The sequence below is a fragment of the Cygnus atratus genome, chromosome 15 (assembly GCF_013377495.2).
Source record: "Cygnus atratus isolate AKBS03 ecotype Queensland, Australia chromosome 15, CAtr_DNAZoo_HiC_assembly, whole genome shotgun sequence".
In the NCBI taxonomy this organism is placed as follows: domain Eukaryota; kingdom Metazoa; phylum Chordata; class Aves; order Anseriformes; family Anatidae; genus Cygnus; species Cygnus atratus.
The window spans coordinates 12,305,642-12,836,770 of NC_066376.1; the positions used below are offsets into that span (position 1 = coordinate 12,305,642).

At 57.7% G+C, this 531,129-nt stretch overlaps 28 protein-coding genes and 1 long non-coding RNA gene across 40 annotated transcripts; 17 read left to right on the top strand and 12 right to left on the bottom strand.

The window, feature by feature from the left end:
• Positions 1 to 9,155: 9,155 nt before the first annotated feature.
• Positions 9,156 to 21,500, bottom strand: SBK1 (SH3 domain binding kinase 1). 3 transcript variants are annotated; one of them, XM_035549113.2, is made up of 4 exons: positions 21,383 to 21,500; positions 10,888 to 11,085; positions 10,556 to 10,758; positions 9,156 to 9,954 (listed from the first exon to the last, which is right to left on the bottom strand). In XM_035549113.2, exons 2-4 carry the CDS (start codon positions 11,081 to 11,083, stop codon positions 9,166 to 9,168), a joined length of 1,188 nt encoding a protein of 395 aa, XP_035405006.1. In that variant the 5' UTR covers positions 11,084 to 11,085; positions 21,383 to 21,500; the 3' UTR covers positions 9,156 to 9,165. The 3 variants fall into 3 exon arrangements, with proteins under 3 accessions (XP_035405006.1, XP_035405005.1, XP_035405004.1); XM_035549112.2 differs by having other exon boundaries at positions 10,888 to 11,090; positions 21,383 to 21,409; XM_035549111.2 differs by lacking the exon at positions 21,383 to 21,500 and adding an exon at positions 17,058 to 17,167 and having other exon boundaries at positions 10,888 to 11,090.
• Positions 21,501 to 27,952: 6,452 nt separating this feature from the next.
• Positions 27,953 to 83,042, top strand: XPO6 (exportin 6). 3 transcript variants are annotated; one of them, XM_035549115.2, is made up of 24 exons: positions 27,953 to 28,104; positions 43,393 to 43,483; positions 45,171 to 45,283; positions 47,873 to 48,070; positions 50,554 to 50,713; positions 51,118 to 51,195; positions 56,407 to 56,860; positions 60,323 to 60,449; positions 61,248 to 61,357; positions 63,733 to 63,841; positions 64,627 to 64,716; positions 66,933 to 67,002; positions 68,269 to 68,428; positions 69,205 to 69,297; positions 71,520 to 71,664; positions 72,346 to 72,492; positions 73,277 to 73,466; positions 74,624 to 74,779; positions 76,054 to 76,168; positions 76,654 to 76,825; positions 77,269 to 77,430; positions 79,894 to 79,992; positions 81,155 to 81,385; positions 82,321 to 83,042. In XM_035549115.2, exons 1-24 carry the CDS (start codon positions 28,102 to 28,104, stop codon positions 82,420 to 82,422), a joined length of 3,375 nt encoding a protein of 1,124 aa, XP_035405008.1. In that variant the 5' UTR covers positions 27,953 to 28,101; the 3' UTR covers positions 82,423 to 83,042. The 3 variants fall into 3 exon arrangements, with proteins under 3 accessions (XP_035405008.1, XP_035405007.1, XP_050569793.1); XM_035549114.2 differs by having other exon boundaries at positions 27,954 to 28,104; positions 64,624 to 64,716; XM_050713836.1 differs by lacking the exon at positions 27,953 to 28,104 and adding an exon at positions 37,981 to 38,091 and having other exon boundaries at positions 64,624 to 64,716.
• Positions 83,043 to 85,272: 2,230 nt separating this feature from the next.
• Positions 85,273 to 86,891, top strand: LOC118249335 (nucleoside diphosphate kinase, mitochondrial-like). Its single transcript, XM_035549143.1, has 5 exons — positions 85,273 to 85,384; positions 86,122 to 86,252; positions 86,354 to 86,455; positions 86,528 to 86,640; positions 86,712 to 86,891. The coding sequence occupies exons 1-5, from the start codon at positions 85,291 to 85,293 to the stop codon at positions 86,830 to 86,832; spliced, it is 561 nt and encodes a 186-aa protein (XP_035405036.1). The 5' UTR covers positions 85,273 to 85,290; the 3' UTR covers positions 86,833 to 86,891.
• Positions 86,892 to 87,597: 706 nt separating this feature from the next.
• On the top strand, positions 87,598 to 93,512 carry DECR2 (2,4-dienoyl-CoA reductase 2). 2 transcript variants are annotated; one of them, XM_035549136.2, is made up of 9 exons: positions 87,598 to 87,754; positions 87,841 to 87,909; positions 88,397 to 88,448; positions 90,087 to 90,222; positions 90,599 to 90,723; positions 91,203 to 91,296; positions 91,596 to 91,700; positions 91,877 to 92,094; positions 92,969 to 93,512. In XM_035549136.2, the coding sequence occupies exons 1-8, from the start codon at positions 87,654 to 87,656 to the stop codon at positions 92,092 to 92,094; spliced, it is 900 nt and encodes a 299-aa protein (XP_035405029.1). In that variant the 5' UTR covers positions 87,598 to 87,653; the 3' UTR covers positions 92,969 to 93,512. The 2 variants fall into 2 exon arrangements, with proteins under 2 accessions (XP_035405029.1, XP_035405027.1); XM_035549134.2 differs by having other exon boundaries at positions 91,877 to 92,065.
• Positions 93,513 to 94,191: 679 nt separating this feature from the next.
• Positions 94,192 to 167,089, top strand: RAB11FIP3 (RAB11 family interacting protein 3). Of its 3 annotated transcripts, XM_035549118.2 has the most exons (16): positions 94,199 to 94,506; positions 113,346 to 113,439; positions 128,776 to 128,867; positions 142,125 to 142,312; positions 145,418 to 145,591; positions 149,540 to 149,674; positions 153,094 to 153,129; positions 155,819 to 155,912; positions 157,436 to 157,539; positions 158,904 to 159,044; positions 160,225 to 160,306; positions 162,194 to 162,331; positions 163,098 to 163,253; positions 163,725 to 163,865; positions 164,751 to 164,860; positions 164,965 to 167,089. In XM_035549118.2, the coding sequence occupies exons 1-16, from the start codon at positions 94,207 to 94,209 to the stop codon at positions 164,996 to 164,998; spliced, it is 2,019 nt and encodes a 672-aa protein (XP_035405011.2). In that variant the 5' UTR covers positions 94,199 to 94,206; the 3' UTR covers positions 164,999 to 167,089. The 3 variants fall into 3 exon arrangements, with proteins under 3 accessions (XP_035405010.1, XP_035405011.2, XP_035405012.1); XM_035549117.2 differs by having other exon boundaries at positions 94,192 to 94,506; positions 164,751 to 167,089; XM_035549119.2 differs by lacking the exon at positions 149,540 to 149,674 and having other exon boundaries at positions 94,212 to 94,506; positions 164,751 to 167,089.
• Positions 167,090 to 169,948: 2,859 nt separating this feature from the next.
• On the top strand, positions 169,949 to 180,165 carry SEPTIN12 (septin 12). Its single transcript, XM_035549120.1, has 11 exons — positions 169,949 to 170,003; positions 172,137 to 173,105; positions 178,091 to 178,276; positions 178,553 to 178,681; positions 178,779 to 178,860; positions 178,950 to 179,087; positions 179,173 to 179,290; positions 179,375 to 179,470; positions 179,556 to 179,652; positions 179,830 to 179,881; positions 180,021 to 180,165. Exons 1-11 carry the CDS (start codon positions 169,949 to 169,951, stop codon positions 180,163 to 180,165), a joined length of 2,067 nt encoding a protein of 688 aa, XP_035405013.1.
• A 1,048-nt stretch (positions 180,166 to 181,213) lies between these two features.
• MYADM (myeloid associated differentiation marker) lies at positions 181,214 to 182,080 on the top strand. The gene has a single exon (XM_035548998.1). It carries the CDS (start codon positions 181,214 to 181,216, stop codon positions 182,078 to 182,080), a length of 867 nt encoding a protein of 288 aa, XP_035404891.1.
• Positions 182,081 to 185,009: 2,929 nt separating this feature from the next.
• Positions 185,010 to 189,205, top strand: LOC118249329 (cytoplasmic phosphatidylinositol transfer protein 1-like). The gene is made up of 9 exons (XM_050713905.1): positions 185,010 to 185,118; positions 185,854 to 186,002; positions 187,263 to 187,351; positions 187,478 to 187,485; positions 187,595 to 187,666; positions 187,794 to 187,889; positions 187,975 to 188,130; positions 188,193 to 188,256; positions 188,940 to 189,205. The coding sequence occupies exons 1-9, from the start codon at positions 185,071 to 185,073 to the stop codon at positions 189,203 to 189,205; spliced, it is 948 nt and encodes a 315-aa protein (XP_050569862.1). The 5' UTR covers positions 185,010 to 185,070.
• Positions 189,206 to 189,995: 790 nt separating this feature from the next.
• MSS51 (MSS51 mitochondrial translational activator) lies at positions 189,996 to 192,356 on the bottom strand. The gene is made up of 6 exons (XM_035549127.1): positions 192,178 to 192,356; positions 191,766 to 191,921; positions 191,495 to 191,619; positions 190,735 to 191,298; positions 190,308 to 190,401; positions 189,996 to 190,206 (listed from the first exon to the last, which is right to left on the bottom strand). Exons 1-6 carry the CDS (start codon positions 192,354 to 192,356, stop codon positions 189,996 to 189,998), a joined length of 1,329 nt encoding a protein of 442 aa, XP_035405020.1.
• Positions 192,357 to 193,739: 1,383 nt separating this feature from the next.
• Positions 193,740 to 217,129, top strand: CFAP70 (cilia and flagella associated protein 70). The gene is made up of 29 exons (XM_035548999.2): positions 193,740 to 193,838; positions 194,199 to 194,342; positions 196,392 to 196,578; positions 196,941 to 197,039; positions 197,302 to 197,381; positions 198,405 to 198,581; positions 198,915 to 199,097; positions 199,564 to 199,655; positions 200,799 to 200,898; positions 201,852 to 201,986; positions 203,549 to 203,716; positions 203,953 to 204,036; positions 204,526 to 204,617; positions 207,301 to 207,361; positions 208,420 to 208,611; positions 209,243 to 209,374; positions 210,040 to 210,165; positions 210,694 to 210,827; positions 210,920 to 211,035; positions 211,194 to 211,376; positions 212,312 to 212,442; positions 212,572 to 212,642; positions 213,104 to 213,239; positions 213,918 to 214,061; positions 214,779 to 214,940; positions 215,354 to 215,443; positions 216,455 to 216,556; positions 216,851 to 216,898; positions 217,049 to 217,129. The coding sequence occupies exons 2-29, from the start codon at positions 194,217 to 194,219 to the stop codon at positions 217,127 to 217,129; spliced, it is 3,432 nt and encodes a 1,143-aa protein (XP_035404892.1). The 5' UTR covers positions 193,740 to 193,838; positions 194,199 to 194,216.
• Positions 217,130 to 217,389: 260 nt separating this feature from the next.
• On the top strand, positions 217,390 to 248,905 carry WDR90 (WD repeat domain 90). Its single transcript, XM_035549000.2, has 43 exons — positions 217,390 to 217,447; positions 217,918 to 218,009; positions 218,100 to 218,276; positions 218,838 to 218,976; positions 219,715 to 219,885; positions 220,871 to 220,994; positions 221,784 to 221,851; positions 222,466 to 222,575; positions 223,464 to 223,691; positions 224,280 to 224,342; positions 224,666 to 224,734; positions 225,288 to 225,398; positions 225,508 to 225,653; positions 225,951 to 226,008; positions 227,481 to 227,599; positions 227,807 to 227,968; positions 228,614 to 228,729; positions 229,881 to 229,997; positions 230,542 to 230,777; positions 231,241 to 231,380; positions 231,937 to 232,067; positions 233,297 to 233,427; positions 233,925 to 234,086; positions 234,724 to 234,852; positions 235,414 to 235,547; positions 235,627 to 235,664; positions 236,159 to 236,278; positions 236,702 to 236,884; positions 237,757 to 237,857; positions 238,800 to 238,902; positions 239,381 to 239,502; positions 239,862 to 240,021; positions 241,501 to 241,691; positions 241,966 to 242,134; positions 242,464 to 242,575; positions 243,135 to 243,306; positions 244,069 to 244,191; positions 244,390 to 244,570; positions 244,697 to 244,827; positions 245,837 to 245,980; positions 247,169 to 247,288; positions 247,931 to 248,015; positions 248,535 to 248,905. Exons 1-43 carry the CDS (start codon positions 217,435 to 217,437, stop codon positions 248,690 to 248,692), a joined length of 5,559 nt encoding a protein of 1,852 aa, XP_035404893.1. The 5' UTR covers positions 217,390 to 217,434; the 3' UTR covers positions 248,693 to 248,905.
• An 88-nt stretch (positions 248,906 to 248,993) lies between these two features.
• Positions 248,994 to 261,625, top strand: RHOT2 (ras homolog family member T2). The gene is made up of 19 exons (XM_035549121.2): positions 248,994 to 249,112; positions 249,427 to 249,485; positions 250,314 to 250,395; positions 250,521 to 250,564; positions 251,673 to 251,726; positions 252,049 to 252,101; positions 252,637 to 252,745; positions 253,202 to 253,303; positions 253,792 to 253,890; positions 254,005 to 254,113; positions 254,395 to 254,515; positions 255,337 to 255,421; positions 256,801 to 256,946; positions 257,045 to 257,145; positions 257,216 to 257,346; positions 257,741 to 257,821; positions 258,016 to 258,138; positions 258,397 to 258,599; positions 259,965 to 261,625. The coding sequence occupies exons 1-19, from the start codon at positions 249,076 to 249,078 to the stop codon at positions 260,080 to 260,082; spliced, it is 1,857 nt and encodes a 618-aa protein (XP_035405014.1). The 5' UTR covers positions 248,994 to 249,075; the 3' UTR covers positions 260,083 to 261,625.
• Positions 261,626 to 263,808: 2,183 nt separating this feature from the next.
• On the top strand, positions 263,809 to 268,280 carry RHBDL1 (rhomboid like 1). 3 transcript variants are annotated; one of them, XM_035549130.1, is made up of 8 exons: positions 263,809 to 263,847; positions 265,861 to 266,022; positions 266,196 to 266,420; positions 266,653 to 266,801; positions 266,903 to 267,015; positions 267,135 to 267,235; positions 267,882 to 267,942; positions 268,009 to 268,280. In XM_035549130.1, exons 1-8 carry the CDS (start codon positions 263,809 to 263,811, stop codon positions 268,278 to 268,280), a joined length of 1,122 nt encoding a protein of 373 aa, XP_035405023.1. The 3 variants fall into 3 exon arrangements, with proteins under 3 accessions (XP_035405023.1, XP_035405024.1, XP_035405025.1); XM_035549131.1 differs by having other exon boundaries at positions 265,864 to 266,022; XM_035549132.1 differs by lacking the exon at positions 266,196 to 266,420.
• A 1,063-nt stretch (positions 268,281 to 269,343) lies between these two features.
• Positions 269,344 to 272,888, top strand: STUB1 (STIP1 homology and U-box containing protein 1; the record flags this gene model as incomplete). The annotated part of the gene is made up of 7 exons (XM_035549146.1): positions 269,344 to 269,481; positions 269,786 to 269,984; positions 270,078 to 270,243; positions 270,517 to 270,607; positions 271,214 to 271,270; positions 271,567 to 271,683; positions 271,857 to 272,888. Coding segments are annotated over 7 exons (894 nt in total), but the record flags the coding sequence as incomplete, so codon positions are not given.
• On the bottom strand, positions 272,673 to 275,629 carry JMJD8 (jumonji domain containing 8). The gene is given in 10 exon segments (XM_035549140.2): positions 272,673 to 273,501; positions 273,648 to 273,782; positions 273,866 to 273,880; positions 273,882 to 273,934; positions 274,032 to 274,151; positions 274,248 to 274,316; positions 274,450 to 274,546; positions 274,635 to 274,683; positions 275,366 to 275,449; positions 275,529 to 275,629. Coding segments are annotated over 10 exon segments (792 nt in total). The 5' UTR covers positions 275,618 to 275,629; the 3' UTR covers positions 272,673 to 273,420.
• Positions 275,630 to 275,860: 231 nt separating this feature from the next.
• On the bottom strand, positions 275,861 to 281,705 carry WDR24 (WD repeat domain 24). The gene is made up of 9 exons (XM_035549116.2): positions 281,024 to 281,705; positions 280,583 to 280,760; positions 279,148 to 279,823; positions 278,714 to 278,829; positions 277,539 to 277,660; positions 277,233 to 277,337; positions 276,786 to 277,123; positions 276,396 to 276,580; positions 275,861 to 276,228 (listed from the first exon to the last, which is right to left on the bottom strand). The coding sequence occupies exons 1-9, from the start codon at positions 281,571 to 281,573 to the stop codon at positions 276,060 to 276,062; spliced, it is 2,439 nt and encodes an 812-aa protein (XP_035405009.1). The 5' UTR covers positions 281,574 to 281,705; the 3' UTR covers positions 275,861 to 276,059.
• Positions 281,706 to 284,091: 2,386 nt separating this feature from the next.
• Positions 284,092 to 287,142, bottom strand: FBXL16 (F-box and leucine rich repeat protein 16). Its single transcript, XM_050713913.1, has 5 exons — positions 286,438 to 287,142; positions 285,300 to 285,808; positions 285,125 to 285,209; positions 284,440 to 284,503; positions 284,092 to 284,240 (listed from the first exon to the last, which is right to left on the bottom strand). The coding sequence occupies exons 1-5, from the start codon at positions 287,140 to 287,142 to the stop codon at positions 284,092 to 284,094; spliced, it is 1,512 nt and encodes a 503-aa protein (XP_050569870.1).
• Positions 287,143 to 301,012: 13,870 nt separating this feature from the next.
• METRN (meteorin, glial cell differentiation regulator) lies at positions 301,013 to 303,329 on the top strand. Its single transcript, XM_035549137.1, has 4 exons — positions 301,013 to 301,098; positions 301,967 to 302,397; positions 302,616 to 302,675; positions 303,013 to 303,329. Exons 1-4 carry the CDS (start codon positions 301,013 to 301,015, stop codon positions 303,327 to 303,329), a joined length of 894 nt encoding a protein of 297 aa, XP_035405030.1.
• A 4,636-nt stretch (positions 303,330 to 307,965) lies between these two features.
• On the top strand, positions 307,966 to 310,266 carry ANTKMT (adenine nucleotide translocase lysine methyltransferase). Of its 2 annotated transcripts, XM_035549141.2 has the most exons (5): positions 307,966 to 308,157; positions 308,245 to 308,349; positions 308,620 to 308,760; positions 309,144 to 309,194; positions 309,752 to 310,266. In XM_035549141.2, the coding sequence occupies exons 1-5, from the start codon at positions 307,996 to 307,998 to the stop codon at positions 309,938 to 309,940; spliced, it is 648 nt and encodes a 215-aa protein (XP_035405034.1). In that variant the 5' UTR covers positions 307,966 to 307,995; the 3' UTR covers positions 309,941 to 310,266. The 2 variants fall into 2 exon arrangements, with proteins under 2 accessions (XP_035405034.1, XP_035405035.1); XM_035549142.2 differs by lacking the exon at positions 308,245 to 308,349 and having other exon boundaries at positions 307,974 to 308,157.
• A 717-nt stretch (positions 310,267 to 310,983) lies between these two features.
• CCDC78 (coiled-coil domain containing 78) lies at positions 310,984 to 323,838 on the bottom strand. Its single transcript, XM_035549123.1, has 15 exons — positions 323,761 to 323,838; positions 323,394 to 323,525; positions 322,780 to 322,866; positions 322,383 to 322,562; positions 318,998 to 319,171; positions 318,859 to 318,909; positions 318,119 to 318,207; positions 317,648 to 317,726; positions 317,085 to 317,210; positions 315,879 to 316,081; positions 315,076 to 315,247; positions 314,578 to 314,621; positions 312,831 to 312,897; positions 311,841 to 311,941; positions 310,984 to 311,110 (listed from the first exon to the last, which is right to left on the bottom strand). The coding sequence occupies exons 1-15, from the start codon at positions 323,836 to 323,838 to the stop codon at positions 310,984 to 310,986; spliced, it is 1,710 nt and encodes a 569-aa protein (XP_035405016.1).
• Positions 323,839 to 328,721: 4,883 nt separating this feature from the next.
• Positions 328,722 to 331,140, top strand: IGFALS (insulin like growth factor binding protein acid labile subunit). The gene is given in 5 exon segments (XM_035549122.1): positions 328,722 to 328,737; positions 329,331 to 329,414; positions 329,417 to 330,381; positions 330,383 to 331,016; positions 331,019 to 331,140. Coding segments are annotated over 5 exon segments (1,821 nt in total).
• Positions 331,141 to 332,668: 1,528 nt separating this feature from the next.
• Positions 332,669 to 337,120, bottom strand: NUBP2 (NUBP iron-sulfur cluster assembly factor 2, cytosolic). The gene is given in 10 exon segments (XM_035549138.2): positions 332,669 to 333,220; positions 333,537 to 333,649; positions 334,228 to 334,297; positions 334,593 to 334,703; positions 334,975 to 335,016; positions 335,019 to 335,131; positions 335,299 to 335,325; positions 335,328 to 335,496; positions 336,190 to 336,308; positions 337,041 to 337,120. Coding segments are annotated over 10 exon segments (834 nt in total). The 5' UTR covers positions 337,072 to 337,120; the 3' UTR covers positions 332,669 to 333,181.
• Positions 336,478 to 343,787, top strand: SPSB3 (splA/ryanodine receptor domain and SOCS box containing 3). 2 transcript variants are annotated; one of them, XM_035549129.2, is made up of 7 exons: positions 336,478 to 336,681; positions 337,996 to 338,144; positions 340,029 to 340,206; positions 341,000 to 341,187; positions 341,846 to 341,948; positions 342,481 to 342,606; positions 342,771 to 343,787. In XM_035549129.2, exons 1-7 carry the CDS (start codon positions 336,633 to 336,635, stop codon positions 343,112 to 343,114), a joined length of 1,137 nt encoding a protein of 378 aa, XP_035405022.1. In that variant the 5' UTR covers positions 336,478 to 336,632; the 3' UTR covers positions 343,115 to 343,787. The 2 variants fall into 2 exon arrangements, with proteins under 2 accessions (XP_035405022.1, XP_035405021.1); XM_035549128.2 differs by lacking the exon at positions 336,478 to 336,681 and adding an exon at positions 337,355 to 337,459.
• A 1,810-nt stretch (positions 343,788 to 345,597) lies between these two features.
• On the bottom strand, positions 345,598 to 351,581 carry EME2 (essential meiotic structure-specific endonuclease subunit 2). Its single transcript, XM_035549147.1, is given in 8 exon segments — positions 345,598 to 345,905; positions 345,907 to 345,935; positions 347,081 to 347,270; positions 347,688 to 347,803; positions 348,506 to 348,611; positions 349,591 to 349,712; positions 350,470 to 350,562; positions 351,543 to 351,581. Coding segments are annotated over 8 exon segments (819 nt in total). The 5' UTR covers positions 351,567 to 351,581; the 3' UTR covers positions 345,598 to 345,766.
• A 1,170-nt stretch (positions 351,582 to 352,751) lies between these two features.
• Positions 352,752 to 355,969, top strand: NME3 (NME/NM23 nucleoside diphosphate kinase 3). Its single transcript, XM_035549145.1, has 5 exons — positions 352,752 to 352,874; positions 353,267 to 353,397; positions 353,489 to 353,590; positions 353,817 to 353,929; positions 354,787 to 355,969. Exons 1-5 carry the CDS (start codon positions 352,829 to 352,831, stop codon positions 354,902 to 354,904), a joined length of 510 nt encoding a protein of 169 aa, XP_035405038.1. The 5' UTR covers positions 352,752 to 352,828; the 3' UTR covers positions 354,905 to 355,969.
• A 3,012-nt stretch (positions 355,970 to 358,981) lies between these two features.
• Positions 358,982 to 360,206, bottom strand: TBC1D24 (TBC1 domain family member 24). The gene has a single exon (XM_035549148.2). It carries the CDS (start codon positions 360,168 to 360,170, stop codon positions 359,208 to 359,210), a length of 963 nt encoding a protein of 320 aa, XP_035405041.1. The 5' UTR covers positions 360,171 to 360,206; the 3' UTR covers positions 358,982 to 359,207.
• A 13,067-nt stretch (positions 360,207 to 373,273) lies between these two features.
• Positions 373,274 to 373,944, bottom strand: LOC118249340 (uncharacterized). Its single transcript, XR_004779016.1, has 2 exons — positions 373,839 to 373,944; positions 373,274 to 373,464 (listed from the first exon to the last, which is right to left on the bottom strand). It is a non-coding gene; the product is annotated as an uncharacterized LOC118249340 (long non-coding RNA).
• Positions 373,945 to 446,831: 72,887 nt separating this feature from the next.
• Positions 446,832 to 467,537, bottom strand: NTN3 (netrin 3). The gene is made up of 6 exons (XM_035548864.2): positions 466,571 to 467,537; positions 459,796 to 459,984; positions 453,528 to 453,677; positions 452,776 to 452,829; positions 447,277 to 447,351; positions 446,832 to 447,160 (listed from the first exon to the last, which is right to left on the bottom strand). The coding sequence occupies exons 1-6, from the start codon at positions 467,535 to 467,537 to the stop codon at positions 446,832 to 446,834; spliced, it is 1,764 nt and encodes a 587-aa protein (XP_035404757.1).
• A 26,049-nt stretch (positions 467,538 to 493,586) lies between these two features.
• On the bottom strand, positions 493,587 to 497,158 carry LOC118249125 (noggin-2-like). The gene has a single exon (XM_035548802.2). It carries the CDS (start codon positions 496,547 to 496,549, stop codon positions 495,899 to 495,901), a length of 651 nt encoding a protein of 216 aa, XP_035404695.1. The 5' UTR covers positions 496,550 to 497,158; the 3' UTR covers positions 493,587 to 495,898.
• Between the last annotated feature and the right edge of the window lie 33,971 nt (positions 497,159 to 531,129).

Consider the following 531,129-nt stretch of genomic DNA (forward strand, 5'->3'; position numbering starts at 1 on the left):
GGCGCTCTCTCAGGCACCTGGGGACTCCCATCTTCCTCAGGCCCAAGAGACAAGACTCCATGTTCTGCTGCTACTGTGGTCTTTGAACCAAAGATAAAACCACGGTAAGTAACGTGGAAATAGGTGGAGGGAAGGTTGGATCCCTGGAGAGCTGAGTACACCAGGTAGAGCCATTAAATAAAAAGCTCTCTCTGCTCTGGCAGCCCTGTTACCAGCCATCTCTGCCCAGCCCCAGCTCATTGCCCACCCGTGGGTGCTCAGCCCTGCCCCGTGTTTCTCGCGCCCCAGCAAACGCTGATCTAGTGCTACGCCTCCTCTGCCGAGTCCTTTCGCTGAGCTCTCTGGCAAGGTGGCCGGCTTTAACGCGAAGACTGTCAGTCTTCTGGGGACCTTCTGGGCAAATTCAGCTCCTTTGGGGAAGACTTCTCAGCCCAGCAGGCCTCTTGTTCCCATCTGCCCCATTGAGGCAGACTTAACAAATGCACGTGCATCTCGTGCAGACGTCGCAGTCGTGGCACCAACAGTCCCTGTGTCACCTCCAGGTGGTGTTAATGCGGCGTGGCGTGCAGCTGGCTGGCCAGCCACCTCTGGCTGCTGGTGGCAGGGTGAGCCCGTCCCACGCAGAGCCTTTCCCTCCACAAGAGCCTGGTGCAAGTCCTCCTCCCAGCCATCACTCACACAGATTGTGAGACAGAACACCTCTGAGATCTCTGTCCCCTTCCAAACCAGGCTGGAAGTGTCCAGTAAGTTCAAAAGTAGTTTGAGGTCTGGCGCTGCATGCTCTGCTTCCCCAGGCTGGTGATATCCCTGCCCCAGCCCTTCCCCTTCTCTAAGCTACGTTTACACAGCGATAAGAGATTGTACTGGCAGCTGGAGGCGGGGAGGCAAGGACAGGTTGCCTACCCCGACCTCACGCAGCAGTTGGTGTCAGGACTGCGAGTACCCTGCAAGCCTCTGCTCCCCAGCGCCGTTCTGCCTGGACAGAGACTGCTCGGGCTTTGTGGCGGCACTGCGTGTTTGCTGAAGAGAAGCTCAAGAAATCACGTGCCCTGAGCCCCCGGGGCTCAGCATGACCAAAAAGCCTGCTCTGCTCCTGCAGCTAAGTAGGCCATTTTCCTGCACTCCAGGCACACTTCTGTCGTGCTTATTAGCCACGTACAGCCTTGAAACAAATGAAAATTAAAAGGATCCACCCCCAGCACTTGGGGAATTCGATCTGAAAAAAAACTGTGAGAAATGGGATCACGGGGAGCTGCACAGCCCCTTTCCCTGACCCTGGGGGACTCACACGTCAGGAGGTGATGCTCCTGTGACCAGCAGCAGTCAGCCCAGGGAGGCCATGTCCCGTCTGGAGACGCCCCTGGCCCAGTCGGCTGTCACACCAGCACGTGGGACTGCAACAGCATTAGGCCACGTAATAAACCAGGGCCTGGCACAACAATCACCCAGTACCTCACCCCCTTCCAGAGCGCCCCACCATGGAGGCTTGCTCTTTGTGAGCCCCCATCTGCAGACACCCCAGGACAGTGCCTCAGTTTCCCACCCATGGCACTGTCCCATCCCCCAGACACACCAGCCACATCGCAGAAATGGGGCAGCACCTGGGGATTTTTGAGAGACGCTGCAGCCCTGTCTTCAATCCCAATTTTAAAGCCCAGCTAATTAGTCTCGGTGTAACAAACTAGCACGCCCTGCACAGAGCAGGGGAAAGCATCATCCTCTGATATTTCCAAAATGCCAGGATTCCATAAATAACCTCACCAGCCTTTCCTCCCAGAGCTCCCCACTACTCTCCGGAGAGCTGACAGCCCGGAGCACCGTGGGCCCTGCAGGAATCAATCCCGTCGTCCTGCCATCAGCTCCGGCAAACGGAGCCGCAGCTCGCCCGGTGTTTTCCTGCAAACTGCCACAAGGCAGCCAGGATTAACTAATCAGCACTGAGGAGCAAATTAATGACTGCTAGAACTAGGAGAAAGGCAGATTTGATCTGAGATTGCCAGCTTTGCAGCTGGCTCCTACTTGCAAACAATTCATTTAGATTATGAAAGCAAGAAATTGAGTACAAAACCCCCTAGATTGTTTGCTTCCTAGAGAAAGAAAAGAAAAGAAATGGAATTTAGATTAAAAATTATGCAGAATAGTATTAATTCCCCACCCTCTCGTGCCTCCCCTCTTGCTGGAAAACCAGAGCTAATCAGAATTTAGCATTGTTCTGCTGCCAGTGTCAGAGCTGCCTCAATGGAGGAGAGAGAAAATACAGTAGGTGGCAGTTGGTGTTAACTCCTTAGGGGCCTGCGATGAGGAAGATGGGAACACAGCTCCCTGTGCCCATCTCCCCTTTCCCCAGCGTGCCCCATCCCTGTCGTCACCTCCCCGCGATACGTGGGTGCCTCGGGGTATGGAGCAGCTCCACACCCCCCAGCACCATCGGGTGCCCGCGCGCTGTCTCCTTCCGTCGTGCTTATTCGTCCCGAGAAGCCGATGTCCCCAGACTGAGCTCGGTTTGTGACGGTGGCTTTTGGTGATACCGGCAAAGGGACGGGGCTGCGCAGTGGGTGCGCGCACCCGCGAACAACAGCGAGCTGCACGCCGAGGGCTCGGGAGCTCTCGTGGGAGCCCTTTGCTGCAGCACAGAGCAAGTCGGCATGCTGAGGGGAGCGGAGGTGCTGGGCGTGTGTCCGCCAGGGTGGGCGCAGGCAGCAGAGAGCCACGCTCGTGTCACGGGTTTCTAGCTTGTGGCATCCCCCTCAGCCCCGAGCCGAGGCGGCCATGTCTCCACGCTGACCCCTTCTCAGCCACCACGTGCAGGTTTGGCAGCTGCTCGGGGGCTTTGCAAAGTGACCAAACTGATTCTTCTGCCCCCCAAAGTAAAATGACAAGGAAGAACCCAAATTAAAATGAGTAACCTCAGAACAAAGCTTGCAGACGTTTCACTTGGGTGTCCCCTCTCCATCCTACTTCAGCTGAACAAAGCAGGATTGAAAACATGTGACACCTGGAACTGAGGCAACCCCCTAAAACAAACGTGTGGATTCGATTTGGGCCAGAATGACTTCCTTTTATTTAACATTTACTTTTATTCACCCAAATAGTTTCTGCTCCAGCCCTGTGCACGTGAGCCCTGCAGAGCACCCGGCAGGTCTCCCATCACTGCTCAGACAGCGTGCGGGGACTTGCTGCCCTCCCCATGGGTGGCATCAGCACAGCTGAGCAATTGGGCACCGGTCTCAGCTCCGGAGGCCCACAACCAGCTCCGGAGGTGGGCTGGGGGCTGCTGTGCGGCCGTGCCAGGGCTCTGCTGCTTGCAGCAGCATCTCGCTATTTTAGGTTGCCCTTGCTACTGGCTTCACATTCCATTATCAGCAGATGTGGCCCCGGAGGCGTGCTGGGCATGACACTGCCTTCGCTTGCTGCCTGCATCCTCCCTTCTGCTGCGGCTGCTCCTGCGGGCAGCAGAGGAAAGACGGGGACCTGTGCGGCACTGGGGGCGGCACAGCCACAGCCCTGCTCCCCCCACGGCCTTGGGGCCGGGTGCTGGGGTGAACTGGAGGTTTAAGCCTCCCCCGGTGAATCACAGCCATGGGATTTATGGGGCAGAACGGGGAGGCAGGCAGAGCCCGTGGGTCAACCCGTGGGCTCCTGCGGCTGCAGACCCCCTGCCCTGCCCTACTTGGCTCTGCAGCGAGGGGAGGCCTGGGCTGGTCCCTGCGTGCGTGGTGTGACAGCGGCAGCGTGTCCTGCTCAGGCTGTGCTGCGGGGAGCGTGTTTGTCCCCGTCCCCATCCCAGGGTGGGACCAGCACCACCACACCGGGCAGGCAGTGTCCCCTCTTGATCTCCTCTGCCCGGGGCCTGTTGCAGCGGGAGCTGCTGATTAATTGGCACTTGGCAATTCCCCGTGGCCAAGGGGCTGGAGGAGCACAAAGGGCGATTTGTCTGCAAGGCTGCAAGCTTTGATAAAGCAGGGCCGGGGATGACTCAGATGTGGGTAATTAAAGTGTTTGAAGCAGCGGATGGCTCGGGCAGAAATACCAGCTCCAGGCTCTTTCAACTGCTGGAACTGGGTCACGCAGGAGCCTGGCGCTGGCGTGGCCGCGAGCCAACGGCACCGCCGGTTGCCCTTGTGCCGGAGGGCGGCCGGCTTGTCCCTGCCCTGGGGCTGTGCCGGCTGCTCTGCGGGCAGCGGGCGGGTCTGGGGGTTCTGCACCCCAACGGTGTGCCTGACGTCGGCCTTGTTCCAGCGGGAGCCTCCTGGGACTGAGACCCCGGGGGATGGCGGGCTCTTGCCTCTAGCAAGATCAGCAAGTTTCCATCGCTGCCAGTCGTGATCCTCCCGTGGCCCCAAGGGGCCTGCATGCAGCCGGTGCATGCTGGAGCCCGGAGCCCTCCTCCCCTGGGAGCCCTCGTCCCCTGTGAAGCACAGCGTGAGGTCACTGGGGAGCTCCCGGCCGCTCAGCTACCGCTGCCTTCTGCGGGGGCGCAGCCGCCCTCGTGTCTCACCTGCAGCCTTTAATCCTGACGTTTCCTTCCCGTGCGGTACCTTCAGGGCTACAAGACAGCCAACAGCCATCTTACGCATGTTGCAGACATGTTCGGGGTGCCTTTAAACCCCCAGGGTGTTACAGAGGGCTTAGAGCCGGGCTCCGCTAGCCGTCGATTCACTGTTTATTAAAGCCCCCATTAATCTCCTATTAACGCTCTTCGAACGCGACCTTTCTGGAGGTGCCGCAGCAGCCGAGGCGTGGGGCTTAGCTTCTCCCAGCCCGGCGCCGCCGACGCCAGCGAGGGTTTCACTCGGGTCGCGGCCGTGCCGAGCACTTCGACGCCGTGCCGTGGCCGCCAAGGTGAGAGCCGCCCACGGGGCTCTGGGCGGCCGGGGGCAGCGGCAGCCCCCCGCTGCCTCCTCCTGCCCCAAGACCCATGTCTGCGGGACAGAGCCCACCAACAGCCCCGTGCCTGCATCTGCCATCCTCGCCCCATCTCCCGCCGAGGCCGGGCTGCAGCAGTCGCCATGGCAACGCGGGAGGCCTGCGGAGCCTGGAGCGAGGCGTTCAGGCAGGGGAGGGTGCGGTGCCGGGGGTGCTCCCTCGTCCCTGGGCCTCGTCATTGCACCCCAAAATCCTGGTCAGCTCCCCCATCCCCAAAGCTGACAAACCACCCGTTTTTCAGTCCAAAAATGCTGGCCTTTGTACCTTTTAGTGGAAAAATGTTAAAACCTGTGTCGATGTAACCACGTCAGAGATGCCAACAGCCTCCTGCCCTCCTCTGTCCCGCGCCAAAATCCTCCCCACAGACTGAGGCTGGAGGGAACGCGGTCAGAGCCTGGCAGTTTGGGGATGCCTGGGGGGCTGCTACCACTGGGGACGGGATGGGATGGGATGGGATGGGGTGGGATGGGATGGGATGGGATGGGATGGGATGGGGTGGGATGGGATGGGGACGGGGGTGCGGATGGGAATGGGGATGAGGTGGGGATGGGATGGGACGGGATGGGTTGGGGATGCAGCTCTCCCCTCCCTTTTCCTTTGTCCCAGTGTGACTCCATGTGTCACATGGGGTCACCTCTCCCCACCTGCCATGAGCTGTGGCCCTCCTGGAACACCCCAAACATCCCACGTGGCAGGGGCTGGATTTTTGCCCACCTCGGGACAGGTTTCCTTGCTTGGCTCAGGCAGCTTGTCCCCGCCAGGGCCCTCTGCAGCCATCAGGCTTTGGGTGACATTCGCCCATCACCTCCTGACGGCTGGAAGCGCTGAGCAGCGCGGAGCAGGACGGGCAGCATGGCTCCGAGATGTCCCCCAGCGCCGGGGCAGGGGCACCGGAGCCACCACGCACCGGGGACTCATCAATAACCCGTGGGGGGGGGCTCAAATCCACACCATCGTGAGTCCCGTTTCCTCCCAGCACCCAGCTCCTCGGCTCACTGCCGACACTATTTTTGGAACCTATCAGCCATGAGGAGCGCGGTTAATGAATAAGCTCGCCACGCCGGCCTCGCGTCTCCCCGACGTCTCCGAACGGCTCCAGCAGCGCCTCCCCGGGCTCGCGGTGCCCCATCCCCGGTGGTGCTGCAGTGGTGGGGACGGATCCTGCGCAACGGCAGCCCCCGAGCAGCGTCCGCGTGAATCAGCCGGGAGCTGAGGTGGCGGCGTGGTAGCAAAATATTTCCTTTTAAAGGGCTTGTTTGGGGTTCTGTTTTTTTGGCTTGCTGCAGAGCCTCACGCCGACTTGGCGTTGATCAGTTGTGCTCCAAATGAGCAGATCATTCACAGTTATTTTTACTCGCAACCTCCAGTATTTCAGGTGGGCCTGCAGCGGCTCACTTCGTATCCCCACGCAAAAACTGGCCAAATTAGGTTCCAGGAATGGATGAGGTGAGAGGAGGGCAGCCTTCGCTGGGTGCCTGGGGCAGGAGCCTCCAGAAGGCTGCAAGGTGCTGGTGTGGCAGGGCCAGGTCCGTGTGGCCCTGCTGCTGGCAGCAGGCTCGCTATGAGCCCGCCCGTATTTTTCTCGTCCATCACCTGGGGACTGCCCCAGGCCGGCAGCCTCGGGGAGCTTTGGCACCAGGAGTGGGGGGGCTTCCCCTGGCCCCGTTCCACCCAGGGGTTGCTCCGAGAGGCCAGGAGCAGACCCGAGGGGCTGTGGCAGCGCCCGGCCACCCGCAGCCCCCATCCTCACAGCACCGGGCTAAAATTATCCGCCTGGCTTGGCATTAACCAAACGGCTCAGCCCAACGGAACCCGAGCGGGCCCCTGCGGGGACATCAAACCGCAGCTTTGCCTTTTCTGTCTGTGATAGGGAGGGGAGGGTCCTTTCAGCCACAGCCTGGTGACAAAGACATTGATTTCCTAGACCTTTCGGTGTGGCCAAATCTATATTTTTAGCTGGAGGAAAAAAAAAAAAAAAAAGAACAAATCACGTGTCCAAGAAATGCTTTCCCTGCCCTGATGCGAAGCAGGCTGGAAGCAGGAGATGAAAGCCTTCACCGCCGGAGCCAGCAGATGTGCAGGGCTCGCCGCCTGCTCCCCGTGTCCCCAGCGCGGGCGCTGTGCCACCAGCCTGTCCCCTGCGCCCCTGGCCCCTCCAGGTGCCAGCCCTGCTCCCGAGGGGCCGGGTGCCCGCGCGTCCCCCCAGTGTCCCTATGGCCGTTCACCTTTCGGGGGGCGCTGCCTTCGTCTCCCCTTCCCTGCCACCTCCTCCTCCTCGCTCTCCCCCACCCTGTTCTCATTTCCCCAAGAAGACTTTAATGAAATCTGCCCTTAATTAAATCCACATTCATTTGCATAATTACCAGGAAATTGAAATTAGCCTGCCGACGTGGCTGGAATACGTTTGGCTGCGAGGCGGCCGTGCCCGCTCGGCAGCTGCCCCCGTCCCTGCTCCCAGCCCCACCCCCAGGGGGACCACGCTGTCCCTGCCATCACTTTGGCTTTATTTAAAAAAAAAAAAAGAAAGTCTTCGCCATTCAGAATGTTGTTGTTTTTTTGGTTTTTTTTTGCTTTTATAACTATATATTTTGTCATTTTTTATGTTTTTAGTTGCTTTTTTTTTTTTTTTTCCTTTTCAACAGTGACAAACTGAGGTAACGTCTGTGACACTACAGCCTCTCCTACGGGAAGAAGGTCCGAAACCCGACAGCCGAGGGAAGTCGAAATTAAAAACCTGACAAACCGACCGAGGTGACGACCCGGTGCCCGCCCCGCGAGGGACGCCCCGGGGAGCCCTGGGTTCCTTACCTACATTATTGCACGAAAGATCGAGGACATCGAGGGACCTAAGGCAAAAAGGAGAAAAAAAACCGTGCCTAACATCTCTAAATCTGTGCGATGCTACTTCTAAAACCGGACCTGGGCCCCTGCGGGCGGGCAGGGCGGGGGGGGACGGGGGCAGCGGCACCGATGGCAGGCTGTGGCGGGGGCACAGGGGGAACGTGGTGGGACCCCCGCCTGCCTGGCGGCTGCTGTGTAAACTGCTGCTGCTTCGGGGTAGCGTGATAGCCCTTTGTGCGGTAGTTCGGGGTCCAGAGGGGATGGGGGTGCTGGGGGCCCCTCAGGGTGCCCCCCTCCCCCCCCCCCCCGCCCCCGTGTCCATGGGTCCTGCAGCAGCAAGAGCAAAGCCCTGCTGGGGGGGGGGGGGGCAGTGGGGGCAGGGGGGGATCATCTGCCCCCGTGTCCTCGGCGTGAAGGGGCCACCGTGGCTCCTGCCACCGCCCTGCCTCACTGCGGGCAGACCCCGGCGTGCTGGGGACAGGGTGGCAGCAAGGAGGGGTGACGGGGACCCTATGGAGGACCCTGGGGAGGTGGCTCGAAGGTGTGTGTCTGCTGCCGCCCCCTCAGCTCCCTCCTGGCCATGCAGGAGCCACCAGGCCAGCCCCGGAGATGTGCCACCGCATTCCTAGTCCCTGGGTAGGAAAAGGCTGCAAAGCCCCCCAGAGCATCGCGGATCCTGGCCCTTTGTCCACCTCCCCCCCAGCCCACACACCCCCCCAGCCGCAGCTCCCCAGCCCCAGCAGGGAGGGGACCGGTCCCTCCGGCCATCGCCACCCCGCGCCGGGGCAGGGAGGACAGGGTGACACACAGTGACACTTGCTACATCAATGGCTGCCGGCGCACGGCGGCGGGTGCGCAGCACCTCCTGCGGCATGGAGCCAGCCGGGGGGGGCCTCCTCCATCACCGGCCTCCTCGCCGCCTCCCGGTCCCCCCGGCCGGGCAGGGACCGGTGTGAGGTGTCAGCTCGCCACCCCAAAGGCCTCCTCCATGGCGTGGGGTCATTGGCCTTCCTGGGGCCGGGCATGGTGGGGGTCCCAGCACAGCCCCCCGTCTCGTTATTATTATTATTATTATTGGGGGACCCCTCCCCATGCCACTGCAGGGGGGTCCTGGAGGGGGCAGCGCAGCTGCTGGGCAGGGGACGGTGGCACCGGCGTCCTCCCCAGCTCCTGCCACCCGGGTGGGACAGCGGGGCCAGCATCCTCAGCGCTACCGAGCGCAACCAGTTTTGTCCTTTTCCTCTTGTTTTTTTCTTTTTGTTGTTGGTTTCGTTTTTGTTTTTTTGCTTCGGGAGGAACGGCTCCCGGTCCTGCTGCCGCCACCGCCAGCAGCCCCTTGCCCGTCCTGTCCCCGGGCTGGAGCCGCTGGGAAAGGAGCCGTGCGCCGCCCCGGCGCCCTCAGACGCAGATCTCTATTGCTGTGGCCAGGACCATCTGCCCTTTGCCTTTGTCCTGCCGTCCGTCTGTCCTGCTGGCCGGCCCGGGCGATGCCGCGCTCGGCTCGGGGCCGGTGAGCCGGGGCCCGCTGCCGTCGGTCAGGATGGTCCTCTTGAGCGGCGCGGGCGTGCAGGAGCCGGCCGCCTCATGGCGGTGCGCCCCGGCCGGCAGCTTGTCCCCGGCGTGCTTGCGGGAGCGGTAGGAGGGCCGGCGGCGCACCTCGGCCATCAGGTCGTACTTGATGAAGTAGAAGACCTCCTTGACGGGGCAGCGCTTCTCCGGGTCGAGGGCCAGCAGGCGCTGGAACATGCGCAGCGCGCTGTCCGTGAAGCGCCGCCACTGCGAGGGCAGCCCCGCCAGCCGCCCCTTCTGCCACCGCACAAACTCCTCGAAGAAGGTGTCGGAGGCAGCCGCCGCCTCCCAGGGGAAGTTGCCGGTGAGGACGCAGAAGATGAGCACCCCGAAGGCCCAGACGTCGATGCTGGTGTCCACGGCGAAGCCCTCGGCCCGGCCAGCTTGGCACACCTCGGGCGCCGTGTAGGGGATGGTGCCGCTGATGCGCTTGACCCGGCAGCCCACCTTGCGGGTCATGCCGAAGTCAGCCAGTTTGACGCGGCGGCAGTCGCGGTCGAAGAGCAGCACATTCTCCGGCTTGATGTCCCGGTGCACCAGGCTCTTGCTGTGCATGTAGTCCAGCGCCAGGCCCAGCTGCTGCACGCAGCGCTTCACCATGTCCTCGGGGAGCCCCACCTGCGGGTGCGGGACATGGTCACCCCCTGCCACCCCATCCAGCCCGACCGTAGACCCCCTGGTGCCAGCTGCTGCTCCGTTTGCTCTGCAACCAGGGTTTTACTCAGGGTACTCTCGGTGTCTCCCATCTCGCTCCGCAGGGCTTCTCCACTTTTTGCTTCCCTTTCTCCACCCTTCCTCCTCTTTCCCTGCCCCTTCTGCTCCAGGGGAAGGAGGGATGCCCAAAGCAGGACCAAGCCAGTGGGGGCCCCAGGCCACCATTTATGGGACCCAGGCCACCCAGGGTATGGGTGATGAGTCTGGCGATGGGTCCCAGGACACCCAGGGGAAAGGTTATGAGTCCCAGGACACCCAGGGGATGGGCGACGGGCCCCTGCTTTTAGGTGCTGCACTACTTAGGTGTTGGCACTCTGCTGCCAGCGGGACTGCCCCAGGTGGAGATGCCTGGTCCCCACATGTGGGGCTCCAAACAGCTCCACAGGCACCAGGAGCCCCACCTTGCACCCTAGCAAAGTGTGAGTCGGGTCGGTGGCTTTGCCCAGCATCCTGGGGACACCGAGCCCTCGCGTCCCCCACTCCAGCGCCCCTCTACGGCTCCCACCTGCGGGGGGATGATGTCGAAGAGGTCCCCGCCCGGGGCGTACTCCTGAGCAAAGACGTAGCAGTCCTCAGTCTCGAAGACCACGTCAAAGACCTTGATGATGAAGGGGCTGGAGGAGAGCGTGTTGGTGATGCTGAACTCCCGCAGGAAGTTCTTCAGCTTCGTCTTGCTCTTGTTGACAAACTTCAGGGCCATCTTGGTGCCTGCGACGGGCAGAGGGCTGGCTGAGCGCGGGGCATGGCCATCATGGGTGCATGCCCAGGTACCGCGCTCCCGAGCTCAGCCGCACATGGGTGCTTCCCCGTGCTCGCTGCCCACCCCGCTCCCCTCACCTGTGCTTTTGTGGGACACCAGGTCCACCTTGCCGTAGGTGCCCTTGCCGAGCTCGCGGATGAGGTCGTAGTGCTTGTTGATGTCGGTGCCCGAGAGGGTGCGGATGGCCAGGGACTGCATGTCTTCTGTGATGAGCGGCACCCCGCAGCAGGCCAGCTTGCGCGACGGCTCCTGCTCAATCGACCCGGCACTCATGGCTGTGCTGCAAGGCAGAGGCATGTCACGGCTTTGGCCCGCGAGGACGGTGGGAGCCAGCCCTGTCCCCTAACCCTGCTCTGCCCACGCAGAGCATCCCTCGAGAGCCCAGCACACCTGGGGCTGCCCCAGGACCCCAAAAAGCACCCGCAACCAGCAGAGCCTCCACACGGCGCAACAGGAGCTGAGCTCCCACTCACCACCAGGCTGCAGCCAAACCACCCTCTGAGCATCTTCAGCGAGCGCTGCCCTCCTTCATCCCCAAAATCACAAACCCGGTGCCGGCTCCCCGACCGGCCCTGGGGGAGCGCGGCGACAGCGCCCGGCTGCCGGCTCGCCCCGGCCCGCGGACGCTGGGCACCCTGGGACAGTCGCAGAGAGGGGACCTCGGCGGATGGAGCTGGCTGCGTTTTGTTTTGTAGCAGATTGACAAAAATCATGGGATAGCAGCTGAGCGGGCGCGGGTATATATTTAGATTTTTAATGCGGCAAAAAAAAAAAAAAAAAAAAAAAAAACACTCAAAATTAATTCTAGCGCCTCCGGGACAAGCGGCATCCCTGGGTCCCAGGACCAGGGCTGAGCCTTGTGCCATGGCCCCACAGAGGCTGTGGGGGAGCAACGGAGCTGACGGAGTGGAGGTGGATGAAGGGTATCAAGGAGCAAACCTGGGTAGGGAGAGGGGAGCGGAGACGCACGGGGACGGTCCTGGCCCAGCCCTGCCCGATGCATGGGGACCAACTTGTCCGCCGAGGCTGAACCCGATCTCCAAACTTGCTCTTGTTTCTTTAAACTATGGCCGTGCTGCCTCTCATCCCAGTTTTTCTTTTTTTTTCTTTCCTGGGAAGTTGGGCAAAAAATAGAAAAGGAACTTAAACATCATGATGTTCCAAAAATGTAACGGCTTGACTCATAAGATCTCCAAAGCAGCTCATCTCCATAGTGCTTTATTGGCCTTGTGGAAGAGGAGCACCATCTCAGTGTCTGGTTGCTGGAGGTGGAGGTGGGTTAGTGCAGAAGCTAAATGGATGCAGCAGGACTAAAAACAGCTCGCAATATCCTACAAGAAGAATTATGTCTGCGCTTGAATTTACAGTCCTGCTTGTCAATGTCTGTTAATTAACCTGTGTTGAAATACAATTATTCAAGTCAGCAAAGTTTTTTTTTTATTTAAAAAAAAAAAAGCCTGTGGGATAGGAGATGAAGGACTGCCTATTGCTGAGCAGCTCTCCCAGTCAAGGACTGCTTGCTTCTCCTTAATCTGGGTTTCGGTCCCCTCCTGCCTGATGGGTTTTTGAGGCTGTGCTGCAGAAAGCTCCCTCCTGACCTGCAACAGAGACGTGGCCCTCAGAAACGGGTGTCCCCAGGGAGGGACGCGTCCCTGAGGAAGGGGTGTCCCTGGGGATGGGGCTGCTGCTTGCAACGCTCCCAGCTCGGCCGCTGTCCTCCCCGAAGTGCCAGCAGGTTGGAAGGGAACACAGAGCCACTGCCATTCCCGGGAAAATCCAGCAGCGGCGGCGGCCGAAACACCAACACGCCCGGGGAAAAAAAAAAAAAAAAAAAAAGGAAACGCAGAAGTTTTCATTAAAAATTGAAATGCTTTGAAAACATGCTGGTTTCTATGTAAACAGCAAAGGCAGCAGCGAGGACAGGGACGAGGACGCTTCCATCTGGCTCTGCGCAGTCACGAGGACCGTGGGTCACCCGTCCCTGGGCTGAATTTTGGGGTGCTGCTGGGGAAGGAGCTCTGCCCCGCGGGGGGAACGCCGGCATCCTGCCGTGCCCGAGCAGACACCACCACGGCACGAGACCAGGGGTGACACCCAAGGGGCAGCAAAGCCACCGCTGGGTGCCACCAGTCCCCACTGCCCGCCGCAGGCAGCTTGCGCCGTCATCTGCGTGTCCTGAACCGTTTCTCCTACTATTCAGACTAAAATTGTTCTGTGTTTAAGCTTGAGAACCATTTATCTCATTGAGCGAGGAGGATAATCCACCCACTGCTTCCTCGCTCCATGGCATGTATTTATAGGCAGGCGCTCGTCTCCCGGCGGCAGCTGTCTCTCCTCTTCTCTCCTCTCCTCTCCCTGAGCCTCCCCTGCTCCGCGGTCCCCAGCACCCGCACCCGGTCCCCATCGCCCGCCGGGTCCCCGGTGCCACCCGCTGCAGGCGCGAGGCTGCACGAGCCGCTCGGCCGTGTGCCGAGCCCTGGGCGCATCGGCTCTGCCAATAAGTAATTGGCAACTCATTAAGAGCTCATTGAGAGGAGCAGGAGCAGGGAGAGGCGGCTGCCGGAGCGGTGGCTGCTTGGAAATGGAGAGGAAGGGATAAAAAAAAGCCCTCCGGCCACATCGGAGAGAGACAGGTCAGAAAACCAGCCCGGCTTTAAACAGAGGAGCAGGGTTTGGTGCTGGGGGTTTGGGAAGAAGCCCACGGGGCAGGGCTCGGGGCTCTGCAGGACACACATTTCCCTTTTAGTAAGGAATGCAAAGCGCCTGGCAGCAGGCAGGCGTCCCCGCGTCCCAGCTGGAGGAAACTGAGGCACAAAGCAAGGAAGCGACTTCCCACGGCCACACAATGCGCCAGGGGCCAGGATTGGCCCCGGGTGTCCCGGTTCTGCTCCCACGGTGAGCGGGGTCCCCCTGGCACCAAGCAGGCACCGGCCCTCGCTCCCCATCCAGGTGTGGGGATGGGGGGACCAGGGCTGTGACACAGCCCCGGGGCGGGATGAGGTCTCCCCTCCTGGCCCGCATCCTGCGAGGAGCTCTGCACGCTGCTCTGCACCCGTTTAAGCACCAGGAGCCCTTCCTGGGCCCATTTTGGGGGGAAGGATGCTACGGGATGAGCTGGCGGCTGACCCACCGCGTGCCGCACCGTGACTTTGCTGGAGGAGTCACTGCAGGACACTCGGGGACGATTCGCACAGCACATCTGGATGCTCGCCCTGCAGCTCAGCCTCAGGCATCGAGGGCAAGCTGAGAAAACCGGGTCCCTACCGGCAGCGAGGAGCAAGGGGACAGCAGAGCTCACCTGTGCCCGGCGCAGCCCCACCAGGGCCGTCCCACCTACCGACGTCCCCACGTCCCGCACCGCCCTGGCAATGCCCACGCCGCAGCCGGCTGCAGCCGGGGCCGAGCCGCAGGCTCTCGGCGTGCCGCTCCATTTCCAGCCTCCGCCGCCTCTCGGCTCTGTTCTCATCTGACCCCATTACGGGAACATGTCAGCTCCTCGCGGCTCGTCGGGGCCGTGGGGACCGGCGCCAGGCAGAGCAGCGTTATTAGCTGCGTTTCCCATGGGCATCAGGACACCGGCATCCGGGGACACCGGCAAGGGCACCTTTGCCTAACGAGGCCGACGTCTCCGCGGGAGGGCATTGTGCAGGGGAGGGCATTGCGCAGAGCTCAGGGTGTTTTTGCCAGGGTCAGTGGTGTTGCAGGGCAAGACCCACCTGGGTGCAGCCAGAAGGCCATGAAAACATCCATGTCCCACCTAGTGACCCCGCTCCGGTCCCTCCTTGTTCCTGCGCAGGGAACGGGGGGAATTGCTGCCGTTTTGGGGTTTCTGAAACCCCAAAAGCTGGCCCAAAAGGCAGCAGGCAGCAGCTGGGCGTGGCCGCCCAACACCAGCACACGCACAAGTGATGCCACGGCCATAAGTGCGCACGGGGAGAGGGCGCCTTCGCCGGGACCCACAATGGGGCTGCCCAAAGCTGCAGCATTTTGGGAGCTGCCCAGCATCCCGCAACCCGGGAGGCACAACCAGCACCCAGAGGGCAATGGACGGGACAACAGCTCCTTGTCCTCTTGTTTCTCACGGAGCGAGACCTGACCCCTCGCAGCGGTGACCTGAAGCGCTTTGGAAAGCACTGGGAGGTGCTCAAGCGCCACATGCCATAAGCCTCAGCCAGTGCCACATTGCCCTGATCTCCACCAAAGCAACGGTGACATCCCAAGTTCCTGGGTCCGTGACACTTCTCTGCACGATGGCACCGTGTCCCCAGCTGGCCGGATTTCCTCACACCTCCATTCCCAGGCTGGGGCAGAGTGCCCGGCAGCAGCCCTGAAACAGGGATCGGCTTCGGCAGAGCCGATGAGCACCCCGCAGCGTGCACGATCGTGGCACGCGGGAGCTGCCTTCCTCCTCCCGGTGGAGACATCTCAGCTGTGGGGCAGGGGCAGGCCCCGCTTTGCCCATCGGCAGCACCCCTGCAGCGGGAGCCATCTCCCACCCCAGACCACAATGAGCTCCTTCAGCCCTTGGTCCCAGTGAGGTTGCACAGGCGGCCTCGAGAAATTTTGGGTAGAGCACATCGCCAACAGCCCCGCTCTGTCCGACAGCGCCTGCAGCCCTCCCGAGGGACCGGCAGCGCCCCGGGGAGCCTCGGTGCCCCCCACGCTGCAATCCTGGAGCTTCCGGGAGGATTTTTCCCTGCCCTTGTCACCCAGCTCAGCACTTGACACAGCACCGCTTCCGTACAGCGCGGCCCGACGACAGGACCTTGGCTGCCTTTCAGCGCGCTGGCTTCCCAGGATTTTTCCTGCTGAAGGGGATTGCTTTGTTAGGACCTCAGCTCCTTCTGCCTCCGGCTCCTCCCGCCTTCTCCCAGACTTGCCGCTGGCACCGGGGATTTATGATTACTTCATTGTTTGATTGGTTTCATCAGCCTGTCAGCATCTCCCTCCCAAAACTCTTCCACCAGTGCCGGCAGCACCGCGCCTTCGGGATCTGCAAAGACAAACGCCGCGAGCGGCACCTGCCTGGTCCCCGCGGGGCTGGGCCGGCCACGGCCTCGTCCCTTCCCACCCTCAGGGGCAGTGTCCCTGCCACCTCGGTGCCAAAACCAGCGCCACGGCCGCTCCAGAGGGGCTGCGTCCCCACGGAGGGGCTGCGTCCCCGTGCTGGACCCTCACAGGCCGGTGCCGCCCGTGGCCCAGTCACCCCAGCGCCCCGGGTGCCACCGCTAGGGACAAGTCCCCGCTGAGGTGGGGTCACCAAACCCCTCGGCTGCGCCCCGAAATGGCCCAGCCCTTCGGGGAAGGGCAGAGCGAGGCCGTTGGAGCCGCAGCGAGCCGGGATGCTGCCGGTTGGCGGGCTCGGCACCGCCGGTCGAGGCTTCGCCTCCCGGCACCCGGCACCGGGCACCCAACGCTCGCCGGCCCCAGGGTGGGTGGCGGTGGGGTGCGCTCCCCTCGCCCACCGCTGCCAGGGCGATGCTGTGGGGGCTCGGGGCTGCCCCCGGTGCCCTTGCCCACTGCTCACCGCCGTCCCCGCACCGCTGTGGGGTCGCTGCCCCCAGCCGCTCCCCCAGCCCCGCTCTCAGCACGGTGCCGCCGCATCGCCCCCAGCCTCCCGAATCGCCCCTCGTGTCCTCGAGCTGTCCCCGCGTGTCGCCGGGCGGCGAGGACGGAGCCCCCCCGACCCCCCCGGTCCCCCCTCGCCCTCCCCACGCCTCCCCAGCCCCTCTCGGCCACAAAACTCCGCTCAAGTCGGGCTCACGCCGCTTCCGTCTCCGGCCCCGGCAGCCGCAGGGCTGGGGCCGCACCGGGCGGGGGCTGCGGCGCAGGTGGCGGCGGGGACCGGGCGGGGACCGGGGGGCTCCGGGGGGGGGCCGGTGCGGGGCTGTGGGGTGCGACCCCCGGCACGGGCTGGGAGCGGGGGGGCTGTCCCCGACCCCCCCAAACACACACACACACAGCCGGGGGGGAGCGGGGGGGCAGCGCCTGGCCCGCGGGTTTCTTTTGATTTTTTTTTTTTTTTCATAATTATCCCTTTTATCGGGATCCTCTCGAAATGGCGCTTCCCCAACCCCCCCCCCCCCCCCCCCCCCCCCTTTCCCCTTCCCCTTCCCCTCCACATCGCCGTGCAGACAAAAGGGCCGCTCCGCCGCCCGCACAAAGGCGAGCACCGCCGCTCCTCCCTTTCCCCTCCGCCGCACCGGGGCCGGCCCCGAACCGCACCGGGGCCAGCGCGGAGCCTTACCGGGGCCCGAACCCCGCCGTCCTCGGCGGCACACGCAGCCTCCGCCCTCAGCCCCCCGCGCGGGGCCGCGCCGCCGGGCTCATCCCGCCGCTGCCGGCGGGAGCGGGAGCGGAACCGGAGCCGGGAGCGGCGCCCCCCCCACCCCCCGCTCTCCGCCGGAGCCCCCCCCCCCGGCAGGGCAGCGCCGCCGCCGCCCCGCCCCCGGCCCCGCCTCCGCGATCCACGCGGGGAGCGCGGCACGAGTGGGGGCGCGCCCCCCGCCCACGCGTGTCCCGCTCCCCCCCCAAAATCCCCCGGCCGTGTCCCGTCGCCGCCGGGCACCGGGCTGGGGATCCCGGCGTGGGTGAGCCCGCATCGGTCCGGTGCCCCCGGGCTGGGTGCTGAGGGTGGGAGAAGCGTTTTGGGGGAGAAAACGGCCGGAACGGGCAACGCTGCGGGAGATGGGGCGGCACGGCGGGGACCTCGGGGACCCCGGGGACGGGTGGCAGGACGGGGACCCCACGCTGGGTGGAAGGGGCCTCGCCGGTGCCACTGCGCGAACGGGACCCGCGCTCGCCCAAAGCGCCGTGGCCTCCCGCCCTCCGCACCCAGCTGCCCCCCCCGGGGCTGTCCCCCGCGTCCCCTCCCGGTGCCACCCCAGCTGCAGCCGCTCCCCGGGTTCGGAGCTGCACCTCGGATCCCTGCGGCTGCCCCTGTTTATAGCTGCGGGCTGTTTCTAGGTCAGACACGGGGAGCGGTGCCGGAGAGCAGTGCCAGGGGAACCTGCGTGGGGACAGTGGCCGGGGACCCAGGACACGTCGCCCGCCCCAGGTGACATCGGGGGACCAGCACCCGTGGACGGGGAGCGCTGCGGGTGCTGCTGTTTGCAGCCCCTTTGGGCACAGCGGGTTTGGGTGAGCGCACGGCGTGTCCTGCAGTGAGCCGTGGGGAAAGTGCCCGCTCCGTGGGGCTCCGTGGGGCTCCGTGGGGCTCCGTGGGGCTCCGTGGGGCTGGGCGGCCCCTGCCCATCGGACGCTGGGTGTGCAGCTGCAGACCGCGCCCCAGCACGTGGCAGGCCGGCGGTCACGCACAGATGGAATAATAATAGCAATAACAGTAACACCGGCTACTGTTTGCATAAAGCTCACGGTCTTCAAAGCATTTAAAGAATATTAATAACTAATTATGATCAGCGAGATGGAAGGAGCCGGATCCAACACGTTTGTCACCCAGCACAGTCCCAGACCGTGCCAAAGCCCCAAGTGCACCCGGGATTTCCGCCAGCGGCTCCGGGGGGGACGTCCCAGCTTGTGCCGGGGGATGCACGCGGGCAGAGCGGGCAGCGGGGAAGTGACCCAGAAAAGGCAAAAGGCGAATTGCGGCTCCCCAGGAATGGCTTCCCACATCGCCACGAGCACCACGAGGGTTCGGAGAGCCAAGGACGAGCTGGGGACACGCAGGTCCCTGCTGGAGCTGCTGTTCGGATCGCAGCTGTGTGCGTGCCACAGAGCGGCGGACCAGCTCGGGGACACGTCCCCGAATTTGGGGTAAGCAGCTGTGAACGCACCCCACTGCTTGAGAAAGGCTGGGTTTTGAGCATCTCCCCCCTGCAAGCCAAGAGAGAAGTATTGCAGAAGCAGAAAGCCCGAGATATTTCTAAAATCCCGGTCCCCTCCAAACTCAGCGAGGTCGCTCATCCCCTCGCCACCTCTCGGTGCCGCGAGCCGTGAGCAGCTCAGCCAAAAACGAAGGCGCTGCCGCCGCGAGCAGTGCTGCCGGAGGGCAGAGCTGGTGGCCACAGCCGGCGGGCACGGAGCCGCTGTCACGGAGCCGCTGTCACACCTTGGTGCCAGAGCTGAAACCTGCCTGGAGCTGATGGCGGGGATGCTGGGAAGGAGCAGGCGGGAGGGAAGGAGGGAGGCAGGGAGGGAGACAGCCGCGCAGGAGCGGAGCACGCCGGGAGCCGCAGCGGGAGCAGCCGGGGATGCGCTCGGCCCCCGGGGAGGTGCCTCCCCTCCCGGCTGCTTTTGGAGATTTTTTCCCCCATCGAGCTCCCAGACCTGCTCTGCCCTCGTGGGAGCTGCCAAGCCTTCGCTCCGCCTCTCGCTCGGCGACCTTCGCTGCCCGCGGGTCATCGTCATAGCGTGTGGCCGCTGCTGCTCGCCCACCCGGGGGTACACGACCCACGGGGGGCAATGGGGTTCCAAGGGGAAGTGGGGCCGATGGGAGCCGGTGATCCCTCCGTGCGATGCTCCCCTGTGCCCAGACCAGATTCCCGGCTGCTGCTCCCAAGGTCAGGGAGGAGACGCAGCCCAGGGCACCGCAGGGCGCAGGCTGCGGCTCTGGTGGGGAAGGGCCGAGCCGCTGCCGGCGGCCGTCAGAGCGCTGCCTCCCCTCCCGCAGCCCCCCAGGCTCCGTCCCCTGCTCCTGGGGGACAGGGGAGCAGGGGAGGCCCCAAGCCGGCCGGGCAGGGGGCCCAGCCTCCTGCCTGCTGCCTCCCTCGGCACAGGCTGGGTGCCCGAGGCCGCAGGAGCCGCTTGCAGGCAGCTCGGGAGTAGCGTTAACTCTGGAGCGTAATGATGGCTGTTGAGTTACTGGTTTGAGAAGAAACATAACGGCTTTCTTTTGGGGGTGTTTCTTCTGAAACGAAGCAGAAGGGGTTTCTTTGGGGGTGCAAGGGGGTCACGGCACCGTGCTGCTCCCCCTGGTCTGGGTGCAGAGCCGCAGGCAGCGTCTGCAGCGTTTCCCATCCCGTTCACATCCAGGGCCAGTTCAAAGCCAGCAGCGGGAGCGAGATGGGGGCGTGGGGACAGCCCGGCCCGGCCCGGCCCGGCCCGGCGCTCCCGCCGCCTCCGCTCGCAGCCCGTTCTGCTGGCACCATCTAGCGAGGGCGAGGGGACCGGCAGCAGCCGCCAGCACCAGGTGCGGGTGGCCCGGTGGCCCGGTGGCCCGGTGGCCCGGTGGCCCGGTGGCGGAGCAGGGCGCAGGCGGTGCCAGCACCTCTCCCTGTCCCCTGTCCCCCAGCCCGCTCGGGGATGTCACCTCCCTGCGCCATCCCGGCTCCGGGTGCGGGCGGCGCAGCGGGACAGGAGCCAGGGGTGCTCGGGGACCAACGCGGGGCCCCGCCGCCAGCCCCGGTGCCCCGCGTCACCGCGTCGCCCCAGCCCCTGGACCACGACTCACGGAGATCGAGGCTCCAAAAAAAAACCAACAAAATGTGCTTTACCCACCAAAATACATCCTACAGCTTCCGGCGTGCTGGCAGGAAGGACGGACACCTTGCGGTGCGCCCAGGCTGCCACGTGCCCACCGGGGACAAGCCACAGCCCGGCTCACAGCCATGCCTGGCCCCTGGGACCCGGACCTGGACCCTGGCGGGTGCTCCTGCCACGGCAGGAGGAACGGCCAGGGGTGGACGGAGGGGGCTTTGCCCCGGGGACGGTGGCACGGGACAGCAGCCGGCGGTGGCCCGGTGCCACAGAGGAGCAGCTGGGCACGGCATGTGCCGGCGTTCACACCTCGCGTCCCCGCCGGCTGCCCGGCTAATTCAGGCGCCGTGCGTTTGCCTTGGCTGCCGCTCAGCAACGCGGGTGGGAGAGGTTTCGGGGCCAGAAAACAGCGGGGAGGGAGGGAGCCGAGTGCTGGTGCCGCTGCAGAGAGGCCTTTGCGAGCTGGCGCTCGTGGCCCTCCTCGGGGACCATCACCTGCCCCCGCAGTCCCTGGGAGCAGGGTCCAGCCCCACTGAGAGGAGAGGGTGCAGGCAGGATGGTGCCAGGATGCCCTGTGTGCAGGGATGCCCTATGTGCAGGGCAGCCGGCTGTCCCGCAGCTGGAGGTGGCCGAGCAGGAGCTGCCACACGGCTGCACGGGGACGAGTCCTGGGAGCACGTCAGTGCCACCCCCAAATCCAAGCCAGCCCGCTGCCCCCAGGGCTCCCCAGGCTGCCGGGGCACCCCTGCAGCAGGACACAGCCTCCGGCTCCTCCAGAGCTGCTGCGACCCGTTGGGATGCGGCAGGAGGTGCACCCCAGCCAGCAGTCCCACTCCCGTGGGCACAGCACGGCACGGCACAGCACGGCACGGCATGGCACGGCACCAGGGAGGGACACACACACACCTCCAGCATCTTGGAGAGCTGCTGCCAGGGAAGCACATGCTGGATGTGCGCACGTGCTGGGCACGCAGCCTCTCCTGGCACGGCATGGCACGGAGCCGAGCCCCGGACCCCTCCAGCCGTGTCTGCACCAGGGCAGGCTCTGGCACAGGCTCTGCAGGTGGCTTTCCGCTGGCCACCGTCCCCAACCCGCCTCGGTGCCGTGTCCCCCCGCGGCATCCCCGTGGCACTGACCTGTGCAGGTGCAGGGGCTGCAGCTCCTCTTTCTGGAAGCAGACGAAGCAGAAGGAATCCATCGCGCGAACGCACCCGGGCGAGGGGGAATCCAGGCCGGGCAGCGCCGGAGAAGCGTTGGCATCTTCCTCGCCCTCACCTGTGCCATCGGTGGGGACTCACGTTCACCTGGCCAGGGCCATGGTGTCGGGGAGCCCCTCACACCGCTGGGCCGAGCGCTGGGGCCGGCCGCTCACCGCATGGGGAGGCAGCGCCGGGCCGGGCCGTGTCCCTCGTCACCCTCGCGCCGGAGCCAGCAGTGCCCGATGCCATCCCGGCACCCATCGCACACCAGTGCTCAGGGGCTGTGTGCGGGGACCTGGGGTGGCATCGCCCTGGCTGAGGGGTCCGGCAGGGCAGGATGAGGCCCCGGCCGAGCCCTCGCGGCACTTCAGAGGCCGGAGGACGCGGCCGCCCCACTCCGGCACCCAGCGCCCATGTGGCACCCAGGCGGCGGGCACAGCCCCGGTGCCCGTGGCCCCGCCACCGCCGCGTCCCCGCGGCAGCGTCCCCGGCGCAGGACTCGTGGCAGGCAGGCGGCCGGGCCAGGTGCCCCGCGTGCCCGCGGAGGAAAGTTGTGCCGGCGGCGAGCCGCGGCTCCGCGGGGCCGGTCTCACCGGCAGAGCCGCCGCTCGCTCTGGCAGCTCAGGCAGCGTGCGGGTATTAATAGCTCCAGAGCCATGCGGCGAGGCTGGGAATTAACTCCTCGGCTGCCGCCGCCGCCGGCCCTGCCCGGGCTCCGTGCTGGTGCCGTGGGGTTTGCCAGCACCGCGGCTGAGACCTGGCAAACTCAGCGCTGTGCTGGTGGTGCGAGGCAGGGCAGCCGTGGTGGTGTCCGGGAGCACCAGGCCCTCGTCCCAGCCCATGTCCCACCCCCTGGGGCGAAAGCAGAGGCCAGGTCCCTGCGGGAGGACGTGGGGAGGCTTCCCCAGCCTGGCCATCGGCTTCGTCATCTCTCGCCGTGAATTATTCAGTGCGCCGCTCCGGCTGCAGCGCATCTGCCCCAGCCACTCCCACCCTAATGGCAAAAATCGATGGATTTTAAAGTCTCATGGACAGAAAGCTCCTGGCCCTGCCACCGAGGGCTGTGCTGCGGGCAGGCTGCTCCTGTTCCGCATGGCATCGGTGCCGGGGACTGTCCTCGGTGCAAACCTCCCCAGGACCAAACCCGGAGGGCGATTCATCCCTAACTCACAGCCGTCACCTTTGTCACCATGGAGGGACAGTTCCTGCAGGGCACGGCGTGCCCCAGCCCTGCCTGGGTGCAGGCGCCAGCATCCCGCAGGCATCGGGAGCCCCTCTCCACCCCGCGGGGTGCAGCGGGTGCCTCCTCCGCTGCCATTCCCCCAGGGCCCTGGCACCCACCCAGGCACCCACTCACCAGCTTGCTGCACAGAGCGACGAAAATGTTAAAATTTAATGTCTCGGCTAATGGGCTGAGCAGCGGAGAGGAGAAATGTGGAAAAAAAAGGGCCGCTCTCCCAAGGAAGGGAAGAGGAGAGCGTGTCCAGCCCTGGGGAGCCCCTAATGGCTTCTGGAGGGGCCGCGTGGTGCTGGGCTGATGGGACCCCTCTCTTTTATTAAAAACCATTAGCTCCTCGCAGCCCCCGTGGAGATGTGGGATGGAGCAGCCGGGCGCTGCTCTGCCTGGATCCAGGCTCCACCGTGGATGTCTCTGGCTGGGACCCAGCACGTGGAGCCCCGGCTGTGCTGTCCCCTGCACGTCCCCTCCCCAAAAGACGGGAGGCTGAGGACAGGGAGAGGTGCAGAAGGGCCGATCCGGATGTCTCTCTGCATTGTCTGGCTGGGCTTTTGAGGCCTAGGAAGAAAAGCAGGGGCAGGCACTGAAATTTGTGTAGGTTTAAAAAAAAAAAAAAAGCCACAGCCCCCAACTTTCTTCCAAGTCCATCCTTCGGCTGGAATAGAAGTGGCGCCTCTTATCACAGAGCAGCAAGGTGGAGGTGAAATAGCGTCACCTCTTCCAGACACCAGCCAAGGAGAACACGGCAGACAAAGCTCAATTCTTCCATGTATCCGCAAGCAGCTGTGGCTGGCACTGCACCCTGTGCCCTCACGAAGCCCCTGCTTCAGCAAATCCAACCCCTGGCCATGGAAACAAAACATTTGGGTCCGTGGGAAGGCGTAATGGTGCCTGCCTGCCACTGGCAGCCCAATACCTGCTGTCCCCTCTGTATCTTGTGGCAAGCACAGCAGCAGAAGAAAGCCGGGGAGGAGGCAGTGGCACACGAAATGATGGCCCTGCAAAGCCCAGCTGGAGCAGGGCCTTGCCTGCAAACCCCCCCCACGCCTGCTTGTCTGACCTCCCGTCATGTCTCAAACCCTTGAGCTTGTTTGGTCCCAGCCCCAGGAAGAAATTCCTAGGGATGTAACCTGCAAATAGCCCCAGGGGCTTTCCAGTGAGAGGAAACCCTCCGGCCTCGGGGCATCCTGGCTGTTTTGGAGGCGAGTGTCTTCTTTTCGGAGGGTCTTCTGGAGGAGGAGGAACCCGCGGTGGGGAGCACACCTTCCCCCAGAGCAGTGGGCTGTGGGTTTTAATTAATTACGCACGACCGTACTTTGAGGTTGTGGGCATGGGTATTTGCACTCAGAGCCTTTACCTGCCGTACATTTTAGAGCTTGCTAAATGAACAAACTGCTTATTGCCAAGCAGCTTACTGAGCAAAGGGACTGGTTGGGGTTCCCTACACAAAACTTTCCCTCGCGTTTCAAAGTTGCTCTATTGTACTTATAAAATACAGCTTCACCCTTTCAATGAAATTATCTTGGGTGGATGTGCAGGAAGACGCTCATTTACGCATCGCATTCAGAATGAGTTACAGCTCAGTTTGTGGTAGGAGCAATAAAACGGCAATAAGATGGAAACAGATACCCGGCTGGATTTGAAGAGAGGCGTAGACAGCTGCTGGATTGGAATTAGACTCAGACTCAGCCTGGAGGCAAAACCCAAACTCTGCAAAACTGGAATAAAGCAATTAACTGCAATGAATATTTGAGTGTGTGATTGAACAGGCTGGAACGAAGACTGGAGCTGTGCAGGATGCTTTGACAAAAGGGCTTCAAATCAAGTTCTAGTGCATTTCTGTGTATGTTTACAATAAAGATAACCGAGGGATAAACCATACAGTGAAGAACAATTTTCACAAATTCTGTTACCTTGGCCTCCCGAGGTAGCCATTTGGCTCCATGGTGTTTCCCTTTCTTCTGGTTTGTTTTTGTGGTTTTTTTTAGACATAAAGTTAGAAAAGTTTGATGGCTTTTCCCAACTTGGGCTGACTGGGACATAGTCGGAGCCTTACTGTCTCCCTCTTTAGGAAACAGAAGATGAAAAAGCCCCAAATTGAAACATAAGGGCTGCAGACAGCCAGTGGTTTCCCCGGCCAGGGCAGTGCAAGACCTTTTATTTCCACAGCTATTGAAGGCATGAGGATATTTTGTTGTTCTTGGAGCAGATGTTGCTAGAACAGGGACAAAAGCTTCTGGAGCTCAGAGCACACTGTCAGCCCCAAATCCTGTACTAAAATGTGCTGCATGCCCTTTGGATTTTTCAGGGGAAACAGGAACACAGGACAAAAGCTCCCTGTAAGGATCCAGCATTTTGGCACCTTGACAGAAGGCTAAAGCCGGCAGCTCTCGCCTCTGGGGCCTTCTGCCTCCAGCAAGAGCTGGCAAAAACTGTGCCAGGAGCAGAAGCCCAGCTCCAGCCTCCCAGGCTTTCCTCCAGCACTGGCAGAGCAGCTACACGCTCCTCCTCTCTGCTTTCTGGGTCCTGCTCCGTGCCCAGCTCAGTTTTCTTCTTTCTCTCAGTGCCCACCAGCTTGTTCAGTGCCATCCGTGTGCCAAACCCCTCCCACTTCTGGAGTCTCTTTTGTTAGGCAGAACAAAACCCAATGCTCCTGAAAATGCAGTGCGGGGAGAAGCAACTTCCACAGCATCAGGAGGCAAGGTGCAAGCGGAGTGGCGACGGCAGCGGCTTTGCATCAGGCAGGACGCTCGCCCCGGTGTGAAAGGTGCATGCTGGAGCACATGTCAACAAACAACGTGCTAAAATAACAAACCACGATCATGAGATTATCCTTTTAATGGCCTCCATGGATACCTGTCCCCTGCCAGTGCAGCTGTGGTGGCCCAAAGTGACGATCAGTGGAGTAAGAGGCTCCAGCCTCCGTGAACACGCGCGCAGGCACGTTGCTGGGCTCGGCCTCACCTTTCAGAGACGCTGGAGAGGCTTTGGAGACAGCGCAGTGCCTGGCACATAACAGCAACCAGAGTGATCTCCAGAGCAGCCCGACAATGTCAAAGCTGCAAATCTGTGTGATGAGATTTCACCCTGGGGCACGGACACGTGCTGCACATCTCGGTCTGGGAAGAGCTGCAGCACCTGGACCTCAGGCGAGGTTAGGGCTCAGGTCTCCAGCCCTTTATGCACGAGGGATTCACCCGCATTTAATGAGCCCTGCCACACAGGGCCCTGCGGTTTAAAGACAAGAATGGGGTTTCCACCAACAGGGAACGGCACGGGAATGCCCAGGATGAGGGGCTGCAGGGTCAGCGCGCTGCTGAAAGGCAGCCACAATTAGAAGCACGGAAGTGGAAGAAATTGGACAGTGGAAAAAACACGGACTATTCAACCATAATCTTCTTGCTAAGCCTTGCAGCTAGTTACACTCCCCTTGAGGGTTTATTTCTCTCCCTCTCCTGTTGTGTTTAATCCTCTAATGTAACTGCAAGCATTTGCAATATCCTCATATGTATACAGCCCCCCTCTAAAGCCTATTAAGCCACCGGTTTCAGCGATCTCTTGTAACGGGAAATGCCACAGGAGACTTTGGGAACCATAAGTGTTTTGATCTGTATTAACTTCGCTGTTTTTAGGCTCTGATTGGTCCTGGCTTCATTTTGAAAGGCAGTAATGAAGGGCTGAATTTCCTGTTTTAATCGTGCCCCTCTTCTCGGTCTCCCCATTGTGTCTTCTCTCCCAGCCCCTTCAGTCATTAGAAAACAGAGGGCGTCAAAGCGGATTGAACTAAACCCGCAGGGTTGGGATTGGTCTCTGATACCAGGCAACTGTTTGCGATTGCTGCTGATTAGGACCTGCGGTGTGAGGATTTTCCTTCCTTGTTCATTATTTAATTAGTTACACAGGCACGAAGCCAGTAAATGCAGATAGTGTTCTTGTATGCGTGTGCCTCCCTTGCAAGGTCCTTCGCTGAAGGCTCTCAGGGGAAGCAGCCACCTGGGGTGGCGACAGGGCCCCTGTACCCGGTGAAGAGCAGGATTGCTCTTCAAGAGCAGGGTGTGGGAGCGTCTGAGGTGTTTGGGCACCGGAGGCAGGTCTCCACCATGACCTCCCGGGCCCGTGCCGCTGTGGTTATCGCACGGACCAGGCGGCCGGCAGCGGGTGTCTGTGTGCCCCACGCTGTGCCACAGGCGTGAGAAACGCTCTGTAGCCAGTAACACAGGCTCAGGCGAGGATCTCAGTGAAGTAGCATTTTTATTCGCGATTGCAATGGTGGGCGTCCCAAAAGCAGGAGCGCGCCTACTAGTTCCATAACACAGTTTATATACTTGTGGGTTTTTTTTTCCTCAACGACCGGGACTCTCCCCTTTCCCCATTGACTGGGTAATCCAGGTTCACAATCTACCCGCTGCTTCACAGACAACACGTGGCTTTCAGTTGCCGGCCTGTTATAAGCCAAATTTCTTTTGACTTTTTTACTCTTTGAGGCGGTAATGTTTCTTACACCATGATTTCCGCCTAATTGCTCTAAGGGTTCTGGTGGCCTGCATTTTACAAGGTCTCTGTTAAGCTTTCTCATCACTGCAGGCACATCTCAGTACCGCATTCCTTCCCTCTAACCAACGTAACTCTGTGCAAAAACGACATTTTTATTCCCACAGCGGGCAGGGGAGCGCCCTTGTAAGAAGGCTCAGTGCCGGGGGAGAGGTGACTGCCGCGGGCAGCGCGGAGCTGGGGGTCACTGAGGCCCCGCACACGCGGAGAGGGGCGCCGGGGACAGCGGCGGGGCCCCGGGGGCGCGGGGCTAGGCCCGAGCCTGCCCCCCCCCCGTTGCCTAGCAACGCCCGTACCCTACGGCAGCCGGCCCCGCCCTTCGCGAGGGGGCGTGTCCCGGGGAGGCCACGCCCACCGCGCCATCGCCCCCGCCCCCTCCTGACACGCGCGAGCACAGCCCCTTCCTGCCGTGCGGGCAGAGCCCCTCGCGCATGCGCAGCCTCTCGGGGGGCGGGGCGACCCCCCCTCCGCTCCCCCCAGCTCCCTCCCCGCGCCGCGAGGCGCCGCGCCCTCCTCCAAGATGGCGGCGGCGGCGGCGTGCGCGGCGGCGGCGTGCGCAGGCGCGGCTCGACCTCCTCCTCGCTTCCTATTGGCCGGCGGGGGCCGGCGGCCGCTTCCGGTGGGCGGGGCGGGGCGGGCAGGGCCGGGCCGCCTCCCGGTGCGCGGCGGGACGCGCCTGGAGCAGCCCCGGGGCCGCCGCCAGCCCCGCGCCCCGCGCAGCCCGGCCCCGCTCGGGCCGTCCCTCCGGCCGCCCTGCCCGGCGCTGGGGGAGGCCGGGGGGGCCGCGGCCGCTGCATGGCCGCCGCCCGTGACATGAGCGCAGCGCGGCGCCCGGCCTAGAGCCGCCCCGCGGGAGCCACCGGCAGCCATGGTGAGTGCGGGGCGGGCGGCGGGGCCCAGCGGCGCTGCGGGGCCGGGCCGGGGCCTGCCCGCTCCGTGCGCGCCCGGGGGAGGTGGGGAAGGCCGGGGGGGGGGGGGTGGTGGTCCCGGTAGCCCCGGGGCCGCTGCTGCCGCTGCGGGCTCGCCCTGCCCTCCGCCGCCGGACCCTGCCCGGTGCCCGTCCCGCTCCGCCGTCCGCCCAACCGAGCCCGCCGCGGTCTGCACCCCCCCCCCCCCCCCCCCGCCTTTTTTCCCCCCCTTTCTCCCCGCCCAGACCCCGGGCAAGGAGCGTTCGGTCCCTGGGAGCCCCTGCGGGGTGCCGGGGGGGAGCCTGCCCGCGGGGGGTGTGCGGCGGTGCTCAGCACCCCCGGGGCCGTGTTAAGGAGCGGCTGTTTCTCTTACTATTTTACCTATTTTTGTGTTATTTTTCCCTCGTCCTGCCCGGAGGGAGACCTGAGAGCGCGGCGCCTGTTGGGCTGGCAGAGGGGAGCCGCAGGTGCCCAGTAAGCAGAGAGCTGCCTCCGGCCCTGCCGCACCGCAGAGTCCCACCGGGCGAAGGCAGCAGGCACCGAGCTGGTTTTCAACCCCTTCTATTTTCAGCTCTCAGATGCTGCAGGCTCGGCCTCCTCAGCCCCTTTTTGTCAGGAAGTCGGTTTGTAGCTGTAAATTTGTCACCCGCCGTGCCGGCCTGCTCAGGACGGGCTCCTGGCTTGGCTGCCAGGTGCCACTCACGGTTCTCGGGGCAGCTTTCGCTGGAGCTACGGCAAAGGGCCGCGTTCACCAGGTGGGCTCTTTACCTGTGAGGACTCCTGCTTCAGGAGGATGAGTAGCTACCATGGCTGGATTTTGAGGGTTTGGTAGGCCCGTGCTGTGTGACAAGCTGTGGCTGTGCTTGTGGAACAAGGTTACTGCGTTCTGTGCTTCAGGGGGCACACCAGTAACTGCAGCTGGCAAAAGGACTGATTAGTTCTTCCTTTTCCTTCCTCTAGCCGTATGCTTCTAGCCTGATGTATGCCGGATCCCCCCTTGTTTTCTTTTTTTTTTTTTTTTTTTTCTTCCTTGAACATCAAATATTTGGTTCGGTCACAAGCCGAGTACTGGGTGTGGAGGTGAGAAGCAGGCAGGGGGCTGTAGTGCAGACCTGGCTGTTGTAACGCTTCGTGTGACTGCGGTGCGGGGTTTTCCTTCTGTTCTGATTGCCTTGGAGCTTGCAGATGGGCCTGTTCTGCTGCCGGCGTACCCTCCTTCCTGGAAACAGTGGGGAAAGCGTGAAGATGAGCTCCTGCGAGGCGCACTGGGAGCAACTACAGCGTAATTAATCTGCGCTGTCAAAATACAGGCTTGTGGGAGCGGGCTTCGTTAGCTGGACTGGGTTAAAACGGAAGGGTTTAAGCGGGAGGGGCGGTGGCGAGTTAGGGCCTGGTCACCTGGGCAGGAGTGAGGAGAACAACCAGGGCGGTGCGAGGGGCATCAAGGGCACGAGGGGGAACCGCAGCGGGCTCTGGAGCTCCTGGTGTAAACAGGTGCCGGTTCGGCGTGCTCCACTTCCACCCATGGCTCAGAAATGTTACGCCACCACTGAGAAGCTATTTAGTCTGGCAGGAAGCTCGAATCAGTCTTTTGCTTTGTGAGGTATCAGTTCTTACAGAACGGCTCGGCTGGCGTCAGGCTTTGTGGTCGTGGTACCGAAGCTGGTGCCGTGCCAGGCTGCTAATGCGCGCTGCATCTCTGCTAAATGGGTCTCGTGCAGCTGCCAGGCGGTGGCTTTCTGGGGAAAAGGTGTGCGTCAGCCTTGGTGGCGTCGTGACGTCCTTGTAGGGAAAGAGAAGGGTGTAAAATTTGGGCATCTCAAAGGGATTTCTTTGGAGTGAGTTGAGTCCGTGGGCTCTAAACACAGAATAACTAGCTCCAAAAAGTATTGGTGTGCTTCCCAGTTGAGTTTTAGGTTTCCTCTAGGTGATACTAAAGAATATTCAAAATAAATATTTGTGGAACTAGTCATCAACACGCTCGTGTTTTGCATCCCAAGAAGCCATGCATTTGTTTCATCTCTGATTCTTTCGCCCTTTTTCTGCTCCCACTACCCAAGGGGTTCAGCTGTGAAGCTCAGAGATCAGCGGTGATCACCAGAGCCCAGCAGCCACCCGGCAAGTGCCTTCTTACCTCCCCTGGGGGGCTGTGAGGCAGGCACTTACCTCCTACAGAATGTACTCTTTGTTTTGCTGGGACTTGTACTGTGCCAGCAGCTAGAAGAATATCTTAGGAATAGGGTTTCCTTCCCAGAAAGGCCGTTTTGCTAGCCGTTGGGCTTTAAAATGGCACGGGAAGCCACTGGTGCTAGCTACGAAGCCGGGCGCTCGTCTTTCCTGTTGTCACTAGGCCTCACAAGTGTGTAGCGAAACGGGAAGCGTACACCACGAGTAGCAGCAGCGGACCCAAAACAGCCCGTGTCCCTGTTCTGCGTGAGGCAAACATAACTCGCAAAGATGGAAGGAGGCAGTGGGCGTGGGTAGCTCGGATCTTTCGAAGTTTTTCACGGCAGCATCCTAGCTTTTCTTTCATAGCCCCCGTTACCAGCTTGCATTTTTTTTTTTTAGCAGTAAGCGCTGTCACTTTCTTATGCTCAGAGCTTCCTTTGAAGAACCCACGGTGGTTTAAGCCTCCCATATGCTAGGGAGTCGAGTACGCCTGGATCGCAGAATATCCAGGCAGGGTGCTGGTGAGCTGTAGGTTATTCTGGCGCTCGTGGTTACCAAGGAGCTTGCTGCTGAATTATCAAACCAGCCCACGCTTTCTGCGCGCGGCTGAGCTGGTGGCCCGGGGGCTGACTGAACCGGGCCCGTGTCGGTGGCCCTGCTGCCTGGAGCTGGAGCTTGGGCTGCTGCTGCCTGACCGGGAAGCTGGCGAACCCCGGGGACACCTTCCAGGAGGAGAACCCGGTAAGGCCGCGCAGCCCCAGCGCTGCGGCAGGCAGGAAGCGCTCGTGCTTGACGAGGTCGCCTCCGTGCCGCGGGGAGGCCTGCGAGATGGAGCGGAGATGGAGTGGGGCCTCCCCGCCCCCCGCAGCGCCCGCTCCCGTGCCGCCGCCACCGGCATCAGCGCCGGGCCGCTGGTGTGGCAGCCTGAGGTCCTGTCCGCCTCCTGATATCCCCTCAAAGTGTGTAGCTGAAAAAGAAAAGTAAATCTTTTTAAAAAGCGTTCTGACTCACTGCGCTGTGCGGAGAAATGAGAATAGGAACTGGTAAGTCCTCGCCTCAGCTCTAACATCTGGCTTCCTTTTCTGGCCTGCAAGTCACGTCGCTTTTTCTGCCCCTCCGGAGTATTATCCCCATTTTATTAAATCCTGAAGCGAGAGCTAAGACTTAATGCCTGCGAACCGTCTCAAGTATTTATTATCTCTGCAGCGAAGCCTCCGTGGCTGCAGGAGGTAGCACGGCGCGCTGCGGGGCCGGATGGCACGGCCCTGTGCTGCAACGCTGGCGTTGGGCGCTGCAGTCTGCCGGCAGTGCTCGGGCATCGTTGGCAAACCTGGGTTTAACTCAGCTCTGGCAGAGTTAAAAGAAAGAGGAGTCAGAACTGAGTTTGTAGTGGGAGGGCTGGTCTCGAGTGCGGCTGGTAAGGGGGCTTCCCCCTTGGTGAAGGCTTGGTCTCGGTAGGACGGTTACGTGTCACACCCTTCAGTATCCGCAAGTGGTGCGTGACGTACGCCGTGTTTCGAAGACCTGGGTAGCTCTGCGGCCTCCAGCGAGGCTAAAAGGTATTTAGGCAACGTTGTTGAGCCTCGAGATCCACCAAGCTGTCTTGAAAAGCCTCCTGCTGGGTGATGCTCGTGGCAATCTGCTGGGAGAGGGGCGGTGGCCGCTGGGATTATTTTAGCGCAGAGCGCTGGGACGGGGCGTGTGCTCAGCGCAGTTCCGTGCCGCAAAGAGCCTGCTCGGTGTGCGGGTACCTGAAAGCTCCTAGGAGTTTGTGCTCGGTCGGATTAGTTTAACGCCCATTGTTAGGTGGTGCCTTTTAGATCGGGAAGAAGGATCTGCTATTGTAGTGTGCAAAATAGAGGGGGGGGGGGAAATGACAAGTAGCTTTTATACCTGATACCTGGCTGGTAGTACGGTGTGTCCTCAAAGCCCTCTGAACCATTGGCCTGTGTCAGTCAGCAGGTATCCCCTGGTAGTACCTATATTTGTATTTGGGTCGCTGCTGCCTTGGCCTTCTCTGCGTCCCAGGTGTTCCCGTGGCAGTCTTCTACTTCTGTGAGAGAAACGAGGCCCTTGCCAGCTTTATTTTATCAAAGTGGAATATCATCTGTAGAGGCGAAGCATGCGGCATCTGCCTCCCGTTCCGTGAAGGTCTGCTCATTCCAACGCAAGCACAAATATTAATAGTGTGGTAGAGGAAAAAACAACTAACGTTTTTCCATACAGATTGTCTTGCACGCGAGCACCTAAAGCTTAGGAGAGGTGTTTCTGCTGTGAAGCAGGGCTTTTTCCAGCCCTCCCCCTGATACACGCGCATTTTACAGCTTTCTTTAACAGTTTATGGTTCCTATTTAGAGACAGGAGAGAGAACTTTCACTGTACCTAAATGTTTCCGACTCTTTTAGCAACACTGCAAATTCTTTAATCCCCCATCTTCCCTGATCCCTCTCCCGGGGGAACCATGCCCAGAATTACGTTTCTCTTACAATTTTCCAACGCGCTGCATTCGTGCTCCAAATCATCTTTTATTTGTTTCAGCATCTCCAAGTTTTGTAGCTGGGTCTGCAAGCCTGCGTCTATTTTTAGCAGTTTGATTTAATGTTTTATTACGGCTCTAATTGCAGCATGAATTTCTTTTGGAGAGGGATTGTCGTATTTCCTTTTTTTCCCCTGTGTTTTGGGAAAAGGAGCCAGGATGCCAAAGTCAGCGCTGAAGGCAGGGGACATTGCCTTCTAGATGAGTTTTTTTTTTTTTTTTTTTTTCCTTATGGGAGATAATTTTGTCTGAAAATTCTGTGTAGTGCTTGGTTGATACTGTCCTGCTTCGATGGGTCAAAAAGAGTTGTGGTAATTCTGGTCCTTTTCCTATGGGCTGAGGGCTGAAGTTCGCCTGCATGGTTGGTTTTCCGCAGGTGGTAGCTGGTGTCCGAGAACAGCGGTTGAAGTCAGGGTCTGGAAGGGCTTCTGGAAGGGCAGCTGCTCTGCAGCGCCAGACTTGTGCTGTTGTCCCCCTCCACGTGCCGGTGTCCGGTATGGGGGGGGGGAAGATTGAATTATCCCCTGCTTCTTGGGTTTCTCTGTGCAAACGTGAAGCAAGGAAAGAGGAAGACGATGCAATCCGTAGCCTACGATCTCTACTGTGCAAGCACTGGGCAGGTGCTCGGCAGCAAGGACAGCTGGGACACCAGGAGAAATAGTTTGCCCTCGATGGGGAAAAGGTGCAGGAGGAAGAGGCTGCTTTGCAGCAGCTTGCTGCAGAGTTTTGGCTGCTGCTTCTTGCTTCCCGCTGGCTCTCAAAGCGAGCCAGGTCGTGCTGACCCGAGCCTGTGTGTCTCAACCCCCCCCCCGCCCCCGTCCTCGAGGGGCACAACCTTGAGAACTTCCCTGGAGGCTTTTTGCAGCGGATCCCCAGAGAGACATGAGGGTGAGGAGCCGGCTGCTGTTGTGAAATACCCCGAAGTGCAGAAGCATTACTGATAGCAACATCTTGTTTTTCTTTAAGTGGACGAGATGTTTTGTCTGAATGTGCTGTTCTTTGGAAACATTAAAACAACGTCTTGCAGAGTTATTCCCATAGTAAGCATTATCCACATTAGTTTCATAAATGCTCTTAAATGCCCAACACAAGTTTTAATGCTCTTGCCAGGAATTAAATTTGCAGTACTGCGGGTTTTTCTTTTCTTCAGGGGGGTCTTATAAAACATTGTGTCTTTGTGCACTGTAACCACCTCCCTGGAAATCAGGTTTGGCTGCTGTAGTATTGGGCAAGGTATAATCCTTGTCCCAAGCTTTCTGTAGCATAAACCTTGCTTTGATGTCCCTTTGTCTGTGTTGGGAGAGTTTTTCACCAAGGTAAGGGGATTTTTGAGCGCAGTCAAAATCTCAGCAGGGGGTTGCCTTTATGTAGATTGAGCTGCCTATGAATAGGAGTGCCATTTTAAGAAATATGCTGAATAATCGTTGTCTTCTTACATTCACTTTCTTCTTTGCTTGTTGTAGTACTTTCAATTTCCCTCTCTGCAGACGTGCATGCTTCCAGAGACTCCTGAAGTTAGGACTGCAAACGGCTGCAGTTCAGAGCGTTTGCCCACTATTACTGAGTTGTCTGCAGCTTGGGATAAATAAGGGTTTGCATTCGCAGTCCTGCCGGCAGTAAAGTATTTGAGAAGTGTTTTGGAAAATCTGTTAATGCTTCTTGGACAGCTTAGTGCTGATATGCAGGCCTGCCAGGTTTACTGCTCCTATCATATCTTAACTCTTCTCCAGTCTCCTCCTCCCTGGTCAAAGGAGCTACCACATTTGAGTGAGTCACAAGGAAGAAAGCTTTTTACCATTAAGTATCAAATACCCATCTGTAAGAGCATTAATAGTGCTCTTTGTAGGAAGACTCAGTTAGAACTTGACAATTGGTGCTTGTTTTAAGCTGACTTCAACTCAAAAGGCTGCGCTTTGTGGTATCTTTTGTAAGTTCATCTTCCGTGCTGCTGCTCAGCTGTTTGTCACGGCCCATTTGGGCGAGAAGGTGCGTGCAGTTTCCTTAACACTGCAGGTTTTGATTTCTTCCTGGCATGCTCTACCGCCCCAATATACTTCTGTCCAAAATAGCGTAGCCTTGGGGGCTGTTCCCTGCCTGCCTTGTTAAAACCCAGCTTACTTCAGATAAAATGCCAGGGGATCTCCAAACGAGCGTTGCCTCAAAATGCGAAAGCCGGTCGCGTTTGGCTGGGCAGCCCTGCGGGGCTGTTTGCTCAGGCCTGGATTCCCCTCTGCGGAGAAGAGGGAAGTGACCTGCACCCCGTGGCCATCGCCTCGAGCGGTCCCACACGAACGTGGCCCCACAAGGCCGGGCAGGGCCGTCCTGTCCTCTTGTGGCATGGCGGGCTGGCACGGGGAGCCTGGCCGAGGGCGGGCCCTACTGATGCCGTCGCGAGCCTGTGCCCTGCAGGTGTGAGGTGCTGGGCTTCAGTGGGGGGGGGTTAAGTTGCTGGTGTACACTGGGAGACAACCAGCGAGAACCCGAGCACCGTGTGGTGCTCCAGCAGCCATAAAGCAGCGTGTGGCCGGCCTCGTGCAGCCTGGAAGGTACGCGGCGACGCCGGGCCTCGTTCCTCTGGCAGCGCCCGAAGCAGAGGCGCTCCTCAGTGAGGGCTTGAGAAGCGGTGGGCAGCAGCTGAGAGCTGTGCGAGCACGGTGTCCTCTGAGGGAAACGTAACAGCTGTGCTGGATTGTTGGACTTCAGTCATGAGTCCAAAAAGTGCCTGTGTGTGCTGTCTGGGCCCTGGTGCTGTGGCAGTGTGCTGGAGAATGTGGGTCGTAGTACTGTGCTTTGGATGCTTCTACACTTCTCATCTGCGTATTATTATTTTAACGACTACTAGGCTGGGGAAATAACGCGTTGCCAAGTCTTTTCCAGCAGCTAAACCACAGTAAATCAAGTGGTAAGTCATCGCCACGTGACCAGCCCGTCTTCCCCGGGCCTGCAGGTTCAGCCACTGCTGCTCGTGTGCTCGTCCTCAGCGAGAGTGGGGCTTGTGATGGATGATGCCACGGCTAAATCCGACTATGCTTTTGCCAGGTTGCTGTGATTATTTTATTCATCTGGTAGGTTTCTAAAAGAATTTGTAGGCGTTGAATTTTAATGCTTTATGGTTGCTGCGTTTCCATGTGTTATTGAGCACCTTTTGTGAAGAGCAGAGCGAATGCTAACTGCTTGTTGGAGGACGCGCTTCTCCGGGGTTGACTCTCACCATTAAGAGTTCCCAGTTTAGAAGGGATCTGATTTGGACACTTGAGCCCGTTAATCAAAGTTCAGCCTTAAAACCTGAAGCCTGGTTAACTGAACCTGCCTGTACAAGAAGATTTAAGAAATATGATCCCGTAGGTATTCTAAAAGGTGCCTGATTACTTGTGTACCAGGCAGTGTTTACAGGTAAGACGATCTCTTCATCCTGTTCGAGAAATCAGCTTATCACTGCTGCCTTTCCGTAACCTGCTCTACGCAGCTGTGTTCAGCCTATGATCATTTTTAGTCCCCAGCTGATGTTTACAGTGATTCCTGAAGTGTAATCTGGCATTTCTCAACTGATGAGCTGCAGAGGCAGCTGTCGTGCAGGACATCAGCTCCATCACAGCAGAGGGACTGCGTGTAGTGTGGCGCATTTGCTGCCTTGCTTCGTTCCTCTGTTGATTGCCTTTAGGTAGAACAGTAATTCATGACATCTATGGTAGATCTTTGGCTTAAATTGTGGTATAAGAGAAATGAGTTTGCAAAATCAGCATCTCATCAGTGAACTGCTAGACTGGCGGCTCCTGAAACGAGTGAGCCAGATGACCGGGTTGTATTCTGCAGCCGGAAAATCTCTCGAAATGGCACCAGGAGCCTGAACTGTTCTCAAAGCGCAGAGTGAAGCTAAGCCTAGTTTCTGTTCATTAAACCACAAAAACATGTCTGAAATGCAACAAGGAAATTGAGAGTAAAGACAGCACCGTTGATATCATCAGCAACGTACTGCAGGGGAGCACGTACGTGATGGGCTGTGCGCTGTTTTCTCTTTGAAGACTTCAGGGTGAGCCTTGTAATGCTGTTACGGAGAGCCTTGGAATGTGTGTGAAAACCCAGACTTGTAAAGCTCTTAGCTGGAAATGATTAAAAACAGCAAGTATTGAAGTAATGCAGAGCTCTGCCTCTGTGTAGCATGCTTTCAGCCTTTCTAGAAGATGTGTTGGGTATCATACGGCTTTTTTTAAGCACTCCATAATTCTGATTTTCGTTGCTAAAAATAATACTGTGCTTCGCTTCTTTCATGAGGTTCACTGCGTGGAGCGCCTCGAAGCTCCTCTGAGGGATCGCTGCAGCAGTGACAATGTCTGCGCTTTGCTGACGGCAGCAGAAGGAAGGCTTTTGTGAACCACACCAGCAGGCTTGAAGTGACCCGCCATCTTCTGAGGCTGTAATTAGTAACTGTAGGTGTTCGTTGTCATGTTAGGTTAGGGTTTGGACAGGGAGGGATTCCAAAAGACACCCCAATAATTAAGGTCAGTGTGTAAATCACTACGTTAGGACACGTGCACATGTGTTTGAAGTGTATAATTACATTCCACAGCTTCCACTGTGTGCTTAAAAGTGATTTACAATGCTAAATAATACGTATAAAGGGAAGAAAAACCAGCTATAGTGTTTGTGTGTGTGTGTGTATGTATGTGTGTATGTATATATATACATAACTGTACTAGTAAGTAACTGCACCAAGTTGGAAGCAGAAGGTTCCCAGGTGGAAGAGGATGGGGCAGGCTCACTTAGAGGCAGCAACGGCAGGGAATTAATGAATTTTGTTATACCAGCAGTTGCCGTTGTGGTGTGTCTGTGTGTTTCCTTTTAACCTTACCCACTGGCTTACTGGTGGCACGATGGAAATTCCTGCTGGGAACACTTCAAACCGGGGGTAGGTTTTTTATATATGCTCTCCTGCAGTTCCTCCTCTCCTGGACGAGCCGGTACCAGCACAAGAGGCAGACGTAGCTGATGCTCCTTTTAGCCACGCTGCCTAAAACATGCTAAGATCCAAACCTCGATAAGCAGCAGGAGGCTGAGCTGTGGTGGGCTGTGTCTCGTACTGCTGGTGGTAGGAAGGGGGTATAAAAGCAGGTTCAAAACCATAGGAAGTGAGGGTTGTGCTGGTAGAAGATGTACGTTTTCTGTCTGCGTGGCGTTGGGAGGCTTTCTGGGCTGGCAGGTGTTAGGCAGTGTGGAAGTGCTTTGCTGGCATCCTTCAACATCGCAGGTATCGGAGGGAACAGGAGTGGGCTCCGGAATTCAAAACCTGAGGGGGTGCAGCAGTGGCAAAGGGCAGCTCCGTGCTGGGAGAGCTCCCGTCTTCGGCGTAGAGCGGGGCTCACACCCACTGCCTGCCCCTCCGCGAGGCTGCTTCGGCACTCAGCCCGCGTGCGGCAAAATCCCCCCCTCAGCATTCAAGGAGGCTGGTCCAGTGCTGCCCGAAGGACGGCTGGAGTCACCTTTGTAATGTTGCAGCTGCAATTAACATCTTAGCAAACGACCAAAACCCTTGTAGAGGGATTACCTTAATTTTGGTTTAGTGATATCCATTTCCAAATGCATTAAAAAAACAACAACCCTCTTTGCAACCCTCTGCCTGCGATGCTGTATTTAGAGCATAATTTGTATGATCGATTCTCTGCCGAGCTGTTAATAGCAGCCATTAAAAGGTTAACAGCTTGGGTTTTTATGGCAAAGCATTAGAGAAGAGCTTTCCTCTACCAGAAATAACCGCTTTCCTTTTTAAAAGCATTTATTTATGAAAGTAAAATGTGACAGTCGGGCATGGCCGCTGAAGCTGATGTTTTGGAGCTGTCTGAAGCATATGACTGTCCTGCTTCGTAGGTTCAGTCTTTAGAGAATGTAAAATGCAAAAAAAAAAAAAAAAAAAAAAGGCAAATCTACTCTAAATGAAAGCTCTTCTGGGGAAAAAATTAAATAGCTTTATAAGCGCTTTCCTATTTTCCAGAATGATCTCTTGTAAGAGGGGGAATGTCTCTGGTTTCACACAAACTAAAATGAGTGTTGTATCTTCTGTTAAAGCAAATGCACACTGTCTGAATTGCAATCCCAAACCAATTCCTCTGTCTGGCACCAGCTCTTGTTAATGCAGCCCCAAATATTTATGATCTATGTGCTGTCCTGTTTGTTTTCTCCCGCTTACCCTCCAGAGTTGGGACGAGTAACTCGTCCTGCCCGACCGCTCGAGGCACAGGCTGGGCTGCGCGGGAGCCCCGTTCTGGGCAGCGAGGTGCGAGGGCTTTGCTCCTTTAGAGCCTTACGGGGTGCAGTGACCTGGAGCTGGAACAGTTGAAAAGCGTTGTAAGTAGGCAGCTGCTAATAATTTTTTTTCCGTAAGAGAAATCAGTTAATGGCTCTTCCATCTTCAAGCGTAATTTTGCAATAGCTCTGAAGTCAGCTGGTTTTGTTGCACCTTTTTCTTTTTTGGTTTGCTGGACAGAGAATGTCTCTAAATGTGCAAGCACTGATAGCAAACCTCGTAATTTCTGCCCAAAGAGGAAGCTGCGTTCTCAGCTGTGAATCTCTCCTTTTTCTGGTGGTATGAGACGGCTATTAAAGGTTGGAGCTGATAGATAAACGGGATGAGTAAGCAGCTACACACCTCTGGCTCGATAAGCTATTGAAACACCCTTAACAAACGTGGCGAGACCGAAACGGGGATGGGACAGGCGCGGAGTGCCAGTGGCCTGGGTGTGTGAGCTCCCAGCCTGATCTCGGTCAGACGGGGCAGTTCCTCCGAGGGTGGACGATTTCTAGGGTCGAAGGATGGATCATGGCCATCTGTGGCCATCTAGCGTGAGGTGCACTTGCTTTCTTTCATGTGTCACCACCTCGGTCGCCCAGCTGGGCTGTGGCCGATGGCACCGCTGCTGGCCGGAGCGTTGGCTGAAGGCGGCAGCGGCGATGCTGCACGCAGCAGTCTGACCGTCCCCGCTGGTCGGAGCGCCGAGGGAGTTGGAAGCAGGGGAGCGACCGTGGATGGTGACCTGTGAAACCCGACCGTGGCTGCTTATAGTGAATTGAGAACTTTTTCATGGTAAAAAAAAAAAAAAAAAGCTCACAAGGCTGGCTGTGCAAACAGGAGTTAGAGAAATGCGTGGGGTTTTTCTCAGGTGGTTGACAGAGGAGAGCAAATGGCATTTAACTAGCCTGCAGACACCAGCAGGCCTTGGTGGGGAATGGGGGGAATTAAATCTTAGGAACACAAGTAGGAAGTCGTTCTGCTTTAATAGCTGAATATTTTGTAGTGCCTCACGCAGGTGATGCATACAGCCAGCTCTTGCCCGGAAACCCTGTAGCAAATTTTGCTAGTGACGGTCCAGACTTAGCAGCTTTCCTTGAAAACACTTAATTTTAAAAATTTTATATGACCCAAATGGCTGAATTTCAGACCAAACAGCAGCTGAGCTGAGTGCTGATGGCTCTGACTGCCGGCGGGGTTTGATCTCACCCTGACTGTCCCATCTCGTGCAGTCATCGACGTGTCTCTTTGCTGCTCAGGACCAGGAGCCTTCGGCACTTCTCCCCCAGATCCTGGTGTGCCTTCCTGCTCCTTTGTCCTTCAATGCAGAGTAAACACCGAGTCCTAGGAGAAAGCAAACTGTGTTACTGCGTGAGTGATAACACCGAGGTGCAGCCTACAAGCAGGTCTCCTGCTGTGCTCTCGCTGGATGATCTGCTTCTGGGCGCCTGGCGGGGACGGTACCTTGCCTCTGCAGCTCCGCAGCAGCGTGTCCTCTTTCTCAGGACGACCTGGTTATCGCAGCCTTCGCTTTAAAAGGCAGATAACTACCGCCTGCCCCAGGAATGGTTAACGTGGGGGGTGCCCAAAAAGCATCAACAAGAGCAGAGCGCTGCTCTCTGCCTTTTAAGCTGGGCCAACAGCTAGAGCAGGGTGCCCAGCAGCAGGCACCTGGGGAACCAGGCGGGCTTTGCTGTTTGCAGAGCCTGGTGTGGGCCGGGCTCTGATTGCCTCGGATGATTTGTGCTGCTCCACCTTCCTTTGGCAAAACCTCTAGAACAGCCGGGAGAAGTCAAATAGGAGAGTAAAACGGTCTGGGAGGTCACACTGCTGCTTTCTGCCCGAGCTGGCTTCTGGCCAGCCTGGGCTTCTTGCATGAAATCCTGTTTGGAGAGGCTGGCTGCGTGACTTTACCTCTGCCTGTGCCTTGCCAAAAGGGAAAGTTAGGTGGTGCAGCTCTCAGCTTGGGCAAAACCCTCCAGAGCAAGCATTTATCCAGGAACGGAGCACGCCGCCTTGGTAGCTGGTGGCCAGATGCACGACGGCTCCATCCGTAGCTGAGGCACGCTTCTGGCAAACCACCCGTGGTGCTAGCCTTGTGCTGTTTCCTTTTTGCTTCTGATGCTTTGAATATTGTGATGGTGCTGTTCCTACAGAAGACGAAGTGTGTTCCTGGGAGCAGGCTCAGCCCTCTTCAAAACCTCCGTGCAGAGGTAGTTTGGAGGCAGCGGGGGATCTGTCAGATGCCCAATGTTTATGGGAAGCCTGCAACTCCTGAAAGTAGGAAATAGATCTTGAATCTTGGCCCTGAAAAAAAAGTAGCTTTATCTCAACTACTCTTCCGAAAGATGGATTGAATTAACGGTGCTAAACCCATCAAGCCCTAACATCCCTGTGTGCGGAGCTGACGCCTCTCGGCGAATTGAGGCGGTCTGGGTCGCCGGAGGGAGGGGGCAGAGAGCAGTCCTCCCGCAGAGGAGTTTCACTGCATCAGATTGACATGGCCAAAGGCTTTTTGGGTGTTAGGCATCTGGAACCGCTGGCGAGATTTGGTCTGTGTTGAACAGCAAAGAAGCGAACTACGGGGATTTGCTGAAACGCTGGGTTTACGTGGCCCGATCTAGTTGGGAGCGAGTAGGTTAGGAAGGGATTTGCAACGACATGAAACATCCAGGAAAGAAATGCATGGAAAAGGCAGCGTGGCTGCATCCTAATGTCATGGGAACGGGTCAAGCGGGAGTTCTTAAAATCAAGCTCTTAGCGCGGTGCCGCTGTTATCTGGGCAGCGGGGGCTGGCGGAAGGGAGCTGCTCAGCGCCTGCGAGGGCCAGCTGCAAGGTGAAGCTTGGGCTGCCAGTGACTGCTCGCAGAGCCTGCGGATAAATGGATCAAGGAAGTGATAATGGGTGCTTGATCTTGCTTAAGTTGACAAAGTGGCTTTGATTTGACTGTAGGCTATTTTCAGCCAATTGCCCGCTAACAGAATACTTTTTTTTTTTTCTAAAACAGTCTTCGCTCTCTAGAGCGCGGATTTAACAGGAGAAAGGGGTGGGGAGGCCCAAAGAGGCTGACATTCAGCATTCCTTTACTAGGTAATAGGAAAAGCAGCGTCCCACAGAGCATCCACTTCAGTTGGTTGGAGGCAGAGCTGAGGTTGCGGGCCCCTGCTGGTGTCCTGGCTTGCTGGTGCCTGGGAGAGGAGAGGAGAGGAGATGCCCCTGCTGCGGTGCTCCCTGCGCTGCTCCCTGGGGATGGGAGCTGGCAGCGGCTCAGCGTGCCTGCAAGTGGCCTCGCTTGCCCGGCTCTCCCCAGCTTGGCTCTGCGCAGAAGACCGCCAGTCATCTTTTTTGTTTGTTTTCACTTGTAGAGGCAGAACTTTCAGTTTTCTTTACCGGTTTACGTTGCTTCAGTGCAGTGGAAGGCTGCGTTTATTACTGATAGCGTGAGCTGCAAGCCTTAGAGGAATGACGAACAGCGCGGTCTGTGCTGTAGCTGCGCTCTTTTCTAAGCCTGTCCATTGCCAGGGAAGTGGAGTGCAGATAGAGAGGCTAACCTCGGCGTGGAGGTGGTACTAGGATAAAATCACCTCAACTCCAGAGAGCCACAAAACTCCAGCAACCCTGCAACTGCTGTGTACTAATGCCCTTTTTTTAGGGCTTGTACATACTGAGCTATAACTGGATATTTCCGATGGTAAAAACTAAATTTGGGGGTGGAGGAATGTTGTGCTTTAATTAAACCTCTGAATACTTGTGCATCGCTTTTCGAAGTGCTGGAAATTCCTGAAGCTTTCAAGCTGCTGCTTCTTCCATGGCACCTCTGGTGTTGCAGGTGGCAGCGTGGCACCGAGTCGAAAGTAAGAACAGGCTCAGGCTGAAAGCGTCTTAACTCAAATTTGCTGCCTTTGGGAGAATTATTCGACAAGGATGAGCTAACTTGTAACTACTGAGCCCCACCACGGAGAAGGAAACTTCCCATATCGGTTTCGTTAGTTAATGAGCTGGCCGAAGACCCCTTTAAAGTCACATCCAAAGCTTTCGCTTGGACAGATCTTGTTAAATCTTGGTGCTACGTGGCTCTCGCTGCAATGAGCAGTTTAAATTCCAGACAGTTTTGCCTTCTTCCTGGTTAGTTTTTGAGTATTTCTGGGTCGTGCCTGATGTCGACCTCCAAGTGCTGCCTTCCGCAGAAATCTTCTGCGCACAAAATGGAGCGCCGTTCGAAGTGGGAATTTGCTTTAACTCCTTTCTTTACGTGTTGTCCCCAGGCATCTGAAGAGGCCTCGCTACGGGCTTTGGAGAGTTTAATGACAGAGTTTTTCCACAACTGCACAACGAATGAGCGGAAACGTGAGATAGGTGAGTGCAAGCTGCTTTTAGGGGGTGGTCCTGTGTGCTTTCTGCTGCCTGCAGACCTCAGCAGAGGACGCTGGGTGGTTGTTAAACACAGCAGACGAAAGTGCTCTGTCTGGTACAGAACTGGCATCTTAGCCTCTCCTGCTTAGGTACGAACACGATAGTTTGGGTCTTGGAGTTGCTGTGGCAAGTCCCACAGATAATTAATACATCAGTAACTGTCTGCTCCTGTAAGCATGGAGGTGCGGCTCCTTTTTCCAAGTGGTGACTTGGCTAGGACAGGAGAAAGATGTTAGTTTTTCTCTGCCTGCACATTGTTAGACTGCTTGTCTCGGAAAATGTCTACCTTCTGCCTAGAGATGGAGCATGGATTTCAGATCTGTACTGCCCTAAGAAGGGAAAGCAGAAGAATGTCCTAATTAATGTGAAATGACAAGTGGGAATAAACAGTGAGGTTTCATTTTGGTTAGTGTTATTAAATATGTCCTTCTGAAAACCAGCAGAGATCTTACAGGTGCTCTAGATTAGCTTCTTGCAGCTGTATTTAATGGGCATAAGTAGGCTGTTTGCTTTTCTTCTCAAGTTTCTGCCATTTCTGTAACTTCAGTGCCAAGTCTGTGATTAGCATGAAAGATTTCTTCCAGAAGTCTGGAAGAATAAAGAATAAGCCACTAGCAAAGTGTTTTTTTTCTGTTGTGGTGATCACCTGCAGTGCTAGAATGAATCTGTCGTGCCTTTTCATTTAGCCCAAATGTAGGTGTATAGCAAATACCCTTGCTGTGTTCCCAGCAGCACAAGGGATGAGTCGAAAAGGAGGTCAGACCTGTGTGCAGCACTGATAACTGGGATTCGTGGAGTAGTTTTTCATTCCCCTTGTTTTTTCAGGGGCTTCTTGGGTGTAGGCTGTATTCCTTGGGAGCTTGTTGTGTTTATTAAAGCAAAGCCTCATCTTACAATTTTTTTTTTTGCTCTCCCTAAAATTTTTCTTGCTTAGAAGCTGAAATGCCAGAGCTGTGGAAAAGGTTAAAAAAAAAAAAAAAAAATTCAGCATCCCCCTGCTCTCCTGGTCAAATTGCAGGGAAGGAACCCGCTGGTTAAGGCTTACGCTTGGTTAGCCTGGAGAGCACAGCCCTTGCAGCTTTTCCTTTTGCCACGTTTGGTGTGTAGTCGCTTGACTTGAGATTACCACCAAATCCTGCATCTGAGTGTTCAGAGTTTAAAATGAGTTCAGAGTTTTAAATGTTTTTTACGCTGACTTGCAAAAAAAAAAAAAAATCAATGTGTCTCAGAGCAATTGCATTCAAATGAGCCTTTTCCAATGCTGTGTGTGTTCTGAAATACTTGCAGTCTTTCACAGTGACCTGGTATTCCAACATTTGGCTCTTATACTTAGAATAGTAGTGCTTGCAATTTATTTTTTGCGTAGCTTGTCTTAATATTCAGCTATTAGTCTGGTGGAGTACTTATTTCAAACTACACAATTTTTGACACACCTATTTTGTTTTCATTAAAGCCTATTGTTAGGTTGTTTTTAGTGCTTTTGAGTGTGATTTTTTTTTTTCCCTCCCCTGGTTGTTTGAGTTGCTCTGAATATGGGGTTTCTTCTATGCTCGGTGTGCTATATATAGGTGGTTATGAATCTGTTTACAGATTGAGCTTTAATGTATTTTTAATATTTTATTTTTTTCAGAGGAGCTTTTAAATAATTTTGCCCAGCAGATAGGAGCCTGGAGATTCTGCCTCTATTTCCTGTCAAGTACAAGAAATGACTACGTGATGATGTACAGTTTGACCGTGTTTGAGGTAAAATGTATATTGTTGCCTGCATAGTGCATTTTCCATGTTCTGATGCAGTTTTATATGGCAATCGATTTTATTTGAAAATGTTTGTCTAAAAAGGCAATCCTAATAAGTACAGTGATAAAGCTCGCTTTTATTGCTCTCTCCTAAAGAGGTTATTTGATGGCAGGCTTAGGGTAGGAGAATATGAATCTTTGTACACAAATTGAAGAATTAACTTCCTGGCATCTCTAAGTACAAATTGCCTGCAGTTTCAGAGGCTGCTTGAGTTTTCTGCACAAAGCTTTTAAGAGTGCTATTGCTTTTATACTCTTTTTACGGTCAGAAATATGTGTATGATTACCTCCTACTGGCTGCTGCAAACTGTAATGCTAAGAGGGAAAACAAAGTTTCTTTTATTTTTGACATCTATTTTTCCGACGTTCTTTTTTGAATTGCATCCCACAAGCTTATGTGCTAGTTGTAGAGGGAAGGTCGCTCTTAGAAGACCACATCCCACTTGTTACCTACTTTTAAAGGGAACAAAGTTAACGGCTAAAAGCCTGAATATTGATTTGTATAGCTACTAAAGAAACAAAATTATTCTGTGAAAGCTTTATCAGCTGATTTCTCAGCGAGCCGTGCAGTGTCTTTCCATGCTGATGTTCTGGGGCTTGGTCAATGTCATGCCTCAATTTGGTCCTTTTTTTTTTTGCCTCTGCACTCTGTTCTGGGCTGGATCAGCAGTCCGAGCCTCACTCTGAACTCAAGGAGTGTTTATAGCCTTTGCACTGGGCCACTTTATGGATACAGCAAACAACTCTGTTCTTAAAAGTTGTTTTGACAAATGACGTCTCCATGTTGTTGTTGACTTCTTGACTCAAAAAGCTCTATTTATTTATCTGGCGCTGCAAAGGGAGGGAGCCTGAAGTGGGTCTGCAAACTTAATCTGCAATGGCCTAAGACCATCGGGCGACCCTGCCTCTCATAAAGGGGTGTTCGTGACAGAAATGATATGGGAGTCGTTCCCTGCTCTGGGGATGGATGTTAAACCGCAGCAGCCTGCAATAATTAAATCGGTTTTCATGAAGAGGAAAACATTTGATTACTGAGCCTCTGGTGCTCTAGGGGAGAGGCAGAGGGGGGGAAAGTAATACCCAGAACTAATAATTGTGCCCAGAACTAAGCAGAACAAAGGAATCACTGTGCGTGTGTAAACTGAGGGAAGTGAGTTCACAGCTCAGCTGAGAGATTAGGATCTCTCAACTGAGAAGCTGGAATTTCCAAAGTTAACTACTGTGGCACTGCGTTCGGCTAGTCCTCGGTCAGTCTGTGTCTGAGCCTTCATCATAGTCTTCAGGTCTGTGCTGAATGTCAATAAACCCATGTTTACGAACACAAGGCTCATCCCCAAAACTTCTGGAGAACGCTGTATTTTGAAGAATGTCTAGAAAGTCCACAGCAGATCTGGAATAAAAACTTCCTGGCCCCCTTCTGGGTGAATTGTTCCTGCTTGTTTTTGGAAAAGAGAATGTCTTCCCCAGAATGTTTCCCAGGTGGAGAAAGCTGCCGTTTTCAGGCCAGCTGAGTGGACAAATTCTGTGGGCAGTAAGGGATGGATATTAATGCTGAAACATCTTCCAGTTTTATGGGCACTGCAGAAATTCTCGTTCTGGACTGGCAGTGAGGAACTCTCATTTGGTTGGGTCACTGCTGGCTTTTAAGCAATATTTCTGCATCTTCTGTAGGGGAGGAGAGAGTAACCTCTGAGACACTTTGTGTATATGCCATGCACAAGCCATATACGTATACACACTCATACACGTGCCCCTCTACGCTGTGAACTGGTACCTCCGTACAGTACCTCTATTCTGTGAATTAAATCTGCTTTGACCACAACTACAGCCTTCTATTTCCTACAGCAAACCACCGCACAGTATTTCCTGGTGTTGGATTTTCCAGGCTATATGCCTGCAAATGGCTGCAGACATCACCCCTGTAGCAGGCCTCCTACATAAGTTATCCTTTGAGGTTCAGCTACTAGTACTCCAGAGTCCCTAAATAGGATTGTAGCGTGGCAGGAAAGCAATTTGCAACTCTGCCTTCTTATGGATTTTGCCCGGTTTTTAAGTGGCCTAAAAGCTTTCTGGTAATGTGATGCCCCGTCTCTGCAAAGTCCGTCGCTCGAGAGGCGACCTTCCAGCTTAGCTTCGTCAGACCTGCGTGGCACCAGAGACATCTAAAGCCAAACCTGCCTCCCTTCTTTTTTTTTTTTGTTCTGCCTCATACGAGGCTGTGCTTTGCCCTTTGAAAGGGCAGATGTAGCTGTCCAGGGTTAAAAGATGTAGGCATGCCGGCTGGTGCTGCTTGACCCTGAAGCGGTTAAAATGGTGATGTGCCAGTTGCTGTCACCTGTCAGGTAGTATAAGTTGTTTAAGAAAGTTATATCTGAAAAGCTACTGATGAAATGTGTTAAGATGGTTTTCCTTCAGGCACTACACCTGATATCGTTAAGGTTTTCCTACTCAGACACCTGACTACTTAATTTCAGTGAAGCATGCAATATCAGCATGTTTCAGGTGGGCTCACTGTGGAGGTCTGTTTCTTTTCCAGAACCTGATCAATAAGATGTGGCTTGGGGTCCCATCTCAAGACAAAATGGAGATCCGCAGCTGCCTGCCCAAGCTCCTGCTAGCTCACCACAAAACTCTGCCTTACTTCATCAGGAACAAGCTCTGCAAAGTCATCGTGGATATTGGCCGACAGGACTGGCCGATGTTCTACCATGACTTCTTCACTAACATCTTGCAGGTAAGAAGCTTCTAAAGGTAAAACTTTTCATTCACAGAGGGCCATAATTTGTTTCCTTGAATAGTGACTTCCCTTGAAGATTAAATACTTGCATGAAAAACAAGGTTCCTTCTCTGATTCCTTTTCCTTTAATTTTCAAGTGGCCCATAGCTTCCTACTTATTATACATCTTTCTAGTGTAACGTTGAAAGTGAAGTTTCTGAATGTAGCTGTAAGAGCTTTTTTTTTACTTAATTCTGTTAACCAAGTTACCCTGAAAAGCTTTGCCACCTCATCATGTAGAGTCACTAACTGCATGCTGCTGGGGTGTTTGAGAGCAGAGAAGGTGTGTTTGAGGGCCCTGGCTGAGACGCTGCCACTAGCTTGAACGTTGTTTGTTTGACATGCAGCTCCTTCACAGTGAAGCCTGGGTCAGACTAACAGCTCACTGCTGCTGGAGCCCAGCCAGACTGCTGCTACCCTCCTCTTTTGGTTTGAGTGCTGCTTCCAGTTCTTCCCAAATCCTTCGTAATTGGCTTAGAGGCTGAGTGTAAACTGAGGTGCTGCTCCATGTTTTTCTGCTGATATAATTACATGATTTGAATGCAGCTATGCCCACAGACAAACCACAAGGCAATTACTGAAATAAATCAAGGTCCCAAAGTGTCAGGAGTTTTTGCTAAGACAAATGGATCTAGTATTAACTGCAAAATTTAAAAAAAAAATGCAGACTTGACAAACCGAGCTTGTTAACTTACTGGAGTAATCTCTTTTCAAATAGCTCTCTGTAATCACGTAGTGCAGCATACTGCAATTTTTTCCTGAATTGTCAGTCTGACAATAAGTACTTTACGACAACTGTCTACATTTACAGTTTTGGCCTTGATTTCATCTGGATTTGCAATTGAAATGCTTTCTGAGCTTCCGTTTGCTTTTCTAGCCATTTGGAGGCTATCTTAGGTGCTTGCAAGCCCACTTCGGGTATCAATTTTTCTTTAAGCCTCTCCTTGTAGACTCAGCTTCTGAGGGAAGTGTTCCTATAAATTAATTTCTGTATCAGAGGCCTTCCAAAAATGTTCAGAGAAATTGGAAGAGAAGCACTAGTACTCAACTTCAGGATCCCAAAATAGTGAAGAGCAAAAGCAAAACACTCTGCTCCTGTGTTAGATAGACTTGAGAGTTGCACAAGTCCTTTCTTCTTCTGAGATCATTTGAAGCAATTATTAGATTCTTTAGCAGTAAATTGGTATCACAATCCTCTAAGTAGTTTCTAAAAGTTTTATTGAGCCTTTAGGGAAATGGAGAAGAAAAGTAACTTGGTCTATTGTGCTATCATTATGCAGAAACAGTAATTCTAATGCTGCTGCTTTAGAGGTACAAAATTTAACATTACTGAAGTGCCAGTGCCTGGTTTTGCTAGACTTCCTGGCTTTGTCGGAAAATATTATGAGAGGAGATGTTAAGTCGTCTTTTAATTCACTAACAAGTTGTATGTTTAACTTTCTTTAGCTGTCTGCTCCTGTACCATCATGCTTCCTTTCTGAAGGCCAGAGTCGTGTACATCTAGACTAAGAGCTTATAGATGGCTTTTTTTCCCCAGCATATTTCACCAAACTGTGTAGCCTGAGCAATGTTAAGTCAGTTTGTCTCTGGTCTGGTGGGCCAGTGAGATGAAGTCAGCTTGCATTGTTCAATTTATGACTTCAAGGATTACTTGCAATAATTGTGATTGGCTTTAGATTTTTTTTCTTCCAGAGGGAGTAGTGCATAAATCATTTGGATGTTTCAGGTCAAGAGAACAGCAGTGTCTTTCAGCTGAAAATAAAACTTTGTCCCACTTGAGCGTGTCTGTAATGTCCCAGTGCCTAATGAAGGCAAAAAGCACTGCTTTCTCTAGTCCTATTCCTGTGCGTCCTGTACATGGTGGAAATCATTCTTTTTAGGGTAAATGTGATTTCCAGAATGAGGTGTGGTGCAAATGCAAGGAGAGGTTACATCCCTTACCTGCGTTCTGTTGCCATCCAGTACTGGCTGCATTTGTCTGTCTGCAATTGGAAAGAACATTTTTTTAGGGGGGTGAGGGGGAACTGTTTGGCTGATGGTGCAGGCTCCCGGTCTGAGCGTGGCTTCAGCAGCAGCCCTGTTACGTGGTGAACTCACGGGTGCTGAGGCAATTCTGAGAAGTGATGATGTCAGCAGAAGGCCGTAAACAAGAGGAACAAACTGTTACTGGTAAACATGCTAGAACAGAGAATGTGTGCAATGACATTATGAAAGCTCTCTCGAAACCCCAAGGATTCCCATGGTGCTTGAACTGTTGCAACATAGATTAATGTCTCAGGAAATCCAATACTTGCAGTCCTCTTCCCTCAACATGCAGTGCTGCAAACTGGGGGAACTGATACTCGCTTGTAAACTGCTAATACAATTACTTATCTCCTTTCTGTGATCTGATAGTTCTGCAGAATGTTATCACATATTGCATTCGTGCCTTTTCCTCTCAGTTAATTCAGTCTCCTGTGACCACTCCTCTGGGACTGATAATGTTGAAAACAACTTCAGAAGAACTGGCGTGTCCGCGAGAAGATCTTAGCGTAGCCCGGAAAGAAGAGTTACGCAAGCTGCTCCTGGACCAGGTGCAAACAGTGCTTGGGCTCCTCACAGGTACGAGTCAGTGGGCTTGCAGCCCTGAAACAAGTGTCTTCCTTCACCGTCCCTATGATGCTAGCAGGCTTGCATGTCCACGGTGCAGTGAGGCAAGGTGTGGGCGATGTAGTGACCACTCCTGCTGTTCAAACGCTCAACTCTACTGTTGGGTGACTGGGTCAGATTACTGTGAAAGGAGCTTGTGTAGCAAAGTAGGTATATAGCTGCATACATTCTCCTCTTTATAAAGGGATTGAAATTGTCTTTTCTTAGTGACCCTGAAAAAGTTAATGAGTTCTTGTACAGAATGTTCCTTGTTAGAGCACTCAAGATGTGTTTTAGCGGAGCTCTCTGTCTCCAGTATGTTTGTTAGATCAATCTGTCTTTTAGCAGTCTGTTCTGAAAAATGTCTCTTTGGCCAGGTATTTTGGAGAGCATATGGGACAAACACAGTGTTACTGCTGCCACTCCACCACCATCCCCAACTTCAGGAGAAAGTGGTAAGGACAGCTGAAGCTGAGTACTTCTCTTTAAGCTACATAATATTATTTCCAAGCGCTTTAACTTGCAATATCGAGTATAGATTCCTTCCCTTACTGTCTAACCTTTTCCTAAACTTGTTCTTAGTCCAACAAACTTCTGGTCAGAAAGGCAAGCTTCACCTGAAGAAGCAATTTCCACTGCAGGGGATGTCCCACTTGAAAATGGTGCCTCATTCAAGACAGCACTGTTCTCAGATGGCAAAAAGCTTTCTGAAGTGTCAATTCAAAATGCTGTAACATCAGTGAGTTGGCGTTGTGTGGTGTTTCCACATGGATAGGCAGCTAAACTCCACCACACTGCTCTTTCATTCCCCCTCTTCAAAGGAAGAAGGGGAGAAAATGCAATGGAAAAGCGTTCAAGGGTTGAGATGAGGACGGGGAGTTAGCTCACCAGTTACCGTCCTGGGCAAGAGAGACTCAGTGTAGGGAGATTAACATTTTGTATTGCTTATTACTAACAGACTAGAGTAGTGAGAAACTAAAACTGCTGGATTCCACTCACAGCAGCCACCCTTGTTACTCCCTGGTACCACAGCCCTGTCCCGTAAACCCGATGCACATTTGTTATCTGTGATTTTCAGCTCGAAGTATATCAAAAGGCGGAGTAGAGCAAAACTGAAGCTCTAAATTAAAACAGAAGTGTCTAGAACTTTGGGCATATATGTGTTGGGAAACTTTTTCTTCCTACTCATCTTAGACTTTTGGATGGCTGTTTATCTATACTCATTTAAATTCGTATTAATTACCTTTGAAAAAAGAGTATGTTTCTGTATCCCTGTACTCAGAGCACATTTCATTCATCCTGTTACGGCTGTACCAGGGATAGCTGTAGGTGCAGAGGGTCTCCCCAGGTGTGAAGACAGTCTGGATGAGTACCGGTTTCTGTGGTGCCTCTGTTACATTCAGCTCACCCAAGAATTGTGCAGCAGCATGTGGTGTTTTTAGTCCTTCTCGGAATACAAAGTAGGAAAAAATACCATGATTCAGTTAAATCATTTTTCTTTAAAAACTCTGATCTTGGCTTTGTCTGCTTTTAACAAAGAAAAAGAAAGGCTTATGGTCTGGAAACCGGTAATGTCTGGTTGTGCATAAGGAGAAGATGAAACACTTGGGGATCTCTAGGGTCACACTGATACCAAATTATGTGTATTCTGTTACGAGGTGTTAAGGTACCTTGTTTTGTCTTTAAATCTGTCTGCAGGACCTTAAGTAGTTAACTGAAAGTTGTTGATTGCTTCGTTGTGCCAGATTGTACTAGTTAGCTTCAGACAGCTGTCCCTGTTAAGTGTTGGTTAATGTTAGTGTTTGGTTTGTTAATGTTTTGTTAGTGTTAAAATTTTCACATTTAAATCCAAGTTGAACCAGAATTTCAAGTGCTTCTTTTCCTTAGAGCTTTAAGACATTTTGATATTTACATAAAAAATACAAAAACTTAAAAGCAAGGTGATATTGCTTTACGTTTAGGGGGGGAATTCTGCTGTAGTTAGCAAAAGATAGAAAAAAATAATATTAACAGGAAAAAAAACCACACTGAACCTGGCATATCACTTGGCAAGAGTGAGCGTGCTGCTTGGAGCGAGCAGGAGTGCCAGCTTCACCCACCCTGCCAGCAAGTGCCCCAGTGCTGCGGTGCTGTGGCATTGAGTAAGATCGGTGTCTTCCAAGGTAAAAAGCTGATTCATGTTACCATAACACAGTTGGCAGCAAGTGACTCAGTGGCTGATAATGGTGCTGTATTTGTACAAAACAGCTTGAATCGCTTAGTGAGCCCTTGTGCGTTCCTGCAGAAGGCTGTTTGATACAGTCATGTTCAAGGCCGTGCCTGCAGAACCAAGTACTGCAGCAAAATCACGGGAAGAAATTCAGCACAAGCCTGTTTGAAATGTCCTCTTGGTTCCTCGGTGAATTGCTGGATGTTGCTGGTGCCAAGACAGTTTTTCATCCAGTTGTGCTCTTATCTCATGGGGACTTTAGATCATAATTCTCTACGTGGGAATTGTGATGCAGTTATTTCTGGGTCTTCCCTCTTTTATGAGAATGAACAAACTCATGCGGTGTGTTTTCAAGATTTTTAACTGTTGGGGTTGCTAATAAGGAGAACGCAGGGTTTTAAAGCCAGACACAAACCAGTAGCAGTGAGTGGCGGTTGTGGCATTGCACGTTTACTGATCTATTTGCAGATAGAAATAAAATACAGGTTTCGGAGATGAACTGCAGGGCAAATGTGGGTTTGGTGACACCTTGCCATGAAATTCTGCACTGTATGAATTAATTGCTTTTCTCCCCTAAAAATTCGTGAAATCAACGCTGACCAAATCTTCTTACATGCATGTTGGTTACGTTTGAGTCACATTTATGTGAAGTATTCTGTTTACTGGTGACGCTTAAATTTTTTTTGTTTCCTCCATAGCTTAGATAAGGCCACCTTCCTTTTCTTATGTTCAGGAGAAATTAAAGGTATTCCAAAAAGTAAAATAAGCTTCAGAAGTCCGTATAAATGTTTAATATCTTCTGTCAGAGCCAGAATCTCTTCAGGAACTTAAAAACTGTGCTTCCCTGTGCAACAAAGGAAGCAAAGTGAAATGGTTACTCACAAGTCTTGCATAGTTTTTAACTAGCACTAAAACCATATTAAACTCATTTCTTGTACCATTGAAGCAAGGAACTGTGTTCTATGTTGGGAAACATTTGGGCTATTGGATCAGTAGAGAACGTACTCAGCAATAATCTCCCATCCTCCAAATGTCTTTGAGTGATTTATCTCTTTACTTGATGAATCCCTTCCTTGGGCATTTCACTCGTGTATGGTAAACAAATGAGTAGCACAAATGTTGCTTCTGCAAAGCTAGCACGATCCCAACCCCTCTCCCTTGAGGTTTTTTCTCCTTGTGCATGAATGCAGTTGTAAATGTATATCACCTGTTTGCACAGGTACAAAATATACCTTAAATTACACTTCTGAGCTTCAGTGATAAAACTGGGTGCAAAATACTCAGACCAATTGCTTTGAATTAAAGGCTCCTAATTTGCAGTCTGTGGCTGGTGTATTGACAGCTCAGAATCTTTGATTCTCGTGGAAGAAGGCCTTTTGGAAGAAGCATGTCTGCTTCTATAAACATGATAAAAGCAGCTCGTGTGCTGCAGCACACGTCTAGGTGTGAGTGCTGCGATGGCAGCTGTCATAATACTAAGGATAAGTGCAGGGTTATCTAATTCATCTGAAGTAGCATGATGCCTCAAATTTCTGGAGTGGAGGAGAAAAAAATGATAAAGTATGGCAGGGAGTTATGAATTTAGTGGTGTAGGACATCTATCTTGATGAGAAGTGGCAACTTAAGAGAAGCCTGTTCATCGTGCATGCTTCTGAGTACTTTGGAAATAGCTCAGTAAATCATACCTGCTGTGTTCGTCCTGCAGGGGCGTTGGGTCACTTCACTTTCAAAAAAGTTACCTGGATTTTTGGGGGAGGACTTTAAATTGAGTAATGTAGCAAGTGCCTGTGGTTTTCTAAAGGTGAAGAGATTATTTGCACTCAAGGCAGAGAAGGGCATGGAGTGACCTGGGGAAAAGAAATAGGTTTCCAGCATGTGGTCTGTGGAAGCCTGTGAGTTAGTTAGGGCAGTCTAGCTGGCATTGTGTGCATTTTCATAAAGCTTTCAACGCAGCTTCTCACTAAAAGCTTTTGTGAAAGCAAAGGCATACTGGGCATACGGGGAGTCCCTGCGACGATTAATTGGGCAGAAGGTAGGAGACGAAAGGTAAGTGGAAATGCTCAGCCCTCGCAGTGAGGGGGGAGGTCACCGGTGGGGTCCTGCTTGGGACTGTGCACATGAACGTACTTGAGAGACCTGCCAAAAAGGCTGGGTGAAGAGACGAGGAGGCTTGCTGGCAACACTGAGTGGTCAGAAGGGTGAAAAGGAGGTACGACTGGCAGGGAGATCTTGCGTGACTCTGGGCTAACAAAGTGAAACGCGATGCAGGGGAGCGTAACCTGCATTTGGCAGGGAGAGCAATACTCATCTCAGGCCGAGTTGTGGGCTCCAAGCTCACCTTCAGCATACAGGATTAACTTCTGAGTGTTGCACGAGATCATTTTACGAGAACTTCAGACCAATAGCAGTCAAAAACTGCTGTGGTGCTGTGTGGAACTAAGGCTCACCCACATCTTCAACAGCAGGTGCAGTTCTGGTCTTCTGTATCAAGGGGGTAAAACAGAAATGAAGGCTTTGTGGAACAGCAATAAAGGTGATAGTGAATTTCTTCTGTATAAGAAAGGTACAGTCTCAAATTGAGAGTGAGGAGCTGGGACAGAAGATACTGAGTGAAAAGGAGATGAATGGAAAAATTATTTTTCCCTGTTTGGTATAGGAAGTAGAGTTGATAGGCTTCAAACAAAAGCCATCTTTAACCTATATATAGTTAGGCAGTGAAACTGTTGTAACAGGATGCTACGTATATGAAGTGTTGGTGGCTTCAGCTGGAGCCTGGCTAAATCCATGGGAGACAAGTCCTCGGAGGCTGTGCAGAATTCTTCAAACCCCACCTGGCTCAGGAAACCTTTGCACTGCAAGTGGCCAGAGGCTGACGAATCTCACGTGTGCTTGCCATGGGTCTTTGGTCACTCCGGGAACAGGCAGGTCCTGTTCTCAGTAAGCAGGTTTCTGGTCTCACTCGGTACATCTGCTCTTATATAATCCACGAGCTGTCATATGCAAGCAGCAGCAACTCTGCCAAGTTTCAATATAATATGGATGTGCCAGAGAACTAATGCAAGCTTACATCAAGGATGCTCAAGCTTTTGAAGGAAATAACTTTTGTAAGAAATCCCTAAAATACACACCCTGGCATTACTATTATCTCTTCCGAAACGCTGCACGTGTGCTTCTCAGTAAAGCTAAAGGACAGTACAGAGCTGCCACTTGAGCTTGTTTGTTCAAAATAGTCCCTCTCAGCAACTCCTCTGACCTGACATGTGAGATCTGTGCAAAAACTGAGGAAAATTCTAGAATACAAAAATCACTAGTTCATCTTGGACAAATCTTTGTACACTGACTTGCTGTGTGCCAGAGGCTCTGATGGCTTTGGATTTATAGCTACGGCTTGCAGTCGCACCATTTGAAGCTATCGCCTCGATGTATAATGGAGAGATGTGCTCTTTTTTTTCCTTAGGTGACCTGTTAAGTAGCCTGTTGCAGAGTCCCAGTGCAGCCAAATTATTGAACCAGCCAATCCCCATCCTTGACACGGAAAGTGAATATATTTGTTCCCTGGCACTGGAGTGCCTGGCACACCTCTTCAGCTGGATCCCTTTGTCTACCAGTATCACCCCGTCACTCCTCACCACCATTTTCCACTTTGCTCGCTTTGGCTGCGACACTCGCGTTAGGAAGATGTCTTCTGTCAATGGCAGCAGCCAGAACTCGGTGTTGGGACAGGAGCGTGGCCGACTTGGCGTCTTGGCTATGTCTTGCATCAATGAACTGATGTCTAAGAACTGCGTACCTATGGAATTTGAGGAGTATTTGTTACGGATGTTCCAGCAGACTTTCTACCTCCTGCAGAAGATTACCAAGGAGAATAATGCCCATACAGTGAAGAGCCGACTAGAGGAACTGGATGAAAGGTAAGAGAAACCATACAGCTAAGTAGCTGTGCTAGGGCCTCTTGCTTTCTAAAGGACAGTCTTTATTAATTTGCGGTCATGCATGGTGTGTCTAATCACCTTTTTTTCAGAGTTCTGTGCTGGTGGAGACAGGCAGAAAGGTAGGTGCCCACAGGTAAGGTTCTGGTAAGGGGCTAAGTTTGCTAAGTGACCGTGGTGGCACAGGTTTGTATTCTTTCCTGTCCTCTTCCTCCCCTTTCCCCGTTCGTTACTGTTTGACTGCAGGTCTGAGGTGGCACAAGAGCTGAACCTGCCCTTCATTCAGTTGTAACAGAACAACAGAAGAGGCACAGTGAGGTAAAGGCATTGCAGTATTCCCTTTGCTGGTCGGTATCTGCCTTCTCTGTCTTAAACTCAACCATACAAAGAGTGGGTAGATATTCTGCGAGTCATGACTTGAAAGAAAAAAGAAATAGTTTCATACCCTTCATTGAGATGTGACAACTTTTGATTACTCTTTTTTTGTTTGTTTGTTTGTTTTGTATTTAAACAACACTGAAAGACAGCTTGGGGAACTCCATTCACAGCAGTGGTGAATGGCTCCACCACGGAGGCTGTCTTGCGTGCTTGGCTGGAGGCAGCAGGGGAAGTGGCAGCATCTCGGGAGGCTGCGTGTTCTGGTTGTTCTCCAGAAAGTCACTGCCGTGCTCCTTGCCTGAAACAGCTTGACTCTTTCGTAGCGGATATTCCTACTTGTAGGAGAGAGAGTGAGATTTGTCTTGCTGTTGTGTTGAGTGGTTGAATCCACGTGTTGACAGGGTGGTGAACGAGGTGATGACTCGATGCTGCCTTTCACTGCCGGCCTGCTGTGCGAGCGCTTGCGATGGGAAGACAGGCAGACGGGTGCTAATGTTGACAGATATGTTGTAAATGTGAATGTGCTCGGTATCTTGCTGTGGATGCACAATGATGGAAATAAATTTCTGGTGCTGCTGGACAAAGATGCAGCAGAAAGATTTTTGAGCTTTTTTTTTTCACCTTGATAGTCACTCAGGTGTAAAAGAATTTGGAATCAACTGTGGGTCTTTTTGTAGACATGACTTGCATGTTTCTTCTGTAAAAACGTTTTCCATATCTTCAAATACACTGGCAACTCTGGGATAATAAATGTAGATTAGTTGTGACTTCTGTTTAACAGTGAATTCCGCTTGCTCGCTTCTTGACTTACTGTGACTTCAGTATTGCTCGCTTCCTAAAAATAATGTCTTATATGGTGGAAATGTGCTACCTTTGCATATGGGATATGTGCACAGAGAGCAAGGGGTCGCACTCTGGATTTCACAAAAGCTGTCCTGTAAACCTGCAATAAATGAAATGCCCTCTGTAACTCCTTTTTCTTCTATGGAAATATCAGTAAGCTGCCTTCAGTGACCAAACTGTGGAAGAGATGTAGCTGTGTTGGCTTTTACTGAGATCATATTGCTGTCCCATTATCTTCTGCTGCTTATGCGTGTTATCCAGAGATCTCTGATATCTCTACTTACAAGAATCCTCCTCACTCGTTGCTAAGGTCTGAAATACGGAAGTAACTAAGATGTTCTGGGGAGACTGCTTGGAAAAATCTAGCTGACTTTGGCAGGAATGGAGCTCTCTGTGCTCACTCTGTCCTCACTGTGGAAATGGCTTTGCCTTGTATAGGAGGATGTTCCTAGTTTTACATCCAAAACTAAAGAACTTATCGCATGAATGCATCTTCTTGAGATGGACTAACAAAGTCCTAAACAAAACTGGTGCTGGTTCAAGTGCCCTACTTCAGCAGATCGCCGTCTTCAGAGCTTCCCTGCCATAGGTCTGTTTTTCCCCAGCCTCCTGTAGCAGCAATTCCTTTTGTCTTGTTATGAAATCAGTGTGGTTTTGAATAGATTCTACTGCTGAATAGAAGAAGATTAAGCTTGAACTGTCTTTTGCTTTATTTGTGTTGGCTTCAACTTGAAAATGTGAAAATATTGGAAATGGGAACGGAAGATGTCCGGTCTGGATAGAAGCAGTGGCTTAGAGGTTGCAGTATGGGCTTTGGGGTGTGCAGAGCTAGGTGCCAAGTAGGAATGTCACTGGTCTCAGGTCAGAACCTCTTCAGAAAATAAAAATGAAAAAAATGAAGGAAATGTTTGGGTCTGGATACTTATTTTTTGCTCTTTTATTTTTGATGCCTTTGGTCAGTGGTCAGGCATGTTTAGTGATGATTCTTGTCGAGCAGGCAGTGCCAAATAAAAAGTTCGTGTAATCTTTTTGCATATTCAAAGCATCGTATGGTTTTTATAGGCTTATAATAACTAACAGCGTTGCAGCTCTGTTAGCTGGCAGTGCTTCCAGACTTGAATTGCTTGTGGTTAGAGCGTTTGTCTTCAAACCAGCATTTGCAGAAGGGGAGAGCAAGGCAGTACAGTAAAACAAATCTGCTCAACTGTGTCTGAAACTGTGCTAAACCTAACTTGCTGTTTCTTTTAAAAGAAAAACTTGAAGTGCTCTTATGCTTCAGAACTCTTAAGGTATGGGAAGGACAAATTACTCTGCCCACAGCCTTGTCACTGGATCACTGGAGCTCTTGCTGTTTGTATATCACGTTGCGATGCATTGGTCCTGTGTACAGATAGAGCGCTTTGTTCTTCTGTGTTTAGATCAATGTGAAGATGATTTTTAACCTTGAGGAAGCTTGTGTTGTGCACGGCATGTTTTTATTCCATGACAGCTTACCCCATTGTGGTCTTTGTAATTTTTCCCCAGTGGTACACAAGAACCCTCTGTGCTTGCACCGAGGTCATGCTCTTGCTGGACTCCTGAAATTTTGGTAGCAGGCTTCTTTTTGGATCTTCATTTTGTATGGTCCCATGCTCTGGAGGAAGATTTGTCTTTATTGTCTAGTTCAGTCACAAAAGCCTGGGCTCAGCTGAGAAACTTCAGGATAATAGTTGGTCATCTGCACCGCATAAGAAGCAGTCCTTTCCAGCTCTAAACTATGTGGCTCTCCCACTACCTCATGTGAATTTTTAACACGTGTATTGTTAACTTGTGCATTAACTTCTTGCTTTTAGCTGAATTCCTCAGTGGTACAGTTTATATGACTAATCCTGTATACATCAGTATGATCAGTCTTGCTATCGTGTACTTATTTCTCTAGGGTGGGGGGGATTGTGTTTATTTGCAGGCCTGACTAAACTCAATTATATTTATCTGAATATTAAAGTTGCTTTTGACTAGACTGTCTTTTCTGCTGTTTCAGGTATTAATGGAAGGAAGGGTTGCCCATCCTGTAGGTAATTGTTGCAGGGCTTTATATTTTAATTGTTCTACTGGCTGTTAATTGTAACTTTCTTTTTTTTAATGAAAGGTTTTTGAGTGAATTTATCATTGTTTCAATGAAATTGCTTTTTCTTGTGGCATCCTTCAGGTTTTCTTAATTGTGTTTTCTTCTGTCCCTTGTAGCTACATTGAGAAGTTTACGGACTTTCTTCGTCTCTTTGTGAGTGTCCATCTACGAAGAATTGAATCCTACTCCCAGTTTCCCGTGGTTGAGTTTCTGGCACTGTTGTTCAAATACACTTTTCATCAGGTACAGCCTTGTGACATTGTTTTTCCTTGGTCTGTTCTTCATGTCCTGTTGTTTTGTACAGCAGGGGTAGCTTGTTTACCTCAGTGGAGCTGATACCTAAAGCTAGCCCAGAAAAAAACAAAAAACAATTGACATCTTACTGGCACTTACTTCCCCAGTGTTGCTGGGGACTTGGAAATGTCTTAATGTGCTCCTGGATTTAGCTGGAGACAGTATTCACATGTAGTTACCTTGTAAGAACAACTTGTCTGTTGTTTAACTTTTTTCTACCTTTTTTTTTTTTTGCTAGCCCATGAAATAGAGAATGTTGTCTGGAAAAAATCTGTCTGGCTTGTTTTGTGTTTGGGGATGTTTTTCTTTCTCCTGAATCTGCTGCTTTTACTGTATCTGAAGCATTCCTTGTATTTTACAATTTTGCAGTTTAAAACAAACTGGCTTTTGATACGCGTTACATTGCTGTAGAAGCTGTCATAATGCAGTTCAGTCCTATTCACCATCATATGTGAATAATGACAGGAAGCAGATTTATAAAATGCTAGAAGTTGATGTAGCAAGCCGTGAGATGGGCTCACGCTGAGACAGCCCTTGTCATCACTGGGTTCCCACCTTGTGCCAAAGCTCTTGCTCGTCTTTTGACATCTTGAGGCTGCAAGTCTCTTCAGTGACCTCCTAGAAACTTTTCGGTACAGCAAGAAGTTATTCCCATGGATTGAAGTGCATGCTAACTAGCATTTGCATTGTGTGAAATTGAAATTGCCATAGTCTGAGAGATTCATTATGAAATGTGGTGTATTTCAGCCTACCCATGAAGGTTATTTTTCTTGCTTGGACATTTGGACGCTCTTCTTGGACTATTTGACTAGCAAAATTAAAAGTCGTCTGGCAGACAAAGAAGCAGTACTCAATAGGTAAGTAAATGGGAAGGTAGTTGGGATTTGACAGCTGCAGAGGGTCTTGTGGTCACTATAGAAATACTGAGAAACAAGCTATTGTTTACTGCAGCTGTGTCTAGAGCCCTTTTTTCTAAAAATCACTGAACGTAAGTTTAAACTGGAGTGCTTACCACATGTTCATTGAACAGAATTCAAGCTGAGCAAATTAAGGCAAGAAAAAAGGTCACAGAAATATTGCATGTGAACCTAGCAGCCAGAGGAAGAAAGCTTTGGAGTCTAAAATAGAACTGGAACATATTTTTAGAATATTTTAGAGCACATTTTAGCTCATACTAGAGGAGGAGGCTACAGAGTAAGTTGTGTAGTAAGGGTTCACACACCGCTTGTACAACTAACTAATGACTTACGAAATTTTTAGGTTTAATTGGGGTTTTAAAATCTGTTTAAATGGAGGATGTGTTTGAGAAATAGTGGTGGTGCTGTGTTTGAAAGTTCTGCTTGCTTACCTCTATAGCTAATGACGTGTATGAATTGCAACAGTGGTTGGCAGCACTTCCTTGGTAGGTGCTGTCTCCTGAAATAGTTGGCTCTCTGCTTTTATCAAGAGTCCTTTTGCTCCCCCCAAAAATACCTGGTGAATATACTGGATCTTGTTCAAATTTGTTAGGCTTAAAAGCCCCATGGCTTGTGCCATATTGCTCTTAGCCAATTGCAGAAGGAAGCTGTTTTCCCCTGGAGCGTACTAAATATAAGTAAGTGGTTAGTTACTGAAAGACAGCCTGGTGTCATAACCACAAAGAACAAATGTGGAACTAGCTTACACCAGACAGCTCTCTTCCCTTCAGCATGGGAACGGAGTATTTTTAATTTCTCAGGTAGTAGGTATTTGCATTTGAACTTTGTTACAATTTGTTCCTAATTTGCTGCTGTCTGCCTGATGCTGTTGAACTCTGCCTTGGCATTCTGCTCCCCTTCATCTGGCTAATGTGTGTGTAATGCATGTTCTCTGTACGTCAGGCATTTTGTTATGGAGAGAACTGAAAGAAACCATGGTTGTCTCTCTTGGAGATATTTCACTCAAAAGAGCGGCAAATAAACAAGAACCGCATATAAGTGTTTGAAGCTTGTAGTGCTGTTTTGTCAGAACTACCTGTTTTTAATAGCAACTTTATATAGCTACGACTTCCTCCGTGCTTTAAGACATGTAAATGCCTCAGTTTGATAATATGGGTGTGGTTACACCACAGGAGCACAGATGAAATTTCCTGTTCCGTGGCTTATAAACTCTGCATTTAGTACACGTTGCAGTTCTGCTACTGCAACTTCTACTACTGGGATAAATTGCCCAACCGTGAGTCATGTCATCTGGCTACAGAAAAGATGTTAATTCAGCCACCTTGCACAGAAAGCTTTCAGCTGCTTAGCTGGTGGTGCAGCTGATGAGTCCGACACTTGGATTGCATCATTCCTTGCATCTTTGTTAGTAGATGTTAATGTCTAGTTTTCCAACCTGATCTCACTTAGAAAAGGGCATGACTGGTCCTTGCATAGGACAAGCCGTGTTTTGAGGAAGGTGGCTTAAGAAAAGAGAAAAGAACACGCAGAACAAAATCCCAAATCCCCAGACTTTAGCGGTGCCAGCAGAAATGGTTGCGTGGTCAGGTGACTGCTAGCTTAGCAGCTTGGTATTATTTTTGTGATCAATGGAGGAAGGAGTATCTTCTGCACTCCATACCTGTTGCATAGTACCTGGGATGAAAGGATGTCTTTCAGTGACACATTTTTAGTGTTATAGTAGAAGTGGAAAAAGTGCTGGCTTTGTTTTAGAGGGCAAGGGCCTGAATTCATTGGCCAACAACGTATGGGAAGAAGATAGCAGAAGAAAGAGCCTCAGGGGATGTCCCCTTCTGTAGGCGAACAGCAATTCTATCCCCCTTTATCTGTTCCTTATTCACTGCCCAGGAAGTATAGCACCAGACATGCTCCTGAGGAGCAGATTGAGCAGTAAGAGGGTGCTGGTGCCTCCTGTTCACATACAGCTGCCGTTCCTCCTGGAAGACCACTCCTGCTACCTTTCCTGTTTTGTACTCCTGGGCTGCTGCTTTAGCCAATGGTTATCCATTTCCCTCTCAGATAATGGGATATCAGATATTACCATAGGCTTTTTCCTTGCAGGTAGCTTGTGACCTAAAGTGACATGTTACTCTTAATCCAAAGCTCTATTTGATGTTGTGTGTATAAGCCCGTAAAGCTGTGCTGCAGGCTCTTTGCAGTGGCTCACGTTAAACTGTCATCTGATTTACATCTCTCCTTTGCTGGAAGGGCTGTGAGCACAGCAGTCCCTGCAGAATTGCTTTATCACACTCCTTTTGTCTTCTCCGTGGTCATAGGTACGAAGATGCCTTGGTTCTGTTGCTGACGGAGGTGTTGAATCGAATCCAGTTCAGGTATAACCAGGCACAGCTGGAGGAGCTGGATGATGAGACGCTGGATGATGATGTAAGGAGCAGAGTTGAACAAGGACAGCTGCACGTTCAGATATTAACTGCTGCACTCATTACACCTGGAACATCTTTCCCAAAGCTTGAGTTCTGGAGTACAGGCTAGATGCCTGCTGCTTCACTCAGTTCTGCGTGGGTTTTGAGGTTTAAAGAACCATGAAATGCATTTATCAAAAAATACTTCTAAGTTCCACTGAAAGGATATGACCTTTGTTTTTAACTTTGTTCTTATGGGGAAAAATACAGGTATCTGTTCTGTTTATCAGAGGCATTAGGTGTCTGTGTCTGGTTGCTTTGGAATGTAAATGCAGAAATATTTTTCAAGACAGAAGCTTTAAGCTGTATATACTAGTGCTTTCATTTGAGCATATTTCTCTGAAGTCAGTAAATATCATCTCAATCCATACTGATAACAGTAAAAGTAAAGTGCAGTAGGTGGCTGAAGTGTCAGAGACTGGAGCATTAGAGAGCCACGTGGTGCTACGTAACAGATGCCAGTCATCTGTGCAGTAACTGTGCTTCAGGACTGAAAGCTTGTGGCTTGTCACCCCAGGGAAATAGAGGCATGCAGGCCCAGAGAGAGGGTCAGTAAAACTGTTCCCAGTCAGGTGTCTGGCACCATGTGAGACTCAGGAGCAGTATCTCTTCGGCAGCCGGGTGTCTGCAAAAGCCAGGCTCTGGAAAGGAGTTAGGCTGGGGCTCAGTGCTTGGGACCAGCTGCAAAAGGCCGCCTGTTTCCCTCAGGAAGTGCTGTACTTACCTTGTTGTTTCTTCCCATAGCAGCAGACTGAGTGGCAGCGGTACTTGCGCCAGAGCTTGGAAGTGGTTGCAAAAGTCATGGAGCTCTTGCCAACCCATGCCTTCTCCACACTAGTAAGTAGCTATGCAGACCAAAAGTACAACGTGAAATGAGCACCAACTGCTGGAATTTGTTGCAAGCTGTTTCACAGAGGCCAGGGTGCCAAAAGAAGTAGGGAGATTTGCTTTTAGAAGTGAAAGCTTGGCAAAGGAGAGACCAGAAATCAAAATAAAAAATTGTTTTTTGGCTTTGTTGAATTTCTTGGTGTGGTGTTGTGAAGATACTTCACAGTGAGCATCTGAGTCCTACTTGCTGGACACCAAGCTTTATGGAAATGCCCATCTCTTCAAGTGTAAATAATTCATTGCTGTTTATCTTGGTCTTTATATTAGGAGACAGCGTTGTGAATTGGACAGATATGTGTCATTAGGATTTTAAGGAGAGCAAAATCTTTGTTTAAATGAAAGGCTAGATACAAATGCTGAAAACAGTGCCTTGGACGGAGGGGAATTACATCTGATAAACACAGATAAGTGCTTCTTTCCAGCTAGTGTCACTGCTGTTGCTGGAACAAGTTGCCTTATTTTGTAGTGTTAAAGGGTTTTTGAGGAGGAGACTTGAAGGCTGTGAGCCAGTGGAGTCCAAAATTCAGAGTTGGTCTTTACTCTGGACGAGAAAAAAGGCAGGTATATGCAGTGGGAACTCAAAGCAAGTCTATTAACCCCACTGGAAATAACGCATGCCTAGATTTCTGAGCCATGTCGTCAAGAAGCAAAGAACATTGAACTGCTACAGAGGCAGAAGGTGCCTGACCTGAATTAAGCACCAGAAGCACATTATTAGAAACTCCAAAGTAGTGAGCAAAATAGTTATCATGCGAATGTCAAGTTCCTCTGCAGCGTGGTGGCATGGCATGAGTTAGCAAGGGGCAGACAAACAGAACAGCTGTTTCAGTGAGCATACGGGTCATACGGTGAAGAGCATGTGGCTTCCCTCAAAGTAACACATTAGCATGAGTAAGATGATCTGTTCTTTTTAAATATTTCTCCTCCTGCAATTATATACAGGCACTCAACTGTTAAATAGGCACAGTATGTTAGAAATGTGACAGTGAATGCTTGAGCCCTATGTTCATTCTCATACGCTGCATGGTCTGGGAGATGTTCAAGAAGTTTTGCATGCCTTTCACAATAGTCTCTGCAGTGATGTTGAATGCAGTGGCTGGTCATCAGGAGCAAATAACTGAAAGTACAGCAGCTGCTGTTATTCTTTCCCATGCTGAGCAATGAAGGGCTGTAGTTCTTTGTGCTGATGGGCAAGTGAACTTTCATAAATCCAAACTCTTCGAATGTGGCGACTTTGCCAATAGAAAATGAGTAAAATTATGCCAGAGTGAAAGGTTGGAAACTGTTTTTCAGGTGAGATGTCTACAAGGAAAAGGTTACCATGCAATCTTGTATGCATGCAAATGCGTTCAAGCACAAGGCAAATAATCCCCTAACACGTACCACTGAAGTACCTTGGGTACTGAACATTGGTCAGAAAGCTTCCTAGTCTACGTACAACATGTTCCCCAGGGTAGCATAACCTGTTACTCAGCTGAAGTATCAGTAGGAACAGGCATGTTTGCTGTCAGTCCTGAGTGATGGAGTTAGGATAACGCTCTGTGTTCCCAGATCGGGACGCATGACGACTGTGTTGTTTGTTCCCTTGGCTGTTTTCCCTCTGGGACTTCAGCTGTTCTTGGTGCAGTCTGCAGCTTGCCAGCAGAGTGGCTGCAGTATTTCCCCTCTGTGCTCTGTTAGAGGCACAGAACTCAGCTTCTTCAGTTGAGTGTTTTGGTAGCTGCATTTTGAGAACCTGATGCTTATGGGTTAGGTGGGTGCAGTGCAAGTTTCCAGTGCTTCAGGCTCTGCCTTTCTTTGCTTGTGTACCCCTGTTCTGTTTGGTCTGGGTTATACATCCATCTGCACATTCGTACTGATGGCATGCTGTGCCATGCCAACCCTAACGTGTCAGACCTCTAGCTTGTGAGGCTGGTTGCTGGTATTTGTGGGAAAAGGAGAGCTACCACAGGGAAGTGCCTTCAGGGTGCTTTTCATGTCATCGTTTTCATGACACCTATAGAGACGTAAGCTGCAGAATCAGCCCAGAAAACATGCCTTTCCTCCTTCCAAATGTCTCTTTGAAGGTGTTAGGGAGAAATAGGAAAAATGTTCTCTAACAGACTAATAGTAGAGTGTTAACTGACTGCCATGCCCCCAAATCATGCTCGTTTTTCCTCTTCTAGTTTCCAGTTCTGCAGGATAACTTGGAAGTGTATCTGGGACTCCAGCAGTTTGTGGTCACTTCAGGAACAGGTAACCACCGCCATCCAGCAAAAAGTCCTCACTCTTTGAGTAGCTGACTGCAAAAACACTATAGACCTGCTTTAGTATTGCTTCCTCTTTGCTTTGTTGAGGATCTGAAATTCTTACCCCAATACACATGGTGTGTGATGGCTTAGTAGTCAAACTCCAATAGCAAACAAAAATCTAATAATACGATTTTGTATTGGTATGGTTCTTCCCCTGCTCCGATACTGGAAGATACCTTGGGTGTTGAGAGCAGCTATGCAGCAGACCCCCAACCACCACCCCCCCCCCCCCCCCCCCCCCCCCCCAAAAAAAAAAAAAGTAATTCCAATTTGAAGAACACTTAAGACATCCTAGGTTTAGTAGTAATGCAGAGGGTTTTTAATGTTGTAGCAATGATCTGTGTTAGCTGTCAGAAGTAACTCAGAGGCAACTGGACATTCAGAACTGGGTGACAGTGTGCTGTTGGTACATAAATGGCAAGCCTGTTGCTGAAATTGTAAACAATATGAGATTAGATATGGTCTGTAGAAAGAAACAGATTTTCTTTGAAACACCTTGTTGCAGAATATATTTACTTTTTTAGTAAAAGGTCCGGGATGTTTGGAGACCAGGTGTACGTGGTTGAGCAGTAGGACAATTGCATAGGCAGTAAGACAGGCATATCTACTTATCTGCATGTTTCTTGTTATCTGACAGATGTGAAGGTATATAACCACATTTCAAATTAGAAGCAAATGCGCTCTTTCTCCAAATGTGCTTCCAGTGCTGGAACATCTATTTCAGTCTAGCCAGCAGAGGGAGTCTGGGTAATGACTTTCACAGAACTGGGATTGCTTTTTTGGTGTTGACATATAGCCAAAAAGGTTGCTGTTTATACAGATTGTAATACCAAATAGAATAAAATAATTGTGTAAAAGGCTGAAATTGTTGGTAACATCATTTTCAGCCCTTAAAGAGAAACTTGAATTTGGCAGTCAGAACAGCTGAACTTGTCTTACCCAACTATTTCAGTCGCTTGGACTGTGCTCAGTTTTGAACTGTGACCCACTGCCGAGTTAATTTAAGAAGAATGCTTGCAATGTAATTAGAATAAACTTAGCATTTCCTGTAGCTTTGTAATTAGGTTTCCCATCCCAAAGAGCTGTACTTATTAGTCACAAAGTTAACATGCACTTTGAAGTATGAGTTTTCAGACTGCTATTAGCACAAGTGAATGTGTACACGTGTGTCTTTTGGATTTGCTTCTAGTAAACCAAAATGTCATTTCAGGTCACAGGCTGAACATCACTGCAGAGAATGATTGCCGTCGTTTGCACTGCTCCTTGAGGGATCTGAGCTCCTTGCTGCAGGCTGTTGGTCGATTAGCAGAATACTTCATTGGGGATGTGTTTGCTGCCAGGTTCAATGATGCTCTTACAGTGGTGGAGAGGTAGGTATAGGAGGGGGGGATTGCTGTCCCTTCATCAGTACAAGGAACAATCATCACCACTGCAGTGAGCGTAAAAGCCAAGGTTTCTTTCTACCTCCCCTTGTCATGATTAAATTGAGATACAAAGGACTCGATGACTAGTACCTGAAGCGTTAGGTTCATCAGTGCTGAGTTTCTCAGATGGCTTTTTAACCCTTCACCAGAGAAATAACTAGTAGCGAGGAATAAATAAAATCAGTTACTGGAAAGGTTGAAGTACTTGTTTTCCAGCATCTGCATTTGTGATGCACTGTTGATTCTGGTGGCGCTAAGGGCTATGGTTTAGCGATGGGACTTGGTAGGTCAGACTGATGGTTGGCCTTGATGATCTTGAAGGTCTTTTTCAACCTAGATGATTCTATGATTACTTGAGAGTTATCTCTGAGAGCTAAATCTTCTAAACTGAAATTTCCTTTCTGAAAAGATCTCTAAAAACTGGAAAGTGGGCATTATTTGATCCTTACCCTCAAAGAAACTTAGTTAGTGCATAGTTTCAAATTACAGAATTTCAGAGCCACTGCCTTTGTCATTTCACGTCCACACAGTAACATCATACTTGTTCCATCTTATCACAAACAAGGAAATGGGTTCTAAATTACTTTCTACTGAATGGCCTAAATCTAATCTATATAATATCTAAATATTGACACAGGCTTGTCAAGAGCCGCATTCAGATAAGGCATGCGTGTATCCGTCTTGCAGTCTTTTTGTTTTACCATTTATGTATTCACTTGCAGGTTGGTAAAAGTAACGCTATATGGATCCCAGATTAAACTGTACAACATTGAAACTGCAGTACCATCTGTATTGAAACCTGACCTTATTGATGTGTGAGTATGAGATACGCACTATGTGTGATTATATACAAATTTGGTACCTATGTGGGATGGAGGAAGCTTCGGATCTCTTAGATCTGGTGCTCTAATTACTAGTTTGGCAAATGTTCTGAAAATTGTAAATGTTAGCTAACCACAAGAGCGCTTGCTGGCAACAGCCTTGACCTTTACCAGTATTTTGGACCACTGTTTCCTCAAATTGATGTAGTTAGATTATTTAAAGAAAAATGTTTGTGATCAGATGTAAAAATGCCCATTGCACTAGCTCTAAAAGCAAACCATTATTCTGCTGTGTACTAATGGCTATAAAAGCTCGGCTCTTTTGCAGTAAAATTAGATGGTCAAGTAAGTGTTACAATGGTGGTATTTTAAGAAATTGATCCATTTTAAGAAAGGAGTGATACGTAGTTTGAGGCTTATGGATTTTATTTTTTGCTACCAAAGTCAAATCGATGACCCAGGTAAAGATGGCTTTTTTGAGTGCAAGGTTTTGAATCCTTGGCTTCCAAAACAAATGTGTGCCTTCCAGTGATGCAGGCCGTTTCTGAAACAAATGAATACCTTTGATTCAGAAGTTGACATTGTGTGAAATCTTGATGCCGCTGGTAGTAGGACATCACTCTAATGTCCTTTTGGAGACCTTTCATTGTTAATGGTTGTGTTGTACAAACCTGTTACCTGCCAGCTGGCATTTTGTGAGCAGTATTTAAGGTTGTGCTTTTAAACATGTCAAGTGCTTGTTCTTCCTTCTGACTGTATGTATAGGACCTTCCTGAAAACCCACAGTAGACTGGATTGCTCCTATTAATTCGAGTTACTAGAACTGAGTTTTATGCAGATAATGTTCCTTTACTGGTGTCTTCTCTTTCTGGTTTAAAGTAGCTCTGGAGGCTTTTTTTGTGATGTGTTAGTTAGGGGGTTTCGTCCTTTCCTCTTGGGTCTAATGTCCTTGAAGAAAATTGAGATCCATTTTCTAATGTGAGGCTAAAAAAAGGTACATTGTCATATATTTGGAGGACACCTGTCTGATCCCCCAAGCACCATCCTGACTCAAAAAAAAAAAAAAAAAAAAGTGAAATGGCACTCTATACTTCATAATTATACTTTTGGTAATTATAGTCAGCCTACCAAATGATGATTGATAATTTGACCTTATCAGTTTATACTGTTGCTTTAATACTACTGCTCAGTGGACAAGTCCAGTTATAGCACACCTTTAAATATGCCTTGAATGTACGGGGTCCAGGACAAAGAAAAATTTAACGTAACTAACAATCTCAAGGAATGCATCTGTTCTCATGTAGTGGAAGAATGGGAAAGAGACAAATTACACTAAGGCTGGGGGGCATGGGAGGGGAAGAAAGATGTAAAGGAAAAAGAGCTGATTCGCGAATAAAAGCCTTCACCCTGCTATTAAAAGTAAAATTGTGAAAATACTTCCCTATTTTTGCCCACTGTGCATAAACCCACTGGACTTGCTGACAAACCGGTGTGTTCAGGAGGTGGCTGATGCAGACCTGGAAGCTGCCTGCCAGAGATGACTGAGGTCTTAAATGTAGCCACTCCGGTGGGGACGTGTACACATGGGAGGATCTTTGTTTTTGGAGGGAATATCAGCATTCATAGACTCTTTCAGTAAAGTCTGCAGCACAGGGATTGTTGCGTAGGGCACTTGTAATTGGGCAGTGTGTTACATAGACTGGCGACCATGTGTGACGAGATGCCCAGAGATTTCTAAAGGTAATTGCATTGTCCCCTCTTCCTACTAATCAAGTGGGCACGTGGAATAAATCTTGTGCTGCAAGGTTAGGGAATATGGGAAGTGCTTGCAGGAGTACCTGGGACTAGGTTGTCATGGCACTTGTCGTTCTGCAGCCTCCACCGGCGTGAATTTGTGATTGCTTTCCCTTCTGTGCCCATTGCTGCATGGGGCTGGGAAGTCTGCAGAATCAAACACTGCTATATATTGCTGTTAAATTTAGTAAGAGATGGGGACCTTCTGAATCTAAACAGGTTGCAAATCTCTTCAGGTGGTTAAATATGATGGGAAAGAGTTCTGAAAATAAATAAGGATACCATTCTGCAGTCCTAACCTAATGCTCACTGGCACAACAATCCTCCCAAGCCAGTGTAATACAGCTTCAGGCAGGACAAGCGGCTGTCCCGCTTGTGTGCGTGTTGCACGTGTCTCTGACCCTTGTTCTCCTCCCCCATAGCCACGCGCAGTCCCTGGCAGCGCTGCAGGCCTACTCGCATTGGCTAGCACAGTTCTACAGCGAAGTTCACCGGCAGAACCCAGAGCAGTTCATCTCTCTCGTCTCCACCGCTCTGGAGGCAATCACACCCCTCATCAGCTCTAAGGTCAGTGCTGTGCTGAGGGCTGGGGCTGGGCGGCCACGTGGAGCAGGAGGCTCTCAAGCCATGGTGTGGTTCGTTCAGGTGTTGAGCAGCCTGCTCTGGACCACGCTGTGGCTCCATGCGAATCTGTGTGAGAGCTGATGTGCCTGCCAGAGCCACAGCAAATGTCTCGTGCAAGGCTGAGAATACGAACAACGCTGACTAATAGCACCATGGGGCAGGGCAAGCTAATACAAGAGTAAGCAACTTACAGGCATATGAAGTCAGATTCATAATTTTATAGCTTGAAAGCAGGGAAGTATTTTTTCCGCAGTATTAAGAGGAATGACCTGTGTTCTGACTGGTAAATAAATAGAACAGAACGGTTCTGTGATCCTGCTTAGAAGGGACCTACAGAAATTGTGAAGTCCAACTGCCCGATCACTTCAGGGCTAACTAATTGTTAAAGCATGTTATTAAGGACGTTATCCAAATGCCTCTTCAACACTGACGGGCATGGAGCATCAACCACCTTTCTAGGAAGGCTGTTCCAGTGTTTGACCACCTTCACAATAAAGGAATATGTAAACTATTTTGCTTGCAAGACCTGGTAACGGCAACTCAGTGTGCTGTCACCTGCGCCACGCCGCATGGCTCTGTGTGGCGGTGTTACTGGGCAGCCTGACCACGTGCCCCCTCTTGCAGGTGCAGGAGAAGCTGCTGCTGTCTGCGTGCCACCTGCTAGTCTCTTTAGCCACCACAGTGCGACCAGTGTTCTTGATCAGCATCCCTGCAGTACAGAAAGTGTTCAACAGGATCACAGACACTTCTGCTCAGCGGCTTCCTGATAAGGTGATTTTTGTCTGGAGTGTGAAGAAATGTAGTAGGTGTCCTTGGGATGCTCTGTCTCAGTTCCTATTGTGAAGTATAACCTACAGTGGGGAGGGAGGGAAGGAGAGGGTAGGGGACAGCAGTTCTGTGTGTTGTGTATATCCAGGAATCAGTGACAGTTTGTCAACAGTTATCTATTTCAAGCAACAGCATAAGGAAAAAACAAACACAGTTGCAACTCTTAGATCTTGTTCCTTTCTCGTTTGCCGAGACAGTCCCTGACTGCATTGCCTTTACATACTGGCATGTTGATTCTGACGTATGGAAAGGGTTTTCTGTGAAACTTGTTAGCATTCCCCATATCTCACTCCAAATTACTATTTGTGTTACAGAAGTACCGAAAAGCGCCAGTAGAGGTTGGGTTACTATTGTATTGTGCAATAGCATGGAGGTATGAAGTGCCGTGTAAGTGTGCACACTTGCTGTGAAAACCAGACAGAGCAATGAAAGTGGCATCATCTTTGTTTTAGATGTCTAAAGAATAGAGACGTCCTGTTGTACAGGAGGCTGGACAGAGCTGGGAGCAGGTTCCATCTCTTAGGACATGGAGCTTTGCTTCTCTTGCACAGCTGCGAGTTTTCACTTGGGCTCAACTTTTGCTGTTGAACTCTTTCCTCAAATAGTGAGCATTGCTGGATGCCTTGGACAACTGTAAAATGTCAGTCTGGGGTTGTGCTCTAGTAAAATAAAGTGGGTAGCAAACGCTAAAATCTTTTCTCTTTGCTTAATGCCTCATTGCTTTTAGGCCCAGGTGTTGGTGTGCAGAGCGCTGTCAAACGTGTTGTTGCTGCCCTGGCCAAATCTTCCAGAGAGCGAACAGCAGTGGGCAGTTCGCTCCACCAACCATGCCAGCCTAATCTCTGCCCTCACAAGGGAATACCGCCAGTTAAAATCCAACGCTATCTTGCCACAGAGGAAAGTGCAGATGGAGGACAGTAAGTACAAAGCTCCTTAGCATGTGTTGTCCTCTTACAGATACAGTGCAAACTGCTGATGGGAGTCATTAAGCTGTTTTTTTGATAATTATTTTAGCTGAGAAACTGTTTAGAGGAGGACAGGAAAGGAGCAATTAGTTTCTTCCTCATAAGAGACACTTCCCTGTGTGTATAAAGGACACTTTCACCCCTGGTTGCCAGTAAACTATTCCATCAAAGTGCTGTCTTCCTCAGTTGTTCTGGCAAAATGGGATCAAGTTTATAATAAAAACTTGAATAGTAATGATTGTGTTGGGAATACTGAACCACCTAATGGTGGGACTACCATACTATTGTACTAGAAACATTGATTGGAGGCAGTGTTAATGAAGATTATGGTTATAAAACTTAAAGGGGATAATAAGAATTTCATCTAGACTTAGGGAAGTCCTGTAGAGGTGTATATATGTAGGAGGAGAGCCCTGAAATGATGCAGTTCAGGGACCTTTTGAAGCTATTCTGTCAGTTTTGAGACTGGTTTTGGGTATGTCTTGTCTTTCTTTTTTTTAAGAATCACTTGTTTATAAGTATTCTGTCACAGCTTCTGACAAACCTGACGTGCTGGTAAGCTCTGTGCAGGAAGGGAGGAAGCGTGGGAGGGGGTTGTTTGAGCCTGACAAAAGAATATCAGCCGAGTGTTCACGTGGTTTTGAACTGATCCTATTCAGTTCTCCCAATGTTTGGGTTAGTTTGTACAGTGATTTTGTCCAACGACTCCAATCATTACTTTCAGAAATGGAAATCTGCAGGGTATTTTCCTACCAGAATGTGCTTCTAATTTCTTGGGCAGTTTATACTGGGTTGAAAATAATATTTAGAGCTCCCTTCAGTCTCTGCACCTTGTACTCATTTTGTACTCGAGCAATGGATGCATCTGTAGGGCAGTAAGCCTGTATAATTTAAGAAAGCAAGTTGCCACAGGTACTTAACTGAACCCGTTTAAACATTTAAAACGTGAACGTGCATTGGGAATGTCTTTGACTCCAACCTGAGCTTGGTGTATATGCTGCCTTATGTGGTGTTCTAGGTACTGTGTGTGTGTGAACTTGATTTCTCTTCATTTTTTGCCTCTGAGTAGTTTTGACATATCAGGAAGTATCACTTCTCTGATTTTGCAGCCAAAGTGATCATCCATCAGACACTCAGCGTGTTAGAAGATATTGTGGAAAGTATCTCTGGAGAATCCACCAAGTCTCGACAGATCTGTTATCAGTCGCTGCAAGAATCCGTGCAGGTCTCACTAGCCCTCTTCCCAGCTTTCATTCATCAGTCAGGTATAACCATAGGACGGGCTTTAATGCTGTGAGTAGCTTTATGACCTACCGATAACATCCAAAGTCCATCAGCCTAGATCTTGGTGTTCATGTGAAGTGTGTGGGCTTGCTGTGCCTAAGTGTAACGTGAGTCTTCACTGCTGGGTGGGCTGGGCTGATTCAGAACAGGAAAGGGAGATCTTCTGTCATCCAGAACAGAGTCGTGAAGGCTTGTAACACTCCACAGAAGGTGGAGATGCCCTGTGTTGCGTTCAGCAGCGAACAGGAATGGAGCTATTCATGAGCACCCAAAAAAAAGAGCTTTAAAATACTCTGTCTGGCTATCTTTGTCACTTATTTTCTGTCCGGAAGCTTGAAGACGACGGAGTAGCTTTCATCAAACTCGATCATTGTAAAGAAAAGGCGGAGATGTAACCAGAACTGCGGCTTGGCCATCTTGTGGCCAGCTACTTATGTTTTGTACCACATCAACGTAGCCTCTATGCCCAGGACTACAGGAGCTTTATGAAGAGCCAAGCGCTCCAGAAAAACTTTTGGAGTTAGGTGGGATTTTCTCAGTGAAGCAGGCCTGTGGGGAGGCAAAACAAAGAAATAGAGGATCCAAGACAGCACGCTGCTGTGACTCGAGTGAATTGCTGTCTTCAGTTGCATGAGGCTGCTAGCCTGTTCTGTCTTGGCTGTAAAAGGCTGTATAAAGTAGGACATGAGCAGTTACAGCTTACCTTGGCTATTCAGTAGAGCATGTCGGGACTGATAGAGAATTTGCTGCAGTGCTGACCAGCCGACTGCACCACCGTGAAAATTATTTCTGAAGTCAGAAGGATATTGTCAGTTCCGGGGGTGGGGTGGGGGAGAGGATTCTGTCTCCTGGCCACCCCAAGCTGTATAGCTGTTTTGGATTTCCTCGTATTTCCTGTTAACCCTGTCCACGCAGTGAACAACTGGAGGTCAGCCCAGGCCATTGCAAGAGCTTTCTCCAAGCAGTCTGTGTAGGCAGACCGGACGAAGGGCCCTTGCTGATACTACTGTATTTGTTCTGAGTTGTTTGGTGCTGGCTGTACTTGTCCCTGATGGTCTTCAGAAGCGTACGATCAATCTTTAAGCTCTGTAGTAGTACCAGCTATTGGTTTCAGTTTCTAATAGCGACACTGCCGCTGTATTTCCAAGAATAAATGGGGTTCCCTGTACAGGAGGAGGGAGATCTCACATAAGACTGCTTGATGTACTTGAATGTTGCCATAACACATTCATTTGGCTCTCCTGTTCTATCTTAGATGTGACGGATGAGATGCTGAGCTTCTTCCTCACTTTGTTTCAAGGACTGAGGGTGCAGATGGGAGTGCCTTTCACTGAGCAGATCATACAGACCTTCCTAAATATGTTCACCAGGTATTGTCACATGTTGGTCACTTTTCCTTTACTCTCAGGATGATTTATCTTGAGCAGCCTAACAAAACAGGTCCTTGTCCCAAAAGAGTATAGTGTTTCCTCTGTGTCCAGAGCTAAAGCTGAGGGAAATGCTTCCAAGCCTGAAGTGACCCAGTCCATGCACATTGAGCACACAGGCATCATGCGATTTCAACTTTCCCACAGACTTTCTAATCTTGGAAGTTTGTGATACTGAACTGGACTCAGGCATTACCTGTTAGCTCCTACCTAACATCTGTGTGCGCCCCAGTTGTCTCTAAAGCTTCCCTTGGGGAAGGGTGTCGATCAATCCTTGGTCAAGACCTAGCTCCCGTCTGTGGCTTAATGTACTTGGTCCGTATTAGTTGAGCAAGGTTAGAGGCACTATCTGCTTTCTTTTAAATTGGATAAGCATGCAGATCTCAGGGCATGTTCCTGTACAACAACCTCTTTTTTTGTTGTTTTAGAGAGCAGTTGGCAGAGAGCATCCTCCATGAGGGCAGCACTGGCTGTCGGGTGGTGGAGAAGTTTCTGAAAATCCTGCAAGTGGTGGTACAAGAGCCGGGCCAAGTGTTCAAGCCGTTTCTACCCAGCGTCATCTCACTGTGCATGGAGCAGGTCTACCCCATCATTGCGGAGGTAGGACTCTTCTCACCAGGTGAAGGAAGAAGGGGAAGGGAAGGCATTGCTGGGGGTGTGGGAGCAGTGAAGTTTTTTTGATTTCCAAGAGCTGAAATGTCAGTCCCTATGCAGGGAGAGTTGGGTGACTAGACAGTAGGAATTGGAACCAGCGTGGGTGGAGGATTTTGTCAGGAGTTGTTAAAGGCAATAAAATTACAGACGTGCTCAAAGCAGGAGGTAAAACTCAAAACTGAATGATGTGTTCCTTGCATGATCCAACAGTTGCTGAGGTTGATGCCTTCCTTAGAAGGAAATACTTTGCTCTGGTACCTTGGCTGCAAAGCACGACCCTGAGTGGCCACAAGACAGGGTGCTGTTAGCAGTGGGACCCAGGGGATAAATGGGATTCCAGCACAGGAGCCTGCTGAGGTTTAGAGTTGCTTGTTTTTCTTTCCTCCTAGCGCTCATCTCCTGATGTGAAAGCAGAGTTGTTCGAGCTGCTTTTCCGGGTCCTCCACCATAACTGGCGGTACTTCTTCAAATCTAGTGTTTTGGCCAGTGTCCAAAGGGGAGTAGCAGAGGAGCAGATGGAGAACGAAGCACAGTTCAGTGCCATTATGCAGGTAACTCTGTCGCTCATGTCTAAGCTCCTATTCTGTAATGCAGTGTGTGCTGCTTGCGGCAGCGCATTAAACATGTGGCTGATTGGGATTAGACGAAGCCCTGTTTGAGATTAGACAAAGTCTTGCGTGAGGTCTTGTGTAGGACCGCTAAAAATCAGAGTAGAGCTGTCTTGCTGATCTGCTCATGGGACACAGTGCCTCAGTTAACATTTCTTCCTCACTTCTGCTAATTCCTTTCCATGCCTACATCCTTTGTCTGGACCTAAAATATTACTGGTGCTGACCCATTTACTTCTTTTACAAGTCTTATAGTTAGTATTAGGACAAATTACTGGTGCAGGAAAGTTTTCTTGAGACCAAGATGTCCTCTAGTTTTATATGGAATCATAGAATGGTTTGGGTTGGAAGGGGGCCCTTAAAGACCACCACCTGCCATAAGCAGGGACATCTTTCACCAGATCAGGTTGCTCAAAGCCCCATTCAACCTGACTCTGAATAGCCCCCCACAATGGGGCAACCACAGCTTCTCTGAGTAACCTGTCTTGGTGTCTCACCACCCTCATCATGAAAAATGTCTTCCTTATATCTAGTCTAAATCGACCTCCTTTCAATTTAAAACCACTGCCCCTTGTCCTGTCAGTACAGGCCCTAGTAAAAAGTCTTTCTCCATCTTTCTAATAAGCCCCCTTCATATATTGAAATATATAAACATGAACGTATATATGTTCATATATGAACTTGTTCTGTATTGTTCCATTGAATCTGGTAGGGAAGGGTCATTGGGTAATCCTGTAATCTATGGCCTGAGGAATAGGGCAGGCAGAGGCAGTATGCCAGCACATGTTCAGTGAGCACCAGTTGTCTCAGGCTGGGGGATAAAAAAAGATCAGCCTTCTAATCGGTCTGTTACAGACCACCTGGTATGGAGCCCTTCACCTCCAGCTTGCGTCAATGCAAACAGAAGCACACTTGCACCATGCTCTGGAAGCTCAGAGCAGAGCTTGCTAGTCAGAGGGCAGCGAGTGACAGAGCGGATGGCCACGTGCTTGGGCTTCAGGAGGGAGGGCTCTTTGCAGAGCCTGTCCTGGAGCGCTTGTGGAGGCTCAGTCCCTTCTGATGTACACGTGAAGAGGGAGCTCTTGCGCTATGACATGAACTACATTGGTATTTCTCTCTGGGCTTCCCTTATTTTAGCACCTTTGTGAATGAGGCCTGAGCTGGTCCCCGTGCAGGGCTGCCCAAGCATCTTTTCCTCCTGTAGTGGTGTGACACTTCCAAACTTACCCCAATGTCTTGGCTTGTTGTTTTTTTTTCTTTTTTTGGGGGGTGTGTGTGCGTATGGGGAGGCATTTACATGGTAATTTCGATACGGAAGTACTGGGCTAGTTTTACTACTTGGCTGCTGTTGTTTTGATGCCACACTTCAATGTTCTGTAAATGCAAGAACAGCCAGCATTTTGTTTCAGATGTTACTGGGTACTATTGTGCTGCTTTCCACAGGAGATCTAAGTTCAGATCTAGCTCAGTCTTGAAAGGATTTGAAAGGGTCGTTTTTGTCCATCTAATAATAAATGGCTAATATCATAGAATCATTCAGGTTGGAAAAGACCTCTAAGATCATCCAGTCCAACTTTAACCTCGTACTAAAGTCCACCACTAAACCGTGGTACTAAGTTCTAAATCTGCACATTTCTTGAAGACCTCCAGGGATGGTGACTCAACCACTTCCCTGGGCAGCCTGTTCCAATGCTGCACAACTCTTTCAGTAAAGAAATGTCTCCTAATATCAAGTCTAAACCTCCCCTGGTGCAACTTGAGGCCATTTCCACTCCTCTTATCACTTGATGAATGAACACCAGTAAGAAGGAACACTCTTCTGTCCCGGATGTCTTGGAGTAGCAACTACTAAAATTCTCCTGCCTACCTCTGCTCATCTCTAGTGTTTCAAAGGAGCTTGGGGTGTTTAAGATTTTTATCCCAGAGTCTATGCAGGCCTACCAGACACTTCATTGGGGTCCAGCAGACTTTGTTCCTAGGCTCTTCCTGTTTCTGTAATGCCCAGGTCAGCCTCCCAGCTCCCATCTCTAACATCTTTCTAACTTAGTGCAGTAACATGTTCAACACATCTGCCGGTCACCTTGGCCTCTAGGCTTAGACTGAGAGCAAAACCAGTGAGTCTGTTAGGGCTTTGTGCGTGCTCACCGTGGTACCCGTGGGGTTTCTTTCCCTGGGACATCCTACCAGAAGATCCCCTCCCACCCACCTGTGGGTACAGCCGACCACCTTGCATAAGCAGCAGAAGCCCTGGTCATTGGCATGTGTCTCAAACATTGACATGGTGTTTCCAGAGGAGATCTGGAAATGGGTTCTGTGTGATGTTGGGGTGAAAGCGTTGTTCTGCCTGGCAGGTTTGATATTCGTTATGGTATCAGTCCCGTCACTTCAATTCTACTTTGTTCATAGGCATTTGGCCAGTCCTTCCTGCAACCTGACATTCACCTATTCAAGCAGAATCTCTTCTACTTGGAGACGCTGAACACCAAGCAGAAGCTGTACCACAAGGTAGGTCTGAGTTGACCAGTGCATGCTCGGGCACCTGGCAATGGGCAGGTGCCGTTCTGAGACTTGCTCAGTAGGGAATTGAATCACAGCGAAGGAAGCTGTGCTAGGCAAGGTGCGGTTAAAGGCTAGGGCCTTCCAGTCCAAGGGGGCTGGAAGCTGCTTTGTGGTAGTGGGAAACTGTCTTTCAAACAATTTACAAGCTGACAGTCAGGATCTGGGGGCTTGTTTACTGCATCTTTTGCTGTGATTATGATGAGGATGTTGCTGGTCAGAGTGGCACTGCCACCTCCCTGATACTGCTGCGCTGGGCACAGGAGGAATCCCAATGCTTGCTAGTCAAAGCAAGCCTTGTGACCCTGAGAGAAAGCAAAGAACACACGCAGCGATGGGGCGATTTGTCTGAGGAAGTAAAATTGGTGGATCAAGTAGGTCATCGCTGAGGCAGTGGCAGAGTCTCCCCATCGTTCTTGTCTGGGTCAGCAGCAGGGTGTTCAGCACTTGCAGTTGGGTCACCGCAAGGTGGTTGTCCATTGCTGTCAAGTAGGATCCAGCCTCCAGACCCTCTAATTTAGGCTTGTTAGCGGCTGTCATGAAGAACTGGAGTTGCAGTCCAGGGTCTAGCCCTTCTGGTTAACCTGTGAAGGCAGAGCTTTCAGGTTTGCCTCAGTGGTCACAACTCAAGGACAGTCCATCATGTTAACAGCTGCCTGTTGCAGACTTTCAGGCAGCTAGCCAGATTCCCTAGGAACTCTGGCTGCTTTCAGGAGCACTGGGCAGGGCTAACGTTGGCAGGGATTTAAATGGGATTTGATGCAGTTTCCTAAAATGCCAATGTTTAAAACTTGAACTAGATGTGAGGTAAGCATGGCCAAATTGACGGTTAATTTCGAAGCAGATATTCATCTAGTTTGCCAGAAGCACAAATGGCTACAACATAGCTCAGACTGGAAAATGATCTCTGTGCTCACAAGAGCTTGCAGACCTCACCGGTAGCTCAGAAGCTGCTGGTGTTGAAGTGACCCGGTGCAGCCATGCTCGCGTGCCTGGTCTGACCTCTGAAGTTAGTGCTTCTGAAGCGATGTGCTGCTGCTCTGGTGCCTGTAGTGGGAGGAAGGTTGCTGGTGTGAAGTTCCCTAACTGTGTCCCTCCTCTTGGTGTGCAGAAGATCTTCCGGACAACCATGCTGTTCCAGTTTGTGAACGTGCTCCTTCAGGTGCTTGTCCACAAGTCGCACGACCTGTTGCAGGAGGAGATCGGCATTGCCACCTATAATATGGCCTCAGTGGACTTTGATGGCTTCTACTCAGCCTTTCTCCCAGAGTTCCTGGCCAGTTGTGATGGTGTGGACTCGAACCAGAAAAACGTGCTGGGAAGGAATTTCAAAATGGACCGGGTAAGAAGTGAAGGTGCTGCAGAAGAGTGCAAGTATTCCTGGGATGGGCAGTGTTCTTCTTGTTGAGCGTGCTGGTAGACAGCCATAGGCTTCTCCGAGCAGTGGTTTGAGGCAGTACCACTTTTGCTGCAAACGCTTCCATAGTCAGCAATGCCTAGCCTAGGATCTTTCACTGTGGGTAGCGAAGTTGCCATCTCATCTCTTGGACTGCCTTATTCTGTGGGAATTGGGGAATATGTTCCCTAGGGGGAGTAGACTGACATTTGCTAGAGTGGGACCTTCAGATCCTTGCCAAAATCTTGCCGCAGCTGCTAGCCAGATGTTTGAGGGTTACAAGTGAAGAGACAGTGGTGTAGCTGCAATTGAGGGAGGCTGTGAGTTCCCTTTAGAACATCACGGCACCACAGCCAGCTCATGGTTTCAATCTGCTGAAGCTTGGTTGTCTGCTTGCTTCTTCTCCCGTGGGAGATGGTGGGGATTCGAGACCAGGTTTAAGGGTAGGAGAGGAGCTGTGAGAGGATTGTTGAACTTCCAGTAGGCGATTGCTCTTCAGGAAAACCAGCCCTTGTCAGGGGGTTGTGGGACACAGGAACCTTGGCAGGAGCGCACAGAACAGTTGCCGCTGCAGATGGCCGTGTCGTGACTGTTCGTGTTGTGCCTGAGTGCACAGTGAGGAGCCCGTGCCACGAAGAGAGCCTGGTTCTCTGCAGTCAGCTCTCTGGAGCAACCCTGGAGCAGTCTCTGTTCCCTGTACGTAGGTTGCAGAAACTCAGGTTTCCTGGGCTCAGACACTGGAGGAAATAGTCTGTTAATCTCATGTATGAAAATACACGTGGGTGTTTGGCCCTCCCAGTGCCTTTCTGTTCTCTGCTGTCTTACAGTGCTTGTAGGTACTGTTGTTGTTGCAGTACAACGTGCTGTTTGATCTCTTCCAGGATCTGCCATCGTTTACCCAGAATGTGCACAGACTGGTGAATGACCTGCGCTACTACAGACTCTGCAATGACAGTTTGCCCCCTGGAACTGTGAAACTATAGTTACTGCACTGGACTCGTGTTTTGATCACTGTAGGGAACGGATCCATGTTTCGTTTTGCCACCACCTTCTCTCCTCCCTGGTTTTGTCAGTACTGCAGGACGCGGTGTCTTGCAGGTGGGCACATCTTCTTGGATTCATGCACCACGCTTCCTTCTTCCCTCCCAGCCCAAAGGCCCCCAGCTGGAGTCAGCACTGTCTGCAGGATGTGTCTTAACGCCCAACCGCAGGGCATCTCAGCTGTATGGAGAGTCCTCTCGCCCGGGTTTTGTTCGACTAACGTAGCACTTTGTTGCGTCTGGAGATATCTGTGGAGTTGTCTTGAGAGATCTTGTGCGTATCAATCATGAGGCAGAAGCGCCAAAGACTACTTCAGACATTCGTACCTTCGTGTCATTCCACCTTCCTGCCCCTGCCCAGCTCTCGGAGGAGGAGACTTGTGATGTTGGGACTGTTTTGGCACTTCTGTCACTCCCTTTGTTTTTTAAATTGCCTTGAAAACCTCCCTGCTGTTTGTGGGGATTAGAGACATTTTGTTTTTTTTAAACGTTTTCTCATCATTCCATTGTGATACTAAAACAACATGCTTAATGGAAATAAAGTGCTTACTTTGTTGTTTTAAGTAACTTCTAATTTATTTTAGTTTCCACGCAGGCCTGCCACCAAGCCGTTTTGCAGCAAGGCGTGTTTCATGCTGCAGGCAGGGATCTGCAGTGGAGCCAGAGGACAGGCAGCAGATGCCTGCACTGCCCATCCTGCCTGCTTCGCAGAAATGCCTCATGCAAGCTCCGTGCACAGTCTGTTCTGCGAGCGGTCTAGCTGCTCTTGAGAGGTGCAGTGCTGAACTGGTGCAGAGCAGCGTGACCTTTCTCCACTCCCGTTTTACCTACTGCCGATGTTCCCTGTTTTCTGTTATCTGTTGTGGTGATCTGTCTATTCCCTTCGGCAGTCCGTTGTCCATGTTGATCAAGAGCTGCCCGCAGGAAGAAAACCTAATGCCAGCAGGGTTGCGTTGCAGGACGCCTGAGCTGAATGCCAGCCCCTGGCCAGTGACCTGACGCTGGCACTGGAGCATAAGGCTAAAATCCCAGTCCCCGTTCAAACTGGACTGGATTTTGTGGGGCTCGTGAAGTCTCTGATCATGCAGCTGGGAGCCATTTGTTCCTGCAGTTCTCTCATCAGGTAGCTAGAGCAGAGCATTAAAATGGTTTTACTCCTCTGCTGTATTTTCTTTGCAGCTCCAAGGGCAGGTTCAGCAAGGGCCGCGTGGTGGGAATAGCTCCTGTCCTTGGGCAAGCCTGGAGCGAGCAGTCGTTCAGATTAGTGTGCGTTCTCCCCAAAATGTTCACAGACGTGGACAGGAAGTGAGATGGCTGCGTGTGGGCAGCTGGAAGGTCTCGGGGGGGAGATGAAGCATAGGGAGCGCTCGCTCCACAGTTCCTTTAGTTTTGTTAAAAGCATTTTGCAATGCACACGTTCACTGTTGGGAGATGATGTTTGGATAACCTGTGTACAGTTGGAGCCATGCGTCCAGGCTGCCTGCACTGGGACTGGTTTGTCTGTGGGCTTTGTACCCTGCAGTGAGCGGCTGGAAAGATGCAGGTGAACCAGAGCCCCACCTGCTTGGGGACGTGTGCCCCCAGGCCCTGTACCTGGGGGCTGTGAACTGTCTGTGGAGGTCCTCAAGGGGGTGTGAAGAGCAGCCCGGTGAGGTTAACGTGAGGACTGCAGTCCTGCTACAGTGCCAGAGAGGTCTCCTGCCTCCTCTCACTGCTACTGAAAGTCCTCTCGTGGAGAAATGGGGGGAGGGCATGGCTGTGGATTCTGTCTGTCCTGCTGGAGCTGTCTGGGTTCAGGTGTTCCTGCAGTCCGTGTAGGTCCCTGCTGCAAGCTGGGGCTGGGGTGGGAAGGGGCAGCCGGGGCTTCACTCTACTCCCAGCACGGTGCTCTGGGCTGGTGATTCTTTCTTGCAAAACCTTTGGTTGATCGTGGCTGTTTGCTGACAGAGGGTGAAAGTGCGTGTTTTTCCCTGGCTGGGCAACTGATCAAGGGCAGCAGCTGGAAGGGGGCCAAAGCCCAGGTTGGAACCTGCGAGCCCCTGTACTAAAAATTGATTCTCCTTTGCTGGTCACCTTAAGTGCTTAGTCTAACTGCCACCCAGGTCCATAGACAAAGACAAAAATGCCCCCCACCTTGTCTCTAGCAGTGCGCTGGGGTTGAAGTCCCTGGGCTCTTCCCCAGGGTGGGGGCAGTGAGAGGTGGATCCCCTGTCCCCCAGCTCCACTACAGCTGGCCCTGGCTCACCTAGGTGCTGAGGAGCTGCTGCTGTCCCCGTGTGTCCCAAAGGCAGCGAGCTGTGGGGTTGGCATCCACGTGCAATGTCTCGTTGCCCCCGTTCCCCAGGGTGAGGAGCAGGAGGACACCAACGCACTCGGCCTTGCACTGGGCTGCGTGGGGTGGCAGGGGAGCACCTGGCCCTGGGTGTTGGGCACTCACTGAGTAAATATCACTGTGTGTATCTGCGTTAACCTTACCCAAAGCATCTCCTTCCTCTGTACCATCACCAGGTGGGTGCCGGGGAGCAGACTTCCCCCCAAAAAACCCCTCTTTGCGGGGGTGGCAGCAGCTTCTGGTCACCAAAGGGGCTGTTGGGCAAGCGCTGGCCATTGCCCTGTTTGCCTGGGGGGAAGCCCTGCCCCATCCCATGGCAGCTTTGCTGAGCCCGGGCTGGGCCCCTGTCAGGGGAGTGCTCCCTGCGGCCGCGGCGGCTGCTTTAAGGGGAGGGCCGGGAGGGCCGAGCCGGCCCCGGCCGGGCGTTTAAAGCCTCCACCCGGGCGGCCGAGGCCAACTCCGAGCCGCCCGCCCCGGCCATGGGCTCCCTGGGGCGCTGCCTGGCCCGGGGCCTGCTGCGGGGGCAGCCCGGCCTCGGCCGCCCCCTCGGGCCGCCCCGCCGCTACGGCTCCGGTGAGACCCGGCCCCGTCCTTCCCTCCGTCCCTTCCCCACCCTGCCCCCGGGGACCCTGTCCCCAGCCCCGTCCCGCCCCCACGGCCCCGCTGCCCGTCCCCTCCCGGTGCCCCCGGGTTGGTGCTGGGGGCTCCTGACCCCGACCCCTGGGAGCTGAGGCCGGGGCCGGCGGTGGCTCCCCCGGTGCCACCCCGGGGTTCGGTGTCCCCAGGGCCAGGTCGGGGCTGTCCTGCTCTGCCCTGGGGGGACAGGCACGGAGCGTCCCCCCCTAGCCCCGGGGCTGGCGCTGGAACGCTCTTGCTTGGATTCGCATCCCCTTTCCTGGCTCCTGCCTCGCTGCACCGGGGTGCTCGGTGCCCCTGGGGACTCGTGCCCTCCTCGCTCTGCTCCTGCCTGCGCCTTCCCCTGCTGCGTGGCTCCGGCAGGGGCTGAGGGTGACAGTGACAGCTGTGCCAGGCCCTGCCACCAGCCGAAACCAGGGCGAGCCCATCCCACGCTGGGATCAAGCGCTGCTGGACACGTCCCCTGCGCTCGTCACGGCATCGCTGCGCCTCCCTTGGGCCCGCGGCCGCATCCAGCCAGCGGGGGCCCAGGCACAGCTGGTGGGGGGGACATCGCGGAGCCCGCGGTGACAGGGATGGGAAAGGGGATGGTGCTGGGGACGGAGACGCGGACAGGGCTGGGTTTGCAGGAGCAGCAGGGTGGCCGTGGTCCAGTGTCCCCATGCCCCCCGTAGCCCCCCCGGAGCTGCGGGAGCAGACACTGGTGCTGGTGAAGCCGGACGCGGTGCAGCGGCGGCTGGTGGGCGACGTCATCCGGCGCTTCGAGCGGCGCGGGTTCAAGCTGGTGGCCATGAAGCTGCTCCAGGTACCCGTCCCTACGCTGCAGCCCCCCGGGGGACCCCACGCCACGGGGATGAACGTGGGCACCCACCGGCTGTCCCCGCCGTCACCCCACGGTGCCGTCAGGCGGACCGGGGCCTCCTGGACAAGCATTACCAGCAGCTGCGGCAGAAGCCCTTCTACCCCGCGCTCCTCTCCTACATGACCTCGGGGCCGCTGGTGGCCATGGTGAGCAGCCAGCCCTCGCCCCCCCCTTGGCCTCTCCGGGGCTGTGGTGCTCAGGCGTCCCCTGTCCCGCAGGTGTGGGAGGGCTACAACGTGGTCCGGTCCTCGCGGGCCATGGTGGGGGACACCAACTCGGCACAGGCGGCGGCGGGGACCATCCGAGGGGACTTCAGCATGCACGTCAGCAGGTAGGGGGTGCGTGGGGACAGGGATGGCGTGGGACCCCCGCGGCCACGTCCCCGTCCCCATCCCTGTGCAGGAACGTGGTGCATGCCAGCGACTCGGTGGAGACGGCGCTGCAGGAGATCGGCTTCTGGTTCCAGCGGGACGAGCTGGTGGCGTGGGAGAGCAGCGACCGGGACTACACCTACGGGCCCTAGGGACATCCAGCCAGGACGCAGCCCCCCTCTCCCCAGCCCATTAAAACCCAGTGCCTCCAGTGTGGCTCTGCGCTTGTCAATCGATGGCCATTATGGGGCACTGGGATGGCACAGGGAAGCTCTGGGGGGCACCAGAATGACACCACGACGTGCTGAATGTCACTGGGGTGGCACTGGGGTGGCACTGGAAGTCACTGGGTGTTAGTGGGAAGCTCTGGAAGGCGCTGAGATGTTCCCAAGAATTGCTGGGTGTCTTTGGTGGCAACGGGTGGTACTGAGACGTTACTGGGAGGCATCGGGATGTCACTGGAGTGCAATGACACGGCACTGGGACGTCTTTGGCGGTCACTGGGACAGTGCCGGGGAGGCTCTGGTGGACACCAGGGTGTCAGCGAGACATACTGGGGGTCCCTGGGGGGTCCCCGGGGACAGCATGACGCTCGGCGGGGCACTGGGACTGACTGGAGGGGACTGGGAGGGCGGGAGCGAGGGCTCTGAGGGGCACTGGGATGGCACTGGGAGGGGCCAGGCCGTCACTGGGAGCGCTGGGACAGGGGCACTGGGAGCACTGGGCGGCGCTGTGGGACCCCGCTCCAGCCCCGCTCCGTTGCCAAGCGGCGCCCGCAGGCGCATGCGCCGGGGCTGCGATAGGCGGGCGGTGGCACGGCGAGAACTACAGCTCCCGGCATGCCCCGCGGGGAGCCGCCTCCACCACAGCCCCGCGCGGAACTACAACTCCCAGCGGGCCGCGCGGCGGCGGGGACTACAACTCCCGGCGGGCCGCGGGGTGGGGGGGCAGAGAGGGTCCGTGAGGGGCAGCCATGGCGCAGGGCGCCGCCGCCGCCTCCCGGCCGCCGGGGGACGTGGAGGCCGACGAGTGCCTGCGGGAGTACCGGCACCTCTTCAGCCCCGACATCCTGGCGTGAGTGAGCGCCCGGCGGGGCGGGGGCGGCCCCGGGGCACGGCTCTGACTCCCCCCCCCCCCCGCTCCGTGTTCCCCCCCCGCAGGGGCCAGGTGGCCTTCGTCACCGGCGGCGGCTCCGGCATCGGCTTCCGCATCGCCGAGATCTTCATGAGGTGAGGGCGCTGCGGGCACCCGCCCCCTGCCCCCCCGTGTGTCCCCCTCCACCCCCCGTGTGTCCCCTCCCCCCCCGTGTCCCCCTGCCGCCCCCCCCGTGTGTCCCCTCCCCCCCGTGTGTCCCCTGCCCCCCCCAGTGTGTCCCCTGCCCCCCCCAGTGTGTCCCCTGCCCCCCCCGTGTGTCCCCCCCCCCCGCGTGTGTCCCCTGCCCCCCCCCGTGTGTCCCCTGCCGCCCCCCAGTGTGTCCCCTCCCCCCCCCGTGTGTCCCCCGCCCCCCCCGCCCCGTGTCCCCCGTCCCCCCCACCCCGTGTGTCCCCTGCCGCCCCCCCGTGTGTCCCCCTCCACCCCCCGTGTGTCCCCTGCCCCCCCCCCCGTGTGTCCCCTGCCGCCCCCCAGTGTGTCCCCTCCACCCCCCGTGTGTCCCCTGCCCCCCCCCCCCCGTGTGTCCCCCGCCCCCCCCCCAGCCACCTCTCCCTTCTGTTCCAGGCACGGCTGCCGCACCGTCATCGCGAGCAGGAGCCTGCAGCGGGTCTCGGAGGTGAGCCCAGGGAGAGCCGCGGACGCCTGGAGACCCCCCTGCTGCCTGCCCTGCGCGGAGCTGGGGGCAGCCCGGGGGGGAAGGGGCCTGTCCCTGCTGCCCCGTCCTCGTCCCTCAGCTCCCAGCGCCCCAGCGGGCAGCAGCCGTGGGATGGTGCGGGTTGGGGGGGGGCTGCAGCCCCCGTGCCTGGCGGTAGGGCTCAGTTAGTCACAGGAATTGTTCCCTTCCCCTGCTGGCCTTGGGAGGTGCTGTTCTCGGCGCCTGGCAGAACAGACCCCTGAAAGCCTCGTGCAACAGCTCCGGCGCTCTGACGGAGTGTTTCCTTTCTATAGTTGAGCTCCAGAGCCTGGGGTTACGTCTCCTCGTCTCAATGAGACGGAAAGAAACAAATTGCAGCGAAGGTTTGTTGGGAGCTGGCAGAGCCCGAGGTCAAACTTCAAACTCAGCCTCGAGTATGACAAGCCCCCCCTGTCCGGGAGCTACGTGGGCTGAGAGGGGCTCCCTGAGCCCCAAAAGCTCGCTTATTTTGTGCATTGAGGCAAAGCGGAGGCTGCAAGGATTGGAGAATCTGTGTTAGGCTGTAGCTACCCCGTACGTGGCTGGGTGGGACAAACACCCACCCGTGTGTCTGACCCTGGGCTGGAATTTGGCTGGCTGCAGTTCCTGTTCCTCCCCACTGGCTTCTGAGCTGTCTCGGGCGGGCAGCAGCCGAGGGAGAGCTGTGCAGTAGCTACGTGTTTCACTGAAATACAGCAAAGATCAAAGTCAGTACTTGGGAGTGAGCTGGTGTGACCCAGCTGCCTCCTGGAGGTGGCGAGTGCTGTCGTCTCGCATCCCCCTCGTGCTCACGTGCCAGAAAGCAAGCTGCAGAACTCGGGAGCTTTTTAGTCCTGAGGGAATGGAGCGCCCAGGGACTGCTTTCCCAGGGTCTTGACCCGTGGCGTATGTGCTTGGCAGCCGGGGCTCTGAACTTCTCGGAGAACAGCGCGACGAGGCTGCGGGCACGCAGAACGTTGCTGGGCGTTGCGCGGGGCCCCGGCCGAGTTTTCCGCCGCGCTCGACGTCCTGGGCTGCTGGGGAGAGGCGTGCCCCTAGCAGGAGGGGTTCCAGGCGGCTGCTGGGTGGCAGAGCTGCCCCTTGTGCCTCGCAGGCAAAGCCCCTGGTTAGCGTTCGCCCTTTCACCTCCTGATGTTTTGGATCTAAAGGTTGCTTTTGTCAGAACCTCGCTGGGGTCCGACCTTTGTACTCGCCCTGCAGAGACCTCGCTCGGGACGTGCTGCGCGCGATCGCCGGGGAGGTGGCTGGGCTTAGCGAGCCGCGGCCGCGGGGCCCACGTGGGACAAAACGTGCAGGAGCTTCCTCCGGCTCCCCCAGGTTCCCTGGCCGCACTTGGGCAGGGCTCTCCCCTGCCCCAGGGTTGTTTCATTTTGTTCTAAACGCACAAAGGCCGTGCTGGCTGATGAGGGGCAGCCTTTCTAGGAGGGGCTGTGGCGTGCGTCCGTGCGGGCAGTGCCTGTGTTTGCTGCGTGGCGGCAGGGCCGTGGCTCCCGCCAGCCTTCTTGCCGGCTGTGAGGTCTGGGTCTGGCCCTCGCTGAAGAGCAGAGTCCCGGAAAGAATCGCGCTTCTCCCTTCTTCCAGGCCTCAAAAAAGCTGGTGGCAGCCACGGGGCAGCAATGCCTGCCTCTGTCCGTAGATGTCAGGCAGCCTCAAACCATCGTGGCCGCAGTGGAGGAGGCGCTGAGAGAGTTCAAGCGCATCGACATCCTGGTTAACGGTGAGCTGCCGGCGCGGGGAGGGGGAGGCCGGCACAGGCCGCGCTGTGAGGGCGCTCTGCGCGTGGGCTGCGTGTGCCGCGTCCGCCTTCTGCTCCGCTCTGGGAGCCGCTGGGCAGGCGCCGGTGCAAGACCCTGAGAGCAGCACGGCGGGGATGCTCCCAGAGGAAGCAAGGACCCGTCCGTACGCAGCCCTGCACGGGTCATCCCTGCGCCCCCAGTGCCACGAGCGATTTACCCCCCGATCAGGGCTGTTTCCCCATCCCCTCCAACCCGCCCACGCAGCGCTGCTCGCTGTCCCCCCCCCCCCCCCAGAAGTCCCTGACCTGCCTGACGGCTCCTGGCCCCGTGCTGACTGAGCCCCCGGCATGTTCTCAGGTGCTGCGGGAAACTTCCTGTGCCCAGCCAGCGCCCTCTCCTTCAACGCCTTCAAGACCGTGATGGATATCGACACCCTGGGCACCTTCAACACCTCCAAAGTTCTCTTCGAGAAATATTTCCGGGTAAGCGGCTTCTGGTAAGCAGGAGGTTAGCGTTGCACAAACCGCGCTCGTGGGACGTTCAGGGAAGCGTACCGGGCTCTGTACGCACAGCGCTGTGTGCCCGGGGCTGCGCCGTCAGCCTGTGCCACCTGCCCTGCTCGGATCCCCTTCCCTTTTGGGGACCGCAGCCCCGCCGCGGGAAGCGGGAGCCGTGCTCCCAGTCCTGCCAGTCCCCGGCCACGGGGCTTTGACTTGCGTAGCACCTTCCTGCGCTCTGCCACCTGCCCGGGAAGAAGTAAACTGCCGCCCCTCTGCTTTCCCCTGGCTGTCACCTGCGCCTCCTGCCTCTCTGGAAGGCTCCTGCTCGGTGAGGCCAGGGGATGTGTTAGCAGCTCGGAGGTGGCCGTGCCCGCAGGTCACCTCCCTCCGAGCCCACCGTGCTCCTGCACGACCCCTCGTGCTGCTCCCTGTCTAACGCCACGTCTTGTTTCCCTCCCCAGGACCACGGTGGGGTCATCGTTAACATCACGGCGACTCTGGGCTACCGAGGGCAGGCTCTCCAGGTGCATTCTGGCACCGCTAAGGCTGCTATAGGTACCTGAAGGCTCCTCGCTGGGGCTCTGCAGGCTGGCTGGGGCCAGTAAGGAAGCTGCTTCTCCCTGGATATTGGGATGGGAAAATCTCGGGGGGGGAGGCGAACAAGAAGCGGTGTGGGTGCTGCGCGGTGCTGACGTGCTTGGGTTTGGGGTGAGGCTCTTCTCTCACCTGGGCAGGTTCTTCCCGGGCCCTTTGCTCTTGGCCGGTCTCCTTGGCTTTTTGCCCCCCGCCGACAGTTGCTGGAACGGCTTCGCTCTCCGTGTCTCATTCCTCTTGTACTCTCTGCCCCTTTGCAGACGCCATGACCCGTCACCTTGCCGTGGAGTGGGGTCCCAACAATATCCGAGTGAACAGCCTGGCGCCAGGCCCCATCACGGGCACCGAGGGCTTCCGGCGCCTGGGTAAGGCCCCGGGGCTGCTGCCTCTGCCCTGGCATCTGCCTGCGAGGGGACCGCCACGGAGCACCGGTGCCACGCAGCTCGCGGGGTTTGGGGCGCTGCTGCTGGGCTGCCGGATTGAGTGGTGGTGGGGCGAGAGGTCCCGTGCTTGCAGCTGACTCCTTTCTTCCATCGTTCAGGTGGGAAATTTGCCGAGGAAGCAAGCCAGTTCGACGCGATCCCCCTTCACCGCGCGGGGAACAAGACGGAGATCGCCCACAGCACGCTGTACCTGGCGAGCCCCCTCTCCTCCTACGTGACAGGCACTACCCTGGTGGTGGACGGCGGGAGCTGGCTGACCTCTGCCAACAACTTCCCCGCCTTGCTGGGTATTGCTCCATCCTCTGCTAAACTCTAGGTGACGTGCCTTTCCCCCTCTGTGGGATTAGAGCAGGGCTCCTGTCGCAAACCCTGTGGCCCCGTGGCGTAGAGGCACGGCTGCCGTACCTGCGGGCGTCGCGCTGCCTTCTTCACCTGCCTTGGTCCCGTTGTGCCGCGCTCTGCCCCTGCTCAGGCTGCTGCCGTGCGGGCCACGTGTGCTGCGGCAAGCTGCGGGGGTGCTGGGCTCTAGCAACCGGCTCCGAGCGCTCCCCTGCGCCCAGGCCCTGCTCGGGCGAGCGAAGAAGGATGGGGCCTGGGCTGAGCTGTGGGGTGGGCAGCTGGGATCCCTGCTGAGGCCCCCCGGGAGGCAGCAGGAGCCCTGTGCCGTGCTGCCGTGGGCGCAGGAGGGGTGTCACGGGGTTGGCCGCAGCGCTGCCAGGGCGGAGGAGCGGAGCCGCAGCAGCACCAGGACTCCAGGAGATGCCACGTGGCGTGCCAGGCCCGGTGCTGCGAGATGCCGCGCAGCGTGAGGAGCGTGGGGGAGGGCAGAACTCGCTGGTTTTTTCTCCTCTGAGCCCCTGTGGGTGACGGGGTCTCTCTTCTTCCTGCTGGGGGACGCTCGTCTGGGCGCCTCCAAGTGTCCCACGAAGCAGGACAGCGCTCCGCTTCAGTGCCCCGCCAGCAGGCTCGGGTCCTGGCAGCCTCTGCGTCCCCTTTCTTCCTTGCTCGAATTACTGCGGCGTGGCTCGCGTTGGGGCTCAGTCGCCCGCGGGACTCGTTTTGGCCACGTGCGCCTGCAGAGCTGGGGACCGGGGCCGGGGCTTTTTGGGAGGGGGCTCTCCTTTCGCACCCGCCGCCTCCTGCTGCCCTCGGGCAGCGCCGTGCGTACCGACCTCCCGGCTCTCTTACAGATTTCTGGGCTGCGGGAGCAAACCAAAATCAGTGACGGACAGCCTGGGACGGACCGACGGACAGAGACCTGACCGAGCGCCACGGCCCTGGGACGTCTCGGGTCCCAGCGGTGCCTGGGGGAGGGAGCACCGAGGGCGCTGCGGGCGTTGCGAGCGCAGTCGCGGGTGCGGGCTCTGATGGTCGCTGCCCAGCCCGCGGCTCCCCGCAGTTGCTCTCCTGATGTCCGGCCTCTCCCTGCCCTCTCGGCCCCGGAGCTGCGCCGCGCCACGGCCGGGGAGCAGCTCCGGGGCTGGCTTGGGGAGTGCCGCGCGGTTCCCCGCTGCTGCTGCTGCCGCCGCCTCCGCTCCCCAGCTCGTGCTGCGGGGGGAACGGGCTCGGCCTCGGCGCTCCTGGTGGCGCAGCCGGGAGAGAAGCCCCTTGCCCGCGGGGCCGAGGTGCCAGCGGGTTTCGGCTCGCCCCGAGCCCCCCGAGGGCTGTCCCAGAGCCGGGCTGCGAGCGGTTCGCTCCTTCCCCCGGGCCCCCAATAAAGAAGTTCCCCGCGGAGCCCTGCCTTGTCCTCTGTGCGCCGGGGCTGGAGGCAGCGGGTGGCCCCGGGGGACGCCCCGCTCCCCGGCAGGGGTTTGGGGTTTGGGGTTTGGGGGGTTTGTAACCCAAATCCTTTCTCCCTGCCCTAGGTTTGTCCCAGCTCTCTCCAGCTGCCGGTCGGTGCTCGCGCTCCTGCTCCCGACGCCCGTCCCGGGGAGCTGGGCGAGGGTTTTGGGGCGGAAAAGGGCCGCTTTGGGGCCGAGGCGTCGTGCTGCGGCCCCACGTGCGCGCGGCCCCTTTAAGGCCGGCCCCGAGCCGGGGCGGGCGGGGACGCGACACTGGCGGGTGACGTCACCGCCCGGCCCGCTGCGGCGGCAGCGCTCGGATAAATCCCGCGGTTCTCCGCCGCCTGCCCCGGCTGCGGCGGCGCGGGCGGGCGGGCGGGCGGCGGCGGCGGCGGGGGGGCGGGCTCCCGGCGCACGGAGCCGGGGCGGGGCCGGGCCGGGCCGTACCGAGCGGGGCCGCCCCGGGGAGGGCGGGCGGGGTCGGCGCCGCCTCGCACAAAGCCGGGAGCGGGCGGAGCCGCCGGCAGCGCGGAGCTCCCGGCCGCGATGTGAGGGGCGATGGCCGCGGGGCATGGCCGCGCCGCGGGGAGCCGCCGGGCAGGGGCAGGCAGCAGCCGGGCGGCGGCGGCGGGGGCCGCGGGGTGACCATGGAGCCGCAGCCGCCGCCGGGGGACCGGGGCCGCCCCGGGCTGCGGTGGGACGAGACGGAACCGGGAGCGGAACCGGAGCCGGAGCCGGAGCTAGAACCGGAGCCGGGAGCAGCCCCCTGGGCACCTGAGCCGGCCGCGGGGGCGCCGCCGTGGGCAGCCCCGGTGCAGAGCCCGGGGGGCAGCCCCGAGGCCGAGCCGCGCCTCCGCCCCGTCTTCGACGCCCTCGACCGCGACGGCGACGGCTTCGTGCGGGTGGAGGAGTTCGTCCAGTTCGCCACGGCCTACGGGGCCGAGCAGGTGAGGCCGGGGTGCTCCTGAGGCCGGGGGGGGGGGGGGCTCCCCGAGGCCGGGCCTGGCCCCAGCGGCGCGGGGTCCCCCCCCGAAATGGCGGCCGCCTGCCGGGCCTCGGCCTGCCTTCACGCCTCGCTCGAGGCCCCGCGGGGTGCGGGGTTCCCCCGGAGGGCGGCCGCCGCCGGTCCTCGAGGAGCTCCGGGTGGGAGCGAAGGCAGCGCCCGCCTCGCTGGCGTCCCGCTGGAGGACGACGTCCGGCCTCGGCGGGCACGGAGAGGACCGGGAGAAGCCGGCGGCCCCGCTGGGCACCCAGTGCTGCAGGGAGCCGGCACCTCCCGTCCTCATCCCGCAGGAATAAACCACCCGGGGCCGGCCCTCGGCACCTCCGGCGTGCCAGGCCCTGCGAGATCCTGCGTGGGTGCCGTGCTGGGCGCAGGGCTGCTCGCTTATCGTAGGCCTGACGATCCTCAGTACGTTGTATTTTTTTCTTTTCCTTCTTTCTGCTGCTTTGCAGCACGGTGAGCCGGCGTTCCCTTGCAGCAGATCAGCCGCGGTGTAATTTGAGGCTGCCTGGTATGACCCAAAATGGAGAGAGCTCCCGCAGCTCGCCAGGGGATGGAAATGAATTTGCGGTTGTTCTGTGCGTTGGCCTGTGCTGCCACTGCCGTCACAAAGCATTGCGTAAAATAGATTTATTTAAGGTATGCAGGCATCCTCGGGAAGCCGGTGTGTGCTCGCCCAGGAGCTGGGCTTTGCTCCTCCAGCTGCAGCTGCCGTGCAGGCACTGAAGTGCCATGACAAAGCAAATTATCATGTGTGAAGGAGTGATTGGTGGGAGAGGGGCTTTTATTCCTCCTCCTGGTAAAAACCTCTCCTAGGAAGAGACGAGAGGCATCTCTTCAAGGCAACGCCTCTGCGCAGGGGGGCTATTTAACTTCTTTGGCAGGGCCCTGCTAAGGGGCTGTGAGGGGCACGGTGCTCGCAGCCTCCTGGCGTGATTACAGGTAGCGTCACAGCACCGGGGCGTCAGGAGATCGCAGCTGGGCGACAGGAGCCTTATCTCGTCTTATCTCGCCTCGCTGCGGCTCGGGCCCCGCGGCCCCCGGAGCTGCTGCAGCCGGGGAAGCAGAAGCAGGCGCTCGGTTCCCGTTGGTGTGAGCTGCCTGCGCCCCGTGCAGGCTCACGGACCCTTGTCACCGCCACCCTTTGTCACCACCGTGGGGCACGGGGGGATGTGGCACGTGGGTCCGGCGTTTGCCGGCTGTTCGGGGCACAGAGCCGCCCTCTGGACCCGCTCGGCTTCTGGTGATGCAGGAGCTGTGCTGGCGCTTCAAAGGCGCAAAAATGCGGCTGTTAAGGGCTTTGAGATGGAGCCCGGAGGAGTGGCTGAAGCTGTTAAGGTCAGTCCCAAGCCAAGCAGGGTGTCCGGGGAGGTTCCGTGTTGCTGGAAGCTGCTGCCCTGGCTTAGTGGGGGTCTGGTGCTGGCTGTCCCTTTGCAGTCACTCGTTCCTTCCCCCTGAGTTATCAGTAACGGTGTCTGTGCTGAAACGCACTGCGCTTCTGGTACGTTTGCGATCAGCAGGAGACTCGCATAGCTTGCTCTTGGTGCCCAGACCAAGTGTCTGGGTACAGCAAGTGCCGAAGGCCCCGGTGAGGCTGCTGTGACAGCTGCTGAGCCAAGGCAGCGGGCACCCCGGGGAGCAGGAAAGAAGCAAGAAGGTGCGCTGAAGGAGCGGATGGGGTTGTCGGTGGGGTCTGCGAGCTCCCAGGAGCTGTGTGGAGTAACGAAGGACGGGGTTCTGGGGAAGCTTCTTGACCCGTTTTGTTTGGAGGAGTTGTAGCTGAGGCCAGCAAGGGGTCCTCTGAGACATGAAGATCCAGCTCAGGTGGAAGCAAAAGGACGGGAACATCCACGGGTGGGCGAAATGCTGTTAAGATGACTAAACGCCTACGGAAACTAAAAGGAAGTCAAGGTACAAACGGGGGCTGTATTTATAGCTGGAACTGGGAAGCTCGCGGGAGCTCCCGGGGGGCTGGCGGCTCAGGAGGGTTTCGGAGGGGACCAGCAGGAGCCGAGGAGCAGCGAATTCCCGTCCCCTGCCCGCGCCTCGCCAGCCCCAGGAGCTACCTGCTGCCCGCCCGCTGCTTCCTCCTGCTGCCCGCCCGCGCGGGGGGGACGCGTGGAAGGTCTGCACGGGGTGGCGTTGGAACAAACCGCTAAATTTAAGCGCGGCAAGTCATCGCAGCCGGCTGAATCATCCGGGATTCGCGCAGGGCTGGAGGGTTAAGGAGGCACATGTGCACGGTACCAGGAGCTGGGGAGCTCAGTAAAACACCGGCGGCATTGATGGGCTGCTGAGCTCAGTGCTGGCTGATCACTTGGCTGAAACAATTAATAGCTAAATGCCACGGAATAAACGGCCGTCGGTCTCTTTCCTTTAAAAGATGACACGGTTGTGAATTTCTGTGATTATTTTATCTCTGCGCGGTGACATCTGCATAGAAAAAGCGTGCGGGGAGGGGGGTTGGTTGGTTAGTTGCTTGTTGGCTGTTGTCGAAGGCTGTCTTTGCTCCGTGGCCGTGGGACCGGCAGCGTTTTGCTGGCGTGGGCTCGCCGAGGTGAAGGCAGGGGAAGCTGCAGACTGTGCTCCTCTGGGTCCGAGGGGCTTGGGGCAGCTCCTCGGGGTGCGTGGAGAGGGTGCTGCGGTCCCAGCACTGAGGATGGGCCCTTGGGTATCTGCGCTCGGGAGCGGCTGTGCAGCCCCGTGGGCTTGCGAGGGAGGTGCAGAAGGGGAAAGGTCTCGAGGCCGGCTGGGCTGGCCGTGCAGAGCCCCCAGCCCGCTCGCCAGCAGCGCCGTGCTTTTGTCTCCTTCCCCTCCCCGTTACCGCCGGGGCTGCGGCGCTCGCTCGGAGCCGCTTTGTTCTCCCCAGCGGCAGGAGGGATTTCTGCTGGCTGGGACCCGGGGCAGGGGAGGGGACGGGTCCCGCAGCCAGGCGTTGGGACGTACCGGGCATCAGGGTGTGCGTGTGGGCACGCTCGGCATTAGGGTTAAAGAGCAGGGGGCTGCGGATTCCACCTGTGGTGTGCGGGACGTGAGGCTGCTGCGCAACCGCCTGAGCCGACAAATTCATCGCTCCTCTCGCCCCTCTCACACTTTGCTGTGTCCGTCTGCTTGCAGTGCCCGCGTCGCTTCCCACTGGCTTTGTTAGTGCAGGGTCCCTTAGGGGACGAGGGGGAACGAGCGTTTGTAACGCACGGGGAGACGCTGTCCTGCTGGCATCCTGATTATTTTTTTTTTTTCTTCTTGGTTTTGATCTGGAAGAGGATTGGAGGTGGGAAAGCCTCGTGCACCACATGATCCCCCTGCTTCTGCTCAATTACGAGGAGTCCCGACGGTTTGCCTAGCTGATTTTTGCATCGCTCCCAGCACTGTGGCGTCTTCGCCTTCTGTGCTCTGGCAGATCTTTGGCCTCTTTTTCTTGATGATCAGCTCAGGCTCCGTTTCAACGTGCTCTTTGACTTTCCTTAATATTTACATCCTTCAAACGCCTGTCCTTGACTACCAGCCTTCCTCTGCCCCCACGCCAGCTAATCCCTAAGCCAAGCTCTCCGTGTTTAGCTTTTAACTTTAGCTTCTAACTTTCCCTGTGTGCTGGTTTCTGGAGCTTTTTGCCAGGTTTGCTGAGCTCTTCCGACCTCCCACCTGGGGCAGCAGGCGGCCCTGGGGGGCCCGGGTGTGGAGGAACTCGGGTAAAAGCCCCCCGCAACCCTGCAGCCCTCAGGGAAGCCCAGTTCTGTTTTCTCTCAAGCCGCGGGCTCCAGCGCGGTGAATCCAGGCTCGCTTCTCCTGCTCCCCTCCGATGGATCCCTCGGGCACGGCGCGCAGCCCCTGGGTCAGCTGCTTCAGCGTGGTCCTGTCCTGGAGGTGCTGTCGGTGCCTCTGGTCTCGAACATCCTCCCCACCCCCCTCCGTCTTCTCCCACTTGCCTGTGAAATTGCTGTTTTGGAGCCCTGTCGTGAGGAAACCTACGTTTATTTCCCCCCGCCCCCCCGGTCTCTGAAGTTTCTTACGCCCTTTGAGCAGAGGAAATACTGGCTTTGCCTCTGGAGAGGCTTCCGTGAGCACCTAGCGTGGGTTTGCAGACCACGTAAGTGCGAGTGAAGCTTAAATTGCGTCCAGCTGTGCCGCCGCACCTTTCGGAGGCTGTAAGTGCCGCTCGACTTTGCGGAGCGGGAGCTGCTGCGGGTGCGGGACCGGCGTGAGCTTCCCCCGGGCGGGCAGGCGGTCACGCTCACGGACGCGTGCTCGGGGAGGGAGCGGGTCTGAAACACTCTGCTTGCCTTGACCGAGGGCCCAGCCCTTCACCGTGGAAATTCGTGGCCAAGCTCCCACTCGCTGGTTCGGGCGTAAGCTCTGCTCACCTCGGGTGCTGGGCCGGTTTGGCCGTCCCTGCCCCGTCCCCGCTCAGAGGCAGCGGTAGCATCGCTGACAGCCCGGCAGCGCCCTGCGGGACCTGAGGCCGTGAGGTTTTTCCTTCCCTGTCCGAGAGGGAGAGGCTTCCAAGCCAAAATATTTCTTGCAGTGTGGCTGGGGCGAGGTGGTTCCCAGTCAGCTGAGAGCGGAGTTGGCAGAGAAGCTCTGGTTTGTACGCGTCCCGAGGACTTCGGGAGAGGGACGGCTTCGGGAGAGAGGACGGAGGTAAGTTTTGGCTTGCAGCTCCTTGCAAGGGTCCTTTTCCCGAGCGGCTGAGAACGGTTAGCAGTGTGTCGTACCGCAGGCAGATCTCTTTGAAGATATCTGTTTCATGCTCGCCTTTGCAGCCGTAATCGGATTGATGGCTTACCCGGGCTGGCGGCACCGTGAATGCTCAAAGGCGCAGTGTGTCTGCGCGGGGCGCAGGAGGGCGCGGCGGTGACTTTAGCCCGGCTCCCAGCTTGCTTGAGAAACCTTTTTCATTCCTCCTTACACCTTCAGGCTGAGAATACAGCTACTGCTGCGCAGGCTGTTAATTCCTCCTTTCGATTACCGCTCCTGATGAAGGCCATCGGATGCGTTCCCCTGCCCTCTGGGGTCACCTCTCCAAAAAAAAGAGGCGCTTCCCCTGCGCTGCCCAAGAGGGGAGCCCTGGGGCCTGGGGGGGCCGTGGGATGCAAACCCAAAATGTGGGGGAGAGAGGGGGGAGCCGGGCTGGGGGCTGAGGGGCTTTGGGCGGTGCAGGTGAGGCAGAGACCCTGGAACCCCCCGTGGCTTCAGCTCGCAGAGGGAAACCTCGTGGCCCGTCAGGAGGGGCTGGAGCCTCTCCTCAGCTCCTCCGCGCTCCCCCCGGGGGCACGGCTGGTGCCGGGGGCGGTTTGGGAGGCGGAGGGCTGCTCTCACACGAGAGGGAAGGATCAGGCTGATCTGTGCAACCTGCGGCCGTTCGTGGGGTGCTCCGGGGGGGCGATGCCCTGTGTTTGGCTGAACGCGCGCCCCTGCTGTCTCTGGGAGGCTTTTTTTTTTTTTTTTTAGTGCATCATGAGGAAAAAAGGAAAAGGCTCTCCCAAAGTTTTGCTCGGCGTTTGCTGCGGGGGGGCTGAACGGCTGCTAGAGGCTGAATGGTGAAAGGCTTCCTCCCTTCGGGGGAGCGGCGTGTTTCTTGGGCTATAACTAACAACGTTGAATTGGGGTCATCACAATCGCCCGGCTGGGCTGAGGCTGCACCAGGACGCAGTCTTTGTGCTCTCTGAGTCATTGGGACCCGCTGCTGCTTCCAACTATAAACACTTCCCCGGCGCTTCAGAGTTGCTTATATCATTGTGTAACTCAATATGGCCAGTAATTGATAGTCATTACAACAATTGCCTACGTAATTTCTCTCCGTTTTACTCCTGTTTTGACCCTTGCTTGCCGCTCGTCGTGAGATGAGATTTGCTTGGAGCCCAGCAGCATCTCCCCCAACCCCCCCCGCCCCCAAACAGCTTTCGGTTTTGCAAAACAACGCCTTGCTTTTAGCTGCAGCCTGCAGCTCACCCGTGCTCGGCGGCTTCTCCCCGAAGACCGTCCGGTTTCCAGCTCCGGGCTGCAGGTAGGGTGCCCCCGCTGCCCTGCGAGGAGCCGTGCCTTCCTCGTCCCTTCCTGCAGGTTGCTTGGGGAGTGGCACGTGGGTCCGGGAGCGGCCAGCGGGTCGGGGTGGCTGCAGGCTGGGCACGGTGCCCGGCTCATCCCGTCCGGGGCGGTGGGCTGGCGGCACGGCTCGGTCGGGTTAGGCTGTGATCTGATACCTCGCCGCTGTGCCCGTGGCGTTCGGTGTGGCTGCTGACACAGACAGTGAGTTTGTCCTTGGGGGAATCGTGTGGTTTGTACTTCCAACAGCTCCCACGTGCCGAAAGCGTTTCCTTCTGCGACTGCACCCCCGCCTCGGCGTGGCACGAGGTGTGCGGGGTGCTCCTGGCGCTGTTTTTTCCCCACATCTGCGGTACGGCTGCTTGCTAGCAGCCTGCGAGGCAGCGGTTCCCTGCCGGGTGCTCAAGTCCCCCCCTGTCCAGCGGGCCCCCGAAGCTCCTTTCAGTCCTCGTTTGCCGTTCTGAGAGCTCCACGTCCCTCGTTCCCCCTTCACATCGATGCGCCCCGGGACGTGTACGCCCGCAGCGGAGCCGCGCAGTGCTGCTGTTGGTGGCAGCACGGCCCCCATGGCCCACGGGGCACGGCAGGACACGCGTGGGGCGCTGCTGAAGGCCGCTGCTTGAGCTCTTTTCGGGTCTCCAGAGGAAGGAGACGGGGCTCTAGCAGTGGGGCAGAGCTATCGTGGATGGCACGTGGCGTAAAAGGTGGTTTCTTAGTGTGGGTGCGCTCCTGCTTGGTGGCGGGGAGGAACCCCTCTGGGCTGACAGGGAGCTTGTTCTCCGTGTGAGCCGGGGAGTCTCGGGTGATGCCTGCGCTGCCGCGGCGCCTGACGTGAGACTTGTTGCGGGAACCCAAAACGTCTGAGCCCGAGTTACAGCCCCAGGGGTTAGCGGGGCAGCGGGGCCTGGGCGTTCTGCTCTGCTCAGACCTGAAGTTGTCCCCTCCTCCTGAGCTTCGGCTCGCCACGGCATTGCCCCCTTTGCAGAACGTTGCAGTTGGTGTGGGGCAGGGAGGAAGTAATGAATGGCCCCGTGGATTACGGGGGAGGAGGAAACGTGAGCGAGGGCAGCTTTGGAGGCCGCTTCCCCCCTAGCTGCTGCTGTGGCCAGGCTGCAGCGCGCAGCGCTCGCCCTGCAGGGAGGGGAGGAGAGGAGAGGAAAGGAAAGGAAAGCAGGCTGAGAGCGAGCTGGAGCAGAACCGAAAGAAAATCACTGCGGTGAGCTCGTGGCGGCAGGTGCTTCCGCAGCAGGCTGCCCGGTGGTTTTGGGGTTTCTCTCAGAGGAGGTGAGGTACCCGGTGGCACCGCTCTCGGCGAGCGGCCGCGCGGCCCCTCCTGCAAGCTGCGGGGTCCGCTGCGGGGCTGAGGCTTTGCTTGGGTGCTGCCGACTTCAGGCTCCGAGGTGACTAAAGCTGGAGCGAGCGGCCGGGCGCTTGTGGTTTTCAACACAAATTTGAGCGCTCGCTTAAATGGCACCGATTCTGGTGACAGCAGCGTTGGGTCCTGGCTCCGGCGCAGCGCCAGCGCTCGGGGTGCCCCCTGGGTGTGAGAGCAGCACGGTGAGCGCTGCGCTGCCGCGGTGCTGCTGCAGGACGGGCACCCCTCTGAGAGGTCACGTTTCGAGCAGCCTGGCAGTTGTCTGATTATGAGCAGTATTTTCAACAACGCGTTGTGTTCCTTCAGAGGAAGGAGCTGCTGTTCCATCTGCCACGGCGCCCTTTGATGCGAGAGCGGTAGCGTTAAGCTGAGCTTGAGTCCTGCTGCTTCTGGGAAGGGGCTTTCAGCCTGCAGGCTGCCGGGAAGCAGTCGAACCAAACGGGAGGACGCGGCGCCGTGCGACCCGGCACGGTTTGCCGGAGCCCGATAGGAAGCTCAGCAGAATGTGCGAGAGGTGAAAGGAGCCCAAACCAACAGTTTTTAGAGAACAGAAGCTTTCAGGGGCAGGAAACGGACGGTGAGTGTTACCGCAGCAGCCTGGGAGCCACATGCGTGCTCCGTGGTGCTGTGGGGCCGGGGGCTGCTTGAGGGGCCCTTCTGCTTGGGGAAGGAGTACTTACAGCAGTGTATTTGCTGCTTGCTGGCAGTGAAACTCCTCGTGGGCAAATAACGTTCAGTTCTGCTTCTGCTTTAAAGCTGATGTCTCTTTAAAAATAAGAATCAGGACCCTGTGGCTTTCACTAGTGCCTGTGGCTGCAGAGGGCTTAGGAGGCATCTGTTGCCTCCCCTTTGCGCGGCCACGTTCCCTGTTTTTCCAGGGGGAAGTACCAGTTCTGTGCCCCGCTCGCTGGGGGGCAAATACAGCTGGAAAAAAACAACAGCTTGGAAATCCTTGTGGGATGTTTTTCCTACGGACGCGGCATCCAGCTGATCCCCTCCTGGTACCTGGGCTCCTGGTACGCCTGCACTGGTGGGAGCGTAGAAGGAGGGTGCCGAGAGGAGCGGCAGGGCTTGTGGGGGGCTGCCGGCCCCAAAAGGGCCTGGGGAGGATGCTGAGGCTGGTGGGCGGCAGGAGCATCTCCAGTTCTGCTCTGCGCCCCCTCCAGCTCCGTGGAGCGTTCGTCTGGTGGCGTCGCGGGGGCAGAGAGGTGGCAAACTGGAGATGCGTTAAGGTCGTGGTGCCTTACTGCTCTTGTTGCTGCGAGGGTCGTGGGGCCGGGGCTTGCGATCCCGCCCTGAAGTCCTGGGCCTCCCCGCGTTGGTCCTGCCTCCTGCTCCCTCCCGAGCACCTTCCCGCAGCCTGGAAGCCCCTCCGGGCTCTCCGCGCCCCGCCTGTCGGCTCTGCCTCCGCGCAGACAGCGCTTTCCGTAGGCTGGGTGAAGGGCTGCCAGAAGTGGAGGGTGGGGGGGGGGGGTGTAATTTGTTGCGGTTCTGAAAAAGAAACGAGCCTTTGTGCTCTGCCGGTCTCTGAATCACGCTTGTTTGTATTAAGATAAACTCGGTTTTGACAGCGTGGCAGGCGCAGCCTGGCCGGGCAGGAGGTTGCAGCCCGGACGGCTTCGCCTCCGCCGCCTGCTTGTGCCCGCAGAGCTCCAGGGTCCACGGTTTGAGCTGCGGGACCCCCAGGGCTGGGGGGCTCCACGTGGTGGTCCTGGTCCCGCGTGCGCCCCCGGTTCAGGCCCAGCTCGCTGCAGGAGGGCTTCTCGGCCCCGCTCTTGTGGTTTGGTTTTGTGCGTCGGTGGGAAGAGCTCCCTCCTGTTTCCGATGACCCTGCCTGTTTTAGGGGGCGCAGCACGTAACTCGGATTTTGGAGAGGGTGGATTGGTAAAAGCGAGTCCCGCGCTAGCGGGGGGGCTTGTTCTGGGATACGCCGCGGGGTTTTTGGTGCTGCTTCCCCTCCCTGAGGAGGGATGGGAAGGAGCCGCAGCTCAGGATGCCTCAGCCCGCGCAGCCAGCTCTGCGGCAGCAGCCCCAGAAGGGAGCCCTGGTCTTGTCCCAGGGGACTTCACGCCAAGCTACGCCAGGCGCTACAAAGCGGTCTCTTAAATGCCTTGTCCTCGGCACGTGGCCTGGCGTGCTTTATCCGGCTCCGAAACCTGCCGCTGGGCTGTGGCTGTCCTGCCAGCACCGCGGCAGCTCCGGCTGCGCTCAGCTCTTCTCCGGGGCTGGCCCCAGCCGATGTTAACGTGTACGTCTTGTGTGGTTGGTGACCAAGCACAAAACCTCTTCTTCTGTTGTTTTTTGTTTTTTCCCTTCTGGATCCAGTCCCCTGCCTCTGAGCTGTGCGTTGGGAAGGGTGAGAACAGGCTTCCTGTGTCATTAGGAGAACAAAGGCTGCAGACAAAGCCTCCCATGTCCTAGAGGGCGGAGGAAGAAGAACTTTTCATTACGTTTGTAGTAGTGGTGCTGTTGAATCCTTTGAGTGCAGTGACAGGAAATCTGCAACACTCCAGACAACTGTGATTAAATGTGGATAAAACCATCTTGGTGTAACTTATGTTCCCGCTGTTGTTTTCAAACCGCCCTTGAAGCGGTTCCTCTAAATGCTTTTATGCTTCAGTAGCAGCAATTGATGGACAACTTAGTCCTACCTGAGCCGGGAGAACGCGTTTGAAAACACAGCAAAGCTTGGCTCCTGGAGCTGTGGTGAGTACAGAGGCATCGAGGGAGGCCTTGCAGGTAAGCGTTGGAGCTGCTAGGGTTAGTCCCAAGGGTGCTGTGCTCACGCCTGCTGGGTGGTACGGCCCAGGGGAACTTCTACCGGTGTGTAGGCTGAGCTCTGCCTGCATGTGCTGGCTTCTTCCCTCCCGTGCGGGTGGGTAGGAAGGGCCTGGGTCCTTGGGCTTGCTTGGCTGCGAGCTCTTCGGAGCATGTTCTTCAAGCTCTTCGGAGCATGTTCTTCGGCTTCTCTGCCTTCTGCCTGTTGAATTTTGAGCGTTGAAGGAGAAGCATTTCCCTCTTCACGCTCCCGATGCAGTGCAGGGGAATGCTCTGGGAGCGAAAGGCAGGAGCTGCTCATCAGCATCAACTCAGGGTTCCTTCTTGGCTCCCAGTTGACTTAGAAACTTCTTGCTTCCTCTCCCCAAAAGGGAAAATAATAATTTATTGGAGAGGGAGTTCTCTACAGATTGACCCTTTGCCATCTCGAGCACATGCTCCTGTTCGTTGTGTGTTCACAGCTCTGGTATTTCTGCAGAAGGTAGGTTTTGTGCATCCAAAATCGAAGGCAAGCCAAGCAACTTTTATTTTGGGTGAAACAAGAGGAAGGAGAACCTGTAGGTTTAAATTGAGGACACCGTCTTCCTGGGCAGGCAGGACAGGAGGGGAAGTCGTCCCGTTGGTGAACTCTCCCGGTGTGTTTCAAGGAGGCAGTCGCACTGCTGGGGCTTCTCACGCGTGGCTCGTGGGGGATCCTCTCCTGTTCCAGTTCTTCGGGCATCTGCAGGCTGATGAAGACCACAGGAGGCTTTATCCCCCTTCTGCCTTAAATAGCAGGTTTGGTTATTTCTTCTCTAGCAGGAAGAGACAAGAATAAGACATGCTGAACCTTTGCCTTCTTTCCAGAAGAATGTCTTGATTTTGGGTTTCCAGCATGAGATTGATAACAGAGCCTCTAGGACTGAAGTGACGACAGAGGATGGCCGCACTGCGGTGTGCGCAAGATTAGTGGGGTAAATGCTGCAGAAAGCACCTTCACCGAGCGCTGCTGGTGCTAGAGCTTTAAACAGGGACCTGGCCAGACAACATCTGCCCGCTGCTCTGCTCCTGGAGCTTCTGAGAAGGCCTGGGGAGCAGCGTGCTCGCAGCAGCCCTGGATAGGTGCCACTGCTCGCAGAATAAATAATGCAGCCCTTGTGTTTCTTCCTCACAATTGACCATTGCCTCTCCCTGTAATGAGAGCTGCCCCTTGAGGGTGTTTCAGAGGTTAGTTAATTAGGTGTAATTGCAGCAGAATAGAAGCCTGCTCTGGGGTTCTGCCTGCTTTCTGTAGTGCCAGATTCTTTAACAAATGATGGAGTCGGTTCCTATACACGTTGCTGGAACAAGTGTAATCCCGAGCCATCAGCCTTCCCCTCAGGCAGCTTGTTTATGCCGATGAAACTGCAGAAGTGGGCTCTGGAAAGGGAGTTTCTGCTCTGGGATCTGTGCGACCGTGGTTCGGATCACGGCAGCATCCTGGGAAATGCATCGCGCGAAGCAACGTTAAGTTCCGCTCACATTGTTGGCACGTTAACGTGCTCTCAGCACCCAGCACAGGGGGATAGATGCGGTCTTAGCCCGGACAAATGCCGTATTAAGAGGGATCAATTCATTTCAGCTGATCGCATTGCAACCATTGATGTAGGGACCGCACGGTCTGAAGGGAGCGGCTGCCCGGGCCCGGCCCTGTCTCTGCAAGCTGTGCAGCTGCTCTGCTGTCGGGCTGCCCGAGGTCCAGCAGTTCCAACGCCCTTGTGCATTTCCAAAGGCAGAGAACACAGCTACTGCCTCCGGTATAGTCACATATAAAAACATTCTTTTTTTTTCCTTGAAAGGATGGGGTTAGCCTCCAGAGGCCAAGTGGGTTTTCACAAAGGAGTGTGTTGGCTCGTACCCTGTGGATAACTGCAGCGTGGAGGTGCTGCATCTACCTTTGCCGAAGCACGAGAGGTTCCTCGCTGCACGCGCTCGCCCTGCTAAGCCCTGTGTATCCCTTCGGGCTGAGGATCTGGCTATAAATGTACGGAAGGGAGCATCTGGCTTGAGCCCTCCCCTGGGCTTTAGGGTATCAAGAAGTAAAAATCCCGGCATTTGGCGTGAACGCCAGGGTGGGACTCAGCTTGCTCTCTGCTGAAGTCGAGGCGCTGTCACTTTGGTTAGTGTTTTTCTCCCTGCAGATAAAAGATGCCCAGAGCGGATTTGGGCTGCTTATGGGCAGAAGGGCCCAGCGGGAGTTATGTGAGAGGTGCCTGGACGTTTGTGTCCTGTCTCAGTGCTGCAGGCCTCGTACAGAGCACACCCAGATCTGGTCTGGGCCTCGTTATCCGACGGCTCGTTAAATGCCCATTTCCCCCGTTCAGAGCAGGGCTGGCATCTAGCTTGAGGTTAGCACAGGAGGGCACGTGATACAAACGCTGTCTGTGGGCTGATCCTACGCTCTGCTTTCTGCTCCAAGACCCAGAGGCTTTTAGGATGGTTTTTACTCCTTCGTTTTGCTTGCAGCTCCTGTAGGCGCACGTGGGCAGAGCAGGTGCGCGGGCACAGGCACCGTCTCCGTGGGTCTCCCTTCCCGAAACCTTGCTGGCCCTACAAAGTAGGCAGACCCAGACTGCTGGGCACGGCAGGCTGTCTGCAGGCAGGGCCTTGTAAACCCGACTCTGCTGCAATCCGAAGGCTACAAATAAGGAGGGGTGGTGGCTTGGAGCGGGCTTTTTAAGGCCAAGCAGGAGACCCGGGCTGGCTTTGGGCACGGTCAGCGTAGCGCCGAGCCGGGCAGAGCTCCAGCAGAGCGCGCAGGCAGCGAAGGGGAGCAGGAAGCAAATGAAAAGAGGCTGATAGAAAAAAAAAAAAAAAAGCTCAGCAGCTGACTTAAAAGCCAAGTTTTATTTTCTGTTGTCAGATGTTTTCCGAACATCCAGATGCGCAGGGAGCGGTGTCTGCATGCAGCGTGACTTGCAGAGCCGATTAAAGAGCTACAGCAATGTTTTGGAAACCTTTCTGGCCCTTTAGCAGGGATGGTCGTCTCTTTGTGGCAAAGCAAGCTCCTATCGAGTCGGGTATAGCTGGAGGGGCAGCAACGAGCGTGTGGGGCTGACGGGGGTGCAGAGGTGCCAGGGGCACGGGGTCTGGCTCTTCTCCTCTCTTCCCTCCCTGGGAAAGCTCGGCTCCTGCCGAGCCACATGGGGTCCCCGGTGCCTGCCCCGCTCCCCGGCAGCCCTGTGTCTGTGCGGACGGGACTTCCACCAGCAGCCTGCCTCGGCCGGGCTGGCGGCTTTGGGCCAGGAGCGGGTGCCAGGAGCCGGCCGGGAGCCGTGCGTGCGGCCGCCTGTTTGCTCTGCCCACCGCAGCCTCGGCGCTGGAACGCCTGCCTGGGGCGGGGGCTCCCAGCCCGTCCTCGCTCTGAGCGGTCGCTTTCAAAGCTCCCTCAGTGCTCGCTCTTTAGGCTAAGCCGTTGCCTTTCTGTAGGATTAGTTTTTAGAAGTGAAATGTTCACGGGTTTTGAACCGCTCACGGGTAGCTGCTGCTGCTTGCGGCAGTCGCCAGCCAGCGCTGCCATCAGGAGCTGCTGGGTGAGGGGCTTCCTCGGGTGGCTGTGTTAAAGGCTAAAGTGAAGTCCCAGGCAGGAGTTTGCTGTGTCACCCAGTGCATTCTAGACTCTGCTTACTGGTTTTGAGGACTTTTTCACTGGGGAACTGGTCTGTCCCTGCTGGTAGCTCAGATGTCCAGAGGGTGCTGAGCCAGGCGCCTGGCTGGTTCAGCCAGACCCTTGGGCAGTCTCCAGCGTGGTGTTCCTTGTCTTGACAGGCCTCTCGGTGTCTTTCTCACAGCTCTCCAGTTTCTTTGTGCACACGCTCCGTGTGGCTGGTCCCTTTGGGGACCCGGCAGCGTAAGCTGCCTGCTAGGCGAGACCAGCTCTTCAGCCTCACTCAGGTTCCCGTGACTTACCTCGGTGCTTGTCCTGCTGCTCGGCAGGCTGAGACCTGGCAAAACCTTCCCAAGGACAGGAGGGAGTGATTTCAAAGCAAGAGCATCTCAGTCTGTGCTTATCACAGCACGTGTGGGAATGCAGGCACGCAGTATCTGGGCATATTGCATCGGGAATGTCGGTACTGGTTCCCCCTCCTTGTCTCTTTTGGATTTATTTCTAGGGTCTGTGTGGCATAAAGCAGTACTGAGGTGCCACCCTGTTTGCTTGCTGTGGCATTACCAAGTCACTGCCTCACGCAGCGCGGAGGCCCCGGGGTGGGCCTGGTGGTGGCCAGGTGGAAGCAACACCCCCAGCAGATGCCGAAGGGCCTGGAGGAGCTGAACTCCCCCTTGTTGGGTGCCTGACCACCGTGGCCACTGGACATCTCCCACCCTCGATTCACCCCTCGGAAGGTTTCTTTTCGGATCCCCGTTTAGCCTCAGTCTCTGCCAGAACATGAATGAAAACTGGTGGGCCTGGGGGGTGCCAGCGCAGCCCTCGCTTCCTCAGCAGGTCAGCTCTTCGGATATGTGCAGGGCATCTTTGGTTCTGCTGGACCCCTCTGCTGCCTGGTGGAAACACGGAGCACCAGAAAGGCAAAGAGAAACGCCTGGAGCTTCCTTTTCCTTTTCCTCCAGGGCCGCTGGAGGAATAGGGCCCCTCAGGGCTGGGGAATCCCTCACCTCCAGGAAGAACTCCCCTTGTGCAGCTGCCAAGCCTTTGTGCTAACCCGAGTTTGGGATTGTCACCGCTGGCTTAGCTGAGCCTCAGAAGCTCTTGGCGAAACGACTTCGCGGCTTCAAAGCAAGGAAGCTCTCGGCGCCGTGCGTGGCGGGGAAGCCGCGAGCAGGCGGCGCGGCAGCGCGGCTTTGTGCTGGTGTGCGTGCTCGGCGGTGCCTTGGTCAGAGACGGGGGTTGTTGGCAGCAGGTCTTGGTAGTTTGGCAAGGCAAAACGCCCTTCCAGCACGCAGAGCTCTCGAATGCAGGAGACGTGGCAATGTGGTTGGGCTGATCGATGGCCGGGCGTCGGTGCCCGTGTCAAACTCACACCGTGGTGCCGCTCGCGTGAGCGTGACCTTGTCTGAAGCATGCTGTAACTCACCTGCGTTTGGAAGCGAAGATGCATTCCTAAAGCATCCCGTGCTCATGGCGGCCTGTCTAGGCAGGATTGGGTGTCTGGGGCATGCAGCTCCCCAAGGCTGGCATCGCTGCATTTGGGTGCCTGAGGTCTGGAGATCTGCAAGGGAGGGAAGCGTCCGTAAATCGGAGTGCTGGGCTCCGGGGCAAACCCACCTCCTGCGCCCTGGAGCGCAGCTGGGAGGTGCTGAGCTCAGTGGTTTTGGCTGGCCAGCCGCCCCGTCCCCTGCCGTGAGAAGTCCCTTAGGGGCTGGTGCCAGGAGCCCCGTCCCGCTTTGGCCCCGGGCTGTGCCTCGACCCTGGCAGGGGGTGAGCAGAGCTCCAGCAGGTCTCACCGCGTCTGCTCGAGGGACTTTGACTCAAAGTCGTGCAAATCTCCCTTTCAGCCGGGACTTAAGCCTGCTGTTGAAGCCGTGTCATCTTTGACTCGTTAATGCTCTGTCTCCAGCTGCTCTTGCCTGTTCAAAAGGAGTTTGTAACCGGCTACAAACACATCAAGCGAAGCCTTTATTTTGAATACTTCTCGCTGGCCAGGAGAAGGTACCTCCCTGTGGCTGTGGTTTATGTTGGTGTGGTGTTGGAGTTGGGTAGTGCTAACCTCTGTGCTAACAGGGACAGGCACTGGTTAGTGCTAGTACTGTTAACTACGTCTTAGAGTAGCTCTCAGCTAAAGGCAGCAGATCTGTGACTTTAGTAGATTAGCAAATCTAGCTTTACTATTGGAGCCGTAATCCTTGTTTTTAACCATCCTAATAAGGTGGGTTTTTCAGCCTAGCCATCAAAATGAAGAAATGGAGAAGATGGGTGGTTACAGCCCAGGAGTGGGGCGCTGGAGCTGTCCCAGCCCAGGCATGAACGAGACGGTGGCCCTTGGGAGCAGGGGTCCGGGAGTACCGCGGAGGGCTGGTACCATGTCTCGAATATTGTGCTTAGTCCTCTCCTCTGTCTCCAAAAAGGGGCAGGGGGGCTGGAGAGGGTATGGGAACAGTGATGGAAATGGTCCAGGGGACGGAGCAGCGGCTGGGACCCCGCGGGGACACCACAATCACACCTCCCCGTGTCTCGTGGTGGTGGCACTGGGAGGTGGTGGTGAAACACCAGGGAATGGCGTGGAATCGCTGACAGCCTGTGGGAGCAGGCAGCGAGCTGCTGGGCCTCGCGGGGGCAGGGCTGGATGCCCGTGGGTGCCAGCGGGGCTGGCCAGGGACGTCCCCTCCGTCCCCAGCTCCGTGGCTGTGGGCGCAGGGACAGAGAGCGGCCTCTGGGTGGACCAGGCAGGTGCTGCTGGTGGTTTTGTCCTCTGCATGCCCCGAGCGATGCTGAGCATCGGTGGCCGCTCATGCTGTGTCTGCTGGTGGGAACGCTCGTCTCAGTTGCTTGCTGAGCGGCCAGGGCTCCTCCTGCACTTGGACAGCAACTCCGGGCAGGATGGGGTCGACACAGGCAATCTGCCGTGGGCTCAAGCTTCACCTGGAGTCATGCAGATTTTCTGTTTGCATCCATAACATCCGAGTAGTGAAGTCTTCTTTAAAGAGAAGCACTTCAAGTCATTTCCCATTGCCCACAGCTTAGTTTAAATACATAGATGGCTTTTTATGTTTCGCATAAAACGCTCACGCAGCTGTTGTCTGCTTTGCATAAGCACCCGCCTGGAGGTGCTTTGCTGGGGTGTCGGTACCAGGGCTCGAGGCTGCCCTTGCTCGCAAGAAGCTCCCTGCAGCACTGCCTCGATGCTGGGTCCTTGCAGAAGCTGCGCTGCGCCGCGTGCCGTGATGCTCGCGTACAGGCTCGTCAAGTCCAGTTGGTGTCTACAGGCACAGATAACAAATTAAAAGTTGTGGCTTTTGAACCTGAAACCGCCAGATGCTCTAACTGGAACTGCCACGTTCCCCGAAGTTGTTTTTATTAGCCTAAAACACCTTTGTTTAAGGTACAAGAGGCCTGACTCGCCCAAGTCAGAGTGCCACGTGAGCTCAGCCCGTACCAAAAAGGCACCCGCAGAAGCGGAGGAGGTGCTCAGGTTTCCTCGCCCCGCTCCGTGACGGGGCAGGCGGGTGAGCTGGTGGGCACTGGGGCTCGGTGACTTCATCTTACCATGGCCCCGGGGAGGCACAGCCGAGCTCCGGGGGTCTCAGTCCCACCGTTGCCTCCGTGCCGGCAGCGTGCTGGGCGCTGCCCGCGTGTGGGCTTGGCCTTCCCTCCCCTCTGTCCCACGCAGCTTGGAGAGCCGCAGGTGGGGCTGCAGGGGCGTCCTCCTGTGCAAACAGAGCCGGGTTTCTAGAGGGAAGCAAACCAAACAGCAGCGAAGCTCCTGCTGATGCGTGGCTGAGTCAGGCGGCTCCGAGCACCGCGGCTGCGCTCCTTCGTCCCCCTTGCCCTTGGGTGTGAGAGTCGTCCTTGGATGCGAGGTGTGCGTCTCCCTCCCTTGCGAGGGGAGGCTCAGCGACTCACCGCCGCCTTGCCGAGATCAGGTCCAGGTGGAGCTCACCCTCTGCACCCGGCTGTGCTTGTGGGGGCCGAACGAGCCCAGCACCAGCTGAGCTCCCGAAGGCTCCCTCCTGCGCCTCCGCCGCGGGGGAGCGGAGGGCGATGCGCCCGGCGGGGCGAGGGCAGCCTCTGAGCGTGGAGCTGATGCTGCAGCTCCCTTCTCCGCCTCTTACAGCCTGCTTCATCCTGGGCTTGTTCCTCAGCTCGTGGCTGTGGGTCTCAAGTATACAAAGGTGCCTCGGTCTCTTGAAATGAGGACTTGCATTATTTTATTTTTTATTTTTTTGTTTTTAGAGGAAAATGCCCGACTGTCACAGCAGCTTGAGAAATGGCAGCAGTGGCAGCCTGGGAGGAAGGAACCAAAGGCACTTTTTTCAAGTCTTTGTTTGGACCATGAGGAATGACTTCAGTGTTGCCCTTGAACCGCGTCCCGCCCTGCTGGAGGTGCTGTGATCGCCCTCGGCGTGTCTCGGGAGCGTCCCTGCTCCTGGGGTGTGCCTGCCCGCACCCCGAGAAGGGCTTCTCCCTCCCCTGCAGGCATTGCCTAATTGTGCAAATGTTTCAACTGTGTGGCCTAAACATGTAACGTGGAGCAGTTCATTACCACCAAATCCTCTTAATTGGGCCCTCCTACTGGGCAGCCCGTTAATGAGTTTTCCCAGTGATGATAGAAGCTCTTTAAACAACATAAAAATAAATAAAGCCCCGGCAGAAAATCCCTGGACCGTGTTGAAAGAAATAGTGCGCTCACCGATGTTTCAAGACAAGGCAATGGTTCCGTGCCAGCCAAGTGCCACTTAACCCCTCTGTGCTGAGCACTTGTGTTTTAGGGAGAACTGCTGCAGTTTGGTGTCAGTTTAAGAAATCCGCTGTCATTAACCCCAATCTTTGTCTTGTGGGAGAGGAGGGTAGGGAGGCAGCACTTGTTAGGAGGTGTTTCCCTCATCGGGAGCTCGCGTGAGTGTGTGGACGATGCTTAGAGGGCTTCTTGGTAACGCTGCTCTTGTCCTTGCAGGTGAAGGACCTAACCAAGTACCTCGATCCCAGCGGACTTGGAGTCATCAGCTTCGAAGATTTCCATCGGGGGATCAGAGCTATCAGAAATGGAGGTGAGTCTGGTGCCGCGGTGCAGGCGAGGCTGGGAAGGTGCCAGGCTCTGCGGCGAAGCGGGAGCGAGCTGGGCTGGTTTGCTGGGAGTCCCCGCTCCGCGCTGGGTGGAGAGCGAGGGGGTGGCCGGGTGCGGTGAGTAATAGGGTTGAAAAGGGTGGCACTGCAGTTGTGGTGGTGGCTGCGTGCTCTCCTGCTCACCAGGAAAGTCCCTTCCTAAACGTGTGATGGAAACAGCAAAGCCAAGGAGAGAAACTCCCTTCTGGTTTGGTATCTGCTCTCCCCTATGGCTCTGTGGGGCTTTGCTGCTCGGGCAGAGGGGCGACTTGGCTGACCATGGGTCATGGCTGGAGATGCCCCTCTGAGTGCTGCAGAGCACGTATCTTCTAACCTCTGGCCACTGATGCATTTACCTCCGCTCCAGCTGTTTGGAGGATCAGCACGTACAAATGCTTCCTGGCAAGAAGCACGTGAGACGGGCTTTGAACTCGCTGCCTGGTAGGTAACCTTTACGCAGGCCAGTGGCAGCTCTGATGCTGCTCTTGAGGGGCTTGTCACAGCTTCCAGAGCAATAGCTTGGGGAAATGCTGGTGTCTTTCTGGCTGGCTGGTGTTTGAACTGCTTTGCTGAAGAGGGGAGGAAAAAAATAAATAAACACAGACTTTTTTTCAATATGGGATTCATCTCTAAGACGAGTTTTGGAGGTTCATTTTGGGGCAAATGTGTTTTTAAGGACAGGGTGTGAAAAATGTTGGAAACATCATGCCGAGCAGATGTAACTTTAAATGTGCAAATTGGAAGCGTCACATTTGCACATTAATCAATTCTGTTTACGGTAAGGACCGTCTTAAATTTCAGCGTTGCTTTCATGCAGGGATGAACATGCGCCGTGTTGTCACCCCTGCACGCCGAGCATGCTTTTGAGCACTGATAGAATCAAAGACCAATTATTCCCGTACAGACCAGGTTTGTTTCATGAGTAGAAAAGCCCTGAAAAGCAGAAGCAGCTTCTGTTTTTTGTCGGCCATCCATCCCTCCTCCTGCTCCCCTGGCTTATTTGCGCGCAGCTCTTCCCTGTGTGGCTAGGACTTGTGTCTTGTGGCAGCTCCAGAGCTTTGGTGGCTGCTGTAGCTTGACGGGTGGCTGAGTGCAGTTCTCGTTGTGCAGGAGGAAATGCAGCATGCTATTAATTTGTAATAAATTGCTACTGGAGTAGAGCATGTTTGTGAAAGCCACGGCTTGTATTTCTCTTCAATAATTCATTGCTCTAGTATTGTGCTATATTAATTGGATGGAAAAAGCAGATCCGGACAAAGCTTTTAAGATCCTATTTATTAACCTTGTAAGAAATTGCTACGTATTTATTACAGTTGTTAAGAACGGCAGAGCTCTCTAATGTTGCACAGCATTGAGCAGCTATGAAAAAACGTGGGACAGGGCACAGAGAGTTTCTTCAAGTCTTGCCAGCTGAGCAGTTGTTCACGTTGAAATGATCTCGAGGACTCGTTGCTGCTGTTTAGGTGGTCGATATTGATCTTCCCTTTGTAAAGACAGCAGAGGCTGTGCTTGCTGCTGCGAGTTCCTTTTAACAAGGCTTTATTAATTAGCTTGGCCTTTTTTGAGCCAGGGAGAGCTCTGTTGTATTTCCTGGTAGACTGTAGCTCTTTGGTCCGTCCCTGAAGTGAGACCTGACATAACGTTTGTGGTTATTGGGGATTTCTCACTGTTCTTAGCTCTTCTGGGCGTCCCCTGGCCATGGAGCTGCCGAGGGCAATGGCCATTGCACGGTGCTGTGGCTAGAATGAAGGAGCAGGGGGAGAGGGGTGGCAGCATCCCAAAAAAGTGCGTGATCTAAGTGCTTTCTTCAGACTTTCCCCCTCAAGTTTTGGGCAGGAATGATACTGGCTGCCAAGTGTGCAGCTGGGTGAAAACCCTGGGCCTGTGTGCGGGCGTGGGCCTAATCTCTGCAGGCATTCGTGTGTGGCAGCCGCGCTAAGGAGCGGGGTGCTAACTCAGGAGCAAGGAGATGCTTGGCTAATCCATCTCCACCTCTGGGGAGGGAGGGAGAAAGAACCCTCTTTGGGAAGCTTGCGCCTCGCAGTGACTGCCTTAATGCAGGTGAGGTTTCTTTCTGAGGATGCTCTGCTTTCCTTTCCCTCTCCCCCCTGTTGGAGGCTCTCTGGAGGCCAGCAGCTGTGACTTTCCTCAGGCTCCTGTGGTCCAGCCCGGCAAACTGATGGTGCAGACACAAAACTAGCAAAGCCTGCGTAGGCAGCTGCTTTCTTACAACTGCTCTCGTGTTCAGTTAGCCCCTACGGCCAGGGAGGACAGTAAGCTCAGTCCTACTCCCGTGCCAGCTGTTGGAGTGATCCCGCTGGCTGAGGAACGCTGATCTGGGACTCCTGGGACTTGCCCCTGCCGTCAGCGCAGAGCGAAGCTTTAACCACGAAGAAGATTTAAGAAGATTTAACCACGCGGCACCGAGAGCCACCGCGCCACCTCTCTGCTACGGTGGAGCGATTCTTCGTAGGTCTGGTCTTGGCTGCTGGAAGCTGCTGTCCTGCCAGGTGATGCTGACCATGGAGAAAAAGAGCAAAATGACTTAGGTGCTGTAGAAGCAGGATTTGAGGTTATGATGAGAGATTCTTTAGCCTGTTGTGGCTGCCTTACCTTCCACCCTTCCCATAGAGAAGACAATAGGAGAACGTGGTCCTCAGCGGTATTAAAAGATAGCAAAGGACCTTTTTTTTTTTTTTTTTTAAAACCCTTTTCCTTACTAGTTAACTCCTTAAGGTGTGTAATGCTGGGGAAACCCACAGCCCGATGAAAGCAGGGTGGGCCTGGCTCAGTGAGCGCCCGTGGGACCTCCCCGGAGTTGTTCTGCAGGGGAGCTGAGCTGGGGAACCCGTGTGGCTGCTGCCTTCCTCTTGCTAGGGCTGAGGGGGGATCTTCTCTGTAAGAACCGGGTACGAGGAGCTGCGTGCCAGCTGCTGGGAAGGAGTAAGGTCTCTGCCGTGCTGGCAAGGAGCTGACCCTGGGACAGGGGGACAGCGAGATGGAGCCTGTTGTTTGAAGTCGACGCGCCTGGCCCAGAGCGGCTCTGGTCTGCGTTTGATGCAGGAGCTGCTGCAGGGCCGTGTGGCTGGCAGACACGAGAAGTGGGCAGGGTCAGCCACGGCTAGATGTGAACAACAAGGCTGGTGTTCACAGGCGCTCCTTTCTTTGTCAGGATATTTAAGAACCTTTTAAGTTCAAACACCTGTTTTTTTTGTTTTTTTTTTTCCTGCAGAGGCCTCTTGGCATCCAGTAGGATATTTTAATGTCTCTCTGTAGCAGACCAACGCACTTAAATTCAGTAGCAGAGATGGACAAATCCTGTAATTAACGCTCGTGCTGCGATCTGAAACATCTGTAACGTCTGCCTTAAAAACAACCCCACGCGGCCCACGGTGCAGGTTCCCTGCTGCGTGCAGGGCGGGCTGCTGGTGTCCCTTCGGGGTACCGCTGCTCACAGCGGCGCCGTCCGCCCGCTCCGCTCCCCGAACAGAAGGAGCTCTGTGCGGACAGCGCGTCCACTGAGGCACCGGGGTTGGGCCCGGGGATGGAAACAGTCAAATCCCTTTTCAGATTCTTGAACTGAAAGCTCTTTGGATTCGGGAAGATGGAAAATACCGCTCCGGAGCCAACACCCAAACCTGGAAGCTGCAGCGGAGTTCCTGCCTGCTGCAACCGCTGGGGCACCGCCCGGGGGACGCTCGGCAGCGCCGGGGTCGTCAGCGGCGCTGGGCTAACGAGCTCGGGGCGGGCAGCCTGCGGGGTGAGCGAGGCCTGCGGCAGGAGGAGCGTGGCCAGCCTCGGGTTCCCGAATGAGCGGCTGGGGGCACGAGAGCAGAGCTGTGGAGCGGGCGTAGGGCAGGGGGCGAACGGCAAACCGAGGGCTGGGGCTGGCCGGGCGCTGGGGCAGGCTGCTGCGAGGCCCCCGCCGAAGCCGCTCGCTGGAACCGGCGGTGATGCGAAGTCGAGGAGGCCGAAGACATCTGTGCGGGGGCTGCACCACCCTCGGCTGCTGAGAGCAGCCCCAGGAGCACTCCGGCTTCTGCAGTCAGCCTTCCGCGCCCTGGGACGGTCGGCGTGCTTCTGGCAGCTGGACGGCAACCCAGGAATCACTTCCCCCAAAGAAAACCCCGTATCCAGCCCTCCTGCTGGATGCAGGCCGAGCGTTACAGCTCAAAGCATGCAGCCAGAGAGAGAACCGCACGTCGGATGTGAAACCAGCTCCCAGCTCTGCAGGCACGGCCCCAGCCGGGCAGCGTCTCGGGGACCCCTCTGTGCCTGATGGTGCTGGGTGATCCCGGCGGGGATCACGACCCCAGCTGCCCACGAGGCGCTCAGTGCCTGCATGGGACTGCTGGCTAGCACGCGGTGGCTCTGAATTTCCGAGGAGCCGGGCTGGCTGCTGCCCCGGCTCCGCAGAGCGTCTGAAGGTGGGCAGCCTGTTAGATATCTGGCTGGCTGGCAACGTAAGCCACTGTGTGGTTCATGTGTAGCTTCTTTCTTTGTAGGATCTGCATTGCAGATGGCTTTTGCTCCACAAAATGCAGGCTTTCCTTGCACAGAGAGAATTCCAGAAGCCGAGGCGTGCGTTCCCTCGTACGCTTCCAACCCAGTAATTATTTTATGAGGCTGCATTTGTGTGGCAGTAAGTACGACAGTATTGCAACAGGCCCCTGCTAGCATCGGAGCACGCTTCTGTCAGCGGGGAGCCCGGGCCCCATTCGCTATTCCAGGCGCTTGCTTTTTAAAAGGAGAGTATTCACCGACGCCTAGCAGATGGGGAGAGAGCGAACGTGCACGTTCAATGGCTCGGAGAGGATCTGGCACTGCCGTGAACGCTTCCTACTTCTCGGATCTGCTGATCTCTTTATTCCTGCAGCATTGCTGCAGTCAAGACTTATCCCGTTGGTATTGCCTGTTGCTAACCCTGGTTGTGCTGTCCCTGGTTAGGGAGGCAGCTCGTGTGATGGCTGAAGGTAGAACAGATGCCTCTTTGTGTACGGCTGCCATTCAGAGAACAGGGGCTGCCATGAATGGGAAATCAAGATTGATTCATGAGCAAGAATAAAATCAAAATTGCTCTGATTAAATCTTCTGCCTTTTTTGCATCGCATCTTGTTCTGCTCTGGCATATGCTGCTTGTTGGGATAAGGAGTTTATGAAGATAAGTGTTAATTCCTCCAGTGAAAGGAGTGAAGGCTTAAATGTCATATTAAAATGTATATGTGTACTTAGGAGGGGAGGAAAAAAAAAATCCCCCCGCTGTTCTTTGTAGCGAGCCTTTCTTGGAAGACCCAAACTTGGTTTTCTCTTGAAATAGCGGTGCTTGAACACTTGTCCTGGAAATTGCTGAGCCTGCCGGTGGAAACCTGTGAGGGCAATCAGTCGAGTTTAACTCCTCGCCCGCAGGGGTGCGGATCAGGAGCCTCCATCCTTGTCTGACGGAGGTGAGCTGCCTCAGCGGCACCCCGTGGCTGCGGCAGCCTGAGGTCTTTCTCCATCCCTGTCCTGCAGAGGCATCGCCAGCGGCAGAGCTGGGGCGTTTCAGCAGGGCGCTGAGGTGTTCTCCTGTGGCAGGCTGGTCCCCAGGCCCCAGATGGACAGAGGTCCTCGTCACGAGGAGCTGAGCAGCTGTGAGGGCAGGCCAGCTCTCATCGCTGGAGGCTGCTCCTGGATGGGGTGAGGACAGAGGAGAAAGCCCCAGGGCAGGCAACACTGGGGTGTTCGCTCAGCCCATGTCATGCTGGGGAGAAGAAGAGCCAGTCTTCTGCTCCATGGAGCCCAAAATGCTGCCTAGCGCGTGCAGCTGCTCGGCTGCCTTCAGAGGGGGGCTTCCGCAGATGCCTGTTGCCCAACCCCTTGTTCTCAGACCTCTTGAAACAAGGGGAAAGCTGTACCTGCTTGAGCACCTGCTTTTGTTCCCTACGTGTGTTTTTAATAGCTGCCACTGAGGGAGCTGCAGGCTGTGTGGCCGGAGGCTAAGGATGCTCTGTGTGCCCGGGAGCAGCTCTGGAGCAGAGAGGAGGTGAGGTCAGTGCTGGGTGCTTCTGGTGCTCACCCTCTGCTTTGGAATACCATCGTGCCAAAAAGGATGCCTTCAAGCCGCTTCGACTGCGAGGAAGGATATCTACTTCTTAACAGGAAAAACAGGAACAAAAGCACCACCTGCAGAGTTATTTCTCTCCAGCCCCGTGGCTGCCTGCGCTCAGCGAGCCTCGCTCCGAGCACGGAGCTCCCCGCAGCAGCACGAGCAGAGCTGTGCTGGAGACGGGTCTGAGGCGCTGCTGGGAGGGGGCGCTTCTGGCTCCCGAGGGCTTCCTGGCCCGCGTTCCTCTTCATTTGTGTCAACAATCAGGGGTGTTCGTTTGTTTTGTACCTTGGCAGCTTGGTGAAGGGTTACATCAGGGATAAAGCTGGCCTGCTCCGTGCCTTAGCGGGGAGCGTGTCTTCCCAAAAACAGCCTGGCAGATGACACGCTGCAGTGACCTACTTTCAGGGGGAAGCGCAGGAGTTGTAGGAGCTGTGTCCGGAGGCCTGCTCACAGCTCTGGAACAGGAAGGGCAGGGAGTTGCTCAAACGTGCTGCCACTAACGCTTAGCAGCCCTCAGGGACATGGAGAACGAGAGATTTGTCCAGGAATCCCTTGCAATTTTCAGGATTCTTTCTTTATGAATATTTTGGATGCATACACCAGAGAAATCTTGCTGCATCGAGTCCCTGCCGCTGACTGTCACGGGCTGCAGGTCCCAAACCGAAACAAAATCCAAGGGAGGCCTGGTTCATAGCAGTGCAAAGCTGTGATGCGAAATCCAGGACCAGATGCCCAAAGCAGCACCCCCTGCGCGCACCCCCTTGCTAGGGGCAGCGCTGCTGCACAGCCACACTTCTTGCACAGCCAACCCGGGGGGACTGGGGGGGCTTAGCAGGGACAGCCCCGTGTCCTGGTGGAGTGAAGTAAAGCAGATTTGTGCCTGCTGCTTAAACCCTCAGCCCATAACCCAAGCCCGCAGATGGACAGCCTGAGTTTGGTGCCAGGAAGAACGCTTTTCTCTGGCAAAGGAGAAGGGAACGCGCTGCAGGGCTGCTTGTTTGCTTGGGAAAGGTGGTCAATGTGAAAACAGAAGAGTTTCGTTGGAGTCCTGGAGACGTGGAGATGGAGTCCTGGGGAGGTTCTTGGTGCTCGCTTCTGTGGAGAAGATGACTATAAAAAAAAAAGCTGCTTCTGTTAGAAAATAGACTTTTCTCATTATCCATCTGCCGTCTGTATTTCTCCATCGTGTTTCACATCTCCGTGCAAAGAGCGTGCTGTTTTGCTCCACATCTGCTGCTGCTGGCCCAGCTTGTGGCCGGGGAGCAGGAGGAGGCTGGGCTGGTGGCTCCGGAGGGGTGGCAGCAGCTTTGCTCCTGGGTCCCCTCATCTCGCAGGTTTGGATGTTGGCTCCCGAGTACGCCCAGGAGCGAGGGATTATTGGTGCTCTGCTCGAGGCTGGAGGGTGAGGGACGTCTCCTCGGTCCTCACCAGAAAGCTCTGGCTGCAGAGCAGGGAGGGACGCTGCCTGAGCGTGGGCACAGGGAGGCGAGCAGCCCGGCCTCCTGCCTCTCCGAGAGCCGGCTAGCCAGAGCTGTGGGCACACACATTCCTTCCTCGTTAGGAACCCAGTCAATCCGGTGTCACTAATGAGGGGATAATTACTTACCTAGGACTTTTCCTTCTCAGATAGCACCGCTTGGCTCTGTCACAGCCCGGAGGCTTGTGTCTATGTGGTGAGCGTGCCAGTGTGACGCCTTGACAGACCGAGGTGGTGCGGGCTTATTTCTTCTGAGCGTTTTCTGCTCTTGTTCTCAGGCAGTGGCTGCGATGTGGCTTTGCTGGGAAATTGGTCCTAATTGCAGGGCTGTGGTATGTGAGCAGCAGGCACGCTGAGGCCCATGCCCTGAATGGAGAGGGATGGGTGGCAGCACGTCCCCTGGGGTTCTGGCTGAGCCCTGCCTCGCTTCTTGCCCTCCGTCCCTTTGTCCGTACCGAGCTGTCCGTGCCTCCTGGGCTGGGGTTGCAGCCTGATGTGTGTGTAGCAGAGCTGCTGTGCCCCCCTGCTCGGCACGGTCCGAGGCTTGAGTCCTCCTATTGCTTCTCTGCTTCCTCGTCTTTGAAACCCGTTTTGTTTTGAATGGAGTTTTATTCCTGCAGTGAGTAGCTATAGAGACCTCAGCAGGAGTAACGTGACAGCTTCCACCAGAAAGGCTGCTGGTGAGCCGGTAGGATCTGGGCAGCATCGTGTCTGCTACCTCTCAGCCCCTTGGATCCATTCAAAAAGGTGTAACGCCGCTGGATTTAAGAGGTCTGGCCCTTCCAACACAGGGGTCTTCCTAAACTGCCTGCCTTCCCCCGGCGAGAACGCTCAGATGCAAGTAACAGTGGTGGATCCCCTTCCAGCTAATGAAAAGTTACCAAAACCTTTGAAAACTGGCCCAATGAGGTTTATTAAAACTTCATCTCCCCGGTAATTAAATTAGCTTTGAATAAAGTGCTGGTGCTCCCTGCTGGTGCAGGCGTTGCGGGGTGTGTGGTTCCTGAGGGCTGCGTTCAGTCACTGGGTTGCCTGCGTTGGCTCCCACTCGCAGGAAGGCCGGGCTGTCCACCTGCCCCACGCCTTGGAGGATCTCAGGATGGAAAAAGGATTAAACACCAACCTTACGGGACCCTCCTCCCTTGCTTACTTTTTTTTTTTTTTTTTTTTGGCAATCTGTTTTTACAGAAGCCGAACAAAAAAACAGCTCTCCTTCAGCAACACCTGGCACGCCGTTGGGCTCACTTTGGAGAGAATTTCTGGCAGTGTTGACATTTAGGGGGAGAGTCCTGGAAGGAGGTGAGCCTTAAGGAGCATCTTCCTGTTAATCAGGTGGCTTTCGGGAGCCTCTGGAGGATGGGGGCTCCAAGCTGCTCTGCCATGGCCAGCTCACCCCCGTGGACAATGTTTTTTAGCAACACAGCCCTCACTTCCACCAGGGAAAAGCCACGTTGGGAAGAATTCTCCCCTTAGGCCCAGTTTAATGTTTCTGCTACGTTCTCTCTTCTTTCCTTGCTTTCCCCCAAATTCAGGTTGAGTTCTTCTGGCCTGTTTTACAAATAACTGCACTGAGCTTTTTCTGGTGGCTTTCTGTGTCTTTTGGGGCCAGCCTGGGCTGGCATGGGAGGCACTTGTGGCCAGCCACGCATTGGAAGGAGTTACCACCGTAGTGCTCGCACCTGGGCCGGGGATTCCTCTGCAGGCAAGCTGTGCCTAGGTTCGGAGGCACCACGTTTATAATCCGTAGCTGTGAGCGTGGCCAAGTACCTGCAGGCGGTAGGCGCAGGCCTGGAAGCGGTGAGCTGGGGAGGACCGAGCTGCTTTTAGCTGCGTTACCTCGATTTCTTCGGGCTGGAGCCGGCTGCTGGTGGGACGGCGCCACCCCACCCCTGCCCCCTGCCTTGATGAGGCACCAGCCTGGATGTCCCAAAGGCAGCACGTACCTTGTGTGCTCTGGGAGGCCAAACCAGGCTGGTCTGCTATTTGCATGCTTGTGCGCGCCCTTTTAGAGGGGGTCCTGCCTTGCCCTCCCCACAGAGCGGGGAATAAAGCTGTTGGCTGCAAAATCCAGCTTTGTTTCCTGAAATACAAAGGCGTTGAAAACAGAAGCTGTGGAGTGCCTGAAGCAGAGAACGTCAGGAGGGAAGGCTGGCCTCCTCGCCTGGCAGCTGCTGCTGGGCTGGGGGCTCGGTCTCTGCCCTCTCCGCCGGTAGGTCACAGAGCGATGGCCTGCCACAGGTCCCGAGGAACGCGAGCTGGTGTTGCTAACGCTCATTTGAAACGGCTCAAGTAGCAGAGAAAATGAAAAATGGGGACCTGCAGGTTCATCTCAAGACCAAACCCAAGACGCGTTAGCGGGGTTTCCTCTCACAGGTCCGTCCGCGGTGCCGCAGCTGGTCCCCGAGGTGAAGGGAAGGTGCCTGGGTCTGTGCTTGGATGCCACGAAGTCGATTCTTTCTGTTCTGTTTTCAGGTGGTACATCCAAACAAAGCCCGAGGGCCGGACCAAAAGGGATGTTTGAGAAATCCCGCTGCGCGAGCAGCGATAGCCAAGGAACGCAGGGCTGCTGAAGCGCGTTAGCTGCGTGGGGCTGGGGTGAGGTTGTGTGAGCAACCTCAGTGCTGATGCTGCTTCCTTGGGGGCCTGAGCGTGCCGCTTGGTTATTCCCTTCACGTAACTTTTGTTGTGAAATGAGTCTTCCTTCGGTGGGAGCTCCCAGCCCCTTGTCTCAGCCCTGGAGGAGCTACGGGGGAAGCAGATCTGCCGCTTCGCGCCGAAGTCGCGTGCAGGGAGGAGGGCAGTGGTGCTCGGGGGGATGAGGCTGGAGGTGTCTGTGCTTCTCCTGGGAAAGGCTGCTGGCCTTCGGTGGTGCTCCTGGTGCCGACAGGAGATGTACGTGGAGGGCAGAGTAGCTTCTGCTGCTTCTGGCTCTGCTCGGTGCTACCATTTTGCACGTGAGCATCAGGTTTTGAGCACGCTTGTGCATTGCTTCGGACAAGAAGAAGGGAGGACGGCTGGGCTGGGGCTGGCCTCGTCCTGCGGCCGGTGACAGCACGTGGGGGCCTGGAAGTGTGCTGAGAGCACAAAGCCCCGAGGTGCTGCTGGAAATACGGACGGTGGCTTCCTCGCTGGCTCTGCTGCCCTGGGTGCCTGTCATTTATAGTGCTCGCTGCGTCTCGTCTGCCACCTCGTTTTCAAGCAGTGTGCCCGCTAAGGGAGCTCAGTCTGTGTCGGTTGCCCTCTCGTAAGGTGACCATAACTTCAGGCTGCCTTTCGGGGGGCTGTTCTGTGCCATGCGTGCAGGTCCCTCGCCTGAGTGCCGCGCTGGATGATTCTGGTCTGCTGGCTGCACGTAGTCCAGGCTGTTGGAATCGCTTTGAGTTTGTGGCTCTGTGGCTTGCAGCAGTATGTGCGGTGTGTGTTGGCAGATGACTTAAATACTTCTGAAAGGCTCTGTTTTTCTAGGTCATTCCTATATGAAGTCGATAAAACTGGCTCTGTTTCTGACCTGTGTGTCACTCCTGTACCCACAGCTCTTCACTCAAGGTGCCTTTTCACTGAAATGCTGCCTTTTGAAAGCAGTTTTTAGAATCTATTTCAGGAGCCCTCTGTGCCCCGTGACTTCTTTTCCTGTAGCTCCAGGCTGTGCTGCATTTCTTGAAAAGCCCAGGCTATAGTTACGCCTCCGAGCCTTTCCGAAGAGCACCGAGACGACGGAGAGCGCGGCTGCGGCTGCTGCAAGAGCTCAGCGCGCACCCAGCCCCGTGCAGAGCCCAGGACCCATCCTGCTTGCTGGACATGCGCACCGTGCTCTGTGCCACCTGGCTGCGTCTCTGCTGCTGGCAGAGGCTCCAGATGTGAGACAGATGCAACACAGAGGTTGCCCTTGGCTCGTGGTCCTCGTAAAAGGCGAGAGCAAATACCCGTCAGTGGGAGAGAGCGCAGATATATTCAGGGATGGTCCACGTCAGATGCTTTGCGCAAGGGTGTTTGGACAAAGATTTTTAAAACGCTGGGAGGAATGAGGACATCTGAAGGCTAGAGGGAGTTGCAGGATTTAATGCAGAGCCCAAAGGCAGCAAGAAGCAGAGCAGCACTGGGAAGAGCAGAAAGTCAAATGCGTAGGGGAAAACCAAGTGCTGGGGCTGGCTGCTCTGAGCTGGGCTCACAGCAGGCTGGAGGAGGCCAGGAGCGTGCATGAAGGCACATCCCCGTCTCCCAGCTGTGGTCATGCAGCGGGCTTGGAAGGTGATCTCCAGCGGGGTTAGGGCAGTCATAGGTCAGGCAATGGGAAACGTCAAGGCAGGGGTGGGAAGAGGTGTCAGAGGGGTGCTGCAGAGCATTAATCTGATTATTACATCTTTTTATTTATTTATTTCACCTGAGTTTCACTGGATGGTACAATAAATGTCCCCGGTTTTACTGGTTACAGCAATAGTACGCTCCCTATCAGCTACGTTGGTAAAACTGTGCTACCCCACTAATTTAACTAACACTTTATCCGGGTGTCGGGCACACTGGGTGAGCAATACGTGAGTATTCCGGTCAAGTAAATTAGTGCAATTAATTTGGGAAAAAGACATGACGTATAGCTTATAGCCTCTTTGTGAGGAGACTGTTGGGCAGCAGAGCTCCCCGTAGGGTCTCGTGGAGCCTAATCTGTAGCTTTGAGCCTTTGGGCTCTGTTCAGAGGTACCAGGACCAGCAGCAAGGGTGACTGGTAGAGCTGGAAATGTGGGGGGGAAGCCGTGGTGGGCAGCCGGGTGGGAGGGATGCGGGTGGGAGGGATGCAGACCGCCTTCGGGTCCGACCTGGGCGAAGGCTGCGCTGCTGAGCGGCGCTGGAGGGAGGCGATGCCAGGGGAAATGGGGGCCGGGTGTAAGAGATGGAGGTTTGCTTTGTGGTGCCAGGGGCGTGGGGAAGGGGATGTGAAGGGGAGCAGGGGATCGGCTGGGATTTGGCCTGGAGGAGAGTGGGGTGAGCGTGGGCTGTGCGCTCCCTCCCGTCCCTCCTCGCCGTGTGTGGTGCAGGATGGGGGCCGCACCGCGCCGTCGCTGCTCCTTGCCGGCGGAGCCGCAGAGGTCTCTTGGGTTTGGGGCTCTTTTGGACAGGAATTTGGAGGCTTAATGCAGCGTATTGTGCTGGGAGGCTTGCAGGCAAGCTCTCCATGGCAACTCGCCCTATACACAAAGCACCATATGGCTTTTTAGGAGGGGGAGGGAACGAACCGAGCAGGGAAGTCAACCTGTGCTGCTTGTTTTGTTCGGTTTTGCTCTCCTAGCGGAGCAGGGGGAGATGGAAACGTGGGGCGCTGTCCCCTGGGCATGGCTTCTGCTCAGCCAAGGCACCGTCAGGGGACCTCTCAAAGGGCTTCTCCTTGCTCTCAGCAACGGAGCTTGCCGTGAAAATGAGCCCTGTGTGCGCACAGACCCCTCTGCAGGCTGCTCGCTCTGCAGACAGACGGAGCAACCAGCCTCCTGCTCGCCTTACGCCGAGAAATGCCCGAAGGGCTCCAGCAGCGCTCGCTTTGGGCAGGAGCCGCGGTGGGGACGGCTGCGGGCAGGGAGCCGGTTGTGCCGCGGCTGCCCATGCTTTATACCTCTGCTTCCAGGGGGATCTGGAAGCTTTCGCTTGACTGTAAATCCTCCCTTTTCAAGCCCCTTAGGAAGGAAGGAGCTGAATAAATACCTTTATCTGTGTCTGTAGAAAATCAGGTTTTCGTGTGTCTAGTTTGAGGGGGAGGAGTAAAAATGGGTAGCGGGGTAAGCAGAAGGGAGCAGCCTGTGCCTGGCTCTGCCCACTGCAGGGCACTCGGTGGTTCTGGGGGTGCTGCAGGGTGCTGGTGGGGTGGGGTGCCCTCCAGCAGCGCCGTTGTGCTGTCCCAGGAGCGGGCAAAGGCTCCCCTTGGTGAGTCCTGCTCCCCGGTGCTGCCGTGGCTTCGCAGCCCGCGGGTCCCTGTCCCCAGCCCTGGGGGAGCTGTCGGCAGGGAGCCTCTCGCATCTGAGCAGAGGCAGGGATAAGTAGTGGGAACACGGGGTTTCAGGCTGCGGGGCGCTCTGTCCAGGTGAAGGTAGCAGAAGGCGACCTGAGGTTGCCTCCTCCTGTGCTGCCTGCCCCGGGGTGGGAGCGCAGCCCCCGGTGGCACCGCTCGCCCGGGGCTGTCAGCAGGGAAAGCAGCGGGGACAGCAAGGTCGCGCCCCACAAACCAGAGCACATAGAATATCCCGAGCTGGAAGGGACCCATGAGGATCATCAAGTCCAACTCCTACTCCAACTCCAGCACCTTTCTTCTGCTAAGGCCACCACCCTGCGGCGCGCTCGCTGTAGAGCGAGTCGGCGTACCCTGGCTTCTGGAAAAGTAATTTGGCTTGTTCCTCGTTTTGCTTTGCAGTCCAGCCCCAAAAGCCCCAGCCCCGGGCTGTGGGGGCTTGCGTCAGGCCCCGCGCTGGCTTCTGGCAGCCCCGAGCTGAGGGTGGCCATCGCCTCAAAGGCTCCCCGCCGTGTCTGCATTCGGTGGCCAGCCCAAAGAGGGTGCGTGTGGGTGGGAGGGTGCTGCTGCAGGCGTGCCTGCCCCATGCCCTCACCACCTGCCTCTGCGCTGGCTGTGCAGGTCCCTGGGGTGGAGCATGGCCCTCCTTCGTGCCCGGAGGAGGCCCTGGGCTCCTTGCTGAGGCCCAACCACAGAAAGAAGGCTGTGTGCGCGCTCCTGCCCATGTGGCCACGCTGCCTGGCCGCGGCACAGCTCGTAGGCACCTCCCGGCCTGGAAGGGATCCGGCCGTGCTGCCAGCCCGCTGGGAAGCCACCAGCCCGAAGGACTCAGAAGTCTCCTCCCGTCCCCTGCCTCCAGCAGCGGTGCGCAGAAAGCCTCCGCGATCGCGGAGCCTCCCCAGGAGCGCCGGCATTACGGCGCCCTTTGCCTGGCCAAGTCGGTTGACATCAGATGAAGCCGGTGCCGCAGCACTCGCAGCTCCGAGGCGTGTGGTTTGGAGCCCGCTATTTATTTTGGGACTGCAGCGTCTGATCTCGATTTGGTGTTTCCAGGCTGTGATCTAGGTCGAGTGCTGGATCGGGCATTAGCTGTTGCTTGAGGGAGCGCGGGGAATTTGTGCGTGCTTCCTCCGTCGAAGGGCTCGGAGAAATGCCGACCCGCTCGGCTGCAGATGTGTTTGGGGGTGGGAGGAGTGAATTTTTTAAGAAATCTCCTTGAAAACCTCCTATTTTCCTGTCCTCCTGTGAGGATGGCTCCTGATGCGGCTGGTCACGGGAGGAGCAGGAGATGACAACAGCTTCGGTGCCGCCTGCCTTCTCTGCTGTTCCCATGGTAGTTGGCTGTCACACACAGAACTAATGTATTCCCTGCCCACAGCAGGATTAGAGCCTTCTGGGAGAAGAAGAAGGGGATGCGGGAAACAGAGATAGGGAAGAAACCAGGAAAAGAAACGGAGACCATGGCGGGGTGGGGACGAATCGAGGCGCTAGCCCCATGGGAGCAGCGAAGGGCCTCGTAGGACCTCTGCCAGGAGCAGCCGCCCGAGTTGCCTTCCCCCCTTCCTGGAGGTGGGGTGCCTGGAGGCAGGGGTCCTTTCCGAAAGCCAAAGGCACCAGCGGGTGCAGAAGGAAATTCTTGTCCTTCTGCTGTTGCGTCTCCCAAAGCTGCCCTTCGTTCGGGGGTGCGGGTTTCTTTTTGGTGATTCTGTTTTTCTTTTCCTCTGCAGATCCTGACAGCCAGCTGTATGATATGGGATATACCCCCGAGGAGGAAACCCCGGCCTGTCCTGATGAATTTGATGACTTTGTCACGTTTGAGGCAAGTATGAATGCTGCTAACACCCGTGAACGGCAGCTTTGTGCCGCGTGAGGCTTGAGCACGCCGGGCTCGGTGGGTGGAGCAGCTCGCTGTGCTGCGGCTCGGGGATTTTAACGCTTAGTTGGGATGAAACCTTTCAGCTGTGGGTGACTGGGCCAGAGAATTTGCACCGAGCATTTGGTGCTGTTTAGCCTAAAGGCGGTGTCCAAGCGAAAACCTACTCGTTGCTAGCGCTGTCTTAGCTTGCAGAGTGCCAGAGCGTGGTGCGCTGGGTGCGGGACGGGTGCCTGCTGTGGTTGCGTTTGTGTCCTTGCTGGAGCTGCTGCCGTTGCAGAACGTGAGCCCAGTTTTGGGACAAGCCAGCTGGGAACCTGCCTCCGAGGCCCAGCGGGCACTTGGTGCCGTCCGGCCAGCAGAAGGTAGACCAGAAGACAAATTGTAGATTTCCTCTTTGTTCTTGGGGTTGATCAAGGATGCTTACGTGCTGTACTTCCTTCCTTTTGCTGACGTTGCGGTCCCCATCCCTCCGTTCCCTTCTGCACTCCTTAGCAGAGGAGCACACTGCAGGAGGGCCCTGTAGCCCCGGCTAGAAGGGAGGCTGCCGTTCGTTGTCTGTGGGGTTTGGGGCTTTGCTTTGTAAGCTTCCTCGTTGCTGCTCTGCCCCACAGCCTGGAGCAGGAGGTGCTGCAGGGGCCTGCTGGTCCTCGGGTCCCCCGGGGGGACTGAATGGCTTCCTTCTGCTCGTCCTTCTTTAAGCTTTCCTCTGTGGGTTTTTGACTCTCATCTTGGTACCCTTGGTTTTATGTTTTTGTCATGGAAATAGTGACTTGAAAAGGGCTCTTTTAGATTTGCGTGTAAATGCACATCCTTGCTTTGTGTAGTCTGTAATGTGTTATCCTGGCCTTCGTGATAAAGGGCTGAAACTATTCGTTTGAGTTTCCTGACAATATATTGGGCGCTGGGCAACTTCCTTTCCCCCTGTTCATGAGAAGCACGTGTCCATCGCTTGACATGTCTCAGAGCTGTCCCTTTGACACCTGCTGCCCGACAGCCCTGTGCCAGCAGCACGCGTCCCGGCCAGGCGCGGTTTCTGCTGAGCCATTTGGCTGCCCGGGCTCAGCACGTTGGGCTGACACCGCCACCCAGAGCGGGTCACTTGTTCCCTTGGCCTGACGAGCTCGTGACCCTGCGTCCCTCCACCAGCAGGCTTTCCAGGGCACCTTGGATCTGAGATTATTTTTCCGTAGGCTGAACTGCTGTCGTTGTCTTCGTCTACGGCTTGTGCAAAGGGCCTAAGATAATTTTTGCGCTCTCTTTTTTCTGGGGGGTAAGGATAGTTATAGCTATCCAGCAGTAGCGGGATAGAGAAGGGGGACAGGAAGGCAGGAGAGGACATGGGTTTTTGTATTCCTCCCTCTGTATTGTATAAGGTCACAAATGTGTTTTATTTTCTTTGCCTTTTTTTAACCACTGAGCTGAGCGCTGAGCAGTTTAGAGGCTGTGACGCCCTGAGTCGCAGTGCTCGGGCAGGCAAGGGCTTTGGTTTTTGCTCCTCAGACCTACGTCATGGGACGATTGCGCTGCGATTCAGAGCAGAGATGTTTTCTAAGGGCTAATTTAACACAGATGAGCTCCGTCAGTGCTGCAGGCTGCTCTGGGCAGGAATACCAACAAGCCGGGTGCGTGCCCCACCGGGATGGAGTGCTTCTGCCCCTGGGCCACTGATTCCTTGCAACGACAAGGTGAACCGAAGGAAAAAGGTGATGAATCCTGAAATCGTCTTTTCAGAAAGATGGCAATGGATTATTCTACTGAAATCAGGGTAATCTTGAAAAGATCAGAGCTCTGTTGGTGTCTATGTTTAATATGCTGGGGGAGAATTACCCTTGTTGTCTTGGATACGTGGTTCGAAATACTCTCCAGCCTGCAAGGATTTCGTAGAGATTCAGCAAATGAGAACATGATCGAGAAATACCGCTCAGTGTTGCGAGTGTAAAAATAAATCTGTGTCTTGGGGCGTGTGTTTTTTTGTTCTCATTTCGCTGAGCTCCCAACGTGCACTTTATTCCACTTGTCCTGCGGAGCCGTGCCCTGGGCAGCGTGAGCTGTGTCCGGGAGGGTGAGAGGAGCGGTGCAGGGCACCCTGCTGGGAGCAGCAAACGAGGGGTTTTCATCGCTGTGCATCGGAGCCCGGCAGGGCTGCTTGCCAGCAGGACCTGCGGCAGGCTGGGCTCGGCTGGGTGCAGCAGGGAGCTCTGGAGATGGTGAGACAGCAAACAGAACAAACGGCAACAACAGCAAACAGAGCAAGTGGCCTTCCCCGGGACATGTTCCGCCTTGCCTGGATCCACCTGGAAGAGAGGAGGGGGAAAAAAAATCCTTCCGAAAGTGAAGGCGTTGCCTTTCCTCTGAACAAACCTCCCCCCACGCACCACCAAAAAGCATTTTGCATGGGAACGTCCCCGTTTCAGAGCTGGGAAGCTGGTGCACAGCGAGCGTGGGGCTCGAAAATGTGCCTCTGCGTGGGACCGCCGAGCAGCTCAACAGCCTCTTGGAGGCCACCGCTTCCTTCTCAGCCTCAGCACGAAGGCTTTTGGGCCAGGGGTGAGCCCCTCTTGCTTCGGCAGGGCGGCGGGGCTAGGGGCACAGCCAGCTTTTGGCCTTCTGTCACATCAGTGGACCTTCTAAAGGCGACCTGGAGGAGTGGTGCTGCGTGTGCTGCGCCCGGCGCTGAGAGCAGTTGCGGTTATTGCGTCTGGGGTTTCGGCCCTCGTCCCTCTTAGCCAAGGAGAATCACAGGGGCTTGAGTGGTTGGCTCTTATAAGTGCAGAGGCCTTGACAGAGAGCTGCTCTCCTAAATGTTTGTTCAAACAAGTGTAAACAAGAGCTTTAAGCAGTCTAAATGAAAATACCTTCCCTTTGTTGATAAGGTTGCTCCTCTTGGTGACTCATCCCCTCTTCTGGCGCTTGTCATCGGGGAGGACTGAACGTCTGCAGAAATCCCCGAGGAACCAGCACTGGTGACTTTCAGCAAGTGTTCGCCCTGCAGAGGGAGGAGAGCCAACACTTGTACCTTCGAGTAAGGGCAGAAAAGCCTTACAGGAGACGAGGTCTGAGCTTTGCCGCTTCACGCAGGGACTCAGCCCTGATGTGATCAGCTCGGCTTGGAGAGAGATGGCAGGGACAGAGTGAGAGGCGGTAGGCAAAAACCGATGTGGAGGAGAGCGCGGTGTTTTTATGTTGTATTTGGGGAAGGCCTGGTCTTTCTGGAGTTAGGGGAAGTCCCCAGCAGGGTCAGCACACGTCGGAGCAGAGCGTAAGCCCTGGGGCAGCGCAGAGGCAGGCAGCGGGAGCGAAGGAGCGTGCACGGGGAGCGCGGAGCTGCTGGCTCCTGCTGCGCCCTGCCAGCTCCGGTCAGCAGACACGGTCCCTCTGTTAAATAGTTTCCAGAGAGGATATCTGGTCGCGTACCTCTGCTGAGACAGCGGCTCGGAGGGGGTCAGAAATGCAGGAGCCTGGCTTCCTGCAGCCACGTGGCGTTTTGCTCATGAAGTGGTGCCTGCAGGGGCTCCCTGCCATCCCTAGCTGCGCTGCCACGCGTGCCGAAGGAACCTCATCCCCTGCCCGCCTGGCTCCGGAGCAGGGAGAGCATCCCCTCGTGGGGCCACGTGCCTGCCGGCAGCCCCACGTAGTGCCTCCCTGCCTGACCGTGGTGGCTGCAGGCAGCTCTCTGCTCCGGCAGGGAAACGTCACTTAACAATAATGCCAGCGGTTTGGCCACCCTGCCGAGCAGTGCAAAAGGACCTTGGAGTCCGTCCGTCCAGGCACCCGAGTCCTCGCCAGCTTTCCCCCAGGCTGGGCTGGTGCAGCTTCGCTCTGACTGACTGGGAGGTGGGAGTTATCCTCACCTCCCTTGCCAGCTGGGCAGCATCCAGCTGTGCTGGTGACTCACTCCCGAGGTACGGGGGCTCCTTTGCAATGCCCTGCGAGGGGGGAAAGGTGAATCTGGAGTTAGCTTTCTTGATGCCTGCTGTGCCCTGCCCCAGGACAGAGCCCTCTGCCCAACCTGCCCCGTCTCCTGAGGGCAGCTGAGCCCGCTGGAGCAGTGCGGAGCGGGCAGGCTGGCTCTCCCAGCATCAGACGATAATAGAACGATTCTCCCAAAATGAAAGCAAACCACAAAAATTTGGTGGGCTGCCAGAGTTACTGGGCACGGAGATTTGTAACCTTAGGTGGGTTGGAGGAGAGGCAGAGCCGCTGCAAGGCTGTGCTCTGTAAAGGCTGGCCAGGAGTGTGATAAATAACACAAACGCCGATTTCAGCCATGGCAACTCGTGCTTTGGGCCAGCCCGATGGCAGGAAGGCCCTTCTTGAGATGTGCAAGATGGGGCAGCTGAAACTGCAGAAGGTGAGGGGCGTAGAGGAGGAGCGGGGCTGTGCACGGTGTGCGGGGCTGTGTGATGGTGTGCAGGGCTGTGCAGGGCTGTGCACGGTGTGCAGGGCTGTTGCCATCTGCTGGGCAGTCGCTGGGGCTCCCCGTGGTAGCAGCGAGGAAGGATGCTTCGCGGCCGCCAGAGGGGTGCTGTGCTTTCTCAGGACAGCAGCGCTAAGCAGGCGTGCCAGCGGCACTCACTGGACACGTGCACCCTGCAAGCCTTCTCCCCTGGCTTGTCCCCTTGGCTAAGCGTTCAGGAGCAATGCGTACGGCACAGCTGGAGTGGATCTGGGGAGGAAAGCAGTCCTTGGTGGGGCCCTGCAGTCCTCAGTGGGGTCCCACGGTCCTTTTTGGGGTCCCACATCTAGTTTTGGGAGGGGGATGCCCCTGGCTATCCCAGCCCCCCTGTCTGCAAGCACGGCGCGCTGGCGGTTGCTGCAAACTGTTGCATCTGTTGAAGCTGGAATTTCTTTTCATGTGGAGTAATTGAATTGAATGCTTCTGGAAGGGTGTAAAAATCAGAGGGAGGCAATTTAAATCCACATTGCTGAATTTCTCTGGCTGCCTGGGGATTGAAGGCTGGTACGACTCGAACTGCACGGTGGTGGTGGAGGAGCTGTAGCTGAATCACAGCCTGCAAGAGCAGGTCACCGGCACATCGGCCACCGCTCCTCTTGGCTTGTGCCTCGCAGTGGGCACGTGGGGGTGGTCGTGCCTCTCTCCTCCTGGAAGCCCTGTGGACTTTGTGAGCACTCCTTCCTTACTGCAGGCTGCCCTAGGAGTTGTTTCCCTTCTGCCAAGGCACGGAGCTGTCTGCGGACCTCAGGCAGCATTTGCAGGACGAGGCAGCTCAGCTCAGGCTTTCCCTTTTCCTACCAGTGCCTTTCCCCTGCCTGGTAGGACCGGCCTCTGTGGGCTCCCCTGCACGGGGCTGGCCCAAAAACTCGTCATGTCCGAACAGAAGATGGTCACCAAACCCTCTTCAAGTCAGTTGCTGGAATTAGCGTTGCTTTGGCCATAAAGAGCTGCTGCACTCAGAATCTCTTGGGTGGCTGGAACTGCCGGAGCGTGAAACACGATGGATGCAGGTCTCTGTCTGCTCATCCGTCCGTCCCCTAAGGGAGCACGCGGAGCCTCCCTGCTCCGCGAAGCAGCAGCAAAGGCAGCTCCGGTCGTGCAGAGCTCTCGTGTTCACAGCAAACAAGCGAGCAGCTGGTGTTATCTGCATTGATTAGGCACAGAAAATACGGTAATTGCTAAAACTGCTGGATCAAACTCCAAAATCTGGCTCTGTTGACAACCTTGTGAGAAGCAGCTTGAAAGCACCAAGGAGATTGATATATTGTACAGACCTCAGCACTACTTAGAGTGAGGGATGAAAGGTGGGGAAATCGGGCACGAGTGTCTCTGGAGTAGGACTCTGTAGTTCAGGCATACTGTGAGAAATATCCTTGGTTGGAAGAGATCCTAGTCGTAGTGTTTGCCTTGTGCAAGATAAGGTGGAAGGAGTTTGGAAAACAAGGACCTTGAAGCTTTATCTTGAGCCGCAAGCATGGCCGTGGGACCCAGAGAGGCAGGAGCTCAGCTGCAGCTCGTGGTCCTGGGTGGCCAGGAGCACATCAGGCAGCTCCAGGAGGCAAAGCTGTCTCAGTAAGAGTTCCTAAAGTAAAACTGGCAGCGCTTGGTGCCTCCTGACGAACCTTGCCTTGCAATACAGCGGTGCTAGAAGGCCCCTGAGGTCCCACAGCACAAGCAGAGGAGCTGAGGGAGCAAAAGGGCTGCGACCCGCTCAGTTAAGTGGCAGATCTGGATGGAGCCAGGACAGGAGCTCGGGTTAAACCATAACTGTGCTGCTGCTGTGCTCGTTACCAGGAATCCCTGCCTCTTTCACGCTGAGCACAGAGGGTCGCCTGGTTATCAAGCAAGACGCTTCCTGCTGGTGTTGCCGGAGCAGAAGGTCCTGCTTGGGGCACCGTGCTGCAGGAAGGATGTGTCCCAGAGGAGAGCAAGAATAGCCCAGAGAAAATGAGAAAATGTGATTTGTGAAGGTAATGGGAATAAATGCTCGGTTATGCTGGCTCCCGTGACCGACGGATACCAAAGTTCAATTATTGGAAGTTTCTGTGGAGGGAAGGACCAGAGTTTTTGGTATCTCATGCACAATGCAAGAGAGGGTGTAGCCGAAGTGGGGAGGGTTAGGCTAGACACCAGGGAGCGACTTTCTGATCAGCAGCAAAGCTTGGATCCGTTGCTTGGAGCGGGGGGAGAGGTAGGACCTTTCGATGGAGGTTTGGGGGACTTGTCAGATAAACTGTGCTAGAAATGGTGAGCTGTGCTCCTGATCTGGAGCAGGCCATCGAACCAGGATGGGCTGAGCTCCTTGTTCTGTGCATTAGGAGCTGCGTGCGGGTCCCACAGAAGAGTCGGGTCCTGCAGGCCTGGTGCCATTGTACCTCCTGTGGACGTTTGGCTGAAGAAGCTCGTGTTGGTGCTCTCCTCGGTCAGGGTATCGCTGCTGTGACGGAGGGGGCAAGCTCCGGGTGCGTCATGAAGGGGTCCAGTCCCCAGCCCATCAGGGAGTGGCATCTGGGCAGCATGCAGCTGAGATATTCCTGTCCCCAAGTACTGGCTCAGGGAGCAGTCTGCAGGAAAAGGACTTGGAGAGGCAGCTAAAATGAAGAGATGGAGAAATAAGGCCCCATTGGGGTCCCAGGTGCAGATATACACAGAACAGCCCAAACCTCCGGGTAAAAGGGACAGGGACTTTGTCCCTATGCTGGCGGCTGCCTTGGGGACAGGGGGGTCCCAGGGACCCGAAGCGCTTCCTTTGGTCGCACCGTGGCGGTGGCTCCGCTGTTTGCAGAAGCAGCAGCTTGGGTGGGGGCAACGTGGAGCTCGGGGCGGTGTGTTTGTAGCTGGGTATCCCTGCTGAGCCAAGCAGCAGCCCTTTGGGGTGGCAGTCACCCGCCCGTCCTGCATTGCTCTCTGAGTCACTGCAGCGGTGATCACTTAGCAGCAGCGAAGTGCTCCTGGTCTCTGGAGTGAGCAAGACGGGCGTTATTTACTTTTCTATTTGTTATTATAAGGAAGGAGATGGTTATTCAATGTTTAAATATTCACCAGAAACACCAGGAAAGATGAGATAAGCCTGGGAAGCCTCTGCAGCAAGAATGGCCCTCCTCGAAATTAACCTTAATTGGAGATACGTTTACACAGAAAGAAAGCACATGCACCTGAAGCGGGGCTGGCCGTCGTGTGGGGCGTGCTTTTATTTTGGTATTCACGTAGCTCGGATGGCTGCAGTCACACGGCAGGGGAGTGTGCATTAGCTCACATATTGTTATCGCGGGGGCTGGAAGGTCAGGAACAAAAGGCACTCTGTTCCGCGACCTGCACTCCGTTGGTGAACCTCGCGCCGAGCCTTTCCGGGACTTTGCTTCCCACCTCCTGCCCAGCAGGAGCTGGATTCGACGTGGGCAAAGAGGCAATGTGTCCACAGGTGAGTTTTGTGCACTAGCACGAAATAAGGAGGGAGCTGGGGTCCTGGAGGAGGCAGATCTCCGTCCTGGGGACTGCTCCGAGCCCTGGCATCGCCAGGAAGGGGCAGGCTGTGTCTGCGTAACTGTGGTCTGACCAGGGAGCTGGGCCGGGAAGGATGGCGGCTGTGGGCTTTCCGGGCACGGAGGATGTGCCAGGTCTTGTGATTTTGTTTGTTTGTTTGTTTGTTTGTTTTTTTCCTGATGGGTTTTCTCTTGCCCAGCCTGAGAGCTGGCGTTGAGTGCAGGAGCCTCAAAACCTTGCAGGCGGCTTTTCAGGTGGCCCTGGACCTGCTTTCTGCTGGCGCTTGGGTCAACCTGAATTTGGGGCTGTGCCAGGCCAGGTGGGTCATTGTCTTTGCCCTGAGCTCAGTGAGGACCCTCTGGCTTCTCTGAAAAATGGGTATTGCCCAAAAAAGCAGGAAGAGGCAAATACTGTGGCTGAGTGGTTGGTGCCTTGCTGCTGGTGACAGTCCCCGGTGTGGGGTTATTTGGTGGGTGACAGGTTCCTGCTGGCCTGGGGCCAGTGCACGGGGCTGAACTGACATGGGGCATTTCAGGGTGGACTGCCAGCACAACTTGCCTCCTCTCTCCCCTTTACAGCAGTGTAAAGCCAATTTAAACACGTCGCGTGGCTGGGCAGGTGCCTGTCCCCAGCACCACGAGCTGGGCTGGGCTCACTGCCACCGGCCGGGCCACCCCTGCGGGGCAGGATACAGCACCAAGCAACTGGGGGCTCTTTTTGGTGGTCTTCTTCCCCTGACCCCAGGTCTGTGGCTCTGGACAGAGCGGCGTTCTCAGCTCAGGGGCCAGGGCCACAGGATGGGAGCAGCACGGGGTGTCCTTGGAGAGTGCTGTGTGCCACCCATCCCTCTCCCCCGCCTGTCCCTCAGAGCTGGCGTGAATCACAAATACGCTCACTCTTGCTGGGAAAACAGAGTTGTTTTTCCTTTTCCTCTCCCCCTGAGCTTCCCAGTCGCCGTGGCCAAGGCCAGCGGTGCTGCAGAATGGTGAGGCTGCTGGCAGGGACCGGCTGCCGCCCCGCTCATGGGCTTCGTTTGTACCTCGGGTGAAATTGTCCATCACGGATCAGAGAAGCCAAATAAATGCTTCCTCGAGCCTGGGGTGTGCTGTGCTTTTTCCCGACAGACGTGCTCGGAAGCACAGAAGCACACCTGTGCGCGTGCCGCCGCTCCGCTCCCTGCCTTGTAAAGCTCCTCACAGGGGCTGCCAGCCCCAGAGCCCTCCTGAGCCCGATCCTCCAGCCAGCAAAACGCCCTGCAAAGCTGGCAGGTGCCCTGAAGTCGGCACAGAAGCAGGAAGCTTTGCATGCCCGGCCTCGCCGGCTCGCATGTGGCTTCGGTGGTGGCCTCCGTGGTGTGGCAGGGCCCGTCCCTGTGGCTGGCTGCTGCCTGGCGCTGGCTCTGGGGGCGGTGGCCGCATCTCATCGCCTCAAGCCTCTCTCGAGCTGCCTTCCCCATACCATCTTTGTTGGCTACCAGACCGGGCACGTCAGTGATGACGGGGCTTTATGGTCCCTTAACACTCGTCCCGTGCGGGTGACTCGCTGCAGTCTCCTTTCCTCTAACAAAATGGCCGCAGACAGGGCTTGAGCCTCGCGTGGGCGTCAGGCCGCCGGCCACCGTGCCAGGGCACGAACTGCGGTCAAGCCGTGGTTTCAGTTCAGGCTGGGGCGGGGTGTCCTGATTTTAAGGTCTGAGGTTTACCTGAAGCATCTCAGGGGGTGTTTTATTTGATTAAAAATGAAAATAGGCTGGGGCTGGTGGCAGCGGGCTGTTCTGAGCGTGCAGTGGGGATGTTCATGCTGAGGGCGCTTGCCGCCCCACGGATGTGTTTGCCAAATGGGCATTGCCTGACCTGCTGTGTTGTGATTTTTCGTGTTTAATGCCTACTTTCTGCCTGTGATCAGAAAAGCAAGCTTGGCTGGAGGAGAGAGATGTGGCAGTGGGAATTAAAGGGTCAGCGTACAAATCAGCAGTTCACGAGGCCATAAAAAGAGCTTTGAGATCTGCGGCTGCACCTTTGCCCAGGGCATAGGGTTTTGGTTTTGCTTTGCTTCGCTTTATCAAGCATTCTCTAATATCTTCCCCTAGTCTGCTTGTTCGCCTATCTCCTTCTGGCATCTTTTCTTGAGGTTTAGTTATTTAATCTGTGATGAAATATAAAGCAAAGTTCTCCACGCTCGTGCTCAGGAGGAGAACTTTGTTTAAAGTTTCACCTGTCTCATAACTCATTGACCGCATGGGTTTAACTTTAATAAGGCTCTTGCATTTGAAATTGAAAAAGCATTAAAAGAGAATAATCGAGGTCTAGCATGCTAACGTACTGCCATTACCTATAGGCTGTGTTGGAGGGAGCTGCAGGGCATCGTGAGTTTGGCAGAAATGGGGACGTCTCTTCTGTCGCGCGGTTTGTGGTACCCAGCACAGCTGGCCAAGGGACACCCACAAACTGGCAATTCTCCCCTCCTTAAAGATTTAGTCTTTAAGCATAGAGTAGAGGTAGTGGGGTTTTTTTTGTTTGTTTGTTTTTTAATCTGTAAGAAAAAATAATATTATTTCTGTTTCCTAAAATATCCTTTGAAAACCCACTATTTCCAGGAAAATGCAGGAGCGAGGTAGCAGTCTGTACTCTCCTAAAATTGCTTTAATAAGATAAAAATGAACTTCAGGCTCGTTTCTTTTGGCCATGTGAGCAGTGACAGTGTGCAGCAGGGCTGTGGAACAGGCGCAGGATGTGCCGGGACCGCTCTGGTTGTTTCTCGAGGTGCTCCTGGACCGCGGCCCTCGCTTTGCCCCTGCCTGGCCGCGTGTGATCGAAGCCGCAGCGACTTCTGTCCTGGTCTCTTCTGGTTTCTGTATGCACGCCACGTGGGATGTGGCAGGGAAAAACACATTCTTCTCCTTTGCTAAATACAGGGAATGTTTGCAGATGGTGTTCCAGGTCATCTTTTAAAGAACAAAATTGCTGCACATCCGTGGTGTGGCTGAAGGAGGATGGGGTCTGCGCTGTTCTGGTGCCTACCTCTGGCTCCCTCAGGGCTGCCTCCTCATCGGCCAGTCTGCACCATTTTTTCCTGTCGATAAGATTTTTGAAGCAATTTCGTAGATAAATCATTTGATTTAAGGGCATTGGGATGTTCTGATGTGCTGAGCTGTTGGGCTCCCTGTTACGCTTTGTGTTGGGAGGCCAGCGACTGTAACCTCCAGAGGGTGGGTTTTTAATCAGCGTGTGGGTTGGGGGGTTTGTTTTGTTTCCATGTTTTTTGTTTGTTTGTTTTGCGATAGTTGTCTTTATTTTGTTCTTGAATACACTTGAATGTATGTCTGAATTTAAACCTTTCCAGTAGGAAGGTTTTTGTTCTTTTGTTTATTTTTATTTTTTTAAAAACAAGAGTTTACTTTGGAGTCTGCAAGCAAAGGTATTTCCAATTTGGCTTTAAATCTGTTTCAAGCAGGCAAAAAGCAGCCCTTTGAAGCAGGCAGGTAAATCTGCAGATGCTGGTGGCTGCTCTCCTCCCTCGGGCCCTCTCGGCTGCCTCGGGTTCCCATCGCCCCGCGCACAGCAGAGCCGCATGAAGGATCGGTGCTCCTGCGGGCAGGCGGTGCGAGCTGGGGATGGCTTTTGTCCCCCCAAACAGTGTCACAACCCGGCATCGTCCCACGTGCCAAAGCCTGACCTGTCCTAAACTTGGCGTATGCTGCAAATTGCTTTTGTTTTCATGTGGGAGGCAGGTGAAGCCACTGCCTCCCCTGTTGGTGACGGCGCTCGCTGCAGCAGCCTCTGCCGTCTGGTGGAGTTTGCCGGGCAGGCCTCGTCTTCCACGGGTGGCGACTTTGGACTCTGGTTCTGTAAAGTTTTCCATCATGTTTAACCTGGGGGGCGGTGGCCGTGAGAGGCCGTCTGTCTGTCTGTGCTGAGCTGGCACGAACCGGTGCCGCTCTCCTGCAGGGCTGAGCAGGGCTCGCCCGCCTCGCTGCGCACCCAGCCCGGCCGGCGTGGAGCGGGCGGCTCGAGCGCAAGTTTCCCTTCTCCTGGCACGTCTGCATGGTGTCTGCCCAGCTGCTGGCCTTCTGTGCTGCGGGGCTCTGAGAAATGTCACAGAATCACAGGATATCCGAGTTGGAAGGGGCCCACGAGGCCCATTGAGTCCAACTCCTGGGTCCCCAAAGGGCCACCCAAAAGATGGCATTTGCTTGGACGCGTTTGCAAAAAGCCCTGGTTGCTGCCGTGTGCACCTCTCTGGTGGAGGAAGGGGAGTTTGCTTGGGCATTAGTGCCTGCCTCCAACATGCTGCTGCTTTGCCCTGCTGCTGTGCCGCAGGGGAGGCCGCCAGCAGCAGAGCAGCTCTGATCCGGCCGGGTGGCTGACGGGCTTCCATCAGCCTGCTTCCCTTTGGAGGTCACCTCTGGTGACAGGGGACCAGCTGGAGCTCCGTGCCCCCACTGACAGTTCCCAGCACTGAGATCCCAGAGGCACAACTGAGTTAATTTGTTCTGAAACCACCTGGGGAAATCCCAGAAGTGCTGGGCCACCAGCCCTCGCTGTTCTCGCGAGGTGTTCCCTCGTGGCCCCACAGCTCCGCTCCGCACACGCGGGTGCGGGAGGCTCAGCACCGCCCGTGCTTGGGGAGGAGCAGCCTGCCCTCGTGCCGGGGCTGGGAAAACCCAGCCCTTTGTGCTCGTGGTGTGGGCTCCTGAAAACCAAGCGCTGCGCCTTCCCCGGAGCCTGCTGGCTCGCTGCAGGTAACGGAGAGGTGGCGCAAAGAATTCAAGGTGCAGTCCCAAAAAAGCATGTCCTGAAGATGCAGACTGGTGGCGCAGGCCTTGCAAACCAGAGGCTGTAGTAAAGGTTTATGAAGCAGCTGAGCTTTCTGTTGAGGGGTGGAAGGTGCCTTCATATTACCAGCGGGGTGGAAAAAGTGCTCTGAGGGCTGACTGGTGGTTTTGAATGGTGGTTCCATGTGGAGAATTCAAACTGATAACGTGTCTTTGTACCAATGGGGTGGGTGAAAGGAGCAGTGATGGGAACTGCTGAGGGAGCAGTAGGTAATCCCTCTGGGACTCCATAAACCCATACAAAATCTCTCTCAGAGTCCCAACAGCCAAGGCACGGGGTGGCTCGGCAAGGCAGAGCTCCTGAGCATGGCGTTTGGCTCGTGCCTGAGAATTGCTGTCCCGTACGGGCTTTGTCCTGCTCTGCAATGCAACCGCGTGGCTCTAGCACCTTACAGGGCGGCTTTTTCCCTCTTGTGTCTTGTAACAGGCAAATGAGGTGACCGACAGCGCGTACATGGGCTCGGAGAGCACCTACAGCGAGTGCGAAACCTTCACAGATGAGGACACCAGCACGCTGGTGCACCACGAGATGCACGACGAGGTGGAGACGGACAGCGCCATCGATTCCACCGTGCACTCGGAGTTCACCGACCCCATCGAGGAGCCGGAGCATGGGTCAGTGGCGGGGTGGCAGGGGGGCTGTGGGGCAGGAGGGGGGACAGACCGGGAGAGGACAGGGACTGGGGGAGATGCAGCCCGAGGATTTAATCGAGTGGGCTGAGTCTGCCTTGCTAAACCTGGTTGGCTTGTTCGTAGTGTTTGCCACTTCACCGAGACTGAAATAGCTCTTCTTTAAGAATAATAATGAGGCTGCACCATATGTAGGCTGTTTTGGAGCGTGGCCTGGCAATCTCTTTGAGCTAATCTTTGCTTGCCTTGGGAGAACTCCTGTACCCTCATTAGCATCTTTAACTTCTAAAATAAGTTCTCCGAACACCTGAAATACCTGCAGTTTTTAATCTATCGCTGAAGCCAGAAACGTAACGTGTAATTTTCAAGTCAGGAGGGGAACTCGCTGTACTCTTGTTTTTCCTAAACACGCGCGTGCCCTTTGATGTGCAGCCACCTCCTGTAATAACTAGTTTGAAACTTTTGCCGCGAGCACAGGAGAGTGAACTGGGAGCTGCTTCCCCATCTGAACTGCTGCTGGCGAAACTGCTCCCGGGCCCCCTCGCTTCCTAGATTTTGCAGGGAAAGTTGTTTTGGGGGTGAAACCAGGATGCTGGGAAGGCAGGAGGGGAGAGAATAACTTTGTTATCAGCAGCCCAAAGCACTGGTCTGCACTGAAACTTCTGGAGCTGCCGTCACTTGAGGTCTGCTAACACCTGTGGGGTTTTTTGGCCAAAAGTGTGACATCCAGGCTCGGTGCTGTGGCGAGTACACACAGCTCCCTTTGCTTTTAGAAAGCAGCGGGCTCCCTGGGGCTTCTCTCCTACCCCAAAAGCACATCTGGGGACATGCGAGCAGGCGGTGCTGCTGGGCGCTGGGGCCGAAAGGGTGCCGGCTGGCAGAGGTGCTGCGGATCAGAGGAGAAAGGGGATTAGCCGGCCACGCGCTCCTTGCCCGAGCAGCACTTATACCGGGATGTAAGCGGTTTCTGAGCCCTTGGCCGCGAGCAGCGTGTCCCCGGAGGGGCCATGGCAGCCTGCGTGCGCTCTCGTCCTCTTGGGAAACTGCCGTGCCTTGGATTCACCTGCCTGTAGGTACAAAACGCGGTGCTTAGGGATTTTTTAAGATTAGGTTGTTGTTGAGGTTTCCCTAACCTCGGGTGTCCTCTGGGTGCTCTGTTCAAGCAAGTGGTGTCTATTGCCAGGTGTCTTAGGTGTGGGCAGACTCCAGGTACCCAAAGGTTCAAGGCAAAAGTGTATTGGAATTTTTTGGACTTCCGGTTTAAATACTGGAAGGCTTGAGACTGAAAACTTGGGAATCTGATCCCAGGCTGCTGAGGGCTGGTTTTGGTGCCATCAGACCCGCAGCAGGACAGAAGTTGTATGCCTGCGGTGCCCTGAGCTCTTCCAGGAGCAGTCAGTAAGTGCAATCCAGCCAGAGCAGAGTTTTGATCCAGCCCTGCTTTCCAGTGGCTGTTCAAGCTCAACACGCGTGAGACGGTTTGAGCGGTTATTTAGGTTGTGTGTGGTAAAGATTGGCTGGGCTCTGGATCTTGAAACTGCTGCGGTGGATCCTGTAGGTGTGCACCAACTCCCCATGCTAGTGCCTGAGGCAGCCCTGGCTGAGGGCTCCCAGGTGCCTGATCAGATCTGCTGCAAGGTGCTTGTCAAACCACAGCCCCTGCTTAGAGAGCTGGGCTTGGCTTTTGCTTGTGAGTTAAAAAATTATAATAAAAATAAAAAGAAATCCCCTCTACTTTCTATTCCTGGAGCGGTTTCTGATGGTTTCTGGGTGTGCTGGGTGCCACATCCGACTCCCTGGTGGGGGAGTGGGCTCCTGCCACCCCCCGCTGCAGGAGCTGCGGTGCTCCGCAAGGGCACGAGGAAGGCGAGCAGAGGCTCACCAGCTGGGCTGGGCTCGTCTGTGGCTAAAGGGAGATTTGCTGCTGTTTTGGCTGGAGGGTTAACATGTTTTTATTAGCAGGATAAGGGCAAATCCTTCAGGCGTTGCAGACTTTTGTCATAAATGGCTTATCAGTAATTGTTTTTTTTTGACTTGGTACAATGATATATTCAATGTCCCCTATGTCTGTTTTCCCCCTCCAAGTGGATGAGGATGGGGGTCTAGCCTGAAATATCAGTTTTTATAATCAAGCTTTTTTCCCCTTTCTTTAGCATTGAATTTTAGGGAGGCGAGCGGTTCTAGTTTCCCCAGAGCACATCCCTTTGGGGCGCAGACATGCGGGCTGCTTTCAGGCTTGGTTCTCAGAAATCCCCTCCACGTTTTCCCCCAAACTTCCCTTTAAAACCTCTGCGGTCCTGGGCAGGAAATTCCAGATTGCTGGTGCATACTGCCATGGTGGGCTGAATGTATGTAGCGCTGCCCATCTGCAAAGATACTTCCAGAAGTGACAACTCCTGTGTCGAGCAGCGTCCCCTCCGAAGCGAGGGACATCCCCGGGCCTGTGCTGGGCGTTTCAGCTGGGTGCAGCACAGCCCTCTGGATCCGATGTTACAAACACGTTAAAGAAGCCCTACAAATTGCCACAAGTGCGTGCAGGGGCTGAGTTAAGGTCCCTTGCCTCGCCGGGAGGTCTCTCGGTGCTGGGTTCGGCAGCCGCCCCTGAACCCCCGGGGTTTGTGTCACCGGGGGCTGCAGCACCGAACCCCACACTGGGCTCTCGGTAGGATTACGCAGCACAGAGCGTGCATGAGCCTGGCGCGCAGGCTGACCGTGTAACTCAGAGCATGTTCAGCACGGGCTCGGGACACACCGGGCTTTGTCTCTGCCATGCGTTTGGTTGCACCTGTGCTGTGCCAGGGCTGGCCACCGGCCTCGGGGTTTGTCCTGCGTGCCTGGTGATCCCAGGAGCTGCCTTGCAGCTGCCAGGGGAGCTTGCATGAAAAAACAATGGTTAGCTGTGAAAAAAAACATGCTGCAAACTTCCTGGGGGTGCCTGGGCTGCTCCTTCGGCCCTGTTCAAGGTACAGTAAGGCAGAAGTGGCCGGGTTTACCGAAACAGGAGACGCGACTTGGGAAGCAGATGTGTGGCGTGCAATCGGAAAGGCTGCTGCAGTGGTCACCCCGTAACATCTTTGTCTGTCCCCACAGATCCCATCCGCACGACCTGCCCCTGGGCTCGGATCTCAGCCACTCCATCGTTACGGTCATTAGCGGAGAGGAGCACTTCGAGGATTATGGAGAAGGGAATGAAGCAGATTTGTTCTCGGACAGCTTGTGTAACGGGGAAAGCAGCTTTAACAGTTCCTCGTTCCTCTCTCCCAGGTAATGCTCAGCACAGCACTCGCAGTGCTTTAACCGGTTTCGCTGGCTTAGTGTCCTCGCTCAGGCTCTGTGTGTGTGAGTTTGGGTTTGCTGCAAGAGGGGGTTCCTGGCAACATTTGGATACAACGGGGTAACCAGCTCAGAAGTGGAAGATGAGTTGCCTCCTTCAGTCTTTCATTTTCCTGAACAGTTCCCATCCTCCCATCCAGAGGCACTAATGTCCAGCAGCAGTTGGAAGAGCTCTCTGAGTTTCGGAGTCTGGGACAACGCCACGTTCCCTCTCTGTTGGGGATGTGGCTCCTCGCACAGCATTCTGGTAGAGAAAACTGCCATGGAGTTTTATCCCTGATCCTGTTGGATAGCTTTTTTTTTTTTTTTTTTTTTTCTTTCTGCTACACATGCATTTTTGGCTTTGATAGGATGCTTGGTTGGATTTGCACAAGCAGCTGCAGCCTTCCTCCTCTAGGCAGCCTGAGGGATAGATGGGGCAGGAAGGAGGCCAAAGTGTTTTCTTGCACTCCTTGTGTTAGGGTCTGAAACCAGGCAAATGTTGGTTTTCCAGCCCATGCAGGGTGGACTGAGGATGACAATACAAACCGGCCAATCTTTATTTTTTAAGAAAAAAAGTAAAAGCTGGAATGGTCATGCACACCTGCAGCCCCTGTGACGACAGGCGACTTGGGGACATGCTCCTCCACCAGGCAGCGCAAGTCTGCGCAGGGCAGGAGTGCTCCCTGCCTGCCACACGCTCACACGGAAGACCAGAAGACACTTTTTTCCCTTTGGGGTGATGTGTGACTTTCTACGGCAGTACAAACCTGTTGCAACATTTTTTTTTTTCCTGTTTACCTGCTTTCTACAAGATTCCCAAAGGCCTTTGTAGAGCTTGGGCAATTCTGCTTGCACAGGGCTGAAAGGGAAGAACTGCTGTCAAATCTACACACTGACATTTTGCTGCAAGTCAGGGCTGACTTTTTTTTCTTTTTGCTGGTTCAGCAGCAGTTTTGAAGATGTTACCTAAACCTGCTATAGAAGGTGTTGCTGTAAAGCATGGCTAGCCCGTTATTTGGGGAGAACGGTGCTCTTGGTGAGCTGGGATACCCTGCCATGGAAGCGGCACGTCACTCATCCATGCTTGGCTGTTTATTGCACTGTGCAGAAGGAGATGCTGGTCACAACTGTCCGTGCTGGTGCTGCAGCATAAGAAGTGCTCTCGGATAAAAACTAGCCTTGGTGTTCGAGTTTCTCCTTGAGTGTAGGCCTCCAGCCCAGTCCAAAAGCCTCCTGGCAATGAAATACTCAACTAAAATAGCTTTGCAATCCGCTAATTTTTTTCTTTAATACCAGTCCTGAGCTCCCAGGTTACCTCCGCTCACAGTGCCCAGCTCTTGCTCTGTCAGGGCGCTCTCTTCCCCGTGCTGCTCTCTCTTCGGGTCCTGCCTCTGCAGCATCTCTCCTCTGCTGGGAGAGGTTCAGCGGGCGCGTGGCCCTCCAGCTCTCGGCGGCTTTGCTGCAGACCCACTGCTGGGAAGGCAGATTGCAGACAAAACCTCAGGAGTAAAGAACGTGGTTCTGTTGGAAACAGAGCGTTTCTGCGTGCCTTTCAGGTCTAGCCTTCACCTGGGATTATCGTTGTGTGCATGAAGGTCCTTAGCTGATGTTTCTCTAAGCAGGTGCTATTTTTCTGAACAAAGCCCTGCCTTCCCAATGCCTTTACACGCAGTGAAACCTTGCAAAGAACTACAGGATGTCACTGGCTTAGATGAGCCTTTTTTTGCAGAGGTTTGAATAGGAGGAACAGCGTCTCTTGTAAGCGGTCACATCGCCACACACCACTTCCATGTTACCAGAGCCTCTGAACAGGAATAACGTTGACAAATTTTCCCGCTACAGCTCCAGACCTTCACAAGAGGATTAACACAAGCACCAAGAGCCTTTGGGGAACACTGTGGGGTATTGCATTTTCCTGCTTAGTCCTGGTGTGCATGTTTCTGATCCCTGCTCTTGGGTTGCCATCTCTTTCTTGGTGCATTCAGCCGGTAGGAGCAAGGTCTCCCTGCCACGCTTGGTGAGAAAAGGATGGCGACTGAAAGTACGAGCTCCTCGCGTGCTGACGTGCTGCTCCTTAAGTGCTGGACGAGCTGCTGAAGGCAAATGTTACCCCACGAGATGGAGGAAGGAGGCAGCAGGGCTGCGTGCGGTGCCGGGGGTGGCAGCTTGCCACCAGCGGGAGGTGGGGACGCCCCGAGGCATGGTGCTGTTCGGCTCTCGCCCACTCAGCTGGCAAGGAACCAGCGCAGCCAGGGGCCAGGTATACCTTTACACAGCGAATACCTGCGGATTCTCCTACAGCTTCTTGTCTGATGGCTTTCCCCACCTTGAGTAGTGCCTGTTAGAGCCGAGTTCGCACACCAGTCTTGCTCCCCAGGGCTCACCGGCGGCTCATTCCCAGGAGAGGTCAGGTCCCGGAGGAGGGCACGTCGCTTCCTCTGGGTACCGCAGGGCTGCTGCCAGCTTCTGCCCCCTGCAAAGCCTGAGCAACTGAAATGACTGCTGGTGGATAAAGACTTTCCTGAGACCGAACCTGCCCTAGAGGCTAGGGGGATGTTTTTCAACGTTTTTGCAGGAATGGGAAGAGATGAACAATGCAGCATGCGCTGTGGTCCACTTGCCTGATCTGAGGGGGCTCGGAAGTACTGTACAGATGGCACAGACTCAGAGACCTGACCCCAGGGGGGGCTGCTGACCCCCCACCGCCCCCAGGAAAAGTCCATGAGAGGCTATGCAAAGGTGCTGGGGGGAACACCCCTCCTGGGGGGGCCTCAGCATCTCCCGGGCCAGGACTTGCCAGTGTGGGTCTGCACCACGGGGTTGACTAGTCCTTTCCAGATATCTTTTGGTTTTAAGCTTGCTTGTTTTTGCTCACACCTTTACCTGTCTTTCCTATTGAACTGCTTTGTTTTTTCACTATTAACCTTGCTTTGATTAAAGTCTGTGGCTTCCAGAAGCATGTTTTCCCACAGAAAGGATTTGTGGCGTGCATTTGGCCCCAAAGCAAGACGAACGCCGTGCTGTTCAGAATCCCTTGGCCCTCTCCTGCCCAAGCTGTGCCAGGTGGGGAAGAGGCTCCCTGCTTTGCCAGGGGTCAGTGGGTGTCTCCGCAGCTCCCTGTCCACGTGGGCAGCTGAAAATGAAAAGCTGACCAGGCCTGTTAGCTCCAAAGGCAATTAGTCCTGTAGGCCTTCGTGTCCCCTCACCAAATTACAAGGCAAAGCTGCTGCCCATGCGCTTGGCTTTGTAGGAGAGAGGACTGATTCGCAACCACCTTTTTATGAGCTTAGCTTCAAGGGGGAAGCTCTTTGAAATGAAAATCTGACTCCAGTGTGCATTACCCCCAGTGTGGGTCCGCAGCAGCACGGCCGCTCTATTTTTAGGTGGTCCTGTTGGAAAGCGGTGTGACCGACCGAAGGACTTGGCTCTTGGTCTTGGCACCGCGTGTGAGCCCAGTCTGCATTTCACAGGGCAAACCAGGATGATTGTAGGGCCTCTTGAGACAGGTTGCTTGGAAAATTGTGATGGAAAGTGGACTTTGTAGTCCTGTGGGCTCGTGTAAAGCATGCACCTGGGGTTCCCAGGACCCAGCTAGAGCAGGTTGGCACAGGGTTTGGAAACTGGCCAGGCTCGGCTGCCGTACGCCTCCCTTTACTTTGGGAGGAGGACGGTGGTGTGGAGCTCCTGCTAACTTGTACTAACTCCAGATGGACAGAAACTGGGCCTCTGAAAGGAAAGCAGGGAAGTAACCCAACCTGCCCTCAGGCTCTAATTGCAAGGCTTGTATCTCGTGCCAAAACCCCTGCCCAGAGATTCCCCCCTCAGCTTGTGGAAGCCACAGATGAACGCGGATTATTCCGTTCTGTCCTGTTGAAATGACACTTGTGATTTCTCTAGCACCAATCCGCTCGCTGCGAAACTGCACAGCATTATCGCAGATGAAGCATTTGAGTTTTACTGTAGCCAGTGCCACAAACAAATCAACCGCCTTGAGGATCTTTCTGCTCGCCTGAATGATCTTGAAATGAATAGGTAATTGGTCTTGTGCATGGCAATGTCCGTGTTGGGAATGATGTTCGTGAAGGGAAGACTCTCACTGTCTAGCAGAGCTTTCCTCTGCTGATGTTGGGCTTGATTCCTGTTGGCAGAAGGGGGTGAATTTCACTGAGCGGGGTGGCCAAGTCTGTAATAACATCGTGGAGGGTGAGCAGGGGTTTGCTTTAATCTGAGCCCTGGAAGCTAACAGACAATGGGAATCTTCCCTTCCGCTCTGGTCAGCCTCTTTGCATGGCCTGTGCAGTGTCAGGCGGATGCGTTACCGCACCCCGCTGCTTACACTGGGATCTGGAGCCCTAGGCTGGCCGGGCACGGTATTTCTGTCACCAGGGGAACGAGTGGGCAGCGTGGAGGAGCCCCTGAGGGCTGGAATCTGGAGGGGCAGCTGCTGCCCTTCCTCCCGGGGCAGCGGGGACCCGAGCACAGCGCTGTGCTCTCTGCTTGGGGCTCTACTGTAGGCGCTCGCTTTGCAGCCCTACGAACTCGTTTCACCCACTGGTGTCACTCGTACCACCCCCAGCCCAGAAGGGGGGATAAATGCCTTTCTTAGGAGCTCCACAGGTTCTTGAGTGCAGCTTTGGGGGTCAGCCAGCCAGCCTTGCTGACCTAGCAGGTCGGGAGGGATGTCTGGTGTTGTTTGTTCTGGCCTGTTTGCGGTCCACGAGGGGGAAGGATCGCAGGACTGATGGTAATGATAATTCTGCTCATACCCAGCGTGCTCCTTCAAGCCTGGTTTTTGGTCATGGTCTTGGTCTGTGTCTGTGTCCTCTACAGGGACAGCGTGACACGAGGGCCCTCCTGGGCTGCAGGCGTGGGAAGAGACCTGGAAAACAAATAGGAGCTTGGCCTAGAATTTTTAGCGCCAAAAGTACTTCTCTCCCCTCTTTTTCTCAGGCAAATAGTTGCTGTTAGAAATCTCCCAGGGGGAGGCTTTGAGGGTTAGTGATGTGGCTCAGGTGAAGCAGGAAAACACTGGACTTCCCCGGATGCACCAGTGGCCCCACTCCATTTCAGGTTTTCTCCACCAAATTCACCTGCAAGGCTGAAATACCCGCTCTGAGCCTCCTGGCGTGGATGGCACGTCTAGTGGAGGCTTCCGCACCCCACAGCGTCCCTATAGGAATTCCATAGGTTTTGATGACGGTCTGGTTCCCCCACCTGGGCTCAGGGTTTCCCGTGCACAGGTTTGCTGTTGTTGCTGGGAAGCGTTGCCCTGCCTGCCAGCGTGAGCAGCTCAGGGGCAGCCGGGGCTGGGTCCCTGTGTAACTGCTTTGGGAGTCACACGAGTCCAACGCACAGGCAGTAGTGCTGCTGGGACCCACTGGTCTCAGCACAACGAGACCGAAGCACAAGACAGCGTTCCCGGAGGGCTACAAACCACTGGGATCACTTTCTGGAGGTGCAACGGGGATTGCACGGCAGGTCGGGAGCTCCTCGGTCACCAGGAGAGAGCCACCGGGGGGAACCGGGCCCATCCTGTGGGGAGAGCGGGTGAGGGGCGGCCCCGTGCAGCACTCGGGAGGCGACGGGACCTGCTCCTTGCTCCCAGCCTCACGAGCAACGTGAAGCCCACCAGTGCCAGACCTTGGGTGAAGCAAGGAGCGAGGTGTGGGCCGAGCAGCCTCGCACCGCACCCGGCAGGCTCTGGGGACGCATCCGGGGGACGGCTGCGCTCCAGGGGTGCAGCCCAGCCGCCCTATAACAGCCTCGTTCCTAAAGGCTTTAGGTGTATATCGAGAGTTTGGGGTACATATACTGAGAGTTCATCCCCTGGAAGAAGTGGGGAGCCAGGCCAGTGCTGGAAATCTTGGAGGAAGTCAGAGTTTGCTGTGCTGCAAGTAATCCAACTGCAATCCCAAATCCGACTGCAGCCTGGTCCCGGTGGCAGGGCGCTGCTGCCCGAGCCCGCGGCACAGGAGCCCGGGGCTGAAACCTGCAGGGAGCTCGGGACAAGCCAGATTCCTGCGAGCGTGTTGTGGTTTAGCACCCTTGAAGGCAAGTTTGCACGTCTCGTCCTCTCCCGAGAGACCCGCAGGTGCCGGCGCTGCTTTCCGATAAGCCGTTTGCAGAGACAAACACCGTTCCTCCCCGCGGCGCTGGGGACGGACGTGACTTTGTACATTTGCTGGCAAACGCGGGGGCCTGGCCTCTCCCCGCGGGCCTGGCGAGGCGCGTGCTGTGTCCTTGAGGCCTGGCCAGCGGTGCTGCTCCTGCAGCCTGCGCTGGGAGGATGCACTTCTGACACAGGCACGGGTGTAACCCTGACAACAACCCGCGGTCAGTTGTTGTTTCCCAGAAGCTGGATTTTTTTTTTTTTGGGAAAGAAAATCGCCCTGCACTATTTTAAATTCCTCCTTCGAAGAACTAATGTCATTGCTGCAGCTCCAGGCAGAAATGAACTCCCCGCTGATTTTTTTTTTTTTTCTTTAAACTGAGCTAAGCACCGGGGAATGCAACTGCTGCATCCCCCCTCAGCCGGAGCTCTGCTCGCTGTCACCATTTAGCGGTGATCTGGCGCCAGCGACGTGTCCCGGTGACATCTGTTGGACAACGGCGTGTGGCTGGGTGCAGACGCGGGCCCTGCCTGTCTCACCAGTGTGCAGCTGCGTCGGTCGCGACCGAAGGCCTGGCAGGAGTGTCAGCCAGGAGCCGCTGCTGGGAAAGGGTCGCGCGGGGCTGCGCTGCCTGCTCTGTGCTGTGCTGGACCTCTGCTGAACCCCAGCCTCCCTGTGGTGGTGGCAGCTGGCTGGGGCGTGCACAGCGGGTGCTGGTCTCCGTCGGTGGTTATCCGGGCGAAGAGAGCTCGTGCCCGTCCCCGGTGACTGTAATAATGCCTGTGCCTGAAATCCAGACAGGGCCACGATCAACAGCTCCCAAAATCCCTGAACTGCGAGTAGGCAGCAGTTCTGCGGTGATCCAACGCCAAATATAGCTCGGCGAGAAGAGTCCTGGAGCAGCACAAAACCGGCAGCGTGCAAAACGATGGAAATGGCGATTTGGGGGCGAGAGGCGCAGCCTCTCGTGGCAGCCGGGTAGGGACCGGGGGGGCAATGGGGGGGGCACCGGGGGTGCTCGGGCTCTGCGAGGGCGGCGGCGCTGGCCGAGACCCACCAAACTCACTTCTATTCTTAGCACCCTCCCTGAGGCTCAGCTTTCAGGACGGGGACCAGGCAGTGAGAGGATGGTGTTGCTGGCAGCGGTGAGGGTCCTGCGGCGGGCTCAGCTCGGTTCGGTTCGGTTCCTCGCCTGCCTCCTCGCGCGGGTGGCGGGGCTGCACGGCGTGCGTGCCGCTGCGAGGGCGAAGGATGTGCCCTGCAGTGTCTGCAGCTTCCTGTTTGCCTTGCTCTCCGCTGTCAGCTTTCCTAACCCTTTCCTGTTTTTTGTTCGTTTTGCAGTCCAAATAAAAGACTCTCAAGCAAGAAAGTGGCAAGGTAAGCTCGTGCTTGTATTGCTGCCTCGGTGGGAAGGGTGCCTGCGCTAGCTGCCAGGCCCGCAGAAGGAAGGCTGTCACAATAAGCTTGCCGTGTCTTCTGGAAGGGTTGCGTGGTGCTTAGAAGTGGGTTTCGTTTGGGTTTGTGTTGTGGCAGCCCTTTTTCTGAAATGGAGATTTCTCACTTGTGCCCGCAGCTGGAGGCTGCTGTCAGCCCACTTTCTTCCGCTGGGGGGGCTTGGCCCTTCCACTCAGGGCAAGCCTCGGGGCTTGGTTTTGCTGGAGCAGCCCTCCCTGCTCGGCTGGTCGGGGGCTTTGGGGCATTGTGGGGGCAGCCACAGGTAACCTCACTGCTGGGGTTTAACGCTGGGTTGTTCTCCCCTGCGGGACTACCCAGGGCTTGCTTGTGTGCTGCCAGCTGCCCTCCCCGGTGGGTGTTCTTATCCTGCCTGCACAGGAAGAGCTGCAGCGTGCTGTGAATCTTAGGGCAGAGGCTCCATCCCATCCCGATGAACCCTGGTGTTCCTCTCTCCTCCTCGCCTCACCGTCCCACCTGTACCCATGTCGTCCTGCTCGCAGCCGGACGCTGAGGCTCACCTCCCCTGCCCAGCCTCCTGCGGTCGCTGGCTTTGCTCTTTGCTCCTTTCCAGGCAGGGCAGAGGCACTGCAGAGGAACAGGCGGCTCCTTTGGATGGAGCAGGAGCCGCCGTGCTCCCTCTGGAAGCACAAATGTGGGCAGCCCCCTGCCCCAGTGCTTGGGGTGCACCCAACCGAGGGGCTCAGGAGCTTCCCTGAACCTCTTCGTCTCACTTTCCTCTTCCCTATTTTTCCTGTGATCAGCAGTCTCTCCTCCTGGAAAGGAAGCGGGTCTTTGATACTAAATTTCCTCCTTCCACTCATCTCACTTTCGAGATCTTTGTTAAAAACAGCGGCAGGAAAGAAGGCTGAAGGGAGCAGCCTGTCCCCAGGTTTCCTGTTGCAGGACTAGCTTTTGTCCCCTGTCTGGCAGAAATAATTTGGGGAGGGTTTGAGTGAAACTCCTGGGAATGGAGATGCCCCATCTGCCCCGGCCGAGGCTTTGCGGGTCGAGCTGCAGGGATGGGGCTGGGCTGGGTTCCCTGGGACTCGTGGGCATGGGCCAGTGGTGGTCACTTCGAGAGCAGTCAGGGTTAGTTTGTGGTAGTGACAGAGAGGAGCCAGGTCCTGAAGATCAGCCCAAAGGGTGCTTTCTGATGCAGATACTGTAATTAAAACATAACATTTGCTCCTTGTAAATTGATTTCATTTTGGTAAGGGCTCTTTCCCTGACTTTCGTTATCCTTGCTCTGCATGTGCCAAGAAATCTCAGCTGCTTAGGCCCTGTTGCGCTTGGCATGATTCAAATGACAAATGTGCCCGAGACTTCAGAATCTAAATATATACCAGGGTGAGGAGGCAAAATAAGCCTGGTACTCAGCTGTGGTCTCTTCTGTAAATGCCAGTTATGCTTCATGAATATTTGCATGAGCATATTGTGTAGCAGGGTGAATTTCAGAGCCCAGATGACATATTCATTGGATAATTTAGGTTCAAAGAGGCCTCTGTGCTTCTCTCGTTCGCCTCCTGCTCAAAGCAGTGCTGGCTTCGAAGTAGCTCGGCTTGCTCATCGTTCAGCCGGGCTGCATGGGGTAGCAGGAGAGCAGAGCGCCCGTGAGACAGCGAAACAGGGAAAGACCCCTCTCCCTTTTCGGGGAGGGAAGGGGACCGCCCGATTCCATGACACTGTCGGGGTTCCAGCCCCATCTCCATCGCCCAGCCTGAGCGAGCTGAACCCGTTGCTGGCAGTCCTCGGGCATCCTCTTCTCCATGCAAGAAGCGGCCGTTCCCCAGCGGGGAACCAGTTCAGGTGTTTGCGAGCACAGACTGCGGTGTAAGGCACGTTGGTGCCAGTGTTGGAAGCTCTAGGAACTGGGTTTTGCTGGGAACATTGATGGTTTTCTCCAGGCTCAGGGCTCCCAGAGCTGGAATATAACGACCCCTCGCTGTGGCAATAGCTGCTGCTTGTGCCCCGGAGCTAATCGGCAGCGATAGCATGGCAATTAAGGGCAAGTCGGCCCCTCCACGCGGCATCCTGGGCAGTGTCCTTTGTATTGGCACGAAGCCACGGACACCAGTGTCGCAAGGCCTTGCTAATGATTAGCTTGTTCTTGGCTGCAGCAGCGGTGGGCTGGGTGGGTTTTTCCCCCTTTCCCTCCCCTTCCATCCGCTGCCCCCACTTGTTCACCGTACCAGCGGCAAGAGCCGAGCGCCCCGTCCTTCCCTGGGTAATGCACGGCCTCCGTATGTTCAGAAAGAAAGAAAGTGGGCAGAGGGAGCTCTTATCTCCTGTTCCAAAGAGTGAGAGCAGGTGATCACAGTGTGAAGTCCCAGCAGCATGTGTCCACGTCTGCACGCCGCTCGCAGGGCGCGTTCCTTCAGCCGGTAAGCAGCCTCCCGTCCGGGCGCACCGAGGTGCTTGGGCTGCTTCGCCCCTTTAGCTTGCCGTGGTGACAAGGGACACTGCTCTGCAAGGGCCACGGCAGGAGGTGGCAGCTGAGGAGGAGAGAGAAGGGACCGGATCCTGCGGTGTAGCGGCGGTTGTCACCTGGAATTGCCATGTTCGCCCTAATGTTCGTGTTCCTGGGGGTCGGGGTGGCTTTTCTCTGCTACAGGCAGCTGCATCAGACCAGCGCGCTGTCCGTGGGGGCGATGGAGGAGTCCTACCGGGATACGCTGGAGTGCGCGGAGGAGGACATCACGGACAAGGTAGGAGCAGGGGTGTCCGTGCCATCCCGCAGCAGGTCGGGGGGGGCTCGCCGTGCTTTGAGATGCCCAGGCAAGGGCTGGGGCAGAGCTCCTCTGGGTTTGTAGCTGCCCCTGGGGAAGGCTGGTGGGACGTGGGAAGCCCTCTGAATTGAGAGGGTGTAAACCGAGAGGCCTCTGAGTCAAGCTGCAGAGCTCCTGTGCTGAGCGAGGAGCTCCAGCTGCTGCCTTCTCCCCGGGGACGGCGTGCCGCCCGCCCGCAGGTGGCGGTGGCACCTCCAGCCACTGCCGTGCCCGCCGAGGGCTGGCTGTTTGCAGATGGTTTTCACTTCTGCTTCATGTCTCGGGTTGAGATGTCATCCACATCTGCTTCTCCGAGACGAGCAAAGTCCCCTGGTGGGAAACAAGGGCGTCCTTCCCTCGGCCTCGTCCTGCCGCGAGGACACAAAGCCGACCTTGTGTCGGGCTGGTGGGGTCGTCCTGGGTGTTGTGAGCTGGGGGTTACGGGGCGAGGTGGGAGCGGGGCAAGAAGACAAGAAAGCTTTTGTTTGAACACCGGGAGCTAAAAATAGGTAGGGGAAGGATGGAAAGTTAAAGATGAGTGAGTTTGGGCTTGTGTAAATGTTTGCTGCAGTAATGAAACTCTTTCAAAATAGCTTCTTAATTCTGCAGCCGTGAATAGAGACCTGCGTGGAGCAGCGTGTGAAAGACAAACGTGTGTGTTTGGCTGCACTCTGGTATAATTATCATGCATAAAAGGCCTTTAAAAAACAAATTAACATTTTTCCAAGTCTGAAAGTTGAATACAACTCTGCAGACCTCACGTTCCTGAACAGTCTCCAGCCGTCTGGCTAGGAAAGCTGCCCCTGTGCTTCTAGTAAAGTCCTTGTCTCCGCATGCTGCTGTTTTGTAATACACTCGGGTCTCGTTTGCCCTTCTCCCCCCAGTGATGGGAGTCCTACAGTTCAGGTTTCGTAGACGTGCCCCCAGTTCCTTTGTGGTTTGTGATTGTCCGTGTAGGGGTGTGAGTGGGACTTGGGGACCACGAGCAAGCGGAAACACAGAGAGGGCTGAAATATTCCAGGTATAGGTATGGGGAGAAAACGCTCATCTCTGCCCCCTTCCAGCAGGCAGTATTGTTTCCTCGTGGCCTCATTTACACTTAGCCGTCCTTTTCTAAGCAGCGGGTGGTTGTTCTCAGCCTCAGGGCTGCACTCGAGCTCAGTGGTGATGCTGCAGAGATCCCACTGGGTCTTTCCCTCTGGACATTCATGTAGTATCTTGTGAAGAAAGGAAACAGTCAAGTGTTGGGCCCCGTATTTCTACCTGGGAGACATTAGAAACTCAGAAACCAGAGTGTAAAAGGATGTTTTGAACAAAGACACGGCTCCCTGATTCCAGTGGCAGCCTTCCCCTTTCAGGTAGCTCAGCCAGCTCCGAGCTCCAGCGAGGGCTCCTGCAGCAAGGGTTGCTTTGTGGGGTGGGGAGCGGGGTGCGGGCTGACTCTTGCCTCTCCCGTTGTCCAGGTTGTCTTTCTGGAGAAGCGGGTGACGGAGCTGGAAAAGGACACGGCTGCCAACGGCGAGCAGCACAGCCGCCTCAAGCAGGAGAACCTGCAGCTCGTGCACAGGTAAGGAGCCCGGTTCGTGCTGCCTCTTGCCCAGGAGCAGGGGCTCTCACGCGGGATCGCGCGGTCCCGCACACGCTTTTCGGGGCCGCTGGCTCGTTCCCAGGAGCTCGGTTAATTGCTGGCAGCTCAGCAGGTACAAACGGCCCGCCTCTGGCTTCGGTGCCAGCTTGCACTCGCTCCTTCGGAGCATTCTGCTTGGTTGCATGTAAACATAGAGCTTTGTAGGTCTGTTTTCACATGTCCACCCTTAACGCTGTCTGCAGAGCCCCAGAGGTTGGCTCAGGGAGGCTCGTGGCTCTCAGCCAGCCTCAGCCCAGCTGCTTTCGGATCCTGGCTGCAGCACAGCCCCTTCAGATCCCATTTTAAGTAATCCCTGTCCTTACGGATCTGGCAGGCTTCTCTCTTCCAGCAGTGTATTTACACTCCCAGATAAACCCAGCAGGAGTTATCTATAGGGCTGTAAGGCTGTTAAGTAATGATTGTGTCATGGAACCAAGCGTCCAAACAAAGGTTCCTCTAAGCCGTGATAAACTTTGCAGCGAGGGGAACGCTTTCACTTCAGTGGCTTGGCCCAGAAGTGTCAGTCGTCTTTTAATCACGTAAAGCCCTCTGTGTACTCCTTACTGCTTGAAGAACGGCTTCATCTGGCAAAAGCCTGCCTGTGCAAAGCAATTACATAAAGCACAGCAAAGCAGCCTCCCAGCAAGCCGGGGTGAGGAGCTCCGCGGCGGCTGGGACTGCCTCTGCCCGCTCCTCTGCCCGCGCGAGCAAGCACAGCTCCTGCCCCAACGGCGTGCCACGATTGCAGGACTGCGTGGAAATCACTGTTGTGCTGGCACACAGAGGTTTGACCTGCCGAGCCTGTGTTTTTTGGGCTGGGGACATAAGAGTGTGAAAAGGAAGAGGGTTAAGGGATGAGGTTCACATTAAGTAACTTGTTCCCGGTGGTGCTGTGCCTGAGACCCGCAGGGTGTGTTACAAAATGATTGCTGTGCTTTCACCCTTGTCCCCCCCCCCTGCTGCCTCCCCCCTTATAAAAAGGTTTTGATGCAGCCTGGAGAGGTAGAAAAATAGATGGGGACTTCTACCAGCATGTACCACCCAGTTTATTTTACTTTAATACCACGTTGGGGATTTTGTGGACCGTGATGCTTTTCCCCACTTTTACTGGGACAAAGTGAAGCTCTCACACGCTTGCTGCTTGAAGGTGCTGTGGGTGCGCTTTCCCCCAAAGCTCGGTTTATTATTTCCCAGCTCTCACGGGCTGGGAGAAAGGCCAGGAAGAGAGCCCGATCCCCCCCGCGGGAGGGCAGCGTGCCGGGCGAGCCGTGGGGAGCTGCTCATCCTCTCCCTCCTCTCCGCAGAGCCAACGCTCTCGAGGAACAGCTGAAGGAGCAGGAGCTGAGAGCCGACCAGACACTCCTGGAGGAGATCAAGAAGCAGAGGGAGCTGCTGAGCAAAATGGAGAGGGAGAAGAGCATTGAGATCGAGAACCTGCAGGCCAGGTAGGGCTGGGGCAGGGCTGGGTGGCGGCAGGTCTCCTGGACCCGCACGGCCGCTGGTGTCTTTGGGGAGACAGAGTGTGGCAGAGGGTGACCTGAACTTGGTTAAAGGTGTGGCTAAAGTCAATATAAACCCTGAGGTTTGGCTGCTTCTCCTTCCTCACCTTTGTCCCAAAATCAGGCCCCTCTGTGAACCTGGTCTCAGACTTATTTGGGTTTCCCTGATGCAGTTTAGTCTAGCTCGTGTTCTCCTTCCCTGGGCCTGCCCCGCAGTGCACGAACGCAGATGTTATTTGTTAGTGCTTCTTCACATGAAAGACCCGTGGAACTCTGATGCTCAGATGTGAATCACTTCTTGGAAACAAGCAAATGTCTGATCCTGCTCCCAGAAGCTGCAGGGGCTGTGGACCTGGGCAGGCGCAGGTTGAGAGGGGAGGCAGTGCTCTCCCCACTGAGAAAGGAGCAGGTAGTGCGGCACGAGTGGCTGCAGGTTGCTTGGAGGAGCAGGAGGCATACTGGGGCAGAGCTAGACCCCTTTGTGAGAAGGAAGAGTTGTGACACAGGTGGTGTCCTGGACCCCTAGGGTTCGTATAACCTCGTGGGTTCCCAAGGAAAGAGTAGCAGGGGAGGTAGCGCCATGTATTTGGTAGGGTTTTTTTTTTGATGGGGTATTTTTTTCTGCTTTTCCAGAACAATTATTGCTATTGCTCAGCCCTTGCAGTAAATGAAAAATTACTGAATTTCATTTTTTATTTTTTTTTAATTGGGCTTGTGGTAGGACAGTTACCACAACACGTGGATGGGATGTTACTTTACTGGGAGAATGCAAAGCTGAAGCCCTGTCTGAGCCCCTGCTCTGACTGCCCAGGCAAATTTTGCTTTCTGGTGCCCAGTGCTGAGATTTGCTCATGGACACCGATGAAGGCTTTGGGCTAAAGAATTATATTCAACCTAGTTGAGGAGAGCATGGCACTGGACAAAAGACTTGCCTGAAATTGTGTGGATTCCCCCATTTTCCCCTGCGAATGGCAATAGTGGAAATCTCCGGGTTTGCACTGCAGAGAGAAATCACTGCTGGCTTGCCTCCAGCAGGTCCTGGTTTGATATTCCCGATGATGTTTCAACCAAGTCTCCTGCAGTTGGGAGGTCTGGGTGAATTTCTGACACATCTCTGTTGTTGCAGGCTGCAGCTACTGGATGATGAGAACAGCGAGCTGAGGTCCTGTGTCCCTTGTTTAAAAGCCAACATCGAGAGGCTTGAGGAGGTGAGGATGTGTGTGTGTGTGTGTGTGTAAGAAGGGTCTCTCTGCCCTCCATGCTGGGGCTGCCGTCAGAATTAGCAGCACAGACACAGCGGCAGCATCGCTCTGTGCTGGCCGCTCTGTTCCTGGGGCTGTGCCTGGGTCCCCACCTGCCGCCTCACGTGGCTGAAGCTGAAATTCTCATTTGCACAAAGGGCCTTCGTGGGGTCTGCTTTCTGTAACAGGGGAATCCTTTCAGAGCTGCCTCTGTCTTGCAGAACCTGCAAACCTTACCCTGGGCCAGAGCCGCGCCTTGTTGCTCTGCAGGCAGGTTTGCACTGCCTGGCTAAAAACCTGGGATTAAAACCCTGCAGAGCCTCTCCTTGTGACAGCAGCAGAGCCTCAGCCCTGGCGGGGCTGCTTAGGAGGGGACTCGTGCCCTCTTGTGGAGGCTCGTCCCCAGCCCTACAGCGGGGCCGGGGCAGTCTGAGGGGGAAGAGGAGCGGGCATGGTTTATCTGCTTCCTGCCAGATACGCTGTCACCAGGAGCTGTGTGTGTGCTGAGTCTTCAAAGCGCTGCCTTATATCCCAGACCCTCGCCCCCGCTCAGGGCTCAAGGCCGTGCATCTGCTCCCGGGGCGGAGGCTGCCCGAGGGGCTGCAGCCTCCCCAGGGCTGGCCGGGAGCCTTGGTTTGGGAGGGGGCGTGGGTTAGGGGTCCCACATCAGGTCCAAAGGTCACGTTGTGTTTCTGCTCAAGTTTGTGGCGCATTTAAGATTAAAATTGAAGTCAAATCAAACCTCTCTGCCCGGCTGAAGGCCTCCAGCATTTCATCCATTTGCAGTCCGTGAGCCTGCAGGGCATCGCTGCGGCTCAGCCTCCGCCTGACGTGGCCAAGGCGAAGCTGCCTTCGTCTGCCACAGCCGTGTGAACACAGTGCATTGAGGCCGGGGATGGGAGAACCGCCGTGGGTCTGGGGATGAATTTCTTGCCTAGGTGTGTCCAGCCATGCGAGGGTTGTTTTGATCCTTAATCCCTCTGCAGAGCAGTGCTGCTTTTCTCCGCAGTTAAATGTGATTAACCAGCGATGAGAGGCGCAGTTGCTGCCCCTCCCTGCCGAGGAGAGAAGCCCTGCTGATGGACTGCTGTCTTGTTTGGTGCCAGAAATCCGGATTTTGTTGTCAGTGCTGCATTCCTGCTTGCGCGGTGCCTTCGGTGCTGTGCTGCGCAGCACTGGGGCACCCCAGCCCGGAGATCAGAAAGCCAAAACCTCCCTCACAGGGAGAGCCAGGCTGGAAGCCCCGGGGTGAACTGGTCGTAGGAAGAGAGGAGCTGCTGTACAGGGAGGTGTCCTGCACAGGGCTGTTGTCACCAGCAGGTGACAAGCTTCCCACACCACCGCCAGCCCCAGCCAAGGCGAGCTGGGCTGCGTGTTGGTCTTACTGCCTGGTGCGAATTGGTCGCGTTCGTGCATGGGTCAGTCCTCAGTTAAGTTCTTTGCTGTCTGACACAAGGAATGAACTTCCCCGCAGTGGCATAAGATCCTGGATTTCTGGCTGTTCTGCAGTTCAGACCTAAGGAGCCCAAGGTCTCGCGTTGCCCTGTAGCCCCCATCCAGCCGTGTCCCACCCCGGCACGGCGCTGCCCCAGCGCAGGGACTTCGCTGTGCAGTGATCGCTGCCGCGGTCATTCACCAGTCCTCTCTGCAGAGCTCTCCTAGGAGCACTGTTTCAGTCCGTGGCTCTTCTTGAAGCACTCGTGCTCTGCAGCCCTCAGACAGCAAACGAGACGGCAGCAGGCAGCGCGTCCGCAAGGGGAGCATCCCCGCGGGGCTGGGTGCGCCGGGCCCTGGGGCGAGCGGGACGAGCCCTGGCAGCCGGGCTCTGCCTCATCGCCTCGCGTGTCGCTGCAGGAGAAGCAGAAGCTGCTGGATGAGATCGAAGACCTCACTGTGCAGCTCACGGAGGAGCAGGAGAACAAGAGGAAGATGGGGGACAAGCTGAGCCAGGAGAGGCACCAGTTTCAGAAGGAGAAGGAGTCGACCCAGGAGGTGAGTAGAGTTTCATTGCCTGCTGCAGCCCTGCCCTGCTGGTCCTTCCCGAGACAGGGGGGGTTACAGGGGAGCTGGCTTCAGCAGCCTCTCCAGAACCAGCTGTAACTATTTGTAGAGCATTGGGTCCTGCCTGCATGGAGAAAGGTAGTGCAGCAGTTTAACTGTGTAATGTTTGTCATTTTTGCCTCCGTTAAAATTCAACTGAGCATGTTTGCCTGCGTCCACAAACCCGTTTGGGCTGTGCCAGGCTGACCGGTTGCTCTCCTGCACCCAGGGAGCTGAGGCAGCAGCACATGGAACCAGCAAGTGCTAGCAAAGGGGAGGAGAGGGGTGCGGGGCTGCCTGGGGGAGAGCTCCCAGCTCGTCTTTACTTGGGGGCAGAAATAGAGCCCCCCCTCACCTCCTTCCAGGTGTCTGCTTGGTAGTTCCAGCTGGAGGCTCAAACAGTGCTTGCTGTTCTGGTAGGAAAGGAGCTTCGGGGCTCGGAGTGGAAATTGTTGAAATGTTGGTGTTGCTGAGAGCACTCGGGTGAGATGGGGATTCACGACACTGCCCGTGGCAGCTGTCGGAGCAGCTGTCTCCTGCTGCAGAGCCCAAAGGGGAAGCTGTGTGCCCCCCAGACAGTCTGTTAATCCTGCTGCAGCAGTCGGTGGGGTAGCTCCAGCTGGGAGACAGCCCGTGTGTCGCACCAGCCGCATCCCGCGCGAGCTGTCGGACCCGCAGAGGCTGCAGCACTCAGCTGTCCCCTTCCTTTGTGCTGCAGCTCATTGAGGACCTCAGGAAGCAGCTCGAGCACTTGCAGCTCTTCAAGCTGGAAGCTGAGCAGCGGCGAGGCAGGAGCAGCAGCATGGGGCTCCAGGAGTACAACAGCAGGACGCGGGAGACGGAGCTGGAGCAAGAGATCAAGCAGCTCAAGCAGGTACGGGCAGCTGGGCAGGGAGGGAAACGCCTCGGCTGCGTGGTCTGCACAAGGGGATGACAGTTCCTCGACAGACCGGCTCCTTGCTTGGTGCATGCTCCCCTCTGAGGAGCTGGCCACGGGTCCAGCATCCTGCAGCTTCTTGCCCTGCTCTGGGCCAGGAGAGGTGGGATCCTTCCTCTGAAGGACACCATGTGTACACAGGAGGCCCTGTACGCTGTGTCCCGTGGATCTGCCCGGGACATTCCATGTTTCCAAAGGTTCTCCAGGCTCTCCTGAGCCAGAGCCAGGAGACCGTGTGCTGCTCCTGGTGTTCCGGGAGCTGCTGGGTTCAAGGACAGCCCCTGCCTTCCCCAGCTCCGCGGTGGGGGTTGAACGGGTCTGCTGTGGGGACACCACGCAGCATCTGATACCTGTTCTGCTATATCAGATATCATATCAGATATCTGATCCGATGTCTATTGCGAACAGGATAACAGGAACCTGAAGGAGCAGAACGACGAGCTGAATGGGCAGATCATTAACTTGAGCATCCAGGGAGCCAAGAACCTCTTCTCAGCCTCCTTCTCCGAATCCCTGGCGGCCGAGATCAGCTCGGTCTCCAGAGACGAGGTAGGTGCCACAGGGAGCTGCTTTGCTCAAACTGCATCTTCCCAGGGTGGCTGGGGCTTCTCCTCCCCTCTCAGCCTGGCAGGAGCCGATGTGGCGGTGCCTGTGGTTCGGCTCACTCCCCAGATTCACCTGAAAGCTGTCAGGAGCAAAGAAATACCCATGCAACAATTTAAAGAGCGTCTGGGACTTGCCCTGCCTGCCAGCCTTCGTTCCTGGGAGCAGGGGAAGCTGCTGCCTTCCAATCTGCTGGTACTGGCAGCACCACTTTGCCTTCCTCTCCTGGGATGCAGCAGCAGGCACGGGGTGTGCCTGGCTGTCTGTAGGTTTCTCAAAAGCCCAGGCAGCTGGGACATCTACCCTGGACAGCTTGGATCTTCACTTCTCCTGTGGCATATGCTGTCTCTGCTCCAGTGGCTGCACCCAGACACTTGTGGGAGAGCCCACACAAGTGCCAGAATTCAATCTTTTGAACCCTGAGAAGCGTATAGGGAAAACACAGGGATGTTTTGGGGGCCAGAGGGAGATGCAGCGCTCCTTGCTTTCTCCTGTCTGGCTGAGAACTTGAAAGAGAGACGGAGGTGAGCAGGGCCAGTGGCTGAGGGCATCTCCTCCTGTTGGGCCAGCTCCAGGGGAGGGGAGGGCTGGGGGCAGCCCCAGAGAAACGAGCACGTCTGCCTGGGGCCTCTGGCTTTTCGGCCAAGCCCCACGTGCAGGGTTTGGGGAGCCTGGGAGCATCTGTCGGGGAGACTCCTTGGAGGGGGGGGGAAAGAAGGGGAACCTTCTGCCTGATGTCTGCTCAAGGGCAAGGTGTGGCCATGCAGCAAGGAACCCTGCTGCTGTCCCACGGCAGCGGTGACCGCTTCTCCCTCCCTCTCTCCCTCGCAGCTCATGGAAGCGATTCAAAAGCAAGAGGAGATCAACTTCCGCCTGCAGGACTACATCGACAGGATCATCGTGGCCATCATGGAGACAAACCCCTCCATCCTGGAAGTGAAGTAAGGGCGGCCGAGAGCCGCGGGCTGTGCACTCTTTGATGGGTGTGGATTTGGTGCTCTGAGAGGAGAAAGAGGGACTTGAAACGTCTTTGCTCTTGATGAAGGCACAAGGAAGCATCGCGTCGGGTCAGTGGGTGAGCCAGCCAGCGGATCGGGGAAACAGAAAACCAGCAGCAAGGCTTTGTGGTCTGACTCCGTTATTTTGAAGCCCTCCTGGTTTTGAGGGGTGAAAGGGAACCTGGAGAAGAAGTACAGGCAACGGACAGCCGCGAGGAGGACCTGTACCAGCCCCGCTACCAGCAGAGCTGGCCGGCGGCTGCGCCTGGTGGGAACTGTCCCGACGGTGGTGGCAGACCCTCTGACACACGGGGCCGACACGAGGGTGTAAGGAGGGGGTTTCTCCGAACTGCAGGGTCACGGGATGGAGAAGGAAGCGCTGGAGCTGACGTTTTCCCTTGCTGCCCTGTCCAGCCCAAGTATCTGCTTTGCCAAAGTGTCCGTGACACACTCACTCACTGGAGCAGATCTGGGAAAGAGTCCTGGACTTGTAGAATTTTTTTTTAATTAACTTAATGCAAATGTCCTCATCCAGCTGGCGCAGTTAATCCTTGCCCTGCTGCTTTTGCTTGGGAACGGGTCACGTGCAGAGAGTTAGCTGGCTGCTCGCTCGCTCGCTGGTGGCAGAAAGAGGCAGGGGGGCGGCCGTCCTTGGCGCAGGGCATGAGTGCAGTTTGTCACCTGCCTCCTTATTTATTTTTGCTGTCTGTGGCTCTTTTCCCTCTGCGCTCACGGCCCCAGCGTGCGGCCCGGCAGAGCAACCACGCTCCTCCACGTGCCCGCGTGTCCGCTGAGCTGGGGAAGAGCCGTCCCCTCCGCCCCAGCTGCGGGCACAGCAGTGCTGCCTGTCCCACCTGCAGGCACCGGGGGAAAGGCTGCGACCACCGCACGAGGGCTGAGCTCTCCCCGTGGCCTCCCAGGGGCCCCAGCCTGGAGCAGGGCTCTGCCGGTGACAGTCCTGGAGGGAGAGCCCGCTCCAGCCACTGCTCCTCGCCCTGGGACGAGGCGGCCGCTCCGATTTCTCAGCCCACGGCGCCGTGAGTCCACTGGGTAGAGGAGGCCTCTGGGCAGAGAATAAAACAGCAGCTCCCTGGGAAACAAAAGCCATGTTTACACCGGACAGCTCTTGGTGCGCTGGCGCAGGCAGCCATGGCATGGCGATGGGGGGCAGCCGCTCACCCCCACCTGCTCCTCGCTGCTCCCGGGAGGAGGCAGGCCAGCGGGCCGCCAAGGATCTGCCTTCTGTTAGTACATCGGGCCCAAAGCAGTGCTTATTTCTCCTGCTTGTCAGGGTTTAGAAATGCCAGAGCGGTCCGAGAACAGAAGCCACAGCGATCCCTAGGCCGCTGGTTTGAGGCGGGGGGGGTGTCTTCTCCTCCCCAAAATGCTTCCGAGCGTGGCAGCGCCGAGCACGCACCGCGTCTCCTTCTGCGCTGGCGTGTTGTTAGAGCAGCCGGCGGGTGGGCTTTGCCCTGAGGGCGCGACGAGCCAGGGGCGGTGGCAGATGCCGCAGCCTTAGCCCGGGCCGGGTCCCCGGAGGCTTTGCTGCTCCCCAGAGCCACGTCCCCCCTGCCACCGGCCCCACGCCGAGCCCTCCTGCGCCTCTTCGCTGAGGACACCGCGCCGTGCCCGGCCTGCGGGAGGAAGCCACGTAATGTACATTTCCAGAGAAGCTTTGGGTGTAAATCAGTGTATACTTGGAGAGGGAAATTTTTCTATCTTGTAGAGTAGGTATTTTTATAGAATGAAGGTTGATCATTTTTTTAATACTTTAAAGAAGAGAGAAATGTATCTGTGTATACACAAAAGCATTATATATATATATATGTATAAATATATAAATATCGGAGATCTGCCTTTCTCGACTTGGGATCACGGATCCCCAGTTAATACAATCGTCTTTTTTCCTGTCGCTCACAAAGAGGTACTGTAACTGTAAATAAGCACCGGGAAAAAGTTTTAAGCAAACAAAGCACTGACTTGCACATTCACCATGCTTTAAAGTCCCTATGAAAAAAAGAGAAAAAAAAAAAAACACAAAAAAACTGTACTTCCCAAAAATGTTCCTCTTTCCCCGCCGGTATGTGAAGGAAGTCCCAAAAGAGGCGAAAACAGTATTGTCTTAAATGATGTATCGATTCTTGTCTGATTAAAAGCTGTTACCATTCCTGCCCCCTGCCCTTCTTTCCAGCAGCTCTGGGAGGTTTCCCTACACCTTGGGGCCAGCGGCAGTGGAAGTGCCCCTGCCCCGGGGGGAGGCCGTGGGAGGCAGAAAGGGGCCGGGGAGGGGGAGGCCGGGCCCCGGGAGGGAGGCTGAGCTTCTGTGAGCTGCCCCAAAGGGCTCCAATGTGCAAATCCCCTCGGAACGACTCCAGAGCGTTGAAAGCAGCCCCGCAGTGCTGCAAACTCACCCAAGCAGCCCTGGAGCACTCAAAGCTGCTGCAAAGAGCTCCGAGTGCCTCTGGATGCTGTGAAACGCCTCCGAGCAGCCCCAGCACAGCACCCAGCTCACTGCAAACCGCTCCATCCTGCTCCAAAGTGCTCTGAGCAGCAACAAAACCGCTCGGAGCATCCCTCAAACACCTCTGGAGAGCCACGGGGCGATCTGCAACCCTCCAAACAGCTCAAATGGATGCTAGGATTTCTCTAAGCACCTCTAGAAAGTCCTTTAAAATGCCTCCAAAAAAAAGCTTGAGCTCGGCCAGCTTGAGGCTGCTCTAGAAATCTGGTGAGCAAACAGCTCTGCGCGGCTTGGAGTCGCTTCAAGGAGCCCTAAAATACCTCTGAACAGCCCAAAACACTGCAAGGATGGAGCTCGGGGCAGTGCTGAAGCACTTGAATTGCTTCAAGAGCCTCCTCCAACCAGCCCTGAATGGCACCGAGGAGCTAAAACTGCTTGGAGCGGCTCGAAGTAGCTCTTGAGCTCCTCAAACTTTTACAACCCCTTGAAATAGCTCAAAATGCATAAAAAAAAAACAACATAAAAAAAACCTAGCAGCTCTGTAGCACTCCAAGCCTCTTCTGAATGGCTCTGAGATGTCTCAAGTGCTCTGAAGCCCTCTGTGAGGCCCCTAAATTGCCTCCAAACCCTTCTAAGATCCCTCTCGACAGCATTAAAATTTCTCAATGACGGCCATAAACTTCTCTGAGTGGTTCGAAACCTCCTCCGAAGGGCACTGAAAAGGTGTGAGCGGCTCTGGAACAGCTCCGTGCTGCTCCGCGCAGCTTTGTGGAGCTGAAAGCAGCTCCAAAACTCTTCTAAAACCCTTCTTCACCTGTGAAATGCCTTCTAAATGTTTGCAGTGGCTGTGAAGCACGCTGAAGCACTCGAGCTCTTCTGGATGTCGGCAGCGCCCAGCGGCTGTGGGCCACCCCAGCCCACCCCGGGGAGCTCTGAAGAGCTCTTAAAAAAATAGAAGTGCGTTTAAACAAACACACTTTCAATAGGTTTATGGCTTTGCGGAGCTGTCGCGGCTCCAAAACTCCTTGGGGCCACTCGGCAGCTTCTGCAACGCTCCTCACACCGCCGCCGCCACGCTCCGGCCCTTCTGGTCCTGCCATGGGTGCGCCGGGAGCCCCAACCCACGCGCCGTGACCCGACCGTGGCCACGGTGTCGGCCCTGCGGCCACTCCGCCGCTGCCTTCCTCGGGTTGGGCACATCAAGCCCAGCACTGTCTCAGCTCCACGGGCAAAGGCAGCGCCATAAATCACCCCGGCCTCGTGGAGCACACCGCAGCGCCGTCCAGACCCTTCCCTGGGGAGTCAGCGGACACCTCCAAAAGCCCCCAAATGCGGCCGGGACCACACAGCAGCCGTGTCCTGCACCCCAGGGCGAGGACACGGCACCGGGGCTGCATCCACGGGCTCCCCGTGGGGACGGGGACGTGGGGCCGCAGCCCCCAGCCCGGGCCCAGCGCAGGAATGCGCTGCAGCAGCTGGGTGTTTACTCTCGGCCGGGCGGCTGGAGGGTGGTGAGGAGCAGGGCTGGCGCTGCGGGACCCGTGTTTGGAGAAGGGATTTCCAGCTCCTTCCCTTCCACATCTGCTGCCAATTTCCCTCGCTGGGACTGGGGACGGGAGGGGGCGGCTTAACCCTTGGTGCCCCCCTCGAGCATCCCGCAAGGCTGTGAGGGTCAGCCCCTCGCCCATCGGTGCTGCCCCTTGGGACCCGCCATGGGCTGCACCCCGGGATGCTCACGGGGAGCGCAGGTCCCTGCGGCCGGCAGCCAGTCCCCGGGGATGCTCCGGGATGCAGGACGGGACGGTAACGCCCAGCGGACACCCACACGCCCGATGAGGAGGTGACAACAGGCAGCCCTGCCTGCGCCACCACGTTTTCCTCCTCTTGCTCCAAGCAGGAAATCCCTGGGCCTATGGTGTACAGCCCACCCGGGACCCCCACGACCCCAGCCCACCCGGGACCCCCACATCGAGCAGCACCAAGGCGGATGCTGGGAGCATCCCTGGAAGGGGGGCAGCATGGGGCAGGGCCGCTTGGTGACCCCTTTGCACGGGTGCTGCAGAGGCAGGCGTGGGGGTCCCCAGCTCTGGCAACCACTCTGCACTCCCACCACGTGGGTGGCGGGGGGGGGGGGGGGCGGGGGGCGGGGGTCCCGTCCTCCTCCTGCACCCACGGGTGACCCCTATCCGTGGGGGCGAGGGGCTGCAGCATCCCAGGGCGGCCGTGGGGATGGCAGGGGTCTGGCAGCGTGGGGTGGGGACAGCAGCCACGGGGACGGGGCTGGCGGGGTTGGGACCACCGGAGCCCCCCAGGCCGGGCCCGGGGAACCGGGTGGGGGGATCCGGCCGGGGCGGGGGCGCGGGCAGCGCCTCCCCCCGCCGCCCCCGCCCCCTGCAGCCCTCCCCTCCTCCCGCTCCTTTCCCCTCCTCCTTCGCCTGCTCGCCCGCACAGCCCAGGGCAGCCGCCGCCGTCCCGGACCGGGCTGCGCCGCTCCGCTCCAGTTCCGCTCCGGTTCCGCTCCGGTTCCGCTCCGGTTCCCATGCGGCGCGGCCCCGCGGCCCCCCGCGCCCATGGCCCGGCTCTCGGTCAAGGAGCACCTGGACGGGATCCTCTCTGACTTCGAAGGTGAGGCCAGGACCCCCCGCCCCAGCCCCCCCAGATCCTCCCCCGGGACCCCGCTGCCCCCCAGACCCCACGCGGGGCTGCGCTCACGGCTGGGTGCGCGGGGCTGGGCTCGGTCCGGGAAGGGGTGCGCGCGTGTGTGTGTGTGTGTGTGTGTGCATGCGTGTACGTGTATACACACATTCGGAGGGGTGCGTGTGCGCTCCCCCACGCGTGCACGCCGCGTCCCGCGTTGCGCTCCCACCCGTCGCTGCTCAATGGGGCCGGGCACGGGGAGCCCGATAGCACCGAGAAGTTTTTTTTTCCTTTTTTTTTTCCTTTCCTTTTTTCTCTTTTTTTTTTCCTTTTCCTCTTTTTTTTTTTGTTCTTTTTTTTCCTTTTTTTTTTTTCCTTTTTTTTTTTTTCCTTTTTTTCTTTCGGCCCCAAATCCTCCCTCGCTGCTCGCCGGAGGCCGCGGCGGGTCGGGGCAGGGGCTTGGGAAGGGGCAGGGTGGGGAGGAGCGGGCGGCGAAACCTGACGCTGGGGCTGCTGCTGCCCTCGCCGGGGAGGAATGCGAGCACCTACCCCGGCCCCCCCGGGGCTGCTCCGCCGCCCCCGCCCTGCCCCTGGCTCCGGGCACCGCGGCCGGGCAGAGGATGGCGAGGGTGGCTCACGACTGGGGAAGATTTGGGGTAAAAGGAGGTGGTTTGGGGTACCCCCGGGCTGCGGCGGTGGAGAGCAGCGCAGAGTGGGGGGAGTCGCCCCCCCCCCGTGTCCCCATCGCCCCCGTGTCCCCACCGCCCCCGGCAGCCTGGCTGCCTGGGAAATACCTGCCCTGCGGAGAGCTGTTATTAGCATCACCCGCGCCCTGGCCCCTGACCTCTGCCCAGCCCCGGGCACGGGGCCAGTGACCTGAGGAGGGGACGGGGCAGCGAGACCCAGCCCAGCCCCATCGCCCCCTGGCCAGGTCCCCATCGCCCCCACCCCATCGCCCCACTGCCCCCAGCACTGATGGGGCCATGGCCAAGCCGGTCAGCGGATGAGGCTGAGGAAGAGGAGGATGAGGGCGGCCTCACGCCGGTGCACATGCCAGCACAGCGGGGAGGACGGGGCGCCGCGTGGGGCTCCCCACCGCGGGCAACTCTCAGTGGGAGCTCTCCGTGGGGAGCCGGCACCAAACGGTGCCGCTTCGGCAGATCTGGCAGGAACACGGCTCCCGGGGGGCCCCGCGCTGCCGAGAGAGGGAAAGAGGGAGGGAGGGAGGGAGGGGGCGGCCACCCCGCGAAGGCGCTTCCTGCCCGCGGGGGCTTCATGGGGGTCCCGGCTGCTCAGACCCACCGCGGCGGTGCCTGGCCGGGCCGTGAGGGATCGCTGCCCCTGGGGGAGTGGGATGCCCGACCTGGGCCCCAGCTCGCCCCCCGCCACTGCCAAACGCCCCGTGGCAGGCGGCTTTGCTCCGCAGCCAGGCGCTGCGATGCCCAAAGGGCTGCGAGTGGGCGGGGGGCGTGCAGGGGAAGCGGGAGGCACGTTTGCACTGACAGGAGCCCTGGGGATGCGGCGTGGGCTGGTTACACACATTTAGAGCTGTGAACCCTCCCGCGTGCTGCTCATGGGGGAGCGGAAGAGCCCTTGGCAGGGCTGTCGCGGTCCGCAGAGGCTGAGCACGTGCCCTGTAACGTTACCGCTGCACGTAGCGATAGCACTGGCCTGCCTCGCCATCAGTAGGCTTCAGGGTTAATGCCCTGGAACACGGCAGGAATCCTCAGCACTGGTGCCCGCAGCTGGAGCTGTGCTCCTGGTAGATGCAGGACGAGAGGGTCCGGCGGGGATCTGGTTACGCAGGGCCGGATCCCTTACAGGGGAATAAAGCGGGCAGTGTGCTGCGCGGGGGAGCCAGGGAGGCAGCGGCACCGGCCGGCCGGCCCGCAGATAAGCCAGGGAGAACAATGCCGTGGGGCCGGTGGCAGCGATCTGGTTTCCCATCCGGGCCGGGCTCACAAACGGCTCTTTGGCACCTGGCTGCACGGCAGGAGACTCCAGGTGCATGGGGTAGGGGGGTCTCTGATGAGCTCTGGGCTCGGCCGTGGCTCTGACAATGCCGGGTGCCATCGGGTGCCACTCTCATACCACCTCTCCCTCTCTCTCTCTCTCACCCAGCGCTCAAGAAGTCGTTTGAGGCAGAGGACACAGAGGATGTGGACGAGGTGCCCGGCTCCCCTGCTGCATCCCCATTGCCCTCGGGTGCCGTCGAGAGCCACCGCTTGCTGCAGCCCAGCCCCGCGCCCCGCATGGGCACGGGCCCTAGCCCGTCCCACAGCCCGCTGCTGCGGAGCCGGCTCAGCACCAGCCTCGCCGTCAGCCAGGGCCCCAGCAGCAGCGCCATTGCCCGCGTCGCCTCCTTCCAGACCCGCCCGGGGCCGGGCAGCGACGGCGAGAGCCTGCGCAGCTCCTCCTCCAGCCTGGAGAGCCCCGCGCCCTCCCAGCCGCCAGGTGCCCCCCCGGCCACCAGCCACGGCCTGAAGAAGGTGCCGTCCCACAGCAGCGTCTTCCCGGCGGAGCCAGAGCGTCCCCTCCACGTGGCCACCGGCCATGGCTCGCTGCCAGCGCTGGACCTGCACATCGCCGAGGAGCCAGGGGTCCCCCCACCGGCCTCGCGCCCCCCGCTGCCGTGGGGTGCCCGCAGCCCCACCTCCCAGCCCTGTGCCCACCGGCCTTCCTCCCCCTCTTCCTCCTCTTCACCCACCGAGGTGGCCCCGGGGCCACCCCAGACGCAGCTCAGGGTCTGTCTCAGCGCCAGCCCCCGCCTGGCCCGCCCGCCCCCCCGGGGCCCAGGGGACACCACCCTTGCTGCCACCATGGCCACCGACCCTGGCGAGGCTCTGTCCCTGCTGCTGCCCCCCCAGGCAGCCCCCTTCAAGCTGGTGTCCCAGCCACAGACGGTGCAAGTGAGCTCCCAGCCCACCTTCCTCGGGGGGCTGGTGCTGGTGTCGGGGACCTCAGCAGCACCAAGGGATGGCAGTGGCACCAGTCCCCCCATGGGGAAGGCCTCCAGTGCCAGCTCAGTGGGGCCACAGGGGCCCAGTGAGGCTGCAGACGGCTGCTGCACCCCAGGGACGCCAGAGCACGGTAGGACTCGCTCCCCTCTGTCCCTCTCTCCCATCCCCACCGGGACCCCTTGCTGTCGGTGAGCCCCGTGGTGCGCTGTGCCCCAGTGCTGGTGCCACCTCAAGCCACCCCGGCTGGTGCTGGGGACGTGGCCATGGCAGTGCCAGGCTGGCCCTGAAGCACCCGCTGAGCACACTGCCACTGTCACCAGTCCCCACCTGCATCCTTCTCAGTGCCCAGTGCTGCGGGGCCAGGTGCTTCGGGGCTCAACCTGGCACGGCTCAGCATGGCGCGTGGCAGGGGGGCCGCACGGCACGGAGCCGAGCACGGTGCTGGCAGCGCTCCCGTCCCACTCGGCCCCGGGGTGCCTGGCGAGCTTTCCGCGCTACCCCCTGGCACTAATTGTTTTCCCCGGTGTGGGGAGACAGGTCGGGACACATGTGCTGCATCCGCCACAGCGCCGAGCGCCGGGGCCGTGCTCGTGCCTCGTATCGCTGCGATCTTGTCCCACGTCCAGCGCTTTCTTCCCTCCTCATCCCTCCTCGCCTTGGCACGGGGACAGATCCTGTTGCCTCCCTTCCCGCAGCGGCCCGGGGGCGGAGGAGGTGGCGGGGGGCCAAGGTCTGCTTTGACATGCTCGCACCACCCGCGCCCCGGGAAGGGTGGGGAGGAAGCGGGGGCCGCAGGCCCCCCCACGGCAGAGCCCCAGCAGACCCTCCTGGGGTCCCCAAGCCACCGCTCCCATCCCTAGGCTGTCCCTGCACCAGTGGCTTCATCCCTGCCAGCGGTGTGGTGTGCAACGCCCACATGCCCAGGCTGCAGCTCGTGGCTCTTGGTGTCTCCCATGGGATGTGGGACGTGCACGTGGCCCCGTGCCACCACAGGCAGGGCCCCGCGGTGCCAAGTGTCCCCTCACGGCGGTGGCAGCACGGGGCCCCCAGGCGCAGGGCACGGCCGCGTCCCTGGCGCAGCCTCCCACCGCCGCCTGCCCAGGCGTCCGTCCCCGAGCACGGCGCGGCCCCGGGGATGGAGGGAGGACGCCGGGGTGGCCAGGGCACGGCCGCAGCCGCCGGGGCCGCCTGTTTACATGCCTGGGGATCATGGCCTGTCTCGCTCAGGTGCCTTGAAAGCCGCCGTCGCCGGGGCTCTAAGTACTAACGCTCGCGAAGGCATCCATACATCTGCTCTGGGCTGCAGTGAATCATCCTGCAGCAATGCCCGTGGCCGAGCCAGCCCGGCTGGACCCAAGCTGGGGGGGGACACAGCAGGGTCAGGGCGCTGGTGACAGGACGGCCGAGCTGGGCCTGGCTGGGCCAGGCTGTGGAGTGGGCGCAAACCGGAGGGCAGCGTGTGGGCACCGGCACCGGGACCGAGGCTCCTGTGCCGGGAAGAGGTGGGGACGGGGCAGTTCCTCTCCCGGGGGACACCAGGGCCTGAGCCAGTGGCACCCACGGGTGCACGCAGCCACAGTTTGCCCTGGGTGTTGGGGGCTCTTGGTGGTGTGCTTGGGCCCGCTCCCCTTTTCGGGAAGCGCTGAGCTTCACTTCCACAGCCGCCGTGTTTCACTTCCACACCGAGCGCCCCAATCACCCACGCAGGGCCCTGAGGCGAGGAGGAGGAGGAGGAGGAGCGGAGGAGGAGCCGTGGGCTGCAGCCTCCCTCCTGCCTTGCACCCCAGGAGCCATTTGGCCCCAGTGACCAGCTCGTGGTGCAGCGGCACGGCCGGAGCCGAGGTAGGGGCGGACGGAGGCGCGCAGGGAGGCTGGCGGGTGTGGGGTGCTGGGGCAGGTCGAGCGCCCCGGTTCCCATATGCACGGTGGGCAGGGTGCTCGGTGTCATGGCAGGGTTTTGGTCCCTGTCGCTGCAGCAGGGCCCCATGGTCTCACTTCCTCTTCTGCTTGCGGTGGGCGCGCGGCACCCAGCCCGCAGCACAGCACCCAGCCCAGTGCAGCTCCACGGCCAGCCCGGCTCCGGGTCCGGCCTTGGACGGGGCTGGTCACCGCTGTCCCCTCGGGTCCTGCATGGCGGTGGGAGCGGTGTTTCTGGGTCACACTCGGCTGGGTGAGGACCAGCTGTGGCATAGTGGGCACTGTCATCATGGCATGGCCACCACGGGCTCCTGTAAGGGGCGGGGGATCTTCACCCCAAAACCCTCTGTGTCTGCACCACAGGGGCTGGCTCACTGCGGCTGCATCCTGCGAGCCTTTTGGCTGTGCTCCCCGCGCCCAGCGATGCTCAGCTCCTTTCCCATCGCCGCCTCCCGCCACCCTCCACCCCTGTGAGCTTATTACAGGCTTCTCCGGCCAATGTGCCGATTAACCCCGCATCAGTAATTAAACCATTCCGGGATACCACGGACCCAGGATTACTTGTCCCTGCCTGGAAAATAAACAATCCTAAATGAGCCCTGGAACAGGTCCGTCTACAGAGAGCCATTATCCTGGGCCACATGAAGAGATAATGAAGAGCTCCCTAATGGCCCCACATGGGCCGCCCGGCCGCCGCGCTCTTGGCCGCGGTTTCTGGCGGAGGGCGGCGGGGTCGCCTGCGGCACCGGGGGGCTGGCGCCCTGCCGGGGGGCTGTGGGCGCAGCACCCAGTGGCTCTGCGTGGCTCCACCCGCACCCCTCTGGCTGTTTGTGTCTGCTCGGCGCTGCCGCCGGCACGGCACAGCATGGGGCAGGAGGTGACAGCCGTGCTGGCAGCCCCTGCGTGGGTATCGCAGCCCTGGGAGCCAAGGGTGCAGGCGCTGCGCCCTGCCTGCGGTGGCCAGGCCCCCTGGGGTGGCGATGGGTGGCGGCTCGTGTGGAGGTGGGAAAGCTTTGTGGGGCGCTGGGGGTGTCTCCTGCTTGGGGGAGCAGAGGTGAGGTAGGGACACGCGGGATGCTCAGGGCTGGCCCAGCTCCTCCTGCCCACGCTGAGCTCGGGGTGGTTGCGAGCGAGTGGCGCTCGTCCTCCTGGTTGTGGCTTGGGGACTGGGGGTGGGGGCACCATCGGGGTGGCTGCAGGCAGTGGCTGCATCGCTTGGTTCCGGATCTGTCCTGGCAACCTTGGGGGCAGGTGGGGGTCCTGGCACCGCATGGTGCTGAGGTGAGTTGGGGGGCAGGGCAGGATGAGCCCCCCCAGCTCGCTCCAAGCACCGACAGGAGCAGGCACTGCTGCAGGCAGCACCCTGCTGCCCGCCCGCCCCCCCCCCACCAGCTGGGTGTCACGGCTGTCACCAGGAAGTCCCAGGCTGTTTTGACATTTCCGAGGAAAGCCCCAGCCAATGCAGCCAAGGGCGCTGGGGTGCCGTGGGCGGATGGGAGCTGGGCCATGCCAGGTTTGGAGAGATAAAATCTCCCCCCGGGAGGATGGCGTGCGCAGCACCCTGCGGTGCTCCCCCCCTGCTCCCAGCCCGGCTGCTCGCCAGGCCATGCAGAGCTGCTGTCCCCATCCCTGCCACCTTCCCGGTCACCGGCTGCATCCTTGCAGCCACAGCGGCTGATCCCGCACCTCCCAGCAAGGTGGGCTCGTGCCCACTGGTGGGCACAGGGCACCCGGTCCCCCCTCCCCGGGATGCACAGCACTGAGCGCATCGCTCCATCCGCCTCCCAGTACTGCCGGGGCAGGCCCTGCGGGTCCCTGTCCCCAGGACACATGGCACGTGGCTGCGTCGGCAGCTTGGGCCGGCGGCAAGCTGCTGCTCGAGCCTCGCCAACGCCAAGAGATGGCTGGCACATATGTGCCAGGCGGGGAGGCTGCGGCGTGGGCTGGGGGACGCAGGCGCCGTGGGGCACTGCGGCAGCAGGGTGGGCAGTGCCAGGCGTGGGGGTCCCCGGTGCTTCCCCCACCACCGCCCGGTGCCAGGTGGGTGCCCCGGGGACAGCCCTGGGTGCCACGGGGCTGGTGGGGGTGCTCAGGGGCCACCCACACCGTGGGTGCTCAGTGTGCCGTTTGGGGATGGGGGCGTTGCCGTGCCAGGGTCCCCGTTGCTGCTGGCTGTGTTGGAGGCTGAGCTCAGAACGGGCAAACTCGGTGCATGGGCGGGGGGCGGGGGAGGCAGGGTTATTGCCATGCTGGGCATGTGCGAGCGCAGCCGGGCGCCAGCCCGCGATTGAGCCCCGGAGGGGACGGGACCGGGCTGCGGCGCGGCAGCGGCCAGGGGACGGGGACACCCGCGGTCCCCCCCCCGTCCCCAGTCAGCTGCGTGGGAGCGGGGCGCTGAGCGGGGACGTCGCGTCTCAGAGGTAGGACCCGAACAATGGCCGTGCTGGGAGGGAGGAGGAGGAGGAGAGGGAGAAGGAGGAGGAGGAGGGCTCGGGGGCCCCTTGAAGCTACCACACAAAGGGCTGGGGTGGGCGGAAGGCGAGGGGCTCTGGCTGCACGCCCGGCAGCTCTGGTCCAGCTGGTACCCGGTGGCACCGCGGTGGCACTGCCACCCTTCACCCTCTCGGGGCTGGACACGCGTCTCGGTGCTGGCCCCCGTGGCGGTGCCACCGCCTGCGCTCCCCTCCTGGGTTACAGGTGCCTGGTGCAAAGCAGGGTGCGGTGCCGTGCCCGGAGCCCCCCGGTGCACACCAGGGCTGCACCACGAGGTGCCCGCTGGCCACGGCACGGGGTGACAATGAAGGATGCTGGTGGCTGGGACCGGGTGCTGGTGCTTGTGACACCATCGCTTGCCGAGCTGCGGGTGGCATTGTGGAGGGCTCAGGCGGATACGGGTGCTCGGTGGTCCACATAGGGGCAGAGTCGCCCCAGTGATGCTGCTAAGGGACGCCCACGTCCCCTCTGCCCGTGGTGCCGGGGGGGCGGCGCGCCCCGTTGCCGAGCTTTGCCTCGCCAGCTGCCAGGAATGCGCCGGGGCTGCGTGCCCGCCGGCGCAGCTGCTGCTGGGGTAACGGCGGTGGGGCGAGCAGCAGCCAGCCCAGGCATCCTACCAGGCACGGGAGTAAGCTGGGGACAGGGTTTGGGGGCGTCCCTGCTCCTCAGCAGCCCTGGGCTCACCCCGCGTTCGCCCCCACGCAGGGAGCAGCCTGGAGCCACAGGAGAGCAGCATGGAGGCGCCGGCCATGCTCGAGGAGCTGCCCCCCGGCGCTGCGCCCGGCAAGGGGGCGCATGAGCTCTTCGGCTACGTGGGGATCGAAGCCGTGCTCGACCAGATGAGGGTCAAGACCATGAAGACGGGCTTCGAGTTCAACATCATGGTCGTCGGTGAGCGCTCGTGGGGCTGGTGGCTGGAAATGTGATGCCACTGTGTGGGGGGAGGATGGGAAAAAGCAGGCTTTTAACAATAAACTGGGGAAGGATGAATCCCGTAGCGTGATACGGTGGTGACGCTTCCCACGGCACCAGGAGCTGGGCAACTCATCCCAACCTTGGTCCTGCAGGACTGGGATGCTCCTAAATGGGTACCGAGGCGTTATCATAGGGAGAGGGGTTATAAATACCATCAGAGGGGACAAAGCGGAGCTGCTGGTGTCCCCGCAGGGCAGAGCGGGCTGGGGAAGTCCACGATGGTGAACACCCTCTTCAAGTCCAAAGTGAGCCGCAAAGCCTCGCAGCCCGGCCAGGAGGAGCGCATCCCAAAGACAGTGCAGCTGCAGTCGGTCACCCATGGTAAGGCCACCGATGCGGTCATGTCCCTTAAACCCTGGGGAGAAGCAGGGGAAGCCTCCTTAATGCGTGGACCCCGCTGACCCCACATGCCCCGTAGTCATCGAAGAGAAGGGTGTGAAGATGAAGCTGACGGTGACGGACACGCCGGGATTCGGGGACCAGATCAACAATGAGAACTGGTAGGGCACAGCCGGGGGTGGGGGGTGGCAGAATTTTGGGAGAGGTTGAGCCCCTGCGGGGCTCTCTGATGCCATCCCTTCATCACCAGCTGGGACCCCATCATCAAGTACATCAACGAGCAGTACGAGAGGTACCTGCGCGAGGAGATCCTCATCACCCGTAAGAGGAAGATTCCGGACACCAGGGTCCATGGCTGCGTGTACTTTGTCCCCCCCACGGGACACTGGTGAGTACCACCACGGTGCCCCCACCCCTGCTGGCACCCATGGGTGCTGCTGGAGGGGCAGCAGGGTGACAGACATCCCTATCAGGCTGAGGCCCCTCGACCTGGAGTTCATGCGGAGGCTCAGCAAGATCGTCAACGTGGTGCCGGTGATCGCCAAAGCCGACACGCTCACCCTGGAGGAGCGGGCAGAGTTCAAGCAACGGGTGAGGGCACCCCCGGGGGGGCTCCTGGTCCTGACACCCCCCCCAAACTCAGTCCAGCACCATCTCACATCCCGTGCCCCGCAGATCCAGCAGGACCTGAAGGCCCATGCCATCAGCGTGTACCCGCAGGAGGACTTCGACGAGGACCCGGATGACAGGTTGCTCAACAACGTGATTCGGGTGAGGGCCGGGATATGCTGGCGTTTTGCGGGCTGGGGGGAGCACGGTGGCACCCCGGGGTGACCGTGCACCCCTGCGCCTGCAGGAGAAGATCCCGTTCGCCGTGGTGGGGGCGGACCAGGAGCACCAGGTGAACGGCAGGCGGGTGCTGGGCCGCAAGACCAAGTGGGGCATTATCGAAGGTAAGGGCAGCCAAGGGGGACCAGGGTGCCACCAGGGGGGCCTTGAGGGCAGCAGCACCCCTGGGTGCACCCTTGCCTGGGTGGGTGCTCTCCCCACGGCGTGGGGCTGTGCCCGAGCTCTGGTGGCCCCCAGCTGGCCCAGGACGTCCCCACAGCCTGCTCTGTCTTGCCTTGCAGTGGAGAACCCGATGCACTGCGAGTTCCCCATGCTGCGGGACCTGCTCATCCGGTGAGCCGGGGAATGGGGCTGGGGGTGCCCAGGACCCTGCTGGAGCACCCCAGGGTGGGGTTGGGGGGGCACCCCCAGCCACGGGGGCGGTGTGTGACGGTGACTTGGTGCCCTTCCTCCTTGCTGCCACCCCGGGCAGGTCCCACCTGCAGGATCTCAAGGACATCACCCACAACGTGCATTACGAGAGCTACCGCGTGCGGCGGCTGAACGAGAGCAACCGGGTGGCGCTGAGCCCCGCCAATGGGCTGCCGGGCAAGGACGAGGACGACAGCAACCTCTGAGCCCTGGGAGCCCAGCCCCCGTGGCGGTGACCGTCACCTGCCCCACCAGTGACTGTGCTGCCCCGTGCCACCTCTGCCAGCTGCGGACGGACCCACGCCCCCCGGCATCACCTTCCCCTGTCCCCGGACACCTCGGCAGGTGCAGGGGGACGCCACGCACCCCCCCCGGCCCACGCTGGTTCAAGGATGTGAGCAGAGGGGGCTCCCAGGGTGTCCCCGTCCCCAAGTCACCCCCAGCCTCGCCACCGGGCTTCACCAGGATCCCCTGAAGCCTGCTTGGCATTAAAGGTGAAGCCGGAGCCTTCAGCATCCGCCATTGTCATCCTCCCCCTGCCACCCCCGCGGCGCTGTCCCTGGTGGTGACAAGGGGGCAGCTGGCCAGGTGCAGGGCGGCCGGTCGCAGCGGGGCTGGCGGAGCACGGGTCCCCTCCCCGCTGTCACCCCACCGGCCCAGCCCGGTGACGGCAGCGGGCGCACCCGGACTTTGAGCCGCTTATCGGGCCACGGCTGTGCCCGCAGGGAGTGGCAGCAGCACCCGGAGGTGTGTGGGCTACACCCAGCTGCTCCCCACTGCGTCACCCCCTGGTGGGGACCCCGGGCCCCCTCCCTCCCCCCTTCATGGGGACATTTCCAAGGAGCCCCCAGGATTTCAGGGTGCAGCACCCCGAAATCCTCACCTGCAGCACCGGCAGGGCGCGGGGGCCCCCTGGGTGCTGCTGGGGTGCGGGAGAGGCCCCTTTGCACCTCCCGCCCCCAGGGCAGGGCCCGGGCTGGGTGCCAGCACCCGCCCCCCCCGAACCGTCACCACCAGTGCCGGCCCCGCGTTAATGATCCACCCGCCGCACCGCCGCCAGCCCCGAGCAGCCGTGCGGGGCCGTGGTGGGGACGGGGACCGGGGTCTGTGGCGCGGGGACCCCCGGGGATGTGCGGGGGCCGGCAGCCGGCGGCTCCCCACCGCGCGCCCCACCCCTCGGTCCCGGCACGCAGATAAGAGCGGCAGGCGGCAGCGGCCACTTCCCGGCGCTCGGCGTGGGAGCTCGGCGGGGCCATGGCGCTGGTGACGGTGAACCTGCGAGCCGTCACCTCCTGGGTGGGCATCGCCCGGCTCTTCGCCATCCTGCTGTCCTGCATCTCCTTCAGCCTGGTGGCCTCCACCAGGAACTTCGGGCCCCCCTACGGGACGTGGTGCATGTTCAGCTGGTGCTTCTGCTTCATCGTGACACTGCTGATCGTCCTGCTGGAGCTGCTGGAGCTCTACCCCAAGCTGCCCCTCTCCTGGGATGACTTCACCTCAGCCTTCTCCATGCTGGCGGCACTGATGATCTTCACCAGCTCGGTGGTGTTCCCCTCCGCCTTCATCACCAGCCCTTGCAGCAGCAGCTCCTGCATGCGCCAGGCGGCCGCCACGGCCATGTCCTGCCTCTGCTTCCTCGCCTACGCCCTCGAGGTGGGGCTCACCCGTGCCAAGCCGGGGGACATCAGCAGCTTCCTCTCCACCGTGCCTGGCCTCCTCAAGGTGTTTGAGGCCTATGTGGCGTGTCTCATCTTCTCCTTGCTGGATTCCTACGGCTCCCAACCTGGCCTGCAGTGGTGCGTGGCCGTCTACTCCATCTGCTTCATCATCACCCTCCTCATCATCATCTTCACCATCGGCCGCTGCCTCAGCTACATGCCCTGCCCACTGGAGAAGGTGCTGGTGGCCTACAACGCACTGGCCATGGTAATGTACCTCACCGCCATTGTCATCTGGCCCTTCTACAGCTTCAAAAACACGAGCCGGCCCAACCCCTGCGACGCGAACTGCTCCTGGAACAAGCACCTGGGGGTCACCTTCCTCACCATCTTCAACTTCCTCGCCTACCTTGTGGACCTGGTCTACTCCACCAAGATGGTCTTCATCAGGGCCCCTCCCTGATGGCGGCGGGGCGGGCGCGGGGCCGGGCGCGGAGCTGAGGAAGAGGCCGGGTGCCTCGGAGAGCTCCTTCCTCCCGGCCTCCCCCCGGGCCGGGGGGCAGCGGTGGTGCTGGGGGTGCCGGCGGGGGGGGGGAGCAGGGTGCGGGGGGATCCCGATGGCCTGGGGGCGGGGGGGGCTTTGGGATTAAATTGGGTCATTTTTCACTTGTTTCTGCCTCCACTTTCTTCCCCCTGTTTTCTTTCCCTGGCTGGGGCGGGGGGGGCTGTTCTGGGTCGCCTCCTGGGGCCGGGTGGTGGCAGGGGGATACCGGCCTTCAGCAGCTTCTCTTCTCTCCTGCCCATTGCCGCTGGAGTTAAACGGGGCATGACCAGGAAAAAAAACAACCCGGATGCTTCTGACTTGGCATCGCAGGACCCTGCAGAACGGGTTCGGGAGGAATGTGGCTGCTGGGGGGGGGTGGGCAGAGTCCCCAAGCCCTGGGACAGGTCTGTCACCATCACCGGGGTGAGAGCCCCACGGCTCACGGTCACGCTGGCTGGAGCGGCTGCGCCGCCCGCCCCGTGCCTGCTGTTTCACACCGTGGTGGCACCAGGGAGTCCCCTGCCTGAGGACACGGGGGAGCCACCAGCGCCCAAGGGGTGCCACTGCGAGGCCGGTGGCACAGCAGGGTGCCACCACGCTGGGAAGAAGGGCGCAAAGCGGTGTGGGCATGTCCTGCAGGAAGGGCACCGGCATGGGGGACAGGCACCCACGGGGCACAGTGTCCCTGCGCTGTCCCCAACCCGCGCTGCTCCCTCGGGTTCTGCCTCCCCAGGCCTCGCGCTGCGTTTAGCCACGTGTTTGGCCCCAGGCTGCGCTCCCCCTGCTCCTTCACCAGTGCCACCACCGTTCCACCGCCTTGTCCCCGCCACCTCCCAGCCAGGTGCCACAACCCCACGGTGGCCATCACCTCGCCACCGTGACCTCCGCCCTGCCGGTGGGGCCCGCGCTCGGCTGCCAGAGCCTCTCGAGGCAGAAATTTTTTGAGCAAATAAGGAAAAAAAAAACGCACACCCCGGCGCAGCCCTGCCCAGCGCCGGAGCGGAGCTATTTTTAGTGCCCGAGTTGATTGAAATTCATAGAGGAAAGAGGCGCGGGAGCGCGCGGCGGCCGTCACCGGCGATGAGTTGCGGCGCTTGGTGCCGGTAACGGGTAACGCGGCGGGGCTGCGGCCGGTGGGCACGGTGAGGCTGGGGCGCGGGGAGGCAGCCACGGGTGGGCTGGGGGCATGCGGGGTGTGGGGGGCTCCCAGCCCGCTGCACCCCACGCAGGGATCTGGGGGTGTCTCTTGGCCCCGGGGCGCGCGGTGGCACCGGGAGCAGCTGAGTGCTGGTGGGCGTAGGGAGCACCGGTGCTGTACCGTGCTATGGGGTTCCCGGGTGCTGTGCTGTGGGCAGCTCCGGGGCCGGGCCGTGATGATACGGAGCCCCCGTGCCGTGCCGTGCCGTGCCGTGCCGTGCCGTGCCGTGCCGTGCCGTGCCGTGCTATGGGGTACCCAAATAGCGCGCTATGGGGAGCGCCGGTGCTGTGCCGTTGCCGTGCTGTGCCACGGGGAGCCGCCGTGCCGTGCCGTGCCGTGCCGTGCCGTGCCGTGCCATGGGGAGCCCCGGTGCGGCGCGGTTGCCGGTGCAGGAGCGGTGCCGGTGCCGGTGCGCGGCGGATTCCTCCCCCTAGGGGTCGGTGTGCACCGGAGCGGCGGCGCGGGAGGCGGCAGCTCCTGCGCACGGCCCGGGGCGGCCGGGGCACGGCGGCGGCGGGGAGCGGGCACCGGCGAGGGCCCGGGTGAGTGCGGCCGGGGCGGGGGGCGCCGGGGCCGGGGGCCCCCCCTCACGATACCCGAGCCGGCAGCCAGGGCCCCGGGATGAGCGGGGCGGGCGGTGGGGAGGGGGGCGATGGAGCACCGGGCACTCCCCTCCCGCACCCCCGGGCCGGCTGGAGCGCACGGTTCAGCCCCAGGCTGGCTGGGGATCCCGGGGGGCCCCCGGAGGGGTCCCCTCCTTCAGCTGGCTGCACCGCATGCGAGGGCCACCTCTGTCGCTGGCGGTGGGTGAGGAGCCCGCCGAGGGGGGTTTAGCTTCTTACAAGCCAGCACCAGCGCCCGGCCCCCTTCCCCACCAGCTGGAAGCCCCTGTGACCCCCCGAGATGTTGCTGTGGCCCTCAGCGCCCCTGTGGCCCTAGGGACACCTCCGTGTCCCCGTCTGGACAAGCAACCCCCAGGCAGCCCCCATCAGCCTCCCCCAAGGGGGCCAGGTCTGAGCCCCACTTGAGGTGACTGCCTGAGGGCTCGCACCCCCGCCATGTCCCCTCTGCGTCCCCTCTGTGTCCCTTGTGGCTGCAGGCCACGGCCAGGAGCCCCCCAGGGCTGCTCCAGCTGGAGTGGGGACCAGGGGCAAGTGGGGCAGCCTGGCAGTGCCCCTGGCTGAGACCGGTGTCACCAGGGGAGGGACCCCCACAGAGCCCCAACCTCGTGGGGACACGGCTGTGGGTGCTACCTGGGGGGCACCCAGGTGGGAGCAGGATTGGGGTCAGGGTCTGTCCCCATGGATCTTATCCCACCCCTCCCATTGTCCCCACAGCCGTCTGCGTGGCAGGATGGGGATGTGGCACCCCCAAACTGATAGCGCCGTTTTTGGGAGGGGGGTGGGGAGAACAACGTACGTGTGCTCCAGGACAGCTGCACCAGGCTGTGGGTGTCTGCACGGCAAGGAAGGGGTTAATGCGTGCCGCGGGGTGTCGGGGTGCCGGGGTGTCCCCGTGGCCGGTGCGCCCAGGCTGCTCCTCGCACCGGTGACCTCGCACCACTGCCATGGCAACGGCGCGTGAAGTCACCGGTGCTCGCGGCGCGGTGCCAGCGTGGGCGTCCGCTCCCGCAGCCCGCTGTCACCGCGCGCCCCGTGTCCCCCCAGGATGAGCTGCGCCCCCGCCAGCGCCGACGCCTGACCCTGCCACCATGCTCGTCAAGGAGTACCGCATCTGCATGCCGCTCACCACCGAGGAGGTGCGTGCGTGGTCCCCCCGGGGGCGCGGGGGGCACTGGGTGGTGGTTCTGGGGGATCTGCTCGCAGATGGGCTGGGGGACACCGCGGTCCCCGCTGCCGTCCCCTCTGGGGCAAGGACCGTGCCTCGGTTAAGTCATTTTGGCCACGGCTGTTGGGTGCGGGATGCTCTGTGTGATGTTTTGGGGTGCGAGCACGGGACCCCCGGCACGTCCCATCGCTGTGCATGGCGTCCCCGGGGCACAACGCCTGGGGCAGCGCAGAGGTGGTGGGCAAAGGGCTGCGGTTTGGGTGCTGGCGGAGCAGCCCAAATCCCCGCCGGCAAGCAGCAGCGATCAGTGGGGCCATTCTGGGGAGCAGGGGCTCGCAGCAGCTGCGCCCACACCTGCGGGTTTCTGGCAGCACCTGGGGAAGGTTTGCGGTTAGGCGGAGCGGCGAGGAGACCTGCCTGGCAGCCGGGATGATGGATGGGATCTCCGGCACAACAACAACGCGGTTATTGCGCCGCCGCACCGCCGAGTACGGGCACACACGGCCATGGTTTTTTTTTTCCCTGGCCCGCCCGGGCAGGCAGGCAGGGAAATCACTGCAGGTACCTGGGCAGTGGGAAGGGCAGGATCCGGCCCTCACCCAGGCATGAGAGCAGGGGGACCCTGGGGAGAATCCTGCCTGCTGCACGGCTCGGGCTCTGGCACCGCTTTGCTCTGTGCCTCAGTTTCCCCTCTCACTCACTGCAGTACCGCGTAGGGCAGCTGTACACCATCAGCAAGCACAGCCACCAGGAGAGCGAGAAGGGCGAGGGCGTGGAGGTGGTGAAGAACGAGCCCCACGAGGACCCCGTCCACGGCCCCGGCCAGTTCACCGAGAAGCGCGTCCACCTCTCCAGGTGAGGCACCCGCCCGCGGTCCCATCCTGCCCCAGCTCCACGGGGACGCTGCTGTGCTGGGGGGCACAGGCAGGCAGTGGTGTGAGCCCGTCCCTGCTTCCAAAATCCTCAGGGAACAGCCTTCCCAAAGTGGGGCTGCACCTGCCTCCTGGGATGCGCCCACCTTTTGGGGGATGCACCCATCTCCCAGGGGTGCCACCATCTCGTGGGGGCTGCACCTGTCTTGGGGACTGCACCCATCTCCTGGGGTGCACCCATCTTCAGGGACTGCACTCATCTTTGGGGTGTGCCCATCTCCTGGGGTGTGCGCACCTCCTGGGGGCTGCACCCATCTTTGGGATTGCATCCATCTCCTGAGGGCTGCACCCATCTTCAGGGACTGCACCTATCTCCAGCGGCGCACCCGTCTCTGGGGGTGCACCCATCTCTTTGGGGCCTGCACCCATCTCCTGGGGTGTGCGCATCTCCTGGGGGCTGCACCTACCTTTGGGGACTGCACCCATCTCCTGGGGTGCACTCATCGCCTGGGGGCTGCACCCATCTTTGGGGACTGCAACCATCTTAGGGACGTGTACATCTCCTGGTGCGCACCCATGTCCTGGGGTGCCCCCATCCTTGGGGGCCGCACCCTCTCCCGGCACGCACCCCTCCATGGGTCCCGCAGGTGGTAGGGCACTGCACCGCCCCAGGCTCTGCGGGGACACCCCCGGCTGCTGCCCTGCCCTGCCCGTCCTGGGGTGCCCCCGTGTCCCCACACGCAGCCCCAGGTGCCCGTCGGGCATCCGCAGGCACGCGGCGCTGCTGTCCCCGTGTCCCCGCCGCCAGCTGCGGCGCGCGGCCGAGCGTGTACCGGCAGCTCCCCCGCCAGGGAGTCGCTGGCGTTAGACGGGATATTTTTAGCTGCGGCACTCACGATTCTCCTCCTGGGGATGTTATTTATAACGCCTGAAAATTAATCAAAAAACACCACCCGGCTCCCCGCCGCCGGGAGGGAGGCAGCCGCTGTGGCGAGCGGGGCCGGATCCTGCCCGGGGAGCGGGGCCAGGGGTGCCTGTGGGGGACAGGACCGTGATGGGGACCTGGTCCTGGGGTGATAGGGAGGGTCTTGGGGTGATGGGAGGTCCCTGTGGGTTCTGGGGTGGTGGAGGGGTTCTGGGGAAGGGGTGAGGTCTCTGGGGAGGCGATGGGCGTCCGGGAGCTGTGCTCAGCAGGGCAGGGCCATGCTCCTGGGCCGTATCCTGCCTCCCTCCCCTGCAACAGCAAGCTGCCGAGCTGGGCCCGGGCGGTGACCCCCCGCATCTTCTACATCACGGAGAAGGCCTGGAACTACTACCCCTACACCATCACGGGTGAGACCCGGGTGCGGGGACGGGGCCGCACGGCACTGCGGGGCCAGCCGTGTCCTGGTCTCACCTCTCCCTCTCTTCCCCCACGGTGCCACCCCGTGATGCCGGCGTGCCGCGGCGTCCCTGCAGAGTACACGGTAAGGAGGGGGCACGGGGGGACCCGGTCCCTTTCCCATCGTGGGGCTGGGGAGGGGGCGCCGGGGTGGGCGTCCCTCGGGGACCAGCTCCCAGGCGCTCTCCCCGCAGTGCTCCTTCCTGCCCAAGTTCTCCATCTACATCGAGACCAAATACGAGGACAACTGCGGGGACAGCGAGAACGTGAGTGGCACCGGCCGTGTCCCTCCCTGCCTCCTGAGCTGGCGGCATGGCTGAGACCCGGCAAACTCATTGAGGGGGGGCACACGCGGCTGGTGCCGACCCCTCTCACCCTCCCTCCCCACCCCAGATCTTCCGCAGCGATAAAATCCTGGGCGACCACGAGGTCTCGTTCCTGGACATCGCCTTCGACGAGATCCCCGAGCGCTACTACCGCAGCCTGGAGGTAACAGGGCTGGGGGGGGAGCTCCCTGGGGTGCCCCGCTCCGGGTCCCCCCGTCCCCGGCTCACGGCCCCGCTCCGCGCCCCAGGACCCCCGGTTCTTCAGCTCGGCCAAGACGGGCCGGGGGCCGCTGCGGGAGGGCTGGCGCCAGCACACCAAGCCCATCATGTGCTCCTACAAGCTGGTGACCGTCAAGTTCGAGGTGTGGGGGCTGCAGACGCGCGTGGAGCAGTTCGTGCACAAGGTGAGGGCGGCCGAGGGCGGCGGGGGCTATGCGGGTGTGGGTGCTGACGGCCGGTGTCACAGGTGATCCGGGACATCCTGCTGATCGGGCACCGGCAAGCCTTCACCTGGGTGGACGAGTGGTGCGGTGAGTCCCCGTGGCGTCCCCCAGCCCCTGCGCACGGGACCCCTGATGCCACCAACCTCGCTGGCTGTTCCTCCGGCTCCCCGTGCCCCCTGCCCGCCCTGCCTGCCCCCCCCAGCTCGCTGCCCGCTTCGCTGCACGCCCAGGATCGCGCTGGGCAAGGCTTGGCCGAAGCGTGGCTGTGGCCGGGCGAGCCGAAATGGCCACCTCTGGGGCCACCGTTGGTGCCATTGCACCAACCTCTCTGCCTTCCAGACGTGTCCCCGGGAGAGGTTTGCGCCTTCGAGACGCAGCTGCAAGCGGCCGCAAGCCCAAAGCTGGGGAGCCAGCCCCCCTAGCTCCCGGACAGCCTCTGTGTGTACGTCCCGTTGGGTTCCCACCTCGGCACACGCCGGTGGTCCCCCGTGCACATGGAGCCCCCCTACGCCACCGCTGCGCCCCCCGGCATGGCTCGGCCCCCCCATGCGTCCCCTCCCCGCAGGGTCCTGCTGCCACCTCGCCTTCGCCCGCTGCCCTGCGTGCCCCCTCCCTGCCCGTCCCCTCTGCTCCAGCCCTTGTCCCCTTCCCCGCGTGCAGCTCAGCGGGGAGGCCGTGCCCGGGGCTGGCACCTGATGGGGTTGGGGCCGCTGGGGGGTGCAGGACGAGGCCGTGCTGGAGGCGGCCGCGAGCCCGCGTGTGCTCGGCAGGCATGACGATGGAGGAGGTGCGGCGGTACGAGCGGGAGACGCAGGAGGCCACCAACGAGATCATCGGCATGGTGGCCCCCACCATTTCGGTCAGCGAGGTGGGGCAGCCCACGGCCACGCACTCGGCCCCCGCCAGCGCCCCTTCCACTCCCCTCAGCGACGAAGCCCCCGACTTCCTCGCCCCCCCCAAAGCTCGGCCCCGCAAGAAGTCGGCGCCGGAGACCCTGACGCTGCCTGCGCTGCGGGAACGCGCCAGCGCCGAGTGAGGCCGCGCCGTGACACCTGCCCGGTCGGACTGTCCTCTCCTCCGTGCCAGCCCTGCCACCCGCCTCGTCCCCTCCAACGGATGCCGACCCCGAGGGGGGAACCCGCCGTCAGGGCGCAGGGGAGCCCCGTGGGGGTGCCGGCGACCCTGAGCCGCTGCGGGTGCCCGTGTGGGACGTTGCCACCATCGCCACGCTGGACCTGCTGTCTCACAGGGAGGGGACGCCCCGCTCCTCCTCCCAGGCAGCATCGGGCCACGGCAGCATCCCAGCCCCTTTGGTCCAGCCGTGGCCGGGCTGGGCGCGTGGCCGTGCCGGGCTGGGTACCGCCGCACTCGGGGAGCGATGCTCGAGCACCACCCTGCAAGGTAGGCACCGGGCACAGGCGGGTGGGTGTGGGAGTGACAGTGACAGCCCACTGCCACCTCCTGGGGCTCCCTGTGGGATGCCAGGGGCCACATCTCCCCACGCACTCCAGGTCTCGCAGTTGGAGGCCGTGTCAGTGCGAGGGGTGCGGGGGCAGGCTCAGACCTGTATTTTCTTTGGGAAAACAAGGTCCTTTTCAGAAATAAAGCTGGAGACGTGGTGGCTGGCTCCCAGCAGTGGTTTATTGGGCTCTGCAGAGGAGAGCTGAACCTGCACCATCGCCACATCCCTGCTCGGCACATGGCACACGCTGGACACCAGCTGGGATGGGCAGCATGAGGGTCGGGGTTTGTGGGGTGGGCCAGAGGAGGTGGGTCGTGCTGGGGAGCTCACCGATGCCTCCAGTGGAACACGGCTCCCTTCCCTGCTAGTCGTCATCGCTGCCACCCTCCAGCTCCCCAACAGAGGCGGCCGGCCCCAGCAGGGCAATGTAGTAGGAGCTGCAGTAGACGGGCACCTTGTTGGGGCTGGAGTAGACCTGCTCGGGCCGCAGGGAGGCAAAGGGGTTGGCGGCGTAGCCCATGATGTGCGTCTCCAGCTCCACCAGGATCTGCAGCGAGGACTTCAGCTCCTGCTCGCTGCCAGGAGAAGGAATGGAGGAGTCCCATGACTGCGTGGCTGGGGTGTTCCCTGCGGGGACATCCCCGCAGCCAGCTTGGGGGGCACACCGGGGGCTCACCTGTAGACGGTGAAGAGGGTGGGCAGGCGGTAGTCCCGCAGCAGCAGCAGCGTGGGCAGCCAGCCTGCCATGAGGTCAGGGCAGGCGTGGAAACCTGCGGGGACGCATCAGTGAGTGGGGGCGCACTGCCTGTCCTCCCCACCCCGAGAAAGCCTGGCTGGTGCAGCGTGAGGCTGCCAGGAAGGACTGAGCGCCCTTAGCAAGGATGGTCCCCGCTCCCCGCCAGGCTCCGGGTCCTGGGCTGAGCCCCAGGACCGAGATCGGGAGCCTAAATGCAGGGACCCCTTTGGGTGCTGCTGGCAGCCGAGCCCCAGGGCGTCACCCCCTGTCTGTGGTGGCCCGTGGTGGCATGGTGCACAGCCGTGGCAAGCCCTGGGCATGTCCCAAAGTCCCCAGCAGCCTCGGGTGCTGCACCCTGGGCACTCACCCGGGTGGAAGCCCACCACCAGGTCGGGGTGGGCGGCCAGCTTGGTCTCCACCTGCCCTTCCCAGAAGTCGTGGTACAGGCCCTTGAAGCTGCTGAGATAGATCCTTCCCTGCGGCCCTGGCGTGGCCAGGGGGGGCCTCATGATGGGCCCGTCCACCACATCCACCCCCACCATCACCACCTCCATGCCCTGCTGCCCCGGGAACATCCGCGCCAGCTCGTCGTAGTCTGTCACCCGGGTGTTGAGGGTCTCCACGTGGGACGCCCCCACCACGTGGATGGTGAGGGGCTTGGCGAGGGGGTCGATGCCAAAGAGCCGCAGCCCCAGGCCGATGGTGAGCGGCCGCGAGTGGAAGTCGGTGACGAGGCGCCGGACGGACTCGCGCAGCTCTCCCTCCTCCGGCCGGGGCTTCCCCACGTTGGCCCAGAGGAGGCTCATGTAGCGCCCGGCCAGGACAGCGCCCAGCTTCTCCTCCAGCTGCCCCTGCATGGCGAACCAGTCCTCCCAGCCTGCCACGTCCCCGGCAGGTTTTGTCCAGGCCTCCGTGGGGAAGGGAATGTCACCTGGGGGCAGAAAAGTGGCTTTTCAGGGGTGGCCCTGCAGGCCAGGCTGCCTGTCCCCCCCCCTTAGCAAGCTGCGGGGATGCCAGGGGTGGTGGCACTGCCAGCCCAGGGTGACCAGAGCTGGGAGGAGGGACCCCACACGCTCAGGGGATGGGCTGGGGGGGGGGGGGGGGGGGAGTAGTGCCCCCTGCCCCACCTGTGAAGACGAGCCACTCCACCAGCCGGTCCAGGGCCACCAGCTTCAGCTTCTTGCAGAACTTCTTGTGCAGAGGCCAGTTGGCACGCTGGCACGCCACGCCGCAGTAATACACATTCTGGCATCTGAGGGGAGAGAGGCAGCGTGCCCACCATTGGGGGTGGCCAGGATCCGTTCCTCCCCCAGCCTCACCCCTGTCACCGGGCTGAGCTCGCCCTTCTGGGAGCCCGGGAACACCCAGCCCCGCTCCACCACACCGCCTCCCCTGTACCTCTTGCATCGGCGGAGACTTTTGGGGTCAGGGAGGGCATCGGGGAGCTTCTTGCACTCGGCGCAGAACTTGAACGTGTCCTCCATCTTCTGGAACATGTCAAAGTAGGTCCGGATGCCGAAGTCACTGCCCCTCTTCCTCCCGTCCATGGCAGATCTGAAGGGAGCCCAGAAGCATCGGGAGGGTGAGTAAGGTCCTGCCCAGCCCAGCTGGGCTCGTGTCTTCCCTCTACGTTTGTGGGATTTCACCTCTGGCCAAGACCATCCTGAGCTGAGCTGGCTGGGGACAGGGAGCCACAGGCATCACCTTGTCCTGGGGGAGCTGGGGCTGCTGGGGGTGCACCCAGGAGCCAGGGGGACAGGGACGCCCCAGCTCAGGGGAAGACACACAGCACCCGCACAGCCTCACTCACTTGTAGTCCTCGTAGCTCTTCATGTTGAGCTTCTGGAGGATGACGTGGGACAGCCCCGGCACGTTGCTATCCATGGCTTGGAAGCCCAGGGAATCCATGTCGGGCGCCCTTGCTGCTGCTGGCTTCTTCGCAGGCTTCTTGGAGGCCTTGCGGGCTGCTCCTTGCCCCCGCTGGGCCATGCCGGCGGTGGGACAGAGGGGTCTGGGCGTGGGGGTGCCCAGCTCCCGGGAGACCCGTCCGGGCGTCTCGACGCTTGTCCCCGTCCCACCAGGAGGAGGGTGGTGACCGGGGTGGCAGCCTGGCCGCACGTCCCGCTCCTGGCACGGCAGGGCTGAGCTCAAATGTCAGCCCCAAGAAGGCCAGGCCTCCTGGCTGGTCTGACACCGATAGTGATAGTGAAGCTATTCCCGTCAGCCCCTCCTGGGCAGGGGCCAGCCCACGCCCGGGGCTCCCCAAAAAGGGGCCGGGGCAGGTGATGGGGTGCCCCCGGCCCCAGAGCTGTCTGAGGGAGGTGTTGGGGGGATGTGAGGGTGATTCGTGGAAGAACTCTATAACTCAAAAAGTTAAAGTAGGCATGTGGTTTATTTCAGCGCCGAGCACATGTGGGATAGCTCCCAAAGGCATGCGCACCTTAATGCAGCAACCTGCTTTGGTTATATGCAGTAAAAAGTTACATATGCATGAAGTTTCCCAATACGCCTATACATAGTCATAACCTATCCCCGCTTTGTATTAAAATCAGCTCAAAAAGTCATTTCCATAAACTCCTCCCATCTGTGCCTGCGCAGTGCCTTCTGGTGGTGGTCGCTGGGGGGTCGTGGGGATGAAGGCCGATAACTCCTCTTCATCACCACTGGTTGACCCCCTGCCTTTGTACAGACTCAGCTGCTCCTCGGCTCTTGTCCAAGCCACGAGGTCGGTCTCAGCTGGTTTTTGGGACAGGTTCCCCGTTTTTGTCAGGAAACATCTTCTGTGAGGGGCCCCGAGACTCCTTGTTTCGGTTAATTTGCACAGCAGTAAGCAAAGACACTCAGCAATATCTATTTTAATGGGATTAAGCAAACCCCCATTCCTTCATTCCTGGCTTTAATAATTACGATTGTTTTATTTAGAAATCATCAATACGATTAAGCAAGCCCCCATTCTTCTATCCCTGGCTTCGAGGGGACGTGAGGGGATGGGGGTGTCCCCGGGCACCCCACGGATGAAGATGAGGGGCCGGGTGGACGCTGTGGGATGGGGAAGGGGGGCAGGACGCCATGGCTGGGGGGGCTGGGGGCGGTGGGGACAGGCCTGGCCCTATATGGGGGGGGGGGCCCATCCCACCTCTGTCACACGCCCCCTGCCCACCCCACAGTGGCCTGGCAAGGGCTGCCCACACCCAACATGGCGGCCACGACGGCTTCAAGGGCACGCGGTCCCCAGCACGTGACGCGGGGCTGAGCTCTCACCAAGGGTCGAGAGCTCGCGGGAGCGGCCGCGTCGCCGTGGTTACGAGAGGCGCGGCGCCGCGCTCCCCCTCCCCCCCCCCCCGGGGTCGCCAAGGCCGCGTGTTCGAGTCCCGCCGCCCCCGCCGCGCCCGGCTCCCGCTGACCGGCTCCCGCTGGGGTTTTCCCCTCTCGGCACCCCCGAGCTTCCTCACGGCTCCCCGGGCCGCTACGGTGAGGGTCTGGGGGCTCGGGGGGCTGCAGGGCCAGGTGCGAGGGTGCAGCACTGGTCACGGCCCTCCTGGGCGCGTGGGGTTTGGGGCTGGGCTGGGGGCGCAGCTTGGGGGAGTTTCCTCTCAGAGCCAGGGAATTTTTGCTTCGGGTTCCTCCAAGTTCCTCCGAGCCCTTCATGTGGGGCTCGCCCCGTGTGAGGCCGTGTGCTCGCTGTGGTGGTTTGATGTCCGAGCCCCGACTGTCTGGGGAAGCTGCTCCCAGGGGAGGCAGAGGCCTCGTGTCACCGCTGGGTGTAATCGGAGGCTGCTGCAAAGCCGAGCCTGGCAGAAAGGAAGGGTATTTTCACATTTCTCTCCTCAGTCTTTTTCCCGCAGAGCCATGGAGGCCCCCGAGGGGCTGTCAGCTAGAAAGGGATCCTGTTTGGTGCCTCAGGCTGTTCCCAGCGAGTCCCAGCCACCGTCGGCAAATGCAGTGCAGATCACAGTGGTGAAGGCACAGGACCTGGTAAAGCGCTTCTGAAAACATCTCTGCTGGTTTAATAACCGGGACTCGAGTGGTTCTTTGTGCTGCGATCCAATTCTGGACCAGATGTGAGGTGATAAGGCTGTAGGAAGCGATGCCACCCTGTGGCTTCGTCCCCAGCACCGAGGGCTCATTCGCACAGACCGGAGGCTTGTGGTTCACCTTGCTTTGGGAACGCATCTCCTCAGCAGCAGTCGAGACGTGCTGTGGGGTGCTGTTGACTTGAAATGTCTCTGACTTCCCTGCCTGACTGTCTGTAAATTACTGGGTTTTGTTTGTGTTTTGAGCAAAACATGGTGGAAAATGCATACCAGTGAGACAAAGAAGTCTAAGAAGACCTGTTCTAGCATATAAAGCCCGATTTTTGTCCCAACAACAGCGGTTTAAATTGTGTTGAAATCAATAGGGTGGCTCTAGGTTTGAAAAGGCGGTAACTCCAGCGTGCCTACCGTACAAGAACGTGAACTAATTCAGATGAAAACATGACTAGTGTGCTTTCCATGTTCTGCGTGATACACCCAGCTGGCCTTAAAGTATTCGTGAGGATCTGGCATTTAGGAAGGAACACGGAGGAGAATCTCAGCTACTGCTGCAAGCAGAAAAATGCAAATCCCTGCTTCAGCTCTAGCTGTAGACAAAAAGCAAACCAAAATCATCTGCCCACTTTTTTTTTTTTTACTTTTTCTTTTTTTTAATGTTGTAGTATTTGAGTACCTCTCACATTGACGGGTTCAGCAAACAGCACCTTAGGTGAGAAGTAGAAGGTAAGAAGAGGGAAAACTGTGCTGAAAATAATAGACCAGTGGTTTGATTGCATCTGGAATATTGCTTGTGGTTCTGATTGCTTTGTCTTAGAAAACGCTATGGCAAAAGGAGAGAGGCTAACAAAGGTGCAATAATGAGAACAACAATATGAAAAAATTCCATCTATAAGAAGTGTGGAATCTGTTTAATTAGAGGAGATGTAGAGAAAGATGAGAGGAGTATAGGATAATTAATGGTACAGGGAAAGGTTAATTGGATTCTTCTGTTTAGTCTTTCACATAATATATGCTCAAGGTGACAGTCAGGAGGACTGAAGATTAAAACCAAGTGAATGAAGTCTCTTTTTGTGGAAAAGCCAATATGGAACTAATTACCCCAGTGACATGGAGAGAGGGAGCTCAGGGCCAGGCCCGGGGAGATCAGGCATCCCCGCTGCTCAAGATGAAAGAAAAGCTTGGTTGGGGTACGGCAGTTCTTGCGTGCAGGGCTGTGGCTGCTCCCCCCTGCCTGGAGAAGGAAACCGTGTTTCTCCTGTGGGGGGACTCTTCTGCAGCTGCCTGTCTCAGCAATTCCTTGCACCACCAGGGAAGTGCCTGGTGCTGCCTGCTTGGACAGGGCTGCGCGTGTGTGCGGCTGCGATGTGCTGTGCTGTCGCTGTGCCTGTTCACCTGTGTTTGCAGCCCTTTGTGCAGATGCTTTAAAATTAAGCCTTCTCATCTCTGTGTAAAGCAAGTGACGTGAAGCTGGTGTAACAACAAACTCCAGAGCTCCCCAAAGAGCTTGCTGGAGCCCTGGCTTGATTGCAGGGCTTGCTGCTGCCACGTGATAGACACAAGCGTCCCGTGAGCTTGTGAGCTCAGCCGTGCAGCTCAGGGACTACCTTCTTAGTACACAACAAAAATCCCCTCTTTCCTGGAAGCCCTGTATCTATGGGATATTTTTGGATTTGCTTTAGATGTGCCTTTCATCCCCATTCTTGGGATGAAGCCTGGACTTCTCCACCCTCTGCCCCCACCCTTCCAGCAGCAGGTTTGAATGATCCCTGAGGCACCACAGCATGGTGGAGCAGGAAATTTCCCTCCTAAAGGCAGGTCTTGGCACAGCCAAGCTCTGTTCCTCCTCCCCGTTCTTGCAGCGGAGCAGCCAAAGATTCCCACCGGTGCGCTCTGTTCTGGGTGCGGAACTGAGCTGCCTCCCAGGGGCAACTTTGGTCACGGGCCTGTTGCTGCAGAGCCAGCTGCTTCATCTGCTGTCTGTGTTTGACAGAAAAGCATCAGAAGCGACACCCCTTTTACTTTGGTGCGTGTGGAGTACGACGGAGTGATCTTGGGAGACTCCTCCACCATTCAGGTCTTGCCAAACGGGACAGCAAACTACAATTTCACGACCAGCTTTGAATACCGCCCCGATGGGCCCAACTCCTTGGTCGACGTTGCGCAGAAACCTGTGCTCTGTAAGTACCTGATGCTGCACCTCGCTCCTCGGAGGGGTGGAGGTGGGTGCTGTCAGCTGCTGCGCTCTGCTTTCTTGCTGCAGGAGTCACTCGGTCAAGAATAGCACTTAGGCAGCAGCAGTGGGGGGGGTCTCAGCACTTCTGTTCTCGTCTGTGCCAGCTGGAAGAATCCCCTTTCATATTGGCCTGGCTCTTTGGCTTCACTGTTCTTGTCAGCCTTGGGAGATGATATAGAAGCCTGTGCCGGAGCTGACACAGACCCTTTGCAGCCCTTGTTGGAGCTCACCGCTCTGGTCTGTTGATCTGAAAGTATCGGAGAAACTTTGCCAGCTCCTATCTTTTTTTTTTTTTTTTCTGCCTAGTGACAGTGATAGAAGCGTTGCAAAAGCAGAAGAAACAGAAGGAGGAGAAGGTCATGCCTCTTGGCCAGGCTGTGGTGGACCTTCTGCCTCTGCTGCAAGGTACAACATCGATTTTCTCATCCTCCATAAACACTTCTTGCTCCCCAGCACTTGTTGGTCTTTGCTCATGAACCCCTCTCTATAAGTTACCTCCTTCTGACAAAAATGGGTTTCACAGAGCCTTTGGAAAGCTGGGTCTGTGGGGAGAGGGGGGGGTGACAGCAGCTGCTCAGCTTCAGGAGTTGTAGCGGCACAGCTTTAGGCTGTGACTTCTCTACAGAGGGTCTCAGTGGACGCTGTGCTCATTGCTGGTTCTTCTCAGGACAGTGTTCGTTTACGGTCTTGGCTCCTTTGTATGCCGTGCCTACCTCTCCATCAGAAAGCCTTCACCCGGAGGCCAAGGTATGTGGAGTTTGGAACTGTTCCTTCGCTCGTTCGGCTCTCTGCTGCTTTTTAATGGGAAGGCGAGCATGACTCAGCTGCCTAGCTCATCGCAGGTACGTTACAGCCCTATATGTTAGAAGCTTGGAGGCCTTTCCAGTTTCCATTGACGTCTGTCCCAGGGTGCTTATGACAGGTGAGGTCGTGCTAGGAAATGCTAATATGTGCAGCTACCAAATTGCCCTGCAAAAAAATATTCAAGATGGAAAGCACAGTGCTGAAAAATTGGGAAAAGGCAAAGGCAGGGTTACTTGCCCAACTTTTAGTCCTTTTGTGGATAAGGCGTCTCACAGTCTATTATTGTACAACCTCTGACTGCCTCTCCTGCAAGGTCTTCGTTCATTCAGCAGGTTGAAAAGTACCCAGTGAATAAAGCAGGAAATGCGGTATGAGACTGGGAGAGCGTGTCTAACTTTGCTTCTGATTCTCCACGCACTTAGCACTCTGAGTGAATTAGGTGGATGGATATTGCATTTACTTTCCCGTATTTAAGTGACACAATAAGCGAGGCATAACAAGAAAGGTGTGGGGCCACCTCTTAGGGAGGAAGGAAAATGCTGAACGGCTGGCTTTTCACTGCCCCCCCCGTCCATCCAGGGTTGGGACAGGTAGCTGATGGCTGTACAGTGTGCGGAGATAGGGCAGAGTTGAAGCGTGGCCGTAGCTTTGACTTGTGCTGAATCACGAGGGCATTGTTTTCTGTCCCTGGTGTTCTCTCTCCATGGCCTTTTTTTACGAGACGCTGACAATACGTACGCCGTGCCCCCCAGTAGGCTCGGATTTAAACACACAAATACCGTAACTCAGGCATAGGAAAAACTGACCGTGAAATTCCTTCCCTGTGCTGATCTGTTTTCTTTTACATCTGAAGTGAGGAATAAGATAACATTATACGTTCTAGCCTTGGGTTTCTGCTCGCTTCTCCTTCGAGAGCAGAAAGTTATAATAGTCCGGTTATTGGCTCTATTTATCCTTGTCCCACAGTGCGGCCTTGAAGTGACTGTGCGCACCGAGAAGCCCCTGCTTTCTGCAAGTCAGCTTTCAAATGGTAACTTGTTGAGCGTCACGCTGGAGGCAGCTTACTCTGTCCCTGACGCCTTCGTTCCCACTGGACCCCCGCAAAACTACGTGGCTTGCCTGCAAGTACCAGCAGCCGGGGAGGTGAGGGTGGGTCCTGGCACAGTGAGCTGGGTTTTGGCTGCTGCAGTGCAGGTCGTTGTCCTACACTGGGGGACAAACGGCCAGGCCCGTGAGGTGCACAGCTCTTCTGCTCGAGGCACAGCAGGGTTTGTTGCGATTGCTCAGGGTCTCTGAGGTGTGATGTGCTTCTTTAACACAAATGAAGGATTGCGTGGCAAGATTGGGGTTGAAACTGGCAGTTTTCTTCCACGCCATGATTTGTTTTTTCTTCCTTCTAAGCCCAGCTCTGCTCAGCTGGCACTTGCTCCTGCTCACGCTGAAAACTGAAGTCCTTTCGTTCTCCTGTCTCTCTAGAAGGAAGTCCCTTTGCTGTTCAAGAATGGCATCCTGAAGCCTGGTGGTGAAAAAGAATCGTTACCCCGGCCCAAAAAATGGTCCCTTGCTAACATCATGGCCCCTGGTGCTCTGAACATACCCAACTCCTTCATCTTTGGTGGTCCCTATGAGGATGAGGATGGAGAGCTCAACAAAACAGAGGTGAGGAAAGACTGGCAGTGTCATGGCTGGAGGAGACCCATCAAGCCTCCCTGAAGGCGCTGAGAAAGACTTGCAGAGACTCGTGATGGGAGGAGGGGAGGAAGGGTGGGTGGTGGGCTCCCTGCACAGTGTCCAGGCATGGAGATGGTTCTCCTGAGCCAGCGGGCATGCTAACTCACCACAGAAGAGCTCCCTAGGGTGAACGTGGCACGTCTTGTCCTAACTCCTGAGCTGCTGGGCTGAGACTTTGCATTCTGTCTTTGTGAGCCAGGCTCTCAGTACTGATGGGCTCCGGTGCCTGCAGGGATGGCTGCTAATGTACTCTGCTAGGGTATCCTGTCTGTGGTGAGTGGGACACGTCTCTGACTCATTTTCTCTCCCAAGGAACATTTTAGGGGGGTGTCTGGGGGTGATGCAGGCTGTGAAGTTTGGTCTCCTGGCTCTGACCGTGTGTTGCTTCTCACAGGACAGGGAGTTTAGGATCCAGGCAGAAAGCATGAAGAGAATTGTATGGGACACGGAAAGACGCTGTTACCTGGATCCTGCTGCAGTGCTTGTGTAAGGGATACGAGAGCTTCCCCTCCAACACTGAGCCGGGGGAGAAACCATCCTGGAATGTACTTAGTTGAGTGACCTGTCTCAGGCAATGAGCAGCAGTCTGTGGATTTTCATAGACCTCTTACGTGGCCATTCCATTGCCCTGCCTCACTTCTTGTGCTGTCTGCTGGCCGAAGGTGTTTGCATTAGCAAGAGAGGAGCTTAACAGCCTTTAATTGCTGGCAGCAGCTTAGTTCTGTTACGGTGGGAGAAGATGAATTGGCTGTAGGTGCTGTCTTCAGCCTGTGAATGTTCACTTGTGCTGCCAGCAATTGGAGCTGGTTACTGTTCCCTCCGCAGTGCAAACACTGACCAGCTGCGTTCCCTCCCATGACCCCTTCAAGGCTGTCACCTAAAGGTTTGAAGGAAGGGGCAGCGGAGTTATGGTGAGCAGACGTGGGGTAGGGTGGCCCACACAGCTCTCTTCTGAGCTGCTAATTGAGTTTTGTTGATTTATTTTTTTTTCCTGATATATTAAAATCCTTTCACTCTGTGGGCACTCTTCATTTTCTCTTTTTATTAGATAAACATTACCTTTAATGGCTCTAGGTGTGCTCAGATCGGGGTAGGTACCCCGTTTCTCTTTGAATCCTGCAACGTTCTTGGCCTCAGCTGCATCGTGGCCCTGAGTTTCACAGGCAACTTATTCCTCATGTGTGGAAATACTCCCTTCTATCTTTTTTTTCCCCTGTACACTTTCATCAGCCTGCCTGCTGGTTTCACAGTTATCAGGCGTGTTGAATGGGAGCTCAGGGTCCGCTTTGAATTTATACCAACATTAATCATGTTCCTTTTTATCCGCTGCGTTTCTGAAGTAACCAGGGGAGAGAGGAACACACTGTGTTGCTCTCGCAATCGTTCTGTAGCCCCTAGTGCCATAAATGCCCACAGCAGTGGATGGAAAGGAAATCCACCAGGCCTACCCCAAAGTACGTGTGTTCCAGTGGCGCAAGAGTGCATGCTGTGTCCCACGGAGTGGGGCAGAGCAAAGCCAGGGCAGGGGTCTTCGGGGCTGCTGGGAGAGAAGGGAGGGCAGCGTGGCTAACCGGGGAGAGCTCTCCAGCTTGGGTTCTGCGTCTTCTCAGTGCCTTCTTCTGCATTCAGTCTGCAGAAGCGCATTGCAGAGTGCCGGTACTGGCCCGTGGAGGTCTGCAGGATGCCTGTGGTCTCATCCAGCAAAGGCAAAAGTAGCAAAGCTGACAAGGTAAAAATGGAGGGGGTGTGGTGTTATGGCTTGTGGAGCAGCACTGTGTTATTGGGCATTTTCTTTCAATGCCTTTGTTACACCAAAACCAGCCTTGAACCAGCCAAAGCAAGTCAGAGAGCTAGAGGCTTTGTAAAGGGATTAATCAGCCTTATAGGACTATTAAATAAACAAAGGATAAGATTTCTTCCGTATAGCCTACAGATCTCTCACTGATGGTCTGTGGTAGCTTGGTGGAGAGGGGTCAGGGAGAGGTTCCTTTCTGAGAAGTAATTCATTGAGCTTATCTTCAGACAGTGTTTTTCTGAGCATCTTGAAGAAATTCATGCCTTCTTTCTCTGGGTGTAACTAAACTATGTTTTTGTGTCTGAACTGGAGTGGTTTAATGAAGAATGAGCTCCTGCGCTAATGGTCAGCTGCCAGGAACAGAAACACACGAGAACTCCTTACATGTTCCAGGGCAAAGTCATATCAGTTGCTCTAAATCTCATTCAGCAGTCACCGGTGCCAGGGTTTTTCAGCTGTGACTGGGATACTTCTCCCTTACCCTCACTGGTCTGCTGCTGGTCCAGGCTCTCAGACTTCTGCAGCCACCTGATTTCTGTCAGACCTGACATCCTTACAGCTCTGGTAGGGTAGTTTGGATTTCGAACGAGATAGCTGGCAATTTTGCAGTTGTACCTTGAAAAGACTGCCCTAAGGGGTGGCACAGTTTGGGCATTAGAGAGAAAAGCTGCCCTGCAGGGGTTGGAATAAAATTGATATTCTACATATTGAATGACTCCAGTGTTTTCCTCCAGGTTGTCTCGGCTGCGTGCCAGTGACAGAGAGGCACTGGCTCATCAGGTGCATCAGTTTGCTGGGTGGCCTTTTTTAATGGGATCGGTGACCTTGTTTCCTTAAAGAGAATAACAGTCTGTTCAGTATCTCAGTGCCTCAATCTGTGTTTCCAGGGAGATGAGGACAGGCAGATTTTCTTCCATGGCGTGGCATATGTCAACATGGTGCCTTTGCTGTGCCCTGGCGTGAAGCGGATTCGAGGCGCTTTTCGTGTCTTTGCCTACCAGGATGGCGAGGTGCTCGAGAAGGTGAGAGCAGGCGAGACAGCCAGGCTCCGCGCCACCTCTGCGCCTGTTTGTGCAGTGTGGGTGCAGGAGTACGGGCAGAGTGGTATTCAGGGGCCAGCTCTGAGGCTTCACTGCCCTTTTGGTGCTGGAGGAAAACGACACCAGCTTCTAGGTGCAGTCTTCTCAAAGGCAGGTGATTTCTGGGTGTGCGTGAGCAGGTTTTGGGGGCTGGGGGAGGCTCAGAATCTCACTCCACTCCCTTCTCTGTCAGCAGCTGAGCAGGGAGAGCTGTGAGATCACTCCTCGCTCCCCACTCAGGAACACGGGCAAATGAACTGCGTTGCTGGGAAGAGCAAACAGTGGCTCTAAAAGGATAGCGTTACCCCAGGCAACAACCAAAAAAGCTGTCACTGGAGCTCTTTCAGCTGTAGCTCATGGAGGTTTATTTGTCTTCCATTTCTCCCCCCGCCTTGGTGCTAAAAGTGACAGTTACATCTCCATTTTCCCACAGCACGCCCCAAACAGACTCGAGCTTGTTTCAGGAGGACAGATGCACAGCCTGCTTTTACTGCCCGCGTCCCCCTTCGTGCTGCTGCCCAGGCCACAGAGCTGGGTGAATTACAGCCCTTCTCCGTGCCTCCCTGCCACAGCTGGGTGCCAGCTACCAAAAAGCAGGCTGTTTGCTGGCCCCTGCCTCACTGCTGGGAATAATGGCCTCCTGGCTGCATGGTGCTGTTATTTGTCCTGTGGCATTTATCCGTCACGAGTGAGGTGACACCCTCTGCTTTTCTCATTTTCTGGTTTTGCGGATGCTTTGGGCCGCTCCTGGGCCTTGGTGTAAACAGCTAACCTGTGCAGCTGTTCCACCTTCTCCCCTGCATCCCTTCGGTTCTTGCCAGCCCAGCTCCTATATCCCTGACAGCTGGGAGGGGAACTGCCCATCTCAGTGGTCAAGCAGCGTGTGAACAGGTAGTGTGTGAAAAATCTGCTCCTGGCGGGTCCCCGTGTGTGTCAGGGAGGCTGCGCCACGTGGGCAGGTGAGCTGGGAGCTGGGTCAGGCCAGGGCAGGCAGGGGCACCAAAAAACAAGTGCAGAGCAGACCTGGGGAGGGTAGCCAGGTGCATCTGACACTCCGCATCACCAGGTCACTCCATAGCTGTGAGGCAGGTCCAGCGTCACGCCAGGCCAGTGGGTCAGGATCAGAGCAGGTTGGGGCTGGGCTCCAGCATTTTTACCGTGTAGCTCGGGCAAGAACCAAAGGCCAGTGCCCCAGTGAAACCGAAGTTCTTGAGAGAAGACAGGGAGGCCCTAGTGAGACTTTCTCAGGCAGATCTTTCCTTAGCAGTCTGACTGGAGGCTACGCAGCTGCACAGTATCAGAGCTGGCCTTGAGCACAGGCAGCTAACTGCCTAGGAGGAGAGAGTGAGGTTGCAGAGCTTCTTAATGCGTTTAGGGCCCTGACAGCGTGTTTTGTGATGTGAGAGGTTAAGCAAAAAGGATGGGGAAGCCTAATTTGTCCTTTGATTCTCTCTTGTCACTTCCTTTTTTTTTTTTTTTTTTTTTTCCTTTCCCCTCCTCTCCAGACTAAAAAACAGCAGAGCATTTTGCGGGATCTCAGGCCACAGGTCAGTCCGACTAAAGAAAGACCATGCACCCCAGGAATCAGCTCTCCTCTTTCCAGAGCTGTTTCCAGTAAGGCCCAGAGAGAAGAAAAGGAGAAGAGCACCAGAGAAAAGGAATTCAACAGAAGGGTAAGGTCTGTAGAGGCACTTTGCAACGTGGTTGGACCATTTCTACATCAGAGGTAGTTGGAAACAGGGACTGATGCTGTGTTGCTCTAGCCAACTGAGAGATACTCGTCACCTTGAAATTTTAGTACATGCTGCCTGAACAAATGTACACTGCGGTCACATCCTGAGTTTGTGAAGGCGTGAAGATGTGAAGTTTGAATCTGAAACAAGATGTCTTTTTTTTTATTCTTCAACAGATGTCCTATGCACCAAAAACCCAGTTGTCAGATGCTGCTCTAGAAGGTGAAAATACCGAAAAATCTCTCAGCCTTGATGGACAGGTAATTTTGTATCTCCAAAGAGAAGAAAACTGCTAGACCATCACTGCATCAGTGTTTTGTACCTTTCACATAATCAAATTATTCAAGAGTGAGTTGGAGACGAGGGATGTCTTACACAGATGCTGTCCTGGAGTTCTTCCAGTGACATCCTGTTGGAGGACAGTCTAGCATTGGGCTAGAAGGTCATAAATAATCAGGCATTATTTAGGAGGGTATCTTCCTTTTTTGTCTTCCTCTTCCAAACATCTAGAATGCATATTTATTGTCCAAGCAAATCAATTAGCTTTTTTTTTTTTTTTTTCCTGGACTGACTGCTTGAGCATAATTTTGTTAGTGTAAATCACTTTGAGCACGGGTTATAAAACAAATTATACGTCTTCGGTTTAAAGAAGATTTGCTGAAGATCTGTAGCTATATGCTCAGTCTTTCATCTTGCCAGTAATGGTTTTAGATAGTGTGACATTGAGAGAGTAATGGTTATGTTCACAGCAATATGCTGAAGCAGGAACGTTCCTGGTGATGGAGATAAAGCTGGACAAGGCCTTGGTACCAAAACGATTGCGAGAGGAGCTCACCAAAAGGTGTGTAAAGACATGCTATAACCCTGGGGCTGACAACTCAGTTCTCCTGCAGGATAGAAACAGGACTGGATAGTGAGCCTACCCTTCAGTGTGCTCCGTGAGCACCATCTGAGTGTCCGATCCAAAGCCCACTGAAATCAGCAGGAGGACTGGGCCAGACTGCTTCCGAGGTGGCACTGGGTGGGTTTGGAAAACATTTGTGTTCATCTGAGCTGGCATCTCCCTGCCAGTCACCTCAAAAAGGGAGACACCAGAGCAGCATGACCAAATCTGTGTTCTGTCCAGGCTTGGTTTCCTATTCATCCCCTTGTGGTCGCCTCTTGCATGCGATGTCTGCTGCTTGGTCAGGGCTGGCCACCAGTGGGCTGCACTCGGTAGTGCTGCTGTAACTCTCAGATGGCATTCTGTTGTTTTTCTGAAGTTTTGTCACAACTTTCTACCCATTCCTGGGCTCTTCCGTTAGTTTTCACATCATTCTGCTGTAGAGCTGCCCTCTCATCTCTGAGGTTTCGAGTCTTTCGCCGTCTGTTTGATTTAAGACAGTTGCTTCCTGTCCGCAGAGTGGTAGTCCTGCTGTGTTACAGTCTAGGGAAGGCCTAGTATGTATAATTTGTTGGATAAAAAAAAGAGAAAATACAGCAAATGAATAAACCATAACATGCACAGGCAGTATGTCTCTTTCAAACAGAAATGCGAGTAGAAACCACACAGCAGCAGTCGTTCTTTGAACAGGAAGCATGTGCATTGTCTTCTGTTCTGCCTGCTGTCTTCTAGGAAAAACAGGTTTGGGGAAAGTGAGCCCCCCTTGCAACAGACCTTGTCCTGACCTTTTTGGTTTGCTTCCTACTCTACTGCAACGTGCATGAATTCAGTGTAATTACTCTTCACTCACCTGCCATGTGCATCTGTGGATGTGAAGCCTGGAAAATCAGCACTTCCGAATAGTGGAGAGGGCCCTGTCCTGAGGGGCTCGAGCTGATGACACGTACATGTGTCCTGGCAGATGGGATCAGCAGTGCTTTTTTTTCCCTGGAAGGCTGTTTGAATACATAGCTCGTTAGCAAACTACAGCCCTCTTTCCTGGGCTGCGTCCAAAATTCTCCGTCAGCCTCCGCTTCTGCTCGCTTGCTTTGCCTGGGTTGTTGTTGTGCTTGGTTTTCTCTTTCTCATCTTAAAGTGAAACAGTTTGGTTCTCCTTTGTACCCCTAGCAGAGGTACCGCATCAGTGATGGGAGCTCTTCTGAGGGTGGGGTTGTGAGCGTGGGTTTCCTGAGGAGTGCTGACAGGCCTCTGCAGGGAGGCACTGCAGAACGAGGGCACCAGTCACTAGGCAGCGCAGCAGGCTGTGCAAGAGGACTTGTTGCTGCTCACGGCCACAACGCTTTCCACAGACCCGACAACTCCTCTGGCGCCTACGGCAGCCCCACGCGGAGTCAGATGATTGTATTTGTGTCCTGTGGGGGTACGTCCTGCGTGGGCTAAGGGACCGGCAGGAATGGCAGCAAGGAGAGCAGGACGGCAGCTTTCTGAAGGGACATTTTGGAGCTGTGCTGCGCAGCCTCCCTTGACCTTACAGGAAAAGCAGCTGATGGTGGGTGGCAGGTCCCACGGGGACACGAGCAGAGGCCGCGGCATCACCGTTCCCGTTGTCGAGGCGGGAGGGGAGCTGAGTCCCCTGCTCAGCGCTGAAACCTTTCAGGTCTCTGAATATACAGAAGTTTTGCATGGGAGAAGTGGCCGGAGGTCAGGGCCTGGCAAAGTCAGCTGCTCGGAAGCTCTGCGAGCCGGCAGAATGGTTGTAGGAGCGGTTTTGCTTTGGTGTGGGGGAAGCAGTGTGCTTTGTTAGTTGGGCAGGGGCCAAAACAGGGATGTGACACTGCTTGGTGGGCTGGATTGCCTTCTAAGGACTGAAGGTGTTTTAGTGCCAGCAAACAGGAAATCTTGATAAAATCCCAAAGAATTTAGGCTGTTTTGACGCTAAGGCTTTCAGTAAAATCTTAATATTACTGTAGTCCTAAGGCCTTTTAATCAATATTTGGAAGGTCGTTGCAACCCTAGTAGTGACACAGACAGGCGTGACATGGTGTCTAGGAGTCGATGCATGGCCAAAGAATAAGGTGCTGCAGCTGCACTGTGGGATGTCAGGAGCTGATGGATGGGGTGGCCCAGGGTTTACAGTGATAACATTCTTCAGAGCTTTCGTCCTTTCTTACAGGTGTTCTGGCAGACCCAGGAGGCTGTGAGTTAAAGGAATAACAACTTGATAAGACGGTCTGCTTCTGTGGGAGAGTGGTTTTGATTGCTAGCAATAACAAATGCTAACCTTACCTGCTGGGCTGAATTTTTACAGGAGTTTTTGTGTAATGGGTCAGTGAAGCCTGGTGAAAATAACTAAATAAATCTTATCCAATCCCCATGGAGTGTAATCATCAGCAGGGAGCGAGGCAGTAGCTAGTTCTCCCAAACATTATGACAAGCTGCAAGCATTGAATGAAGGTGCCCTAGTCTTTACAGTTCATTCTTGGTCAGAGCCTTCACAGTTTCTCCCGTGTTGGTCCCTGCAAGGTGTCTCAAGGACACGATGACAGGCTGGAGCCCTCGCACTACAGGCTGCCTGCACCTGAGACAATTGAGCGTCGCTGGCAGGATGTCAGGCCGATCTCTTCTGCCCTCTCATTGACAGGGTCAAGGAGATGATTCCCCCTCGCCCTCTGCTGCCTCCCCGGACTGAAGGAGCCAAGAAGGTATGTGCAAGAGCCTGTGGCCTTGCCACCACTTTGCCGCTTCTTTCTGCCCTTGTCCCTCTCACATAAGGGATTTTAATTTTCAGTCTGAGCTCTGCAGCAACTTATAGATGAGATTTGCAGAGGAAACACACAGAAAACTTCTGGATGTGTTATCTTTGTAGCATTATGCCTTGGGAAATCTTTCCTGGGCTGTGTTACTCTCATTGGCAGCCCATAAAAAGGGGCAAGATCTGGAAAAGGCAGAGAAGAGAGCAGCAGTGTGGGAGTGTTTGGGAGTGAACTGGGTGCTGGGGAGGTACCAGAACTGTATGCTTATGGGCAATTTCTTGTCCCAGACTAGCCCACGTGCTTCTTCAGACCCAGACAAACATGAACAGAATCAGCCTCAACCAGGTCACCCCACAAAAAAAAAAAAAAATTGTGAGGACTTTTGCATGTGCAACATCCTGGCCCCAGAAAACAATCTGAGACCACTGTCTGGTCTTCGCTAGGTACAGAACAGCCGCTGAAGGAGCCTGTCCTCAGATGGCTCCTGGCTGATGGGAAATTCAAAGCAACAGTGGGGGACGAAGCAGTACTTCAATAACTGACCCCAGTGTGGCTGCAGAATTGATTTGTGCTGGACTGTCTGGAGTGCACAAAGTGATACATTTTGATTATTGCAGTGCATGGAGGCTTTTGCCACCGGGATTACAGGCTCTGCAGAAGATGGCTTGCCCATGGCTTTAAGGGGCTCCCAGCAAATGAGATATAGTTTACTTGCAGCTAATTGTAGTGCTATAGAAAAGGCAATGATGACTGAAACACTGGGTTCTGATTGAAAAATAAAGCAGGAGTGATAACATTATGAAGGAGCGCTTCTGTATTTCACAGTATTTACGTAGCAATGTTTCAGGTATGGACAGGAAAAGATGTGTGACAGGCTACTTGAGATTTGTGTCAGGTGGGGTTGGGGGCGGGTGCTCTGGAAAATAAAACTCATTTCAAGGTTGATGGCTTAAGTGACTTTTGGAGTTTGATTATTTATTTATTTCCTGATACTTCCTATATCCTAGGCTGTGGAAGATTATCACAACCATGTCACAAGCATTGCTGTTGCCATCCTAAGTGAATACCACGACCTATTTGGGAAGCAGCTGCCTGACCAAGGAGCGACAGACCATCAAACTCTGGAGGAACAGAAGCGTGTACTCAACTTTGAGCTCAATAGCTCTGGGAAATATTTTGCTTTCAAGGAACAGCTAAAGGCAAAGAGTCCATTGTGTTGTTTTACTTCCCTACTTGTTTTGTCCAGGCAGTTTCTCAGTGAGGAACTGCTGCTCCATGGTGGTAACTTAGTGTGTTACTCCGTGTTGCTCCAGAATCCTTTCCTGCCACCCAGGCTGTTGCAGAGGGCATGGGGAGGGCCAGGTTTTTCCTCTAACGGAGCAGGCAGCAGGCTGCTTTGGTCACACACCAGGAGAACCTTTCCTGTCAACAGGGGAAGACTCCAAACCTGATCACACCTATTTGCCCCGTGTTTGTATCCCATGGAAGGCAAAGCTGACTGTTCTTGCACTCTCACAGCCTTCCCCAGGGAGAAGGGGCTTCTCCACATGTCCCTTAAAGGGGCATCTGTGTGTCAGGGAAGGTGGGAGGTGGGAAAGGAATTCATCACTGCTTACTTTTTTTTCCTTTTATCAGTGCTGGGCTGGATTTCTTCCTTAGAACTAAGTTAGAGCTTCAGGCAGTTGGAGTTGGACTCACTGGTCCCTGTAGGGCCCTTCCAACTCAGGATATTCTATGAGTCCGTGAAAATGTGTGTTCTGGCTCTGTGTTGTTACGATTGTGGAGCTTGTGGGGGAATCTGTCTTGCCCAAGTATCACATGTCTCCACAGTATGCTGTAGTGAAAATTGTGAGGGAGAAATACCTGAAGACCACGGCGTTTGAGACCCAGGAGCAGTTCCAGGCGTTTCTCAGTGAGCTGTACGTGTACCTGGTGGATCAGATGCACGTTGCCCTGAACCAGGTAGGGAGAAACCTTGGCATGTGTTCGGTGAGCTGGGATGGTCAGCCTGGGATACAGCGCCACTGGGGATCTGGGTTAGAAGCTGCTTCTAGTGAAGGCAGGGGCACATTCGCCTTCAGGACAGCTGCAGGCTTGTGCTTCCGTTTGCTGCAGTTATCACACGTGGGCCCCAAGCCACACACAGAGACAGGATCCATTGCATCTGGATCCCATTGCTGCAAAATCCAGCTGGTGGGATGCGAGGGACCACCAGCAGCTGCTGCTGCAGCCGGCTCCTGGGGAGGGCGGCAGGGCCTGTGCCATCTGCCCCCCAGCCGGGCAGAGCACAGACCTTCAGCTTGAGCTGGGGTCACCAGTGACACCACAAAGGAAGCTGGAAGTGGTCTTGATCTGGGGGATGCTTTTACTCGCCACAGCTGCCAATAAATAGATATTGCCCCTTCCCTCTCTGGTAGAGGTACCTGGGAAGGACGTGGGCCCACAGGATTGCAGGGCTGTGTCCCACCCCAAAAAGAGGCTGGGGCAGCTTGCCTTTCCAACCCACCCAGCCCTAGCCATGCCAAGGTGTGCTCTGCCCGGTGCTGGACTGGGGGCTGCTGCTGAATGAGGAGCACACAAACCGTTCTTACCCTCCCCAGGGCTAACTCTATCTCACTCCTTACCAGCTGCTGCACGAGGAAGCTGCCTCTCCTGTCCCTCTAACCCGCGTGACGGCTGAGCAGCTCTGGCTCTTTGCTCACGAAGCTGAAGTCAACAAGGACTACAAGCTGGCAGCTCTCTACCACCAGCAGGTGAAGGAGCCCCTGTTCCCTCCTGTCTCTGTCCCGCGTGTCCGGGCTGGCAGCCAGCACACCATCGCTGCAGCTGACAGCTCAGCCAGCCTCGTCTGTTGTGTGCGAAGCAGGGAGGTGAACGTGAGCGGGGTACTTGCACTGAATGTGCGAGCGATTTTCTAGGGAGATGCTGCTCTCTGGAGGATGTGAGGCAGAGGCTGGCCAGGTCACTGAGGACTTGAGCCTTGAGGCCAGGGAAAATGGGGTGAGCTGGTCCAAAAGGCGCGCTGGGTCAGCACTGGGGACATCTATCAGAGGGCTGAGAGGTCAGCTGAAGCTGGAGGGCACCGATAGGTGAAGGAGGCTTAGAGGAAGCCCGGCATGATCCCAGTTAAGGGAAACCCTAGCATGTGATAAACAAGGGCTTGATTGTTGCTAAACTCTGCCAGAGGAAAGCCGTGGCTGTTGCAGAGTTGTCTCCCCGGTGCGCTGCGTGTGCTGGGCACGATGGCAGGAGCCCTTACTCCCACGATCTGTTGTGCCCAGAGGATAGCTCAGGACAAGCACAACACCCAGTACTGGCTGGACTACGGGGCGTTCTGCCTCCTGCTCGAGGACACCACCAAAGCCCAGGAGTGCTTCCGGGAGGCTCTTTCTCTGGATCCACACCACGTGCGCAGGTGCTGTGTGTTCCCAGAGGGTGGGGAGGTGAGGGGAGTCCCCCACGCCACCGATGGGGGCCTGCAAGGCTCACCTGTCTGCCTGCCCCCAGCTTGCTGCTCTGTGGGATCGCGGCAGTCGTGCTGCAGCACTACGAAGAGGCAGAGATTTTCTTTGAGGATGCGTGCTGCTTGGAGCCATCCGACGTCGTAGCCTGGACGCTTTCAGGTACAAAAGGAAGCCGGCCTGTGTGCTCAAGGCATTCCTGTAGAGACGAACGTTGCTTCTTACCCTGCTGCTCTTCCCCACTGCTCTAATTTGAGGGCTAAGGGGAGGACTTTGCTAAGGGCTAGATTTCTTCTCATGCTGCTCTTTGTCTCCCATAGGTCTGTTCTATGAGCTGCAGAATAACAATATTCAGGCAGAAATGGCCTTCCGCGAGGCTAAGAAGCAACTCCAAGCACAGCTCGCCAAGGAGAGAAGCATCTCTGAGGGAAAAGGAGGGAAAAAGCAAATTGCTGCCGCGTATGTGAGGTCTACCAGTCCAGGCCCAGAACAGCTTTTGCCAGGTAATTCCTAGCAAAACCAGGAGGTGCCCTCGTGCTAGCAAGGAGGAGACTTGAAGCTGTATGCGAGATGGTGAACAGTGAGACCAAAGAGGAGAAACGCAAAGGGAAAGGAAGCAGAAGTGGGCTGTGAGCTTGAACAGCCTGACCACGAACTATGCCAGAGAGAGAAAGTGCCCTGCTTTAAATGCTGGAGCTGAAATGCAGGTAGCACGGCCCGTGCTTTGTCTTACCCAGAGCCTAGGAGAGGAACCAGCCTTCACATTTATTTTTCTGGCCCAGCCCAGTGCTGCTGATATACGGACGTGTGGGCAGTGGCCAGGGTAACTGGAAGAAGTGAGCGTACCTCGTGAAGCTTTGGAAGGGAAGGGTAGGGCTGCTACCGTGACAGCTGTACTACTGACCGGGGTCATCCAGGTTCAGCTCCCATGCAAGCTGTTGCTGTGACGTCCCAACACCGCGCAGAAAGCACTGTCTGACCAACTCACAAAGGGCAAAACAGCTGCTTAGTGGCAACTCTGAGCTGAAGGCCTCCTCTGGAGCCTCTGCGAATCTGGCCTCACCCCGAGCCAAGTCCTAAGTATTTGGCTGGGCTGCAGAAAATACCAGTTGGCTTTATTTTTAACACTGTCCCCACTCTGTGCAAAATGCTTCAAGCAGGCCTACAGGGTCATGTGCCTTTTTTCACCCTCCGCAATTACGAAGGAAAGGATATTGCTTCATTTATACCTATCTCTAGCATTATATGGTAATCTTGTACTAAAGACTCCAGAGCCACGTATTACCTTGTGCAAGCTATTTTCATCCCAGTTAGAGAAATCTGGTAGTTCTGGTATATTTTCTCTCTTCCCCCCGTTTCAGTGGAGTTCTGCTCCAAAGTGGCCAGATAAAGGCAAAGCCTGCACGGACCTAATGCTTGTTGGGGGGTTTCATTCCAGAGGGGCCTCCAGACGGCTCAGCCAGCAGGCTGCCAGAGGCGGCGGAGGAGCCTGCCCTGGCCTGCCCAGCTCCTGAGGAAGAGGCTCTGGCATCGGAGGCAGCCCCAGAAGGTCAGGGAGTGGGGTCTGGGGTGAGAGGGAGAGCCTAGGGCTGGGAGGTGGCCTCGTGTGATCAGCAGGGAGGGAGGTAACCTGGGGGCACTGAGCCGTGGCCGTCCTGATGCCAAAGCAAGACATTGAGTCTCGTTCTCTCTCCCTAGCTGGGGAATCTTCAGCAAAGGGGGTTCATCCTGATTTTTTTTCGGAGAGCATATCTCAGGATGGACAACCGGTAGGTGAGTGCAGCTCTCTCCACGTGTGGCTGCACTCAGCTGCCTTCACCGGCTGCTCTGATGTCTCCCTCCTGAGATGCCAGCTCTTAAACTGTCCCTGTGGATCTCCTCTGTGTTGTGATCTGCCTCCTCTATAGCTCCGCTCTCCTATGGGTGCCAAAGAGGTGGCAGTGCTGGGGTCTTTGGGCTCCACGGGATTGTTCTGGGGAGGCAGGGGTCTTAGTGCAGTTAACAAGTCTGAGTTACAAATCTCCGTTTTCTTACTCTGAGTTTGGCATGGAAAACTAGTGGGTCAAGAATATAGTTTCTTTTCACGTATCTTACAAAAATCTTAAGCCCTTCAGAAAGAAACGTTGTGCTAATCTCTGCTCCAGCCTCCCTTGCCATCTCCTGGGTTTTACACTGTGTTGCTGGGATCCCACTGTCTCTGTTAAGGTCTCAGCCCTTGCTCTTATTTCAGGAATGAAAAGCCCGGTTTGGGACTGATGAAGGCCCATTTTCTTGCAGGGCCGCCCCCCATTTCAGGACTTAGCCAGCCTTCCTGCACTATCTTCATGAAGGCAGTGGAATTCCTGATGAAATTCAATGCCATCCAGGTCAGCTTGGCACGGAGTGGAGGAGGAGGAAGGGAGGTGTGATAATTACCAAACTGCTGGTGGCAAGCTCCAGCAAGGACCTCTCTTGGGCTTAGAGAGCAAACCGAGGCTACCCCAGATGCCAAGAGAGCAAAACCACTGCCCAGAAATGCAAAACTAAGGCCAGGCAGAGCGTTAAGACCAAAATGCTGCTTGAGGACAAAGTCACTTCAGGCAGGCAAAGCTCTCGGAGTGTCTCAGCTCGGCACTGCTGGCTGTGGAGGGAACAACGTGCTCTTGTACGTCCAGAGATGAGATGCATTCTTGCGATGCTTCCACTACACCAGTACTCCTTTCTTCTTTCAGACATTTGCGTATGTCAGAGCAATTTGTTTCACCTGTGGGATGTTCCTGTCCCCCCCCAGTCATCTCTGTGAGATTTCTCTGACTGCCACATTATGCTGTCTGCCTTAATTTTACGTGGCAGAAAGAGCTGCTTAAAGCAAAACAGACTTAGAAGTAATGGGAGGTAAATTTTCAAGCAAGGGGGGGGAGAAAATCTCCTGTTTCCTGTTCATGGAACTCAAGTGGGCGCGAGGCAGTCCTCCTGAAGTGTGTTTGCAGGGCAGGAGCAGCGTCTTGGGGATGCCCGGGGTGTGCCTGCTCTCCTAACCGTGTCGGGGTGCTGTTCCTCTGCAGTTTGTTCACGTGGCGCTTGCCCATGAGCTGCTGGGAGGCCCCTCTTGCGCGTACTACCTGGCGCTGGCCCGGACTTACTTGCTGAAGGAAGACTTCTCCAAATGTGAAGAATGTCTCTGCGAGGCCGTTAGGATCGACTTCATGGTAATCCTCTGTGTTCGCAAGTGCAGGATGCTGCCCCAAAGGGGGAGACTGGCCAAACGCTGCAGCAGACGCTGCCTGCGTTGTGTGTTTGAACCTAGAGCCCGTGCTTCGTTTCCACTTGAGCAATTCTAACGTAAGTCTGCAGCAGTTTCTGCTGGGGAGGGCAATCATAGGTGATTAACCGCGCCAGGCTGTGGCTGCAGCACTGCCCTCCTCCTTACCCAGCTTATTATTTGCTGTCCATCGTCTTCTGCACGGACAGGCAGCATTTCTGACCGAGAAGTGCTCTCTCTGCATTGTCTGCCTTTCCTTTCCCTTTGAACACGTATATCCTGATCCCTTCTCCCTGTGTTGGTGAGTCAGCTTCTGTTTCATGGGAAACAAGGTTGCTATTCAGAAGAAGGCGGCTTTTGAGGGTCAGGTTGAATGGAAGGCACAGAGGACTGTAAAGCTGACATCTCCGAATGCTACTTGTGTATTCAGTACCTGGGGGAGCCTTGCTCAGGCCAGGATACCGTGCAGGGAAGGCTGGAGGGGGCTTTCATTGCAGGCAGCCTGCTGAATTGATTTTTATTCTGTACGTAAAATCTGTTCTGCTGCAATCAAATACCTGTCGGTTCTTCCTGTCTGCTGATTACAGGGGTTCCTGGCCCTCCTCCAGGTCTCTCTCTCTCCCGTCTCCCAGCCGTGCCTCACTCTTTGGCTTTGTGTGCACAGAATCCAGATGTCTGGGCTCTGAAAGGGCACCTGTGCTACCTGAAGAGAGACTTTGCAGGGGCGAAGGAGTGCTACGAGCGAACCATCAGTTTTGTGGTGGATGCTGCAGATATGCACTTTGTCTACCTGCGCCTGGGCTCCGTCTACCTGGAAGAGAAAGAGGTGAGAAGGCAGCAGGAGTGGAAGAAGGGAATTTGCAACAAAGTGAACAGCATTAGATCCCGGATCCCAGGTATAAAACACATCTGCAGCTATAGCTAAATGCCACAACCCAGCAAAGCCTTCGCAGAGCTGCTTACTCCTTTGTGCCAGGCTCCCAGTCTCGGCGTGCTACCGAGATATTCTCATCCTCAGATCAATGAGGGTGTCTTTTACGCCACTGCATTACGCTGGCAGGAGCTAGAGCCACCAGCTTTGGGGGCAGCGATCAAGCCCTCAGCCCCTCCGGCAGCAGGGGGGACGGTGGGTGTCTGAGCCCCAGTGGAGATGGGGCACTCGGCAGCTTCCTGAGGAGAGGGACCACTGTGGAGGGACGCTTTTAACGCAGAGCAACGTGATAATCTCTCTCCTGGCAGTACGGCAAGGCGAAGCAGACCTACCTGCAGGCCTGCAAGAACTCTGCATCCTGTCTCACCTGGCTGGGAGTGGGAATCGCCTGCTACAGAGTAAGTGCAGTTACCTGTGAGATCCCAACTTCACGTCACCTGTGCTGTAGCTGGGTTTGTGGCACGGTATGCAGAGCTTGCTTTTACTTGATGCCCTTTATTAAAGAAAAGCTTAACTGCCTGTCACACCAATGCTTCTGAAGGCCATCCTGTCACAGTCCCAGGGTGACACCCCAGGCTGCTCATAGGGGAGGTAGAGAATAAGACAGTTACCCTCAGCAGCAGCCTCCTTCCCCGCCTTGTCCTGCCGCCAGGCCTGCCAGGGCCTCCCTCCCCAGATGTGATGGCAGGCGTGTGATCTGGGCCTGGGCTCTGCTCTGAGTGCCTGCCTGCGCATGACCTGCATGTCACCACAAGAGAACTGAGCAGAATGTCAGCACAGAGGAATCTCGGTGCTTTCCCTGCCCAGAGGAATCCAGCGCCTCTGAAGGGCTGCCAAGGACACCCAGACAGAGCCACCAGCAGCGCGGCGTCTCCCAAAGGCGCACCTCGAGAGGCTCCTCCAAAGGAGTTTGGCTGAGGGAAACAAACAGGGAGGAACTCAAACTTCTGTTTCCCCTTTGGCCAAACGTACACCTCCCGAGAGGCTGCAGACTCCAAAAGGCAGGGAGGTGAGTGTGGCCTGGGAGCTGGGAGCAGCCCGCAGAGCAAGGAGACCACGCGGCAGCCCCCCCCTGCCTCCAGGGAGCTGCTGAGCAGCCAGCTTCTGTGGGAAGGGGGACCAGGACCAGAGCCACGGCAGCAGCACACCAGCAGGTCACCAGAGCTCCTGGTGGAGCGGGACCACTTGGTTCCTGGGGCTGGAGGTGTTAGTACCTGTCTGGTTTTCTCTGCCCTGAGTCCTGTCCTTGCTGCCCCGTCAGGGGAAGCACCCAGCAGCTCAGCGCCTGCTGTTCTGCTGGTTGCTTTTGTTGTAGTGATTTTAACAGGCACCTGCTCCAAAGAACTGAGAAGCCGTTTCTGCCTGCCGTTTGCCTTTTTTCACGCCTCTCCTGCTCTCTCTCTCTCAAGCTGGAGGAGATGGGGGAAGCAGAGGACGCTCTCTCTGAAGCCAATGCCCTGAACAACAGCAATGCCGAGGCGTGGGCATATCTGGCCCTCATCTGCCTGCACGTGAGTGCCCAGCCGGCCGCCAAACCCCAAACTGGTGCAGGGGGGAGGCTTCATCTGCACCTGTTCAGGAGCCTGGAAAACATCTCCTAGATCCCAGGGGGAAAAAGCTTAGGGAAGATCACTGCACAGGGCAAGAGCAGCACCTAGCCTCGCTGCTTGTCCTCTCCTGCTGAGCGCGTGCCCCGGGGGAGCGTGCTTCTTGCTGAGCACCCTTCCCGGGCAGGGCAGCGCTCGCTGCTTACCCGCGTCCCCCCCCCCCAACCCTCCCCATAACCCACGGTTGTGTCTTTCCAGGGAGGGCGGCAGCTGGAGGCAGAGCAGTGCTACAAGTACGCCGTCAAGGTGGGTACGCGGGGGGGGGGAGCAGGGGCTGGCTCCGGGTAGGGCACCGAGCTCTGCCCTCCCTGGCTGCCAGCACCCCGTTTACCCAAAAGCGCCCTTTCTGAGCCCGAAACCCGGCGGCTCGCTGGGGTGCCGCCCTCCTTCCCGCAGCTCGGCCTGCGGCCCGCCGCCCTGCTGCAGGAGCTCCGCGCCGCCCAGCAGCGCTTCGGCTTCGGCAACCCGGCCTTCTGAGCGCCCCCCGCCCCCCGGTCAATAAATAAATAAATACAGCCCCGTGCGCCCGCTGCTGCCGCCCGCTCCCTGCTGCGCCCGGGGGGGGCGTGGTCATGGGGAGGGGGCGTGGCCAAATGGGGGCGTGGTCTCCGGAGGGGTGTGGCCACACGAGCGCGTTGTCGTTTGGAGGGGGCGTGGTCGCTGGGCGTGGCCACGGGGGTGGGGGCGGGGTCGGCGGGCGTGGTCGCGGGAGGGGGCGTGGCCTCGGGGAGCGCGCGGATTGGCGGCGGGCGCGCGGGACGGTTGAGCCGGGGGCGCGCGTCATGGCGGCGGCGGGTAGGGGCGGGGGGGGGGGGGAGGTCCCGGGGGCGGGGGTGTCCCGGTATGGGAGGGGGGTGTCCTCGTGCAGGGGAGGGGGCCCGGTAAGGGGGGGGTCCCGGTGCATGCGGGGGGGCTCCGGTACGGAGGGGGTGTCCCGGTGCAGGGGGTGGTTCCGGTGCGGGAGGGGGGCTCGGGTGTCCCGGTGGGGCGGGGGGGGGGGGTCCGGTGCGGGAGGAGGGGATGCCGGTACGGGGGGTGTCCCGGTGTGTGCGTGGGGACTGCGGCACGGAGGGGGTGGTTCCGGTGCGGGAGGGGGACGTCCCGGTACGGGGGGTGTCATGGTACGGGGAGGGGGCTCGGTATGGGGGGAGGTCTCGATGCGGAAGGGGGGTATCCCGGTGAGTGTGTGGGGGGGGGGGTTCCCGGTGCCGGGGGTCCCGGTGCGGGGGGACCCAGTGCCGGTGCCCAGGCAGCGCGTCCCGCAGCGTGGCAGAGCCCCTACCTGAACGTCTTCAAGCACTTCCGCGTGGAGGAGTGGAAGCGCTCCGCCAAGGAGGGGGACGTCACCGCCTGCCTGGTAACGGGGGGCACCGGGGGCCGGCCCCTGCCCCGGCTGTAGGCTCTGGCCCCCCCCCCCCCCCAGCACCCACTCCCCCGGTTCCCGCAGGACAAGAGGCTGAAGGGGACGGTGTACCGCATCCGGGGCTCCATCCCCGCCTGCAACTACCTGCAGCTGCCCCGCACCGGCACGCAGTCGCTGGGGCTGCGGGGCCGCTACCTCTACCTGCTCTTCAGGCCCCTGCCCCGCAAGCACTTCGTGGTGCACCTGGATGTGGCCACCCAGGTGCGTGAGCGTGGCCGGGTGGTGCAGTGCAATCCTGCCCGGGGCACGGGGTCCCCAGAGCCGGTACCTGCAGGAAAGCTGGGGGGGGGGGGGGGTCTTTGTCAGTAGGTGCGGTGTAGGATGAGGGGGAATGGCTTTAAACTAAAAGGGGGAGATTTAGGTGAGGTGTTGGGAGGGAATTCTTCGCTCAGAGGGCTGTGAGGCCCTGGCGCAGGCTGCACAGAGTCGCTGTGAGCCCCAGACCTGGCGGTGCCCGAGGCTGGACGGGGCTCTGGGCAGCCTGGGCCGGGGAAGGGGTTGGGACCAGCTGGGCACCAAGGTCCCCTCTAACACAAACCCCTCTCTGATCTTCAGCGCACTCGAGTGCAGCTGGTCCTCATCATCACAGGCGGGGGGTCCCAGCCTGAGGCGGTTCCTGTTCTTGTGACACCTCTGGGTCTCTCCTCTCAGCCTTGGAGGGGACAGGGGACGCAGCTCGCGTGCCCGGGGGACGCTCTGCTCGGCAGCACATCCCGGCCGAAGCCGCCAGGGTGACCGAGCGCTGCCCGTGTCTGTTCTCAGGAGAACCAGGTGGTGCGCATCTCCTTCTCCAACCTCTTCAAGGAGTTCAAATCCACAGCCACGTGGCTCCAGTTCCCCTTCGTATGCGCAGCAGCCAAAGGCTCGCTGGACGAGAGCACAGCCGGGGCTTCCAGGCGAGGTAAGGAGCCGGGGTTGGGCAGGCGCGACGCAGCCGAAGGGAATGGTGAGTGCAGGAGCCAGCTGGACGGGCGTGAGGAGGGCGAGCACCCGGGTGGCATGGGCGCAGTGTCCTGGCCAGGAGCCCCTTGCGCAGCATCAGGCTGGGTGTGCGGGTGCAGGGGCAGCGAGGCCGTCTGTCTTTCCGTCCGTCCCAGAGCCGAGTGCTGTGTCGGTGAGATGAGTTCTCTGGTCTCACATCTCTGCTCATTTGGAGTAGACAGGTTGAGCCTGGTGGAAATCGTGGGCGATAAGTAGTGTTTACTTGAGAGGGCTTTGGGGTTTTCTTCCTTTCCCCGCGCTGCAGAGGGACCCTGGGGAGCTCAGCGGTTCGGGCACCGAGGGCAAAAGGCGAAGCGCGCTGAGCGAGTGGTGCTTCCCGTGGCTGTGTCAGCCAGGCACAAGCGCTGAGCGCCAGCAAGCCCGCGGCCCAGGGGCTGCATCGTCCGGGCCGTGGGCTGGGCGTAGCTCAGGGAGGTGCGAGGCTGCACGCCTGCACGGGGAAGGAGATGGGTTTCCTACAGGGAAATGAGCATACACGAGGCAGAGGGGCGACGGGATGCGTGCGTTAAGGGGTGCGGCAGGCCGGGCGTGTGCTACTCACCTTGTGTCTCCTCTTCTGCGAGGAGCACGGTCCAAGGTTTGCAGCATCGTAACGTCTTCCCTTGCTGCTTTTGCCACGTGCCGTTCTCTTCTCCAGATCTGGTGGGGGCAGCCCCTGCTAACGTGCGCTGGACCTGCCTGATGCTTGATCTCCACTACATCCTCTCCATGTACCTCAACCGGCGTTACAGCCACCTGAAGAGCATCAAGCTCTGCTCCAACCTGCTGGTGAGAAACATCTGCACGAGCGACTTGGTGTTTGACCCAGGTGAGGAGCTGAGACTCTGGGGTGGCGTTCTTGTGATTTAAACCAAGCCTGGATGTACCCCGTAGTTTTTAGAGCCGCTTTTAGAGATGCGATTCCTGTAGGGCAATTAGCCCTGATCAAGCGGTTTAAATTCTTAGCCCGTGAGCGTGGGAATGCGTCCGTATCAAAAGCTAGGCTGACTTTAGTAGTGAGAGGAAGTGGAAGGGACAAAACCCCAGGTGTGTTGTTAGCAGGTCTCGTGCACTGGTGACTGCAGTCTTATGACCTCTCTGGAGGAAAGTGTCATCTCGTTTTCCAGCTGGAAAAGCGAATGATTCAAGAAAAGCTAAATATCTTACTAAGGTTAGAATTTTTCTGGGGGGAAAAAAAGGTGTTACCAAGGCTTGCTTCTCCTAGGCCCGTGCTTTTATCTGTCCAAAGAGCCTGTGGTTTTTGTCTCTGATATCTGGGAATCTTCCAATGCTTTTTTAATTCACCCGCTTAGTGTGACAGAGTTATTTCAGTTAAAACCTTTGTGTCTAACTTTTCTTTTTTCTTTGCTGGAAATCTTCCCAGACTTACTAGTCTGCTGAAAGAACTTACAGATGCTGCATGCAGTGAAAGAGGCTCTTGGAATTTCTTATATCATGAAGACATTCTTGAAATTACAAATGCATCAAGGAAGCAAGACAAGAAAATCAGAACAGAGTCCTAGCACAAATCAAATGAAACTATGGAAAATAATAGAAAACTAAGTGAATTTTGGGCTTGGGGGTCTGATAACTGGATACCAAATGTTAATGCTCTTATGTTGTCTTTGGAAGTTGAGAGTTTCAGCAATATTCCCATGCAAAGGCGTCTTAGTTTGTTACAGACCTCGCTTCAGTTGTAATCTCTGATTTTGGAAGTCCTCAAAGAGGGCAGTCGTGTGTCCCACTGGAAATACGTCATTTCAGCCGGCTCCACGGGCCTTGGAGAATTTCATCTTCTGTCTTCCTGCTGCCAGGCGTGACTTTCTCCGAGGCCCGACAAGCCAACCTGGCCGGCCACGGGGTCTCTCCCATGCCGCGGGAAATGGCCTTCCCAGTGCCCAAGGGGGAGAAGTGGCACGACCACTACGACTACATCAGGTACGCCCGCTACGCGCTCCTTTTGGCACCGCCAGAACTTTTACACCTCTCTTCGGGGCAGGTTGCTGTAGGAAGGAAGGGTGGATGAGCACAGTTAAGGAATGACAGATTTGTACAGACTTGGGGCTCAAAACATTTTGGTTGCCCCAGCTCTGGTGCTTAGAGGTTGTTAGTAAGTCTGCCCTAAATTGCTGATCGCTGATATTTTGGGGCAGGAAAATGAGCCCCGGGCCCGCCAGAGGTTAGTGTTAATGCCAGTCCTCTCTATCAGCAGTCTCTTGCTGGATTTGCCCCCGTGGCTAACTCAGGTGAATGCAAATGTTTCTTCCGTGCATGCTGTTCCTAAGGAGCGCTTCAAATTCTTGCTAATTCAAGGGTGCTCCCGGTGGCTGCTGAGCTGTGATCAGCCTCAACGCCTCGTCAGGCAGGCAGATGTAAGCGTGCCTTCCTCAGCTTCAGTGCTCTGCTCCCATCTGCACTGAGGTTTTCGCCAGAGAACTGTGTCGTTCATAAATCGTGGCTCGTTACAGTCACTGCTTAGCAGCATTGCCTAAAGCAGGCAGTGCCGAGCTTAGCCCTGAAAAGGAGTGGGGTGGTTTGGAGTGGGGAGATGCTGTAGTGTCTCACTGCTCAGGGGAGGAAGGGGCAAAAGGAGGAATCTTGTAGGAGGCAGCCAGCTAAACTGCCCTTGAGAAAGGCTGTTGGGCCAGACCGTAAGGTGTCACGTGAGATTGCTGTATGCCTGTGCAGAGGCCTGGTTACACGGTGTCTTCCTCTGGTTTTGCTCAGGTTCCCATCCGAAGGGTCCAAGCTGCCATATGACTCCATCCAGAAGAGCTGCTCCGGTCCTGCAGCAGGTGGGAAGGCCAGGGGCAGCAGCTGAGGCCATGCCAGTCCTGCGTGTTTGCTTGAGCAGCGTGCTCTGGCCTCTGGGGCTCCGTCTGTCCAGAGCCCTTGGTGGGATCCATGCTGAGAGAACTTCTACCAGAGGTTTAGAGGCACCTGAGAGGCCCCAGCATTTCACCCTGAGAACTGGCATGGGTCAGCTGAAGCACCCACGCTTGTTTGGAAGTGCTGGGGAGTTTTAGGAGGTGGCTGGAGCAAAGATGTTTCGTGGCTGTGAAAGATGGTTAATTTTAAACAAGCTTTGCTGTGGACTCCTCTTATAGAGCCATTGAGAAAACAGCCCCTAGTCTCCTGGGGTTGGAGTCCTTTCCCTTCTCCCTCCCTACCTAAGGCAGCAAATCTGCAGCATATTTTGTCTGTTCAATATCTGTTTAATAACAGATGTAGTTTCAGACACCGTGTAATCAGGGGACTCGGGGATTTTTCACTGCAGTTCATTCCCACACCTTCCTAGGCTCCAGCAGAAGCTGACTGATGTGGCTGTTCGTTTCCTTCCTGCAGGAGCAGGTAGCTAACAGGCCAGAGGGCTTCCAAAAGAGTCCAGCCCTTTCCTCTTGTCATCCAGGTGGCGAACCCTCGGAGGACCCCGTCCGCCAGCTGCCCCAGCCGGTGACGCTCACCAAAGCCGTCCGTGACCGACTGTCCCTCATCCACCAGATCACCAGTCCCAGAGCTGTAAGCGTGCCCTGGAGGGAGGGTGTGACTTCTGCCTTTCTGCCTCACGTGGAGTTTTCCCTACGTCTCCTCTTTTAGTTCCTTTATTTAGGATGTAGAAGCTGCTTTTTGTCTTTCGCAGCCTGATCTGGGCACGGTCTGCTGAGCACAGCCCCGCAGTGAGTGCCTCGGTGGTTCCGTGTGGCGTAGCACAGAGCAGGGACAGGATAAATGCCAAGTGCTTCGTAACCTCTAGACATCCATCCCCATGTCAGTGGAGGCAGCGAATACTTTTGTCTTCAAACTAAAGATAGGAAACGAGGACTGGAGACTACAGAACTTGATGGGGTGCCCCCAGGGAGCAGAGCAGCACGTGGGGTCGGGATTGCTGGGCCTGCAGGCAGCTGCCCTCACCGTGATCGCTCCTTCCCCGCTGTCAGCGATGCAGGAGCTGGCGTTCGGGCTCTCGCACCAGAAAGCTGGCGATGGGCTTTTGGAGAGGGGAAAAGCTCCCCTTCTAATGCTGCGGAGAGGGGGAAATTGATGAGTGGAGCCCTGAGCTGGGATGTGCTGAGTCAGCGAGGTGCCTTCGGCTTCCCCTGCTCCGTGGAAAGAGGGCGGCTCATCTGGAGGCTGTTTGGAGCTGGGGCTCCTGGGGCTCTGGTGTGTTGGGAGGAGCTGAAGCCCGCACAGTTGGTGCCAGGTGGCTGGTACCCAGGTAGGTGCCGACAGTTAGGTGGCAGGCACGCTGCCCCTCCATGTTACTCCTTCCTCGTTTGTATCACTCGTGAACGTTTGGAGTTTTTACAAGAGTCTCTCGGGAGTGACGCTGGTGTCTCCCTGTCTCTGCAGTGGGTGTAAGGCACTGTGAGGAGGGCTGGTCTGTGTCTGAGCCTCTGCCCTTTACAGATGCCGCACCGGTGTCCTGCAGTTACAAAAAGCATCCCTGAGGTTCACCTGGCAGCCCCAGGGCCTCTGAGAGCCATGCGTGCTGGCGACCAGGAGGCAGAGAACGGGAGGCTACACGGCGTGGGGGACTCAGGGCAGTCCCCGGCAGTCAGCGACGGCGGCATCCACGTGTACGCGCACCGGAGGAGCGAGCAGGCCGTCCGCATCGCCCGCGTGGGCTCAGAGGAGGTGGGCTTAGCTTCGCATTCGACCGGGCTCTGCGTCCTGTCGGGGTGGTTGTGGCTCTCGTTAGTGCTTCCCCCGGCTCTGCTCTGGTGGAGACTTTGACCGCAGGACGGTTTTGTCGAGGGGAGAAGGGGCTTGGGGCAAGGCTTTTGCTTGCTGCATGTGTAAGGGCTCCTCTGCAGCCACGTCCTCAGTCAGTGTCTGTCCCTCTGGTGCCCAGCAGCAGGGCTGGGTTTTGCCAGACGCTGATCTGCCCCCTGCTGCTTGCTCCATCTCCCAGGGCTGTGCTGAGCGCGTGGACCCCCTCGGCACCCTCCCACACCTACTGGGGATGGTGTCCAGGCTGCTGAAGGCTTGCTTGAACAAGTGGCGTGGGGACATTTGTGCCTGATGGTTTTGAGCCCAGCAGAAACAGCAGAGGGAACACAAGCTTCAGAATGGAGTTTCAGTTAATGCTACAGAATACTTCTGCTGGCATTATTTTTTCTGACTGGCAGTTCTTTCCTCTTGGGTGTTACATGTCTTGAAAGGGGGACCCTGTGTTTGGATGCACTGACATTAAGCCGGTTGTGTGTTTACTGATTTGCCCAGGACGCGTCTAGGAAGGGCCCTGGAGCAGCCGTGCTGGCCAGCAGGAGAGCCGCTCACTGCAGGGTAAGATCAGGTGCTGTCCTGCAGCAGCAGCCTGCTTTTGGGGCATTTTGGGGACATGGAGGGGGCTGGCTGGAACCCCCTTAGATGGAGCGGGAGAACTTCTCAAAGCTGGGAAATCCCAGCACCTTCCTTTCTTCTGGATTTGACTTCTACGTTAAATAAAAGCCATCCACTTACTGGGGGAGAAACCAATGCTGTCTCTGCTTTAGAGAGATTCAGTAAATGGGGGTGGCGGGGCCCCATAGTCGGAGGGCCATGGCAGAGCAGTTGGCGAGCTGGCCTCAGTCCTGCTCTCAGGGTGACTCTGCTGTCTTGTTTTTCAGAGTTTCTTACCAGATCCAATCCTGAAGCTGAGAAAGATAATTGGCTTTGGAGGCTGCAGCACCAAATGTGTCAGTAACTTGGGCAGTTTTGCAAGTTTATCTGTAATCACGTATTGTTTTTTCAGAGGTGTGGAGGGCAGACAAGTGCCACGCTTTTGGTACGTTTTTGCTGGGGAGAATTGCTCTGTAACAAACGGGCACGAGCTTATGTTTGTGCATGGGAATTCTATTGCTACAGTGCTGAATCAGAAATCAGGGGGCCTTTCAGATCTCCTGGCTTCTGCAAGCAGGGATGCATTTTGGATTGTTAATGATAAAAAAGGGTCTTTTTGGTTCATCCAGTTCAAGGCTCTGCCAAGAACATTTTCTTCCATATATTGGCTGTGCATGTTTTAGACATGATTTGTATGGTAAATCAGCTGAATTAACTAGGATGTCAGCTGGGCTCCTAGTTTTCCCTTGCAAGACAGAAGCCTACTTGTTGCATGGGAGAGCAGTCCTCTCCCCTGCCCACAGGCAGCAGATCTCCAAATCTGCGTGTTTAAGAAACTTCTGTGGGTCCAGCCCAGGGTCACCTCTGTGCCATCTCGTCAGCCCTCTCCTTCTTGTCTCGGTCCTGCAGGTGCTGTGGACTCAGAACAACTCTGCAGTGGTCTACCCCTGCCACGCTGTGATAGTAACCCTGCAGATTCAGACCGGGGAGCAGAGGTTCTTCACTGGCCACACAGACAAGGTAGATGTAACTCCTTACGAAGGCGTACGGCCGCGCTGTGCCTGCACCCGAGGTGCAGGCACCTCCCTGCTGCTCCTGTCCCAGCTCTCCCACCCGGCGCATCCCGCAGGTGTCGGCGCTGGCTTTCAACGGGAGCAGCACCTTGCTGGCTTCGGCGCAGGCTGGCCCCCTCAGCCTGCTGCGCCTCTGGGACTTCCCCGGGGGCAGCTGCCTGTCGGTGTTCAAAACCCACGTCCGGGTGCTCCTGTCCCTGAGGTAGGTTTCGGCCCTGGAGCGGTGCCTGAGGGCGGAGGAGATGCGCACAGGGGTGCGTTCAGGTGTGCCAGGTGTCGCAGCGTGGCAGCTTTTCCGTGCTGTTAGTGCGTGATAAACCAGGGGTGAATTACAGCTCTCCCTCAGCTGCCTGTGCTTGTCACTGAGACCTGCTGGCAGCTATCCCAGCACAGCTGACGTGCTGCCAGCTCCTGGGCTCATCCCTCGGGACTTACTGTCTCCTTGAGATGCGTTTGGGGTGCGAGGTGCTGCGTCTCACCAGGTGTCCTGTTCTTGCAGCTTTTCCTACAGCGGAGCTGTTCTCTGTGGTGTTGGAAAGGATGGGCATGGGAAAACGGTGAGAACGAAAACTTGTTTTTTTTGGCATTTTCTCTGTCCTGCCAAGCAAGTGACACGAGAGGACTTCACTCAGATCAGATAGTTATGTTGCAGACAAACCACTGCTGTGTGCTCGCTATCTCCCAGCCACCAGCCCAGCCAGGACAGTTCTCGTTGTACCCTGCGGGGATCGCTGCAGTCTAATGCACAGCATCGCCTGGCATCTCTGCAGCAATTCCAGCCCACCCAGCTGAGGGTGACATGTGCTTGTGTGGCATTTCGAGCTGGAAGGCTTGCAAGCACGTAGTGGAGGAATGGGAGTTGAAATGGGAGATTTGGCACTGACTGGAGCCCAAAAACCGTTTTTTTATAGCATCAGGGGTGAGCAGGCAGATGCGGGGTTTAATCCTTCCCTTCAGGGCTCCAGCACTGTGTGCTGGAAGGGATGGATGCTGGGCACTGAAGCTGCCACCCACTGATGTAGCTAGGGGATGACGCAGATCCCACACATAGTAGTCAAAAATAAAATTGTTTTTTGGGTCTCAGGGTTTTACTTGATCAGTGCAACTGTTTTCATCCAGTAATCCCTTATTGACAACTACCAGCAATTAGCTGTGCCATCACTAACTGCCTACTGCCTGCAGGAAAAAAACAAACAGCCACAGGACTGCTCCAGTTTTTTCACAGCGTGAGGCAGAGCTCTACGAACCGGGTGGGAGCTGGGGAGGGGAAATCAATGCACTGAAAGCAGCACAGGGGGCTGGAAGCAGGCTGGGAGGGGCTGTGGGGATGGCCAGGAGCACTTCTGGGGTGGCACATCGATCATCCTTAGCCTCCGAGGCCATGCTGGGTTCATTTCTAATGCTGCTCTGAGAGAGCTAAATCACCTGCCTGTCCTCGCTGATCGTCCCTGTTCCTTTGGGGGTGACCTCTCCAAGTCTGTCAGTCCTTGTGGTGGAAGACCTGCAGAGAGCACCCCACGAGGTGAGGGGAAGCTCTGAGCGTACCCCAAGATCACAGGCTGCATTGCCACTGCTTTGCTGCGTGGCTTGGCTCTGCTACCCCATGTGATGGACATCGCGAGCAAAGCTGGAGCTGAGCGGTGTGCTTCGAGAAAGGAGTGCGGGCAGGCACACGCTGCCTCCAGCTCTCGCAGAACATCTCTGCCCCAGCGTAGCTCTTACAACTCCAAAAGCAGAGCTCCCACTCTGTATTTTCTTCCCCAAATGTGAGCCGCACCGCCAGGCAACCCTGGGGTTGTGAACCTGTAGCTGGGTGCCGGACAAGTAGACTGCAGTGAAGCTTTGCCGAGCAGTTCGAACAGTCCTAACCCTCCGTATGTGAAGTTTGTGGGTTTTTTCACGCCTTCAATTCCATTATTGGTACTTTGTGCCCAAAGCACAGTACGTGCAGCTGTTTGGGATGAGAAGCCCTCTTGCTGCCAAGGTTTCCGTGTTTCAGCAGCAATGCCATGTTGTCCTCTTGCTCCAGGTGGTGGTGGTGTGGAACACTGCCCAGGTGACCTGTGGCGGAGACGTGGTTGTGCTGGCCAAAGCGCACACGGATGTGGACATCCAGACCTTGAAGATTGCTTTTTTTGACGACACCAGGTAGGGAGCAAAGAAACCAAATGGACAGCCCCGGGTCTGGCATGGCTGGAGGCGGCTCGTGGCGCTGCAGCCACTGGGAGGTGCAGGAGCAGGGCGCTGCTGCTGCCGTTCCTGCTTTTGGCCCCCGCCGTCAGCACTGACCTTTTGCATGAGTCCCCTGCCGTTCCTCGGCGCCGTTGTGTGTGACAGGGTGGTTTTGTGTGACAGGATGGTGTCGTGCGGCCGGGACAACGTGAGGCTGTGGCGGGTGCGGAGCGGAGCGCTGCGCTCCTGTCCCGTCAACCTGGGCGAGTACCATTCCCTGGAGTTCACCGACCTGGCCTTCGAGGAGGGGCACTCGGCCGAGCGGGAGCCGGAGGACCGCACGCTGTAAGGGGCTGCTGGGCTCGCCCCTCGCCCGTCCTCGGGCCGCCCTGCAGGGGCAGGGCTCTGCTGAGGCTCTGCGCAGCCCGGCCATAGCACCCACCTTTCCCTTCCCCTGTGGGACCATGGCGTTTTGCTTGGATTTCCCCTGCAGCCGTGAGAGCTTCTTCCCTTCTCAGCATGCTTTGCTTCCCAAAAGAGATTCAGCTACTGGCAGAGTAGCCCAAGAAAGGAGCCTTCCCTCTCGTGGTACTGATGTTTTGCCATAGTTAGGGACTCTCACCCCTGTCCTAAGGCTTGGGGTTAGCTTTCTGTTGACAGGAGGAGTGGTGTGGTACATATCCTTTAAATACAGTCAGACGATCACTTTTTTTTGCCATTATTTTAATCAAAGCAAGGCCTTTGTTGCTACCACATGCTGCTACAAGAAGGCAGAGCTGTCAGCTCAGCCGACCCCTGCCTTCCCCGTGGGCTGTGTCCTGTGGCAGAGAGGTCTCTTGCTGAAGTCGGTGCTGAGCTTTTACTTTTTCTATCTGGCGTTTCAAAGGGGCAGGAAATCAGCCAGGAAGCTCTGATTTGTGGGGCAGCTCACGGGGAGGCACCTTGGGCACCCAGTTGACCTGGGGGGGGGGGGGTCTTTCTCCTTTTCAGCTTTGTCTGCAGCAAGAGCGGCCACGTCTTGGAGGTGGACTACAAGCACGTCTGCATTAGGAGCGCGCGGCGGCTCCTGCCCTCGCAGCAGCAGGACAAGCAGGGCGGCGGGGCAGGTAGGGCTCTGGCAGGGAGGAGGGGTAAGGGGCAGCTCGGCTGTCATCGGGGGCAGAAGGGAATTCAAACGAACCTCTGGTAAATTAAACCAGCCTCTTACCTCCTGCTAAAGATTATTCGTGGTTGATTAGATCACTGCTAGCTAACTATTTTCCTCTTAAGCACTGCAGATAATTGTACTTAGGACAGCAAAGTATCATTTTAAGAAAGAATTTTAGCATTTTAAGCGCTGATTGCTGTTTCAGAGAAACACTGCTTTTAGAAACATGAAACAAGGTCTTAATTTACTGATGAGAATCTTAATGCAGAGATGTAAAAAAAAAAAAAAGAGTGGAGAAGATCAATGAAAAGATGAATTTGGGGATTTTTTCATTATTCAGCCTGTATGAAGTGTTTGGGAAATCTTTGATGCTGTATACAAAGTAGTTCAGCTTTCAGCTTGTCCATTAATTCTAACAGCAGGAAGAATTCACTTTCAAGTGTGACTGCTCGATCTTAAAACTTGGTGCATGTTTTGCTTTGGCAAATTGAGCTAATTAATCTTGAGCATGCCCCTTTGAGAAGTATGTAACTCCAGTTCCCACTTTGTGGGTGAGAAAACAACAAAGAGGAGATGAAACCCTGTCCCTGGGGGTGTCAGTGGTGGCAGTGCTAGCTGTCTTCGGTCCTTTGACTGATAGACTTCATACCAGAATCTAAAAATCGGTTACTTTCCCAGTTTCTGTAGAGGTATCATTACCCCCACTTGTTCTTCTCTCCCAGTTCTCGCTACCCTGCAGAGAGGATTTGAGGCACAGGAGTGAAACAGTTTTGGGTCTCAGACAGTTAACCCAGGACATCCCTTACCATAAGATCCCATTCACACCAAAAGTATGGCAAGGTTTAAAAAGTAGTAAGGTGTTTCTGTGCCTGGCAAGAATAAGCAGAGCTGCACTGGTGGTAAAGAGAATTGCTGGCAGAGGGACAGGGGACTGAATACGTTCTGAATCCTGAGAAGAGGTGGCTGGGACCCGAGGCAGCCGCTGCAGCCATTCACAGTGGGATTTCTGGCTGCTGGAGCAAGTTGGAGCCTGCTCTTGGGTGGGGGAGCCCTCAGCTTGAGTTTTTGTGTTTCTGCCGGTGTACAATATGGTGTCTTTTGGGGTTTCAGGCTCTGGGATCGCTATAAACAGTATCAGCATCTCCTCAGCCTTCTGTGCCACGGGTTCAGAAGACGGCTACCTGCGGCTGTGGCCGCTGGACTTCTCGGCCGTTGTCTTAGAGGCGGGTGAGTAGAGCTGGGACTGGTCCTTCTGAACTCCACATCTACGCCAGCCTGCTGCTGGGAAGCAAAACCTCCGCTCTAATGTCTCCTAAAGTAACTGTCATGAGTGAGGGCATTTTTTATGCCTGCTGTCTTTAGAGGGGACTGTCTTGGGAGTATTTTACTTCAATGACAATTTATTCACGTTCACTCTTCTAACTCCTAGGCAAGAGGCAGGAGAGCCTGGGTGAGAACAGGCAGTCCATCTTGATTTCTGTGCCCTTGTACCTACAGCTCATCTGTCTGTGAAAAATTAGGGGAGAAGTCAAGCGGTTCTTCACTCTGTTTGAAACAATTATCATAACAGCCGAGCTCAGGGACTTCTAGAAAGGGCACAGACTAATTTGTCACTGGACTCAAACCTGCAAGCACTTAATCTTGAGGTCATGCGGGATGTTCATTCCTGTGTGAATTTATTTCCTGTATGTGGATCTGGCTCTGTAGCTGTGCTCCAGGTGCTGTTGCTCCTTTCCTGGGGCTGTGTGCTGACTGCTCTGCCTTTCCCCAGAGCATGAGGCGCCAGTGACTTCTGTCTGCATCAGTCCGGACAGCCACAAAGTCTTGTGCACAACCACAGCTGGGAACCTGGGCTACCTGGATATAGAGTCCCGGGACTATAGCACCCTCATGCGCTCTCACGAGGACTCCATTTTGGCGTTCTCAGTGGAGGGAGTTTGGAAGCAGATGGCAACAGTGTCGCAGGATAACACCATCCGAGTCTGGGACCTTGTGTCCATGCAACAGGTGGGTGAGATGCAAGTCATTAGATATCTCATTTATTAATAGTCTCTTCAGTCTCTATTTAGCCGAGTTATCAAAGTTCCACAGTTCAAGAGCCCTTAAATGTTCTCCCTGAAGCGTGGGGTATACCTTGGGCAAGAAATCCTTCTGAAGTCCGGAGTTCAGAGTTTTTGCTTAATGCATAATTTGGTCTTAGACTCTGAAGGTGTTGGTAAACAAAATGGGATGATATATTTTCTTTTCCTTCATCACATGTATATTGCTTTTAACACAAAACGTAATACCCAGGGGCTTTATCTAAATGACTGAAGACCCAGGACTTCACTGGGCTTTGGATGCAACCAGGAAGGGTGAGATTTCTGTTGCAGGACACACGGTGGAGGTCTGAGGCTGCCTTGTTGTTACGTGTGGCTGCCAGGTACTGCTTCATCCAGCTTTGTGCCTGTGTTATGTCCCTTCCCCGCAGCTGTATGACTTCACAGCTGCAGATGAGATGCCGTGTGCTGTGGCCTTTCACCCTACCCAGCGGATCCTTGCCTGTGGCTTTGACAGCGGGATGGTGCGGACCTTCAGCTTGGCGGCCTCCGATCTCCTGATGGAGCACAAGTAAGTGTTTGCAGTGGGAGTTGCACCCGTGCGGGCGTGGGTCTGACTGTGGGTGTTGTGGCAAGAGCCAGAGCAATATCCGTGCAGTGGGAAAAGTACTTTTCTTGGACTTGAGTCCTCATGTCCCAGCTGAGTGGCTTTCAAGCAGAGACAGCCTTTGCACATTAGACTTCCACCACTCAAAACCTTGGCACACCAAGCTATGAGGGTTTTGTGTGTGGGGATTTCTCAGCTGACAGGTGGCCACCAGTAGGAAAGGGGCTGTCCTAGAGATCAGCTGAACGGGGAGCTCTTGTGAGCCTTGGCGTGGGAAGTGGAGGATGCTCCAAAGGGAGAGGGAGCTTGTCCCATCCAGGGACAGCTGGAGTGCTGCACTAGCTGCTCACTTTTCCAGAAAGTCGGAGTGCTGCTTGTTCTGCTGCAGGTGTGAACATGGTGGAGTCCTCTGCTTGCCCCTGGTTATTTTGCTCTCCTGGGTCCTTCACTCTGTTCCCCTTGTTGCTACTCTTTTTTGTGGCTTTTCTCTACGCTTTTCATGTTTTCTGCCTTCTTGCAGGCAGCACCGCACTGTGATCACTGGACTGACTTTTTCTCCAGATGGCAACTTCATGTTCAGCTCCTGTCTGCAAGGAACTCTGGCTCTTTACAGCTCTGTGGAGCCAAAAAGCCATGTCTTGAGAGTCCTGGGTAAGACTTTGGGGTTGTGGGTTGCCTTTTTTTCCCCCAGTTTTTGTAGTAGCACAGACATCCCAGCACCAAAGTCAAGCCAGATGCAGTCTACTCAGAGAGAGGGGTTCTCTGGAGAACCTTCTGAGCTGCAGTGTTTGTGTTTACACCTTGTCTGTTAGCAAACCTTAGTTCGAACACCTTCTGCTTCCTTTGTATTTTGATTTCCTGGATGGGCTGGGGTCACAGAGACCTGCTTTCTCAGGTCTGGGTTCAACACTGTGTTGCCCAGGAGTAACACAAGTGCAGAGTCTGCCTACTTACTCATGCTCAAGCCCCGACTCTTTCCATTTTGTGCACATGCAGCTTAATTTGTTTAAACTGAATCGTTTCCCTCATTCTGCCTGCTGCACAGCTGCACAGAGAGCTGTGCTGGTGGCGAGCTGCAGGCAGGGACAAAGCCATTTTGGAATAGTAACATCATGTTTAATGTAGACTTTTGAAATTAGCTGTGGCAGCACAGAAAAGTTTGGGCAGGGAAAGGGAGCTCCGTTACGCAGTGCAGTGTACAAAGAGGAAGATCCTGCCCCAATGAGTGTGCAGCTGAATTAGGTGGAGAAAGAGAAGGGGCTCAGAGAGATTAGAAAATTGGTCCAAAGTCACCAAAGTTTGGTGTCTGTACTGGAAATGGACCTTCCAGTTTTGACTCTGCTCAGAACCCGTGTTTCTGCCTGGCCATGGGACCTAACAGTGGAATTCTGGTGGTGGAATAAATACAGATAATTCCTCTGATTCTCAGACCTTTGGGTCTGTCTGCCCACCAGCCTGACATCGGTGTGGTGGGGTTTGGCAGTGACTTTGTTCCACGCAGGGTTCAGACATGCAGGCTGCAGTTGAGGTCTTACCTCCATAGCTCCTAGTTGAAGCTTCTTGTAATGTTAAAAAATAAACAGTAAAATCAATTTTATTGCTCGTTCCACGCTCCTTGAAAGCACCACACATTCAGTCAGGCTAAGGGCCACGTATCTAGACCTTGTCTTTGAGGTGGTTTACTGTATGGTTTGGCTTTTGCAGGTTTAATAGCATCTCCAAAACAGAGGTTGCTCCTTTCTCAGGCCAGAGCGTTAACCCAAGGCTGATGCAGAGGCAGGAGGAGCTGCAGGCAGCAGGCAGCAAAACCGTCATGGAACAAGCTGCCTGCAGCATGATCTTCGCTCTTCTCCTCACCCCTCTCTTGCTGTGGCCCTCAGGTAACGTGGTGGCCCGGGATGCTGGGAGCGGCCCGGATGCTTTGGTGCTCAGTGGGGACAGCCGTCTCCTGGCCTTCGTGGGGCCCTCCAACTATGTTGTGACCGTGATGGAGGCCTGCTCGCTCGATGAGGTACCCAGCGGGGTCCCCACCTTCCTGGGGGAGGGCATGCTGCGGCAGGCAGGGGAGGAAATTCCCCCAGACTGTATGAGATGAGACAGGTCAGGGGCTTCGGGCACCAGCAACGTTGGAAGGAGCCCTCCCAGCACTGCAGGTGCTTGCTCAGGGTGCTTACAATGAGATTTGACTTCCACTCTGTGAGACAGAAACAATGAAGTCAAGATTTCTTCTCCAACTCCACTCCTCTCTGGAAAGGCAATTTGAGGAACAGTTGCGTGGCCTGTCCGCTCTGAGCCCTCTTTGCGAGCTGCTCTCCTGGATAACGGGGATGTTGCCTGTACCTTGCAGCCCCTCTCGAGGTGGCTGGGTGGAGCACGGGGAGCAGAGAGCCTGGGGGCCTCGGTAGCCTTGTGTTATTAGGAGAGCCACAAGAGCAACCCCCGAGGCTGCCCAGTGGCTGCTCCCGAGGCTTCTCCGGGGTGTTTGTTCAGTAGCTTCTTGTTTCACAGCTGCTGAGGGTGGACATCAGCATCCTCGATTTGAACAGCACAGCCTTGGACACCGCAGTGAGAGTCTGCTTCGCTCCTGTGCCGCGAGGCGAGCTCCTGGTGTCCACGTCTTCCAATAAAATCCTTGTGCTTGATGCAAAAACGGGACGACTGGTGCGAGAGGTAGGGCATTGTGAAATTCATGTGCTGAGGCCTCACCTCAGGAGGGGCTTTGACACTTCGTGTTGCTTTGGGCGGCTAAATGAGAGAAGAGCTCATGCTGGAGTTCACAGGCTTCCAAGAAAAGCATGAGTGGCGAGCACGTACCTATCCTGGTGTGGTCATGCTTAGGGTGAGCCTGAGCTTGTCCTTGTTTTCCTTGCCTCTCTTGTCTTCTTCTCGGCTTCCTTGCCTTGCTCTTGTCTGCTTGCTGAACCATAAGGACATGAACCTGTCTGCACTGCAGTGGACTACTGGTGTGGGACTAGTTACCAGTCTCATGGGAGAGCTAGTGAAATACCCAAATGACCCACCTGAATTTTGAGATGGGGCTGTGTCATAGTGGATCTGTCTGGATCATGGTATGTTCACTGGTTCTGTGATCCTCACGCTCCTGGAGAAGGACCAGGAAACCAGCACACCCCTCTCTCGGGAATGTTGGGCATCTCTGTCTCCTGTTTTAAACTTCACGAGAGGCCAAAAGGATTCCTCTCATCTTCATCCAACAGACCTGTCATTTCTTGTTGCTGAGGCAGTGTTTAACTTGCCAATAGTGAGAGCTAGCTCGGTTAATGCTGCTGGTGCTGTGTCTTGTCCTCAGGTGTCTCCTGTGCACAAGCTGTCTTGCTCTTCCTTGGCACTAAGCAAGGATGCCAGGTACCTGCTGACTGCTGGCGACAAGGTTATCAAAGTATGGGACTATCAGATGCGCTTCGATATCAACTTCCAGGTACTGCACAGACAGGGAGGGAAGCAGCTTGGCCTTGCCCTGACCTGTCAAATAAAGCATTTCTGAATCCCTGGAGAAGAAAGTAGCAGGTGACCTCTGTGTGGCTTGACGCACTGTCCCCAGTCCCGGTTTGCCCAGCAGCTGAGAAACACAGCCCTGTTCCCATGTGTAAGGTAATAGGGCCGTGCACCGAGTGCAGGCTGGGGCTGTCCAAGCATCGCACCTAGCGAGAGCCTGTGCAAAGGACAGAGATAGGTGTAACTTCTCTGCTAGGCACAGAGCCACACACAGAAGAAAATGGCTTGCTCAGGGTTTCAGAGGTGTTGAGAGCTGGGATGAGAGCTTGGGGGTTTTCAGCTTCTGCTCGTTTCTCCAGACCAGCGTGTTTAAGCTGAATCATAGGTTTGAGCACTGCAGGTGTGGTGCTGGCCTCTGTGCTGAGCCTCTGCTGGGGAGCGTAGACAGAAGCTTCCTTCCCTGGGTGTCCAGGAACCACAGTGTGCAAGCCGGGGTCCTGCCGGACAGGCGCGGTGATGGAGCTCAGGACGTGCTCTCTCCCAGGTGTACATCGGCCACTCGGAGCCGGTGCGCCAGGTGGCTTTCACCCCGGACCAGCGGCAAGTCATCAGCGTCGGAGATGCCATCTTCCTCTGGGATTTCATGGCTCTGCCTGCGGAGAGGTCGCCCCCAGCCCTGTAAGTGCACCGTTACCTCCCCTGCCTCCCCTCCCCTCCGTCCCCTCGCAGTGTAACGCCGGGCTTGTTGCCTTCCCAGGGCTCGTTCCTCCGAGTCTCCTCCGCTGCCAGGAGCAGGTGAGTGAGTTTGCTCCCTCCCGTGAGTTGCTGTGGTCTGCAGCTCTTCCACAGCTGCTGTTCATGGCACAGGGTCTGGGTTGGGGTGTGGATTTTTGGTTCCTTGCCTCAGGAGGGTAGTCAGATAGCAGGGGCTAACCAGCTAATTAGCCCCATTGGCAGTCTCCAGTTAACTGGCACCTCTCAGTGGGAGTCTGCCAAGGAGGGGACATTCTGAGCAGGGCAGCTCTGGGTTTCCTGGTAGGCTGTGTTCAGCTTTTGCCTTCTGTCTTTCCTTTCCCCCCGCCTCCTGACTCCATCTCTTCTTTTTCCCTGGCCTCACTGTTTCCCCTCTCTGTCTGTCCCTCCCTTTCTTGAATGACTGGGGAGAAGTGGCTCCTCCTGCGTAGGAGGAAGCTGGAGAATGAGCTTGGAGGCATCACCATCAGTCACCCTGGGAGGATGAAGGGATTTAAGTGAGGAAGGGAGTTATGCAAAATGTTTTCTTTTCACAGAAAAGAGCCCTGAAAAGCTAAAGGATGCCTCTGATATACCTCGTCAGACAATTCCTCTTCCATTGTTGTCCTCCCCACCATGTCTGGATGTCAGCTCTGTCCACCTAGCAGGATGTCAAAGTAAGAGGAATTGATTATAGAAGAGGGTGAAGTTGATCTTGTTTTAGGACTAACTCCTTGCTTAGTTCACCAGCATCCTGTCTCTGCCCCTCATCCCCTTCCTGCAGACTGACAGACCAGTCTGCGCTTTCCTTCTCCTAACTTGGTCAAATCCAGCCAGAGGTGTTGCGGTGCAGCACTGCTTCATCCTCTGCTCTGCTCCATACACTAAGCTGCTGGCACAGCTTCTGGGAAGGCTATGGTAAATACCTTGTTGGACATACCCAGCAGGAAATGTCTGCTTTGCCCTCCACCCTAACAGATGGGCTGTTACACAGAGCAAGAGAATGACACTGCCAGAAATCAAAGGGTTGGTCTCGCAAGAAGCAGTCCTGAAGGACACAGTTGGTTCTGTCCTTCCACTGCTTTGTTTTTATTCTTCAGGTATTTTCTCAGAGTCGGACAAAGAGGAGGAAGCCAGTTTGCCAGGCAGCAGCAGGATGGTGGCGAATGGAGACAAAGACGCCTCGGTGCTTGTGGTGGAACCGGTCAGGAGTGAGGAGCTTGTTGTCGTGAGGCCCAAAGTGAGACGGGAGAGCTCGAGGTCTCCCGGACAGTCAGCACGTGGTAAATGAGGGCTAGTCCCACCTTTTACAGGGGCACAGCGTGTGCAGGCCTGCATGGCAGCTTGGGCTGTTCTTGAAAAATAAAGATCACTATAAATATGGTGCAGGCAGGCCCCAAGCAGCACTCAGCACAGCAGTGGCCAGCCAGGCTGGATGCGTGCTCTGAAGGGCAGCAGCGTGCTCCCCGGGGCTCCTCCCGTGTCCTGGGAGTGATGCACCAGGGGAAGCCAGAGTCAAGGGGAGCTCATGCTGCTCCCCAAGACCACTCGTTTTTCTGGCTCTTTTCCTGCTGCTGCTTCTAGGCATGGCAGAAGCCCCCTCTTCAGCTTGTAGCCAACATCATCTCTAAGTGGCACATTCTATTGAACCGTGCTGAAATTAAAGCTCCCGATGTCTCTATTAATAGATGCACAGCCTCAAAGCTGCAGCAGTTTGTGGCGAGCTGCCAGAAGCACGCAGCTGCCAGCGCTCAGCCCCGGGCAGGATTTGTTGGAAAGCTTCAACATAAAAATGTGCCTCTGCTACTCTGGTTAGAGAGCTCTTTCTAGCAGCGTGGCTTATGCTTTCGCAGCGATGCCCAGAACGCACAGCGTGGATGCCTTTAGGCTGTTCGGAGCACGGCTGAGTGGGCTGATTGGGGAGATGGATTTTCTTCCTTTGCTTCTGGAAAGCTGGCGCTTTTCATACAGCCAGTCACTTGGTCACATAGGAGCACGTGCGAGTGACTCTGCAGTCTGCTTATTGCCTCTCCCATGTGCTTGTGTGTATGCACACGTAGTATGTGAGCAGACAGCAAGCCACAGCATAGCTGCTGATCCCAAACCATTCCATGAGCAGCATCACATAGGCACTGTTTTTTTCTTTGTGTGGCAGAACCCAGAAAGGAGACCAAAAGTCCCAAGCCCCAGTGCTACGTCCGCCCAGATTCCTACCGGCATTTCACTCCTCGCTTTAAGGCATCAGTGCTCCCTCAGGTGAGAATTGTGCCAGTGCTGGTTACCTGGGCAGGTGAAGAACTGGCATTTTGGGGCTGGGGTAGGTGGCTTTTCAAAACTGTTTCCATTTTTTGGTTCTTTGGATGAAAGTAATTTGTGAAATGCACCCCCGGGCCTGATGTCCATTTCGAAACCCTTAACATTAGTCCGCCTTTCTCCTCCACATGCAGCTCTTTCCAGACTAGCAAAAAGTGAGTTATTCTCCATTCTTTTTCTGTTCAGCAAATCTGCATAATTTTTTATTCAAAGGCAATGGAAATGGCATGTGCTATTGAAAGTGAAAGACGAGTGAGCAGTGGAGTGATTCATCACGCACACATATTTGCGAGCAGATGCGTTGGCAAAGCAGGCTGGGGAAGGCAATCCATCGAGTGTAGTGAAGGTAGTTAAGGCACAGCTCTTGCTCTGTTAATAAACAGAGCGATAATAAAACAGAAACTTAACTCAACCTTTCCCTAAGCTCTGCTGTTCACAGTGGTGGGAGAAAAGCTACATTCAGCTTGCACCATCAGTTCTCTCCTCTGTCCCCCCACCTGGCAGCGCTTTTTCCCTCATTGTCTTCCTGCTCAAACATCCACATCACCAAGTCAGCAAAACCCGTTGAACTCTTGCCCAGCAGGATTAGCAGCTGCTCATCAGATGGGCAGTTGCTGCCAGCCTGGTTTTTGTCCCATCTCAAAGCATCCGCGCCTGGTTTTGTTGCTGCGGTTTCTCTTTTGTACACGTAAGCGTGCGCTTTCTTATTGATCCATTGATGTGTTGAACTTGAACTGTGAGCATTGGCACGAGCCTGTGAGTGTTGTGTGTGTGAGTTACGTGTGTGTGCTTGCACGCATGCTTTTTCTTATGTGGGTCTTGACTGTACCTGACCAGGCCATCCTCCCAGAGCTTAATTTAAGCCCGTGTCTGTTTTTCTTGCAGAGTTTCTTATCTCCTCCAGCTGGCCACGAGCTCTTGAAGCTGAAAGCAGTGATCGGCTACAATGGGAACGGCAGAGGGAACATGGTGTGGAACCCGGACACAGGTACACAGGGAGGGCTTGGGAGGGGTGGGAGTGCTGTGAGTCCTCACTGTCTGCAGGCATACGCTGAGCCAAAGTCAGGTCTAGCTGTTGGGTTAGGATCTTTGCTTTACCATAGCGCTGCTTTCTGTTTGTAAAACCCAGTAACCCTTCTTTGTTGGGGGTGAATGTTAGTTGATGCAGGCAGTCCCAGGCTTCTGTTGCTGAGTGGATAGTGAAGGAGGGAGGGCTGTCCCAGAGTCCATCTCACCTCCTTTCTCCAAGCTGGAGTGATGCCCATCAGTTTTGCTTTGCTCAGGGTAGGGGAAGTGAGATTTGTCTTACTCCATTCTCAGCCCGATGGGAAGGATGCTGCAGAGGCCATGTACCAGAGTCAGCTTTTACATATGACTGAAAAAAAATAATTTTACTGAACTGTGATGTGAGTTACGGTGGGTGAAGCCTTTACATGAAAACATCCCGTCTCCTCATTCTCTGCTAGGCTTCTTCGCCTACACCTGTGGCTGTGTCATCGTGGTTGAGGACCTGCACTCGGGGCTGCAGAATCACTGGCTTGGCCACACAGAGGAGATCTCTACACTCGCTGTCAGCCACGACGCCCAGGTAGGAGAGGCTTCTGCTTGCCCAGGGCTGTGTTTTGCCTGCGTCACTTCGAGCTAAAGGAATGTCACTGGCTAAAATCCCAGTTGTCTGTTCCTCCTTCTGTGTGCTGCGTGGAGACCTGGGGTTATGGAAATAAAATCAGTGGGTTCTGAGCCTAGCTATTCCTTGGGCTGGCTCAGTTTGACAGTGAAGGCTGCTCCCTGCCACCACTCCCTCCTCCTGCCAAGTGACAGTCGTTCTTGCAGAATTTTCCATTTGCCAGCTGCATGACTTTAATTTGGGTCTAATAGTTGCTAAGACTAATGAAATGTTCTCTAATTACTTACCAAGGTCTCTATGACAACATTTTGTTCTATTAGGTTCTTGCCTCTGCCTCGGGAAGGAGGAATGGAGACTCCCATTGTCAAATCTGCATCTGGAACATTCAGGATGGGGTCTGCACAACAAGTCTGTTCCACCACAAGACACAAGTGCAAGCCATGGCGTACTCTCGGGACGACAGGTTCCTTGCTACCCTAGGTGAGTAGGCCTGCAACCGCCAGGTGTGGGTGCAGGAGTGGACCCTGGAACAGACAGCTCATGGGAGGAGGGTGCTGTAAGTGATACCCGTGAGATGTGCAGCGGGCTCGTGGGTCAGCCCAGCAGCTGCTGCTTGGTAGCCTTGGCACTGGATGGTATTTTCACAATGAAATCGACAGGATGCCTAGCAAACAGGACAGTGGATCACGTGGCGTGTAAATCTGCCGGTGATCTCCCCAGGTGGCCTTGGGAGTGACCGTGAGCAGAGGTGCTCTTTGCAAGTGAGCATGTTGCCAGGGCGCTGTCAGCAGCGTTTCGAGGGCAAACACGAGCCCTGTGTGTCCCGGCCACAGGCATGAACACCGGGCTTGCCCCATCTCCCATTCAGTTCCTTCTCATTGCCCAGTAAGCTTGCTTTTCTTGAAGTTACAGCTTTCTTCTCCCAGCTGACTAGTGCTTGCTAAGGCTGTGTAAATAGTTCGCAGATACTATATATAGTATCCAAAGGGAAATGCTTTCTTCTGGACTTCTTATTGTTGCTTAGCTGGAATTCACAGAAGTAGCCAGGCTTCAAACTGTGAGCCTCCTGCCAGGCAGCGATGCCAGCACAAGATGGACGCTCAAGCTGTCTGTTTTGTTTAGGCAGGGGACATTTAAAGGACAAATATGCAATTAGTAAGTTCTTGTTTTGCAAGAGAGGACCTGTGGAGCAGGCAACACATTTGCTCTGGGCTGGTGAGTCTGCCCTTGAAAAAAAGCAAGCTTTGCTAAAGAGGAAGAGAGCTTTGTGCTCTCACGGAGCAGAGTGGGAGAGGAGCCCTTCTCCAGCTCCTTCCTGGGCTGCGGAGAAGGAAAAAGCTGGAAGTCTGCACTGAGCTGTGGGGCCTGGGAAAGGCCAATGAGGCACCTGCTCTCCTGGCTGTCTGAGGGCTGGGGATGCTTGCCATCACCAAGGCCGGTGCCTTCTGGAGCCACCCAGCTGCGGCGCCTTCAGCAATGGTAACCTCTGTTCCTTGTTTCGAGACCGTTGGTGCTTAGTGCACGGTATCGCTGGAGGGCTTGTGTTGGACGTGTGCTGAGGTGTGCAGTAGCTACTAAGGATGCAGAAACAGCAGAAAGCCAGCTCTGCGTGCTGAGTTCCCCACCACACCAGCCATCAGCTGGTTTGAACGTTGGCTGCAGCCTGTGCTGCAGGTCCAGATGTGCTGCAACCTCCAGCACAAAGTGCTGGGCCCGTTATACCCGTCCTCAGCTCAGGTGATGATCCATCACGTCGTGCAGCTTTTGCTGCCACTGAAGCACGTTCTTGGCTTTTGCTGAGCATGCAAGGGGGCTGTGGGCTGTTTGCAGCAGTTGTCTTTGAACAACTGGGTAACGGAGTGACAAAGTTGACACGAGTGTGCAATGTGTGCTCGTGACCATTGTGAAGAAACACTGAGGCTGCAGAATTCCCTCCTACTGTTCTCATGTTCTACCTAGGGGACTACAATGATCAAACTGTTGCTCTGTGGAATACCTACACTTACGAGCTCCTGTCATCAACTTGTATCTCGGAGCCAGTCCACGATGTGGCTTTTAGTCCTTTTTCTCACCGAGAAATGGCCTGTGTGGGGAAGGGAGCAGTGACATTTTGGCTGTTGGAGCAGCGGGAGGGTGACATCAATCTCAAGGTAAATCTCAGTTTTTTCTTCTGAAATTCATGTTCATTATCTCTGACGTCTTTTCCAAGCCCTAGCAAGTGAGATGGAGGCTCTGCCCCCACAGTTCTGCAAGAGCTGATGATTTCTCTTAGCGAGAGTGTGATGTTGGCTGGCCATGAGTGGCTTTCAGTTGTATTTGATGCAGTAACTGAATTAACTGAGGGTGGGAGGAGTTGTTCATTTTTTTCCCTTGCAGGTAAGCACCGTGCTCTCTGTGACCTTCCTGTTTTATGTGCCCTGGCAGGTTCATCGGTCCCCTGCGCCGGCCGTGTTGGGGCCGGTGGAGCTGACCTCTCTCTGTTACGGTGCCGACACCCTTCTTTACAGTGGGACCAACTCGGGCCAGGTCTGCGTGTGGGACACAGAGACCAATCGCTGCTTCATGACGTGGGAGGCCGATGACGGCGAGATCGGTGGGTGCAAATGCCCCAGGCGTCCATCAGGACTGTAATAAATTTTGTGGGAGTTTTGGCAATGAACAGCAATGAGCTTGCAGGCCTCCGATTTCAGCTCTGCTCAGAAACCCGATGGGGATGCCAGATGTGGGGGGTGGCAATGGGCCTGCTGCCCGCGTTTGTAGTAGTAACGACAGTCCTAGTCTGTAAAAACACTGCGTGTCGGGCTGTGTTAGACCCACGCTGCCCTGCTGGGATGAAACGATGGCCTGGCCACCAGGAGCACGCCCGGGGTGAGGGCTGAGAGCAGGGGGGGGGTTACTCACGGGTGCACCTTACTCCCCCAGGCGTGCTGGTGTGCCGGCGCAGCAGGCTGCTGAGCGGCAGCAACACGAAGCGCATCCGCCTGTGGGCGGTGGCAGCCGTGCGGGAGCTGAGGCTGAAAGGTCCCGAGGCCAGGTAGGAGGTGGTGGCCCCAGCGCCTCCGCTCCGCTCGCACCCGTCTCGCGCCGTGCTCCTGAGGTGCTCTCCTCCTCGCCTGGCAGCTCCAGGACCTGTCTGAGAGGTGGCTTCTCACGGGCGCGTCAGCTCTGCCTACAGCCGTGCTGCTCTTGTTGCTCTTCACCCTTAGCTTTTCCTCTCCATCCCATCGCTGCTGATTCTTTCTGCCTGGATCTTTTTCCTGGATTTTTGCTACGCATAGCTGAACCTTCCTTGTGCTGGAAATGGATGCCCGAAGTTTGTGTCAGCAACGTGGAGAAACTTTATAGTCTTTAAAATTTAAATTTTTAAAATTCTTTAAAAGAATGAGTGAAAATATATCGTTTTTGTTTCTTCTCGTGCTACTGCATCCCTTATTTTCTTTCTTTCCTATACACGATGGTTTCAGGGCAGGAGCCCCTCGCTGAACAATTTAGATGCAAAGCCATGCCCAGGCTTATTAGAAAATTGCACTGGAAGGAGGCAGCGTCTGCTCCAACAGCTGAGCCGGTCCCTCTTGGATCCTCCTTTCCTCCAGATCTCACTCAGTCATGCTAGAACATGAGATTACCCTCGATGGGACAATCGTCAGTGCAGCCTTTGATGACTCTTTAGAAATGGGAATTGTGGGCACCACCGCAGGAACGCTCTGGTACATCAACTGGGCGGAGAGCACGAGCATCCGGCTGATCAGCGGCCACAAGAACAAGGTTCGAGGGGCTGGGATCGGGGTGGTTGAGGCTGGGAAGGGGCGGTTTGTGCTGGGAGGGGGTGGTTTGGCTGTGCTCCAAGCATGTGTGTGCTGCAGCAGTGCTCCCTGGTCCGGCCATGAGAGAGGTCACAGAGCCGCAGGGCTTTCTGGTGCCGATGGGACACCACAGAGGAGTCTAGGGATAACTGCACTAGGCAGGCAAACGTCAAGAAACCTGAGCTCAGCTGCTCTAACCTTAGGTTTTTAACGGCCTCAGCCTGTGAGTAACTGCAGGTCGTTTTGCTGCCGTGCAAGAATGCAGCTCCAGAGTCGTTGCTGAGTGCTGCAACTGCTGGAAGCAGGCTGTTGGTTAGCTGGACATCCATACTGCAGAAAGTTTTCTTTGCCTAAAATATATTTTAAAAAGCAGTACAAAGGATGACTGTTTTGAACTCTGCTGTTGCTTTGGTGTACTTTTGTGCTACAGAAAAAAAGGTTTCAGATGGTAGAAGGGAAGGTGTTTTACTTAGACCTTTATTGCAGAGTGCCTGGTTCCAGCTTTGTGGTTAGGTTTGCTGCTTTCCATTGCAAGCCTTTGTTGTCAGCACACGATTTCTTTTTAGCACAAAAATAAAGCAACCCTCCTTCCTTTATGTCTGGGGCTTCTCATCTGGTCCTTCCTGTGAGAGGAGTCCTGGGGGATGAGAGGTGCAGAGAGCAGATGTGCTTTAGGCTGCAGTGTTTTTAGGGCCCCTGTTTCCCATCTCCTTTCTTGCTGCAGGTGAACGAAGTGTCCTTCAGTCCTGATGAGACTCACTGTGCCACGTGTGGGGAGGATGGCAGCGTGAGGATTTGGTCCCTGGGCAGCATGGAGCTGGTGGTACAGTTTCAAGTGCTGAACCAGGTAATCGTTTTGTGGCGCATCAATCTTTCTGTCTTGGTAGAGGGCACAGTCACTGCTTGGCATTGCAAGGACTGCTGTGTCCTCGTGGAGCAGCCTAAAGCTGGAGAAATACATGCAGGTGGAGCTTTTAGTGCATTTACTGTGTACGGTCCCACTGTTTTCACGGTCATCAGGTCTCTGCCCTGGTTTCTTTTCCAGAGCTGCCAGTGCCTGGCCTGGAAGCCTCATACCATCGTTGCATGGGAAGCTGAGAGCCAGCACGTAGTGGCAGGGTACAGCGATGGCACCATCCGCGTGTTCAGTATTTCCAGGACAGAGATGGAGCTGAAAATGCACCCCCATGCCACTGCGCTGACGGCAATTGCCTACTCCACAGACGGTGAGGTTCCTTGTTGTAACAGTGGGGAGATGTTGCTTTGGGGAGCAGTGACATCATACCTTACTGCTACGGGCTTTTTCATCTCCTACAAGAAGTGTCTCCTTCCCTTCCCTCCTCTGGCCGCAGGAGAAATGATCTTATCGGGGGGCAAGGACGGGCTCGTGGCTATCAGCAGCCCTCGCACCGGAATGACCATCCGCATCCTCGCTGACCACAAGGGCTCCCCGATCACTGTCCTCCAGTGCACCAGGAAGCAGGTGAGACCTTTCTTCCCCTCTCTGCCTGCTGCTGTGCAGGAGCAAGTCCCCCGTGTGTCACTGCACAGCTGTGGGAAGAGGCAGCAGCACGGCTGGGTCGGTCGGCCCTTCTCTTTCCTCTTTGTGCCCACCACCCCCAGTAACTTCTGTTAGGTTTTTTCTAGGGATAACTTCACTGGGGAGAAGCCACAAGCACTGCAGGGGCAATCCTGAGCCAGTCTGTGCCTGTGGCCGGGGGGGGGGACCTTTGGTGGTTGTTGTCGACACACCGTGCACAGATGTGATGTGTGCCCACAGAGAGCAGCACTCCTTGGGAGCAGCTGGAGCTGGGAGCATTCAGACCCGTGTGTGTGGCCCATGCCCCCAATAACGGCCTCAGCGTGATTTCCCCGCTTCACTCCTTAGCAGCCTGACCTTGTGCATGTAGCTGGCTCTTTGTACAGTCCCTCTGTGAAGCTGGAAGGCTTGAATGTGCAACAGCGGGATGTTTTTAGCACCTCCTTCGTCTTTCTCTTCATGGAGAGTCTTTTTTTCCTTTGTGCAACTTCCTGAGATGAGAATAATTTTGCCTGAGTTCTCTGGCTTTAAAATCTGGGCTGCAAAGCCGCTTGTCCTGGTAATTATATAGTTAGGAGGCCCCTTCAGTTTTAGGTGAAGGATGTGGTTAGAAGACATACTTACCTGCATGCACTCCCCTGGAGATGTGCAGGTGCAGGGGACGTCCAGAAATCTGTCGCTCAGGCCAGCCGCTCGCTCCTCCTCCAGCGGCCTCTTCTGCCAGGGCGCTCAGCCCAGAGCACGCTGCTGGCTGTGGAACCACCGCTTCCTTGTCCTATTTTATTGTGATAAATGACTCTAAGCACTGCTCAAATGAGAGAAACCAGGAGGTTAATCCTGGCATTAATCCCCTGTGTTCCCATGAACTCTTGCCCTCTGCTAGTTCTTGCTGGCAGCTTTCTGTATAGCTTCAGTACTGCACGAGTCATAACGTTGCTTTTATCTTCTATAGTACCACGAGTTTGGGGTGGAAGGAGGTGAGCTCTGGCTGGCCACCAGCTCGGACCGTCGGGTCAGCGTCTGGGCCTCTGACTGGCTGAAGGACAAGTGTGAGCTCCTCGACTGGCTCAGCTTCCCTGCTCCTGCCAGCCCTGAGGTGAGCACGGCGCTCACCAGCTCCTGTCCCCACCTTGGCACCGTGCAGCCCTGTCCCTTCAGCACGCTCCCCATCTGTAAACAGGATGTGAGCCGTCCTAACCCCCTCCAAACTCACGTGAGACTGTCAGCTCAGTCTAATGTGTTTTACAGCTGTTGTAAAGTTTTCAGTTTCAGCCACCCTGGAGGGGAGGGATGCCTCTGAGTGGGACAGGTGCAGACAGTGAGTGTGCTTAGGAAAGTCACCTTCCTGGGTTCTCTGCTTGTGGGAGAACTTGCTAATGCACCTTCGAGGATGTAGATAGGCAGCGTGAACCACGCGTGGCACTGCCTAACCCCTGGGAAGTACCGACACTGTAAGCATGAGGAGACAAAAAATGCTTTTGCAAAGAGCTGATACTCCTGTGCTGTGCGAAACAGAGCACAGCCAGGAGTCGGCATAGTCAGCACAGAAGAGACACCTAATTATGAGCACGCTGCTGACTGATGCTCCCAATGAGTGTGAATATCCTGAGCCAGAAGCCCAGTGACTGCTAATAGAGCCAAATACACCTGCTCCAGTCCTGAGTGCCTGCGATACTTTGCAGAACACTTTGGCTGAAGAGCAGCTGTGGGATTTGGGCAACTGGACATCTGCTGTGTCCAAATACTGTACTGGACATGAAGCAGCCTCCCATGCACGTGACATGGGCCTGCAGAAGGAAGCTGGGTCTTACTGGGGGACAAGTGGTCGTGCCTCAGCCCCAAGCCCAGCCCCAAGCACCAGCTGGGCTGTTACAGGTCTCCCCACAGTGGATATGGGAAGGACCGATCTTGCATCCAGTGCTAAATATCCATCTCCTGGGCCCTATTGGCTTGTGCTGAAACCAATTCATAACCCAGTCCCACCTTCACGCCCACGCAGGAATAATGCCCTCGTGGAAATTCAACCCGCTGACCCTAGTGCGTCCTGCTTCTGTGACAGTGAACAACTTGCTGCAGGTTTCCATGGCAGTGTGTGGTTGCTCCTTGCTTCTTTGCGGTGAGCACGGCTGAGATGGCAATGCAAGAAGGAGGAAACAGCCTCCATCACAAGAATTTCCCAGTGCTCGTACAGCTGCGGCCCGAGGGCTCTCCTTTGCTCCCCATTGTGTTGGGTCGGGCTGGAGAAGCTAGCCTCACTGTTGTTCCTTTTGGTTTTCCCTGCCAGGGTCTCAGCAGCCTCCCACCCAGCCTGGCTGCATTCTGCCCTTGGGAGCATGGTACCCTGGTCTACGTTGGCTTTGGGATGCAGAAGGAAGCCTTGTTTTACAGCCTGCACAAGAAACAGGTACTGGCACCCTCACGTGCCATGCCAGGGCAGCATAGGCACTGCTCTGCTGTTGTGTGGCCGTGTTGAATGAGATAGAGGGGAGGCAGTGCTGCCCTTCTCCCTCAGGAGACCTGCAGGCCAAGCTGGGGGCTTGGGGATGAGCCCCTCTTTCCATGGGGGGAGAGGGGAGAGCAGGACCCCCTCTTAACCCAAATGTCAGCCCCAGAGCAGCATCCCCTCCTGCTAACCAAGGTGCAGAGAGGAGCACTGTGAATAAAACCACCCCTGAGGGTGTGAGGTGGGTTGAGGCAAGCAGCTGGGCAGTGCAGCAGCTTCTCCCTCAGAGACTCCCGGTCTGGCCTCGGTGAGCAGGGAGCTGCAGGGCCCTGTCCCTGCCTCTGGGCTTGCTGCCACTCGCTGCTGCTGCCTTTGGAGGAGAGGGCGTTTGCTTCCAGGACCCCTAACAGTCTCTGAATTGTTCGTGCCTCCTGGAAAGTGGAAGTGCCTTTGGCAGGTTTTTGAGCTCCGAGAGAGGCCGTGTATCTGCCAGCCTCCCCGTTGAGCAGGAGCCCTGTACCCTCCTAAACGTGTCGCTTGAGCAGCTGTTCTGCTCCCTGCTTGTCTCTGAGGTGTTAGCGTGCTTCTCTTGCTGGAGCGCAGGTCGTTGAGAAGATCTCCTTGCCGTACTTCGCCACATCGCTGAGCCTGTCTCCTGCAGCACGCTTCATGGCCGTTGGCTTCAGCGGTGAGTACCGGAGGGTGCTGTGGGCTCTGCTTGTCCCCAGGGTGCCTTGTCCCCACGTTACCTTTGGTGGGGAGGGATCCTCCCCTTCCTGCAAGTGGGAGGAAACCAAGCGTCCTCTTGCCTTTAAGTGAGACACACACACCCAAACCAGGACCTATCCTAAGACCGTGCTGTGGCTCTTCCATGGGAGTAACAGCCCCAGGCAGGGTTGTGGCAGACAGGGCCAAAACCCCCGCAGCGTAGCCTGGGATAGGGAAGGGACCTTCTGCTGCACAGGGGCACTCAGCACCCTTCATCTGTCGAGACCACAGCTCCTGAGGGCCCAGTGAGCTCCACAGCTGCCCCAGGGCAGCCGGGCGCTTCAGGGGCTGAGGCAGCCGAGCTGCTGCCGCCTTCGTTACCCTACACGCTCCCCTCGGCAGCAGCCCCCCCCTTCCCTGCTTGCTGTCCCCCTCCCCTCAGACGAGGGGATGCCGATGGGGGGCTCCCCCACCCGCTGACCCCCTCCTGTCCCCGCAGAGCGACTCCTCCGCCTGCTGCCCTGCCCCGCGGGCACCCCGCAGGACTACGGGGGCCACGACGACGCCGTCCACCTCTGCCGCTTCGCCCCGGCCGGCCGCCGCCTGCTCACGGCCTCCCACAGCGCCCTGCTCGTCTGGGAGCTGGGCGCCGGCTGACGGCGGCCACCCCGCCACGGACCGCGACGAGCAAGGACCGCGGGGACCGGGCCCGGGACCGGCTCCAGGCGCCCCGGTACCGGCCCCAGCCTCACCTTCAGGCTGCGCCCCCTTCCCCCCCCGCGGGCCGCCCCCAGCCGCCCGCGGTGCGTTTTGGGGCCCGGTTTCCGCTTTATTTGTATTTTTCCTTTCCCAATAAACCACCTCCACGCCAACCCAGCCTGCCCGGCGGTGCCGGTGGGGGGGGGGCGGAGCAGCGGGGGGACACCTCCGGCCGCCGGGGGGCGCCGCTCCCGGCCGCGCCGCTCCCGGCCCCCCCTCGCTGGTGCGGCCCCGGGAGTGGCGGCGGCGGCGGCCCCGGGAGCGGCGGCGGCGGCGCCGCCATGAAGCGGGACGTGCGGATCCTGCTGCTGGGGGAGGGTAAGGGGCGGCGGGGCGGCGGCGGTGGCGGCGGCGCCACGGGGGCGGCAGCGGCAGCGGCCGGGCCTCGCCCGGGGCCTCGGCCCCGTCCCCCGCGCTCCCGGGCCGGCGCTGCCGCCGCCGCGGTGCAGGGCCCCGGGGCCGGTGCAGACGCGCTCCCCGGTAGCCCCCGGTGAAGCCCCGGCTCCCGTGAGGGCGAAAGGGGCCGGGGCGTCCCGCTGGGGGCGGTCGGCCCGTCGGGAAGGCGCCCCGGGCCCGGCACCCCCCGCCCCGCGGCTCCGGCCGGCGCCAACGCGTGCCCGTTTCTCCCCCAGCCCAGGTGGGGAAGACGTCTCTGATCATGGCGCTGGTGGGCGAGGAGTTCCCCGAGGAGGTGAGCGCGAGGCCGCAGCCCCGGCAGCTCCTGCCCGCAGCCGGGGGCAGCGGCGGGGTCCCCGCTTCGCTCCCCGAGCCCGGGCTCCGTCCCCGTCTGCGCGCGGGGCTCCCCCGGCTTTGTTCCCCGCTGCTCCCGGGGGGACGGGGCCGGAGCTCGGGCCGCCTGCTCCACGGCCTCGGCCCTGCGGCGACACCGGCTCGAGGACGTGGCCGTGCCAGGCCTGGCGCCCAGCCTCCAGCCGGCCTGCGTGTGCCCCACGGGGCCTCTGCGCTGCACCTCGCTGCCGTGGCTGGGATGGGGACGGGGCCTCGCCCTGGCTGGAAGCGTTTGCCCAGTGCCGCCGGCAGCAGCGCCTGCTGCCCACAGGCTGCTCGCTGGGGCTCGGGGGGCAGCTGGCCCCCAACACCTTCCCGTGTTTCCCGGCGAAGCCCACGCAATCAGCTTAGCGCGTCGCGCAGCTGCCAGGAGGTCAGGTCGGGGGGCTGGGGAGCGCCCCAGGGCTCAGCTCCAGGGTGGCGGCGCTGCCTTTTCTGAAAGGCAGCTCTCACGGCGGGACGCGGCGCTGCATCTCGAGGGAGGGCTCGCGCCTGGGAGGTTTTCAGAGGTTTTACAGACAGCGAAACCTCTGTGTGAGGAGCGGACCGTAGCAAGCATCAGCTCGCTGCGGCTCGCAGCCCCTTCCTGGTGGGCCGAGAGCAGTGTGTGGGCTGGAGTCACCCTGCCCACGCAGCAGCCGCGTTGAGAGCTGAATTCAGCCATCCTCTCTGCTGCGTTCGGCCTGGCCGGCATGTCCACGCGATGGAACGGAGTCTGCTCGCTTCGCAGGTGCCCCCTCGCGCCGAGGAGATCACGATCCCGGCGGACGTCACTCCCGAGAAGGTCCCCACGCACATTGTGGACTACTCAGGTTGGGCCGGCCCCCTCGCTCCCTGCCAGCCTCGCCTCTCCCTGCCCGCCTGCGGCCAGGGGAAGAGCATCCCCGCTGCAGCGGGCGGGCAGCAGCGGTCAGTGATGGCTCTTTTCCCCTTCCAGAGTCAGAGCAGACGGAGGATGAGCTGCAGGAGGAGATCGCTAAGGTGAGCGGGGCTGGACAGGGGGTTACAGGACAGGAGGCTGTGCTGCCGTAGCCCTGCAGCTTACAAGTGACATGCGGCTGTTCTCCCTTCCCATTAACCACCCAGAGACGTGCAGGCAGTTGGTTATCTGCGGATTAACGCTATCAGTTTGTTTAGCAGATTGTTTAATCCTTCTCTGGGTTGTAAGCTGTCGTGTGGCTTGTCCCGGTCCTCTGGGGAGCCTCCAGAAGGAGAGCAGCGGGGGGCGGCTCGCAGCCGACCTGGGGCGTTCTAGCCTTGGAAGAGGGGAGAAGCAGTTGCTGAGCGTGGGTGAGACCCCCCCCTGCTCCCTGCCTTAGGTTCCTGCAGTGGCACAGAGGTGGTGGTTTGGGAGCTGGAGCCCTGGGGGACTGGGTGGAGAGGAGAAACAATCCAGCCGGCTGGGATGGGCCGGGCCGCTCCTCACCGCTCTGGGATTGACTTTGGCTCCGTACTGAGGAGACTTCTTCTTGGCTATGGGTAATAACACCACGTCTCTGCTGTGTGTTTCACGTGAGCACAAATGTTTAATCGCTCCTCCTCAGTGTTTAATGGATGAGGAGGTGGGACAGGGAGCACAGGGGTGCGGTGCCCGCCCCACAGACAGGAGGAGAGTACAGATGCTTAAAACGGCTCCAGGAAATCCTGCCTAAACCCTTGTGTGGCCCTGGGATTAGCCTGCACAGCTTGAAACGGCCTTGAGCCATGTGGCTGGCACGGCCACGCATGTGCCCTCGCCTCTCTTTCAAAAGCGCTGCATCCAGGGAGCGGACCCAGCAGAGGTGGGAGCTGCGCAATCTGCCAGTTAGTGAAGAGAAATATCTATGCTGGGCCGAGAGCTGGGGTGGGAGGGTCTGCGTGCTGTCACGGGGCAGCTGGGGCCAGAGCTGATGTTGTCCAGCTCCTCGGGAGCCCACGGTGTCTGTGTGTTTGTGCGTGTGCTACACGTGCTCAACTGCAGCTGCTGGGTTGCAACGCAAGCATGACGGCAGTGTGCGGGGCTGGAGCTGCCGGGGCTCAGACCTGCCTCCCCACCACGGCGGGAGCACCAGGACCCTCACTCACTCCCCTTTCCTCTTCTCTCTTGCAGGCCAACGTGGTCTGCGTGGTGTACGATGTCACCAAGGAAGTCACGATCGAGAAGGTAACGTGCTCTCCGCCAGGGCCCTGACGCTCCCGGTTCTGTGGGGGTTTGGGGTTTGAGACTCCTGCAAGCAGAGGCAGGCTGAGCACAGCCCAGGCCTGCTCCCACACTGGTGATCGCCTCCCTGTGCTGGGGGCAACATGCTTGTCGCACCCTTCTGCTGGCATTCAGCATCCCCGGGCGTGCTCTGCCTGCTGGTGCGGGGGAACACCGGGGAGCAGATGGCTGCAGGGCCCTGCTGACAGCTACGGCGCGCGTGCTGGGAGCTGCCTCTCCCTCCGCAGGCTGCTCTGACGGGCCTTTCCCTGTGCTTGCCTTTCAGATTCGCACAAAGTGGATCCCCATGGTGAACGGAGGAGCTGAGAAGGGAGCCAGGTACTGGGTGCAGAGCGGGGTGATCCTGGAGGCTGCTGGGCCCTCGCCGCCTTCGTGTCCTCCAGGGGCTGCTCAGATCAAGCCAGCTTTGCAACCAGCGGCCAAACCACTTGTAGCAGAAGAATGTGGGGGCTTTTCTCCCTCAAAGTCTAGCTGAGGCAGAGGGTCATGGGAGAGGGTTCCTCCCCGCCTTGATCCCTTGCCATCCAGGCAGAGAGAGGCTGCTGCTAAGGGAGTATGGGGGCAGAGGAGCCACAAGCTGTGTGGGGATCACTTAGGCAGAAGGCTGCTGTGCTGGATTAAAGGCTTCTGAACATATTGTTGCTGGGTGAAAGCGTAAGCAGGATCAGGCAGTCTGTTTCTCCAGATGGATGCTCCCAGCCGTGGGAGGCAGGAAAGCTGTTCTGGACCTTGCAGAGGAGGGTGGGGAGGCTCCCCGGCCGGCTGCCCAGCAGCACGTGTGGCTGGAGCAGGGCTGGGGCTGGGAGAGGGGTGGCCTTGCTTGTGCTCTCTGATGCTCCGTCTTTTTCCCCAGGATCCCCATTATTTTGGTGGGGAACAAGTCTGACCTGCAGATGGGCAGCTCCATGGATGTCATCCTGCCCATCATGAACCAGTTCTCGGAGATTGAGACCTGTGTGGAGGTGAGGGACCTGAGGGTTTCTTCAAAGCTTCCCTGAGGGGCAGGAACACTTGTCTGTGGGGCAGAGGAGCCTTCGTGCTTGCAGGGAACACTGTGCTCTGCTGGTGTTGCTCTGCAGAAGTACCGTGTTTTGGGTCTCAAGGGCCTGGGCTTTACGCCTTCTGCCCTTTGGCTTCCCCACGGAGAGCGAGTTTCAGTGTCTGCCCAGTCTGGCTGCAAATGGTTTTGAAGCTCCATGCAGCCCCGTTGGGCCTGAGGCTGTGGAAAGGACACAGCAAAGCCACAGCGTGAGCAGGAGGTTCCCTTTTGTTTTTTTCCTGCTGGTGGGCAGAGATTGCTCTGTGCTTTGATGCATTCCTTGTCTGGCTTGGGGAGCTCCAATCGTCTTCCTTCTGCCCCCGTCATCAGCCCGTTGCCTGCCCCACTCACAGGACTGTCTCTTCCTTTGAATCCTCAGTGCTCTGCCAAGAACCTCAAGAACATCTCTGAGCTCTTCTACTACGCTCAGAAAGCTGTGCTGCACCCCACTGCCCCTCTCTACGACCCGGAGGAGAAGCAGGTAGGAAGCACTGCTGGTGGTTTCTGGAGGAGTCCCTTCCCATCTCCCCCGGGGGGCTGCAGAGCTCAGGCTGGTGCAGCACCTCGTGCTCTAGGAGCACTGTGCTGTGCTTTTACCCCTGCGAAGGAGGGAGGAGAGTTTTGGGGCCAAGATAGCAAAAAAGAGGGGAAAGCTCGTGGGGGGAGCCAACAGAAAAATACCCGTCTCCCCATGCTAAGTGTAGCCAGGACAGAGAATTTGGGTGTTTGGGAAGAAGCCCTCATGCTGCGGGCCCTGTGGCAGCCATGGTGGGAAGAGTGCAGGAGAAACCTTCGCTGCGAGCTGTCCTGCTCCTGACCCCCAGCTCCGGTGGGGCTGTGGCACTGGTCTGGCTGGGCCGTGCTCCCCGCCGTGCAGGAAGGGCTCTGCACTTTGGGTTCGGGAGGCAGGAGGAGGAGCCCCGCTGAAGGCAGTGCCCTGTTTTTGTCACCGTGGTTGGTTCCTTGCAGCTGAGACCCGCGTGTGCACGAGCACTGACCCGGATTTTCAACCTCTCAGACCAGGATAACAACCAGATTCTGAGCGATGATGAACTCAACTACTTCCAGGTAGGGCTGGCTGCGGAGCTGGGGTACATCCCAGTCCCTGTGGCTGCTGGTGAGCCGGAGGGTTGTGCTGTCTGCGTGCTTGCTCACGAAGGCCTTCTTTCTCCTGGGAGGTAGAAGTCCTGCTTTGGAAACCCGCTGGCTCCCCAGGCCCTGGAGGACGTGAAGATGGTTGTGTGGAAGAACACCACGGATGGGGTGCAGGACAACGGGCTGACGTTAAACGGTACCAGCACGGGGGCTCCGTGCTCCTCCCCAGCACGGGATGGGCGCACCCATCTCCTTCAGCATATTGCAGGGGGGCCCTGGCCTCAGGCTGAGCCTCTTGGCTCTCGATCCAAGCCGAGTTAGTCCCTCCTGCCAAAGCAAGCCTGAGCCTGCTGCGGCCACTTAAAGCTCCCTGCCCAAGCACCCTGTTTCCCTGGAGGAAGCGTAGTCCTGCGGTGTGGATCCCTGAGGCAGTGCCCGTCTGGCCCTGCTGTCTGAGCTGCCTGGTCTCTCCCGCAGGCTTCCTCTTCCTCAACACGCTCTTCATCCAGAGGGGCCGGCATGAGACCACCTGGACCATCCTTCGCCGCTTTGGCTACGATGACGAGCTGGAGCTGACGGATGACTACCTGCACCCGCAGTGCGTGTCCTGTTCTGGATGGAGGTGACAGGGTGGGACATCCCCGCGGTGTGCGACCTGGGCTCCTCTCTGCGCCCTGGGGGCTGCTGCCTTGCTCAGCTGAGGCTGAGTCTGTGCCCTGAGCTCACGGTCAAGTTCGTGCTCCTCACCTTCCCCTGTGGCCGGGAGCTGACACGTGGGGTTGGCAACAAATATAATGGCTTTGGAGCTGTTGACTGTGCCGCTGGCTCTGGTGTAGGTGGGCAAGGAGGGGGGGAAGGCAATGAAGGCCTGTCCCTGACTTCCCTTGACATCAGCAAGGGGCTGTGAAGGCAGTTCTGTCTCTGCCTGAGCTGAGCTGTCGGGAGCAGTGAGCTGTCAGCGTTGTAGCCCTCCCGGCTGGTTCTGCAGCTGCTGTTTCTTCTCTGCTCCCTGCCACCCCAGAGGTGGTGATCTGGCAGTAATGAAAGGCTTTGGCTGCAAGCTGCCTCGTCCTCTCCCCAGAGAGCAGGCTCCGGGGGGAGACAGCAGGGCCCCTGCTGGTGGAAAGCACTGGGGCTAGCGCTGGGCCCTTCTGAAGCCCTGAGCACGAGGCAGAGCGAGGGCCGTGGCAGCTCCCGGGCTGCTCGGGCAGTGCGGGTGTGCCACAGGGAGTCTGCTTCACAGCCTCGAGGCCCTCTCCCTACAGCTTTGTTTTGTTTTGTTGGGGGGCCTTGGGCAGGGAGGGGCTGGCGAGCCGCGTGCCTGGGTGAGATGTGGCTTTGCCGAGGGCCCGCTCATGCTGCCCTTCGTTCAGGGCTCAAGGAGGCGTTGGAGCTGCTCACTCGGGTCTCTCCCGGCAGGTTCCGCCTGCCCCCCGGCTGCTCCTCGGAGCTCAACCACCTGGGCTACCAGTTCCTGCAGCGGCTGTTTGAGAAGCACGACAAGGTGGGCAACGCGCTGGGGCCGTGCGGGAGCCTGGCTGCTCTCTGCCTGCCTCTGCTCCCCTTCCAGCGAAGGGCTTTCCTCTGTCACAGGGGCATGGGGCTGGGGTCACCACCCTTGCCCGAGGTGCAGACGGTAAATTGTGAGCCTTCAGGCTCTGAGCTAACGTCCAAGCGGCATCGCCCCTCCGCAGTGCCTGCCTGCAGCACACAGCGGGCCGGGGAAAGTGGGCAGAGCTGCTGGCCTGCAGCCACGCAGCTGGCACCCCTGTGGAAGGAGTACTGGGCCAGAGAGAGGCAGAGAAAGCAGCTGGTTGTGCCACGCGCTGGCTCTTTGGAGGGCGAGAGAAGGGCTGTAGAGGATCTGCAATGCATCTGGACACGCTAATTACTTAGGTGTCGGTGTGCAGCTGGGTTGCAGCAGCTCGACAGGAGCTGCAGCACTGAGTTGACAGTTACCTCTGCTACGGAGCCAGGCTGAGGGAGCTGGGGGTGTTCAGCCTGGAGATGAGAAGGCTTCAGAGAGACCTCCCAGCGGCCTGCCAGTGCCTACAGGGGGCTGCAGGAAAGCTGGTGAGGGGCCCTCTGTCGTGGGGTGTAGTGATAGGACAAGGGCAATGGCTTTAAACTAAAAGAAGGTAGGTTTAGATTAGATATGAGGAAGAAATTCTTCACTATGAGGGTGGTGAGGCACTGGGACAGGCTGCCCAGAGGAGCTGTGGATGCCCCATCCCTGGCAGTGCCCAAGGCCAGGCTGGATGGGGCTTTGGGCAGCCTGGGCTGGGGAAGTGTCTTTGCCCACGGCAGGGGGTTGGAACCAGACAATCTTTAAGGTCCCTCCCAACCCAGACCGTTCTGTGATTCTGTGACACACATCCCCGTGTGCCCAGATGCCAGCAGAGCCTCTGTGCCGTGGTCCTGTGGCACGCCAGCCCGAAGGCATTGTGTTGTGTCGGCACGTGGTTGTCTGGTGGCCAGAGGCCCAGCGGCTGCACGCAGACCTTGGGTTGGTTTCCCTGCACGCAGAGGGTCTGGCTACTGCATGGCAGAACCAGCAGCTCACGTGGACAGGTCCTTCCTGGTGGCAGGGCTGGCTGGTTCCAGCTGCAGTCACAAAGCAGAATCACCCCACCTGTAGGTAGCGCAGTGACGGGAGCCCCTGGGGTTCGCGTTCTCAGTGCACGCATGCGCCTCTGGCCTTGCTTGCAGTTGATTTCTGCCACTGAAAGCATCCCCGTGGCATCCTGCAGCAGCGGGCAAGGTGGCTTCAGCATGCCAAGGCCCCTCTCTGCACCCTGGCAGTGTTCGGGGTGGCTGTGGAGAGCCGTGGGTGCGTGTAGGCTGCGTCCTGCCTCGGCTGCTGACTCCCGTCTGTTCCGGCAGGACCAGGACGGTGCCCTCTCGCCCGCAGAGCTGCAGAACTTCTTCAGCGTCTTCCCCTGCGTGCCCTGGGGCCCCGAGCTCTACAACACGGTATGCACCACTGATAAAGGCCTGCTTTCCCTGCATGGATTCCTCTGCCAGTGGACGTAAGCTCAGTCCCTCTCCCACGCCTTCGGTCACGTCGCGTAGCGCTTGCTTGGTTGGCACCCCCCGACTGGCTCCCCGCTGCTCTCCGCCTCCCCAGGCTCGTGGCCTACCTGGATGTGCGGCACTGCCTGGAGTGCCTGGGCTACCTGGGCTACCCCATCCTGTCGGAGCAGGACTCCCAGACGCAGGCCCTCACAGGTACGGCCGTGCCCTCCCCTCCTCACCCCTCGGGACCCTCCTCTCGCTCACCCGGCCCCTCTCCTCGCAGTGACCCGGGAGAAGAGGATTGACCTGGAGAAAGGCCAGACCCAGAGAAACGTCTTCCTCTGCAAGGTGCTGGGAGCCAGGGGCGCAGGCAAGTCCGCCTTCCTGCAGGCCTTCCTCGGCAGGAGCCTCGCGGTGAGTGGCTGCTCCCCTGTGCGGCGGAGCAGGAGGCAGAGCGCGAGGCCCGGGAGCGACCTGCTGCGTGACGGCACCTCCCGCCCCGGCCAGGCCCCTCCACGCGGCGGCTCTTGCCTCCTTAATTTTGTGTAAGGCGGCGGGCCCCCTCCCTTGGCGTGTCCCCAGGACCTGCAGGGGCTGCTCCTGCCCCAGGGCTGTCCCTGACCCGACTGAGGTGATGCTGGTTTTCCCTGCCCGTTACGAACGGCCCCGCATCTCGCCTCAGACGCTGGCTGGCCTTCAAGGGCAGCGGCTGTTTCGCCGCGGGGACTGGAGCAGTGGGCAATGCTTTCCCTCCCCCGAGCACTCCTCTTGCTCCCCACTGTCTGAGACTGTTTTTCCTCGGTGGCAGGCCCAGAGGGAGACCCCAGGAGAGCCGTCTCTCTACGCGATCAACACCGTGCAGGTCAACGGCCAGGAGAAATACCTTATAGTAAGTCAGGGAGCGGGGGCAGCGCTCTTGGGTCTGCCCAGGAGCAGCGGCTCGCAGCAGGGCTGGGCTGTGCCCCCCGTGTTGCTGCGAAGCTGCGGCGCCATCGCAGTGCCCCTGGGCTGCGTGCTGGTGGGAGCCAGCCCCATCTCCGTGTGGCAGCGCCGTGCCACGTGTCCTTTCCCCTCCTGCTCCAGCTGTACGAGGTCAGCGCTGACGCAAAGTTCACGAAGCCATCGGACGCTGCCTGCGACGTCGCCTGCTTGATCTATGACCTGAGCGACCCCAGATCCTTCAGCTACTGTGCCAGTATTTATAAGGTAAGTGGCAGGGGCCCTGGGGGATTCAGCCTTCGAGTGGCAGCCAGGCGTCTCCCAGGAGGGTGCTGCAGGAGCTGGCCTTCCCCAGCACTGGCGCTGGAGCCCCTGCCTCCGGGCAGCAGTGTCACTGGCCGAGCCCTTCCTCCCGGTGCCCTCCAGCCCTGCCCGGCTGGGACCCCTCGTGATTCCCTCCCCGGAGACCCGCGGGGCAGCGGCCGGTTGCTCACCCCTCGCCGGGCCTTCTGCCCATCCCCGCAGGAACACTACATGGACAGCCAGATCCCCTGCGTCTTCGTGGCCTCCAAGACAGACCTGCCAGAAGCCAGTCAGCAGCCCGGGCTCTCCCCGGCCGAGTTCTGCTACAAGCACTGCCTCCCGCCGCCCTTCCTCTTCTCCTGCCACAGCCAGGGCCCGCCCGGCACCGCCGTCTACACCAAGCTGGCCACCGCCGCCACCTTCCCGTTAGTATCCGTCCCTCCCGGGCAGGGGGCTGTGGGCTGGGAGCAGAGCCCGGGGAGGAGGGCTGCTGGCTCTGCCCGCCGGCGCCTCGCGTTTGGTGCGGTTTCTCTCTGGCTCTCGGTGTCGTCTGCTTCGATGGGCAATGGGAGCGAGAGGGCCGCTTCGTTCCCTGCTCCGAGAGGGCGAAGGGAACTTGGCTGCCTTCTGCCTTGAGCGTCTCTCCGGCAGATTTATTAGATAAGCTCCTGGAGCAGGATCTCTATTTTTGAAGCCTGAGATAAAATTAAAAAAAGTGCTGAAGGGGGAGTCACCGGGCTAGTTAGCCGAGGCCTGCAGAGAGGAGGTGGTGGCTGTTTTCTCCCGATAGATGGATCAGGCAGAAAAGGAGGTCAGCGAAGCAGGACCTCTGATCGCTCTGGGAACAAAGCGCTGCTGGAAGGGGCTGGGTGTCGCGCTGGGCAGCGGGGAGGCTGCCGCAGGCAGAGGTGGTGAGGAGAGAGGGGCTCTGCCGGTGGCGAGGCTCGAGGGCGGCACAGCTGAGGCTGGGGCCGAGGGGCGGCGCAGTGCCGGGGGCAGAGCCCTTTCCGGGAGAACATGTGGGTGCGTTGGAAGACAGGATGGGATTACTAGTGAGTGGTTTTCCCTTTAGCTTCTTTTCAATAAACAACTTTATTTTAGAGCTGACACTTTTTTTTTTTTTCCTCTGCAGTATTAAAATTTAAATAATCTTAATATATCTTAGGGTATGTGGTATAAATAAATAACGGCGTAATGGAGGGCCAGGGATTGGCTGTTCTCCCCTGATTTAGTGGGCATCGAATAATGGATACGCCTTTCCTCCTCGGAGAGGAGCGCGTTGATGCAGGACAGCACATGTTTAGGAAGGGGATGTGTACGCACGGGTCCCTTCCCTGCTGGCCTCGGGTCGGTACCACCGGCGGTGCCGGCTCCCCCAGCCCTGCGTGCCCGCATCTCCGCCTGCGTCCGCTGCTGGGGCTCTCTGCTCCTGGAGCTGTAAAAGCAGCCTGACCTAGAAAGGAAGGCGCGTAGCTCCTTGCTTGTACTAATTATTTAGTTGTCGGTGTGCTATTTCAGGACCACGGGAGGGTAAAGCCTGCGTCCGTTCCACCAGCAGGGCAGGGAGCCATCGCTTGGCTTGGCGATGCTGCCGGGTGGCGGGCGCTCCGGCGCGTGGCACCTTCGGGCGGGTGGTGGCCCTGGCCTGGAGCCGTGCTCGCCCTGGGCCCTCGCTGGGACACCCCGACCTCCCTGCCGGGGTGGGAGCCCCCTGGCTGTCGGGGAGCCTGGCGTCGGGGCAGCCGTCCCCGTGCGCCTCACTCACTGGCCTCTTCTCTCTTCCCTTGCAGCCACCTGAACGCCACGGAGCTGGGAGCCGCGTCCTTCTGGCTGCGGGTGGCCCTGGGGGCCGCGGTGACCGCCCTGGTAGGCTTCACGCTGTACCGCGCGCTAGCCAAGAACAAGTGAGAGCTGCTCTCCGCCCCGTCCTCCCCGCGACACCAGCCTCCCCCTTCCGAGCGATGCCCCGGCGAGGGGCCCTGTGTCGAGCTGGTCCCTGCTGGGAAATCCTCCTCCCCCCAGCCTCAATTGCAGGACCAGTGAGACCAGACTTCCCAGCAGCAGCAGGATAGATCCTCGGCACCAGCCAGCCTAACCCCGCCGGGCCGCTGGGGACCCCTCCCTGGGAGCCAGAGGCTCACCCCCATCTTTTATTCTGTTAATGTCTTTTTAATGTTTGTTTTTATGCTCAAACGTGAGTGCTTCAGCATCCGTGGGGCAGACACATCCCGTCCACAGCAGGCTGTGCTGGTGCCCTCAGGTCTGTGGGGTGACTCCTGGAGCCCCTGGGGTCTCTGGCAGCACCAGCCCAAAGGGTTTATTGGTGCTGGTGGGCTTCGGCCCCATAGGGCACGCCACCACCCGCAGTCTCCATTTCCCTCTGCCAGCACAGCCCATGCTGGGAAAGGCAGCCAGGGAGGGCTGGGGGTGCTCGCTGCCCAAACCCCAGTTTTGAGGTCTCTCCTGGCCCCTCCTGCTGGGATGTTGTGGCTGCAGCCCCCAGCCCTGGACTGCGAGGGGCAGGAGTGACACCTGGGCCCTGTCCCAGGCCCTTTCTGTCTTCTGTTTCTGTATTGGAGTGCTGCGGCATGTCCTGCAGCAGGTTCTTGGCCCACCTGCCCTCCTCCCCTGGCTCTCTGCGTGTCCTGTCCCCTCCCCACACCACCAGTATTCTTGGGGGGGCTGAGGGCAGGCTGCGCTCCTCCCCTGGCCGTGCCATCGCCGAGCTGGTGCCGCATGCTGGCACGTGGCCCTTGTCCTGCTGTCCCCTCCGCAGGGACCAAGGCCGGAGCAGGTGCCTCCGGGCTTTGCATCTCCTGGTACGACTGGAACCACGTCCATGTCCCGCTCCCAGCCCTGTCCGCCTGCCCCAATGCGGGCAGCTGGCATTTCAGCCCAGTTTGGGGCCAGCCCTGCCCCAGTGCCCCAGAGACCGAGCCCCCAGGCAGCTCTGCGCCCAGCTCGCCCCTCCCCAGGCTCCCACCCTGCTTCTGCCACACTGCGGGGAGCCCGGGGAAGCTCCTGGTCTGGAGACGTGCCACAGGCACGTCATGGTCTACAGCACGTCATGGGCTACACTCAGGGTAGGCTGATTTACAGGCAGCTTGCGGGGCAGCACCGAGGGACAGCCAGCTGCCTTTCTGTCTGTATTTAAAGTTTTATCATGGACTGGAGCCGGCGAGGGGTTTGAGAAGCCACCTCTGTCCCCATCCCACCGCTGACCCAGCCGACGTGGCGCGGTGGTGGCACTGTCCCCAGTGCTCGCTGCTGGCCCGCGGGTCCTGGCACCTCTGGGGCCACCTCTTCCATTCCCACTTCCCGTGCCCCAGCCCGGGAACGTGTCTTGTGGGGCAGAGCCCTGGGGCGCGGGGCTGTCCCCGTGCCCGTCACTGCTCCAGGTCTGGTCTTTTAGGTTTGTTCTCTATAACGAAATAAATTTTTACACACCTTCTGCGTGCACCCACTGTCCTGTCTCGCGCAGGGGGCAGCACCGCCGTCCCCTGCCAGAGCTCTGCAAAGCCAGGGGGGACCCTTGGCTGTGGTGTGAGGGGGTCCCACGGGAGCAAGGAGACCCCAGGGGCCTGGGCCGCGCCCCCCCTTTGGGGGCAGTCACAGGATGTCAGGGTACAAACTGAAGCGTGGCCCCGTGGGACAAGGCGCAGGGCTGGGGAGCGCGGACACCTCCAGAACAAGTGCAAGGGAGGGTGAGTGCCAGCCTGTGGGGAGAGCTGGGGAAGGAGGCAGCGGGTCCCCGTGTAACTGTCACGGGCTCCCCGCACCCCTGCAGCCAGCTCCTGAGCACCGTGCAGTTCCCGGGGCTGTGCTACCTCCCCTCCCTGCTCCCGTTTCCCCACGGCAGCTTTTCCCTCCTTTATTTCTGTCTCTGCGGGCTCTGCCGCAGGCCCTGGGCACTGGGGAACGTGGTCACAGCCTTTCCCGACACCTCTCCGGGGCTCTGCCACGGCTTGGGTTGGCCCCAGGGGCTGTTAAAGCCCCCAGAGCCTCACCTCTCCCCTGGGATGGGCTCCAGGGCTGGATGGGGCCGCGCTGCTCCTGTTGTGCGTGGGATCCCTCTGGGCTGCCAGGGCAGAAGGGGATCCCGGGGCGGGGGGACACAGCCCGGCCAGGCTGTGGGGTGCCGGCACTGGGATGGAGCGGAGCTGGTGCGGGACGGAGGAGGCGATGCCAAGGTGGACGGGATGTGCGGTGCTCCCGGTGACTCCAAACGGGCCGGGCCCCCAGGGCACCAGCAGGTCCACATGCGGTAACGGTGCCGGTGTCCCAGAGCTGTGCATGCCATGCTGGAGTAGGGACGTGGGCACCCAGACTGGGACATGGCATATGAAGGGTGCTGGGTCGCAGGTGCTGGGCTCTGCCGGTCTGCAAACAGGGGCGTGAAGCACCCCTGCGGGGTGTGCTGCTGCTGGGCTGGGCTGTGGGCACCCCAACGGGGACAGAGGGAAAACTTGTGGGCACCTCTGCTGGCTGCAGCATCTGCCTGGTGCTGGGACATGTACTGGGGTACTGGGACCTGTACTGGGATGCAGGTTCCTGTAGTGGGATGCACAGAGCCGTACTGGGATGCGGGTACCTGTGCCAGGATGTTGGTACCCGTGCCAGGATAAACACACCTGTACCAGGATGCATGTACCCGTACTGGGATGCAGGTACTCGCACTGGGATGCTGGGACCCATACTGGGATGCAGACACCATGCCAGGCTGCACGCACCTGTACCAGGGTGCAGGTTGCCATACTGGGATGCAGGTACCTATATTGGGAGGCAGACACCTTACCACGCTGCACATGCCCATACTAGGATGTGCATACCCATACTGGGATGCAGGTTCCCATACTGGGCTGCAGACTCCTGTAACAGGATGCATGTATTGGGATGCACATACCTGTACTGGGATGCAGGTTCCCATACTGGGATGCACGTACCCTACTGGCATGTAGATTCCTGTAACAGGATGCATGTACTGGGATGCCCGTTCCCATCCCGGGATGCCCATTCCCGCCCATTCCCATACTGAGATGCCCATTCCCGTCCCGGGATGCCCGTTCCCCCCGGGATGCCACTTCCCATCCCGGGATGCCCGTTCCCATACTGGGATGCCCATTCCCGTCCCGGGATGCCCATTCCCATATTGGGATGCCCGTTCCCCCCGGGATGCCCGTTCCCCCCGGGATGCCCGTTCCCATCCCGGCACGCCGCCGCCCCTCTCCCCACGCCGTGCCACGGGACGCGGGGCCGGGGCTGCCGGCGGGGCGGGGCGGAGCGGGGCGGGCCCCGGTTCCCCGCTTCCCCGGTTCCCCGGGCGGCGGCGGGGAGGGGGGGGGCGCAGAGGGGGGGGCGCTGCGCCGTGCGCTGCGGCGGGGGCGGCTCCGTTCGGCTCCGCTCCCGCCCCCGCCGCCGCCGCCGCCGCCGCCGCCCCGCTGCCATCGGCGGCTCCCGGCGCCGCCGCTCTCAGCTCGGAGCCGGGCCCGCCGCAACGCGGGGCTGGAGGGCAGAGCCGCCCCCCCCGCCGCCGCCGGCCCCCCCGCCGCCCTCCCCGCCGCCCGCGCCGCTCCCCTGCCCGGTTCGCCGGCCCCGGGCGCGGGGGAGCGGCGGAGCCCGCACCCCGCCGGGTGCATGGACAGGAGCTCCCTGCTGCAGCTCATCCAGGAGCAGGTGAGAGCCGCGGCGGGGGTGGGGGGGATGCTGAGGGGGGGGCTGCGGGGGAGGGGGGGGGCGCCGAGCACCGGGCAGCGCTACCGGGGGGGCGGGCGGGCACCGGGCTCCGCGCTGGAAAGGGGAGGGGGGGGGGGCACCGTGCAACGGGCAGCGCTGCCGGGGGTGTGGGGGGTGTGGGGGCGTTGTGCCCGGTGCCCCCCCCCACGGTGAACCCCCCCCCCCCCGCGCCCCCTCCGTCGCCCGCGGTGCCCCCGTTGCATCGCTGAGCCCGGGCAACTCGGCGCACTTGTGGCCTCCTCCCTGCTCTGCGCGCCCCGGGCCGGATCCTGCCGAGGTGCGCGCGGGGTGCGCCGCCAAGGCCGCGGGGTGCTGAGCCCCGGCGGGGCTGCACGACGGGGCCCCCCCCATCCCGGCGGCTCGGCCGCCTCGCTGCGGGCTCGGGCTCACGGCCGCGGGGGGCTGCATCGAGCCCCGTGACCTGATTGCGGGAGCAGCCCGGGGGAGCACCAGCGCTGCGCAGCGGCGGCCCCGCACCGCCGGCAGGATCAGGCCCCGGCACATGCACGCTCCGTGAGCCCCGGCACCGTCCCCCCACGGCGCTGCACCCCCAGCACCTTCCTCGGTGGCCTCGGCTGTGGGGCCTGACCCCCCTCCCCCAGAGCCAGCGACTCCGCTGTGGGGCTGGGGAGGGAATTTATTTGGGGTCAGGGTTGGCGGTGCCCCCCCGCCCCGGCCCCTCGCCCCCCCTGCTGCCTCCGTGACCTTGGGCGAGTCCCCCCGGCCTCCCCGCGGGGTGCTGCGGTGCTGTCACCCCGCTGCTGGGTGCCTCCGGGAGGGAGCGGGTCCTGGGGGAGCCCCACGGGGCTGAGGGGCCAGGAGCTGTCCCCTCTCCGGGCTGTAGGGCTGGGGGCGTGGGGAGATGTCCCCCCCCGAAGCAGACAGCGGCTCCCTGGAGCTTGGTGTGTGTCGGTGCGTGGGGCAGCGTGCGCCAGCTCCTGGCGTGGCACGTGGGGTGGGGGGCAAGCGGCACCGGGGTGCTCCCCGGCCCCATGGGCTGGCGGCTGCTGCAAGGCTGAGAGCACAGCCCACATCCCGCATCCTGTACCCTGCATCCCACATCCCACGCCCCACACCCCGCTCCAAACTGCACCTATGCCCCCATCTCCCACTGAGGCTGGCGGGGAGGCCCTGCGTGCGCTTCAGCTCCCCATCATTAAATTCGCCCTGCGCTGTGGTTTTTGCCCCTCTGCCCCTGCTAAATCTCCCCCTAGAGCCTGGCGCCATCCTGCAGCCACCAGCACCCACCTTGGGCAGGATCAGCCCCGGGATGCAGAGGGGGCTCTGGGCAGCCGAACCCCGCCTTGGGAAGGGATTTTTGGCTTTTCCCTGGTGAAAGCACACATGGGGGGTGCCAGCCATGCCTGTGCGCTCGGTGCCCTGCCCGTCCCGTGGGGACGTTGCCCACGAGTTTGCTCCCCGGAGAAGAAAGGAGCAAAAATGACATGGGGGAATGTCCGGGTAATTCTGCTGGTGGCTCCAGAGTGGGTCCCCAGCTGTGCTCCAGCCATCAGAGAGTGGCACCTTCCTCATCCCCGTCCTCCTTGCGCCTTCCTGAACTCCTCACCTCCAGCAGTGGGACGGTGGCACGGAGCGCCCGATGGTCACGGGGTGCCCAGCGGTTTGGGGAGCCCTGAGGAGGGTGCAGGTGCCCCGGCACAGGTGCTGTGGAGCTCGGAGGTGCAGGTGGAGGAGGAGGAGGAGGAGGAGGATGGTGCCAGCGCCGCGCGTGTGTTTGGCTTCGTGGCTTCCTGGCTGGCAGGCTGCTGGCGGCGGGGAGCGACTGAGTGGGAGAGTGGTGGCTGCGCGGCGAGCGGCGGGGCTGCCGCGGCTCCTGGAGCGGCACGGTGTGGGGCAGGCGGTGCCGTGGGGCAGGCAGTGCTGTGGGGGCACCGACTCGGGGCTTCCAGCTACTCCGGGGACGCCCCCTGGCCATGCCCATGCCGTATCCAGCAGCTTGACCCTGAGAACACCGGCTTCATCGGCGTGGAGACGTTTGCCAGCCTCGTGCACAGCCATGAGCTGCCCCTGGACCCCGCCAAGCTGGACATGCTGGTGGCCCTGGCACAGGGCAACGACGAGGGGCAGGTCTGCTATCAGGAGCTGGTAGACCTGGTCAGTGCCGGGGCAAGGCGGGGACGGGGACGGGAACGTGGGTGGGTGCCACCCCGCGTGCTGCTGGGGCCGGTCCCTCCCGGTGGGTTGGGGTGGGCGCCGGGGGCCTCCCGGTGCGAGCCGGGACCGGGCGCCCCGCAGCTCCCGGCGGCGGCCACGGGCTCTCTCCGCAGATCAGCAGCAAGCGCTCGAGCAGCTTCAAGCGAGCCATCGCCAACGGGCAGCGAGCCCTGCCCCGGGACGGGCTGCTCGACGAGACCGGCCTGGGCTTCTACAAGCGCTTCGTCCGCTACGTGGCCTATGAGATCCTGCCCTGCGAGATGGACCGGCGCTGGTACTTCTACCAGCACCGCACGTGTCCCCCGCCCGTCTTCATGGCAGCCGTCACCCTCACCCAGGTGGGGGCTCGGCGAGGGGGCTGAGCCTGGCCGCATCCTGGTGTCCTTGGGGGGCTCAGACCGGGGCTGGAGGGGACAGATGGCGCTGGTTGTGGTGTCCCCGTGCCTACGGGAGGCTCCGACCTGGGGCAGATGGGATGGGTGACAGCAGCCGTGATGTCCCCATGCCCCACACCTGGCTGGAGGGACTTGGGGCGGGGGGGGGAGGTGACAGCCCCGTGGTTCCCCGCAGATCATCGTGTTCCTGTGCTACGGCGCCCGGCTGAACAAGTGGGTGCTGCAGACCTACCACCCCGAGTACATGAAGAGCCCCCTGGTCTACCACCCCGGGCACCGCGCCCGCGCCTGGCGCTTCCTCACCTACATGTTCATGCACGTGGGGTGAGTCCCTGCCGTCGGCACGGCTCCGCCAACCCGGGGTGCCCAGGGACGCTGGCCTGAGCCAACACGTCCCCTCGTGTCTCCTGGTGTCCCCCGCGCAGGCTGGAGCAGCTGGGGTTCAACGCCCTCCTGCAGCTGATGATCGGGGTGCCACTGGAGATGGTGCACGGCATCCTGCGCATCAGCTTCCTCTACCTGGCCGGCGTCCTCGCAGGTGGGCGAGTGCCCGCGCCGGTCCCTGTCCCCGCTGTCCCCGCAGCCAGCAGGGTGGCCCCGTGGGGTGGGGCTGGGGGGGCAGCGCGGAGCCCCCGCTGACAAGGCGCCGTGCCGCAGGCTCCCTCACCGTCTCCATCACGGACATGCGGGCACCCCTGGTTGGTGGCTCGGGGGGGGTCTACGCGCTCTGCTCGGCTCACCTCGCCAACGTCGTCATGGTCAGCGCGGGGGGTGATGGGGGTGGGCGCCGGGGGGTGAGAACATGGGTTGGGTGTCGTTGGGGCGGGCATTGTTGGGGCGGGCACCGTGGGGCGAGCTTGAGGGGTTGGGCATTGTTGGGGTGGGCGTTGCGGTGCAAGACTATGTGGGGGTGGCACTGCGATGTGAGACTGTGGGGTGGGCACCATGGTGCGAGGTTGTGGGGCTGCACCATGGGGTGGGCACCATGGGGTGGGCACCATGGGGTGGGAGCCATGGGATGGTGCCGTGATGTGAGATTGTAGGGTGGGCACCATGGGTTGTGTAGGGCGGGCATCATGGGGTGGGCACCATGGGTTGGGCATCATGGTATGAAGCTGGGGGGTTGCATCGTGGGGTGGGAATCGTGGGGCAGGAATCGTGGGGCGGGCATCACGGTGTGAGAGTGGGGGGGCGGGCACCATGCCAGGTCATGGGGGCGGCACTGTGGGGCGAGCACGGTTTGGGTGTCGTGGGGCTCTGCTGTCATGGGGTGGCTCTGCAGGGGGAGCACCTCGGGGTGGCATCGTGGGGCGGGTGTGGGTGGGGAGCAGGGACTGGGGCGCTCCATGGGGACAGGGCACGGCCCTGCCGCGGGGGGCTCAGTGTCCGTCTGTCCGTCCGCAGAACTGGGCCGGGATGCGCTGCCCCTACAAGCTGCTGCGGATGGTGCTGGCGCTGGTGTGCAGTGAGTATGGGGACGGGGACTGGGACGGGGCCGGGAGCCGGTGCCACCCGCGGCGCTGCCTTGCAGTGAGCTCGGAGGTGGGTCGCGCCGTCTGGCTCCGCTTCTCGCCGCCGCTGCCGGCCTCGGGCCCCCAGCCCAGCTTCATGGCCCACCTGGCGGGGGCCATCGTGGGCATCAGCATGGGGCTGACCATCCTGCGCAGCTACGAGGAGAGCCTGCAGGACCAGTGCGGCTGGTGGGTCGTGCTGCTCTCCTACGGCACCTTCCTGCTCTTCGCCGTCTTCTGGAACATCTTCGCCTACGACCTGCTGGGGGCACAGATCCCCCCCCCGCCCTAACACCCCCCCCCGGCCCCCCCCCCGTAGCACCCCATTGCCGTACCGATGGCCGGAGCCCGGCGGAGGGGGGGCCCCGCGCGTGACATGGGGACAGGCCTGCCCCCCCCTGCCCCCTCGGTGCTAGCGACCGCGCCGCCCCCCCGCGTGTACCCCGGCAGCCCCCCCTCTGCCCCCCCCCCCGGCTGAAGGAAGCCACCCCCCTGGGGGGGGGGGGGGACCACGTGCGACCCCCAAGGGGGGGGCCCCGCGTGCCCCCCGCAGCCCCTTTCCAGGCTCCTCCGGGCCCAGGGGCCCGACTCGTGCCCCCCCCCCGAAGGGAATTGCACTTTCACGCCGGGAGCGATTTTATTTTTCTACCCAAAGAAGCACCGGAGGGGGGGGGGGGGGGGGGCAGGCAGCAGCACGGCCCCGCGGTGACCCCCCCCGGCCCCCAGCGCGGTGTGTGTGTGCGGGGGGGGCTCGGGGGGACCCCGCTCCCCCCCCCCCCGTTTTTGGAGTACAAATAAATATTTTGCACACGGCCGGCGCCCGGCCTCTGCGGGGCGGGGGGGGGTCGGTAATTAGTGTGTGTGAGGGGGGAGCTTAATGATGCCGTGCTGCGCTAATTGGGGGCGGGTGTTATGGGGGGGGGGGGGGGGATGACGAGCACGAAACGGGGACGCGCGCGCGGTAAGGCCGGCGGAGGGGGGGGGGGGGGGGGGGGGAGCGGAGCGGCGCTCGCTGCGCAGGGGCGCGCCAAAAGTAGCCCCGCCCACCGCGCCCCGCCCACCGCCAAGTTCCCGCCCACCGCCAAGTTCCCGCCCGCCCGATTAGCCCCGCCCGCAGCCACCAAGCCACGCCCCCCTCCAACCCAGACCCCGCCTACCCGCCCCCGGCCCCGCCCCCGGAAGTGACGCGGCGGCGGGCGGGGCGGCGCTGTCGCAGTGCGCGGCCGCAGCAGGAGCGGAGCCGGCGGCCCCCGGCGGGCGGCGGGGCCGGGCCGGGCCGGGCCATGAAGGGGAAGGAGGAGCGGGAGGGCGGCGCGGCGGGGCCCGGCGGCGCGGCGGCGGCGGCGGCGGCGGCGGCGGCGGGGCCGGGAGCAGCGGGGGGCGGCGGCAGCCCCGAGAAGAGCCACAGCGCGCAGGAGCACAAGGAGCAGGGCAACCGGCTCTTCGGCGGCCGCAAGTACCCCGAGGCCGCCGCCGCCTACGGCCGCGCCATCGTGAGTCCGCCCCGGGACCCCCTCCCCCCCGAGCCACCCCCCTCGGGCACCGCCGGGCCGACTCCAGCCCCGTGGGCACGGCCCCCCCCCCCGCCCCCCCCCCCCCCCCCCCCCCACTCCCCGGGGCGCCCCCCAAATCGGTGCCCCCCCCCCCCCCCCCCCCCCCCGTAGGGAGGCGTGGGGCTGGGTGGCGGCAGCGCCCCGCGGTCCCCGCTCCGTGCCACCCCCCCGTCCCGCTGCACCCCCGGGTGCCCGGGCTCAGCGCCGTCACCCTGCCCGGCGCTGACACCCGTCTGCCCCGCAGAACCGGAACCCCTTGGTGGCCGTGTACTACACCAACCGGGCCCTGTGCTACCTGAAGATGCAGCAGCACGACAAGGCGCTGGCGGACTGCAAGCGGGCGCTGGAGCTGGACGGGCAGTCGGTGAAGGCGCACTTCTTCCTGGGGCAGTGCCAGATGGAGATGGAGAGCTACGACGAGGCCATCGCCAACCTGCAGAGAGGTGAGCGGCGGCTGGCGGCGGGGCGGGGGGGTGCCGCAGCCACGCGGCCGGGCTTTGAGACGTGCCCCGTGTCATCTTCCCCCCCCCCCCCAGCCTACAACCTCGCCAAGGAGCAGCGGCTGAACTTCGGGGACGACATTCCCAGCGCGCTGCGCATCGCCAAGAAGAAGCGCTGGAACAGCATCGAGGAGAAGCGGATCAACCAAGAGAACGAGCTGCACTCCTACCTGACCAAGCTGATCATGGCGGAGAAGGAGAGGTAACGGCAGCCGGGGTCCTCTTTCCCCTCGGCTTCCCGCACGGCTGAGCCCAAGGGCGTGGATGTGACCCATGGGTGATGTGTGCGCGCGTGTGGCAGGCGGTGGGAGGAGAAGCAAGCCGCTGTAAAGATCTTTCGGTGCCGTGAAGCTGTTGTGGCTCCGAGCACAGCACCCCTGCCTCCCTGGGCAAGCAGAGCCCCGGGGCTGGGTCAGCGTTGGCATCCCGTCACCGCTTCTGATCCCTGCCCTGACTTCTCCTGCCTCTGTCCTAGGGAGTTGGCCGAGTGCCGCAAGACTCAGCAAGAAGAAAACGTGGACGAGAGCCGGAGCCGCGTTCAGCTGGCCGGCATTGAGGCCAAGCACGTGAGTGGCCGTGCGGGCACACAGCAGGCAGGAGGGAGCCGGGGTTCCCCAGGGTGCTGCTCCCCCCCGTCCTTGGCTCGACGCAAGCTGCTGTTTTCTGTTTTGTCCCCCTTGCGTGTCCCCCTGTGGCAGCGGCCCCTGCTCTGTCGCCCTGCTGTCGCAGCTGGGGCAGCTTGGCAGTGGTGACACCGCTGTGCCCTGATGGATGCGGTGCCCGTGGTTCCTCGATGGCCGCGCGATGCGAGCGGCTCCCGCCCGCTGCGGCCACGTGCGGATCTGCGTGGTGTCCCGGAGCAGGGGACTAATCCGGGGATAAAAATAGCCCCGCAAAGGAGGGTTATTTTTAAGCTGGATCACTTCTGCCACGCGGTTCAACCGTGAGGGTTGGGAAGCGGGGAGCTGGGAACCCAAGGGGCTGCCCCAGGACCTGTGGCCAAATCCACGCCCCCGCTGGCAGTGGGGTCCGTCCCTGCGTGGGGCAAGCTGGGTCTGCAGCACCCGTGGGTGGGAGATACCGGGGCTCGCTCCTGCCTGGAGCCTCTGACATGGGAGGGGAGAGGGGGAGCGGGCTGTGCTCCCCCCTCACTGCGCACCTTCCTCTTTCAGGACAAGTACCTGGCAGACATGGACGAGCTCTTCTCTCAGGTGGATGAGAAGAGGAAGGTGAGTGTGGCCCAGCACGTGCTCCCCGCTCTCCCCAGCCAGAACTGCTTGCTCTAACCCACTTCAGTCCCTGCTGCCAAGGTAAAGCTGCGGCTTAAGTCTCCTGCGCTCCCCTCCTCCCAAGCCAGCCCTTGGCCAGCAGCGGGGACGGCGTGCCAGGGGCAAGCCCCGTCCGAGCCGCTGCTGCGGCATGCAGCTGCTTGCACCCTCGCTCACCGCCACCTCTCAGCACTTTTTAATTCTGAGGCTGCGTTTGCCCGGCCCCTCCTAACCCGGCTCTGCGTCTCTCGAGCCAGAAGCGGGACATCCCCGACTACCTGTGCGGGAAGATCAGCTTCGAGCTGATGAGGGAGCCCTGCATCACGCCCAGCGGGATCACGTATGACAGGAAGGACATAGAGGAACATCTCCAGGTACGGGTGGGCTGGGGACGCTCCTGCCCTGCGCCCTCCTTGCCCTGGCAGCAGCAGGAAGCTCTGGGCTGGGTCGCCACACGGGTGCTGCGCTAGCCCAAGCAGCCGCCGTGCCGCCGGCCCGGGGCCGGGTATGCGGCGTAACCGGTTCCCGGCCACCTCCTCCCTTGCAGCGCGTGGGTCATTTCGATCCCGTGACGCGGAGTCCCCTGACCCAGGACCAGCTGATCCCCAACCTCGCCATGAAGGAGGTGATCGACGCCTTCATCTCGGAGAACGGCTGGGTGGAAGATTACTGACGGCCGAGGGGCCACGCCGGCCCCCTTGGGTTCTCCCCGCCACCCTGGCCGCAGCACCACGCTGCCCTGGCCGGGCTGGCGCCATGCCTTACTCCCTCCCTGTCTGTCCCCCCTCCGCTCTGGGTGCCCAGGGACCCTTTGGCAGCGCTGGGCGAGGGCACGTTGCCTTCCCCCTTCCCGTGGAACCGCGGCTGGGCAGGCGCGAAGGCTCCCGCCCGCGGGGAGCGCGGTGCTCGGAGGAGCCCTGGCTGGTGGCATGGAGGAGGGTGGCTTGTGGCTGCCTGGGAGGGCCGACAACACCTTCATCGCCCGCAGAGGAGGGAAGGGACCCCCCCACCCCCCCCACCCCGTGCTGACAATCTCCAAAGTTGCTCCCCCGCGGCAGGAGCCGGGTGCGGAGCGCGCTGGGGTGGGTGCCCGGTGCTCCCCGCGCGGCTCTGGCCGGGTCCCCTCCTCCCCGTGTACATAGCTCCCCTCCTCCTCGTTCAGCTCCCGTCGGGCCAGGGTGGTGGCTCCCTCTTGCCTGTAAATAGCCACGTGCTGGGGTGGGAGCCGGACGCGTGCTCTGCCGATACTGCCTTGCCTCTGGGCTTTTTCTGGGGAACAACTGCCCCTGGGCTGGAAGGGCTGGGGGTGCCTCCTCCTGCTGGCCCCGGGACCGTGGTTTCCCCCCCTGAACAAGCACCCGGGTTCAAGTTCATCTTCCTTTTAATGAAATCCCTTTGGGAAAAAAAAAAGAAACCAAACAAAAAAACCCACCAACCCCCCCCCCCATCTGACTGAGTACAGCGTTTTGGTCGGCAGCAGCGTCGCTGCGCGGTTGGCCCGCGGCCTGCCTGGCTTCCCGGCGCTCTGGACGTTTGCCAATGTCAATAAAAACAAACCGAGACAACGGCAGCGACAACACCAACCCTTCAGCAATAAATGTGAAAAGCGCTCGCGTGGTTCCTGACGCTCTCTGCGAGGGGCTGGGGAAGGCCGGGGCTGCTTCCCTGGCCTCTCCCTGTGGCTGGCGGGGGGGGGGGGGGGGGGGTGTGTGCATTTCGTCCCTGTCCCCTCGTGGCAGGTTCGGTGGCGTTGCTGGAGCCGAGGCGCCGGTTCTCCTCCTACCCCTGCGTGTGCTGTGCAGGCAGCAGGGGCTGGTCCTGTTCCAGCGCAGGGCAGCTCCCACCCTGCCCGCGTGGGCCGGGGTTTGCCCCAGCTCCCGTCCCTGCCTGGCAGGGCTGGTGCAAGCCCAGCGGCACGGCGTAAATTTTAACTCAAGGTGTGTGTGTGTGTGGGGGGGGCAGCCCAGTTAAAAACCGCAGCTCCGAGTGCTTGGTCCTGACACCAGTGTTTTGGGGGGGGGGGGTGTCCGGTGCCCCCCGGGCCGCTCGCTGTGTCGGGATGGGGCACGGACACCGGGGGGGACTACCCGGCGGGGGCAGCGTGCCCGGCGCTACCCCAGGAAGGTGGAGATGAAGACGCTGGTGTCCAGGTTGAGCGTGGCGTGCCACCAGCGGGCGGGGAAGTACAGGACCTGCGGGCAGAGCGCGGCGGAGGAGGGGGGGGCTCCCTGGGGCTCCGGCCCCGCCACACGGGGAGCTGCCGCCAGCGCTTTTCCCTCCCGCCCTCGGGCCGGGGCAGGAGCCGAGCGCTGCCTGCGCCCTCCCCGCAGCCCCTCACCTCCCCGGGGCGGACGGTGCACTCCAGCGGCCGCTCGGCCGGCGGCAGCGTGGGGTAGGTGTGCCGGAGCCAGGCCAGCGTCGTCTCGTTGGGGTGGAAGTGGGGAGTTTTATCCGGCGGGTAGAGAAACCAGCGCTGGAAGACACCGCAGAGGCTCAGCCCCCCCCCTCGCCGAAGCCCCTGGGTGGCTTCCAGACCCACCCCCCCCCCGTGCTCACCTTCCTGCCGAAGATCCACCTCGGAGTAACCGGGGCCGTGCCAGTGGAAGGGGACGCCCGAACCCGAGCCTGGGGAGGGAGCGGGTGCTGGGCGGCCCCGGGGCTGCCTGCGTGACCCCCCCGCCCCCCCCCCCACGCCGAGCCCGCGGCCCCGTGCGGCCCCCACCTGCGATCCCGAAGCTGTAGGCGCCGCTGGTGCCGGGGATGCGGAACGGCGGAGGCACGTACTGCTGGAAGAGGGGGCCCCACTCGGTGAAGTTGTTGTCCCCGAAGAAGTAGAGGGTGTCTGCGGGGGGAGACGGGCGCTGAGGGGGCTGCGCAGGGGCCGGCCGTGGGTTGTGGGCGGGTGGGGGGGGGTGGGGTGGGGGAACGCGCTACCCACCGCTGCCCAGCGCGGTCGGGTCCTGCGGCTTCAGGAGCTGCTCCACGTACTCCTGGAAGGGGACGTCCACTGCGGGCAGGGCGAGAGCTCAGCCAGGAGCCCCCTCACGCCCTGCCCGGGACCACCGGGGTGAGGCGGGGGGTGGGGGGGGGGGGGTGGGGGGGAGCGTCCCGCAGAGCCCGCAGACCCCTCAGCGCCTCACCTTTGCGGTAGGAGTAGGTGTTGGCCGTGCTGAGGCGCACCAGGCGCTGCCCGAAGGCGGCCAGCAGCTTCTCGCGGGTGCACAGAGCCCGGAACGCCTGCGGGACGGGCACGGCGCTGCTGCCACCCCGCTGCCACCCCCCCCCCCAACCCAGTCCCCAACCCCCCCCGGTGCCCGGCACTCACCGAGTTGTCCGTGACCCCGCGCAGGATGACGGGCTGCGAGAAGGCGAACCTGGGGGGGGGGGGGGGGGCGGTGGGGCGGTCCCCGGGGGAAACACGGGGATGGCACCGGGACCCCCCCCCCACCGGGGTCCCCCCTCCCCCCCCGAGACACACACACCCCCCCCCCCTCCGAGACCCCCCCGGGACCCTCTCCCCGGGCTCCCCCACCCGAGACGCCCCCCCCCTCCGAGACCCTCCCCGCGGTTCCCCTCCCCCAGGGTCCTCCCCCCCCCCCCCCCCCCCCGAGACTCACCTCCCGGGACCCCTCCCCCCCCCTCCCCGCGGGACACCCATCCCGGGACCCTCCCGAGACCCCCCCCCCGAGACCCTCCCCGGGGTCCCCCCCCCCCCCTCCGAGACCCCCCCGGGACCCTCTCCCCGGGCTCCCCCCACCCGAGACCCCCCCCCCCAAGACCCTCCCCGCGGTTCCCCTCCCCCAGGGTCCTCCCCCCCCCCCCCCCCCCCCGAGACTCACCTCCGGGACCCCTCCCCCCCCCTCCCCGCGGGACACCCATCCCGGGACCCCCCCCCGAGACCCCCCCCCGAGACCCTCCCCGGGGTCCCCCCCCCCCCGAGACCCCCCCATCTGGCGACCCCCCCCGGGACCCCCCCGGATCCCCCCCCCCGAGGCCCACCCCCTCCCCCCGGAATCCCCATCCCGGAGTCCCCCCCCGCCCCCCCCCGCCCGGTACCGCTGCAGGAAGAGGCCGGCGGTGAGGGACGCGTCCGCCCGCTCCACCGTGCACCGCGGCTCCTCCGGCACCGCGCCCGCCTGCCTGCAACGGGAGGCCCCGCTCGGTACCGGCCCCGCTCGCTGCCCGCCCCACCCCCCCCCCTCCCGGCCCCGCTCCTCACCAGCCGCCTCCCGGCGGGGCGGCGCCGCCCGCGGGCCGGGCCCAGGCCAGCGGGGCCAGGAGGCCGAGCAGCCGCCGCGCCGCCGCCATGGGCCGCCCGCGGACTACAGCTCCCGGCACGCACCGCGCCGCCCCGGCTCCCGGCAGGGGGGAGGCGGGGCGTGCTTAAAGGGGCGATACCCAGCGCCGGCCAGGTGGGGCCCACAAGCTGGGCCCCACGCGGACCATTCCCCCCCCCCCCCCCATAGGGACCCCCGCGCCGTAGCGGGGCCACCCCGAGGGGGCTGAGCGAAACCCCGAGGCCCCCACCCAGCCGTCAAGCAACGCCAGGAGCCCCGAGGCTGGTTTGGTTTTAATTCGGTACAAAACGGCACGCGCAGGGGGACGGGGAGCCCCCTGCCCCCAGGCTCTGTACACAGGATCCCCAAAATAAATACACATACGCAGGGAGTCGCCCCCCACCGCGGCACCAATTCCTGCCACCCCCCCCCCCCCAAAACCCGTGGCGAGGGGCCGGTGCCGGCGGCGGGGCTCAGGTGTACTCGCAGAGGTGGCCGCAGCCCGCGGGGCAGTGCGAGCTGGTCTCCAGCCACTTCATGATGTGCTGCAGGTGGCCGCCGTGGCTGCAGCCCTGGCACCAGACGAAGAGCCCCTTCACGACGTGGTGGCACACGGCGCACATGCTGGCACACTGCCGGCACCTGCGGCGGAGATAAGGGGTGAGCGAGGGCTGGGAAAGGCCCCGAGGGGACGCAGAGAGGGAACGGGGTGGGGGGCCCAGCCCCATCCTGCTGGGTACTGCTGCCCCGGCAGCCCCCAGGCTGTGCCAGCAAGGGACGCGGGGCTGTCCCCCAGCTCCTGCCCTCACCTGTCGCAGATCCAGCCCCTGTTGCTCATGGGCCGCTTGCAGTTGCTGCAGTTGATGTGGAGGGTGGTGGAGGCCTGGTTGAGGCAGTTGATGGCGCGACACGTGCTCAGCTTGATCACCTCGTTGGAGATGTTCCAGAGCTGGAAGCGCTGCAGCAGGTCGATGTAGGAGGTGTACCAGTGCTCCTGGGGACGGCCCGCACAGGTCAGCCCCAGCTCCCAGGGGCAGAGCCCTGCAGAGGGGGAGCTGCTCTTCCCCCAGCCCGCACGGTGCTGGGCCAGCCCTGAAAGCGGGGCCGATCCTTGCCCAGCCCGCCAGGACAGGACGCCCGGGGGGGGAAAAGCAGCGAGGAAGAGGCCGTGGGTTTGGCTGTGAGCTTCCCCCCTGTACCTGGGTCTGCTCATCGATCTCCTTGCGGATGCGATCTCCCAGCACGATGAGCACGGACACGGCCGTCTGCACATCCCCCTGCTCGGCGTAGAAGAGCAGCGTGTCCCGCACGATGGGGCTGAAGAAGTCGGAGGGCAGGCGGTTCTCGTAGAGCGAGTGGGAGATGGAGATGAGGGAGAAGGACTCCACGGGCGTCAGTGACACCGTCTCAGCCTCGTTGCCGCTGACGTGAGGGGAATCAGCCTTGTCCTGCAGGTGGTCCAAGGCTGACGGGTTGTCCACAATTTCGTGGCGCAGAGGGAAGGCCTCCTGGGGAAGGCTGTATTCCTGCTCCTCAGCTGCAAGGAGAGACACCCGTGCGGTCAGGAACGAGCGCGGAAGGCCGGGAGAAGATCCGGCCACGTGGCTGGGACCAGCAGCAGCTCTCAGCACCAGCAACACGCTCACCGTGCGGGTTCTCGTGGTCCATCATGTACAGGTCATCCTCATCCGCTTCCACGTCTCCCAGCAGGTAGTCCGCAGGGACATCGCTGCCCTCCGTCTCCTCGTTGTCTGTGTGCCCAGGGAGAGGGAAGTCAGCACAGCCCCCTCGGGGGGTCACAGGGGTAAATCGCCTGTCTGCTGCCCCCTGGAATGAGCATACCCTCGTTTACAGGATAGATGTACCCACCAGAGCCACCTATGTCCGGGACTGTGCCATCAGGGATCAGCTGAGGACAGCCGCAGGACTGCGTCCCCCCCCCCAGACGCTACCTTCGTTGTTGATCAGAGTGGAGGAGGAATCCAGGAGGATATTTTCCGTGCGGCTTTCTCCTTTGCTGCGATCCAGTCTCGACTCGCTGCCCAACCCAGAGGGAATGTCCTTCAGGTTGAAGCTGGAAAAGAAGCCGCTCGCTCAATTTAAAAGTCGCAAAAGTTTAGAGCTTCTGTTCTAGCCAGCAAGCAGGCTGGATGCAGGTCTCCAGTTACGATGTGAATGGTGAAACCAGAGACATCATTCTCCTGAGAGCAAAAGAGTCAGCTGTCCCCACTTTGTAACTTAAAAAATAAATAAATAATAATACACTGCATTTGTGAGCACAGCCCTTTCTCCCAGCCTGGCATCTCTGTGCACCCACCAAAGACACCTGCAGAGGTTTCCCTGAGCGGTTTCAGAGCTGAGCACAGCCTCTTGACTCCACTTCTTGCTGTTTACGTTCAGCTTAGAAGAGGGTAAACAGGAGCTGCTTCTCTGCAAGATGCTTGGCTCTTTGTTATGCGTCGCTGCTCGCAGGCTCCTCCGAGACAGAAGAGGAACTGAATGGAGCTGACGCAGAGCCGTGATCTCCGGCTTGTGCTCGTGGTTTTGAGCTGGTGACAGGCAGTGACCTGGCTGGCTGCGGAGCTCGGTCGATGGCAGGGCTTTGTTTGATGTTATTTGAGTCTTTGCCGCTCATCCCGGGAACCCAGCCCTGCAAGGTCTGACAGCTAATTTGGAGCTCTCGCTCCTCACTTTCATGTGTCATTCGGAAGAGGAAAAACAAGTTTTCCTGCCTCGTCAGCCCACAGCGGGGTTCTCAACGCCAGCGAGCCACTGGCAGAGCGGAGCTGTCCTCTCCCTCTCGGAGGCAGGAGGAGACGTCTCCGCACCAGCCCCGTGGCAGCTCCAGCAGCCAGACAGGGGCTCTGCGTCCCCAACCCACGGTCACAGCCACAGTTAAGTGACTGCAGACACCACACCAGCCTCACGCCCACCACAGCCAGCTTCAAACACCGCTTCAGAGAGGGGAAGGAGCAGCACAGAAGCCTGCGTGGCTCGAGGCCAGGCTGCCCGCTCGCTGCTCACACCCACACAGAAAACGACTGCACTCAGACGACGCCAACCTGCAAACCAGGGCAGGCTGAGGCCGGGGCTCTGACACTCACAGAGCTGCTCTGGCGTCCCTTACCTGTTCATGAGCGGGAGGGCGGCGCTGCCTTTCCCCATGCTGTGATTGAGGTTAGCGGACGACACGGTGCCGAGGCTGGAGTAGATGATCCGGAGCATCGTCCACGTCTGAGCCACCTGCGTGGGACAGCCACAGTCAGACCTCGCCTGTCCCAAGCAGCCCCTGGCTGCAAATCTACCAAATCACCTGCCAATCTCCCGAGCTGGGCAGGCTCTGGGGGATGCCGAGTGTCTGAGCACGCAAGGAAATCTGCGCTTGCTGTAGGCAACAGCGTTGTGGGTGAAGGGAAACCTTCCAGGACAGCCATAGGGCAGAGAGGAAGGGACAGAGGGACGGGATATCGGAGCCAGAGCACCGCTGCCAGCCAGGCCTCCTCCTCCTCACAGCATCCCCCAGCCTCACGTCTGTGCCGGGAGCCCCTGCCCCGCGCTCACCTGGTTGCGGTCCAAGCCCTTGGCCACCTTGGCGTTGTGGTCGCAGAGCTCGGCCAGCGGCCGGCCGGCCAGCGCGTACTGCTTGGCTGTGTGCACAAACCAGTCCATGCTGCCGCTCTCCACGTCCGTTTCAAAGACGCTGAGGGCGCTCGAGGAGGAGATGTACTCAAACTGCTCCGTGGGGTCCAGCTTGCGCTTGAAAAAGATGGGGTGGCGGCGGTCCCCGATGTAGGGCTTGCGGTTGGAGTCGGAGGAGATGAGGCTCTCCTTGGCCGCGAAGGCCAGGTCTCCGTAGAGGCTGTAGCACAGCCCCTCGGGGTTGGCCCGGTCGATGGGCTGGCTGGCATCCTTGAAGATGTGCTGGTAGAGGGTGCTGTCCTTGGAGCCGGACAGGAGGAAGTAGGGGTCGTGGAGGTGGCGCCACACGATGCCCGTGGTGACGTCCTTGTGCTCCTCGAACATGGCGGAGGGGATGAAGGGGCGCCGCACGTCCCAGACGTAGATGTTGTGGTCCACCATCATGGAGCAGGTGGCGATGTGGTGCTTGCACTCCGGGCGCCACTTCACTCGGGCCACGGAGGCGATGGTCTGCACGCAGTAGATCTCCTTCGCCCGCGTGGTGTTCATGTCCCACACCTTCACCATCTTATCCCGGCCGCCTGTGGCCAGCCAGCCCCTGCGAGAAGGACGGGGAAAGATGCTGAGACACCGGCCCGCGGGGCGGGTGGAGCTCACGACATGGATGCAGCCGTGTGCCCGGCCATGGGCGAGCCGTGGCCATGCCACGGGGAGGCAGCCAGGCTGCAATCGCACCCTCCCACGTGCTAATAGCCAGGTGAGGCAGCACCTCTCCTTCCCCTCCCAATTTGAGGTCCTGCATCTTCGGAACCACGCTCACCTGACAGGATCCTCATTCCTCCCACATCTATTTTTTACTGGACATGGACAGCAGAGAGAGAAAAGGCCAGTCTGAACAGACTTCAGTGCCTCACTCAGCCTGCGAGGAGTCACAGCGGGATGCGAGGAAGGTGCTACAGCACTGGCTGCGCACAGCTCCGTGGACACAACTATTTACAGACACACCTGAACCGCTCCCAGGGAAAGGCAGGAGGGAAACCTGACCAGCTGCAAGAAAGAGAGCTGGTATCTGCCCTTCCCTGAGCTGACCACCAGAGCGAGACGTGAAGGCCCTGGCACCAGACTGGGCATACCCGAGCATTAACAGTGGCTCAGGAAGCCCTGGCGTGTCAAAAACACAAACAAAACCCACACCTCCCTCTCCATCTTCAAGAAAAAGTACTAACTGCCCCCATCTTCGAGCAACAGCACAGAGGCCAGGGTGTCAGAGACCCTGATTTCCCTTGGGAACCCATTTTTTGGGCTCTCCGGTCTCTGTGGAGACCAAGCAGCTGCCAGGGCCCGGCCCCGCACCCACCGGTCCTCAGGGTGCCAGTCGCAGCAGAAGACGGGGCCGTTGTGGGCCGTGAACATCCTCTCGTAGCGGTCGGGCCGGCGGATGTCCCACAGCTGCACGTTCCCGTTCTCAAAGGTGGCGGCGAAGGTGAAGTAGTCGCGGATGCTGAACTGGACGTCGCGCACGCTCTCCGACTGGCCTGAGCGGGGAGAGAAGGGGAGAAGCGATGGGACGGAGCTCCGGCGATGCTGCTGGGAGAGGTCCCCAAGCAGGGACAGACGCGGCCGGCTTCAAACCAGCCCCAAGGAGCCCTCCTGAGCCCACCCTGAGTGGCAAAAGCCCCTCGGCTCCCTCCATGCCCGCTCCGAGCACCACGTCCCACGCCTCACCCTCCTCCTGGGCGCGGGGCGAGGGCAAAGACCCCGGCCGGGGCAGCGGGGCAGCGGGGGGGCGGGCTCGTACCGGAGAAGGTGCTGACGGAGTCCTTCTTGCGCAGGTCGAAGCACTTCATGTAGCCGTCCTGCGAGCCGCTGAGGAGCATGTACACCTCGGTGGGGTGGAAGCAGACCTTGTTGACCGTGCGCTTGTGCTCGGTGAAGAGCTGGTCCTGCTTGTTGCGCGACGGCTTGCCCAGGTTCCAGGTGACCACCACGCCGTTGGTGGCGGCCGTGGCCAGCAGGTTCTCGTCCATCTGGTGCCACACCACGTCGGCGCAGCTGAAGTTGAGCGAGGGCTTGCGGCCCACGCGCAGGTTCAGCTTCTCCACGAACTGCTCCTCCTCGATGCCGTAGATCTTGAAGATGTTGCGCCCGGCCACCACCACCTGGGCGGCGTCGCGGCACACGCTGATGGCGTTGGCGGGGGCGTCCAGGTGGCAGAACATGGTGCGCCCCGACAGCGCCGCGCCGCCCAGCGCCGCGCCGGACCGCGACATCTTCTCCATGGCCGGACGGGGCGCGGGGACCCCTCGCCGGGACGCGGGCTCCGAGCCTGGCGGCACCGCGGGCGGCATTCAGGCCCAGGAGGCCTCCTCAGCCCGGCTGCGCCGCCTCAGCCCGGCCACAACGAGCCCCGCGGGGCCGCGGGGCACTCCCCGGGGCCTCCCCGGTTCCCCCCGGTTCCCCCCGGGGCCCCCCGGGCCCGCTCAGCCCCCGCAGGCCGCAGCCAGGCCCCAGCAGGCTCCGGCGCGGAAACAGCCGCCAAGCCACGCCCCCTCCCGCCAAGCCACGCCCCCTCCCGCCCCCTCCCGCCTCGCTAAACCCCGCCCCCGACATAGACCACGCCCCCAAGCTAGACCCCGTCCCCGAGCTAGACCACGCCCCCCCGCCAGACCACGCCCCCTACACCAAGACCACCCCCCCGAGTCAGGCTCCGCCCCGCCCCGCTCCAGGCCCCGCCCCTGATCCACTCAGGTCCCGCCCCCAGCACCAAACCACGCCCCCGACCCATTCAGACCCCGCCCCGCCCCAGGCCCCGCCCCTGCTCCACCCAGGCTCCGCCCCCCGCTCCACCCAGGCCCCGCCCCCAGCACCAGGCCACGCCCCCCATCCCGGAGCGACGGTGCCCGGGGGATATGGGGGGGGTGCTGGGGTGGGGGGGGTACGGGGGTATGGGGGTTATGGGGGTGCACGGGGACTATGGGGGGGCTATGGGGAGGTGCTGGGGGGTGTAGGGTGGGGGGGGGGGGCACTGGGGGATGTGGGGGTCCCTGAGGCTTAATGGGGGCGTGGGGGTATGGGGGTGCACTGGGGGATTTGGGGGGGCTATGGGGGGGCACTGGGGGCACGGGGGGGTACATGGGGAGATTGGGGGGCAGGGGGTGTGCTGGGGGGGGTGGGGAGGGATGGGGGGGCACTGGGGGTTATGGGGAGGGACGGGGGGGCACTGGGGGGTGTGAGGAGGGATGTGGGGGCGCTGGGGTGTGTGGGGGGGCTGGGGTGTGTGGAGGTGCAGTGGGGTGGATATGGGGGGGGGGGGGCGTGTGTTATGGGGGATAAGGGGGTGCCCTGGGGGTGTTGGGGGGCGTGGGGGTGCACTGGGGTGTACGGAGACGCCCCCGCCCCGTGCTGACATGGGGCTGCTCTCCTCACCCCCTCCCCCAGTCCGGGGCACCCCGAGCCCCCCCCACTCCCACCTTGCCCTTGCCCCCCCCCCCCACCTCCGGCTTCCTCCCGGGGGGCTGCGCCCAGCACCCCCATCCTGCGGGCAGGGGTCCCCCCGCCCCGACACCCCGGGGTGCCCTGATGCGCCCTTGTCCCCCCGCGATGTGCCGGTGCTTTTGGGGGCAGCCCCAGCAGTGCCAGCAGCGCACCCCAGCCCCCTTCCAGGGCCCGAACCTCGGGCCGTTTTGGGGCCAGAAACGGGCGGTTTGGACAAAGGAGCGAGCGGAGGCGGCGGGTGGTGCAGCAGTTCCTTCCCGGCCGTTACAAAGGCAAAACAACCCGAAAGCGTGTCCGTGTCCGTGTCCGTGTCCGTGTCCGTGCCTGTGCCCCGTGCCCGGCTCAGCCCTGAGCCCCCCGGCCCCCCCCAGCACCTGGGGCACCCCGGGGTGCTGGCGGTGCCCTGCAGCGGGGCGCTCTCGGTGGCACCCGGGCGATGGCTTTAGGTCTGGAAGAAGCGGCGGCGTGTCCCGAGGTGACGTCCCCTGCCTTGGCGTGGCGTCACCGCTGTCCCCCCGCCACCCGGGAGCCGCAGCAGGGCAAGGGGACGGTCCCCAAGCCCCCCCCCGGGAACCCCCCCCACGGGATGTGCCCGTCCCAGCCGGATGGGTCACAGCGCTGGGCGCCGAGTGCCACGTCCCATGGGCGTGCGCACAACGGCGGTGGCCCCTTGCCCCCCCCCCCGGCTCTCCCCAGGCAGTGACGGGGTGACGGCCCCGACAGCGGGGGGGCATCACCCCACTGACCCCGGTGGAATTTGGGGTGCAGCGGCAGCGGCCTGGGGACGTGGGAGGGGTGAACAGGGCCACGGGCTGGCTGGCAGAGCTGTTTGGGGGGGGGGGGGGAGGGGCTGGGGGGCGGCAGGGTGGCGGGTGCCACTTGTCACAGTCCCCCCCCCGCCGTGCCACGAGACTGAAGCAAGCGAGCATGCGAGGGCGGAGGAAAGCATCCTATGGACGGGCAGGGCTGGGGGGTCCGGGGGCAGGAAGGGGGGGGGGGGGGGCGCACAGCACGGGGGGGTTGGCTCGTCTCTCAGATCCGGGGGTGCCTGTGGCTTTGTGCGGGGGTCCCGGGCACCCATCCGTCCAAGCACCCAGGGGTGCCAAAAAAGAAGCCTCCTCCTCCTCCTCTCGCCGGGCCCGGGCCCCTCGTCAGCTGCGGTGGTGTTGGGGGGGGGGGGGGGGATGCTGGCATCCGGGGCGTCGAAAGGGGGTGGAGGGGGGGGGTTCTTTACACGTGGGTCGGTCGAGTCGGCAGCGTCTCTTGCGTGTCCCCCCCCCCCAAATCCCGCAGACAGCAAGAAATCGGTCGGGTGACGTCGGCCGGCGGCGCGGCTGGGTCTGGGGGGGGCCGGTCCCCGGCGGGCGGGCGCTACTCGATGACCATGCAGCAGGGCAGGTGCTGGGAGAAGTACTTGAAGAGCTCGGGGGTGGCTCCGGGGCAGTTGGTGAGCTCCAGCTCCTCCAGCTCCTGCAGCTGCACCAGCCCCGACAGGCCCGTGGTGGTCAGCAAGGGGCAGCCTGCAAGGGGACAGTGCCACCGTCACGGCCCCGGCCACCCCCGTGCGGGTGCCAGGGGGTTTGGGGGCGTCCCTGGGCTGCAGGAGCCCCCGCGGTGCTGGGAAGGGGGGTGCTGGGTGTCCCCAAGGGCTGGCACTGTCCCCGTGCCTGGCCTCTCCTCCCCCTCCCCGGCCTCCCCAGCCTCGTGCTCGGGTCTCACCGGCGAGGGACAGGAGGCGCAGGCTGCCCATGCCCAGGAGGTGCTTCAGGCCAAAATCCTGCACCTGGAAAAGAAACGGGAGTGGGACCGGGATGGGGGCAGGCAGAGGTGCCAGACATGGGGTACAGCATCCACGGCACCGGGGGCTGAGCCGGGGTGGGGTGGTGGGATGGGGTGGTGGGACAGGGTGATGGGATAGGGTGATGGGATGGGGTGGAGGAGAAGGGTAATGGGTCAGGGTGGTGGGACAGGGTGATGGGATAGGGTGATGGGATGGGGTAGTGGAGTAAGTGGTGGGATGGGGTGATGGAATAGGGTAGTGGGTTGGGTGGCCGGACAGGGTGATGGCACAGGGCAGTGGGGCATCGTGGTGGGTCAGGGTGATGGGATGGGGTGATGGAACACTGATGGGACACTGGTGGGACATGGTGCTGGGACACTGGTGGGACTGGGTGCTGAGGCAGGGTGATGGAGCTGAGTCCCGCTCAACCCACAGGTGCCCCCCACCCCTCCCCGTGTTCCCAGCCCCACGTCACCCTTCCTGCCCAGGGCTCTCCAGCAGCCCCAGGACACCCGCCCTGAGCTCCTGCCCCATCCCCAAGCCAGTGCCACCTCCCTCCTGTCCCCTGCACTGGGCACGGCCACGGGCTCCCCGGGCGGGCAGCTCAGCCCCGTCCTCCCGTACCTGGCAGCACCAGCGCAGGTAGAGGCTCCGCAGGGACGACATGGTGGACAGGTAGCTGAGCCCGGTGTCGGTGATCCGCACACACCTGTGGGGACACGGGACAAGGAGGTGACGGGGACACGGGACAAGGAAGTGACGCGTCCCCAGACCACGGCCACCAGGCACGGCCCCATACCTGTCGAGCACCAGCTCCTCCAGCTTGTGCAGGTCGCAGGCGATGTACTCCAGGGCCATGTCGGTGATGCGAGGGCACCAGGACAGGTCGAGGCTGCGCAGCTTGCGCAGGTTCTCGGCCACCAGCTCCACGCCGTCATCCGTCACCTTGGAGCAGCCCGAGAGGCTGAGGACGCTCAGGTTGGGCAGGCTGTGCACCATGTTGACCACGCCGTGGTTGGTGATCTCCCAGCAGGAGTTGAGGCGCAGGGTGTGGGTGGTGTAGCCCTGCTTGGCGGTGAAGTAGGCGAGCGCCGTGTCCGTCACGTGGTAGGCCTGCAGGTTGAGCTCGGCGAGGTTGGGCAGGAGCTGCGAGATGGCAGCGATGGCGTCGTCGGCCACGTTGATGCAGTCGCTGACGCTCAGCGCCGTGATGCGGGCGTTGAGGCTCGACCACAGCCCGGCCTCTGTGAAGTCGTTGCAGCCCGAGAGCTCCAGCCGCACCACGCCCTGCATCTGCTCCAGCATCACCTGGTGAGGGGCGGGCGGTCAGGGCACCCCACATCTCCCCCAGCTCAGCCCGGAGCCCCCCCGGCTCTTCCCCCTGCCCCAGCCCCGGCCGCACCATCCGCTTTCACAGCAGGGATGGGTAAAGGCTGTAGGAGCACCCGCGGGTGGCGGGGGTGAACACCTCCCCCCCAAAATCTTGGGAGAGCAGCCCTGCACCCAGCCAGTGCCCAGACCATGGGCAGGGGTCCAGGAACCGGCAGCGTGGTGATGCCACCTGCCTGCTGGACGAGGTGGGTGCTGGCACCATGTAGCTGGGTGTACCCATGGGTGGTCTGCACCCTTGGTGGGGCCAAAGAAAGCTCTCGGTGGTGCAGGCTGTAGCAGGTGTGTTCCCAGGTGCCACCGTGGTGGCAGGAAGGTTGGGCCCGTTGTGTCACCGGGCTCCACGTCGCCTGGGGGCATTGCCACATGGAGGGGAACCAAGCCTTGTACCCGCAAAACCTTGCCCCGCTTTGGGTGCAAGCGGTCTGCAGGGCTGAGCACTGGGGACATCCATGGGGACATCCCATTGGGGTGATCCGCGATGCCACTGGCCAGGCATCTTACCCACCCCCGTCCCCGGACACCTCACTGGCGCCGAGGCCACCTACCTCCAGCCCCGCGTCCGTGATGGTCGACCTCTTAAGGCTCATGGACTTGACCCCCTTCTTGGACAGGGGGTAGTTGTCAATGAACTCACAAATGTCCAGGTCGGAGACGCCCACGAGGCAGAAGCCGTCGAAGCCCCGCACGGCGAAGCCCTGCAGGCTGACGAACTCCTTCTCGCCCCCGGGCAGGACGTTGTAGAGCTCTTTGGTGTGCAGGACGGGCGTCAGGCCCACCCAGAACTTGGGCTGGTAGAGCACCCGCCGCCACGCCTTGCACACCTGCGCCAGCACGCACTTCTCGCACGCCGAAAAGTACCAGAAGAGGCGGTTGAGGATCTTCTCGTCCACCGCCAGCTGCCTCTCTGAGGGCGAGCCAGGCAGCCGCTCCGGTGAGGGGTGCTCTGCCCCCGGGGTGGCCTCGCTCGAGTTCAGTCCCACCAGGGAGGCGCCGGGAGGGGACGAGACGCCGGCCAGAGTGGCCAGGGAGAGCGGTGAGGCCAGGCTGGGGATGGGCAGGTCGCTGCGGGGGGCTAAGGCCGGGCTGAGGATGGCAGGCACGGAGGAAGGCTGGCACAGGCGGTTTTTCACGGCGGGGGTGCCTTTGGTGATGCTGGCGGAGCCGAGGCCGTTGGGCTGCGTGGGGATCTTCACCAGTCCATTGCGGGGCAAACATGGGGGCTTGGTGTCGCCGTTTCTCGGGTTCGACATCTTCCACGGGTCTCTCTGCAACACAGGGGGGTTATGAGTGGTCGCTGGCGAGCACCGGGCTCCCCGGGAAGCATGGAAGGCATGGCCGGGGCCGGGATGGGGCCAGGATGGGGCTGGGGCAGTGGTAGAGCCTGCGCGTGCTGTGCTGGCAAGCCCGTGCCGGCCAGGCGCCGCGTCTCGGGGTGGCACCGCAGCAAACAGGCCGATAAATATTTCAGCTGCAGCGAGGCAGGCTTTCAAACGGCCCTGCCACACCCTGCCATGCATTATTAAACACATTTCCCTCTATAAACACAGAGGTGAATAATTGATGGGGGCTCAACCTCCCTCCCCACCCCTGGCTGGTGCCTGGCATGGGGTCCCACCGGTGCCATGCCTGTCGTGCTGGCACCCTGCGCACCGCACTCACCGGGGCCAAGCCCTGCCAAAGGACTGGGTCCTGTTCCCCCTGCAGGGCCCAGCTTGGGCAGAGGCTGGAGTGGGCTAAGCCCTGGCAGACCGGGAGGAGCTGGAGCCCAGGGAAGGGACATTTTTGCCCCCAGGAACCAAGGGGTAAAAGCCCTTGTCTTGCTGGTGACCAATGGCACCGAGTGAGCAGCGTCCCGGCCGGTGAGCATGGTGCTGATGGCCTGGGGCTGTCCCACCCTGGGGACAGTGTCCAGCTGAGCCAGCCTCTGTGCTGCATCCTGACAGCCCCAGGGCACAGATGGCAACCTCCCCTGCTGCCCCCAGCCCATCACCGTGAGCCTCACAGCATCTCCGTGCCCTGCTGGACCAGGCGGAGGGGAGCAGCCCCCCAAAACGAGCCCCACAGCATGGGCAACTGCAAGCAGCATGGTTAGGGTGTGCAGCACCTCCTGGAGACTCCCCAGCAGGATGGCAAGGCTGAGCTCCAGGCTTTGCCCCACACTTTAAGGGGCAGTTTTCTGCCTGTTTGCCCCACTGAGCCGCTGGCTGGGTGGAGGGGAAGCAGGACGGCAGTGGCAGTGAGCGCTGAAGGCGCGAGCAGCCCGTGTCCACAGGCAGGCCGGCGCAGCAGCGGTGGCATCGGCACCGCCTGAGCCTTTCCTCTGGGGACGGAGCTGGCCCTGCGCAGACAGCCTGGCGCCGCTCCCCTCTCGGATGCAGCCTCCGCTGCCTCCACTTACTCTGCCCTACGGAGGGTTTGGGGCTCTGATGCTTGGACATGTGTTAAATTTGCTTGAAAGCAGGAGAAGAGGAGGGGAAAAAGGAAAGAAACTTAAAACCAGTGGCTCCGAGCTTGGCAGCAATTAGGGAAGCAAACAGAACATGCACCAGGGTGTCTAACACAGCGCTACAACACAAATCAAAACAGATAATTACCACGTGGCACAGAAAGGCTGTCGCTCCGGCACAGAGCCCATAGCGAGAGCAATTCGCCATGCCGGCTGCCTCCGGGGAGAGGCCAGGTGGTGGGAGAGGGGCAGCCCGGGGCCTCCAGACGTGGGAGAGCAAGCCAGGGGCAGGGGCTCCCGCAGGGGACAGTCACAGCAGGAGACAGATGCTGACAACCCTTGGACTGAAATTCAGCCAGAAGGAGGTGTTGGCAACAGTTACAACCAGCTCAGACCAAGGTTTGTCCCCAGGGCAGGGCTCCAGGGGCCGGAATCAGTGGCGTTCACAGTCCTGCTTTGGAAAGCTGAGCCAGGTCCCCCTGCCCCCAGCACCGAGGCTGCCTGTCTGTCTCACAGATATCGCAAACCATGAATGAGCTGGGAAGTCACTTCATATAGAAACACGGCCGGCGATGTAGGTCTTCTGGGCACAGGCAGGCTCCAGGCATGGTCAGCGGGAGACTGGGCAGGCAGGGAGATGGCTGCGTCCAGCCAGGCTCTGTACGTGGCCACACCTCTCCAGGGATGGGGGTAGCCAAGGACGTGGGGGCTCCTACCACCCTGAAAGGAGCAGGGCCATGCCTGGCGAGGACACCATCCTGGAGGAGATGGGCAGGGAGCACAGACCGGGGAGGTGTGTTGGTCTGATCACCGCTCTCCTCTGTCTCTGGCACCATGGGGCAGCGCTGGGATCTTCCCCCCCCAGCTGCAGGGAAGCCCCTGGCTGTGGTCAGCGATGCAGCAGCCCCCCAGGCTCCTCTGGCCCAGGGGAGAGGCCGTGTTGCTTCACTGTACAAAGTGCAAGCATCCCGTCCTGCAGAGATCAGAGCTTCCATGTGCTGGGACACACAGAGAACACCCTGCCCTGTCCCAGGCCCCTAACCCACTGGGACAGACTTGGAGAAGTCAATACAGAGCCCTTCACTCTCAAGCCATGGTTTGACTCCTTTGTGCCTTCTGATGTTCCAAAAGCTCTGCAGACATCTCCAAATGCTTTTTGGCCACCCCAAAGCAGAAGAGCATAGACCTGGCCTTTCCTCCTCTCTCAGGAGATTTCAATACCTGCTGCAACCATCCTTACTGTGGGCTCTCGCAGGAAGGACCAAGCCTCAGAGCCCCTCACAGCAACCCCCCTCTGCTCTCACAGACCTCATGGGGGTGGTGTCTACCAGCAGTGCAATACCAGCTCCCAATCCACAGTGGGAGGAAACATGACAAAAGCAAAGGTCAAAGTCTTTTAGTCCCCCGAATTCATTCCAGGGTGCACATTTCACAGGAAATGTCATTGCCAGAGAAATCACTTCATTCATGAGGGTTTTCTCATCCACAATGAGCAATGATGCAGTGGTGGGGGGCGGATTTGACGCAGGAAGAGAGAAGAAAGAAGAGGGTCTAAGAGCCTGTCACTACAAACATTACATGGGTGATGAGGAAGCTGGGATGGATAGAATAAAAGCAACTAGGGTTTGCCCACGCCGTTGGAGAATTTACGGTCTCCATGTGGCAGTGAGGAGGGATTAGGGCCTCGAGAGAGGGGCAGTATGATCAGTCACCCTGTTAGCGCCACCCTGATGTGGGTGCTCATTGGGACGCTGCAGGCTGTGGCAGAGACTCACTGGATCGCACTGCCGTCCCGCAGGAAAGGTCACGGTGGACTCTGGATCCGCGGGCTTGGAGGCTACGGGGCTGTCTCCGGCTGACCCCGGGCTGGCTAGGTTTGGGGTCCCTGGGGAACGGGGCCGGGCCGGGCCGTTCAACACCACGGACGGCAGCCAGGCCCCGTTCAGTGGTCCCGGGCCGTTCAGCACCACGGACAGACAGAGGGCTCAGCACCACGGACAGATCGGGGGCTCAGCACCACGGACAGAGCCCGGGGGGCCTCGTTCAGAACCGCGGCCCCGTTCAGCACCGCGGACAGCGATCAGACTCCGCTCATGGCCCCCGTCTAGTTCAGCACCACGGACAGCTCCGGCCCCGTTCAGCACCATGGACAGCTCCTCATGGCCGTTCAGCACCACGGACAGCTCCCCCCTCCCCTCCCCCGCCCCCGGCAGCAGGCCCCTGAAGCCCCCCCCCCCCCCCCCAATAGCCCCCGCGAGGTCCCGATCTCTTCACCACCTCCCGCGAGCTCCCCCCGCTGCCCTGCCGGCCTCCCCTGAAGCCCTGCTACTGCCCTGCTGGAATCCAAGGCTGATGCAAAATTATTATTTGTAGAGGCGCTGCTTCAGTGACAGAGAGCTGCTCGGCGGCGAGCAGCCATCGCTCACGGCTTCCTGCACACACACACATGCACAAACAGACATGCATGGACACACACACGCACACAGCCCATCGGAGCCCCAGGGTCTGGTAGATGCACCTTGCATGAGCCTTGACATTCAGACGCACATATACATGCACATACACACACACAAACAGATAAGCGCATGCACGCACACACACACGCGCGCAGGGTTGCATCAGCTGAATTCATTAGCCCATCTATTTTTACTAATGCAGCAAATCAAGTTGCTCTACAGGCGGAGAAAACGCACCCAAGACAGAGTGCTGTGGCAGAGCACACAGCCAAAGCTTTTGTCCGGCAGTCTCGAGGGTAACAGCTCCCCGGGACTGTCAGCTGTACGCTACAGCCCCAGCCAGCAGCAGTGCCAGGCAGGCTCTTGCTCTGGGGGCTGAACCTGTCGACCAGAGCACATGGTAGTAATAAAGACATCCCACTACAAAGATCTCCCTCCCCAGCAGTGCTCGGCAGTGTGCAAGCTGTTTCCTGCTCTGACTGCATCAGGTCAGACCATTGCCTGTACTGTGTGCAGTCAGAGGGGTGTACGTCCGTCCCCGCGGAGCACTTGGAGCACCCTGGCAATGCAGAGCAGCCGCAGAAGGCCCTGGAGGAGCCCCTGCTCCCCTAGGAATGGAGGGACAGCAGGGGTGCGTAGATGGAGAGAGGCTGCCTGTACACGTGCGTGTGTGTGTGCACATGCGGATCAGCCCTCCCAGGCCTGGACTCACACACGTCAGCTGGGAGAGAGGCTCAGAGCACGGCTCCAAACTCAGCACCATTCATTCCCCCCACTGCACAAGCCAGGAGTTCACAGTGGGGAAGAGCCTCCGCTTCCCTCCACTCTGCTTGGCCCAGGAACCTGCTGATTGTGTGATGGGAGCTGGGAAACTCTTTCCTAAGATTACCCTGAGAGCTCTCTGGGAGGCCAGGAGCTCCCCTACCAGCTCCCAACAATGCCACAGAGCTCATCCCACCTTGCAGCAGGCAAAGAGACTCAGGAGGCCCTGGAAAAACAACAGAAGGCAAAACTTCCCAGCAGCAGGCAGTGGGGGCCCCTCTGGCTATTCTGTTGTCTACTTGTGGCAGGGTTCATCCCTTTGGTGCCCCGGGGGGTGCGGAGCGGTGCTGGCCCCAGCCATGGCTGCCCAACACAGTGATTTAGCCCCGGGAATGTGGATGTGCCTGGTCAAGCTGGAAAGCTGAGCATGGCCTGGAGCATGCAATTCTCCAGTGATGTGCCACTGCTGAGACCCAAAGCTCCCAAATACGTCAAGCCCTGTCCTCCTCCCTATCCCAGGCAGCTCCATGTCCCACAAGGACATGGGGGAGGAATCACCCACACAAGGGGAACATGGGATGGTCGCGAGCAAACACCTACACACAGACCAGGGCAGAGTTGGACCATGACTGTGGCTGACCTGGGCCCACCTCCTCCAGCCCCGCCTCGAGTTACAGGACCTCACTGCCACAGGGAGGGTGCTCACGCTTCCCTGTCCCTCAGCCAAGCTTTTCCCTGCTCCCCACTGACCACGGCACAGTGAAGGGGGAGCAGCTCCTCTTGTGCCACAGCCACAACATGCCTGGCATTGTGCAGCCCTACTCATTGCCCCTTTTGGCCCTGGGAACAGGCGAGAAATAGGGCAAGGCCCGTCTGTGGTCATCGAGGAGAGAGGAGCCAGGAGGCTGCACCTGGCTTGTGGCTGTCCCTGAGTCCCAGTCCCTGGGACACCGGTGTCTTCCCTGGGTACCTCTGGGACAGGGGCCACCACCACCAAAACCAGCGCCTTGCCATGCCGTTGGTGTGGCAGCACCAGCTCAGAGAGGCCACCAGCACGGCCTGAGCCCTGCCCCAAACCCAGTGCCCATGAGGATGCGCAGCATGGGGGGGTCCTGTGGTGTTCAGCCACGGGACTTCTTGCATCAGGGTGCTGTGTGGCTGCTCAGTGCTGCCATAGGCTCAAAAAGCTGTTGGGTATTGTCCTGTGACCGAGGCCATGGCCCTGTGACAGGTGGCAGTGCCACCCTGGTGCTCCGTGCCCTCTAACCACCTGCCTCAATTTCCCCACCAACGCTGACCCCATGCAATGGGGACTATTGGGGCTCTGTGGGTCAGTGTGATGCCCTGAGCCTGCTTGTGGGACCACCCCACAGCCTCCTGCTCATCCAGGAGCCAGAGCTGGGCACGGTCACACCTCCAGCAGGGAGAAACCCCGAGGAACGCCTTCTGCCCGCCTGCCCCTTCCCCAAAAGCTCTCCTGTCCCTGGAGCACCTGGGTGAGCGTGCCCATCCCTGTGCCAGGTGGGCAGAGGTTTGGTGGGGGTGGGATGCTGCCAAAGGGGCCCCAGCCTGCTCCCAGCACAGCATGAACACAGCCTCCAGCCCCCAAAACCAGCAGGTTCCTGAGGAAGACCCCGGCCTCCCTTCTTTCAGGCTGGACCATGGCCATGTCCCCATGGGATGGGCAAGACGCAGGTGACCCCGCTGGAGGGGACAGGGGACCCTCTCCCCCCACCTGCTTCCCCACATGTGCCACCCAGCCCGAGCAAGGGCCCTGCACCCCAGGAGCAGGATTTAGGGGGCCAGGAGGTTCCCAGCACCGGGAGGCTCCACCGCCGCATCCCTGCCGCCACGGAGAGGAAAACAGACCCGGAGGATGGGAGAGGGATCGATGTGGGGGAAGCCAACTCGGGGAAAAATAGATATCTATCTCATTAAAAATGGATGCTGAAGCGAGTCCTCCCCACTCCAAAGCCACCTCCCTCCCTCTTCCTGGTAGCCGGAGTGAAATCAGCTCCGAGCTTCCAGAGGAGGGGAAATGCCAGCACCACACAGCTCCTGCTGTGCGCCCACCGAGCCCCCCCCCGGCCACCACGGAGGCGCCCAGAGCCCCACGCCTCGGCCCCCAGCCCGGGACCACTGCCAAAGTGTCCCCACCACAGGGACGCTACCACCAGCCTCTGTCACTTGGACGTTGCCATCTCCCTCCAGTGCCACCAGACCTGGCACTGGGGCACGGTGGGGCCAAGCGATCCCCCACAACACTCCCAGGCTCCCCCACTTCTGGGGCCATAAGGACTGCCTGGATCCAGCCGCAGCTCGCAAACCTGTGCCTCAGTTTCCCCTGTCACCTCGCGCAGCTTGCCCCACCACGGGGTCTGTCCTCGGCTTCCTGAGCCACTATGGGGTGCCCCACACCGAGCAGGGGCCCTGCTGCCAGAATCAGCCCCTTGGGCTCCATCCCTGTCCGGGGCCTGTCCCTGCGTGCCCCTGAACCCTGGGAGTGACGGTGACGGGAGGGGGCTGCCCCCAGTCCCCATGGCTTCTGTCACCCCACAGCAGAGGATAACCCCACTGGGGTGTTGGGGGTGCCGGGGCGCCAGGATGCTGGGGTGCCATGGTGTCAGAGTGCTGGGGTGTCAGGGTTACGGGGTAATGGGGTGTCAGGGTGCCTGGTGTCAGGGTACCAAGGTGATAGGGTGTCAGAGTACCAGGGTGATGGGGTGCCAGGGTGTTGGGGTTTTAGGGTGGCAGGGTACCAGCGTGATGGGGTGCTATGGTGTCAGGTAGTTTGGGCGCCAGGATGTTGGGGTGCCAGGGTGCTTGGGTGCCAGGGATGGAGCTCCAGGGTGATGGGGTTTTGGGACTTTAGGGTGGTGGGATAGCAGGGTGCTGGGATCCCCTAGTGTCTCAGTGCTGGGATGCTGGGGAGCCAGAGTGCAAGGGTGCCAGGGTGATGTGGTGCCAGGGTGTCAGGGTGCTGGGGTTTTAGGGTTGGGGTTTGCCAGGGTACCAGGGTGCTGGGTTGTCAGGGTGCTGGGATGTTGGCATGCCAGGATGTTGGGGTGACAGGGTGCCTGGGCACTTGGGTGCCAGGGTGATGGGGTGACAGGCTGTTGGGGTTTTAGGGTGACAGGCTACTGGTGTCTCATGGTGTGGGGGTGCTTGGATGCTGGGGTGCCAGGGCGAAGGGGTGCTGGGATTTTAGGGTAACGGGGTGATGGGGCTGTTTTGCCCCACGATGCCACCGGGGTGGGTGAGGAGCCTGAGGGTGCTTCAGGGACCGCGGGGGGGGGGGGGGGCAGCACCCCCACCGCGGGCTGCCCCCGTCCCCACACCGACAACCACGCTCATCCCCAAGCCCCCACCCCAAAACAGCCCCCCCGCTGCCGTGCTGCCCCCAACCCTCGGGGACCCCATGCTCCGGTGCCCCCCCCCCCGTTTCTCTCCGCGCCCCCCCCCCCCCCCCCCAACGCCGAGCCGGGAGCGCGGGGCCCGCTCCGCCGCCGTTATATAACGGGGCTGCGGGATCCTGCACCGGGGGCTGCGGCCCCAGCCCCCTCCCCGCCCGGCGGGGCCGTGCCGAGCCGGTGGCGGTGGCGGTGCGGGCTTTGTGTCGCAATGGTTGCCCGAGAGCGAAGGGAGCCGAGCGGCGGCGGCGGCGGGGGGGGGGGGGGGGGGGACGACGACGAGAAAAGGGGGGGCTGCTTACCTCCAGCTCGCCTAGCTCATGCCATGCCGTGCGCCGACAGCCGCTCCTTTCATGTGCGGGGAGACATCGGGAGGAGAAGCGGGGAAGAAGGAGAGGAGGAGGAGGAGGAGGAGGAGGAGGAGGAGGAGGAGGAAGAGGAGGAGGTGGGGGAGGAGGACGAGGAGGAGGAGGAGGAGGAAGATGGGGGCTCGGTGCCTGCCCAGCCTCACCGCCCGGCCGCGGGGCCGCCGGGCCTCAAGGCGACAAAAAGAACGGCGGGGAGGGGAGAAAGGAAGGGCCGGATCCGGATCGGTGCCGGGCAGCCCGGGCTGGAGGCTGCGAGCGGCTCGCACACGCCGCGCACACGCACACGCGCGGCTGCACGCCCGCACCCGCGCCCGCACCCTCCCGGGCCGGCACCGCCGCCCGTTAAAGAGCCCCGGAGCCGCCGGTAGCGGTAACGGCACCGTCGCAGCCCGGCCCCCGCGGCACCGGAGGGGAGCGCCCAGGTGAGGGTGCAGGAGCCGGCCCCGGGGGGAGCGCGGGCAGGGCCGGGGGGGGGCTGGAGGCACGGCTGGAAGGGGGGAGGGATGGGGGAAGGAGGGAGGGAGGGAGGGAGGGAGAGGCGTAGGGAGGAGAGATGGAGGGATGGAGGGATGGATGCAGGACAGATGGGAGATGGAGGGATGGAGGGATGGAAGGAGGGAGGGAGGGAGGGATGGATGGAAGGAAGGAAGGAAGGAAGGAAAAAGGAGGGAGGGAGGGAGGGATGGATGGAAGGAAGGAGGGAGGGAGGGATGGATGGATGGATGGATGGATGGATGGATGGAGGAAAGGATGGAGGGATGGGTGCGGGCATGGATGTATGGATGGAAAGATGAATGGATAGATGCAGGGACAGATGGATGGATGGAGGAAAGGATGGAGGGATGGGTGCAGGGACAGATGGAGAGATGGAGGTGTAGATGGATGGATAGATGGAAGGACAGATGGAGGTATAGGTGGTTTGCCCCAGGGCAGACGGGTGGAGGAAGTGGTGGAGGGATGGACAGGTGGACACAGGGACGGAGGGATGGGGGGGTAGATGGAGGGATGGACGAAATGATGGAGGGATGGATGCAGGGATGGATGCAGGGACAGCTGGAGGGTTGGAGGGATAGATGAAGGGATGGTTGCAGGGACAGATGGATGGAGGGAGAGACGGATGGGTGGACAGATGGAGGGTTAGATCCAGGGATAGATGCAGGGGTGGATGGACAAAAGGACAGATGCACATATGGACGTTTGCTCTCTTTCCCCACCAGGGCACTGGCAGACCAGCGATCCCGGAGCTGAACCCTCTCGCCTGGTAGTCCCAGCCCTGCTGGCAGCCCCTGCCTTGGCGAGGCGCACTGGGGACCACCCAGCACCCCAGGGTGCTGTGAGGGCCTGTGCCAACTGCCCCCATCGAGGGAAGGGTGCTAAGCAGGGGGTCTGGCCCCCTCCTGCTGCTGGCAGCAGGACCCACAGCCGGGAGATGCCCCATCACTGCCCCACTCTTGCCCCACTCTTGCCCCACTCATTCCCAGTGCTGCACCCACTCAGCACCCCCAGTGTGGGGCCTGGCTGCACCAGTGCTCCCCAAACTGGAAGGAACTGGTTAGTTGCCATGTTTAACCCCTTCCTCTCTCCCTTCCCATCGCACAGCCCCATAGGAGCCAGTGGGACTGGCTCGGCTGGCTGCCACTGGGCCGGGCCCTGGGGAGGCTGATGTAACTGCCCGGATCCGGCCGCCTCCATTATTTATAAGGCAGGTCGGGTTTCGGGTTTCGAGCTGGCAGCGGGAGGGTGTTTGGGGGGAGGAGAGGTGCGTGCAACACTCACACACACCCTCACCCCACCCCACAGCAGGGCCGGAGGTGCCGCGTCCCCACGGTGTGCCACTGTCCCTGTCCCTCATGCAAAGAGGGGAGAGCAGCCAGCGGGGCGACGGCAGGGGCAGCTGGTCGGGCTGGGGGCTGCTGGCACTCAGGTGTCCCCTTGTACGGGGACAGCCCTGGTCACCCCCGACCTGTCCAGTGGGTGACAACTGCAGGAAAAGGTGCTGGAGGGGCCTGTGACAGGGGACGTGTGGGTCTGTGGCCTCGTCCCAAGGTCACACATCTTTTTCCCAGTGGCACCAGTGAGGACCTGGGGGGGGTCTCTCCTCTGATGATGTCCTGTCCCCACAGGGGTGTCCCCAGGGGGGCTGTCACCCAGCCGTGGTGGCCATCGCAGCCCTGGACACCCCGGGGTGGTGACAGGAGTGAGCCCGCTCCCAGCCATGCTGCAGGTGGCCCCTGTTGTCCCCTTGGCCAGGTGCAGTGTCCTGGCATGGCCCCGTCCACACTAACCAAGGAGGACAAGCTGGGGTGGCCCCATATCCTGGGGACATTTTGGTGCCCAGAAGTGTCACAGCCAAGGGAGGAGACCCTGAGCAGGGGCACTCCCTGGTGGAGGGGACACAGATGGGGCAGGCCCCCTGTATGGCCACCCAAAGGGGGAACCGGCCCCCCGGCTCTGCAGCACCCAGGATGTCCCACTGTCCTGGGTGGGACAGCCCCAGGCCCACCCCTGTGACTTCCCCAGGGTGTCCAATGGTCCCGGGGGTGTAGAGCTGCCCCGGCTCACCCCGCAGCCTCATCAGACCACGTCTCACAAGCGCACGGGGACCGTCCCTACTGCCGTGCCACACAGCTGGTAGCAACACGTCCCCCTGGCTGAGCCGGGCGGCACCCCTCCTCCCCGGCTCATCCTTATGCAAACTGCCAGCATCCCATTGGCCTTCGCTGGGCTCCCATCCCTGCCACCCCTGGCCCTGGCCGGTGGCACTGGGTGCCGGGCATCGCTGGGCCACCGTGGGGACCACGGGTGCCAAGGCTGGACCGCAGTGCGCAGGGCGCCGTCGCCGCAGCAACCGCCGTCGCCTAGCGATGGCTGTCTCCCGGTAACCCGTCGCCTAGCGATGGGGGATTTTTCACAGCTCTGGATGCAGGGCCGCGAGTTATTTTTAGCCCGGCTGCAAATCAATAGGCAGCTCCATTCGCAGCCCGCGAGGATGCACGCGCCGGGGCCGCCGCGCCGGGCCCTGCTTCGGTGGCGGCGGGGGCTGCCGGTGGCACGGGGCCAGCGCCGGTGGCGGGGGGACAGCCCGGTGCCACCAGCCCGGTGTGGCCCCCCCTGGGTCTCCTGGGGCTCAGCCCCCTGCGGACCCCAACCAGGGCTCGACACCCTCCAGGCCATGTGCGCCTTGAGGGTGGGCGAGGGCAGGACCCAGCCGTGGGGACCCTCACCCTGTCCCCGAGACCCTCACCCTGTCTCTGGGGCCTTTGCCGGGCCATGGAGACTGTCCTGCTGCTGCAGGATGCTTTATCTTGCTGTGGGGACACTACCCTGCTGCGGGGACACTTGCCCTGCTGTGGGGACACTCACCCTGCTGCAGGGACCCTCCTCCACCCCCATTCACCCTCACCTGGCCATGGAGACCCTCATCACACTGCAGGGACCCTCACCCACTGCTGGGACCCTCATCCTGCCGTGGGGACCTTCTCCCACCAGTGGGGACCTCTGCCCTGCCACGGTGACACTTGCCCTGCTACAGGGCCCCTCACCTGGCTGTGGGGACCCTCATTCTGCTACATGGCCCCTCACCCAGCTGCTGGAACCCTACCCTACCATGGAGCCCCATGGAGACCCTGCCCCACATTTCCCCTCCAGACAGCCCCCAGGTGCTTGGGGGCACCAGGAGAGGACAGGGACCCCATGCAGGGCTGGGGCACCGGGTCCCTGGGGGCTGGGGGGGCCAGGGCACGGCTCTGGGATGCTCGGGAGCCAGCTCAGCCGGGAGCTGATGCGAGGCCTCCGGAGCTATTTTTTAGGGACTCTGTGGGTGCCTGGCACAGCCCTGTCTCCTGCAGGCGTGCTGGGATCGGCAGCAGCAGCTCCCCACGCAGCCCCAGGGGACCGGGAAGGGGATGGGGATGGGGATGGGGATGGGGATGGGGATGGGGATGGGGATGGGGATGGGGATGGGGAGCCCCATGCTCCCCGGGGTCAGCCCCCAGCCCCTTCGAGCAGCCCCCCCGGCAGCCCCAGCCCTGCTCCACGGCCCCCTTTTGCCTGTCCAGGAGGGTTTCTGCCCGCTCCACAGCCCCCGGTAATCACCGCACCCCAGTCCCCAGCAAGCCGGAGCCGGGGCAGGATCCGGCCCGGGGCTGCCGACGCTGGAGGCCGGGCCGGGGGGACAAGGCGGGGGGGACAAGGCGGGGGGGACAACGGGGGGGGGACAAGGCAGGGGGGACAAGGCAGGAGGGGACAAGGCAGGAGGGGACAAGGCAGGGGGGACAAGGCGGGGGGGACAAGGCGGGGGGGACAAGGCAGGAGGGGACAAGGCAGGGGGGGACAAGGCAGGAGGGGACAAGGCGGGGGGGACAAGGCGGGGGGGCGGCGGGAGGCGCTGCCGAGCCGTGCCCGCGGTCACAAGAGGGCACTGCGAGCCCGCGGCATCCCGGCCCCGGGGCTCCGAGCACCGCGGGGACCCCGCTCGTCCCCGGGCATCCCGGCCGGATCCTGCCGGGGCTCCGCGCCCCCAGCCCCGGGGGGGGGGGGCTCCGCGGGTGCCAGCAGCTCCCCGCGTGTCCCCGGCTCGGCCGCGGGAGAGGCGGCTGCGCCGTGGCCCCCCCAAGGGAAGAGGGAGCCGGGGGCGTGGGCGGGCGTGCGGGGCTTCGCCCCGTTCCCCGCTTGCCCCAGTTCAGCCCAGTCCGGCCCCAGCCCGGGCCGACCCCTCCGGCTTCGGCCTCTCGGTGCCCGCCGCACCCACCCGCTCCCGGCCCTCATTCTCCACGGATCCCAGCAAATCGACTTCTTTCAGCGTCATTTCATGGCCGGAGGGCTCTGAATCCCGCTCCCCCCCCCCCCCCCCCCGGGCCCCCTCCCCTTCCCCTCCCCTCTCTTTCCTCCTGCCATCCGAATTTACAACCCCTCATTTCCATTCCGCTCCACCCTCTCGCCGGGGACTTTGTTCTCCGCCTGTATCATCGCACCGCAATTGTTCCGTGTTTATTTCAAACATTTTGGCGGGCTGTCACTCGGCGGAAGCTTAATTAATTGGGGGGGTCTGTGGGCCCGGCACGACGCTGTCGGACGGGGAAAAAATAATAATAATTAATAATAATTAGGGGCCGGCCAAGGGAGGAGGGGGAGATGGGGGCGTGCGGATGCGCAAGCGGCGGAGGCCGGGCGCTGGTACCGGCTGTCCGCGTTTGGGGGAAAATCCTTCGAAAAAGGCCAATTTGGGGCGCTGGGGAGGGGATTGGGGGGGCGGGGAGGGGGGGGGGGGCAGGACCCACGCGCGCCCCACGCGCCAGGCCCAGCATCCCCACGCAGCGTCGTGGGGAATTCCCCCCGCGGGGGGCACCGGGGGGGGTCCCCAGGGTTTGGGGGATTCCGGGGCCGGGACAGCCCCCCCCCGGCCCCTGGGGACCCCCGGAGGCGGCGGACGGACCCCCACGCCCCGCGTGGGGTGCTCGGGGAGGAGAAGGGGGGGGGGGGGAGGGAAACGGCCCCGCCCCTCCCCCCCGATTGGCCCAAAGTTTGGGGGCGCGGCGCTGATTGGCCCCCCCGGTCCCCACGCCCCCCCACCCCCCACCCCCTCCCCAATTCCCCCCCCGGCGCTGCGCTCCGCGGCCACCGGCCGGGGCCGCCCCGGGGCCGCCGCCGCCGCCGCCACCGGGAGCCCGGAGCGAGCGATGCGGGCGCTGTGGGCGCTCTGCCTCGCCGGGCTGGCCGCGGCCCTCGGCAGCTTCTCGGCGGATCAGTGCAGCTGGAGGGGCAGGTAGGGGCCGGGGGGGGCGGGCTGCAGCCCGGTTGTGGGGGGGGGGGGAGAGAGCTCCGAGCATCCCCGCGGTGGGGTCCTCGGGATGCCGCCTGCCTCAGTTTCCCCGCTCGGGGGAGGCCCCAAAAGATGCTCACGGCACGGAGGGGTCGCAGGGCTCCGAGATGCTTCTCCAGAGCCCCCCCTCCGTCCTCCTTCATCTTCCTCCCCTTGCAGGTGCGCGCTGCCGGCACCGACCCCCCCCCCCGACCCCTCCCCCCTCCCGGGCCCCGCCGTTGGTCGGGTGGCTGCTGGGGCTCCCAGACCCTCCCCGGGGCCCTTTCCCACCGGGGGAAGGCGCCGAGCTCGGGAACAAAGAGCGGGGGCCCGGCAGGAGGGGCTGCGGCGGGGCCACGGGGCCGCGCAGCCGCCAGCGGCGCGGCCCGGACAAAGCGGCCGCCTCCGCTCCCCCCCCCCCCCCGCCGGCCCCGCTCCCCCCGGTGGGTGCCAGCCTCGCGGCCGGAAATACCCAAATGTCGCCACGGGGCGCCGGGGACACCGGAATCCCAGTCCCGCAAGAGCAGGGAGGGGGTCGGGGTGACCCCCCCCCAGCACCCAAAGGTCCGCCCCGAAAGGGCAAGGGAAAGGGCTTGGGGGGGGGAGGGGGGCAGGAGGGCAAAGCCCCTCTGTGACGATGCCGTGGCTGCAGAAAACACCAGTCCCATCCCAAAATCATGAGACCATACCCCAGATTGAGGCTCCCAGGGGGCTGGTGCATCTCCTTGGGGTTTTCGTGCCCCTCACACCCCTGTGCCCTCCCTGGGGGTCGGGATCTCCGTCCCGGGGGGGGGGGGGGCACCCCGCTGACGGGTGCTGCGGTGCCTTGCAGCGGCTTGTCGCAGGAGGCGGGCAGCGTGGAGCAGCTGACCCTGCGCTGCGCCGAGGGCTCCCTGGAATGGCTGTACCCCACGGGGGCCCTGCGCCTCCGCCTGGCCCCCCGCCTGCCCCCCGCCACCGGCACCGGCAAGGGCAGGAGCCCCCGGCACGTCACCGCCTGCATCAAACCCGCCGGCACCTTCCGAGGGGCTCAGCTCTACCTGGAGCGGGACGGGGAGCTGGAGCTGCTGCTGCCGGAGGCGGAGGCGGCCCCCCGGCCCCGCGTGCGCTGCTTCAGCTGGCTGCCCCGCGAGAAGGTGGCCCTGTTCCTGCAGGCCACCCCGCACCGCGACATCAGCCGCCGCATCGCCGCCTTCCGCTACGAGCTGCGGGGGGACTGGCTCGCCCGCCTGGCGTTGCCCGCTGCCAGCCTGCCCGCCGAAGGTGAGCCAGCTTGCCTCCCAGGGGAATCGCCCCTCGCTCCTTCGGGTGCCTTGGAACCTGTTTCAAGTGGGAAACCTCCCAAAAAGGGGATTTCTCTCGCCACACAGGCAGGCGGGGGGTGATGGGGGGGCTCAGCCCTGGGGAACTGCCGCCTGGCCCCCATGGGGCACTTGTGCCCCCCGGGGTGCAGAGGTGACGGCTGTGCTTGGCCATTGCAGGGGCGTGCCGGCCGTGCAACGACACCGAGCTCCTGATGGCCATTTGCACTAGTGACTTTGGTGAGTGGCTCCTTGGGCTCAAGGGGAGGGAAAAGAACTAAAATTGGGATGCTGGGAGGGGGTGGGGGGTGCTGGGACAGCATTTACCTGACTGATCTGAGAGCCCTGCCCCAGCCTCACCCCAGCCCCAGGTTGGTGATGGTGCCCAGCGGCGCCCACCCATCGTCGCCCCATTCAGCACCCACATGGGGCGAAGCCCGGGGAGTGTTCCCCACTACCCTGCTGCTCCTTCAGCCTGCAGTGAGCTCATTTGCTCCATGAGGCTGCTGTGGGATGGGGACGGGGATGGTGCTGGGGACAGGACCACGCTCATGCCTCTCCCTGCCTTCCCCCGCAGTGGTCCGTGGCAGCATCCGCAGCGTCTCCAACGACGCGGAGCTGCAGGAATCCATCATCGGGGTGAGTGCCGTCCGCATCCACCGCCAGAAATTCCCCCTCTTCCAGGCCGGGGGGCGGCCGGGGCGGGCGGCGGGCAGCATCCGCACCCCCCTGCGCTGCGGCGTCCGGCCAGGCCCCGGCACCTTCCTCTTCACGGGGTGGCTGCACTTCGGCGAGGCTTGGCTCAGCTGCGCGCCCCGCTACAAGGACTTCCAGCGCATCTACGAGGGCGCCCGGCGCAGGCGGCAGAACCCCTGCGAGTTCCCCGTGGACTGAGCGGCTCGGGGAGGGGGCAGCCCCCGGTTTTGGGGCCGGGAGCATCCCTGCTCGAGAACCCCTGGAAAATGGTTCGCCTCGGCACTGTCCCCCCGCCCGCCCCGGGGGCATCGCCACGTGGAGGGGGACCTCTCACTGTCCCCGGGGACGATGGATTTGCCGGGAAGGATGGGCACGTAGGGACATGGGAGCACAGGAGCACGGTGCTTTGGTCTTTGCCTCATCCTCGGTCAGGGGCAGCCCCGTGAAAATCCTGCAGGAAGGGAAGGGATTTTCCCTGACGCATTCAAGTGGGCCTGGCCCTGGGGGGGGGCTGGGGGCTCCCTGTGGACCGAGGGCACGTGGGGACCCACGCCCCGGGGATGCTGTGGTCTTGGGGTTGCTGAAGGCGTGGGGACGCTGTGGGGCACGGAGGGTGGTGCGGGGGGGCAGTTGTCCCCTGGGTGGGGCTCTGCGGGTGGCAGGAGGAGAGCGGTGGCATGGCTGGGGCACGGTGGTGAGAGCAGAGTGCGGAGGTGGATTTGCAATGTTGTGGGTGGAAGGGGGAGCGGGGTGATGGCGATGGAGAGCTTTGCCCTGGCCCTGCTGGTGATGCAGGGCATGGGCGGGAGGGGGAGAGGAAGAGGAGCGAGGCTGAAGGAGTGAATGCGATGGTGAGGAGGGAGCAGAAGCAGCACGGAAGGGACCCTGGCTTGGCTACAGCTGAAGCAAAGTGTCGAGCACAGGAGGGGTCACGGGGATGGAAGTAGGAAGAGGTGGGGCTGTGCCACCGCCGGCACGGGGACGTGGGGACACAGGGATGTGACCTCATGGCAGCTTGCCATCCCACCGTGCCAGGGCGCACCAGGAGGGATTTGGGACCGTGGGGGCGTGGGGGGCATTGTATGTGCACTAAAGTGATAACGATACCAAATTTGTGATTTTGTTTGCTATAAACTAAACTGTATTTGTGGCATGTGTGGCCTCTTTTCAGCAAGCGGCAGCGGCCGGTGACCGAGACACGAGGGGCGAGCGGGTGGGCGAGCGTGGCTGCAAACATCTGTATTACAGCGTCTCTGTAGATCTCTCTTCCCAAATTGCTGCCTCCCTGCTTTTCCCCGGGGTCGGCTGGGTTTCCTCCAGCGGGGCCGCGGGGCCCCCCCGGTGGTGCCGCTGTCAGCGCCGATCTCGTCAGCGCCCGCCGGCCACAAGGCCTCATTGTGCCGGGCTGCCCCGCGCCCAGCCCGGTGTCGGCTGAAATCTGCTTCTCCTCGTCAGGAAACCGTTCCCAAAGAACGCTGCCGGCTTTGGAGCTTAATTAAAAGACACACGTGATCTGTTCCTGGGGAGATCCTGCCCCTGCGAGCCTCACCGGGGGATCGATGCAGAGCACACGGTGCCCGTGTTCCTCCTGGATGCTGGCTCCCTGCCTTGCTGCCCAAATGCCGATGACTATTTTGGGGCTGTGTTGGGAGCAAGGGAGCCGCGAGGGCAGGATACGGCCCTGGGGGAGATGGGGCTCTGGAGGAAGCCGGCAGCCCGGGGTTATGGCAGCGTTAGCAAGGAGGCAGAAAGGGGGAAGGAGTGGGAAACCCAGAGGAGGAGGAAAAACGACACTGGAAAAGCAATAAACGAGGCGTGGACAAAGGGACCCGCGCTGCCCACGCAGCCCTCTGTAGGCGCCGGAGCGAAATCCTGGCTTCTCTGACCCCAGCGCATTCCTCGGGGTGAAATTATTGCATTTAATGCGCCGAGCATCCGGTGGGGTTCTGTCCAGCCGCAGAATATCTTGTTTTTCTTCCAAAATGTTTATTTGGCCAAATCAGATCGTTCTGCCGTGGCGGAAAAGGCTGTTATTCTGCTCTTTCGCCAACGCGGAGTTTTCGGCGGTGTTTTCGGTGCCCTCTGCCCTCGGCCGGGTTCGGCCGCCTGCCCCCGCTTCCCGCGGCGGCTGGGCTGTGGCCAGGGCTCCAACGCTTCCTACGGGAGGTGCTGGGGAAGGAGCTGGTGCTGGGGGGGTCACAATGACAACGGGGCTGCTCAGGGATGCTGCAGCACCAGGGAGCACCCCGGTCCTGGCAGCCCCATCCTGGCATCTCCCCAAAATCTCGGCCCCAGCCGAATTCCCAACGGGCAGCCCGGCCCCTGCTGCCTCTTGGCACAGAGCGGAGGGCACCATGAGGCGGGCTCCGTCCCGGTTAATGTTGCCTCTGCGGGATGGAAAACAAGGTGGGAGCCACCACGGTGGTGCGGAGGGAGGACGAGGGGACGGTGGCGTGGCGAGGGGGGGCTTTGTGCAAACAAGATAAGGGGCGGGGGGGGCTGGAGGGGCGGGGGGCGATGGCGGTCCCCGTTGTCCCCAGGGATGGTCAAGCTGGGGGCACCTGGGGACAAACCAAAAGCCAGCCCCGGGGCAGGTTCAAGCTGGACCCACTCCAGCTCGATCCAACCCCCCCTGTCAGCCCCATCCGTGACCCCAATGTCACAACTGAGGGGACCCTCTGGGTGCATAGCTGCTGGGTGGCCGTGCCGGCACGGCGCAGCGCTGCGCGATGGCACCATCAGGGTGTCCCCAGCGCCCCCGTCCCTGTCCCCGCTCACAATGGGAGCCGCCGTTTCCCGCCACTTCCCCCCCAGCCCTTTTATTCCCTCCCGCAGCCCCCCTTTTCCTTCCCCCTTGCCCGGCCGCCAGATAAAAGCCTGGACGTGTGAATCGCGGGGCACAAAGGCGATGCACAAAGGCGGCCGGCCGCGCGCAGCCCTCCTCGCTGCCCGCCCCGAGCAGGGGGATGGAGACCTCACGCCCAGCCCAGAGCTGCCCCGGTCCCACTGTCCCCTCCTGTCCCCTCTGTCCACACCTCCCTGGGGCCCAGGAGCTGCCATGGGGAATGCTTCTGGGAAAAGGGGTGTTCCATGGGGTCAGGATGATGTCCCTGGGGCTGGGGTCAGGATATGGTCAGGATAACACCCCTGGGGTCAGGGGATGCCCTGTAGGTTTAGATAACGCCCCTGGGGTTAGGGGTGCCCCATAGGATCAGGATGATGCCCCCATGGCCAGGGGGCAACAGGGAGGACAGGGCAGTTTGGGCAGCTGTGCAGGGCAGCAGCAAAGGGGCTCAGCACCAGCCCCGAGCAGGATGGAGCGAGTGGGTGAGCCCAGTGACCCCAAGGAGGCCCTGATCACCACATACCCCCCCCCAAAAAAAAACACAACCTGGGCTGAGGGCCCTGCTCGGAGCCCCCTGGCTTTGGCCAAGCCGCAGCCGAACCCCCGGGACCCCTCGACCCCCGATCTCGCGGCGGCGATGCCGACAGCTGGCGGGAAGGAGCTTTCCCAGCGCATGGCGACAAATTCCTGGCGCTCGGAGCCGCTTTGCAGCCGCCGCGGCCCCAGCGGGGGGAGCTGCCCGGGATGGAGGCAGATTAAAGGCGCTTGGGCTCCCAACTGCTCCCCACGCACGGCCACCTGCTCGGCCCCGCACACCGGGACACGGCCCCCCCCGGGACCTCCCCGGGCCATGCACGGGGGGGCTCAGCCCTGCGTGGGAATTGTTTCATTAATTAACCCACTCTCCAGCATCCCTGGGACTGTCCTCCTCCTCCCCGTGCTGCTGCCGCCCCCCGGCCCCTCTCTGCCGGCTCCTGTTTCCCCCGATTTTCCGCTCGCTCCCAGACTAATTGGCCCCACCTGCCAGCAAGCTGCAGAAAATCGGTGAAATCCCCGTGGCCCCCATTTGGCCACAGCCGCATGGGGGCCATCTCACAGCACGGGGGGGTGGGGGGGGGGGGGGGGGGGGTGGGGGGAGTGGCTCCCACCACCCCTCATCCCCTGGTGCCACCGAGCCCTGTCCCATGCACCAGTGTTGGAAGGGGGGGGGACACGGCCCTAGGCAATTTTTCCAGTCTATAGCAGTGCGTAAGGACAGCGCTAGTCCCGGTGGTGCGCCCTGTCCCCATCACTGCTCTAGTGCAGGGGTTTAATGGGGTGAGCATCACTGAGCGCCCGGACCCGCATTTTTAAGGTTGCAGCCTGTGCGTGCTTGTGCAATCACCCCCTGCACCTGCAGTGACGCCGGGGCTGGCCTGGGTGCACGGCAAGGACAGGCACCCCATCACGGGGACACCGGGCTCTCCCCAAGCTCCCGGGTCCTGCTGGAGGAGCCGCGCAAACCTCGGCACAAAGGCGCCCGGGGGGAGAAGGGGAGGAAGCCACGGGCTGCGGGACGTGAGGCGAGGCGTGGGGCCGGGGAAGCCGCCCGCCCTGTGTGCGCCGGTTCCCCTAATTGATTCATTATTGTTCCCGGTTTTGTTTTTTTTTTAATTGCGGGTGGGCACCGGCTCTGGAGGCGGCCCCCGGCCCCGCTGGGATTTTCCCACAGCCGCCGCTGCCTCGCAGGAGAAGCCGCAGGTGGGCTCACGTGTGGGCACGCGGGCGTGCAAGGCGCGCCAAGTGCGCGTGGGCGTTCAAAGTGCGTGCAAAGCACAAGCAGCTGCAACACGTGCTGCCGTTTCCAGCAGCCCCAGCCACAAGGAGCGGGGGCCCAGCAGCACCACCACCCCCCCCCCCTCCCCAAACACACACTCCGGGCACTCCGGTGGAAGAGCCGCACGGTGCCCAGCGTGCCCGCGGCCCACCCCGGGGCGGCGGAAGGCCTCGGTGGGAGCGGGGCCGCCCCTTCCGGCAGCCATGGACACCGAGGCGCTGGACGAGCTGGCGGGGCAGCTGCGGGGGGAGGCCCTGGGGGGGAGCGGGCTGCTGCAGCTGGCGGCGGCCACCGGCCTGGCCGCCTACACCGTCTGGGCCGCCGTGCTCATGCCCGGCTTCCGCCGGGTGCCGCTGCGCCTGCAGGTACCCCTGGGACCCCCCCTGCCCAGGACACCCCCGCCTCGCTTTGCCCCCCTCGCAGCGCTGACCGAGCCCCCCCACCCCCCCCAGGTGCCCTACCTGCCGTCCAGCGCCCAGCAAGTGGCCAACGTGATGGCGCTGCTGCGGGGCCGCTCGGGGAAGATGGTGGACCTGGGATCGGGGGACGGCCGGCTCGTAAGGGGGGGGCCCTGCGAGGGCAAAGGGCAGGGAGGGGAGCACAAGGGCACCCCCGGCGCGGGGATCCCTGGGAGCCAGCGGCAGGGTGCTGGCAGCCCCCACCGGGGGTGGCCCTGGGGACGTCCAGCACGGTGGGACAACCCGGGGGGAAACCCCAAGAGCCCAGCAGGAGCCTCAGCACCCATGGGTGCTGTGTCCTGCAGGGGGCTGCTGCTGGGGCCGGCTCCTGCCCCTGGGCTCCCCTCAGCCCTGACTCTCTCTCTGCAGGTGCTAGAGGCTCATAAGCAAGGGCTCAGGCCAGCCGTCGGCTACGAGCTCAACCCGTGGCTGCTGTGGCTCGCCAAGTACCGGGCTTGGAAGGCGGGGTGCCACGGGCAGGTCTCCTTCCTGAAGCAGGATCTGTGGAAGGTAACGGCCTCCCGGGGCTGAGCGCTGGCCGTAGGCAGGGCGAGAGCTCTGAGGACAGGCCTGGGCCGCTGCCGGCCCTGATGGACGCGCTGCTAGAGCTGACTGCAGGTACCCCCAGCCCAGTCGGGCAAAACCCGCCAGGGAATGTGATGTGGGGACACCGAGGCGATGCTGAAGGCAGGTTTTGTGAAAGAGGCGCTGCTTTCACACCCAGTCCTGGCTGTACCAGCACAGCCCGCTGTCCCACACGCTGTGTGGCATCTTTGCTTCCTCTGAGGTTCACGAGACTGCTTGCAAAATGCTTGGCCACTCAGTCAGCTCCCCCACGCTTCCCCTCTGAGAGCCTTTTGCTTCTTTCATTCCCCTTTTCCTTCTTTTTAAAGGCAAATCTTTCTGATTGCTACAACGTGACCGTGTTCCTGGCTCCCAGCGTGGTAAGTCCCTCTGCGCTGAGGTGCTGCTGTCTTGTCCTCAGCAGGCTTAGGAGGGAGATTTTAGAAAACAGAGAAAATCTGGAATATTGGCAAAGACTTTAAAAAAAAAATAAGGCCAAAAATAAGAGACCGGAGGTAAGGAAAATCACAGAGTCACTCAGGTTGGAATAAAATTTGCATTTGGTCCTGGCCCCAGCTATGCACGGGGCCAGTCTCAGCCCTGCGTTTTGGAAGGGCCTTTAGATGCTGCTGCTTTTTGGGACCCACCAGCCCTGCTGAGAAGCTCCCCCATGTCCCCCGGTGGCACTGCCCCGAGGAATTCACGTGGGACCAGGTCCCCAGGTGGGGCCGCTCCATCCAGGCACATTTCCTCAGGCCCACGTTACCCTTGGGAGAGGGCGCAGCCCTGAAAGCAAGGCAGAGCTTTTGGTGTCTGGGGCTGCCCTCCTCACTGAACCATTTCGCTGTGCCCCTCTGGGACAGCGCGTGTGGCACAGCCGGGGGCGAGGTGACGCTCTCCTAAGGCCGCCCGGCCTCGGCTGTCTGTCTCTCCCCAGAAGCCTCCCCTAGCTGCCAAGCTCCTTGCAGAACTCCCCGACGAGGCGCGCGTGGTGGCCGGACGCTTCCCCTTCCCGTCGTGGACCCCGAGCAGCACCCTGGGGCAGGGGCTGGAGCAAGCCTGGGCCTATGACATGAAGGAGGTGCGGCGCGCGGCGCGGCGTGGCGCGGAGGGACGCCCGGTCTAACGGCAGCTCCTCGAGCCTGGCATCACGGCTCCGCGGTGGCAGGGAGCCGAGGCACCGTCGGAGCCTCTCCGACCGGCGGTCTCAGTGCAGGAGAGCAGTGAGAGGGAGGGTGAGAGCGGTGCTTGGCCAGGCTTTTTTCCCCCCCAAAAAAGGGGGAACTTGGTCCCTCCGTATCTTCCAGAGCAGTCAGCTTGGGGGAAGCAAGGGGGAGGGATAATCAGATCTAGAATGATCACGCGATTTAAGGGCTAAATCTCCAGTGCCTCTTTCTGTCCGATTGGTAATTTTAGATCATTTTTCAAAATAAACATTTGGACAGTTCTTCCCTCGAGACTTTTGCTGTGCCTTTGAGCTGCAGGGGGCTTCTTCTGCCTGGAGCCAGGGCAGCCTCAGGCTTTGCCCCAATGTCCCTTTGAAGATGGAACAGGACGGCCGTCTGTCCGGCTTGCCTCCCGCTGAAGGATTTGGTTTGGCCCTGCTCACATTATGTAGCATTCTTTCTTCCACTCAAACACAGAGAAAAAAGGTTTTCTTCCCACCATGAAAGAGCAGCTCATGCCCTTTGTGTAACCTCTCAGAGGCCAAGTCCACCTTGAACCATCCCTGGCCTTCTCTTACAAGCTCAGAAGGGAGCAAAGGCAGGAGCAGTTAGCCTTTAAAGCGAGTCTGACCTGGGATAAACACTATGGCAGCATTCTCAAGGGCAGGAGTGGGAACCTGTCCCTGCAGTCACGCAGCAAAACGCTGCCCAGGAGGCTGCCCCCGTGTCCCTAGTCGTGGTGTGCTCAGGGAATGGCAGAACTCTTCCTACAGCTAAGGGGTCAGGGGACAGACACGGCGCAGTTGTCCTGTCCCATTTTAGCACCGTTAATTTGAGACTGAGAACACCCACGTGGTTCCCTGCGCTGCGCGTCCCAGCTCTTGGCCAGGGAAGGATACATGCTTCAGCCAGCCTGCAGAATAGAAAGCCCCCTTCTTTTAAACTGTTTCTTTTTTTTTTTTTTTCCTACAATCGTGCTGCTTTGTGGAGCCGCGAGGAAGAGCTACATTTCATGGCTGGGGGTCCTTCTGGATCCGGGCAGCAGGGGAGCATCGGCTGCCCCCGCGCTGAGCGTGCGGGGTTCCTTGCTGCCAGCAAGCGTCCTCAGCCGGAGGATCTCCTGCTTGTACCTGCAGCAGGGGAGCAGCAGCGTCACCCCACCTGGTCAGGGCCCTGCGCGCAGCTCACGCACAGAGGTGGTCAGCTTAAACCGACACTTTTTGCCCTGTGTTTGTCGCGCGCTGAAAACAGGCATCAGTTAATGATGCCGGCCAGCACAGGTGCTGAGCCACACTGGGATCCGAGCAGCCACAGAGAGAAAAACCACGGCCTTTTCCCTGGGAAAAGCTGCTTGTCGCCTCTGCCAGGTAGCAGTAAAGGTAGCAACAAGCCCATGAGCCCGATCGAAGCTCCAGCCAAGATGACTTGCACCTTGCGTCGGGCGCAGAGCTGGAGCACAGCTCCGACAGATGCGCTCTGGTTGTTCTTGCCCTTCCCTGCCCCAGCAGCTGTTCCCCCTGCTGCAGGGCACGATAAGCCAGTGGGAAAGCGCAGCAGATCAGGGCTTGCTGGAAGGCTTTGGATTTTAGGCAACCCCTCTCTTCACCTCCTCCAAAGGATGGGCTAAGGCTCGCGGGCCAGATGCGCCCCCCGGCACGCAGAGCGAGGCACGGAGCCAGCTGCCCGCACAGCTGGATGAGCTGTGTGACACCGGCTGTGCCGGGCAGCGCTGTGGGAAGGCGGCAGCGAGGTCAGGCCCTGGCAGGGTGCTGGGCACCGCCGCGTCTCTGGCAATTAGCCGTGGAGGCAAACTTGGAGCAGGAAGCGGAGAGCACGTGAAGGGGGATCCCACTGTCTCACCTTGCAAGATGCTTCTCTACGTACTCCTGCAGCTCTGACACCTGTTCTTCTGCCACGATTGCCCGAGTCAGCAGCTGGCTTCTCTCCTTCTCCAAATCCTCCTGGAGGGGCGAGGAAAGCGTGGAGAAAACGGGGAGTGCTGTGAGACGGGAGGGAAGTCGCTCGGCCCCTCTCTGCCAGGAGGGACCGAACTCTCTGGCTCTGGCACAGTTGGCACAAAGCTGCAGAGGCAGGCAGGAGACTGACGTACTCTGAGAAAGGAGCCTGGTGACAAGAGCCCAGCCTTCAGCAGGCTCAGCCACTCTTGGCCACCGGCTGTGCCGACCAGGTGAGCTCTCCTTGACCAGACCACAGGCACGAGGGCCTGGGCCACCCCAGGACACACAATAACCCTCCCCTGCCAATCTAGTTTTCCCTCCCAAGAGCTCTGCTCTGTTTCCAAAGCCCTTCTTCTACTGCCCCAGGTTTGGCAGTCTGCGCCAGCGATCCCCTTTCCCCCCAGCAGCCCCACTGCTGTGATCAGGGCTGGACAGCAAAGCCCACCTGTGCCAAGCCCGCTCACAGCGAGCATCTCCAGGCTGCTGGCTGCTGCAGAGCAATGTTGTGGCTGAAGAGAGCTCGGGGCCACCCCATTCCTGAATGTAGTGCAAATACCCTTGCACCCTGAGGGAACCAGACTGCGAAGCTGATTCAGATTCAAACTAGACTTCTCATTTAAACCAGGTCGAAAACCTGTTTGTTATACAGATACCTAAATCCTTGTGCTGAAACAAGACATGGAATAATACAGGCCAACAACCTGCAGCCATAAGGGCTGGTCTCTGCTTCTTTCAGGAGCTGTGAAAGCACAGCCTCAGTGCTCAGCATCACTTGGTCATGTGCTGGTCAAGGCCACAGCTGTGGCCAGAGAAGGACCCAGCTGGGGCAGCACCTCTCTGACACCTGAGCAAAGGCTGAGCTTATTTCAGGTGGGCTGCTCCAGCCCTTTACCTGGGTGCTGTGTGTGAACTCCCGGAGCTGCTTCCTGACCTCTGCCCAGCCCTCCTCATCTGGCTTCCTAGGAGAGAGAAGCAGTTTTGATCTTGCACGGACACTCAAAGCCAGCCCATCTGCAAGTTGCACAGCTCTGTTCGGAGGCTGGAAGCGCTTCGTGTCCAGCAGAGCAGAAAGCACAGAGCGCCAAACCTTTTCTATCCCCGTGGCCCCAACTTCAGGGCACGCAGCGCTGTCCCTGTGCCCAGGCGTGAGAGTCACAGCCCCTCTGCCAACCTGGGTTTCCCGCTGTGATGGCTGGATTCATTCCAAGCTCACATCAACATTCATACATCAGAGGACTCCAAGCAGAAAGAGTCATTAACCTGAGACTGCAAGGCTGAACTTTATGGAAATGGAGAGCGGGGTATGATCAATGCCAAGCGCTGGCGCTTTTCATGTGTGCGAGCACAGACCCGCTCGCCCTGAGCGCTGGGTGCGATAGGTGAGCTGTCTGCGCAGCCCAGCTGTGGGAAAGTTCTTCCCATTCTGTCCCAGTCTGAACGAGCAAAATACAGGTCACATCTGATGCTCGGGGAATTTTGGTTGTATGAACTGAGGAATGCATTGTGCTCAAGCACGGCAGCCTGCAGACCGGAGACCGCTCTGCTGCGGCCGCGCGAGTTCCCTCTGGTGGCTGCAGTCACCCAGCCCGGGCACTTGGAAAATCGTGGCTGAAAGAAGTTTCATGGGAGCAGAAGTTGAGAGAACAATAAACAGTGAAGCCACACATCTGATAAAGTCAAGGAACACGACAATAGTTACAGTACTGTGGTTACAGCAGGCTTTGTGTCTTTGCTTAGAGCAGCAGGATAACAGCTCTGGTAAAAACCATCAGCACACAGAATAAATGCTTTCAGTGTGTAGGGCCTCTTGGCAGCTATACAAACCTTCACAACAAGATACACCACTAAAATCCAGGTTCTGGTACTTCTCTGTCCTGCTCCTGTGCTGAGTCTGTCAAAATTAATGTATCTCTTCAAGGATTACTATTATTTGTCAGCATCAAAACCAGTGGCAGGCTCCGATAACTCTTCTCCAAGAGACTTCTCTGGAACCCAGTGGCTCAGGCACTGACCAGCTCCTTGGCACTGGAATCCAGTTACTGCAATACCTGGCACGTTTTCTAAGCTACCACATTTTAAAAGGCAGAAAAATCCCAGCCTGGATTTCTCTTACACTTTGTTCTCCCACTCCTTGGTTACAGCTGGTAGAATTTCAGCAGAAGAATGGAGCAGGGGGAAGAGATTGATCAAAATGAGAAAATAAATGGCATGTCAGGAAACCAGGGTGGTGTCAGGGCAGGATCACCGAGTGTTCCTGCCCAGCTTCTGTACTGGGAGGGAGGAGAAACAAGACTGTCCCAAGCTGGTGTAGTTTCACTGGCCTTTCTTGGGTTGTGATCCACCAACGCCCTCAGCCGTACGCTTAACTTCAGCTTCTGAAGAGATCAGTGGGACTAAAAACACAGTTAAATCAAACGTGCTTAAGAGCTTTCTTGGATCAAGGCCCAAATGACCAACTCATTTCGCCACAGGAAATGCTGCACTGAGACGACAGCTGGCTTTTCTTCTCAGATGAGTTCCTATCAGCTCTCTTCCTCCCTATTTATTACTGTCTCCAAGTAATGCAGAAAAGACCCCTCAGTCCATACAGCAAGGAGAAATCAGCATTTTGAATATACCAAGAAAAAGACAGGACTTACTGCTCAGATGACAGCTGAAGGTCAGAGGTTTCTTTCATTTTTTTCTGAAGGCAAAGGAAGAACAGTACTTCTGTAAGCATTAGAGCATTGCAATCTCACCACAGTCCTCACCACTTTGAAGAAAGTGGCGCAACTGTCCTAGCACTCTAACACTAAGAGTCCTGACAGGGAAGTTATGTGCAGAACAGTCCTAAGGTTTAGGTCTCCCACCCCATCAATGTTTAAATAAATGCATCTCGCACAAATCAAGATGTCACTGCTCAGGCAGAACCAGTGGGAGGACGTGGAGCTCACTGGTGTGCTTCTGAGCGTGGTCTCCTGCTTGGACATCCCCGAGTGAGAACGTGAGCAAGCACTAGTCTGTGTCACAGAGACACAGCAACCCCTCAGGGAATGCACACAGAAATGGAGAGAGCTATCCTACTGCTCTGTCTATTGCTGGTGAGACTCCCCTCACCCAGTTTCACTGCTGCAGAAGGTCAGCAGCCCAGCCGCTACCTGCTGCAATTCGTGTAGCTGCAGCTCCAGTTTTGCTTTGTTCTCCCGCAGCCGGTTTAGCTCCTGGGTTGTGTTTGTCAGCAGCTCTGGGTCTGTGATGGCAAAGTGGAGCTCAGCGGGGCCGGAATCCATATCGCTGCTGCCCAAGGAGCGGATCTGCTCTCGCTGCATGCTGTAACAACATGCCAAGAGGCGTTAAGACTCGGTAGCTTTGGTGAAGTAACAGCGCTGAGTGTTGATGCTGCTGGCAGTGCCATTGGCTTGGCACCTGCTGGCTTCTGGCCACCGAGAGCCAGTCCACCTGGAAAGGGTAGGTGGGAGAGCCCAGCAGCACGTGCAATATTCCTTGGAGTGCTGAGGGCAGCTCATCCTATTTGTGGCCTTTAAGCCACAAGCATTTCTGCTGCTTCCCACAGCCCAAACTGCTGAGACAGCTGTGGAGCAGAGCTGGGAATGCTGCAGGGAAGGGCTGGGAAGAAGGACATATTGGTGGTACCTCTCCATTTCCACACCATCCAACGTGGATTCAGTCTCTCGCCCTAAATTTTGCACAGGAGGAATTTGTGCACGGAGCAGCTCCAGTGTATGCAGAGCACCCTGGTGTGTAGCTGGAGATACCTTGCTCCTGGTGTGTCAGGAGTATGGAGATAAGTGTGCACTCCAGGACCTCTGCTCCACCTAGGAGCCCCGTATGCCTCCCTTGCAGCAAGGGGGCTGGGTGCTAACACCATGGGGCACTTCCACTAGGTCCCTAGCAATGACCTGAAGAGGCAGAGGTAGCCCAGACCCTGTTTTAGCCCTACCTGTACGCAATCAGCAGGTTCTCATGCTTCTTGACCAAGTTTTTCATGCGTTTCTTGTAGGCACGTGCTGCTCCAGCTAGCTGCTCCTCCCGAGACTTGTAGGAAGCTCTGATGTCCTTCAGCATGCTGTCCACAAAGTGCTTCATGTGAGCTGGGGCTCTGCTGGGCTCTGTCCGGTCACTGGATTTGCTGTCCATGTAGTCCTTTAGACATACAGAGAAGGAAATGGAAGTGACCAAGTCTTTCCCTGAGGCGAGTAACCCATTTCCCACACTGAAGGTCCAGGAATATTTGTGATGACAGCACTCAGAATAGGGCATATCTTCCATTTCCTAAGAGCAGGAAAGACTAATTAACTTCCATCACACCCCTTTCAAGGCAGAGAAGGCATACTGCTGTCAGTGACCCTGTATCACGGATCCATCTAGGGGAACACGAGTGCGTCAGGAGCATGTCTCTAGGCCTGTATTCTTTCTGCTGTGCCCTGCTCCCTCTGTTAGGAGATACCCTGTCAGAAATTAAGCTCATCTTCATAGTAAAAAATGCTTCTGCATTGTTAACCTCCTGGCACAGCAGTTCTTGCCAAAAACTGCTTACCTATGGGGGTAGAAACAGTTTTCTTCCCAGCCACTGATGGATGCAAGCAGGTACCCACGCCTGAACCTGCCTGAAACTCCTGCTTTGTGCTGAGTCCTCACCGTGCTCTGTTGGCCCTACTCTACATCAGAGGCACTTGCTTGTTCCCAGAGCAGGTCTGCAGGTCCCAGGCTCTTGCGTTACACGGGTCTGTGCCGACCGCAGAGGCTGGCAAAGCTTCCCCTGAGGACAGCAGCAGGGGCACCGTGGAGGCAGCAAACCGAGGCGGCAACAAAGCCCGCAGTGGCACCGCCGTGCCTGCCGAGGGAAGTTGTCAGGGCAATGGGGATTAGGAGCCAACTGGAAGGCAGCCATAGTAAATAAGAGGATCTTTCCATCCAAGTAATCTGACCAAGGAAGATAGTCCCAGCAGAATCTCAGACAGTTTTGCGTGGTCACACGGGAAATCTGGGCTAGGAGAGAGACCGACTCCTGCTGCAAGCACAGCTCCCCAAGCCCCAGCGCCCCTCTGCCCAGCAGCCCAGCAAGGAGGGGACGGAGCAGACACATTCCAGAAGTAGGCGGCCAGCACGGAGAGCCCTCTGCAGGCCGGGGTCTGGGGGTACCCACCGCCAAGTCCTTGACGTGCTGCGCGAGCCGGGAGCGGTACTGCTCGTTGAGCTCCTTCACACGCAGCTGTAGCCGGGAGTTCTCTGCCTCCACCTCTTGCAGCTGGCTCCGGGAGGTGAGCAGCACCTAGGCACAGCCAGCGTTCACACCGCTGCTCTCAGCCTCCAGCCAAACAAGGGGCACTAAAGTGCTCGATAAGGAACGGGGACTTCAGTTTCCCTACAGCAGAGAGGTTGGGAAGGGCCTGGGTTTTCATGCAGGAGCTTACCAGAAATATTTAGTCTGTATTCCTCTGCTACCTTTTATCATTTGCAATCCCCTGCAAGTGGTTTCTCCAGCTCTTTTGAAACATCAGTGAACAAAATTCCTCCCACCCCAAGCAAGCAGCACATCCCACCACGTGCATTGCACGCCCTGTGCAGGGACGAGCTCCCTCTCCCCAGAGAGGGAGAGATGCCGGAGCACCACGGTACCAGCCATCTGCCCCACCGCTAGCTCCGGGTTACGCTCATTGCACCTCGTGTCTCAGCCACAGGAGGGGAAGGGAGGGAGCCTGCCCTTACTGCTGACTGCTCCGCCAGTTTGCGCTGGGTGTCCCGAATTGCTCGCTTCGCCTCCTGCAGCTCCTTCCCCACGGCGATCCTGTGCACACAGGAAGAAGGCATGTTTATTTCAAATCCCCAAACATCTCTGCAGGCCCGATACCTCCAGCTTTGAGAAGGAAATCACTACTAATGACAGAAATCTCTAAGCAGCTGCTTACACATTGAGCAGCTCTGCAACACATTGACCACGGATTTTCAAGGCCAGTTGTGTACCCAAACAGACTTTTAAGGAGACATCTAACACGCTTAAGATCCTCAAAAACATCAGCTTTTACTTCCAGGCCTCGCTTATAACAGTCATTTGCCACCCTGTACCCCACCAAAGGGAGGCTGCCTCCACTCCTGTTCGCCAAGATCACATCCAGCTGCAATGAGACCCAAAAATGCCCAGCTGGACAAGAGAAGGATGCGTGTGCCTCGAACACTCACACTTGCTCTTCCAGCTTCTGCTGCTGCGAATCGTAGGTTTTCTTCAGATTTTCAATCTCCACTTTTATGTAATCCTGGTTTCCAAGCAACTGAGGGACAAGCGAACAGGCAGATGAGATCGAGGGTTGACATAAACAGAAGGATTCTTCAAGAGGGAGAAGGTGAGGAGAGCCTCCAGCTAGCCCAAATCCAGCTGATATGGGAAACACAGGGGAAAGGACAGGTTTAGTGACCAGTGCTCTGCAGCACGCCAGAAATGACGTTTGATCCAGAGACAGGGCACGTGGAGGGGCACACGTGTCGCTCCTCCAAGTGAGATTCTCACTCCGAGAGTCAGATTCTCAACAGGAGCTGGTGGCGGAGCCCAAGCTGGTATCACACAGGCTGCAGATGGAAACAAGGCAGGAAATATCTCTTGTGCTCTCATTTTTGGGTGCTTATCACCCTCATCTATTTCAAGTATCAGCAAGAAGAAAATAACCAAGCGTCCCCTGCACTTGTTGATTTTAAACTCCTGCCTCTGCTCTTCAGTGGGCACTGGCTGAGGGAACCACGTGTTGCCCTGCACGAGGCAGGAGTTATTCTGATCTCAACCGCATGGCTTAAAGAAAAGAAAATAAACCAAGGCACTAACTCATCCACAAAACTCAAGTTAGTACCAGGAGATGCCAGCCACACTCCAAATAAATTCCCCCCTGTGCTTCCCCAAGGGCCCCACAGCAGACCCTCCACACACTCACATTTTTTTCCAGGTTTTGCTGCTTGTGTTCAGAGGCAAGTGCATCTTCTGGCTGATTTGAAGAGGAGACAGAAGAAGGTACCTTTAGATCCCTGTTCTCCAAGGAGCTCAGACTGGGGACAGGGCAGAGAGGTCCTTACCTTCACCTTCCGAGCAGAGACACGGCGCACCACTGCTCGCACTCTTCCCGGCTCAGCAGAGGGCTCATCGGCTGCGGCGTGGGAGACGAGGTGGTAGCTCCCTGTGCCGGGAAGGGTGCTCTTGGCATTGGCCAGGTTGAGCAGCTCTAGGCTGAGCTCTTCATTCTTCAAGACCTGCCAGGTCAAGCAAGAAGGAAAGAGCGTCTGAAATCCTGCCTCTCCAGCTCCGTGCGCTGTTTGTTCAGCACATACCCACTGTTCCTGGTGTGTACACAAAGCAGGCACTCACATCCCCTCCTGAAAGCAAGTTTTATTTTTAGTTCCCTCTCATATGTCCAAGGATATCAGTTATTTTTCTAATTCTCACGGAGATGCAGGGCGAGCATCATTGCCAGGCACCAGGCACGGCACGCAGCATTATTCACACGTAACCTCACTCCCCATGCCCGTCTCGCTCGCACGCTCACGTTCAGGTAGGGATCGCGGTGCCAGCGCACCCTGATGCCAGCCCAGCCCTGGGCACAGCTCTGCCAGCGCCGCTCCGTCCTGACCCACAGCTCCCTCCTTACCCCGACTCTGTACTCCCCGCACAGCTTCCCAACACGTTAGGCATGTCTTTCCCCAAACAATGCCTCTGAACAGTGCTGGACTACATAATGTAAGGGAGAATGGCCAAATATCCATCCATCTCGGCTGACGCCACCCAGCTAATTCCAGTTTTGTCTGAATGCATACCTCCAGAAGCAGCCAGCCCACAGCACCGTGTAGGCAGCGAGATTCAAAGCAGCACTGGTGTGAAGTGACACATTTCCAAAAGATAAAGAGTATCTGAATGAGAAAGGCTCTGTTACAGGTGATCTGGAAGGAACACTGGGGGAATTCATGTCTCACGGGAGGGTTTCTATGTAGATAACAAAGCTTTGATGGAGTTTATGACTGGGGACAAGCTTGAGTAATTGTTACCATGGCAGTGAATCGGGAGGATGGGAGGCAGAGGTCATCTGAGTCATCCGTGTAGAGAATAGCTTATCAAAAGATAGCACAGGGTGGGCTGAGGGAGAGAGGAGAGGAGAAAAGAGGCTGACAAAGAGGTGAGATATACAGCTGTGAAAACTGACAGCTACGCAGAGACAGGCTGCTTGTTCCCCAACCGAAACCGATCCATCTGCAGCTGTCAGTGCCGACAATTTGATCAGAGGGGGTCACACAAGCGCAGAAGTACCAGCCTTTTTTTTTTTTTTTTTTGGCCAGCAAAAGAAAGAGGCAGTCCCAGGTTTGTGATGGGCTTCTCCGCCTCCCATGTGCTCCGAGTCCTGGCCCCGCTCCAGGGAAAACCCCGGCATGGGACCGGTCCGGGGCCGCTCGGGTTCCCCGCGCCGGCCTCGCTTTGTAGCACCGCTGTGGGCCGTGCGAGCCCCCCGAACAAAAGAGCAGGAGGAAATGGAGAGTCGAGGAAAGGTCAGGGTCTTGAAAAGGAAGAATTTACAGCGCGTTAGAAAACAGGCACAAAGTGTCGGGCTGGCATCTCCTGCCAGGCACTTCCCCAGGGACGGGAAAGGCCAGCGCGGCCGCTCTCCTGCGCCTGGGACAGACCCAGGGCGATTTGTGAATCAAGGCGTACAATGGGGGCTGTAACAATTCAGAGACTCTAACTGTTCCCTACAAGGGACCATGAATGAGCCCGCAGAGCTGCTTCTGCGCCAAGCAGCCATGACAACATATTGGCAAGGTCACAAGTAGCACTTGTAATTGGGAATGTGTAAAAGGTTCATTGTCTCCCGCGAAGAGCTCCGGGGAAGGGGAGGGGGCAGAACCGCAGGCTGCTTTTGCCATTTCCTTTGGGAAAGTCCGCACTGGGAAAATAATGAGCAAGAGGCCCATGCCGCGACAAGCCCCAGGCTGCCAAGTTGGAGTCTCTTTCGCTTCAGGCCCCAGGGATATTCGGCAGTCAGAGCCAAGACACCAGGGTAAAGTCCTCACCCTACCAATTACACCCGAGGATTTCACCCTTGGCTTCTGATCCCTGCTCCACCACTCCAGGATGCTATCCGAGCACGTAACTTACTCCATGTGCCTCGCTTTTCTCTGAAACGTTCCAGGATCCACACGAAAACAGCGTGTTATTACCGCTAACCCCTAAAGACCATCATTCTGAGATGTCAGCAGCCTGAAAATCCAGTTTTTGACTAACACACTGCACCCCCTTGGGGACGAGAAGCAACAGAGATCGCTGAACGCTGAGCTACTCCTCCGTGAGCTCTGTCTCGGCAGCGTGCTGGCAGGCAGCGGCACGCGCTCTGCCTCGTGCTCCCCGGACAGCAAGGGCTGGAGGGTGGGTTCGCACCCCGCGAGCAGCCGAGCCTGCTTCCTCGTGAGCAGTTTCTCAGCTTATGACAAATGATAGCGCGTGCGTGTGCCCTGCGTCCATCCCAGCTGCAAGGTGCAACAGATGAGTTGAAACTGGCTTTTCACTTCCCAGCTGGAGCCAGCTGGGAGCCGTACCCCCCTCACTGCCACATCCGTGCTAACGGGTAACTTCACAAGTCCCTAACTCCTTGATTGGCAACCGGATGGCCGTGACCTTGTATACTCCTCTACCTGAGCTCTACCTGATGCTCACCATACAGAGAAACTGGACAGACACGGACAAAATGCACTTGGTGGGGCTTTGCCAGTTGTGGGGTGACATTTCATGTCAATCCTGTATAAACTAGCATGCCCCACATCCTCCCATCACAGGGCCAGCACAGTAAACTAGGTCATTTGGCTGAACCAGCTGAAATATCTGCCGAGGAGGGAGGCAGGAGTGCGTCAGTCAGCCGATCCAATTCAAAGAGAAGGAGAAGTGGGAGGGGGGAGAGGGAGGGAAGTGGGGAAGGTCTTTTACAGTAGCTATTCTTGCCAAAGGAATGCACAGTTCTGGGATCCAAAAGACTTGAGTTAATCATCACTAATTTAATAGTCACCAGGAAATTCACTATATTTTAAGGGACAATCAGAAACTTGATTATATTTAGTGTTTTTATAAACTTGTCAACTTCAAAAACTTCCAGGCCCCTTCCCGCCACCAAGTGAGATGAGACGGACTACAAATCCATTCCTATGCAGCCTGTGCAAGCCATGCAGAAAAAAAGGGAAACAAAGCATGCTGGCAGTCCAGAGGGACCTGAAACATGCACCCAGATCAGGCCTGCAACGACCTCCTCTTTGCATGGCTAGGGATGGGAATGTGGGGTAACGGGAAAACGGGAAGACTCTGATAACAGGAGCGCAGTCACACAGGGCAGCATGGGCACAGCACCGCTCCTGGCTTGGTAAGCAACCCAAAGACAACCTTAGATTGGGAAGTTGTGGGGTGGAGTAGAGAACACCAAATCTGTCTCACCTCCCGGTCAAGCTCTTTGCCCAGGGCCAGGTAATTGCTCTTCAGAATGATGTACTCATCCGCCAGCTCCTTACGGCTGGTCTCCAGCGTGCGCAGCTGGTCCCGCAAGGCGTCCCGCTCCCCGGTGACTTTCTCACTGCGGAGCTCCAGCTCCAGCACACGGTTCTCCAGGGACAAGATCTGCAGAGGGGGGCAGCAGAATTAGACCAGCAGCTGTAAGAGGGCATTTATTTGGCCAAACAGGCTCTAGCATGAAGGGAGATGAGTTTCACATGAATTCCTCAAGTATCTGGGGCAATGGGGGTAATTCACTACTCTAGCTAAAGAAAAGTGAGTATGCCAAACAAGAAAAGATCCTGGATAAAGGTATCTGGCAGAACTGAAACCTTCTGCATACCATATTTTTCAGTTCAAAGTTCTCTGTCTCATACTGCTCCTTCATTTTGTTTGTCTCAATCTGGAGATCAATGAGGTCTTTGGAAATCTAGGAGAGAGAAAGGACGTTATAAAAAGGTCATGGACTGACTTTGAGGCCAGCACAGTATCTCAACAGGTTGCAACAGGGAATTAGAGCCCGGGGGTACTGAAAGGACCCACAGTTGCACCTTTTACCTGAGCACTAGCAGAACAGCAGAAGAGGAACACTGCTGAGAGCCGGGATCAGCTCCCGACACGCAGCTTTTTGCCACTGAAGCATCCTGTCCCACAGACACACCAAATAAAAAGGCAAAGACACAACCCTCAAAGAGGAAAATCTAAGGAGAATCAACCCTGAGGTCTTGGCCTCTTTCGGAAGGAAGAGGTGTGGGAAGCCACTGACACCATAGTCAATCCGAGCTTATTCCAGCCTAAACACCTCCAGGGAGCAAACGGAAGAGCCTTGGTTTTGAAAACACAAATACCTCTGGAAAGAGGCCCCAACATTTCCCACCAGATTTTTCACTGCAGACCTATCGGGCTCATACAGCTTCACGGCTCAGTTCTCTCCAGCTCCCCAAGTGTCTGTTTTACCTTCAGTTTTTCCTCTTCACTGAAGACCATTCTGGCTGACAAATCTGTTTTGGAGCCAGCCAGCGTCCCCATCCTCTCCTGCAGGTCTCCAAGCCCCATGTACAGCCTCTCATTCCTATCCTGCAGCTGCACCTAGAGACACAAAACAGCTCCGGCAGCCAGTGCCAGAGAGCAGAGCTCTTCTCTTCTGTCACCATGCTGATGGAAGGGAAGAGCACAGCATATCCAGCAAGGAAATGCAGCTTCTCAGAGCTTTAACAGATTGCAGATGGGATTTTCAGCTGCCATTTTCCTCCTGCGATTAGGACTTCATTTGCAGAGCACTGGTTCAGTGACCCAGGAAGGGGCTGCAGACCTTCATACTTACATTTTTGTTAGCGAGATGCTGCACTTGCTCTGTCAGAGCGTTTACACTCTCCTTCTCTGCAACACTTCCAAAATCCATGTGCATGAGACTCAGTGCTCGCAGGCTAGGTTCTTTGCACAGTACCAGGCAAGCAGAGACTGAAGAGCAAAGGCAGGGCCTAAGGATCTCTGCGGCAGCGACTTTCCCCTCTAGGTACAGCACAAGCGATGTTGCTATCAACTTTGGTTGCTAGAGGGTGCAGCATCCACTTCGATCTGAGGTGGAGCCAAGTATTGCAGCCAGCCCTGAGGCTGTTAGAGCAGAAGAAATGACACGGGTCAGGAGGTATCCGTGTTCCTAAGACAGCACAGATAAGATACTCAAGTGAGAAGCTTAGCAGACACCACCAGCGAGGTAATGCTGCCAGTGAGGAGGTGCTGCACCGTTTGTATTCGTTCCAAACCCAAAGCCACTCTGCAGGGATGGCTTCCGTCTCTACCACAGGGATCTTTACAGGATTTCAGATCTGGATCTCAGTTTCACAACTCAGACCTTTAATTCAGCCATCTGTCCCGAGACTGTCCTGTAGCATCTAGCATCAGCTTGCTTCCCTGCATTTTTTTCTTATCTCTACAGTACTTGTATCTCTTGTGTCATCTAGGAAGGACAGCACACAATTATGAAAGGCCGATGAGCTGCCCAAAGGGGATCAGGATCTTTCAGCTCTGACTGAGCTACAGCTGGTGACAGGGAAGACCTTTCCAAATTTATCAGCTAGCATACGAGATGTTATGTGGAAAAATGTAAATTTTAAAGCAAAACACACATGGAAAGAAACTGCTATAAAAGCTAGCTGTGTGCTGAGAATGACAGCCCAGGACACAGGAAGAAGCTCCCTAAATCGAGCAGTGCTAGCAGCTCCCCGAGGAGGAGCTGCTTCCCTTACAGCCGCAGCTGAACTTTGACTTGCTGCAGACTCAGAGGAATTTGCAGCAGCCCATTTGTCAATGTTCGCTCATGGTTAGAGGCGCGCTGAACCCTGATGGGCTCAGACAGGGCTAAACCTGGACTGTGCCGGTCTGCACTGCATCGCCGAACCCAACTGGAAACCTTCCAGACACAACTGGGATATCTCCCAAGGGTGCACGAAGCTACAAGTGCTTGAACAGAGCCCCTGACACACAAGTGAGGGTTACAGAGAGTTTAAGGCACAGTGGTAATGCTGGAAAAACTTGGGGAATGGCAGTCACGGGGTAAAACAAATGCTGTTTTTTCATCTAATTTCAGGCTTATTATCTCTATTTCTGTAGAGCAGGCGAGTTTAGGTAAGAGTTTGTCTCTTAAGAAAAGCGTTGTTGATGCAACATTCATAAAGACCATAGCTCTGAATAACTTGTTAGTAGCTAAGCTAAATTTATGGCCGAGGGAGAGGGCCCATCCTGATACAAGCACCATGCCAAGCATCGTTCACCAGCTCCTCACCACTGGCATCTGGTCCCGGCTGCTGTCGAAGACCCTCTAGCACCTCAAAGTGGATTTCATAAATGGCCACGGATGTGTGACCCAGCGGCAGAGCTCTTTGGGGGCTTAGGGGAAGGAGAAGCTAATGAAACATGCAGCTAACATCTTATTTTTCTGCAAAAGAACATAATAGCCCTGAAGTAATTTTATTAAGGTAATGAAAGCGCTGATGAGAATTCACAGTCTCTTCACACCCACTGCTGAGCAGAAAGCCAAATTCACACACGCCCACAGTGCCAGAGCGCTCGGAAGCAGGCAGCGGGTGCTCGGGCACGCCGGGGAGGGGAGCGGAGCCGCGCTGCCCTGGCACAGGCAGGCTCCTGCCGCTCCCAGCTCCGTGTGGCCGGAGCCCACGCTGGCGCAGGGACACGCAGCAGGCTGGCTCCCGAGGGGGGCCCGCTCCACCTGCCAGCCTTCGCTTTGCTCGCCACGGCACCGTAAGCCTAATTAGCACACACGGCGTTATTTATGGAACTATGCTGCCTGGCAGGCCCAGCTCGGAGCAAACCCACCTCAGTGCCAGGTGCTGCGCCCGCACCAGACACAGCAGTGACTGTTTTTTCCCTGGTCTGGAAATACGAAGGACAAACGCTGTCCTGGCTCACAGCACCACCAGCAGATTGGGCAGGCACGGATGGCTCCACTCTGTCATTGCAACCCAAAGCCTCTATCCAGCGAAAACCAACTGACGAACGAACAACGACGACAAACCCACGAAACCCAAACGTGCTTTATTAACCCACAAAGGGCAGAAATGGTAACTCTGCGCTGAGTTTTCCCTTCGCTCCAGAGCCCGAGGCACGCGGATGAGGTGGTGGCTGGGTCACCGGCAAGCCTGCACCCGGCCGTGGCTCTAAAACAGCTCAAGAGGGAACTGGGCCAGGACTCGGACACCACACCACTGGTGCCCACAGTGCCCTCCCCACCCCAGCCGGCCCTGGCAGCACGGGGCGCGCCGGGAGGGCACCGGGCACCGGGCTCGGGGCCTCCCGCCGGGCCGGGCCTGGCCAGGCCGCGCCGCCGCACCCCGTCTCCATGGCAACGGGCGCGGGCGCTTCCGGGTGGAGGCGGGGGCGTTGTTGCGCCCCCTGGCGGCCGGAGGCTGCGCGGCGCCTCCGCGCGGGGTGGCGGTGCCACCGGGGGCTGCCGCCGGCCCCCGGGGACGTCCCGGTGCCACGGGCCGGGCTTCGCCGCCCCGGGGCCGTCCCCTGCTCCCCCGGGCGGTGGGGACAGGGCGAGGACAGTGCGTCCGGGGGGTGCCGGCCGGGGCCACGCTCACCCCTGGGGACCGGGAGCCAGGAGCGCGATGGGTGGCGCGAGGGTCGCGCTGTCCCTCCTGCGCCAGCCGCGTGGCTGCCACCACCAGGACCTTCCAGCTCCACCAGTGCCACCAGTATGGGCCTGCACGCCCCGGGCTGCAGCGTCCCACCGCAGGCTGGGACCCTCGAGCTGAGCCGGCTCCGGCGGGCAGGGCAGGGGGCTGGGTGGGCAACGATTCCCGAGAGCTGAAATAGGTCCGAAACGGCTTTTTTGATGATTTCGTTGCTCTCCCTAATACCCTTACAGCCTTCTCCATGGCAACCAGGGTGGACGGCGCAGACTTTGGTCCTGGCCGAGCACACCGAGGGCCGCGGTGCCGGCAGGAGGAGGCCGTGGCAGCGGGGACCTGCAGCGAAGTCCCCGCGATGGCCGCGGTGGCACCGCTTCCGGTCCCAGGGGCTCGAGCATCCCGGGACGCGTGAGGAGATGACGGCTTGACGGCAGCGTGGGAAAGGGGCTGCTTATTTCCCCATCGCTGTTTGTTTGCTGTTTTCCTAGCGAGAGGCTTTCTGTGCGCAGCGTTACCCGCCCTGCGGCTGCGGGTCGTTCGCTTTTAAAATTGACCCGTGGGTTTTGTGGGTTTTGGCCGGCAGGGCCGTGCTGGTTCAGCTTTTTGTGGGCTCCCCCACTGATTACGCCTTGTGTCAATATGTGCTTAGCGCCTGGTGGTGGATGCGCTGGTCTCCATCGCCCGCTTCTCTCTTTGGATCTATAATTTCCCAGAATAGAAGATTAAAATAGAGGGGGAGGAGAGCGCTGCTTCGGGCCAAAAAGAAACTGGAAAAGCATTTCTTATTTAGCCGGGCTGCAAAGTTCGATCACGTTGAGCAAAGAACCGCCGGCATCCCTCGCTCACCCTGACACTTGTTCCCATGGGCACACTCCCCAGTTTTCCACGGTTTAAAACCTCTGCCAAAATTAAAGAACGAAGACCTGAGAAGTCCCCTGCGAGTCAGGGGAGGACAGGCTGTGCTTTGTGGGGATGAAGAGGTGGCAGCAGGGACAGACCCCCCCGCCAGCCTGGCTGTGCAGCATCGCTGTCCCCGCATCGTCCCTGTCCTCGTCTCTGGGGACTGGCGTGAGGCGAGCTGAAGGAGCTGGAGGGCGAGCGGTGGCTTTTCCACAGGTTCGTCAGGCGGGTTGATACCAGGGAGCCAACGGGGCTCCTCCAGCTTGGGCACCAGCGACCTTTTTTTTTTTTTTTTCCTGGAAATTGGTAAAGAATTCTTCAGAAACCACATTGGACGCAGGCAGGTGGGGAAAATGACCTGGGATACAGGATGGGGTCAGAGCTTCCCCACGGATTTGGGGAGCTGCCAGGTGGCTCCAGCAGGGAAGCGCTGGCACCAGCGCCCACGGGGACCTCGCGGGGCTCGGGGCTGGCTTGGCTTCCCGCTGCCAGCCCTCGGCTCTCCGCACAGACACGCAGAGCTGGGGAGTTTTGGGCGTCACGGGGGTGCAAACCAGGACCCCGAGGGGGAGAAAAGCTCACATTGGAGCATCTTCCATTCCCTCCAGCGCTATGGGGAAAGGACATTGATGGGAAGCCCCCAGCACGAAAACCCCTACATGAAGGAACGAGCGAGCCCTTCCGCCGGACTCTGCATGCGCTGCACCACACCGCAGTGCCCGGGCTGTGGGGACGGGCCCATGCTGACTGCCCTTTGTGCCCCCAGCACGGCCACTTTGTGCCACCGGGACAGGGTCTGACGCCGTGCTCACCCCACCAGCATCCTCAGCGGAGCACCAGGGAAGGGCCGGTGCCACCATGTGGGGACCCTGCAGGAGCCTGGGGCGCAGCCACGGCGACCCCACGAGGTGCCCTTGTCCGTCTGTCTCTCCTCACTGCCCACCCAAACCCCATCTCCAGCAGGAGCATCGTCCCCCAAGACCAGCTCCCGGCACTTCACCTCTACTCCTGGGCTCGGCGCTCCCGCAGACGTCTCCGTGTGCCCCTGCAGCTGGGACAAACACCGCCACGGAGCGGGGGGAGAAGCCCCGCGCCCGTCCCCGCTCCCGCCGGCCGTGGCCGAGCCCAGCAGCGGCAGGGTTAAGGGCCAGCGGCGGGCGCTGGACGGGCGTCAAGGTGGTTGCTCCATCCCTGCGCGGGGCCGGGAGCGCGCACGGAGCCGCCCGCCACCATGAGCGCAGGCAGAGGTAAGGCACAGAGAGCCGGGCAGGGCGAGGGGGCGCGGGGGGAGAGGCCAAACCCTGCTGGGACTTTGCTGTGTGGCTGCCGGTAACTTTTTTCCCCCCCGCTTTCTGCTGCTAAAGAGTCAGACGGGGAGCTCCTGCGCCTTCTCGGGCGTGGTGACGCAGAGCCCTCGGTTCCCCGCTCCGTTGATTTGGGGAGGAAGGAGGCGAGGGGACGAGGAGCGCTGTTGCTGGCCTTTCCAGGGAAAGGAAGAAGTCACTGCTGTGACATAGGGACAGACACCCAGGAGGGCACAGGGGGACCCGGGACACAGCAGTGTGCACGCATGGGCTGGGACGAGCCAGCCCCTGGGCAGGGGGACACCAGTGGCCGCTGTCCCCTGTGGGACACCGGTGCCAGCAGGCATCCCTGCCCCGTGGTGCTGGTAGGTGACGTGTGCCACACCATGGTGGCACGGCCGTTTGCCCCGCGGTGACCCAGGCGCTCAGGTCCCCCAGCCCTGCGTCGTCCCCTCCGGCAGCCATCGCCCTGCACGCGGGGGTCGCCACCCCGTGCTCGCGCCGCTCACGGTCTCCCTTTCCTCCGTGCCCCGCAGCGGGCAGGGCCCCGCTCCTGCTGCCCCTGGCCCTGCTGTTGGCCGCCGCGTCCCAGCCCCACGATGGGGACGTCCCAAGGAGCCCGCGGAGCCCCTGCGCTGCCCCAGCCCCTGCGCCTGCAGCTTCGACGACTACAGCGAGGAGCTCAACGTCTTCTGCAGCGGCCGCAACCTGACGCAGCTCCCCGAGGATGTCCCCGCCAACGCCAAAGCCCTCTGGCTGGACGGCAACAACTTCACCCAGCTGCCGGCCGCGGCCTTCAGGAACCTCTCGGGGCTGGACTTCCTGGACCTGCAGAGCAGCCAGCTGGCCGCCGTGGAGCAGCACGCCTTCCACGGCCTGCGCAGCCTCTACCACCTCCACCTCGAGCGCAACCGCCTCAAGCACCTGGCGCCCCACACCTTCCTGCACACCCAGAACCTCGTGTCCCTCAGCCTCAACAACAACTTCTTCAGCAAGGTGGAGGAAGGGCTGTTTGCCGGGCTCTCCAACCTGTGGTACCTGAACCTGGGCTGGAACTCGCTGGTTGTCCTGCCCGACAAGGTCTTCCACGACCTGCCCAACCTGAGGGAGCTGATCCTGGCGGGGAACAAGCTCCCCTACCTCCAGCACCAGCTCTTCTGCAGCCTTACGGAGCTGAAGGAGCTGGACCTGAGCGGGAACGCGCTCAAGGGCATCAAAATCAACATCTTCGTCAAGCTGCAGAAGCTGCAGAAGCTTTACCTGAACCACAACCAGATCAACGCCATCGCACCCCGCGCGTTCATGGGCATGAAGTCCCTCCGGTGGCTGGATCTGTCCCACAACCGCCTCGTCTCGCTCTTTGAGGACACGTTTCTGGGCCTCCTGAGCCTGCACGTCCTACGCTTGTCCACCAACTCCATCAGCAGCCTGAGGCCCAGGACTTTCAAAGACCTCCAGTTCCTGGAGGAGCTGCAGCTGGGGCACAACAGGATCCGGAGCCTGGCAGAAAGGACCTTCGAGGGGCTGGGCCAGCTGGAGGTGCTCAGCCTCAACAACAACCAGCTGCAGGACATCAGGGTTGGGGCGTTTCCTCGGGCTGTACAACGTGGCGGTGATGCACTTGTCTGCCAACTGCATCAAGGCCCTCCCCGACTTCGTCTTCAAGGGGGTCACCAAGCTGCACAGCCTCCACCTGGAGCACAGCTGCCTCGGCAGGATCAGGGCCAGCACCTTCTCCGGCCTCTCCAGCCTGCGGCGGCTCTTCCTGCAGCACAACGCTGTCTCCGTCATCGAGGACCGGAGCTTCAGCGAACTGCACGAGCTCCTGGAGCTCGACCTGAAGCACAACAGGCTGAGCCACCTCTCGTCGCAGCTCTTTGTGGGTCTGAGCAACCTGGAGTACCTCTTCCTCTCCTCCAACCAGCTCCTGGACATCTCCCAGGATGCCTTCAGCCCGCTCCAGAGACTTTTCTGGCTCGACCTCTCCCATAACCAGCTGGAGACGCTGGACAACGCCGTCATCTCCCCCCTGGCCAACCTGCGGTACCTCAGCCTGAGTAACAACTCCCTGGAGACCTTCTCGGTGGGCTTCCTCTGCCCTTCCTTCGCCCTGGAGCAGCTGTGGCTGGGGGGAAACAACTGGCATTGCAACTGCTCGCTGAAGGGGCTGCGGGACTTCTCCCTGCGGCACCCGGCGGTGGTCCCGCGCTTCGTGCAGTCCGTGGCGAGGGGGACGACTCCCACGTCCCCGTCTACACCTACAACAACCTCACCTGCCGCCACCCCCCCAGCCTCGCAGGCCTGGACCTCCGCGACACCAGTGAGGACAGCTTTGCTCACTGCTGACACGCGCCTGTCACCGCCCTGTCCCCGCCGTGCCAGGCTCACCGGGGCAGTGCCAGGAGCGACGGCTCCACCGCTGCCCGCGGTCAGCCCGGCCTCGTCCGTGTGTCCTGGACGGGGACCTGGGGAAGGCTGGGGGGGGGGGGGGGGGGCAAGCACCGGCTCCACGAACCAAAGTCTTTGAGTCTGGTGGTATTTAAAGACCGGCACCCATCACCAGGACAGAGCAAAGCATGTTCCTGATACAAAGCGGGAGGTCGGGTGGCTTCACCCTGTCCCCACCGGTGGGTGGCACCCAGCCTCTCCGAGCCCCCACACCTCACCCAGGGCCCCCAGCATCTTCCCCCCAGCCCCATCCACCAGCAGGACCCCGGGCGCCAGAAAAGCAGCACTAGAACCCAGCACACGGGGTCACCTCCGTCCCGGGTAGGTTTAAGGGAAAAAACAGAAATCCCAAATTCCCCGTTGAGCTCTCCTGTCGGCTTGGGGAAGGGGGCGGAGGGCTCGCTTTAAGAGCCCCTTGCCACGGCCGATGCAGGCAGGGTACAGAAAGCCACACACACGTCACTTACCCGATAAATCGCAAGCAGACAAATAAACCTTTGGAGCTATCGCAACCCGTCTTGTAAGTATGTTTTTTCGAAAGCACGTGCCGCGCCCAGCCCGGGCTTCTTATCAGAGCCCCTCGGGGCTCGCACGCAGCTCAGCTCAGCCCGGGAGCGCGGGTGCTGCAGGCTCCCCACGTCCCCGGAGACCAGAGGAGCCTGCAGCGAGCTTTCTGCAAGGTGAGCGGCCGCGAAGGAAGGACCGGGACCGGGCTCAGTGGCCCAGAATCCCTGACTGCGTGCACAGCCAGCAGCCCCGGCCCCGACCCCTTCCACGCAGCGTTATTGCGGAGCAGGATTTGCACTGCAGGCTCTTCCAGTGCTGGGAGGATCACTGCGACCAGCTGCCCGCACACAGAGCGGCTCCGACTGAAGGCGGCGTGCACGGAGGTGGCCGCAGCGAGGACGCGGTGGGTTTAGTGCAGGATGGGGCAGGGGCACACGGGTGCCGTGGGCCGGGAGAGGTGTCCAGCCAAGGGAACAGCCCCGCTCTCCAAATCCTGGATCAACGAGCAAAGGTCAGGCAAGGTTTCCAGGAAAGCTGCAAGTGGGGAAGCCTAACCTGGTGCGAGTCCTAATGGCGGGTGCAGCACGAGCAGGGACAGATGCTCAGGAGACAGCACGGCCAGAGCAGTGAGCCAGGAGCCACCAGGAGCTGGAGGAGCCCCACGTGTGCCAGGGGTGTAGGGAACGGCTGCGGCAAGGATGCTGCAGAGGGCTGCAGGGATCAGTTTTCAACCAGACAAGGAACTGGCAGGATCCAGAAGCTGGCATGGAGGAGGAAAGACATAGCTGAACCCCACCAAGGAACCGCAGAAGCAAATACCTAGGTGTACCTGAAGTGCTCTTAATACCAAGACTCTGCTATGGCGAGGCCCAAAGCCATAATAAAAACATAAGTCACAGACTTGAATTTTAAGAAAACTGTTTACTGTCTGGAACTTTTAAAAATATTCCTGAGTCACGAAAACCCCCAGCAGACCGAAAAAAAAAAAAAAAAGAAGACATTGTTTCCAGTATGGTAGGATGCAGGCTTCAAAAGGGTACTAGATTCCTAAGGACGCCTCCTCACGTGAAGCACAATCCCGTGCCCTCAGAGGCACTTCACGTACCAGCAATGTGAGATTTCCGAGCAGGCTGGCTGGGCTCGGGCTCACAGCAGAGCGTCCAACACTAACTGGCCAGCCACTGAACCAAGTACCACGGCGTGTCACGCAAGGAAAGCGGAAGGCAGCAGCACACGGAGCTACGACGCGGATTATTTGTGCCATTTGGGCTCAGCAAGGGAGCAGCCATCCCAGCTGATGACGTTCGCCACTGGAGCTGCGTTCAGTCATCGTCAGCAGTGCTGCAGCGTGCGAGATGCTGTGGGAGGAGGCCACGGCTCCACAAGTGCCTGGACAACAGCTGGTCGCAGAGGAAGGCGGTGCGTGAGCAGGCTAGGAGCAGCTGTACCGTGTGGGCAGAGCGCTGCCACGCTGAGAAGGCAAGAACCAGGCTGTGCATCCCCTGCGTGAGCACAAACATCCACGCAGAGTCTCTTCGGACACGGGGAGGTGGAGCATCACTTCCCTTTTTGGGTTGCCATAAGCGGCACCGATGCTGTGATGCTCCCTCCTTCCATCATCCCCCCCCCCCCCCCCCCCCCCCGAAACAGCCTCATGGTTAATTAAACAGCTCCTGCAATCCTCCTCTCTTCCCACTGGCAAGGGCTGCCGATGGCGCTGCCAGGCAAGGCGAGAGTCCAGCCCCAAACCCTCCTCAGGAGCCCCGCTGCGATGCGCCGTCCAAGACCTGCTGGGCGATGTGAGCCAAGGCGGGGAAGGCGGAGCTCTTGGGAAACTCCCGGATGAAGTCTCTGCCTTCCTCCAAGCTCTGGCTAAGTTGGGGGTCCAGGGGAACGGAGCCTGTGGGAGAGAAGGGAAGGGGAGAGTGACTGCTTGCTCACGCCAGGGCAAAGGCCTGGAGTCAGGATGAAGAAACAGCCCTGCCAGAGGCATCCGCATGGCAGCAGGCAAAAGGACAACCACTGCCTGCACCAAGCCCTTCAGCAGCTACTTCTCACCTCCCCCTGGCTCTGAGCCACCCCCAGGCCGCAGGGCTTCACAAGAGACTCTCTCCTACGCCGACCCCGACCCCAGCGCTGTCCTCTGCCCACACTTCATGGGGAGGCACCAAGACATTTCAGGAGGGCTGGGTGGCTTCACGCTGGGTTGCTCAGACACCGGGATTTTAGCAGCCAGAGCAGGCTGCTGACCAGCACTGCCTCTGCTCCAGCGGGGCCAGCTGCCCACTGCGAGCTGCGTAGACGGCAGAGGAGAAGACCAGAACTGCACCTCATCCCCGACCAGCCCCAGGGGCTCCCGGGGGCCCAGGGCCCAGCCCACCCGCCCCAGTGACAGCCTGTCTTCCGCTCGAGCACTCCCACAGCGCCACGCGGACGTCACCCCGCGACGAGAAGGGCTCTGCTCCAGGGGCCGCTCACCTAGGAAGGGGACTCCAGCGTACTTGGCCAGTTCCTCGCCTCCCCCTTTGGAAAAGATGTTTGTGCACTCCTGCGGGAGGAGAATCAGCAGCGAGTCACGCGCCCAGCGCAGAGCCCTGCGCAGCACCAGCTCCCCTCCGCCTTCCTGCCGCAGGGCGCTGCCCTTGCCCCTGCCCTCCCCCAGCTCCTTGTAGGACAGCAGAGCCCGTGGCTTCTTCCAGAGCTCCCACAGCAGCTTCTTGTCTCCTGGGTTCACGGCATCACCCCCGCGGCGTTTCACTGATTTTCCACCTGAGGCACCGCAGCGTGCGATGCCCGGAAACGCCCAGGAACCCCCAAGGGCCCGGCAGCACCAACAAACTCACCGAGCAGTGCGGGCAGACGAAGCCGCTCATGTTCTCCACAATGCCCAGAACTCGCAGGCCCGTCTTCTTACAGAAGGTCACCTCTCGCCTCACGTCTCCCACAGCCACCGCCTGCGGGGACAGCGGGGCAGGTTACAGGCATCTCTGCCTCCAGAGGTGGCTCTGGAAGAGGCACGCGCGTGGTTTGCGGCACAGCCGAGGAAGGGAGTTAGGCGATGCTCCCTCCCCGTTGCTGGCCATAACTTGGGCCAAGCCCTTCACTACGGAAGCTGCACACAGGGGCCGTGCTGGAGGACGGGTGACAGCGTTACCTGGGGCGCAAACCCCCCCATCAGCCGTGCCCGGGGGGGGGCCCCAGCTCAGCACCAGCGGGTTGCCCTACCTGGGGCGTTGTGACTAGGATTGCTCCAAGAGGCCTGTAGGGGGCCGCAGGGCTTCCACCGTGGAGATGTGCTCGTCGGAGGTGCCCGGAGGTGTGTCCACGATGAGGAAGTCCAGTTCCCCCCAGGCCACGTCGGCAACAAACTGTTTTATCAAAGCTGCAGGAATAAAGGGCGCCCCGTCCGAGAGATGGAACTCACCTGGGAGGGCAGCCCTGCAGAACAGGAGCCTCGCTCCGAGCAGGAGCCAGCAGCACCTCCGAGAGGGTTTGCTGACCGCACCAAGCTCCAGGAAGGTCGCCGCCAGCAGCGAGAACCGACCGTACCGTTTTTCTTGGGTCCTCTCCACACACAGCGTCGTCCGGCTTCTCCAGCAGGAAGCCGATGGACATGAGCGAGATGCTCTTCTCCTGGTCCACGAAGACCGGCACCCAGCCGCTGTCGCACTGGTGCACGTCGCTGTCCTGCACCTTGAACATGCGGGGTATGCTGGGGCCGCACAGGTCCACGTCCAGGATCCCCACCTGCGGGCGACGAGGCAGAGCCGTTCAGACAGGCCTGAGCACGGCCCCGGCCCCCAGCCCTGCTCTGGGCGAGGGGAAGCAGCACCCAAATGTTTGCAGCTCGCAGCAGCCTACGGACAGGACTCCGCAGCTCGGGAGCCAAAGCAGCAGGTTTGAAGCAAAGTTTCAAAGGGCTGCTTCAAGTTTTGACTGCCCTCCCGGTCTCCTGCCCTCCAAGGAAGCATCTCCTGGATATTTACAGGCACTTCGGAGACATATTTATTGCAGGGACCTGTCAGAAGCTAAGAGGCAGTGGCTCCATGTAGCCTTTAAGAAGTCCTCCCGGAACTCAGCTGCCTTGTGCTCGCAGCTCCCCTTTGTCCTTGCTGCGCTGAGAGCTAGCCCGCCTCATTCCACAAGGGGCCGTGTCACACCACAAACAAGGAAACCATTTCCCAGTACGCCAGTTTGGAAAATAACACCGAAAAAAAAAAAAAAAAAAAAGCCTTGGATCCTGTCAGTCTCTTGGACAAAGGGGAAGAGAACGGCGCTGCCACCTCTGCCGGGCTTTTCAGGGTCAAGAAAACCCAGATCCTTAACAGAGCATCTTCGTGCTGCCCACACACACACGTCCAGAAGGGACAAGGAGACCGCAGGCCCGGCTGGACGTCGGGAAGGAGAAGTCAGGGCTCCGGCGCCCGGCCGCTCGCTCACCTTCTTGCCGGCGTGCCGCAGCGACAGGGCCAGCTGGGTGGCCACAGTGCTCTTCCCCACGCCGCCCTTCCCGGAGAGCACCAGCACGACGTGCCGCACGCCGGACAGGTTGCTTTGCTCTGGGGGGGGGGAAAGAGAGAAGGGACGGAGGCGTCAGAGGCCGCAGGCGCTGCAGGAGCGGTGCCGAGCGGGAGCGGGGCGGGGGGGGGGCGGGTTTGGAGAGGGACCGTGCCCGGGAATAAGGGCCCGGCCCCGATGACCTCAGCGCTGCGGCAGCGCGGCCCCGAGCGCCCGCGGGGCCCCGTCACGGCCGGGAGGGGACCGGGGGTGAGCTCAGCCCCTCGGCGCTTCCTGCCGGGGCCGGTCACCGCCAGGGCACGGGGAACAGAGCCCCCGGCACCGGGGGCAGCTCCGCCACCGGCAGCCGCTGAGGTCCCGGCGCCATGGAGCCCGCGGGGAGCACGGCGCAGCTCATCCGCGCCTGCACCGAGGGTAACGGCGGGGGGGGCGGGGGGGACGGGAGGGGACCGGGGGGGGGGGGGGGGGGGGGCATCGGGAGGGAGCTGGGGGGTTCCGGAGGGGACCGGGGGGGCACCGGGAAAGGCGGGGCGGGGCCGGGTGCCACCGGCAGCCCCGCCCCGGGCCGGGCCGGGCCGGAACCGGGAGGAAGAGGGGGAGGGGGAGCGGGAACGGGCCGCGCCGGGCCCCGCCAGGCTCCGGTACGCGGGGGGACAGGGCCCGGGAGTCGGGGCCGGGGCCGGGCAAGCACCGGGCACCGGGCGGGGGAGGGGGAAGCCGAAGCCCCGGCCCGGCCCGGCCCCGGCCCCGGCCCCGGCCCCGCCGCCGCTCACCGCCCGCCGCCGCCGCCGCCGCCCCCTCCATGCTGCCGCTGCCGCGCGGGTGCCGCCCGCTTCCGCCTTCCGCCGCGGAAGCCCCGCCCCCCCGCCGACTGGCAGGCGCCGCCCCCAATGGCGAGCCGCGCTCCCAGCCACCGCCCCGCCCCGCCCCCCTCCGCTCGTTGCCCGACCAATAGGCTCCGCGCTTTCCCCATCGGCGGCCGCCACCCAATGGCGCGCCTCCGCGGCGATTGACGGGCGGCGCAGCCAATAGCGCCGAGCTCCAGGCGGGCACCTCCCGCTTTCCCTTCCCCGGCGCCGTGAGCGACGGAGCCGCGGGCCAACCGCGAGGCGGCGAGGCGGGGCGGCTGAGCCAATGGGCGCGGGGGAGGGGCGGGACCGGGAGCGGATTGTTTATGTGCCGGGAGGGGAAAGTAGGTCGGGGCCGGGGGGGGGGAGCGGGGCCGGGGGGGGGGTCCCGGAGGGCAGGGGCCTGCGCGGGGCCGGGCCCGGGGCGCTGCAGGAGCGGGGCCCGGCGGCGGCGGCTCCCCCGCTGGTAGAGCCCCGGGGGCGCAGGAGCGGGCCCCGAGGCCCCGGCCAGGCCCCGAGGCCCAGCGGCTGCAGGGGGCGGGTGGGGGGGGGGACCGGCCCCGGGCAGGGCCTGCAGCAGCCGCCGCGCTCCCGGCAGGGCAGGGCTCGGGGGGGGGGGGGGGCTCCGCTTCCCTCAGCGGCCTCTTCCCGTGGGGAGCGGTCCCCGGCTCGGCCCTGCCGCCCGGGAGCTGCCAGCGGGGTCCGCTCGCCGCGTGGGAGGACGAGGTGGGAGCCCTGGGGGCTGTGCCCCTGGGGTGGGGGGGGGGGGGGGGGGGCGGGAGGGGGGAGGCCGCTGCGGAGAGCCGGGGCCGGGCGGCGTCGGGTGGCGGAGGGAGGCCGCTGCCGCGTGTAACCCGCTGCCCCTTTCCGCCCCCCGCAGCTTACCTCTCCCGGAACGCCATGGCGCGCCGCACGCGGAGCAGCCGGGCCTGGCACTTCGTGCTGAGCGGGGTGCGCCACGAGGCCGACAGCCGGGCGGTCGCTTTGGCCACCGGCGCGCGAGGCTGGGGCTACGACTCGGACGGGCAGGTAGGAGGGTGCCGGGGGCTGCGGTGCGGCACGCGAAGGGGAGCTTCCCTCCCCCCCCCCACCCCGACACCCGGCTCTGCCACCCAAGGGCCGCGTAAGCGGGCAGCCGGCACCGCGCCCCGCGGCTGGCCCAGGTCAGGAAACGCTCTTAATGATAAATTACAGCGGCGCTGTGGCGAGACGGAGGCGGTTGCTGCCTCCGAGCTGCAGCGTGGGGCTCCCGGCGCCTCTCCCCAAGGCAGCGCTCGCTGCGCTGCCCGTGGTCTGCCCCACGGTTCTGCACCGCGGCTCTGTGTCTTCTGGCTAGTCGGGTCAGGGAACTGACTCACGCTAAATCAAATACTTTTTAAAAGCACGTGAAGCATGTGTGTGCGAGGAAATAAAGAACATATACAATATTTTTAAAAATAGTCATTTTAACTAGTGATCTCAACACGCGTTTAAACTGCATCCGTTCTCCAGTCTGGCTCCCCGTACGGCTGCTGTAACTTCTGGTCGTTGTGCAGCTGGTGTTGGGGGGCTGCGGGCTGCTTCAGTCCGTGCAATTATGGTCTCCAAGTGAGGTGGGTTTGCCTCAGCCGTCCCTCACATTTTTCACCAGTCCTTCACGCTTTTCCCCAGTTCTTGAGTGTGGTCCCCACTTCTTGAGCTCAGGTCCCCACGCAGCCTGTGCAGCAGAGGGAATACAGGGAGCTGCTCGTGAAGCTTCTAAGCCAGGCTAAAGCGCTACAAGGCCGCTGCTAGAGCACGGGGCCCAAATCCAGGCACTGTACTCCCAGAAAATGTCAGCGCAGCTTCGTGTTTCTGCAGCCAGGCTTCTAGACAGCGGAGTCAGGGAAGGCCAATGAAAAACAGAAATCAAGCTTTCTAATCTATAGGCCGGAGAAGGAGGGGATGAGCAGCAGATAATTAAACTCGAGTCATTTCAAGCCCCGCTGTCTTACAGCTACAACACCCTGAGTTTAAAGGACTGTTGTCTTTAAATACCGATGACAAAATCTGCCGTGGGTATTGCCGTCTGCTAAGGGAGTGACTAACGAGCAGGGATGTCTGACAAGTTCGTAAGCCCGGAGTAACTTGCTGAGATCTGTAGTAAGAGGCCCCATTAGGTGACACGAAGCCTGCGGGGTGAGACGGGGCTCTTCCTCTTACGTTGTGCGGTGCCGGGACGCTTGGGTCTCGTGGCACGGAGGAACGGCACGTCAAGTTCTTGTGTTTGTGTGCGAAAGTAAACAAAAGCCTTTTAATCCTTCACCAGGTTCCCTGTGGGCCTGTCCGCAGCACTGGCGTGAGGAGCTGCAGCCTCACTGCCTGACTGGTTCTCCTCTGTTCTGCCCTCTCCCCTGCCTGGCCTCCTGTCCCCTTTCCTCCTCGTCTCTCCGGGGCAGCAGTTCCCAGCAGCGTGGCTCTTCCCTGGTTTGGCAGCGCAGGTGCAGAGCCCTGTGGAGGTGTACGGGTTCTGTGCACAGCCGCGCGTTACGCGTCTGCTCTTTTTTTGGGGTTCCTTGGTGGCATCTCCAGCTGTCTGTAACCCGCGCGCTGAAAGCCTTTAGCACAATTTGCTCAAAAACGTGTGTTTGGACTGTCGCGCTGCTCGCCTCCCCGCCCCTGGAAGCTGCCAAGGCACAAAACGTGGCAGGTCCTGAAGCAGCGTAATCAGGGTGGCTCAGCCCTTTGCGTTCTTACACGGCGGGCCAGGCAGGGGCACGATGCAGCTGTGCTGCCACCGCCACGAGCCCGGGGACGTCCCCACGCAGCTCGGCAGCGGGCGAGACCTCGCCGAGCAGCCTGGCTGCGGGGAGAGCCGGCGCGGCCGCAGGCTGCGAGCCCAGCGCTCCAACCTGGGGGCGTCAGGCAGTGACGTTCCTCTGCTCCTCCCCGCAGCACAGCGACTCGGATTCGGAGCCGGAGTTCTCCTCCCTGTCTCCCTCCATCCCGAGCGCCATCCCCGTGACGGGAGAGTCCTACTGCAACTGCGAGAACCAGAGCGAGGCTCCCTACTGCTCCAGCCTGCACGCCCTGCACCGCGTCAAGGACTGCCAGTGCGGCGAGGAGGATGAGTGTAAGGAAGGGGGGTCCCAAACCACCCGCTGGAGTCCTTTGGGGTTTGAGGTGGGTGCAGTCCCGGCCTGGGGGCACGGACTGCGCCTCTGCGTGGATCTTTACTTTTCCACGGGGCCCTTACCTCTGTTCCGGCACCCGGTGCTCCTTTGTTTACATCTCAAGGCCACGTAGACTTTAGGGAGATTACAGGCACGTGCATCCCGCGGTGTTCCAAGAGCCGAGCGCTGAACTTGTTAATGCATCAGGGTTCACCTCTGGAGACTTTCTTTCAAATCCAGCCGAGGCCACCAGTGAAGTCAGCTCCTGTGGTTCCAGCCCCGTTCATGCTGATCCCTGGTACAGCTGGCAGGGCGCCCGGGTGCACGGTGGGGCTTTCTCAGAGCAGGCAGAAAGGTAGGCGGAGGGTGGGCCTGGGCTGGCCGAGACAGTCCGTGGCACAGCAGAACTGCTGTAGTACTCACGCTTCGGCTCTAGCCCCTTGAGCCAACAAGAAGTGAGTGCGATTCCCTCGGAGGAAAGGAGGTCTGTGGAGCTTTGTGTTAGCCGGAACAGGAACCGACGGTGTCAGGCAGGAGAGAGCGCTGAACCGTCCCCACTGGGACACCGCGGAACAGTTCAGCCCTCAAATAATTCTCCCGTGTGCACAGCTTAGGATTTAGCCTCTTAAACGGTTTAAAAAAAAACGTAAATCTTGACAGGCCCTCAAAACAACTGTCCGTCTGTGCTTTGGCTTGGAAATAGCTCCCTGAAGGCCTTTGCCCATCCTTGTCCCCTGTGTCCTTCCCGAACAGATTTTGACTGGGTGTGGGATGACCTGAATAAGTCGACGGCCACCCTGCTGACCTGCGATAACCGCAAGGTGAACTTCCACATGGAGTACAGCTGCGGCACCGCGGCCATCCGGGGCAACAAGGAGCTGGCAGACGGGCAGCACTTCTGGGAGATCAAGATGACCTCGCCAGTCTATGGCACGGACATGGTACGTGGAACCAAGTTGCTGACAGGCGTGCAGGAAAGCCCGGTGTTCTCTGACCAGGTCAGCCGGCTTCCTCCAGCAGTTCACCTGCGCATCCTCGCTTAGCAGTAAGGAAATTGAAGCTGGGAGGGTAAGTGGTTTTAGACGAGACCACAGTAATTAGGACCAGAACCTGATTTTCTTGCTTCCCTTTCACGCTACTGGTAGATCGCCACTGATAAACTCAACGAAGACGAAGGTCAGGCCTCAGCGCGGGGCAGCGTCCGGGCGGGCTGTGGTTAGCAGCAGGGCTCTGCCGAGCGCTGGGGCGTGCGCTGCTGAGTCACTTCCTGCCCCCGGGACTGGAACTTGCCTCCCGCGGGGCTGGGCTGGGTGCCCTGCTGTGACCACCGCTCGTGTGGCTTGCGACCGGGGCCCGACCTCGCTCCCCACCATTAATGCGGGGGCCACAGCCCCGTTAGCTCCCCCAGCCCTGCTCAGGCTGCACCTCGCGCGCTGGCTGGCCCCCGAGCGCTGAACCCAGCGCCAGCCAAACCCTTCAGGGGAGCTCTGACACCCCCGGCTTGGCTTCACCCAAATTTCCAACCTGTGGGGCTGTGCCAAGGAAAGCAGGGGAGACCCGGTGCCCCCGCAGACGCTAAGCCTGTGTTCTTCCTCCCAGATGGTGGGAATTGGGACATCGGATGTGAACCTGGACAAGTACCGCCACACCTTCTGCAGCCTGCTGGGCAAGGACGAGGACAGCTGGGGACTCTCCTACACAGGTGACACGGGCAGGGCAGCCGGAAAGCCAGCAACAGGTTTAGGAATGAAATGGCCTGAATGGGATTGCAGCCAAAAAGGCCACCTGGCCTGTGAATCACGTAGTTAACTATAATGAGAGCTGCTGCCTGTTCGCTTCCCCAGTGCTGCTGCACACCTGTGGGGCTTGCCTGAGCATCCCATTGCACAGGACAGACTGCTTCCTGCTCTCAGCTCTCGGAGCATCAAACTGTACCTGCGTTTTGCAGACCCCTTAGAACCAGCGTGTGAATTTCCAGGGCCTCTGGGCTGCAGGTTGAATATCACTGATTCGGGGTTTCAGTGTTGCTGCCTGGGCTCTGGTATTCCAGAACCCAGGCTTCCCTCTTTCCATCACGCGCCCTGAGGAGGAGGGCAGTCGGTGAGTGATTAGGGGACGGAGGGCTTTTGTAGGCACTGACAGGCTGTACCAGAACTTGCAGTGAAGCATGTGAGAATCGGGGTGAATGCGTGGAGCGCAGACTTCCTATTGAACGCAAGGTGTGTTGTTTTAAGGACTGCTGCATCACAAGGGTGACAAGACAAACTTCTCCTCGAGGTTTGGCCAGGGCTCTATCATCGGGGTACATTTGGACACGTGGCATGGGACACTCACGTTCTTCAAAAACCGCAAGTGCATAGGTAAGAGCAAGGGCAGCCACGGTGGCCTTCAGGCACAGAGGAGAATGGGGGAGCGCTGCAGCTTTAGCTGAACTCAAAGTTTGGCTGCAGCTGGGCTGCAAGGGGAAATACTGGCAAAGTAAGTTAGAACTAACGTGAAACCTCCCTGACACTGTCCCCTGCAGGGGTTGCAGCTACGAAGCTGCAGAACAAGAAGTTTTACCCCATGGTGTGCTCGACGGCAGCCAAGAGCAGCATGAAGGTGATCCGCTCCTGCGCCAGCTGCACATCTCTCCAGTACCTCTGCTGTTACCGCCTGCGCCAGCTCCTGCCCAACTACGTGGACACGCTGGAGGTGCTGCCGTTGCCACCAGGACTCAAGCAAGTGCTACACAACAAACTGGGGTGGGTCTTAAGCATGAACTATAGCACATCAAAGCCTTCCTCCTCATCGTCAGGAAGCGACTCAGATAGCTCCTGTGGCTCGGATGCAGAGGCCTGCCAAAGGAAGAGGTGCAGGAGGACATAATGTCTCTTCGGACGAACTGCTTTGAGGGAGTCGGGTGGCGTTTTGTTCCGCCGCCTGCAAGGGCAGGCCAGGCCTGACGCACCTCTTTCTTCACGGGGACATCCGTTTCTACTTGTTTGGGAAGATTTCTCTTACTCTGGTTGAAATCTTTAGCCTAAACATCCATCACTTGCGTTGAAAATGCCTGCTGACTAAGAGGTCTCAGCTCTGTGAGGTAGGTAAACTGCAGCCAAGTACCTGAGGTTGATCTCCTGGCTCGGCATCAAAGCCATCACCTCTTTCTGAAGAGAAAGCTGCAGGCTGTCAGCAGAGACGAGATTGAAGGTGGCCTCCCGGTCTCAAAGCATACTTCTAGCAAACTCTAGTCAAATAACTGACTTGATTCATCAAAAGACAAAATCGAAGAGTAGTCCCCCTCCTCCTAACTGTTGTGTGTTGGTTTGGTATCCGCCATGAATTCATCACACTGTGGGGCATGATCGAACGGCAGCACTTAGGGAAACGGGCTCCTGGGGGTGAATCTACGCCACTTGTGAAAGAGCAATTACTTAAAAGAGTTGAGCTGTTAGTGATCGTTCTTGAGCCCCCCCCCGACTTTAATTGCTTTGCATGTTGGCTACTGCTGCTTCTCCTGTATCAAAGACTGTATTAAACTGTAATAAAAAAGTGTAAACTGCCTTTCATTCCTCTGATGGCCCTTAAAGGCACGATTCTGAATGCGGTTGACAAAAATAGCCACGCTAGCAAAGCCAATAGTCTGGAGGGGATGTTTTAAATGCAACATTTGTTTGTGAGGTCTAGATGAGGTGAAGGAAGTGGAGATTGCCTCGCCTCTGCCCTGTTGAGGGTTCTTGCACTTCTCACTGGACCACCACAGCCTGGCCTCAACGGAGCTCCAGCAGAGCCATGCTGACGCCTGTGGCTGCAAACAGGAAGGGAGGGCTGCAGCGTTCTGTAAGAGGTGTGTTCTGACAGACTATGGCCAGACAAACAACCCCAAATGCCCACCCCAGAGCCTGAAAATCAGAGCAGCTTGTGTGTGCGGGACAGGCGCTGACCAAGACGTGCGTGCTGCCTGCGGCAGGCCCCTTCTGCGTGCTGGGGAGAAATGCTGGATCAGAGCCTGGAACAGAATAATCCAGTAGTGGCCTGGTACCGCTGCCAGCAAGTGGCATGCAGCAGAGCCTTCCTGCTTTTTTTTTTTTTTGCATTTCAGCTGCTCTAAGATTCTAGACAGGAAAGAGGAGGGAAAAGCGCTTTAGCTGCTCCTCGCAGATTAGGCCACGAGCACTGGCTGGGCGCAAACAGTGCAGCGAGGGGTCAGGTACTCGAGCGGTTCTTGCCAGGCTTCTGTCGCGCTGTCAGGACAGCCGGGCTCCAGGGACTTTATCAGTCAGCAGCCTCCCAGCGTTGCTGCTGTGAACCCAAGTAGCCACCTGCTGCCTTTTCTCCTGGTCGTTGTAGACCTGCAAAAGCCTCATGCAAAGCCTTTTGCTCCACCTGCATTTATTCCCCATGACCGTGCCTTTCCTTCCTGCATCATGAATCGTTAAACAAAGATGGCTCTGGCGTCTCTGGTTACAAGCTTTGAATGAGAACTGTAATTAAGTAGGACAGGCTCTCTGTCAATCCATCTGTAGTCGTGCTCCAGCCAGAAAAAACAGCCTTGCTGGATTTCTCCTCACAGGAACTAATTCAAGCTTTAGCAGATGGAGACAGAAGAATCACTGGCAAGGAGGAACTTTATTCTGAGGGTGCCCTCCCACTTTCACAGCACCGGTTGCAGTTGGTTTGAGCTGGCAAGCTGTGCTTCGCGGGAAGAAGCTCGGGGGGGTTCCGTGTCACTATGGAAGGCCCCAGTCAGCGTTACCAAAACCTCAGTTTGGGGTCCCCCACCCCAGCTGCAGCTATTTCTGAGTGAGAAGCAGATTTTTTGCTTTGGGAAAGGAGATTCCCATCGTAGCCCACCAGTTTGTGTGGAGTTTTCTGGCGCTTATGTGGTATTTCCTTATGTTGGGAGCTCAGCCAACAAACTCCCCTGCCCCGCTTCAAGCTCCGCGTTACCCGAGGATGTGGTTCCTCTCTGGCCAGCTGGCTCTGATGGCTGGTGAACATTTTCCTAAAAGCAAGTCCAGCAGGATCCACCTGCCCGAGGAAGCTGCAAGAAGGACCTAGAGTAACAGGTCCGCCCTTGCCAAAGAACCAGCAGGGAGCAGGGCATTAAAAGTCAGGAGACAGTGCACAAAATATTTAGCTCGTTCAGCACCACACCTGACAGGCAGCGTGGGACAGACTTACCGCATGGCTGTCTCGACAGAGGAGCGGACCCTGTGCTGCTCAGGGACAGCTCACCACCACTTTCATACCCCGCTCCTGCTCCCAACGTGCCTCAACTCTCTAAGGAGTCAGCCTGCTTTCCAGCCAGAGGGATATTAAAGCTAGGGCAGCTAAAAGAGGAAAGGAGAGCCAAGAGGCTGAAGAAAGCATCTGTAACGAGACATTTATTGATGTGCAAGTCTCTGTTCTGAAACAGAACCAGCTGCTTCCACTGGCTGGGCTCCGAGCTGCACGGCCATGCCAGCAGCAGCTCCGCTACTGCTGAGTTTTGGCAGATAAAAACGACGGGGCTGACCAAGGCAGCCCGAGGTCCCACTACGCCGTCAGGTCCAGGACAAGGCTGGGGTCGGTGGATACCATGAAGAGGTAGATGTGGCGGCATAAGTCTGGCCCAAGGCGGCGGTCCTGCCCAATGACATCCGATTTCACTGGGATGTCACTCAGCAGAAGTAGTCTCATCATCCGTGCTGCACTCTTTGTAGGCCTTCAAGCGCACAAGAGAAGGGAGCAGTTAACGAGGATGTTCTAAGAGAATACTCCCATCTCCACCGCAAGGCTCAATCCCATCACTGCACTGAGGATCCCCGACTGAGCGTTCAGCCGAACATACAAGGGTCAGGGGATAAAACTCAGAAGAATCAAGACCTGCAAACAGGCCTCATGCACGCTGAGTTGTGTTGCCCCTCCGGTGTACAATGAGATTGCTGTAAAGCCATTTCTTCTGAAGAGGGTATGCTAGGGACAGAGATCAAAGCTCCAGGGGAAGAAAAGTAGAAGAGGATATTTGACTATGTGAGACTTAAAAAAAAAAGTTCTGTCACAGTTCCTGATCTAATGGAAAGAGCTTAAGTGATTAATGCTCACACAAAATGGAAACAAGCACGTGTTTACAAAAAAAGAGGTCTTTATAAATTGGCTAAGCTGCTGTTGTAAGGGTCACACAACATCCTTGTCTAATCTGCTCCCCCAACACCTCACTGGCAGTTATCTCACAAACCAGTAGAAAGGTAAGGGCAGTAGGGAGAGGGAGAATTTAGTGAGCTAAATCAGCTCCCTGAAGGATCAGACAAACAGAAGAGCAAGGGAAGTGTGGGTACGCTGCTGGTGGCAGCTCAGATGTCTTGTGGTCCATAGGGGCAACACGCATGTTCTGCTAGGGCGGGATTTGGAGCTGTCCAACCAACGGCAGCCACCTGTGACAGCGCCCATTTCAAATAAAGGCAAGAAAACCTGACGGACAGACCATGCTGGGCAAGGGCAATGGGACGTATACAGCAGACCCTCAGCTGCACTGGCTGGGATATGCAACCAAATAGATAGCCAGGCAAAAATGCAAAGATGCATGAAGCTGGTCCTTCTAGGCAAGATGAAGGCAGAAAGAGGCCGGGAAGGGCTAACCAGCAGCTAAAATGGAGCTTTTGTTTCAGCTGCTGCTGAAACGAAACTATGGCTTAAGTCGAACACCCGTCTGGACACAGTCCTCTCTTTTCTGGAGAGCTGATTACAAACTCAGGACTTGCTTGCTCCATCCGCAAAGACCTTTAAGCAAGGAAACCTGTGGCACCCCTCCCTACCATCATCTTCCACGCAGCAAGCTTTAACAGGACACCAAGGGGTTTGAGGGCTTACCTGTACCAGGAGGCGTGGGGAGGGATATGCTTCTGCTACCGCTGCTGCCGTTGCAGGGCTGACCCTATTAAACTGCTGGATTTGTCTCTTCCACACCTGCCACAGTCCCGTGCCATCCTTCTCCACTCGCACCCTGCTGCCTGAGATCCCCGCAGTGCAGAAAGGCAACTCGTGCATCTCCTGCTGCCTCCTGCAGAAAGACGGACTGCTGAGAGCCAGACCAGGGGACAGTGTGTGCTGAGAACGTGCCTGCAGATCCCAGATCCTAGCATTAGGCAGTTGGCTTCCTTCTAAACCCTCCCTCTGTTCAGGACTAATATTTATTCCTCACCATTTCCTTCCTTCCCTGAAAAGCTTCAGAACACTTGGGTGAAGAGGTTTTCCTGAGGCTCTCCTTTTCCCTCCATTCTTAATGCTGAATCACAACTACATTCACTGTGAGAGCTGGGTGATTTTCATCAGCACAGAGGACTGAAAATGATCTAGTCCAAGCCCTTACACTGACCAGGACACGCTGGCAGTCACAGGTAAGCGTTTCTGTAGCTTCTGCTGACATTTTCCAAAGCTCCGGGCCTGGGACTCGACCAAATCCAGCAACACGACTCACTTGTACGGGCGTTTCGCTATCGCCTTTGTCAGCGCAGAAACGTGTTCACCAAATTCCTGCCACGTGTCTAGGAAGAGTACCTCAGTGTTACCCCACAGCGGAAGCACCACCAGCGTCTGGAGGAGAAGCGACACCGTAAGACCAAGCAATGGGAAAAAGACAGGCTCTGGTGGGCCAGGACAACGCGAGGCCCTCAGCCTCCTTCAAATGCACACTGAAACTTCAGCCAGCAGTGCTGGCATGGCCCTGGCCACCCAAGGGACCCAGAGGCAGAAGCAAGGGAAGCACAGGGTAGTATCACGTCCCTCAGCAGGGCTGGAAGGGGAGGGAGGCAGCACTGGGTGCGTGAGCTCTGTTTACACAGCACAGCAAAGCCTGCTCATCCTTCTTAGCTTTCAGTAAGCCAGCGGGTCATCGCCCCTTTGGGGGCATACTCAGGCAGGGCAGGATTTTAGCTCAAGGGATATCAAGCAAGAGTTAGATCCTATCTGACCTAGTTTTTGACTGCTGTGGCATCACAAGGAGCGCTTCTGCTCTGCTGTGGGACACAAGTTTTGCAAGGCAGAGAGACCTGAGTGAGAACCCACAGCGAACTTGGCGGCTGTTGGTGGGACTGGGGAGGGGAGGTTGGATCAGCTCTGAACCAGGATCTCAGGAACAACAGGCTCTGAGGATGCACGTGGATGCAACTTGATCCAAGCCAGCCACCGCCTCCCTGGCAAAGCATTCATTACACAGAAGGGCACCCCAGTGGGAGCCTTTTCCGTACGGTTCAACCACGAGTAACACAAAACTTCAAGGAGCGTGAGAAGTTTTACCTCCAGTATCTCCCGCTGAGTCACGGACAGCTCAGGGCCAGGCTGGGATCCGGGACGTTGCTTTGCAGGGCTCCGTGCCTGCTGCCTGTCCTGCTCCCGGTTACACCTGTAAGCAAGACACGCAGCTCACAGACGCGCGTATTCACGCCTCAGGCTGCTGACTGATAAAGAGGAAGAGGCCAGACTTAACAGCACCCACGTTTGCCACCTCCCAACCTGACTTAAAGGTGGAGACAAAGCTCCCCTGCGAGGCAGCGCTGCTCCCGCAGGCACGCTGACACGGTTCTGCAGGCTGTGCCCAGCCCCTCCGGCTGGGGACTACACGTGAGCTGGAAGGATGCGGCTGTGAGAGAAGGTGAGACCCAAAACCAGGGTGAGCACTGCTTGGTTCCTTTGGTGGCAGAACTCAGCAGGCCACAGCTGATTTTTTTTAAAGAAATAACACTCTTGGTAAAATTTATCCTCACAGGCTTAAGTGAGAAAGAGCCCAGGAGGTGGTGAGACAAGAGCTCTCCCTGGGAAATACTCCCTGGGAAAGACAGGACAGGGCAGACCTAGCTACTGTGGCTGCGTCGATGTGGGGAAGCTGTGGATGATCACACTGTCACCACAGAAAGGGGATTCCTCTGCTGTGCATGTACACAGACAGGAAGGACTCAGGCACTGGGAGCAACAAACAAACGAGACAATCAAGGTACAAGAAAAGGGCTCCAGGCACCGAACCTCCCTCTTCATGAGCTACACAGCACGCTGAGAACAGAAGGGCCCTGTGCACCAAGAAGGCCTGTGGTGTAATTCAGCAAGAGCCATATCACTGCAGCCCTCCGCCTGCTACGGTGTAGCCTTACCTGCAAACACCTCACTACGAGATCCTCAGAGTCTGCTGTGGATGTGGATGGATTTACGAGACTGCAAAACCCAAGTCCCAGCCCCCCTGAGCACGAACTCCGTGCTTTACAGACCCCACGCTGGCATCAAGTGCCAGCAGCTCAGCCCCAAGCACCTCCTTCCTGCAGAGACACTTCTCTGCACCCCCTGCCAGCCTCCCGGGCCCGCTGCTCCTGCACGTCCCCAGCATGTACCGCCGGTAGGCACCCAGCCCCACGACGGCCGGGCTGTAGGTTCTGGTGGAGGAGCCCTCCGGGCTGGCCAAAGGCAGTACTTGGTTCAGAACCGGCTGACTCCCTGGTGGGGCATCGACAAAACTCTGACGGAAGACAAATCACACCCAAGTGTGCAGCAGCCTTCCTCTCTGAAATAAGCCCTCCCCGTCTCCAGCAGGGGACTCCTCGGGAGCACCTCCTCACCGGGAGCTGGCAGGGCCAGTCTCAGGCTGCAGCCGGGAGCGTTGCTTTTGGGCACACGCTGCACGCTACATCTGCCAATACTCTGCTCACCTCTCTCCTGGAGCGTTAGCACTGACCTCCTCCCAGACACCGCCTATTCTAGCCTTTCCTTCTCTGGTCTTGGGCTGGGCTGGATGGCTGCTGAACATCTCAGGGCAGAAGCACAGGCTGCCTGGACAGACGCATAAAACACTGTGTGACTGCACGTGAACGAGAACTAACCACAAACCTCCCTGCTTCAAAATGCAAGCGGTTCCAAGGGTTGTGTACTTGGGTTGTTTCTTTCAAGCGCATCTTCTATGAGCGCCATGATGATGGGAAAGCTAAATACAAGGAAAGACAAGCCTGGCCTGCCCAGTCTTCCTCTAAAGAAAGCAGCATCCTGTCTTGGGTTTAAAGGGAAGTCTGCGCATCATCCCTAAAGACCTACTGCCGCACTCAAGATACTGCTTCTCCCCCAGGTTCACTCATTCCAAACCACTGCATCTCTAACACAGCTTTGTTTCAGGGTGGAGCAATGGCAGTTTTGGATGAACGCTCCCTCCCCTTCCATGGTCCTTTGGCCAAATGGCTGCTGCAGAGTGCTTTGTATAGGTCTGGCTCAGAGATCTGGATGACCTGGGTTAGGGAAAAGAGGCGCTTTAGAAAATCTTCTGGCTCCACTAACACCAGCACCTCCTTCTCCTCTTCAGTCTTCACCGTGGAGTCATCCTAAAGAAGAAGAAGTCATTTCCAGCAGAAGCAGGTGTCCAGAGAGAAGGCAGGCAGCAAGTCTCCACCTAGGCAGCGCCCATGCCGTGAGGGGCACTAACACTGGCAATGCTGTGTCAGTACTACACTGGTGGAAGACCACGGCTGAACTGAAGAGTAAAAAACCTCCCCACACCAGCAGATCACTGAAGGTGCCATAACCACCTGGGGAGGAAAGCACTGACAGCTGCAGAAACTGCCATGAAGCTGAAAAGACAAAACAGGCTCTGTCTGCACCACATGCAGTTATGTGACTACAGACAACGTAAGTACAGATATTATGATCTATTGTATGACCACAGCATCTTCGATGTTTTATCCAGCACCAGCCAAAATACAGTTCTGCCTCTGCCTGAAATTCTTGTAGTGGGGGTGAGGACAAGAACAGCCTACCTCTGCCTCTGCTGCCACATGGATACTGTTTTACAAAGTACCTGCCAAAACCAAGCTGAAATGGGCACCGTAATTGGTACCAGAAGGCACCTGCCAGCTTTCAGGTTCCCAGCGAGCAGGATTCAGGAAACAGTCACAAGGCTCTCTAAACTGGGGGCCCTGCGGCAAACTTGCCCAGCCTTTTCCAGCCGTGCAGCTACTGCCTGTGGCAGCATGCCATGCACAGCATCTGCTCTGGAAAAGCTGCTGCCCTCCTAAATAAACCTCCGTACGAATGACTTGTAGAGGACTCATTCTTGCTTGCTACAGATTCCCCAGACCTGCCTGAAACAATCAGGTGTAGATGCTGAAAAGCCATCGGCTTTGGAATAACCTGAATGAGAATCAGTCCCATCTCTGCTCCCCGAGCTAACTGTGGTCACCAGCAATCAGCATTTCTGAGGCTGACGACACCAGTATCCAGCCTAGAAAGCCAAGTCAAAGCCTTTTCCCCACAGCACGTCTGTTGCCAGATTGCATTTACTGCGGAGAAGACGAGAGAGACTCACCGGAGCAGACAGAGTGCTTGGCATGTTTCTCCTCCAGGTTATGCTGCAGGGAATTGCCTGAGGCTCAAAAGATTATTTACAGTCCAAGGAACTTAAAACCTTGATCCAAATGTCTGAGGCAGGATCTTTGAGGAGACCTGTGGAGAAGGAAAGAACAATCAACAACCCTGACATGAGAAAAAGAGATACTTCATGAGCATGGAGAACGTGCTCTTAATTACCAGCGCTATGAGGAGTGTCGAATGCAGCTAATGTGAGTCAACACCATCCATTGCCTACCTTCCTTACAGCTGCCTGTAACCTCATCACACTAATTGCTTGCACTGTTGGACAGATGCCTGTCCTAGACTGAATTTGAGATGTTTCAAGCAAATAGCACAACTGTTTCTACGAGTGCAAGGGAAGGGTTAAGAACATGCTGTTTGGAGGTTAATAATGCAAAAAAAAAAAAAACGAACAACCCCCAACCCATCAAAAGACCCCATCTCACACGGCCATATTTAAAAGGCAGAACGTTACAGCTAAGCGTCCCCAAGTCGCTCTCTGGGGTTGATCCCCATCCTCCCCAGCACCCACCCAGCTGCTCCCCGGCAGGAGGGCCCAGAGCCGTCCCTGGTGCTCCTTCTGCAGGCACCGAGCCCCGGGACGAGGCAGCGAAGCCCCGGCCCGTGGATCCGGGAGCCCACCGGCACTGGGGAGGCAGCGGGTGCTGTGTAGGTGCCACGGCAGCATTTTAAAAGCCAAGATCACGCGGCGGCGTTTCCTCGCGCGGGCTGTGCGTTACGCCACCCAGCCGGCCTCCCTGGGCTGACCCCACTCAGACGGAGGGAGAGGCCTTTCCCCCACGAGAGAGGCCGCGGGAATGCCCTCGGGGAGCGCGGGGAGCAGCGCGGGCTCCCCAGCACCGGCCGAATCCCGCCCCGCACAGCACCCGTGCCAGCGGCGCACTCTGTACAGCCCCGGGCCAGGCACGACGGGACTCTGCTGGAGCACAGGGGGGGGTCCCCTCCTCGGGTGGAGAACCGCTGAGCTTGAGGCAAGACCCACAAAGTGTCGCAAGCCCACGAAATAAACGGCAAAACCCCCCAAACCCAAAACGCAACCCCCGGCCGCCCGCTTGGTGCGGCTGCGGGCGCGGGTTCCAGCCCGGAGGGCCCCGGCGGCGCCCCGCAGCCGCAGCACGATCGTTCCGCGGGGGAAGGGGAGCGGCGGGGACACGGCAGGGGCGGGGCGGGACCGGGACCGGGAGCGGCAGCGGGGCCGTGGAGAGCGGCGCCTCCGCCGCCATGATCTGCCTGGTGCTGGCCGTGTTCGCCAGCGTCCTGCACTGCGGTGCGGGCCGGGCCGGGGCCGGGCCGATGAGGAGAGGGAGGGGAGGGGAAAGGGAAGGGAAGGGAAGGGAAGGGAAAGGGAAAGGGAAAGGGAAAGGGAAAGGGAAGGGAAGGGAAGGGAAGGGAAGGGAAGGGAAGGGAAGGGAAGGGAAGGGAAGGGAAGGGAAGGGAAGGGAAGGGAATCGAAGGGAAGGGAAGGGAAAGGGAAAGGGAAAGGGAAAGGGAAGGGAAGGGAAGGGAAGGGAAGGGAAGGGAAGGGAAGGGAAGGGAAGGGAAGGGAAGGGAAGGGAAGGGAAGGGAAGGGAAGGGAAGGGAATCGAAGGGAAGGGAAGGGAAGGGAAGGGAAGGGAAGGGAAGGGGCCGGGTCCTGGCTGACGCCCCGGCCGCCCGCAGCCCGTCCCGGTGCCACGGAGCGCACCTTCGTGGCCATCAAGCCGGACGGCGTCCAGCGGCAGCTGGTCGGGGAGATCATCCGGCGGTTCGAGAGGAAGGGCTTCAGGCTGCTGGGGCTGAAGCTGCTGCAGGTGAGCGGTGTCCCGGTGCCCCGCGGCGTGCCCCGGACACACCGAGCCCTGCTCTCGCCCCGGGCGCTGACCGCGGGCTTCCCGTGCCCAGGCCTCGGAGGAGCTGCTGAAGGAGCACTACGTCGCCCTGCGGGACCGGCCCTTCTACGGGCGGCTGGTGAAGTACATGAGCTCTGGGCCTGTGGTCGCCATGGTGAGTGCTGGCCGGTGGAGCCGTGCAGACCCTGATGGGGTGTTCTCTGCGGCGAACTGAACCCGCAAGGCAACGCCGATGGTCCTCAAGAAGTGACCTCGGAAAGCAGCTCGCTGAGAGACCCCCTGTGGGCCGTCCCCCCGGGGATCAGACGGCAGATTTCGGGAGCGGGTGGTTGGGGCAGCCGGGGGAGCTGCGCGAGCTGACTCTGTTTGCTGTCACGTAGGTCTGGCAGGGCCTGGACGTGGTCAAGATGGCTCGTATGATGATCGGGGAGACTAACCCAGCTGAATCCCTGCCTGGCACCATCCGAGGAGACTTCTGCATTGATGTTGGGAGGTGAGTCTGGCTTCTTGTGTCCTGGGTGTTTTGGTGCACTCTGGTACAACGCTCCCCCTTCTGTGCTCAGATCACCGCCGTCACCCCCGTGACTGCTTGCAGAGGGACACGGGCCAGGACACGCTGACCTCTGCCTCCCCGGCTGGCTCTGCCAGAAGGGAGGAGTCTGGGTTTGGGTCTTTCGTGCTTCCTGAGGCCTCATCTGTCTGCACTAGGAGGGGTTTGCTTAGCGTTTGCTCCAGCACCCAGGACTGTCAGGCTGAGAAGAGGAAGGGAGGAGCCCTCTCAGTCTTCTCCCAGGGGAGCAGGGCACCCCGAGGGCACTCAGCTCTACCAGGCACCCGAGTCTGAACCCAAAGCCAAGCAGGAGTTTTGCAGGCGTGTTTTCATCACTGCAGAGTCACCAGTGGTGACCTCTGGTGGCTGTAGCTGAGCCTGGCCTGCGGTAGACAAAAGTTTTTATCTCACCCTCCTGTTAGGTTCCTGCTCCCTGGTGTCTGATACCAAACCTGCTTCACAGGACCTATTCCCCCTGAAAGAAGGGGCAAATCTGGAGGCAGAACTTCAAAACAAAGGTGAACCCCAGCTCGACAGCCACTTGCAGCACATAAATAATTTATTACAGAAGAGAGGACTGCTGGAAACTGGCAGCTCCTACACATACGTGGCCTAACCCACCTCACGAGCAGCCACCGAGCTGGAAGGAGGAGGGCTGTGTGGTGGCAAGGAGTACTGCGTGACGTGACCGGCTCAGCAGGCTCGGTTAAATTGGTCAGGGTGAAATCTTCCCACCTGCAGCTCCCCTCCCCAGCCTCTCTCTGCGTGGTGCTGGCTGACCCCTTCCTCTTCCCGCACAGGAACGTGATTCACGGCAGCGACTCGGTCGAGAGTGCCCGGCAGGAGATCTCCCTCTGGTTCCGCCCCGAGGAGCTGACGTGCTGGGAGGACGCGGCCGAGCACTGGATCTATGAGTGATGAGGGAGCCCGAGGGAAGCGTGGGTCGTCCTCGCTCGGGCACGGGACGTTTCCATCTGTTTCATTTAGGCCCTGGGGCTGACCAGGGGCTCTGCTGTGGTGTCGCCGTGGGGGTTTCTCTTCTGTGTGCGTGGAGGGTTCCAGGAGCTGCTCCCTGACTGGAACTCAGTACTTCAGCTGACTGCAATTGCAGCTATTTCTTTTTTTTTTTTTTTTTCTCCCTCCCTCCCATCTGCTGTAGTAAGTAGTTAGTGTAGCTGCTCTGCTTGCTATGGCATCCTAAAATCCCAGGCTCGAGGTGATTTACTGATGGAAAGCACAAGCTGGGCCCTGTTCCTGTCACTGCCTGGCGCAGGACGCATGCTCCTGGCCACGGGGAGAGGCGCGCTGGTCACTGTGGGGCGGTGTGATCCCTGTCCTCACCTGCATCTGTGAGGTTCCTCACCAAAGGGTTTTAAAGAACCTGCTATGGGCTAAGCGCAGGGGCTGGTGACCAAGGCTGACCCAGCTCGGTGACCCTCCTCACTTCACCTGTCCCCTGCCTGCAGGGCACAAGTGGCCTCTGGAGGAGGAAGAGGCTCTGAGGACTCAGCCAGGCTCCTGCTGTGAGCGTCTGGAGGCTTCCTGCGACGGCAGGACCTGCTGGAGGAGAGCCTCAGAGCCACCCGCGTGAATGTGTTCCTCTGTCCTGTGCTCCCGGGCCCCATCTTTTCTCGCTGTTCCTTCTGATTTTCACAGCACCGCCTGTTTCTTTACGCTCTGAGTCCCCCGAGCCTCCTGCCAGAGCGTAGGGGCAGGGACAGTGGTGGTGTGTTCTGCTGTGGAACAGCCGTGGTGGAACCTGAAGGAGCGATGTTCCCGGGGCTTTGCTGCATGTGGGCTGAGATGTTCTGAGCTCAGCTCTCCTCAGCTGCCTGACTGCAGCACGCAGCATTTCCGGCAGAGCTCCTCCCGCCTTCAGGGCCTTCTCCAAGCAGTAGTTTGCAGCTCTAAACATCTTGGAGATTGTTTGTTCCCATAAGTCATCCATTTTTTTTTTTAAATAATAAACTCTGGAGAATCCCATCACCTCTTCCGCTAGTTGTTTTCCAGGGGGTGGCTCTGGGCCGGTGCCGGCAGGGACACGAGCTTGTTCCCTGTGCCACGCAGTTTCACTTTCACTGGCAGAAATGTGCTGCTAGTGGCAATTCTTCCGTGCCCTGGAGACGCGCAGGTGGAACAGCTAATGGGGAAGGAGCCACAGTTTGTCAAGATACTGAAATCATTTAGGAAGGTGACTGTAGGGGAACCTGTGTGATGGAGTCAAGCTGTTGGAATTAACCTGTGTGATGGAGTTAAACACCTTTGGGACCAGGAGAAACAGCTGCTCTGGTACCTGCTGTGATGGGGACCCTGCGATGTCTGCAGTGAGGCAGCAGGTGAGAGGACTCTGCCTTCTCTCTTTCCAAACAACCCTAAACGTAACCCTAACCGGAACACTGAGCCTAACCCTAACTGGGACCCAAAAAACACGTACAGCACCACTTTCTCCCATCAAAAAGTGCTCCCAACGGAAGCTTTGGTGTGCATCTCTCACTAAAGTTCACCCACGGCACCTGCAACAAGGCCAGAAAACTTGTCTCAAAAGCATTAATTTAGACCCATACATCTGTGGTACTAATCACAGGGCAGTCTCTATTCTTTCTCTGCTTATCAGGTGTTTACAATCCACTAGTTTTTGTTCTTTAAGAAATGCTTTTCAGGCCAAGACTTGATGAATGACTGAATTAACCACTAATGCTATATGGCTCAGTAACTCTGACCTTGACACACAAGCAAAAAGTCGTCTTGCCTCTTTGAAAAAACTACCCACATAAAAGTAAATACAACATAGTATAAATTGAGACAAGTCACTTGTAGGAGTGTGCCAAATTGGGTTCAGTCCAACATCTTTCCAATTAGTTGCGGAAAGCTTGCAAAGTAGGAAATAATTGAGCATGTCTTACGTAAACTGCAACAGCTCATACCAGGCTTGGACATGGAACAGTACCTTGTAACTCTGAGGATGTTGCCTTTTTTTTTTTTTTTAAACAAAACTAACAAAACACCCACACAATTTTCTTCCAGTGCAGTGATAACTTAAATCCCATCATTAACATCAAGCTTTTCTGTCCTGAAAAATACAGACTTGTATTGCTGTACAGTAAAATGCTGTGTTGACCAGCTGTGCCCATTCCCCCCATCTTAGGACTCTGCAGGTGCTTTGAACTAACTTTGCAAGAGTATATTCAGTAGATGTTATGCAGCAATCTGATGCTGTAATTGCTGCCTTGCCCCAGCATTAGCAATAATGACAGCATTAGAAAAAAATTACCAGCCATTCAAAGACAGAAGAAGCGAGCAAAGGGCAAAGATCCGAGTGTTCGAGCCTACCTTTTTTGGAGATGCCACACTGCAAACAGGAGGGGTGCAGTGGGTATGCAATTGACAGAAGAAGAACGTAAAAGGAAAGACAAAAAAGGTAGAAAAGATCAGTGATTTTCTACATCCATGACAAAGTGAACGTAAGGAGCCTGGAAAGAAACAAAGTACAGTTTGATTTGAACCACAAAGCAAAACGAAAAAAAAGGTTAAAATATTTTCTATCTTCCACCTTTTTTTTTTTTTTTTTTCCCTTTTTGCTGCCTGCTCAGAGTTATTTTATTGTAAAATAATTCATCAACTACTTGCACAGGCCAAACGCATCTATCTGGACAAGAAAACTTTCATCTTACTGAGCAGTGGAGAAAAGGTGACTTCTGCGCCAGGATCCAAATTGAGCCTGGTTCACAGCAGTACCCAGATAATGGATAATGAGAAGTATGTTTGCAAAAGTAAAGATGATAAAAGTTTTTCATTAGCAGCTCTGCCTGGTGAGGTAATTACTACTGGAATTATTTGGGTATAAATTTTTTTTGCTCTGAAGGCACCACTGTTCCGAGTGAGAATGCCACTACAACATTCAGTGCAGCTGGACCTTCTGTTTAACTCTCACTCTGCTGCTGAAGAATATACTAATATATTCAGAAAGGATATTACAACTCTTCTGAACTTCAGTACATGAACGAAAGGTAATATACACAAACTGCAAGAGTTAACCCTGCTTGTTGCAAGCCCTGAATGCAGTGATCAGAATTCTACCCAACGTGACCTTCCAGCGGCTGAGCGCCTTGGCACATTTGAGACTGGCAGAACAGTCTCTTCCAAGAGAAAAGCAAGGGAAGGCACAAGCCAGTTGTAAACCAAATTGTAAATCTGAAAATAAACCCTTGGAAAAGACTGCAAAGTTCATGGAGATAACCTTCTGCATACACCGTACATGTAAGAAGTTCAGCTAACGCAAAAGTTATTTTGTAGGCTAGAATTGGGTAAGGCTATTTCAATACCACGGAACATACCCGTTCGCAACTACTGTGACTTACTCAGCAACATAACTGGCTGTAAGATATATACATGCAGAGGTCTCTTCGCTAAGCTTTTATTAAGGCTACCTATTATAACGGACCAAGATTTCATTGGCCCATTGCTCCCTGCAGGCTTTTCCTCCTCTTGTTTCTGAAAAAGAGATAATGCAATCGTCTTCTGGACTGGTATCCTCACTTTCCTTTTTCATTGTTCTTTCAAAATCATTATTTCAAATAGCACCTGTACCTGTCACAAACCTGGTCAGCTCCTACCTATGGTTACTATGCCCTTGATTTTCAGGAGGTTTGCGGTCAAACTACTTTTAAAAGTAACCTGTAAATAAGACTTACTTATTTCTTCCCTCTTATAAAATAAACTCCCTAGGTGAGGAAAACATTCCCACCTCAGCCAGCGTTTGCCTACTTGCAGTAAAGAAGCACCTGAGCTCACAGTACTGGACGGCAGGAAATTCATGTTTTATACTAATAATCTCATCTTAAGAATCTTCGTATTTGTTTGGGCACTTTTCTTCCCAGTAAGTTACCGGTGTTTTTCCAGCTTTAATACAATGTCTTTTGGTTTAAAATCAGCCTGTGATAGACACTTTTGAGATGCAATATTTGCAATCAACATTTACCCGTAAAAAGTAATTACGAATTCATCACACTTCTCAGTTCAGTCCCAGCAACGCTTGATTTTTGGGCTGCTGACTTTTTCTAACCAAGTCCGCACAGAAAAAGTCAGCAGAGGTATCAGCATGCACCAGCAGAGCTCTTCTTCTCCTCCGCCAGGCACGCAAGACTAGCGGACCGTTCATTACTTAGAAAAGCTCAGGATCTCAGGTTTGTGGAGACCACTCGGACTACCTGTGGGGAGACCCCTACCTTTTCTGTTTGACTGTGATGCCCTTCTGCTGTAAAGCCTTCTCGTTGGCCATCTGCAGCAGCTGGATCTCCTTCCGTGAGAAAAGGCGGATAGCAAAGGCTTTTTCCAGAAGCCTCTCTGGAGACACTGACTTCGCAATGTCTCTCACAAAAGCTCGAATATCCTGCTGTATGCTGTCAGACTCCATGGGCTGCCCAGCTCTGACTTTGTGGAAAAATTTCAGAATAGCCAGTGCAACCCGATAGAGAACTTTGTAGCCCTCCACCAGAAACACGTCAAAGACCCGAGCAATGTATGTCATGGGCAGCTCTCCGAAGAGCCACCGCTGCCAGTCCGAGTATACCTCTAACACGTCCTCAGACACTGCCACCATCAGCTTGTGTGCTGCCTGACAGTACTTGTTAACCAGGTCCCCGAAAGTCATGCACGAGGACTCAAAGGCTAGGAATGTCTGATCAATGAGCCGCTTAGAAGGGTCATTGCAAGCAAGGATGCGGCAAACCTGTTCAAAACACTCTGCCTCGTCCTTGCTGTAGTGAAGGAGCAAAGCTATCACAGAAGGCAGCGCTGGGCAAAACGATATGTCTGGGAACTGATTTGCAACGCACAAAATAATCTTCCTGACTGCCCCAATGCCTTCAGCATTCAAGCAGTACGTAGGGACGAGGCTGTCGTCAACAAACTCTGGTGGTGGCAGGGAGTTACTGTTACGCTTTCCAACAATCTTCACAACAATGTCACGGTAAACATTTGCGTCCGGGGTCACTGTGCGGCATGGGATATTGCTAATTAGCTTGTGGTACACTTTGGCTCTCAGAGAATGGTTCTTGGCCCAGTAGCCTTGTCGGGCCAGCTGCTTGAGTTCCTGGAACTCCGTGCAGGTTAGGTCCTTTGCATCCTGGCTCTGGACAGTAACATCCATTTTGTCCCAATCCACAAAGCAGCTGTATTCATCCATGGCTCGAGGAGAAGCATATGAGAAAAATCATGAGAACTGAGACTATTTCATCATTTAATGTCTTGCAGATTTTCCTGAAAGAAGTAAAAAAAAAGTTTGAGTAACAGACGATCTCCCATTTTCCTTAGGAACACACATACCTACATTCAACTTGTTCCTGCACTGCCAAAACTGTTCTCTAAAGCAAGAAGTATATAAGCACTTTTTATTTTTAAGCCAAACTTCACTTCCATTCTCATTACATACTTGTCAGTAACTCATATCAAAGTTATTTATCAATGGCCAGCCCACAGACTGATTCTGAGCACATCTGCCCATGAAGTGAACTTCCTAACTGAAGGACCAAGCAGAGACAAAGACCTTAAAATTAACTTCTCACTTACAAAAGAGAAACATCCCACTCAGAAATATCCAGCTTGTCCAGTCTGCAGTCTCTATTCCTAACTCTCTGGGGAGGTAAATCTTATTTATCCTAAAATTACGCAGTTTCGTGAGCAGCGTAAACTGTTCCAGGCCTGTGCAGCCAGTAAAAAGAGATGCTGACCTCCTGCTAGACACAACCATGTGCTCCTACTTGCTCCTTTATGCTGGTACTGGCTCTCATGTGGTCACACAGTCACAGAGACTGGTTTGTTGATGTACTGTTCTTCCTTTCCACTTGGTAAGCAAGACGTGCAGCTGTAGGCTCAACTAGGTCAAGGTTAGTGCCAGTGCGAAGATGACAAGGCAGAACCACCCTTTCTGATGGCCATACGGGCTCACAGCAGCTTAAAACAGCTTCATGAAACTGAGTCTTAATCCTCTCGAGCACTGCACTGGACTTCTGGTTCTGATTTTGTATGCATTTCTATGATCAAATCGCCCTCTAGAGGGCCTGCTATCACCAACATTAGACCATTTTAAAAACACACTAGGCTCTAAGAGCAGCGAGAGCTAGAAGATCAGGTTCTAGCCTCTAGTTCCTCAAGCCACACGTTAACATGATCTACCAGCTGACTCCAACTTCAAAGCACACCTGTGTCCCAGCAGACAGCATGACTGCAACCACTAATGCCCATACGTGAATTAGCTTTAATTTACTGCATCTCCCCTTCTGGTTTTCCACTAAAACACACCAGTGACAGCAGGCAACAAGTTAGTGCACTGCAGGAACATCTCTATCGATGCGTCCTCAGTGCCGCGTTAAAGCTAGGGAGCGCACCCCCACTGACGCTGCAGGCTCTGCAAAGGCAGATAAGCCCTATAAAATGCAACAGGCCTATAAAACTGATTTGTACAATTATGACATGATGTGCAAAGGTCAAAGCAACAAAAACAGCTATTGAAATGCTTCCAGAAAACCTTTAGTCATTCCTGTATCAACAGGCTGGACGATGCATAGAACTTGACATTTACTAGCACAGACCATGGTCTCTTTTATAACAGGTGCATTAAAAAGATTTGAAACTCAAGGCAGACTCACCATCAAGACAGATGACTCATCCTTCCTACATTACTACAGTAAAATAAAACAAATATTTTGGTTGAAGTTCAGAGAAGTTCATAAACATACAATGAGCATTAGCTTGGACAGCCATAGATTTAATTCAGATAGTGTTAAGTTATGGCTAAAAATTAACTTTTTTTTTTTTTTAACCACATGGTGGAACTCCAAAATTTAATTTCTCTTTAATAAGGTTGTCAGCAATACACAGAAGCCCTTTGGATGGCTCCTTCCTTCCAAATATTTTTTCAGATTTTATAAAAACAGATTTTTTGGGGAGTCATCTGTTACACTGTAGAACGTAAGAACAATAAAGAAATGCTCACCATTTCTTTTTGTTGTGTTCTTCCACTTATGAAATTAATTCTCAGACTGAAAGTAGGCAACACGTTGTTCCCACTTCAGAAATTCTACAGTAATACCCTTGTGGAGAAAAAATACATTTCTATTTAGGAGGGAACACAGTACAGAAAGTTGAACCATACAATTCATGGTCACTTCAGTCCAGAGACCATTACAATCCTGTACTTGCTGGAGTCTCCACTATGAAACAGCTTCCCCTTCCTGCCATCACTTTTTGGGAACCACTTAGGTTTATATTAGGGAGGGTTAATTGAAATGTCCATCTTACGAGAGAACTTACAAGATACTCAGAGTTACAACTTCTCTGTCCTTTTTCCTATAAACTTTCTTCTCTCTCCTTACTCTTTACTTTTTTCTATCATTTACATACTTCATATCACATATTCATATGAATTCATAGCTATTTTCTATCATTCAGAGTCACAGGCATATTTAAAGGTTGCACGTCATCTTTCCCTCTGGAAGTTTCTCCAGAAACTAACTAATTTGATGAGTGCATGCTCCTCAGCAAGCTCACTGAAGTCAGTGGCTAGGGGATGGAAATCAGACTGACAGAACTTTTGAACGCACTTTGGCTGGGAGAAATCTGCAGGCTGTGCAAGTAGGTCTGGCTGCTTGTGCTTCTCAGAGCTCTAAATGCTGCAAGAAAAAAATGACAGCTGCAAGAAAAAAAATGACAGCAAAGCAAACAGGCATTGTTGAGGCTGCTAAAGCATGACCAGCTCTTAACTGCTTGCAAAACCAACAGAATTAGTGTGCTTCAGCGTAATGGTGCGTAGCTCCTGACACTGTGCCAAAAGCTACTGCAGGCCAGCAGGCCTCAAACTGGGAGTATTTACTTGCCAAAGGAGAAGAGCCCAAGAAATTTCAGAAAAATTCTAGCCAGCCTTTGTCGTCTCCTCCTCCCACTCCTTCTGAATCTTCCTCCATCCGTCCCCCTGCACAAGTTTTCTTTTCTGGCAACCACATAAAGAGCAAAGTTTAACTTTGAGTTGACAGTAGAAGCAGACAAAAGCTGTCTCATTTTCAGTAGCAAAGAGCAAGCTGGTCAGGGGCTGTGTCCCACCCACTTCTCGCAGGTACTGAGACTCATTTATATCTCCTTATTACAACACAACTCTTTCCCTCTTGGTAAAGTAACTTTAGAAAAGTTAGCACCACGTTGCAGCAGTATCCTCTACCTGGATCTCTAGATAATAGCACCCCAACTGCAGAGAACTGGAATGCTCTCAAGTACCTCTTAAGACAAAATTGTAATAGGGTTTTAAAAATTAGCAAAGCCAATTACATTACTCATGACGATGGCAAAGCTTGAAAGTTACTTATACCTCCTTTAAGGAGAAGCCCCTATTCTCCTTTCTAATTTGACCGACTTCTACAAAACAGTAAGAATTAACACAGAACAGACCAACACTTTTTTAGTAGCAACCACCACACAAGTTTGAGATTGTTGGATCTATTGGTGTATTACGGAGCTTCGCGCTCTTCAGTTAAGTGCAAATTAAAAACAAGTGAGAAGTAGAAAAAAGCATATTGAAAATACACCAAAAATGGCTGCAGTACAGACAGAAGATTTTCCGAGGTTAAGTTTAAAACTATGAAGCAAATAATCATTATAATTCAAAACCAGGCAATGACCACTGAACTGGAACTGGCACGATTTCAAGTCAATGACTACATTTTTAAGAAATAAGCTTGCCAGTCCAGCCACATTTTTCCATTCCATCCCTTAATTCTTCCCATTGTTGTGTAGGCTGCTTTCAGAAGATGTCTGAAAACTGCACTGAATTTTATAGAGCAATGGAGCAAATTGTGACAGTCAAAAGTCTGATACTGCCTTTGAAAAAATTTTTATGAAAGCATCTAAAAATGCATCAGTCAGAAAATAAACAATTTGAATTATGACTTCCCTTCATCAAAAGGAATATAAGGTCACAATTTTACTAAAGCTAACATGGCTAGGGACAGCTTTAATAAGTTTCATTACAAAAGCAACCTAGTAAGTTTTGCAAGATGCATTTCAATATTTCAACCACCAAATTAACCAATTCTACTTCCAGTTCATTAAAATAATCAATTTTTGCTTTCCAAAACGCAAGAACCAGCAAACTGAAATACCTGAATTACAACCAATGTGGAGTACCGATATTTCTTCCAAATCCAGAGTACCTATATCCACGTTAGTGAAATATTTATATTCTAAACTTTTTAAAAATAGATTCCAGCTTTGATTAAAACCTGAGATTAAACTACTTGGTACTGATTTTAATAAATACAGGAAAGTTCCTTAAAAAATTATAATCAGGAAAACCTTGTTCCCTATCCTATTTAAACAATCTTACAGTTTTGCCTTCTGAAAGTTGTACTACAGATTAACAGCCTGTTAGGCTACTTCACACGCATCCAGTGTAGTTCCTGTATAACGTGAAACCTAAACTTTGATAACATTTTTCATCTTACCCATGCACAGTCGTTGATTTTAATGAGGACTACTTTTCAAACACCTCTGACACAGCTCTTTGCTACGCACTGTACAGAACAGCTAGATACTGACAACTGATATTTTGGCTCGTGTTTTCATAACGTGCTAACAGAAGCACGTATTTTCTTTTGCTGTACAACAAACAAAGACTACTGCTAACGTCCCAGAGCTGCAGCGTATTGTCTCCTGTTTATGCTGTAGTGATGTAGCCAGAGAAAAGGCTCAAGTCCAATTTCTTTCATAGCTTCATTAAACTAACCCATGCAGAAGGCACATGAACAGATGAATCTTCTTCCTTGAGACTTCTAGCTATTAATCCTCACTCCAGTTGAAGAAAATTAAACCCCAAACCCTAAGTAGATGATTTCCCATCCTTGAACAATACTGAATCACATCTGAGATTTTTGCTTTATATACCAACGAATCTGATAGAAGAACAAAGCAATGCAGCAAGAAAGTAATGCTGCCGAAGAAAAGACAACCGACAAATAGTTACTCTTTCTTGCCCAATACTTTGGTGCACCCTGCAGTTTTCTCCGAGTCCAGGCTTACAGCAGCATACCTTGACATCTCTGCTACGTCGATCTGGAACAAGACCAGACATCACAGTGCCATCCCCTGTTACATCTACAGCTTCAATTACCTCCCATTCCACAAACCATTTAGGAAGATATATGCATCAGAGCTAAAAATTAAGCACTCCATTTGGCACCGGAACAAGCCAAACACAACTAGCTCATCATGTGCAGGAAAGCGATTTGGACCATGCTGATGCATTTTGAATTGACGATCCTTTTCAGCGGAGTACACAAGAGTTCGATGGATTGCTTTGATGAGGTTAAATGCAGTTCGATCTCCTTGTGGATTGCCCCAGGCACTGTCCACAGCATAAGCTGGGCTCCTGCTTCTGGACAATGCCCTAACACTAGTTTATCAGTAACAATAGGGGCTGAGATATCTGCTTCCCGTTGGTTTTCATGCTCTTTAGGGACAAAGTCTAGAAACCCGTTGACACAAAACGAGTATTCACTTCTGACTTCCCTGAGAAACTGCTGAAGACCTGGCAAGGTCTGACAGTACTGGTAAGAGCACACTACAGGGCAAATCATTTTAAGCATCTAGATGATTTCTCTGTGGACGTCACCGTTGCACATGAAGCACAGTCACTGAAGGTTTGCCTGAGAATCTTGCGCTTTCAATTTGTAAATGAAAGCACAGGTTACGTTGTCTTCTTAAACAGGGACTTTTAATTATCTGTGATTAATCAATCACGTATTTTATTACAATAAGAAGTTCAGAAACATGACGATCTATGCTGGTCTGATAAATGACAGTAGCTTATATTTAAGAGAATGTGTAGGCCTTATATCTAAAAACATTTCAACAGAAAACAGCAACCCCTCATTCCCATCTCCTGTCCTGGGACAACATGAGCACTTCTGATACCCTATCACTGTTGATTCCATGAGCTGTACTTATTAGAAGATACCATAGAGGTAGAAAACCCAAACACTCCCAAAACAAACAACATAAAGGTCTCAAAAAAATCTTATGCAAAAAAAGGGAACAAAAAAAAAGATTAACGGTTCCACAAAGGGGGCAAAATGCTAAAAAACAGAGCATTGTAAGAGGGTACTGGATAGTAAATGTTATCAAAGATATAGATCAGGAGCTTCTGTCCTGTCTATGTCGTTACAGACATGAGGACCAACTACGGGGAGAATTTTCCTTTTTTAAAAACAAAACAAAACAAAAAACACTGAATTTAAGCAGCAAATCTATTTTATACAATGAACTAAGTGTTACCCATTTAAAAACTTTGAAACCAGAAGTTTCAAAATACAAAGTGTGCCATTTAAAGTCTATCAAGGTAATAGACCAATGACCCAATTTCCAATGTTATCTTTAAAACAAAACAAAAATAATTTAATCAAAGCAGTACAAGAATTTAACTTTTCTACCAATTTAAATGATAGAATGTGTTTAAGTTGATTTAAGATCTCCCGGCGTAATATATGAACATGCAAAGCTTTAGTCCAGCAGCCGCAGAGTGCTCAAAGGAAACCAAAGTTAGACGATGGGCAGCTGAACAAGCAACGCTGGCCTAATTGAACACACAAGTCCCTACAAGTTACCTCTTCTGCTGTGTAATCTTCCATGTTGATAACCACCCCATTAATATCTCTCCAGTTAGAAAAAGAAGTCTCATATAGCAAGACATGATTTAAAATGGTTATGATTTATTAGCTCTGTGAATATTCAAGGCACTTGATCCTTTATGCCTGCCTAGGTACTGCATTAAACGCTCAAACTAAAGAACTTCGAGCAACCTGGTCTAGTGGCAGGTGTCCCTGCCCATGGCAGGGAGGCTGGAATTAGACGATCTTTAAGGTCCCTCCCAACACAAACCATTCTGTGATGCTACGATTCTTACTCTGAGTCTATAGAAATTGCTGCGTGTCTTCTTTGCCTCTGTAGTAAGCAAATGGGGAGGTACGCTCCATGCACACCAGCAGCTATCAACAGAACTTGTTTATTCCAGAGTAAGTTTTGCAGCCCCATGATTTCAGCTGGCAGCTGAAAATGGAGTAGGAAAACATTATTGTATCAGACTATTTTATTATCTTCTGCATCAGGTGCTAAAGGCATAGAGGTTTTCTCTTGGAAAACAAAAGCTGATTTACAGTAACATAAGCATTATGAAAATTACAGAGTTAAAGCTGACAATTTATAAAGAATCTATTCTCTTCCAGCTCTGTAAAGCTCTGTACCTTCTCCCTCTTCCCAAGACTGCCCCAAAGAAAAGCTTCAATAATCTGGTATCCCTGGTGATGGATTACCCCTCTTCGGAAACAACAAAAGGTAGATTATCCTGCACACAAGAGAAAACTTAGACACCAACACCAAACCAGCTCCAAATACACTTTAGAATTAAAGGAGGATCTAATCTCGGGCAGACTGCCAACAATTACCTTTCAGGGAACTTACATCAAAATAAAGCGACATATTGTTCTTATTTCTGTAGTCTTCCAAAAGTTATACCCTACCAAAATCCCAAGAGTAGCATAAACGCTTGTCCTGGAGCAGCAAAGGTACAGAAACAGCATTTTATATTGTAAAAGCAATCACTGCAGAATCCTAAGCTAGTGCTACCGTATTTCATTAAAATTAAAAACGGCATTTATAACCACAGCCTGGTTGCTGAGTTTTTAATTTTACTATTATTGTAGATTGGTAATCTCTAGTCTTACTAGTGGGGCAGAATTTTGGGAAGACTAGCCTTGTCAGAGGACCATTAAGATAGCTCAGGGCTCAGAGCACAGGACAGATGAGTCGCCTTGCAGTAGATGGTGTTCCTTATCCACATGCTTATTCTGAGTAAACTTAAAGGGAGTTAAAGTATCTGACGTCTGCTCTGTCAAATGGCACTGCACGGATCCACGGATGCCAGTCTCTCAGCTGGAGGAGAGGGCTTACAGGCATACCGAGGTGTAAAGCAGGAATCTTGTCCCCTTGGGGAATTACATTAGAAAGCAAACATTCCCTCTATACAGTGAGATATTATAACAAAAACCGACAAACAAACAACAGAAAAACAACAGCCTAACACCCCTCCTTCCCCCAGACTGAAGGGATCTTATTAATCCTTACCGCAGAACTTACCTTCGTATAGATCTTCTTATGACTTGCTCCCTTCTGCCAGGTCTGTTGATGAGGAGAGAAAAATAAAATCAGACCATTTAAAAAGAATGTGACGGGCAGCACTCACATGCATTAGGTACACCAATGACCTCTGTAACTTTTAAAAGCTATCTGCCTGCACTTCTGCATGGCTTCCAACCTCCATATTTGCCTTTGTAGTACAGAGAACAAGGGGGCAAATACCCTCACAATAGAGGAGAGCGGCTAATTAACCATACTATTAAAGTGCTTACAGCATAAACAACTCATTTCAGTCTCTCAAACCACAAGCAGGATTACTGCTCGTGGCACCTTTGTAATAAATATTTTTAGCCAATGTTCCCTTTGTAGTTTATTGCTGGTTCTCCTCTGCCCCAGCTCTCCCGCCGTGCTCCCCAGTGTTTTGATCTATGAAATTGCCTGTTTAACATAGAATTTGGTGTCCTTCCTGTAATCTCTGAAGAGCATCTCTCCTCATAGGGCAGAGGTAGTTTCTGCATAGGTAGGGGACTTGAGAATACTCGCTCTACAGCTCACAGTATTTATCTTTTTAGGTTTAAGATCCCCAGTTCTGAAACAAAAATAACTATATTCTAAAGATACGTAGTGCAGTACAGGTTCAAACCAGCTTACTTGACAACGGTCAACAGACCAGGCTCTTGTCCTGTTAGGTAAGAAAGTTTGAACGAATCTGATAAACATTACTCTTCTTTTCAAATGAATTATATTCAGCCTAGCAGATTTTGAAATAACGCAGTTGTAATGACTGCAAAATCCAGTCATGAGAGCATCTTTTTATGTGAGTTATTTCTTCCTTCAGTTGTTTTCTCGTGGAAAACTCTAACAAAATAACCCAGTGCCGGTGTAGCCACACAGATGTTACACCTATTTGGTAACAGAACAGAGCTGTGTCCATACCAAGCACGATAAAACAGACAGTCTATCAAACTCCTTCCCCAAGACAGTGGGAATCAACACCACCTGGTTGTTTGCAACACGTTTGAAAGCTCAGGCAGCTGTCCTTTAACTTAAGAGGTTTAAGCGAGAGGAGAACAAATGAGATATGGTGAAGCCTAAGTGCACGAACAACACAGATAAGAGTGCTTACGTCTGTTAGTTTAGAGACACAGTTGATTCCACAGCTGGACGCCTCCAGCATGTACTCCCACCCATACACACGGAATCCAAGCAAGTCAATCATTAATATAGTGTAATTAGCTCTGCCTATTTTTATATCAGAAAGGTCGCGTGACTGCCTGGTCAGGTACAAGGGAACTAACTGGCTGATGACCAGCGGTACTTAGATGAGCTCTACTGCAAGCCCTCGTCCCCAAGCTACATGCTATGCAAACATATCCAAATATTCCACTTATATCTGAAAATAAAGGCATCCCCAGATGAACACATCAGACTTCTAAAAGAAATTTTAGCTCTTTAATTCTCAGTCACAATTCAAAGCTATAACTGGAGACCAGCAATGTTTCTTTCAGGCCATTAACACAGCTTATCTACTCCCAGTGTTACCATATACCCACCTACTTCGGAGCACGTATCCATACAGCCTAACGCAAGCAGCTTTAACAGCCTCTCCAACCTCACGGGCAGAGCAGAATGCAATTTAAAGAGCTAGAACACCAAGGACCAAAATCTATGGTCTGTTGCCAATAATTTGCCCGTTGTTAACTCTATCCAGCTTCAGCACTGAAGCAGAGGCCCTTACAACCTAAACAAATGCCAGGGCAGTATTATCAGATTGCAATAACCTTGATCTTGGAGGCAGCAAGAGACATAAGCAGCATGGGCTGGTTTGCTTTAATGCTTACTTGCCTTGAATTTATGGATACAAAAATTTCAGTGCAGGTGTAACTTCTTTCAGTTTACTTTAACAATCCAAATGACACAGCTGATCAAGGGACGGGGGGAGGCTGTTTCAAGATTTCAAATTAACAGAACGAAGAAGCAAAAACAACCAAGGGGAGAGAAAACAAAGGGCTGCAATAGAAGGAGAGTTAGGATGAGCAGAGGCACTTGAATGTGGAAGGTCCACAGATAGCTTGGTACAAATTTACTTGGCAACATTTAATTATTAACAGCGAGAAAGAGAAGCAGAAAGCTCTTCCCCTAGTGTTCAAACTCTAGCAGCAAAAACACCTGCAATTTTTCAAATATTAATGAAAGAAAAGACATTCAGTACAAAGGTTCTCAATAGCTAGCTATCGTGCAATACTATCCACAGCTATTTCACAAATTACAAAGGACATAAGTATAATGTATTGCTTGGAAGCAACAAACAACAAATATAAAGTGTGGCTGGAGCCCTTAGAATCAAGTTCTCAGTGCTGTTTCTGCAAAGCAACCATCAACTACTGGTGATTGTGTAACGAAGGAGATTCTAACACGGAATTCTTTTTTCTGGTAATACCTAGATGCGATCTGCGTTGATTTTGTTCCCTGAGTGTTCCCAGACACTCTGACAATCCTACTTGGCTTGTCGTTAAGCCACAAAAGCTTTTGGATGCTCCAGCTTCCTTACAGAACTGGACACAAACCCAGCTTTAAGGCAGTCTGTTTTTGTACAGAGCCACCCATCTCCCCCCATCGCACCGGCAAGACCCCGGCCCTCCCGGTGCCTCTGACACCGCCAGGGCCGGGAGCAGCGGGAGCAGGCTGCACCCCTCAGTTACGTGCCCGTGTGCCGGCACAGGAGGGCTGAGGAGCGCCCGGTTAAGTTACAGAGGGGGCCTCAAACTCGGCGTTAAGCGGGAAAACGTTCTGTCAGCGCCAGCGTCCCTGCAGCCATCTCCCACTTCAGGGTGGGCTGTACGCACACACGCAGCTCCTCGCTGAGGAGGAGCATGAAAATAAAGCGGTAAAAAAGTTCCTTTAGTGGCAGACACCTGGGAATATTCAGGGAACAAACCCAGCGGCGAGACCTTCGGGCTCAGAACGCTCCCCAGGCGCGCGCACACCGCCCCTCCAGCCGGGCCCACGCCGGTAGCACTGGGGGCACCCCCGGCACTCGGCGGGGCCGCCCCGGCACCGCTCCGCGTCCCGAGGGGCTCCGCACGGCACGGCGGGGCGCTGCCACCCCCACGAGCCGCCGCGGGGCTGGGCGCTGCGGCCCGCCCGGCCCTCAGCACGCCCAGGGCAGCGCCGGCCCCCGCCGCCCCGGCCGCCCTCACCGCCCCCACTGCCACGGCTCCTGTCAGCCGCGCTGCCAGGAGGACCGCGGGCGGCACCGCGCGCATGCGCGCCGCCGGGCGGGCGGGAGGCGGGCCGCGGTGTGGCACGTGCGGGGCGCGGCCCGGGCGGAGGCGAGGGGCGCGAGGCGGGAGCGCCGCGAGGGGGCCGCGAGGGAGCGGGGCCCCGAGGCTCCTTTCGGGGCGCTTCGGGACCGGCGTGGCTCCGCGCGCAGTCACGGCGCGGTTGTTTTCCTACCGAGCCTGCGATGGCTGGGGCAGAAACCAGCTCGTTTCAAAGCCGAAGGACTTCTGCGGTGTTTATTTGGCTTGGCTTGGCAGCAGCGCGCTGTTTACGACTGGATAAATAGCTGCCACATTAAAGATTATTAACTAGGCATGCTTAAGTGACCAATAAAGTTCTAATCTTTTATACGGTGTTGTAAATGTACACAGCGTTGTAACGCGGGCTCTCGCCAAACAGATAACGAATCCCTTCCCCGGGAGGGTTACAGCCTGACAGGAGGCACGAAGGGCTGCAAGGAAGGCACGAGGCGTGATAACAAAATGTCGGACACAGAGGGGAGCCGCATCGATCGCAGCTGGGTTATGAACGGGGTCCTGAGGGGGAGCTTCCCCTGCTTACCCAACGCCTCCGCCAGCAGGCAGAACGGGGCAGGCGCCGTGCCCTTCCCCGGCCGCCTGAAGGGAAGCAGGTTTGGAAGAGGACGAAACTGGACGGAGAGGTGTGGGAACAGCGACGTGTGGGCAGTGCTTGAAAAGGTTTTGTAGGAGGATGAAAAGCTTCCATCTGTCCCCATTATTTATAGCATCTTTTCACAGTAGCACGTGTCCTGTGTAGTCTGTGTACATGGGCTCATAGCACCCCTCTGAGGTGAAGCAGTGCTTGTGTCCCCGTGCTTCTCAGGGGAAACTGAGGCACAGAGCGAGAGAAGGTGTTCTCATGGTGTGCACCCAGCTGGCGACCGACAGGCTTTGGAGAAGCCCGACACAGGGAAATGCACTGGACTTCAGGAATTTCTCTGCTGAAGCACAAACGATGATTTGAACTGAACATACCCTTTAGACAAATAATTGCTCTCAGCGTTCAAAAAGCAGAAGTGATCGAAGGCTCTCTTCAGATTTATCTACTGATGTTCCATGGCGATTTCAGAGAGATTTTAGGAGTGTAACGAGGACACTTTTGTCACCAAAGTCTGTGCGTTGCCCGATAGTTCTACCGTTCCAGTAACCCAGGTGCCACAGGGGGCTGTATTCCAGGAGACAGAGCCCGGCACAGAGGTAAGGTCAGTGCAGGGAGATCTGTCAGAAGGGGAGGGCTGTGTGCGTGAAAGGAGAGAGCAGCCTGTGGAGCGGTAGACATTGAAGAAATGGCAGATGGTGTGGACAGAGTGGATGCTGTGCGCTGTCTTAAAACCGTGGAGACTGCATGACCATGTGAATAACCTTCAGTGCCCTGTTCTCAAGCTGTTGTGCTGTCTGTGACTACGTGAGAGTGGGTGAAAACCATGCTCGACTGGTTGAATGCTGATGGGACACATGTTTGAGCGCATCGACTTTTGTTCCTGGAGAAAGATGTTCATTGCTGGCAGCTTTTTACAGAAACCAAGGAATGCTCGGGCTCCAAGTACTGCAGCAACTCAAATAAAGAGCAAGATCCATTGACTGCCTAGGCACCGAGGGCAATGAGCCTGCAAAGGCTTTCTGGGGATTAATGAAAGATATTGAGTTATAGGACTGCCAGTCAACAACTCCCCTGAGTTTTGGAGAACTTTCACATGGTGCAAAATGAATAGTTCCACAAGTACAGCGTTTAGCGAAACCTGGTTTCCTATGGGTTTGTGTCTTGATTGTGTTTTTCGTCTGTGTTTCTGAAGACTAGAAATGGGTGAGCTGATGCTGAACCATTTATTTGCATGGCGATGCTCTGCCACCTTACCATTCATTTTCCTGAAACGTATTTGAACAGAAATGCATGCAGTTGGACACACCTCATTTTCTTATGAAACCATACGAGGGTTATGGTCTAGGCATGTGTGGATGTAACGGAGTCTTTCTGTCAGTGGCGACAGAGGGACTGGATGGCTGGATGGGGAAAAGAAAAGAGAAAAGGAAAATGAAAATAAAAAAACAAGGAAACACTGAGGAGGTGGAATGGGCCATCAGGTGGGAAAGCTGTCCCCGTGGGTGTGCAACAGCTTTGGAGAGGGGCTGGCACCCTTACAGGGAGGTAGGAGAGTGGTCGGAGCATTGTCAGAGAAGTCCAGGATGTGCAGAAGGGATTAGGCCAAACCCTGAGCTGGGCTACTACAACTCTGGCTTTGCTGGTCCCGCAGCAATGCCGTTTGCACAAGGCTGGTTGCATCAAAAGCTGATAAGCCTGGCAAAGTGTGACCTCCTGTGGGTAAAACCGGGAATTACCGTGGGATAATTAAGTGAATCCTTTATGTGTCACGTACAAAGGATGCTGGGATGCTTGCCCGGCGGTGTGGATCACCTTCTTAGCCATCTGCAGCAGCCAGATCTGGATCCCTCCCCCTGGATGATCTGCTGATGTTCTTCCTGGCAAAGATTAAAACCTACCAAAATTAGGAGCGTGCCGGTGGACGTTTCAGCAAGAAGTCCCGGGGAACTGTTTTGAGGGTGGCCACCCATTTCCCTGGCTCACGGAAGTGATGTGCAGACACTGTACTTCCTGGTTAGCTGGACAGATCGCAACTGGCTTTTCCTGACTCTTTGTCACTTCCCTCTCCCCAGCCTTGGTACCTGCTGCCTTCCAGGGACAGGCGCTCATCTTGTCATAGCACAGATGCCATGGGAAATGCTAGCTTTTGGTCCTAGGCGATCCTTCTGGTATGTACAGGGGATTCATTAGGAAGGACTCAGCAGCCTCCCTCCTGGATGGCTTTAATCACCCTCCAAAAGAGGACCAGGACATAGCTGTGGGTGGCAAGGTACGGCATACTCTCAGTGTATTGCGTCAGGTATTCCAAAACGCCTGATGATTGCCTCTTAAGCATGTGGCTTTGTCTACAGGTGTTGCTGTTGCATTAGATATCTTGCAGGGTCAGACCCACAGAGACGCCTCCAGCTGCTGGGCACTCTTGCCAGCCTCTAGTAGCTGGAGGAGGAAAATTCATTGCAGAGGGATCTTGCAAGTGGTAGTTTGCTGCCACCCGTGGAGTGCCTGCCTGCTGACCTGTGGGGTCTCAGGGAATGCCTGTCTGTTTTCTCAGGGTTTGCCCTGAGAGGATGATTTTGAAGGAGTTTGGTTCTTTCTGAAAAGCGGGTTGTATCACAGAAGTGTCTGGGGGCTGTTGGTGATGCACATGCTGCAGACCTAGATGGATAAATATGTGTTGGCTGGATTTAGGCCCTTCACTGGCTTTGATGTTGTCTTGGTCCCTTTCTTTACCTTGTACCCCTCTGCACCAGCCCCCTCTGCTGCTTCTCGGGGGACTTAGCGGTGTTCACCAGGCTCCTTGGGTGCTGACGTCCCTTGCAGAGCTCTGCCCATGCCCGAGCAGCCGGCTGGGCTGTGCCCGGCTCCGGGGGACATTTCCACCAGCGTGATGGAGCGGGGGCGGCGAGGGGCCGTCAGACTTCACTGGGCAAGCAAGTGCAAAACCAGGCTGTGATCTCGTGGCTTTGCTTTCTGGAGACCTGAGAACAGGCTGGGCTCACACTGGGGAAGAAAGAGGAGAGGGTGCATTGCGCAGTCTGGAGCAGGCGCCCCCCAGTCCCAGCCAGGCGGCCAGGGCAGGTCCCTAACTCTGCCTGGCAAGTGGGCTTCACCCCAAAACCCACGACGCTGGGTGCTCTCAGGCCTGTCTCTGTTCCCCCCGAGGGCAAAGCAGAACCTGCAATTAGCGTTTCGAAAAGGTGTGAAATGAAGCCAGAGCAAAAGCAGGCTCGGTGGGTGCTCTGACCCCGGGCCTGGTCCTCGTGGCCCTCGCACCTGTGCTGGAGCGTGAATCGCCACTCTGTGCCGGTGCCCCTCTCCCCCTCTGCACACTCTGTTTTCATTAGCGTGTGCTCTTGGGTTAAGGACCGTTCTCACTTCCAGCTGAACAAACACTTTCCATTGCATGTAAAATCCAGCCTGGTGCTAATAGGCGTCCCCCCGCCTTCCTGCTCCCCTCTGCCACCTTTTGTGCAGTTGGCAGGACAAAAAAGTGGTGCTATTACCTGACTTATTATCGGCACGGGACTGTAATTTATGGCGTATGCTTGGTAAAGTGCCATGCTGAAAACATTTATGGCCCACTTAGAGCCCTGCGGGGCGGTGGGAGGGAGATGGCTGCGGAGGGGAAGCCTGCTGTTCCTCCTTTGCAAAATCCTGCACAGCCTGAAAGCCTCCTCTGCCCTCTGACAGGGACCCTGCGGGCTGGCCCAGCACCCCTGCCCCGTGGATGTTGGACCTGGCTGAGACGCCAGTGCTCAGGACAGACGTAAGGCCTTACTGTCCTTAGCTAAAACCAATTTTGCCTCCCTTTGGGCTTTTATCCAATTCCCCATCTTTACGTTCTCTGGCCCTGTGCAGTCACACAGCCGGAATCCCAGACCCTGCTTTCCTTATCTTCATAACGCACGTGACCCCTCCTCCTTGCCCTCTGGGCTCCAACGCCTTGTCCTCTTGTGGAACAAAAAATGCCAGCCTGTTCAAGCTGCTCAACATGCAGCAGGTCAGGCAGAGGAGCCATGAATAGCTCCTTCTGCAGGACGGTGCTAGAGTAGGTTAGCTGCTCTCTAGTAACCAGGTTCATACCCCGAAGCAAACACTCCGGTATTTGGTTCACCACGTCTGGATTTGACTGGGCAAGGTGCTGTGAAGAGGAGGCAAGCGAATCGTCAGTGCTGTATGTGGGCTGGATTTGAACAGCAAACTAGGAGGGTAAGGGGAAAGCCATTCCCAGCAGCAGTGACTTTTCAGTGACTGACCGGAGACTTGTCAGGAGCGGGAGTTTACACCCCGGTCCTGCGATGTGTGCCATGGAGATTCAGCACGGAGAAGTGTTTTTGCCACCAGGCTATTTGCTGATTACCAAAAAGTTAATGTTGTCTGTTGAACTTCTCTCGGGAAAACGTCATCATGCATCATTTAAAAGTATTTGGAGTTTGGCTGTCTGCCCTGCTCAGTTGTCCTGATTCAAAGGACGGCGAATCAGAACGTTGCCCACATCATTTCGCCAGCGTCAGGAGGATGTTTTCTTTGAACCTGGGAAGTCAGAGAGGGATTTGCTTGGCCTGCAGTGAGCGAGGCTCTCTGTACACTGTGTAGAACAAACACACGTGAGTTTGTCTTCTTGCTTCAGTCTTTGCCTGCTGGGGGAAAAAGCAGTTTTTACGAGCCTTTGGCTACGACAGTGCATCTGTGTGCTGGTGTTAAGGGGGATGTTCTGCCTGTGGCTGGGGAGGTGCGGGGGTATCAGGCGCTCTCTGCTAGTTGCATCCAAAGCTTTGCAAGATAAAGCCTTGGGAGTCTGGTGATGCAAGGAGTCTGCGTGGTGCCCGCAATGCCAAACTAATGCCTCTTCCAACTCCAGTTATCACCCTCCTGCTGTTATTTCTGGCCATCCTGTCCGAAGGGTCCCAGGGCTGAGGTTTTGGGCTGGGAGAATGCCTTGAGCTGGAGCTGCTTCACTCATGCTGCGGTTGGGCAGAGCGCGTGTTTTGGATGGCATTCATTTCCCCAAACAGTAGCTGTCTAGAAGTTTGCCATCTGGTGTAATTTTGCCCTTTAATCTCCATCTGCACTATGCAGAGGGGAGAGACTGAAGCCTCATGAGTGAATCAGCGCCTTTGTTCTGAGCACTGTTGGATGGAGCAGCTTGCTCCGGAGCTGCTGTTGTTTCTGCTCACTGGAGCTTTGCTCTTCAGGTGCCGAACTGGGTGCTAAAGTTGGAGGAAGAGGAAAGCCACCCTTTGGGCTTTTTGTGTGAGCGAGGGATGGTGGGAAGCTCACATCACCTGTAGGGTCTGAGACACCTTTTGGCCTGGTTCTGTTTACCAAGTTTGGTGAAATCTCCCCCGAAATCCCAGAGATCCCCCTTTCTGACATGGCAAGAAGTGGGTTGGTGGCAGTGCTAGGGCTGGATTCCACAGGCAGCAGAGAAGAACCGCTGTCCTGAAATGTTTCAGCATGTCCCACAGGGTGAAAACAGCTTGGCTGATAATAAAACCTTTGCTGAGTGTGAGATTATTTGATGGGAAAGGGAGGCGGGAGGGATGCAAAAAATACCTGTCTTAAGAGGGTTCACTGTGTGTGCACCTGATAAAAATCATAACATGGGATCAGCTTTCTTCTCTGCTTGCTTGGCTTTTGGCATGCATAACCAAGCTCTGGCAGGCAGGGCAAATTTCCTTCTCCCCAGGGTCGTTAAAAAAGACCATTTCCCCATTTAAGGAGAGGGAGGGAGGTGGGGATGGAAAGGGGAGCTGAGCCAGGCAGCGGGCTCGCCCTGCCTGCGCTGCCGCAGAGCCGCGGCTCTCCCGCCCCCACCGCTCTCCGCAGCTTTAGGCACGTGGGATTGAGGGGGGCTGGATGGGTATGAAAGCAAACACACATCTGGAAGTTCCTCCAGTTAATTGGGCAATTATTCATACCACTCTTGCTGGAAGCAGCCTGCTACCGCCGAGCCAAAACCAACAACAACAGACTGCGGGAGTACTCCGTCCCCGTTCGGGGCAGGGAGGTGTGTGTGGCGAGGTGGGGCTGCCGAGGGCAGGGTATGCCGTGGGGGCACGGACCCGCTCCTGGGCTGCCCCGCTGGGCCGTGGCCATGGGTGGGAAGCCCCAGAGGCCCCAGGGTGGTGCTTGCTCCACTGCACACGTGGGCCCCGGGTTGGGAGGGGGCGGCTGCTGCGTGGAGCACCAGGAGAACCCAAGTCAACCTGCGTTGGGTTTTATTAGCAGCTTGGCAGGCCGTGGTGTTGGTGAAGGTAGTCCAGGCCCAGCTGTGCTCTGTAACACTTTACTCCTCGTAAATAGTGGGTTCGCTGCCATTCCTGCCCAGCTGAGGAAGGCTTCGGCAGCCCGCGTTCACCTTTTCCATCCCTCCTCCTTCCACTTCCTCCCATCCCTGGTTCCTCCTTAGTCGGACGGCCGCACAGTGGCATGTCTTCAGGCCCTGCTCACCTCTGGTGTGCTGTGCAGGTGGAGCGCTGACGGAGGGCAATGCTTGCTGGCCTTGGCTTTGACACTTCATTCCCTGCAGTTTGCCCAGGAGCTGCCCTGAGCACCGGTTTTGTAGCACACCGTGCTGCGGTCAGAGCAGCTTTTCCCAGGGCAGATGCAACAGGCTCCTGGCGAACTGATGTGCAGGGGTGCCCTGGACACTATCAGCTTTGAAATGTTGTCTCTCCTCTTTCTTGTCTCTAAATCCAGCGGGATATACGATTGCTCCTAGAGCTGAATGTGCCATGGTTGCCCATCAGTGGGACAGAGCCACATCTTGAAACCATTCCCCTGGAGCTGTGGCAGGCTGCTGTTTGAATGCAGAATATCTGTTACTGATAAAACCGATCCCCTTCTCTCAAACCGTGCCTGCCATGAGGAGGTGGGGGTGCTGTGTTCAGCCCGTCTGCCTCCCACAATGCCTGAGAGCTCGTCTCTGGCACTGGGAGATATGGTGGCAGCCTCAGAAATGCACGCAGCATTGGGCTCCACCGGCGTGCTTGGAGCCACCTCCAGCCAACCCCAGCTGGGATGTGGATGGAGAAAAGTTCCTGTAGTTCCATTTTTCCTTGTCTTTTTCCTTGTTCCACGAGCTGGGTCTTCTTTGAAGAACTTTACTGCCACTAACTCAAGATCTCCCTTAGGATAACGTAAATCAGACAGACAGTTTGGCTCCAGGATGAACACGGGAATGTAAGCGCGGCTATACTGGATCACACCATGGAGCTGCTGAGTGCGGGATCCTGTCCCCAGCATTGCTGGAGTGAGTGCTCTAGGAAAAGGCTTGAAATAATGCATGCATGGCGTGCTTTCTCCTGCTCTTTCCTGGCAGCCCATAGATGTGATGAAAGGTTTATCTAGTGAGTGATCAGCCAGTATTTTGCATCTTTGTTTGCCCATTTTTGAAGTGTTTTAGAAGCAGTGATGGTGCTAACTCAGAAAGGCTTGGGGATGCGAAGTTCTCTGCATGCGATTTTAGTAGTGCTCCCAAAAGTACCGCGAGGACATCACACCACGAAAAACCACTGGAGAGAGGAGAGCAAGATTCCCTCTTACAGGAGAGAGCAAAGAATTGAAATGGCTTGTCTGAAATCTCAGTGGGGATCCTTAGCAGAGTGAGGTGTTGAAACCAGATGCTTGGAGTTCTGGTGACTGTTCAGCCTTCCTCTTTGATAGTCACCCACGCAGAGATTTAAGGATGGGAGCTGCTCATTGAGGAGCCAATGCAGAAATAAAACTAACTGGAGTGAAAACCTTCCTTACCTGTAGGAGGATGAAATCGTCCAGTTGGAGAGGCCAACCAAGAAAACTTGCTTTGTCTGTGTTTAAGAAATGGAAACATTGCTGAGGGTCCAGCTGAGCTGGAGGTGCTCAGAAAATCAAGGTAAGTGATGCAGAGCAGATGAGAGAGGTGCGGTGTCGGAACGAAGAGTGAGTCCAGGACAGGACCCATCAGTCAGCCAGGAGGGGACAGGCTAGAGCCGCCAGCCATGCTGAAGGGATGAGAAAGGTATCGTTTGAAGGAGGAGGGTGTATGGAGCTGGGCATTGAAATGAAACAGCCGAGATACAAGCACCAAGGGACAGCTCTTGCTCTCACTGAAGGGAATGGACTGACTCCCATTGACGTCAATGAGGGCTGAACTGGGACCCTTGCGAGAACTATATTGAACACAGACAAATCCAGCAAAGTCAAAACAGATGATGCAGGCCGCTTAACACAGTCACAGGGAGCTTGTTGCGAAACCTCCTAACGAGGCAGTTCTGTCAAGCAGCCATTTCCAAGCCCAACAGGCTCCAGCCTAGGAAAGGAACATGGGAGGCTGTGGTGCTGGAGAAGGCACGCCCAAGATGGAAGGCAGAAATGGCACGGAGCATGTCCTCGTCGCGGCTGAACATAACCCCACTCGTAACCCGATTTCCCCGACCTCCTTAGCTACCTTGCCATAGCCCAGGGTGCTTTTTGTTCAGGTTTCCCTGTCCCGCTGATGAAGCTTCTCGTGAAGCTGAAGGCGCGGACAGACTGGACAAGTTGTCGCGGAGGAATCTGCTGCCATACATCAGCTGACGGCGGGGGGCATCCGTGTGCACGCCCTTAATCCATGGCGCCTGCAAGCCAATTCGAGTTCGCCAACGCGACAGAACCGCACTGAGCTGGCTGAAATGACCTTATTTGCACGGACTAAGCGAATGCACATGGACTGCACTGCTGACGCAGTAAGTGGTTACCGCGTGATAGCCTGTTCCTGTGTGTGCCTTCAGCCTCTGACTCATCGCCCCAAACTCTTCCTGCGCTGCACTTCTCAGTCTCTTGTTCCAGGTTTACAGTGCCTGCCTTCCTCTGGGTCGGGGATGTCTGTGATCCTACCCGGCCTCTTGTGTCTCCAGAGAGTAGTTGTGGCAGATCTCGTGCCCTGCCCTGCAGAGGCACGGCTGCCTCCCCAAGGAAGGCTGTTCTCATCCTCTTCATGGCCAAGGGAACTTGGGCAGCCAGCTCCTCCAGGGGGTGCTGGTCATGGCTTGGAACATGTCACCCGTCCCCACAAACGTCTGTCCTTTTCCTGCCCAGCAGGCCTCCTTCAGCACCACGACCCACCTCTCCATCTTTGCTTCTTCCCTCCTCTTGGAGAAAGCAGTGAGTCAAGACAAGTTGCAGTCCTTAGAGAGCCAGAAGATGCTGAGCACCTCAGTCAGGTCCATGGGAAGATCTGGGCAATATCCTCTCTCTGGCACAGTGGGAGTTTGGAAGAGGTGAAGGAGTTTAAAGGAGAGGCAAGATGAAGTTACTAATATGGACTGTTCAACTGAAAACAGAAGGATGCTCCTCTGATAGTGACCTGGCTTGTCCACGAGGGAGCCCTGGCTCAGGCTGTACAGACGAAAATTCACTGAAGCCCCATTTCCTCCATACCACGTCGAAGCAGAATTCAGTCCTGGAAGTTCCATCACCCCTAAACCTGGAGTTGCATGTCCTGGCGGTGGTATGAAAGAAGGGAGAGACCTAAATCAGGTCTAACTTTGCAGCCAGAAAATGGAGTGGAAAGAGAGCGCTGGGATGGAGACAGGCAGGGGGCATTGTTGCTCTTAAAATGGTTCTGTGGCGTAAGTACCGCTTAGCTGTTTGGGGAAGGGTGGAATTTCTCCCTTGATTCCCCCCAGATGGATCGGGCCACAGCTTTGCCTTCTTTTTCACCCTGGATCCACTGAAATAGCAGCATCTTGGGCAGGGAGCAGCTTCCTTGATGTAAGAGTAGTGCTTTGTGGAGGAACCCGACAGGGAAACCCTTAACCGGGGGCGCAAGCAGGGGCTGCACTGACCATTGAGGCATTGCCTGAGCTTGCAGGGATGGAGTGAGGAGAGCCAAAGCTCAGCAGTGTTGGAGCTAGCAGATGTGGAGTGCGCAGAGAAGGGGCTCTGAGTATCTCAGCAGCTAAATGAAGGCTGAGCAAAGTGTGGACCTACTGCTTCCTGGGGCAGAGGACCTAGAAACAGGATGTGGAAAAGGCAGAGGTACTCGACACTTATTTTGATGCTGGGACCAGTAACGTTTGGCATCTTTATTAATGACTCAGAGTGCACTCTCAGTAAGCTTATGGTTGATACCAGATTGAGGGCAAACAGTTGATATGCTGGAGGGCACAGCTGCTCTTCAGAGGGACCTTCACAAGCTGTCATCTGTTTTATGCTGTGATGTGCATTTCAAGGCTGATGGCCTGTCTTTTCCCTGCTGCCTGGGCTGCTCGTTTGCTTCTTGATTGCGTTTCAGGCAGCCCTCTTTAGACAGACACAGAGACAGACACAGATTTCTAGGTTGGAAGAGACCTCAAGATCATCGAGTCCAACCTCCGACCTAACACTAAGTACTCCACTAAACCATATCGCTAAGCTCTACATCTAAACGTCTTTTAAAGACCTCCAGGGATGGTGACTCCACCACCTCCCTGGGCAGCCCGTTCCAATGCTTAATAACCCTTTCGGTAAAGAAGTACTTCCTAACATCCAACCTAAACCTCCCCTGTCGCAACTTTCGCCCATTCCCCCTCGTCCTGTCACCAGGCACGTGGGAGAACAGACCAACCCCCACCTCGCTACAGCCTCCTTTAAGGTAACTGTAGAGAGCGATAAGGTCGCCCCTGAGCCTCCTTTTCTCCAGGCTGAACAAGCCCAGCTCCCTCAGCCGCTCCTCGTAAGACTTGTTCTCCAGACCCCTCACCAGCTTGGTCGCCCTTCTCTGGACTCGCTCGAGCACGTCCATGTCCTTCCTGTAGCGAGGGGCCCAAAACTGAACACAGTACTCGAGGTGCGGCCTCACCAGAGCCGAGTACAGGGGCACAATCACTTCCCTAGACCTGCTGGCCACACTGCTTCTTATACAGGCCAGGATGCTGTTGGCCTTCTTGGCCACCTGAGCACACTGCTGGCTCATATTCAGCCGACTATCAACCAATACTCCCAGGTCCTTCTCTGCCAGGCAGCTTTCCAACCACTCATCTCCCAGCCTGTAGCTCTGCTTGGGGTTGTTGCGCCCCAGGTGCAGGACCCGGCCCTTGGCCTTGTTGAAAAAAAGGCACTTGGCCTTTCTCTGGAGATGATGGAAACAAGCTTCCTTTCTCAATGTAAACAGCTGAAGGGACTGTGTCAGACTTCTCACATCTCAAAGCAAGTGAAATTTGCACTGCGAACCCTAGTTTCATGCTTGTGGATTTCCTGCAGTAGCAACGTTGCCAGGAGCCACATGTAAACTACCTTACCAGCCTAATGTGTTTTGCTGATGACTTGCCTATGGGCCATAAAGTGGGAAGGCGGCTGTGTCTAAGAGGAGGCATGCTCTTGGAGGATCCCTGCCCCAGGTTAGCTCTCCAGGCACAGCCTGGCACGGAGCTGCATCCCTCTCCGTGCTAGCTAGCAAGGGGACCGTGTTCTGCGAGAGGAGTAACCGCAGAGATCCACATTGTGTGGTGAGTTGCAGAGCAGTTGCAAGGGTGGTGGGAGCCCATCAGCAGCGCCACCTTGTTAGCTGTGCACAGCTTCACAGCACCATCAGCACCGCTGCATCTTCTGGGCAGCATCTGGGACAGCCTCCCCCATCCGTGCTCCTCCTTTTCTTTATTAATGGGCACATTGTAAGGTGGAGTGTTATTATTTACAAGACTGATTTTTCTCTCTCCTTTGTTTCTTCCTAGCAAACAATGTTCCCCTCCACATCCCATGACTGTTCACCTCCTTCAGATATCCGTGTGGGGATGTTTATTGATGTGACAGCATGCAGCAGCCAGCACTGCCAAAGTCAATGCGTCCTGTGTCCATTTTGAGCAGCTGGGACTGTTGGCTTCAAGTCTCCTGAGACATCCCAGGGCTGTTTGTTGACTTTGCCCTTGGCCAGTGTTAAATAAATAGTGAACGTGTATTATTTTTGTGCTTCTTCCTCTGAGCAGCTCAAGCGCTATAGTGTCAGTCACTGACATCAGTTGTTTCCCCTGCATTGTGTTCTGAGTGGGGAAAAGTGATCTTTGAAACCTGCCTGAAAGGGTGAGAAAATTGTGGCCCTTCCTCCTGTTCTGAGGCCTAGAAGTGCTTAATGCTGCCTGCCCTTCTTGGGCGCTGGTCTTGCAAGACAGGGGGCTACTTCTCTGCGTCACATCCTGGTGTTCTCGGTCATTTCTCGGTGTTAACCACTGTGTTTTATGGCTCTTGGACTCTGTGTCAGATCTTGGGTGAAACAGGTCAGCGAGCTCCCGAGTTGTTGGGGATGGATGAACAGACATAAATAGCATGATTGCATAAGTTTCATTTCTGTTGCAAACCAGACCGAAACAGCCAGCTCCACCATTCCCCGTTGGATAGCTTGCAACCAAAAGCGCTGCCGAGGTAATGAGAACAATGCTTCCTGGTTCCTGGACAGGATCTTCTCTTGGTGTAAACTATTTCTGTGCCATTGGAACCCGCCGGCAGATGCTGATTTGCAGCAGCTGGCCTGAGACTGCAGAGCACACTTCCCACTGGACTCCAGCCAGCAGAGGACAGACACGATGGGAGAGGTGACCCAAACAGTCTCTGGACTGTTCAGCTTTCCTGGCTACGTGGGATTTTTGTTTGTGGCAGTAAAGTAGAAGATGAAGGCTAGCCTAGTCCTGCAGCACGGTACTGTGCTTTGGTTCTTCATCCTACGTAAATAAACTGTGCCCAGTCTATGGGATTAGGCGATATCACTGTTCCCTTCCCTTCTGTGTGCCCAGCTGCCCTCCCCACAACACAGCAAGGGAGAGGGCAGGTCAAGCAGTGTGTAGTTGGCGTGGGTGACGGTTAGCACAAATAACGTATTATAAACCACAAAAACAGTGAGCAGCGGAGCTGCTCTGGTGTGAGTCAAGGCTCTCTAAGAAGAACAGGCGAGATAAGGAAAACCAGGCAAAGTGTCCTTGGAAAGATAAACAGAACAAAACAAAGCAAGTTACAGTTGAGTTGGGAAGAAAGCTCAATGCTGAGAGCAGCGGAGGTGATTCTAGACAAAGAACTGCAAACTTTTTAAAAGGGAATCAGAATACAGAAAGCATGAGCAAGTGAGCAGGCCGTAACCTCCATGGAGCCTGAAGGAGGCACGGCTCCCCAGCACATCATCTCCACCCTCCTGACACTCCAGAAATATCTGCCCAGCACCCTGAGATCTCGTTACAGGCAGCGTGTATCGCTGCTGAGCTGCTTGGAGCTCTGCACGAGGCCAGGAACTGACTCTGCTGCCTTGACTTACCTTTTGGCATCAGGAGCAGGAGGGATGACCGTGCTGTCATTACTGCTGCGTAGCTGGGATGGGACTTGATTCCCTCCTCCGGCTGGTGCTGAAAAGGGTTCCTGGGTCCTGCAGTTCAGGCACGGGTACTGCCTCTCTGGACTGTGTCATGCCTCTCGGTCCTCAGCACTGAGACCCACAGAGGTGGCAAAGGTGAAGAGCTGAAAGACCTTATTTTTAGATTACTAGCAATATCCTTTCTGGCTCCCTGTTTTCGGTCATCACCGGTCACAATACCTGTCTCACCTTTCCAGTTCTTCTCCCACCCTCTGTATCCACGCATTGCCTTTCTGCCCTGTCTTCTCACCCCTCCTGCAGCATCCCTGGTGCTGTAAAACAAGCTCACGGCTTGTTAAAAACAAGCCAGCTCATGGCTGCAGCCCTCCTTGGCTGTGCGACTGCCTGTAACAACTCGCCGAGGTGCAGTTATTAATGCAGGCGATTTTGAGCACATGGGCATAATTGTGCAGTGCTTGCAGTGGACACGTCAGAATAGCCTTGCACTAGAGCCAAGTGCTTTTCCATCTGCATTTCTCTCCTCCCAAGTACGAATTGCCCCTCTGCCGGGGGGGTGTGCGCAGATAGGTGCCATGGCACGTGGGAGCTGCGTGATGCTCGCAGGGGTGGCTGGCAGTCCTGAGTCAAAGAGTTGTGCAGCAAGTCTTTTAACAGGAGATGAGCTCAGGGAACTGGGTGCTCAGGGGACAAATTGTTCAAGGGCATAACGCTGCTGCTCGTGCCCCTGTGGAGGAGCTGGCCTGGAGAGCAGGGGCGGTTCAGAAGCAGGCAGGACAGCAGGGATGTGCCCAGGGGCTGTGCAGCACGGTATTGAGCCTCCAAATGTTTGCCTTCGTAAAGCTGCTCCCGGGATCTCGGCCTGCTGGAGATGATGGTATGTGCTCGCTATCTCATCCGGGCAGGCCCAGACACCCAGACACCATAAGATTTTTGCTGCGGCACCAACCGGAAAGTCTTATTTGGTGGCTGTGTGCACCCCTGCCTCCTGAGGCTGAGAGCGATCCATGCATAAACGCATTTTGCAGGACGGTGGGAAATGGAGGCACTGAGGTGTTGCTGTCGAGGTACGGGTGTTGCTGAAGGAAACACCTTCCCTCTGCCCCACGTGTGGGCTGCAGGCTATGCTGGACCACAGAGGTTCGTGGTGCTCATTGGGAATCCTTCCTTGTTTTTTGACAGCTCTCTGCACACCTGCGCACACATCCTGCCACAGGGAAGGATGATATCCTCATGTTACTCAGACCCTTTCCATTTGGGCCCTAGGGCATCCACGGCTGAAAGAGGGAGACAACACAGTTGCCCCTTGGCACAGCAGCCCTTCCCAATCCCACCCACAGCTGCCTGGAGCCGGGCTGGCCCCGGGGAGAAGTGTGGGACAAGCCCACAGAGCTAATGCCTGTCTGCAGCCCTGCTTTGATGCTGGCCCCGACACGGTGCCCTTGCTTTGCTACTGGCAGCGCTGGCCTCCACCCCCGTGCCTCCATGCTCTGATAAATGAACTGGCTTGTGCTGATGGGACCGGCTCAGCAAAGTTTTTTTTTTTGTCTGTTCAAGCAGGGCTCAGGGCCCTACCGTGCTCGCACATGTGCCAGGCAGGGGCATAGTGCTGAGAAGACAAGGTGATGGATCAATTGCTGGGAAGAAATTGGGACAGTCCCAGGGCAGAGAGAAGCGAGTAAAAGCTTGCAGAGAAAGCAGCGAGGAGCTACTTTAGAGGAGCCTCCTGCTGAGCCACGAAGGGCTGCCTGGTGGCTGAGAGCGGGTGCTGAGCGGCTCTGTGACACAGCCAGGACCCGACACGCACTGAAAAATGCTCCTGCTGAGCTGTGTGGGTCCCTGGTGGCACACCTGGCCCGAGCTGCTTGGAGCGGCTGCAGGGCTCCCGGGCCCCAGGAGGGAGCAGCATCCCAGCTACCGCGCTGCTGGCAGCGCAGCCTGCCAGGGAATTACGGATTAATGTGGAACTGATCTGAGATGAAACACTTTGGATCAGGACCACAACCAAAAATATTTTGAGTCGGATCAAACTGAACCAAACAAATCTGTTTGTTTCCTGCTTTCCCAGCAGACAGTCAGCCTTAAAGGTCACAGAGCTGAGAAGCGTGGCTGGGCACAACTGCATTTTTCTTTAGGAAAAGGAAAATGACAGAAAATTCCTGAGCAGCTCTGCCCGACGGGTGAGAAAGGGGATGACTGACCTCTCCTGATTTTAGGCCACTTTTTGAGGAGCTGAGGCTGGGAGCCCTAGGATGGAGAGAGCCAGGCGTCTCCAGAGGGGAGCCGGTGGAGGTCCTGGCTCCCCGGGGGACACAGCCAGCAGGGGTGGCAGCTGGCCACCTGCATCCTCAGGGATGCTGAGGAGAGGCTGGGGCTCCTCCGAACGGCTGTCTGAGCTGCTGGTGTGGGGAAGCGGGAGCCTTTCCAAGCCTTGGGGACTGTGTCAACACGGCATGAAGGTATGCAGACAGGTTTAGGCAAAGAGGGACGAGAACAATCAGACTCATCCATTTCGACAACTGCTGATTTGATAACTCCCTGTATTGTTAGCTGGCATTAGCCGGTGACCCAGAGGCAGAAATCCGCAGAGACAGGCTTTGTAGCCATTCCAGCTGCTGCTCCCCGCTTCTGAAGAGCGGGGCCCCCATCCTGTGGCCGTAACCCTGTGGGGACGCTGAACCCTGGACCAGGCAGCCTGGGGGCTGTTCTCACGCACGTGCTCCTGCTGCGGGGAGCTCCTGGCGGGGAGCCCTTCTGGAGGGGCTGCTGCGGGGCTGGGGAGCTGCTGGCTCCCACCCAAGCGCTGGTCCCCTCTGATCGACAGGCGAGGGCTCCCAGCTCTGCGCTGTGAACTCTCCTCAGCTGCCGGCCGGTCCCCGGAGCCACCTCACCCGGCCCGTTTTCTGCAGGTGGGAGCAGCCCGGAACGGAGCGTGGCCGTGGGGAGCACGGCAGCGAGGAGCAGGCTCCCAGCGAGGTGTGATGCTCCACACGTGGCCGGCTGCAGCCTCCGGGGACCTGCTGTGCTGCCGCCAGCTCCTGCAGCCTTCCCGGTTCCTGTGCGAGCCGGGCTCTCCCAGGCAGGTGCCTGAGGGAGCAGCCCAGGAGGTTCCTCGCTGCAGCTGAGCCTGGCGTGAGCAGCAAACCGGGGACGCTCCTTCTGGAGAAGCAGAGCAGGAGCCAGACACGGATGTGTGCGAGCAGCTGTGTACACGTATCGATGTGCGTAGGGACATACGGGGTGTGCTCAGCCTGCGTCCTTCGTCCCTGCTGGTATACTCGTGCTTACTTGATGCAGTCTAGTTTCTAAACTAAGAACATGCACTTTAAATTTGGCAATGTCTCTTTAATTCAAAGAGCATTTAAGATGCTCAGATGGATCTGGCAACTGTGGTCTGTTTTTATTAGTAAAATGATAGCGTATGATATCAAAGTCTGTTTTCATTGCCCTTGCTGAAAGAGATGCCAAATGCAAATCCATTTAGAGATGCAAACCGGATTTATAAACTTCCTTTTGCTGTGCCTATTAAACCGGTGACAAGCCAGGGCCTTGGAGTTCCTCTCGTCTTCCAGACTGGGAGCTGGGTGCTGCTTTTGCAGCGGTGCCTGCCGGAGCAGCGGCAGAGGGTGCTCTTCCCCAGCCCGGAGCTGGCCGCAGGCAGCCAGGCAGCGCTGCCTGCCCAGAAGACACGCAGCTCTCCGTGCCCGGAGCCAGCTGGAAAGTGGACGGGAACAAACTGGCAGGGCTTCCCAAGCAGATCTGGTGGAGGCAGCAGGGGAGGCCCACGGAGCCCCGCTCGGGGAGGCTGCTCGTGCCTCCCCGCACCTCCTCCTGGCTGTGCCCGCAGGCTCACCGCCGACAGCTCGGTCACCACGGCCTGCGGGACCATCCTGGGGGCGTCTCGGGGAGTGGGGATGTGCCCAGAACCACGCTGCACTCTGTGGCAGAGGAGAGCTGATCTCAAACCTCCCTGTCCTGGGAACATGCCTGGCTGCTGGGGACTTCTGTGGGTTCCCTTGGGCAGGCCTCGTCCCTTTACTCTCTGTTTCTTGCCCAGGACCCAGGACCCTGGCAGCCACGTTCAGAGGTTGGACTGGGTGATCTTGGAGGTCTCTTCCAACCTAGATGATTCTGTGATTCTGTGATTCTGTTATCCACAAAGCCCAGGGAGGATACCTATGTACTCATCTCTTCCCTGTCTCCATGACCATTCATCCTGCACCGCAGAGGGGCTCACATGTAGCATGTTCCTTGGCATCCTGCACCCTGTAGAGGGGAACAATGCTGTGCTGGGATGGCTGTGCAGGGCGGAGGTGCTGGGCAGGGTGCTCTGCGTGTGCTCTCTGTGTTCACCCTGTTGTTGAGCTCTGTACTGGATCGAGCCGTGGTCCTCCACCCCTCGCCGCCACAATTCCAGTGAAATGCAGAGTACATCACGTCCCTGGGTAATGCCACCTGAAAGGAAAGTGTCAAGGGGATTCTTGTCCACAGATGGGCCCTCACACTCCTCCAAACACCTGTAAGGGACCTCCCCAGCCTCTCCCGGGCCTGGGACACCCATCCACAGCAGCCCCCCAGTCTCAGCATTTCTGACATTCACGTTATCTCCTTGTAACATCCCAGCAGCCGCTCTTCTGGAAGTTCTTCTGGGAACCTCGTGATCCTGATCCCAAACGCTCGAGGGCCGCATGTGCCCAGCACAGTACCACAATGCGCAAAGGAGCAGCACCCCACAGGCCTGTGGATGCAGCCCCCCTGCCAGGTGGGCATCCACACTAGTGTAAGCCCAGGAGATGAAGGGCTTGTGCAGTGTTAGCAGCATATACTCATTATGATTGTCCAGAATATTTATTATTATTTTTTTTTTCCCAAAGCATCTGTAGTCCTGGGGAAACCGCTGCTGAGTCTGACCCGAATCTTCCGCCTGATGCACCTGGCATAGGGAAGGGGATAAGAGAGCCCAGGCTGCCTGTGACTGATGGAGCACATGAGGCTGCTTGAAGCAGAGGTGAGCTCTGGGGTCGTGGGGACAGCAGAGGGGTGCACAGGATGCAGGGGAGAGCAGTGGTGCCTGCAGCGTTGTCCCTGCTCTGCCTGCAGCAGGCAGCACTTCGGACAGGCTGGGTATGGCGCAGGGCATCAGCCCGCTGTCCTGGCCTCCTGTGAGGGGTTGTGGCCTGCCAGGTACATCCTCGTGGCGCTCGGGAGCGGCCACTGCCCCAGCTGGCACTTCCCAGCTGAGAGCACAGGCGAAGGGAAGTGATTCACTCAGAGCCACCCAGTGAGTCAGTGGCAGAACCGGGAATAAAGCACAAGTCTTCTCCTGCTCAAACCACTAACTCAGCCAGCTCCTCCAGGGAGGTCGGGTGCGTTCAAGGGGACCATGAACTATTCTCTCGCCTGTTTCAGCAGTTTCCAAAGAATCAGGGCTGTGGAAATAATCCAGTCCCAGCTTCTCAGCAGAAACTCTGCTCCAAACTGCACTTGTGAGATCAGTTGTTTAGAAAAACATAATGAGCCCAAGTAACGAGGCTGCTGCTCCTGCCAGGGTGTAGCACGAAGGTATTTGGGCAAGGGAGAGTGCAGTGAGCTGGGTACAGAGACCCTGGCTTCAGCGACTGTGCAGTCTCAGGTGAGTCTGAGGTGCCTGGGGACTTCTAGCATGGGTTCTAACAGCTCAGCCACAGCAGCTTAATGATTTACTGCCCTTCTTTTTGCCACTGTCCCTGTGCATGCTCGTCTGCACGGCCTCTGGTGGAGCTGGCTGCAATGCGAGGAGATGGGGCTGCTCCCTCCAGCCCAGCCAGGCTCATCCTCCTGCCCTGCTGCATGCAGCTGGGTTCTGCAGCGCACAGCCAGCGGACGAAGCCTGCCCAGGCCAGCAGAGCTCCTGCCTGCACCCTGTCCATGCGACCCCTGGGGTGCGCAGCTTGCTCTGCCCCCAGGGTCTGGCCATGCTGCCCTGCTGTGGGCTGAAGCCTGACAGCCAGTGCTGCCTAGGGAAATGCACTGGAGACATGATGCTCCTTCTCCTCCTTCTCCTTCTCCTTCTCCTTCTCCTTCTCCTTCTCCTTCTCCTTCTCCTTCTCCTTCTCCTTCTCCTTCTCCTTCTCCTTCTCCTTCTCCTTCTCCTTCTCCTTCTCTCCCACCTTCACCATCCCAGCACCCAGGGGTGGGAGCTGGCATGTGCCGGGCTGGCCGCTCTCCTGTCCCACGTGTGGCAGCCCCGCTGCCCTTTCCACCCAGCTCTGCTGCCTTGCTGGGATTCGCCTTTCAGAGCAGCTTATCTCTGTTTCCAATGTGCGGGCTTAGCCAAGTTGTGCATGTTTCTTGTTTGTTTGTTGTTTCAGCCCTACGCTCCGCCAGCCCTGGTGGCAGGCAGCGCCTGCAGCCAAGCCCGCAGCGACCACAGGGGTGGACCTTGCTAAACCTTGCAGCCGTGCTGCTGGCGTGGCCGGGCCAGCCGAGGCGGCTGCCGTGGCAAGCGGCAACGGCCCCCGTGGAAAGGCTGTTTGTTTACCCTGGGCCACAGGCGCGCTCGTGCGGAGTCTGTGGGGCATGGGCCAAGCCGCAGTGTCTGGTGAGCAAATGCGAGGGGCTGGAGCGCGCAGGACATGGGAGCTGTGGTTTCTGCAGGCAGAGGAGCTGGTGCACGGCTCTGGCGGCAGCTTGGAGGAGAATTCGCACCGGGGTTTGGAAAGGAAGGGACAGGGAGAGCCCCGGCCCTCTGCGGCTGTTTGGGTTCCCATCGGCTGCTCCGGAGGTTGCTCTCACATCTACTCTCTTTTCCTGTACCATGGTGGTGGGAGCCTGTCCTGGCGGCTCCTGCTGCTCTGGGCAAGGGCTCAGGGGGTGTGAGGAGGTGCTGCTGTCTCGGCTCAGAGAGCCCAGTGGCTGCAGCCATGTGGATGCCTTGCTGGCTCAGCGATCCTGCTCGCGATCCCAAGGTCTGCGTGGGGTGGATTGCTCGGCTGGAGAAGCCAAACCAGCGGGTGGACAGCACTAACCCCTCTGCGTCCCCGTTGGAAATGAGCTTGCACGTGCCCAGCCTGGCGGTTCCCCTCGGAGGAGAGGATGTGCCCCCACCTTCCTTCCCCCGGTGAAACCAAAGCACAGCCCGTTTCCTGAGGAGGCAGGGATGGAGGCCTGCTCTGGACTGGCACCCTACCTGCACCCCTTTGGCAGGCAGTGATGTGCTGAGTAGGCAGAGGCGTGAGGAAGCGCGAGGGCTCCAGTGCAGCCAGCACCTGATGCCATCCCTGCCACCCTGCACGGTGGACACCCCAGGCACCCTGTTGGGAGCATCTCCCCTTCAGGTGCCTTGTTCCTCTGGCTAGCTGTTGGGCAGCGGCTCCGAGCCACGGAGGAGCACTGGGCCAGTCTGCCGCTGCTCCAATACCCAGGGAAAGCTGCCGGGGCGGCTGTGGAGCCAGCGCCCTTGGGGAGGCAGGGGGCGGATGTCTGCATCCTCTTCTGCACCTCATTAACAACAAGGCGTCCCCTGTCACCAGCTCGCCGCAGAGCCCTGCGTGGGATCCCACTGCCCCCAGGCTGCAGCGCTCAGTTCTCCCCCGCCTGCTGAAAACACCAGGGGGGGCTGCTAATAACTTTGCCAGGCCGGGATTGAGCTGGGAGGGCTCCAGCTGGCGTGCTGCGGTTAGCCCAGGGCTCAGCAGTCCTCTGACACTGGAACCCCAGTGGGAGAATTATTGCCACACGGGCAAGCAGTCAGAAATCAGGGCCAGGCTCTGTTCGCTCACCCTGGGTGCTCTCAGTGTCGGGATGTTGTTACTGTCACTGTTTAAATTGTGCTGCCTCTCACAATGGGCAGGGGAAGAGGGGAAGTCCGGAGGGTGCCCCTGTCCTGTCATGTGTGCTCTGGGATGAGGTGAGGGGACCCTGCACGTGCAGCCCTCAGCCCCATATGTGAGCCCTGCCCATGCTCAGGAGATGTGGTGTGGACCCAGCGCAGAGCCCAGCCAGCTGGGCACGACCTGGGCCCTGCATGGTGTTGGGTCCAGCACCTCCTGTCAGAGGTGCTGCCGTGGCAGGATGGGCTACAGCAGCTCGCTGGGATGAGTTATCGCCCTGCAGCTGCTGGTGGTGGCAAGACCAGCACCGTTATGCTTCCCCAACAATCTCTTTATACCAATTTCATGCCTTGGGTCTGCCCAAGATCTGCCGTTTTTCTATATGGAGAATAGCACGCAAGAGGCTCCTCCTCCACCCACAGACCCTGGCCTGCCGCCACTCTGTTTGGAGACCGTGGCAAAGTCGTGCCACACTTTAATTACATCAATTAACTCCTGAATACCAGCCTTACTATGGCATGGGGCAGGGCAGGGGGGCTGGGAGCTGGGAGCACAAATGGGCTGTTGTATTGTCCTCCTGTCTCATCGCCTGCCAGGTCCCACTGGCCTGCCCCCGCTCTCAGAAATGCCTCAGCATCCTTGTGGCCCGCCCGAGGCTGCTGGCTGCAGCTCCTCTCCGAAGTGGATGCTCTGCACCATTTCTGAAGACTCCTTGTGCTGGGAGAAGGAAGAACAAGGGCTGGGACCTTCGGAGAGGGCTGGGGCCCAGGGGAGCTGGCAGCACCGTGCCTGTGCCTGGTGCTGCCTTGGTGCCACGGTCCGGGGGTACAGGTTCTCCTCCTCAGGGCTCTGCTGCTTCCCAAAAGGCTGCCCATGCTGCCGTGCCAAGCAGCGGTGCGCTGATGTGAGCAGGGCAGAGGCTGCACAAAGACAAGGGGCTTGATGGAGACCAAGGAAGAGGGACCTGAACGCTTGTTGGACCTCCCTGGGGAAAAGATGTGCCCTCTGCAGTGATCCAGGTACCAAGCCGCCCTCCTCCTTCGTGAACCCCAGGAGCTTTGCCCAGAAACACTAGAAAATACTGCCTGGCCCTTGCTGTGCTGCTCTCAGGGTCAGGGCTTGCTGTCAGAAGCCGCTGCTCTTGCAGGCTGGGCAGGACCCGCCGATGCCTCCCCATGCCAAGGGCCTCCCACCGGCTCCAGGGCAGAGCTCCCGCTCAGGGAGGGCTGGTCAGGGAGCACCCTCACGGCTCCTTTCCCCTTGTACCCAGGAGCCCCTCTGAGCTCCTAGCTCCAGAGTCGAGGCCACCTTTCTCCTAGGTTAATCCTCTTTTGCTCTGAGGGTGTTTTATCTGCAGCGATGTGAAGATTGCCGGCAGGGAGCCGGGGCTGTGCTGGGGGAGAGTGACCGTGGGCAGAGGCCGGGTGGGCAGAGCTGCCTGCTGGGTGCTGCTTCGGCTGCACTGCCAAGGCGGCGGCTGTTGGTGGCCCCCCTCCCAGCGGAGAGCATTTTGACAAGGCAGTTTAATTCAGCCCATTGTGATGCTATCTGCAGGAGCTTCTTTTGTGGAGGCTTTTTGCTCATTACATAGGGGCATCTGCCAGCATTTCCCAGCCGCAGGTCCCAGCCTCAACATTGCTTCGAGTGCTGTGAGGTACCAGGAGCTGAGGCTTGTACTGCTGCCCTCCCCTTCCTAGCCCCCACCCCAGCCCCGTGGTGCTCTGCTCACGTGCTGGAGCCCTGCTCACAAAGTGAGCTGGCAAATGATTAACGTGTGTGTGAAAGTCAAATGTGCTTTGCATGGATTACATACAGCTGGACCAGAAAGGAGGGAGAGAATGAAAAAGGGGAAGAGGAGGAGGAGGAGGAGGAGCAGGAGGAAGAGAAGAGAAGAGAAAAGAGAAGAGAAGAGAAGAGAAGAGAAGAGAAGAGAAGAGAAGAGAAGAGAGAGAAGAGAAGAGAAGAGAAGAGAAGAGAAGAGAAGAGAAGAGAGAAAAGAGAAGAGAAGAGAAGAGAAGAGAAGAGAAGAGAAGAGAAGAGAAGAGAAGAGAAGAGAAGAGAAGAGAAGAGAAGAGAAGAGAAGAGAGAGAAAAGAGAAGAGAAGAGAAGAGAAGAGAAGAGAAGAGAAGAGAAGAGAAGAGAGAAGAGAAGAGAAGAGAAGAGAAGAGAAGAGAAGAGAGAAGAGAAGAGAGAAGAGAAGAGAAGAGAAGAGAAGAGAAGAGAAGAGAAGAGAAGAGAAGAGAAGAGAAGAGAAGAGAGAAAAGAGAAGAGAAGAGAAGAGAGAAAAGAGAAGAGAAGAGAAGAGAAGAGAAGAGGAGAAGAGAAGAGAAGAGAAGAGAAGAGAAGAAGATACAAAACGGAGAAAGGCAAAAGAAAAGGAAAAAAACAGCTGAGGTCAAAGCATCCTATGGAAGCAGCCCAGTCTCATGTGGTGCTGTGTTCCAGTGAGCGCTCCCTGAGGTGCTCTGGTGTTGGACGGCGTGCCCTCAGTGCTGTCTGGAGGAGAAAGACAGGGGCTTCCCTGGGTCCTCCTGGATGAAGCCTTCGGCAGCCAGGAGTCCCGCAGGGCGCTGGAGGGGAGCTGGGGGTGGCTGTAGGATTCTGCACCTATGTGTGTGCAGGTGGCCAGCCCCGGGGAGGCAGGGCCAAGCGGAGCCCCAGAGACTGTCATGAGAATGAGCGATGGGAGGAGGCAGGGTGCTGGTGGGGGCCATCCTGCTGCCCCCAATCCGTCCTGGCACAGCTCCGCGCACAGAGCAGCCCCTTGCAGTCCTGTGGTGCTGCCGTATGTGTGCTTGGGTGGACTCCTGGGGGCCACGGCACCGGCTGGGCAGGAGCCATGCCGGCTCTGGTGCCTTTTCCCAAAAGTGCTCAGCCCCCGTGGCTGCCTCTGCGCTCGTCTCGTGGAGCTGACGCCGTGTCAGCACACGCAGGCGCCGGATCATTCGCAGCTGAAATGTTCCGTTTGCAGCAGAGGGTTAGAAAACAAACAGCTCTTCCAAAACAAATGGGACTCATCGGCCCGAGCAATGGAGAGAGCTGCCAAGAGGCTGCTGGGAGTAAAAGGCCACACAAACATTGGTTTAATCCCTCTGTCCTCCTGCCGTCAGCAGGGATACTCTAGCAACATCCCCGCAAGCTCATGGCCCGAGCTGCTGAAGGGCACCAGGGGCTGCCTTGGGGGTCGCTCCTTGCCCAGATCTCCTGAGCTCCTGCCTGTGCCTTTGGAGGGGAGCAACCTGCAGGGGCACAACAGTGAGGGCCAGGGGCCCTTTTCCTCTTTGTTGCATGCTCCGCTGTGGCGAAGCACGGGGCACCTAGCCCCCCTGGGCTGCCCCAGTCCCCGGGATGTGTCCATCCATGTGGGGACAAAACTGGGAGCATCTGGTCCAAGAGGAGAGCAGCACAAGGCTGGCTCCGTCTGTATGCCCCATCTGTGGGCACCGAGCTAGTGCAGTGCCCAGGCTGTGGCTCTGCAGATTCTTGGGATCCCAGGAGTGGAGCTGGTGAAGGAGAGGAAGAAAGGGGGAGGTTTTCTTGAAGGTGCAAAGAGAGAGAGTGAGAGGTAGCAGCATGAGCTGGAACAAAGGAAATTCACAGTAAATGCAAGGACAAATCGTGAGGCCATCATGAGGGTGGTCAAATATTGGAGTAGGGGCCTGGAGAGGGGTCAGAATCTCTGTCCTTGGGGACACTCAGGTCTTGGCCAGGCCAGCTTGGGAGCAGCTTGCTTGGAGGTGGCTCGGGTGGGAGTGGGGCTGGGGGAATCCTCAGGAGGGGCCAGAGCCCTGCAAGCCAGGGGTGCGGAGCTGGGCTGGGGACAGGGTCCCTGCTGGAGGGGGCTGTGGGTGAGATCGCCACACTCGCAGCCCAAATGGGGCAAGAGCAGGGGGGCACAGGGACTGCAGCCAGCCCTTGCTCCCCTGCTGCAGCCCTGCATCTGTCTGCCGTGTCCTTGCACCCTTGTTCCTGGATTCATGGTTGGCTCTCGTGGCCTGGAGACCACCCTGCCTCCTCCTGCTCCTCTTCCTCCTCTCACTCTCCTTCAGCATTTTGCTCCCCGAAGGCCCAGCACGTCTGCCCTAGACGCGTGGTGCATTGTGTTGTCTGCTTCAACCTTGATCACCAGAACCACCGAAAAGGCAAACGTCCTCTGCAGAACCTGGTTCAAGTCTCAGCAGTATCTGGAAAGCGTAGAATCCGCTCAGAAAATGTTTATGGAAGAGGAAAAAAATATCAAAAAGTAGAGGAAAGAGAGAAGAAGAAAGCCCAGCAGACAGACAGCAACCCCACGAGACCTTCCCCTTGGGAGCAGGAAGTGGGAAACATAAGGAGCCATTTATTTTAAGTAAACTATAAATATCGGACTACAACAAACGCATGTAAGAAAAGAAAAGTTGGTCCAAATCCAAAGATTTCCAAGAGGTCTTGAGCAAACATGTGTGATTGAGTCTGGCAATTCTGTGTGTGCATGTGTGCTGGTGCGCGTGCTAATCAAGGGCTGCAGAGCAAGATACAGCATAATCCCCCCAAATTAAAACCAGATCGAATTAAAAATCAAGACAAGAATGCAACGGAGTCTCGAGGCCAGTGATAAGATCAGTGTGCGGGGGGTGGGCCATGTCCCCTGGTTTGTCAGCGTCTGGTGGGCGCACCCGCACGCGGACCTGTCAGGGAGTTGGGGCAGTGCTTCTTCACCACTGGGACCGAGAAGGCCCCTGGGGGGGTGCTGGGGAGCGTGGCCTGGCACGAGCAGAGCTCCTGTCTCAGGGAAACCCCCGAGGTCTGGCGGCTGGTCGTTCAGCACTTCCTTGGCGATGCCCACGTGCGTTACTGCAGTGAAATGCGGGGTCCCGCTGGCAGCAGAGCCCGGCCGTCTGTCACCAAGGTGTGTGCTGGGGGCCCAGACCGTGGCCCAGGAGGGACCAGTTGTCTGCGTGGTAGCATTCGGGGGCACTGTAGCTCTGCTGTAGCCTCAGCTCAAACCCAGCACAGCAGCTTGTGGAGCCAGGGACTGAGGCACACCTCACCCTGGCTTCTCCTGTGGGGCAGCTCGATGCTGGAGCAGCCCTGGCTGCCGTGCCGGCACGCACCAACCCTGGGCCCTGCCTGGAACATGGATGGTGCTGGAGGCAGCTCTGGGGCTGGGCCCAGACCGAGCCCCTCACCTCTGCTGCGAGGCATCGGCACGGGGATGCCTGCTGGCATCACCTACGAAATCAGTCCATCGCGCCCTAAACTGGCAAGCTCGGAAAGCAGGTCCTGGGACGCAGAGCTTCGGTCTCAGGCCACAGTCCTGCCGCTCGATTGCACCTCGCCAGCACTAGTGACTCTGTGGTCATACTTGGGCATCTTTCAGCTGATCTGACGAGCTCAGTTTATTATGCCTGTGTGCACACAGGCCTTGGCAGCCTGCTCATAGAGTCCTGCTTTAACCTCAGGCAGGGAATAAATCTGATGGGCACGAGATGCTGGCCCTTGTCACGCTCCCAGGCTTGATGACAATTAACATATTGCTCTGTGAATGGTGCCTGCTTTGTGTGACCGCTCTTATCTCAGTGAGCTGACATGTTTTGCCCTGTATTTTCACCCATGTGAAGTATCGCCCTGTCCCTACAGGCCGGCTTGGCTTTCCCACACTGCCCTCCCGGCAGCGGGACGCGCCAGTGGTTCTGCTGTGTGGTACCTCCCCATCCCTCCCGACAGGGCCTGAAGCTCAAAGGCAGGCGCAGGAGGGGACAGGGACCCCTGCAGCACCCCTGGGGCTGGGCTGGGCTATATGAGGGGCTGCAGAGCCCACAGTGAAACCTGTGGCGGAGGCTGCATCCCATGGTACACCCAGAGGGCTGGCCAGCCCAGCAGCCTGGCTGCCGTGGCTTGTTGCTGTTGGATGGCCACCTCGGCGGGCGGCTCATGGGCCTGTGTGCCGCTGGCACCGGGCTGCTCCCTCTGAAAGGGCTGTGCTGGGGTGGGCGGCCGTCACCTGGCAGCCAGGACCCAGCAGGGCTTTGAGGTCCTGGTCCCGCTGTGCTGGGACAGTCCTGCAACGTCCCCCCTTGGAAGCCCCAGGTCTGTGGCAGGATGTGATGGGCCATCCCCAGGGTGACGGCTGGTGGCTTCTCAGGGTGGCCTGTGCCAAAACTCGTCCCACACGGCCCTTTCTGCTCTCCCCAACTCTCGCCAAGTTGGAGGGTGCTGGGGCGAACCAAGCCTGGCCAACGCTCACTCCACAACGTCTCATGCTGTGCATGGGAAGCCACCAGAGGGAGGTGTCCATCCCCTCAGCTCACAGCCATCAGTGCTGCCTGTTTGATCCTTCAGGAGAAGCAAAGTACCCAAGTGTGCTCAATGCCAGATGCGTCTGCGGTATTACAAATAATCCAAGTAACAGATTACTGTGTCACCACTTGTTTGCTCTGTGTGCCACCAGCATTGTCTTACATCTCTGTGGTCACTGTGGCCTCTCCAGCTGCCATCACTTGTCACCATCACTCACACGCACTACCCTCAGACTTGGCCATTAGGCAGATTAGCCTTAATTGGTACTGCCCGTCATCACTAATCACTATCTTCATTGTCAGCTTCAACACCACCCAACGCCTACAATTTCCACTTATTAGGAGCGTGGAGGATTCTTTGGCGTGTGGTGTCTCTGATCCCAGATCAGATATTCTCTCTGAAGGGGACGCCCTAGCTGGGAGTCACGTGCTGGGACCCCAGCTCTGTGAGCGGGGTCTGCCGGTGCTCTCAGCACATTGAGCAGCTTTGTCTCCTCTTGGCTCCGAAACCCGCTCTCGTTTCACCTGCTGCTGGCGATGGGAGACAGCTGTGGTGAAATGGGACCCGTCTCATGCTCCCTCGGGGCCTGGGTGAGCTAAGGGGGCTTGGGCCATCACACCCAGGCTGCTCCAGGTCTCTGCCGGGACTGCATTTTGCTCAGGCCGAAAGCGGGACCTGGCAGCAGCCTGCTCCCCCTCCATACCCATAGGGTTCTCAGTTGGGTCCCTCTCTGTTTCCACGGGCTTTTTGGGCAGGAGCAGGCACCCAACAGGTGGGACCATGAAGAGGGCAGGGTGGGCACATGGCACTGGTGTCCTTTGGCCGCTTGAAGGTTTGCTGCCAGGGTGCTCAAAGCAGGACAGGCGCGAGGCAGAGGGATGGTGCCCGTGGGTGGCACCTCCTTGTCCCCTGCTCTGCCCTGGCAGAAGGCACAACTCCTGTCTGATGTGCTGCCAGTCCTGGAGAGGGGGGAGCAGCTGTGGCGTGTTTAGGAGGGACACAGAAAATATCGGGGTGGGCTATGGGGGAGGTCAAACAAACCATTTATTTTCAGTCACAGTGGTCAGATGTGAGTGTCTCTGTTTAGGAATCACATCCAGATGCTGAAGTTAAACATCTGGGCTTCACCCCTGTGTTTTGTCTACACCCCCTGAGCGCAGCACAGCCTTTGGAGCCATCTGCTGAGGCGCTCTCACCTCGTTCATCAGCCGCCCCTCACCTCCAGCCAGGGCTCCCAGATCTCCGCAGCTGTCACTGGTGCAACGAGCCCACAGGCCTCAGATTCACGGGTGTTTTGCTCTTGTCCTTGGGGAGGTGGGGAAACAGCAACGTGGGAGCACTTTTGGTGCAACTTTGAGTCGGTCCTTTCATGTCCTGGAGAAGAAGAGGGCTCTTTGTGCCAGGAGGGGGGCGGATGGAGCATTTGTGTCGCCAGCGGGGAGCAGGGCTTGCTGCTCGCTACGTGCCTCCAGCCCTGCACCCACGGGGTGCCAGTCCTTCGGTGGAGGTTTGTGTGCCGGGCATCTGCCGCCCAGGCAGCTCACATCCTGTTGAGCAACTCAGCTGGCTCAAACAAATCAATCCGTGGGAGGAGGTCTTGAAAAGCTAAGTGCAGGCAGTGCTGGAGCATAGCTGGCAGTGTGGCCGTGGTGCAGCGAGGCTGGCCAGGCTTGCTCCTGCAAGGCGCCAGGAGCAGGGTGACCCCGGTGGAGACGGGGCTGGGTCTGCTGCAGGAGGCCTCGTGCCCATGAACAAGGCGCTGTGGCCGATCCCTCCGTAATGGTGGGAACAGCCTGATGTCTCTGCTGCAGTGCCAGGAGCAACGGTGCTGCCTCAGCCTTGCTTCTGCTCGCTTGGTGTCCCTGCAGGTGTCAGTCCCCACAGCCGTTTCCCAGGGGCAGGGGACCAGTGGCTGCTCTGTGTGTGGGTGCAAGAATCGGGGGAGCCTGACCCTCTGAGTGCCGATAGGGTGCTGGGGCTCTGGTGCTGGGAGAGGCTCCACAGGTTTTCCCTGTGTCATAAATGTCTACTGCAGGGAGAGCTTCTGGTTTGATGGGCTGGAGTTCTTGCTTGTTTTGGGTGATCTAAGCCATGCAGCAGCACGAGAGATGGATGGGATCTTCACACCGGTAGTTGAACACTCCATTCATTTCCTCTTCCCTCATCAGTGCAAGGAAACCACCTTTGCACCCCTTAACCTTTGGAAGCTGAATAAAAAGGGAGATATCGGTTGGGGGACTACAACCTTGTGGCTTCAGTTGTGCTGTGGGATGGGAATCACCACCATCATGACAAAACCAAGACCCAGATCTCGTGACTCGGCTAACCCGACCAACTCAGGCCTGCCCGTGTCGCTCGGGGTGTTATTCTGGCCCTAGCCTGCTGCTGCCCCCACAGTTCCAAGTTCCTGAAAACCTCTGCAAGAGGAAGACTCTCCCTGTGTCCCCAGCCTGCTCAAGTCTGTCCATCACCCAGTTTCCAGGGCAGTGCTGCAGACTTGGGGAGGCTGCAGTGGGGCATTGGAGAGTCTAAAGAGGGGCCTGAATTCCAGCTGTGGTGACAGTCCTGCTTTCCCATGCAGGAGCCCGAGGCACAGTATATTTTACAGTCTTGTACCAAGGACACTCATCACCCCTGGAACTGGCTGAACAGTGAAACTGTTTCCTTTCTGGAGGTTAACCATCACTGACTGATGGAAGAGATGGGGTTTTAAAGCAGAGCTGGACAAACGCAGCGCTAAAATCTTCCTCGGTACCATGGAATCCTCAAAATTTGGATTTCAATTTAAATACCCCAAGTGATTCTTCTTGTTCAGAAGGGACTAAACAGCAAGAAGCCCGTTGTTCAGCTGGAATCCTCCGTCCTCAAAGCTTGATGGTGGCGAAGCATCCTGTGCTGCCTGTAATAGCTGCACTGTCTATCAAGGAACCTTGCACTTACTGCTTCCCACCCAGAGAGCTGGGACAGGCTTACCAGGAGATGTCCCTTCCGTTTCACATGGGGAAAACAAAGCCCTGAGACACGTCCCCTTCCCTAAGGCAGGCAGCAGAGTTGGGGTCAGAGCTCTGGTCCCCAGCACCTCTCTGTGGTCAGCCTGCTACAGGGGGACCTCTCCAGCAGGGTTCTCGGCTGCCGTCAGAGGAAGATGAGCCATTGCCAGGGGCAGTGATCACAAACCTGGATGGGAAGTGCAGCTTCATGGTCAGTGCTTCCTTGGCTCAAAACTTCAGGCACATAAAGATCAAAGAGCTTTCCCATGCTTTGCTTCATTCTTCTGCTGGGAAACTTTGTAAATGTTCTGGCACAGGCAGCCTTGAAGCACCTTCTCTGTGAAGATCAGATCCAAGGTAATAAAAGAGAAATTTGGTTCCTTTCAGGGTTTCCAAGGGGAAGGGAGTCTGAGCACAAGCTGAAGCAGCAGAGCCTGGGTGTGTTGGCAGTGCCCCCGGTCCCATCTCCTCCAGCTGGGGCTGGGAGTGCTGCTGGCTCTGGGGGCCTGGATGCAAGGCCCAGTTCATATTTCCCTATGGCTGGCTCTGTGCACAGGCAGCTCTGCTCGGGATGTGTCAGCTGTGGGCAGGCAAAACTGACCTTCACGCGTCTGGCTCCACAGGGCGCATCATCCTTTCTGTGCTTTTAATCTGGTCTTTAATCTGTGCTTTCTTCTGGTCTTTTAATCCCATTTTTTCCTGAGACTTCAGTTCCGCTGTGCCGAAGTGCAGCCACACGTGGTGGTGGGGCCGATGCTTGCCTCCTCCTGCGGGGGGACGGAGATGGGAGTCAGCACAGCAGGGCCAGCAGCACCGGCGTGCTCTGTGTGCTGACTGTGCTCCGTGTGCTGCCTGCCCGTGCCCTGAGCCTGGGGCAATGCAGGGTTTGGTTGCAGGGAGCTGAGCGGCAGCCGCAGGGACCACGCGTGGTACTGCTGTCAGCAGTCCTGGCCCTCACCTGTGGCATGAGCTCTGTCCTGCCATCATACTTCTGGCCTCCTGTTCAGGCAGGCCAAGCCTGAAGAGACATTTGGAGCTGATTAATTAGTCAAAGGCAAATAGGTCTAGAAATAAGGAACAGCTGGCCACCTGAAATGGAGACCAGCAGTAGGTCTATTTAAAGACCAGAGGCAGCAAGCAGGAGCCTGGGAGGGTTTGGGGGATTTCTTGCAGCTAATGGCTGTGTGACAAAGTCCCTTTGCCCCTGGAAGGGGTCCCCTCGGGGCTGGCCGGTGATGCTCTGCAACACCTTAGCTGCAGTTTCTGTTTAGACTGGCCAGCAGGAAGGCTTGCCTTATACCTCCAGTTGGCTGCGATTCAGGAAGGGATCAGAGAAATGCTGGTGAGTGGGTGGCTGTTGAGCACAGTGATTTGGGTGTCCTGGATAGCCAGCTACTGCTGGGAAGGTCTCTCTTGAGCTCTTCTCTTTTTCCCGAAACATCCACAGTCAGCCAATACTGGACACCCAACCCTGGCCGCACAGGCCTTTTGATGTAACCCTGTGCGGTGAATTGAAACGTATCCCTGTGAGCTCCCTACAAAATTCATCTCTTTCTTGCCTTTTTTTTGCCTCTTCTTCCTGAGCGTAGGTCCCAGAATTTGCTTTTGTCCTCAAGAGGCTGGAAAAATCAACTTGTTAAAATCTTCTGTGGGATGGAAAGTTCCAGAAAGAAAAAAAAAAATGAGGGCAGAAATTCTCAATTCAGCAAACTTCACTTGCATATCCCGTGCTCCGGGCTGTGCCCTCCGAGCTGGCTGGGGGTCTCCAGCCTCTGCACTGAGCTGCACAGGGACTTCGTCCCTGCAGGCTGGGGCACTTGGGGTGGGACTGGTAGTGTGCAGCAGCAACCTGCGATGCCAAGATGGTTCACGGGATGCTGAATGTCCAGCTGACCTCAGACTGTTCTGCTTCGGCTCTACAAGCCTGAGGCTTGGCCTTTGCGGGAAAACCAGAGCTTTCTTGCGGGGAAAACATTACTTTTGCAGAAGCCGTGTTTTCCACCAGAAAACTGCTGACCAGAAACACTGTGGGCAGACGAGGCTTGGCTGAATAAGAGTGCAACCCTTGTGTGGGGTGTCCCAGAAGTGGGGTGAGGCTGTGCCTGCTGTAGGCACCTCAGCTCTGACCCCGGGCTCATCAGACGGGGGGCTGAGGAGTCCAACCACCTGCCCTGGGGCAGCAGCTCGTCCCCGCAGGAAGGACAGATGACCAGCCAAAGGCTCCCTCCTGATGTAACCGGAGTCCATCACCATCACACGGATTATCTTTCTCTGGCCCAGTTCTCCCATGTAGGGAAGAGGCTTAAAAGTGTGTGTCTCTCGCTAGGTTGTATTTTACTGGTGGAGCAGGAGGAGGGGAGCTCCCAGACCTCATCTCACACCTGGAGTCTCACTGGGTGCCCCCACGGAGCCTCTCGGTCCCCGTGAGGCAGCAGGATGCTGAGCGGTTCTCGACGGCAGGCAGGCATGGGGAGCGTGCAGCCCGCACCTCGGCCAGGTCTGGCTTTTCTTCGTGGGAGAGCAGCAAAACAAAATGTCTTGTCTCTTTAATTCCCCTCCAGACTAGGTGTCTCCACGGCCTCCTGCCCCCTCTCAGTGTTGATATTAGGCCCAATTTGTGCAGCAGATTAACTTGTCCCTGAGGTTGGAAACAAGTTTCCATTTCTGTGAAAACACATTAATTAATAACACTGGAGATGTTGCCGTTTTGTCCATCTGCAGAGAAGCGAGGCCTGACAGCACCTAACACGAACCAGCTGCTCCCTGCTCTGAGCTGCCCCGGGCACCCCCCCGGTGCCCAGCAGATTGCAGCGTCTGTTTTCGAGTTTTGGGGCCAGGGAAGCCACGTCCCCTCAGGCTCGTCTGGGCTGCAGGGGAAGAGGTGCAGGATGTCGAGCATGGCCATGCTGAGAGCTCAGGCTGGAGACGGGTTGCAGCAGCTTGCGGTGATGCCACGGGGATGAAGCACCGGGCACCCAGGGCTGGCACTGCTGGCATGGTAGGGGACAGGCTCCGCGTCCTGGGACACGTGTATCGCAGTGTATGCGTGACCCACGGGATGAAGGAAAGTGCTTGGGCTTTGCTGCTCACGGGGCGCTGGCTGGGTTGCAGGTGGGCACCACGAGCGGTGCCTGCACAGGGCTGGGTGGTGCAGGATGAGGTACAGCTGCGCTGCAACTGCTTCACCAGCGCTGGGCTGCTCTTGCTGGAGCTGCAGCCTGCCGAGGGAAAGTTTCCAGCCACTGTGGAAAACCCAAAATGATGAGTCAGAGGGCTCAGAAACCAGAAGGTGAAGAAACAGATGGCTGTTTATTAAAAAAAATTTTGCAATCTCACAGTTTTTAAGTTCATCTTGTCGTTTTTCTGGCTTTCCTAGGCAATCATGTTGGAAAGGTGTGGGCACGCCTTTTCTGTGTGTATCCTTGGGGACTTTTTAATGGGTTGGCAGGTTTCAGACCAACTCCAACACTGGATCCTACAGGTTACGTGGCAAGATGTAACAAGACAAGATCCAGACCAGAGCAGCTCCTCTTCCAGTGACCAGAGGGATGTGGTGGGAGATGGCTTCAGTCTGGCTCCCTTGTGGGCATCAGTGAATCCAGCCAGGAGGCAAATTCTTGGAGAAGTGGCCAAGCTGCTCCTGGGGCTGGTGGCATCTTCGTGTGGCATCTAATGTGGTTTCTGAGCGTGTGGGGTGGTGCTGGAGCATTGGTGTGAGCTGTGTGGATCGCCATGCGAGTGTTTGGTGTGGGATGAAATGTGTCGGGGCGCTCCCAGGCCGGTGGGCTCAGTCCTGCTGGAGCAGGAGCCCACTGCTGCCTTCCTGGCTGCCACGGGGCTGCTGCTGGGCAGAGTCAGCCCTGACCGGCTCAGCGGTCACGGGGTGGTGATGAGGGGGGGTCTTTTCTCTCAGCAGACTGCCACTTCTAAGCCCATCTTCATAGCGCGGGCTGGCTTTGAAGGAAAGCTCCCAAGTATGCGTTTCATTAAGATTTAATAAAGCAGCTGCCTGCTCCTGAAGCACAAAATGATTATTAGACCCTTTATTGAGGATTAATAGCTATGTAATCAGCACGTATCTGGTTCCTACAGGCATCTATTACATAGCTTCTAAACCTCAGTGAATATGTTTCTAATTGGCCTTTAAGAACATGCTGTTGCTTTATTAAGCCCTAATTAAATGCATATTGGGTGAGGTCCATTCAGAAGTGGTTATTGTGAACTACTTGTCATTACCTAATATGTGCAACCTAATGTGTGTTCAGCTTATTTGCTCTGTTAATTATTATATTTTTATGGCCTTTGTTTGGGCTTTGTGTCTGTAATTTGGATTGCATATGTTGTTTTCCTCCCTGTTAGAAGTGTTCTGAAGACATGGGTGCTACTGTCCAGGGAGCAGAAGACTGAGCAGGCATCGCCAGGGCGGGTGGCAGAGGTCCTGCAGAGATCCTGGTGTTGGCATGGGCTGGCTCCTGCCTGAGCTCCTGCAGCAATGAGGCCACCACTCGGACCTCGAGCAGCTTTTATCCCTGCCTTGTTCCTGGTCTGCCAAGCAGGGGGTCAGGACTCCTTTGCTGTCTGTACGTGGGCTCAAAGCTCCGTCAGTCATCTCCTACAGGTATGCAAGCCTGTTCCTCAAAACCTTGTGTCCAAAAGCTGTGATGCACCAGGTATGATAATTAAGGGATCTAGAGGAGATCAGAACATAGACTCTGGCTACACAGCAGAAGGATGGATGCAGTGGGATATCTCGGCAGAAGTGACGGGCTGCAAGGGCAGCTGGTCAGCAAGGTGCTGATGGGATGATGCTGTGTCCAACCAAGCCGTTTGGCTGGGAACCAAGTGCTCTGGGAAGCTACTAGGACAGGGGTTTGGTTTGGGACCTATTTTCCATTTTTGTCTTTCAGGGCCAGAATATCTCAACTCAGCAGGTTCAGGACAGGACAGGTTTGGGAGGAAATGGCACTTTACTGTAATTTGCTGTTGTGTCATCTTGTCTAAGGCAGAATGGAAAAGTCAAAAATCAAGGAAAGTCGGAAGTGGAGCAAAAATCCTTCAGTTTGCCCAAAGCAAGCCTTTTTTTTTTTTTTTCAGAGGAAGAGAGGAAGGAATTTTCCATTGTTGGAGAATTTCAAAACTCCCCAGAGCTGCTGGGAGGGGGACCGTGCCAGCCGTGAGCACTTTCCCAACACCCGGTTCCCATCCTTGGCTTGGCACTGCCGCTGCCGTTTCCAGTGGATGGGGGCAGTGCGCTCCAGGCAGGGATGCCTCCACGGGCAGTGCCATGAGGGCACGTGTCTCCGTCCAGCTCTGCGGGAAGTGCATGCTCTGCGTGGCCAGAGGCACGTAATTAGGCATTTAAATGGAAACCAGCTCATCCGGGGACTGTGCTATTTGCTAATTGGGCTGCCGCTGTCCGTCCGTGCTCCGGCATCCTACATGGGGTGAAGCTCAGCTCTTGGCCCCGTGCTGCCCTGTGTGGGCTCTGGTCAGGTCCCTGTCCCTCCTGGGCTGCCTCTTGGTCCTCAGCCTGGGCTTTCTGCAGCTCCGCCATGCGACTGCTGGGATAAATACAGGCGGATGCTCTGATTCACGGAGAATAAGCACCTTGCCCCAACTTTCACCTCCAACTTGAACTGCCCCCAAGTCAAACTTGCTAACATTTGAAAACGTTTGGTTAATTCCCCTCCCTCGTCTTTTTTTTTTTTTTTTTTTTTTTAAGGTTTTGCAGCCTTTGTACTTTCTACATCCCTGCTGGAAGCAAAGGTGCCAAAATACTTCGCGAAAGGCTGTTCTTGCAGTACTTCCCAGACCTTCCCGCACTAGGAAATGCCGGAAATCGTGGGAGCAAGGCTGCTCCCTGGAGAGTCTTGACACAAGTTTTGCAGACCCTGAAGATCTGGAAAAGCCTAAACTTCCCAAGACATGGACTTCTCTCCAAAGCCAACAGGAACTCGGAAACTTTGGGGCCTCTTGGTTTCGTTGCTCTGTAGACCCTGAATCTTTAAAGTCAACCTTTGTTTTATATTTATACGTTGCACGAATATACCCTTATTTTTCTAATTAGGGAGTCTGGGTCAAAAATTCCTCGTTAAAGCTGCCTGCAGGCCAGAGTTTGTCTTGCTTGACTTGAGGCCAAATCGCAGAGGTATCTGGGCTTGGAGCTGAATCTCCTCGCCTGCCTTCTGAGTTGGCGGAGGAAGCCAGAGCTCGAGGCAACTCTCCCAGCAGAAGGGCTCCTCTTCCCTGCGCCGAGCGAGGGAGACCAAGCGTTAGTGTGAGCCGGTGCCTTGGGGGCCGGTGTGGCTGGACACCCAGCTGCATGCTGGTGGCACAGGGAGAATGATGGAGCCTCGGCAGGCTGAAGCAGCATCACTGAGGTTAACAGGACAGGATAAAAGGGATGTTCTCCTCTTCTGTCTGAATTTCAGTTGGCACAGAAATCCCCATCTGGCTCCCACCCATGACCTCGGATTTGAAAAAGAGAGAGTTCATCTTCCAGAGAAAAAGCACTGTGGGGGATCCCGTTTGTTGGGGCAGGGAGGAACTGGGGCCCTGGAGCTCGGCTGCGCGGCCACTGCCTTGGGCCAGATGCAGCTCCTTGGCCCAGTGCTGCCAGGCTCGGCTGGGGAAGCATCAGGGCATGTAGAGTGCGTGGGTAGGCAAGGGGCGTGCGGGACGTGCTCTCCCCAGGCACACCAGCTCTTCAGGACTGGTTTGGGTTGAAGTTTAAGAACAGCAAACTATTGTCTGTTCATTTAACAGACCGTTTCCCAATGACTTTGCTCCAGGCTAATTCATTTAAATGGGTTTCCCCTTCCTGTAGATTTATCTTGCCTTTCTTCTCGTTCCTAGAAAATGCAAGGGAAAGGGGAGAAGAAGATGCTTCCTTTGGAAACACTGTTGCACTGCTTACCTGCCCTGAAGGGGGAGAGATGAGGATTCACAGGGAAGCTGAAAAAGGAATCTTCCTTTTGAAATTTCCCTTAAATAAAAAAGTAACAGTTTTGCAAAGCCTTCTGGCCGCAATCTCATCTTGTTCCATTTCCAGACAGGGAGAGAAGCCTTGGGGGACATTTTTCTGCTGCGTGGAGCCTCCTTTCAATTTGCTCCCGCTCCGGTGGCAGCTCAGGGCTGTACCCTGGCACAAGGCACCCTCATCCCCTGTGTGGGCGAGCCCGGAGCGCCGTGAGCTGCTGGCCTGGGTCCCTGCCCTGCTCCCCCCTGCTGAGGCGGTGGGCCATAGGTCACTCTCCAACGACCAGATTTTGGTCAGCTCATCCCATGCACGGTTCCCATCCGTGCATCTGTGGTAGCTGAGGGCTTGAGCGACGTGATTTCCAGAGCTTTCCTGAAGTGTCTTCTCCCGGTGGAAGAAGTACATGCCATGGTGCCTTCGCCTGCCTGGCTGGTGCATGCGGCCAGCAGTAGCCGTGCTGTGCCCCCACGGTGCCCCCCGGCCTGCTGGCAGCCCAGCCGCGGGTGGAGGTGGTGGCCGAGGTCCCACCTCCGAGCAGAGCTGGATCCCTCCGGTCCCCCCTCCCTTGACGTTCCCCTTGGCTGTGGATCAGCTGGCGGGAACCAGTGAGTCTCACAACAAAGATGAGCAAAAAAATCCCTTCATGCCTCTAAAAGGAAGAAGGAGAGCACGGCAGAGACAGGCCGGCTGATACAGCTCCTCTCTCTGCTGCGGAGGCGGGGAGGCTTTCGGACAGGATTTATTTTGTATAGTCTTCCATGCAAACTGGATCCCCCTCCCCTCCCAGCCCTCTCCAGCCTTAAATCATATCCTTTGTAATGACATTTCATGCTTGTGTGGCGCCTTGCTTCTGAGCATCCCCAAGTGCTCCATAAATAATGGACGACTCCGAGCCTGCCAGGAGGACACGGTACCACCCTCCCTGTGCCCCTGTCATCAAGAAAAGGTGACAAACCCTTCCCACGGCCTCACCTGGAGGCTGGGCCGTGCCAGGATTAGGGGTGCAGCCTCCCCTGCCTCCCTCCAGCTTCTCCTTCAGCCCCGGCTGCTCTGGGGATGTCCCCCCTGTCCCTGTCCAGGTGCCTGGGGTGAGGTGCTCGGGGACAAGCAGCACTGGGTGGTGGTCGGGGGACGCTGTCCTGCGGCCCGGCGCACACTTCACAGCCATGCCTCCTCCTGCGGTCCTGTGGAAACCCTCGCTGGGGCTACAGGGCCAGTGATAAAAGACACGCTCCGTTTTCCCAGCCCCTTTTTTAGGTCAGGGATGGATTTGTCTGGCACACTGGGTCCTGGCGCTGGAGCAGGGCGGGTGTTAACCGCATGGAAGGCTTGCTTGCTAATGAGTCCAAATAATACAACGTCTCGGGTTCCCTCCTCCCTGTCCAAGCCCTTTGCTGTCATCAGGTCCTTCTCAGTCCTGTCCAGAGGTTTGTTCGCAGCTGCAGCGTCCCAGGAGATGGAGCGGTTTTCATCGGACACCGCTCTGCCTTGGCCCGGCAGCGGGAGCAGCCCCAGTTGCAGATCAGCTCTGTGGCCCATCGGCTGCCTTCCTCCTCCTCCTCCCCACGGGCCAGGCCATGGGGAGGGAGAGAGCCCGCCGGCCATGGGGGCCGAGCAGCAGCTGGTGTTGTATCTGCACGCAGGCGGCTTAGCACAGGATTTTCAGCTGTGCTGGGTGGTTTCGGAGGCTGTCTCAAGCTGTCCACGGGATTCTTCTGAAAATTGCCCCCCTGGGAAGAGGCTTTCTAACTCGCCTCACAGCTGGAAAGCTGCAGCCCAAGGCCTGGCCTGGCAGTGAGGCCTTCTGCCTGGGAGCCGGCAGCGTTGCCAGCTCTGCCACGGTTTCTGGGGCAGCCCTCGCAGCCTGTGGGATGGTGGCTGTGAGGGGTCTTCACTGCTCTGGCAAGGAACCTGCTTCCCTATGGCCTCACCTGTACTGGGCCAGCAGGGTGGGGATGGGAAAGACTGGTCCTGGCTGTAGGTGAGAGTCCTGCGGGTGCTTCCTCCAGCCCCAGCCCCGGCTCATCATCCCTCAAACCTTCATGGGCACACGGGCTGGCTCCACACCCCGACGGTGCAGGTGTCTCTGGGGGTGCTCGAGTCTGCTGGGCACTGCAGCAGCCTCCATACGGAGCAGACCTGATGGCCCAGCCCTCCAGGTCAGCCCTGCCAGTTGTGGTTTCTTTTTCCTAAGGCACGCTGGGGAAAAAGGCTGAAATCTGAGAGCAGGTTTGAGGTGAAAAGGGGAAAAACAAGTCCTGTCATCATTGCGTTGCATCCTCATCTCGTCTTGTCTCATCTCATTTCATCTCATCTCAACTCATCATCTAATCTTTGTATTCTGCCCCATCCCTTTCCACTCCATCCTTCCATCCCACCTCATCCCCACCTCCTCCAGGCATCCATGCCAGCCCCCCCGGACAGTGCTCCCCTTACCAGTGGTGCAGGCCCACTGGTGGTGGAGGCCCTTTGGAGCATTTTCTTATCCAGGATGGATGTAGGTGAAAACAGAAACCTAATAAGTAAGATAAGGAGACGATTTATAATGGAGTTTGTGAACTTTAGGAAAAAGCTTTACAGCCAGATTTTGCAGACCACACAGGGAGAGGTTATACTCTCCAAAACCTTGGAGATTTTTTAAAAAATATTTTTATATTTAAAAAAAAAAAAAAAAGAGTTTCCAAGAATTAAATAACACGAAAGTGTATGAAATATGATGTAGGGAATGTTCCCATTGCTCTCACATCTGAAGTTAATTTGGGAGACGCTCTGAATAGCTTTTTAAAGAGTGGATAAACATTGGCATCAAAAGTGTAAATAAAGTTACCAGACAAAGCGGCCGTTCAAAGAGAATTGTCTCTGGGATATTGGCTGCGCAGTTTTAATGGCTGCACACAGGAACATTTGGAGATAAAATAAGGGCCTTGCTGATTAGCTCGGGAGTGAGTTTCTCTGCTTTGTCTCCCTCTCATGATGTCAATTTCAAGCAGTGCTGGCAGCCCTTCTGAAATGATTTCCTACCCTGAGGTAGCACTGGCGAGGGGTCCCATGCCCATGAGACCCCAGAAGCCTCGCTGCCCCTCACCTGATCTTGGATGGCTCATTTCGGCTGCTGGGGAACGAGGTCTTTTTGTTTGTTTGCTTGTTGCAGTGCCAGGGGTGGCCTGCCAGCACGCAGGAAGAGAGTGGTGCTGAGTCCCCCGGAGCTGCGGTCACACGCTTCCAGGCAGGAGCTGCTGAAGGCCCAGCTTTTAATTTGATGAGTGCTGGGTTGTCCAAGGGCAGATCACGTATTTCATACTTGGCTGTACCACAGCAAATAACCACCTTTACCTTCATCTTTATGTCTTTATGACTTTATTTCCCTTTTCGGAGGGATGGTACTCTAATTACAGTACGATGCTTCAGCTCATGTGGGCTTTGGATGATCTGTACCACTGCTCCGTCTGATTATCCACCTCTGCTACTGCTCCGTGCTTCTTGCTGTGCTTCTTGGCTTCTTCCTCCACGAGGAAGGTGTGTCCATTTTTAACCTTAATATATCTGGTGAGATATCGACCTCCCTGTGCATGATGGGGTGTGCTTCCATTCATCTTGGCCACGGGAGACTCTGTCTGTGGTCACTGCTGAGAGGCTAACAGGCTGCTCCTGCTGCTGTCCCAGTCCTGGTGACACGAGAGTGCTGCATCTTGCCTAGCCCCCGCCTGGGGAATTTGGCAGATCCGCCAGGTGCGTGCCAATGTCAGCCGGGGCTGCTGCTCCCGTTGCAATGCCTCGTATAGCTGTGGTGACACGCTTGAGGAGACAGCTCTGACATGCGTTAGCTGTGCACTTTCATCTCGTGTGTGCTTCTAAAGCTGAGCTGCTCCTTGGTAGCTCTGTGAATCCCCCCGGGCCTGGACTTTTCCCAGTGGCAGCAGCAAGTCCTGTCCTGTCCTGCCTTCTTCTGGAGACTTTCCCTTCGTGGCCTCCTGGTGTCTTCTGCCAAAACAAACCTCTGTTGCGTCAAACCCTGACACCAGAGCACCAGAGGAAACAGGCGGATTTGAAGTTTGACGAGTAAGTGGTAGGAGTTACTGGCTTCTTCTTTTTAAATTCGAGAAGCTGCAAAAAGTCTTTGCATTGGGGTGGAAGCAATGACACGTGTGTCTCCAGCTGAGCCCATGCTGGCGCAGTCCAGCAAACTGGCAGGGCTTGCACTGGGGGCTAAAAGCCCTCGGGGACTAGAAGTGGCACCTTCCTCCTGGCTTCCCGCGGCAGGGACCTTGTTCCCAGGGCAGGCGCAGTCAGCTCCAGCCTGCTGGAGCCCTTGTGCGTGCTGCCTGGGGCCAGCTGCAGCCCTGAAATCCAGGGCAGAGACAGGCCCCGTGTCTCCTGGGAGGATGTCACCTAGCAGTCACCGACAAGATTTTACTTGGGTGTTTTTAAGATGGATAAACCTGGGAGGACAGGTTTACTCTGTCCTTTGCCTGGGTATAACAGGGGTTAACACCAGCCATAACTCTTCTGGTCTTTTTAGTTTTTAGCCTTGACTCCAGAGTCTCTTTCCCAAGTGATAAAGACCAAACCTCATGTCCGCCTGGTCCCACCCTGCTGCTGCCACCCACAAGCCACAGGAGCTCTCTCCATGCACACTGTGCCAAGGTGACACCCAGCAGGACCAGGCTGTTGCTCAGCAGCTGGAAGGAGCACCTTCACCCAGAGATCATGGCAAGGGTTTTGTTGCAAACAACTGAATAATTGCACTTGTACTTGTCCTTTACCTGGGACTTGCCCATGAACAGCTCAAGTGTTTGAGAAGTGGAACTCCCGATAGAGGCTTCATGGGCACCTTTGGGGTGGAGGAGCTCTGTGTTGAGGAGCTGACCCTGAAGGAGGAGGAGGAGGTAGGAGGAGAAAGAGGAGAAGGAGGAGGAGGAAGACAAGGAGGAGGGAAGACAAAGAGGAGGAGGAGGATGCCTGGGGTGCAGGGTGTCGCAGCAGGGTGCCAGCGGGCCGGGGGCCGGGGCAGGAGCTGGCCCTCCCTGCCCGCCCCAGCACCGTGTCCGCCCGTGCGTCGGGAGGCACCGGCCTTCGTGCCACTTGTGTAAACTATTACAGCAAAGGGCAGAGGTTAAATGCAGCACATGTGTGGCATCAATTAACGGGATTTCAAGGTCTCTAGCGGAGTTTCTGTTCAAATCTCTTGTGGCAGGTTCGGTTTTCTTAACCCCTCGAATGCTGTGTGGTTGGCAGCCTTGGCTCTGCCCGTGGCGGGGACAGCTCTCGCTGGTCCAGGAGGACGGAGACATCACACCCCCCGTGCCAGCAGCCCATGGGGCAAGTGGGAGAGGATGTGCTGCTGCCTGCAGGAAGAATCCCTTGAGCTTGTTGACTGGTCTGGTGCCCCAGGTGCTTCACCTTCAGTCCCTGCCCGTGAAGTGGACAGAGCCAGGCCCCCCTTCGTGCGGGCTACTGGGCAGACCAGTGCCACCAGCCGCAGTAGTGAGCTGCAGTTTGAAAGCTGGGAAACCTGAAGTGTCACCATTTCTGCCAGCGTGCTGCGTCGTGCAGTCCCTGAGCAGCGGTTTGGGGCTGCCCCCACGCAGTCCAGCCATCGACAGTGCTTCATCCATGGTGCTGGGGTATGTCCGTGGTGCTGGGGTACGGGGAGAGCGATGAGTTAAAGGGCAGTGGCGTGGCTCAGACAGCCCTTGGTACTCCAGACTGGGCAGGAGCTGCATCCTGTCAAGGGATAGTGGTCTCCCCCAGCAGGATAACCCATCAGACAGCTGGATGCCATGGCTGCACTGCATCTGTGCCCAATTTATCCTTTTTTTCCTCCTAAGGGCCAAACTCTTGGAGTTGTGGTGCTTGAGGGTGTTTCCACTGTGCTTGGTTGGGGGTTTTTAGCAAGGAAAAGGAAGGTTTTCACTCCCATGGCCATGGAGAAAACCTGAAAACATGATGCTAACATGGTCTGAAGGCTCAGAAACTTTAAGGCATTAAAAAAGAAAAAACCTGAAGTGACCCGGACTGATTGTGCATTCTGGCTTCCCCTTTTTTTTTTTTTTTTTTTTTTCCCCCTTCAAATACAAAGTGTTCATTTGCCATGAACAAGTGTTGCAGAAAGGAACCTTACCTTGGGGTTTGGGTGCCTGGGGTTCCCACTCCTGGTCCAAGGCTGGGGACAGCTGAAGGAGAGGGCCAGGCCTGGGGGCTCCACCAGGGATATGTGTTCCAGCAGTGTCCTGAAGGAGGACTGCCCAGGGCTGTGTCAGGGCCGGCTGGAGGAGCTGGATGTGCCTCTGCACCTGTGTGCCCTTAGCGCCAATTTGCCTGTGTACATCTCTTTTTTTTTTTTTTTTTTGAAAGGAATAATTTCAATCCCCTGCATTAAAAAACAAAGAAACAAAATTTAAACACGCTAGAAAACCATGTACTTTAGATATCGCTTGATGAGAGATTTAGGTGTATTTCTCAGTCCTGCATCCTGTTTAGAGGAAAAAAAGGCCTTCTGAGGAGGAGATATTCAGTTCCTGGTGTCGTAGCTATGGGGAGACTTCTGGATGAAAGATGTGTTTGACCTAGACAACTCCACATGAATATCCCACTGTTTGTTAGCAAACCTGTAAAAGTCTTGGTAATCCCCTTGATCTGAAACAAATGGGCTCTGCTGCCTAGCGCTGATTTTATTATCAGACACTGCTTAGTATCATCACACGGCTTGGACTCCTGCCTAAGACTCCACGTCAAGTCAATTGTGTACTGGCTGGCAAAGGTCTCCGCTTCAGTCTGGATCGGTTCTGGTTCTCGGCACGTCTGTTGCCCCGGGTCTTGCACTGACCGAGGCACAGAGAGGTTGGGCCCAGCTCCCTGACTGCCCCTGCCCTCCTGGGAGCTGGGAACCAAGGCGAGCCTTGGGCATCTGCAGACTGGGCTGACCCTTTGGGCATCTCTGCGTGCTGTAGGCTGGACAGATGCCCGGCTCCTTGCCCGTGGCGTGCACCACAGCCCTGCCAGCAGCACCCCCGAGCCTGTGCTCCCTCCCCGCTCCCTGCAGCAGCTGAATGTAAGATTAGAGCCCCCGGAGACCCCCCGGTCCGCCACACGAGCCCCAGACGGTTTTGTTTTGATTATACATTTGTTTCCTCCCCCTTGGGAGGGTCTGACACAGCTTTTACCTCTCTGCGTGTCAACGCTTGGCTCCCCCCACCACTGCGGATTAGCCCTGACCCCTGCTGAACTCCACCGCCAGCAGAAGTGTCAGCTCCTTTCACTTTCCAGGAGCTTTCCAGCCCCAAACACTGCACAGGGAAGGAGTGTCCTCAGGTCACAAACCTCCCACATCACTTTTTCCGACTTCTTGCTCTCACAAGGAGCGGGCACGAGGCACAGCGGCATGCAGGCAGCCCCTTCTGCCCTGCTCAGCCCTGCTCCAGCATGGCCCCTGCCCGGCCAGCATGGGTGTGAGCAGGAAAAAAAGGCATGTTTAAGGAGGGTTTGCTTAAAAGGTGGGAGGAAAGGTGACAATGAGGGGCTGACTGTGACTCAGTGTGTCACAGGGGCCAAGGAAAGGAGCCTTCATGCCAGTACAGAGGGGTTTGTGGCTCTGCCAGTGTGCATCTTTCCATGGGAGCTGTGCAGCTCCGCTCTGGGCAGCAGCAGCCAAACCATTCTGCAAGAGCTCTGAAATTCATGGAAAACCTGTGCACAAAAAAAAGGGAAGATTCGAGGAAAGAGAACAAGATGGTGCTCATGTGGGGTTTTCTGCTGCTGTGAGGTGCTGAGGAGGGGCCGTGGCTGAGAGCAGGGAGGGTAACTGCAGCAGCACGCTGACACAGAGCGAGGGAATGGCACACGCTGAGGAGCTGCAGACGTTTGGATGTTGGCAGGGGTTTAGGTGGAGCTGCTGGTACACAGCTCAGTTTGCAACCGTGAGGGGTGCTGGGGAAAGGCTGCCCCATGCTCAGGTGGGGACGGTGGAGGTGGTGGGGGACCCTCGGCACAGGTGAGACAAACAACGGGTGCAGTTCTGTCCTGGCAGGCTGGTGCTGGAGGTGTCACCAGCCTTTTGGGGTCTCACTTGGGCGACAGCAGACTTTGTGCTTCAGAGCAAAGTTGCGGTGCCCAAATGAGGAGCAGCATCTCTCCGTGGGTCAGCTCAGTGGGCTGTTTGGTCAGTTCCCCAAACTGCAGAGATACCGAGGCTAAGCAGGGTAAATCCAGGCTGAAACACGCACTTAGGGCTGTACTGACCTCACATTTTACCTCGTCCCTACCAGAGGTAGGGCAGGGCCTGGCCAGGCTGCTCGGGCATCCCTGGCTGCAGGGCAGTGGGGTCGGCGCCCTTTGCTGCTGTCCCAAGGGGAGGCACTGGGGCAGTGGGCACAGAGGGGGATAAGGAGGTCTGAACCTGGAGCCTTGGCTCTGCTCTGTGCTTCCAGGTTGGTCTCACTCCTTCCTGGGTGCCAGCTCTCCAGGACGGGCACGAGTCCCCTGCTTGCTGACGGACACCCCAGACGAGACCTGTGGGACCCACTCTGCGCAGGTTTTGGAGTGCTTTGCACCTGCAGGCGTGGGGCTTGCTGCTGGGGCTGCCCAGCAGTGCCCTGCTGCTGCCGCGGCTCCCCGGCCCCGCTGCTTTTGGCCTTTGCCAATGGCACATCCAGCAGCGCTGTGACCATGGCCCGCTCTGACGTTTTCGTTTCCTCGTGTTTTTGAGAGACGTATTCATTTCTTTGCTCGGGAGGGAGAAACAAAGGTCACCCCTCGCTAGCAACTCATTAAAGTGAAACAATGGGAAGAGCAGCGACCGGCCGAGGCACTGGCTCTGGGGCCGGCTCCTTGGGGCATGTGTGACGCTGCCTTTGTGGGCGCAGGAGCGGGGCGGCCACCGGTGGGGGGGGCATTGCAGGGAGTCCCCCTCCCACAAACCGGTTCAAGGCATCGCTGGAGGACCTCAGTGTGTGTTAGGGCTTTTATTTGTTTGTTTTGGGAGAGTGTGTGTGTGCACAATGCACATTAGCCCCACTGTCATTAGAAAAAAAAAAAAAAAGAGTATTTCATGAAAATTTTCTCCTTGTCCCCTCCCGAGCTTCCCGGCTTTGACCAGTTCTGTTTCCTTCATGTGGGAGGCAGCTGCATTTGTCTCAATAATTGCATTTCCCTGCTGCTATGTACTGCTGAGGACTTGGTGACACAATGAAGATGTGAAGCGTTCCTCTTTCCCAGGCCTGGCACTGGAGGTTTGGCTTCTGGGGACATCCTGGCCTCCCTTCTCTCCAGGATGCCCGTGTGGGGTTTGAAGTCCATCTGGCATTTGCAAGGCAGAAACGCTGCTTGGAGCTGATGGTCGCACTCGGGACTGATGTGGGGAAGGAGCCACTGCTCCATGTCTGCAAGGCATCACTTGCCTTGCTGGAGTCCGCTGCCTGTCCCAGTAGGAGGAGGTAATGGACACCATGTGCATGAGGGACGGCCTGTCTGTGCACAGGGGTGCCTGGCGCCTCTACACGACCTTCCTGCTAAGCCTGTTGGCCTCCGGACACCCACACAACCCCGTCACTCCCCGTGCCAAATGCCATCTATCCAGGCTGCCCCTGGGGAGTCACGGTGCTGCACACGGGGAGAGCGGGTAGACGCTGCTGTGGGCCACCGTGCAGGTTCCTCACAGGTCCCTGACCGTCCTGGACACGTCCCCGGGGGGCCCTGCCACCTCGCAGCACCCTGCTGGGGTGGGAAGCGTGGTGGGGGGAGTACATCCCTGGCCTGGGTGCTGGGTGGGCACCGGGGTGCTGGGCACGAGCACGGGTGGGAGCAGGAGCAGGGGCCCCGAGGGGCTCACGGGGGTGGGTGACACCCAGCCGGGGCCTGCAAGGCTTTCGGTATTCCTTCAATGATGCATCTGTAAGGAGCTGGCAAGGCCTCTCGGGGCGGATCAGGGCCTTTGCCCGGGAAGGCTGCGCGGCTCCAGGGGCCTGGGCAGCTCCCGGGGCCGGGCAGATCCCGGCCGCTCTCCCGGGGCCCCGGGGCCGCGCTGCGCTTCCCCGGTGCGCGGGGAGGTGGCAGCAGAGGCCCTGCGAGAGCGGCGAGGGGCGGCGGGGCCGCGCCGGGGGCATCGGGGGGGCTGCCGGGTCCCGGTCCCGGTACCCTCCGGGGGGCGCCCGGGACGCCCCTGCCCCAGCTGCAGGCGCCTTCGGGGGACCGGAGGCGAAGCCGCTTTTAGGACCGAGATCAGGGTTCAGCACCTCGCCCCCTTTGCTTGGCCCGGGGCTGCCTCCCGGGGCCGGGAGCGGGGAACGCAGCCCGTGAGCCCTCGGGGCTGTCAGAGCTGGGGCTGAACCCTGATCCCGGCCTGGCCCGGTGCCCGCAGCCCAGCCAGACCTAATCTGGGTCTGTGCGCTGCCCATGTTTAATGAGGTATTGTGTACGGATGTGTCCGAGTGTGTGTACGCACACGTCCTGGGCTCCGGGTGTCTCGCTCAGTGTTTGCATCTGTCTGTTAGCGAGTTCGGGCATCTGGGGCTGTTCCCCGTGCCTGATTGAATATCTGCTCGGGAGCGTGTTTGTGTATCTGGGGAGCTTATCGCCTGCGTCTGTCCGCACGTGGAGGTGTTCGCAGCTGACGGCATTTGCACGCTCGCCGTATTTACGCGGTGCCCGTGGGTCACACTGGGAGCCACTTTGTCCACCCTGGGGAGACGATGAGCGACGGGGAGGGGTCCAGCCCCTGCAGGTGGGAGAGGGCCGGCAGGCAGGGAAGGGCCGGCGGCAGGAGGATCGCAGCCACCCGCACATGTGCTGCCCACCCTGTCATCGCCTCCGTGAGGCATGGCTGGAGCTAGCCGGGGGATGTGCCCCAAAGCCCTCTCCCTCTGTCATGGAGAGCCAAGCCTGCATGCCGGGAAAATCACCCAGTGGTGGAAACCACCCTCGCTGGAGCACGGCACTCCCTGCTCTGCGCTGTGGCCGCGGGGGTGTTTGGCTGCAGATATTTACCGAGCAATTTGCATTCAATTACAGAAGCCGGAAGGACTGGGAGGATTTTCCTTCTGGTTTTCTCTCAACCGAAGCCAACTTGTCCGAATTACAACCTAGGAAGCATCTCATTAGTGGGAAGTGAGGTCTCCAAAACACAGAGCTCGCAGAAAACTTTCCCCCGAGGGGCAGGGATGCGGGCTGGCCGGAGTATACGAGGATGAGGGCTCATCTGCATGCCGCTGTCTCTCACCTGTGGTAGCCCTCCCAAGCCAAGGCCTCTCCCATGGCACCTGAGCAGAGAGGAGAGAGGCTTTTTCAGGCTGCCAGCTCATCACGTCACGTCTCCATCTGGCTCAATGGGTACTTCAGTTCTGCCGGGTTGAGGTCTGGCTGTCCCTCCTCCTCCTCCTCCTCCTCCTGCCCATGCCTCGACCCAGGCCAGGAGGTGAAGGTCGAGCGCGGTGCTGGGGAAGGTGCTGAAAGCGATGCCTTCAGCCTTGCTGACAGCAGGGCTGGAGCTTGGTGAGAGCTGTCATCCCTGGTGGGGGGATTCCCCCACCCAGCCTCTGGGAGGTCTGTGTCCCACCAGGACCCACACCCCATGGGGGCCGAGGCCTCTGTGTCTGCCTCCCCCGGGGGCTGCCAGGCACCTATGTGGGGCTGGAGGGGCCGTGCCAGAGCTGGGGACCTTGTCTCCATGTCCCCGCAAGGAGACAAAGAGGGAATGGGATGGATGGCAGAGGTGTCTTCTTCCCTGGTTTGAGAATGGGAGAGCTGGCAGCTGTGCCTGGGTTTACTTGGCTGCAAGACAACTTTCATGCCACTAATGAAATGCCCTTCCAAAAATGCTTTCCTGGATAGAGCTCATGTGCAATCTGCTGAGCCAGCTTCTTCCAGGGGCTGAGCCTGAGCCATGGGGGGAGGCACGAATCCGTCATCCTCCTGCTGACTGTGGTGCTCAGGGGGGCATGTGCTGGCTGACGTGGCTGTTGCTGGCCGTGCCTGTGGGGCACTGAGTGTGCTGACCCTGCTCGCCTGGCCACTGCCTCGTCCTGGCAGACCCCGTGGGTTGCTGTGGGGACCTGTGCCACCGTGCTGGCTGCTGGTGTCATGCCCAGGCACCTGCTGTCCCCCTCCAACCACCCCACCTGTTCCTGTGCTGCAGCTGGCCCCGGCACCCCCAGTGCTGCCCAGCTGGGCCCCCCCACCAGGCACTGGGAAGGGGCTCCCCCCTTGCTGGGGTCGGAACCAGGCAGCCCTGGAGCCTGCAGCATGCAGGGGCTGGGTGACAGCGGTGCCTGGGACCGTGCTGCAGCCCGTCAGCCCATCCCAGCTCCTTGCTCCATTTCCTGATGGCTGTAAGGCTGTAGCTGCCATTTCAAGGTTGAACTTGATGAGTTTCAGCTTCCCAACGGGCGATCTCATGATGACTTTTTCTGCAGATGAGCCCCGCTCCTGCCTTCTGCAGCCGTTCCCGGTGCAAGAACCAGCACCGGGTGAAGGAAAGGCTCAGATGGGGAAAGCCAAGCCACCTGCACCAGCACAGCTGCCCCATGCCCCCAGCCCTGGTGGCAGAGGGGCATCTGGGTGTCTGTGCAGCTCTCCTGCTCTTTTCCCTTGACAAGACCCAGGAAGGCTGCCTCGGAGCCCCCAGCTCCCCGTGAGGACCCATTCCTCCTGCGCACCCAGAGGGGGGCTTTCCACCTCCCCAGCAGAGGGGCAGCAGAGTGGTGCCCTGGCACAGCGCGGGGACGGGGGGCACGGCTCTCCGCCCCTCAATAGGATGGAGGGGTCCTGGTGTGCCTGACCCGCTGGGAAGGGAGATGGGACAGCCCCACGGCTCCCCTCCCCGGCCCCGCCATCCCGTTCGTCACCCCAGCCATTCATCGGGCCAGACAGATGCCCCCAAATAAAGGCCGCCATGATTGATACCCAAAGACAATAGGGTGGGAGGGGCCAGGCGGGCTCCTCGTGAATAAACATGAGGGTCTTTGGACACAGCTTCCTCTCTTCACAAAATGGGACTGATTGTGTGGCAGGCATTTAAAATTCAGCTGTGGTCGGCCCGTCTTCCAGTGCCCCCCAAACCGCTGAGGTGCTTCATTTATTTAATAATTTCCCCTCCTCCCCCTTTGCGCTCAGTCAGTGACAGACCTGGGTCCTTTCACGCTTTGTCCTCCCTCTTTCTTTCGTTCTTGCTCACGCTCCCTCTCTCTCTCTTTTTTATCTTCCTTCCTTTTCCTACTCCTTGTTTCTTTCTCTCCCTGGCTTTTGTGCAGGGGGCCGTGACGAATGGCTCAGAAAAGAGGGTGCTGTGAGAAACTGGAGCTGCGCTGGCGGAGTGGGTGGTGAGGACTTGGTGCTGGGGGCGAGGGGGGTCCGCCTGGAGCGGGGCTGGGGGCAGCGGTGGGGGCCAGGGGCTGCGCTGGGGCCTTTCCCTCTGTGCCTTTTGGAAGCCAGGCACTCGGGGCCGAGGGCAGCGTGCGCCTGTGCGGGATGGTGGTGCCGGGATGGGGGTGCCCCTGTGCCAGCACCGCCACTGCTGGCTCTGTGAGGCTGCTGAGGGGCTGCCCCAACATGTCACCTAATGTGGCCTGAAGCAGCCCCAGGGCTGGCACAGCTCCCGAAAACTGGGAGATGCAGACGGAGCGAGGTTGCGGTGGTTTTGGTGAAAGGCGCAGGGTCCGGGACTTGGGCCCTCAGTGTGCTGGGATGGCCTGGCTGAGCAGTGCCGGTGTTCAGATCCTGCACAAGTGGCTTGCTGCAGTCTGTGACAACGTCCCCATGGCTGGCTGCAGCCCCTGGTGCCTGCACACGTCTGAGGGAACCACAGGGAGTCTGGAGCTGGTGGCACCACGGGTCCTCCTCTCCCCTGGTGCTCGGGGAGCTGCATGCCATGTGCTGGGACCACAGTGCCACACACCCCCGGGGGGGCCCGAATGTACGAGGGCCAGGTGTGGGACTCTGCACGCCGTGGCACCTTGTACCTGCTCTTGGCACTGTGGGGCCTCTTGCTGGGGTGCTCGTGGGCCTGCGGGAGGACCCCTGACACCGGTCCTGTGCCATGCCCACCGCATCTCGGCCTATCAAGCCGTGCCCCCCATGCTGAGCGACGCTGAAAGCCCCCGGGGTAGCTCCACCAGCAGCTCCTCGCTGTCCCGCTCTCCTGCCCCGTACCCCCGGCCCCCTGAGCCCAGCACCCACCGCGGCCTGGCCCGGGGATGGGTCCCCCCCATCCCGCTGCCCGCGGCAGGGGGCTGGCCGGCTGGCAGCCCGCAGGGGCCGGGCCTGGCAGGCTCCAGCAGCGGGAGGGCTCCTGCATTACAATCCGGTACAATCTGTCTCCCTTCCCGCTGCCCAGCGGTAGGGGAGACGGTTACTGTTTAATCCCGTTTGACAGCTCTTTCATCATCTGCCTGCCTCCCTCCAGCTTCCCCGTGGTTCCTCCAAGGCTCCTTTGTGGCTGTAATCAAAGCCTGGTGAGTGATGGCTGTTCGGGGGGGAGGGAAGGAAGGGACAGCGGAGGGTGGCTTGCCCGCCCTGAGAGCTGCTGGGGTAGTGGTGGCAGGTCCGCAGGGTGCTGGGTGCCTGTGGGTGCTGGTGGTGGGTGCTGGAGCACCCCCAGCACTGGGAGGCTGGCGGGATGCAGCATCCCCAGCACTGGGAGCTGGGCACCATTGCCATTCCACTGATGGACCCATACGGCTCTGCAGGGGCTGAGGGAAACGCACTGCTGCCTGTATTCATGCCTCAGAGCCAGGGAATCCCCATCACCACCCGCCTGGCCGGCCCCTTCATAAAACCACTGCAGTTTTTGTCGTGGGTTTCAACAGACACTGCACAGTAGTGCCCTACCTTTGCCTAATTACAAACCATTGGGGGGCTTTATTCCCCCATCTGCCACCAGGCCTGGCGTCCAGCAGAATGGCCTGGTGCACGCTTTGGGTGCCTCCTGGACTGACTGGGCAAACCACGGGGTCTGTATCGAGGCGACTCCTTGCTCAGGAGCAGCAGAGCTGGGCAGCGTGGGAACGCCCCCCCAAAACGCGCCCCAAGCCCCGACAGACGAGGGAGAGCCAGAGGCAGGGCCCTGCACTTCCCAGGGAGGGAGCCTGCACGCCCATGGGTTATCGCCTGCATCAGGGCTCGGTGACTGTGCTTCCCAAGAACACATGTTCCCTCGTAAACCCGGGATCCGCTTATCTCAAAGGGCACATCCGACAATTAGCTTATCTGCTGTGAAAGTGAGGAACAGCTTTGGTTATCTGCCTGGCTTCCGCAAGCTGAAAAAAAAAAGGGGAAAGAGCCCCTGGAAGGACGAGGCACATACGCGGCATCCTATAAATAAAGTGACTGCGCCGTGAGTGTGCTGCAGACGGACTCCATGTGCTTGCAACGGGGAGCTGGAGATGCCCCCAGGTTTTAAGGACTCTTGGTACTTCCTGGTGTCAGATCCTGCCTTTGGATGCTGGCAGCTCTGCCAAACCATTCTCGGGCTGGGTGGCAATTTTTTTTTCAGGGTGGGTTGTGGCCTCCAGTTAAACTTTGGGGGAAAATTTCAGCGAGGGAGGCAGGCTGTTTCCAAGAGTGAGGGCACGGGAAAATAAAGCATTTGTCCTTATTTTGTTTTAAAATTCTGCCTTTGAAGCAAGAGCTTGAAATTTGGCAAGTGGGGAAGGGAGAGAGGCTGAGATTTGTCTTGTGTCCCTGGAATATACTCAAATTTGACCAAGTCAGAACACTTTATTTGGGAAAAAATGCACTTAGTGCAAGCTGGCCATCGGAGCGGCCCCCACCCGGAGGTGCGGGTCCCCCCCTGCCAATACCCGTGCTGGTGACACCAGGGGACATCAGCCATGGCACGGCCGCTCGCTCGGCTCCTGGCCTGGCTCCTTCACCCCACAGCGGCAGGGCAGCAGCGGCAGCGCTGTTTTGATTCCTTCCCAGATCAATCCTCATCTGCTGGCCTGGCTGAGTGGCACAGGTGCCTCTGGAGAGGGGCTGCCCTTGCCGAGCACCTGGGGCACCAAGTGCAGCCTGCAGCACGGGGATCAGTGACACCGTGGTTTATCAAGGGCTTGCCCTGATGGGGTGTGTGGGCAGGTGAGCTTCTTTGTGCTCAGCTTTGTTTGGGGTGATGCATGCTGTTTATCTCTTGTCCCCCAGAAATCCAGCTTGAATCACACAAAGCACGGAGTGGGAGCAGCACAGCACCACGGCGAAGCCATCCTCCGAGCCGCCAGGCACCGGCGGTGCTGTGCCACCAGCCCGGCCACCGTGCGGGAGCAGAGCCCTGGCTGTGGGGTGCCAGGGTGCCCCGGGGAGACCCGCGTCACGGTGCCTCGTTGCTGGCCCCCAGCACTCCGTCCTCTTCATCCCCATCGGCTGCCATGCGCACGGTGGTGCTGGCAGGGAACGGGGCTTCTCTCCGATGGAGAGGTTGGAGAGGAAGCTGCCGAGAATGCTGGTGACAATTCAGAGCCTGCCTACGGGGTTGGGTGACCACCCAGGCAGTAGCACCCGCCTCCCTCCCAGCCCCACCGCCTCCTTCTTGTGCCCTCCTGGTGAGGCTGGCGTGGGGGCAGTGGGCACCTTCCTGCCCAGGGTGCCAGCCCAGGACACTGCGTCCCTCACCCCGAGGGAAAACAAAGCGTTGCCTGAGCTACTCTGCCGCAGTTTATCATTTGAGGAGCCGGTGACCAGATGAGTTGGTGGCGATCCTAGCTTCTCTCCATCAGGCTCCTTCCTCCTGGAGGCTGGTGCCTGGCTTGGAGGAAGGCTCTTGGGGCAACTGCTGCCCAGTCACGGCCGCTGCCTGCTCCTCCTGCCCCAGCCCTTTCTCCCCGCTCTCCCCAAAATCTGCATGAAGAAACAAGTATCTTGTTTGCAAGCTAAAAACTAGAAATGATTTATATGTTTATAAGCCCAGCTCTGGCTCTCTTTATTTTGGCAAAGGAATTGTTTGCATCTTTTTGGAATTCCTTCACCCAAACCACTCATTAGATATGAATTTCAAAACAGCCAGAGGGAGCGGGTGACTCAGGGGAATTAGCAAATGGCTTCCCAAAGCCTTTTACGTCAAGGCCAGCAGCTCCCTTCCAGACCTTGCTGCCAGTGGCCCAGAAGACACACGCTGTCATCCAGCGCTGGGTCAGTGACCCCAAGCCAGTGGGTGCATCTGAGGACCTTGGCCTTCGGTCCCCAGCTGGCAGGTGCCTTCATCACGAGGAACCCCAGCCGAGGGAGCAGCCTGAAGAAGAGGGACTGGAACCGACGGCTCCATCCCAAAGGTTTCGGCGACCATGAGGACCTCGGCTGCAGGTGCTGGCCATGGAGCTGGGACATCCCCCCCAGTGCGGGTGCCCAGGGGCACCGGGAGGACGTCCGAGGGTCCCTGATGGTGCCAGATCACTGTGGTGCCCAGCCGACAGCAGGGAAGAAGGCTGCACATGGTGACAACAGCGGTGATTGCCTGCCTCGGTGTGGCTGTGCCACCCGTGGGTGGCGCGGGCATGTCCGTGGTGCCCTGGGGGCGCAGGGCACCTGGGGGGCTCAGGGCCAGCCCCACGCAGAGGCAGTCTGGTGCTCGTGGTGCTCCTCCATCCCGTGGTGCCAGGGGGCTCCCACAGCTGTGGTCCTGGTCCTGTGCTGCAGGAACCTCTCCTGCTCCCCGGGCTCCGCAGTCCTGCCCCAGCAAACCCGGGCCCTTGTCTCGCAGGCAGAGATGAAAATAAACTCCAGTGAAGGGTCCTTTAACTTTCTCTACTCGAGTGAAAATAAATGCGATTTCCCTGCCACCCGGCCTTGTAAATTCCCCTCACTCTGAAATATCTTCCAGATATAGTAAAGAGACGGCTTTTGGCTATTTTTTTAAACATCTTTAACTGCTGTATATATTTCCAGGGAGACGTAATAAGCGCTACAGCTAATTTATCTGCATGTACTGTAAATATTTTCAGGAGATAGCAGAAAGGATTTCAAACACATGGCTTGGAGGATTGGCACACAGCATATGCTGGGTGGGAAGGACACCTTTAACCCTTCACCTGCCGCTCCTCTTCCCTCCGAGGATGGCTGGTCACCTCCATGCCCCCTGCGGCGAGGCTCCCTGTGGAGGGGGGCAGAGGCTGCTGCGTTCCCCCCCTCCCCCCCCCCCCAAGGCTCCTGGCCCATGGCTGCTGCTCCAGCTGACATCTGAGCAATGCTGGGAGCCGTGGTCCTCCAGTGCAGGACGAGCTTTGGGAAGGGAGCAGCTGCAGTTTTACCCTCTGCAAGTCCCCTGCGGCCCCAGCAGCCCGTGGGTTTCCGCAGAGGTCCCAGCCCTGCAGGAGAAGCCAGGGCACCCAGTTAACCCTGAAACGGGCTGGCAGCCTCCTTTGGGTGGTGCGTTTCACTCCTCTCCCCTTCACTTGGGACATTTGTCTCTTCCCAAGCAGGTGGAGGTGCAGGCGTGCTCCCGTCACTGCTCCCAGAGGTGGGGATGAGGAGCACAAGCAGTGCCCACCACTCGTGTCCTGCTCCTGGGCCCATCTGTAACACCATCACTCACCGGGGGCCGTCGCCCACTGGGGGGAGAAGTCCCGGGGGGCAGGTGAGGGGGGGTGCGAGGGGCACCCCTGCACGGTGCCAGCCTCCCTGCGCCCTGCTGCACCAGCAGGGCATGGGCCTGTCCTCGGGGCAGGGCTTGGGGGGCAGCGGGGAGCTGGTCAGAGTCACGTCCTCATGTGAGCCTGTGCCTGGTGTCAGCAGGGAGCTTTGCAAAGCACACGTCTCAGTTCAGTGCCTGCTAAGAAGCAAACCCAGCCCTGTGGCACGCACAGCCTGTCCCGGAGCCGCGGGTCACCGCAGCGGGACAGTCACCCTGTGGAGGGGTTATGGGCTGGCTGGCCAGGCAAACCCACCGTGGGCACCCCTTGCTGCTGCCGCCTGTCCCCAGGAGTGACCTGGGTGAGCCCCGGGGCCCCACAGCCTCCGTCCTGGTGGCTGCAGGTCCCCTTCTGCATCCCCTGACCCCTGCTCCCACTGCACCTGCCTGGTGTGGCTGCGGGGGCGACCTGCGACTTTCTGCTTGCAACGAAGGAGGTTTTTTCCTTAGGCTTGTGATTTTCTCCCAAGCCTCTTTTCTTCATGATGTAATTTAACACAGAGCAAGGACACGGAGTACCTATTGGCTTGGAGCCCACCCTAAAAACCATAAAAAGGAGATAAAAGCCTTTAAATGCTAAGCCCGTCCGAGGAGACAATAAAAGGCAAATGTCTTCCCAGTTTTATGTCTATGTCTTTAGCTTGATTTATGGAGTTTTTGCCATATTCCTTCATGGTTTGTGACTCTTCAAGCTGTTTGACTGTCATAAAAGGACCATGGAGGCAAACTGCACCCGCTGGAGGCTGCTTGGTCTCTGAGTCCATCCCTGGCCCAAGCGGATCCCACCATGGGGCTGCCATGCCCCAGCGGGCATGGGGAGAGATTCACCGCCTGCGGAGGGCGATGAGGAAGAGGAGGGCGAAGAGAAAGGGCCCGAACATTTCCATTCAGCCTCCTCGCGATCGGCACGGTTTTGGGGAGAGAACGGCAAAGAGGATCCAGATGGGGAAACCGCAGCTGCTCCCTGCAAGAAGCGCTGTGTTTCCTTTGGGGAAGGGCAAGGGGCAGCTCGGGGCTGCGCGAGGGGCACGGGGCTGGGGGGACCGAGGCCATCGTGCAGCCAGAGCGTGCGGATCTGGAGATCATCAGCCCAGAGGCAGGATGCATGCATGCCTGGTGGGGCAGGGATGTGAAAGCAATTGCTCTCAATAAAACAATGCTTCCCTCCTCTGTTTCTTTCGGAAGCGGAGCTGTGAGCCTGAATGTCCTCAGCTGACTCTGGTGGTATGCCGGCCTCCTCCGAGGGGAGGCTCCGTGTGAGGCTTGGGGCCTGGAGCAGCCACGGAGGTCTCAGCCGGGGTGGGAGGACCTGCACCTGACACCCCAGGGTGCTGTGTGATGCTGGGTCGGCCCTGTGGGCCCTGCAAGGCATGCATGTCCCCTCCCTGGTGCCACCGTGCGCTGCTGCACACCGCAGGACGCATGCTCAGCACTCGGCTGCATCTCCATTTACTTCACCCAGCAAGAAGAAGGTGTTGGTGCACACCAATAGCACTCTTTTTTTGCCCGTTTCTGAAACCTCTGAGCTCCCAGGTCCAACTTCTGCAGCTCCAAGCAGTGACTTGGGGTCTTCCCAGCTGGTCTGTGGCCGGGACCCCGAGCTCGCCATCAGCCACCTCTCACACCTGCGGCCAGCTGGGAAAACATGCAAGGTGTGACCACATGTTTAGGGGGTGCTGGGGGAGCAATGTGGGGGAGTAGAACTCGGATTGTCCTTAAAAGTCTCTAAAAATATATATTCTTGCCTGTAAAAAAATTAGTAATTTTAAACCGCAGGCAAATGCTTCACATTCCTGAGCAATGCTGCCCTCTGTTTACTGCCCTTATTGTTCTCAATGAGCTGGAACCGTGGAAATGAATATTCGCTCCGACCCCATCCTTCGCCCTGAGAAAGAAAGGAAGAAAGGAAGAAAAGGGAAAAAGAGCTAAAACTGCTGAAGGAAAACAGAGTCATTCTCCCCATGATTGAGTGAAAGAATAACATGGGACCGTGGAAACAGAGCTGCCAGGGCGCAGCAATTGATTTAAAGCGAACTCTGAATGCTGTCACCGTGGTGGTGCGCAGGGCTCAGCCCAGCCAGGGGTGGCTGCTGGGGTCCCCAAGACCCCCCCTAGCACAGGGGGGACACAGGGGGTGAGACACTCGGGGGTCACTGGCTGAGGGATTGCAGAGGGAGGAAGATTTAAAGCCCAGCCCGGGGCTTCCTGTTCTTAGGTTATCTCAGGCTGGGGCATTGCTGCAGACCACACAGGCACATGCCGAAATAATTTTTACTGGTTCCGCAATATAACGTGCAGCACATGGGGCCCGGAGCCATGCTGTGCTGACAGGCTGCCTCAGCACGCCACCACGCCATGGGGCTGCCAGCGCACGGGGCTGCGTGGGGCTGGGCGTGGGCATGCAGGGAGGGTGCGCGTCGGGATGCAGGGAGGACATGCATTGGGATGAAGTGGGGATGTGCGTCGGGATGCAGAAAGATGTGCATTAGGATGCACTGGGAACGTGCATTCGGGTGCGGGAGGATGGGCACTGGGATGCAGCGAGGACATGCAGGCTTTGTAACCTTGTCCTGCAGAGGACCAAGGGTTTCCAGGCTGCTGGAGGCCAGGGAGCCAGGAACCTGCAGGACTCCTCACCTGGTTTTCTGTCCCCAGGTCATGAACCCGCTGCCTGAGGGCTGGGAGGAGCAAAGAAACCAAAGAACCTTTGCCCCAGACAGACGGCCCCATTAACCCACATCCGTGTAGGGACAGGACCGGGCACTGCGGCACTTGGGGGGGGGGGTGCCAGGGACAGAACAGGGACCCGAGCACGGGACGGGCAGAAAGTGCCTCCCAGAGCCCTAGCCCTGCCTTGCTGGCACCCCGGGCTGTGGGGTCTTTGTGGGGAAACCCAGGGCCCCAGTGCCAACTGCCGTCCCCGGCGTGGAGCTTGCGGTGGGGGCAGAGCCGGGGGGCCCTGGGGGTGGGCCCCATGTCACCTGTGCCTTGGGACGAGGGCCGCGTGCTGCTGGCAGGGAGACGTCCCCGTCCCCACCGCGCTGCCCCCGTTAATCATCACGTCGAGTAATTGGGTGAGGGACCGAGCGGGCCCGCAGGTGTGGTGAGAGCAGGGGGCCCCACGGCCGTGGGCCGGTGCAGAAAGCTTTCAACTGGAATAGGGTTACCGGCAGGCAGCCCAGCAATGCCAGGGATGCGAGGAATCCCCTACCTGCTTCAAAAGGATGCATTCTTTATCGGCTAATTAAAAAAAGGGCAGTGGGGGGGGGGTGGGTACCGGTGTGCACCTGCTTGGGCAAACACCCGGCCAAGGCGGGGGGCGAGGGAGTAGGATGGGAGAGACCCAGAGCAGAGAGCACCCACACTTCGGATTTATCGGCAGGATTTGTTGTTAAACCATAGGGATGCCTCCTGTGGGCACTGTGTCCAGCTGGCACATCTCCCTGGCCATTGTTTCCTCTTTCTCAGGTGTTGTTAAGAAGAGGGAAGGATGTTTTAAAATCTGGGTTTGGGTCAGAACTGCTTCGGCAGCAAATCAGTCTCAGTAGTATTGATCTGGGCAAATTTTCCTGTAGAAAAGAGGAAATTGTTCTCAGAGCTGGTAGGAGGTGAATGAACCTCACTTGGGCATTCGTTGATCCTGCTGAATCCTGCCCTTGCCTTCCCACAAAACACACAGGGAAAGAGCATCCCTGAGCCCTCCACCCCTCGGCTGAATCTGGATTAAATTGGCTGGTGGCTTCAAAAGTTACAGAGCTGGACAGAGATACCCACACATATCGTGACTGTAAAAACCTCATTTTCATCGGAAACCAAGCCAGAAAAGAGAGAAAGAAAGAAAGAGAGGAAGAAAGAGAGAAAGAAAGAAGGAAGGAAAGAAGGAAAGGAGAAAAAAGGGTGACGTAGTGGAAACGAGCCATCCGTAAGCTGTCAGAGCAGTTTGTACACACAGCACAGCACTGATTTAATGAGATCATTTCACACCTTTAATTAAATAGGTGCAAATGGGACCGGAGGAGCTAGGGATGGAGGATCCCAGTGGAGGACAAGGGCTGGTGGCTGTGGTGGCTCTGGGGAAGGGGACGGATCCCTCACCGGGTGTGCAGGAGGAACCACGGCAGGGTGGCTTGGTGCAGGTCCTGCGGCCGTGCCTCCGCACCGGCGGGGACGGGCTGTGAGCAGCGAGGGCAAGCGCTGTCCCCAAACCCTGCGGGAGCCTGGTGGCACCTGGCCAGGCCGGGGCTGGGACCTGGTCCCACCTGCGGAGCCCCAGGAGGGGACCCTGGGCGCTGGGAGGGGGCGGAGGGAGGAGCCCCAGCCTGGTGCCCGAGCTGGGGATTTGGGCAGCCGTGGAAATGCAGCTGGAGAGGTGGCTGGCTCTCGCTGTACATCCCCTCTGAAATGTGGCTGGGGTTTCCTGGGGGTCCCCGTAGGCCTCCTGCCCCACACCCAGAGGGATACCAGCAGCAGGGCTGGGGGCTGTCTCTGTAACACCCGCAGCTCTGAGGGACTTTCCTGCTGGCCACAGCGCCCAGCACAGTGCCCGCGTCAGGTAACTGGGGGCTTGCCCCATGGGTCACATCCTGCACCATGGCCCAGCCCCTACCCGTGGCCAACCCTTGCAGGGGGCACAGATGGATGCACAGGCAGCAACGTGTGGCACTTGGGGATGGCTCCTGGAGCCCTTTTCTCCCAGAGCAGTGGGGCCCCGATGTAGCCCCTGTGCCTGGGGCTGACACAGCACCGTGTGCCTGCTGCTCTGCCCTGCCCCGCTCCTGGCCCTGCCGGCGTGTGGGGATGGCACCGTCCCACCGGCCGCTGGGGACAGGAGCTGGGGACAGACAGATACCCCCTGAGCTTCCGCCCCTGTGCTTCTTTCCTTGCTCTTGGCTCAGCCTCCCCTCCGCTCTCCGCCTGGCTCTGCGTGGCCCCGTGCCAGCTGAAAATTAATGTCCCCTCCCCGGGGACGTCTCTCGTGCTGGCACAGCCCCGCTGGCCATGGCTGCTGGCAGAGCTGGGACCCAGGCAGCAGGGAGGGCAGGGGGGCAGGGGGCCCGAGAAGCCCCCCCTAGGAACCCTGCACACCCTGCACTCCCTAGGAAGTCCCTAGGGCCCGAGAAGCCCCCTGCACACCCTGTCAGGAGAGGTGCCTCCCTCCGCGCTGCCCAGGGGCAGGGTGGCAGCACGGCCCTGGCCATGGGCACACCGTGACCCCCCCCCTCCCCCAGCCCCTGCTGTGGGACCTGGAGCTGAGCCTTGGCAGCGGCCCCGAGCAGCCAGGCAGGGACAGATGGCTCTCGGGCGTGCGGGGAAGGGTGTGCGAGCAGGGTGTGTGTGGCACCCTGATGCTCTTTTGGTACCCGCCTTTCCTCGCCGGGGCAGTGTGGCTCCTGGCTTTCCATTCCATCACCTCCTGCCATGCCAGGGGACGTGGGCTGTCACTGCCGCCCCAGTCCTCATCGCTGCTGGCAGCAGGGCTGGTCGCCTGTCCCCATCAGTGCTCCCTGGGGACAACATACTGCTGCTGCTTGTGCCAGCAATGACAAGGCTCTGCCACCAGCCACCACCCCGTGTGCGCAAACACACGCAGCTATGTCCCTGAGGCCAGCATGCCAGTTCCATCCCAGGAACACCTGCTCGTTCCCTGCCAACACAGCACATGCGCTGGCGGTCTTGGGGCCACCCGGGACTGGGCTGGCAAGTGGCTGGGGACAGCTCTTCCCCAGCTGAGTCTGCGAAGCCACCAGGTGGACAAGAAGCAGTGCCGGTGGCGTGGCCGTACTTCTGAGCCATCCCCTCCTGCCACCCTGCTTCAGGTGACAAGTCCTAAAGGGACATTTCAGGGCGAGGGCATAGGGACCTCAGCTGTTTCTCCAAGAAGAGCCTGAAGCCGAGTACAGAACCTGGCCAGATTTTGCGGTGTGTTCAGCGGTGTGCAAGCAGCTTACGTGTCCCTTGCTCTGGAGCAAGGGCTTTTAATTTAGCATGCCTGTATGCTGGAGCTGGGGACATAATGCTGGGGGAAGAAGCCAGGTTTGGCTAAAACGCCCGTCCTTGGGGACCCCTGTGTTGGTGGCGGCGTGGCACGGGCTGGCAGCCAGCCCCACGCCCCCTGCCCATCCCTTGCAGGGATCGCCGTGACATCTTCAGATTTTCCGGCAACAACGTGAGAAGCTGAGCTGCCCCCGAGGAGAAAGCAGGGGCGGGGGGAGCAGTAGGAAGAGGGAGGGGGCGCTTCCCCTCCTAATTTCAATAAACTAAATGAAAGGGGTGGAAAATTGGTATTTCATGCAAAACTTGGCAAAGGTTAAACCACTTCCAGATGCTGTCTCAGAAGGTTTTGCTCCAACCTGATTTGTTGCAGATAAAGTTGTAGACGCCCCTGCCAGATATTGTATTACATGCCAGTGGAGTTTCCAAGCGGTGCTGTGATCCAGTCGGCATTTTGGGCTACGTTGTCCTATAAATGGAACAGGAAGAGCCCAGCAATATCTCCACGGCCAAAAGCCTGGCCTGGGGCTATGCTGAGCATCCCCCGGGGGCCTGCGGGGCAGTGTGGTGGCCACGCAGGGGCAGCTTGGTTGTGGCCCCAGAGTAGGGGACCAGGCACAGGACAGCTGCTGCTGGATTTTAAGGTTGGGGAAACTGAGGCACGGCCGGGTCAAGACTGGAGAGGGGGCTGCCAGCCCCACCGGGCCACCTCTCCGCTCCTCTCCTAGCTGTGCTGGGGAAAGGAGCCTCTGCGGCCAGCACCGGGCTGGCACACCTGCCCATCGCCAGCGTTCCTGCCCCCTGAGTCTGCTTCCTGCCCCCCCTGCCCGCCTTTCGCCCCCGCTGCCTTTCGGCCTCTGCTTGTTTTCTTAGAAGGCGGCTCCTGCACTCACCGAGCCCAACAATTTCCTGCCCGGGCGAGCGCATTCCTCTCCCCCAGTGCAGGTCCCTCCCGCCGCTTCCCCACCTTGGGGCTGGATGCTGCCGCCAGAGCAGCCTGGCCCTGTGTCCTCCCCTGCCCTCCCGCTGCCCTGCCTCAGTTTCCCCAGCTGGTGCCCCTTGCTGCTTTTGGGTACCGTGGGGATGCAGAATCCTGTGGACTGTGTCAGCCTCCTGGGGAACTGGGGTGCGCCAGGAGGTGCCCCTGTCCCCCGTGGCAGTGCCGGAGGGGAAGGGATGGCTGAGTGCCACTGGGACCTGGGGACCAGAAGTCCAGCCCCAGCGTTGGCTCAGGGCACGCTGTGGCTGGGAGTTGCAGCAGTGCTGGTGGCACCAGGACGTTTCCAGGCTCTCCGATGGCAGAGCACCCTTGGTGTCCCCCTGCCCGTGGCACTGGAGGGTGAACCGGCGAGCAGGATGGAGCCGACAGCAGCGACAAGGCGATCCCTGAGGCATGCTCCTGCCCTGACCGGCGACACCTTTCCACTGCACGAGCCGGGAAAATACTGGAGCAATGGTGGGAAGGTCACCCAGCGCAGCCAGGGTGGCACTGGGGACACCCAGCGTAGCAGGGTGCCACCACCTCGGGGCACCGAGCCTTGGCACCCATGTGGGGCTGGTACTGCTGGGGGTCCTGGGGCAGAGCCCGTTGGGTGCCCCCAGGAAGCCACCGCCAGGTGCCTGGTGGCCCAGGGGAGCAGGCAGCATGCCTGGGGGCCCTGATGGCTGGGGCTGGAGGGGTTTGGGGCACGGGTGCATGCAGGGGCCGGATGCGCCCTTCCCTCTGTGCACTGCCAGCGCAATACCCACCCATGGCCCGAAAAGAAAGAAAAGCCCCAGCCCGCCTGTCAGGAAACCTCAAATCAGGGCCAATGTTTTCAAAAGTTTTTTTTTTTTTTTTTTCCTCCTCTCTCTTTTAACACATCTGCCAATATAATCTGACCTTTTCCAAATAAATAAAGCCCGCGCGCTCCAGCTTTGATCCTGCGCTCCAAATTTTCTATTTACTTAATTGGCCCATCCAAGGTCTGAGCGAGCCGCGGGCCGGCAGCTGCCGCCGCCACATTCCTGGGGGCTTATCGCCCCCCGCTCACCTGGTTGTCATTACAGCGGGGCCGGCTGCGCCCCCGCCACGGCCACCGCGGCCCTGCCCCAGCCACCCTGGGGGCTCCCGGGGACCCTCCCCGCTTGTGGGGTGCCCATACTGGGCACTGCCCCCGTTCCCCTGTCCCTGGGGCCCTGCTGGCCCCATCTCCGTTGAGGGTGGGGGCTTTCGGGGGCAGCGCAGGGAGGGATGCTCTTCTGATGACCGGAGCCTGATGCAGTGCACCGAGGTGCTTCTGTCTCCATGCAGTTCACAGCGTGGTGATCCTCCCTTTGTTAGGGACTGTAAGTGTCTCCCCCCCGGTAGCAGGAGGGAGTGCAGAGCTCCGTGCCATGCGGGTGCCCAGAAGAGGCCACTCCTGAGCAGTGGCCATCCCTTCTCCGACGAAGAACTGCATGGCAGTGGGGACCAGGCCCTCACGTGCAGCCCCCCACTGGGCAGCCGGGGCGGCTGTGGGTCCACAGGGAGCACCCCTGGGATGTCGCTGAGGCTGGCAGAGCTGGGGGGCTGGATGGTGCCAGGGGACTCTCCCAGGAATGGGTTTTCCCCTTGTCCTTCTGCTACACTGCAATGCCAGGGCAGACGAGGCTGCTAGACCCCAAGAGTGGGAAGCGTGGGGTAGCTCCTGCGTCTTCCGCTGTTATTTTTTGGTCCAGGAAAAGTAAAGATGGAAGGGCTGAAGGCAGACCCAGACATATTTCTTGCTCCTGTGTTTTTCCTCCACATACTGGCCAAGCTTGTTCCTGCTCTGAAGAGGCAGAGGCCGCTCTTTCTGCCTTTGGTTTCTCAGCTTCTCCAGGCGCTAAGCACAGGCTGTGAGCACAGGCTGAGCCTTGGGAGCACACAGCGAGCACGCAGGGGCTGTCAGCGGGAGGGACTGGGCTGTGCCGTGCTGCTGCTTCCTCGTGCACTCCTTCACCCCTCGACACCCCCAGCTCACCTCTGGCAGATCTGGTTCTGCTTTTTCACATCGTGCCTCGTAATTTATAAGCTGAGGCAGCTGGTGGACAGAAGGAATGCTTTGCTCCTGAGCAGCCGTGGGATGGCACTGCCGGACACCCCATCTTGGTGACGGATGGGGACCATGGCACAGGGCGATGGGCTGTGCCCAAGGCCCTGCAGAGGAGCAGCAGGGCTCTGGGGCACCGGCTGATGGCTGCCTCCAGCCCTCCAGTGTCACCGCCACCACCAGAACCTGCTGGGGATTCACAGCGCTTGGAGCACACCCAGTGCGAGGGGACGTCACCCACCACCGGCTTTCCCTGACATGCTTCCTTTTTCTCCACACCCGTTCCCCTCCTGCCCAACCACCTCTGGAACTGGGATGAGTCCTCGCAGCCCGCTCGCACTGCTCCCAGTGGCTCCCTGGGTGACGAGGGTGATTCGATATGAGTGACCTGTCCAAGAGCTCCGTTCTGCAGGGAAGGGAGGCATGCCTGTGGCTTCCTGACGTCCACCTGGCCAGATGGGTTCACCTGGGGACTGAGAAAGCTCTGTGCTGTCCTTGCCGAGCCAGGCCTGCTGCCAGAGATCTCGGATGGCTTTGCTGTCCCAGCTCTCCTGCTGCAGCTGCGTCCTCAGCTCTATGAAACCTCCCTGGCTGCCTCCTGCGTTGTCTGGCTCTGCCTCGGCCACCCCAGGCAATCACCGTGAGCTCACCCAGCCCCTGCGGATCCCTCTGCCTGGCAGGCTGCTTGCGTCCCAGTGACCATCTCAGCCTGGCAATGCCTCCTGGTGACACCCAGCAAGGCCCCAAGAAACCTCCCCTTCCTCCAGGAGGATGCCGTGGGCAGCACCAGGAGGCAGTGGGGAGGGAAGGGAAGGTGGTGTCGGGTGGGATTTCCACGTCTAACATGCTGACATTTCTCAAGTAGAAGCCAGTCACTCAACATCTGGCCGAGAATATTGCATCTTGCTTAAGAGCAACTCCAGATGTTCCCGAGACCTTTTTTTCATTATTTTATTTCTTTCTTTCATTCTTTTCTTCTCTCTTCCCCCCCCCCCCCAACCCCTCCCAGCCACTCTTGACTCACTAAATCAAGGGAGACAGGCTTTTAACTCTCTGGAAAGAAATAAACGACTCAATGGTGAGATGAAACGAATTCTCTAGAACCGTGTGAGCAGATGTGTGCTGGGGGAGGGCGAGGGGGGGCAAGGTAAGGGAGATCAGGAGAGAGAGGGGCACGTGCACGTGGCATTCTCTTTAGCATGAGGTGTCCCAGCTGGGGACAAACCCACAGTCTGATGGCCAGAGGGATGTGCAGCCTGCTCTGAATGTGCTGGGCTGGTAAAGGCAGGACTTGTGGCTGGAGGGAAATGGGGAAGGGACCAGTTCCTGTTTGGCTGGGTGGACTGATGATCTCTCCAGTGTAATTGGGTCCAGTTCTTACCGCCTGGAAGTGGCTTGGAGCCGAGGAGGTCAAGAGAAGGATGAGTCTGGTATGTCGATGACGCTCATCCAAAGAGGTGATTTATCATCTCTGATGGGAAGGGGAGAAGGAGCAGCCAAACAGCAAGAAACTGGGGAAAAGAGAAAGTGTGGTGGGAGGAGGGGAGAGGTCAGAGGCGAGAGAGATGAGTAAGAGAAAGGTGGAGGAGGGTGGTGGGAACGTGGAAGGAAGACCCAGAGATACAGAGACATCTGTACATTTTTCTGTCGTGTTTCTTGACTCCTGTTGAGAATCTGTCCTGGTTGGCCCCACAGCATCGGTACCGACCACGTGTTGTACAGGAAACAGTCTCAGATGCCTCTGATGTCCTAGACCTGCTCCATCTCTTCAGGTGGAGAACCACTAGCGTGGGGCCTGTTTGCCATTATCCATGCTATCCCCTTCCGAGCCATCAGTCCTGGCTCCATCCGTTTGTCAGAGCTGCCTTGCCGAGGTTTGAGTGCTCCCAGGCTCTGCCAAGCTCACCCCTTCCCTGTGGGGCTTTGTACTCTCCTTACAAAAAGACAGGAGGCTTAAACCATCGACTTTCTTCTCTTCCTACATCTGCAAAGCTACCCTGACAAAAGGAGTTGTGGGGGGGAGCACAAGACGATCTCACCTTGCTGCCTCTCCCCTTCCCTCAGAATTAACGAACCAAGCTGTTGGATGAGCACTGCTGGCAGCCAAGAGAAGCGATGGCATTCACCTTGCGGAGGCTGGAAACCAACACAGGAGAGCTCATCTCAGAGAAACGCCCCACGAAGAGGGAGTTAGGATGCCAGAACCCAGCTCCACATCACTGAACCAATGCCAAAACCCAACGCTGACCCAGGAGCAACCAAGGTCCAAGCACCTCTAAAGCAGCGCTCAGTACCTGGAGCCGACCTGCTCATACTGATGTCTCTGTGAGGCTTTGTGAGGCTGATTCTTTGCCTGGTGAAGGGCAAACCACCAAGCATGAGGAGTGGTTCCTCTTGCTTAGGCTCCCTCACGGCTATGACACAAAGGCTTCTGGTTTTTGGGGAGTTGATGCTCACCATAGCCTGGCAGCCGGGTCTCCGAGAGGTCTGAGGTCTGGCGTCCTGGAAATGAGAACACACACACACAGCTGTAAGGAGAGTTTTCACTGTGCTGTGCACGCTCGAGCCTCATGAAAACCCTCAGAGACCTTCTGCCTGGTGTTAAGAACTTCTCAGAAAATGATAGACAAGGTCCCTTTGGGTCTAAAGAAATGAAAGCCAATGCCCAGCTAGCAAAGAGCTGATAACACAGTTGTGCAGAATAGCTGGGCTTGTTCCTGAATTAAGTCTGGAGCTCCTCAGCGTCCAGCCCAGCGATGGCCCCGGGTGGGCTCACGGGGTCCTGGTGCTGGCTCTGCTGCAGGTGGTCTGCGGCTGCTGGGGATGTGGCTCTGAGCACTTCCAGGCTTCCTGCCCTGGACCGGGGGTCTTGGCTCTTGACTCCTGGCTCTGGAGAACGAGGCTGAGAGGCCATCCTGGCTCTCAGAAGGACCCGCGCTCCGAAATTTTCCAAACAAATCACTTGGATTATTTCTAACTGACGTTTTTTGGAGGGCTTTTCCTCCTGCCGGAAGGGAACGACTTGATTTACTCATTTTTCAAAAATTCCTGGGGAAGTTCTAAATTCTGACCACTCCGTGGAAAGCTTCCCCCAGCTGAAAGCAGCACCCACGTTGCTGTAAGCGCTCCCCCAGGGCTACGACCCCAAATCCACCCTACGTGCCCCGGCTGCTCGGGGGAACGCACCTTGACGGGAGGAACTGGGCTGCCAGAGCTGAAACCCAGCTGTGGGCTGGTCCCAGGGGGTGGCAGTGATGGGGACAGCTCGGGGACAGCTGTGCCATGGCCCTGCTGTTGGTGCCATGCTGGCTGGAGCTCGGATGGGGATGCAGAGGGCTGGCACCTGTCAGCTCACTGGGACAGCGCTGCCCGCAGGGGACCAGGCAGATGTCACCTCTCTGTGAAATTCAGGTGGAAAATATATATTTTCCAACCATTACACTTCACAAAAGGAGCTGTTCATCTACTTAAAATATAGGTGACAAGTACAAAAGGCATTTGGCATTGTAAAGCAGGCCAAATCTTCGGGAGATTGAAGATATATGGTATGCAACCGAGTCCCAGCTTCAATCTGCTTCTACGCTGTAAATTCCAATTACATCATGCCGCCTTGTTTAAATACCGTGAAACCTGGCTCATGCCCTAAGTATGTTTTATATATTGCCACATCCATTTGAAATAGATGGGCAATGTGTTTTACGGCACATGTGCAAATATCTCCGTATTTTTCCATCTGGGGGTTTATGGGATCTTTCAGAAAATTAATAATGGGGCTCGGAGGAAATGTTCGACTCGGAGGCAGTAGCGGAGATTTATGGCCTTCCTGGTGGATGCCAGGGAAAAGTCTGAGAGCACCCGGAGCAGACAAAGGCCCGCGGTTTCGCCAGGCGCTCCCTGAGAGCTAATTTGGCTTAACGGACGGAGGAGCCGGGGAATTTCCCCATGTGATCCAGCAGGTTGCTGGAGAGGGAGTTCTTGGGAGGCACAGAGTGCTGGAGCAGGGCCGGGGGTGGGAGGCAGGGACCCAGCCCTCAGCCCCACGGCACAGCCGTGCACTGGGGCAGGGGATAGCACACGGCTGGGCTCCGTGCTGCTCCCGAGAAGGGCTCTGTGGGCAGGAACCCACCCCAGGCACCCCACAGCCCTGTGGGGACCCTCCGGACTCCCCAGGATGCTGCACGTGCTGGTCTGAAACCCCAGCTTTCCTCCAAGCACCCTTCTTCCAGCCTCCCCGGCACCAGCCGCGCTCTGGGAGTGCTGCACCTCCCCAGCCCTCGCGATAAACAAAAGCCGATTATTTCCCCTTGCGTGGGTCCTCTGCGGGGGAAGCAGTGGGTGGTGTTTATTTTGACAGCAGAGAGGCCTGTTCCCCGAGCTTTCTGGGTAGTGCGCGCTGTCCAAGATGAAAACATTGGCCGTTTATTTGAGTCTCGCGCTGGCTGTGTAAATAGAGGACTCGCTTCGGCAGATGCCGGCTGGCGGCTCTGCGGAGCGGGGCTGCTCCTCGCGTACCCTGGGTGAGCAGGGCCACCCGGCCCTACGCCCCACGGACACGGGCAGAGAGAGCTGGGGACGGCTGTGGCCGTGCTGTAGGGTCAGAGCTGTGTGGGGCGAGGGGTGAGGAACATCCCGCTTCCAACATCCCGGAGCTGGCAGAGCGGGGAGCAGCCCACCGGTCTGCCTGCACCCACGCAGCCCTCGCTGGGGTGGCCCTGTCCCTGGGGACCACAGGGACTGCTCGTCTCATTTGCCTCGTCCTCCCTACTGCAGCCGAGGTGGGAAGCCCCGGCAGGGGGGAGCTGGCGGGTTTCTCCAGATGGTGCCCCACTGACCCCAGCCGTTCCCCGTCTTTGGCTCTTCCTTAGAAAAACACAGCACAGGCCAGCTCATCGATTAATCGCTTCCTCATGTTCCCCCCGCACGGCTGCCGTGGGAAGCTGCCTCCCTGTGCCCGGCCTGGAGGGGGGCTCTCCCTTTTTGGGGTTTGCTTCCTGGGGCAGCTGCGCTGAACTGCACCCTAGGAAGGATGGCTTGGATGGACAAATTAGTGAACAGATGCATGAATGGCACGGTGATTAACTCCGATGGAATAAATGCCCTGAAAGCTTGTAAAAATGCCCCGTGGAGCACAGCACCTTTCTCACCGCTCGCCTCCCACTCTTTGCACTGCTGGCAGTGGCCGGAGCTGCTCAGAGCCAGGGCACATCCTGCCCTGGTCCCCACCAGCAGTGTGCAGACACCCAGAGGTGTGCTCAGGAGGCAAAATCGGGGAGGTCGATGAGGCTTGTGGAGGCCACAAAGCGTCGAGTAAGATGCAGTGCTTGGTGAGGAGGGACAGACAAAGCGCTTAGTGCCAGGGGCAGGGTGGAGTGGACCCGCAGCACTGTGAGCCACGTGCACTTGTCGCGGTGCTACGGGAGCCCAGCCACCCCTGTGGGTGCTTCCCTTGTGCTCAACAAGGGGCTGAGCAATGGCCTCACCCCTGCTCAGACACACAGCCCTGGACAGCCAGAGGCCACCAAGCCCAGCGCTGAGCTGTGTGAGCAGCGACGGGAGATGCTCTGTGCATGCATCCGTGCGTCCATCTGTCCGTCTGTCCACCGCGGCTGGGGCTCAGCTGCCAGCACTCACGCGATCTCTTGTGACTGGAGCTGGCTGGAGAATATGGAAAAAAAAAAAAAAAAAAAAAAAAAGGAGCATCGAATTTTCTTGTAGTATTCTCACATTTTGCTTCTTTCCTTGGCCAAATTCCGGGTTTCCATGAAAAAAATGTCCATCAGTGTTTTGAAATGAGAAAAATTTCAACCAGCTGCGAAATTCAGTCCCAGAGCAGGGGAAAACTTGCAGACTTGGCCTCTCCTGCAGACAGTTTGCCCCAGCTGACTGCAGCAGGCTGGGAGAAGCCCAGGTGTCTGCTTGAAGAAGTGCTCATGAGAAAGGTGCTGGGCCACCTTGGCTCTGGCTGCATTTGCAGATCTTTTACTGAATTCATTTTTTTTCTTCAAGAGCCATTTCAGAAAACACATATCTTCATTCTGGCGAGGCAGGTGCCCGCTGCAGTATCCCTCGCCCAGGCAAAGCAGGTGGCCACTGGCTCTGTCCAGCACGGTCTCCCCTGCTGCCACCCCAGTCCCCTGGCCCAAGTCACCTCCTTTTCCTGCCCCAGACGGAGCCACCCCAGCCCCGTCCTGCACCGATGCAGCTGGTGTGAGCCAGCCTGCCCTCGTAGCAGCACAGCTGGGGAGGCAGCTCCTCGCTTGACTGCTAATTACCCTTTTTCTTCCCCAACCTCCCCCCAAAAGCAGCTAATCCTACTGGAAATTTGGCTCGATTGTTCTTTGTTTTAACTGTGGCTTGGTTTAAATATTAACATCATGAACAGCAATGAAATAATTACATAAACCATTAATGATTATATAAAAACAATACCTAAATAAAATAAACAGCAAGCGATATCATTAGTATTCCCGCTTTCTTAAATTATGGCTCTTGGAGTAAAAGCGAGGAAGACGGAGCAGCATGCAAAGAGCTTTCCCAGCTGCTTCACCCCCAGAAATGCAAAGCCCTTCGGGTTTTGGGTAATTCCAGATGCTTGAGCTGCCAGAGAATTGGAGGGGGCGGGGGGGGGGGAGTTGGGGAGAGCCCCCTCCCTGCCCACTGAACTCAGAGAGCAGGAATGCACTGTTTGGGGCTGCTGTCCCCTCTGGTGACCCAGTCCTGGTGACGTGGGGGAGCTTTTTGGGGTCACTTGTGCATATCGTGCCAGGAGACATTGGGCCTTGGTGCCCCATGGTGTGCCTGCTCCAGGGGCACACAAAGCAGGGACGAGGCTCCGGCAGCTCTTGAGGAACCCGGGGTTCAGCACAGCCCCGACCTGCAGGGCTGGGTTAGGGGCATAGGGACACCACAAACCCCTTGGCTCCACAGCTCCCACTGAGAAGGCACAGAATTAGATGGTCGGTGCTTATTAGACTGGTGTTATTAAAATAATAACAATAAAATAATAAAAAACAAACATGCGTATCTTGTGTATGTTACGTTATTGTCCATCGCATTTGCTGGGTTTTCTTTGTACATATTAAACACGGATTTCATAGGCGCCCCAGGTGGTTACCACACCACACATCTCAGCAGCCCCATAAGGCCAGCAGAGCCCCCCAAACCTGCACGGGGGTCTCAGAAGGACCCCATCAGCCTCCTGGATCTGCCCCATCCACTCACGGGCTTAAATTATGAACCAGATGGAAATGGGGGACAAAAAGGTGCGTGGCCATGTGGGGGTTTACACACACACCCCAAAGCAGCCCTGGGCAGTGCTGCTGCTCCCCAAGCACCCGCTGGATCCTGACCTGGGGACACCTCCAGCCACAGCCGGTGCCTGGCTCCAGCGAACACCGCTGGCAGCACCGCGGTGGTGTTGGGCTGCATGGTGCAGGGCCTTCATGCAGAGCCCAGCAGGACACACATGAGCTACCCTGGCAGATTTTCCCATTTGGTCACCACTGGACATGGTGGATGAATCGAGGGAAGAGCTGGCTGGGAGGATAAATCCCAAACTGCAGCCACCAGAGCAAAATCCTCACTTTGTTTTGAGAACTGACTTTGTGGGAAGAAGAGTCAGGTGCCAAGGGAAGCCCTGGAGCCTCCTGCCCTGCTGGAAGTGCAGAGTGGGTTTTGGGGAGCACGAGCACTTCATGTCTCTCCTGAGGGCTGTATGTACTTGGAGGATGCATGGCCATGGAAGAGAGGACCCAAGCAGTCCCCAGAGCACCCTAGGGTGATGCCAAGCCCTGGCCGGGTCTGTATGGGTGACCCTGACAGGAGTCCCACAATGCACAACCAGGGGTGCCTCTGCCCTGGCTCCTGAGCTAGGACAGCAGGGTGCACCAGCCAGGGCAGCAGCTCTGCTTCCAGGGCTCCTTGGTGCAAGCAGTACTGTGAGGAAGAGGAGGGCTGGGTGGCCCATGGAGTTCAAGGGACATCTTGTGGCAGACTGATTGTGTGGGACAACCAGAACAAGTGGTACCAGGGACAGGAGGGTCCCCTCAGCTCATCCAGAGCAGGGAAGGAGGCTCTGTGGCAGGAGCGTAGCACAGGACCAGACCACGCAAGCCCAGGTGGTCCCACACACCCTCTGCCTCTCTGCTGTCCCAGTTGTGGTTGTGCCCCGTGAGACTACCCCAGCATCCAGGGGGCCTGAAAGATGGCCCCACTGGGGGGAAAGCTGGTCCTGAGCATCTCTGAAAAGCCACTGTTAGCATCTCCAGCCGCTTCAACAAGTGCCTAAATCCTTACTCCCCAAACTCCCCTGTCTTGACTACCTCTGGTCTATGCCAGTCTCATCTGCTGCAGGCTCCAGCACTGCACATCATCCATGGGACGGGGAGTTTGCTCAACATGCAATGGGCTCAGAAGCGTGAACCATCCTCCTAACACATTGGAATATTGCAGTGTGGGCTACAATACCTCACTGAGCCATTCAGTGTTCCTGAACAAGCAAGGCAAGGTCTGTAGTGAAATCAGTATCTATTGTCAGATCATCTATTATTTCCACGCATGTTTATTATGCCAAGACCACTACAACCTCGACATGGGAAGAAACTGATGTTTGTTTGAACTGGAGACTAATACAGTATGAAGAAGAAATAAAAGCTTATTGAGGTTGGACTGCAAAAGCTCTTCTCTCTTCCTGCTGCTCTGCCTCGCACACCTCCTCAGCCAGCCTGGCCACAGCCTTGCTTCCCAGGAGAACACACAGTCAGGCCAGCCCTCGAGGATGTGCACCGAGGCTGGCAGTCACTTGGTGTCAGCTGAGCAGAAATGGGTGGAATTATCCCAGTTGGTACTGGCTGAGGACGTATGTCCACAGACCTGGGTGGTGTACGATACAGATGCTGGCTGGGCAGCCTGTCCTCTCTGCCCTGAGTCCTGCTGGCAGGGCAGGTGATGGGCAAGGGAGGAGAAGCTGAGCGTCTCCAGGTCTTTTGTTTTGGGTCACCTGGACTCTGCACCAGGAGAGGCAATGTCTGTGCCCTGCTCCCTGGTGAGCACAGCTTTGTGGGAGTTTTGCCACCAACCCTCCGACAGGGCACTGCAGCTTTGCATCAGTCCTGCCCCAGGCGGCAGCACCGGTCCGTGTAAACCTGAGGTCCTGGAGAACCAGACCTTGAGAAAGGTCTTCCCAGTGAAGCTCCTGGGGCTGGCCTCTGCAGTGTGGGGCGGTCTCCACCCGTTCAGTCCATACATGCACCGGGATGATGGAGCAGTCTGACCTCCTAGTGCTACTGCGCAAGGAAAGGGACATGGAGAGCTGGCAGCAGAGCGTTTCCAGCGAGCAAGGGAGAGGCAGGCCCTGGGCACCGGAGGAGGGAGAGCCACGAGCTCAGACAGCAACACCTGTCAGAAGATTTTTTTCAAGGGAAAAAAGAGACTCGGACAGGAGAGCGAGGAACAGCATGCCCAGAGCAAGAAACCAACCTCTCCAAGCTCCTTCAGGCAACAGGCACCTGTGCGAACCCCCTCCGCTTTGCTCCTCATTAAAGGTTTGTCATTACTGCATTACTTTTAATACACTCTTAGAGAAGACCCACACACACACACCCACGCGTGCACACGCACACTCAAAGGGGACCGTTGCCAAAATATACACTATAGACAGAAGAGTCCGTTCACACTATATATATGTACAGAGTCTCTGAGTGCAGCCCGGCAGTGCGTAGCCAGGCTGGGGCTGGGGCTGGGGCACGGGGTGGGCAGGAAGCCCTCAGGGCTTCACGCACTTCCCTTTCTTCTCCCGTCGCTGCAGTTTCCGAAGGCGGCGGGTCCAGGCGTCCCGCCACTGGATGACCAGGCTGTTCTTGTCGGCCATCAGTCCTGGCCGGTCGGTGGAGTTTTCACTGATCCCCATGACCAGGTACTTCTTACTGATCTGGATCTTGGGGCACTTGCAGGACAGGTCCTTCAGGTGGATCCACAGGAAGTTGTCGCCGCGCTTGACCCGCTCATCGCGGCACTTGTAGACAGAGAGGATGTTGATGGTGAACTTGGCCCAGTTGGCCACCGTCTCCATCTCCAAGATGTTCACTTGGACCACTGAGGGGAAAGAGGGAGAGGCAGGGTGACAGGGATGTGCCGCCTTGGGTGAGGGGGAGGCTGCCAACTCCTGACGGGAGCTGCCCGTCCCCTGGGGAGCAGGAGGGGGCCCTTACCGTAATCCTTCTTGCAGTACTTCTTCATGTTAATCTTGTAGTTGCCTTTGGCTGGTTTGCAGTAGGAGTCGCAGTCTGCAGAGGAGAAGCAGAGGGGTAAGTGTGAGGGTGTGCAGTGCAGCACCGTGCATGGGGTCCTGTCCCACCACGGAGGAAGAGGCCGTGGAGGTGACACGGCAGGAGCCAGCCTGGGGGGGTTCCCCAAGACTGTGAGCCAGGCCCGGGACTCTGCTAACAAGGGGGTCCCTGAGCCTCACTGCACCCCCACAGCTCACACGGACTGGGGAGGGCCCCGCTGAAGCCCCCAAACCGCAGCACTAAAGCCCCAGCAGCTGGGAAGTGAAACCACCTCGGGCAGGCAGTGTCCCCTTCTGTGCCAACGGTGCCGGCATCCTGCAGGATAAATCAGCTCCGGGGTGGTGGAGGGAGTGTGGGAGGCAAGAGCGGGTGGAAGGACCCCAAGGCAACGTCTGACTGCAGACCAAGGGACAGCGCCTGGATCGTGATCCTCAGGGGCGATTCAGTGCTCAGGGGCCAGCACAGCTGGGGGTGTCCCCATGGGCAGCCCCCTCTGAGACTCGCTCTTGGTGGGGCTCCAAAGCCCCCAGAAGGATTTGGGGACAGGGGGAGCCAGCAGGCAAGGTCACTCCCAGCTGCCCTCAGACTGACGGAGCATGGCAGGGAAGGTCACCACGCCGTCCTCCTGTCCTCCCTGCATGCATAGGAGCAGAGAGCATCCCTCCCTCCCTGCAGCATCCCTTCCTGCTGCTCCCCGGGCTCCGGGAGAGGCTCATGTCCTCATGGAGGCTTTTTTTTTTTTTTTTTTTTTTTTCCTGTGCATTTCTAAAGGCCCCAGATTTGCATCTCAAGCAGAGGGAGGGCAGGCCAGGAATGCCTCTCTCCTTCTCCCCAAAGGCTTTGATCCAACAATCGCCCGAAGCAGCCCAGTTCTCCTCCTTTCTTTGCCCCTGCCATCTTCCTTTGAACATCTCAATTTGTCTCTTTCCAAATGGCATGTTTTTCTAAGCCCATCTTTCTTCCTTTCTCTCCCAGGTTCTCTGTCCGGCTTGGCAGAGCCGGCCCCAGCCCCGGGACGAGCGGGCAGCCTCTGAGCTCTCTTTGTCTGCGGGTTGCCACAGCGATGGCTCGGGATGGAGGCGGGGGACGGGGGGAAACAGCAGCACCCGGTGCCAAGGGCAGGAAGGGGGAAGAGGGAAGAAAGAAGCCCAGAAGCACAAACTCGTCCCGAGCTCTGCTGCTCCCCTTTCTGCCCGGCTCTCTTTCAGTGGGGACTTTGTGCCACCCAGTCCAAATTTGTCAGTGGTAGAAGGGGCTCAGCACAGAGCTGACTCCTGGCAGAGGAGGGGTTCAGCCCTGCTTTTCGGCTCAGGCCCCACTGCCGAGCATGTCACCATGTCACCCCTGCTGCACCGCCCCGCTGCTGGGCTGGAACGGCCACCCTGTCCCTGTCCCTGTCCCTGTCCCCGCCTCAGCAGGTTACGCCAATCCCCAGCACCATGGGTGCAGAGAACTGCCAGGATCACCTGCCCTCTAGAGCTGAGCCTTTCTGTACCAACATGACTTTTTAATGCCACAAGCTGTACAGTCATCTGTGGGGGCAGAAAAGACGTTTTGTGGATTGGAGAGTTTTTTTTTTTTTAAGAAATCAGAAGGGTTCCAAGGGAAAAGAGGGGGACATAAAAAAAAAAAAAAAAAAAGGAAGGAGGAGCAGCAGGAGTGATTAATAGCAGCATTCTTCTTGCAGCTCGACTGAGTGCCCGGAGTCGTGGCCGCATCCCTGCCCGCGAGCCCAGCGCAGGGACAGAGCTGAGGCCATGGGTGGCTGTGGGGACAGGCCCCAGGGGCACAGCATGCTGCGGCTGGTGGCACGCAGCATCTTCAGAGAGGACCACGCTTTTAGGTGCCTCTGAAGAGAAAACCCTGCTGGGTCCGCTTTCAGCTCCTTGCAAATCTGGCTAGAGCTGCCTGAGCCAAGCTGCATTTTCGCAAGGACACGCAGGACCATATGGGCTCGCAGTCCCCCCCGCTGCTGGAGACGGGGCTGGGAGCTGAGCCACGGCAGCAGCCAGCCAGCGCCACACAATGCAGGGCCAGGCGGCGAAAGCAGGCGGCCGCGGGGCACAGAAACCCCACTGGGTCCGGCCCCGGCCATGGCCCTTCCACGGGTCTGCAGCCGCTGGCTCCTGGGCAGAGGAGGGTGGCAGGAACCGGAGCGGCCGGCAGCATCCAGCAGCAGGATGGGTGCTGGATCGGTCCTGAGCCGAGCCCGTGGGGTGATGATGCGCCGGGGGGGCGATGGCGTGCTGGGAGGTGATGAGCTGCGGGACAGCCTTGGCCAACCTGCCAGACCCCCAGCCCTCCCCTGGCTCTGTGTGCAGGAACAAAGGAGAGGAATAAAAGAAGAAAAACAATAACTGCCCTGGGCTCCTGCTCATGATTAACATCATAAAACTGTGATTCTGAAGAGCCAGAAATGGTATGTGAAATTAACGATTTGGGATTTTTTGGGGACATTTAACCTCAGCTTTATGCTGAGGAACATTTCTCAAATATAAAACCAATTTCTTCTCAATTTATGTTAGAAACTTGGGAAAAAAAACTAAGAAGACCAAGTAACTCGAGGCATTTACTGCCCTTCCTTGCCTCTGCACACAGGACTCCCTTACCACACGTGGGCTGAGTGCAGGGGACAGAAATGACAATGCCAGGGGTGCCGGGTAGGGTCTCAGCCCCATGCCTCTCACCTGGACAAGACCATGTCCAGGGCCCCATCCTCCCATTCTCCATGGGGATACCCACTACCAGGGCATGGGTTGCTGCTCTTCCCACTGCATGCTCTCCGTGATGGCAAAACTGCCAGGAGAACCTGCTATCAGAGGTTCTCCTGCTATCGCAGCTAGTGGAGAAGCTGCTTTCATGGGCACCTCCCTTGTCCCAGAGCATGCCTCACCTTCCCATCTCCCCTACAGCACTCCCTAAGTGGTGTTACACATGCTACAAGGATGCAGAAAGATCCATTTTAACCCCAATAGCTGCCCTAAGCAGCCAGACCTCCCCTCCCAGCCGTCCTCCTGCCCACCTCTCTGCCATGTCCAGGGCATGCGGAGGGGCCGGGGGTAGCAGAAGCTGTGAATGTGTACCCACACCCCTTGAGATGCTGCTGCAGCCCTGGGACCTGCCACTTCCCCATCGAGGTAACGCTGCAGCCCTGGGACAGCCCCCAGCCCCAGCTGGCAGGCATCGGCAATGTGACCCACATCCCATTCCGTCCCACGCCTGCGCGGGGGGAGTGCATGAGAGGCGGTGGGTTTGCACATCTGGTTTACTTCGCCTCGCCTTGAAAAAAGAAGGAATATTTTGTTTTAAGAGAGATGTAACTTAATTAGGTGTTACGGCTACAAATCTTTTACTGCTGACTTTGAATTCCTTTAAAGACCTGTTTTGCACTCCACTAGTTTTGTTAATTCTGCTAACAGGGAACAAGATTTTTTTTTTTTTCACTAAGTGGAAAATATTTTAGAATAATAACAATAAAAATTACAAGAAATGGACGCAGGACGTTTTGCCGCAGAGCGAGTCTGCGCTTGGGCAGGGATCAAAGCTGGACCTCAGCGGCTGCGAGGGCCCGGGGAATGCGATGCAGGGGATGGGATGACAACGTCAACGCAAAGCCCAGATGTGAGCAGGGCCAGTGCCTGGTGGGGGGGAAGCACCTGAGCAGCAGCAGCCCCAAACAATGCCCCCCTGTTCCTGCGGGCGGCCGCAGCCTGGCACACCTGCTGCTGAGCATGGGAGGGGAGCAGGCTCCGGGGCTCCCAGGGGGGCCAGAGCAGGGGGGTGCGGGCAGCGGGCAGGGTGCAGGGTGTTGGGTGCATTGCCCTGGCCAGCCCCTGGCTGTGTTTGATCCCCCCAAACAGGTCCTGCAGGACCCAGGCTGGGTCCCTGGAGAAGGCCGGGGGCTAAGCGAGCTACTTTGCATTAAAGATATTTGAGCTAGAAGGCAGAAATCTTAAAACAACAAAGCCACAGATAAAACTACAGGCTGTTTAACACAGAGCTGCTCCGCTAAAACAAAGTAAATACCAGGGTCGCTATCAAGTGGCATTTATTTTTATGCAGCTGAAAATATCAGACACAATTCTAAGAATATTCCTACTTATACAGCACTGGAGGGGAGTCACCTTGATTAACTCTGCTCTACGAGTCGCTCTCTGTTTGCAATAAAACTGTTCAAATCCCCTCCATTTTCCTTTTCCCAAAGCCCCTTCTCCAGTGTTCCCAGTTCCCAGTCAGGATCTCCGTGGCCAAAAAACAAAACAAGCCAGAGAACAGCCTTGACTTCACTTCCTACCAGCCTCCATGAAAAAAAACAGAGGAAAGGAAAGAGAAATGCCTGTGCCCAGCCCCTGGCCTTTCTGTGGGGGTTGAGTGGAGAGGAGACCCCAAAGGTCCTGGGTGCACCTCCCGGTCCCTGCAGGAGCCAGGCACAGCCCTTGCGGTGCCAGCACCACTGCCCGAGGAGCAGATATGCCAGGGTGATGGGGGGACAGCTGGGCTGTGCAGGGGGTACTGGGGAAGGGGAGAAGACCCCATTATTCCATTGCCCTGCGAGCTGAGGGACCAGCTCAGGCCTGGACAGCTTCTCCATGCCTGGACAGAGCATGTCCCATGTCACCATGTCCCTGGGGAGACTCAGCAGTCCGTGCCCGCCATGGGGCTCCTGAGCCAGCCCACGGCCAATCCACGGGCTGGTGAGGGCAGAGAGGCCCTGACAGCTGCTCCCTGTGTTGGCATCCCTGCTTTCACAGCAGCACAGGACCACAGAATGGCCGAGGTGGGAAGGGACCTCTGAAGATCACCCAGTCCAACCCCCTGCCGAGCAGGATCACCTAGAGCATGTTGCGCAGGATCACATCCAGGTGGGTTTTGAACATCTCCAGGGAAGGAGACTGCACAACCTCCCTGGGCAACCTGTCCCAGTGCTCTTTCACCCTCCCAGTAAAGATGTGCGCTCATATTCAGACGGAACCTCCTGTGCTTCAGTTTGTGCCAGTTGCCTCTTGTCCTTTCACTGGGCACAACTGAAAAGAGACTGGTTCCATCCTCCTGACACCCTCCCCTCAGATATTTATACACACTGATGAGGTCTCCCCTCAGTCTTCTCTTTTCCAGGCTAAACAGGCCCAGTTCTCTCAGCCTGTCCTCATACGACAGCTGCTCCAGTCCCCTAATCATCTTCGTAGCCCTTTCCCTTCCCAGAAGGGACACAGAAACCCCTTCCCTGAGAAAGCCCTGGAAGGTCAGTTGGTCCCTTTCTAGAAATACATATGATTTCCAATCAATTTTTTCACTAAAGGCAAGCCAGTGTCTGGCACAGCGGGTTTGGAGAGCTGTCTCGGCACTCTTCCTGGGTGTCTGGAGGGAGCAGAGGGGGATGTCCCTGGGAAGGGCTGAGGCCAGGGGGTACAGAGCACTTACCCGCAGGTGCCTCTGTGCTGGTTACCAGGGAGGTTGGGTTGATGGCAGGGATCTCTGGAAGAGAAAAGGGGAAGATGTCTTAAAGAAAGGGGTCCCCAGCCCTAGGGGACTAGCCCAGGGCAGCTGCCCCCTCCCAGCCCAGCCTGGGGCAGCCCCTCTTGTCAGTGCCCTTGGGTGGGACCTGGCCTGCATGGGACCTTCCAGCCCTGGCCACCTTGCCGAGGGACTTTGGGTCTGTCTGGAGCCAGGGAGGGCTCTGGGGATGAAGCATAGGCAAGAGCCACCCACAAACATGGTGCAGAGGGGATTTGGTGGATCACCTCCGGGGAGCTCGCTAAGAGAGACAACGGATTGGGCGAGCCTGACCTGAATATCACAGGCCATAAAATACCCCTGGAGATACCCAAGCCAAGCTTGATAAATTGGGACAAACTGAGACACTGACACTGCAACCCCAAGAGCCTTGAAATGCTGCTGTGGAGGGGACAGATAGTTTAAACCCTGCTGCCACCTCCAACAGTGCTAGTGGGTGCTGCAGGGAGGGACACTGTTCTTCTGGCCTTTGGGGTAGAAGCAGATCCACTGAAGAACAGTGCTTTTACGGTAGCTTCAGCACACTCAGGACCTGACCATGCCCAGCTGTGTGTGCAGGTGGAAAGCACAAACCCCAGGGGCCCTCCAGAGCCCCCAGCTGGCAGGATGGATCCAGCCACCCTGCCTCGGCAGGCACCCCAGCCCATCGGGGGACTCACTGATGCAGGGGGCCACGGGCGAGCGGCTCTGCTGGAAGCCCTTGGCGCAGCGGTTGCAGGTGAGGCCGGTCACGCCATCCTTGCACGGGCACTGCCCCGTCGTCTGGTTGCAGGTCTTGCCAGCGGCACCGACCGGGTGGCAGTCACAGGCTGGGTGGGAGAAGGAGGAGAGGCTATGGTTACACGGGAGGCAACGAGTGGCACAAGCCCAGGGCTCAACCGTGGTCCCCTTGGGCAGCCGCTGGGCTGCACTGGGCCCAAGCAGCCTCCCTGCCTCTGCTGCGCAGGGTAGGCAGGGGAACAGAGGCAGCACGGGGGAGCCCTGGGCTGGGAGGCGGTGGGAGGAGGGCAAGGTGTCCCCAGCTTGGCCTCCAGCCCGCATGGGACAGTGGTGCAGGGCAGAGCTGGGGGGAGAGCCCACGGGGGTGAGGCCCTCCGAGCTGCTCCCCCATGGAGCTGAACCAGCTTGTAGGTTCTGCACAGCCTTGGGCCTTGTTTTGGTTCTAGGATGGTCTGAAGTGGGTCTTCTCAATGCTTCCCAAGCTCATGAGCCCCAACACCTGTCCTGTCTTCTGGAGGAGACCTTCCTGTTTGCTGGAGGACGCTGTCCCTACGACTTTCCACCACAGCCTCTCCAGGGGACAAGCCACACCTGACCTGGGTGGAAGTTTGTTTTCCACCCTCAGGATGGATCTGAGGTGGCTCACCGTCACACCACAGGCTCGTAAGCTGGATGATGGACCCACCGGGGCTTGCCCATGAGGAGGGATGTGGGAAGGAGAAGACAACACTCAGTCAGGAGAGGGCCCTCCCATCTGCCAGCCCAGGGCTGGGTCTGGCTATGAGCTAGAGGAGATTATCTTGGCCTCCATCAGTGTAAGAGTTGAACGTGATTCCAAAGCAAAACAAAAACATCTCCCCCCGCCTGCCCCCGCAGCCCCTCGATGTTATCGTTTCCCTAATTTTCACCAGATGGGGCTGGTCACAGCACCACGGCACGGCTCCCCGGGCTTCTCCTGCACGGTGAGAAACAAGAGCAAGCGGCCTCTAATGGGGACCAGATGCTGCGCTTCTTATCAGATCCTGGCTGGGGCTGGAAACGGACGTGTTTCTGACAAGGATATTTTGGGGGCTCAGCTGTGATAACAAATGGCAGCGAGTGAGAGGGCCTCGGCGTGACGTGGGGAACACAGGGCCTTTCTTCAGCCACAGACTGCTCCTGCCAGGGCAGCCGGGGCCACGAGCACCTCCACGGGTCCCATGGGCTTGTCCAGCTCTGGGGCAGCCGCCCACAGCCGCCTCGTCAGCGTGCTCCAGCCCCGCAGGGTGAGATGCAAAGCCAGCAGCAGAGTGTTGGGGCCAGGCCATGGTGCTTGGCAGCTCTCCGTCGCTCGCACGTGGCCTGCAGGTTCCTCCGTGCTGGCTCTGCGGGGTCTTGGAGGACACAGGTGCCCTTGATGAGCTGGCAGGTATGGCTGCTCCTGGAGAACGGCCACCACTTTGTCTCTCTTCAACCAGCAAAGGCTTGAATATCTGTCAGCGAGGCTGGGCACAGAGTGCCAACTTCTCTCACCAGCACCTGGCAAAGCCCTGCCGCCTGAGAAGGGCCGTGGCTGCCAGGTGAGCATGGGCATTGCCGCAGGCATTATGGTTCTGCCGCGCACACAGAGAGAGACGGTCCGTGCCCTAGACAATTTACGGCTCAAGGCATGTGTCCAGCAAGGATTTATGTAAGTGCTTAGCTTCACACGTTGTGGATAATCTCCCCGGCTTCAGCAGTGTATTCCTGGTGTAAAGTTTAAGTACATCCATAAATCTCAGCTCAATCAGGATCCAATTCATCTAGTGGGATCCTCCTCATGCTGTGAGGAGGCTTCCAATGACTTGACCTTTTACCTGGATCAGCAATCAAGCCAGCTTTGTGCATCCCATGACCACAAGAGACGGCTCTATCCCAGAAGATTCCTTTGGGAGATGAGTTTTGCCGGACAAGCCCAGGCTCTGGCCCTTGCTATGCCCCCACCCCACAATTTCCCGTGGTCCCATGAGGGCTGACTGCTGCTTCCAGCTACAGGGGCAGCCCCGTCCCCATCCTGTGCTGCTGGCTTCGTGCCTGCCGCCCACGCACTGACCGTGCTGGGTGCCAGGATCCAGCCCATGGTATTGAATGGCGGAGGGAGTCACTAGCCTGGGGCTTAAGTCATTGAGCTCTATTTGCCAGAAAGCATGTCTTGCACCTAATATTGCGGGTATTTTTGCTTCTTAAGGCTTAGCTGCTGCTGCTTCACCGGTTTTCATTGGAGAAAGCTCACATTTTACAGCTTTGTTTAAATTACGGGGATTAATGCACAGCCATTCTTTATTTGACTTTTCAATTACCACCACTGGATTAATCCTGCAGGTTCTGCGTTTTCCATCCTCCCAGCTTTTCTGTGTCGTGGCATCCAGCAGTGAGGCTGGCTGCTGGCGGCTGGTGGCCGGAGCGATGCTCGCCCCTGCTCACCCCCAGCTCGCTGGCCGGAGGCCAAGAGCTCCACTTGTGTGCCGCGGGAGGTGCAGGGGTGTGAAATCTGCGCTGAATATTTTTGTGCCCATCTTCAAAACCTGGGCAGACATTGCATCCTAGCAGAGACGAACTGTTTGGACAGTTATTTAATAAAACCGTTTGGGTTTGTTGAAATAAATTATAATGGTTACTGGTCCCTGGGCTAGCATTTCAAGCCCTGAATATGAGCTGAGCTTCATTCCAATGTTTTCCTTCGCTGGGCTGCTCAGCTGCTGCCCTGGACCAGCACTGCAGTGCATGTGAAGACCTTTGCTCAAAGCCCTGGGCTGCAAGGAACAGCCTCCTCACAGCCTCCAGCTCTGCGTGTGCTTTCCAGATCTGATCTCACAGACCTTGCTTTTCCTTCTCTTCCTTTCCTTTGCAGAAGGATGGCTACTCTGAGCTGCAGGTCCACAATGCATCTTTGGCAAAAATGAGCCCAAACCATCGTGTCGCATCTTCACTGTGTGGGGCTGGCAGACCCCAGAGGATAAAGGTTCTGTGCTAAGGAGCTCCTGATCCACACCGATCCACTCCTGCATGTGCACGAGGAAGGAGGGAAATGCTCTCTGCTTTGCAAGGGAGGGACAGTCAGAGGAACAGAAGCATGAAGGATTTTATTATTAACTTGGATCCTTGGGGTAGAGCCAGGAGCTGGCTCTACGGAGCCAGGGCACTGCTCTACTGCAAGATCCTCCTCAACATATGCCCCGTAGCAGGGGACGGGCTTTGTGCACATGTTCATCTGGCTGGGCTGAGCCTCTGCAGCATTTCAAAACCGCTCACGAGCCCTGCCAGCCCTCAGGAAGCGGCACGCACGGCCTCGGCTGGCAGGAGCCTGCCTCTGGCTTGGCACAGGACCCGCGGGAGGGGTTTTCTCTGCAAGGGGGGCCCTGCCGCAGCCCCCCTCCAGCCCTCTGCAAAGCCGGTGGCTTTGCTTGCTGGCTGGGCGAGGCTGGGTACCGCTCTCCCCTGACTGATGCCTGGACACGGCACTGCCCGGGCCTCAGCCAGGGGAGGAAATGCACTGACGTCCTCCTGCAGCTTAGTTTCTATGGCCATAAACTGGCTGGGCACTCAGAGCCCTCGTTCACCTGTGCACACGTGCATCCCCATGGCTAGAGGGCACTTCCCACAGCTCCAAGCACTGCAGGAGGAGTGGAACGTTCCCCTGGAGCCCTGGCATGGGACAGCCTCTACGGGAGGCTATGCGCAGACCGGGGGGAAGCGCTCCGCAAACCTGCACCCAGCTCTCGCACCCACACATCAAGGCTGGGCTGTGCTCAGCTGCCTTCCTGTCTCCAGCATGTAGCCAAATCCTGCTGCTTTAACTTTTTTCTTTTTTTCTTTTTTCTTTATTTTTTCTGTAAGTGCTCTCTTCCCTGGTTGGAACAGAAAATGGGAGCTCAGTGCACAGGAGAGGGTGGTGCTGGGGACCCCAGCCCCAACAGGGAGGGAAAAGCCTGCAAGGCTTCCACTTTACCTGGGATTTTATCAGACAATTATGGTAGAAAAGCTGGAAGGAGACGGAGACCAGGGAGGCAGAAACCCTTCCGTTGGTGGGGAGAACCATTCCTGCTCACAAAGGATGTTCGGCGAGCTGTGGAAGAGGCAGCGCCACCACCCTGGTGCCCTGGTGCCCATTGGGGTGAGCCATGCCTGCCCCAAAGGCCCGGTACTTGAGCAGCCCCATGCTGAAATCCTGTGTTCCCCAGCCCCGGTGCCCAAAGCTCCTCTTGCTGCCACAGGGGCTGCAGGGACTGGTACTGAGCAGGAGCAAATGCAGCCCCATCCACAGCCCGGGTGGGAGAAGCACGCATGTGTGCCGGGCGTGGGGGAGAGCAGCCGAGCTGGGGGGGCTTCGCCACGGCTCTGGTTCAGGCAGCCCCCTCCCTGCCCCTCCGGAGGAAATGACTCAGGGCTTTTCCACGAAACCGCAGGCTGACAAGCTTGCCGCCTGCCTGGCTGCTCCTGCACACAGAGATCGCTTGCCTGGGGCTGTGGGGGGCACCCCCAGGGACGGGGGTGCTGAGCGTAGCGCTGGCATGGGGGAAATCCTGACGGAAAGGGTGATAGTGCTGAAGCAGGAGCTGGGTCTGCTGCCATCCGCCTCGTCCTGCAGCCGCTCAGAGTCATGGCCTCGGTCAGTGCCACGACTTTTCTGCAAAGGAGCTGAATTTCTGGAATAATGGGACACTGCTGGCAGCGACAAAACTGGGGGCTGTCCCCAGCGGAGACCCTCAGGGTGTGCCCAGTGCTCCCCAGGAGCAGGGCGCAACCTGTGTTGGGGTGATACAGACCCTTGGGGTGTGCAGCTTGCCCTGTCTCCTCCTCTTCCTCTCTCCCTCTGTTACCTGGAGGATGCTGGCACCTGGCATGGCTTTGGGACCTGGCTGCCACTTGGCATGAGCCCTGCCAACAGGAAACCCTTGTGGCCCGGGGGCTCAGAAGTGGGGGCTGCCATGCCCAAAGCTGTTTTTCCTTTGATTTGTTGTCCAAAAGCCCCAGAGAGAACAAGGCTGGGGAAAAGCCAGGGCAGCTCACACAGCATGGGCAATGAAAGGGTTTTACCTGTGGCATCCCTGGATGCACCCCGGCCCCAGATGAGCCCAACCTACAAATGGCACCAGTGCACCGGGGAGGGGAGCCCTGTGAGCCAAATTCTTCACTTCTGTGGCCACAGGGTTGCTGCTCAACACCAGCTCCAGCAGCCATGTAGACCCTACATAAACATACACAGACCTGGCCAGTGCTCGCCTGCTCTGAGGGTGCTTCATAAGCCAGGGAAGGCACCGTTCCTGTGACACCCTCCCTGTCCCCAGCACACGCAGGGAAGCAGCTTCCACTGCTATCTGCACGGCACGGTGCTGGTGCCAGAGGGGAAGCCGCACTCCCTTCCGGGAGATACTTGCAATCTCAGCTGGAAAAAAAGGGATCAGGGGTTAGTTCCTGGCCTCAGAGAAGCCATGGCAGAGCCTGCTGGTGGGGCCAGTGTGTCAGCCTGCGTGCCAGCAGTCCACCGGGACGGTCAAGGTGTTTTGTCATCCGATGGTCTCTGGTGAAACCATTGTTTGGAGGCTCCGCAGAGGAAAGAGGATGGACAGAGGGACAAGGCAGGCCAGATGGGAGAGGAGAGGTATGGGTTTGGCACAGGCCAGGATCTGTGAGGCCAGGCTGCATCTCTCTGGCTTGGATCAGCGTGGCTCCGGGCTGGCTCAGGGACAAGCCACCCTGTCCATCGGTGCCTGGGCTGTGCTGCTCAGCATCCCCGAAACAGGCCCAGAGAGCCACTGCATCACCAACACCCATGCCACGGGGACCTGCAGTGCAGCAGGGAGATGGAAATCACCACCAGCATCACCCCAGCCATCCGAAGGTGAGGAAGCACTGCAAATCATTTTGTGAAACAGTCTGAAGGCATCCACATGTATCTACAGCCAAGACTACGCTGGTGTCAGAGACCAAATCCCAGCAAATCCCAGCACACCTCCTCCAGCGCCTGCCCAGCTCAGCATCTCTCCATCCCTGACCACCACTGGCTGTTCCTGCAGTCACAACAGGGCCAAGAGGTCAGACCCTCACGGGGTCGGGGGCTCCCCTGAGCTGCTTGCTCCTGCAGGCCATCCTCCCCATCCCTTGGGAGTCTGGGAGCCTGCAGAGATGCTCGGCTCAAAGCCATTCCCTGCCCGGTGCCCTTGGGGAGGAAGAGACGTCCTGGCTCACCTTTGCAGGCCTTGCGGTCCGTGATGGACTTGCTGAGGTCGCGGTAGAAGCCCTCCTTGCAGTAGTGGCAGTGGCGCCCCGCGGTGTTGTGCCGGCAGTTGAGGCAGACCCCTCCGCTCTTCCTGCCCGACAGCTTGTACAGCTCCATGTTGAAGCGGCAGCGCCGCGCGTGCAGGTTGCAGTTGCAGGCTGCAAGGGAAGGGGAGGGTGAGGCAGAGGCGCAGGCAGGTGCAACCTGTCCTCGCCCCATGCACCGAGGGGGGCAGCTTGCCTCAGTGCTCCTGTGCTCTGCGTGCCCTGAGTAGGGACCCCTCCGGATGGTCCCCAGAACGGTGGCTGTCCCTGCGGGTGCTTGGTCCTCTCCATCCCCACAAAAATGCTGGCGTGGCTTTTATCCGGTGGGGTCCCACTTCCTAAGAGCTGGGACTGGCTGTCTGCTAGGATGTCTGCTTGGGATCGTGCCCAAGAATCCAAACGGGGCGCTGGGAGAGTTGACTGACCCCATGTGCGTGGCACGGACCCCACGATGCGGCTCCGCGTGCCACGCATGGGAGCAGCTCTGCGTGCTGCCAGGCAGGAGGAGCAAACACAGCTCAAATCCATGGGGAGGAGGTGGCGGCAGGGCTGACCAAAATTTTGGAGCCCACCAGTCGGGCTGCGGGCCCCCGCTGGTCCCCGGCTGGGCCACAGAGGTGGGGAGCAGGGCAAGCAGGACTCGGCACAGCCGGCCCCAACGTGCCGTCCAGATGTGCAGCATCCACCGCCCCATGGGGCTGGGGCTGGGAGGTCAGCGCGGAGACGGGGCACGTGTAGGGACGGAGCACGGGGGCGACTCAGCTGAAGGCGGGACGGAGGGAGGGGTGCAACAGGGCAGGGGGTGTCCAGCAGCACCAGCTGGTCACCTGCAGCCCTGCTGTCCCCTCTTTCTGTCCCTGTGGGCGGCAGCCCCCGCTGCACGGCGCTGCCCCCTCCCCAGCAGCCAGAGCCCAGCCGCTCCGCAGACCACCCTCCTCGTGCCGCGCTGCTGCAGCACAGCACGGAGCAGTGCCGGGTGCCAGCCTCAGCACCAGCAACAGAGCCCCCAGGCTGCTTTTTGTTAGGGCTCTGCCCTGTGTGCACACACGCACACGCACAGGAGCCCACGTAGCGACACGCGCACGGGCATGCATACAGGTGTGCACGAGCAGAGGCACACACACGCTCGTGCACGTTTACATGCACGTGTGCACACACACAAATGTGTGCACGTTCTCTCACGTGTGCACACATCCATGCTTACAGCACAAGCACGTGCACAAGTGTGCATGCTCATATGTGCACATTTGCACACTTGCTGTGTGCACGTACATATACAGACACACAAACATGCATGCACAGATGCTTGCACGTGCCTCCCCCCCCACCCCCACGAGCATGCTGATGTGAACACACACACGTTATTTCTTTCATTAGCCACAGGAACCATGAAGAACCACCCCCCCCCCCGCCCGATTCCACGTGTGTGAGATAAAAAGGAAAAGCAGTGCCAGTTCCTGTTTAACACTCTCACAAAAAGATAATGGGAACAAGATTTCCTTCAGCGAAACGCGGCGCCCGCCCCCAGCCCCCTCCCCGTGCTGGTAAATTGAGGCTGGGTGAGAGTTTTTCCAGGCGTACTGTGAAATTCATTAACATGTCAGCCCAGATTTAACTGCTGGGCCTGCTTGTCGTTTGTGTGAAGTTTCCCCCGCTCACCCCCCCGGGGCCGCCTGCCCACCACACCGCCGGGAGCACGCTGAGAGCTTCGGCCCGTGCAGATCAAACGGCCGCCGGCCGCCTCGCCCCCCACCCTGCTTGCCCGGCCAGAGACCGTGCGGGAGGAGAGCAGCAGCAAACCCCGGCCTGGGAGCCCTCTTGGAGGCTTAAAGGAGTTGAGCAAAAGCCTGTTCCCAGCCTCGGCACAGGCCTGCACACTCAAACCTCAGCTTCCCCTAAGTTATGAGATTAGTGTAAAAATCACACGGCAGGCACGAAAGCAACCCTTTGGCAAGGCAGAAGGTGCCTTTTGGGGTTTGTGCCTTTTGAGGTCACTTTTTTTTCCCAGTGCTGGTGAGAAACAGACACTTTTGAAGCAAATTCTCACGTGTGGCTGGATGCTGGGGTGTGACGCCTGAAGAAAGCAGAAACATTGCTGGGTGGTGGGGGTGCTGCTGGCATGGAGGGGATGGGGCTGCACCAGGGATGTGGTGTGCAGAGGAGCAGTTCTGGGGGTAAAGGGACCTTGTTCTTGCCTTGCTCCACTCCAGGAGGGAAGTGCAGTCGGATGGCAGCTTTGCTACCCACTGTGCAGGGTAAGGGCTGTGCCCCCGCAAGCTCCCTGCACGCTCTGGGGAAGCGGAGGGGATGTGAGGGGTGGCAGAGGAGGAAGGTCAGGTAAATGATTCTCCACTCGTCACGGGTCCCTCTCTGCCCGTTTAATTGGTGATGGAGTAACTGGCCCGGCCTTTTTGTGTCGTGGCTGGCACAGCCAGCGGCTGGCTTGCTGCCTGGCCGCCCTGCTGGCATGTCCCCACCAGCCCCAGGGCCACCACTCTGCAGCCACAGGGCAGCACGGCTGCGGTGGCACTGCCAGCACGGGGGGCCACCAGGAGCTGCCCTGAGGGCACGGGGGTGGCAGGGGCTATGGGGGGGGGCTCAGTACGGAGATTTGGCTGGGCTTGGCCACGCCAGGACGGGGACGGGCGCACAGCACAGCACCCCCACAACAGGCACCCAGCACTGGTCAGAGCAGACGGGTCCCCCCTCATACCTGGCTAAAAACTTGTGCTGTTCCTCAGCGCTGACTTGGTCGCAAGCTCTGTCTGTCTCCTGTTAATCACTAATTAAAGGCTTGAACGTTCCCTGCTGTTTGGGGTATTAATAAGATTTTAATTGCACAGTTTGGGGCTAATTACGTGGTAGTTCACTTCCGCCCTTGTACAGTATGCCCAATTAAACAATCATATGATCAATTAAACAATCACAAGATCTAATAATTTGCAATAATAGACTAATTAAACGCCAACACCTTGCAATAGAGCAGCCTCCTGTCCTCCTTTTGATGGTTTTGAACCTCTGCCCGGCCCCCAGCCGCCCCTCCACCTCCTCCTCTCCCCAGCAGAAGCCAACAGTGGAGCCTGGGGTGGAGGGGCATGGGGCTGGGAACCCAGCCGGGGGGCACAGCACGGGCAGCAGGCACGTGGTGGGTGCTGGTGCTGTGGGGCACGAGGGGGCTGGCTGCCCCCACGAGCTCCCTGGGAGTAATTAGTTCATGGAGCTGGCTCAGCGAAACCCTAGACCGGCCGCCGCTGCCAACCCGCAGCGGATTCGAGCTACGCCCCTGCTTTGGCTGGAGGGGCGCCCAGCCGGGAGGCAAGGCTGCACCTCGCCCCCGGGAGGAGGATCAGGGCCAGGGGAGCCCCTCTGCCCTCCCACTGCCCACACGCGGGCAGGGAAGAGCCAGGCCCATGGGGCTGGGGACAGGGCTGGGGACAGGGCTGGGGCTGGGAGAAGCAGTTGGGGAAAGTGCTCGGGGAGAGGGGCCAGGGGCTTGTGGGTGGGCTGCCAGGAAGCAGGAGGAGAGGAGGAATCCCGCAGCAGGGAGGGGACGAGGCTGAGCCACCCCAGCCCGTCCCAGGAGCGGGGCACACAAGTGCTGATCCCCTGCACCGCAGCCGGACACCTCGTCCCTGCTTGTGGCACCAGTGTGAAACCCCCCAGGCCAGGATGCTGGGCTCAAAAAGCGGATTTATCAGGGAATTTTGCATCGGGAGTGCTGAGATAAAAACGAGAAAGAAAATATACATGGGAAGGGGGCAGAGGAAATGGGTGAAGCATCGGGGAGCCTGCAAATTCCACCACCACTTTGGAGACTGGCATTTTTGGGTACTGACATCCCGGACTGATGCCCTCATCCCCCAGCCACTCTGCTGCCGGGCCTGAAGCGAAAGGACCGAGGTCCTCCCAGGACTGTGCAGCCCCTTCCCACGGAGCCCCGGATCAAAGTGAGCCCCGAGCATTGTCCCTGTGCTCCGTGGGGTGGATCCTGCTCGTGGAGCAAGGTCTCCCCTTTGTGCCGCGGCAGTGACAATGGGAACAAGAGCTCCAGCATTACCAGCGAGTGGATCAATTACTTCCAGTGGCTGCCTTGCACTAATCTGCTCCCCCCTGCCTTGGGGACAGCCTCCTGACCAGGGGACTGGGCTCCTGGTGACAGCGGGGACCGGGAGCGGGGGGAGGTGGCGCAAGTCTACCAGAGTAACACCAATGCATCACCTGGGGGGGCTCTGGATGCCAGTGCCCCTGCTGCTGCCTGCCCCTTTGCAGAATTATTCCATGCCAGGCACCGGGAGAGGTGGATCATGCCCAGGGGACGATGGCACTGCTCTGCAGACAGCCCACGTGGCAGGCACAGGGCTGTGCGCCCTGCAGCACGGGGCTGGTGCCTCGCCCTTTGGCCAAGCTGCTGTATCCCTCTCGTCAGCCTGGCTGCGACATCCCCAAATCCATTTTCCAAAGTGCCATTCCCCCCTGTAACCGCGCGGCACGGCAGCATCCCCCTCCCCACGAACACCGCAGTACCACAATGGGGCACGCTCTGCGCCAGTGCCCAGATCTCAGGCTGCGAGGACTGTTCTTCCTCCGCACTTCCCAGCACCAGCCACCGGCAGAAATTCTCGTGAAATAAGAAAAGCACAATCCACAGGAACCCCGCGGGCTTCCCCGAAACGAGCAGCCACCTGCCTAGGCCCCCGTCCTCCTCCGAAACCGGGGGCTACGTCAGCCTCTGTGCAAACTCCCAGGAAAGCAGGGAGGGGTTCTCCCGGGTCTGGTTATTTGTCCCCAGCCCCAGACGCATGCGTGGCCATCCCAGCATCACAGCGTGGAGCAGGACGGCTGCTCGTCCCCAGCCCAGGCTCCAGCCGCACCTTCCTCCTCCTCCTCCTCCTCCTCCTCCTCCGCCACCACAGGGCAGAGCGGGGCTGGGGCACGGGACAGTCAGAAACCCTGCGGTCTGGGCCGAGCAAAGGGAACTTCCCGAGCGGCCTCTCCTTTTAATTGGTGCTAATTGCTGCGTCTGTTCGTGCTGGCTGGGGAGATGTCATTGTTGAAAGGCACAGAGGGGAAGGCTCGGGGAGCTAATCCAGCTTTCAGCCGCTAAGCCCTTTGGAGGCGTGTGATGGAGAAGCTCTTTCAGGTCCCTTCAGAGAGGGCACAAAGCCCGAGAGAGGAAAGGGAGAAAGAAGGGGATCGAATCAACAGGAAAAAACACTTTCACACGCAGCTTGGCTACGGGCCTTTGTGTGTGGGGCTTGTCAGGGTGTCTTGAAGGGACCGCTCTGCGCCCCCACCTCCTCCCTGCCTTTCTTTTCTCTCCTTCGATTATCTTTTCAGCCCCATCTGCCAAAACGGTGACCTGGCTGGGGGCAGGGAGGGCTGCAGCAGGGATGTACAGGAGCAAGGCCTCACACGGGACCCCCTGCCCCAGCCGAGGATGGCCGGGAGCTTCGCTAGCGCTCCCCCAGCCCCAGATCCTTCCCCCGTGTCTCAGGCCGGGGTCTGCTCCAGTTTAACCCCCCTGGAGCTGGCAGAGCCTCCTCTGCACGGCCGCATCACTCAAACAGAGGTCACAGTGCCGACGATGTGCCCCGGGATCCCACGACTCCAGACACCAGGGTAGGGGCTGGGGTCCTCCTTTTGGCCCTCACCTGAGCAGTCCCCAGCCATACCTACAGGCACTGAGGGCAGGGTGGGGAGCAGAGGCGGTTTCCAAGTTTTGCTCCAAAATTCGTCTTTCTGAGACAAACGGGGAAGCACCGGAGCTGACACATTCCCACAGGGCACGAGGTGTTTTTAAAGCATCAACTCAGACACTTCATTTGAATTGACTGCCTTTTTAGCCATTCTCAGAAGAAATCCTCTGCAACACATATATATTTAAGCCGACAGCTGGGATCTCAACAAGACATCGATCACAAATACTAACAAGTCCCTCTGACCTCTGGCACATCCAGTGAGCCTTTCAGGGACTGATTGATGGTATGGCTTCCCTTGTCTCCATCCTCCTGCCACCCCCTGGGACCTGGGCTCTGGTCCAGGCAGAGCGAGAGGTTGTTCCCCCCTCTCCCAGGGCTTTGCGGGGCTCTGGCATCCCTCACCCTGCACAGACTAGGACAAAAGGCAAAAGCCTCCACAGAAACCCTATAGAAAAAGATTTGAGAGTGGGGCAGGAAAACAATGTGGGTTCAACACTTGTGAAAAGTTTCCGTAGATTACAAGTGTCTTTGACTCACATAAACCTTTTTAAGGAGAGATGAGCTAAAACCACTGCACACAGCACTGTGCCAGACCAAGTGAGAAGGATGACAGGCTGAAATGGGGTAGCTCAGATATTTCCTTAACCCCTGCTGGGTGGATAAACCCAGCTGCTGCCTGCTCCCAACCCAATGCAGGTGACCTCCGTGGTTCCCCTGGGGATGAGCAGCTCGCTGCCCAAGGCAAACACCCCTTGCCGACACAGCTCGGCACGCTGCACAGTCCCCGTGTGTGCCGATGTGCCAAAAAAACACCGTGGTGCCTTTGGAGGGTTTGGGTGCAGGTAACCAAGCAGCAGAGCAGAGGCAGCAGAGGCTCAAGCCCATGCCGGGCACGCACGCTCAGCCCCACGGCCGCATCCCTCGGGTGCTCAGGGGTCCCAGCCTGGGGGGGGTCCCAGCCTGGAGGGGGGCGCAGCGCGGTGGCGGGGGGGGTCACTTACCCAGACACTCGTTGGCCTCGCGGGCGCTGGCCCGCTGCCAGGGCCGGTCGTAGTGGAAGGGCTTGCAGCGGTCGCACTCAGGCCCCTCCGTGTTGTGCTTGCAGTCGCACACCAGCTTCTGCTCCTTGTCCTTGACGCAGCGCGAGGCGTGCCCGTTGCACTTGCAGCGCCCGCCGACCTGCAGCTCGCCCACCGCGTAGTAGTAGGGGGCCGCGCCAGTGCCCCCCTCCTCCTCGCCAGCCTCGCGGCCCCCCAGCTCCCGGAACTGGTGGGGGCGGCTGAAAACCACCCTGATGTCGGTGGCCGTCACCCAGTCCTGCAGCACGGGGCTGCTGTCGAAGTCCTGGGCGGAGGGCCGCCCGTCGAGGGTGCTGAAGGCGATGAGGCCCCCGGTGAGCGGGTAGAGGTCGGTGAGGCCGTCGGTGCAGAGGGCCTCCTGCTCGTTCTGCTTGGTGACGGTGGCTTTGCTGGGCTTGCCGTAGATCTTGCGGCACTGGGAGGAGTAGTACTGGTAGGGCACCCACGTCTTGCCGTAGTCCATGGACTTGAAGATGGCGGTGGACTCGGGACGGGGCGAGCAGAACTGGAGGCTGACGTAGACCACCTCGAACTTCTTGCCGAGGGAGAGGGTGAGGGTGACGTTGTGGGGTGAGTGGTGCAGGGTCTCCGAGCGCCAGCACGTCATGTTGGAGGCGGTGTTGAGGTCGGTCAGGTAGGCGGGCGGGTGGGCTTTGCGGGGGTCGGAGGCATTGCAGTGCCGCGTCGGAGGCTTCCCGCAGGTGCTAGAGGCGTGCACCTCCTTCCCGAAGGCTGCGTTGACGAACTCGGGGATGCAGCGGCGAGGAGCTCCGCTCTCATCGTAGCAGGGGTCCGGGGGGGTCTGCTGGGCCACGAATGGATTCACCGCCTGGGAGAGGCGCAGCATGCTGGTGGTGAGGAGCAGGCGCAGGAGCTGCAGGACCTCCATCCTCCTGGGGCCAGGGGAGCGGCTCCTCCCTGGGACAAGAGCACACAGTGAATCGCAACCTGGTGCAGGGGGCTGGGGGACCAGGGATGGCCCTGACACTCAGGCCCCTCAACTTGTGCCCATTCCCACCCTGTGCCTACCCACGGAGCATCTGGGGAGCGGGGCAGGGAGGTCGTTAGCTCGTGGTGCCTTATTTACAGCGTCAGAATGAGGAGGTCAAAACCAGTTTCCAGACCTTTCCTGTAAAAACACCTCTCAGGTCTCAGGCAGGGCAGGGATGTTCACACCTGCCTGTGGCTATCAGGCTTTCATGCACAGCCCTGAATGCACAAGGTGATGCCCCTGAGCTGAAGCAGATCGACTCACCAGCAGGACCATGGAGATGGGAATTAGCCCTGTGACGCTGTCACAGCTGGCTGAGGCCACAACCCTATACCTCTTTGCCTTCCTGTGACCTGGAGCATCAGGCGTCTCTCTTGCCTCTGACCCCGAGAGGTTTATGAGCCAGTAGCTGTCCAAATCACACAGCCACTCATCCACAGCTTTCCCACTGGCAAGAGGTCACTTCTGCTGCCTCTTCCCAAAGGAACAGCCCTCACTGTGGCACGGCCAGGGGAAGACGCCCCTTACACCCACAAACCCAGCCCCTGCACCCCTCAGCACAGCACTGCAGGGCCTGGGGGTCCGCGTCGTGCCAAACTGCTAAAAGGGGATCCTCCTCCCTGCCCAGCCCGGCTGCCAGCACCGAAGCCCAGTTCCGAGCCGGCCGGAGGGAGCGGGGAAGGCGATGGCAGCCTGTCCCCAGAGACCTCCCTAACATGGCCGGCCCTGCGCTCTGCTCCCCCGCTGCTGATGGCAGGGGAGGTTTCTGCTGCCGAAAATCAGCAGCTACCTTCGTGGCCTGCATCTCCCCAGCAGGCGCATCCTCTGTGCTCCGGGGAGCCTTTCGGGGGCACCCCTGCGTGTGGCTCGGAGGCTGGGCACCCAGCAGAGTGCAGGACAAGGGATACTGTCCCCAGGGTGCCCAGGGTACGGGGAACCCCCCGCTCCAAAAGCAAAGTGTGTGGGCGAGTGCTGTGGGAGCAGAGGGGGGCATGGGGCCCCTTCCAGAAAGGTGATTCTTAAACCATGCCCGAGACCATGCCCAAAGGCGGGTTCCTGTGGGCAGCAGGGACGTGGCTGTCACTGCAGTGGACACACTGTGCCACCCGGTGTGCTGCAAGCACTGCTGCACTGGGCTGGAGCCGGGGGATACGCGTCTCACCCCAGACCCTCTTCTGCCCACGCAGACTGCGATGAGAATATGACCGAGTGTCACCACCCCGACCCAGAGTGATCCACCTGCAGCTCCTGTCCAGGGGGCATTCCTGCTGCCTGCACAACACCTGCAGTGCCCGGTGAGCAGGGCCTGGGGAGTGGCGACACCAGGAGATCAAGGACCTGCACACAGCAGGGACAGAAACGGAGCACAGGTGGCACTGCCAGCGCCCCACCGCCTTCAGCCACGTTTGCACCATGCATGGCAGGTGAGCACCCTTGTGTGCCTAGGCTTCCACAAAAAAACCTTTCCAATCGGGGAATAAAGACCAAAACTCCCCTGGAGGTGCAAAATCAACTATTTCCCCGTGCAAACTTAACAGCTTTGTGTTACGGAGGGCAGGAAGCAAACCAGGTGCTCAACAAGTGCTGAACTGCAGCTAAACCTCGTTTCAAGCCCTCTGGTGCAGGATGTCAGCCTGTCTGTCTGCCCGCACCCTGCAACAGCACCACGCCATTTGGCAGCCTAGTCTGTGGGTATCGCTTGTGTGCGAGGGATAATGGTGAGAGCGTGGTTCTTCCTCGCAGCCCTGCCTCTTTGGGACAGCCCCAAAGGGACAACCTGTGGGAAAAGCTCGGAGCAGGGGGGAGCGAGCAGAAAGCCCTGGTGACGATGCCCCAGCAGCCAGGAGGTGCATCCAGCTGTCCAGGACAGCTCTGGTGGCACCCTCCAGACCCTGCCCAAGGACGTCTCCTCCACCCGCAGCCGCATCCTCCTCGGCGTCCCCAGATGCAGCCTGAAAATGCTGCGAAACCACCCAAACCTCCAGCGTGTAATAACCACGCTGTCGGCTGGGATCCGGCAGCAGAAGCTGTGGGAATGAGCCCAAAGGCTGCTGCTGGGAGGAGGCCAGCCATGGACACGGCTCCGCTGCTGCCGCCGGGGGCCGAGCCCCCTTCCCCCCCCCATCCTGCGCCCCCGCACCTGACGGTAGCCAGGGGACAAGGCGGAGGCGCTCAGCCTCAGGGCTGGGTTAGCACTGCCCTTGGGGCGCATCGGGGGTGCTGGGGGACGGGAGATCATCCTGCACTGCCTCCTTGCCACCGACACCCATGGGGAGAGGCTTTCCCTCCCGTGCTCTGTGGTTTGGTGCCCAAATTTTGGAGCTCTGCTGGGGAGGAGCCGTTCGGGAGCCAAGGCTCCGGCGTTTGCCGAGTGGCGTGTCGGCGCTGCGGAGGCACCGCGTGAATGGAAATCATTATCATCCTCGAGACCACACACATGCACACACACGCTCCATGCACAGCTCACCCCATTATCCTGCTGAAAGGGAGCCGGGGACGGTGGTCTCCGCGGGCCTCACCTCCGTATCGGAGAGGAGGGCAGCTGCAATCTGCTCCCTTTTATGCATATTCAGCGTGACCCCTGGGCTGCCGGCAAGCTGCCAGGGAGGCCCGGCGGTGGGTATTTCTCTCCCAGCCCCACCTGCCCCCCTTCCAGTTCCCATCTTCAGTGCCTCCGGTCCAAACCAAGTGGAGACACCGCTCCCTGAGTGAGGGAGAAGGCGCTGAGCCAGCCCGAGGCACAATCGGCAGCACCGCTGACCCCGCGCCGGACCCGCCGGTATCCGACACCAGACCCCGATGGACCCCAAGGCAGGGAGAGCCCTGTGGGTGAGGGTGTCCTGGCATCTTCCAGCCGGGCTGTGACAGCAAGGCCATGGCCGGTGGCCACCAGCTCAAGGCCACTGCCGTGGGCTGGCAGGAGCGCAGCGGCGCAGGGCTCGCCCTCCCCGAGGAAGCAGCCGCCACCCCAGCTGCCGCCGCCGCGCTCCTCCCCAGCAGCGGCTGCATTTTTGAGGTGGGCGATTTCCTCACTTCTCTGTTTGGGGAATGCTAATAGCTGTGCGGTTTGGAAGGAAGTCCCAATGCCTTAACACTCAGAAGTGCTTTTCGCTTTAAAAATTAGCTACTACGTACAGCACCTCCACACCCCTTCTCCCCGGAGCAGCCGCCTCTGGAGGCGCTGGCGGTGGCTCCCTGTCACCCCAGCCCTGCCACAGGCTCCTTGGGGTGATGCTGCCACCCTGCCACCTCCTTGGGAGGCTCCACGCCGCCAGCTGTGCTGCGTTCGGGTGCTGACCTGAGCTCTCGGTGCCTATCGGTCCTGTTTGAAACACTGAACGCCCAAAGGCAAGTGCAGCAGGTGAGCCAGGACAAGAGGAGCAAACTTCCCCAAATCCTGACCCCGGTGCCTGCACCAGGCCCAGGGTCACCGCAGAGCAGCGCAGGGCAGCGGCAGCTTTGTGGAGGTAATTATGGGATTAAGTGGAACAGCACGGGGAGGGGAGGGAAGGGGGTTATTAGTCAGATTTGATCCCGGGACCTTTGCGGCACTAGAACAGCCTTCTCCAATTAAAGCAGCGGGGGAAGCCGCGAGCGGCCCGAGTGATGGCCGGCCGCACGCTGCAGCCCGGCCACCGCAGCGCGCCGCGGCGTGTCACTTGCAAATCCCCTCGAGGGTGCGTTTGAGGCCTGAGTCATGCGCTGAAAAATGTAGCTTCAGCAAGGGCGGGCACTTGCTGCGGTGGAGCTGGGAGGACAGGGGAAGGGGCTCCCTTCTGCCAGGGCCCTGCGCTGCCGGGCAGGGGGGAGCAGCTGGGCTGTCCCTGTGGGCCATGAGCACGGTGCTGGGCTCACCCAGCCCTCCTGGGGAGAGTGTGACCAAACCTCCTGGGTTTGGTCAGGGGATGCTCAGTCCCTCCCGGGTGGCAGCACTGAAAGCGCCCCTGTGGTGTGACACGGCCACAGAGCAGGGGGCAGGAGACACCTCAGCAGGGCCCAAGGGACCCGAGCAGATGAGGGGGATCCAGCTAAATGAGGATGTGGGGACTCGATCCAAAGCATTCAGATAGGGCCAATCCACACGGCCAGCTCTTCCCAGAGCTGTGCTGGCCTCGGCAAAGCCCCAACAAAGCTGTGCTGCCTGGCTCAGGTGCCTGCAGAGCAGACAACTGATGTGCTCAGACAGCACTCAGGAAAGCTGTAAATGGGCACACACCACCAGAGCACGTCCCTTAAACGGGATATAGCTGCTACCAACACTTGTGCATTACCACCTCGTTATGAGCCCCTGCTGACGATAGCATCCCCGCTCCCTGGCCGCTCGTGCTGCAGGGGCAACCCACGGAGGGGCTGCCCCAGCCCCACAGCCCAGGGAGCCGCCAGGCCCCTGGGCTCCTCGCCCACCCCTCCGTGCCCACCCGCCGAGCCGGTGCCAGCTGGGGGGCTTTGGGCCCTCCCAACGAGAGGAATGCGTCAGGACCAAACCGGGCTCTGGACACGGATAAATCGTTCCATGTGTCGCTGGGCTGAAAACACAACCGAGAAATATTTAAAATGAAAGGAAAAACCCCACGCAGCCAAGGCGCTGGGACTGAGCTCGGCTTTCCGGCAGGAAGGAACGAGGCGGAGGCGAGGCGTGTGGCGCTGGGGAGAGGCCGGGGACGCGGGCGCTGGGGTGGCAGCAGTGGGGCTGTCGCGCTCCCAGCCCACACCAGACACGGCCGATGGCTCCTGCGCGGCCCTCACAGCACTACAGAGGCGCCTCACGTTCCTGTCTGAGCCCCCTCTCTGTCCATTTCTAAGTTAAATATCAGGAGGCTATAAATGCGTAGGGACACACATCTGCTCTCGCTCGTGGAGCCGGGCGCTCTGTGCAGCCCCTCGGGCTTTCAGCCTCTGCTCCACAAAGTATGTGCGACTCGTGGGCAATTACAAGGCGGCGTGTTCCCGAGGCAGGCACTCACGGTGATAGATATTGCAATGCACTCTGGCAGGCCAGAGAGAGCATTACACAAGCCATATGATACTCCAGCGGTGCCAGGAGACGCATACAAATTACACTGCATGCAGGAAAGGATGGGCCAGATTCTGACCTCAGCCCCTCTGGCATCAGACAGAAGCAGCTCCATTCAGAACAGGCCAAACAAGACGTAAGCGACTCCATTCAAATTTACACTGGCATACCTGTGGTCAGCATCTGGCCTGGCTTGAATTAACTTCGGCCTGACATTACAAAAGGGTGAAACGGAGCCCAGATTTCCTAGGTTATCGAAAACAAAAAGAGAAATCCACCCAGAACCAAACCGTCGCGAGGCTGCTCAGACATGTGCGTGAAGTTGTCAAAGACGGGATGCTCGGACGCATCACCCGCTCCCGATCTGGTAGCTTCCCCCTGGGAGGATGGGCTGGGGCTGTGCAAAGTGCCGCAGCCTCCCTGGGGTGCCCTGAGCCAGCCCCGCTCCCCGACAGCCCTGAGCGGAGCTGCCGCTCTCCCCAGCGGTGAGATTTACGCACGGTGGTGTCCGCACACCGTGGAGCTGAGCCCATCTCGCTGCGACATTTGGTTTGTTGCACTGCTGGGTGAGGGCTTCCCAACGGTGCCAGCTGGAGATCTCCTCCTCGCCCAACAGAATGGATCCAGGAGATCCGCAGCCTTGCAGGAGCAAAAAGCTGCCTCGACGCTGCCCTGTTGATTAACCCCCGCCACGACTCACTCGACTGGTTGCTTTCTGTGGCCCTAATCCCATCCCAGCCCCCTAGCCCCCTTGCACATTCCTGCCGTGCTGCTCGCTCCGTCACGCGCTGCCGGGAGAGCCCTCGGTGGGCAGGGGCTGCCCCCCGCTGCCCTCAGCAGGGGCACGGGACCGGCGGCCCCATCGCAGAAGCCCTCGTGGCTTCTGCCCCTTCCCACTCCATATGGGAATAAAGCGATCTGGTTTCCATAACGTCCCTTGTTGCCTTTTCATAACATGCCGGGCACAGATGTTGAAAATAGTCTGGATGAATATTTAAAATGGTATTCAGAGATGACAACATTTGGCCAGCTTTGAAAGATCTCTCACATCGGGTACGGGATGGCTCACGACAACGGGGCCGGAAACACACTGCACTCTAACATCTCGTTTTTTCTCCCTGGCTATTGGTACAATATTTCATGCCCCTGGTGTCACACAGCCTGTTACTGCTTGAGTGCCAGCCAAGTCTGCAGCATTTGGAAGAGGCTGTCACGTACGTTTTTAACATCACGGGGCAAAGCGGAATATGGAAAATCTGTCGCATTTCCATACCGAGCGCAAGTGTCCTGCGCAGGCTCGGGGAGGGGCTCATGGGGGCACAAAATAATTGCTTCCTTATGGAGCAGGGCCTGGCTAAGAGGGTGGGGGAACAGGAGACGGGGGTGCTGCGAGCACCCTCGGCGCAGTTGGCTGCTTCTTTGGCGAAGGAAGACCGACCATTCCGGCACACGAGCACATGTCCCAAGGCCTGCACTGCTGCTCGCCTCCTCCTGGGGACCCTGCTCTGCCCTGTACCTCCTCCGGTTGCTGCCCAAAAGGGGCCTCTGCAGCAGGCCCTGGCCCAAGCCTCAGGTGCCAGTGCCCCGGGGGCAGCACCAGCGCCGCTTTGCTCGGGCTCTGGGGCCTCCTGCCTCTCTGCAGGGCTCCTCGTCGCAGGCCACAGTGCACCCAGCTGCATCCCTGGGCCTGGATCCTTCTCTCCCAGGCTGCAAACTCACCTTGGCTGCTTCCAAAGCCAGCATTGCACCTGTCCTCTCCTTGACAGAGACCTACCTCGCCTTCCTCCTCCTGCTTATGCCCACCGGCACCTCTGCCGTGGGGCTGGGACCCCTGCAGCCCACTGTGCACCCAGCACTGGGACTGCAGGACCTCCTGTCCCCTTGCCAGCTCGCTCCACCGGGCGGTCAGAAAAGCACAGCAGCTCCCTCTGTTTTATAGAGGGAATACTGCAGAAAATAAAGGTGCCCACCATCCATCGAGCCACCTCAAAGCGAATGTTTGAAGCACGGCTCGGGCCACTTCCCCACTGCACTGGTTACAGGGCACGTCGGTCCCTCGGAGAGCGGGAGGATTTGTGAGTTGTGGGGGAGCAGAAGGACGGGTGTCATTTCCAGCCGTCCGGGGTTTGCATGTCCAGGTCTGGCCTCAGTATCATCTGAGCCCAACTACGGGTCCCACAGCCTGGCTCTTGTCTCATCTACTGCCTGGACACAACCACTTGCAAGTTCACCCCAGTGAGCTGAATGCACACACGGGCACTGCCCCGCTGCCCGGCGGCACCTCTGTGTTGCCCCTGTTCCTGTCCAGGGCCTTCCTCACCCACCCAGCTCATGGGCATGCTGAGAGCCGGGCTGTGCGGGACTGCTGAGCACCACGTCCCGCAGCACGGCAGTTAGTCCTTCCCCCGGTAAAGGTATTTCCATCCGCCCACTCTCCGGCAGGACGGGGAAGCCAGGGGAGGGACAGCATTTTGAAGAAATGAGGGTTCAGCAGTATCTCCGAGGCAGAAAGGCAAACCCACCAAACGCAGCCGGGCTTCCCATCTCCTCTCCCTGCCCCATGTCCCGCTCACACACACCCCCCCTCCGAGGGCAGCCACGGTCTGGGGCCGGCGCAGGGTGCAGGGGTGCCGAGGGGGTCTCACGCTGCCCTCAAAGCGAGGGGGCTGAGCGGGGGGAGCGCTCCCCGGGGGGAAGCCACCCTCCCGCACAGGGGTGCCCCGGAGGTGGCCGCACCGGGATGGGGCAGAGCCGAGGTGCGGGGCCGCGTTGTGCCCGCGGGGGGCTGCGGGACGGGCACCGCACGCGTGCCCCGTGCCCCCCCCCCCCCCGGGGCTGGCACCGCGGCAGCCTGGCTCGGCTCCCGCACCGGCGGCGGAGCCCCCCCCCCCCCCCCCGGCAGCTCCGCAGCGGGGCTTCGTGCAGCGCCGCGCACCCCCCCTGGCCCCCCGCCCAGGGCAGCGGCAGCGAGCGGGGCCGAGCCGGGCCGGGCCGGGACAAAGCGCCCGGAGCTTTGAGCCCGGAGCTCGGGCCGTGCCCGGTTGCGGGCGGCACCCCCCCCCCACCCCCCCTTCTCCGTCCCATTTTTTGGCGAGCCCGGAGCCCGGCTCGAAAGGATGAAACGGGAAAAAAAAGGGCGGGTGGGGGGGGGGTTGGGGGGGTGGTGGGGAGAGAGAGGGAGGAATAAAAGGCAGCGAGGGAGGGAGCGGTGGGAAGGGAAGCTGCTCGGCGGGGCCCGCCGTGCCGGGAAGTTGGAGGAGCAGCTTACCGCGGCCGGGCAGGTAGCGGGCTCGGTCCGGCGGCAGGTCCGGGGCCGCGGCGGCGAGAGGAGCCGGGGCCGCCGCAGCAGCGCGGGCGGCAGGGAGCGGGGGCCGCTCCCCCTTCCCTTGGCCGATGGCAACAGGAAAAAAAAAACAAAAAAAAAAAAAAAAAGAAAAAAAAGAAAAAGGAGGGGGGTAGGAAAAAAAAATAAAGAAAAAGCAATAATAACAATTCGCCAGGAAATAAAAAGAGAGAAAGCAAAATGAAGGGAAATAGTGCCAAGCGGGAGTGCTGCTCCGGCGGTGCGGGCGGGTCCCCAGAGCCCGCCCGCTCCGCCGCACTGCCCGTGTCTGCTCCGGCTGCGGGAGGCGGCAGGGAAGGAGGGAAGGGAGAAAACGAGAGGAAAGGGAAAAAAAATATGTAAAAAAAAATAATCTAGAAGTGGAGAAACTGAGCCCCGGCCGCTGCCTGGAAGCGGAGTAAAAAGGCTCCAATAAATCCCGGGTTGAAAAGAAGGGAAAAGTCACCTCCCCGAGGAAATCAGAAGCAGATTTCGAGCCATTTAATCACATGCAGGGAGGTGTGTGTGCGTGTGTGCGCCGCCCGCCGCGCCGCTGCCAGCCCTGCCTCCGCCCTCCCGCGGCCGCGGCCGCCCCGCCGGGAGCGCAGCGCAGCGCAGCGGGCCGGGAAGGGGCCGGGCGGGGAGCGGAGCGGGCAGGGGAGAGAAGGGAGCGGAAGGGAAGGGAAGGGAAGGGAAAGGAAGAGAAGAGAAGGGAAGGGAAGAGAAGGGAAGGAGCGCAGCGCCCTCCCCGTCGGGGCACCGAGCCGCTTGCCGCCCGGCCCGAAGCGGGGCAGGTGGGAGGCAGCGCTGCCTGCCCCCCGGAGCCCCGGGCCGCCCCCCCGCTGCCCTGAGCCTGGGACCGGGCTGTGCCCATCCGAGCTGTGCCCATCGCCCCCCGGCCCGGCTGAGAGCAGGGAGCGGGCAGCCCCAGCAGCCGAGGGCTCAGCTGGTGCCGCAAGGGAGGTGGCTGCTAATCCTTCCCCTGCTTCCCAGAGCAGAAGAAAAGAGGGATTTACCAGGCGGGGAGCAGCCCCCTCTTACAGGATCGGCTCCATCCCGTGATGCGGGGGCTTTTCACGTGTTGCTGCACCAAGGCTGGACTTGGCCTGCGATGCTCGGTCAGGAGGCAGGCGAAACGTGGGCAACTCCAGTGCCCGGGACAGCTGCCCCCAGGCTTCCCCGGGAGCTGCCTGCCCCCCAGCCAGCCCAGGGCCACCTGCGTTCAAGCTGGCTCCAGGAGTCCTGGAGGGGGGGGGTGGGGGGGGAAGGTGAAACGAACTTAATCAGCATTTGTGTGAGGCAGTGGAGGGGAGCAGAAAACCTGGATCTGGATCTCCCTGCTTAGCTGCCCCTCTGCGGCACAGTCTCCAGGCTCAGCCCCACGTCCCACCCGCAGATGTCCTTGCAGCGAAGGCAAGGGCTTGAGGAGAGAGCAGGGGAGGTGGAGGGGAGGGCAAGGTGCCAACGCGGCGCCGGAGCTGCCCACCCGCTGCATTCAGGGCACGGACCACCTGTGCAAGCCCCCCCAGCCCTCCTCACCCGCTCCCGCAGGACCTGGTTAGCCACATCCTGTTGCTTCGGGGAAGCAGGTTGCAGGGTTGCTCTCCCCTGCTGGGCTGGCAGATGCTTGCTGGAGGAGGAGACCCCAGCTGGCCACAAGGCCCAAGGGAAATGCTGTTTGCAGCTCGCAGCCTTGATGCACAAAACGCATTTCCCCAGCTCCAGTGGCAGGGACAGGCATAAACAAGGGGAAAGCCACCAGGTGACAGGAAAGAGGAGAGCTGGGAGATGAACAGGGAAACTCGGGGCTCCTGAAGTCAGATGCCACGGGTGTGTTGTAGTTCTGTCATCTCTTTCAAGCATTTTGACAGCCAGGAGGCCAAGCCACAAGCTGCGCAGCCCCAGCAGCCCAAATGCAGATACTGGAGGAGGAGGCAAACGCAGGGCCAGCCTGCACGTTTGCCTTGCACGTGGGCCAGATGTGAGCATGGTGCAGAGCAAGGCCCATGATTGTCAGGAAAGTGCAGGACTTTGTGCATGGGCCTGAAAGCAGAGTGGGATAGGATGGCCAAGGAAAGGGGGCGGAAGGGGTTATAGCTCCAAGATCCTGTGGCACCACAAAGCTGGAATTGTCCCAGTGACTGACCTGGGGGCATTTTCCCCACCAGAAAGCACAGGGACTATCATGAACATGAGCCATGATGCTGAGCCAGCCTGGCCTGGCAGCCACAGGGTGGTGCTGAGCTGGGGACTGCATCGTCTCCCACAGTCTCAGCGCTACTCTTTCCACGCTCAGAGGAAGATGTCAAACTCCCTTGTCCTGGGTCTCACAAGTGACGTTAGAGGGAATGGGGAGTCCTGGAACTGGTGTAAACAGACTTCTCATCAGCAAAAGCCCAGCTGAGAAAGACAGAATCTGGATCCCCATTTCCACTGTTCCCAGTTGCCACCACCACTTTCCAGCAATGAGCAAGACGCTCAAGAGAAAAAATGTGGACCTGGGCTTGGCAAACAAGGTGCTGAGGATGTCAGCAGGGGCTGGACATTTGCTGTAGCAGGAGCTGGACCCTGCTGGGTGCCGGTGTCTGTCCCTCAGCATGCCAGTGTCACCATGGGCAGGGTACCCACCGGCCTAGCGGTGCCCCCCCCCCCCCCCCCCCCCCGCAGTGCTACCCCCTGCGCAGCCAGGCAGGCAGGAGGGCTGGGAGGAGAAGCGGGCGACGGCAGCGCATTGTCCCCAACACCCTGCTGCCTGCGGGGACCTCTGCCCCCCCCCCAAATTTCACCGCTCTTGCTCTGCATGCGCATCCAGCCCCTGCTCCCCGTGCTGGCCCGGTGGGGCTGCCTGGTGCCAGGCAGGCTTCCCGCTTGGCGAGGGGCTGCTGGGGGGACAGGGGCACGCACGGGCTGCCGGAGCAGTCCCTGCGGCTCTGCTCGGGTCCAGGCAACCCGCACCCCAGCCCCGGCAGCCGGGGAACCTGCAGCGGGATCGAGCAGCGGGGGGGGCTCCGAGGCTGGCGGCGATGCGCGGCGCTCGCTTGCCCCCTGCTGGTGCCGGCCGTGTCGGGACCCCCCCCCCCCCGGTCCCCCCGGCCCGGCACGCCGAAGCCCCCCTCACCTCGCTCCGTTCCGCTTGTCAGCAGGCTCCTGCCGCTCCTTTCACTTCCCCGAGTCCCCCGTTAACCGCTAAGAAACGAAGAGGTTTGCTGCCGCTCGTCCTTGTGCTGCTCCCAGCAGACTGGTGCCCCAGCGAGCGAGAGAAGAGCATCCTGGTTTAGTCACCAGCTTGTCCTCGGGGCGGTTCCACAGTCCTCATGCTTCCCTCCTTTCTGTTCCATTTACTGTCTGAAGGATGCTCTGCCCTTCACCTGCCTCCTCCGCTGGGCTGCCAGTCTCCTGGCAGAGACACCTCCCCTCCCATGCTGTGTTCGGAGCCTGTCCCCACACCTGGTCTCTTCTGGAGTGCGAGCCCCCCTGCTGTCCCCAGGAACAGACATGTGGTCTGCCTGGGGCACTGCGGAGAGGTGCAAACACCCCGCGGAAGGAGGGGAATGCACCTTTGCCTCCGCCTTCTGCCTCATGGGCCTCCCCCCTCCAGGGGGATGCTGAGTGTCTGGGGCTTGGGCCTCATTTATCCACAAACTGTTTGAGCACTGCCAGAAATGCCTGTTTTCAAGCGTGAGCAGAAAAGAGAAACACACCCTGGTGGGCACAGGAACTGTTGACTGAAAAGTGTGCAGCGAACGTGGCTTGGGAAAAAGAAACCAAGTGCAACGTCGCTGCAAAGTGCAGCATGTAACAGCGCTGTAAAGTGATGCTGTATGGATTTTTTTTCCCTGCCCACCCGGCTCGGAGGATGCTGTGCATGAACATAAGCACGGGTCAGGCCTCCCGAGGAGTGCTGCAGGAGGAGGGGGCTAGGCCAGGACGGAGGTGCGGGGAGGCAGGCAACACCCCAAACACCCTTTTGTGTCCCCAGCTCGCAGCAGCTCCACAGCCCTCTTCCAGCGTGTCTCCAGCCCCATGTTATCTCCCGTGCCTGCCCTTGCCCTGTGACAAGGGGCTCGTGTCCCTTCTCACAGTGACAGCCGTGGCGAAGACGTGGGCTGTGCTGAGCGTAACGAGCACGTCCTGCTTCACCGCCAGCCCCAGACCTGGCCAGAAGCTGTTAGCGTGGGTCAGCAGCGAGCACAAAATTATTTTCCTGTCTCTTTCCCTCTCTCTTCAGCTTTCTGAGCTATTCCCCGAGCCGGTCCCTTCGCAGCCAAGCCAAGGCTCGTTCCTCACTCACCGCAGGCGAGCGGTGCGTGTGGCTGCGAGGCCCGATCCGGCCCCGCCGCAGCCAGGAGATGGAGCCGTCTCCCCGCCGTCGGCAGCCGTGGCCTCGCAGCACCGGGAGAGGCTCCGGCTGCCTGGGCACGGTCCCGCCACCGCACCGGGATGCTCGTTCCCCTGGGACACTTGCGGTTCAACTCGTGCTGTCGGCAGCAGCATGGCTGCAGAGGGACGGAGCATCCACACATAGCGTGCCTGCCTGGGCCCCCAAATGCTGTCAGCAGGCCTGGAATCAGCAGCAAACCTTGGCTTTAGCACAAGGAGCAAGAGCTCTTTTAATGAACCTCGGCGTCTCCGGGTGCTGGGGACCCCCTCCTGTCTGCTCGCGCTGCCCAGCCCCACGCAGGTGCCCACCAGCCTCGCACAGGAGGAGCAGGGCGACGTCCTCCTGCCTTGTGCTTTGGAGACACCTGAGCCTGCACCTTAGCGCAGTGCTGGAGGAGCAGGTGTCCACCACAGAAGGTGGCTGCTGGTGTCGCCGTCAGAGCACCATACGTTCCCGGTGCTGCGCCAGCAACGAGGGGAAGAGGTCTCATGGCTGTGAAAGCTCCTGGTGCAGCTCCACGCGGAAGCCCTGCTGCCTCTGCTGCCTGGGCTGGTGTCTGTGCTGCACCATGAACCTGCCCGGTGGGGGGGCCTTGCCCTGTCCCCGAGTGCCAGTGGGGTCCACGTGGCAGCGTGGAGGCACTGACTCGAGTCCCCGAAGCAGCAGGGCCAGCTGCTTCCCCGCTGCCATCACGGGCAGGCCCTGTGTGTGTCTCCATCAGCAGCCCACGGCTCCAGAGCCTGAGCGGTGGGGAGCAGCAGCGCGGTGTGAACAACCCCTGGGTTTTGAAGTGCTGGTGGGGTTTAAGGGCCTGCTTCCTCAGCCTCTTTGGGAGGGCTGCCACACAGGCGGGCCTCAGGGCTGAGGGCAGTCCCTGGGGGGATGCAGGAGGAAGGTGAGCACCTGCTCAAGCCTTGTAGGAGCAGCAGCTTCACGTGGAGCGTGTGCCAGTGGCAGCAGGGTGCAGCTCGGTGCTCCCAGAAGCAGGCTGTGCAGGAGGGCTGTGCGGCCACCTTCCGAGCATGGCCACTGCAGTGCTCCTGAGGCACGACGCCCCTCACCGTGGCACCTGCACGGGCCGGTGCCTCCCCATCCCAGCGTGGTGCCAGGAACGCTCCTGGTGGGGTTGGTGCTGCTGGTTACTGCTGGCTCCGGGGTGTTGCTCCAGGAGGTCCCTGTCCGCGAGCGTGGGGCTGAGCAGCCGCCACGGTACAGCCCAGAGGGGTCTCGTGGTGTGGCTGCGTGGCAGCGAGCAGGCAGCGCTGCTGTCCCTGTTCAGCGGCTGCGAGGCATCGTTCAGATCTGTCCCGGGAACAAGTCTGCCTGGGAGGTGCTGGGGGTGCCCTGCCAGCAGTCCCAAGAGCTGGGGGAGCGGGGCTCCCCGGGGAAGGGCCGGGGTGATGGGGAGGAAGGGAAGGACCGGGGTGGGTGGGAAAGGAGGCAGGAGAAGGAGAGGCAAGGTGGGAGGGGAAGGAGGGGAAAGATCAGAGGAAAGCGGAGCACGAGGGGGGGAGAGAAGAAAGACGGGTTGGGGGGAAGAGAGACACACACATAGAGACAGAGAGTTTTGTAACAACTTAAATTCATTCCAGACAATGTCCAAGGAGCCCTGGCAGCACGGGTTGAAACAAACCCTGCCTTTGATTTTATGAGTTCATTATATGTTGTTTGGGACAGTGATTCACGCGTCTTGGCTGCTTCACATTTTCCCTTGTGTCACAAATGAAGAGGGGACCACGAGATGGATTCTTTGGGTGGAAAATATTCCCTCAATTGTTAGGTAGACGTCTCTGTGCCACACAGAGGTCCCAGGAGAGTGGTCTCCTGGGCTTCCCGAGCTCTCCGCACAGCACACACAACCTCCAGCCCTGTGCCCAGCCCTGCGGCTCAGTAACTTTTAAAGGGAAAGCTCTGGGACCGGCTGGGCAGGAGCAGGCGAGAAGGTGCCTGGTGGTGGCCACCTATGCTCTGCACCCTCGCTTTGTGCGAGGCACTGGGTGGGCCACAGACCAGTGACCTGGGAGAGCCTGGGCTCACTGGGGAGGAGAGGCGGCCACCGACACTGTCCGATGGCTTGTGGGAGCATGGTCTCGGAGGCCATCTCTCCCAAGGGTGGGAAAGGCTGGCTCCAGCTCCCCGGCACGTCTCCTCAGGGTCAAAATACAGCACCGTGGTCTCTTTGCCATGCTGGGTGGGTGTTCCTCACTCCTGTCCCCATGCCGGGCTCATTGCCGTGCCCCCTGGTGATTGCTGCCTGAAGGTGTGAGGCACTGGATGAGCTCCAGGAAAAACCATTCAGGAGCGGGTCGGTGGCTTTCCTTGATCATTTTGGTTGGATATATTCACAAACCTAATATAGGCCCTGGTCAGAAAAATAACAAATCCTGCCCGAGCCAACGCCAAAGTTTGCATTGGAGCTGATTGAAAAACACCAATGACTTGGTTGGGCATTGTTACTATTTTTAGCTGCCTGTGTCATTTCAGGTTTCCAGCAAAATGAGAGGAAAAAAATGCACTGATTTTTAAAACATGTTGTTGGTAGAGAAAATAAAGGCCTCGGAAACTGAACACCAAAAGCTGTTTGCCCAGCATTTTCTGGTTTTGATTTATAATTTCTCTCCCAAACCCAGGCAAAGATCAGCAAAATTTTTCACGTTGACCAGAAAGCCATTTCTCAGTGTGGTCAGTTCTAGCCTGAGCCCGGGGAAATAACAGTACTACCAACCCCAACAGCCACGAACCGGGCTGCAGAGCTTCCCATGCTGGTGTACCCCATACTGGCCAGCATGAAGGTGACACGGAGAGCCACGCACTGCTCATTGGGAAGCGTTGCTGGTCTGTTTTAAGTCTTGTTTGAGGAGCAAGAGGGTGGTGTTGCGGTTTGAAGGAAACTGAGCGATGCCCAGGAAGGAAAAGTGCCATGTGGAGGAGATGCGTTGGGCTCGGGGAGTGTAGGCATCCCTCCTGCTCTTCCTTGGGTATTGCTGAACCAGAGCCCAAGCGTGGCTGGAGCTCTGGAGCGTGCGTTTGGTCTCTGAAGAAGCAAAGGAGAAGCTAAGTCCTGGACCGAGGACTGTTAGCCTAGCCCTGCAGCCACAGAGATGCCCTGCTCCGAATGAGTCCCAGAGCCCAAACTGCTCCAAGCTCTCTTCTTCCCCCCAGCAGGGCTAAGTCCTGCAGGGAGTCTCTTCTGAGGATAAAGTGCAGCCTTTATTCTGCTGGGGTTGCAGGCCATCATCTTTCCTTAGCACAAGCTTCACTTCAGGAAAATGAGGGTTTCTTGGTTTGAATGTTGTTGTTTTTAAAGAGAATTCTTAGGAAAAACACTCGTTGAGATGGATCAGCTCATTTTCAAAGTTATCCTGGGGCAAAAGACAGAGGGTGTGGGCTGCGATACACACCCACATCTGTACAATAAGGAAGGCAACAGCGCAAAGCAAAAACAATTGCATGAAAAGCTTTCCAACAACAAAGTTTGCAAACCCACAGAGCCCAGGCTATTTCTTGTGGTTGATGGGTAAGAGTTCCCAGATAATGGGGCCTGACAATGGAACAATGGGGGCCGAAAGACGCAGCTCATGATTAGGAGTTATATAACAGCGGCTGGCATTTATTAATAACACTCGTGTTGTGCTTTATTTTCTTAGTTAGCACTTTTCAGGTTCAGAGCACTTCACAACCCTTGGCTTTTCCAGTTTCGATGCTCGGCATGAGGTGACTAGGAGGAAATGTTGGCCTGTAGCAGTAGGAACACCCTTCGTGCATACTTCTGGTTTAAACCTTAAAGGGGAAAAAGGGGAAACAGAAAGTGATGGGCTTGCACTGGCTATTTGGGACCTCTCCTGTTCCCCACAATGGGTGGCATAAGACCACAAAGAAATATCACTGGGAAAACAGGGTCTTCCTGTTATGGACTCTACAGAACATTGACGTTTTCAAAGCGCTCCTCTTCCCGGAGAGTGAGCAAAGCTTGAACCTTGGTTGGGACCAGGAGTATGCTTGGGCTTGTTCCCAAATGGGGACCAGCCCCGGACAAGCAGCCCACAGCCAGCCTGCCGTGATGTCTTTCCACCTCTTGGCACGGCTTCAGGAGCAGGAGGGAGATGCCATGCTGGAACAAAGACAACCCTGGTGGCTGCCTACCATGTCTTGGGGACGTGCAGACCGAAGCAGCGACCTTGGCTGCTCTTCGAGGACCCGCTCGGTGCAGACCGGGCCAGGCTGGAGGCGTTCTTCCCCCGGCACGCACGAGACCTTGACGCAGAGCAAGAGTCATTCTGTCCGGCGCAGGGGATGAGCGGCGCAGTCTGAACAGGTTGTCTCCTTCTGGTCTGGGTAGGCTATTTATTGCTCCTCTGACTGTTGCTCGTGGTATGTGCTGACCGCTCAGCCTGCTCATGAAAAACAAGAGAATTCCCGTCCAAGCTCCAGTGCCAAGCAGGCAGCGACAGTTTTCTTCTGAGCAGGCCTGGGAACCTCTTCTCAGCCCTGGGCAGCAGATGTCTCACAGCAGCCCAAACCTGGGAGAGCTGTAGCCTGGGACCAGGCCTTGGACTCAGACACCCAAACAGCTCTTCAGAAGGTCCCTGGGCTGGTGCAAAAGCAGAAGGAGCACAGATGTGAGCGAAACCTGCCCATGTGTGTGCAGGTGAGAACGAAGGCATCCTCCTGGCCGCCAGCTTTACTCCTAGCCAGGAAGCATTGGAGAGCTGCAGATCCCCACACTACAGCACTTTGCAAGGAGAAGGTTGGAGCTAGAGCAAGGGCTGGGACCTTGTCCTTTGCTCCGCTGGTTATTGGAATGCACACGCTCCGGCACGCAGTCCTGAAGCACGGAGGTTCACACTTCTAGCTGTTACCCTAACAGGAAAGGCTCGGGGAAAGTAAACCAAGCCAAGGATGAAGATCCACCCTAGGGACGGCCCTGTGACAAGCCCCGGGGAGTCCTGGGGTGGTGCCCGTGCAGTCCTGGCAGCAGTTCTCAGATCGCTGGGCTGTGATGCTGAAGTGTAATTCCCAGAGCGTGCTGAGCAGCAGCCAAGCTGATGTATCCTGTAAGGAGGAGATCTCATTTGTTGGTGTGATTGAAATCATTCGCATCTATCCAGGCAAGAGCTTGAGGTAGTGTGACACTGCTTCTGTTTCACCAGGGGTCTCAGAGGCTCCGTCAGCATCGGGAGCACGCGTGACCCACCCCTGGCTGGGGGAAACCTGGGGGCACGGCCAGCCACCACGCCTTGGTGGGGAGCAAAATAACTGCAAAATAACTGCCCGCTGCGCTCTGAGTGCCAGTAGCAGACCCCGCCATCTGCCGGCCGGCAGCTTATCGGCTCGTTTTAGCTACAAGTGCTTGGAAAGGAAAAGGAGAGGTGACCCCCGCAGCCGAGGCATCGCACATCTCCTCAGCCCTTTGCTGTCTGCATGCCAAACGGGGCGTGAGACGGAGGCAGAGGGATGCTGGCTGCTGGGCATCCTCTGGGACCCGGCCAAGGGGACGAGCAAGGCTGGTGCTGGGTGTCACTGGTGACACATGGAGCCTCTCGAGCCCCCACCTCGAGACATCTGATCCCCACAATCTCACCTGCAGAGCGGCTGGGACAGATGTGGAGACAGGGTCTGGCTGCCTCTGCCTGACTGCAGGTGTGGCAGGCTGAGGTGAGACAGGCTCGATGAGACGGAGATGATGAGAGCCATTCCAGGACTTCTGAACCAAGACCTACTCATGCCCTTGGTGGCTGAGTTTGGAGTCGTGACTCTCTCCAGCTTCAACGAGAGCAGGCATAAAAGGTCAGAGTTTTGTTCTGTACCTCTAACACGAGACCTATAGCTAGAAATGACTAACAGTGCAATACTTCGAGGCAGAAAAATTATTTTTGCTATGTGTCCTGAAATTCTGCCCAGAAAGGGCTTAATTACAAAGAGTTTTCTTTGGGGAAAAAGCAAAACAAAACAAACAAACCCCAGCACAACACATACTGACTCAAGCAAGTTGATGAGGAATAAAACATCCTGCTTGTAGTTATTGGGAAAGAATCACATCCACCATCCAGCCTAGAAGGACCTTTTGGTTCTTTTTTGCCTTAAGTCTCTGCCACCATATTAGTACCATCATCTGAATATCCAGAATTTTCGTGTTTTTTTTGGTGTTAATTTTGGTTTGTCCTTTAAGTTTAAAATGGATCAAAAGGCTTTGGTGTTGTCTGAAGGAAACCCCTGGAATGCCTCATCATGATTTTTTTTTCCACAATTTAATTTGGTTGTAAATTGAACAGATAGACAAATAATATAGTTCCAGGGCAAGTTTGGTCTGAAGAAGTTTCCCGTCAACAGCAACTGCAGTTCCTAGGGCTGTTTCTTTCCAGTGTGGGTCTTGGTGACTGACTTCTGTGCCTTCACAATTCCAGCTGAGGTGCATTTAACAGTATGGCTCCGGCTTGAAGTCATCTGGCTCCAGAGGCAGTCTTGCCAGATCCTAGGGACACCTACTTAGGGACTTCCTTTCTTGTATTTCTTGATCACCTCTTCTGGGTTGTAGGGTTTCACCCTGTTGGAGGCTGTTATTTTTGGGCCCATTCTTCTGAGCATGGGCTCTACCTTGGAGATCGAATGGAAGAGCATTTTAGAGAGGAGAATGGATTCTGTGTTCTCTGAAACTGCCCATTGCACTGGGATTTCCTGGCTGGACTCTGACTGCGCTCCAGGGAAGGCAGAGCCAGCCTTCCCCTCAGGAGCTCAGCGCCGTGGCAAGAGGAAAGGAAGATGCGTGGTAGGGTTGATCTGCAGGTCTGCTGGGCCTGTGGAAACTACTGCCATACTCACCAGGGCTCCTTTCTTTCCAGGCTTAAGTTCTCTCTTCTCATGCATTAGCTGGATTCCCCAGAGCACGCAAACAAGTGCTCTTATCCTCATGTGCATGCGCAGCCACAGAGACATCTCCAATCCTTGTTACAAAGGGATGAAAGTCTGCAGATGGCCTTTCTTAGGCAGCAGATGTGCTGCATCCTTTTTATGATTTTTTTTTAATGAAAAATTGTATCAAAAATGAAATTTTGATGAAAAACAGAGGAAAAAAAAAAAACAACTGAATTTTCATGATTCCTTTCCTGCCTCCTGGCTCGCTACAGAGTTGGTCAAATGTTTCTAAAATCAGCAACGCTTCAAAAATTTTGACCAAAAAACACAAGGAGTTTTTTTTAGAAAAATGTTTCTCAATTTTTCCCTCTGGTTTGGCCATGTGTCCTACTCACTGAAAGGAGACTCCACTTGGTTTCTGTGACTAGAACCACGCTTTAAAGAGCGCAGCCATTCCCTTAATTGGGGCTGATAAATCTTGCAGGCATAGATGAAGATAAATCACATTTCGAGCCCAGAGTACAAATTCTCAGGGTTGAAACATTTGTGTGGTATGTGTTAAGCAATTTGAAGGCTTATTGAAGTAACTGAGCTGGACAACAGGGCTGGACCTGGACCAGGACAACAACTGTGTACAGACACTCGGAGCATAGGCAACAGAGATGGAGGAGCCCTGATGAATCCCACTTCACTCAGGGCACTCATGGAGGGTATCTCCTTTCTTCTTCGCAGGGTATCTTTGGTTGTGTTTCTTCCACCACTCCCTTCGGGAGGACGGAGGGCTGCTTAGTCAGTCCCCTCGGGAAGCCTTTATTTTCAAGGCATGCTAAAATTCCCCGTGATGAACAATTTCACTTCAGCCCAGAGGAAAGCCATAGGGAGCTTTGGACTTCTTGGGTCTCTTTGTTGGACACTGGCTGCCACTGCTGCCACACAGGCCAGAGAAAAAGGATGCGCTGGCTCCAGCAAGGCTGGGAAGGCTGGACAGGCCGCCCAGGACTGGTGCTAATGGGTGAGAAGCAGAAGTGCCCAGATGAACCCTACTCCAAAACGCGTTGCCCAACCCAGCCTCAAAGCTTTTCAGAATCAGATAATCCTTTAGGTTGGAAAAGACCCTTAAGATCACCAAGCCCAACCATCGCCTAACGCCACCAAGTCCGCCACTAAACCCTGTGCCTAAGTGCCACGTTGACATGTCTCTTAAACACCTCCAGGGATGGCGACTCCATTGCTTCCCTGGGCAGCCTGTTCCAATGACGGACCAGCTTTTTTTGGGAAGAAATTCTTTCTAATGTCCAATCTAAATCTACCCTGCTGCAACCTGAGGCTGTTTCCTCACATCCTAAACAGAGCCCTCGGGGCAGACCCGCTCCCCTCGAGGCTCGCCTGTGCCCCCGCTGCCGGCAGGACCCCTCACGGGACCGACTACCGGGTGGTCAGCTCCCCCAGCCCCTCGGGGCTGTCGGCTGAGGGCACTGCTCGCCCTCGGAGCCGCCCGGGCCCGGCCGGGGCGGGGAACGGGCACCCCCGGGCCCGCCTCAGGCCGCTGCCCCGGGCGGGCGGAGCGGGGCCCCGGAGCCGCCAGGCCCCGCGCGGCCGCCAGGTGGCGCCCGCCCCCCGGACACGGTGCCCGCGGCGGCGCCCGGCGCCGGCCCCCGGCTGGGCCCGGCCCGGCCCGGTCCCCGCCTAGCCCGGCCCGGCCCGGCCCGCCCCGCCGCCACCCCGTGCCGGGTCCTTTGGAGCCCGGGGCCCGGCGCCGAGGAGTCGGGGCCGGGAGACGGGAGGCCGCGGGGCCGGGGCGGGCCGCGGGCCGCCTCCCCCGGAGCAGGTCCCTCTCCCGGCCTGCGGCCCGGCCGGCTCCCCCCGGAGCCCCGGGGCGGGAGGAGACGCTCCGGGAGCCCTGAACGGGTCCCCGGGCCCTGGCTCCGCCGCAGACGCTTCCCCGTGCACCTGGAGCCGTCCCTGGGGCACTCGCTCGGCCCTGCTGGCGGCCAGCGGGAGCCTGGTGCCTGAGCCCCCAGTACCAGCCCCGCTGCTGCACGGCCTCCCCTAACGCAAATCCTTTGCCACAGCGCAGCCCAGAGCAGCAGCGTGGGCAGCTTGGGCCGAGGAGACGCTTCCTGGTGCCCGTCGGATGCTGCAGAGCTCCGCACACACCCCGTCACAAAAGTGCTTGATTATAAGCAGCAAAGTCCAGTTTCGCAGCGACACGTTGTCCTGTGTCCTGCCTTCTGTGGCTCAAAGAGGTGTCCAAGGGGGAGGTTGGCTGCAGTTCCTGGTGGGAAGGGAGGAGGCAAAGTAAGCTCTTTCCTAAAATATGGTCAAAGAGCAGAACACCAAGTCCAGCCTAGTGCTTCATCTCAGCTCTGGGGTGAAATACGGTCCCTGTCTCAAGAAAGCAGATAAACTGAGCCAGGGCTGGAGGCCCAGTCCTTTATTAGTACCATCTCCTGGAGAGACTGTCTTTTGGCAGTTAATGGGGTGGAAGCAGACCAGGCAATGCCTGAGGGCACCAACAGCCTCAGAGGGGTCTGATGGCTCTTGCACAATGCTCTGAGAAACATATGGACGGGAACACCTGTACATGACTTCCCAGCATAAGCCAGCATCTGTGACAAGGAGCTCTCTCCTGCAAGACTGCTGTTCTCCCTTCCCCACCCCAGGCTCAGAGCCTACTCTCCTGTCCTGCTCTGGCATGAAGTGATGCAACCTTAACCTCATGTAGACTCTCCAGAGGCTGCTTCCAAGGCAGCAGATTTTTTAATTTTTTTTCCCCCACTGAATTCAGCAAACTTCCTAGTGGGTTTTAGGATTCCCTGGGGAAGGTCCAGACCCTAACTAACGAGGGTGGCCAGTGAGTTCAGCTGGTCACCTGCTCTCTGGCCTGTACCATGGGGAGCCAGTTGGTTCCCAAGGCCATGCCTGTGTGTGACGAGACATGGCCGATCCTGCCAGGCTCTGGGAGCAGCCGTGCTGCAGACTTGGCAGTTACCTGACGTGATATCCATCACCCCGGCTTCCAGATCCCTGCAGGAGCCTTCCCCATCATAAGTTCCATCGTCTTTCTCAGACTGTGGGCTCCCTTCCCTGTCCAGGCCATCCATATAACACCGGAGAGCAGGTCTCCTACAATACCTTGGTGGTAGCACTTCCGCCTGGCAGTGCTCTCTGGTGGTCCCTGGTCCTCTAAGGCCTGTGCCGTTCTTCATGGAGCTTGGAGGGGGGCTGAGGTCCTTTGGCCAGGGTACAGCACTGCCCTGGGAGGAACTCGGGGCCTGCAGGCTGAGAGAGCTAGAATCATCCTTCCCGAATCCCCTGCACCTATGCACAGCTTGGGCACAGCTGCACCAGCCACATCCCACACCATCTGCTTCAGGGCTTGGGTGTCTCCCTGGCAGGCTCATCCAGTGCAAAAAAAAAATAAAAAAAATATGTAGACTGTTTTGCTGTTTGCAAACTGGCCTTGCTTTTTGTGAATGGATTCATTCACTGTCTGCCTGAAAGAGCCATTTTAGCCAATGGTCTGCTTGCAAGCGCTTCCTCCCTGCTAGTTGTGATTTGCTCTCCCTCGCCCTGCCTCTCGGATTGGGCTCCCAAGCGCCACGTGATGGGGTCTCTTCTTCTTGACGGGATGTCTGACATTTTTAGGCAGAATAACAAGCAGCTAATGCCGAAGAGCAGCCATGCCTCCTGGATGGCACTGCTGTTAGTGTTTGTTTTCAAGTCAGCACTGGGGAGAGAGTCTCACGTGCATTTTTTGCAGATGAACTGGAAGCTGTCTGACACCTCTGGAGTGACAGCGGGTGAAGCCCCTGAGAGCCCCCGCGCCCTCTTGCAAACTCGTTGGTAGAGGTGGCAATGGCCAGCTCTGCTGAGGAGCAGCCGGGCACATGGTTGGGTTTGCTGCAGATGGAAGCACAGGGTGCGACAGAGGAGTGGAGGAGTGAGGAGGAAGGCAGCCTGCGGTGGGCCTTGCGCAGGAGGGGTGGAACCTGCATACTCACGGCCAGCAGCCCTGGGGAGATGGCAGAGCCAGAGCCCGCCGCTGCCTGCCCTGTGAGGCCATCTGTCCGCCTGTGTGCTCCAGCCTGCCAGTAATGACACTGACAGCATCAGTGATGTCCTATGTTTGTCAGCGTGGGGACGCAGAAGGGGCTGGGGTGCCAGGAGGAAGCAGGTCCCACACCCAGCACTGCTCGCACCAGCTTGCCAGGGACTTGCGGTGGGCTGAGCAGGTGTGCCAGGAGTCTGTCCTTCCCCGGCAGCTGCTGGTGGCCGTGCCTGGCTGTAAAGGTGACTGGCAGCAAACATTCACACGGGGAGAGGAGGGGAGAAAAAGCGTGGTTACGCACGTTGAGAAAAGTCCCACTTTAGCCTGAGCTTGAAAATGTGAGGAGGCCAGTTATTCCCTGCAGACCGTTTGCCTGCCTTTCTAGGAATGATGAGTGATAGGCTTAGATCATCACCCGGCCTGAGTCAGATATCTCAAGAGTTGGCATTAGATGCCTGAAAGCTCTGGCCCTGTGAATCTGGGTCAGCCTGGCAGAGCCAGCGTGCCGACAGAAGCAGTGTTGCTAGAGACTGGCCACAGCTAGGGGAGGATCTGCATGGACCAGAGCTAAAGAGGGGCAGGATGGCACAGGAACATGGGATGAAGTAGACTTTGGTAATGGAGATAAGAGATTTAATCTGCTGCTGGTGCCAAAGTCAAACAGGATGTGAAAGGTGAAGGAAAAGTCCTCTGTGCCACTGATTCAAATGTCAGAAGCTGTCCTGAGCTCTCACTCTCTCACATGACAAACAAATCTATGCCTGCGGCTGGAGTCATCTAAACCTGAGGCTCAAGCAGTGGAAAAGCCACTCGCTTGGTGGCAGAGTGGCCTTGACACATGGAAGCGGTGATGGCAACCTTGGCAGACCCAAGAGGGGCTCTCTGCTCCAAGCTGGCCTTGGTGGGGACTACGAGGGGAGAAAGATCCAAAGGTGGTCCAACCACAGGAGCTGCCTGGCACAGCCCCAGTGGGTGAGTTTCAGCCGGTGCTGGCCGTGCAGGGAAAAGCTGCCCGTGCTTCCCTGCCGTGGTGGTGGCTGCATGCCTGGGCCAGCTGCTGGGTCCCATGGAGCCTCCTCTGCCACATGCCCTGCCCTGCCCAAAGGAAGATGGGGTTAAGCTGTGAGCTGCTGAACCTCCCAAATGCTGCACCGTGGTCGCTGCTACTGCAAATGTCCTTTGAAATTGTGGTCTGTGCTCGCGAATGCTGCCCCTGCCCGAGCAGGGGGAGCGGGAAGTGGTGCGGGGGAGCAGCTGGCAGGGACGGCGGGTCTGGAGGTAGACACGCCATGTGGAGCAGAGAAAGGGGACAGACTGCAAAGCAAGCGGCTTCGCGGGGCAAGGACAGCATCACCCTGCAAGCTCCCGAGGAGCTGGGTGACCAGAAGGACCAGCTGGGCACCCGGCAGCGGGTGTGATCACGCCTGCACGTGTGTGGCCACGGACGTGCACTTCTCTTGCCAACACGATGACAAGCGTGACCCAACCTACAGGACGCCACCCACCCCCGGCGCTCCAGGCCCATCTCCAGGGCCACCACCCCAAAGTGTGGGGGGAAAGACCCGTGTCTGCAGAGCTGGCACCCACCGCATCTCGGGTCTCACGAAGGCCCGCTCTGCCCCCTCTCCCCTCCAGCCTGTCCCTTAATCACAAGCAGCTTGGGGAGACAATGAAGCAACCGCACCAAAGGGCCAGGCTCATTCCCCTTTGTCTTTCGCTCCTTTGAGGCTCGGCAGACGGGGCAAAGTCATCACGCCCACGGCCCAGCCGTCGCACGTCCGACTCATCGCCTCCCCGGGCAGCTGAGCAGGCGGCGCAGCGGCACGAGGGCGCCGGGTGCCCCGGCACCGCGGCTGCTCTGGGTGAGCCGGCCCGTGCCCCCCGGTGGCCCGTGCCCCCGGTGGCCTGCGCCCCCCCGGCCCCTGCCCACGGCCTGCAGAGGGTGCCAAGTACCTCGGCGCTCGGCGCTCTCGCTTCTGCCCCCAGACAGGCGGTTGTCTCGAGCGGGACCACCGCACGTTCCCCAGGGATGCAGGTGGCCCCCTCCTCCCGCCAGCACATGGCACGGAGGCTTTCAGGCTGGTTTTCTCTGGAGTTCACACAAATCTCTCCTTCCCCGCTCCCACCCCCCTTCCGCACACAACTGAACTCAGCCATTGAGTCCAGCGAATGGTTTATTTCCCAGGTTAGCACAAAGCAGGGGTCTCTGTGTGCCCCTGGAACCAGCAGAACAAAACGCACAAAGACGTTAGAGGGCCATTTGTAACCAAATCCCAACACACCAGATACTGTTGGGATTATGTCAGAAATATTTTCCCAGAATGCCCTCCCCCCATGCTCCCTCCTACAGATGTTCGGCCCCCACACCACAGATGTTGTTCCTCTTGCAAAATGAGCTTTCCCCTTCCTCTCCCAAATGCCCCTGATGTTTTGCACATTGCCGTCGCGAGGTCTCCCTTCCACCCTGCCCTCCGCATCCCCCCTTCCCCGCTCCCTTGCGGACAACCAGGCGGGAAGGCCAGCCTGCCCCCAGCGCAGGGACAGCTGCTGGCTCCGCGGGGACATCGGCTTCTGGGCATTCGTGCCCCTCTCGCCTCCGACCACCACCTCTGCCCGTTAGAGAAACCCTCTCCCTCTCGCTCTCCCTGTTTCAGCCTCTCTCCTTCTGCGTGTGACCTCCCAGGCCTCAGCAGCCCCAGGCAGGCTCACCAGAGGGACCTGCGCCAGGAGGTCCTTGGCGGAGATTTGTTCCTGGGGGGGGATGCTGGGCACATTTCAGACACCGGAGAGAACGGCCCGACCTTCCTCTCGCCACCAACAGCCCACGCGGAGCACTCAGGGAGACGCCTGGCAGCGTGTCAGGGCCCCGCTCCAAGGCCTGCGACAGATCTCCCTGCGGCCGGAGCACCCGGAGCGGTGCCGGCCTCCTCCCCGCTGGCCTTGCCGGGCCGTCCTGGCTGCCAGGGCGGCACGGGGCTCCGGGAGCTCCCATGGGAGAGCAGGGCCAAGCGCTGGTGGCACGCAGCACCCTGGCAGGATGGGTGTTTCCTCCTGACCCCTGCGCCGTGCCGCCAGGGAGGTGCTGGCCCCATGGCTCCGTTACAGCAGGCATGGGACTCGTCTCCATCCTTCCCTGCTGCGTTGGGGGGCTGCAGCCGGGAGGGGCGTCCGTCCTAAAGCAAGGGGCCACGGAGCTGCGTCAGCTGCTTTGGTGGCTGGGCTGGGAGCCTCTCCCATTTCTTCCGCCAGCGGGAGAGCTGGATCCGTGAGCCGTGGAGCACGCGGGAACCCAGGGCAGGCGACACAGAGTGGGCATCTCCCAAAGACTTCGGGTGGTACCTCTTGTCCGGGGCACCGCAGCTCCTGTGCACATCATGAGCAGCTTCTCTCCTGGCTTTTCTCGCCCTGACAGGTTACTGAGGCAAAAAGGACCCGGAGCGGGGTCCCTGGGATGCGCAGCCCGGAGCAGCTCCGGCAGCCCCGCGGCCTCTCGCTGCTCTGCGTCAGCGTGGCCCGGCCGTGGCCCCGTGCTCATCACCTGCTCCCAGCAAGAGCCCGACTCCGCTGGGCTCCCACCGAGCCAGCCGCAGCGCGAGGTTTTTCTTCAAAGATAGAGTTTATTGCTAAAAATGTTTTGATCAGTGATAGCTCATATTTACATTGATATGTTTTTAAAGGAATATTCAAGTAAACATTTCCAATAGTTTCTGGCATAATCTCTAGCTTCTTTTTTTTTTTTTTCCTATACACAAACATTAAAAATAAATAAACTGTACACAGAAAATTTCCTTTAACATCTCTACATGACTATATGTATTCCCACACAACAAAACGATTCCACTCTTTCATAGATTTGTACTTTTCTTTAAAATTTCCTCCTTAATTAATTGTTATACACTTAAAAAAAAAAAAAAACCTAGAGAGCTTGGCGAATTAGTTGAAACACCAGTGACAAGGTCTGAAGAAGACGGAAAAAAAAATACAGCACAGGGAAACAACTGTCTTCAGGGATGCTGCCGTTCTTTCTTTCATTCTTCTTTTTTTTTTCTTTTCCCCTCCTTTTCCTTTTGTTAAAATCATCTTTACAGGAAATTTCCGCCCTTCCCTTCAGCAGGGAAGCACTCAGGTTCTGTGGGGACAGGTTTAAAATGTGGTCCTATGTTTTTAAAATAATAATAATAACAATAATAATTATAATAATAATAAAAAACAGCTGCAATTTTCCCCCTTTCCTTTAAAATCTCTCTATTTACACGACTGGTATTTTTTTATTATTTTTATTTTTTTTTTTCCTTTTGTTAGAAGGCTATATACGTATAAAAATAGACATCTGATTGTAGTGCTTTACTGTGCCTTTGGCCTGCCCTGCAGTTCCTGGGTTCGCTTTTCCCCCTTTCAAATAAAATAACATTAAAATAAGTCAAAAAACGGTTCCTTCCCCACCCCCCCTTCCCCTCCCCCGGCGCCCCGGAGGGGAGGGGGGCGGCAAAAAACCACGAAACATCCAAACGAAAAAAGAAACCAGTGCAAGGGGCCGAGGGAGGCGGCGGGGCCGGCGCCCGGGCGGCGGGGCCGTGCCGAGCCGGGCCGTGCCGAGCCGAGCCGAGCCGAGCCGAGCCGTGCCGGGCCGGGCCGGCGGCTAGCAGGAGCACTTGCACTCGGAGATGAGCGGGTACTGCACGGGGATCCAGGTGCAGTACTTCTGGCTGGACCAGCCCTGGCAGTGCCAGCGCAGGAAGGTCTTGGTGACCGACTTGACGGGCTTGCAGAACATGCCCTCGGGCAGCGAGCAGGACTTCTCGGCGAAGCAGTTGCCCTCCTTGATGTAGCGCGGCCAGAAGCGGACGCCCAGGTCCTTCCAGGTGTAGAGCACGGGGCAGTAGGTGTACGCCCAGAGCCACTGCAGCACCTTCCGCCGCGCCTTCTTGCCCACCCGCAGGCGCGGCCCGTGGGGCGGTGCGCCCAGCTCCAGCCGCCGCAGCTCCGCGGGCAGCGCCGCCCGCGCCCGCCCCGCCGCCGCCGCCGCCGCCTCGGCGCCCGAGGCGTTGGCGGGGCCCGGCACGGCCACGGCCATGAAGCCGGGGTCGAAATGGCTGCCCAGCTTCTTGCGCAGAGTCCGCTCGTCCAGGTCCTGCTCCTTGGGGTCGTACTCGGGGTCCGGGTGCTCCACGATGTCTTTGACGGGCAGGTTGTCGCTGGGCGAGGGCCGCAGCCGCAGGAAGGGCTGCCCGCCGCCCGGCCGCAGCAGCCCCAGGCAGGAGCAGAGCAGGAGCGCCCCGATCGCCGTCATGCTCCGGGCGGGCCCGGCCCGGCCCGGCGGCCGGCCCCGCCGCCCCGGCTCGGCGCTGGCTTCCCCGCGGGGCTGGCGCTGCGGGCTCGGCTCCTAGCGCTGCCCGGCGGCGCCTGCCGGCTCCCGGGGACTCATAAATAGGCAGAGACAAAGTCCGGCGAGGCCCGTTACTTTAAATAGCTCGGCCGGGGTTGTGTGACAGACGCATCTGAGGCTCGCTGCGCGGCCGCTGGCTCCCCGGGGCTCCCCGCCGGGCCGGCTCCAGCCGCGGCCGAGAGCGCCGGGGGGTCCGTGCCTCCCCCGCGGGCGGCGGCGGGGCAGGGCACGGCTGCAGCCGAGCCTTCCTCCTTCTCCTCCTCCTCCTCCTCCTCCTCCGCCGCCGCTCTCGCTCGCTCGCGCTCTCCCCCCAAAATTCACAGCGGACTCGTCTCCATCGCCATGGTGACAGCTGGGCTGAGCCCCACGACAGCTTGTCTAGACGGTGTGACAGGGTTTGGCGTGAGACCGGAGCCCGAGAATAAAACCCTCCTTTATAGCCGGGCGAGCCGGCCGAGGGGGCGGGGAGGAGGGTCACGGCGGCGCGGCCCGCTCGGGCGGCCCCTGCGCCGCGCCGCCTGCGCGGGCACCGCCGGGGCGCGGGGCTCAGGCGGCGGCGGGCGGCGGCGGCAGCGCCCGCGGCCCGGCCGGGCTCCTCCTCATAGCGGGCGGCCGGGGCGGCCCGCGGCCCCCCGGGGCATCCTCGGCGGGGGGCTCCCCGGCAGCGGCGCGGCGAGGCGAGGCGAGGCGGCGCGCCCCGGCTCCCGGCGCGGTCCCTGGCGGCTCCTCGGCGACGGCGGGCGGCGCTCAGCACCCCCGGCGGCCCATGCTGCCGTCCCGCTCGGGGGGCCCGCTCGGCCCCGCGGTGCTCAGCGCATCCAGCCGCGGGGCAGCTCCGGCGCCTGGCCCGGCGCGACGCGGTTCCGCGGAGCCCGGCGGGGCCCGGTTCGACTCGGCTCGGCTCGGCTCGGTTCAGTTCAGCTCGGCTCGGCTCGGCCCCGCTCCGCTCGGTGCCGCTCGGTGCCGCTCGGTGCCGTGCCGCCCCGCTCCGCGCCGCCGCCCGCCCGCCGCGCACTGCCGCGCGCCGCCCGCCGCCCAAGTTAAATACGCGCCCGGCGCGCGGCCGCCCCGCCCCCGCTGTCACTTTCGCCGCGGCACCGGCACCCGCCGCCCCCCGCCCGCCCCGCCCCGCCCCGGCCCCGCCGCCCCGGTCCCGCACGAGGCCCCGCGCCCCCCGCCCGCGGGAGCCGGGAGCGGGTCGCTGCCCCCCGCCGGCACCGGGGCGGCCGCCGGTGGCCGGGCTCTGCCTGCCGCAGCCCCGCCGCGGGAGCCCGAGGCGGCGCCGAAGCCGCCCCGCAGCGGCCGAAGCGTCCCCGCAGCCCTCCCCGGGGCAGGCCCTGGGGCCGGGCATCGCCTCCCTGCTGCGGGGCGCAGCCGGACGCGCTGCGGCGCCGGCATCTCGGCACCCTCTGCCGGGCAGCTCGCAGCCGGCGCGGGAGCATCCCTCCCTGCCGGCCCCTCTTCCCTGCGTCCCGCAGCGCCACGCGACGTGGAAGCGAGCCGGGTCACATCAGAGGCTCTCGCTTCACTCTGCAGCGTGGGGCTGGGGGAACGGAGCTAAAGCTTGCGGAGAGATCCGGACCCGCAACCTTTGAGGCGTGGAGGGTGGGAGCCTGGTGTGCATCAGCAGAGCGAAAACCCAAACCCTTCTTACTTACCTCCTTTACCTCCACATTGCTCGGCGCTGAGCTCACTCTTGAACCATGTCCAGAAATTGGACACACAGCTGGTTCCTCTAGGCCGACAGTGTGTAAGAACATTCCTGCCCATGCCAGTCACTCCCTCCCAAAGGCATGAGATAACCAGCTACCCACTGGGGCCAGGGCAGGGCGTGGAGGGAAGCGGCAGATCGCTGTGCCAATTTCTCGCCATGCCGTGCTCATCACCCACCCAGCAAACCGAAGAGCTGCAGCCGCAGCCAGCCGGGAGCACCCCGCCAGTGCAAGCTGGGTGCACGCAGCAAACTAACCAAGGGTGCAGTTCTCCTAGGGTCACGTCTCTTTGTCATCCTAGAAATGCCAAATGTTGGGATCAGAGAAGAAAAGAAAGCAAGACCCCCAAAATGGACAGGTCAAAGATCCAGCCCTGAGTCTGCGTAAAGTCAGAGCAGCCCCTGGCCATCACAAGACAAAGCTGCCATGTGCTGGCTCAGGAGCTTGGTCCCAGGGTGTCCGGGTTGTTCACAGTATGTGGGATTAAAGCACACGGTTTAAATGTACTCAGCCTTTCTTCCCTTGCTGTCATGAGCCTGGCTTGGTTTGCTGAACTCATAGCCTTTCTTCGCTCGTTTGGATCACACACGCAGAGACTCTGCAATTACAGTAACAAAACAATCCTGTTCACCCCTTCTTTTATCATTAGCACCCAAAACAGTTTGCAAAAGGGATCGGTATCTTTAGCCCTTGATAGAGAATATTGTCAGTAAAACATTCTCATTACTCATTCCCTGAATCCAATCTGCTTGCATCAGTTGAACCGAAGTCAGCCTGGATGTGCAGGCAGATGTGTGCTCTGCGTTCACTCGCTGCCGGGTGGGAAAACGTGGGGCTCTTCGCAGTGTCAGAATTAAAGCAAACACAGTAACGAGAAGCAGCTCAGGGAAGAGACACCCAAGAGTCAGGAATGGGGCAATTACTCAGCGAGATGTAGTGCTGTTGGCACTGCTGTGTTAGTAAATCCCGGTGAGGGGATTAACATCTGCCTGTAATTGTAATAATAAAATCCGACATGTATACAGCATTTTTCATCCTGCAGGATCCCAAAGCACTCAAGTAACTTAATTCCTTCAGCTGTCTCCTGGACTTTATAAACATGCTTCTTAATCATCCCACACCAGGCGAAGATGGCTTTACTCTGGGCACAATCACGTCACTTCGACAAGTCCCCCTGGGGAGAGAAGAGGCTCTCGGGGGTAGGCTGGGAAAAGTTTCACCTTTCAGAGAGGCAAGATCCAGGGAAAGTGTTGCCTGGCACGTCCCGGGGCAGGGGAGAGACCCCAGGAAGAGCCTGCCTTCCCAAGCAGCCAGCTCCCGCGCCAGCTAGCACTGCAGAAGGGGTGGAAGCACGTGTCTTAACTTTTCAAGGTGGGAAAAACAATGACAAGCCCCTAGACAGGACACTGAAGGCTTCATTCTGTCCACCATAACATCCAAAGACTGCTTCTCCAGCCCCTTCCCGTTCTCCTCCTTTTGGGACTAGAGGTGCTGGGGCACAATCCTATTTATGGCCGTGTGTGCAGGCTAGCGGGCTGAGTGGTGCTATCCATTCATATATGTTCCCTCTCGCTGCTCTCTGTGGGCACACAGCCCAGCTCACAATCTAGCCCTTAATTAAAGGATTTAAAGTTGGAAAGGCTACATATCACATACAGAAAAGCCTTATCAAAATAATTCCTTATAAAAAGAAAGACGTGATGTTAAGGGCACCTTCTGGAGGATAAAATGGTCGCAAACTACTTATTTTTGCCTCTTTCCCTTACTTGGCATCTTTTTGTCATCTAAAGAAGACCTGAATATTTTTGTAAAAAAAAAAAAAAAAAGAGATGGCATTTTTATTTCACATTTGAAACTTAAGCAGTGCCTACTCTGTTTTCACTGTAAGGCTCCACAAGCAAGTAAATTCCTACTAGAAGTAAAAACACCAGTGGTACTGTCTTGGCAATACGTTTATTCAGCTGACAAGGTGTTTTATCTTTTAGTTTGTTTCAGGTAGCACTAGTATAACTCAAATGCCAGAGATAAAGAGACAGAACAAAATTGTCTTTGTTACCAAGTCATTCCTACCCCTTCAGTTCTAGTCACAAAAGCTTCAAATGCAGACCTTAAACTGCTGAAAACCCTTCTGCCCTGTGAAGTACTGCAGGAAGCCCATGCTTGGAAATCTAAAAATGGAAGAGAAGAGAAAAAGAAGAGAAGAGAAAGGGAAGAGAAGAGAAGAGAAGAGAAGAGAAGAGAAGAGAAGAGAAAGGGAAGAGAAGAGAAGAGAAGAGAAGAGAAGAGAAGAGAAGAGAAGAGAAGAGAAGAGAAGAGAAGAGAAGAGAAGAGAAGAGAAAGGGAAGAGAAGAGAAGAGAAGAGAAGAGAAGAGAAGAGAAGAGAAGAGAAGAGAAGAGAAGAGAAGAGAAGAGAAAAAACTCACAGCCAAATGTCTTTTATCTTTTTTGGGGGGCTTTCTATTGCTTTCTGACTGTTTAAGTTTTCCAGGCTCTCTTTATGCTTGAGAAATAAAGCTGATGGGCTGGCATGGCAAGCATTGGGAAAGTCTTGGGTCTGACAGGACAAAAGCCCTAATTTTCACTAAAGGAAAGAAAAAAAAAGAAAGAACTAAATGATGTTGCACCAGGTTTTCATTAGAGATATGTTTATTTTCCAGTAGAAATACATTACCCTGCTCTCATCAGTGTGACTAAAGGAGCGGTTCCCAAAGTATGCCATGGCAAGTGGTTGGCAAGGGGCCATGGAGCAGACTCCTGCAGCAGTCCGTAGGCTCGCAGCTCCCTGTGGGCTGCCACGAGCAGGAGGAATCCAGCGGCTGACAGCGCGGCTGCCCCAGAGCCTGGGTGCTCCCTGTGCGGGTGCCAAGGGAGGTGGCGAAGCCCCCAGACCTGGCCGGGGCTGGCTGTGCCTTGGCACGATCCTCTGTGCATTAGAGGTCAGTGGCCAGAATCAGGTGTCTCCGGTTGGCCAGGTTCCCTCGGGGCAGAAATGTCACTGTAAGGGTCAAAAGCACAGGACACAGACGGGGACACCCATGGACACACACATGGTTTCCTAAGTTTAATTTCTGTGCGCAGTTCAGCAGTGCAGATAGGAATGAAGCCATTCACCAGCTCTCAGGTTTGTCTCCCTATCCCACCTCCCTTCTGCTTTAGGGACCTAAATCCGTGCAGGTCTGGTACCTGCCCTGCTGCACCCACAGCTGCTTTTGCACAGCCACCAGCACCTCAGCCCCTGCCTTCCCCCGGCTGCCCTGTGCTGCCTGTCTGCAGGGGGGGGGCATAGGGGAGAACCTGGGGCAGGTTTGCTGCAGGAAGCTGAGCTGGTGGCGCTGGGCATCCTGTGAGGGACACGGTGAGACCTCAGCAATGCTTCTGGCGGCTCAGCAGCTGCTGCAGCACCTACCCCACAGCGAGCGCAGACGTGCCAAAGCACTAAAAGGAAAAGAAAAAACACCCTTGAAGCTCCAGGGAGGGGATTACTTGTGTCTCAGAAATACACTTTGTCTATACCAAGTAGGGTGTTTTTGCTATTCTGAGCTTTCTGCCTTCCTTCTTTGTCCTTATCACGAGACATTTTTCTGCTTTTCAGGCTTGTGGTGCCTTTATTCCACTTGGCACTGTGGTACTGCGCCAGGCCCTCACTGGCTCACCCACTTGTGATCCAAGCTGTTCTCCTGACCCCACATCTGCCTATTTCTGTGCAGCTGTACCATACGGCCCCAACATTTGCCTAGAGTTCATCCTTTACTATCGCACGCACTGCTGGTTTGGGGACAGCAGCACCTTGGTATCCTGTACCTGATGTCACTCGCTGCAGCCCCCTTGGACCTGATGCCCCCAAGAACGCATCTTCGTTAGGTCTGCAGGTCCTTGTTAACAGGCTGCCCAGGTCCTGGCACACCTCCAGTAGTGCCAGATGTGCTGAATGCTGCAGAAAAACCTCCCATGTCGCCATTTCATGTGAAGAACTCCAAGGGGGCTTGCCTCCCTCCTCCCTTACAGTCTGGCGTTGATTATGTCCAACAATCTGGAAAACTGGGACAGGTAATGCTCAGGGTGATGGAGGAGGCTGCGCTGGGCAGAAGGATTTATCTTGTTGACCTCAGCCCACAAGCAGTGACCCTAACACTTACCACCTGACCCTACTGAATGGGCTGGTGGCTTCCGTGCAGCTCCTGGGCAGGTTGTGGCATTGCAGCAGGAAAAGGAGGCAGCCTCATGCAGCTGTCAGCGGCTGTTTTGCCACTAGCCCTGCAAATGTTCACACGCATCAGCCGTTGTGGCCTGACACTCATGGGCAAGAGTCCCAGCCTCAGGTGAGCGAATTCCAGAGGGAAGGTCCCTGCTGGGACACTTTTTGGCCTCCCCAGCCCCTCCAGCCTGGCGTGCCCACCATGCACACAGGCGCTGGGCTGTCCGGAGACAGTCCCCAAAGCTCGCCAGTGGGAGCCCTCCTCTCCTGGGGGAGCCGGGGGAACGTCCTCAACACAGGGCCCAGAAACGGTCCCTGGACAGCCGCCAATGTTAAAAAACAACAACATGGAGCTCTGAGATTTCTACCCACTTGGCATACATCTGTCACCACATGTGTTGACACAGAGCAATGCTGCCACGTCATGATGTACGTGGCAGTCGCTGTCAACACTAGTCCAAGGCAGAGAGAACTGCTCAGGGCAGCTATTTTTTGAAAATGTCCTGAATAAAAGGGCCAGAGCTCGCCTGGGGGACGTGGCCTGCCACTAAGGGTGGCCACTTCTGGCTTGTGGACTCCTGAGCCACTCTCCAGGGAGAGCACTGCCAACATAAACCAAAACCAAATGACCTGCCCCAGGCCAGCCTGGTGACACAGGACCTTGCTGGATGTGCCACCCCTTCCTTTCCTTGCTTGTCCTGCTCGGAGGAGCCCTGCTGTTATCACCGTGACACCATGGGGACAGGGGGTGACAGGAACTCTCACCGTGCAGACACACAGGACAAGCCCCAGCCCAGCAGAACACACCTGGGACAGTCATTGCTTGACGTAGCCACAAGGAATCTCCTTCAACTGCAGCAGAAAATCCAGCTGCAGCATCTCTCCAGCCCACTCCCCACGTGTCTCTTCTTGCAAGCAGCCATCCTGCAGCAAATGCTGCCAGAGGATGAGGTACTTTCCTTCTGCTGCCTCTCCTGTCCTGCCCCGCATGCCAGCTCAAGCTCTCCTGTCCATACAGCATGGGCAGGTTGGTCCCAGCCTACCCTCGGGCTCTTACCCCACACAAGCATGCTCCAGGCTGTAGCCAGGGTGCAAGCCAGTACTCGTGCACAGGTGGCTTCAGACCGAGGGCAGCAACCGCAGTGATGATGCTCCAAGGGACACCAGCTTGTGGATGCAACCGCTGTGGGATGGGGAAGCACCCAGGGGAGCTCCAGCTCTGGCAGCAGCCAGGACACAGGGGACAGAGGTCAGCCAGTCCCCCGGTGCACAGGGAGCGCTTGGGGGGCTCAGATACCCACACTCGGCTCCACAGAGCCTGGGCTGCATGCTGCATGCTGTTGCCTTGGGACACCTCTGTGCCAAGGTTGCGAGGCACTGGGACGATCTGTCATGGTGTGTCTGAAGCTCATCTCTTCTCCCCAGCTCATCCCAAATGAGGTGTGAAAAGCTTACCTAAAAAGGGCGAGTTAAATTCTAAGCTGTGGCATAGCATTTCACCCAGGCTTGTGCGTGCTTTGTTCCTCTGCCTGCTGCAGAATGGAAGCAGCACCACGAGGCTCCTGCCTCCTGCTTTCTTTCATAGCCCCATTACCGGGCAGACGGGAAACTCACCACTGCAGATGTTCCTCCTGGTATTTCTCACTCCAGTCTGCAAATTCAGTTTACTTCAGCTGAGGAAGACGAGGGCTGGAGCCCCAGTTAGTGAACAGCCTCCAGCTGCACCCTGCCGGCAGGCCCGGCTCGGCTCCGTGCAGTTGCAGCTCCCCGGCGCTCAGCGGGCTCTTGTCAGACCCAGGGCCATCAGCATCGCTCTCGTGTGGCTTTCTCTTGCAGCCGTTTCTTGCCAGGGTGTTTGTTTTCCCTTGATTTGTTTCCAGCTCTGCTTGCCCCTACGACAGTGTGATAACCAGGAGATAACCAGGGGACAGAGCAGCAGAGACAGCTGTGGCTTGGAGGAGCGGGTGCTAAATTCTCCCCAAGTTCCTCTTTGAAAAAGCCCAGACGTGAATAATAAATAGCTCAACATCACAACATCTTCTCAGGCCACAGGCGAGCAGCCCTGAGGGTCAGGATTTGCCCCTCCATGCCCCCTGGCTGTGCCCCTGTGCTGCAGCCTGAGCCGGGCTCCCCGGAGACCTCCAGCACCACTGGTGGGGCCAGCCCTGCACAAGACATTTGCATTTTGCCCAGATTTGCCGGTTAATCAGAAACCTTCAGTCTAGTCGGTTGCTTATTTTTTTTAAAGCAATGAAAGATTTCCCAAATCCAGTCGGATCTAGGATTACAGGCAGGCAGAGACACCATCAGTCTCTGTCAGTCATTCCCTCCTGCTGGAGCACTGGCAGTGAAGGCGCTGCAGCGCCTGAGCAGCGGAGCGGAGCCTGGCTGCTGCTGGCCACACGGGTGGGGGCCGTGGGGGCTCAGCACCCGCGCTCCCCCTGGTAACACCCAAGGAAGGTGCTGTGCGAGCAGGATGAGCATCCAGAGGCTGGTGGCCCTTTTCTCATCCCGGAGGGGACTATAAAGGGAGAGGGAGGGACGCGGCGGGCACAGCTGGCGGTTTGAGATGGCCTTTGTCCAGGGGGATGTTTCAGGGGGCAAAAGCAGCAGCAGGAAGGCACAACGTCCAGCATGAGGACAGGCAGAGCGTGGCTGCTCACTGCCTTGCCCTTCTGTACCAGGGCTGTGCCTCAGCTTCAGCACGGGGTGTCCAGCTCCACTCCGCCAGCCAGCGGGAGCGCCCCGTCCTCGCTCTTACCGAAGCTGTGCCCCTGAGCATCAGCGCTGCTCCCAGCCAGCACCAGCCCTACACCAGGGCTGGGGGCTGAGGGGGTGCTGGGGGGGGGGGGGCTGGGGGGGGCTCTAGCCGCCGCCACCAGGGTCCCCGGCTGCGGCTGTGCTGGCCGGGGCTCCAGGTTCAACGGCTGAGAAACGAAATTGCGAGTGGAAAAGCTCTGTGTTTTCTCATCAGAATGAACACTTCCTCTCTTCCCCTAAAAGGTTTTTTCACATGGAAATGGTCCATTTAAGTTCTGTTTTCAATTTTCTAATTTAAATATACGCACAAAATTTAGCTAGATCTGGTCTCAAAATATCGTTTCAAAACAAAAATATGAATTATTTCATTTTTTTTTATGTCTAAATGAAACTTTTCCAGACTTCTCATTTTCTCCAGAGGAAACCATTAATTAATTTGATCTAAATTCAGGAAAAGCCTGATTGCTCTGAATCTGCATTTAACAGAAAAAGCAACAAACTAGTCATCTAAACTATTTCTTTCAGCATGATCCAGACTTTCCTGCTCCAGCCCCCAGCTGCCTTCAGGGATGGTTTGAGTGGGAGGAGGGAGGCAAGGAGGGGGCACACAGAGGCAGCCCAGAGAGGGAGCCCCTGGGGCACGAGAGCACCCTGTCCATCCCTTCACACCCCTGTGAATTCACTGATGTGACACTCAGACCTGACACTGCTACAGTTCTTGCACAATAGGTGAGTCATTTATTGGATATTCCTGATCTGGGCACATCTTGCTTAAAAGCAGGGAAAGCCTTTGAGTTATCCAAGTCAATTTAGAGACGACGTACTGAATGAGATAATCCACAAAAATTAAGTTTCTTACTCTGTAGCCCATCACCTTGTCTCTCATGTTTTGTAAATGTCCAGCTTGACTGGAAGAGATTTGGACACTCCAAGCTCTATATTGGTTATTCGGCAGTATTTTTCATATGCGCTATGCCCCCTTCATCCACCAGAGATTAGATCAGATTTATCCAGCGGCAGTGTCAAGAGGAGCAGCTACATCAACCTCGCTCAGTCCCAGGGCCCCCTTGTTGCCCTCTCTGAGACAGCGATGCGCCAGTCCCTGCCTGCTCTGGTGATCCCAGGGGAGCAGCACCCTCGGGCCGATGCAGGTCAGCAAAGGCTTGCGTGCCCATCCTGGTGCTTCTCGGCGAGGCTAGCCCTGGCTGCACACTGCCAGAGCCTCCTCCAGCTCAAAGGGCACTGCTCAGAGGAGCCCAGCGCTTCGCTGACTAATTTCCACTGGAATCGGGAAGCTGAGGTTACGGGGAGAAATTATGAATGAACGAGCTGGCCCTGGGATCCATGCAGACCAAAGGCATCGCTACCCTACACAACGTGTAATTAAATTGTGGAACTGGTTGCCACAGGATGCCGTGTCGGCCAAAAATATACACAGCTTTGAAAAGAGATTAGACAAATTTGCAGAGGGCAGGCTGAGCGGTGGCTATTACATGGGACAGCACACAGACCGCTCTGGCTCAGGAAGCCACCAAGGCATCAATTGCTAGAAAATGGAGGGTTTTCACAAAGGCAGATCACTCGCTGGTATCTGTCTGCAATTTGTCATTGTCACCGGCTAGGACGGAGCTACCTCAGCTGACCCAGGCACTGCTGCAGCCCATCCTGCTGCTGCATGCAGCTGTGTTCGCAGGTGCCCTGTGCTGGGGTTACCAGCAGCAGTGGCAGCCCCAGGCACCCCGAGCACTCTCCCACAGCCCTTGTGCCTCTGAGCAGCCTCTGAGCCCTGAAGCTGGGTCTCCGATCCCTGCTTTGCTGTGTGCAGCCATGCAGAGATGCTGGTACTGAAGGGTTCCCAGCACCAGCGGTTGCAACTCTGCGGGCGTCTCACCAGCAGCTTGGTGGGGCTGGTGGGGCAGAGGTGCTGCATGGGGCTTTGCTGATGCCTGGCCTGCAGTCAGCAGGGCTGTGATCACCTCTGTCCCAAAGGGTTCTGTCCCTGCACACCCTGGGGCTTTCTCCAGGCTCTTACAACCCTCTTCTTCCCTGTGTTTTACCCTGCTTCCTGCACACTGGGGATTTTTCAAGTCTGCTGGACCATGGTGGGTTCAATTGTCCCTCTCTGCCTCAGATTCCTCTGGTGGCCACCAGCCCTTTGTAGGCTCAGGCAGCAGGACTGTGGCTGCTGGCTTCAGGCAGCTGCCTGCGAGACAGCACCTCTGCAAGCCCTCATGAGCTGGGAAGGGTCTGCAGCTGGAAACAGCTTCCCGGGATGCTCAACCTTGCTCGGTCATAGCACATCATGTCCTCCACTGATGAGCTCAGTCTGAGCTTAAAACTCAGCTGAGTTTCTGCTCCTCAGCCCCACAGGTTGAGCAGGGGATCAATGAGTGGATGAGTGAAATTTTCTTCCTACAGGAACATGCAAAAAAAAGCAAAAGAAGCAAAATCAACCACAAGGAAGAAAATAGAAAATCAAACCAAAACCAGCCACTGCAGGAAATCACAGGTGTTTAACGTAAAGATGGTGAAAGCAGGAGGGGAAGTGGTGTAAGCAGTGTTGGCAAGATACGAGGAGGCCTGGTGCTGGTCTTCGGTCTACAGGCCAGTCCTGGCCACTGCACATCACAGCCAGGTTGGGGACTAAGCTGAACACAGCTGGGCGGGCTGGTGGGTGCCTCCACCCCAGCACTGTGCCACAGGCAGCACAGGCAGCCTGGTGTGGAAACCTTCCAATGAGACAAAGCAAGAGCTTTGCTGCTGCAAGCTGTTGCCCCACCAACACAACTGGTTTCTGGAAGCTGTGTGGCCATTCCTGGGAAGTATTTCCCTGCTCTTTGCTTTTGGGCAGGGCTCAGAAGTGTTATTTTGAGGCAGGAGATGTAGGTCTCCAGCACCCAAGGGGCAGAAGAGAAGCACCAAAGCCACCAAAGAAAGCAGGTGCTGAGATGGGAGCAGGGCCACGCATGCAATACATCCAGGCTGTGGGAGCATCTCCAACTCTGTGTGTTGGTGGGAGAGGTGAGAGCTGCAAGGGCAGCCTTGGTTGAGTTATCAGAGCAGACAGCGATCAGGAACGTGGCTGATGTGTGTTTGGCTGCTCTATCCCCCTTCAGTTGCTCTGTTTTCTTTTCTTTTCTTTTCTTTTCTTTTCTTTTCTTTTCTTTTCTTTTCTTTTCTTTTCTTTTCTTTTTCTTTTTCTTTTTCTTTTTCTTTTTCTTTTTCTTTTTCTTTTCTTTTTTTTTTCTTTTCTTTTTTATTCTTCCATTGGAAGCAATGACTTTTACTTTGCTTAAAAAAAAGTCTGTCTTCTCAACCTGGCTGTAAGCCTGTGCTCTCTGGGACATGGTTTAGGCCCCTCCTGCCCCATCCCCATTCCAGTTGAACCATATTCCCCTCCTCATCCCATCCCATCCCATCCCATCCCATCCCATCCCATCCCATCCCACCCCATCCCACCCCATCCCACTCCATCCCAATCCTATTGTCCCCTATCCCCAACCCATCCCCATCCCCTCCCTCGATTGGGATGCTCCCCCTCAGCCGTGCCCTCTCCCCAGGCCTCCCAGCTCCTTCCAGCTTTCACCCAGCCTCCTGCCCTGACAAGGGCCCTGCCCCCTTCCCAGGCCCGGAGGTACAAATGATTAGATTTTCAGCCCAATTAAGGCAGGCTGTCTCCTGGCCAGGACAGAAAAGGTTGGCTCTGGAAGGTGGGAAACAAGCTTTGACAGGTCCTGGCGTCCCCAGTGCCCTCCAGCGGCACTGCCCGCTGGGCTCCTTTGTGCTGCACCAGGAGTGGGGCCAGGCCGCAGCTGGGGGTGCCCGAGGCTCTACCCGTGCCCCTCCCGGCCCCAGCGCAGCCAGAAGAACGGCTAATTAAGAGCTCTCAGCACCGGCACAGCTAATTCCCCATTCAGCCATGCCACTGGCAGCGGGAGGGCGGTGAGCCGGGAGCGTGGCATTGCCTCGGGGTTAACCCTCTCCTCACGGCCCGAGGGGCCATGCCACCCCCCCGCCCCAGGACTAGGCCAGGCCCTGCAAGGAGGAGCCCCTGCCTCAGGGTGCCTTGCCCTCGTCTTGTCCCCAAGAGTCTCGCTCATCCCCAGAGGCCTCCTGGCAGCCCTGTGAGCCGCTGGCAGCCCCTCTGAGGGGCATAGGTGCTGCGTCTCAAGCCCCCGTATTGCATCCCCACAGTAGTTGTCGTGCAGAGGACACACAAGGCTGCACTGTCACACCGGGCTGGTGCCTGTCCCCTGGCACGGGACAGGGAGCCAGGAGAGCAGGCAGGGCATCCTCTGCGTCTTCACTCCTCCTCCGACAGGATCCAGAGGCTACCTGCAGAGGGACGAGCCTACTCGAGGACAATGGCGCTCCCAGCACGAGCCGCTGCCCTGTTGGGAGTGATGAATGGTGCCAAGGAGTGAGCGAAAAGCTTTTGGCTGCCAGAGAGCCAGGAGCACTGGGGCCAGGCTGTGGTTATGAGGAGATGAGAGCCTGCGGCCCTGCTCCTGTCCTTTCTGGGAGCAGCCGCACTGGATGCTGGTCTCTGCAGGGTCAGGAGGGTGGAGGACAGCCTGGAGCCTTGTCCTCAGCATGTCCTTGCACCAGCAGGGCATGGGGAAAGCAAGAGCTGGCTCTGAGCAGCAGCACCAGGGGGGCAGGCAGGGCTTGACCAGGCTCAGCAGGGGAAGGAGTGCTGCAGGTGGAGCAGCAGGTAAAGCCCACGAGTTTCCAGTAGCTTTCTTGTCCCTGGGATTCTCTATTTAAAACAAAACAAAACAAAAGATCTCAGCATGTTTTGTCCTGCTCCTGCCTTTAAATGACACGTTAATTGCAATTTTACTTGCCTTTTCTGAAGAAAGCCCTCAACTAGTGTGCATTGAGTAATTGGGTCCCGTTGCATTGTCACCGTTACTTGCACTGCGAGTCCATTCTCCAGCACTGCCTGAGACATCTGCACCGTGTGCCCCAGGTGCCTGCTGTAAGTTGCCTGCAGCCTAAGGAGACAAGACAGACAGAGGGTGAGGGGAGAGACCCATTTCTTTCTCTCTCTCTCTTTTTTTTTTTCATTAAAATAGAATTATTTGCTTTAAAAGGAAATGGGGGAAAAGCATCAAGAAAAACTTGGAGAATTTCCATGATGTTTTATGACGTTGTGTCTTTCAAAGTGATTGCAAGGAAACATTACTGGGTAATGTGCTTTTACTTTAAAAAGTGCTTTTAGTGAGCACAACCAGAGAGCTGGGTGAGATGACCAGGTGGTGTCACATCCTCAAACCTTCAGGTTATGGCCCCTGAAGCAGGACAAGGAGTCAGAAAAGCACCCAGAAACATCAGCCAGCATCTCCAGCCCATCCATCCCCAGGAGGAATCCAGCCACGACCGGGGGCTGCTGCAGGGATGCCGCAGCCGGAGCTGGGATGCTCGGGGCCCTCAGGCAGGAACAACCTGCCTCCTGCCTCCCGCCCCGCTCCGTGGTGTGGCTGTTTCCTTGGTCCAGGCCCCAATTAAAAGAGCCAAAAGGAAAGGGCCAGAGAGAAAGAGTGAAAGAAACAACATTTCCTGCCTGAGGAGATTAACTCTCCAAATTACATGTGAACAGAGGGGGAGGCGAGAGGGGAAAAGGAAACCCAGCTTCCACCCCAATAAAAGCCAGTCCATTTAATAAAGGAGGAGCCAGGAGGGGGAAGGTGGCTGAAAGAAAATGAGGCTGGGGGGTGTGGAATTAGCCTTGTCAAACAAGGGGCTTTGCTGTCCCAGAACTGCTTCTTTATTGTTCCAATTTTTCATGCTTACTTAGCTCTCAATGCTGCACAAGACAACAGCTCATTATCGGGGGTGGGGGGGGGCAGGGGGGAATGGGACGGGCACGGCTGTGGCAGTGCTGAGAAGGGGAAGGGAAATAAAATTTTAGTAAAAGGAGCTCTTTCCCCGGCGCTGCGGCCTCTCCCCCCTGCCTGGAGCTGCAGACGCGGTGGCTGGGAGGAGCAGGGCATCGGCCAGCAGCGAAAGGGCTTTCTGCAGCCTTTGGCACCAGCACTGGGCTGGGACAAAAGCAGCTGAGGATGAAATGCCACCTGATGGCCGGGGAGGAGACGAGGGGTGCTGCGGGGGTGACACCGAGCATCCCCGGTCTGTGCTCCTGGCCCTGTCCTAGCAGCCCTGTGGCAAGCGCGTGGCCTGGCTGCCGCGTCCCTGCGGATCAGCCAGCCAAGGCACATCTGTGGCATCCTCGTGGAGTGAATAACTTGAGCTCTGACTTTGGAAAGCTGCTTCCAGCCTCCTCCCGGGGCTCCTTGTTTGTTTTCTCCCCAGGATTTTCCTGATCAGATTGGCCTGGATTACAAAGCCAAACTCACACCAGAAAGGCTATCAGGATGTTTGTGGGGAGGAAGGCTGTGCTCGGTAATAGTGATGCTGCCTTATAAAGCCCTGTTTGCACAGGCTCATAACTTTCCCAAAAATGCTCTCTTTTAGGATCAGAGAATGAGGATGTCTCTGAGCTCCCATACCACCGAGCTGAAGCTTTGCACCGTCACCTTGCAAGAGTGGCAGTGGGGACCCAGTGGAAGGAAGGAAGGAAGGGAGGGAGGGAGGAAGGGAGGGAGGAAGGGAGGGAGGGAGGGAGGAACGAAGGAAGGAACGAAGGAACAAAGGAAGAGCACTGGCTGGAGCCAGCAGAAGCCATGGCCAAGCTGGGCAGTTTTCTGTGGTTCTTGGTAGACATCAAGGTAACAAGAACAGAGTGATCTTCCAAATATCTCCAGGAATGTGGAGATTTCAGCCACTGGCTGAGGCAAAGGGAAGAGACTACTAGGACGACAGGGAGCAGGGACAGCTCCAGCCAGGATGCTGACACCAGCAGTGGATAGAGGGGTCATGTTAGGTTTTTATGTGTTCAGCTGCCTACCAGCTACCCATAGCTTCATCAGCCACGGGGTGACCAAGCGCTTCCACACTGAAGCTGTTGGGAGCACAGAGCCTCGGCAGTGCCGTTATCCCTGGTACAACCAGTGGGATCTATCTGCAGCTGGCGGCGCTGGGCTAGGAGGTGACCTGCAGCTACATTCACACACTGCGTGCTGCAGGGTCACCATTTCTCAGAGGAGATGGTTAACTCTCCCAAAACAAAAGCCTCTGCAAAATGTCATGGATGTTCTCCAAGAGCAGAGATGAAATGTTCACCTATTCACCCCGATCTGCTCGAGTTCTCCAGTCACTGCATGAAATTCCCGCTTGGGAAGCTGTAAGAGCAGCGAGGTCTGTCCTGGAAACAGGAGTGAGCTTCCCTCAGGAAGCTGGAAAACTTCGGTATCTTTCCTGTTTTCCAGGTGCAATCCACACAGATACAGCCTGCCACAATGGCAAGAAAAGCCCTGGAAGCAGTACACAGATTTTGGTGCCCAGGAAGTTAATTTTGCACTTTTGTAGCCCGTGAAGCTCCTGATCAGCCTACCTCCAAATCCACGCAGGCTGTGGCGGGGGTTGCACGGAGCCAACCAGATGCCCTGGCTCCCCGCTGACATTCCCAGTCCCTGCCCTGCGGGGCCCAGGTGGGGTGCTGTGCTGCCCCGCTGCCGCCTTGGTGCTCAGCAGCACGGTGTGACAGGTGCTCGGCGTGAGCAAGGTGCGGGGCTGAGGGTGAATGTTTGGTCTGAGGATGGAGGCATGCTTAGCATGGACAGATGGACAGACACGCTACATCCAAAGCCTAAACCCAGTCTGAGACCTCACATCACTGCTCCAAACCTTGCAGGATGACTGCAGCAGCCCCTCCGTGGGAATCTGCTCCTCTGCGAGTGTCCCCGTCCCCGCTCAGGTGGGCTGAGCTGGTCTCCGGAGAGGGGAAGCCACCCTTGCCTGGGGTGGGGGCCCCAGAGCACAGCCCTGGCTCGTGCCCATCTGCCCAGGGGCTGGCACCTCCTGTTGCTCCCACTCTCTCTCCTCTGCAATCTCCTCCCTTAGCTTTGCCTTCAAACAGTAAGGAACAAATTCCAGGGATTTTGCCTGGGGGCCCTCGGAGCGGGGATGTGAGCTGGTCTCCATCTGACTGCGACCGAGTCTCTCCCCCTCACTGGAAATTGAAAGCAGAAGCCGTGGAGCGGTGACAAAAATCTGCATTACGTTATGGCAACTGGATTTTTTTTTTTTGAAGATTTTATAATACATCGTTTTGAAACTCTGCCAGTGATCATCATCAAAGTCAGAAGAGCGCCTTGGAGAGAACAATGGTGATGGAGGGTGGGGGTGAGCAGGGTGGCTGGGTATTGATGTGTAATCCTTTTTAAAGCCGGTTCTAGAGACAGCATGGGATTTTTTTTCCTGAAGTGCAGATACAATTTAGCATGGTAGCAGCAGCCAGCAATACCCGAGCGCTAGATAGAGGCGCTGGCTTGCATCGGGGCCGTGCTGCAGCTAACCCACCCTTCCCTGCCACATGCCCCCGCAGCAATGTCCCAGGAGGGCAAGGCACAGGGCTGGGGGAGGAATGGGAAGCGCAGAAGTGTCCAAAACAGAAGCTCAGGAGAGACCAGATGGAGAGGAGCGGGGGGAAGAGTGGTGTGAGCTGTTCCAGGCAGGGCCAGGGCTTGGGATCCTGCTGGGAATCAAAACCCAGAGACATCAACACCTCAAAGGGCAGAGGCTCAGCCTCCGCCAGCATGGTCTCACGGGCTCCACCAGTGCCACAGCCTCCTCAGCACCTCGGTCTTCAAAGCCCTCCAAAGCCGGGCAAGGCTCCCGTGGCTGGCAGCACCTCGCCATCGCAGCCCTGTGCCGCTCTGCACCCAGCAGCTGCTTCCCTGCCCCGATTTCCCTCGCTGAGACGTTCCTGGTTGCAGCCAAGCAAAACATGGGGCCTTTCCCAGTCCCTGTCCCACCGCACAGAAAAGGGGAGATGGCAGACCAGCACGTATCCCGGTGGCAAAAACACTGCCAATGTCACAGCCCTTAGGGTGCTGGGGAGTTCCCCTGAGCCTGACTTCTCCTGGCTTGACAAAGAGAAATCAAAAAAAACACAAACGACCCTCCCCCCCCCACCCCCAATCAGTCATTAGCTGTAATTTTGTCAAAGCAACATGTCAGAAGCACCAAGGTCTCTGTGGAAATCCATATGGATAAAGATCTTTGTTTTAGTACCTTCACAGCACCAAATGCCCATGGCAGTGGTCCAGATGTGGTGGCACATCATGTCAGACCTGGTTGTACCCTGCCTTGGCCGGCCAGGTGTGAAAAGCCTGGGTCCCTGAGCTGTCATGTTGCATCACCTGCTCCAGAGACCTACAAAACACTGTCCTACCCATGCTGAACCAGGTGAGCTTGTCCTGGTCAGTGAGGCTCACATCTGTCCTGCTCCAGACTTTGCTTGTTGCTGCTGTGGAATACTGGGCTGGAAGCCTTCCCATACCCTTTACCAGCAGAGTCCAGCCCTAAGCCATCTCACTCAGGCTTCTTCTTGTGTTCTCCACTACTCGAACATGGCTTCATAACCGAGCATTTCCCCCTGTGACAGACACACAGCACTTTGTACCACAATGCTTCCTTTATCATAAAAAAAAAAAACCACCCATTAAAAGCCCCTGATCCTGGCTCAGTTTTACATGTGTGGATGGAGCCACTTGGCCAAGTCCCACGTGCTTACACCCTGGAGCAAACCCATCCCGTGAGCGTTTGGACAGAGCTGAGTCAGAGGGGATGTGGGCAGGAGGGCAGCATGGTTGGGAGCTGCCGGGCCCCCTGTCATGCCATAAGGGACAGCAGTACACGTGTGCTGGCCCATTCTGGAGCATGCAGCCTGCAGGCTGAGGCCACCAGTGCAAAGTCCTGTTATCACTTCCCATCCAGCAGTGGGGACAGGCTGGACGTGAGCGGTCACACTGGGTGTGCTCGAGCTGCTGTGCACGCTGTGCCTGGCTCACCTTCCTCTTCACTCTGCCTCTCCAGTGCCACATCCAGGCACTGGCCCTCTGTGCCTTGCCAGATGTCCGCGGCATTACTTAGCAGCAATTGCTAGGTTCCTTCATGCCACAGTGAATTGCACGGCCCATCAGGGACTGCAAATCTTCTGGGTAAACTGCAGCCCACCTTGTTAGAATTGACTGATGGCATCGGCTCAGAGCTTCCCAGCTTAGGAGATTCCTTGCTAGCTAACGATGTGCTGATAATTAAGTCCAGTCCTCTCTGAGAAGAGCTTCCCCTACTAGCTAATCCCAACAGCAAATAATGGGGATTGACTTTGTCTTGGTCTGTAAATGCAGGCTTGGCCCTGATGGCTCTATCCCCTAAGCTCTCTGCCCTCCAGCACAGAAGGGTGCTGCAGGGGCTGCCCAGCTGGGACAAGGTGCAAAATGCCTCGACGAGGTGTGAGCTCAGCCAGGGCTCCGGCCACCCCTCGCGAGCCGTGGTGGTGGTCCTGGAGGTGCAACGAGGGGGACCAGGGAGCCACTAACCCCTGCTCCGCTCCAGGGCAGCCTGGGCTTGCTGAGGCAGCTGCATCCAGGGCAGAGCTTGGCCATGAGAGCACCTCGGCTCCTGCTGCCCTGCCCTGCTCCTCCGGCACTGCCGCTTCAGCCATCCTGTGCCTGGAAGAGCATGGTGCTGAGATGCACAACACCCCAGGCTGGAAGGGCAGAAAGATCTCCTCAGCTCAGGCCTGATGCTCTCAGGAGACGGTCTGGAGACAGCAAGCCCATTGGGATGCTGAGAGCATCGTGTGTTTATGGCAAGAACCAAGGAGACCTTCAGCTTGCAGAGCACCAAAGCCCAAACCCCATCTTCCGGTCCAGAGGGGAACGGGGAAGGGCACCAGCAGCAGCAGCAACAGCAGGTCTTCAAGGATGGTCCAAGATAGCTGTGGCAGGACCAAGAATCCCTTTGCCTTGGAGATTTCAAGCCTCTGTCCTCTTCTCTCTGCCTTTCCACCTGCCCCTTGCATGCACCCATCTTACGGGACGCAGTGCTTGGTGCTTGCCCAGCCCTAGCTCCACTGCCTGCCCAGAGACCCCCCAGCCTGGACCCCAGCCCACCTGGTGTCCTGCTTGCTCTGTGTCCCCTGCAGATGGCATCCTTGCAGGGGAGCCCATTGCAAAGGGGCAGCCCTGGTGCCCCCCACCAGCAGGGATGTGATGGGGCTGTTTCTGTCCAATACCTGCAGGCAGAAGATGAGGGGAACTTCTCCATGGGCAGACTAGGGGGATTTCCCTCATGGCACATGAGAAAGGGGCCAGGATGGTGGCGATTGACCCCTCACTGCCCTCTCTCTTCGGTCCTGCTGCAGCAAAGGGATGTTGGGGGGTGCCCCCATGAAGCAACGAAAAGAGCAGCTACAAATGTTGGTGCTTGCAGAAAGGATGAAGTTCTTCAGCCTTCCTCCATCACCTGCCCAGGCAGAGTCCTTCTCCCCCTTACCGCCAGACCTCGGGGGGCCGTGGAGGTGCAGGGCCGCTTTCTGCAGGGTGCTTGCTCTGCTCCCTCTCCCTGGTGCTGCGGGGGCATGGAGCACACACACACGCACACACACGCACACACACCTCGGGACGGAGCGGGCTCTCGTTAATGAAAAGCAGCAGATGGGTGTAGCTGGCAAGTGCTGGCTTTCGGCATGGGGGTGCTGGGGGGGGGGGGGGGGGGGAGTTAAATGATGTCTTTAAACATTGTGAGCGTGTCTGTCTCTCACTCGTGTCCCTTCTGCTGTGCTGTGGGGAAGCCTCTCCCCAGGCCGGTGCCTTGGGAAGCGCCCGCCCAGCAGCGGGGCAGGTCAGGGAGATGAAAGCATGCCTGCGAGCCCCGGCTCCCACCTCCTAGGAGACGGACATCGCCTCCCAGCGCAGAGGACAATGGCGGGGTCCGGTCCCTCCGCGTTGTCTCTAGGTGATGTCACATCTATCAGAGCGGCCGCACTGAGCAGAGGGCAGCAAACGCACACGCACACAAAGGGCCCTGCTTTGAAGTCCCGCGCGGGAGCGTGCCTGCTGCCCGCGGCCTGCGTGCCCCCCAGCCCGGCAGCGGGCGGCCCTGAACAGACGGGAGGGCTGCGGCCCCTGCACGTCGCCAGCGTGCAGAGGGATGGGGATGCCACTTCCCGACGCCTTCGGCAGCCCAGATCTCCCCGGGTTTGGGCCACGGGCAGGGCAACCTCCCAGGGGCTGCAGCTTTTTTGTGGCAGGGGATGCTCGGGGACCTGACACTGCGCGAGGCTCCGTGGGGTCACTCCAGGTCCGCAGCTGGCGGTGCTTCGCAAGGTGCTCAGCCACCCAGAGCCAGCGGTCCCACCACAGAAAGGAATTCAGCACGTTTGGGTTCTCTGCATTCCTGGGCGTGCTTTTCTCTGGGGCTGAGAAGCCTGGGAGATGGCCAAGCGAAAACTGAATCTCCTGTGGCACTGCGTGGCTCCGGGAGCTGGGTGTTGGGCGGAAAGGAGCCAGCATGGAGCCACGTGCACTGGCAGTAGAGCTGCCCTAGCCCTGTATGCAAGCAGCTTTCAGCTCCTTGCAAAGCAGAAATGAAATGGGCCCATTTATATACAAATACATATATATATACACCTATATACACATACTGCAGGACAACTTCATGATCTATATACACCGTGTCTTTATACATACAGTATATGCACCGGCGGCATCTCCCAGGCCACCGGGCCCCTTCCAGCTGCCTACTGCTGGAACAAAATACTTACAAATCCCGGGGGAGAGCCCATGCCAGACATGTGGGTGACTTGAACAAGTGAGATGAGCTGCACTGCATGGGAAAGCTGGTCAGAGGAGCAGGGAGTAGCCCCCTGGATGTGCCAGATCAGTGCCCAGAGCAGGAGAAGCAAGGGATGGAGTGGAGCAGCTCCCATCCTTCACTCCAGCATGCGCTGCAGCACCACAGGACGCGTCCCCAGCCGGGCAGGAGCGGTTCCCACTGACCTCACAGCTCATGCCAGAGCTGCCTCTGGTCCTTGGAGAATAACTGCCACATTGGTGTAATTTTCACTCATTTTACACACCCACTAAACGCCGAATCAGTGCCAGTCGCCCTGGTTTCCCACCTCCGCCCTGAGCATAACTGCTGGCCCCGGTCACATCACAGCTGAGGGAAGCAAAAGAAACTGTTGGCTACAGTTTTTAAAAGTGACTAATTGTTTTCAGCATCTTTCTTTTAATTTAAGAATTAGGGATAAAACCAAAAGAGCCTGAGAATAATTCAATTTTTTGAAGGAGTGGAGCACTTGTCATCTGGAAAAATCAGACAGCGGGCAGCTAAAAATAGAGCTCTCCAGAACTTCTGAGAGCTGTGCCCACTCGCCCTGTTTGCCTTCCGCTCCAGCCACACATGAAACTATCCCGACTTTTTCCTCCTTTCCTCTGTTTGGGCACCGGTTTAATCAAACAGCCTCGGGAACAGCCTGCATCTGCAGCTGCCGGGGGGCTGGCAGACAAACACCACCGCCGAGCTGGCCCTCTGTAAACCGTGGCTGCAAAGTTTGTTTACAGTGTTAAATGGCCATGAAAGTGGTGGCGATATTTAAAAATAAAGATGTGTTTCCATCTTCTGACCGTCTGTGCACGCGCTGGGGATAGCGGCTGGGCAATGCCAGCAGGCACGGCACGCTGGAGGCAGGCGTGCTGCCGGAGCCCCCCATGTGGGCAGAGGTGCCCACCAGGCATTGTCATATTTTAAAATGGTAGCACATATATAACAGAGTCCCCTCCGGTAAAAGAGCCCCTTGGAAGCTTGATGCCAAAATCTCGGTGCCAACCCAGCAGCTGGCCCTGCCTTGTGCCCGTGTTTTGGGTCCGCCGCGCTGTGCCTGCAGGAGGCAGCTCACCGAAACGCAAGGGACAACGAGCAGTGTCAGTTCTGGGGGAACGGGAGGAGAGAGAAAATAAAAAATTAACCAGACTTTCAAACAGGATCCTTAGGTCATCTTAAAATGGAGGAGGCGAGAGCCCAGCAGTTACATCCTCCTCCCATTGCAGCCTTGGTGCTCCCAGCACATCTCTTCTTCGACAACGCCGTGCATTATTGCCCCTGTACGCTAGCAAACACACCTGGTGACCAACCCATGGAAAACGGTTGGGCTTTCATTTTCCACCGAGAGGGTACATTTCTTTGGCATCCTGGATGTCAGGCATTCCTGAGGCAACACGGTGGAAACACACTCGGCTGGCAAACCGGGGATGTTTCAGGGCCGCAGTAAACACCAGTGCTACTCCCTTTCGGGGACTTCTCCTCCCCTCTCCGTAACCCAGACTGCACCACAAAGGAGCAGATGCTAGAGCTGCTGCAATTTATTTTAATTCCAACCCCCCCCATCTTTTTCTTTCCCCCCCCCCTTTTTTTTTTTTTTTGATTTTGCGTGTGTCTGGGTAAATTTAGTTCCCATAAAAGTGAAGGACTGTCAACACCAGCTTTGGAGCCAACCATACTGCCGGCAGCTGTTGTGCGGGCTGTGCACACAAAGCCCCCGAGTGCACCTCGGTCTGTGCCCTCCCCCCCAGCCCCCAGCAGGTCCTGATCCCCCCAGCCCTGCCCCTTGGCCCTGCACCCCAGCTTGGCCCAAATCCCACAGCCCCCCCCCCCCCCCCCCCCCCCACTCCTCCTGGCCCCGTGGTCCCTACAGCCTGGAGTAACCCTCCCTGACACCCTGTCTGTCCCCACACACTGGGGGTTTGGCACCAGGCACCTCAGGGTAGCAGCCCCTGTGCTCAGCGTGGCACAAACTGCTCATCATTCGGGTGCTGACGGACCCCACTGTGCTCCAAGGGGGACCCAAGGGCTGTGAGCCTCCTGCCAGTTCCATTCAGCTCCAGGATCCCTTGTGGATCCCCGCTGCCTCCCCACACCACAAGACGGGGATCAGTGCCTGGGGAGTAGTTGGTTTCATGGCTGGTCCCTAAATGGAGGTGTGCAAATGCCTTGTTTTGGTCTGGGTTTGATGCAGCTTGGCTGGAGCCTCCCCGCCCCATCCTGCCCATGTCAGATAGCAAGCAAGCTTTCTGCTCCGGGTCCCCCTTCACACTCTCCTGTGCGTTTGGGAAATGCTTATGCATTTTTCCGTAGTTCATCTCTCCCTCTGTGTCCCTTCCGCATCCCCCCACCGGAATGGCCAAGTGTCAGACTCCCGCAGAGCTCCTGAGCAGTCCCATCTCCTTGCCCTCCTCCTGGGCCAGGTCCTGAAGGAGAGCCTGGGTTGCTGGCCCCTCCTGTACCTCTCATGCCACATGGAAATGTGGCTTTTGGAGGCGAGGAGACGGCAGCACCTTGGGGGTGGCTATTTTCCAGGCGCGGAGGGGGGGGCAGGGGAGCTGTCGGTCCCATTTGGCATCTATTAGAGGGCCGGAATAGCTCAGGGCATGGATGGAGGGACTGGCTCAGGGTCAGCAAACTGCCTAAATAAAGCACGGAGAGGTTTTCCTAAGCACTCACATCAGCTCTGCACCCCCTTCCCCAGCTGAAGCACTGAGATGTCTCTGCAAGGACCCTGCAGCCCCTGCTGGGGCTGCGGAGCTGGGGGGCAGAGGATGCGTGCGCGGTGCCATGCAGGAGCAGGCAATGCAGTGCCAGGAGACACGTGCTGCCTGTGCATGGCACTCCCAGGGGCTGGGGTCCACTGGCAGATGTACCCAGCCCCTCTGAGCCCCTCTGGCTGCCCCTGCTGAGGACACATCCTGCTCCAGATCTGCCAACTGTGCGCAAGGCAGGATGAGCTCCTCCGTGCTCCTGCTCTGCGCAGCCAGAACCGTCTCCAGCAGCATCTCCCGCTACCCATGTTGCCCTCCAGAGAGGAGCCATGGCTTCACCCAAGTCCTGCTCCCCTCCATGCCCCTGACAGCGGAGCTGGGCAGCTCCATGGTGGTGGAGCCAGGAGGGGCAGCCCAGGTGCCCACTGAGGTGGGATGCTCACCAGGGACCAGCACAGAGTCACCTCGCATGGAGGTGGCGGCTGGGAAGCGGTTAACACTTTGGTTCTGGATTGATTTCTCCTGGAAGGAAGGAAGTGTCCTCACACAGAAAAAATGCAGAAATAACAGGGTTGGGGATTTTTTTTTTTAAAATAGCTATTCTCTTTTTCCAGCCATCTGTGCCATTTGCAGCTGATGGGAGGGGGGACAGTGCTGGATGGGGGGAATCATTTGGGTTTGAGACCAATATTGCATTTACAGTGTACAAAACAAGAGAGGACATCTGTCCCCAGTGGAGTATTACGCACAGATCTAGGATTTTAGCATTGTGCTCACGTCCAGTGCTATCATTACAGATGCACGGAGCAGAGATGGTCATGCACAACTCCGTGCTTCTTCCCCTTGCTTCTTCTTGACTGCAATTGCACTGTCTCCCTGTGCCCATGGGCCGCTCCAGATCCTTGAGCATTTTCCAACAGCTAACGTTCACTCATCTGCCTCTTCCCCTTCTTCCTCTGTTCCTTTTCCCGTGCATTAATGCTTCTGGGGAGCAGGCAGACGACAGCTGCTCCCTGCCCGAAAGCCGGTGCTTCACACCTCTGTGAAGCTGGTCGTGGAGAAGCCCTCCCTTGCAGCAGGAGGTCTCCAGGCCTCTTGCAGGCGCAGCCCTGAGCGTGCCGCCGTCCTTCAGCAGCCTTGGAGGCAGCATGGCAGGCAGCATCGCCCTACACCCGGTCATGCAGCACGGTGCCTACCCTGCCCTCGCCACGGGCACCCTCTGAAATGGATGGCACGAGGCAGCCTCTTCCTCTTCCCCTTCTGCAACATTTAAATCATCCCTGCCCCTGGCCTGCAGTCCAGGCAGCATCAAGGCTGCTCGAAACCCCTCTTTAGCAAGCCAGCTCACTGGCTGTGCTCCCTGTTAGCAGCAACCGGGTATTTCTGTCACCAGCCAGGCACAAAACCCGCCAGGCGCATCTGCAGCCACGGGGCTGAGTGCTCCACGAGCGCCTCGGCAGCGACCTTGCTGGCTGGCATGGAGCAGCGCTGGCACTCCCTGGGGGGCCCTGCTCCACTTCTCCTGCCACAGCCTGGTCCGAATGGGAGCGTGGCAGTGCTGGGCTGAGGCTCCAGCGGGGACGTCCCCGGGCGCAGTGCTGGCACTGACATGGGACGGGTCCCCGTGAGCACCGAAGGGTGCGCGGAGCGAACTGGGCAGCGCAGCCTTGCCAGATGCTTTTCAACAAAACCTTCAGCCCGCTGCTGGCTTTCCTTCTGGCCTGTCCCTCCACTCCTCTCCTGGTTGTTTCCGACGGTGCGATCGCCCATGCAGGATTTTCAGTCCCGCGAGAATGGCTGAAGCTATTGGTGAATATCGAACGGACCGAGACGCTGCTCTGCAGGCTCGGGCAAAATGCAAAATGCACTGGGGCTGGGTGAGGGCTTATGTGAGGAAGGGATGTGGGGAATGAGGCTCTGCTGAAGGGGCTCCAGGTCTGCTGCTCCTGCCCTCAGCCTTAGAGGGCAGGGAGGAGAGGTGCTGGATAAACCATGCTGTTAGATGGACCATGAGGAATAGGAGGCAGAAGGGAGAACTGCGGGACCGGCGCAGCCCATGCGAATTGCATCGTCTATACACAAAACTGAAGATTCACACGTGCCAGCTGTCTGCACTGCTCCAGAGAGGGTGAAGGGGAGCAGAGGTGGTTAGGAGCAGGGGCAGTGCTGGCATAGGGCACACAGCACCAGGAACGATCAGGAAAACCCGCTGCTGTTGCAGGGATGGGAGCACTCGCCCAGCGGTTGTTGGAGCCCTCCAGGCAGCTGAGCTCTCCTCACTTGCCCTGGGTCTCTGAGGGGGAAAAGCACCAGACTGGTGGCTAAGTCCTGTGATTTACAACACATCTGATAGTCCTAGTCCATTAACAAAACATGCAGTTGGCCATGAAAGGCACATCTGCCTACGTTAAAGACTATAGTAATGGTGAAAGCTCTGACACATGGATTTCTGTAAGAAAACTTGCACTGTAAATAGCATTCCAAAATGATGTCTTCCATCAAATTCAATAGGACAGTTATTGTATGGTAATTAAATACTACTGAACTATTCAACCATTGGATGGTGAATAGAGACCTGGTTGCAGAAAGCCACGCAAGCCTGCAGAACACCCACAGACTCCCACGGTGCCTGCTTTGGTCCTGAGCCCATGATGGGCTCTGGCAGGGCCAGGCAGAGGGCAGGGCACTTGTGGGCCAAGGGCCCTAGTGGTGAGGGCACCGGGATGCCTGCACAGCCACAGCAGCTCTCCAGGCGGTGATGTGACCGCAGAGGAAGTTTTCGTGGCCTTCCCCCTGGAATTCAGCTGTCCAGAGGGAAACACGTACCTCCATGTGCCCCTCACTCTTCCCGAGACCTCCTGGTTGCACTGCTTTCCACGGCTTTCTTTGCTTTTTTATTTACCTGGGTGACTTTACTTTGCCGTGTGTGGGGCCCTCTGAAAGGTGCAGGCATGTCTCTATGTCTGCTGCAAATAACCGAAGACAGGACAAGGGGTGGCTGCAGGGGCAAACGAAGTACCTGCGGTGGGAAGGGAGCGTGTTGCAGAGAGCATTTGTGCCCGGCTCTGAGCCCAGCACTTCGCACCCAAGTGCAGGCTGGCAGGGGCAGCGAGCCGGAGGTTCCTCGAAGGTTTCTTTACGAGCAGCCAGACCGAATGATAATGAAGTGGAGACACAGACAGGGCTGTTTCCAAATCTTCACTGGTGCATGACATTATAACCCAACCCGTTCCACCCAGCGCCTTGTCCAGGAGCTTTTGCACGCTCCAGCCCAGGACTGCCAAGCTCTCTGCACAAAGGCAGTGTGCTGATAAAGCCTGCGGACACTTTCAAGTCTGCTAAAAAGATGTTTTGAGGTGACAGATCTTAAGCAACACACAGAGCCGAGCGCTGCTCTGCTCTCCACACCCTTCCCCGCTGCCAGGGAAAAGCAGCCACTATCAGTGATAGCTGGATCCAATTTATTAGGCGCTTCGAGGAGACATTCATCAGGCAAGGAGATAAATAATCTTCAGATGGAACAATTAAATTTAATTGCCTGAAGATTATTTGTCTCCTTCCCTGATGATTGTCTCTGCTGAGCGCCTTATAAATTGGATCCAGCTATCAGCAATATTAACTGTGCTTCCCCTCAACATTGGCCCAGCTGCCCAGACCAAAACACTGGGCTCAGAGGAAACTTTCACTGCTGCGCATCAAACCCTTAATGCTCTCGGGTGCCTTTTGTCTTGCGGCGAGGCAGGCGCTGCGGTCCAGGTGGCTGGCTGTGTCAGGCTGGGGATGCTCCTTGGGCCACATCCTGAGCTCAGCAGTGCTGCACGGAGGCTGCAGGTGCTGGCCCTGGGCTGGGGCTGGACCTGCAGCCTGGTGGGGGGCTGGAAACCTCCCGAGCCTTTCTGGCACTCTCTCTGTGGGGCTACATGACAGTGGTTCCCTGCTGGGCAAGGGCGTCAGGAGGGACAGGGTGATCCTACAAGGATGCTACAGGACTTTGGTGAGCTGGGTCTTGCCGTGGCTGGAGGAGCGAAGAACCCAGGTGGGGTTCACGGCTCGCTGCAGAGCAGCACTGGTGCATGCAGGAACCTCCTTGAGCTGGCCATGAGAGAAATGGTGATGGAGCCGTGTCTCCAGAGTGTGTGTGGCCTCGCTGGTGCCTGCCCTGGTCAGCCTGCCAGCAAGGCAGCCAGCGAAGTGTGGGAGCGCGGCATTTCCCCAGCGAGGCGCAGTGAGGGTAGCCACCATAGGCATGCTACTCCAGGCCGGGACCAAAGCTGGAATCTCTTCAACAACCCAAGAGCCATCAACTCCCTCCTCTGACTGCGTCTGAAGTCTGGAAAATATCTTAAATATGGGAGAGGAAAGGGAGGGGTTTGATCCTCAGCTGGTGTAAATCAACGGAGCTTCATTGACGTTGTTGGACGATACTGAGACTCATGTCCTCTGACCCCAAAAATTTCTAGAGAGGGAGGTAATGACTTCAGAGCATTCCAGTGTTGCAAGAGATTGTCCTCCAGCCCGGCAGAGGGGAGGCCACAGCTCCAGGGGCCGGGAAGTGTGGAGCTAAGCGTCTCCACGAGGGAAGGGGAGAAAATCCCCAAGGCCCCCAGTGCTAAGTGGAAGGCAGGCTGGAGAGCAGAGCGGCCGGGCTGCGGGACTGCAGGGAGCTCTTCCTCCCACACCTTTCTGTGTGTGCAAGGTGGAGGCCTCTGGGTGCGTGTTACCATGATGCCCTGCCTCAGCCCGCCTCTGGACACGGGGAAGTCCTCACATGTCAGCCGAGCAGAACCGAGCCCAAGCCCCCCGGTGCCTCCCTGCACACCGTGCCATGGGCGCTACCAGCAGCTCTCCCCACATCTCCCCTGCCTGCCTTGGGACGACCCGGGCTGTTGGTGACTGCCAAGAGCCACGGGCAATGTGACCCCCGGCTGGAACGTGCCCGCTGCTGCGACAGACACGCCGTGTCCGGGCGTCCCTGCACAAGGCAGTGCTCAGAGGTGCGGGCCGGGCGCCAGCGCCGCGCTTCTTCCTGCGCGGCGCAGAAGAGCCCCTGGAATCAACATGTTTACTGACAGGCTCCTGCTCTGCTGGCCTGGTTTTCTAAGGAAATGAAGCTTGTGCAATCACATTGTCTGGGGGTGTCTGTTCCTAATAACTTCTGAGTCCACCAGCCAATTCCGATCCGATCTGACAGAGCGGGAGAGGTCTCAAAACGCTGCGTCCTCCCGAGCCCGCTGGCGAGCGGGGCTCAAGTACCTTAGACAAGGCAAGGAACAGAAGCATCTTCTACGCGAGATCACAAAGGCAGGAAGAAAGGTCACGTTTGGCTGCCACGAGGCAACCCATGGACCAGTTGGGAAGAGGACCTCCGCCAGCAGCGACCAGAGCTGGATGCGCCGTGGGCTGGGAGAAACATGCGTGTCCGGAAGGACGAGCGCTCCAGCTAAGCAGGGCCTGGCGCTGCCTGCAGTTAGCGCACGTCTGGGCAGGGAAGGACAGTGTCTGCAGCAAGCCATGGCTGCCAGAACGTGTGGAGCTGAGCGCTGAAACGCCTCCAGCTCCCCGAAGCGCTGGGGCTGCGGGATCCTCGGCCGGAGCACCCCGTCGGCGGAGGAAGCGTGCTGCCAGGAGCAGAGCAGGGTGGTGGGCACCTCGCCAGGTGGAGCATGACCTGCCACAGCCTCGTCCTGCCTCGGTCAGGGTGGGATCTGGGGACAGCAGCGCCTTCTTTCTCCTTGCATCGACGCTGGTTTAATTTGCTGAAGGCGTTCGATGGTGCACATGGTGTCTTGAGCTCAGCACTGCCAGTAATATGAGCTGAACAGAGCTGGAGAGGGCTTTTTTTTTCTATTTTTTTTTTTAAGCGCCTATACAAACATGATTTGTTTTGTAATAACTCTTCTTCTGTTTTGTTTTGAAGGGGATGATGGCTCTGGGATCTGAGGGGCTGGGAGACAGCTCCGAGCAGCTCAAATTCCTCCCCACGTGCTATCAATTAACGTCTTCATTAAACACCCAGATCAAAGCCTCTTCCAGCCAGAGCATGACGGCGCAACACAGCCCGGCTCTGTGAAGTCACCCACAATTGGTGACAAATTAAAAAAGGGCTTGGCTTGTCCTCTACCAGCTACACATGGAATGGGAGATAGCGAGAATGGAGGGAGTGAGTGTCTTCCCTTGGCTCCCCATCGCAGCTTGGACCAGAAAACAAGACCTAACCATGGTGCATGACAACGGAGCTGCTGCATGTGTGCTTGCTGAGAGCCCCCCCTGGCCCAGCAGCCTGCTCAGGCCACCTCTCTGGTGCTGCTGGTGCCCAGGGCATCTCTCCAGTTCAGCTGCCGAGACTTGAACTGGAGTTAACCTAGCAAAGCACAAGGGCTGGGAAAGTCATCTGGAAGAAAACAAGACCACAAAATTGTCCAGATGGATGTTTCCTAGAGGCTCTCCAACATGTTCTCTGCCTCTATTTTACGCTTTTACTTCTCTGTGGGCTTCCAGGGACCCTGACCCACTGGCATCCCAGCTGCCATCCCCACATCCCAAGCAGTGAGGGACCTGCTGCTTCATCCTGCTGGTGCTTCTCCGGAGACGCTTGCAATGGCTGTGCTTGCCACCAGCTGCTGCAAGCTGCTGGTCCCCAGCCCTCGGCTCCTTCCTGGCTGTGCGTGGTGGGCTCTGGGGACCCGGAGGTGCTAGGTGGTATTGCCCACGTCTGTGTGGCACCCACCGATGCTGCCTGTGGGGCACAAGAGCACAGTTTTCCATCTCATTCCTGCGCCCAAATGCATGCAGCGTTCGTGGCTGCTCTGCCTGATGCCACCCAAGGAAATTTGTCTTCAAAGATGCCAGGACCAGCAATTAATTGGTCATTTCCTGGATCCCTCAAGGTAAATTTTGGAGGCTTCAGCACCTGGCTTCAGCTCACTGGTGTCATTACAGGGCAAATTGTGTGGGCAGCGTGGAACCGCAGCACACACAAAAGCATTACCCTCATCTAAGCCATGCTGCTGTAGGAGAGCCTCCAGCCGTGACCTGCCGAGCTTTGCATCGATGAGCGGCGCAGCAGGAGGCAGGGCTGCATTTCGCCCTAACACAGACAAATGAATGGAGCGTGCTGCTCGTGAAGGAGCAGGAACAGCGTTGCCAGGACCAGGAATAAGAGACAACATCTCCCCACACACTCCCCCACCACGACGCACAGTTGCAAACCGCAGCAGCCGCTGCTCGTCCTTTCCAGGACACCTCGCCCCTCTCGCCTCCTCCTCTGGGCTGCCTGGCTGGGAGCACACAGGACAGATTTCCAGGACCTCGGCTGAAGCACCTAGCACATCTAACTTGCAGTTTCAAGGCAGTTTCAAGTCAGAAGCCAGATGCTGTAACACGGAGCACCAGGAATCAGCTGATGCCACGGTGATGGGCGACTGCAGGCAGCAGTGGCGGCACTTTGTGCACTGCACTCTGCTGCGGTGCTTTGGGGCTTGGGGGCAGCAGGGATGTGGCCGGCTGTGGGAGCAGCACACACATCTACCACTGCCAGGGCAAAACGAGCCTCGGCAGCAGAGCCACCGCGCTGCCATGATGCTGGAGCCATCCCCAGTCCTGCTGCAGCGGGACGGGCACTGCACCACTCACCATAGGATGCTCCGCTCCAGCGGTGCTGCAATGAGCCTAGGAAAGTGGTCCAGCAGCTCAACCACAGCCAGTGAAGAGCAAAACTGTCCTCTTGTTGCTATCTTAATTCACAGACCAAATCAAACTTCTTCAGGACAAGTACGTCTGCATCTCTTTGAAGCCTGAGTCAGCAAAATGCACGCTCAGCCCTAAGCGTGTGGTTTTTGGTCTATCGGATTAAGCTGGGGCTCGAGGGAAAACCATAGAAAAAAATGTTGTTACGGCACATCATCTGTTGGGTGTTTCTTTTTTCTTCCCACTAAAAACACCATTTTAGCCACAATATAAACGTTCATAAAGGATTGTTGGTTTCAACAAATGGTATCTTCCAAAATTCTTGAGTTAGAACAAATATGTAAATATTCACACTGTCCTGCCCGTTTTTTTTTTTTTTTTTTTTTTTTTGAAAGTGAAAATGAGTTTCTCTAAAATGTCTTTAGTTTTTTTTTTCTTTCTTTCTTTTGAGTGGAAAATCAAATCAAATCAAATAAAGCACTATTTTCCTCATGAGATTTTTACCTTTGTGCTTTTGGTTCCTGTTTTCATGAGGTTTTATTTTTCAGGTTGTTTGGGAACAGACCACTTCACTGCATCCCGGGAGTCTTCACAGAGCGGAAAGATCTGTTTGCTGCCCGGTCTTTAGGTGGGTTTGAAGATCCAGAAATCCTAGACACACTGAAGTCAGCCGGGGCTTTCCGATGGTGCTAACGCCACCAGGACTCCCATCTCCTCCCTTCCAAGTGTCCTCGTGGTTGGGAAATTACAATCTTGGTCTAAAACCTGCATTGTCCAGCCCGGTTCCACATGGGAAGTGGCTTTGCCCACAGCGTACAGAGTACACCAGTGTGTGGCTTCCCACAGAAACCTGGACTGTCTGGGGAACGGTGAGCCCCGGGCCAGCAGGGCTTTGCTTGGCGTGGCTGAGTCCTCAGCGGACATCCGTGCTGGGGACGGAAAGTGTGGGCATGTGGCAGCCCCTTGACTCACCCGGCGTAAATCCAACCACACCACAGTTCAATTACAAGGCGATGCTATTTATAAGCTACCTGGGTAAACAGTCCACGCGACTACACAGTAATTGCACAGAGTCCCTACAGATGATAGAGCAGTAATTAACTTAGTAATTGCATGTGCCAGAATAACCCTGGAACTTCCCCTCTCCTTTGGATGCCTGGCACGGCTCTCACGCGCTTTTCTCACCTCCTGTTTGAGGGAGCTTGAAGAAAGGCTTCCACTGACTTCAGCAGATCTTGGAGCAGGCTCAGAGCATCTCCCATCTGTGGAAACTGCAGCTGCTTGAACAGAAAGGGTAACTCCTCAGCTTTCCCCAGTAACCAGAACTAAGGCAAGAAATTCTACAGCAGGGATACAAGAGAGAAGTGTCCCAGGGAAAATAAACGAAAAGCAAACAAAAAACAAAACAAAACAAAACAAAAAAAGTCTCATACTCAGAGAGCCAAACCTCGGGAAATACAAAGCTGGATTTGTTTGAGCAACTCCCTTTGGATGGGAGAAAAGAAATGCAGATGCTTCAGAACTGATGCCAACAAGCTCCTGATTTGCGGGAGGAAACTCAGAGTGTCACAATTTAGGTTTACTTCTGTGAATTTATACAATGTGAGCAAAATACCACGGAGTGGTGGCTCTTCTGGCGATACAAATTCATACAGTCCCGTTAACCTTCTTGGAACTCTGCCAGTTTTCTCCTGCTGAGCTCCTGGACCTGGGCCTACCTCCAGGTGGAGCGAGCAGGAGACCTGGTCGCTGAACGGGACAAGCCGATGTGTGCCTCTCGCCGTCACACAACAATCTGCTTTTAAACACTGCTCCTGATGGAAATTATGTCGACAGAGACAAAAGACGCCCTCACCAAGCACACAGTGTTCTGCAGCGGCATCTTTTGGTGCTCCCAGTGCCCGGAAGAGGAGCGCCTGTCCCCGCCGAGGGGACCGGCCGCAGCCCCCAGGGCAGGGAGAAAACGCAGCTCCTGCTGCTGCTCTCGGGCCCTGCCAGGTCCCTGCTGATGCTGGGGAGGGGAAGCCCCAGACCAGTTGGTTTGCTGTTGGTTTAACAGCAGGGGTCGAGCGGTGCTGCCAAAGCAAAGCGTTTCTACTGGGTTTGGGTTCTTGCACAATGGGCGGCTCGTGAGTTCTCCCAGTTCCCCGTGCTCGTCATTTCTCCTGGTTCCCTGAATCAGTGTTGCTCACATCTGCCCTCCCATGGATGAGATATTCAGGGATGCTCCAGCCACCAGGACTCAGAGTTGGCCGTGTGAGGTACACACACGTGTGTGGCACCCGGGCTGGATGGCCCCAGTGCAGGGTTTGTGCGTGGTGGAGGCTCTTGCTTGGGCTCAGGTAGGTGTAGGGCACGCAGGTGGATGCCTGTGCCAATGGGCAGGGTGGTGTTTGCTCTGGGATGTTGGCAGCACCCACAGCAGGCAGAGCTGGGGACATGGGCACTGCAGGGATGGGGATGTCTGCGCCCGGAGACACCGGTCTGCACAGGCACAGTCCCCCTGGGCTCCTCCTGGACTCCAGCTTCCTTTTCTCATTAAAATACGGGGGGAAAGGGATTGCTACAAGCACAATGATGCCTCTCCCAGCTCCTCTGTTTCCCAGTACCAGGAGAAAGCAGGGCTGAGGCCAGGTGCTCTGGGAACCTGCCTCCATGGCACGTGTGAGAGCATGGACGTGA

Coding starts and splice junctions, on each gene's coding strand:
- DECR2 (XM_035549134.2), top strand. CDS start 87,654: ATGGCGCAGGGCGCCGCCGCCGCCTCCCGGCCGCCGGGGGACGTGGAG. Junction 90,724..91,202: donor TCTTCGAGAAATATTTCCGG/GTAAGCGGCTTC, acceptor TTCCCTCCCCAG/GACCACGGTGGGGTCATCGT. Junction 92,066..92,968: donor CAACTTCCCCGCCTTGCTGG/GTATTGCTCCAT, acceptor GCTCTCTTACAG/ATTTCTGGGCTGCGGGAGCA.
- TBC1D24 (XM_035549148.2), bottom strand. CDS start 360,170: ATGGATGAATACAGCTGCTTTGTGGATTGGGACAAAATGGATGTTACT.
- SBK1 (XM_035549113.2), bottom strand. CDS start 11,083: ATGAGTGCCGGGTCGATTGAGCAGGAGCCGTCGCGCAAGCTGGCCTGC. Junction 10,759..10,887: donor GGTGTCCCACAAAAGCACAG/GTGAGGGGAGCG, acceptor TGCCCGTCGCAG/GCACCAAGATGGCCCTGAAG. Junction 9,955..10,555: donor TCGACATCATCCCCCCGCAG/GTGGGAGCCGTA, acceptor CCGCACCCGCAG/GTGGGGCTCCCCGAGGACAT.
- RHOT2 (XM_035549121.2), top strand. CDS start 249,076: ATGAAGCGGGACGTGCGGATCCTGCTGCTGGGGGAGG. Junction 251,727..252,048: donor AGGAAGTCACGATCGAGAAG/GTAACGTGCTCT, acceptor CTTGCCTTTCAG/ATTCGCACAAAGTGGATCCC. Junction 257,347..257,740: donor TCCTCGGCAGGAGCCTCGCG/GTGAGTGGCTGC, acceptor CCTCGGTGGCAG/GCCCAGAGGGAGACCCCAGG.
- ANTKMT (XM_035549141.2), top strand. CDS start 307,996: ATGGACACCGAGGCGCTGGACGAGCTGGCGGGGCAGCTGCGGGGGGAG. Junction 308,350..308,619: donor GATCGGGGGACGGCCGGCTC/GTAAGGGGGGGG, acceptor CTCTCTCTGCAG/GTGCTAGAGGCTCATAAGCA. Junction 308,761..309,143: donor TGAAGCAGGATCTGTGGAAG/GTAACGGCCTCC, acceptor TTCTTTTTAAAG/GCAAATCTTTCTGATTGCTA.
- MSS51 (XM_035549127.1), bottom strand. CDS start 192,356: ATGGCCCAGCGGGGGCAAGGAGCAGCCCGCAAGGCCTCCAAGAAGCCT. Junction 191,620..191,765: donor AGTCTCCGCCGATGCAAGAG/GTACAGGGGAGG, acceptor CTCTCCCCTCAG/ATGCCAGAATGTGTATTACT. Junction 190,402..190,734: donor GGTGGTGGGCTTCCACCCGG/GTGAGTGCCCAG, acceptor GCGTCCCCGCAG/GTTTCCACGCCTGCCCTGAC.
- LOC118249329 (XM_050713905.1), top strand. CDS start 185,071: ATGCTCGTCAAGGAGTACCGCATCTGCATGCCGCTCACCACCGAGGAG. Junction 187,890..187,974: donor GCTACTACCGCAGCCTGGAG/GTAACAGGGCTG, acceptor TCCGCGCCCCAG/GACCCCCGGTTCTTCAGCTC. Junction 188,257..188,939: donor CTGGGTGGACGAGTGGTGCG/GTGAGTCCCCGT, acceptor TGTGCTCGGCAG/GCATGACGATGGAGGAGGTG.
- CFAP70 (XM_035548999.2), top strand. CDS start 194,217: ATGGAGGCCCCCGAGGGGCTGTCAGCTAGAAAGGGATCCTGTTTGGTG. Junction 194,343..196,391: donor TGGTGAAGGCACAGGACCTG/GTAAAGCGCTTC, acceptor TGTGTTTGACAG/AAAAGCATCAGAAGCGACAC. Junction 212,443..212,571: donor GTCAGGGAGTGGGGTCTGGG/GTGAGAGGGAGA, acceptor CTCTCTCCCTAG/CTGGGGAATCTTCAGCAAAG.
- MYADM (XM_035548998.1), top strand. CDS start 181,214: ATGGCGCTGGTGACGGTGAACCTGCGAGCCGTCACCTCCTGGGTGGGC.
- FBXL16 (XM_050713913.1), bottom strand. CDS start 287,142: ATGTCGAACCCGAGAAACGGCGACACCAAGCCCCCATGTTTGCCCCGC. Junction 285,210..285,299: donor GAGGAGCTGGTGCTCGACAG/GTATGGGGCCGT, acceptor GTGTCCCCACAG/GTGTGTGCGGATCACCGACA. Junction 284,241..284,439: donor GCGCCTCCTGTCCCTCGCCG/GTGAGACCCGAG, acceptor GTCCCCTTGCAG/GCTGCCCCTTGCTGACCACC.
- WDR90 (XM_035549000.2), top strand. Junction 236,279..236,701: donor CCACCTAGCAGGATGTCAAA/GTAAGAGGAATT, acceptor TTTATTCTTCAG/GTATTTTCTCAGAGTCGGAC. Junction 238,903..239,380: donor GGTGTGGAACCCGGACACAG/GTACACAGGGAG, acceptor ATTCTCTGCTAG/GCTTCTTCGCCTACACCTGT.
- METRN (XM_035549137.1), top strand. CDS start 301,013: ATGCGGGCGCTGTGGGCGCTCTGCCTCGCCGGGCTGGCCGCGGCCCTC. Junction 301,099..301,966: donor CAGTGCAGCTGGAGGGGCAG/GTAGGGGCCGGG, acceptor GGTGCCTTGCAG/CGGCTTGTCGCAGGAGGCGG. Junction 302,676..303,012: donor CATTTGCACTAGTGACTTTG/GTGAGTGGCTCC, acceptor CTTCCCCCGCAG/TGGTCCGTGGCAGCATCCGC.
- NME3 (XM_035549145.1), top strand. CDS start 352,829: ATGATCTGCCTGGTGCTGGCCGTGTTCGCCAGCGTCCTGCACTGCG. Junction 352,875..353,266: donor CGCCAGCGTCCTGCACTGCG/GTGCGGGCCGGG, acceptor GGCCGCCCGCAG/CCCGTCCCGGTGCCACGGAG. Junction 353,398..353,488: donor TGGGGCTGAAGCTGCTGCAG/GTGAGCGGTGTC, acceptor TCCCGTGCCCAG/GCCTCGGAGGAGCTGCTGAA.
- WDR24 (XM_035549116.2), bottom strand. CDS start 281,573: ATGCCGCCCGCGGTGCCGCCAGGCTCGGAGCCCGCGTCCCGGCGAGGG. Junction 279,824..280,582: donor GACTGGCACCCTGAGGACCG/GTGGGTGCGGGG, acceptor TCCTTCTCGCAG/GGGCTGGCTGGCCACAGGCG. Junction 276,581..276,785: donor AGATCGATGAGCAGACCCAG/GTACAGGGGGGA, acceptor GGCCGTCCCCAG/GAGCACTGGTACACCTCCTA.
- RHBDL1 (XM_035549130.1), top strand. CDS start 263,809: ATGGACAGGAGCTCCCTGCTGCAGCTCATCCAGGAGCAG. Junction 266,802..266,902: donor TACATGTTCATGCACGTGGG/GTGAGTCCCTGC, acceptor TCCCCCGCGCAG/GCTGGAGCAGCTGGGGTTCA. Junction 267,236..267,881: donor ACCTCGCCAACGTCGTCATG/GTCAGCGCGGGG, acceptor GTCCGTCCGCAG/AACTGGGCCGGGATGCGCTG.
- SPSB3 (XM_035549128.2), top strand. CDS start 337,402: ATGGGCGCGGGGGAGGGGCGGGACCGGGAGCGGATTGTTTATGTGCCG. Junction 338,145..340,028: donor GCTACGACTCGGACGGGCAG/GTAGGAGGGTGC, acceptor TCCTCCCCGCAG/CACAGCGACTCGGATTCGGA. Junction 340,207..340,999: donor GTGCGGCGAGGAGGATGAGT/GTAAGGAAGGGG, acceptor CTTCCCGAACAG/ATTTTGACTGGGTGTGGGAT.
- CCDC78 (XM_035549123.1), bottom strand. CDS start 323,838: ATGGATTTTGGAAGTGTTGCAGAGAAGGAGAGTGTAAACGCTCTGACA. Junction 318,910..318,997: donor TCTCTGCTCGGAAGGTGAAG/GTAAGGACCTCT, acceptor TCTTCAAATCAG/CCAGAAGATGCACTTGCCTC. Junction 317,211..317,647: donor AACTGGCGGAGCAGTCAGCA/GTAAGGGCAGGC, acceptor GGCTGTGCCTAG/GTGCTGCTCACCTCCCGGAG.
- LOC118249125 (XM_035548802.2), bottom strand. CDS start 496,549: ATGACGGCGATCGGGGCGCTCCTGCTCTGCTCCTGCCTGGGGCTGCTG.
- XPO6 (XM_035549114.2), top strand. Junction 69,298..71,519: donor AAACCTGACCTTATTGATGT/GTGAGTATGAGA, acceptor CCTCCCCCATAG/CCACGCGCAGTCCCTGGCAG. Junction 71,665..72,345: donor CACCCCTCATCAGCTCTAAG/GTCAGTGCTGTG, acceptor CCCCTCTTGCAG/GTGCAGGAGAAGCTGCTGCT.
- LOC118249335 (XM_035549143.1), top strand. CDS start 85,291: ATGGGCTCCCTGGGGCGCTGCCTGGCCCGGGGCCTGCTGCGGGGGCAG. Junction 85,385..86,121: donor GCCCCGCCGCTACGGCTCCG/GTGAGACCCGGC, acceptor TGCCCCCCGTAG/CCCCCCCGGAGCTGCGGGAG. Junction 86,641..86,711: donor TTCAGCATGCACGTCAGCAG/GTAGGGGGTGCG, acceptor ATCCCTGTGCAG/GAACGTGGTGCATGCCAGCG.
- SEPTIN12 (XM_035549120.1), top strand. CDS start 169,949: ATGGCCCGGCTCTCGGTCAAGGAGCACCTGGACGGGATCCTCTCTGAC. Junction 179,291..179,374: donor GGGCAGAGTTCAAGCAACGG/GTGAGGGCACCC, acceptor CGTGCCCCGCAG/ATCCAGCAGGACCTGAAGGC. Junction 179,882..180,020: donor CTGCGGGACCTGCTCATCCG/GTGAGCCGGGGA, acceptor CACCCCGGGCAG/GTCCCACCTGCAGGATCTCA.
- RAB11FIP3 (XM_035549118.2), top strand. CDS start 94,207: ATGGAGCCGCAGCCGCCGCCGGGGGACCGGGGCCGCCCCGGGCTGCGG. Junction 94,507..113,345: donor CGGCCTACGGGGCCGAGCAG/GTGAGGCCGGGG, acceptor TTGTCCTTGCAG/GTGAAGGACCTAACCAAGTA. Junction 163,866..164,750: donor GCTCGGTCTCCAGAGACGAG/GTAGGTGCCACA, acceptor TCTCCCTCGCAG/CTCATGGAAGCGATTCAAAA.
- NTN3 (XM_035548864.2), bottom strand. CDS start 467,537: ATGGAGGTCCTGCAGCTCCTGCGCCTGCTCCTCACCACCAGCATGCTG. Junction 453,678..459,795: donor GGACCGCAAGGCCTGCAAAG/GTGAGCCAGGAC, acceptor TCTCCCACCCAG/CCTGTGACTGCCACCCGGTC. Junction 447,352..452,775: donor CAGCACAGAGGCACCTGCGG/GTAAGTGCTCTG, acceptor TCTCCTCTGCAG/ACTGCGACTCCTACTGCAAA.